This window comes from Daphnia pulex, chromosome 11, assembly GCF_021134715.1.
Source record: "Daphnia pulex isolate KAP4 chromosome 11, ASM2113471v1".
NCBI lineage: Eukaryota > Metazoa > Arthropoda > Branchiopoda > Diplostraca > Daphniidae > Daphnia > Daphnia pulex.
Window position 1 is genome coordinate 3,274,186 of NC_060027.1, and position 547,318 is coordinate 3,821,503.

The 547,318-nt window shown below is 41.1% G+C and overlaps 56 protein-coding genes, 29 long non-coding RNA genes and 3 other non-coding genes across 173 annotated transcripts in view; 43 read left to right on the forward strand and 45 right to left on the reverse strand.

The window, feature by feature from the left end:
- The first annotated feature begins 396 nt into the window (after positions 1–396).
- On the forward strand, positions 397–12,916 carry LOC124208179 (protein app1-like). Its single transcript, XM_046605924.1, has 5 exons — positions 397–1,135; positions 1,259–1,362; positions 7,509–8,969; positions 9,812–10,282; positions 10,352–12,916. Exons 2-5 carry the CDS (start codon positions 1,318–1,320, stop codon positions 10,922–10,924), a joined length of 2,550 nt encoding a protein of 849 aa, XP_046461880.1. The 5' UTR covers positions 397–1,135; positions 1,259–1,317; the 3' UTR covers positions 10,925–12,916.
- Positions 12,917–14,604: 1,688 nt separating this feature from the next.
- Positions 14,605–17,664, forward strand: LOC124208180 (serine/threonine-protein kinase/endoribonuclease IRE2-like). Its single transcript, XM_046605925.1, has 3 exons — positions 14,605–16,414; positions 16,486–17,105; positions 17,188–17,664. Exons 1-3 carry the CDS (start codon positions 15,987–15,989, stop codon positions 17,340–17,342), a joined length of 1,203 nt encoding a protein of 400 aa, XP_046461881.1. The 5' UTR covers positions 14,605–15,986; the 3' UTR covers positions 17,343–17,664.
- On the reverse strand, positions 17,476–18,618 carry LOC124208181. Its single transcript, XM_046605926.1, has 4 exons — positions 18,406–18,618; positions 18,262–18,319; positions 18,142–18,192; positions 17,476–18,016 (listed from the first exon to the last, which is right to left on the reverse strand). Exons 1-4 carry the CDS (start codon positions 18,436–18,438, stop codon positions 17,793–17,795), a joined length of 366 nt encoding a protein of 121 aa, XP_046461882.1. The 5' UTR covers positions 18,439–18,618; the 3' UTR covers positions 17,476–17,792.
- Positions 18,619–19,316: 698 nt separating this feature from the next.
- Positions 19,317–20,849, forward strand: LOC124208182. Its single transcript, XR_006880331.1, has 5 exons — positions 19,317–19,383; positions 19,452–19,573; positions 19,644–19,709; positions 20,632–20,743; positions 20,808–20,849. It is a non-coding gene; the product is annotated as an uncharacterized LOC124208182 (long non-coding RNA).
- A 227-nt stretch (positions 20,850–21,076) lies between these two features.
- LOC124208184 lies at positions 21,077–24,195 on the forward strand. Of its 2 annotated transcripts, XR_006880333.1 has the most exons (10): positions 21,077–21,133; positions 21,191–21,504; positions 21,611–21,738; positions 21,822–22,136; positions 22,211–22,479; positions 22,546–22,674; positions 22,774–23,147; positions 23,254–23,519; positions 23,589–23,929; positions 23,999–24,195. It is a non-coding gene; the product is annotated as an uncharacterized LOC124208184 (long non-coding RNA). The 2 variants fall into 2 exon arrangements; XR_006880332.1 differs by having other exon boundaries at positions 23,589–24,195.
- A 2,432-nt stretch (positions 24,196–26,627) lies between these two features.
- Positions 26,628–27,306, forward strand: LOC124208186. Its single transcript, XR_006880338.1, has 4 exons — positions 26,628–26,727; positions 26,793–26,928; positions 27,092–27,197; positions 27,260–27,306. It is a non-coding gene; the product is annotated as an uncharacterized LOC124208186 (long non-coding RNA).
- A 1,793-nt stretch (positions 27,307–29,099) lies between these two features.
- Positions 29,100–33,485, reverse strand: LOC124208185. Of its 4 annotated transcripts, XR_006880337.1 has the most exons (14): positions 33,332–33,484; positions 33,130–33,266; positions 32,976–33,050; positions 32,573–32,714; positions 32,367–32,511; positions 31,791–32,104; positions 31,557–31,684; positions 31,159–31,473; positions 30,816–31,084; positions 30,621–30,749; positions 30,148–30,521; positions 29,776–30,041; positions 29,366–29,706; positions 29,100–29,296 (listed from the first exon to the last, which is right to left on the reverse strand). It is a non-coding gene; the product is annotated as an uncharacterized LOC124208185 (long non-coding RNA). The 4 variants fall into 4 exon arrangements; XR_006880335.1 differs by having other exon boundaries at positions 29,100–29,706; positions 32,367–32,500; positions 33,332–33,485; XR_006880334.1 differs by having other exon boundaries at positions 29,100–29,706; positions 33,332–33,485.
- A 532-nt stretch (positions 33,486–34,017) lies between these two features.
- Trnag-gcc lies at positions 34,018–34,088 on the reverse strand. Its single transcript has one exon. It is a non-coding gene; the product is annotated as a tRNA-Gly (tRNA).
- An 846-nt stretch (positions 34,089–34,934) lies between these two features.
- On the forward strand, positions 34,935–39,912 carry LOC124208189 (hippocalcin-like protein 1). Its single transcript, XM_046605934.1, has 10 exons — positions 34,935–35,054; positions 35,198–35,422; positions 38,038–38,107; positions 38,764–38,834; positions 38,915–38,949; positions 39,022–39,072; positions 39,140–39,172; positions 39,253–39,430; positions 39,586–39,689; positions 39,767–39,912. Exons 2-9 carry the CDS (start codon positions 35,216–35,218, stop codon positions 39,664–39,666), a joined length of 726 nt encoding a protein of 241 aa, XP_046461890.1. The 5' UTR covers positions 34,935–35,054; positions 35,198–35,215; the 3' UTR covers positions 39,667–39,689; positions 39,767–39,912.
- A 1,427-nt stretch (positions 39,913–41,339) lies between these two features.
- LOC124208188 lies at positions 41,340–66,155 on the reverse strand. 6 transcript variants are annotated; one of them, XM_046605929.1, is made up of 13 exons: positions 66,022–66,155; positions 61,602–61,804; positions 53,718–53,862; positions 52,707–52,800; positions 49,365–49,613; positions 47,885–48,103; positions 46,248–46,515; positions 45,613–46,174; positions 45,338–45,549; positions 44,764–45,269; positions 42,713–43,693; positions 42,136–42,342; positions 41,340–42,070 (listed from the first exon to the last, which is right to left on the reverse strand). In XM_046605929.1, exons 1-13 carry the CDS (start codon positions 66,153–66,155, stop codon positions 41,777–41,779), a joined length of 4,074 nt encoding a protein of 1,357 aa, XP_046461885.1. In that variant the 3' UTR covers positions 41,340–41,776. The 6 variants fall into 6 exon arrangements, with proteins under 6 accessions (XP_046461885.1, XP_046461884.1, XP_046461889.1 ...); XM_046605928.1 differs by having other exon boundaries at positions 44,359–45,269; XM_046605933.1 differs by lacking the exon at positions 42,713–43,693 and having other exon boundaries at positions 44,359–45,269.
- LOC124208190 lies at positions 60,264–68,099 on the forward strand. Its single transcript, XR_006880339.1, has 2 exons — positions 60,264–60,409; positions 66,037–68,099. It is a non-coding gene; the product is annotated as an uncharacterized LOC124208190 (long non-coding RNA).
- Positions 68,100–70,350: 2,251 nt separating this feature from the next.
- Positions 70,351–83,092, reverse strand: LOC124208191. Of its 2 annotated transcripts, none has more exons than XM_046605936.1 (6): positions 82,730–83,092; positions 77,109–77,280; positions 72,852–73,287; positions 72,660–72,782; positions 71,638–72,502; positions 70,351–71,562 (listed from the first exon to the last, which is right to left on the reverse strand). In XM_046605936.1, the coding sequence occupies exons 2-6, from the start codon at positions 77,169–77,171 to the stop codon at positions 71,052–71,054; spliced, it is 1,998 nt and encodes a 665-aa protein (XP_046461892.1). In that variant the 5' UTR covers positions 77,172–77,280; positions 82,730–83,092; the 3' UTR covers positions 70,351–71,051. The 2 variants fall into 2 exon arrangements, with proteins under 2 accessions (XP_046461892.1, XP_046461891.1); XM_046605935.1 differs by having other exon boundaries at positions 77,109–77,283; positions 82,730–83,005.
- Positions 83,093–92,846: 9,754 nt separating this feature from the next.
- Positions 92,847–94,282, forward strand: LOC124208193. The gene is made up of 4 exons (XR_006880340.1): positions 92,847–93,055; positions 93,136–93,223; positions 93,290–93,410; positions 93,836–94,282. It is a non-coding gene; the product is annotated as an uncharacterized LOC124208193 (long non-coding RNA).
- Positions 94,283–95,910: 1,628 nt separating this feature from the next.
- LOC124208194 lies at positions 95,911–96,395 on the reverse strand. Its single transcript, XR_006880341.1, has 3 exons — positions 96,258–96,395; positions 96,041–96,158; positions 95,911–95,970 (listed from the first exon to the last, which is right to left on the reverse strand). It is a non-coding gene; the product is annotated as an uncharacterized LOC124208194 (long non-coding RNA).
- A 367-nt stretch (positions 96,396–96,762) lies between these two features.
- On the forward strand, positions 96,763–97,967 carry LOC124208195 (protein jagunal-like). Its single transcript, XM_046605937.1, has 4 exons — positions 96,763–97,128; positions 97,208–97,349; positions 97,419–97,634; positions 97,707–97,967. The coding sequence occupies exons 1-4, from the start codon at positions 97,040–97,042 to the stop codon at positions 97,842–97,844; spliced, it is 585 nt and encodes a 194-aa protein (XP_046461893.1). The 5' UTR covers positions 96,763–97,039; the 3' UTR covers positions 97,845–97,967.
- Positions 97,968–98,032: 65 nt separating this feature from the next.
- Positions 98,033–110,738, reverse strand: LOC124208196 (putative carboxypeptidase suro-1). Its single transcript, XM_046605939.1, has 23 exons — positions 110,545–110,738; positions 110,301–110,438; positions 110,177–110,225; positions 109,992–110,108; positions 109,836–109,911; positions 109,663–109,749; positions 109,537–109,577; positions 109,328–109,438; positions 109,226–109,255; positions 109,075–109,166; positions 108,949–108,998; positions 108,743–108,861; positions 108,640–108,667; positions 108,511–108,567; positions 104,887–104,979; positions 102,962–103,054; positions 100,133–100,381; positions 99,539–100,065; positions 99,399–99,476; positions 99,138–99,333; positions 98,943–99,067; positions 98,788–98,880; positions 98,033–98,724 (listed from the first exon to the last, which is right to left on the reverse strand). The coding sequence occupies exons 1-23, from the start codon at positions 110,613–110,615 to the stop codon at positions 98,479–98,481; spliced, it is 2,766 nt and encodes a 921-aa protein (XP_046461895.1). The 5' UTR covers positions 110,616–110,738; the 3' UTR covers positions 98,033–98,478.
- A 1,831-nt stretch (positions 110,739–112,569) lies between these two features.
- Positions 112,570–115,062, forward strand: LOC124208197 (barH-like 2 homeobox protein). The gene is made up of 4 exons (XM_046605940.1): positions 112,570–112,876; positions 112,957–113,040; positions 113,219–113,322; positions 114,416–115,062. Exons 1-4 carry the CDS (start codon positions 112,633–112,635, stop codon positions 114,470–114,472), a joined length of 489 nt encoding a protein of 162 aa, XP_046461896.1. The 5' UTR covers positions 112,570–112,632; the 3' UTR covers positions 114,473–115,062.
- A 2,074-nt stretch (positions 115,063–117,136) lies between these two features.
- Positions 117,137–137,031, reverse strand: LOC124208198 (cyclin-dependent kinase 4-like). The gene is made up of 7 exons (XM_046605941.1): positions 136,408–137,031; positions 132,854–133,183; positions 128,970–129,138; positions 119,470–119,611; positions 119,134–119,301; positions 118,884–119,044; positions 117,137–118,806 (listed from the first exon to the last, which is right to left on the reverse strand). The coding sequence occupies exons 2-7, from the start codon at positions 133,002–133,004 to the stop codon at positions 118,425–118,427; spliced, it is 1,173 nt and encodes a 390-aa protein (XP_046461897.1). The 5' UTR covers positions 133,005–133,183; positions 136,408–137,031; the 3' UTR covers positions 117,137–118,424.
- Positions 137,032–141,063: 4,032 nt separating this feature from the next.
- On the reverse strand, positions 141,064–146,081 carry LOC124207708 (methionine--tRNA ligase, cytoplasmic-like). The gene is made up of 14 exons (XM_046605294.1): positions 145,740–146,081; positions 145,554–145,682; positions 145,322–145,381; positions 145,116–145,210; positions 143,879–144,009; positions 143,628–143,817; positions 143,482–143,571; positions 143,221–143,407; positions 142,994–143,158; positions 142,710–142,923; positions 142,419–142,632; positions 141,736–142,348; positions 141,452–141,661; positions 141,064–141,344 (listed from the first exon to the last, which is right to left on the reverse strand). The coding sequence occupies exons 1-14, from the start codon at positions 146,079–146,081 to the stop codon at positions 141,171–141,173; spliced, it is 2,814 nt and encodes a 937-aa protein (XP_046461250.1). The 3' UTR covers positions 141,064–141,170.
- LOC124207710 (conserved oligomeric Golgi complex subunit 6-like) lies at positions 146,047–149,231 on the forward strand. 2 transcript variants are annotated; one of them, XM_046605296.1, is made up of 13 exons: positions 146,047–146,170; positions 146,392–146,542; positions 146,601–146,711; positions 146,792–146,825; positions 146,893–147,022; positions 147,081–147,431; positions 147,511–147,638; positions 147,701–147,793; positions 147,865–148,025; positions 148,132–148,359; positions 148,421–148,582; positions 148,642–148,806; positions 148,868–149,231. In XM_046605296.1, the coding sequence occupies exons 2-13, from the start codon at positions 146,462–146,464 to the stop codon at positions 149,093–149,095; spliced, it is 1,872 nt and encodes a 623-aa protein (XP_046461252.1). In that variant the 5' UTR covers positions 146,047–146,170; positions 146,392–146,461; the 3' UTR covers positions 149,096–149,231. The 2 variants fall into 2 exon arrangements, with proteins under 2 accessions (XP_046461252.1, XP_046461251.1); XM_046605295.1 differs by lacking the exon at positions 146,047–146,170 and having other exon boundaries at positions 146,238–146,542.
- Positions 149,156–149,859, reverse strand: LOC124207713. Its single transcript, XR_006880091.1, has 3 exons — positions 149,661–149,859; positions 149,367–149,459; positions 149,156–149,294 (listed from the first exon to the last, which is right to left on the reverse strand). It is a non-coding gene; the product is annotated as an uncharacterized LOC124207713 (long non-coding RNA).
- A 13-nt stretch (positions 149,860–149,872) lies between these two features.
- On the forward strand, positions 149,873–150,894 carry LOC124207712 (mediator of RNA polymerase II transcription subunit 29-like). The gene is made up of 3 exons (XM_046605300.1): positions 149,873–150,324; positions 150,384–150,445; positions 150,517–150,894. Exons 1-3 carry the CDS (start codon positions 150,025–150,027, stop codon positions 150,806–150,808), a joined length of 654 nt encoding a protein of 217 aa, XP_046461256.1. The 5' UTR covers positions 149,873–150,024; the 3' UTR covers positions 150,809–150,894.
- A 136-nt stretch (positions 150,895–151,030) lies between these two features.
- LOC124207711 (keratin, type I cytoskeletal 9-like) lies at positions 151,031–152,811 on the forward strand. 2 transcript variants are annotated; one of them, XM_046605299.1, is made up of 4 exons: positions 151,031–151,384; positions 151,441–151,641; positions 151,708–152,217; positions 152,280–152,811. In XM_046605299.1, the coding sequence occupies exons 2-4, from the start codon at positions 151,630–151,632 to the stop codon at positions 152,706–152,708; spliced, it is 951 nt and encodes a 316-aa protein (XP_046461255.1). In that variant the 5' UTR covers positions 151,031–151,384; positions 151,441–151,629; the 3' UTR covers positions 152,709–152,811. The 2 variants fall into 2 exon arrangements, with proteins under 2 accessions (XP_046461255.1, XP_046461253.1); XM_046605297.1 differs by having other exon boundaries at positions 151,031–151,641.
- A 46-nt stretch (positions 152,812–152,857) lies between these two features.
- Trnak-cuu lies at positions 152,858–152,930 on the forward strand. Its single transcript has one exon. It is a non-coding gene; the product is annotated as a tRNA-Lys (tRNA).
- A 704-nt stretch (positions 152,931–153,634) lies between these two features.
- Trnag-gcc lies at positions 153,635–153,705 on the reverse strand. Its single transcript has one exon. It is a non-coding gene; the product is annotated as a tRNA-Gly (tRNA).
- Positions 153,706–154,089: 384 nt separating this feature from the next.
- On the reverse strand, positions 154,090–155,836 carry LOC124207556 (protein Star-like). The gene is made up of 6 exons (XM_046605075.1): positions 155,499–155,836; positions 155,227–155,420; positions 154,786–155,156; positions 154,487–154,696; positions 154,276–154,415; positions 154,090–154,212 (listed from the first exon to the last, which is right to left on the reverse strand). The coding sequence occupies exons 1-6, from the start codon at positions 155,510–155,512 to the stop codon at positions 154,185–154,187; spliced, it is 957 nt and encodes a 318-aa protein (XP_046461031.1). The 5' UTR covers positions 155,513–155,836; the 3' UTR covers positions 154,090–154,184.
- Positions 155,837–156,248: 412 nt separating this feature from the next.
- Positions 156,249–157,837, reverse strand: LOC124206998 (protein Star-like). The gene is made up of 7 exons (XM_046604235.1): positions 157,692–157,837; positions 157,427–157,617; positions 157,187–157,362; positions 156,922–157,116; positions 156,627–156,845; positions 156,378–156,517; positions 156,249–156,307 (listed from the first exon to the last, which is right to left on the reverse strand). The coding sequence occupies exons 1-7, from the start codon at positions 157,703–157,705 to the stop codon at positions 156,271–156,273; spliced, it is 972 nt and encodes a 323-aa protein (XP_046460191.1). The 5' UTR covers positions 157,706–157,837; the 3' UTR covers positions 156,249–156,270.
- Positions 157,838–159,732: 1,895 nt separating this feature from the next.
- LOC124207056 lies at positions 159,733–171,417 on the forward strand. The gene is made up of 17 exons (XR_006879734.1): positions 159,733–159,823; positions 160,282–160,505; positions 160,755–161,187; positions 161,278–161,392; positions 162,784–163,068; positions 163,124–163,319; positions 163,628–163,781; positions 163,857–163,955; positions 164,134–164,235; positions 168,700–168,842; positions 168,905–169,041; positions 169,104–169,237; positions 169,382–169,623; positions 169,685–170,272; positions 170,329–170,691; positions 170,760–170,850; positions 171,115–171,417. It is a non-coding gene; the product is annotated as an uncharacterized LOC124207056 (long non-coding RNA).
- Positions 171,418–171,695: 278 nt separating this feature from the next.
- Positions 171,696–172,785, reverse strand: LOC124207055. Of its 3 annotated transcripts, XR_006879733.1 has the most exons (6): positions 172,675–172,785; positions 172,515–172,600; positions 172,356–172,448; positions 172,183–172,257; positions 172,051–172,122; positions 171,696–171,988 (listed from the first exon to the last, which is right to left on the reverse strand). XR_006879733.1 is itself a non-coding variant. In XM_046604319.1 (5 exons), exons 2-5 carry the CDS (start codon positions 172,503–172,505, stop codon positions 171,836–171,838), a joined length of 315 nt encoding a protein of 104 aa, XP_046460275.1. In that variant the 5' UTR covers positions 172,506–172,600; positions 172,675–172,785; the 3' UTR covers positions 171,696–171,835. The 3 variants fall into 3 exon arrangements, 1 of the variants encoding a protein (XP_046460275.1); XR_006879732.1 differs by having other exon boundaries at positions 172,183–172,448; XM_046604319.1 differs by lacking the exon at positions 172,356–172,448 and having other exon boundaries at positions 172,491–172,600.
- On the forward strand, positions 172,519–174,870 carry LOC124207057. Its single transcript, XR_006879735.1, has 6 exons — positions 172,519–172,603; positions 172,728–172,953; positions 173,058–173,231; positions 173,317–173,450; positions 173,570–173,864; positions 174,684–174,870. It is a non-coding gene; the product is annotated as an uncharacterized LOC124207057 (long non-coding RNA).
- A 681-nt stretch (positions 174,871–175,551) lies between these two features.
- Positions 175,552–176,579, reverse strand: LOC124207549. Its single transcript, XR_006880035.1, has 3 exons — positions 176,371–176,579; positions 176,178–176,305; positions 175,552–175,959 (listed from the first exon to the last, which is right to left on the reverse strand). It is a non-coding gene; the product is annotated as an uncharacterized LOC124207549 (long non-coding RNA).
- A 109-nt stretch (positions 176,580–176,688) lies between these two features.
- On the reverse strand, positions 176,689–179,594 carry LOC124207548. 2 transcript variants are annotated; one of them, XR_006880033.1, is made up of 6 exons: positions 179,513–179,594; positions 178,872–178,953; positions 178,631–178,807; positions 178,339–178,507; positions 178,012–178,236; positions 176,689–176,852 (listed from the first exon to the last, which is right to left on the reverse strand). It is a non-coding gene; the product is annotated as an uncharacterized LOC124207548 (long non-coding RNA). The 2 variants fall into 2 exon arrangements; XR_006880034.1 differs by having other exon boundaries at positions 179,517–179,584.
- Positions 179,595–179,995: 401 nt separating this feature from the next.
- On the reverse strand, positions 179,996–182,610 carry LOC124207685 (mitochondrial fission regulator 2-like). 4 transcript variants are annotated; one of them, XM_046605255.1, is made up of 6 exons: positions 182,169–182,610; positions 181,887–182,104; positions 181,575–181,825; positions 181,155–181,497; positions 180,615–180,933; positions 179,996–180,540 (listed from the first exon to the last, which is right to left on the reverse strand). In XM_046605255.1, exons 1-6 carry the CDS (start codon positions 182,292–182,294, stop codon positions 180,499–180,501), a joined length of 1,299 nt encoding a protein of 432 aa, XP_046461211.1. In that variant the 5' UTR covers positions 182,295–182,610; the 3' UTR covers positions 179,996–180,498. The 4 variants fall into 4 exon arrangements, with proteins under 4 accessions (XP_046461211.1, XP_046461213.1, XP_046461212.1 ...); XM_046605257.1 differs by having other exon boundaries at positions 181,167–181,497; positions 182,169–182,595; XM_046605256.1 differs by having other exon boundaries at positions 181,167–181,500; positions 182,169–182,587.
- A 280-nt stretch (positions 182,611–182,890) lies between these two features.
- Positions 182,891–185,692, reverse strand: LOC124207684 (integrator complex subunit 9-like). The gene is made up of 11 exons (XM_046605253.1): positions 185,546–185,692; positions 185,282–185,476; positions 185,015–185,217; positions 184,753–184,954; positions 184,557–184,690; positions 184,377–184,489; positions 184,123–184,303; positions 183,615–184,054; positions 183,348–183,538; positions 183,116–183,283; positions 182,891–183,045 (listed from the first exon to the last, which is right to left on the reverse strand). The coding sequence occupies exons 1-11, from the start codon at positions 185,552–185,554 to the stop codon at positions 182,929–182,931; spliced, it is 1,953 nt and encodes a 650-aa protein (XP_046461209.1). The 5' UTR covers positions 185,555–185,692; the 3' UTR covers positions 182,891–182,928.
- LOC124207686 lies at positions 184,172–184,875 on the forward strand. The gene is made up of 2 exons (XR_006880085.1): positions 184,172–184,312; positions 184,391–184,875. It is a non-coding gene; the product is annotated as an uncharacterized LOC124207686 (long non-coding RNA).
- Positions 185,693–185,826: 134 nt separating the features above from the next.
- LOC124207683 (replication factor C subunit 1-like) lies at positions 185,827–200,826 on the reverse strand. 6 transcript variants are annotated; one of them, XR_006880082.1, is made up of 10 exons: positions 200,677–200,826; positions 199,611–200,603; positions 199,296–199,475; positions 198,506–198,890; positions 198,351–198,440; positions 198,161–198,229; positions 195,773–196,960; positions 194,768–195,166; positions 191,708–191,773; positions 190,920–191,604 (listed from the first exon to the last, which is right to left on the reverse strand). XR_006880082.1 is itself a non-coding variant. In XM_046605251.1 (8 exons), exons 1-8 carry the CDS (start codon positions 200,677–200,679, stop codon positions 194,823–194,825), a joined length of 3,252 nt encoding a protein of 1,083 aa, XP_046461207.1. In that variant the 5' UTR covers positions 200,680–200,826; the 3' UTR covers positions 194,168–194,822. The 6 variants fall into 6 exon arrangements, 1 of the variants encoding a protein (XP_046461207.1); XR_006880081.1 differs by having other exon boundaries at positions 191,708–191,831; XR_006880083.1 differs by lacking the exons at positions 190,920–191,604; positions 191,708–191,773 and adding an exon at positions 185,827–186,215.
- A 3,820-nt stretch (positions 200,827–204,646) lies between these two features.
- Positions 204,647–224,177, forward strand: LOC124206994 (ADAMTS-like protein 5). Of its 3 annotated transcripts, none has more exons than XM_046604230.1 (11): positions 204,647–204,917; positions 205,355–205,536; positions 216,681–216,996; positions 218,936–219,399; positions 219,518–219,717; positions 220,527–220,672; positions 221,132–221,285; positions 221,442–221,531; positions 221,612–221,772; positions 222,591–223,263; positions 223,347–224,177. In XM_046604230.1, exons 2-11 carry the CDS (start codon positions 205,502–205,504, stop codon positions 223,697–223,699), a joined length of 2,592 nt encoding a protein of 863 aa, XP_046460186.1. In that variant the 5' UTR covers positions 204,647–204,917; positions 205,355–205,501; the 3' UTR covers positions 223,700–224,177. The 3 variants fall into 3 exon arrangements, with proteins under 3 accessions (XP_046460186.1, XP_046460187.1, XP_046460188.1); XM_046604231.1 differs by having other exon boundaries at positions 204,677–204,917; positions 221,132–221,282; XM_046604232.1 differs by lacking the exons at positions 204,647–204,917; positions 205,355–205,536; positions 216,681–216,996 and adding an exon at positions 206,068–206,732.
- A 346-nt stretch (positions 224,178–224,523) lies between these two features.
- Positions 224,524–225,346, forward strand: LOC124206996. 3 transcript variants are annotated; one of them, XR_006879713.1, is made up of 3 exons: positions 224,527–224,753; positions 224,818–224,950; positions 225,038–225,346. It is a non-coding gene; the product is annotated as an uncharacterized LOC124206996 (long non-coding RNA). The 3 variants fall into 3 exon arrangements; XR_006879712.1 differs by having other exon boundaries at positions 224,818–224,944; XR_006879711.1 differs by lacking the exon at positions 225,038–225,346 and having other exon boundaries at positions 224,524–224,753; positions 224,818–224,876.
- A 6-nt stretch (positions 225,347–225,352) lies between these two features.
- LOC124206995 lies at positions 225,353–226,745 on the forward strand. Of its 2 annotated transcripts, none has more exons than XR_006879710.1 (3): positions 225,353–226,331; positions 226,393–226,540; positions 226,695–226,745. It is a non-coding gene; the product is annotated as an uncharacterized LOC124206995 (long non-coding RNA). The 2 variants fall into 2 exon arrangements; XR_006879709.1 differs by having other exon boundaries at positions 226,396–226,540.
- Positions 226,746–229,911: 3,166 nt separating this feature from the next.
- Positions 229,912–232,135, reverse strand: LOC124207011. The gene is made up of 3 exons (XR_006879723.1): positions 231,980–232,135; positions 230,069–230,299; positions 229,912–230,016 (listed from the first exon to the last, which is right to left on the reverse strand). It is a non-coding gene; the product is annotated as an uncharacterized LOC124207011 (long non-coding RNA).
- A 93-nt stretch (positions 232,136–232,228) lies between these two features.
- Positions 232,229–232,760, forward strand: LOC124207010. The gene is made up of 3 exons (XR_006879722.1): positions 232,229–232,425; positions 232,491–232,641; positions 232,701–232,760. It is a non-coding gene; the product is annotated as an uncharacterized LOC124207010 (long non-coding RNA).
- Positions 232,755–233,377, forward strand: LOC124207012. The gene is made up of 3 exons (XR_006879724.1): positions 232,755–233,013; positions 233,079–233,176; positions 233,251–233,377. It is a non-coding gene; the product is annotated as an uncharacterized LOC124207012 (long non-coding RNA).
- A 1,446-nt stretch (positions 233,378–234,823) lies between these two features.
- Positions 234,824–240,705, reverse strand: LOC124207099. Of its 9 annotated transcripts, XR_006879758.1 has the most exons (13): positions 240,645–240,675; positions 240,293–240,346; positions 240,193–240,209; positions 239,937–240,108; positions 239,612–239,729; positions 239,347–239,447; positions 239,124–239,273; positions 238,418–238,694; positions 237,808–238,347; positions 236,780–237,745; positions 236,571–236,715; positions 236,234–236,416; positions 234,824–236,138 (listed from the first exon to the last, which is right to left on the reverse strand). It is a non-coding gene; the product is annotated as an uncharacterized LOC124207099 (long non-coding RNA). The 9 variants fall into 9 exon arrangements; XR_006879751.1 differs by having other exon boundaries at positions 240,193–240,346; positions 240,645–240,705; XR_006879753.1 differs by lacking the exon at positions 240,645–240,675 and having other exon boundaries at positions 236,780–236,897; positions 237,655–237,745; positions 240,193–240,456.
- Positions 240,706–240,772: 67 nt separating this feature from the next.
- LOC124207544 lies at positions 240,773–242,492 on the reverse strand. The gene is made up of 5 exons (XR_006880027.1): positions 242,095–242,492; positions 241,331–242,027; positions 241,138–241,271; positions 240,897–240,997; positions 240,773–240,834 (listed from the first exon to the last, which is right to left on the reverse strand). It is a non-coding gene; the product is annotated as an uncharacterized LOC124207544 (long non-coding RNA).
- Positions 242,493–242,675: 183 nt separating this feature from the next.
- Positions 242,676–246,172, reverse strand: LOC124207545. Of its 2 annotated transcripts, none has more exons than XR_006880028.1 (4): positions 246,089–246,172; positions 245,556–245,701; positions 245,034–245,352; positions 242,676–244,969 (listed from the first exon to the last, which is right to left on the reverse strand). It is a non-coding gene; the product is annotated as an uncharacterized LOC124207545 (long non-coding RNA). The 2 variants fall into 2 exon arrangements; XR_006880029.1 differs by having other exon boundaries at positions 245,550–245,701.
- A 680-nt stretch (positions 246,173–246,852) lies between these two features.
- Positions 246,853–248,997, reverse strand: LOC124207546. Of its 7 annotated transcripts, none has more exons than XM_046605063.1 (8): positions 248,261–248,994; positions 247,921–248,093; positions 247,771–247,855; positions 247,464–247,710; positions 247,330–247,390; positions 247,207–247,250; positions 247,067–247,135; positions 246,853–247,016 (listed from the first exon to the last, which is right to left on the reverse strand). In XM_046605063.1, exons 3-7 carry the CDS (start codon positions 247,825–247,827, stop codon positions 247,095–247,097), a joined length of 450 nt encoding a protein of 149 aa, XP_046461019.1. In that variant the 5' UTR covers positions 247,828–247,855; positions 247,921–248,093; positions 248,261–248,994; the 3' UTR covers positions 246,853–247,016; positions 247,067–247,094. The 7 variants fall into 7 exon arrangements, 4 of the variants coding, with proteins under 4 accessions (XP_046461019.1, XP_046461021.1, XP_046461022.1 ...); XM_046605066.1 differs by lacking the exon at positions 246,853–247,016 and having other exon boundaries at positions 247,023–247,135; positions 247,197–247,250; positions 248,261–248,625; positions 248,708–248,992; XR_006880031.1 differs by lacking the exon at positions 246,853–247,016 and having other exon boundaries at positions 247,029–247,135; positions 247,197–247,250; positions 247,330–247,357; positions 248,261–248,625; positions 248,708–248,997.
- Positions 248,998–252,772: 3,775 nt separating this feature from the next.
- Positions 252,773–280,297, reverse strand: LOC124206965 (sodium/calcium exchanger 3-like). Of its 3 annotated transcripts, none has more exons than XM_046604194.1 (9): positions 277,256–280,297; positions 272,737–272,828; positions 270,211–270,353; positions 267,806–267,908; positions 265,842–265,949; positions 265,408–265,566; positions 262,698–262,869; positions 256,233–256,429; positions 252,773–256,070 (listed from the first exon to the last, which is right to left on the reverse strand). In XM_046604194.1, exons 1-9 carry the CDS (start codon positions 279,352–279,354, stop codon positions 256,063–256,065), a joined length of 3,081 nt encoding a protein of 1,026 aa, XP_046460150.1. In that variant the 5' UTR covers positions 279,355–280,297; the 3' UTR covers positions 252,773–256,062. The 3 variants fall into 3 exon arrangements, with proteins under 3 accessions (XP_046460150.1, XP_046460151.1, XP_046460149.1); XM_046604195.1 differs by lacking the exon at positions 265,408–265,566 and adding an exon at positions 264,574–264,732 and having other exon boundaries at positions 252,773–256,097; positions 277,256–280,131; XM_046604193.1 differs by lacking the exon at positions 265,408–265,566 and adding an exon at positions 264,574–264,732 and having other exon boundaries at positions 277,256–280,130.
- Positions 280,298–290,015: 9,718 nt separating this feature from the next.
- Positions 290,016–291,218, reverse strand: LOC124207532 (protein timeless-like). The gene is made up of 2 exons (XM_046605042.1): positions 290,666–291,218; positions 290,016–290,586 (listed from the first exon to the last, which is right to left on the reverse strand). The coding sequence occupies exons 1-2, from the start codon at positions 290,910–290,912 to the stop codon at positions 290,177–290,179; spliced, it is 657 nt and encodes a 218-aa protein (XP_046460998.1). The 5' UTR covers positions 290,913–291,218; the 3' UTR covers positions 290,016–290,176.
- Positions 291,219–300,537: 9,319 nt separating this feature from the next.
- Positions 300,538–303,542, forward strand: LOC124206991 (polyribonucleotide nucleotidyltransferase 1, mitochondrial-like). The gene is made up of 8 exons (XM_046604226.1): positions 300,538–300,710; positions 300,794–301,068; positions 301,135–301,774; positions 301,848–302,021; positions 302,091–302,293; positions 302,372–302,532; positions 302,599–302,910; positions 302,985–303,542. The coding sequence occupies exons 1-8, from the start codon at positions 300,571–300,573 to the stop codon at positions 303,381–303,383; spliced, it is 2,304 nt and encodes a 767-aa protein (XP_046460182.1). The 5' UTR covers positions 300,538–300,570; the 3' UTR covers positions 303,384–303,542.
- Positions 303,543–303,770: 228 nt separating this feature from the next.
- LOC124206992 (aldo-keto reductase family 1 member A1-like) lies at positions 303,771–319,188 on the reverse strand. 3 transcript variants are annotated; one of them, XM_046604228.1, is made up of 7 exons: positions 319,062–319,188; positions 318,795–318,962; positions 304,789–304,992; positions 304,479–304,726; positions 304,241–304,403; positions 304,066–304,157; positions 303,771–303,991 (listed from the first exon to the last, which is right to left on the reverse strand). In XM_046604228.1, exons 1-7 carry the CDS (start codon positions 319,137–319,139, stop codon positions 303,949–303,951), a joined length of 996 nt encoding a protein of 331 aa, XP_046460184.1. In that variant the 5' UTR covers positions 319,140–319,188; the 3' UTR covers positions 303,771–303,948. The 3 variants fall into 3 exon arrangements, with proteins under 3 accessions (XP_046460184.1, XP_046460183.1, XP_046460185.1); XM_046604227.1 differs by lacking the exons at positions 304,479–304,726; positions 304,789–304,992 and adding exons at positions 318,205–318,452; positions 318,516–318,719; XM_046604229.1 differs by lacking the exons at positions 303,771–303,991; positions 304,066–304,157; positions 304,241–304,403; positions 304,479–304,726; positions 304,789–304,992 and adding exons at positions 317,960–318,131; positions 318,205–318,452; positions 318,516–318,719.
- Positions 307,030–311,626, forward strand: LOC124206989 (protein timeless-like). Its single transcript, XM_046604222.1, has 12 exons — positions 307,030–307,648; positions 307,855–307,949; positions 308,019–308,083; positions 308,157–308,340; positions 308,403–308,630; positions 308,709–308,855; positions 308,929–308,987; positions 309,051–309,166; positions 309,231–309,988; positions 310,058–310,271; positions 310,355–310,768; positions 310,837–311,626. Exons 1-12 carry the CDS (start codon positions 307,549–307,551, stop codon positions 311,016–311,018), a joined length of 2,562 nt encoding a protein of 853 aa, XP_046460178.1. The 5' UTR covers positions 307,030–307,548; the 3' UTR covers positions 311,019–311,626.
- On the forward strand, positions 318,936–324,283 carry LOC124206990 (protein timeless-like). Of its 2 annotated transcripts, none has more exons than XM_046604225.1 (9): positions 318,936–320,999; positions 321,220–321,314; positions 321,386–321,450; positions 321,578–321,761; positions 321,840–322,067; positions 322,124–322,316; positions 322,371–323,146; positions 323,207–323,435; positions 323,503–324,283. In XM_046604225.1, the coding sequence occupies exons 1-9, from the start codon at positions 320,756–320,758 to the stop codon at positions 323,895–323,897; spliced, it is 2,409 nt and encodes an 802-aa protein (XP_046460181.1). In that variant the 5' UTR covers positions 318,936–320,755; the 3' UTR covers positions 323,898–324,283. The 2 variants fall into 2 exon arrangements, with proteins under 2 accessions (XP_046460181.1, XP_046460179.1); XM_046604223.1 differs by having other exon boundaries at positions 321,834–322,067; positions 323,503–324,282.
- Positions 324,284–333,326: 9,043 nt separating this feature from the next.
- Positions 333,327–334,703, forward strand: LOC124207060. The gene is made up of 2 exons (XM_046604323.1): positions 333,327–334,078; positions 334,166–334,703. Exons 1-2 carry the CDS (start codon positions 333,699–333,701, stop codon positions 334,515–334,517), a joined length of 732 nt encoding a protein of 243 aa, XP_046460279.1. The 5' UTR covers positions 333,327–333,698; the 3' UTR covers positions 334,518–334,703.
- Positions 334,704–336,048: 1,345 nt separating this feature from the next.
- Positions 336,049–338,960, reverse strand: LOC124206982 (intraflagellar transport protein 81 homolog). Its single transcript, XM_046604209.1, has 10 exons — positions 338,781–338,960; positions 338,558–338,691; positions 338,304–338,484; positions 338,070–338,225; positions 337,637–337,996; positions 337,383–337,568; positions 336,930–337,323; positions 336,747–336,862; positions 336,376–336,671; positions 336,049–336,300 (listed from the first exon to the last, which is right to left on the reverse strand). Exons 1-10 carry the CDS (start codon positions 338,889–338,891, stop codon positions 336,204–336,206), a joined length of 2,031 nt encoding a protein of 676 aa, XP_046460165.1. The 5' UTR covers positions 338,892–338,960; the 3' UTR covers positions 336,049–336,203.
- A 1,362-nt stretch (positions 338,961–340,322) lies between these two features.
- On the forward strand, positions 340,323–340,962 carry LOC124207645 (mitochondrial import inner membrane translocase subunit Tim29-like). Its single transcript, XM_046605217.1, has 3 exons — positions 340,323–340,335; positions 340,414–340,515; positions 340,580–340,962. The coding sequence occupies exons 1-3, from the start codon at positions 340,323–340,325 to the stop codon at positions 340,960–340,962; spliced, it is 498 nt and encodes a 165-aa protein (XP_046461173.1).
- Positions 340,963–341,616: 654 nt separating this feature from the next.
- Positions 341,617–342,727, forward strand: LOC124206984. The gene is made up of 3 exons (XM_046604213.1): positions 341,617–341,831; positions 341,900–342,056; positions 342,127–342,727. The coding sequence occupies exons 1-3, from the start codon at positions 341,788–341,790 to the stop codon at positions 342,598–342,600; spliced, it is 675 nt and encodes a 224-aa protein (XP_046460169.1). The 5' UTR covers positions 341,617–341,787; the 3' UTR covers positions 342,601–342,727.
- Positions 342,728–343,037: 310 nt separating this feature from the next.
- LOC124206983 (ribonuclease H2 subunit B-like) lies at positions 343,038–346,518 on the forward strand. Of its 3 annotated transcripts, none has more exons than XM_046604212.1 (9): positions 343,038–343,352; positions 343,411–343,549; positions 343,614–343,710; positions 343,787–344,072; positions 344,135–344,349; positions 344,419–345,035; positions 345,479–345,635; positions 345,894–346,128; positions 346,187–346,518. In XM_046604212.1, the coding sequence occupies exons 1-6, from the start codon at positions 343,199–343,201 to the stop codon at positions 344,506–344,508; spliced, it is 981 nt and encodes a 326-aa protein (XP_046460168.1). In that variant the 5' UTR covers positions 343,038–343,198; the 3' UTR covers positions 344,509–345,035; positions 345,479–345,635; positions 345,894–346,128; positions 346,187–346,518. The 3 variants fall into 3 exon arrangements, with proteins under 3 accessions (XP_046460168.1, XP_046460167.1, XP_046460166.1); XM_046604211.1 differs by having other exon boundaries at positions 345,479–345,601; positions 345,681–346,128; XM_046604210.1 differs by having other exon boundaries at positions 345,479–345,601.
- A 299-nt stretch (positions 346,519–346,817) lies between these two features.
- On the reverse strand, positions 346,818–348,676 carry LOC124207557. Of its 4 annotated transcripts, none has more exons than XR_006880043.1 (7): positions 348,487–348,676; positions 348,347–348,417; positions 348,168–348,280; positions 348,010–348,098; positions 347,658–347,885; positions 347,478–347,597; positions 346,818–347,254 (listed from the first exon to the last, which is right to left on the reverse strand). It is a non-coding gene; the product is annotated as an uncharacterized LOC124207557 (long non-coding RNA). The 4 variants fall into 4 exon arrangements; XR_006880042.1 differs by having other exon boundaries at positions 348,010–348,094; positions 348,164–348,280; XR_006880044.1 differs by having other exon boundaries at positions 347,658–347,830; positions 348,164–348,280; positions 348,487–348,675.
- Positions 348,677–350,796: 2,120 nt separating this feature from the next.
- Positions 350,797–354,993, reverse strand: LOC124207534 (bombesin receptor subtype-3-like). The gene is made up of 3 exons (XM_046605044.1): positions 353,692–354,993; positions 352,590–352,675; positions 350,797–352,476 (listed from the first exon to the last, which is right to left on the reverse strand). Exons 1-3 carry the CDS (start codon positions 353,895–353,897, stop codon positions 351,641–351,643), a joined length of 1,128 nt encoding a protein of 375 aa, XP_046461000.1. The 5' UTR covers positions 353,898–354,993; the 3' UTR covers positions 350,797–351,640.
- Positions 354,994–361,671: 6,678 nt separating this feature from the next.
- Positions 361,672–368,005, reverse strand: LOC124208338. Of its 3 annotated transcripts, XR_006880425.1 has the most exons (7): positions 367,686–368,005; positions 363,679–367,537; positions 363,139–363,593; positions 362,801–363,065; positions 362,673–362,741; positions 362,506–362,595; positions 361,684–362,431 (listed from the first exon to the last, which is right to left on the reverse strand). XR_006880425.1 is itself a non-coding variant. In XM_046606127.1 (6 exons), the coding sequence occupies exons 2-6, from the start codon at positions 363,219–363,221 to the stop codon at positions 362,336–362,338; spliced, it is 603 nt and encodes a 200-aa protein (XP_046462083.1). In that variant the 5' UTR covers positions 363,222–363,593; positions 363,679–364,911; the 3' UTR covers positions 361,672–362,335. The 3 variants fall into 3 exon arrangements, 2 of the variants coding, with proteins under 2 accessions (XP_046462083.1, XP_046462084.1); XM_046606127.1 differs by lacking the exon at positions 367,686–368,005 and having other exon boundaries at positions 361,672–362,431; positions 363,679–364,911; XM_046606128.1 differs by lacking the exons at positions 363,679–367,537; positions 367,686–368,005 and having other exon boundaries at positions 361,672–362,431; positions 363,139–363,619.
- LOC124208337 (flotillin-1-like) lies at positions 364,942–369,353 on the forward strand. The gene is made up of 11 exons (XM_046606125.1): positions 364,942–365,170; positions 365,747–365,825; positions 365,927–366,017; positions 366,144–366,287; positions 366,352–366,471; positions 366,552–366,767; positions 366,827–367,014; positions 368,408–368,486; positions 368,556–368,687; positions 368,752–368,913; positions 368,999–369,353. Exons 1-11 carry the CDS (start codon positions 364,957–364,959, stop codon positions 369,017–369,019), a joined length of 1,446 nt encoding a protein of 481 aa, XP_046462081.1. The 5' UTR covers positions 364,942–364,956; the 3' UTR covers positions 369,020–369,353.
- A 75-nt stretch (positions 369,354–369,428) lies between these two features.
- Positions 369,429–393,389, reverse strand: LOC124208336 (neurexin-1-like). Of its 3 annotated transcripts, none has more exons than XM_046606122.1 (21): positions 391,977–393,389; positions 385,441–385,576; positions 380,309–380,458; positions 379,996–380,156; positions 379,649–379,675; positions 379,321–379,479; positions 378,335–378,487; positions 376,183–376,290; positions 375,878–376,070; positions 375,611–375,802; positions 374,690–374,833; positions 374,358–374,578; positions 374,149–374,257; positions 373,449–374,075; positions 373,218–373,376; positions 372,938–373,060; positions 372,510–372,688; positions 372,181–372,420; positions 371,806–372,109; positions 371,230–371,730; positions 369,429–371,155 (listed from the first exon to the last, which is right to left on the reverse strand). In XM_046606122.1, the coding sequence occupies exons 1-21, from the start codon at positions 392,673–392,675 to the stop codon at positions 370,767–370,769; spliced, it is 4,974 nt and encodes a 1,657-aa protein (XP_046462078.1). In that variant the 5' UTR covers positions 392,676–393,389; the 3' UTR covers positions 369,429–370,766. The 3 variants fall into 3 exon arrangements, with proteins under 3 accessions (XP_046462078.1, XP_046462080.1, XP_046462079.1); XM_046606124.1 differs by lacking the exon at positions 391,977–393,389 and adding an exon at positions 386,135–386,241; XM_046606123.1 differs by lacking the exon at positions 372,938–373,060.
- A 5,930-nt stretch (positions 393,390–399,319) lies between these two features.
- On the reverse strand, positions 399,320–406,795 carry LOC124207704 (transport and Golgi organization protein 1 homolog). Its single transcript, XM_046605289.1, has 9 exons — positions 406,530–406,795; positions 406,260–406,393; positions 402,524–406,180; positions 402,297–402,449; positions 401,950–402,211; positions 400,843–401,302; positions 400,650–400,780; positions 400,503–400,589; positions 399,320–400,436 (listed from the first exon to the last, which is right to left on the reverse strand). The coding sequence occupies exons 1-9, from the start codon at positions 406,627–406,629 to the stop codon at positions 400,363–400,365; spliced, it is 5,058 nt and encodes a 1,685-aa protein (XP_046461245.1). The 5' UTR covers positions 406,630–406,795; the 3' UTR covers positions 399,320–400,362.
- A 763-nt stretch (positions 406,796–407,558) lies between these two features.
- LOC124208215 lies at positions 407,559–410,076 on the forward strand. 6 transcript variants are annotated; one of them, XM_046605975.1, is made up of 10 exons: positions 407,559–407,728; positions 407,977–408,113; positions 408,177–408,311; positions 408,360–408,489; positions 408,566–408,682; positions 408,755–408,859; positions 408,932–409,120; positions 409,199–409,375; positions 409,467–409,579; positions 409,695–410,076. In XM_046605975.1, exons 2-10 carry the CDS (start codon positions 407,991–407,993, stop codon positions 409,854–409,856), a joined length of 1,251 nt encoding a protein of 416 aa, XP_046461931.1. In that variant the 5' UTR covers positions 407,559–407,728; positions 407,977–407,990; the 3' UTR covers positions 409,857–410,076. The 6 variants fall into 6 exon arrangements, with proteins under 6 accessions (XP_046461931.1, XP_046461933.1, XP_046461932.1 ...); XM_046605977.1 differs by having other exon boundaries at positions 408,935–409,120; XM_046605976.1 differs by having other exon boundaries at positions 407,977–408,110.
- Positions 410,077–410,338: 262 nt separating this feature from the next.
- LOC124208218 (pre-mRNA-processing factor 6-like) lies at positions 410,339–417,866 on the reverse strand. Its single transcript, XM_046605985.1, has 21 exons — positions 417,764–417,866; positions 417,545–417,684; positions 417,303–417,486; positions 417,191–417,228; positions 416,932–417,127; positions 416,763–416,858; positions 416,536–416,690; positions 416,438–416,465; positions 416,200–416,377; positions 415,966–416,128; positions 415,747–415,908; positions 415,513–415,652; positions 415,282–415,432; positions 414,789–414,877; positions 414,366–414,726; positions 414,098–414,292; positions 413,707–413,971; positions 413,436–413,649; positions 412,900–413,377; positions 411,446–411,650; positions 410,339–411,359 (listed from the first exon to the last, which is right to left on the reverse strand). Exons 1-21 carry the CDS (start codon positions 417,852–417,854, stop codon positions 410,398–410,400), a joined length of 4,491 nt encoding a protein of 1,496 aa, XP_046461941.1. The 5' UTR covers positions 417,855–417,866; the 3' UTR covers positions 410,339–410,397.
- Positions 417,867–418,616: 750 nt separating this feature from the next.
- Positions 418,617–421,901, reverse strand: LOC124208214 (endoglucanase 12-like). Of its 2 annotated transcripts, none has more exons than XM_046605973.1 (13): positions 421,763–421,900; positions 421,547–421,686; positions 421,290–421,479; positions 420,869–421,224; positions 420,549–420,744; positions 420,389–420,484; positions 420,166–420,320; positions 420,051–420,078; positions 419,813–419,990; positions 419,581–419,743; positions 419,337–419,498; positions 419,142–419,281; positions 418,617–419,067 (listed from the first exon to the last, which is right to left on the reverse strand). In XM_046605973.1, the coding sequence occupies exons 1-13, from the start codon at positions 421,812–421,814 to the stop codon at positions 418,839–418,841; spliced, it is 2,085 nt and encodes a 694-aa protein (XP_046461929.1). In that variant the 5' UTR covers positions 421,815–421,900; the 3' UTR covers positions 418,617–418,838. The 2 variants fall into 2 exon arrangements, with proteins under 2 accessions (XP_046461929.1, XP_046461930.1); XM_046605974.1 differs by having other exon boundaries at positions 418,623–419,067; positions 421,007–421,224; positions 421,763–421,901.
- Positions 421,902–422,673: 772 nt separating this feature from the next.
- Positions 422,674–425,634, forward strand: LOC124208217 (protein Mo25-like). Of its 2 annotated transcripts, none has more exons than XM_046605984.1 (7): positions 422,674–422,934; positions 423,059–423,256; positions 423,324–423,491; positions 423,560–423,678; positions 423,757–423,925; positions 424,012–424,176; positions 424,250–425,634. In XM_046605984.1, exons 2-7 carry the CDS (start codon positions 423,146–423,148, stop codon positions 424,532–424,534), a joined length of 1,017 nt encoding a protein of 338 aa, XP_046461940.1. In that variant the 5' UTR covers positions 422,674–422,934; positions 423,059–423,145; the 3' UTR covers positions 424,535–425,634. The 2 variants fall into 2 exon arrangements, with proteins under 2 accessions (XP_046461940.1, XP_046461939.1); XM_046605983.1 differs by having other exon boundaries at positions 423,103–423,256.
- Positions 425,635–425,897: 263 nt separating this feature from the next.
- On the reverse strand, positions 425,898–448,240 carry LOC124208213 (putative tyramine receptor 2). Its single transcript, XM_046605972.1, has 8 exons — positions 447,102–448,240; positions 437,966–438,101; positions 437,660–437,706; positions 434,134–434,262; positions 432,184–432,353; positions 431,624–431,917; positions 427,587–427,943; positions 425,898–427,453 (listed from the first exon to the last, which is right to left on the reverse strand). The coding sequence occupies exons 1-8, from the start codon at positions 447,404–447,406 to the stop codon at positions 426,729–426,731; spliced, it is 2,163 nt and encodes a 720-aa protein (XP_046461928.1). The 5' UTR covers positions 447,407–448,240; the 3' UTR covers positions 425,898–426,728.
- On the forward strand, positions 429,430–458,203 carry LOC124208220. Its single transcript, XR_006880343.1, has 3 exons — positions 429,430–429,509; positions 429,750–429,970; positions 457,227–458,203. It is a non-coding gene; the product is annotated as an uncharacterized LOC124208220 (long non-coding RNA).
- On the forward strand, positions 445,617–446,115 carry LOC124208219. Its single transcript, XR_006880342.1, has 2 exons — positions 445,617–445,746; positions 445,972–446,115. It is a non-coding gene; the product is annotated as an uncharacterized LOC124208219 (long non-coding RNA).
- A 20-nt stretch (positions 458,204–458,223) lies between the features above and the next one.
- Positions 458,224–461,869, forward strand: LOC124208212 (proline-, glutamic acid- and leucine-rich protein 1-like). Its single transcript, XM_046605971.1, has 13 exons — positions 458,224–458,642; positions 458,725–458,876; positions 458,962–459,071; positions 459,139–459,216; positions 459,289–459,516; positions 459,614–459,738; positions 459,843–459,955; positions 460,028–460,220; positions 460,303–460,451; positions 460,535–460,713; positions 460,789–460,998; positions 461,062–461,670; positions 461,737–461,869. Exons 1-13 carry the CDS (start codon positions 458,461–458,463, stop codon positions 461,824–461,826), a joined length of 2,418 nt encoding a protein of 805 aa, XP_046461927.1. The 5' UTR covers positions 458,224–458,460; the 3' UTR covers positions 461,827–461,869.
- Positions 461,870–461,876: 7 nt separating this feature from the next.
- On the reverse strand, positions 461,877–464,558 carry LOC124208216 (heparan-sulfate 6-O-sulfotransferase 1-B-like). The gene is made up of 4 exons (XM_046605982.1): positions 463,548–464,558; positions 463,335–463,476; positions 462,931–463,263; positions 461,877–462,855 (listed from the first exon to the last, which is right to left on the reverse strand). The coding sequence occupies exons 1-4, from the start codon at positions 464,138–464,140 to the stop codon at positions 462,679–462,681; spliced, it is 1,245 nt and encodes a 414-aa protein (XP_046461938.1). The 5' UTR covers positions 464,141–464,558; the 3' UTR covers positions 461,877–462,678.
- A 186-nt stretch (positions 464,559–464,744) lies between these two features.
- On the forward strand, positions 464,745–477,805 carry LOC124208211 (E3 ubiquitin-protein ligase TRIP12-like). Of its 7 annotated transcripts, none has more exons than XM_046605964.1 (19): positions 464,745–464,905; positions 465,472–465,646; positions 465,715–465,846; positions 465,913–466,400; positions 466,946–467,099; positions 469,480–469,781; positions 469,914–470,198; positions 470,298–472,024; positions 472,144–473,175; positions 473,259–473,672; positions 473,752–473,863; positions 473,934–474,188; positions 474,265–474,497; positions 474,585–474,902; positions 474,975–475,325; positions 475,392–475,721; positions 475,814–475,957; positions 476,037–476,217; positions 476,289–477,805. In XM_046605964.1, exons 2-19 carry the CDS (start codon positions 465,513–465,515, stop codon positions 476,483–476,485), a joined length of 6,789 nt encoding a protein of 2,262 aa, XP_046461920.1. In that variant the 5' UTR covers positions 464,745–464,905; positions 465,472–465,512; the 3' UTR covers positions 476,486–477,805. The 7 variants fall into 7 exon arrangements, with proteins under 7 accessions (XP_046461920.1, XP_046461918.1, XP_046461919.1 ...); XM_046605962.1 differs by having other exon boundaries at positions 464,749–464,905; positions 469,477–469,781; XM_046605963.1 differs by lacking the exon at positions 464,745–464,905 and adding an exon at positions 465,217–465,279 and having other exon boundaries at positions 469,477–469,781.
- A 624-nt stretch (positions 477,806–478,429) lies between these two features.
- Positions 478,430–479,781, forward strand: LOC124208226 (60S ribosomal protein L35a-like). Of its 2 annotated transcripts, none has more exons than XM_046605993.1 (5): positions 478,430–478,569; positions 478,876–479,060; positions 479,257–479,401; positions 479,479–479,637; positions 479,706–479,781. In XM_046605993.1, exons 2-5 carry the CDS (start codon positions 478,879–478,881, stop codon positions 479,727–479,729), a joined length of 510 nt encoding a protein of 169 aa, XP_046461949.1. In that variant the 5' UTR covers positions 478,430–478,569; positions 478,876–478,878; the 3' UTR covers positions 479,730–479,781. The 2 variants fall into 2 exon arrangements, with proteins under 2 accessions (XP_046461949.1, XP_046461951.1); XM_046605995.1 differs by having other exon boundaries at positions 478,494–478,616.
- A 672-nt stretch (positions 479,782–480,453) lies between these two features.
- LOC124208223 (aldo-keto reductase family 1 member B1-like) lies at positions 480,454–482,206 on the reverse strand. The gene is made up of 7 exons (XM_046605989.1): positions 482,025–482,206; positions 481,794–481,961; positions 481,511–481,714; positions 481,193–481,440; positions 480,883–481,048; positions 480,672–480,772; positions 480,454–480,613 (listed from the first exon to the last, which is right to left on the reverse strand). Exons 1-7 carry the CDS (start codon positions 482,097–482,099, stop codon positions 480,574–480,576), a joined length of 1,002 nt encoding a protein of 333 aa, XP_046461945.1. The 5' UTR covers positions 482,100–482,206; the 3' UTR covers positions 480,454–480,573.
- Positions 482,207–482,414: 208 nt separating this feature from the next.
- LOC124208225 (EF-hand calcium-binding domain-containing protein 1-like) lies at positions 482,415–483,802 on the reverse strand. Its single transcript, XM_046605992.1, has 5 exons — positions 483,669–483,802; positions 483,503–483,542; positions 483,261–483,420; positions 482,961–483,198; positions 482,415–482,882 (listed from the first exon to the last, which is right to left on the reverse strand). The coding sequence occupies exons 1-5, from the start codon at positions 483,769–483,771 to the stop codon at positions 482,614–482,616; spliced, it is 810 nt and encodes a 269-aa protein (XP_046461948.1). The 5' UTR covers positions 483,772–483,802; the 3' UTR covers positions 482,415–482,613.
- A 108-nt stretch (positions 483,803–483,910) lies between these two features.
- On the forward strand, positions 483,911–486,719 carry LOC124208221 (ESF1 homolog). Its single transcript, XM_046605987.1, has 6 exons — positions 483,911–484,820; positions 484,904–485,198; positions 485,266–485,458; positions 485,525–486,253; positions 486,325–486,489; positions 486,552–486,719. Exons 1-6 carry the CDS (start codon positions 484,133–484,135, stop codon positions 486,675–486,677), a joined length of 2,196 nt encoding a protein of 731 aa, XP_046461943.1. The 5' UTR covers positions 483,911–484,132; the 3' UTR covers positions 486,678–486,719.
- Position 486,720: 1 nt separating this feature from the next.
- Positions 486,721–488,726, reverse strand: LOC124208224 (N-alpha-acetyltransferase 30-like). 2 transcript variants are annotated; one of them, XM_046605991.1, is made up of 4 exons: positions 488,319–488,715; positions 487,901–488,232; positions 487,714–487,837; positions 486,721–487,638 (listed from the first exon to the last, which is right to left on the reverse strand). In XM_046605991.1, exons 1-4 carry the CDS (start codon positions 488,347–488,349, stop codon positions 487,445–487,447), a joined length of 681 nt encoding a protein of 226 aa, XP_046461947.1. In that variant the 5' UTR covers positions 488,350–488,715; the 3' UTR covers positions 486,721–487,444. The 2 variants fall into 2 exon arrangements, with proteins under 2 accessions (XP_046461947.1, XP_046461946.1); XM_046605990.1 differs by having other exon boundaries at positions 487,901–488,726.
- Positions 488,727–488,888: 162 nt separating this feature from the next.
- Positions 488,889–490,794, forward strand: LOC124208222 (dynein axonemal assembly factor 10-like). The gene is made up of 7 exons (XM_046605988.1): positions 488,889–489,168; positions 489,242–489,342; positions 489,403–489,635; positions 489,696–489,811; positions 489,884–490,018; positions 490,078–490,175; positions 490,238–490,794. Exons 1-7 carry the CDS (start codon positions 488,995–488,997, stop codon positions 490,443–490,445), a joined length of 1,065 nt encoding a protein of 354 aa, XP_046461944.1. The 5' UTR covers positions 488,889–488,994; the 3' UTR covers positions 490,446–490,794.
- A 345-nt stretch (positions 490,795–491,139) lies between these two features.
- LOC124208227 lies at positions 491,140–492,853 on the forward strand. Of its 3 annotated transcripts, none has more exons than XM_046605996.1 (7): positions 491,140–491,202; positions 491,303–491,447; positions 491,538–491,657; positions 491,719–491,802; positions 491,898–492,039; positions 492,096–492,404; positions 492,475–492,853. In XM_046605996.1, exons 2-7 carry the CDS (start codon positions 491,316–491,318, stop codon positions 492,666–492,668), a joined length of 981 nt encoding a protein of 326 aa, XP_046461952.1. In that variant the 5' UTR covers positions 491,140–491,202; positions 491,303–491,315; the 3' UTR covers positions 492,669–492,853. The 3 variants fall into 3 exon arrangements, with proteins under 3 accessions (XP_046461952.1, XP_046461954.1, XP_046461953.1); XM_046605997.1 differs by lacking the exon at positions 491,140–491,202 and adding an exon at positions 491,209–491,227; XM_046605998.1 differs by having other exon boundaries at positions 491,183–491,447; positions 491,538–491,645.
- A 950-nt stretch (positions 492,854–493,803) lies between these two features.
- Positions 493,804–497,224, forward strand: LOC124208228. 8 transcript variants are annotated; one of them, XR_006880347.1, is made up of 10 exons: positions 493,804–493,946; positions 494,070–494,187; positions 494,583–494,751; positions 494,982–495,150; positions 495,549–495,630; positions 495,699–495,847; positions 496,113–496,256; positions 496,428–496,495; positions 496,571–496,698; positions 496,864–497,224. It is a non-coding gene; the product is annotated as an uncharacterized LOC124208228 (long non-coding RNA). The 8 variants fall into 8 exon arrangements; XR_006880344.1 differs by having other exon boundaries at positions 496,113–496,252; XR_006880350.1 differs by having other exon boundaries at positions 496,113–496,252; positions 496,586–496,698.
- A 437-nt stretch (positions 497,225–497,661) lies between these two features.
- Positions 497,662–498,711, reverse strand: LOC124208229. Its single transcript, XR_006880352.1, has 5 exons — positions 498,560–498,711; positions 498,377–498,466; positions 498,199–498,310; positions 497,863–498,014; positions 497,662–497,791 (listed from the first exon to the last, which is right to left on the reverse strand). It is a non-coding gene; the product is annotated as an uncharacterized LOC124208229 (long non-coding RNA).
- Positions 498,712–499,234: 523 nt separating this feature from the next.
- Positions 499,235–500,613, forward strand: LOC124208231. 4 transcript variants are annotated; one of them, XR_006880356.1, is made up of 7 exons: positions 499,235–499,393; positions 499,456–499,634; positions 499,713–499,853; positions 499,937–500,108; positions 500,177–500,262; positions 500,324–500,486; positions 500,563–500,613. It is a non-coding gene; the product is annotated as an uncharacterized LOC124208231 (long non-coding RNA). The 4 variants fall into 4 exon arrangements; XR_006880353.1 differs by having other exon boundaries at positions 499,236–499,393; positions 499,937–500,262; XR_006880355.1 differs by having other exon boundaries at positions 499,358–499,393; positions 499,467–499,634; positions 499,937–500,262.
- Positions 500,614–500,793: 180 nt separating this feature from the next.
- On the reverse strand, positions 500,794–501,515 carry LOC124208232. Its single transcript, XR_006880357.1, has 2 exons — positions 501,458–501,515; positions 500,794–501,396 (listed from the first exon to the last, which is right to left on the reverse strand). It is a non-coding gene; the product is annotated as an uncharacterized LOC124208232 (long non-coding RNA).
- Positions 501,516–506,035: 4,520 nt separating this feature from the next.
- Positions 506,036–506,781, reverse strand: LOC124208236. The gene is made up of 4 exons (XR_006880358.1): positions 506,740–506,781; positions 506,573–506,663; positions 506,295–506,396; positions 506,036–506,198 (listed from the first exon to the last, which is right to left on the reverse strand). It is a non-coding gene; the product is annotated as an uncharacterized LOC124208236 (long non-coding RNA).
- Positions 506,782–510,258: 3,477 nt separating this feature from the next.
- LOC124208234 (inositol polyphosphate 5-phosphatase E-like) lies at positions 510,259–515,300 on the reverse strand. The gene is made up of 8 exons (XM_046606002.1): positions 513,188–515,300; positions 512,975–513,095; positions 512,283–512,505; positions 511,962–512,180; positions 511,673–511,855; positions 511,504–511,612; positions 511,299–511,439; positions 510,259–511,225 (listed from the first exon to the last, which is right to left on the reverse strand). The coding sequence occupies exons 1-8, from the start codon at positions 513,508–513,510 to the stop codon at positions 511,102–511,104; spliced, it is 1,443 nt and encodes a 480-aa protein (XP_046461958.1). The 5' UTR covers positions 513,511–515,300; the 3' UTR covers positions 510,259–511,101.
- A 1,134-nt stretch (positions 515,301–516,434) lies between these two features.
- Positions 516,435–518,667, forward strand: LOC124208235 (DDB1- and CUL4-associated factor 13-like). The gene is made up of 8 exons (XM_046606003.1): positions 516,435–516,667; positions 516,729–516,928; positions 516,991–517,357; positions 517,426–517,573; positions 517,647–517,800; positions 517,881–518,027; positions 518,107–518,270; positions 518,347–518,667. Exons 1-8 carry the CDS (start codon positions 516,571–516,573, stop codon positions 518,429–518,431), a joined length of 1,362 nt encoding a protein of 453 aa, XP_046461959.1. The 5' UTR covers positions 516,435–516,570; the 3' UTR covers positions 518,432–518,667.
- Positions 518,668–518,966: 299 nt separating this feature from the next.
- LOC124208233 (potassium voltage-gated channel protein Shaw-like) overlaps positions 518,967–547,318 on the reverse strand; it is a 32,435-nt gene continuing 4,083 nt past the window's right edge. Inside the window, exons 2-8 of one of the 2 annotated variants that reach the window (XM_046605999.1) lie at positions 537,739–538,765; positions 535,681–535,798; positions 533,397–533,591; positions 531,178–531,927; positions 528,028–528,277; positions 522,222–522,272; positions 518,967–520,290 (exon numbers count right to left, since the gene is read on the reverse strand). In XM_046605999.1, the coding sequence (XP_046461955.1) occupies positions 519,989–520,290; positions 522,222–522,272; positions 528,028–528,277; positions 531,178–531,927; positions 533,397–533,591; positions 535,681–535,798; positions 537,739–537,998 (1,926 nt within the window). In that variant the 5' untranslated portion in view covers positions 537,999–538,765 and the 3' untranslated portion in view covers positions 518,967–519,988. The remainder of the gene's footprint in view (positions 520,291–522,221; positions 522,273–528,027; positions 528,278–531,177; positions 531,928–533,396; positions 533,592–535,680; positions 535,799–537,738; positions 538,766–547,318) is intronic. The other variant, XM_046606001.1, reaches the window with a different exon arrangement.

Below are 547,318 nucleotides of genomic sequence, written 5' to 3' on the forward strand. Positions count from 1 at the left end.
TTGTACTTGGCGAGAGGGCCCATTAGATATACAGCGTCAAAGTATTTGATTATTAAGAACGCTGCCAGCGTTTAACAGTACACGAAACTGAAGAAGAAGAAGAAGAGAAAAAGAAGAAAAAGGAACAAGAGAAAATAGTTATCCTTCCTCCTTTCGAGCGAACCTTCTGGGTCATGTGGGTTTGTACATACACACACACACACGACGGTTGTATAAGCCTAGAAGGAATTCCCTCTCTTTGGCTGGTACATTCTTCTTCTTATTTCTTTTCTCTTTTGGTTTTTCTCTTCGCATAGATGCGGTGGTCGCTCGTATATCCTTCGACGCCGACCCACCCCCACCCCGTAAGGGATATTCACGCAGCAGAGACGGCCGGCGTCTTCTATTATGTACAGTATATTTCACTATCAAGAAACTGTTGTTGTTGCGCGTATAGCTGTACACTAGCACACACACACACACACAGCAAAACCACGAAGAAGAGAAAGAAGAAGAAGAAGAGGAAACCCAAAGGCAGTCCCGGGGAGGTAGGTGGGTGGAACTTCTTCTTCTTCCTTGCTTCTGCTGGGGGTCTGGGGCTCTCAAGCTATAAGCTATATATGTCTCCCCTCTCTCGCTCTAACGAATAGAATAGTATAGCAAAGCCAACTGTTTGTTATAAAGCAGCCGGGTGAGCACCAACGGCACGTCATTCGCTTCAAAACCATCAGCCGAACTGGAAACGTCTTTCTCTCTTGCTCTGCTCATTTTTATTCGTCCTCTCCTCACAGTCGTACGAACATTTTTTTTTGAAAAATAAAGTTGAAGTAGCAGTTTTGAGTTGAGAAACAAACCTGAAATCTTGTTGCTCGTGAGCACAAACAGCCCCAAAGAAAAAAAACAAGTCGAAGTACAAAACTTGAAATTACCGTTCAAGTATTGCATTTTCTGATTCCCCCAAAACATCTTCCGCCTTGTGTGATTTGTTTTCTTCTACCCCACGGTTCATCCGCCGACTTGGTTAGTCGTTGATGGTGAAGGATTTTCTGTCGTGTTTTTGTCTCTCGCGTCGATTGATTTGACACAACGATTAAGTGATTCGGATTATTCCACCTGTGCTCGCTCACCGTCGTTGCCTTTACCGCCATCCATCAAGGTTCGTTTTTTCATTTGCAATTTTCCTCCACCAACCCAAATCAAGACTTCCCCACCCCCAAAACGTGTGACACAATAATTTAAATTTTGTTAATCCCCCTACGATCCTGGACGGGATCTACAGGTGCGTGGTGATACCTAAACGCGCCTACCTTACAACCGAGCCGAGAGAGAAAACAGAAAATGTTCGTGTGGAGGTTACTGCTGGTCACCGCCTTCATCGGCGCGGTGAGTTTTTTTTACCCCAAATTCTTTTCAATTTCAAATTATCTGTCTGTTTTCCCTCAAATTTTTGGTTGGGGTTTATCCCTCAATCATATCGTAAAAATGATTGACAGTGTACAATCGTCAGGAAATTATTTTTCCCCCCGTCTAAAAGTATAACGGTGACATTTTTGTGATGCGCCAAACTTTGGTGGTTTTGATCCGGTTGCCAATTCACGTCGTATTACGTACAGACCCCTTGACTGCCGTGTGTCATTTCGAGGCTCGAGGGAGGAGATGGGAACAACTGTGTAAAAAAAAAAAAACCGGTCGCAGTGGCTGGAACTTGGCCTAGATACCGGTTCCTCGCTATATAATATCCCCCGCCGTCTTCTTCTCACGTACACACACATATACCCAGCGACTTCCTCCTTCTTCTTAAGACTCTGTCGTTACGTATTTTTTTTTACTAAGTAACGACCACACAGACAACTTTTAAAAGGGACGTTTATTCTTCTTTTTCTTCTTTCAAATTGAAAATGTTTTTAAAAATGTTGGACACAAAAAAAATTTTTTTACCAAAAGGGGGGATGAGCTTTTTCACGGATCAGGAAGTCCATTTTGTTCGGCCAGGTATAAAAAGTAGCTAAAAAAAAATTTCCACTTAAATAGTCACGTGTTATTTGGTAAAAGCTCTTTTGCTTTCTTGGCTGGTTCAAGTTACGTCTCATTGGATTTATAACCCCTGAAGCAATAGGTTAGAAGAACCTTTCAAATAGGTGTGTGTAAGAGATATCTAGGGTTTTCTCACAAGATCTTTGTCGGTAGAAAATTAAAGTTTTTCAACTCCCCCCATCGTATCTTCTTCTACCCAGTTAACCCGGAAGGTGTAAAAATAAGAAGGGGAGAACCCCCCCCTCTTTTTTGTCTGGGCTATCGAAATAGTTACGGGGGGTGGGGGGAGATGAGGAACTGACCAGTTGCGCAAGATCAAGGCCAAGGACGGGATGACCTCTCCACCTGCGCCCGGAGCACCTGTTCCCGCTTCTTTTGATTTGAATCGGCCGACCATTCACAAAGAGTCTGCTCCTGACGGTCCCTCAGCAGGAGCGGGCGGGATTATTTTAGACCCCGAGTTCCCTATCGTGTGTGTGTGTACGTATAGTTATTACACACACATTTAGGATATATGAGGGGCATAGTATACGGGAGCGCACGCGCTGTCTTATATAATATAAAGCCTTGCGTGCGGCGAACGAGCCTGCTGGATAGTAACGAACGCAATTAGCTCTTCTTCTCCCGTTTTCTTTTTGATCGGCGCCATCTCCTTTTTTAAAAATGTTTTTTAATTAACTCTCCCGTTGATATCTTTGTTAGTGTCGTTATATATTATCCCTTTTGTTCTTCTACTGGAAAATGCGCGTGAAAAATGTGCAGGGGGGAAAAACGGTCGGCCGTCTCGGAGTCGTTTTCATTCGCATTTTTAAAATAGCCAATGAAATGCAACGAGAAAATGAGGTTCTTATCTTGTTTTTATATGCGCGAGGGAAGCGGTTGTATGTAATCAAGTCGAAACGGACGGAGAGAAGTTTGTTGGCCGGCTGCTAGAGGCGAAACTTGACGGACAACATGTTGTAGCAACAAAAGAAGAGGAATTGTTTTGGGGAGGTTATTTCAAAGAGAAAAGAAACAGGTACACAAGTTTTAAAAAAGGACGTCAAAGTAGGTCAATCGGTCTTGTGTTACTTCATGGTGTGTAATAAAGCAGCTAGAAGAAGAAGCTCAAGAAGAAGTAGGAGGGATTGAGATTTTGTGCTGGAGGGGCTGGCTGGGCTGGCTGCTATATAGGAGGAGGTGACGGCTGAAAGAAGGGCGAAGAACGCGTGTGCGTGTTGTGTTATACCCGAGACATTCCTCCTTTTTTTATTTTTTGGAGGAGAAGGGAATGGAGCACATTGACCGTTATTATGTAGGCGCATACCTGGCGAGGTGAGGTGGCTGCCGGCTTGGCTGCCGGCGTTATTCCTCCTCCTCCTCACTTGGTAAAAATTCTAACGGGACCTGCTGGGCTTCTTTTTCTGGGGATCGTCTCGGCCCCGCCCACTACACTACCACGTCTTCTACCTGTTATGTTGCACCTTGCTCAGAGCTTCTCCCGTTTCCCGTCTAGCCCGTCCCTATTCGCCTCGGGGCTCCTGAACGCAATTGATGGAGCCCCTTGGGCCTTCTTCTTCTTCTTCCTAGTAGGAAGCCATTGACAGTTTTGTGGCTTCACCTGCACACACACACACACATGGGCGATACACACAGAAGAGCCGCACCTTTCTTACCCGGGGTACACACACACACATGTGCAACACGTACATGGAGCGATGGAGCGTCCCGCCTTCGGGATATGGGTCGTCAAGTTCTCACAGAGCAACAGAAAAAACCGCGTTCGCTCGCGTCTCTCATTCTTTTTTCGATTCTTCTTATCCCTTCTGCTATTGCCGCTGCTGGTGGCGGTGGTGTGGAATTATTATTTTTTTCCCAACCCGCAAAAGACCGTTCGTTCGCTTCCGTTCGTTCGTTCATTCATTTTATTTTTTCTTCTTTTTCCTTCGTTTCAATTCAGCTGTTTTTGACGTCCATTAAAGACTTGCACGACAACGCGACGACATGGAAAAAGAAAAGAAAAAAGGGTTGATCGCGTTCACACACCGCGTTATGGGGGCTCCCTCCCTTTTTTCTCCTGATAGTGTTGGAAAGAAGAAGTTTACACGTCGTAACTTCACTAGGCCACTAGTTATTTTCCTATCCTTAATAGTTTCATAGTCTTGCGCGCTCCGACGAATTAGTCGTCGAATCAACACGCGATGCGCTTGATTGAATTCTTTTTGTTTGAATTTTCCCGCGCAACATTTCAATTTTATTTTTTTGTGGGTGCTAGCTGCTTGGGGGTTATTAGATTCATCCGAGCGGGTGACGTCAATTGCGAATAAACGGCCGCGACGCGATCGTGAGCGAAGGTTAACATTTACTCGTAATAGATGATGCGCGAAACGGAGCAGTTAACGTTCTCTTTTCTTTAACTGTCACCTCCTTCTGATTTTAGCATTTCTGCAAAACCTGGCGGTTCGTGAGCTTCGAACAAGAAAAACAAAATTACCTGCGGTTTAAAAAACCGTACGGTACGGCTCAGAAAGAATCCTCATCAGAGCCCAACGACAATGGCGAATAGCCGAGTCAAATTGGCGCTAGTAGACGTACCAAAACATTTTTAAAAAATGGGCTCGCCCTCAATAAATTTCGACTCTGTTTGTCTGAGTGGAAACACACAGAAAAAGGAAAAAAAAAACACGACTAGTAAATGCCTGATCTCCTTCGATATTATTTTCTGTACATGGAAAGAAAGAAAAGATAAAAAGGCTAGGCCCGTGAGCGAAGGTTGGGGGAAGACGTTGTTTTGTTGCGGTGTGGGTGGGCGGACGAGGGAGCGACGGCGGTCGGCGGCCGCGCAATTGCCAAGTCGTCACAACGCAATTATTTTCGTACATTATTAGAGACGCTGTTGTTCGTAGTACTTCTACGGAATTCCTAGCGCAGACCCCGAAAAAAAAAAGAAATCATCTAAACAATTATTCACAAAGAAGACAAAAAGAAACTGTGCACCCTCCTGCGGCGTTGTTTCCGCCAAGGAACGTCTAGTTGAACACATTCATTATTTCAGTACAGCCAGTAAAAGATTTTTTTTCCTACTTGAACCCCAAAAAGCCCTGCAGAACTGCCTTCATATTTCATTTAAAAACTGTTTGATCATGGCGACTGGACTTATGACCCCCGTGTCCGAGTTTAAAAAAAACTCATCTTGTGTCATTCTTCTTTCTCGTTTGTGCACAGTAGTTAGGCAGTTAGGCACCGACATACATTTCACCGTCAAAAATAAAAAAAAGATTAGAAGACGCTTAGTAGCTAGAGGAAAGAAAAACAGCGCTGGTGATTGGCTTTCAGCAGAGGAGAGGAGACTATATAGTAGGCCAAAGAGAGAAGTTAAAAAAGATTCATGTGTATATAATCATAAGTTTTTTTGGTTGTTGTTGCTGGGCCGGTGCATAAATAGAGGCCATTCAAATGAAGCTTGGCGCCTCGGGTGAACCTGTCCGTTATTCTCTAAATCCCCCCCTTCGCCATAGGTAGAGAGAGAGACTCGGCCCGTTTACCTTTATGGACATTCTTTTTTGGTTGTTGTTGTTGTTGTTTGGAGTTCCTCCTTTTTTTTACTTCTGGTTAAAAAAAAAAATGAGCGAACCCGAGTAATAAATATCGAAATAAATGGAAAGAAAAGTCGGCGTGTCCAGAGTCTAAAAGGGCAAGCAAAGACCTCACGCTGGCAAGTGAATATTTTTGTGTTGTGTTGGGGAAAGACTTGAGACGGAGAATGTAATCAGACGAGAAAGGATTTTGTACACACATCAGAAACACCCCGAAAAAAAAAAACTATCCATCCGAGATGGATAGACATAATATAAAAAGAAAAAAAGGAAGTCAAAACTCAGCGTGCAGAAAGAACGGGAGACTAAAAAGAATGTAACCGATGAGAGAAAGAGATATAGGAGGAGAAGAATAGATAACGAACGAGTTCTAGTTCATGTTTTTCCAACCTTCTTCCTTCTAGATGGGGTTTGACCCAGACAGGGTTTTTTTTAAGTAGTTGAAACAACATTTTCTGCAATGCCAAACTTGGACATGTCGGACTTGTGTATAAACTCTTTCCCAAATGGTTTTTGTATTTCATTTCGTGTGATTGTCTGTGCGTAGTTATATATTCCCGTCTTGGGGTTCCTTGTTTTATTTTTTTTTGTCTTTTTTAACGGTGGGGTCGTCCTTTTCCAGTCTCGGCGCGAAATGACTGTGCAAAAGTGCTGCATAACAATGTGATAATGGCCAGCCATATAAGACGAAAATTCCTTTTTATTTATTTTCTGCGAAACAAAAGAATCTCGGGGGTTTGACCGCTGCGCTGTGTGAACCGGAGTCGGTTAGGCGGTCAACTCATTTTCGTACCTCCCATCTTTTATTTGATTCCTAAAAGGATCAAACGTTCGGTCAACAGCAGAGGCTGTATGAACAAGAGACTTTAGCTTGATTTGTATTCACGATGACGGATGAAGAGAGAAAGGTCACACCTCCGAATGTTTTTTAAAAATTTCAAATTTCAATTCAAAAGTGCTCTCTCACCCAATCTTTCATTTTAACACGTCGAACAAGTCAAAAAAGAAAATAAAAGAAGAAAAATGTTTGCTGTGTGTGTTGTTCGCGCTTGTTCTTTTTCAGATACGACCGCCCGTGATTCTTCATTCCTCACGATATTTCCCGATCGGTATTAGACTCGATTAGACTTCCATTTCGCCTAGTCCGAATTGGCCGATTGCACGCGAGCTTTTCAGCCGTTTTTTTTTCTTTTCTTTTCTTTTTGTTTTGTATTTTTATAGTTCGTTGTTGTGTGTTTGATTCATGACTATGGGGGGGACGACGATAGAGGCAATTGAGGACACACCGGAAAGGCTCACACACACAAACACAAAAAGCATTACAAGATGGATGGGTTGAATTTTTATTTTTCTTTCGGGGCGCTCGACACGACTCTGAGCGCCACCAGCTATCCAACAATGCGTGTCTTCTCTTAACTCTCTCCAGGGCAAGACAATGTACTGAAAACCACGTAGTACTACTACTACTACACCAACAGTATCCCTGGTTCTTCTTTTTTTCTTTTTCTAGATGTACATAATAACGTGATAGGTATCGGTGCGTAAAGGCGCTGTCTTTTCTATCTCCCGACACACACACACGTTTCATTGTTCTTTTTTCGTTCGTTCGTTCGTTCGTTTCGGAACGCGATTTTTGTTTCTTTTGTTTTTCTTTTTGGGGTTCGGGTTGCTCGTCACGTCTCTCCCTTTGGGCTGATGGCAACTCGGAATGTGATTGACCCAATGGCCTCGATACGATGGCGGCTACTGCGCGCCATCATCAGTGTGTGTGTGTGTGTGTAACTGTGCATGGCTCCCGGTGGATTGGAAAGAACGCGCAGCCAATGGCCGCAATCAGACCGACTTCCTTGTTTCTTGCTCTCGAAATCTAAATTTTTCTTTTTCTTTTGTTTTTTCTTTTGAAATTGATTCGGACGACAGGTGGTCCTGGCGGCCGAGGAAGTGAAGAAACCCGAAGTCAAGCCCGTCGACGCCAAGCCCGTCGTCCCATTGCTGGACAAAACAGCCGAAAAGCCCATCACCACCACGACCACCGCAGAAATCGCCAAATCGCCGGCAGATAAAACCGTGGCACAACCGACGGCGGAAAGAGATCCCGTTGCCGCTGCTAGCCCTTCCGTCGCCGGAACACCGGCGGCAGCGACTCCAGCGGTTGCGGCCCCAGCGGCGGTTGTTCCGAGCAAAGCCCCCGCCAAAGTAGCCGAGAAACGTGTGGCCGTCATCGAGGCCGTTGAAGGTGAAGAAGAGGAGGAAGAAGAGGAAGAAGAAGATGAAGAGCCGCACGCATCCGCACTCCACGCCGAACACCGTGAAGATGTCGACGAAGAGGAGGAAGAAGAAGATCAACTCGCCCTGGAATCGACCAACGTCCAGGAAAAGGACGGAGCCGGACATGGACACGGACATGGTCACGGTCACGGACATGGACACCATCACGAACAAGGTCCCAGTTACTCCGCCCAGCCATCGCAGCATTATCACGGCAAGCAAAACGGACCCATTCCGGTCCCTCTGCCCGTCCCCGTTCATCCGGCATCCGTCGTTCTGCCCACTCTGCCCAAGCAGCAGTACAATCCTCCGGCGCAGTACAAATCTCCTCCGCCCAGCCCTTACATTCCGGCCGCATCCGCACCGGCTCCTGCCTACCAATCGGCTCCTCCTCCACCACCACCACCTGCGCCTCAGCCCATTTACACGCCCCAACGCCCTGTCTACTCTCAGCCACCTCCGCCACCACCCAGGCCTCAATATCAGCCTCAACCGGCCTACCAACCACCTCCACCACCTCCAGTCCAGCAGGCCGCCTACGCTTCCGCTCCGCAACCCAACTACCAGCCACCCCCTCCACCTCCTCCCCAGGCTTCTTACCAGCAGCCTCCTCCCCCACCCCCTGCCCAGCCAACTTACCAGCAACCGGCCTACCAACCACCCCCACCACCTCCGTCTTACCAGCCGCCCGCCCAGGCCTACCAGCCTCCTCCACCACCGCCACCGGCCGAGAGGAACTCGAACGGACCCACTCACGCTCCATCTCTGCCCGAGCCGGCCCATCAAGTCCAACAACAACAACAGTACCGACCCGAAGCTACGGTCGCTCTTCCAGCCCAGGCCGCTCCGTCTGAACCTTGGCCGGCTCCAGTCCAGGACATGCCCAGGATCGTCTCCCTGGACGTCAAGTGCGAGAAGAATCTGATGAAGGTCTTCATTGAATTCGACAAGCCCTTCAACGGCGTCATCTTCTCCAAGGGTCACTACGCCAACGCCAACTGCGTCCACCTGCCGGCCGGTCTCGGCCGCACCTCGGCCAACTTCGACGTCTCGATCAACACTTGCGGAACCACCGGCAACACTGAGAACGGCCTTTACGGCTACGGCTCTCAGGTACGTCACCGACATTCGTTTTTTTCTTGACTCATTTTCCAACCGTGTGAAATTTTTGTTTTGGGAACGGCCGGCCATTTGTCAAACAATTCAACCATTCGGGACCTGAGAGAGAGAGAACACCGTAGTCTATGGAATTTTTCTGGCCTATTGTATAGTTTGGGTGCACTTTCCGGCGGCCGTAATAGTGTACAGTAATAATAACGTAACGACATGTGTGTGACGTGAAGTAATGGACGAACACATGCTGCGTTACGCGCTACAGCAGATAACCGTTCATCAGCGTATGCACGATGGTTAGGTTCGCGTGCCGATTTTCCCGGTATCCTACCACCGGCTGGCCTTACCCCCCGAAAAAAAAAGTCGTACGACGTCTCGGTCTCCTTAACGGTGTCTTTATTATGCACGACAAAGCGTATAGAGCTATATAGTCTTGTTTCCATGTATCTCTTTGGCCATGAGAAATTAGTCTGGCCTCTTCTTCTTCTTTTTAAAACAAACGTTATATTTTTTAGACGTCCGCAAATGGCCAACAATGCGTGTCCGGTTAAGTGTGTGTGTGTGTTTTCTGGTAAGAAACAAAAGAAAGGAGAAAATGAAACAAGCAAATTTGAAGCGGAAGAAAACGGGAATAACGTTCGCCTTATTAGACGTCGTTATTAAACCGTCCAGTACGTTTTCGACCGATTGACGACCCAAAGCGATAGCCTTCAATTATTATCCGCTACGTAGTGCTTGGTATAAACCGGAGGCTAAATTGTGCACTTGATTTATTTTGGAAGTGAATAACGGTTACCCATAATGAGATGCTCAATTTCTGGTTTGGAATTTTCACATTACAGGCCGGCTCTGGCACATTCTTCGAGAATACCATCATCGTCCAGTTCGACCCACAAGTCCAGGAAGTCTGGGATCAGGCCCGCAAGTTGCGCTGCACTTGGCACGACCAGTACGAAAAGTCCGTCACTTTCCGCCCGTTCCCCGTCGACATGCTGGACGTGGTCCGAGCCGATTTCGCCGGTGACAACGTCGGCTGCTGGATGCAGATCCAGGTCGGAAAGGGACCCTGGGCTTCCGAAGTGTCTGGACTGGTCAAGATTGGTCAGACGATGACGATGGTGCTGGCCATCAAGGACGACGACGGCAAATTCGACATGCTCGTCCGCAACTGCATGGCCCATGACGGCAAACGGGCGCCCATCCAACTGGTTGACCAGCGAGGCTGCGTCACCCGACCCAAGCTCATGTCTCGATTCACCAAAATCAAGAACTTTGGCTCTTCCGCTTCCGTCCTCTCTTACGCTCACTTCCAGGTAATTATTTTAAAAAATTTGATTTGAAAATTAATTTAAAAAAATTCTTTATCCGTTCTTGCATCAAAGGCCTTCAAATTCCCCGACTCGATGGAAGTTCACTTCCAGTGTACCATTCAAATCTGTCGCAACCAATGCCCCGATCAGTGCGCAGGATCCGATTACGCGGCGGCAGCTTCGTCTCTGTCGGGCGCCGAGCCCAGGAATCCGTACAACCGGATCGGAGCGGTGGCCAGCCGGCCGCGCTCCGAAGCCGAACAGGACGGTATCCAGCGATCGCCGAGAAGTCAGCGTGATGTTGGCGCTTCCGAGACGCAATCGGCCGCCGCCGCCGAGCAGCAGGACGTCGGCATCAACCGCATCATCCAGGTGGTGTCGACTGGCGACTTGACGTTCGCCCTGGAACAGCAGAGCGACAACACGACGACCATCGTCTTCCCGTCGCGCTCCGAGACGGAAGGTCTCATTTGCATGACGTCGCCCGGCTTCGCCGCCACCCTCGTCGTCCTCCTCCTCATCCTGATCATTTCCTGTCTGCTCTCCGCTTTCCTTTGCATCCGGCACCGGGCCTTCGGCGTCGACCGATCCTTAGTCTCCGCCTTCGCCAATCCAGCTTTCGCCCACAAAAAGGGCCACTTTTAATTCAAATAACCAAAATGTCAAAACCACCAACCACCATCACACATTTTTAAGACTTGGGACTCTTCGAAATCCATCACTGGATCGCTGATGGCGCACCCTATAATCGAGTGTATACAGCGCTAAACACTAAAGAAGACGCTTTTCACCACTCCACACATCACACGCAGACACTACACACACACAGAGACAACACACACACAACACACGCAGACGTTGGACGACTCTTACAACACGAAATCACGCACAGACTTTGAATTCACATTTACGGGGGACATCTAATTTTAAATATGATTTTGTTTTGACGGACTTTTTTGGACGAGACGCATCACATCACGGGTGACATTTTCTCTGAGCCTAGTATTTAAAAAACACCAACGAGAACTTCACTTTTTTTTTTTATTTAAGTTTTTTTTTAAACATTTTCAAATAAAATGGAAACGACGAACACTTGTATTATTATTACTACGTGACTTTTGACTAAAAATCACTTGACTATTTTCACACTGACTTTTTCTTGCAGAAGAAATGACCAAAATCGAAACTTCAAAAAAAAAATTAACAGAAAATTCGAAAAAAAAAATGACAAAGGGACGACTACATGGGACCGCAATGATTTTATGCTCGATTGTCATATATATAGATATATATATATATATTTTAGCTATTTTTACAGACGCACACACTGACGCACACACTGACACTGACAACTTGGGAAAATCAGACGAGGCATCAACGCTTGATTGAATGTTTACATTTTCCCTAAAAAAATTATCGACGGACAAATGCACTTAATAACCAGTTTTGACGATATCATCCTTTTTTTGTTAGGTTTCGATATCAAATAGCGCGATCACGTCAACTTGTCAAATTTGATTGGCGGCATTTCTATCGATCTAATTTTTTTTTTTCAGTTATTATTTAATTTTTAGTGTCTGTTTGTTGAGGGTTTTTATCTAATCTTCTGAATACTACGACATCACATATACTATGTGGAGACAAATACTTACAATAATGACGGATCACCATTTTGTAACTCCTGATCTTGGGAATCTTCAAACTTTTTTTTAAACTATTATTATTATTAAGTTTCACTTATTTAAAAAAATAACCTTATTATTTTTTTTCGATCGGGAATTTGTTTTTCTCTTGCAAAATATTTGTGTGTGTGTGAGTGTGTTGTAGACCAACAGCGAAACATAACCGACGCGTGTGCACTTTGATTTTGCTCATTTTTCTCCCTCTCTCCTTTGGCCCACAACTTTTGAATTTCCTTTTTTTTTTCTTTTTTTTTTTTACTTTTGGGGAAAACAAAATTTCGATATCACGACGTACTTGTAATTTATATAATCTTCATTGATTTCCTTTTTAAAAATCACGAAAAACAATGACGACGATGACGCGTGTGACTGCAAAACTTTTATTCCTTATTTCCAATGAATTCATTTTTTGATTTTAATTTCAATGCATTTTTTTTTTCAAATTGACAACTAAATGACCATTGGACGGACGGACAGAGAAACAAAAATACATAAATAAATTAAAAAAATTCATTCGTGCCGGACACGAAAGAAAGAGCTCAGTATAACGCAAATGACGAAGGTGATGAGACGAAATGCATAGAATGAAAGAAAAACTTTTTGTTTTTCGGTGAAGTGTACATTTCGGATGCGCGCGTATAAGAATTGGTGTTCGTGTATTATTTCGGCAATTCAATCATTGAAATTACAACAAGAAAACAAAACAAAAAAATCCCTATTCAGTTTCATTTCCATTTTCGAGTTGACACTTTCTTCCATTTCCTGCTTCCGGTCAGTTTATTCAATTCCCCCCCCCCCCCACACACATTACTAATATTCCTCCTATATGCCCTACACATATGGAACCCCCCTCTCCCAATCATTTTTATTTCCCGTCAAAAAAAGAAAAGAAATCCATTCCGTGTATTGTTCATAATTGAATAAATGTGCGGGGGCGTTGTTGGACCTCCACCTTAATTTTGACGGTTTCACAAAACGCTTTCATCGATAGGAAGTTACTTTAAAGACATTACTGTGCCTCTCATCACATGTTTTATTTTGATCGATTCGCCGACCGGAAAGTTCACACAAAAGTGATGGTTGTAAACACTTCAACAACGTGCAACATCATAGGCCTTGTGTAGACACGATGAACCGTGTAATAAATCTATCAAATCGTTGTTGTCTTTTTCACGAAAGATAAAAGAGGTCAATAATCACGGCAGGGTCGCGTCATAAACTATAATGGTCGTCCACGACATGTTTTCTTTGTTCAGTTTTCATCGAAGTCTAGGAAAACGGAAGGAGAATGTGAAGAGAAAAGAAAAGGGAGGCATCACGTTCAACGTGAGCCGTTAAAAAATGGGAAAAAGGGGGTCTCGAACTGCTGAACGAGTTTCGTATTTCAGCTAATTAGAAACAAGAAACGAAAGAAAACTCACGTTCCTACTCAAAAGAGCATCAACCATCAACAGCAATAGTCGCTCGAATTTCGTCCAAAGGCGGGTCTGAAAAGGAGAAGGCATGTTATCGTATTGCAGTTGCACGCCATGCGTGTGTTACATATTGACTTGTCAAACGGGCAAACGATTCAGAATAGTCGGTGGTGTCAGCGAGTCAAGTCGCAGCAAGTGCGGAATAATTTTCTATACTTGCTGCAATTTGAGTTTGTTGCCACATCACCGTAAAATTCACTCTACAATAATTAATTAAATTGCGCATTAAAAGAAAATAATCAACATAACCAAGAAAACGTTCCGTGTACGAATCAGAAATTCGTGTTTTAATAACTAGTCCAATTTTTTGAAACATAAAAATAAATTAAAAAAGACATTTGTAATAAGGTGATATATTTTTTCTTGTCTTGGCCTTTCCTATCTTTGGCGAGATTGTAGTATACATTTAGGAACGCAAGGTTTTCAATGCTCTTCCCTAATGAACAGTAACCCTGCCTTCAATTCCACGTTCCGTATTTATTCAATAACTCTACAATAACTGAATTCAGCTAATCTTTATTGCACTGCCCGATTTTGACTTGACTACCTATCATTTGTCAAAATAAAGGTCATGATTGCTATTCGTTGGTAATGTTCTTGTATCAGTTGGCGCTGGACAGGATCTAAAAAAAAATTTAACGATTGCAAGGTTCCATAGTTCCATGAGTTTATTCCTTAGCGCGATATAACTAGAAATGTGACGCACGTGAGTCATTGCAGTGATTATTAATTTCCCAGTGAGAACCATCCAACCCAGTAAAAATGTAGAGGTCGTAAACATATTAACGTTACCGAGAATTTCTGCTATCCGAAATTTGTCACTTCTGGCCGGCATTTATCAACGAACTTGAAAATGTTATAATATGTTATATTTCAACGGATCCATAAGAACATTTGCGTTAAATAATAATAAATGTTAATAATAAAATTTTCGTTTTCCAAGACTGTAATCATGGACTAGCGAAGCAAATCTAGTGTTGCCAATATCTAGTTTTATCGTATTATCCGGTTTTATTCCACTTACTGAGTTTTATTTTATTTTATTTTATTTTTGTTTATCTAATCAATTTTATTGAATATTTATTTTTTTTTTACAAATAAAAAACAAACAATTGAGTTAATGTTCGACTCACTTTCGAGATCTGACAAATGCAAAACACCGGCCATCCCAGATTGCAGACTATAATTTAGAGAACAACACATGAAACGTCTTTTTTAATTTATTTTTGAGAGTGTGAGAAAATTCTATAGAAACCATAGATAAAACCTACAAGGAAATAGTGTGTGCACTTCACGATGGTCATTCTACTATTTTGGCAGGTATGATTTGTCTTGATTTTATAAACTTGAGTGAATTATTTTGTAGTGTGTAAAGCTGGCAGAGCCCAGAGGCAGCAGACACACTGCCACAGACAGCTTTATTTTTTTGTCAGAGGCCAGGCTGAAGCCCCCATGAACGAATTAGAGGAAAAATGATGAAGACATTATTTCAGGCATCAGATTTTTCTTTCCAACTTCATCCATGTGAATAAGTCACTTGGTCGTTCTTGTTGGTGAAGCAAATTAAACACTTCTGTTTAATCAGTTAATAATTCCTATGGCCCATGAGATGGGTTTTAAAGACGAGATTACGCCAACTGATAATGCTAGACCCACTATTCTGCTGATTGTGGTGCTTGATTTCAGTGCCATCTCCAGTTTTGCATTAGTGAAACAAGCTGGATTACTATTACTTTACCCGGAAGCTTCCAATGGTCTCTGTTCCGTCCTGGCAATGCCGTTGAGTTTGAATCTGGAACTCTCGTGTATAGTTTACCCTAGCACAATCTCAGGAGTTCTTATCGCATTTTTTCTAACGTCGCATCTCGTGTCTATCTTCGGGATTATGTTACGGTATGCGACAGGAGTGCGGGGATTCTTTGGGGTGGGGATCAGATCACATTTTTTCCTGGAGTTAAACATTGAAATAATAAAAATTATTATTGTGTGTGACACAGTGATAATCTTTGTTGGCGGCTCTTAAAATACGGCAAGAATTTAACCAATAAGTTAATAATACAAACTAATTGGTATAGCTTTAAACATATTGAAATAATAAAAAATATTATTATGTGTGACACCTTGATAATCCTTGCTGGCGCTGTTAAAATATGGGAAGAAATAAACCAATAAGGATAATAAAACACTAAACTAATCGGTATAGCTATAACTACTGCTTCACGTGTAATACTGCTGTAAGGATCGGATAATGGAAGGATCAAATAATTTCGTTTTACTATGTGACGGGCGCCACATTATTTAACTTTATCGTAAATTGTTTCAGCTGCGCACGGCGAGAACTTGTAGGATCACGGGAGATTAAATATTTTCATAACCATAAATTTTTTGAGTCGAAATAGACGTACATGAACACGCAGATAAGATAGATGTGTGTGAATGCTATAGTCCACATCTAACGTCTCTGTTGGAGTTCAACAAATAATAAAAGCTGTACTCCAAATTAGATCAAAAGGTCAACAAATAAAAATAAAGTTATCGTTATATTCACAAATGGTTTTTACCTTCAATCGAGATAAGCTGTCTCCGTTCAATTGTCACCATCATATCGGACATCATATAACACACCTTCGTATTCCGTCGTCATTTTCAGTTGACTTGTTGTATGATATGGAAGTCAGAGTGAGCAGACGCAGTAGTCTCAAGACCCGACCGGATGTCGGATTTCTTTTTGAAGGTAAAAATGTGAGTTGTCGGAATCGACCGTTGCGTCTGGGTGAAAGAAGTTGTGATTCTTCCACCATTTACCGCGGAATTTGGAAGGGAATTCCCCCATTGGAACACAAAGCCGCAATCAAAAGAGTTAAAAAAACTGATTGCATGGAACACTGGGAAGTAGTTGTTGACTGGCATCAAAGAGGAACCCTCAATCACTCCAATGTCCTAAAATTGTTTGGATTCGAGGAAGATACTGAATGGAGGTTAACAAATGATTTTATTAAATTAAATTTTAAACAAATAAAGTTAATGTGCAATTATTTTATCGAAACAGATATTTCGCCTTGGAACGATTCGATGCCACCCTGGAGCAATTCTGTAACAAACAGTATACAGGGCCGATGCCATATGACAATCAAGTCCTTTATCAAATTTCCAAGGGGCTCATCTATTTGCACAAGAAAGGCCTGGCTCATGGAAACCTTACTCCGAAAACTATTCTCATTGCAAATTCTGACCCAGTCAAGATGAAGCTTGCAGACTTTGGGTTGTGCCAGGGCATTGCTGCTGATGGCACGGAAACTACTAAACCTACCATCCATTCAGCAGAATTGAACGACATTATCGAGCGGGATAAGAATTCGGAATTGGATCCAGCTACTGCCAGTAGTGGCAGCAAAGAAGAGCTTAGCCACTCAAAATTTTGGAAGAGACCCGAAATAATAGGATCGTTAACGAGATCAGTATCGAGCTCAGGATCAAGTCGTTCCGTCGAATCGACAGTCCCAATCACCAAAGACATCAGCTACTCGATCCCCGGTGCTACAGCGGAAGGAGATACGTTCGCAGCCGGATGCTTGTTCTTTTATTTCATTAAGCGAGGTCTGCATCCGTTTGGTGACGCGCATTCGATTCTAAACAATATTCAAGAATGGAAACCTGTCAATATAAAAGGTATCGTAATATAAGCAGACAGATAGAAGGCGCTTAAAACTGTATAGGTTTTATCATGTTTTTTTTTTCACCTTTTTTTTAGAATTAGACGAACACCACTTTGCGTACAAACCAATTCTCGATCTAATTGGAAACTCGTCAATCGAAGGAAGTCAGCAATTCTTGATTGAGGCAGCATTAAAGTTTCGAGTTGGGGCGTTTGCCGTTGCTTGGAAAATGAATATGTTGAAAAAGTAAAATCATTTTGCAAGTAATATTTCTGACAAGCGACTTGCAGATAGTTTTTCTCCATTACATAAATAATTTCTTCAAAAAAAAATTGTTTTGTAACAGATAATAAATGTTTCGTATGCAAAGTGCAATCCAGAACGATGTTGCAAAAAGAGATGTATTTTCAAAAGTAGAGTAATACACACAAGGGGAAAAATTTGTATTTTTGAAATGATGTCCAACAATTAGAAGACTGTGTATATTGCTATAGAATGGAGAGAACACAGAGGATGCTAAACTACTGATGGGCTTCAAGGATTAGCCTACAGGGTGGATAAGAAATATTGAATGAGGAAAAATATTGATGTTGAAATATAAAAATACCAGTACTTTGTATAAAAGACATACACCGGTATGCTCACGTTAAAAACACTTGTTTGTTTTACCGTGAATTTATTCAATTTCAAAAACAGAAAGTTAGCCGAAAGTCTTAACCACACCGGCCGGCAGTGGACAACAAAGTTTTTTAAATCCTGTCCAACATCTTTTCCCATTTCCTCTCTTGTCCGTCAAAGCTTCCTGATAAGTCTTGCCGCATGCTGGACTACAAAATGGAGCAGTTCCACTCCAGAAGCATCCGGAAGATGGATCTAAAGGATTCGGTGGCACTACATTGGACACAATCTGTGGGACGACTGCAACTGCAATTTTCGATTGCATTTAATTAAAACATTGTAAATGATAACAATGAAAGAGCAGCGTAAATACAAAATAGAAACAAAATTCTTTTTTGTTCGAAATAGCATTATGAAAAGTATAGCTTTACCCTGACGTTTCTCTCTCAAGTAGGCAGTGGGATTATCGCGAGTTTCCACTTCTGCAAAATAATTAAAACAAATAAATACATGAAAACATTGAAAACTGAAATGGCAAAACAATATTATACCCAAACTGTCGAAATACTGTGCATTGGTGAGCACCATCATAGCCAGCAAGGAAACCACCTTAAAAATGGTTACAGAAAATTAGCTATTTTGGGCAAATTTAGCTTTTTTTTTATTCTTTTTAAATTTTCAGTTCAAATTTTTACCAGAGTAATGAAACAGTTCATGGCTGGAGACATTCGTAGAGATTGGTGTTTAAATGTTTCGGCTTTTTCTTCGACACAACTAGGACAAACTTAAAAAGTTGTCTAAACGCATCAGATTTCGAGAAACCAATGAATTTTCATTTGGCTTCGAAACATTATACGGAAATGTACGGACAAAGCGGGCAACTTAAAATTTTCGTCTGTTGATAAGCGTTTACAAAGAAAATTCGTGGCCAAAACATACTACTACTAATGTGGTTTTCCATCCTTTATCGTCAGTTATACTACAAAAGCGGTTTCCGGGCTTAAGCAATGATTTTTATCACAGCGTAGTGCTTATTTAGTTATTCCTCATCGTTCTAAATAGACCTCCAGATTCGGTATCTTTAAGTTTAAATCTAGGGCTTTAGAATGAAAGAATAATAAAATAACCTTGTTGCGGTTAGTTGATCTATGACAAATTTCTAGAGACATTCTCCTAAAATTAATTAATTTACTTTTCATGATCTCAAGACATGAAGTGTTTCAATGCCTACACATATTGCTGCATTGCTGTGTTTATATGTTTAGTTAAGAGTAACACCATTGTTTACCGTAATTTCTATTTGGTAGATTACGCTAATCTCATACAAGGAGGATATCCGTTTCTGACAAGAAAAAAAAATCAATTTATATTGAAAATTATTAAAGTGGTTAACCAACAGTACAGTCCAAGACGATAAGAAATCATGGATGATATCATGATGAGGGTTAATATTAAACAAAACTAAGTAATAATTATGGATAAAAATGTTTTGAATACGTCTTAATATTATTGGCGCCATGACATAGCCTACTAGTTCATAAGAAAAGTCAAATATTAAAATTATAAAAAAATGAAACGGCAACGTTGTAAAAAAACAAATACTGCAGTCGACAAAATACAAAACAAGCGTAACGGCGTAAGCGTAACCTCCAAGTGCGAGTCGACTGGATTTGGTAGGAAGATGGTTTCAGACTAAAAATTAATTTTACAGTATTGGCTTGAATTTATTCCCTGTTTGCAGTAAAGAAATTGCTCGATATGTAAGAACGGAAACCCAGGAACCGAAGGATCAAGCCCACGATTTTCCCTCCGCTGTGCTGACTCATGGCGCCATTGTTGCTCATCACAAACAAGTGACTCTTGGTAAGCCTATATACCTTTAAATTTGCAGTGATGGTTAACATGTTACATTCTCTTGTTATTTATTTCTCAGCCAACGTCAGGCTGACTTTTCAGCAAAGAGCGGCAGAGAAGAAGAATCCAATATCAGCTGTGATGTGTAAGTTGAACAGCATTTCAAGCAATTATTCATCTGTTTTACTCATATTGTATGCAATTTTTTTATCTAATCTAGACTAGTCTTATCTGATGCTGTGATTTCGGCAAGGAAAAACTTGTTGAATGAGGGTTGTAGTTTGGAGGATAGTGAATTTGGTTGCTTGGTTAATGAGGATGATGCTCTTAGGACCTCGTCTTTTTAATTTTAATTTAACCTTGTCTTAATCCAAATCAAACTCAACAAGGTACTTTATTGTTATACTTATGCAAATTCTTCATTTGTGCGTAGATTAATATGTTTTATTATGAAGCCTGTATGAAGCCCCACTTTGTGAGATTTAGTTAGTAGCACTGTTAGTTTACATTATATTGTACAGACAGACATCAGACATTTGGAGGGAGTAACAATCGAACCCTGGGTCTTTGTAAGCAACATTTAGTTACTATAACCATTATACCATTTTCGCTCATCGTTTGAGTGATCTGCGGAAGTTGTTCATATTATTACGAAGAAACCTGTCTGAGAGAGTAAAGGAATGTTTACTTTGATTAAGGTCCATAGTAGTATTAGCTAAGTGGTTCAGTTTAGATTTTTTACGCTTGAGTCCCAACTCCTGAGTTAATTTCTGGCGCAGGCTATTGTAGACTACATCAGATATTGGTGTATTGTGACATGTAGTAAGTAGGGAAATATATTACAAATTTTAAGCTTATGTTTGGATGTATGTACAGTATGGATATTCAAACGCTAATTCTCACTAGAGGGTGTCAGTAAAAGGTGAGTACAAGGATTGTTCCAGTGTTAACATTTTTGCAGCTTTTGATAACTTATTGACCGAGAAGAGAGGTTTCTAACAAGGCTCAACTGTGTGCCCATCATGAAATGAATATGGACTGATCATGTGTTTGTGTTTGAAACTTAGACAGGATTGCAGAGGAATATTTTCAAAAATGCCGACTGTCTTTCAAAAGGTTCGAAATGGAAGATTTATTCATTCACCCAAGAAACGAGTCGAAATACTCTAATGTCAATTGGTATAAAGTGAAAAAAGTTTAAGTCATAACCATCTGTATTTGGTATTCATTTTGATATTGGTAGACCCATTCCAATCCCCAGCAACGTCAAACTGCAGAAGGAAAGGCCAATTTGGATTTCCTTCACTTTCGAAGGTCACGGAGATCATTACGTAAAACGTGTGGTGTAGAGGTTGGGTGAGAACGGGATGTGTTAAATAACCATTTGGTTTTTATTTTGATATTGGTTTTTGTAGACCCATCCCCAGCAACGTCAACCTAAAGAAGGAAAGGCCAGTTTGCATTTCCTTCACTCTCGATGAAGGTCACGGAGATCATTACGTAAAACTGTCAATGCGGTGGTGTAGAGGTTGGGTCAGAATGACACGTGTTTCGTCATTATCAAAGCAGGTACAATAGCCGCAAGGGTAAACTATTTGGTATTCATTTTGATTTTGGTTTTTGTAGACCCATCCCCCATCAACGTCACCTGGCAGAAGGAAAGGCTAGTTTGCATTTCAATCGAAGGTTATGGAGATCATTTCGTAAAAGGTGTCATGCAGTGGTGTAGAGGTTGGGTGAGAACAGTAAGTTTTGCATCATTATCAAGAAGGTAAAATAACCGCAAGGCTTAAGAGGAGGGGTGAGAAAAAGTCGTATAAAAGGCGAGAGAAAAGTCGACAGGGATCAGTCGAGCGAGTATCTCCGACACGGCAACAGCTGCATTTCTCTATTTGCCATTCAGCTGCATTCTTCATCGTATTATCAGTTCTCAATCATGGGTAAATTTTCTGTTGTTATATGGAGTTATGTATCAATTTCTATTGTGTTTTTCTCTTTGTTAACATGCCAGATATTTTTGCATATTAATTGTTATTTATTGTTTAGTCGTACATAAGGGCAAGGAAAAGGCGAAAGAAATCAGTCGAGTGAGCATCTCGACACGATAACAGCAACTGCAGTGAACTATTTGTCACCAACTGTATTATTCGTCGAATTGTTAGTTTAAATCATGGGTAAAAATTTTTACATGGAGTTGTGAATCAACTTATTATTTTTTAACATGCCAGTTATAATGTTCAAGCAATTATTTGTCTAGCAAAATATGGCGTCGTGCTGCATTTGTGTGTTGCATCGTTGATGGCTGGGTCGGCCGCTGGTGTACCGATGTCTCCTGGGCATGGCGGATAACAAATTGCAACGCCGCCACCTTACTACACAACATACGACACGACCAGTTGCTACACCGAAGTCCCCGAGTACTGCACCAAGGCTTCAGGTTATTATACCACAACTTATGCTGCCCTGAGCTACTACACCGAATCCCCGCAGTATTGTTCTTCCCCGAGCTACACTACCAAAGGGTCGATTACTACACCGATGCTCCGAAGTACTGCACAACTACATATCATGGGTAAATATTCTGTTACATAGAGTTTTAAATATTCCAGTTGCTCCTATCTAAATTATTTACTTTAATTGCTGAAGAGAGAAAAAAGGCGAAAGAAATCAGTCGAGTGGTCATCTCCGACACGGCAACAGCAGCTGCAGTGCCAAGGCTCAGTATTACACCACAACTTATGTTACCCCGAGACTCTGCACCAAAGCGCCTGAGTGCTATACCGAGGGCACTAATTTCTACACCACCAAGGCACCGGAGTACTACACTGCAGCATACGCTGCTCCAGATTATTACACCGAGGCTCCCCAACACTACACCACCAAGGCACTGGAGTACTACACCACTACATATCATGGTAAATATTCTGTTATGTGGAGTTTAATATGGCATCCACTAAATATACAAATTATTTATTGTCTAGTCGTATGAACGGAGAGAAAAGGTGAAAGAATTTAGCAGTCGAGTGAGCATCTCCGTTACAGCAACAGGAACTGCCGTGCACTTTTTGTCATCAACTTCATTCTTCGTCCCATTACAAGTTTAAATAATGGTAAAAAATTTTCCACAGAGTTGTGAATCAACTCTACTATTTTCTATTTGTTAATATACCAGAACCATAATTGAATTTTAAAATTTATTAATTGTCAAGTAAACTATGGCGGCGTGCTGCTGTTGGGTGTTGTATCGTTGATGGATGGGTCGACTACTGGTGTACCGATGTCTTCTGGGTATGGCGATTACCAAAGTACAACACTGCTCTGCCGTCTTTCTGGTCTTTCTATTTAGCATCAACTTCCGCTGCTCCAGCTTACTACACTGAGGCTCTCAAGTGCTACTCCATCAAGGCTCCAGTTTATTACACCACAGCTCATGTTGCCCTAAGCTACTAAGCAGAATACCCGAAGTATTTTTTCCCGAGCTACACTACCAAAGGGTCGAGTACTACGTCGAGGCTCCCAAGTACTACATTACCAAGGCACCGGAGTACAAAAACGGTCGATTACTACACAGAAGCAATCATAGGTTAATATTTTTTATTTTTCATGGAAATGTGAATCAACTCTATTCTTTTCTAATTGCCAATGTGCTAGTTATTATTGCATATAAAATGTTCAAATTATTTGTCTAGCAACTATGGCGTTGTGCTACTGTGAATGTTTTAACGTTGATCGCTGGATGGACCACTGGTGTGCCGATTTCTCCTGGATATGACGGGCATGAATAATCCGTAGCAACCGGTTATTACACTGGGGCCCCGAATTACTACACCACCAAGGGTTCAGAGTGTAACAGAAGTATTTTTCTTCCCAGAACTTCACTACCTTCACCACGCCGATTACTGAACACCTACTTACCATTCGAAGGTCTCCAGTGCTACGCCACAATGACTCCTGAGTATTAATCTTCAACCTACGACGTTCCAGCTAACTATAATAATGCTCCCTTGTACTGTTCTGTTCCCAGCTACTACACCGAATATTTAACTTGTCACACCACTGAAGCGCCCAAGTACTGCACTACAACCTACGTTGCTCCAGCTTACACCACGAAGGCAGCGGAGTACTACACCACGAAGGCAGCGGAGTACTACACCACGAAGGCAGCGGAGTACTACACCACGAAGGCAGCGGAGTACTACACCACGAAGGCAGCGGAGTACTACACCACGAAGGCAGCGGAGTACTACACCACCGAGGCACCGGAGTACTACACCATTAACTACGCTTCCGCAACTTGCTACATTCTTTTGCTAATTCTTTTGCAAGATTTTTGGTAGTAACATCAAGCCGTCATCATTTCGACAGGTGTCTATTGGTGATGGACTACTTTAAGCCCAGTATCCTGCGCTGTAATATGTATTTTTCATATTTTAGAGGTGACCACTGCCTTAATCAGTCTGCATACGGACGTATTCTTGTGTTTTGACGATTTCACAAGGATAGGTTACGAAAGAAACTTGTAACTGTTGATTTTGAAGTCTTATAAGTAAAACACAAGTCACAAGTGGATAAACTTTGTATAAATGAAAAACTTGAAGTTGAGAGTAATACATTGAAACAATTCCTAAACACTTGGTATAAATTAAGAAACAATGATGTATGTAAAAAAAACTTATATAAAGAATTGTGTTATATTGTCCCACCTCCACCCACAATTCCACCACATTTTACAGTCACATACACACAAACATACACTTAAGTTAACCCGTTGGCTGCCACGCCATACAACCCGTGGGTTGTACTCTCTACTACTCTACGCGCCACGTCAGAAGGATCCATGACCAAGGTGGGACTTGCCATTGCTGACAAGTCCGGGCTGACAAGAGGGGTGCATGGTGCATTGCCTGAAACAGGCGCCTCGCGGCAAGTTTTGGGCTTGGCGACTTTCCGACCCCGCGGCTTGTAAACCACGAGACCGAACAGCGCGGCCCGTGCAGGGGAGAACAAAGGCGTGGCAGTCAACGGGTTAACTAACACTTAACACAAACGACATAATACCAACAATACGATGATCCACGTTGATGACGAGTCTCGGTGTCTGTCGCGATTCGACCGAGTTTCGTTCGCACCAGGAGCAGGGGCAACATCCGACGGAGACCGGTGACGACTGTTAAAGATGAGAAAATCCATCTTCTCGACGTCTCCTCTGCATTACCTGAATAAAGACAAAACAATTCTTATTAAGTGAATAAGTGACATTCCAATAAAAGTTACATAATAGTCACATGATACATATAGGTATATTGATTTGGTTTTTTTCTCAAAACCTCAAAGGCGCGCTGTAAATTGTTAAAAATCTACCTTACAATATTGAGAACTGTACACATAACAAAGCTCACTTGCTGGTCTTAAAAAAAAATTCCGGAAGTACACCGGAAGTAACCACAGCGTCCCAACCATTGAGCTGTTGTCAATTTAAACCACATATTCGTGATCCCCATGAAATTTGGGGTCGATTAGATGTGATTCAAACAAAATCCAAAATTTGACCAAAATCGAGAATTTTCCTGAACTATAATTCAGGAAAATTCTCAAAACCGGAAGTACGAAAACGTAAAAAAGATTACATGAACTTTACCACAAATTTGACGAGGATCACGAATATGTGGTTCTTTTGCTCCTCGAATGAATATTTACTGAACTACTGACTGAAATGAGCAAACCGGAAGTAGAAAAAAAAAGCAATTGTCGAAAATTTAACAAGTGAGCTTTGTTGCTGGAATAGTAATCGTCAGTTATCACTAAATATTTCAACAAAATAACTGCCAATAAATGTTTAAAGAGATGTGCAAAGTAACTGAAACTGACTGTTTTGACAGCTGCAAATTATCAAAAAGCCATCTAGCGTTGGAAAAAAGAAACGTCAAAGTAAAACTTCGTTTGAGCGTAAGAAGGGCCTGATTTTGGAAACTATTACACAGACAGAGTCTAACGCAACTAGACTATTAATAGATAACCTACGAAAATAAGTCAATTGTTGGGTACCTGGGCATAATCCCGTGGTGAGTGACTGCAGGTGTGTAACAGCGGACGGAAGCGATCACTGAAGTGGTCCAGAAACTCGCCAAGTCGCCAGTGAAGTAAAACACTTAGAAGCAGTGAAGCTAGATGAGCGGGCGTCGCGAAGATAAGGATGGAGAAGAACTTTGATGGAAGTCCCTCTTCCGTCATGGACAAAGGTCAGCATGGGCACAAGAATCTCCGTGACAGGACCACACGATTCCATAAAGAAACTGCGTGCTCTGTAAAATAAAATGTTTTACATTAATGAAAATATAACAAAGATTAAAGCATATCAATCTTTACCTTTTCTAAGTAGCACACTGCAATTTTCATGATGAAAAAACTGTAAAAATGGAATTCACAGCAACCAACAGCCTATCTCTTAGCTGGGTTGCCTTCTAAACAGAAGTAAAAACAGCCCATAACAACAAGCATTCTGTTGCAGGGTATGCCACCAAAATTGCGAGATTCAGAAAAGATCCTATGGATCAAGAATACCTATACGTTCATGAACAAGAACACCTATGTTATGTGAAAATCTGAATTGTAATGGTCTGGTAGCAGTAATGGAGAAATACCTTACCTCTGCACATTTTTATTCCACTATATGTGTGCTTCAAACATCAGTTTTAGGCTTTTGGCTGCATGAGGATCTAATGGATGGAAATTGACTGAGCGCTAAGTCAACTTGTTGGAATGACTGACAGTATACATCTAAAATTTGAAGAAATACGTTGGTACAGTAAAAAATTAAGGAAACTAGGTAAAGATAAACCTACATATGTACAAAGTTCAATTTGATAATTGAAATCACAGGAATATAAGTATAAATTTGCAACAATTTGTTTCGCTCATTTCGCCTCGTTTCACCATGAAAGAACAACAACATGGGCGACACTAGCAACATCTGGTAATGAGTTTTGAAGAGTTCCGTTTGGAGTTGGCAACTTAGGATTCAAAACTTATTACCAGATGTCGCTAGTGTCGTCCTTGTTGTTGTTCTTTCATGGTGAAACGAGGGAAAATTGGCGAAACAATTGGTTGCTAATTATACTTATATTCCTGTGATTTCATATACCAAATTGAACTTCGGAACTTATGTAGGTTTGCCTTGACCTAGTTTCCTTAATTTTTTACTGTACCAACGTATTTCTTCAAATTTAAGATGCATACTGTCAGTCATTCCAACAAGTTGACTTAGCGCTCAGTAACTTTCCATCCAATAGATCCTCATACTGTCAAAAGCCTAAAACTATTGTTTGAAACTCGCATATAGTGGAATTCAAATCTGCCGAGTTAAGGTATTTTCCCATTACAACTACCAGACCATTACAATTCAGATTTTCATTGTAACATAGGTATTGTTGTTCATGTACTTTTTCCGACTTTTCTGAATCTCGCAATTTTGGTGGTGTAACCTGAAAAATTATGTTTGCTCTTATGGCTGTTTCTATTTCTGTTTAGAAGGCAACCCAAGTGAGAGAAAGGTGAACATGTATAATGTGTGTGTACGCATACATGTTCCAGTTCTGCTTGATTCCTTACTAAATTCATCGGCTGTATGTTAAAGGTAAGCATCAATACCATCTTCTATCACCATGCTACTGCAACACTTCATGACACTTTCTTAAGCATCAGGAAATTTATCTCAACATGAGGAGTAAGGCTGTTGGTTGCTGTGAATTCCATTTTTACAGTTTTTTCATCATGAAAATTGCAGTGTGCTACTTAGAAAAGGTAAAGATTGATATGCTTTAATCTTTGTTATATTTTCATTAATGTAAAACATTTTATTTTACAGAGCACGCAGTTTCTTTATGGAATCGTGTGGTCCTGTCACGGAGATTCTTGTGCCCATGCTGACCTTTGTCCATGACGGAAGAGGGACTTCCATCAAAGTTCTTCTCCATCCTTATCTTCGCGACGCCCGCTCATCTAGCTTCACTGCTTCTAAGTGTTTTACTTCACTGGCGACTTGGCGAGTTTCTGGACCACTTCAGTGATCGCTTCCGTCCGCTGTTACACACCTGCAGTCACTCACCACGGGATTATGCCCAGGTACCCAACAATTGACTTATTTTCGTAGGTTATCTATTAATAGTCTAGTTGCGTTAGACTCTGTCTGTGTAATAGTTTCCAAAATCAGGCCCTTCTTACGCTCAAACGAAGTTTTACTTTGACGTTTCTTTTTTCCAACGCTAGATGGCTTTTTGATAATTTGCAGCTGTCAAAACAGTCAGTTTCAGTTACTTTGCACATCTCTTTAAACATTTATTGGCAGTTATTTTGTTGAAATATTTAGTGATAACTGACGATTACTATTCCAGCAACAAAGCTCACTTGTTAAATTTTCGACAATTGCTTTTTTTTTCTACTTCCGGTTTGCTCATTTCAGTCAGTAGTTCAGTAAATATTCATTCGAGGAGCAAAAGAACCACATATTCGTGATCCTCGTCAAATTTGTGGTAAAGTTCATGTAATCTTTTTTACGTTTTCGTACTTCCGGTTTTGAGAATTTTCCTGAACTATAGTTCAGGAAAATTCTCGATTTTGGTCAAATTTTGGATTTTGTTTGAATCACATCTAATCGACCCCAAATTTCATGGGGATCACGAATATGTGGTTTAAATTGACAACAGCTCAATGGTTGAGACGCTGTGGTTACTTCCGGTGTACTTCCGGAATTTTTTTTTAAGACCAGCAAGTGAGCTTTGTTATGTGTACAGTTCTCAATATTGTAAGGTAGATTTTTAACAATTTACAGCGCGCCTTTGAGGTTTTGAGAAAAAAACCAAATCAATATACCTATATGTATCATGTGACTATTATGTAACTTTTATTGGAATGTCACTTATTCACTTAATAAGAATTGTTTTGTCTTTATTCAGGTAATGCAGAGGAGACGTCGAGAAGATGGATTTTCTCATCTTTAACAGTCGTCACCGGTCTCCGTCGGATGTTGCCCCTGCTCCTGGTGCGAACGAAACTCGGTCGAATCGCGACAGACACCGAGACTCGTCATCAACGTGGATCATCGTATTGTTGGTATTATGTCGTTTGTGTTAAGTGTTAGTTAACCCGTTGACTGCCACGCCTTTGTTCTCCCCTGCACGGGCCGCGCTGTTCGGTCTCGTGGTTTACAAGCCGCGGGGTCGGAAAGTCGCCAAGCCCAAAACTTGCCGCGAGGCGCCTGTTTCAGGCAATGCACCATGCACCCCTCTTGTCAGCCCGGACTTGTCAGCAATGGCAAGTCCCACCTTGGTCATGGATCCTTCTGACGTGGCGCGTAGAGTAGTAGAGAGTACAACCCACGGGTTGTATGGCGTGGCAGCCAACGGGTTAACTTAAGTGTATGTTTGTGTGTATGTGACTGTAAAATGTGGTGGAATTGTGGGTGGAGGTGGGACAATATAACACAATTCTTTATATAAGTTTTTTTTACATACATCATTGTTTCTTAATTTATACCAAGTGTTTAGGAATTGTTTCAATGTATTACTCTCAACTTCAAGTTTTTCATTTATACAAAGTTTATCCACTTGTGACTTGTGTTTTACTTATAAGACTTCAAAATCAACAGTTACAAGTTTCTTTCGTAACCTATCCTTGTGAAATCGTCAAAACACAAGAATACGTCCGTATGCAGACTGATTAAGGCAGTGGTCACCTCTAAAATATGAAAAATACATATTACAGCGCAGGATACTGGGCTTAAAGTAGTCCATCACCAATAGACACCTGTCGAAATGATGACGGCTTGATGTTACTACCAAAAATCTTGCAAAAGAATTAGCAAAAGAATGTAGCAAGTTGCGGAAGCGTAGTTAATGGTGTAGTACTCCGGTGCCTCGGTGGTGTAGTACTCCGCTGCCTTCGTGGTGTAGTACTCCGCTGCCTTCGTGGTGTAGTACTCCGCTGCCTTCGTGGTGTAGTACTCCGCTGCCTTCGTGGTGTAGTACTCCGCTGCCTTCGTGGTGTAGTACTCCGCTGCCTTCGTGGTGTAAGCTGGAGCAACGTAGGTTGTAGTGCAGTACTTGGGCGCTTCAGTGGTGTGACAAGTTAAATATTCGGTGTAGTAGCTGGGAACAGAACAGTACAAGGGAGCATTATTATAGTTAGCTGGAACGTCGTAGGTTGAAGATTAATACTCAGGAGTCATTGTGGCGTAGCACTGGAGACCTTCGAATGGTAAGTAGGTGTTCAGTAATCGGCGTGGTGAAGGTAGTGAAGTTCTGGGAAGAAAAATACTTCTGTTACACTCTGAACCCTTGGTGGTGTAGTAATTCGGGGCCCCAGTGTAATAACCGGTTGCTACGGATTATTCATGCCCGTCATATCCAGGAGAAATCGGCACACCAGTGGTCCATCCAGCGATCAACGTTAAAACATTCACAGTAGCACAACGCCATAGTTGCTAGACAAATAATTTGAACATTTAATATGCAATAATAACTAGCACATTGGCAATTAGAAAAGAATAGAGTTGATTCACATTTCCATGAAAAATAAAAAATATTAACCTATGATTGCTTCTGTGTAGTAATCGACCGTTTTTGTACTCCGGTGCCTTGGTAATGTAGTACTTGGGAGCCTCGACGTAGTACTCGACCCTTTGGTAGTGTAGCTCGGGAAAAAATACTTCGGGTATTCTGCTTAGTAGCTTAGGGCAACATGAGCTGTGGTGTAATAAACTGGAGCCTTGATGGAGTAGCACTTGAGAGCCTCAGTGTAGTAAGCTGGAGCAGCGGAAGTTGATGCTAAATAGAAAGACCAGAAAGACGGCAGAGCAGTGTTGTACTTTGGTAATCGCCATACCCAGAAGACATCGGTACACCAGTAGTCGACCCATCCATCAACGATACAACACCCAACAGCAGCACGCCGCCATAGTTTACTTGACAATTAATAAATTTTAAAATTCAATTATGGTTCTGGTATATTAACAAATAGAAAATAGTAGAGTTGATTCACAACTCTGTGGAAAATTTTTTACCATTATTTAAACTTGTAATGGGACGAAGAATGAAGTTGATGACAAAAAGTGCACGGCAGTTCCTGTTGCTGTAACGGAGATGCTCACTCGACTGCTAAATTCTTTCACCTTTTCTCTCCGTTCATACGACTAGACAATAAATAATTTGTATATTTAGTGGATGCCATATTAAACTCCACATAACAGAATATTTACCATGATATGTAGTGGTGTAGTACTCCAGTGCCTTGGTGGTGTAGTGTTGGGGAGCCTCGGTGTAATAATCTGGAGCAGCGTATGCTGCAGTGTAGTACTCCGGTGCCTTGGTGGTGTAGAAATTAGTGCCCTCGGTATAGCACTCAGGCGCTTTGGTGCAGAGTCTCGGGGTAACATAAGTTGTGGTGTAATACTGAGCCTTGGCACTGCAGCTGCTGTTGCCGTGTCGGAGATGACCACTCGACTGATTTCTTTCGCCTTTTTTCTCTCTTCAACAATTAAAGTAAATAATTTAGATAGGAGCAACTGGAATATTTAAAACTCTATGTAACAGAATATTTACCCATGATATGTAGTTGTGCAGTACTTCGGAGCATCGGTGTAGTAATCGACCCTTTGGTAGTGTAGCTCGGGGAAGAACAATACTGCGGGGATTCGGTGTAGTAGCTCAGGGCAGCATAAGTTGTGGTATAATAACCTGAAGCCTTGGTGCAGTACTCGGGGACTTCGGTGTAGCAACTGGTCGTGTCGTATGTTGTGTAGTAAGGTGGCGGCGTTGCAATTTGTTATCCGCCATGCCCAGGAGACATCGGTACACCAGCGGCCGACCCAGCCATCAACGATGCAACACACAAATGCAGCACGACGCCATATTTTGCTAGACAAATAATTGCTTGAACATTATAACTGGCATGTTAAAAAATAATAAGTTGATTCACAACTCCATGTAAAAATTTTTACCCATGATTTAAACTAACAATTCGACGAATAATACAGTTGGTGACAAATAGTTCACTGCAGTTGCTGTTATCGTGTCGAGATGCTCACTCGACTGATTTCTTTCGCCTTTTCCTTGCCCTTATGTACGACTAAACAATAAATAACAATTAATATGCAAAAATATCTGGCATGTTAACAAAGAGAAAAACACAATAGAAATTGATACATAACTCCATATAACAACAGAAAATTTACCCATGATTGAGAACTGATAATACGATGAAGAATGCAGCTGAATGGCAAATAGAGAAATGCAGCTGTTGCCGTGTCGGAGATACTCGCTCGACTGATCCCTGTCGACTTTTCTCTCGCCTTTTATACGACTTTTTCTCACCCCTCCTCTTAAGCCTTGCGGTTATTTTACCTTCTTGATAATGATGCAAAACTTACTGTTCTCACCCAACCTCTACACCACTGCATGACACCTTTTACGAAATGATCTCCATAACCTTCGATTGAAATGCAAACTAGCCTTTCCTTCTGCCAGGTGACGTTGATGGGGGATGGGTCTACAAAAACCAAAATCAAAATGAATACCAAATAGTTTACCCTTGCGGCTATTGTACCTGCTTTGATAATGACGAAACACGTGTCATTCTGACCCAACCTCTACACCACCGCATTGACAGTTTTACGTAATGATCTCCGTGACCTTCATCGAGAGTGAAGGAAATGCAAACTGGCCTTTCCTTCTTTAGGTTGACGTTGCTGGGGATGGGTCTACAAAAATCAAAATGAATATCAAATAGTTTCCCCTTGCGGCTATTGTACCTGCTTTGATAATGACGAAACACGTGTCATTCTCACCCAACCTCTACACCACCGCATTGAAAGTTTTACACGTAATGTTTCCCGCGACCTTCAAGCGAGAAGGACATCATGTCTGGACAAACTGGCCGACCTGTCTGCAGGTTGACTTGCATGCAAAAAAATGTAACGAATCTAAAACTCCTCACATATATTAACTGCAAAGTTACCTCGAGTATGAGTGAGGATTCCCTAGAGTTCAGAGCTATCCTTCCAAACTAATATAAAGACGTCGCAAAAGGCCAGTAACGGCAACCAGCGCCAACTCCATTGACCACAAGAACGAAATTTATAACCTTAGTGTTTGCAGATCTGTTGGAAAGAATAAAATGATTATTGTTTATGGATTAAAACAGAAATAAAAATGTTATTATTTCCTATCCTATTCATATTTCCTATTCATATATGTTTTCATGCACGAATGTGGTACATGTAGCCTACATAATTATGGCAGGTTATTCACTTCACACACCCTTCATGTCTCTGAAACTCTAAGTGGGAATGGGACAAGGAAATTCTCTGTTATTTACAAATTTACACAAATTTACCGATGAGCATTAAAACTGTAGCTACCTAGAAGTAGAAACAGCCATAACAGCAAACATGCTGTTGCAGGGTACACCACCAAAATTGCGAGATTCAGAGATCCTATGGTTCACGAGCAAGAATATCAATGTTATATGAAAATCTGAATTGTAATGGTCTGGTAGCAGTAATGGGGAAATACCTTATCTCGGCACATTTGTATTACACTATATGTATGCTTAAAACATGAGTTTTAGGCTTTTGACAGCATGATGGGCCTAATGGATGGAAATTGACTGAGCGCTAAGTCAACTTGTTGGAATGACTGACAGTATGCATCTAGAATTTGAAGAAATAAGTTGGTACAGTATAAAAATAAGGAAACTAGGTCAAGATTAACCTACATGAGATACAAAGTTCAATTTGATATTTGAAATCACAGGAATAAGTATATAAACTAGCAATAATTTGTTTCGTCATATTTCGCCTCGTTTCTCCATGAAAGAACATCGACGACACTAACGACATCTAGTAATGAGTTTTGAATCTAAAGTTAGTTGCACACTTGCACAGTCAGTCTGTCACGGACAGGCATGACATTACACGTCGTAACTTTTCTAAGTTATTATTAAATTAACGATGCTGTCCTCTCAGTATTAATTGCATTGCAATTTGTTGTTGAACTTGAACAGCTATTTTTTTCAGATCGGACTATCAGACAACGACATAGAAAAAGAGGTTGTCGCCCATTGATTAGTCATGGATTGGTTCTCTATTTCAAATATTGCACCAGCTGACAGCCTTACATTTCCGCTTCTTAGAATAAATAGATGCTCTCCGTATTTCTTTCTTTCTTCGATAGATGGTGTAGTAGGTAGGGAATTCCCCTTGTTACCTCCCAGCTAGCTGCCTCCCAGTCCCAGGTCCCAGCCGTTTTTTTTTTTAAGTATTACAGTTAACGGTTAACCGTACCGTGTGTAGAAAAAATAATCAAAGTTTCTCTATTAAGCACTTGATTAAATTTTAAATTACGAGAATTATTTGTATTGTGAACAAAACAATAAAATCATATTCATCGGCAAAAAGAAATTGCATCGACCGGGAATCGAACCCGGGCCGCCCGCGTGGCAGGCGAGCATTCTACCACTGAACCATCGATGCTTATACAATATTTCTCTTGTCTTAAAATATAAATGTATAATAAAGATGAAAAGAAAAAAAAATAAAATTTGCAATAATATGACAAACAGATATCCACGAAAAACTCATAAACCTGAGCACTCAGCTGTGCGAGCATCAAATCAAAACGTTAAATAAATAAATTTGAAAAATAATATGAATTCAGATATCGAATCGAGTCACTGCCACGACAGAGATTGAATAGTTTTATATTCGAAAAGCTGTATGTCTTAAAGTTATTGGTAGACAACGATTCTAGGAATACGTCACGACGGTTGAAATTGCTAAGAAATTTAAAACTCCCCGTCTGCGAAAGATCCCAGGCAATATTGCAATGTAATATGAATAATAAACTAGAAAAAAAAATTAGAGACTCCCACGACCATGAAGAAATCTGCTGCGTACTACATTTATAGATTTTACTAATACGTACATTTATAGATTTTAGATATAGAGCATACATTCCCATCTTGTGTAATAGAAAAGGACCGGATGTGACCGGATATTCCCTGATGTACAACATTAGTAAGAGCAACAGCAGCCGCCGCAATAAAGCCCATTATCGAAAATCAACTATCAAAACACTTAGAGAAGGGAAGACAACAAGACATACACACACAGAGAGAGAGAAAAACAAAATATAGCCTGCTGCTGCTGCTTGTGTTGCCGCCTTCAGCCGTCTGTGTGTTGAGTTTGCTTTTAGCGAAACTTTTTTCTTACAGTATATATACGCTACTATACTCTATACATCTAAGCGGCGCGCGCCGATGCAAAGCCCTCGCCGCTCTTTAACAACGACCTTGGTTTATAAGACATTCTGATAGAGAGAAAGAAGAGTTTGCGCTGCCCGGCCATCCCCGTGTTCAGTTGGTCCTTTTACGCACCCAGTGACAGAGTTATCTTCCATAATCCTCGCTCAGCTTCGTCCACAAGGGGATAGAACCGCCGGTTTGTTTACCAAAAAAATAATAAAAATAAATAAAAGTTTTGTAATCATTTTTCCCCTCTCGCCTTTACTCGTTTACAATTTTGTGAACACTTGCAACAAACAAATGAGTTATACGCCATCATTTTCTGTTAAATATTAACAGGTGATATTTTTCTTGGTCATGCCGAGCTTCAGCGACAGCAGCAGCGAACAGGCGAGCATACTCGATTTCGCCGATGTGGACCTCTGCAGTAAAGCCAACGTCACCAAAGTGAGCAACGGCCAGGAGGACAAGCAAGTTCGACTGCGGCTCAGTTTGGACGAAATTTGCCACCGAACTAATTTCACCCGCAAAGAAGTCCGAGCTTTTTATCGAACTTTGAAACAGGTCAGTGTATACCAAGTTGTTGTTCAATCTTTCCGTAGTAGATCCAGTTTGGCCTGAAATAGATTGACACGCTCGGCGCCCGCGGTTCAATGACCGAGAAATAATTAACCCACTTTGAAAAATAAATTGAAAATAAACCCAGCCATTTCGTTTTAAAAAGAAAACGAAAAAAAAAGGCCAAGCGTCTATATGTACACTTGAAGTCGCAGGAGAGAATATCTTTTCATGCGCGCTCACTTTGATGGGTTTTTTCCGCTTTATAGATGGAAGGTTCGATCCCTTCCAGCCCATTAGCAAATCTTGGCAATATAGTCCATGGTGTATACGATGTTGGCATTTTTTCAATTCGGGGTGGGTGGGTGGGTTTATGTCCCCGGTGTCCTAATGGGATCAAGTCCTCGCTCCCTCCCAACCCAACAGCAGTCAACATTGCTACACGTCAAAAAACAGTATAGGAAATACTGCCTGGACGCGTGCGGTAAAGATAAATTGTCGAATAATAAAAGATGTAGGCCGGCGAATAAAAGAAGAGTTTACGGCCGTCATTATTCGACGTCAAATTCTTTAGACGGAGTGGGAGACAAGTTGTCAAGCCGACTCCGATCGAGAGGATCAATTGGGAGCAGCAGCAGCAGCAGCTCACCGTAAATAAAACGAAGCCGAAACACAACATTTAAATGGCGCTACAACACGTTCTATAAATACTTAGTCTTATCAAAATCGATGGGCAAACACACACAAACACAGAGTGTTGCTCCGTAATGACGCCGCAGCCTTTGGCGGGGGGATGGAGGGGAGAAAAAAAACGTTATAGCAGCAAATTGTAGAAACTAAATGGTTCCTTTCGGAACAATAACTTTCTTCATTTTGTGTACCCAGAGGAAATGGCAGGCTACAGCGGTAAACTCAATTTTCTTTATTGAATCAACAAAGCCGGGGGAAAGAAAAAAAAAAGAAAAGAAAAAGAAGGAAGACAAATTATTGGCGTTTGCGGACTTGTCGAATCGACGTGACTGGAATAATCTGAACGAATCGGTCCAGCAACGTCCAACGTCCAACCCAAAAGAAAGAAACGAATCACACACTTTTCGGGTCTAGAATGACTTGATTTCGCAAAGTATAGCATATCCGTGATTTTGCCGCTTATCTACGCACTCAGCTGCTTATCTACTCTTAAAGACCTAGAAGAAGGGCATAATAGGGCCACGCCCTGGCGACAATCTCTCGTGTAATTTTTCTCTCTTTCTCTCAAAATACTTTGTGATCAAATTAGCCGACGATTGTGCAGAGCTCGGCACGTCGTGACACGCCAGAGCCATTTCTTACTGTTCCTTTTTTCTTCTTCCTATTATAGTAGTTTGCGTGAATTGCTTTTTTTTTTTCACGTTGGAAAAAAAAACCCTGTTCGGACTCGGTAATACGTGGACAAAGAAGAAGAAGAAGAAGAAGAAGAAGGGAGATTTTATATGGCGTAAGATTATTCCTATAAAATCGGGAGAATGTGGAAAACGATAATGGGATGGAACCGCGCCATGGCATCGGCATTGATGGTGGCTTTTGCCAAATACACCGAACGACGAAAAGCAAAAGAAGGAAAAAAAAGGAGCTAGAGAAGAAGCCAGTGCTATTATATAGATGTAGTATATAGTAGTAGTACCTATCCGAAAAGAAAATGGCCGGAAAGTGCGTCCAAAACTGTCGATCAATCGATATCGTCACAGCCCCAAGTTTCTTGGCAAAGGATCACGCTTTTTCTGAAATCAAACATCTTTTCATTAACGGAAGTCCTCCGGCAGCAGTTCCCCCGGCTCTTCTTCTTATACATCCTCCTCCTAAAAAATAAAAAAAAAAATAAAGGATTAAGGATAGGCTGCTGGAATGCCGGACCAGGCATAGTGCTTTTCTATGCTCTGCTCTGCTGTGTATATATTCGGTGCTTAGATAAACACTATAGGGTATATAACCTACATATCTCAAAGTTCCAGGTGTTGCTGGAGGCTACTATGTAGCCGCTCTGTGTGTACACAGAGGCGCAAAGGTATTTTGGTTTCTTTTTAAAAAAAAGCCGCGCGTGAAAGACTTAAAAGAAATCTAATTTTAAAAAGTGCGCAGCGACGCGAGCGCGCGCGCTAAGTGTCTCGAGTTTTTTTATTATAGCGACCGTTTGCCTTTCCGGCACACACACACACTCCGGCACGTGCACAGCAGCAGCAGCAGTCTGCTGGGAGGGGGGCGAACAAAACAAACTGCGGCTGATTTATTTTTCGCCGATATAAAGAAGAAGAAGAAGAGTTCGACGGCGACATTCAAAAACATCTGGCCCTTGCTTCGTTTCTTTTTCTTTTTATTTCGCTTCTTCTTCTTCTTCCACGATAACAAGACGAATTATTGATTATCGTATAATCTATAGAGGTCCCGAAATTGTATAGAAATCAATTGACATTCGATCAGCACATCACGGCACACGTCAATAGATTGATCTATGAATCAGATCTCAAATTCCCGAGAATACCGTTTGAAAACCGTACTGTATTTGACCTAGAGCAATGTGAATACTTTTTATTACGACTGTCTATTTTTTCAAAATATTTTTGGTTTGTTTTTGTCTATATCAGGAATGTCCACTCGGAGTGGTGACCGAAGAAACCTTGCGGGACGCCTATCACCGCCTTTTCCCCAACGGAAGTAATATATATGATGTGCCTTTGGCATTTATGTGACCATATCTTAAGCCCCATTTCGAATGAGATGGCAAAGAAAAGAAAAATGTATATCTGCACGTAAGCCCACGTCTATATCCCCTGCAAGCACAACAATATTACAGTGGGAATGAGCGTTGCCCTCCGATAGGATTACCGCCAGCACCAGCTATGGATTATCAAATTTCATTCTTTAATTAGATTGATGCCGTTTGGCTTTTTTCTCACGATATACTTAGAAAAATAATGCCGATTGAAAATAAAAAGAGAGAGAAAAAAGGACACAAACAAAAAAGATAGCATAAAAAGAATGACGTATTACATCCGAGCCCCTTTGACACTGACCTTTTCTACTGGGCGGTTCTATTATCTATATGTATACCAGAAAACTAAAGTTTTATTACGCAATCACTTTCCCTCCCACTCGTATGTGTATACCACATCAGTCCCTGGCGAACCCGGGCCGCTTTTATTGTCCAATATACATAGAGCCTAAACACGCAAATGCATATTTGCTGCTGATTCCCGAACCACAACACGTTTCAATATTGAATGGGGGGGGGGGGGCTGGAGAAGCACTATGACTGCACTCTGTATAATATCTTTTCTATACATTTCCCCCTTTCTATTTTCATACATCAGACGTAGGAATGTACGTGAAATATGTTTTCCGCACCTTGGATACCCAGGGCAACGGCAAAATTACTTTCACGGTAAGATCTATAGACGTTCGATCAATGACTAATGCGGCTCCTTTCATTTTTTTTTTTAATATTGGAATTTCGTGCTGCAGCAATTACTCGTGTTCCTGTCGACCATCAGCAAAGGGTACATAATGTGCATTACTGAAATGAACAGCAGCAAAGTTACATGTCATTCGAATATATTTTCAAATTACAGAACTCATCTTGATCGTTTGAAATGGATATTCCGCTTGTACGACCTCGACGGGTATCGTAAATTTGGTTATTAAAATCTTTAAAAGCGCTTATTATATTTGTATGAATGTTATCTGTAGGGACGGGGCGATTCAGCATTCCGAACTATTAAAGTATAATTCGACTTGCGAACATTTCGTGAAAAAATGGGAGACTAATAATCACGTTCTTTTTTTTTAAAATTTCCAATCAGTTTGTGCTGTGCAATTCACGAGCTGGCGGGAACAACGGAAAAAAGAATCTTTCACGAAAGTAAGAAATCCGGGAAGGAAGAAATGTTCAGCGAAAGCGAAAAAGACAGAAAATTCCGCCAGATCAAACTCTGGGTCGATAAAGTCTTTAGGCGATGGGATTCTAATCAAGACGGCCAGGTAAAATATGTCAAACTATTCGAGTAAATGTAGCACAGAAATATTAAATGCCTTCGTGATCTGAACATGCAATTATTCACTGGTGCTTTAATTGTAAGCCAAGTTTTCCTTCCCTGCTGTGTAGGCCTAATGTTCTTATATAATTATCCTAATAGGTAACACTCGAGGAATTCCTAGCAAGTTATTCAAATGACGATCTCCTTGAAACTTCGCTTCATTATTTTGATGACTTATAGAATAATTTAACTAATCTTAAAAGGTATGTCACCACCAAGGACGAATGAAAATTTTGTTTCAATTCAAGTATGTCATTATTTGTCAATCTTTCGATTTCAGGAATCTCAGCATTGTCGTGTGTAACATACTTGAATGAAGATCTGAAACTAGGACTGAATGAAATTGAAAACAATAAGACGACTCCTAAATGTAGGCCCTAATTCAAAATTGAATTGAATAGACCTCGAAAACAGAGTGATGAGAAGCATTAGCCAGTGTTTGCTGAATGACGATTTTTTTTGATTTATGAATCAAAATCATAAATCATTTTTTAGAAATTTTAGATGAATCAAAAATTAAATCAATAATCATAATTTTGATTTAATTTTTGATTTAATTTAACGAAACGATTTAAAATCAAATTTGATTCAGCAAACACTGCCATTAGCTCTCAAACATAGCCAATAACAATATTACACTATATATAAGAAAAATTATTTGTTTGACTTATAGCCTAATGTTTCAATGGGAATGTTTAATAATTGTATACGGATCAACTTAATAAACTGAATTGTATATGTAAGAAGAGCATTTGTCTGGCGAGACACGTGTGAGGCTGAGAGACAGCCAACCTGAACCAACGTGCAATCGTTTCATTATCCTAAATTAATTAACTACATGTACCTGTGCTTTCAAAGTCTGAACACAAGCCTGTCAGTCTGTGTTCGTCTCGATATAATTGGGGTGGTTTCTTACTTTCTTGCTGTCAATCGACACTATTCATACACACAGTAGGCCTAAAACACCAACTGCCGGCTTCCGTCGTCTGCTCTTTTTATTGTTCCCTCTTTGTCCGCTAGATGGCGTCCTCTGCGGCAGGAGTGCGATTTCGATTTTTTCAAATTTATAACGGGAAATGCTAATGTGACTTTTATCATCTGATGCCCTTTGTTGTCATCTGCATTTAGGGGAACTTGTGTGATGTACGAAGAGATGTGGAAAATGTTGTCAAAACTTTTCCCAACAATCTAAAATGGGACCTCAAGTCCTAGACGAATGTTTCTCCCGTCACAAAAATGGTGTGGTTGAAAGGTTACACTTAATAATTTTAAGGACCGAGCTGAGCCATTTCGTCCTGGAAGAAGTTGTTAAAGATAGAATGTGAAATATAAAAAAAATTCGTCGGAAACCAGTTTGGTGCGCCAAATACAACCAAGTTTGTTACACCGTCATGTATAATAAAAAAATTTGGTAAAAACTTCTCGATGTTATTTTTCTGTGCGTGTTAACACTAACGACCAACATTTTCGGCTTAAATGGTCAAAATAGAAACGGCTTTCACGTGACTTTTTCTCACGCCAACCTAAAAGGCGTTCAATAGCACTGCTGGTAGACATATTCCTGGTTATACACCGTGCAACTGCCATGCCCATAAAACAAACAGCGAACTCTGGAGCCTATTAGACATCAAAATTTCAACTTGAATCCCTCCAACGTTGTCCTCCTTTCCGTCCGTAAATATTTCCGGATGCGCTCCAGCGGATACACTCTAACGGATTCCGTTGGCAATCATGGAGAGATCTTTGTGTAACTGTCTTGTTGTAAAATGGATGATGAGTGGATCGATTGCGAACCAATATCAACTAAAAGCCAAAAAAACCACTGTAAGTTTTCAATAATACTTGAAAGAAAATCATTTCGTCAATTATTGTATTTCGTTAACCAATCTATGTATAATATTCACGTATGTGAAGCAGCCTCACTGAACTTGTTGAACCAATTACTTTCAAGATGCGACAAATTCTTCGTCATCTGATTTGAAAATTTAAAAACAGAAAAAAAAACGGCGGACCTTTATCAAACAAATCAAAAATAAAACATGAAATTAATTCACCCTCCTAATTTGCGTTTGAAATGACAAAAAAATTATATAGTTTAATCCAGACATATATCATTTGTTTTTTGTTTTTTTGTTGTGGACATATAAAAGATTTAAAGTCTTTGTGGCCCAGTGATGACTTGATTGCATCTTCCATACGTTTTCACTGTAATTGAGCCGCTAGACTGTGTGTGTGTAATCAATTTTTTTGTTTTTAGAAAAAAATTGTAATTTAAGAAGATGTATATATGTCACAGTTCGGTTTGTTTGAGGGGATATTGGCCAAGAAGCTCGTCAAAAAGAAGTCGGTCCGTTCCAGGATTGGCTCCTGGACATTCAGCCGAAGTTGAAAGACTCATGTGTCGCTGGGCGGCATCGACTCCGGAAGAAGAGCCGGCTATGACGGCCTGATAATGCGTTTCCAATCGACTAATCAAGTCCAATCGGCGGGGGTCGAGACGGGCTCGGCAGTATCGCAACAGAGCTCCTGCCAAATCACCGACCGTCCATTGTCGATCCATGATGACTCGGCAGACAATATCCAACTAAAACGACAAAAATTGAAATTATTATTTAATCAATCAAATGGATTACATTTAGATTTAAATACCTTGACGACGGAACTGGCTCCTGCCGTGTAATAAACCAGACTAGGAGCGCCAGAACGTGAGGCAGCCAGCCACTGGAGCATGGACTTGAGTTGAGCATCTCCACCGCCAGAAGAGCCGCATCCCCAGTTACCGGTGATGATGGGCAGGAGACCTCCGTTGACGTGCCTAAATGGTTTCTCATCATCCCTTGGATTGCCATTCGTCATCTGTCAATCAAAGAAAAATCAGGAAAATTAAGAATTTTGAATCCATTTTGAGTTTGAGCGCGGATTTCAAAATGGCACTCGGTGCAGGAAGCGTTAAGATCAAAAGGAGCCCAGTCAAATGTCAAACGAAGAACATGCAGCACAGCCAATCACAGACAGACTCAAAGCTCAAGTGAAAGCGAGGGAGAGAAAATGAAAAATAAAGTAGAACCATAGACCACATCTTCACAACCAGCACCAGAGAAAGTCAATTTTGACTAAAAGAGAAAAGATTTCCGCCCAGTTTTTTCCCTTTCGCCCAGTTTGAATAAGCAACAGCAGCAGCAGCAGATGTTGTTTGGTTTTTGTCTTTTTCGACAGACAGACTCACTTGGCCAGCGTCGCTTTCGTCAATAATGCTGGACGTGTTCAAAGATTCGAGCTCGTCAATGGCCCTCAGACTGGGCATCGAAGTGCTGCGGTGCGACCACGACATGGGAGCATTTTGCTGCTGCTGCTCAGCCATGTGCTCGGCGATCGTCTTGTGGATGGCGAAAGTCGGACGTTCCACGCTCTCCTGTTGCGGCTGTTCCAGCGATCCGCTGTGACTGCGGTGCAGTGAGTCGTTGCTGGAGATCTTGAGAATGCTCTTGCCCGGCAATTTGTTGGCCGGCATCTTGAGCGGGCCGCCACCGCCGCATTTGCCGACTCCGCCGCTCGGATTGCGACGACTCGGAAGCGAAAGTTGCGTCTGTTTGGATCCGATTTCTTTCAAAATATCTTCGATGATGGTCTCGGCCATCGTCCAGCTGAATCCTTCGACCACATCGTCGCTGAGCAGCGACTCGCTAGACTGGGCGAAATTCTGCAGCTGGTCGTCGTAGCTGCGATGGCGTCTCGACTGTTGAGACTCCTGCCGGCTGCTGCTGCCCGGCGTGAAACACTCGTCGTCCTCCTCCGTGTTCTCGCCCGAGACGATGATGTCCGGTATGAGACTCTGCTTGAGTTGCTCGGCCATCTGCTGCTGCCAGAGGCTCAGCTGCGACAATTCCATGACGGTGGGCACACTGTTGGATCTGGCCCTCTGGTGTTTGATGCCGCCGGGATTCTGGTGGCGCTGCTCTCGCGACTTTTTAAAGAACCACGAGCCTCGCCGGGTGCGCGGAGGCGTCGGATTCATCGGCGTCGGCGTCTGCGACTCGGAATCCTCGTCGGCTTTGCTGGAGCGGTTAGACTGCGACTCGCTGATGGCCTCGCAGCATCGACCCACCACTCCTTGCAGGAGCAATTCCGTATTGCTGGCCCCCTCCTCGCTCTCCACCGGCGACATCCGATCCAGCAACACGACTCTCTCCACCGAATGCTGGGAGCTCTATGATATGATACACAAAATGTCCGTTGATTTCTAAAAAAATGTTAAAAAGTTAAAAGAAAAAACACCAATTCTCTTTTTCTTTTTCGTTCGTTTCGTTTCGTGAAGGAACCGATGCGAAACGATTTGTGGACTCGCTCGGTTGCGCTAAACGCGCCAACACCCAAAATCACGCCGGTTTTTCTTTCTTTCTTTCGACACGGTCCGCGTTCCTTTTTTTCCCACCCTGATTTCTTCTAGATGGCACAGCAGAAATAATCGAAAAGATTCTTTCTTTTTTGTTTTGTCTTGTGTCTTTGGGGGGGAATTTCACCATTTCGAATCAGACGAAGAGAGAGAGAGAAATCAGGCCCTGATTGGGCGTATGTCTAAATAAATGCACTACTATATAAAAAGGGGAGTGTCCTCAGATATCCGAGTTTAAGGCGTTGATGGCTGACGTGAGGTTTTTTGTTCGGGTGAGATAATGAGCGCAATCACAAAAATGGTCAAATCGATAATTTTAAAACGATGAAAAAAAAAACTAAATCAAACCACACGAGAGAAATAACATGCAGACAGGCTCACGAACGGTGTTAAGTCAAAAAATTCAGCGCGCGGACTCGCGGGATGGACTCGGGAGGGGTTTGAAATGTGTGTGTAGCTGCTGGCGCGCGGCGTCTTACCTTCGCAGCGCTGCCAAGAGGTGATTGATTAGTGCAAGTAGTACTAGGAGTACAACAAGGAGTAGTAGTGAGAGGAGTAGTAGGAGTAGTAGTGGCCGTCTGCCCTAGTGGGTTTGCCGAGTGGCCAAGAATGGCGGCGAGGCGGCACTTGGCGGCCGGCCGAGTGGCGGTGACGGCCAGGCCTCGATCGAGTCGAATGTTGAAGGAGCAGGATGGATTTTGATGGTATTCCCAGGCCACCGACTCTTGGGTTCGCAACGGTGCTGGGCAACCGCGACCGGGGCAACGGGTGTTTATTAGTGACGGCCTAGCGGCGTGATGATGCGCACTGCTTATACGTGACGAGCCGGGCACCTGCAACTCTAATTCTACTTCGGCCAGTCTCTGCTCCAGCACGATACTCACCAGTTGGCAGGCCACTTTCGATTTGCTGTTGCCCAGACTGTCCTTCTTCTTCTGGTTGGCTGGACTCCTCTCCGGCTGCTCCTGATCCAGCGGATCAATCGCGGTTTCCTCTTCTTCGATGGCGTCGACCGGCAGGAGAGGGACAATGTCCGGCATGGGCAGAACTTGCTCCTCCATGGGGATTTCGCGCTCCACCATCTCCCTGGCCAGCTGCAAGGCCAGCCGCTCGTCGCCGACGTGCTCGTTGAGACTCCACGAGCGCTGGGTCGATCCACGCCGGATCTCGCTGGACGACGACAATTTTATGTCCTTCATTCGCGTCTCCGGATGGGCCGACAAGTTCTCAATATTGAGAGCCACGCTGGCAAACGAGTCGCTCAGCGCCCGCTTCAGGAGGCCGTGAGCAAAGCGGAAAACGGCCGCGTTGCGTCCGTTCTGTTGCCCAGATTCTCCGCTCTTTGGATCTTCCAGCCAGTGACTAAATTGGTCGTAGAGCTCATCCAGTTCTGTAAGTGTCAAATGGAACTTTGAAATTATTATTTGACAAGTGGGACGGGCCATTGGTTTGTTATACCTGAACTGAATTCCGTACTAAAACTGTAGCGGGACGAATCCTTGGATGAAGAAGACGAATCCTTGGGCACGCTGCGGCTGTTGCTCCGGGGTCCTCGCCGCTCGCGGAAGTGATCCAGCCAACGCTTCTCACGCTCCAGGCCGTCTCCGCTGAACGAATCCTCTTCGTTGTGACTGTCCAGAGCGAATCCGCGCGATTCCGGACGCCGATCCCTGTGGAAAATTAATGTTAACATTAAGGGTGATGGATTAAAAAAAATTTCGATGGATTTTTACTCCGGGCTACTGTCCGACTCGGTGCTCTGACTCCTTGACTTGTTATCCTCACGTCCGTCTTTGTTCGAATCTCCGGCGCTGTGTCGCTGCTGCAATCGGTTGATGAGAGCCGGACGCATTTCGTCCTCGTCCAGGCTGGTGTTGGCGCTGCGGAACTCTTCCGTCGAGCTGTTGAGCTCGTCGTCTTGAGAGTGACAGCTGGCGTAGACGGAGCCGGCCTTTCTGGCCGCCACCGACGACGGAAGCTTTGACAAATCCGGCGGTCCATCCTTTACTTTGGCCGGCTGCTGCTGCTGCTGCGTCAGGATCTGCTTGACGACAGTGGCTTTGGCCAAGGTCAGCGGGGCGTTCCGACCTCCGCCGTAGAGCAAAGTCGGTTGAGTGGCAGCCGCCGCCGCCGCCGGCCGTCCGCGGTCCGTTTCATCGCCCGGCAAATGAGACTGAAGATCTTGACTGGGCATCGACGGGCAGAGGCTCGGTCTGGGCGACGAAGGATCGCCCGATGAGGCCACCAAAGTCGTGCTGCGGGTCAAATCCGCCCAATCTTGACTAATCGTGTGATCTGGGCCGGCAGCAAATCAAAATAAAACAAATAGAAATGACAAAGTCACGATGACCGATGCCAAATGTTGTACCAATGATCGTGCTGGCCTGTCGACTGCTCGGCGAAGAGTCCCTGGAGGCGCCGACGGGCGGCAGCCGCTGCTGTAATTGCTCCTGCGGCTGCTGCTGCTGCTGCTGCTGCTCTAATCCAGCCACCGCTGCATCCGGATAATGTTGGCTAAATCCCAAGTAAGCCTTGTTGAGCTCACGCAGGACGTTGTCCTCCTCGTACTGGCGGATTGGCAAGTCGCTGTAATCTTCGGCGTCAATCAGACACATGGGCGTCTGCGTCAGTGTCACCTACGTATCAATATCGGGGGCCCGGCCAATCCAAAGAATTAGCCCAAACGTCACTCACAATTTCAAACGAGTTTGAAAATGGCAGTTTCTTAAACAAGTCAATCTTTCTGGATTGGATGGCCCTGGAGTAGTACATACTGTATCTCTTTTATATTCACGAAGAAAAAAGAGAAAGAAAAAATGATGACATAATCATAGCGAGTCGATTGGCCAGCCACAACTGGGCGCACATCAGTCCATCTGGCAGTATCCATGTCGAATCTATGCAAATAACGTCTATTCAACTTCACGGGGAATCAAAAAGGGTAAGAAGCGAGAGTCTAAATCGTACTACATGTGACGGTTATCGCCATTGTTCTATTGAGCTCGGCAACCGAGTTATTCTATTAAGACGTGCAGACATTCAACGAAAAAGAAAAAACGGGAAATCGGCAACCGGGCAACATTCAAGTTGGCGGCTGGCGCGTCCAGTTGGCTATATAACCAAGGCCTTATAAGGGGCGGGACTGTTTCTTTTTCTTTCTTTCTATCTCATCTCTCAACTGTTGATTCTCTTTTTTTTTTTTCATGGATCTATTCGAGTTTCTTTTTTTTTTTTTAAAAGATCGCCGCCCGCCTTCAAAGACGCTCCACTGATCAAGGAGGCGTTTCTTATCCGTCCAGTCTTCTTCTTCTCGAGATGCCGCAGCTTTTTTTTTCCCCTCTATCCAGCGGAGCAGCTCTATTATATACACGACGCTGCTGCCGACGTCTGCTGCTGCTGCTTCTCTCGGCCGTCGCATTCACGCGTGATTTATGATTTACGACAGCCATTCGCTTTTTTTCTTTTCTTCGCCAACTTTTTCTCACGCGTATCTTTTCAGCGCGAAAATATATATTTTTCAGAGTTGACGGATCGGCGCCGGAATTTCTCCCATCGACTGGCGTGTGACGTCAAAAGTCACCAACACCAAGTCACTTCCAACAGACGACCAGCTTTCTCCTCGTAAATCAATCAACTTGGAATAGATGTCTCTTTTTTTCTCTCTCTTTGGAGTATCAATTGAAACTGTAGCTGGGCCACAGCCATCTGCTGTGACCAGCTGGGAAAAAAGCCAACCAGCGACGGCCAGCGGAATTCCCTCCTTTTCCGTGTCGAAAAGAAAAAGAATTGCGGCGACCCCGGACCAACTTCTTCTTCTTCTTCGGTTTCCCAATGTTCACAGGGCAACGGACATTCCAAACAGACGACGAATAAGGGAAAAAGGATAGTCGTTCCAGCGTTCAAAAGGTTACAGAGACCCCGCCCGATGAGACGAATGGAGGAAAAGAAACAAAAGATGGAACGGGGGGCTAAAAAATCATCGACAGAAAAATTGTGAAAAGTCACCTGTTGGATCGGCGTTGTCGTCGATGTCGTCGTCGTTTTGGTGGTGGCAGTTTGTTGGCCGGCAGCAGCAGCCGCTTCAAAGACGGCTTTGTTTTTCAGGTCATGAATAATGGAGTAGGTGCAGAGTCCGCTGGCCGTGATGGCCTCGTTGTCTTCCAGCGATTCCACATAAGGCAAGAGGGAGAGCAGCTCGGGATGACTGCTAAATGCTGCGCACTCCTTTCGGGACGGACGGAACCACACGGACGGGCGGCCAAAGAGAAAGAAAACAACAACAGAAAACCAACAAAGTGAAAATATGAATCGACTTTGAGCTAAGCGGTAGTACAGTAAATTCAAATTATAAAAAAAATAAGAGAGAAAAGCGCGCCAAATACAAAACTCTAATTTGGTTGAACTAAAACAAAAAAAAGAATCAAAATGAAATAGTTCCACTCGGAAAAAATTAAGAGATGTGCCATGTCGAAAGAATTAAAAAACCTGGGCCAAATGATATGCGCTGGAAACGGTCGTGTTCCGGCTCGCCGTGCCCAGTTTGTGTGTGTGTTGAATTGAGACAAGTTCTTCCCTTGTGTGTATGTTTGCTGCTTTGTTGCACACACGGCAGACAACCGAAAATGAATCATCCGCCCATTTTTCTTTCTAGCAGAGACTTTGATTGCGTTTTAGTTGGAATTTTTTGGTGGATTTTGTTTTGTTTGGTTCTTTTGGAACAAAAAAAAAAGAAACCCTCTGCTGGGCTACTGAATTTCAATAGGGGGGAAATCTCGCACCGGGCCGTCCCTCTCTCAACTGTTTTTTTTTTGTTTTCTATTTTAACATTTTTTGGGGGGGTTTCATGAATAAAGATGACGTTAGACTTATACACACGCAACGTAAAGGATCTACACTACACATGCTTTTATTGTTCTTCCTCCTCCTCTTTTGAAAGCTGTTGATGATGATGCTGCTGCTGCCCAGTCTGACCGCCACCCACCCACCTTTTCTTTTTTGAAAACTGAAAAATAAAAATCTAAAAATTTTCCCCCTTTCCATCTACGAATGACTTGGAAGAAAAACCAAATCATTCCCGCCGCCCTCGGATAATATGGATGAATCGTGGGATGGAAAACAGAGTCATTTGGCACGGAATTATACAACAACAGCGAGACCGGCGGGGGACCAGTCCAGCAGCTGCAGAGCCCCGTAACGTTGTTTTCTTATGGGTTTTTTTCATGTTGCCCAGTGCCAAAAGGTAAAGACAAAAATTGTCTAAGACGATAGAGCACGTGCGGAATGGAAGGTCGGCGGCCATTCGGGATAAGGAAAAGGCCGGGCCCCGCAACTTGAATACAAAAGAACGTCGCCGGACAAATATGGACACAGCCATGCCTCTCAGAAATGGCAGCACTACTACATACAAGAAATCTGATGAGGTGTTTGGCGAGATGTGAACAGATTCACTTCCAACATGTTCAATTTCTTGTGCGTGTGTCTTTACCTGGGAAGTGCCGTCGTCGAGGAAAGTTCCGCCAATCCGGCGGCTGGCGAAGCAAACGCGAATTCCGGCCGGCGGCTCAGTCGACTGGCCGACGGTTGGCCGATTGTTGTTGTTGTTGTTGGACAGCGACGACGACAGGTCCGACGACGGATACTCGACGCGTCCGTCGTGACGTACCACCAGCGGGCACAGCGGGCGTCGGCACTGCAGCCACTCCTCCAGCGTGCACCACTCCCGACCCGACATGACCTGACCTCGTGAGGAAAAATGGAAAAAGAGCAACAACAAACATCAAATAATAAATAAAAACAGGGCCGTTATACTCGTCGTGTAACACACCATCACATTGTAAATAATCAGCATTTGTAATCGAATGGTTCAAAAGAAAAATTCGGCGCAAATCTTTCACACGATCCACACGCCCCGTGAGCGAGCGGACGGGATCGAATAATCCTACACACACCCATCTTGATTTACATGACTATTGTTGGGTTGTTGTGTTGTTGTTTTACTTTTTTGGGGTTTGTAACGGCGCTGGCCCGCCACATTTAAATGTAAATATCGATATCACCGCATATATGAACACACACTACTATATGAATTACTGATGACTTTTAACTTGATAATTCTTCGTTCGGACAGTTGGAAATATGGGAGAGAGAGAGGTTGAACCCTCCTTTAATTGAATCTCGAATGTTTTACGATCGACGGTTCGATTATCTCTCCGACTCCATCCGAAACTCCACACGAAACTAGTCGGTTGGGCGCGCGCGCGCGAAAAATACAAAAATTCAAAAATAAGAAAAGAAAAAAAAGGAATTTTGTTTTTTTACACAATGTGAATGGCTGCATTGATCACGTCCAGTCATCCAATTAGGAATGAATGCGAATGGTTGAATCAGTGGCCATATTGGGGATGGGAGAGAGAACAAAAAGAAGAGGGGGGTGGGCATTTCGGATTATAACGTTATTGTTATTTATTTATCTTCTTCTTCTTTGGTGGAAAAGTTGACGGTCTTTTTTTATTTTTTGTTTCTGCGCTGGCCTCGTCGAATTTTGGCCGTTTGTTCCTCCTGGGAGGACAAGACAAAAGAACCCAGAAACGACTGTGGCAAATGCGAACGAAAAAAAATTCCTCCTGCTGGCCGACGTAGTAATTGAAAATGTTTGGAGAAATCCAAATAGGGAAATTCCCCCAACGAGGAATTTCGAGTGATGTGTCTATTTTTTCTTATCTATTTCCTTTTGTTCAAAAACAAAAAAAATTTTTAAAAATCATCATCCAACACTATAATAGCTGGGCAATCATTAAACAACGTAGGTTATCTGGCGGAGAATATACAAGTTGAGAGTCTGCGTGATGGTATAAAAAGGTTCATCGGGTCTTGGGTATAACAAGCCAACGAGTAAAAGGTGCCCGGCTCTCTTTCATCTCCTGTTTTTGTTTGTTGATGGACAGAAGAAAAAAAGAAATCGCTGGCCATCATTTCATCCCGCATCAGAGCTAACAGAGTTTGACTCCCCCCCTGGAGCCGCGCGGTACATTTTCCCTTTTTTTTTTTAAATAAAATAAAAATAAAATTCGCTCCGTTTTGTTTGTTTTAATTTTCTTTTGTTTTCTACCAGCTGGAACTTGTCTATTTCAATCGCTGGGTCACGTCAAACGAAAAGATACGCATCTCGCTCGCGCTCAGGGGGGGACAAACATCGTCGTCGCATCTCCCCGTGTATACGTGACGAGCCTACGGGACTAACCGACCACAAGGAAAAATAAAATCAAAATAACTCGGCGACGAAAAAGAGAATCGAAAAAATGTTGAATTTCCAAACTAAGAAAGAAGAAAAATAGTTGGGACAACAGAGCAGCTAGCCAACCTTGCCTATAACGTGTGGCCAGTCCAGTCCCGGCCAAACATGGACGTGATTTTTCCGTCATCAACGGCGGCGGCTGCAGCGGGAGGAAACGGTAAACCAGACAAAACCTAATGGGGATGTAACAATAGCGAGAAGAAGCCAAAAAATAATAGGAGGGAGGAAAAACTGGTCATTCGACTCTTTTTTTTTTTTTTTCGCGGGTTGGCCCGGGATGATGATGAAGCAACACACAACCAATCATCCCCCCAACGCTGATTAGGCAGTTGTCAAAGTTCTTTTTTTATAAGTTGACGAATTCCGTCCAATCTTTTATTTTTAATTCAAACATTATTCATTTAATTTCTTTGTGTTTTTTTAGCCCAAAGCTTTTGCCGAATCGACCGGTCCTGGTCCTGGAAGAAATTGTTGCAACAGGTGTGCAGCTATCCATGGAAAGAGATGATGATGCATTCGTAATAATCCCATCAAACGACAGGAATGGCAGAGCGAGCAAGAGAAAGAGATGTCTAGAATGCTACTTTTCTGAAGACTGGCGTCTGTAGCTGTGGGCCATTTTCCAATGATGTCCACGTCGGAGCAAAGTGACTGGTGCTGGCCCCGAAAGGCGAATATGCCAACCAAGATAGAACCAGTCCTCCTCCTCTTTCATTATAGACGGGGCTCCTGCCTATACACTATCCATACACACACACACAACGTATTATATAGCCCATATAATATATGGTGTGATATAGGCTCTTCTTTTAAAAAAGAAAACATTTTACAAAACAAAATCTTAAAAAGACAAAAAAATAAAATTCTTGTTTTTTAAAAAAAGGCAACGCATTCCTTTTCAACGAGTTCCATAGTGACCGAGCCTGTGGGAAAGATATGGACAGCCATGCTTCACAGTATGTGTGTGTGTGTTATTTATACAAAGAAGAAAAAAAGGAGAGAAAGAAAGAGAGACCTGGCTAGGCGCTAGAGAGATCCGGGATTGCGATCAAGGATGGCATCATTGACTAGATAAATGCACCATCTATGGACACACACACGGGCTAAAAAAACCAGTTGACATGGCCCGAGCTCTTTTCTTTCTCTATCTCTCTCTCGCGTTCGTTGGTTCGTTCGTTCGTTTCTCCTATTATGAAATCTCTTTCCCCTTTGGACTATTGTCTCCTTTTCTCTCTCTCTCGCTCGCCATAAAGCCGATGGAATGGATAGACTCTGAGTAAATACGTGTGTCTTTCACATTCCCTCGGCTAGACTCTCTCTCGAGAGAGATAGAGCGCTATATAACGTCTATAAATATGAAAAAAAGAGTGATCGATACCATATTTGCCAGATCATCATGAATAAACAATATGATACTACATCTCTGGGGCTAGAGAAAAGAATTCTTTTTAGAGATAGAAATAGTTGGAATGGTTTTTTTTCTTTTTGATGTGGTGTGTGTGTGTGTGTGTGTGTCGGTATTGTCTCTCTCACCTGCCTGGCAAAGGTCACGTGTCCCTCGGGCGGACGTTCGTTGAGTCGCTGGAAGTAGTGCAAGACGGAGCGCAGCTTGGCCCGCTGCGATCGCCTGGATGAGACGATAACCAACAAAACACACACAAAAAATTAAATAAAAAAAGGAATTAGGAATAAAACAAAACAAAATAAGAATTCTAGTACACACGGTTGCTGGCGCACAGTTGGCAAACACAATAGCTATACACGACGACTAATCATTTCGTCTAACTAAGATTTGATTCTCTTTTTAGTTCTTTTTTTTTCTTTTCTCGGTTGTTATTATGATTCCCTCGACCTTTATTGGCTATAACACGCAGAAGAAAAACAAAATATATATACATATAATAGTATCGATGGCAGATTTCGGGATTTGTTCGGGAGACTTGATTGCTTTTTATTTTTTGGTTTTGGTTTTGGCCGGCAATCATAAATCACGACCAGAGTTTTGGGATGCTGTTTTGTGTGTGTGTGTGTGTGTTGGAAGAGATAAATGGAACTTTTTTTTTACAATCTCTCACAAGAAAAACAACGACGATTACATGGGCCGGGTAATTTTCTCCAGACACCATTTATAGCCGCGTCTATTTTTTTTTTTTTTTTTTTTCGTGAGTGTGTGTGTGTGTGTCTATACGCTAGTCGCCAGCAATAAGGAACGAACAAAGATTAGACCGTCACACATGCACGGAAAAAGCTATTCATCATCCGCAAAGGGGATTTCTATGCAGCTGCATATTTTTTCAGTATACATAATATAACCGAGGGAATAAGAAAAAAACATGAACAAACCACATAACCCGCTCACTCATCATCATATTTCGCTCTTCATTTCTTTTTTTTTCGTTGGGGGGATTTGTGCGCGTTTTTTAAATATAAATAATGAACTACATACGTGGTCAAAGTACCTCAAATGTTTGTTTCTGTCTGAATTATTCTTTTTATTTTCAAATTTTATAATTTGTGAAATATATTGAGTTAAACATTTCTTACCTGTGCAGGTGCTGGAAGAAATGGCCGGCAAAGTTGAAATCCTGCAGAGTCGGGTGGGTCTTGAGAGTCCGTCGCGGGAAAGTGGAGAAGAAGGCGTGGGCCACCAACGAGGCCGCAAATCGCCTATCAATCTCCACTCGATCGCCTGGCCCAACAAAATGAATCAAATCCAGTCAAATTTGATCACAAATCTTTTTTCTTTTTTTTCTTTGATATAATCTTCGGGAGTGGGGCGTGAAAGAATTGTGCGTCGATAATAATCCCAGGATCTCACAGCGAAAGAAACAAAACAACAAAACGAAATCACACAGAAAAACAACAAAAAAACCAACAGCCTCAGAATTTTTCTTCCTTTTCTATAGGAAAAACGCGAAAAACACGACCGTCTCGGACGATGAAACAGTGTCGACTGATCTCTTTTTTGTGTGTATGCGCTCCCAGTCCCGCTGCTGCTGCTGCTGCTGCCACTTTGTTAAAGAAAAGAAAAAAGAGAGAGAGAGAAGGGGCGCTCTCTGGCGTGTCTCTTATAAGGGCATCCGAAAAGGAAAGAAAGAAAAAAGGAGGAAAAATAAGAGAAAAAAGAAGTATAAAAATGGTGGGCAGCCCAACGTATCGTAGAGAGAGAGAGAGCAAAGCTCCACGCCATAAATTCCCTTTTGCCTGTTTGGGTTGTCCCGTGCAAAAAAGTTCCGAGGAAGGAACGAACTTTCGTGTCCTATAAAAATTTGTGTGATCAGTCGGGAGAGACTACTCCTACCTACCTTTACCCCCATTCGGCCCGAAATCGGTTTTGAATTTTTGACTTTTCCCGCCGTTGTCGTCTCCGTTCACTCCCGTTTTCAAATTTTTCCTCGTTTTTATTATTCACGTCCTTCGTGATCATTTTGAAAAATGCGCCAAAAAAAAGGGAAAATATTTGCGGGAAAATGTCGCCCTTAAAGAAAAAGAGATACACACACATATTTTGGTCGCTCGTGCTCTTTTTCTTCACGAGACATAATCAGCGTTGAGCCACGCGCGTTCGTGGGCGCCAGTGTCCGTCCCTCATTTGCTTACGTAACCGCATCCCCCCCGCCAACCAAAGGAGTGAGACTCGCCCCGTTCTTTTCAGTTTCTGCAACGGGTAGAATACAGAGGAGAGCAGCCGTAATGTGGGTCACATTTTTTCGTTTGTAACTCCGCGCGCGCCAGTTGGTCGCCAATGTTTGTCAGCATTGACATTGGAATGTTTGTTTCATTCTCTCTCCCGTTTTCTTCTTTCCATCACTGTTCAAGTTCTTTCTCTCTCTCATTCCCGAAAAACCGTCTGGTTTTCATCTTTCATCACTATATAAAGTGGGGTCCCCCCCACCACCACTATCACTATCACGGCTCTCCTGCTGGCCAATGCTGACGCATTATCTACTACTCCCGGCCACCCCAGTTTCTTGATTTCGCTAACCAGTTTCACAATTTTTATTTTTGTTTTGTTTCTTTCACGATTTTATTTTTTGTTTCTTTCACAGAGTATTTTGCAATCCGTTGGCTTTCCAGGTGGTCGTCCCTGTGGGTTGCCGAAACCCTTTTTTGTTTCATTTCCTTTTTAGAGATGATGGAAGAAGAAACAATCGACGGTCATAAAAATAATTCAGAAAAAATATGTACACGGACCCTGAAACCCCGTGCGCAATCAACCGTTCGTGTCATTTCTTCATAGATTCTGATCTATACGCAGGCGCATTCATTTCTTATATTTTCCATCAGAAGCCCCTTTTTTTTAAAAAAAAAAAGTAGCTAGAGCTCTTCTCTTAGCTGCGTGTGCGTGAGTTCGTTCGGGTCCGTGCGCTTAGACATTTTTCTCATTACAAACAACCACACGGCTCCTACTTTTTTAAAAAAAGATGATAAGAGGTGGTCCTTTTTTCTTCCGAAAAGTTCAACGTTTTCAATGGCCTTTACATGTTATAAAAATACAGCCAGACTTTAGGAAAGCTATATCACATCATTTTCTATTTTTCTATTTTCAATTGAGGGGGCCACACCAAAAAAATCGCTGCAACAGGAGGGAGACAAGTTGAACATCGGGGTGGGCGGATGCTTTTGATTGAGAAAAAAAGGACTCAACATGGCAACTAGAGTTGGCCATGTATAGGACAACTGGCCCAGGATAATCTCTAAAGGAGAAAAATGAAAAATCAAATTCACGGCGAGTCTGCGTGACTAATAGTCATCGCCCCGTTACGCAAAAATCAAAAGTGGGATGACAAATCCGTCCCGTCTACCAGAAAAATATAAAATGGAAAGTCTAGTCCCGTTTTTTTTAGTAGCCTGGGCGACGAAATGTTTTAGGTACCTAGAAACAAAAATAATCGACCAGCTTCTTATTTCTCGAAATTTATATATTTATTTATAAGATGGGGGGCTTCTACTACTACTTATCAGTGGCATGTCTTTGTTTGTTGTTTTCTCGGGATTATTACGCACTGCTTCACGTGTAAATGGCGTGCGTGCAATCTTTGGTGGCTGCTGCCAGCGCAACTTTGCGTGAGTGGAGAGTTTTCAAAACTTGTGTGTATGTACACAGACTTTTTCTCGAGAGTTTTGTTTTGTTTTTTGGGCTTCTCTGATGGAAAATTGCCTTTTTTGAAACGGCGAGGGACTGGAGCGAGCACACGGCGACAACAACGACGACGACGACGACGACCCGAGAGTTCTAGTGGCGGATATTTACGATCTATCGTTAAGTCTACACACATCTCGTCGCCAGCACTACTGCTGCTGCTGCTGCAGCTGCTGCAATCAGCGTGAGAAGAAGAAGAAAAATTCCCGTTGATTGAAAACGGATAGTCCCGACTCGGATGGCCATACAACGTTTTTTTTTCCTCTCGACAGATAAGAATTCACTCCGCCCATCTCTCTCTACTCGACTCGTTTTTTATTCTTTTCGGCGGGAAATTCGATTCGAAAAAGATTCGCCTTCTCTTTTTTCGGCATTCGGAGAAGCTGTTAAACGGGAAAACAAAAGAGAAACAGGTAAAAAAGAAAGAAAGAAAGAAAACGAGCTAGAGATATCCATTACCGAACGTCAATTATCGGTAAAGAAAAATTAGAGATTCCGTAACCGATGAAGATGAAACAGGATTGAAAACTACTGAACCTTAAACACAAAAATGCCAAATGTGGGCGAGGGAAGTGGGAGTCAACAGGTGGAATGGGCGGCCGGCTCCCGCTTCGACAGATATCCCCTGTCGTAATCATTGGGTTAGAAATCGACGAAGGTTATGTACAGGCAACAACCCGAAAAAAAAGTTACGACACGGACGAGAGTCGTCATCCACAACAACAACAACAACATCCCCCGACAACGAGAAGTTGCCAACATTATTATTATTATTATGCGCTGCTGCTGCCGCCGTCTTGGTTCTATAAAATTATCCAGAGGAAATGATTTTTAAATAAGAAAAGAAAACCCCGGGAAAAATAATACGCAACGTCGTAACAAAATGGAGAGTCGTAACAAGTTGTTGATGGATCGAGACGGCCATTTTGGTGCTGTATACGCTGGCGAATCGAAAACAACAACAACAACAACAACCAAAAAAATCACAAAGGATAAAGCGCTTGAACACGAAGAAAGAAAAAAAAAACAAACTGCACAGATGACGATTGTTGCGAGCGCGTCGGAATTTCCCATCGGCCGCAAACACACGTCGAGCTGGAAAAACCATCAGACTCACACCTTCTCCCGCTGTTATTTCTGATAAACATGTCCGTTTGGTTGCGCGTTTTTATTGCGATTGCGAATTCACTTTAGAGTTTGTCTCCGTCGTCTGCTCATTACCATTTCTTCGAAAATTCTATTCGACAAAAATCGTAAAAATCGTAAAAATTCAAAATAAGCGCTTCTTTTTCCCCGCTTGTCGTGGCTGCTGCTGCTGCAGCCTCTTATATATACTCCTCCCAAATGTATGGCACCATGTCTGGCCACATTAGCCGAGCCAAAAGGCGCTGATGCTGCCGGGAGAAAGTAGCTAATACACGGCGCGCAGCTATCGAAAAGGAAAAACAGCCACACGAACATTATAGCCAAAACGATGCCATTATATTAGAAGAAAAACGGCAGGGTCGCTTGTTGTGTCTGATTTTTATACTTAGAAAAATGTTGGGTTTTATTTTGTATTCGAGTGGGGGGGACTGCATCCACATCGGGAGACACTAAACGACACCATGGAGTGTTATTGTCGTGCAAAAGTCGAGGAATAATATCGATGGAAAAACCGCAGCCGAACTTTGACGTCCAATAGAAAAAAGGATTGAGAGTGAGTGACTTTGATGGCCGATTGGCCGCACAAAAGAATCGGGAAAACATTTACAAAGAAAAAAAAAATAAATGATTTAATCATGATAAATGATTGGTCGTTGGAGTGAACTTGAAAATGCCGCCAGAATTTGAAAAATGGGGATTTATGATTTCGGCGCGCGCGCTCAACAATTGAAACTTGATGATGAAGTTTTTTTCTTTTTAAAATAAAAATAAATGAAAAGATTCAACGTCTTGTTAGATCTCGGTACGAGATTCTTGATTTTTACTCGGGCGCACCTGCTGCTTGTTTTGAATTTATTCACGAGCCAGCAGAGAGCCCCTGATTAGCAATTCCAATATGAGCTCGATATAATGCAACGACGCTATCGGAAGTCATCGATCAGCCAAAGTACAAGACCCACCCCGAAAGGAGAAAAAGATAAAGAACCAGCACACAACACATTCGCTGATTATCTATTCAACATTATGTATAGAAGAACGAGCGCGCCATAGCATCTATATGATGATGGCGACCAACAAGAAGAAGAAGAAGCTCAAAATCAATTTTTTTAAAAACAAAAAGGGCGTCCTCAGTTACCATCGGCTTGTAAAACTTAACCACAACAACAACAGCCAAAAAACAAAAAAGAGACAAAATAAATTTTTTAAAAAAGAAAGAAAGAAAAAGAAACCGGATCGAGAGAAAGATGATCGCGTCACGCCGACATTGCCAAATATAGGCCGGCCTGACTAACATAACACAAGGCGGCGAGAGCTTAGATTATTTATTTTTCTCCCCATTTCATTTCATAGTTCAAAGTCGCTAAAAAAAAATGAAATAACCGACCGGATTGACTCCATGAAAATATTCTTATTTTTCCGCCAGCCCCAAAAAAACAACTTTGCGACGAGCGTGTACGGAACGTGATGAAGAAAAGAAAGGACATGCAAGGAAAAGATAAAAACAAAATTCCCGGCTGCAAAAATAAAAAAACGGGCCACTAACCGAATAATAGACGCCAAAAAGAAACATCTTTTCTGTTAAAGAGCTATAGCAAGCTAGCTGTAGCTTAGGTCTAGGATATGATGTACGGTTCATTGGCCCGATTGCTTAGACAGTTTTTGGTGGTGGTGGTGGCCGGGTGGGCCTTATAAGGAAGCGCCGGATTTATTTGACTCTGGTCCGGGCACAGCTGTTTCGAAACGGAAGGGGCGGGTGTGGGCGAAATTTGGCCAAGGGTGCATGATGATTGCACACACATCACACACGGTGCACGCTAGAAAGGCTAGAGAAAACGGCAGCAGCCAATAAGAATAAACGTTTTTTTTTCGCCGGGTTACATTCTCTCGTGAGTGTGTTGTGTGCCACGTCAGATTTTTTCGTCGAAAATGTCCAGCATCGCCAAACAACATTACTATCGCTCTCTTATATCATCGCACACCTTCGGGCGCTTGGTAGACATTTTTTAGGGCGATCCTCGACTCTATTTTGTGTTTTTTTCACGGAGTCTCACGCTGGGCTCTCGCCAGTGATCCCCATCGTTTTTATTTCAATTAAGATTACGTCTCCCCTCGCTGAGAAGTTGGAAAACAACAAAAACCTTGAGTGTACAACTGGACTAACCCAATTGACTTTTCGTTTGTTTTTTACTAATCACAAAACTTAGCCCAACAATAAAACTACACATGTAATAACGAGATGGGAATCAATGGGGAACTTACTGAGAATTGGTTGAAATTATATTCCACCAGTCCATCAACGCGGTCGGTCGGGAATGAAAAATGGCGCGAAAGTGGAGAGCTCGAAAGAATAACGACGTCCGCCATCGATTAGAACAAGACTAACAATGAATTGATTCGACCGGAGCTTGGTTGCAATTTTCAACAATAATTCAATATTATTATTGATTTTCATAGATAAATACCAAGAATATTTTTTTAATTAAATGTTTTAATTTGCTGACCATAATTTCATGATTGTGATTCAATATTTTCTAGAATTAAATTCATCGTGGTCTTTGACAACGTGGGTGGGTGAAAATATGGAAAAGGAGGGGTGAGTAAAGAAAAACTACCAATCACAGACCTCCTTTGCCCCACGTGTTCAATGCCAACGATTCATTGAATTTGGAAACACTCAGAATTAAATCAGAATTGTGAAAGAATGGTCAGTAAATAGATAAATTTTTTAGTAAAAAATATTTATAATATTTATCTTTGAAATTAAAAATTTATATTTAATCATTGTTGAAAAATTGCAACAGAGCACCGGTCGAATCATCGGGGACCACTTCATTGTCAGTATTGTTCGTTCGTCAATGGAGGACGTCGTTGGCGCCTTTTTCATTCGCCACGCGTCGATCGATGGAGGAGACCCACACTGGATAATAAATTTGTCGTCCATTTCAAAGTAAGTTCTCCATTTCTAGCATGTTGTTTTTATTAGCTTTTATTGTGATGTCGATACATAAAACGAAAGGAAATGATTTGGTCATGGGTCGGGTCTGGGGGTCGACACCTTTCACGACCTGTTGGGATCCTCACCATTGGCAAAAGAAATCCCCCCCAAAAAATCATTCAATAATTCTCTCCTTTTTTTTTATTTTATTGGTGAAAAGAAACTATGAATAAGGAGCGAAAAAGATGTATGACATAAAAGTGTGTCTGTACACGTTGGACGAAAAAGAAGGGCGACACAGAGTCGCCGGGTGTCCCAAAAACCAGCCCGAAATTCTCTCGTGTATTATGTATATAATTTATATTATGATTCGGGTTTTTTTTTGTTTTTTCTTGTTTGCTGGTTTTTCCCTTCCAGTCGGTTAACTTTGTGAAGGGTTCAGCAATCTTGTATCTGCGATCCATTTCATTCAAAAAGACTTTTTGTATTTTTTGTTTTTTGTTTCGCCGTAAACGGGCAAGATCGGGGCGGCCCGTTTTTCTTTTGTTTTCTGGTTTTGTTTTGTCGTTGGGACGCGCGCGATACGATCGATGGTATGGAAAACAGTGAGGGGATAAAAAGAAGAACCAAAGAGAAAATGATCACGAAAGAATAACATTAGCAATATAGCCAGCCCAACAAAAAAATCAAAACTTTTTTTAATATTTTTACTTTTAAAAAGATCTCTACAAAGTTTTGTTTTTTCCCGAATCGGTAGCCATCACACAGCTGCTGCTGCTGCTGTGTTGTTGTTTTTCTTATTTATTTATTTTCATATTTTTGTGCGTGCGTGTGATGAATGAACTCGGTTCCATCATCTGACAGGTTTGCGGGGTTATCCGCACGGCTTTGCCCTAATCAACAAGGCATCCGCAGCATATTCAAAGAGGTTCGGCTTTTTAACATAATGAACGGGTTCGGCCCCCGAGAGATAGAGCGCACACACAGCTGTGTGCTCTCGTGTGTACTTCATAGACTTGACGGTGTCTATTCACGAAAAGAAAAAGAAGTCTGGCGCTTTTTTTGAAAATAATACACACCCGACACTCCCAAATGAGGCGGCAGAAAACCGAAATCATCCACCAATCCGATTCGTTTTTGTAGATTAGAGAAATGGCCAAAAAGAAAAGAAAAATTTTAGTTTTGGTATTTTTTTTTTTCTTACTCTGCTGTTGGAGGCTAAAGTGGAGCCCTCGCAGCGGTTTGAGGCTCTTGAGTTGGAGGGCGTAGTCGACCATGGTGGGCAGTTGGGTGTCGAACAGGTCCTGGCGCTCGTCGTCGCTGAGCCAGGTGTCGACCACCTCATCGCAGAAAACGTCAAAGACTTTCTGGTCACCCAGAGTTTCCTCGTCCGGCTCCAAACTGGTACTGGAAGAAAAACAAATGGATGGCATTATTCAATTTGAGATTTATTTGAAATTTATTTTTATTTGAAATTTTGAGCGCAGCTGCGTGGAGACGTTGGGAAAAAACGAGAAAAGTCACATTCTCTTTAGAGGAATTTTCTTTTGAAAAATGTTCAATGAGGGAAACAACTAATTTATAGACACGAGATGTAACCCATACGTATAAAGCAAAGTAGGTTCTGAATTCAAACTCTTTATTGGCTGTGCGTTGGCCCTTTGAATTCGCTCACAGTCGTGGTGGGTGGGCCATTATTATCATTCAGATCGGGTTGCACAGACCAATTTCAGCAGTATAGATGTATATACTACGCACATTCAATCAAGGGCTGGTTCTCTCCTATGTGTGTGTGTTTAGTCTCTTTCTCTCTCTTTTGTCGCTCCATAACAAAGAAGTCCTTAATTCGGGACTCACGATTTCACGTTGTTGTTTGGCTGCTGCTGCTGCTGCCTCAAACAAAACAGCAGCAATTTCGGAAAAGAAAAGGAAAAATAAAACTCATTGTCATTTATATGAAAAAAAGAAAATAGCTTTGTATAGTATCTAGTGACGTAACACATAACATATCAGAGACATATAAGAAACAACCATTCCCGGGGCTGCTGCTATGTAGTAGCCTCCGCTCTGCTGCTGGTCCGGGACCATACGGGCTTTTGTTCTGCGTGCAGTTTACATATTATACATCTATTTTTCTTTCCTTCTTTTAAAAGTCATCGTATAGTCTTTCTACCCCACCGTTTTTCTCTCTCTCTCTTTTCAAAATGTTTGCTTATTTATTGTTACGATTATGCGTGCAGCAGTTTTTATTTTATGACGTTTCGAGGAAATGTTGAAAAGAAAAGAAGACGAAAAATGCGTTTGTTCTTTTGTTCCGGCGAATGAAAAATCATTTTCCTTTTGTTGATTTTTGTTTTTGGAGGAGTTGGTTCCTTTTATTTTATTTTATTTTTTGGCGAAATTTATTTGATTTCACATTATTTTTATTCGGGAATGAGAGTTGTTGAAAGCAACAACTCTGAGCGTGCATTTGATACACGAGTTTTATTTACACTGCGACTATAATACAAAACTGGTGGCCGAGCCACTCACACACGCACACACATATGGACTGCGGACCTTGAAGTCACATTTCCAGCGAAACGGACAAGAGGGGAAAAGAAAAAATAATAATTTTTTATTTTATTACAAGAAGAAGAAAAAAATTATAAATATACATCTTTTTGGGTGTGCGATTGTGACGTGGAGGATATAACCTGAGAGAAAGAGAGGCAGAGAGGACGCGGTCAAACAGTTGAAGAGCGTTAGATGTTGTTGTTGTTGTTAGCTGCTGTGTTAGCCTAGCTGCTGAGCTGTTACTAGCGGCTCGAATTTATGGCGCAAAAAACTGACATTTACCAGATGGGCGTCGACCGCCCGATGTCTTTTTGACGCGCTTCTGCGTTTCAAAAATGGCTACGAGATATGAAGAAGAAGAAAGGCGAAATGTATATACTGTATAGCCCAAGAGAAGAAGAATTATACACGGCGTCTATAAAAATATATATTTATTTATATAGGTGCCGTGTGTGTGTGTGTGTGGTTCCTTTTGAGTTTCGGCTGGTCGCGATTTGTTAGCTAATGAGCTCCAAAAAGAAAAAAAGACAAAACTTTTTATTTTTATTTTTTGGCGCTTTTGTGTGTGTCCTTTCCCAGTCACTCCACCCGTCATAACACCGCCGACCCATTCTAATCAATTATCTCGAACTAGTAAAAATAAAAAAAAACCTTGAGAAAAAATAAAAACGTCCCCGACAACACCAATAAGGAATCGCCAAAAAGACCAACTAAATCTAAAAATGAATTTTTAAAACTAATAATTCAAAAATCAAAAGAAATACATTTTGCCAAACAATCTCAAAGAATCAGATAAGCAACCCCCTCCGACAACAAAAAACTATATGGTAGCCACATAACAACCCAGCAGCACTAAACAACATGAGCCGCTGTTGTTGTTGTCTAAATATTTCTTTTGATGTCGATTCATCGACCCCCAAGTTATTTGATTTTTTTCCTTTTTTTTTTTACTCTGTAGGAAAAGGCCGAATTTACGAGCGTGAAGAACATTTCAACCGATCTCGAACGAACGAACGAACGAACGAAAAAAGAACGCGTTAAGGAGGTGAAATGGTTTGTTGTTTTCTTCTTTTCGGTTGTTGTTGTTGTCGAGCTGCTGGAACAGCAACACCATTCATAGCTATTTACCCGTTGGTGTGTGTGTGTGTTGTGTAGCATTCTGGGCACGTCGTCTATATACCTATAGCTGCTGCTTTTGTTGGCCCGTTTATTTGGGTTTGAAGCTCGCATTTGTGTGTAGATTTCCCGCGACTGGTTTACACGCAGGAACCTTTTTTTGTTTTTCCTTTCTCACCGCTCGTTGACCTTTTAATTCTTTGTCGGGTTTTGTTTAATTTTCACAAGTCCCAAGTGTTTGCCCGCGTGTCGTTATTGTCGTTCTCTTTTACTTATCTGGAAGAAATTGCGCCCGCATAATAATAACGGCGAAGGTTATGTGACTGCGCCATTTCGGGTCCCGAATCGCTGCCAAAAAACTTGGCTCGATTAGTCCAGTAGTATGAACTCCCTTTTATTTCGCTGGAGCTCTTCTTCTTCGCAGAGCGAAATAAAAAGAGGTTCCTCTCTCTCAAATGACGGCCAGCAACGCCAAATACATCTCTATATAATAACGTCTTAAAAGAAGAAGAAGAAAAACCGACCTAACGGCCTTATAAGGAGCTCGACTTTTTCTTTTTTTGGTGTGGGGGAGTTGTGTGCGATTGTTTTTTGTCTTTTTTTTTTCTTGTCCGTTTGTTTGAAAATGGGGAGAGAGTGTAGTGGGTTTAGGTTCTAGTGATACTTTCGGGTAGAATCTCAACCAAAGTATCGAATCGAAAAAAGAGAAAAGTGCTGGGAATCGAAATATGTGCGCACAGTTGGTTTTGGGTTCAGTCTCTGTTGGGACATGAGGAATGAAGGCGGGATATAACGTGCCAAGTGTTCAACAACAAGGTAGAAAGGCAGAGGTGATGATGAAAGGGATTGAAATGGGTTCCCCCAGCAACTCTCATTCCCATAAGAGAGAGATTTCATATTTATGATGGCGCATCTATAAACATTTGAAAAAGAAGAATTTTGTTTCTTCTTCTCTTTATACACACACGCGTATAGGTCGTCGTCGTCGAAAAAGTTTAATCGCGTGCCAGGATTGCCACAGCCCCGAACGAGCTCTGAGAAAAAGTAAAAAAACCTTACTGGTTTCATCCATTTCCAATCGATAGAGATTCCCATCTCTCGTTCGGGAAATGAAACAGTCCCGCAACAACAACAACAACAACCAACCCAAAAGAAGAATAGAGAGAAAGAGATAAAAAGGTGATTTGATCGCGCTATGCCGCGCCCGGCAGGGGGAACTCTTTTGAAAAATAAAAGAGATAAGAGAACATCAACAAAAGAGTCGCGGATATTTACGACGGCCATCAGTCGCCACAGTTCAGTTTGATTTGTTTTTTTGTTTTTGTTTTTCTTTATTTTTTTCAGTTGATTTCGTCTTTTTATTCCTGGCAATTTTATTTTTTTCGAGCGTTATCGACACTGGGCGAAAATTGCGTTTTGGGTCCGTCCCAAATGCAAATTATCCAATTCCAATTGCATCGCGCCATTTCAAATTCGATCAAAATCAAATGCTGACCAAATCAAATAGCTCGATCGTGACGCGGGTGCTAGTTATTCCAGTTCATTGAACCGGTCACATCAAAACACATCCGGACGGCCGCCACTGGGGTGATTAATGAGACTCAATTGGATTTTTATTTTAACGTGTGCGCAAAATATGTCTGGTCCGTGTAATTGACCGTGTTGAAAACTCGTATCCGGGACACCTCTCTCTACATGTGTGTGTCCACTCGACAGTTATGGGTGGGTAATAAGGACTTTTTGTGCTGGGATGAACATTAGCAATTGAGTCGACTGGACAAGAAAAATGACAAGGTGAAATTCCCCTTATCCCCCCCCCCCTGGTTTTATTTGAACGCGGATGTGAAGGTGACGGTGCGAAAATGACGACACCAGCAAACGTCAAAATAAAAATTCAAAAAAGAAAAATAATAATTTCCGAGTGATGAATAGAGGACACTTTTTTTTTTTACTTGCATAAATTGTAGATCTTGAGCAGGGCGTCTTTGAGCTGGACGGCCGTCCGCACTTCCCGTTTCATGGCGTTCAGGTGACGCTGGAGCGTTGGCCAGGTGGGCAAATCGCACGGTAGGAGCACCAGCGCCATCTCCAAGTCGATCCTTTCACCGCTTCAAGCGCTCACCCAAATATCATCCGCCTCAACAACAACAACGGCCAACAACTCGACGGACCCAATTTTTTTTTCTGTCCACCGCCCAGCAATCTGGTTCAATTATCTTTTAGCACATCCAAAAAGATGATTTCTTCTTTTTTTTTTCGGCCAGCGCAGGGCCAGCCAAAGTTCGTTCGGTACAAACGGACGAGATCTAAGAAACACGGCGAATCACAGGCTCACATCATTTCGCACTACTAAACTTTGGAGACGGACATTTCGACTGCGGAGATTTTCAAACTGGAAACTGGTTTGTAGTGTGATAGCCTTGCAGTGTGTCCGGTCAGTGACTGTGCAAAGGAGGTAGAAGAAACGGACCGATGCTGCCCGACACAACTGACGATGGTGTCCGACACGAGCCGTCTGCCTTCTGCCCGTTTGTTGCGGGACCTCCCTCCCTCTCTCTCTTTTGGCTGTTCTGTTGCAGTGCATACGTGCTTATACCCATAGAGCTCCTGCCCAGCTTCTCTGTCTCCTTCTCCATCCTTCCTTCTCTCTCTATTCCTTCTTAGCCGAAACGACTTATTTTTATAAATAGATCCCGGGAGAGCCAACCGACGAAGAAGAAGTAGAAGGGAGGTCGTTCGTCTAAAGGACTCACGCTCGCTCACTCTCTTTTCTGATTCTTTTCGTTTATTCTCTCTCTCTTTGATTTCTTTTCCTTCTTCTTCTTCTCTTGTGTTTTCTTAGCGTTCGTTCGTTTCTGAGCTGGGCGGCGTCGGCACTGCTGCCCGGCTCCCGTCCAGCAGCACAAGCAACAGCAGCGCATTCTTCAATTTTCTTGTTGTGTCTCTCGGGCCAATTAAACCTCGCTGGTTATGCCGTGGGTTTTTAAAAGGACCCCCCCTTTTTTTGTCTTTTGACTTGTACGGGTGGAGAGGGGGGTCGTGTATAGTCACGGGCAACTGTGTTTTTACCAATTTTTTTTTGCCCGGCCAGCAGCAGCAGCAGCCGGCGGAGAATGGCGCCAACATCGTCACCTCGTTGTCGCCAAGGATATCAAAACGTCCGGACTATTTTATTTTTATTTTTATTTTTCTTTTCTGTTTTGGCGAAACGGGTAATCTTGTGTTTCGCCCAGCACCAGCACATCCTTGTTATTTTCTCGTTTTACAATTTCGGGGGTCTTGTGTGTGTGTGTCGCTTGTCGCCGTGATCGTTTCAATTGTAAACGTCGCGGACGGCCGTCGTTTTTCGTGACGGATAACACACAAAATCACGGCCAGAAAGAAAGAAAAAAAGAAGAGTTTCCAGTGTTTTGCCCCGTCTCGTCTTTCTCCATCTGTTTTTAGACGGACGTGTATACACCACACACACACACACACACACACACACACGGGTAACAGTAGATGACACTGGGGCTGAGCCGGTGACAGCAACAAAACAACTTTAAATAGATTAACCCCCCCAACCGAAAAAGAACCTAGCTTGTCGCTTCGACTATCCTTAAACCCATCAAAATAAAAGGGGCCTATGAATAAACTAGAATTCTAAATTTATTTTAATTACAGGGGCCGCAGTGTACGGTGCGTTCAAAAAATTCTCCTATCCGTTTTCACCGGGTTATTGGTTTTTTTAAATATTATTACGGCGGGAGAAAATGTTGAATATCCTGGCGGGGAAAAGTCAAAAGTCAAAATGTTTTAATTCTAAATAAGATGTGGCAGGTGTCAGGGCTCTGTCATAATCCATGTTCCACCAGCTTCCAGACATCCGCCAGTTTTTTATTTTATTTTATTTTTTTACTTTTTTCGGGACTTGTCAAAACGGACGGCGGGACTCTCACGGACATGTGTCTGAAAAAGTGGAAAACCGATCCCGTCCCTTTTTGCTTTAAATTTAAAAAGAAAAAATTGACTGGGAAATCTTGAAAAAGTTGACGTTACACGTCAAAATAATAAACGAGATGGCGCGCCGAAACTTTTGAAATCTTCTTTTCCCGAAAATAACTAAATCAAAAAGGCGGAACTTGTATTATCGTCGTGACTTGGCTGGCCGAAATGGCTTTAACGTGCGCCCGCTGATTTGTTTTAAAATAAATGATTGAGATTTGCAAACGTGTTTTGATCGGCTGTGTGACGCCTCGATCGAATCCGAAACGCAATTAAATATTTTGACCCTTTATTTTCCCGCGTTCACATTTCGTCACGCGATGACGACACATTAGTGAATTTAAAAATAATGAATATCAACCACGTCCAAGTCATAATTACAGTGACTCATTTTTAGTGCGACACTCGATGGTCGAGCAGTTGCGCAATGAAGTCGTCGTCATAATAATGATCGTTCATTTCATGTCTAAGATGATGGTGTTATTTTCAATGTAACGGGGCGTTTTTTGTAATTGGTAACACGCAAAGAGGGCGGAACGCGTCGTCTTGGAAAAGTGGAATGATTACATTCGATGTAATTAAAGGAAATTGGATTTCACAAAAAAAAAAAACTAAAATTAAACGCGGGTATCCTCCCAAGTTTCTCGTTGGCACCGTCAAAAGTCACGAACTTATTCGAACGAAGAATCGATTCAAACCATTTTCGAACTCAGCTGCAAGTTTTAAAAATTTAAAAATTGTTTTTAAAAAATCCGGGTCATATTTTTTGACGGTTTTATTTTTTTTCAAACAGCCGTACGGTACGCAACATTGGCGTCGGTTTTTCTTTGAGTGGAAGGGAGTTTTCGCATGCGACGCGGGACTTCCCACGACGCCTCCTCCTCCTCCCAGTATAGATCCACATCCACCATCTTCTATCTATCTATGTAGAAGCGGGTGAAAGAAGGGTGGTATATCTACCGTACACAACATCCGTCATGGAAGGAAATGACATTGAATCTCTGGCGCCCGCCAGCGATATCATCTTGCAGCAGAGCCTTTGACGTGTCGTCCCAAAAATAAACGACACCTCACGCCCAAAATCTTGCTCTTGCAGTTGCCATTGCACAAAATCCCAATCCAAGCCCAAAAGAAAAATGTCCGGATTCCCTCTACCGGGTGGGATAATTGAATCGTGTCGATTGCGTCTTGTTTTTTCCCTTTCTAAAAATTGCGTTGCCCCTAGCAACGACACACAGCTTAAAATGTAATATACCAACAAGTTGGGGTTTGAGATATGGGCGAGTTGTTAGTCCGTCTCGCCAAGATGGTGCCAATAAAAATCGAGGCATAGAAACACACACACGACCATTTTACCGTATCAATCACGTAGTCAAGAATATTCGCCGTAAAGGGGGGGTGGTTGGGGGGGGGGCCTTGTATATAAATATAGCCGAAGGTATTTATAAATATGTGACATACCAAGACGTCTGGAATGTTTTTCGACCGATTCCGTGCTGGTGGCATTGAATTCAATGTCAATCGGTGGGTGCGCCGTCGCTGCTTGCCGCTGCGGTTGTGGCCGTCTCACACGCAAAAATGTTCGGTTCTATTATCATCTCTCGTTATCTTTTAGTAGCTGTTTTATTTTATTTTTTTTAATTATTAGAAATAATGAAGTGGAATGAAGTGGAATGAAACGAACATTGGGGTGGTGTTTGGTTTTTTTGGGTCCGGCGGTTGTCCCGCACGACTTGTACAATTATGTATTATGGAATGATCTCTTCCGCATCGCCAAATCTCTTGATACAAATCCAAATAATGAGATAGAAAAAGGTATAGAAGAATGTAAGATGTAGAGAGAGAGAGATGAGAGTTTTTCAAAAGAAAATTTCATAAATGGTCGGTGAGGAAATGGGGTGGTTAACTCTCATTTTTTTAAATATATATGTTAAGGTTGTGTACAAATTCAGTTGGTCTCCTCCCTTGCCCGTCGTCTGTCTGTGTAGTAGGTGTGTAGTGTAGTGTGTAGTGTAAGTATGTAAATGTCTTGTGTGTGTGTGTGTGAATAAATAATAGAAATGTATATATCAAACCGCCCCAGAAGGATGTAAAAGATCAAAAGAAAGCCATACTTAACGGGAAAAAATTCGGAAAACATTTTCAGAATTCTGCCCGGTGGCGGAACAAAACCCAAAGAGACAGAGAGAGATAAATAAATAAATAGATATTTTTGAAAAATAAAATGGAAAAGTGCTCGGTATCCAACCGACCGAAAAAATAATCAAAAAATGAAAAGAAGAAGAAGAAGATCAAAATGAGATTATAGGAGGAGATGTAATTGAAGGCATTTTTTGAGCATATATCGAATACGCAACGAGATAGAGACTTGATGGGGGAAGGAAATTAGAAAAATGGTGTCCGGCGGTGTATAGGTGTGTATAAGGTGTAGGAGGAGGAGGAATAAATTAAAAAAAATAAACGAGACAAACCCTTTTGCGTTTCGGGGAAACTTAATTAAAACACCCAATATTAGAAAGGAAGGAAGAAAAAACCCATACAAATTTTGTTTTTGTAACATAAATGAAATCAAAAGATGATGGGAGAAATCCAGCCGATAGCGATTACTTCATCTTAGTCAATAACTCTCGATCGAGAATCGCCCATTCTAGACATCTCCTCATCAAAAGAGTTTTGTGTGTTAAATCAAACTGAATTCAATCAATAAAAACCTCATTTAACCGGTCCAGCAGATGATTTCAAATAGAGCCAAAAAAGAAAGAAAAGAGATAGAGAGAACTGGACAATGCCAAGATTCCAAATGAATACGACTCAATGTAGGGAGGGGGGGCTCGTCTAATGAAATTTAAAAATAACAATATTAATTAAGTGGATTAAAAATTAATTTTTGTTGGTTTGTCCCGTCTCGTCCTATTCGTTGTGTTTGAGTCTTAGTGGTTGTTAGTTGAACTTTTAAAATATTTAATCAGCTTCATTTGTTTTATTTTGTTTGTTTCTTTTAAGACTGGGTCTCCACGACGGACTTGCTGGGATTCCGGATAAAGTGGACGGTGCTCCAGTCGCGGAAGGGGACGGACGGCGTGACGACGCTGCCCATGCTGACGTTCATGTGCGGATGAGACGGGCCGTCGTGATCGGCCTTTTGCAGCTGCCGGTGGTAGCAGAGGAAACTGGCCACCAGGACGGAGATGACGACGCACATGGCCAGCAGGACGAACAGGGCCGAAAAGCCCGGTGCCGGCAGGCAGATGCCGTAGACGACCTCCTCGCGGATCTTGCCCTGGAAGATGGTGACGCTGGGCACGTCGCCGTCTCCGTTGGTCGAGTTGCTGTTCAAAGAAAAGGCCAAATCGACGGCCGAAATGACTTCGTAGCCCACTTTGACGCCGACGTCGGCGCTGCGCACGTGACGCTCGTGAATGGCGTACGAACGCTTCGATCGGCTCTTGACGCCCTCGGACTTCTTCTGCCGCACTTCGTATTGGCTCAAATCGTGAATGTGGGCGATGCTGAAATTTGAAAAATTGAAATTTTTGAATTTTTGAAAATTTTGGCGGGAAAAAATTAGTTTTTGAAATTTTTACTCGAATTTGTCGAAATTGAGACTGCGGGGTCCGTGCGGGAATTTGCCGGGTCCTCGTTCCGAGTATTTGTTATCTTCGGATTTTTTCTCTTCTCTTTCCAGGGGCCGGTCGATTGGCGATGGTAGAGCGACGCTGAGTCCCTGGTCCTGGGTCTGGCTGCCCGGAATGGGGATCGGGACGTCCACCACTTGAGCCTGGGCTTGAGGCGGAGGAGGTGCCACCTGGGCGGAGGCCACCGGACTGAAATTGTCCTTTTTCTTCTGGAAGAGTCCAGGGCGGGAAGAGCGTTCGGGAGAGCTGGGCTTGTTGCGGCCCAGCAGACCAAAGAACGGACGTTTGCTGCTGGTCTGAGGCTCCGGTTCGACTTCGCGGGCTGGCGGAAGTGGATTCCTCCTCTGGGCCGGATACTGCTGCTGTTGCTGGGCTACAGGCGGAGCCACCGGCAAGTTGCGGCCGGGCAACGGCTGAGGCGGCAGCTCGTAGGCGGATGAAGATTTCTGCTGGGCCGGAATGGGAACGAATGAGGGAACGGGTGCGGTGGCGGCCGGATTGTAGGAGGCCTTGGTCTCGGTGTAGGCCAGCTGCTGCTCGGCCGCCCGGCTGATGGTCTTGTCGCAGTGTTCCGGGCATCCGTGCCGGCAGATTTCCACCTTGCAGCGGATGTAGACCTGGAGCGAGTCGGGGAACTTGAAGGCGTGGAAGAAGGCGTAGCTCATGACGGTCGAGCGGCCGTCGTTGCTGCGCAGCTTCAAGAATTTCGAGACCATCTTGGGCCGGAGGACGCAGCCGTGCTCGTCCGACAGCTGGATGGGCCGGTTAACTCCGTCAGAAGCTTCGCACGACTTGACGCGCATGTCGAATTCACCTGGAACCGAAAAGAAGATCGGAATAATAAAATCAGCGACCGCAGTTATAACAACAACAAGAAGCCGGCCAAGTCAAACGGCGGATATCCGCTCGATTAATCCGCCGCCCGTTCAACTGGAAACTGGGAATCAATCGAAACAATTTTCTCTTCTTACCCGCTAGATCGTTGATGGCGACTACCATCGTCAGAGTGGAGCCGAGTGGAACGATACCACTGATTGGACTGGCCCACGGCCCTTTGCCGTTTTGAATTTCCATCCAGCAGTCGACGTTATCACCTGGTGAGAGAAATGACCGTTGAGTCTTTAAATTTCAAATGATTTCAATTTGATAATAATGAAATTAACCTCTGAAATTGAGCTCGACGACTTCGAGGTCGGCGATGACCATGGGCGGTTTGGTGGCCGTCTTCTCGTAGTCGTTGTACCACTCGCAGCGGAGCCGTTTGGCCTCGTCCCAGACTTCGATGAGCTCCTCGTCGTACTGGACGACGACCGTGTTCTCGTAGAATTTGCCCTTGGCGTCCGGCTTGGTCCCGCACCCGTTGTAGATGATGGAGAAGCGGAAGTTGGTCCGGCTCGATTTCGGGTGGACGTAGACGCAATTGTCCTGGCCGAATTGGCCCTTGGAGAAGACCAGACCGGTGAAGGGCTTGTCGAACGACAGCTGCACTTCCATGTGATCCTTGGCGCACATGACTTCGAGATTTTGAATTTGCGGCAAGTTGACGGGCCGCTCCTGTTGCCACGGCTCCTGACCCAGGGCGTTCTGCCCATTTCCTACCTAATTTTCCAGCCCAAAACAGAAAATGAAGATGTTGATTAGTGAAGATTCTAATATCCAACCGAATCATTAATGATGCCATTAAAACTTGTTTGGTCCGTCGTAAAATATTAAAAAAACGACTGGGCTGTATAGAGGAAAGGATATTTAATTATTTATATATGGATCAACCGTCGTGGGGTGTCTTGTGTTGGAAGAATGGAAAAAAAAGCAAAAGATGAAAATGGTTTTTACTTTTTTAAATTGTGGCGAGGTACTGGCGCGAGCGCGCGCTCGACTTTCATCTTTTTTTTTTATTATTATTTATTTTCACGACAGCGTCAACTATGCGCGCAAGTCGTTATAGATTAACATTAGCCCAGCTCTCTCTCTCTCTCTCCCGTCGTGATATGTCGGGGTCTTAATTATCTGCACATAAACCTTCGGGGTTTGTTCTGTATACCTGTCTACCTGATAGACGCTCTAACTGAATTTGAATTTGTCTCTTATTTTCTGTCGACTGCTTCCCAGTAATTATACACGGGCTATACAGCGCGAATAAATAATCATTTACCATTTAAAAAAAATCAAAAGAAATCGAATCGAAAGTCGATTGGCATTATTCGTCGCTTGTCATTTCAGTTTAATTTCGCCAACATTTTATTTCTTTTCAGAATTTTGACAGTTGGCCGAGGATGACAGATGGAGATTGGGACTCGGCAACAGCCAGTGCACAGAGTGATATGAAGAAGAAACCGTTTTTTTATTTTCTCCGGGTGTACCGGTGGGGGCGTTATATACGATCCGGGGCCAAATGATTTCAAAAAATCCGAAGAAAAGAATTTGATTTGGGTTTAAAAAAGGCGGATGGTGCACGCGATAGGGCGCTTCCTATATATCAAACGCCGTGACCTTTTGTCCCTCCACGCAATACGACTATTAACGCACGCATGTTTTAAATTATTTGAAAAATATAGCTACAGCAGCTCTGTTATTCTTGATGGTTTCATTTAAATTTCAACGCCAAGGCAAATAAACAAACGAGAAATCGGTAGACCGCGCGCGATTGCAATTCATGTGAATTGAAATATACCGGTGACTGAAACAGTTAGAGACTTTCTCAAGGATATCTGATGGTATGTAGCGACTAAATCTTTTTTTTCAAAAATGTCTAGAAAAAGGTGGACATTTGTTGTGTGCATTTCCGAAAAAAAGAATAATATTAGACGGATGGTTCAATAAGAACAAGGTGTATAAATATACACACACACACAGACACACAATCAGGTGACCGCAAAAACCTAACTGCACTTTTCCACCAGGCACATGCAACTTCCTCTTTCGTTCCTTCTTCTTCCTCTTTCGCCACCTTGCCTTATCCGCCTTCTTCTCCGCATTGTCAAGGGCCGTTTCCCATCAGAAACCCCCCCACGCACAATTCCACTCTTCGTCGTGTATAACTTCACCAACCAAAAAATCGTCAAGGTTCCCTCTCTCTCTTTCGCTTTCCAACAGGGGGCAATAGACGCCGAGCCCAGTGAATTTCAACCCAAAAAATAAAAATGAAAATCTTTTTTTTTTTCCATATTATAGGCTATATTCCCAGGGCTTGTATACGTATACATTCGATATACCATCGAGAGGGAGCCAGCCGGCGGATACACATATGCTTGACAGCCAAAACGGCACATGTATCTACTACCAGTAACTTTTTCGCTTGTAACTTTTTTTGGTACCGTTAAAAATACATGTATGAGCGCCGGCGAAACATTTGAAAAGAATTGCCAAGAGGAGACGAGTCTTTGCTTGTCACGGAACCCGCCAGGCATTGAGAAATAATGTTTCTTTATGTATCGACTACTTCCCCATGTGAAATATACATATGGGATAGCATTTTACGCTGACGCAAAAGGCTTGGCACATTTCGCATTTTCCCAACCTGTGAGACATTCTATTTTCTGATGATTTCGCAAGCGAATAATCAATTCTTCTCGAGGGCAGATGTTATTTTTAAATTGTTCTGATTTAGTTTTTTTTTTTAATTCGAGCGCGGGTGAAAAATCGCGTTTGTATTGTTTGAGAGGTTTGAATTTAGGCGGGACGATTTTTAATTATGTTTCGATCGATACCTAAGAATGGCTATGGCTAATTAGAATATTAGTGTCGTCTGCTTTTTTTTGTTTCTCAAGTTTCACAGTTTCGATAAGGAGACAGTCCACGTGTAAGATTATCAAGAAAATAATCACTTTTTTGGAGACGTATACACGTGGCTAACACGAAAAATAGCACAGCAAATAAATTTACAAAAATGTGGTCGTCGTATCAACTCTGGTTGTGTCTCTGTAGCATCGTTCAATCCACACTCCATGCTGTTTCTCAGGTAAAAAAACCAAGAATAGAAATGGAATGATCATGAGAGCTTTAAATAGAAGAGTTAAACCTGTTCCAAAGTTGGGAAATTTTAGCTCCTGAGTCCTGACTAGCATTTGTCATGTATGCCCTCTGTCGCTGCATGGCAGTTTGTTTCCACCATGTAACCTTTTCCCTTACGTACAGATTTGAGACCTGACTCAGCCATCATAACTACAAAGTTTTCAAGTTCTGCATGTGCAGATATTGACCCGTCATCAGCAACAACCTCAGCATCATCACTTGGGTAATAATGTCTGTTACTTTTATTCCTGCAAGATGACCTGCTAGATATTTTATCGATACTTTATGTGATGCATGACTTGCATAGATACAACATGTAAACCTTAAATTCTCCTGTTGATTAACAATTAGGGTTTACCCACTGCCTCATTTTCCCTCATTTTCAAGTTGTCCTAACTTGATGTTACTGTAAACATTTTTCGTAACCAATTTTTTCTACTTTTATTTAGATAAACTGCATCCGGCATCCCATATTCCCATCTGATTGGTGACACTCCCCTTTCTTTGAATCCCCTCTGTCCTCGTGTACGCCCATGTGAATGTGGGTGTATTCACGAGACTGAGTCCCCTATTACCTATCCTGCCTTGTGGATTCCACTTTTCAGCGGATGGATGAAACCCTTTGCGATGGATGCCTGGCTGTGGATTTCCCAGGCTTAAAGGTAGGACCAATGCATCTATATTCTCCCTTTTTGGCTATTTGATGGCGTTTATTATCAATTGTTGCAGAGTACGGAATACGATTATTCCTGAGCTAGGCCGTTGACTGGAACTTGGTTTTTTTGCCTCTTGGCATTTTTGTTGACTCAGTTAGGGTTCACTAAGCAACTCATTTGTTGAACTACTGTAGATAAGGCTTGTTTTCTTTTGTACCTCACAACTTTGTCTGTGGGTATAAACCATCAAATTGCCTAAATATTTTCACTTGAAACACTTCAAGCAAAGTGCAACTGATGAAACATTTTTTGAACAAGAGGTTGGCTACTTTTGTCTTTTTCTGAAAAGACAAGAAAAAAATGTTTTTGTTTTTCACCAACAGCGCAGCCATTTCGATCCCGTTCTAATGGTCTTTTCGTGACCGGAATCGCGAAGAGAAAAAAAAAGTCCGGGAGAATCTACTTCCGTCGTAAATATTTCGTTTCGCTTTTTTATTACATACTCGTTTCTTTTGTTCTTTTCCTCGATTGAATTGTCTCTGAAGAATTTTCTTCCGTTATGGTCAATGGAATAAGGCGGCGGCCCACCAAACAGAGATAATCCACTCATTCGTATGTGCAGCTGGGTGCTGTCTGAGCTTATTCGCCCGTTCATCACACACACACGGCCGTTTGGTTGAAATCGAAAATGCAGCCATTTGAGTGCTGTTTATTGTCTAAAGAGGCCAAGAAATGTTTCGTTGGTTACGATACCTGGAGGATGGCGAAGAGTAGCGCCACTTTGGCCAGAACGGTTGTCGACCCCCGACTTTTCATGGTGGTGGTAGATGTGGAAAAGATTGTTGGCTCCGTTCGACGTCCCTCTTGCAATCTGGCCGCGGTGCTGTTCAACGCTCGGATTTGCTCGTCTGGAAAATGTGCAAACCTGCTGGAACCGAGAGAGAGAGAAAAGTGGCAAAGAAATCATTAGTCTAACTGTAACAAGCCGGCAGGGGTGTACATATAATTTGTGTTGCATTCTCAAAGAACTTCCTGCTGGCCAGATGGACACACGAACAACGAAAAGAAAAGGCTGTCGGGGGGTAGCCTTCACCACCTGACCATCTGCTGTCGTTTTCATCTTATAGATCAACGCACTTTCAATTCTGGATTATAACGCTCAGGTGATTGCAACTTGGTTCCGTCTTAACTGGCGTGTGTTACGACGTCGTTGGTCGTCGCCATTTTTGTTTCTTTCTTCCGTTCGGGCATTGCGACGACGCTGTGGCCCTGGAGGGGTTGTTAGCGCTTGAATAATCATTGTCGTCGGCTGATTCACGATGCCCTGATTGACTGACGAGCCGCAACAAGGCGGTCAGATAACCTAACGGAAGACAGCGGCCATCAGCAATTGTCAATTCTATGGGATTGATTCAATCACACGTAGAATTTTTTCGTTTGAAATTGGCCGAAGGGAATTCACACGAAATTCTGGAGGCCGGTTTTTGTCTTTTTCTTAATTTCTGTAGAGTGAAAAAATACGGTTGGTTTTGTCTAACGTCGCCAATTCATCGACTTCCTACTTTTGATGATTAGTCAATATTGTAATGATTGTTGTGTTTTCTATTGGCTTTCCTTCGAAAAAGGAAGTGATCGTCACCAAAATAAAAAGCGGATGCCCGGAAGCGTTGACCAAAATCGGTGGTAACGAACGGATGTTGTACAACATTCCCCCCACCACCACTCGCTCGAAAATAAAATTCTTTCTTCTACCCAAAAAAGAAAACGGAAACTAATAATGGTGTGTATACAGGGTTATTGCGTGTGTGTATATATAAACACTATAGCTAGAGATAGCAATGCCATAGTCATTGGACGATTTCGAAATGTTTGATTATTGTAAACGATCGAATTTTTCTTTTGGAGAGAATCAGCCTAATAATAGTTGAAAGAAATAAAAGCAGTCGGCGCAATTGCCTCCAGGTGACTATGGGAGTTGTGCGGCGAGAGTGGTGTAGACTCGAAAGGCTATAGGAGCGAGAGTTTTTATTTTATAGACAAGCAACGGTATTTTCTGACGAAAACAACAAAAAAAAATGAACGAAACAATTTTTTTACGAGCGACTTTTTCAAGGTGGAGAGGAAGAAAAAAGTGTCGGATGTCGTGCAGTTTTTTTTTGTAATTTTCGTTCGTTTTATTTACCTAACGAGACGCCAACAGCGGAGGTACAGCCGAGAGTACGGTCTAGAAATGATGGGATATATACAGCCGTCGCCACAGCAGTTCATCAAAAAATGGTCGAGGCCAATAGTCACGCTTCGACTGGCTCTGGATTTTGATGATGACTGTATATATTCCGTTCTTCTTCAAAAGATGGAAAAGAAAAAAAGCCAACCCTCCCAGTTATCTCTCTACACTATATAGAGAACTGCCGCAAGGCGATGTATCACGTCCCGACATATATCATCCATATTGGGGAGAAACCAGAAAGGAGCTAGCTAGAGAGATAAGCGCGTCACATCCCACCCAACCAAACCCAAAACCTAGCCAAACTTTGGGGTTCTCAACACCCATGGCCGATCGTGGAAGAAACTTAACGGTTTCACCAGTTCCCCCCTCTCGTTCCTTTCTCGCTCTGGTATGACCACCAGTTGCTTGTTGTTTTCTCGTCCGGCCAACGCACCTGTTACGTCGCAGTTATATATTTTTAAAGGAGCATTCGCGGGAAACCGGCCCAGCGGCCAATGCGCTTGATGATGGCCAGTTTTACAAATTTTTTCCCAGCCGAGCCAATTTTTGTCCACACCATTCGGGCGAAAAAAAAATAACGAAATAGATTTTTCATGACGCTGCGATAAAAATTTTTAAAATGTCGGAGAGAATGCGGGTCATTTCGGTCCACTAAAGCGCGGCAGCATCATGCCAGTGGACCACACAGCGGCGCTCGTCTCTCTCCAACTGTTTGATTTTCATCAACGGAACCGTGTGCAATTTGTCGCTTTCCTTGATTGTCTTACAAGTGAACAGACGGACCAGACGTCAAATTGTTTTTTATTCTTGGCTCCAGGAAGAATGGCTCAGAAGCTGATGGGAACAACAACCAAACCCGAAAAATTGTGGCCAGCGATGTGGTTGACTCGATGACACGACCGCAGTTGCTCATCTTTCTTTCATTCTTCTTCGGCACACGCTCACGAACGATGTCCAGTCCAGGCTGGGAATCATGGGAAAAAAGACGGTCGACTAATGGCGGGTAGGAACTTTTTCCGAGTCTCAGAGGAATCTTTGTCATTTTCTTGTTTCGAAAAAATAACATTCTGCTGCGCCAAAAAAACAAAAATAAAGGTTTGAACAGGTTGGACACAGTGTATAGTGAGACTGGACACGCCAGCACGACTGACGTCACAAGCTTCAACGGTTCATGGAACCCCCTTTGGGCGGCTCACGCTAGGCTTGCCAGATGATGCGCCAGCCGGTTGGAAATCATCATTTAATCTTAATCTCAGCAACAGTCTATAGACTGGCTGGCTGTGCTCTGCTCTGGGTGGAAGGCTCTTTTCTTTTTCCGGGTTCCAGAAGCAGCTCGTCAAAACGCTCAATCGTTTGAAGAAGAAACGGAATTCCAACGGGTTTACCGGTCGTACGTACATATAAACCAGCTCTCTCCTAACGCGCAATCTGTCGGAATTTTTTTGTTTTTTTCTTGTTGTTCTCAAGTACAAATGGCTGGCGCGGTCAAGGGTGTTATTTCCGCACTGTCAAGACCATCCGGCGCTCCAGCAATTGGCATCTTGTGAAAAAAGACAAAAGCGCCAGGTTGTCGATGGTTTGAGAGCAACGAACCGATTGGTGGAAAACGTTCAATTTTTTATTTAACGACGTGTACGCCAGAGAGAGACTCGGGTGAGTTTGTAGAAGCAAATGGAAGATGTGGTCGTTTTTAGTTGCAAGTATCTCAATAATAATTGGATTAAGAACGATGAGAGAATGTCTTTTGCCGATGATGGCGACCTTTTTTTGATTACGTCAACTCTTGAACTTGGACCTTTTGCAGCCCTAAATATCTTGTGGCTTTTGGGCTTTTGACTTTTGTCGTTGCGTGGTTCGTTCATTTTCCTTTTTTTTCTTCCCCCTCTTATTATATAATAGACTGCGCCGTGTGTCTGTGTCATGATGGAATTAAAAAGAAAAAAGGAAAAGGCGACGATAAGAAAGTCGAGTTGTAATCTCTCCCTTCTTCTATATCCACCCTCACTTTTTTGTTCGTTGTAATCCGATGGACGCGCGGGAGTCACTTGAGATGATGCGGATGTGGACTCTTCGCCTCCTCGTTGAGGCCACTAGTGGCAATTGCGGGTGAAGATCATCATCACGATCTTTCGTGATGTTGAAACACACAACATCTTATATTTCATTTTTTTCCCCCTCAACTTGTTATTTTATTATTTCTTTTTCTAATTTGTTAAACCTTGCACCGGCACCGGTTGTGTGTCGTTCCTCACCGTGGGGTTTCTCGTCAAAAGGCGACACAAACAGTTATTTAGGAACCGGCTGTCGTCACCGACACAAAGACAAAACTTTTTTCTTCGAGCAAATTCCGTTGCTTTTCTCTCGTTTCTTCTTTGACAGTTTCTGGTTTCGCTTGCCAAAAAAACCAGGAAAGATGAATTTTCTCAGCTAATTTAGCTATTCCCTTGTCTCTCTTTTTTTGAATTGTTATCCGTCGCTACCAAATAGAGACACTTGCCATTTGCGTCTGACGTATTTCGGCGAAAATGCGGAAGAATACCAAAAGGTAAAAAAGACTGTAGTGGCAAATAGGTAACTGGTAACCCCACCCAACAGGTAAATGACCGTAGACGTCATGAGTCAACCCGTAGAGCAATAACACACAGACACTAAAACGGTGAAGGCCTCGGCCATGTCTGGGGATGAGACGGTGGGGAGGGAAAGCAAAATTCGTAACACGTCTCTACATAATATTCCAGTGTCCTCCAGCCATTTTTCTACATACCCCCTCTCAATCACACACCCAAGGTAACTGTAACTGTATGTGTGTGTCTGGCAGGGGGGAAAGCTTTTTTCTTCTTTCCAAGATGCGGAGAGGGAGATCTTTTCTACTATTACGCCATAACTCTCCGCGTATATACCGTTGCTCGCCGACGTACCTCAAAAAGAAATACTAGGTCTAGGAAAAAAATATACAAGCGATTCTATCTGGCCTATCGAGAACCAAACTAAGCGAACCATTCAGAAAGAGAAAGAAAAAAAGGTGGAAACCAAAAAGGGCTGGTGGAAGAAGAACCCCAGACGCAGCACACGCACCTTGTTATAAAACCAAGGGCTCTCCATGTGTGTGTGTGAGTCAAAAAGAAAAAAAAGAACTGAGGGTTATTCTTTATTTCTTTTTTTCCTTTTCCTTTTTTTTTTTTAAATTTTTTGGCTGCTGCTATCGCATAGGGATAACGGCACTTATCCTGGAACGAAGGAAGACCCGACGACTCAAAAGACGACACGCTTGAGGAATGCTTTCCCGTGTGTTTATAGTATATTTCTTTTAAAATCCCCAAATGTTTTTTTCTTCTTCAAACCCACCCTTCATGGAGAGTATGTGTATATTCTTCTTTCTTTTTCTCTCAACAATCCTAACCTAGAAAAATTAATTCCTCGAGGCTTTTATTATTATTATTTTTTCTCTTCATTCGAACCGGGTGGGTTATTCCCAAGTTATTTCATTTTTTTTTTCTTCCTTTCTATACATATACCGTATTGATGCTGAGGCTCTTTTTGGGGATATTCTTTTTGTTATAGCGTCTATGAACGCTGCCGCGGGATTACATTCATAAATACACCACCGGTATAATCATAGAGCTCCTTTCAACAACCAGAAGAAGAAAAAAAAAAAGAAAGAAAAGCAGCGGAATGTTGATGAGCAGTTACCTGAAAAAAAAGGTAGTCTATCTATAAGAAAAGAAAAAGCCCCCGAGAGCTTACGTGCGTACCTCAACCCCCCCTATCCCCGCCCATCGTTTTTTCTTCTTCTTTGCCCCCGACTCATCTTTTTTTCTTCTTCTTCTTCTCTGGATGATTGTTCAACAACATTTCTGACCAGGAGTCAAGTCTTGACCCAATTCCCCTCCGGTTGTCATGACCATGAAGGCGGAAATCAATCGACATTCTCGTGTGTGTCCGTCTAACTGAACTCTCAACTGGTTCTTCTTTTCGATTCTATGTAACCCTGAGGTCCGGTTTAACAGCCAACGGGATGAATTTCAAAATAATGAAACACGAATGCCGGTCAATCTCGTGGCCGCCAATGCGCCAGACATCCCAAACATTCCCCAAAAACTCAAAGATGGACACGTTTTTTTTAATATGAAAATTTTCTTCTTACCTTTTCAATTAGCTAATGGGAAACTGTCGGGTTGATTGGATGGATCCGAATGGAATTTGTGAGACACGATGGTGTAGTAGGGGAGTAGCCCAAGTCCTTCCGTTTCTTTATCGAGAGGAGGAATATAAATCAACCCAAATTGAATGATAGAACCAACGAGGAATGGCAGAAGACAGGAGTGTTGTAGTAGAGAGAGAGGAGCTGCTGAAAAACACTTGCACCGGTCGAAGCGATCCGAAGAAGACTGCCACTGACGGTGGTCGCTGCTAGGTGTATGAACCGTTTGAAAATCGTCCTCAAAAAGAGCTGCAGGTGCTGTTGCTCCAAGGCCTGCGGCAAAGGGGAGGAGCTGTAGGGAATGGGAAGGAGGAAAAAAAACAGCGAGGTACGTACATGAGTTTGTTGTTGGGGGGTGGGGAGAAGGAAGAACGATGAGTGAGAGATAGCTGCGGGCAGGAGAGAGAAAGAAGAAGAAGAAGAAGAAGAAGAGAGTTCTTCTAGCGGACTTTCGCCTCACTGGTTATTACACCAACCTTGACCGTCGCCGCATTGCACACACGTCGTTTTTTTTTAATATTTGAATGCTTTGCCCAGCCAGCAGCAGGACCGGCGTCTCCGCTGTGCCGGCCAATCTTTTTTTAAGGGAAATCGATTGCATACTGTACACCCCTTGCGTCTAGACAAATGCCTGGCCAATGGCCCGTCGAATATCCCGAGTGATTATTTTACCTTAAACGTTTTAGGGTTGCTGGTTGCTTGTATTCAAATCATTCCGCTATTATAAGAGATTCAAAATGCCACAGTGTCCTACATTTTCCATCCGGCAATTAATGAATTAATTCCAAATTGTAATCAACAGCTAGTTATATCAAACCGTTTATTTAAAATGTGGCCAATCACTGGCGACACCATCACACCAGGAAGACATAAACATATTGAGCAACGGTGCTCGGATTCTAATGGACTTTCCAATGAGAAAAGGTGGGAGGAAATATTTTCCAGACATCAGCTGGACCCCGTGGAAAGTGAGAAAAAAAAGCGGAAAAGAAAAACGAAAACAAGAACGAAACGTTCCCATCAGAGTCTGGCCAGTGTGGGTGCTGGGCAGCAGCAGCAGCAGCAGCTATACAAGTTGATGCGTGTTCAACGCACCGTGAATGGCCAGCCGGGGACAGACTGCTGCTGCTGCTGACTGCCGGAATGTCCGTCCGCCAGACGACGACATGAGGGAAAATAGAAAAACACTTCCGGGTGGTTTTTTTGTTCACAGGTCTCCTCCTCTCTGATGATTCCTTTTTCCGCTTGCGGGGCCATTCCGCTTATAGATTTTTCGGGTCTGTCGTCTGGTTATGTATCGAGTCTCAGTTGATATTTTTTGTTGTTCTGTTGATTCATAATTCAGCATCCAGCCGGAACCGATCGTTTTTCTTCCAAGTTTGTTGCCGACTTGTGGCGATATCATCGGCCAAAAGCGGCGATTTGAATCTTTTCTCATGCGCTCGACTGGCATTTGCATGATTATCATCAATCGCTCTTCATCACATGTTTATGCAAACCTGCTGATCATCCAATGGCTTTATTATGCAACCCCCTCCAAAACACAAAAAATATTGGCGGATAAATTCTTTGGGTATTCCATAATAATTCCGGTAAATAAATACAAAATCAAACGCCCAAATTGCGGATAAAAGCCCAGCCGGAGGGAAAAATTGAATATCGAAACGGGGCGCGCGCATCTGCGCTCATCATCATCGATAATAACAAGCGCATGTGCGTTCCGTCTCATTGCAGCAACCGAAAAGGCCTTTCAACGTGTGCGCATTTTCCCCGTTTTTTTGTTGTGTGTGCACACACAAATCTTTCAATAAATAAAAACACATCCCATGGGCCGGCCGTTCTCCGTTCGGTTATAGCGGATCTTTTTTCTTTTCGCCGGACAAACACACTCGGCCGATGTTATAACTGAATGCCCGTGTAAATTGCCCGCCTATATAACAGCCCAGCAATCCTAAATAGTAGAATACGGTATATATCTACTATCCGGGAATCTTTTTTTATTTCATTTTTTTGTGTGTGCGATCGTGAGTTCGTGTGATTACCACTCGCACATCTAATGATGTGCATCTCTACTTTTTTTCCCCCTGTCTTATTATTATTATATTATATTTCCCTCTCCGTTTCACTAACTCTCTTTTTATTTATTTTTTTACTTTATTCTTCCACCTGTGTAATTCTTCCGTCTTAAAAAAGTACCGGTAAACATATAAGAAGATGATCGAGAGAGAAAAAAGAGCCCCAAAATTATTAATAAAAACAGACGTTGTGTTGGCCTTGTCGTGAGTAATGCAATCTGGCAAGTGGTGCAGATTTTCTGGATATTTTTTTTTTTTTTTTTTTTTTTTACTGATTGCTGTTTGTTTTATCCGATTATGAGAAGGAACTTCTTTTCCTGACAAAACGGGTCGTCCCTTTTTTATTTTTTCTTAGTCGGGTTGAACGAACTGGACATTCTCATCATTGCGGACTGGTTTTTCGTTGTCGCCTTTTTTCAACTGATATGAATTCAACTAACCATCAAATAGAAATGAGCCAAATGGACATCCATTCGCCTAACTGGTTGTTCATTTAATCTAGACGCTAGTTTCAACCGATGTTTGTAATGTACACAATTTGTCACATCGTTTTTGGTTTCCTTTTCTTTATTTCCCGGATCGAATTGTTGTACGTACGTAAGAACATTTTTTTCACAGGTTACACACCTGGTTATAAGTCGATGCTATGCGACGCTTGAATTTGTGTTTGCTGGGCGTGAATTCTACATATTTAATAATCTATTACATGCCGAGCAATACAGGAAATGCGACAATCAACATCACTGTTGTTGCGTTGGGGTCTTTACGACGCACTCACACACACACACACAGCGTTATTGCCCGTATATATACTATAGTGGGAATTGTTAATGGACAAGGAATAATATTATTATTACGGTCGACCGGTATGCTTATGACAGCAGAAACTAGAGAGAAACCAACTTCGCATCAGATTTTTTTCCGCTAGGCACCACTACCACCGTGATTATTATGACGCTCTCAAGTATAGCTCTTTATTTGATTCCGCAATTCCGCACCACCGCCTGGGTACCGTCTAACTGAATGCAACAGTACAAGTGTATAGATATTGTGGGTTGGTCTAACGCAGATGGAGCTAATCACTCATCACGTAAGGATCGGATTCGAATATTTTTTCTTGGATGCTGATTGTCAATCATCTCACACCCGCCAACTCCGCCAAAGTGCCTTGGTGGAAAAGTGCAGCTCGGGAATGACACGCCGTCGATAAATAACAATAATGGCGCAGCAAATCACAGCGGGAGTGTGCTGTAAGAACCTACGCACAATCTGTCTATTTCCTTTGGGGTTTATTCTTCTTCTTCTTTTTAAATCGGATCCCCGTTATAAAGTCTTTGGCTTTTTTCAAGCCCCAGCGTTCAGATTGCTGCTGGCCGAGCAGAAGGGCTCTGCATACCAATGCTAAGCGTGTATATGCACCCATGTACCCAACAACCGATCCTATATACCAGCCAATCGCATAAATCTTTCGCGCCCAGTCCTCTCGACTCTCTTTGGGGGTCTTTGCACCAGCCAATGCGCCCGTTTGATGTCAAAATCTTTTTTCCTTTTTTTTTTCATTTTCACCACACGGTGCACAAAGGACGATGAGGAATTTGATGGAATGAATTTTGATTCGAGGAAATTGGGTAGCCTAAATCCTTTATAATAATTCAATGGCCGGTAGGGGATAAAAAAATGTGTACCAAGAGTTCTTTTATATTGAGTGTTTTCTTACATTTCACATTGAATTGATTTCAAATTTGAAATGGAACTATAAATTTCGGTTGTAGCTGGGTCAGTTCCGTATTACAGACGACGGACGACCGCTATAAGAATTTTTATTTTTTTAACGAAAGAAAAGAAATTAGACGTCTAGTAACAGTTGGGCTGTGTTGTGTTGTGTTGCTTGATGTCCTGTTTTCTGCTCGGTTTGACGCTGTAAAGGGCCAGCTGATTCGCACAAGAGGGTTGGCGATGAGACGGTTGCGGGTTGCCGCACCTGAGATTCTCTGCCTAGCCGCTGCTGTCCGCAGCGCAGCGCCAAAAGCCGCAGAGTCTAACCAAACTGTGAACACCGTATAGCTTGATATAAAAGAAATATAATAATATAATGAGAAACGAGAGGAGAGAGAGAGAGAGAGAGAGAAAAAGGAAAAAAAAGATACGGTTGTATGTAGAATTGTAGAACATTCAACTATGAATGAAATTCGGGTGTCACCTGTTGTTGATGCCCGGGCTGAGACCGTTGCGGTATCATTCCCGTCAAAAATAGAAGAAAAAAAATATAAATAAGGAATCCCGGTTGTATTAGCCTATGTATACATATACTGCTATATAGCGCATGAGTTGGCAGTGGAATAACAAGTGGCTGCATCCTGTACATGACGAGGAATAATGCATAGTTCTATACACAATGTTTAAATCCAGTACAGCGTGATGACTCTCTCTCTCTCTCTCTGCGAGCGGACCCTGTTATAGAGTTCATCCTTCTATAAGTGGCACCCTTCACTGTGTGGTATTTGTGAGAATTTGAATAAGCCTTGATACATGCATTTCTCTTTTTGGTTACCTCCTCTGTTGAAAATCATTTACATACTTGTACTACAACGCACCTGTAAAAATCGTTTAGATTTGATTTCCGGGAATTCCAGCAACATTGAAATGAATATCGAAATGGCCGTTTTCGACAAATTGGCGTGTACGGCAACCTGTGCAACACGTTAATGCGTCGTGGTCACTTGAAGGTTTGGGGCCAGTATTTTCCCGAAAAGAACAATTATAAAACAGAAAAAAAAACATGTGATACGCGTGTATAGCCTCATTTTCTCATTGCTTCAATTTGCCATGTTTGGATGGAGGGAGGGGGGAATGCTATCTGATCCGAGATTCATTCCGCCTCACCAGTTTGAGAATCTAACGAAGCGATCCCGCAATGTAATTATTACCGTTTGCTGGGCCACATAGCCTATACGCAGCATAGCTCTACACGGATGGTGATGGCTATGCGTGAATACTCTCGTTTTGAATAAACCCGGGCTCTGACCAGATCTGATATAATGAGAAGCTATGTGCACTACATACCCCCCACATAAAACCGTCCGTAAAGGAACCTGCAGCACGCGAGATATTTGAGTGCAGTTTTCGTTTGAATCGCTAGAGGTTCTTTTTAACTTCCACTAGATTGAAATTGATTCAACTTCTATACGAAATGTTCTTTTTGTGTAAAATATGAATATTTCTCAGCATGTCGCCAAGTGAATCGGGCATAGGCCTTTCGGAGATAAGAAGAAACGACCAGTCACTAGAATTTATCAAAGAAAATTCCTCCCTTTTGATTGAATCGATTTTTAAAAAAGGCCCAGTCGACAGGAGAATAAACGTCCACGGAATATTGATGTTTCATTCTCCAACCTGTCGTATTTTTCTATACGCCAATCGTGTGCCGTGTAAATTAGATTGCTATATCTGTAAGCTATTCGTTGGGTGTGACGAATTCCGCCCGCGCTCGAGTCAACCCGAACTAATCGAATCACAAGGTTTATGCGATTGCAAATAAGTAGAAAAGGTTTACAATCGGACATTCTTGCAGACATTCATTGAATTCTGTTTTGATAACTGTATATACCATAGCTGCGTGTAGGTGTACATAGTAGTATGCTGAGCTGCTGCTGATGATTCCAAGTGACTTTTTTCCTGGTATCGACGATCGGATAAGAATCCGATAGATGTTATAAACTGGGTCGTCACGCAGCGCTTCTTTCAACCCTTTTACGGGTGTACAGTAATGAAGAAGACTTGATTCTAACGGCCAGTCACGGTCATCATTCGAACGCGTTTAGTGCGACGTGTATACAGTCGGTCGGCTTGAGCCGGAGCGGAGCTGATTTCCTTCATTTGATTTTATTTTTTCCTCCTCCTTCATCTCTAGTGGAAAAAGATGCGCAAGGCTTCCTGCATTCAGAGCGTGACGGAGCGCGATCTTTTTAAAACAGTTTGTTAATAGGGAGAGCCCTTATAGCAAAGCCTCATTGTCGATGCGCGGCCCCGCTCTCTGCTGTGCTGTGACTCTCCTGATTTTCTTTTGTCTTCATTAAACTTCAAAGAGACTTGGCAGCCAATTAGAACGGAATGAAAGACATTGGAATCTCTCCTCTTGCCTCTTGCTGCCGACGCGGCTTCCTCTTTCAACTGGCCCGCTTCAAGTCTACCCCATAACGATGATGACCCCCACGCTGGCCGCCCGTCTAATCGAGGACGAGGTCGAATCAGTAGAAAGAACAAAACGCGCACAGTTCTAGTACGACTGCGACATTGACTTTTTAAAAAGATTCCCCATTTATTCTCTTGGAATTGATTTGACCTCTCTCGTAATCTCCGTGTGGAAAACATTTCGGTTTTTTCTATTCAATGAGAATCTCATCCTCGATTCAACAAATCAACGTGGCCGGCCCTCCAGCTAATGGCGATTTTTAAAAAAAGCGATTGATTTTGATTGGACGCGGAATGCACTTTTGAACTTATAACAATTCTCACGTCGTTGATGAGCTGATTTTTGATTTGGACAAAAAAAAAATCCATCAGAAATTGGACGTGGCCGCAACAGGTGCGATAGTCCAAGAATGTGGAGGTTTTAGCGCAAAATGACGGCGCCAACAACAAGCGTTTTTTAAATGTGTTGCGTCGAGCTGACAGTGAAACAGGAAAGGGTTTTTTCTTTTCTCCCTGCTATGGTGTGTATATCTTACACAATAAGATTGTGGAGATGATAAAGACTGAAGAAGCGCGCTATAGCCGTGTGCTTACACGTCTAGAAGTAATGTCTGTAAAGGTTCTCGAGCTGTTGCTGCGCTGTGGCTCGAGGAGATGGATCTAACGGGACCTGTCCAACTCGAGCGGCATGCCATGGATCACTCGCGCCCCGGACCACCTCAAAGGTATGCCGATCTGAGCGCCAGGATCCCTCCATCCTTTTCTCAAAAAGACATTGCCTAACTCGACACATAGCTTGAAGCGACGCGAGTCGACATACTGCATGGTGCATAGTGATAGTAGATTTACCTTGAGGCGAGAACAAGCGATTCGATAGGGATCACGAATCAAAATGGCCTAATGAATTTGTGGAGCAAACCAACAACGGAAAAAAAAAGAATAAAATCACGATCACAAAACTATATCATCAAAGGAGATGATTCAGTTGATGGGCTCTTATACCTATACCAAGATCGATCCATCTCTGCTGGAAGGGACGTGTATCTATCTCGCCTCTGGTGATGTGTTTTTAAAAGACAATTTAATAGTTGATTGCGTTATTTTTCTCTCCATCGAGATTGGAAACTATTAAACACAACATCTCTAACGGGAGTGGAAAAATTCTTCACTGCGATGTATACACGGAGATGTGAAAAATGGCCATCGTATAAGACGAGATGCTCTTTTGATTTGAATATTTATGAGGAAATTTTGTTATCACATCAAAGCTTTTTTGTTTTGTTTTATTATTGGTTGCATTTTTGGTCACTTGTAGCATTCGGTTGTCGCTGTCAGTTTTTTTTTATGTTTTTATTTTTGTTGTTGGACTCGGTCGCATTCTCGTCGAAAGTGTCCAACCTTCCGCACCTTCAGGTCACACAGCAGTAGCCAAACACATGAAAAGCAAAACTCTCCGGGTCTGGTTTACTGGTATGCAATCCGATCCGCTCTGTCAGATTTCAAAGTCGCCTGACGATCCGATATTGTGTTTTGGAAGCTCGTTAATGTTCATCATCATAAATAACTATCTGGTATCTATTGCACACAGAAGGAAGACGCCGTTTAAAAAGAATCTGAGCTCAGCGCAGAGACGGTCGTTTTATTGAGCGATTCAACTTGACAGTCAACTTGATGGCGTTTTTCAACCCATTTTCACAGCGTGATTCTTTTCTTCTGTTATTCGCAATTTTTATACAAATTCTTGTTATTTTTTAAAAGTATGGTGATTCAGAATTTCTCTTTTAAAAACATGAATGGGTACTGGATAGGACATGGGGGCGGTTCAACTTGACAATGGCCGAGGATAAAATAGGGCACAACACAGTGTAATGAAAAACTTCTTCTTCTTCTTTGTTGTGTTTTTTTAAAAGTTTTTAACGAGCGAGGCTTTGTTGGTGTGTGTACGTACAACAACATTCCGAAGAGGTCACACCAGAAGAGCTAACGTTTCACCGCCCATTCATTCTGAATGCTTGACGGCGGGAAATAAAGAATTTAAAAAAAAATCAACACTGCACGTCCGTTTAATATTTTCTTACTCGTTTGGTCGCGGAGCCCAGGCAGGAGTCGAGAATAAGGGTCGACGGATGTTGAGCATCGTCGGGCGCAAGGGGATGATCAAATATGGTCTGGCTTTCAGGTGACGTCTGTTTGATGGAGGAGAGGTCATCGCACCGATGTGTGTGTGTGTGTGTGTGTGTTGTCAGCAGACAGACATGGCTATGTGACACGCACGCACTCGAGTCACTAACTCTGGGCTGTTGGGCGTAATATCCAGTGACACAGATTTTTGGGGGCTGGTGTTCATTTCTGCTTCGTTCACCTTCCAATTTCCATTCGGCTGGCTGGCCAACCTCTGAAAAGCCAACGTCGAATCATTTACATTTAGGTTTGGTTGTGTCGAGGCGTGGCGATAAATTAAGCGGCTGTACAAGAATATGAAGCAAAGTGATTCAATGATATTCGAATAATGAATAATGATGATACATTTTGTGCAGTTAACTTTTTTTTTTATTGAACTGTAGGTAATGCGACTTAAGATCGCATCTTCTATAAGTTATTATTATTGCATTTATTTTTATTTCACGACACATCACATTTCCGCTCCATCTTTTGTTATTTACTCAAAGGGTTTCTTTACTTTTTCTTTTACATTGCGGGAGTTTTAGTGTCGACGTTTTCAACAGATGGCAAAGTTGGTTCATGATGTTCTCAATAGAGGGCATTTAAGCGAACATAACATTTAAGAGCCGCGTAAAATGGGCAACACCGCTTCATGCCTTCCCAGTTCATCTCTGAAGTTCGTCTGCTACTCTGCTTTCTGTTGTTGTGCAAGGCTGCAAGCAAAAGCCAAAAGTTATTAGTTATTTGGTGAGGCTGCTATCAGCATACTGTTGGATAGTTTAAATCATTAAATTGTTATATTGTAGTGAGCATTCTTGGGAATGAGTCCGTTAACGCAAAAGTTTGCATTTGTTTCTCTTGCCTAACCTGTGTTACTCACGGCCACGGGTCTCCCGTTACCCCCGTTCCCCGTTGAAACAAAGTTCAAAGAAATGTTCGAAGTAGCCGATGTGTTCAGAACTCCAGATCACATTGACACATTGATGCACAGTGAGACATGAATTGGTTCCCCCGCTTTGGATTTTTTAATCCTCCTTACTAAAAAGAATTAAGTGCTTCACGAAGATTTCATTAGCTTTGCTTTTATTAGGTAAAAATCACATTTTCAGCACACAAGTAATAATTATTTATTTCATAATTTAAAAATCTAGAGAAGTTTTCATGCTGTCTTGAAATTTTTAGGCCATTCGGTGAACTCTAAGTCAGTTGGTTTGCCCCTCAAATTGGCTGGAAATCAATCACATTGTGGTTTTGCATTTATAGGTTTAATCACAAAACGAGATGCGAAAGTAGGGCTTTGCAAAAGAAGAAGCTTTTCTGTTCAATTTGTGTTATATGTGTTTACCTTTAAGCTGCTCACCTCTGGAAGACGTTGAGCGAAGATGAAGTGGAAGTGCAGTCCGTTTCGTTTCCTCCACTGCCAAATCAATCGCTCTGCTCAGAGCCTGATTGAAGAGCTGACGAATCTATTCAATCGGTCCACCCATCAAATTGTGAAGTTCCCCTGATGGATTTGGTCGTTAATAATTTTTAAAATTTGTTATTGCTGTTGAAGTGACTGAGACAGACACTGAAGAGGACATCTGGTGGCCAGGTTTGTCTTCAGTTGTTGGGCGTAGTCTAGCCCTTTAGCCCCTACCTTTTACTTGTTTTTTTTTGTCAGCTGTAGCGTGACTTCTGAGAGAAAGAGTCGCCATTTTTATTTGCTTGGGGTTTTGAATTTTTGATGTAGCTTATTTAATAAGGTTGAATGCTATTTGTTAGGCATTTCTTAGAATTTGTGATGGGTTTTAGTTGGTTCGGGTTGGCGGTTGGTGATCTTGCTATTTATTTATTTTTGGTATTGATTCTGTTAAATTCTATTCACGTGCAGTGAAAGTGCCTGAAAGTAAAAGTGTTTAATGTAATTTTTATCTGTAGATGAATTTCGATGTTTTAAGACTTGGAGACCATAATGTCCACCCTTCGAGAAGCTGAGTAACATTCTACTTGTACAATGTTAAGAATGGTAAAATTATCAATTAAACTGATTGAAATATATTTGGATCATAACATTTGTAATGTTTGATTGCAGGCACCTTTTAATAAAAGGAACTTCAGGCATCCAATCTAGGACTTCCATCCAATTGTGCAGGCTGCATGGAAGTCGCATTTACCTTTGCTGTGAACATCATGAACACATACACTATTTGAAGGTGACAATCTTATTCAGTTTAGGTTTTACAGTTAAAATGTGATTAAGCTTTGCATCCATTGGTTAGTTTTAATATTTGGGATTTCGTCAAGTCAACAGCTATTTCCTTCAGTCACGTTTTCTGTTATGGATTTTTTAAAGAGGTGTTTGCAGTATGCAAGAAAGGCAGATGCCGAAAGAAGTTTTGTTTATTTGTTCCACTGTAGAGTATTCTTTAAAGTTTAAATTCATTTGTATTTAAATCTTAAATGAGTCATCTAGTTTCATGTAAATTTATTAATTTCACTTTCAACAATAGGTAAAAGATAATGTTGCCATATAGTATTTGGGATGAATATTTGAAGTGATATAATGTAGCATATATTTTTTTTTAATTTCATAGAGCATTTCCAAAGATGTTGAAGATTAATTTTACTTTGGTTATAGGTTCATGTTTACATAGCAGTGGTGTTGCTGTCCAATGTGGCTTGTTGTTGCAGCCTATGGTGGTGAAAGATATCAGCATCCAGTATTGTGTTTAATTGCTATTTGTGTCTATGCAGTTTACCTTTTATATATTGAGAAGGAACAAAAAAAAGTAATATGGGGAGGTTTATGTCAAACAAATAATAAACATGTCCGGGACTGGGGAATGAGGAGTAAATTGGGGTGGGATATTTGATCATCATTTACTAAAAGAAGTGAGGTATATTTTTAATGAATGCGCAATACTTAGTGATAAAATCTTTTGTTAACCTATATAACCTTCCCCACTTACACATCCATTCCTCAAACCCCATAAACACCAACATCAAATCCCACATCCACTCACATCCATTCCTCAAACTCCACAATCCCCAACATCAAACCACACAATTGTTGTACATCTATAATCATCTATAATATATAAATAAATTAAATGTCATTGTATATAACTTGTGTAAACTATATTTATTCTGGAACACTCACAAAATAAATAATTCATTAAACAGAGCGTCCGGTTCAAGACAATTTTTTTTGTGCGAGGCTTTTTAGCAAGCAATCCGCCACCCAATTTGACAAAAAGTGATAGTTTGTTTTCACGGAAATTGCGTCAGACGGTTAAAAAATTTCTAGTTCAACAGTCTCATGTAGAAATTTGCATCTAGTCTACTGGTGCAAATTGCGATTCTTTAAGTTTGATTATTTAGGAGATGTGTCAAAAAAATTGTGAGTAGCCAATAAATTGAACTAATTCGCTTTTTCAGAATATTTTGAAGATAGATCACAAGAAAATCTAAAAACAACAAAGCGATCTAAAACCATAATATTCAGAAAAAGTGGATTAATCCAATTTTTTAGCTACACACACACAATTGCTTTTAACACATCAACTAAATTAATCAAGCTTAAAGAATCACAATTTGCACCAGTAGACTAGATGCAAATTTCTACATGAGACAGTTGAACTAGAAATTTTTTAACTGTCTGACGCAATTTCCCTGAAAAAAACACTACCACTTTTTGTCAAATTGGGTGGCGGATTGCTTGCTAAAACTCGCACATGCAGTGTCGGCGTAGATCCAGGGAGATTACCTGGAAATGGAAGAGGAGAGAAGAGTGCGAGGCAAGTTTTACTGGGGAGAGATTAGTCATACTAGGCTTCCGGGTTAGACTCATGACCCTCTAAAGGTTTTCGTCGGATCATGCGCCTTCCAAGTCCCCGTTCGACCAGAGCCCTCCCCTCCTCCTGGTTTCACAGAGGGTGAGTGACCACCGGCGGGCGTTGGTTAGTGGTTAGTTAGGGAAACGGGGCCACAGTAAAGAAGGGAGCCCAGATATGCACTTTTAATTTATCTACATCAACATAATTTTCTTGAATTTCAGCGTTTTCTCGTCAGTTTCACCATCCCGGGTCAGTCTATGGAATGGCGGCGACAGTCTCACCTAAAAAGAGATTTAAGTAGGATTTGATCAATAACAAGAACAATCATAATCAATAACAAGCATGATGCTTTTATGAGGCGTAGAGAAACAAATCAACAAAAACAATGGAGAGCACTTCAAAATATTGAATCAAATCAGCAAATCACGAATATGCACTAATTGATGTCTTATGCCATATCCTATAGTTCAGGAAAAATCACGATTTTGGCAGTTCTTTTGGGCGTCTAATAAGTACTAAATGAAGTACTAACTCCTTTTAAATCCGAAAGTAGACAAGCAAATTACCAAAGTATAACAAGTGAGCTTTGTGGCTTACGGTCAGTACACAAAATTATCTAACGTTAACTGCCGATAAATGTCTATAGACTTGCGTGTAGTAAAAGTAAATGAAACAGTGAAACTACTGTTTTTTCTGACTGATGAAAAACGATCTAAGCCATTGTCTAGCCTAGTAAACAAGAGATCTTTAAAATTTTAAACAGCAAAATGAAAAGGATCCCTGCTCTAGCTAAATTGAGACTTATACTAAAATAAGAAACAATCATAACAAACAAAAACGGGTAATAATAAACCTAATACTCACACAATACTGCTACATTATCACACAGTTCTTTCTTTTAAGGTGTTATTCTCTGGACAGAATATTTTCCAAAATTCTGATCATGATCAAAAGAAGAAGTAAAAGGAATTAGTATAAACTTTACGGTACAACTTAGTAAAACTTACACCACAAATATGAAGAGAATTTCAGTTGGATATTTTGCATTTGTTTCCATCTTAATTCTCTTTGTTTGCAATTGAAGAACAGCCTGGATAATGCTATTTTCCTTTCACATGGATTTCACTGTTTCAAAAAATAAGAAATCAAAAGAATTGATAAGTGTGAGATTGCAAGTCGAGGAAATAAAAAAATACAAATTGTTAAATCAACTAAGCAGAATACCTATAATGTTGTATGCACACTTCATCTGCTTTACCACATTTTACGCTACTTAACAAACATTTTGAAATGCTTAATAGTTCACTTTAAGTACTGCATCGAAACGAGAAAGACAGCAAATAACAGTCAAACCGTGCACTAACCAAGGCAGCCATTGTTGTTATAAAACTGCAGTGGCACCTGGTGGGGGATTTCAGGACTTTCCCTTGCATATGAAAAGGGGAAATGGGTGTAAAGCGTCGGTTTCGTTGAAAATATAATAGTTTACGATTTAGCAACCTGAAAGGCTGAAATGTTTTTTTTTTAACTCAAGTTTATTAAAGCTCTTCTTCTCTCGGCAATAAACTTGCTCATTCGAAATGAAGCCTGATTGATTCGTTTTCCAAATATATTGAATTAATCCCAGGTTATATTATTACACGATTACTTCAATTGCATAACACATATGAAAAAGGAAACAATCCGTCAAATTTAATGGGGGTCTTTTTTGGTGGGCGAATTTTATGGATGAATCTTTATAATTTCTATGAAAATTTCGAGTGATCTGGCAACACTAAACAGCATACTGCATCAAAGTGCCTTCTGCTTTCTTCGTCATCGATTCGGCAGGCGGGACCTGGCTTATTTCTGGACAAGCCGGAATTCACCCTATTTGTATATCCTTAAAGAATCTGGTTTTTTCAAGTGTTTCAGTGTTCAATAGGAAAGGGCGAGAACGTTAAATGCACACATCCTCCTAAGCTGAAAGTTTTGGTTAACGACATTGGAGACTTCTTTCCATAACAATGGCAACGAGAGGTGGTCCAGTCGCATCTGGAACTGATGGATCGGATTATGGACACCGTGAAAGAGTTGCTAACCAGTATCGGATAAGGTATACACACTTGATGTTAAATGTGCAATGGTTAAATTTTAACTGTCTTATATTTGTCTTGTTTTGTGCTGGGTTACAGCGCTCAGAGCAAGTCACGACTAAAAGCTTGTCTCTTTTTCCACATACTGCTGTTTTTTCTGATGCTTGCCAAACTGTCTGCTGACATTTTTGATCGACTAGACATCTTTATTTTGGAGATTGAAGAGCTTGAAATCCCCAAGGTAAATACTTACAGTTATAAATCCAGCTTAGTTTTTTTTTCTTAACCATAGAGCTAATTTCGATTGCAGCCACTAGTCTGGGAGTATGCATGGTGCTGCAGCCTGCCATTCGTCTTTTATGGCCTATCGTCATTGCGACGTAATGTCATTAGATCCATGTCTGTTTTTGTCATGGGAGATGTTGTTTTTGCCCTTCTTCCTATCTTCTTTTCCCTGGCATACTACCTTGGTGACTTTTGGCAGTACGTTAGTTCGCGTTCTTCAGATGGCCTGATGTTATGGCAGGTAAAATCGTTTTGTTTTATTATTAACATTTAACGATTTACATTAACAGAAAATCCTACTTGTATCCATTAGGGCTATCCATACGCGCTTCTGTGGTACGGATTCTCGTTAGTTGCCCTCCAGATTCACCTCTTCTCTCTGTTTTTCGCACACACTTTGATATCAGCTTGGAGAGCCCGTGGAGGTGCAACAACCAAAAAAATTAACTGAAGTCAAGCACAACAGCTTTTAATACTCGTATTCTCGTGCTCACCCTACTGGATTGATCCTCAAAGCCTGACAAGAAAATACTTGTGTTTGACGATTTGCAATACATACTACCAGCCCTCCCCACCATTGTCTAAAAATATTTCGATCACGAGTTAGTTTTACTTCTAGTTAACCATCGGCACTTGATGCTAGATTAATTTTGTAATGCGTAACTTAGGTACTCAACATTGTTTAACCAGCGACGATGATTCAAACTACAGGCAAAGAGATGCAGATTCAAAAAAAGGGGGAAAAAAAGAGAGACGAACGTGAGTTTAGGTGCGAGGAGGTCTTTACGCGACAAATATCTCGGATCAAGTACACATATTGTAATATACAATATACAAGTACTCGGAGGGAAAAAAAAACACAAAAAAAGGGAGACACAGGAAGGTGTCAACCAAAAAACAACATCTTCGTCTTACCTTCGAAGACACGGCTCGTTTTTCAAACAAACACACACTTCGTCAATCAAAGGAGTAAGAAAATTTTGTGGGTACGTTTTCTTTTAATATAGTTGACTCAGCAAAATTCAAGATTGCAGAGGTTTTACGTGCGCGGCAGAGTCAACCCCCTGTATCCCTTAGTTGTTTTGTCATTCGGAACGTTTCTTTTTAGTTTCGTCGCCTAACTCTTCTTCAACGGAAAGAGCTCGTCGCTTGGGACTGCTAGTGCCGTCTTCGTTATGGGGTACGGCCGGGTAAGCTGTCGCCGAATCCGGCATGGAACTGGCAGCAGCAGCAGCAGCGGCAGCGGTTGCTGCTCGCGATTGATGGGCCCGTAGAGTAGCCAACCGCCATTCCAAGGCGTTGAACAACGTTTCCGTGTCTTTGAGACTAGCCTAAATGCCAAAAAGGGAACTCGATTATTACAGAACTTTGTATCGCTGCTTTGTAATAGCTACCATAAGAAGAAAAACGCGAATCTGATCGCCATCCACGGCTGTCATTCGAATACTTTTGCTGCTCGTTTTGTCAATCGTCATCTCTGCCCATATCTAGAACGAAATCGATGTCAAAGAATGGCAATAAAGAACAGTTATATACCATGCGGGCATACCTTGGTGTTGAGAATAACGCGGAGACAACCCTGTGTCCTCATCACCAGCCTTGACTGCAGTGCGTGATTATCGAGCTGTTTATCGTTGAGTCTTAAAGTTCCACGGCCACGCTCTATCCATGTGCCTGTAGGTTTACAAGAGTTGACCGAGGTCATGTACCGTCCTTGCAACTTCAAATGGAAGATGATGTTTACCTTGAACCTTATCAAAAGTGAAGAGCTTGCCATAAACCTGCAGGGCGTTCTGTTCGTCCTCTTCACCCGTGACAACAGTTACTTCGTCGTATTTGCGTTTTGCAGCTCGCGCTTCCTCCAACTCCCGAGCTGAATCCGATAGGGTCTTGCTTGCCGCTATTCCATTAGTTGAAGCTGTTTCGGATTCAGTTTTCTCCTAAAGAACCGAATATACACTTAATGTAACACTACCAATTCCAAACATTATCGACGGCAATTTACCTTAGGAATAACGGTAAATAGATTAGCATTAGATTCAGCACCATTGGATGTAGGTTCTGTAGAGGTGTGATTAGGGTTCTGAAAGAGAAACAAAAGTTATTTCATAATTCCAAGAAAAGTAAATAGGGCAGACGCCATACCGCTACTCTTTCGTGAAGCTTCTGTCCAAACACGAAGTTGGCACAAGCAGTGGGAGTAGGAGGGGCAGGGTTGGCAACAGAAGGAACTGAGGTCACTGTAGTTGAGAAGAGACTGCCGGAAGTAAGAGATGGGCGTGGGACGGCCGACGGAATAACTGATTCTGCAGCTGCTGCATCCGACAATGTAGCCGGAATTGTAGCCAATTCAGAAGCTTCGTCACTACCCTCGCCGGCGGCGGCTGGAGCATTTGATGATGCAGCACTGACGTTGTTTAATCGAGAGGGTATCAGGAGTGTCGGTTTGGTTTCGGTCGCATCGGTTCCCGAGTCGCGTCGGGGTCCGGGCTGCTGGGCTGTGGGTGACTCTTCGACCGAAAAATCAACCGCTCTTGAAAAAGGATTTCCCAATGTGGCTGGCTTCAAAATGCTATGGTTTTGGGAATTCCCGGACGACGTAAAAGAATTCCCCGTTCCGATGAGAGACGGACGCAGTAGCGGTTTAGAGGAACCGTTACATTCTGAGGCATCTAAAAATCCAAAATATGTTGGTCAGTGTAAACAAATGTGAATAACTGGTCAGTCTGTTTTTATTACCATGAGACTCTTTGAGGGAATGGCTTGTTGAAGACGAAGCAGACAATCCGACAGCTTGAACCGAATTGGAGGAGTTGCAAGGAGACGAAGCTGTAGCACCAAATTTACTGGGCGCTATGATGGAAGCGGACGAATTGTTTACTGTGTCACCGCTATTCTCATTGTTCACTCGACCAGGAGAGCTTCGAACGGCAAACGGGTTGTTTCCGGCTCCGGTTATAATCTTTGGACTCGAAAATACCGATCCACCTGTCATAAGAAATCAACGTTCGAGTTTCAATCAATTTGATTACACAAGTGTGGACAAAATCAAAACGACTAAAAATAGAATTGGCATAGTCTAGCCCATCAAACGCATGCAGTTAGATGCAAGACACAGTATGATAACGAGATAAAACCCTACTCAGCATATTCGGTTATAAATAATAAGAATTCGTACTTAATCGACGATACTGGGAGCAGTATTTCATTGCGGGCGGCCAGCCGTAGCTGATGCCCGCTGAATGATGATGACCAAACAGCTTGCCGATCAGGTACAAGCCCACACGCAGAAAAAATAATACGCGCGGCGAGTGGATTGCACAAAATTCAAACGGAACGCGCCGCCGACTAGGAATGAAGCGGACTGAACCGTACCCGGACAAGGTCTGTGCCGAACTGCGTGAAAACTTTCGAGTCGAGCTATTTCCAACAACAGGAGGCTCGCCAACAGATCCGGCAAAATTGCTTTCGAGTAAGGTCGCGTTCTACGACGCTCAACCGCCAAAACCGATTCCGGCCGCTTCAAGTCGTTCAAGGGCGATAAGAGGGGGTTTGATCCAGCGGCGACAAAGAAAAGTGGTATATCGAGCAGAGCTTTCCTGAAGGCCGGGGTACATTCCTCGCAGCCGAACACCTAGCAATAAAGAGATGCAACGATTGGCTCTATTCTCCTCAACCGCATATCTTTTTTTTTCATTTCATCTCTTGCATCACTATGCATTCAACGCAATTTCCCAAAAATCGATAGACCAACCTTGTCCCTTTCCGGCTAAATCAAATTTTAACTACGGTCTGCCGACAAAAAAAAAATTGATTTAAAATTCCATTTCAAATGAGATACGAAGAATAAAGACCGGATGAATGAAAGCTTCCTAAATTGCACGTAGACTACATTATTATCAGTTTCTACATCCAGTTAGAACTGGATGTAATAAAATCGTTTCACGTTCTGTTCAGTGTTCACCTGTAATTCACATTGGACTTGGCCAGTTCCAGCCGGATTGATCAATCTTACGTATCCCAGGGCAAGACTTTTGACTCCCTTATCTGAATAGCAACAAAATTGAAGGTAGCGAAATGAAACAAAGTACGATTTGAGACGGCATGTTATTAACAGTAGTTAAGACTTCTTGGTATAGAAGGTGCAGCACGGTCCCGCCCATCCCCTTGATTTCCGCCATGTACGCTGTAAAAAGGAAACAAGAAGAAAAGGAGAAGGTTGTGTTGTTGGCAAGGCTGAAGTAGGTCAGCAGCATAGACGAACCTGAAACCGGAGCTAACCGGTTATAAGCTGTTTGGACGTTTGCGAACTTTCAAGCAACTCTTTCCTTCTAGTCTCCTACCAACCTTGGCCTTCATCTCCGCCTCCCCGTTGCTTACTCAAATACCCTACAGCACGCGACCAAACGACGAGCTAGCTCAAGGTTAAGAAAGCTTGTATACAAATGACGACGATAGAAAGAGGACATGATTGGTCAATTCGCATTGCAGTGAACCACGTAATCGCAATCGAACAACAAGAGTAAATAACAAGAATTAGCTAATGCCTGACTCACGAACGTTGATGGCAATTCTAGAACCAAAAGAAGCAAGCTGAATTAATCGTGATCCACACCGAAATATGACAGATTGCACAACGAAGAATTCACAACCCTTGATGATTGTGACAACGACGCCAAAGCAACGGCTGTGGAAGTTAACCTGACGCTTTCTTCTTAACAATGTCGGTAGTATTGCAAGAAGTGATGGAACGCCCTGTATGGCGACTGCGCGTCACGGTCAGTCCCAAACGACTGGCTCAGACCAGTCGATTCCAACCAAGTCTCGCAAAAGGCAAGCCCGCTTCACTTCGCTTTAGAAGGGGAAATGGACTGAAAGCTGAGACCACCCTTTAATTCGCGCAAGGACCAAGGACGTGTGACTGTACAATGCGCAGATCTAAAAGGGCAAGATGCAATTAACAGAATAGATCAACTTGGCTGTAATGTGAAGAATATAACCGTGTAGAATCACCTCCGATGCCCTGCATTTTAATAATACACACGTAGCACTACATTAGAGATTATCTAATCTTTCAACGGTAGCAGGACGAATGAAATAAATATTTCCATAGCATTTCAGCCTTTCAGAACTGAATTTTAAAAGACAATGTTATGGAAGAGGATCTTAGTATAATTTCTGGAGCTGAAGTCTTGCCTTTACCATTCCAAAGCATTCCACGAGAGCAATAACATTAGAAGTTGCGACAAAGTTATTACTCTTTCAGGTATGTGAAAAGAAAAATGTGCACACTTTCCTCGTAAAGGAAATACTTAACTTGTGCAAAATGCAAGTGCAAATACTATCGCTAGTCCATTTTTCTAAATAAAGGAGACTACCTAACTACTTTGTTGACAAGAAGTCAGAATGTAACAGTTGTCATTCGACAGGATCCAAATTCATAATGCCTTTCTAAAAGCAAATGAATTTCTTGGAGGGAGGTTATATCTTGATGGTATGAAGAAGCTTTACAACTCTAACACAGCAAACAAATAAATTACTGAAGTGTAGGTGAGAAAATGATTTTACCTGAATTACATGTTGATGGTGAACCGTTTACTGGATCGGGGTTATGTTCTGATGGACTGGAGTTTGTCTCCACTTCAGGTCTGACATCAGTACCTACAAAATACAATGTATGGTCAATAAAAGTGAAGACTATAGTTGATAAGGAAAAAACAAACAAAACAAGTAAAACATGCTAAAATTTGCAATGCGTCGTTCTCACACAACAGCGTCGTAACGTCTTGCGAGTGCTCGTCTTTACTCATGTCTGACCAACTTTTACTTTAAGACATTCAACCAAATGAAAACTTTTTAACAGTAACGAGAAAATCTACAGCTCAAACTGCGATTGCTAGAAACTTAATCGACGTAGTGTTTGTAACACACATGAGGTTTTCAATTTTAAGTAACGTTTACCTTCAAAAGACGCCATTTTGAATGTTCTTTTTCAGAAGTTGACATGTCGTTGTATTTACGGTTTAGCTGTCTATTTTTATTTTATTAGAAAAAATAATAAGAAAAGTAAAATGTAAACCAACATTAATATTGGCAGTTTTAATAAATATTTGTTTATTTATTTTTAAATTCTGGATTATATTTATATTGTAATTTTGAAGAAAAAAAATTCATGAATGAGCAAACAGCCAAGGCTATGGCAGAGCAATAGATACCTGGTCGGTTCTCGGCCGTGTTGGCTTCCCCATCTCGATTTTAGGGTAAACGTGGTCCGATTTTCAGGGGGTTTTAGGGCGGGGCCTGTCATTGGAAACTAGAAACAGAGCCATCTAGGCTCTCAAAAGTAGCTGAGCGTAGTAGCTGACACACTCACTAGAGCGCTCATTCCAGTTTCCAAATCGGACCACGTTTACCCTGAAACCGGGATAGGGAAGCCAACACAGCCGAGAACCGACCAGGGATTCTATAGCTCTGGCTATGGGGCTCTTCGGGATCTGTTTTATTTAGCCGATTTATCTGGCAACGCAGCATGGCGCCAGTCTTTTTTGAGGGAAGAACGGGGAGAAGAGGGAGAATGGGACGAATGGGGGAGAAGAGGAAACGTGGGTCCCCTTTTTTTTCGTACGCCCTCCTCCCTCCCACTCGTCCCATTCTCCCTCTTCTCCCCGTTCTTCCCTCAAAAAAGACTGGCGCCATGCTGCGTTGCCAGATAAATCGGCTAAATAAAACAGATCCCGAAGAGCCCCATTTACATACGACGAATGACGAATGGAAAACTAGCTCCACGTCGCGCAAATGATTTTCTTTTTTAACGTAGTACACAAATAAGTTATTTCCACACGTATACTCTAGCCCGATGGACTCGATACACTGCAAAGTGCAAATGTTTAAAATCTTGTAGACTGATCGATAGATCTGCTCAGTAAAATAAGGGCAATGGCTCTGCAATCTTCTGAAAATATTTTGTCCCGCCAACATATGATGAGTAAAATATTTTTTACACAGTCGTGTGAAAGATTGTTTTCCAATATGCATAATATATATTTCTTAATTATTATTTAGTCGCTAGTATTAAATATTACGCTGCTTTTGTTAAATATTGAGAGCAATCGAGTTACATAAATATAACGTGATTCTCGGCCACACACGGAGATAACACGCATGAGAGTTTCTTTTTTCCCAAATGAGCTGTCAGTCAAGGTAATTAACTGTCCATCATCGTCATGAAGCAGGTCAAAGTCACTAGACGAAATAAATTTAATAAATCAGACTTCATGATGAAATGTTTTTATTGAACGTGCACTGTAAGATGCTGACTGTCAAATGCATATTATGTCTAAGGCAATTTAGCAGCGATCTCCTTAGCCATGGCTTTGAGTCCGTTGAAGGTCTCGGTGGCTGTGGGCAAAATCAACCTGGGGGGCAGCTCAAAACCTAAAAATGAAGGTTTTAATTATGAATTCATAACTGACTGGAAAAGAATTAAAATTAACCATAAAGGCCAGTATCGCGCAACTCCAGAGCGTACGAGTACAGCACTCCTTCAGCATCGTAGGTCCAATCAATTGAACCACCGGAAGCCAGATCTATGGCGATAAACACAATTGATAGAGCATGATAGAATTCTCACACCAAATGTGAATTTGTCCACTTACAAATGGTGTCAGCGATGTTTCCGTACTGGAATACGGTACCGTAGGTGGCCGTCAAAGCTGTATTCACCAAATTGAAGTCATTTTAAAATGTGTGTGTTAGCCCTTGAAACCTGATATATAATAATTTCTGTTAAATATTAATCTTACCGTTGACAGAGATGCCCATCACGCGATACTTGAAAATTTCAAAAAGAAAATGTTTTAATTTTACGTGTTGCAAGACACAATTAGGCTAGTGGTTATTATACCATTTCAGTGTAATCGGCAGGAAGTGTACTCTGAGAACCGTATGGGCTCATCCAAAGTTGAGAGTAAGTGTGGATTGAAACGGCGGCAACAACACGTCCCTTGTTGGCGATAATGAGATCTATACAAATAAACGAATAAATTTATAAACAAACATGATAAAATACAAAAAAACTTTTGAAAATTTACCGCGCATGGCAGAGGCTTCTTCGGTAGAAAAGGCATATGGGCCATGGAAACTAAGAAAAAAGAAAATAAATAAAGTTAGCTATCTACGTTGGTGAAGAATCTATGTGATTTGTCTCACGTGTCGGAGCAGCCGTTGGCAGAAGCTCCAGGTCCACCGAATCCAGCGTCGAAGTTGCGGTTGGGGTCAGTGCCATAGCAGAGTCCTCCGTTCTTGAAGTTAAAATCAATGTAAGATAAATCAAATTAATGTTCCATCCACTTATTTAAAAAAAGAAGAGCTTTTATTTACCGGGGAGCGGTTTTTACGCCACAAGCGATCCTGCAATCAGAAAAAAATAGTTTGAATCATTTTTTTTTTTTAAATCTAGCACGATCATTTTATCTGTCAAATATACCGTGGTCCAGGTGTAATCGTAACCATCGGGATTAGAAACGGGAGTGATGAGCCAGTCAGCATAGTCCAGCAGTGCAGTAATCTCGGCATCGGTACCGTATTTGGTGGTCAACTAAAAATAGGATTTCCATTATTAAATCAGTCCTTAAAAAATAGAAGAGATATTAGAGGTAAAATTACCTCGTTCATCATAAAAAGACAAGTAGCGGGAGCGGCCCATTCTGCAATGTGAAAGAAACCAAACATTTATCGATGGAAATACACAATGGTTTGATGATTTTACTGATTGATTATTGACTAGGGTTATTACCTCGGGCGTGCATGGCACATTCAAAGTACATGACTGGCTTGGTAGCGCTACTTCCAGTGCTGATGGTAGCCATGATGATACCACGGCCTATTGATAGGTTAATTTAAGATCATGATTACAAAGTTGTTTTCTTTTTATTTTATTTCGTGGCACTGGAAATACCTTCGTAAGTGGTGCCAATAACTGAGGAAGAGACCAAAGGGCTTGTAGTAGCCAGCTCGTTCACGTAAGCTTCAATCTAATGTGGAATTATTAATTATTTTTAAATTAATGTAATAATTAAGATGTTTTAAAACAAAAAAGAAAAAACGTTAGTGTACTTCGGGGTAGGTGTGGTAGTTTTCAAAATCGAATGCTCGGCCTGAATGCATAGCACGGCGAAGAATGATGGCGCGCTCTTCATCTTCGATCTGTTTGCCGATATCGGAGAATCGAATCTATACATTTCAAAAATAAAAACGTTATCCAAAATTGATTTTAGATTTAAATTTCTTTGTAAACATTACAGTGTGAGACAGGGAGACACTGTTCAAAAGGTTGACCAAGAACTGGTAGCTAAAAATGAAGTAGAACAGGTAGAAATTTAAAATTTAAGTTCATGTAGATAACAAAGTGTTGAAATCGTTACCGCGAAGGGCTGATGCGAATATCAACTGGTGCTCCCAGAGTGGATGGAGAGCTCCAGAAATCGTAAGCTTGTTCTTGCAACTTCAACAGAAAGCTCAACTGCACTTCTGTTTTGGGGACTACGCGGATCACCTTGTGTCTAAATGAGAAAATGGCGTGATTAAGGTCAAGGAAATATATTGAAAGAAAAATAAGACAACAACGAAAAAAAAACCCCTATTATATATGAAATAGTCTTTTATGTATCGTGTCGTTTTATTATATAATACCCAGTGTAGTCGACTTTGGTAGCATTGGCCAGAGTGGCCAGAATGGCGAAAACGAGAAACAAAACCTTCATGGTTGACACAGTCACTTTGTATACGAACGAAACTGGAAAAGCCCAAGCGACTCTGTTGGGACGCACAAGAATTGCGCTTCTTTTTATACGATAGCCCTACTGATTTCATAGATACTGTTTCATTGCTACATCCGAGTCCAAACGAACAAGAAACGTGACGATACATCCAGTATTGACATGCACTGAGTGACAGATTGAAGGATGGTAATCCCACAAGATAAGCATTTGCGCTTACCGTCTCGCATGTCTACAAATTGATAAAACCATCGATGTTTTTCCGTCTTCTAAACGGTAACATCAACAGCATTTGACAGCCCATAATCACTAGCATCCTGTATTGTTGACGAAATAACTTACCTTTGAGACACAGAGATGAAAATTGACACTGATATTATAACCAGTGCGTACATGTTTTATGATAACGCAACTCGGGTTCTATCGAGTTTATTTCTGTACACCACGAGCTAGGATCATTAGTCAGCATTTTCTTCTTTTTAATTCAGGTCTCAGTACATTTGATTATTTAATGCGGTTTAAAATAATAAAATGTGGCGGCTGAATGAGTTATAGGTTGACTAATGAAGAAGTGTCACGACTTTTTTGTTTGCCAAACTTATGTTCTTGTTAAATTTAATTAAGAAATTCCACAGGAATTTCCAGTTGAAAGTTTTATGTGGAAATTCCATCGAGAAAGCAATCAATAAAACAGTCTGAGGCTGTTCGCTCACTGGAAACGCTCACGATCATTTTAATAAGAACTGGTCGGTCAATTGCCCTTGTGGTTTGCACACACCCTTGTCCACTCCACTCGAGGCATTTCCTCGTATAATATTTCACACCGCTACATACAAATCTACTTTGTCTTTAATGTCTCGTTATATATAGTGAAACAAGTGCGTGGTGCATTAAGACAATTAGAGCTACACTACATATTCTACAATCGCTCGAAATGTATTACGATCAATCTCAATTGCCATTATACATATTCCCTATTTCTTCCATTTCCATCGCATCTACTGTAATTTGGCAGCGATCTCTTTAGCCATGGCTTTGAGTCCGTTGAAAGTCTCGGTGGCCGTAGGCAGAATCTGATCCGGAGGCAGCTCAAAAGCTATTTATAGACACATACACAAGAGTTTTCGTTAATAAATAATTAAGGCCACAATTGGAAAGTGACGTTCGCTATAGAAATTACCATAGACGCCAGTGTCGCGGAGCTCTAGAGCGTAAGCGTAAACGACCCCTTCGCCCATGTAAGCATAGTCAGTGGAACTACCGGATGCGATATCTACAGCCAAATACCAAATGATCAATATACTACGTGCAAAAAGAGAATTGCATGAGGTTTAAACTTACAAATGGTGTCGGCGATATTTCCGTACTGGAAGACAGTGCCATAAGTTGCCGTCAGAGCTTTGATAGACGGAAAACACATGTTAATACGTCAAATGGAAGATTATCTAAGAAATATAAGGGGGAACTTACCGTTGACAGAGATTTCCATCACGCGGAACTGCAATATTAGAAGTAAAGATTATTATTGCCACACTAGTGAAAATAAAATCAGGGAATAGCTATAAAGGTTAACCATTTCGGCGTAATCGGTGGGCAGGGCATTCTGATAACCGTAAGGACTCATCCACAACTGGGAGAAAGAGTGAATCGTAATTGCGGCAACAACACGTCCTCTGTTAGCGGCCAAAACGTCTGTTGTTACGCAAACGATATGTAAAGTTTTCAATCAATTCCGAGCGTATAAAGGCATCATCAAATAAATGTTGTGAATTAACTTACCGCGGAAGGCGGAGGCCTCTTCTGTCGAGAAGGCGGACGGCCCGTGGTACCTGTGAATTATAGGACGGACCGTGCATGTTAATTTAGGACAAACTGCACGAATCCGTTTTAATTAATCAAACTCACGTGTCAGAGCATTCCAAATCAGATGCTCCGGGTCCACCGAATCCGGCATCAAAGTTACGGTTAGGATCAGTGCCAAAGCAGGGACCCGAGTTCTATTAAATTTAGCAATTGATTCATTTGAAATTGACATTTAAAAAAATACGTATCTTACCGGAGTTCGATTTTTGCGCCACAGACGATCCTGCAATCATTTTAAAAAGCAGATTTAAAAATGAAATCTCTTAATCATAAATTTACGTGATGGATTATTTACCGTGGTCCAGGTGTACTCGTAACCATCGGGATTGGAAACGGGAGTGATGAGCCAGTCGGCGTAGTCCAGCAGTGCAGTAATCTCGGCATCGGTACCGTATTTCGTAACAATCTGAAAAAATTTTTAGGAAATTTGAAATTTTTCCGAAATTTTTTGGAAGGGTTAACAAAAAAAAAATAAGTCCTTGAATAAATAACAAGATTAATGACCTCATTCATCATGAAGAGACAAGTGGCAGGTGTAACCCATTCTGTAATATACATATTTTTTTTTTTCAAAAGGGAGGCAAAAATAAGAGTTTGAGATTGAAGTTTGTATTAATCAATCGTTTATACCTCGGGCGTGCATGGCACATTCAAAGTACATGACCGGTTTAGTAGCGCTACTTCCAGTGCTGAGTGTTGCCATAATAATACCTCGGCCTTACGGAAAAAAAAACAGAAAGAAAAGATTATGAAACAACTGTGTTATTTTAATCATTTTCTCTTGGACTGGCGTATATACGTACCTTCATAGGTGGTGCCAATAACCGAGGAAGACACCAAAGGGCTAGTTGTTGCCAGCTCATTTACAAAGGCCTCAATCTAAAATGGGCGGAAAATCTTTTTTGAATAGCTGAAGCATTTAAATAGACAGCCGATGGCGCAACACTTATTATTATTACCTCTGAATAAGTGTGATAGTTTTCAAAATCGAATGCCCGACCGGAGTGCATAGCCCTGCGAAGAATGATGGAGCGCTCTTCATCTTCAATGTGTTTGCCGATATCGGAGAATCGAATCTATACATTAAAAAAATAAAACGTTAGACCCAAATTGAATTCAAATTTTAATTTGAAGCTCAAATTACGGTGTGGGTGAGGGACGCACTGTTCAAAGTGTTTATCAGGTATTGGTACCTAAGGGTTAATCATCAAAGATAAATGTATTCTTCAGGCATATGTTTTTGACGTCATTATATAAACGATATGTACCTTTGAGGGCTGACACGAATATCAACCGGTTCTCCCAGTCTCGACGGTGAGCCCCAGAAATCGTAAGTTCCTTCTTGCAACTTCAACAGGAAGCGCAATTGTTCGTCGGTTTGCGGAACGACACGAATCACCTTGTGTCTTTAATAAGAAACGAAAAAATAAAAATGACGTCATTTAATTTAGGGAAATGAAATATAATTGAATGGAAGCATGAATGAGCTTTCATCGTTTGTGTTATATATACCCAGTGTAATCGACTTTAGCAGCATTGGCCAGAGTGGCCAGAAGGGCGAAAACGAGAAACAAAACCTTCATGATTTAACAGAATCACTTTTAACCGATTCAAAACTTACAAAAACGACGATTCTGTTGGAAACTTGGGTGAATTTCACTCGCCTTTATACCTTTCGTTATTCAACTGGTAATCTCTCCTTTTGCTTACGTTCGAGTCGAATAATAGCCACAGATAATGCCTGTAGACTATATTGACGTAAGGTACTGATGGACTAGAGTGAGGTCGAAACACATTTTTAGTCTGTTGGCAAACAAATGATATGCGATACAGAGTTGATAATTATGAGATCATGTAACGTTCTAACGATACTTGACAGCCATAATCACAAACATCCATCGCGCTTATTATTGTTCTGGAATAAAAAGCGAAAACAATAAGAGTCGATATAGCAGCAATAAACACCTCGTTTTTTATGTTCAGTTGAAGACTTTTTCACTTGAAAAGATTGTAAATGTAGTGCGCACTTGACTCCATCCAATAGAAAATTAAATTAAGCATTTCATTGGAAATGGAATTATGCGCAGCAGAGACACGCCTCGAAATTCAGGAATAGTTATTTTAGAAAAAGGTCAGCAATCAGTTCAACAAAACAACAGTGATTGCCACCTGATTAGTCTGGTAAATAGTTTGAAAAGAGCAGGGGTGAAACAATGGCTTCGCCAAAGAAACTAACCTTTGAAATACACTTGTTGAAACAACACATTCCGATAACAAAATAGATGTGGTTGGGCTTATTCAGGCTACCTACTGTTGCTAAGCATTTATTTTGTCGTGCCTATATGATCTAATTATTATTACGTAATTGGGTCCCAAACTTAAAGAATATCATAGCAAAAAAGAACGGTGATCCAAAATGTGACCTTGCAATCTCGCCCTTTTAAAGAATTTTCGACACAAATATCATGTCAACCGGTTTCCTCAGACTCCAGAAGTTGTTAACGTTGTAGACCATAGCCCCTCGCAGATAGACGCAACCATGTTCCACGATTTGCGCGGCAATTACGAATTCCTTTCGTCTTAATTTTAAAAAAAATTCCCGTTGGGTGATGGAATGAGACCAAAAGGAAATCATTAAACGAAAAGGAAATCAAATCACCTTGCACGGTACAAGTGCCGTGTTTTATTATTGATATATTATTTCGTCTGGTATATAATAGTCTAGATATTTCTTTGGAAGCATTGACCGCGCGCTCAGCGCCAAAGTGCCAGAAGGGCCAAAGCCAAACAATTCAAACTTTCATGGCGAGTTAGACACAATCAGCAAGCTACAAACGTATATATGAATAACCCTGCGTCAGTTTATACGAAAAACCTGTTTCTCGGGATGAATAGAAAAATATGAAAAAGTCTGTTTCAAAATATATATAGAAACAGCCCCCCAAGAAAATTGTCGACATTTACAGAATGACAGCTTGAAGGGTTGAGAGGAAAAGTCTAAGATGTACATATTCCACCCGTGACTGCACGCCTGTTTAATGGTCGGTAAAACAAGTGACCGCGCATTTCCATCCGGATTGCAGGCTCTCCCAACAGAAGCCACTGTTGGATATGTATATTCGGTAAATAAAAAACAATCTTATAGTATACGGCACGCCTGTCATTTGAAATGTAAAAACGGAGAATTTTCCAAGACGGATGATGATGAAGTAAATGCGGATAAAAAAGAACGACTGAGATCCATTCAGAATTGTTTCAATGGCCAATTCATTTCATTTTTTTGGGGGTGCTGATTCTCATCTACTCTCATTTCTCACGTAACATGTGATGTGCCCGGAGAGACGTGTAAACCAGGGCGGATTATAACCTGACCCGGACGACGTATGCGTCGTTTGTAGAACCTGAGTGACGCGGATGAGGATGCTTCACGACGTCCGCGCGTGATGTGACGCAACAGATGCAAATGTCACATTTGTTAAAAGAGGGGAAAGAGAGACAAGTTAGTCGTAGTTTCATCCAGTCGCGGTGGGAGGGACGAAAATTACGGACGCGTGAACAAATTTCATCCGGCCGGAATGAGTTGTCGTTCCACCGTCGACAATGCCGGTCCGATCGTTTAACATTCAAGATCTACTCGATTACGATCCTAATAACGACGATTGCGTTAGCAGCCAAACAAGATCCGCCAAGCGAGAAAAGGAATCCGGTCGTAAAGAGACGGAAGAGACGGACGTGACCGTCATCATCGACGTCGAAAACCATCACCAGGATAAAGTGTTACTTCACAAGGACGAAAATGGCATCGACCGGAAGAACAAAAAAGATCGAATCCACAATTCAGAAGGTTAGTAGGCTACCAGGCAGTTTTCTCAATTGACAAAATTGTTTCAATCTATAAAAATTAATCCGCAATTAATCAAATAGTTCCATTGCCGATTTACATCCGAGCCGATGCGAAATTCTGCGGTTCGTGGCCACCAAAGAGACGCATCCGCACCGTCTTCACAGGTCCGTCTTCTTATATTAATTTATTATTTACACGCACGTCAAATTAAAAAACTAAAAACCCCCCCAAAAAAATTTTGTTTTGTGTTAAATTTAAACTTGTTTTTTTTTTGTATTGGCCAAGACAAGTTCCCTGGAAACTTATTATAATACTTTTCATAATTTTTTGGGATCAATCCAGTCGGTCAGATTAATCAACTTGAGAAGCGGTTCCAGACACAACACTACTTGACGGCGGGAGAACGGATCGACTTGGCACGCCACCTAAATTTGTCCGTCTTGCAGGTGTGCAATATAAATATATATAAGAGCTAACGCAGCACCGCAATCGCCCGAGCTCTGATGCATGTTACGTCCCCCCTTTCATAAATAATGTAACAATAATCTCCGGAAAAGAAAAAAAGAAAAATTTAGATTGAAATAGAAACTTTCGTTTGCAACTTTTCAGCACGTCCAGTCCGACATCTAGAAAAGAGAGAGATCCACTTTGGTTCATTTGGTTGGAATTATTTCTTTTTTCATTGACCTGGAAAAAAGCTTTGCCAACTCTATACACTGCTGATAGTCTATACATGTAGGAATATCAGATTGTTATTTAACACACAATGTATAGCTGTGGAGCTACTTTGCCAGACACGCCAGTGCACAATTTGATGACGTAAACGCGATCATGCGATGAGAAACTACTTTGATCGGTAAACAGACTCGCAGTCAGGACTATTTACCTAACGAACGTGTTGTCTATACATTGTTGATTCGGTCGTTTCTATTTGATATTATACTAGGGATACGATTATACGATTTGGTTGGCAAATTGTACCGAACGTCGAAACTGTCTGATTCTATTCTACTAATTAAGAATTCTGAGGAAATGAACAATTTGCGGTTTACCCAATTTGCAATGGGCCTATTTTACTAATGAATTAAATCGAGACTTACCGAAAAGGATGTTGTTCCTGGTCAAAATGTAGATAGATGTAACCACTCTACATCTTTGGCACACCACAATCGCCATGCAGCACCAGTAGAAAATACAGTCACAACTGGAAATAGTTTGGTTTGAAATAAAATGGTTAAAATAAATAGATATTACAATTTTAAAAACAACGCAGAGTAAAAAAAAACACCTGCACACTTGACAACGAGACAAACTACTGGCCACTGATGCCAAAATGGAACAGCAACAATAGGAGGAAGGGTAGGAAAAATTCGAGAAAAAGAAAAGTGGTCGGGAAGGGTGACATAATAACACACAAAGGGTGCAACGGTTAGTTAGCTAACCCATTCCACCACGTAATAGCTTATAAGACCATCCCCTAACATTCTTTTCGCTATATCAAATCATTTTCTTTTTGTTCTTTTTTTTTGTATCACGAAGGTCAAAACGTGGTTTCAGAATCGCCGGATGAAATGGAAGAAGAGCAGCGCCGCTTGAATCCATCCTCACACAAAAACTCATTTGATTTATTTCTGTCGTGACTTTTGGTTGAGCAACACGGTATCTAAAGATCTTCATAAATAAATAAACATGTCGACTACTACTACTACAACTATTGTCGGCGTCTAGTGCAGCGTATAATAATGCCGAGTTGAAAACCAAAAAACAAAAACGGAAAACAGAAGATTACTTCATGAATCCATGATGAACTCAAATCATAATAATTTATTTATAAAATAACAAAGTTTAGGGGGGCAGGTGCTGCATCTGTTGATGCGTTTCAAGAGTCGCCGGTGGAATAGATCACGCGGTAACGAGTCACGACGGGAACTAATTGCGCGCCCAGCGCGTCATTTGTATATAGTGCGTGTGCACACTTGTTAATTTCTAAAAATAAATAAACGCTAGAAGATTTTCCGAGCTGTTCTCCGCGTATCAAGTTAATAAGGAACAAATTATAATTCACCGAAAATCTCTTTCGCCCATAATCTACACGCGAGTCCATTGAAATGACGTGCAGTGTAACACCACGTAGACTAGATAATTCATCACGGTAGTAAGCGATATATTTATATATACGATCAGAAATCTCAGGATATTATTTTGTGGCCAGCTGCCACACATTTTTAACGGTTTAAATCCCTGACGGTTTTTGACAGTTCTCTAAAGGAAATGGGGAAAAAGAGAGAGAGCCTATTTTTACAGGTACGAAAGAAAGAAAAAAAATTGTGATTATGCAATCATTCGTTATTTATTCTCCCCAAATCGCTTCTTTCTTTTCTGATTTAATCCCAACTGGATATTTCCAGTTCACAAGGCCCAGGACAGACTCCGTGTGTGTCGTGTCCAATCGATTTGTCATGAGAAAAATTTTCCTCTCGGCCTTTTCCGGAAAAAAAATTGTCGGTGTGTGTGTGTATGTGTTAGCCTACGCATTAGACATTTAAAAATTGTCGGTGTGTGTGTGTTAGCCTAGGCATTAGACATTTAAAAATCGGGTATTTAAACGGGTGGATTTGTGTTGCCATCTACCGAGTTTCCTTTTTTTATTTCTGCCCGGTCATGATAAGCCGACGTTTCAATATAATAAATGGACCACACAAAAAATAACAAGGATGATTAATGATGATGATGATAGAAAAAAAAAATAAATCAATGAGAGTGGACGAGAAATCGTGTGATTTAATTTATTCCCCGTACAGAAAAAAATTAAAAAAAAGGAAATGACATCATTTTTCGTATGTAAATTTTTGTAATTTTGTTTTTTTTTTTTTTTTTTCCCAGGAATTTCGTCTACGGTAGAAAGAAAGAAAAAAACAGAACAAACAAATGAAGAAATAAGGGAAATCCCGTTGTTAGCCGGGATTATCTCAATGAAAAAGGCGGCGGCGGCGGGTGCACAGCGCAAAGGTGCACGAATCGCAACGTGATGCCCGCGCGGGACTTTCTCATCTTGTTGTTTTCATTCCGAAAAAAAACCACTCGAGACGACAGACAACATTCGTTCGTGAGTTAGCAAAAGATTTTAAAGAGACGAGGGAGCTCTGTGCCAGGTTTTTTCCCATCGCGAGAGGGGATTTCTTGAATATCATCGATCACCTTTCACGTAAACCCCCAACAAGTCAAGTGACAAGCCGCTCGTTTCTCCTCATCACAACACGTGTATTTACCATGGATTATACAAATATATATATATATATATACTTGCATAATTAATTTTGACAAAAATGAAAAAAAAAATGACAAACATTCAAAAATCAAAATTTTCAAAAAAACATTGTGTTTACGTAGTTTTTATAAAATATAATTCCAACTGCCGATCCGGTCGATTTTGTTTTACTCGACCGGATCTCGTCGTTGTAGCGTATGGCGCACATCCCCCCCTTTATTAAGTCATCGCATCGGCGATTTCGTACATGAAAAATGCCGATATAAAATCGAGACACCAACAAGTTATCGGGCGATTTCCAAATGGATACAAGAAAAACAAAATTACACACACAAATAACCAAGACAAAAACAAAAAATTCGAATGTAAAATTACACGGGAAGAAATGAAGACTCCCTTTTCGCTTTTCAGACAGCACCAAAACGGATGGAGACATTTCCTATTTATGTCCGTGGGGGTGTGAAGTCAATCATATTTGAATCAAGGGGCAAGTACAGGGCACATGATTGTTTGCTTCAAAGACAAAAAGTTACATAGTACAAGATACCATTTAAAAAAAAATCACAGAACACGGCGATTTGTGAACAACAACGCGATTGGTTAACGAGGCTGTTAACGCATTTTGGTCGGAGAGAATAATAAGTTGTTATTGGTCATTGAAGGGCTATTGGCTTACTTATGTTTATCGTCCTACGAACGGGGCGAGGTCGATTTCAAAGAAAGTCTGATCGTGCTCAATCAAAAATTGAATAATTAAAAAATAAATAATAATAAAAAAAAAAATATGTTGGGGGATGACTTAGGTGGTGTGGTTTTTATTTGTTGTAGCTCGGACTGTAAACTAATTTTTTTTTTCCTTGAATTAATCGAAAAATAATAATAAAAAAAAAATTGGTTTAACTGACTTGGCTGTGGGTGGGATATGGAGGGATGGAGGTTTGAGTTGTGAGTGACATATTGCGCTGAGAACGGATTGAATATTTCGTAGGAAATTGGATTTTTTCTATATTTTCTCGATTATGGCGGATCGCCAGTGAAGGGCGACTAATAGCAAAAAAATAAAAATAATGGAATAAAAATAAAAAAAGGAGACTACTTTGAGTTGTTGAGACTGTTGTAACCTGGCGGTTTTTCTTTTCTGATATGTAGAAAGTTTCAATGAGACTGTGAGGATGTGGGCAGAAGTCAGGGCGAGTTGGAGAGATGTGGAGACCTGTAGGATATGTGTAGATTGCGGATATGTTGTTGTTGTTGTGGCAAGAGGTTCGGTTTCCTTATTGTCAAAAAATGATTTCTTCCTTCTGTCCAGTTATTTTCAATGCTGTACAACGGGCCATAGAAAACTAGATGATATTCAGAACATAAAGTAGTATGATACAGAAAAAAGAAAAGAAAGAAAAAACAAACAAACAAAATTATGACATTCCATTTGGCGAACACTGTAAGGTACAAGTACAAGGTTGTTGTGGCGGGGCAAAATCGGCTTAGCACTGCAACACGATCATGATTCAATTGTAATTCGTAAACGGCGCCCATTCGTTCGTAGAAAGAAAAAAAAAATAATAATTTATTTCGCAATTGTAGAGTGAAAGTAAAAGTGGGGGAAAAAAATAATTATTATTTCAATGGGTAAGTGGGTATGTTGGTAAAGTAAGATGAGAAATCGGCCTTCTTATGTAAGTTGCTTTTTTAAAAAGGGATCCAAGAGTCCCGGAAAAGTAACAAAAGATGGGGGAAAAATTTGATTTAAGGACATGATTTGAATCGAGTAACGGACCGATTCGATGGAATGACGATCGCTCAAGTTTATAATTGAAAGGATTTTTGAAGGGGGGGTTAAATTGAAGGGGAGGTTGACATCTGTCGTTCCGCCGTAGACTCTGCAGAGCAAATTCGGCAAACTATCACAGTCGTTCCCTTATAGTCATTAAAAAAAAAACAAGATTATCATTTTCGTTGTCGTTTGGTTAACACGCAAAACCCAATTGCGTGTGAGGAGGAGGAAAGTGAAGTCACGGAAGGAAACTAAAGAGAAAAAAACTGCTGTGGCTGTTATGGGTTGTTGTACTCTAGACATGTTTGCATTGGTTGTTGCTGGATTCGGGTTGTGGAAAAAACTAAACTTGAAAACAAAAAAAGTACTGCTGCTGCTGCTGACCAACGGGGTTCAAATAAAACGGGAAATAAAGGAATTTCACCCCAGGTGAAAAATGGAAATCAAAGTTACAGAAAGAGAAGAAGGGCGGAGGTAGCGTGAAAAAATTAAAAAAGTTCCACGAGTCAATTGTCGGGTTCGGGTAGCTGGCCGTCAGCCGACGAGTGGCCAGAGTCGTCGTTGCTACTGCAGGACATGGGGACGGGCGTGTCGGATCGAGCGGAATCGGCCACTGGGCTGCTGCTCGAAAGAGAAGAGGAGGAAGACGGCGAGAAAGTGATGGGCGTGTAGCCGTCTTCGCGAAAGTAGCGATGCTGCAGGGCCTCGGCGGCCGTCACTCGCCTGGCCGGGTCGAAGGCCAGCATCTGTTCCAGGAGCTCAGCGCCCGCATCACACAACTCGGATGAAGACACAGCGTTGCTGATGGACGTTGGCGGCCGATTGGCGAAATTGTTCCAGGGTAGCGACGTTTCTGGCCATTCGTCGATCGAAGGCGTTCCAATCACACTGTCGAAATAAAACAAAAAATAACGGAATTAAAGAAAAACAATCCAGCATCCAGGGACTTGAGGCCGTAGGCTTACTCGAAGATTTTGGAAAGTTGATCCGCTTCCGATTGGCCGCTAAAGAGTGGCTTCCGGCGGAAGAGTTCGGCGAAGATGCATCCGCACGACCAAATGTCGATCGGAGTGGCGTAGCTTGTCGTCAACAACACTTCCGGCGATCGGTACCATAACGTGACCACCTGGAGCCAAATCAACGACGTCACACCCACTCCATTTCATCACAACAAAAAAACGCCATAAAGAATGTGTAGACAAAACTGCCACTCACCACTGAAGTGAGAACCATGTGAACGTCGTAAATGCGGGCCAATCCGAAATCCGCCAGCTTGACCTGTCCAGCCGCCGTGACCAGCACGTTTTGGGGCTTCAAGTCTCTGTGGACGATCCGGTTGGCGTGCAAGAAATCCACTCCGCTCAGTATCTGATACATCAAGTACTGCCAGGTGGTCACATCCAGTCGAGAGTGTGGTGGACATCCATTAGCCAAAGACAAAGAAGAAGAAATTTTCAATGCAGATTAGACACATGTGTTCTTCCAACGCAAAACGCAATCTCCAAAGTGAAATAAAAGTTGAGAAAGAGAGAGGTAAAAAATTGAACGAACCTTGATGCGTTCAGCTCCGAGACCAGGTGATGGGCACCGTTCCAGGTACGAGGCAAGATCCTGATCCACGTGCTCAAACACCATGTAGAGGACCAACTGTTGCTCGTGCTCCAGCCGCGGGCCGTGGCAAATATCCAACAACCTGGAAGATAGATAGACAAAAGCTAACGTCAAAAATGGTTATCAAGTTTCTTGGCTTTTTTTGTTGTTGTCTTGGATACCGGTCGTCATTCTATTTCTTTTTTGGGGGTTTATCAAAGAGTGCTGACATGCCAACACGGAAATAAAAATGGAAACTAAAAAAAATGGGGAATTTTTGTCCGGGGACAATAGTAGTTTCTTGTTGCCTCCGCTTCAACCGACAATCACAGGACCGACACAAAAGGAAAGAAAAGAAAACGGCAGATGGCGCCATGTCACTCGCGGGTGAAGAAGAAGTTGCGGTGGGAGGATCGGTCCGCCGTCCATCAAGGACTTCATCTCAATTAAATATCAACCATCATCAAATTTCACCTTTTCTCCATTGAAGATGAGAGAGGCCGAGCAAGTAAGAAGATAGTGAGAAAGAAATTCGATCCGACGATCATTTAACAAACAATTTTTTTTCTTTTCTTTCTTATAGACCCGAGTTCTATTCAAGTTTTCTTTTGAGCATTGGCCGGTCTCCATTCAATCACCAGTAAGGGGGGAAACAAAAAAATACATCCATCACACAAAATAGCCCCCCAAAAAATCCATCAGCACACAAGACTATTGCCCCTCTGGTATTGAATTCCACCAGAGAAAAAAATCCATTCTGGCACATTCTTCCACATACATTTGTGAGAATGGTGTGTGTGGATGATGGCGGTGGGCCTATAAATCCTCGACCGAAAAAAAGCTTTTAATGATCCGAAACACGAGTCACTTCACACTCGATTTCAGAGTGGCAAAGAATCGATCATTAAAAACAAAAGAGAAGGAAACTGCTGCTCTCTGAACGAGTTTTCAGTTAGTAGTGGCCAGTCAAGTCCAGAGTCTTGGCGACAAAAAAAGATTTTTCTTTTTTTAAATTTTTTTATTTCGTGTGGAATGCCAAAAAAAAAATTTCCAGTGTGTTAAAAAGTTCAAGGCAGTGTTTCTTTTTATATATATATATTTGAAACAAAAGAAGCCGCTAGTTTTTTTAAAGAGCAGGGCTGGGTTTCCTATAATATAAAAGGCAAACTACTAAAAAAAAAAAGACGGACCTTTTCGGGCTTTTCTCTGTGAATGATGGGACCCCAAAAAATAGCCCCCCAAAAAGAAAAAAAAAAAGACTCGGCCCATGGAATATAAACCCCCTCTAAGAAAATGGAACATTACAAACACTAAGGGTATATATATACGTATACCTACAAGAAATAAAATAAAGTTTTGGCCTTCCATCCTTTTGAAGAGCTCAGTCATGCCGAAGTATAGAGACGGACTAGAAAAAAGGGGGTCAAAAATACATAGAGTAGGGGGGTTGTTGTTATTATAGAAAGGCCCTTTTTCGCTGTGGAAGAGAGAGGGGATAGTGTACACACCGAAAGGAGGAGCCCCATTTCCTGTGTGTTCTCCCGCGGTTCTCCTCTTCGCTGCGGTCCTCCGACCACCGAAGAGAGAGAGAACAAACTCTCCGCTCGCGCTGAAAGGTCTAGCGTCCATCTCCTCAGAGATGTTTACTCGACTTTTTCCATTCAGAAAAAAAAAATATTTTCTTCAAATAGAAAGTACACTCGATCCTGAAGGGGAGAAAAAATATGGAAGCCAAAACAAAAGCATAAGACGAAGCAGAAAAATGCCCACCCCTCACCACTTACGGCGACAACAACTTCTAGCACTTAAAAAACAAACATGTCTGTCGACCTCATCAGATAAAATGTTCTCCTTTCTTCACGTCCAGCAGCAGCAGCTAGGAAACTATCTTCGCCCAGTTTTGTCTATTACCTATATCGATTGATTTATGAAATATACATTTGGGAGAGTCCGTTTTACAGTTGCAAAGCTTCCAGGAATCCTCCACGTAGTACATGTTTCTCTTCCGTACGCGCATTCCAGTTTCCCAGTTGAACCAGTTTCAAAAGACCCAATTGTTTCCAACTGACTCGGGCGGTCATAATTCCATTTCGAAAAATAAAGAGGCCCGACAAGCCAAATGCGGGATGGTTTAACAACTTCCTGCGCCTCACAAATCTAAAATTCCACCAACTTGTAGATACACAAAAGAATCCCTGTATAGTTCCTTAACTACTTGCTCTCCTTTGTAACTCTACAACTTCATATCCATCCAATTTCCGCATACACTCTTGTGTGTGTGCAGTAGTGGCCGCTATAACCTGGTTAGAGAAGGAAAATAAATTCCACCCGATGGGGGAATAACTCGGCGACAGAAAAAGAATCTCAGACGATTGTTTTTTTTTGTGTGTGGTACGTACGCGGCGGGCATTTCAAATGAGCTCGAGCGTTACAATCAAGATCACCGGCAGCAGTCTTCTTCTTTCCATTATTTTACTGCTGCTGCTGCCGACTCAGAGTTCGTCATCCAATGTGGCGACATTGTCTGAATGTCATTCAGTTAGAGTGCTCGGTCGACAGCGGTCGAAAAAGAGTTTTTCTGGTTTTTATTTATTTCGCAGAGAGAGAGGAGCCAATCCATTAAGATCAGCCATCCATCTCTTAGTCCCTTTCATAGTCGTCGCCCCCCTCCCTTCACACACACAGCCCCCCACCAATGGAATAACGAGTTAGTGTTCCCGAGTGGTCCATTAATCACGCGGACGCTTTTGCGCCAAACCTAGTCCTTCCCCCTCTCTCTAAAAAGACACAACACGCAGACACGAAAATAGAGAGAGAAAAATAAAATAAAAAAACCTGTATGGAGGATTAGCAAAGGGCCATCGATATTCTAGAGCCAAGACAAAAAAAGAAAACGAGCCAACACATTGTGTGTGTTCGTGATTATAGAGCTCCCGTTCAATCGAAGAGCTCTCTCTCTCTCCTGAATCAAAAGAAAAACAAGTTGGAACAAGGGGGCATCGGGAAACGAGAAAAGAATTCCCATCGCATTCCAATCGAAACCCAAAAAAGAAAGAAGAAGAAGAATGCAGACGATCCAGCAGCTACAGACGACAATTATGTCGTAATGACGTAACGCTACCAGCGACCAATCTAGCAATAAATCATCAAATTCGTCCACTTTTGATACAATTCCAAAATCACGAGAATGCGAAAAAAACACAAAAAACATGTTCTCCTTCTTTTAGGTTTTGAACCAGAGCTCGTGGTCAAGCACAGATTGTGGGCCCTCGAAAAAAGATGGAGATATAGCGCGCACCTACTGTAGACATTCCTTCAATCTTTGATCTCGTTTCTGGTTATTTTTCCCCCTTCCTGGCTACAATTTCTCTGAAATATTCAAATGATGATCGAGTGGAGAAAATCACAAAAAAAAACTAGTTCTCCTTTACTGGAAATTTTATTTTTTGGGGAGAAAAATAAAATAAAACAAATTCTTTTATTTTTTTGTTTCGATTTCTCAGCGGCAGCTCCCGCACTTCCCGCTGTGCGTGACACGCGCTGGCATACACCGATAGCTAAAAACCCCTCCGCCATTGACTTGTCCATCACAAGATGGAATGCTCTTCTGTTACGGGGTTACAGAGAAGAGGCGGCACAACACAAGCCGGGCGGCTTTCAAGACACAACAAGAAGGAACTGGTGGGGAACGAAAAAAAAAAGACAAGATTTTTGTGTTCTTCTTTCTTTTTGTGTCTACTTCTCCACCGTTTGACCCCCCCACCTGCTGTTTGCCGACCTCCTGTACAAGGGACAATCCAAGAGAGAGAAGAGGAAACAAGTTGACTGTTGTATTGATTGCAGTGGTGCTACGAAGGAAAAAAAGAAAATAACTTCCAGGTCAGTCCAGTTCAGTGTGTTCTTCAATTATTGAAAATCTCCCGCAGAGTTAAAGTAAAAAGAAAGCGACTCTCTCAAATTATCTATTGGAATGTGTTTCTCTTTTTTAACATATTCAACACACAATAACAAACCAATCAGAGAGCCCAAAAAGAGAAGAGTATAGAGGGTAGGTAAGGAGGATGTTTCCACTGAGCGCGGGGGGATATGATTAAGAGCAAGAAGGGCGCGGACAGTCAGAGAGAGAGAGAGTCTTTTACGTGCGCCGGAAAGGTCAGAATGAACCGAAAAAACATCAAGATGATGATGAAGGAGTAGCAGAATGAAAAGAGCTGGTGTTGTTGTGTACTACTACTACTTGGCGGTGGAGAGGGAATAATAATTTCCAAAGAATGCAAACAACCGGTGGCGACTCTCTGGCCCAAAACAAAAATTTAAAGGAATGTCCGTCTTATTTTTTTGGGGTTTTGTTTTACTTTTTAGACATTTCGTTGCTCAAAGAAAAATGGCTTTCGGCCGGATGCAATCAAAACCAAGGAGGAGGAGAAAATAGTATGCGCCTTCTCTTGTTTGAAATAATAAAATCCTCACTTTCAAAACTAGCGGGCAAAATAGGAGGTGTTAAAACTAACACGGGCCGAGAAATGTGTCAACGTTGTAGAAAGAAAAAAAGAGAAAATTCTGAAAAAGAAAAAAGTTAAAAAAAAAGGGCGCGAGCGTTTAAAGACGCGTGTTGATTTGCTTGTTTGATTGTGTGTTGTGTGTGTGGGTCGTGAAATGTTTGACTTGGAATTCATTTTCCCACGACGCATTTTTCTCTCCTTTTTTAAAAAAAAATATTATCCCCTTTTCTTCATTCAATTTTCAAGAAAACAACGATAAAGACTTATACTATCGATGATACAAGATGACCGGCCAATTTTTATTTTGTTCCAGGGGTGAAATGGCGCATTCCAAAATAAATAAGAAATATTTCTTTTTAAGAAAAAAGGGGCCCAGCTATATGAGGAGGGTGAATTAACAATCAGAAAAAAGAGCTTCCCTTTGTTAATAAATAATGATGAAACTTTTTCTCCCATTCAGGATTTTCCGGACGGAAATGAGGAGAGGGGTTCATTAGGCTCGATCATTAATTCCATGTGAGTGTGTGTTTGTCGGGAAACCGCAACCATGGGGAGACAATATCACGACCAACCAATTCGTGAGTGTAAACTACAAATAAATCACACGTCTATTCGGATGGAGATTACTCCTCCCCTCACAAACAAAACGATTGGATGTTGCGAATCTGTGTCACACATTCGAGTGTACAAAAGAGCCGAACAGTTTGTAGACAAGAGGGGAAACAAGAGTCTGAAGAATGGAATGAAATAAAAATAAGAAACACATTAAAAATGGGGGGGTACCAAACTAAAAAAAAATATATAGGAGGAAACATAAAAAGATCTCAACTTTCTTTTTGGTTCCATGGCGTTTTTCGGACTCTCTAATTATTGTCGGTGGGTCTCTATCCTTCTTTAAGAAAAAAAAAAAAAAGAGCAACCTATTTCGATATTCCAAGATGAAGGGAGAGACCTTTTTTTCTTTCTGGGAAAACAGAAAAATATTTTTTTCCGGAAATTTATTTATTTTTCTAGGAGATTTATCCCATTTTTTCATCTTCTTTGGATTGCGTTTTACCTTGGAACCTGTCGCTCTGCTTTGTAATTAGGAAACAAAAGTATTCATAAAGAGAGACCCCCGACTAGCCGATCCTGCTTCATCATCGTCTATGGCAGAGCTTATACAACACATCAAGCGTGTTGACACACTGGAAGGAAAACACAAGCGGAGAGAGAAAAAAAGATTTTCGAATAATAATCATAATCATAATAAAAGAACGATTTCGTCAAACAGCGGGGCGGATCTTGGGTGCCAAGGACTCGCCGGCACTCTCAACATCTTATACACTATACCAATATTCCATTAACAAGGCGCGATTTCTCTCCATGTGCGTTTCTTGGACGTCGAAGTTTTGACACACAAAAAAAAATTGAATGAATGGACACTTTTTTTCTTTCTCTATTTTAAATTTTCACACGTTATTGTTTTTGACGTCTCTTTTGTTACGAGCTCATAAAAAACAAAACAACAAAAATTCTCTTATGGAAGAAGTACCGCCAGTCTAGACGAATAAAAATGAGCTCGAGGAACAAAAACAAACATCACGCAAGAAAAATAAAGGAAGCGCGAAATTCGAAACGATTATGAATCATTCAGACACAAAAAAAGGCTAATAACAACATCATCGTTCAGAGAGAGAGAAAAGAAGAAGAAGACTGGTCGCTCGTTATTAGACTATTAAATGTCTTGTTGTTGTTATAAATAATCACGGCAATTCAAAAAAATGTTTTGGAAGGTAGCGCGCGGCCAGCTTCCATCCACCGTCAGTTTGTCTAGTTGGAAAATGATGGACCGACCACTTTATTATTTTTTTTTTTTTTACAAACGGCATCATTAAAGATTTCTTATGCTTCTTCTTTTAGAAACGCAATATAAGAGAGGGGGGAAACAAATGGACGGTTGGAATCAATTATTCTTAATTAAATCTTTATCTACGGATTACGATCAAATGGGTAAGACCAGGCGGGGGGCTGCCCCCCTCGCCCACAGAGAGAGAAAAAAAAAATTTCAAATAAATAAAATATCTAAAGAAAAACCGGTTCTAACGTGATGGAACGCAAAAGACTTTTTGAATTTTTTTTTGTGGGTTCTCCGATAGATTTTTGTGCGCAGCTATCTTTATAGCTGTAGCGCTCAACAGCTGTCGTCAAAATAATTTATTTGGAATTTTTTTTTTGCTGTAGGGGGTGTTTTTCTTTTTCTTTGGAAAATAAAAATTTCTTGTGTTTTTCGCCATTAAAAAGAAATAAATAAAATTAAAAAAAAAATGAGGGAAAAGAAAAAAAAATATTTCTGAAAGCCAAATAGGATTTTCCCCAATTTTTCCTATTTGAAGAAAAGAAAAATTAAATGAGACCAGGTATGTGACAGGAGGAGGACACAAATAAAGAAAAAATAAATATATCGGAACGTGGCTCCGGCTCCATCCATCTTGTACGGAGGATTCTTTCTCAAAAGCATTATGAATGATAAATGCTGTTTCCCGTGACAGATGGATATCCCTCTGCCTCAAAAGCAAGCCCCCTAGAACCCTATTAGGTCACAAGCTATGGCCTCATCTCTCTCCCTCATCTCCTCCTTCATTTTTCGGGGGCTCTTGTTGTTGTTGTTGAATCGTTGATGATTAACGGTATCGGATTGTGTCAACTTTTTCCCATTTAAATGCATAAAGAAGTGGAAAAAATACTTGACACGGACGCAACAACAACACATGAATAGTGAGCCAAACAAGAATTTGTTTGGAAAATAAAAAAAGTCGAATAAATAAATAAATAAAAATTTTTCCTTTTAAATATGAAAAAAAATAACTTTTGCCCCTTTAACTGTAAACTTCCCTTGGACAAGAAAAATATGAATGAACCGCGGGAAAGAAAAAAAAGGAAACCCTCATAAAAATGGAGGGGAAAAAGTGCAGCCACCCAAAAATAAAACCACCGCACTGCACCGGTAATGAAAATGAGGCAATCTAAAAATGTAAATCTTTCTTCTCTCCCACTATGAAAAAGTTTTTTTTCAATTGAAAACAAAAATGTGTGTGTAAGCGGACGACATACTAACGACATCATACGGTGAAGAAGAAGAGGAGGAAGTGGAGGAATGCCGCCGTCACAGTCAACAATTGGTAGGCGTCTTACAGAGAGACGAAACATTCCACCAGCGCCCCCACAACTCCTTTAACTCCTTTTCCTTTTTTTTACAAGTCTATAATAATAATAAAGAAAAAGGAGCAGAAGGGAAAAGAAGCTGGGACTGGCAGGGGGCCGGCCATCATCTCACAAGACTTCTTGGTTGCACAACACACGATTATTATTAAAGTCGACGTGCCAATGAGCCTCAAACCACAGGGCACCTACTACGACACGATAATAATCATCATCACCACCACCACCACCACCACCGGTAATAATAATAAAGGGGCTCGACATAAAATAATTCAAAATGGAAACAAGAGTTTTTCTTTTCCCTTTTTAAATAGTTGTCAAAAAAGTGACTTCTCCACTTTCCCACGCTCAAAAGAGTCTCTCCATAACAAGACACACGGCCGTAAAAGAGGAGGACACAATTTAAACAAGAAAAAACGGGGTGGAAGTATATCTCTATTGGATTTCAACGATTACAATCAATCAATCAATCAAATGGTTTAATGACTTGATTTTCTCGTTTGTCAAAAGGGAAACGACAAATTCCATTCGAAGGTGGTCGAATAGGTAAAAGGCCCGTAACGAAAGCTGAAACTCGACAAGAGCTAAAGAAGAAAAACAACGAGCCGCCATCATCATCCGCCATCACAGTCAGTCGTCGCAAAAAGACTTGGTCGTTTGTCTTTTCGTTAATGGACAAGAGAAAGGATTCAAGTGGATAAGATGTCGTGAGGGTATATAGGAGAAAAGCTAAGGTAAATGCCAAAAAACTGTCTCTCTCTCCAGTCTATATAAGAAGAAGAGGACATAAAAAAAAGAGACGTGACGTCACCAAGAGAATGTTCATTCATTGTCCCCTCAATCCCTTTTTTGTCTCGTCAAGAAAAACCAAATTCCTTTCCCGATTGTTTTCGGTTCAAATAAATAAAAAAAAACAAGTCTGGTTTTTATTTTATTTTTTTTGGGTGGCTGTTGTGACAATCATGGCCGTCATCATCACCAGGTATCGCAAGCCAAGGCAATAATAATCAAATAACATTCTTTTTATTGTGTCTCTCTCTGTGTGTGTGTGTGTGATTGAATACTTTCGAATACAAAAGGAGGTCCTTCAAGAACGACGAACCCGAATGGCAGGTTCAGGTCCAGCGAATATTATTTCTTCTTCTTCTTTTTATTGTTTAAAAAAGAAGAAAAAGAAGAAGACAACGAGAAAACAACAATGTTTGTTGTGTTATATTACCTACAGGATTGTGTCTATCTCTTTTTTCTTTCAAAAGGTTATTTTTATTTTCAACTTTAAGCCACCCCGAATTCTATTCAAATGCGACAGACCGAAGCCCCCCGCAATCTACGAAAAATCAAGAGCTCTCTACAATGATGAAATGAAATGGCGCCTTTATTGTTCAAAGTTGACGGGACGGGGTCACACCGAAAGAAACAAATAATACGCCAAAAAAGAATTGAGTTGGTTATTATTATTAGACTGAGAAAACTATTTCTCTTGTGTCTAGTATCAAGTTTGACTTTTAAGAGAGGAGGACCCTACAAGGAATTTTGTGTTTGGTGTGGACCACCGCACTTTTGGATCCGCACCGGAGCATTTTCAGAATTTCTTTTGTTTGGCTCGGCAAATGGCCTTAAGTCAAAAATTGAGCCGTCAAGTCCGTGTCGGGACATTTGGCAAGCGCAATGAAAAAGCAAGGAGGAGGAGGAGGAATGCGCAATTGTTTGAACTCAAAAGAGAAGGTGAGATGCTTAAATTTTAAAAGATTGACTTACCGGACGATGTTGGGGTGTTCGTACTTTTCCATCTGTTTGAGTAGGGAAATCTCCCGGAGCGTCGACATGGGCACGCCCTCTTCCGTCAGCGGCACCCGCACCTTCTTAAGCGCCACCATTTGACCCTCGTTGGCCGTATCCCGGGCCTTGTACACCGTTCCATAGGCTCCTGTTTTTATGCGCGCGATACAAATCAAACGAAATAAATCATCAAAATTGCTCAGTCAAAAACAAAAAAACAGAAAAATAGAAAAAAAAAAAGTGAGAGAGAAATGACGGCCTCGTCACGGATAGTTGGACATGTTATGCAAATGCAAATAGCTGCGACTTTTGGAACGGCTTCGTGACTACTGGAACGGGTTATAAAAAGAATGGAATAAATATATATCATTGGACGCCAAAGGGGGTGAACTGAACCTCTCTCTCTCTCAATCTATAACTAACTACCAGCATCTTGAAAAGAGTTTTTCGGACATTGCCAACATTCCAGTCCTCATTCCCATCCATCCAGATTAAACGAAAAGGAGTCAAAAGCCACCCACCCACCCAACCTCGGACGAGGAATCTCATCACTTGATACAGGATAGAAAAAAATAGCCTGCAGGAGGTCGATAATATGGAACAAATCAGAAGAAAACGAATTTCATCAAGTCTCACATTTGAAGAGATTTAGAGCATTAAACAGGTTTCATCTTCTTTGTCTCGAATGTCTGTCTATTTTGTCTGTCTCATAACAGCGAATTCGCCTAATCACAACAACAACTAGAGACACAGACAACCTGCACAACATTTGCCAAGGACCTCAACTGGTCCAATATTTCCAATTTCGCAAACTGGACGAACAACGTGTGGATTATTCTAAAATAAGAACTGAATAGCCCACCCATTCTCCTTGAACGAGGAAAAAGAATTGACTTAATACAGGCAAAACCATTCCAATGAAAACGAATTTCATCAGTCTGACATTTAAAGAGATTTCGAGCATTAAACAGGTTTCATCTTCGTCCACGAATGTTTGAAAATGTCCGTCTCATAACAACGAATTCGCCTAATCACAACAACTAGAGACACAGACAGAGGACCCAAGGACCTCAACTGGTCCAACATTTCCAATTTCGTTAACTGGACGAACAATGTGCGAAGGCTCCTTTTTTACATCAGTCTGCCAAATCATTCCGCATTTCAATCGAACAAAATGAATGTAACCTCAAAAGATATTCGATATTCTCAGATATTCTGAGTGGCCAAAGACAATCAGTGACGTCGAGTGGATCGCAAACGAATTGATGAGCAAAGATTCGGGATTAACGACGCGCGGCACAACCACAACGCAAGAGTTCAAACGAAATCATTTCGCAGAATAGACAAAAGCGTCAAAGATAATGCGCCCATCTGCCCATCTGCCTCCCCCTGAACAATTGTCGTATTTCTTCTTTCTGTCTATCAAAACACAAAAGAAAAGAAGAAGAATAAAACTTTCTTATCGTCTATGAGGGTCGCCTTTCGGCGACGAGGCCAGAAAATAAAACAAAAACACACCAAGAAAAAAAGAAGAAGAGATGCGAGAAAATTCCGACAGGCAGGTGCGAATCCCCCCGTCTCCCTTTTTTTCTTTTTCAAAAAAAAAGGAGACAAAGGCCAACAGTTGAGTAATAACGAGGTAGCAGATGTTTTCGTGTCCTTCCCGAAAAGATGTGTGTGTTTTCTTTTTAGAATCTCTTCTCTCAACCTCGTTCCTCCTTTTTTTTCTCTCTGATGGGGGTTTTAAATTAACACAACAATGAGGTGGCCGTGCAGTGCTGGTGCTCACGCAATACACCCAGGCAAGTAATATAGTCACGTGACGGTTGACACACACAAGGCAGATGTGGTTCTTCTGATGAGGGATGTGCTTATTATAAATACTGTCCAGGTGTTGTGTGTATATATATACAAGGGGAGAGAGAGAGAAAGTAAGGGGGGTTGGCGCGCCATTCAAACGAGAAAAAACTCAAATTCACTCACGGCTTTAAAAAAAAAAAAAAAACAGACGCATGATAGAAAGAGGGGGTGAAAGATGGGGAAATGTACACGACCCTAAACTTGTTGAACCGGAAACAGCTGACACCGATCCCTTCGTTGTTTTTTAATAGTTTTTGTTTGTTGGAGAAATCGGAACTCGCGATTGGAATTTCCGATCCGCAGGGAATCGTCAAAATTCTTACGACTAATAAGCGAAAAAATGTCTGCCCTTTTCTTTTACTTTTCATTTCGCATCCCCCTCGGTACAGAAATTCCTGGGCGAAATTCCATCGGAAATGCTATCCGCTCACGATTCTCTTTATTCCGTGTTATTTCGGCAACACATTATAGATCCATTAGGAGCTCAATCGATCAAACGATGATCAATGGAATTTTCTTTCGACTTTTGGGAAATGTGTCTGACCTCTTTAACGTCAAAACTTTACTATTTTTTTCCACCAGGGGATTTTCTATCTCTGATATTTTTGCAGAATAATGTTCCAATGATGTGCACCTCTGGAAGAAGAAAAAAGTAAAGTAAGAGGAGGGGGATATCGAGGGCAAAGAACCTTCTTTCACAAGAAGATGGATCTTTTCTTTTCTTTTTTTCCTAAAGAGAGGGGGGAAAACTCGGGGGGTTGTTGTTGAATCCCTACCAATAGTTTTCTGTATAGAAGTACAGAGAGGAGGGACGGTATTGTGGAATTCTTTATTCCTCCCCAAAAAATCTTTTTTCAACCGAAAGTCTATACCCAAAAGCAATGACTAAGGGCGAAAAAAAAAACCGAATTTCTCGGTGATTGGGGTAAACATGAAAATATTCCAATTTTTGCAATCCGTCGTCTACCTGTTGGAATGATGCAAAAATATGATGAAGTAGCGAAAAAAGTAAAAAACCAACATTAATAATATATCTCTTCATAGCTCGGGGATTTTTTAAAAATTTTCATTAAAACAACTTTGGCCAAGAAGACTTTGTTGCTCTCCCAGGTAAAAACAGTTCAGGTCAGAATATACACATTCCTCGGCTACTTTATTTTATATACGCCATCCCCACCCCCCTTTCGCCCTAATATAAACCCCCCCCCCCCAAAAAAAAAACCCAAAGAATAGAGAAAAAACCGCCCTAAATAAAAATTCGATGAAAGAAGAAGAATGCCAAAAAAATCCCTAGCTAGGTCTCTTACATGGCCATACTTTATTATTATATAGAACAGCCGATGTACAAGTAGTGTAGGTCCCCCCCTTCTTTTTCTTCTGGTGGGGGTAGTTATTTTTATATCTATATATACACACAGCAAGTATACACACATATAGACCTAACCTAGTATAGAATAGGTCTTTTCATAAGAAACCCTATATACATATAGAATCCCTATTGAATCAACCCCCCAATACTACAAGTCTAACGGGAACAAGGGGTGGAAAACGGTTGCGCAACCTACTGTACTTGTACGTAATAATAATAAAAAGAAATACAAGTAGGCTTTTTATTCTCGAGCTTCTCTTATGGCTCCTTTATTATATATATACGTGTACTACGACCCCGTAAGGAGAGACATTCCTCACTTTCCTGTTCTGATATCCCCAAAAAAGCTCTTTGCCTCCTCTATCTCTCTATCTCAAAGATATAACTGTATTATCACACAAAAAAATGTCCTAGTGTGGGTGGGTGGCTCGGCGTGAATGTCGAGAATGTGTTGGGGAGGCGATTTGTCCACGTCAAGTCCCGAAACGACACACACACAAAAAAAAGGGGGAGAAAGACTCTGCTTGACGGAAACAAGTTGATGAATAAATTCGAGCAAAGTGTTTCGAAAAATAAAAAACCCTTTTGGGATTATGTCGGCCATTTTGTTTCACTTGGTTATTATGTAACGTACCATTGCCGATGAGGGCGATTTCTTCGTAATGACTGGAATCGCCCATGGCACGCCTCTGCTGCTGTTGTTGTTGTTGTTGCTCTCCTACACCGACGACTTTGGACGACATCGAAGACTTTTTGTAAGCCATCGATCCTGCTGTGCTGGGCATGACTTATTTTTGTTGCTTCTTGTGCTCAAAGACGGGGTGGAACGTGCGGGGGCCCACCAGCCGGAACTTCCGTCTTCAGAGATGACGACGACACTCCCCAACTCCTTTGCGTCGCCTCCTACACCGACAACAACCAGGAGACCATCACAGCATTAGCCAGTCCGCCTCGCCGCCATCACCTAAACAAAGAAAATGATCGATTAAAAATATGCCAAAACGATTCAATAATCGACTCGATAAACACAGATGATTATACACAAATATTCAACACATGAATCAATAAAACGGCTCCTAATTTACTCGGCAGCATCAACGTGTTTACTGGCGTCAGTTTGAATTGATTCGTCACCATCAAAAATCTATAAGCGTCCGTCTTTGAATCTCAGAATGAAAGAGCCCAGATGGACCCCAGCAAGTCTTCCATGACTGAACAAACACAGAAAAAAGGAGGAAGCCGTTTCTATACAATTCTAACGTCTCTCATTCAAAAACTTCCAGTTCCAGTAGTTTCCTTTTAAACATCTTCGCGTCTATTGTTCCAGTCACCAGAAGAAAAAAAAGTCCGATCGGATCCTCTAGCTCACAAGCAGCTGTTGCTTCTGCCTAGTTCCAACTGCTTTTTTCTTTTTCGCTCTTTCCTCTCCCCTTCCTTTGGCAAAGATGTATGAATGAATGGATGAATAGGGGGGATAAGAAATGGAAACATTTGTGAGTGTGTGTGTGTGTTTGTGTGAGGAGAGAGGAGGAACCCCACAAAGCTCTCTTTTCCAACACCCCCGGAAGCGGAGTGTTAGTAAACAGGGCTATAAGGACAGAGGGGGTCATATCTACTGTATCTGCATCTTTCCTTTGCCTGTTTTTTTTTTTCCCCTTATATATTTTCACGGAGCATTCCGGTGTGAGTGCGGAGGAAAAAGATAGTGAGAGCCTTAAAGAGGGAAAATAAAGGTGAGGAAGAAGAAGAAGGAAAAATATACATACAAGGGAAAAAGAGAGAAAAAGACTTTGTCCAGTCATCTTATCCGGTCAAACATCTGCCCGACAAGCGCGTACCAGGTCAAACAAATATCAATGGAAACTTTATATTCTTTTAAACACAAACTTTTTCTTCTTTTACCTTTAGTTTCTAGATATTTTTACAACCTACTTCTTTTGTTTTTATCTGTCAATATAAAAACTGTACTAGCCCAAATAACCGCCAATAACGAAAAAACACATTCCTCTCTACACCGCCGACTGACTGCCCACTTAAAAATCCCAAGTCCAATTTTAATCGCTGATGGCAAATACAATTCGATTTGGATGAAAAAATGCGTTTATCACACATCTAGATTAACGGATACGTCACACTTTTTGGTAGACGTTAATTCGTGGAAGAGATGGTTTAGTTTGCGCAGTGCGTGATATTTGTTCCACCCACCCAGGAGGCCAAAAACTGAACGAACGCCATTTTTTTAAAAATAAAAATTGGTGTGGGGGCACTGTCGTCTGCATTCACGAGATGGAAACTGACACAAGCGCTCATAATACGCTGATAAAAACTCATGGGTAAGAGAGAGAGAATGAGTGAAATCAAACAGACGGGAGAGAGAGAGAAAGATGTGAGAAAGGCCAGACAAAACAGGGCGCCACCACATGGGGAATGGGGGGAACAGACATGTACAGACAGTCGCACAAGAGTTAATAATATAAAAAAAAAGTTGCTTGTTGAATGTAATTTACTTATGACAAGACCAGGCCATGGCAACACGCACATGTGTCTCAATCGAGACTAAACCCTCTCACTTTGACTTCCGCATCTGATAAAAACAAAAGATCCATTTCCTCGATGTCACTGCGGGATTGACGAGATATCGAAGGTAATGCTAAGTTACTTGTTCACATTTCGGCTTAGAGAAGAAGCTGGTGCAGTTCAAATTTCCACAAGAAATCCCATCGAGATAACAACTAGACTGTAATTGATCAAATGTCCAGCGAATTTCAGCGATTAATCGAGGAAAATATCCGGACTCACGCCAGAGACACACACACACACAACGTATAGACACGTCGTGTGTATAATAATCGGCAGTGATGACGTCTATAAAGTCTCTCCCGAACGAAAATAAAAAGACAAAACTGGCTCTGGCACACACACGCCACTAGGGAAATAAAAAAACAAAATGGCCGCCGCCGCCATTTTAGGCAACTCACGAGACGCGCCTCTCACGGTTCTTGCCAACATGTCGTGCCATGTCAACTGCGGGATATAAAAACCTTTCCCCTATTCCTACACATTTGACAAATCGAGTCGCTCTAATTCAAACTTTATTGAAAATGAAATATTTCCAATATAAGATAAGAGAATAAATGAATGGAGTGAAAACCGGACGTCATATCACGAAAGGACACGTGATCGGATCATGGGAAGTCGACGTCATAAAAAGAATCAGTGACGACATTATCCATTAATTTTTTTAAAAAAGGATTTTGCAACGATTGGTGTAATTTAGAATGGGACAAAGTAAAGAACGATGTTGCTCGAGCATCGTTTACCATTTACATCGATTTGCTTTTGTAACTGTTGGCGAAAGAATCTACAAAATTATGCAGCAATGCAGTCGGTTAAGTGTCTAAATAGGGGAAATTCAAATTTTAAAAACAAGTTAAAAACAAAAAAAGACTATGAATGAAGAACGAGTTGGCCGAAAAAACTCCACCCTGGAAACTAAATAACCAAAATCTCTTTTTAAACCCTCTGAGCTGCAATGACGAAATGATTATATCGTGGTTTGACGAGGGGAAACCTCAAATGTATAATCAGTCGGAAATTGACTTAACGTCCTGGCGAGTCATACTATCAAAGTGAAATTAGTTTTTTTTTTCGAAAGACAGTTAACTTTAAATATAATAAAAACATGTAGGCTCATGGAAGATAAGGGAAGGTCAGGACTTTTTGGGGGAGAAACGGAGAGGTCGCCAAAACATAAAAGGGAGATCCCCGTTTTTTCACACGGTTCTCTCGGTGACAGGACCCTCTTCTTCTTCTTCCCACACACACACAACTATATACTGTACACCCTTCTCTCCTAGAAATTCAATCAAATCTAATGTATCGACCAAGTCGAAGCTAGAGAAAAAGTGTCGCGTTGCGTCTAGACATGGCAGCCATTGGAGCGATCCACACAAGGAAATCTTGTACTAGTCGGCAATTTTTGACTCGTTTGGCCATTTCAACATGTGTGTGTGTGTGAGTCTGGTTGCCGTATGTGTTATGTAAAGAACGGCGCAAAGTCTGCGTTGCTTTGCCACGAAGCACAAAGTAAACAATCAATATGGCCGTCAAAATTGGACATGGGGGTCATTTAAATTCCATCACGTTTCCCAACGACGAAACAAGAAAAATAAGGAAAATTTTACGTACCAAAAATCAAGGCTCAAAATCGGCAATCCGGTCACTTGAAATCCCTAACCACGCGACAGAAAAATGGCGAATTCCTCCGCTATCGACGTGTTGTTCACTTGATTAATATATTTTCCAAAAATAAAATTTCCAAATTCAGTGTTATTTAGACCGTGTCAAACTTGTCGATGGGTTCAATTGGGCACAGACACGATGGACACTTTTTTTGAATGGCAGTTCAGTTCATATAATTGATGAGAGATTAGGAATATATAAATGTGCTCAAGTTTCTTTGAAATTGTGTTTTTAGAGAAGAAGGAGAGCGAAAGACTTGGAGATCTGACTGGGACGCAGAGTTGGGATTGAATGGAGAGAGACCATGGAGAAAAATGGAAGGGGGCATGGCCAGGACGATTTTTCAGACCCCCCCTTCTTCTCCTGCCTCCCGGTGCACTACACCCAATGATGGCCCCTCCCCTCTCAAATGGGGTCCGCTGTAAACCGAATGGCGGCTTTCGAACGGGCAACACATTCCGGTAAATCTTTTAACAATTTGCACGCAAATCCTGCTACTCATTTTTTATTACCGATTTTATGTTTCACTTGAAAAGATTAAGACTGTTACTGTGCACTTTCTCGACGGCACAGGCGATTTTCTAGCAGACGATGATAAAAATCCAACACGTGTCTAAACAATCGAGCGCCATCAGGTGGCCATTTTATCGGACACAATTTATTCACAGACTTTTACAGCCAGTTGATCGTTTTAAGTTATGTAACACATTCAAGTTATCTCACATTTTACTGGAGATCGGACGAAGGGTAATTCAATTGATTGCACAAGTAAAAAAACGGAGATATCGACAATTGTAAACAAAAACACAACGGTGAGAGCTTCCATCTATCGGCCAATTCGTAGTGATTGGAGTCATTTCAAAAATGACTTTCAAGCTCGTACACTTCCGGAGCTGAGCTTCAAGCAACATAACCCCTCCCTTCCTTGAAAAAATGTAAACGTTGTTCCTACTCGAGTGTCTCATTTTACTAATAAAAAAAAAGAAATAACAAGGCAGAGAGAGACCGTGTCGAAGAGCGCCGGGAGTTCGCAACCTTGATTCATATCTTAGTTCCTTTTTTTATTTATTTATTTATAATAATAATTCGTCGTACGAGTGCTGCATACAATTTTTTATTTTTTTGTTGTTTAATCCTTCGACACAAATTCCATTTTCAAAATTTTCCCTGCAGATAAGTTTGTCGTTATGCCGGTATTTTATTGTTACAATAGATTCCAGCGCTATCTGTGGCAAGTAATAGCTCTTTCAGAGGCTTGTGTGTGTATAGAACTCGATCTTCACATCGCCTTAAGCCCTTCTCCAATTTGAAACATGGAGACTTCTTGCATCAGAGATCAGCAGACCAAAGTACACGGCGAACCAACTCACGAAAAAACAAAAAAAGTATTCCAAATATTTTGTCTCCCAAGTTATTCTGCCTTCGGGGAAATGAATGCAAAAATTGTGAACGCAAAAATGATTTAAATGTCTCTAAAAGTGATCCTTCATTCGAATCTGCCTGTATCCCATATTTGTCCACTACTTAATAAGAATGCATTTTAAATTAAAAAAGCGCATAAACTTGGATCCGATCAACGAATATATAATTTAGTCCAATATAGGACCTTCGTTTTATTACAGCGTTGCTGTCCGGTTACACTCTGTTTGCGGCAGGATTCCTTAATGCATTTTGTCACATATTGACCGAGTTTTTCCTTTTATTGAAAAATGTCAATCATTCCAATAATTTTTACCGAAAATGCCGAACCCATTTTCAACAAATTCGTGTAGAAATTCATGCACATTTCTCTGTGGGTTTTTTTTTTTTTGAAGATTTATCTTTATTTGTTACGTTGCGCCATATAGTTTAAGAGTCCCGATCCATGAATACCAAAAGTTCACACTAAACAATCAACTAAACGATAATCATTTGCACTTACCTGCTAACTGATAGAGTAATAATGTGTTGCCTATACAGCCCGATCTGTCGTGAAGAAACAAATAGGACTCCCGTGTGATAAAATTGTTAGCGAGTTAAGACTAACTCACAAAATACGTAAGAAATTCGAAGCTTTATAAGCCTCAGAAGAAGAGAGGCATTATTAAATGTTGCTGGTTCAGCTTCGAAATCTTTTTTAACTGGTTTACTATACATCAATCCGGCCACGGATCGAAAGTCAAGTTGATTTATTTACGGAACTTATCAGTGATTGATCGAATGACAAAAATGGATTTCCCCTATCAAATTTCTCTTTCTCTTTTGTCTTTTTAGTTGCAGAGTCGATTGATACCAGAACAAGGTACGTCCTTTGATTCCAACGCGCAACGTCTCTCATAAGGAAATGGATAGTTATATTTGAATGGATGCGCCTTTTTGACTAGTTATTATTCGCGGATTTGGCTAGTTGGTCGTCGTGCTGCATCATATCATTACTCTTCGAGATTGTCGCTCTGTGTTCTGAATTTTCTGTGTGTGTCTAGGGTATTCGCCGCCGTCGCCTTTACCTTGGCCTTGGTTTAGATATATCTATGGCCTGGTGATTGGATGGGAGATGTGTATAGACACACACACTGGGCATGTGTGTTCACATAAAGGCACCTTGTCTCTTTCAACAGCACACAACCAGCATCGTCGCAAGTCTGATTTGAATACACCTTTTTATGGCGTGGAGAATGTCGTTGGATTGCCGGATCTCTTGTATGGCAGCGCAGGGATTTTCCCCTTTTAACAATTTTTAATGAACACACACACACATACTGGGCTATTTGTACACACAGCGCTTTAGGGGGCTTGTGTGCTGCAACTGGGACGATCGAGGTGGTCGATAAGTAATTTCTCAATAATCAATGGAATTGTTTTAATGAAAAAAAAAAAGGACTGAATTCCAATTGGTTTATATACTTGTATCGAAGAATCCCGCCCTCCGGGAGCAATTCTTACATAGTCTGCAAGCCAATGCGCTAACAAAGGCTATCTCTTCATCCGCAGCCAAGTCGTGAGCTGTGTGTCTTTTTTCGGGGAGTCATTGGTGTAACTGGAGAACCGTGAAGCGAAAACAAGGTTCGTTCCTTATTTCTACCTTCGCCAAAATTAGGCAATTGGAAAAAAAGAGACATTGTCAATATAATATAGACCGGTATTACGTCATTTCCATCATTGATTTTTGGTTGAGCAATTTCATCTCGGATTAAGTGGAGTTAAACGGGAGCTATAACAATTCGTGACTGGATTGAACTTATAGGTCCTATATATTAAACTTTAAAAGGTACAGCAGCCGCGTCCTCAACGACCTTTTCGTGTGAGGACCCGTACATTTCCAGCACTTTCCAGGACACTTTCATTTTTCTTTGGCTGAAATTCGAACGCTCTTGACTTAATTTCCCTCATCTTTGCCACTTTTTGCGCAACGTCGATTGAGAACCTGATTGTTGGGTGTCTGGTGGCCAGTCTTCCCTTTGTTTCTGTATAAGCTAATCATGTTATATAATTTAGAAAAAACACGGGTTTGAAAACATAAAGTAAAAGGTACAGTATTTTTCTGTTCTTTGAAAAACCTGATTATTGTCGATATAATTTCCCAGTGAAAGTGAACTTGATTGAAAAAATTGGCAAATCCATAATAATGGCAAACATATCTAGAGCAAATAGACAAATGAAATCCGTGTTGGATCACATACTTTCTTTCGGGCGATATACTATTTAATTATTTATACATTCATATACAAAATATCCGACTGCTCCTTCCGTGAATTCCAGGAATGCCATGGAGTTGACCAAGTTGGGTGAGTTTGGAAGTTATATTCTTTTGAAAAAAACAAGTCTGACGACGACATTTCAACATGCATTTCAGAGTGGTGCACTGGTCGGCAAGAAGAAGAAAAAGCTGCTGCTGCTTGTGAGGGGCTTTCGGTTAGTTTGAAAGATTACAAGTGACGCTGCCGGACAAGTTGAAGAGAATAGTTTCGATTGACATCATTCCGCCCTTTTTTTTCCCCCCGGAGATGGTCATATGAATTAATCTCAGATTTTTCCTATACAGCCAGCATTGTTGTTTTTATTAAACGAACATGTTATTTGACCGAATTAAACATTCCGTGAGCTGCGAACTCAGCCGAGCGTGTGAGGTTGGCTGCTGGAGCAGGAAGGGCATGGAACACCACCACGGGTGTGGCGGCAGGTTTTTTTTTTCATCTCTCCATTCATGAATGAACCTGCCTGCGAAATATTTAAAAAAACATCCAAATGCGTCCATTTCAGTGTCAGGTTAGATGATCATTCCAAATGATATCCTCCTCCCAGTTTTTCTTCTTAAAGTGATGGCATAGAAATGATACGCATCGCAAAAGTTGTCAAGATCATTTAAAGGTTTTTGGTTTGCTGTTTTGTAATAATACGATCATCTTTTATTCCACTCTAACTTGAGTGATTCAATCAAATTATTATTTAAAAAAACAACTCCCGTTGGCCGTTACTAATAATGGGGCCACCAAATCGTAAAAGATATTTCAACTAAGGAGTTTCTTAATCATTTATTGCCAAAATAAACCTCGCTTATCAAACCAATTAAAAAATTTCAATCAGTTCGCAAAGAGGGGTAAAGAATTTGAATTGTAAAACAAGTCAATTTGCAACCGGTCTTTCCCGACCGTCTGTATTGTCTCTCCCGTTTAATCGAAACATTTTTTTCCCCCTCTCCCAAATAAGGAACAACATACCAGATTGATTAATCATTTTTGTTGCCCCTTTTTCTTCCCTTTACTGGCGGCTGGATTGGCCGGAGCAGCGGGGTCTTTACCTTCGGCCAGAGCCAATTGTTTCTTCAAATCCAGGAGAACAGCTACGGCCGCATCGATGGAAGCCTTGTCTGCTTTGGCAGTTTTCAACCCACGAACTTTGTCGCCCTTAAAATAATATTATTTGAGAGTTGTTAAATCATGATTAAAAGTGAGCACTAGAGCGGATGCAATCAATCATCTAATAATATTTTTGTTTTTAATTTTCATTCAACCTGTTCGGCAACTTGTTTGGTCAGATTTTCAAGGTCGCTGGATGACGGCGTAGGCTTCTCGGTTGCTGCAGGTGCTGGCGCTTGATGGATTTGTTTGGCTGATTCCTCCGCAGTAGCCAACCTTTTCTTCAAATCTAAAAGTTCAGCTACGGCAGCTGTAACAATGGATTTCTCGGCCTTGGCAGCTTTCAACTGGCGCACTTTGTCACCCTTTGGGAAAGAAATTAAAAGATGTTAAAAGTGTACATGGAGAAAAGAAGTGTAGCTCAATGAATCCACCAAACCTGCTGGGCCACTCTCAGTGCCAGATTTTCTGGTGTTTCAAGGCTGTCTGAAGCTGCTTCTTTTGCCACTGGAGTAGCTGCTGGATTCCCTGGAGGAGGAGGAGCAGCGGATCCAACTTGGGCGCCAGAAAACTTTTGCTTCAATTCGTCTATAAGTGACTGTTCAATCTTCTGGAATAGGGGGGCAGGCTTGCCGATCCGGTGGCCGGCAGGCAGACGACAAGTGAATTCCGGAATCAAATGGTTGACGTCTGATGTGACACCCAATTGTTCCTGAAGTTTTCCAGATAGGTTTGGCATGTACGGGAGTAACATGACCGACAATTGACAAATAATGTTGGCGCATAGACCAATGACTGTTCCGGCCCTCTTCTTCTCTTCATCTTTGGTACTCTTAATCAACACCCAGGGCTGGGCAGCTTGCATCAATTGATTGCCTAGACGTGAGATGCTAAAGATGGGTCTGATGGCATCGCGTAACTTTGCATTCTCCAATAGAGAAATGTATTGCTTCAGTTCGCGGTTGATTCGAACTAGCAACATGTTTTCTTCTTGACCCAGTGTCATGGAAGGAACACAACTGTCGTAGTTCTTCTCCAGGAAACTCAGAGCTCTGTTATTGGATAAAACCGGACAATGTAAAACGTCGGCATTCTCGAAAAAGTTAACAATTTTTTAGGTACCGGTTGGCGAAATTGCCAAGGTTGTTGAGTAGTTCAGTGTTGTTCTTAGTCATCAAATCAGCCCATGAAAAAGTCGAATCTTGTGATTCCGGACGGACGTAAAGCAGATAAAAGCGCCAGACATCAGCTGGAATGCCCGTTTCCTGGGCATTGTTACCAAAAACCCCGACACCACGACTCTTGGAGAACTTGCCATCCTCGTAATTGAGATATTCTAATGAAACAGTAGAAAGCTTTAAACATTCTCTTCTAGTCAACTGGAAATACGAGTTAAACGGAATGTTCGCATACCAGTGGCAATCAGATGATTGACCAGCGTGTACGGGTCGTGTGTGCCCAATTGAGATGAAGGGAAGACAACGGAATGGAAGGGAACATTGTCCTTGGCCATGAATTCGTAATGGACGACCTGCTCGCGATTCTTCCACCAGCGTTCCCATTCTTCCGTGTAGCAAGCCGTGATGCTCAAGTACCCAATGGGGGCATCAAACCACACGTAAAAGACCTGTGTGCACACAAATTCCGAACATGCCATTATTACAGTTCTAGATAAATCTCAAGTACAGTTTTGTCACCTTGTCAGTGTATCCTTCAAGAGGGACAGGAGTGCCCCATTTCAAGTCACGAGTTATGCAACGTGGCTTCAACCCTTCCTTAACCCAGGAATTTGCAATGACGCGGGCGTTATGAGTCCATCCAGCTGTCACACTTTCCATCCAGCTTGTCAACTTATCCTCAATCTGCAATAGTTTAAATCGAATGAGCGAAATCAAATCAAAACCAAACTAAAAATGTTATAAACCTTTGGTAAATTGAGGAAAAGGTGCTTAGACGTCTTAATCACGGGAGTATGACGACACATTTTACATCTTGGTAACTTGAGTTCAACGGCATTGACCAGCTTGCCGCATTTGTCACACTGATCACCTCTGGCATCTTCGTAACCACACAAGGGACAAGTGCCTTCCACGAACCGATCAGCCAAAAATCTAGTAACGAATTTCACGGAATGACATTAGGATATTTTTTTCTGGCGAATTTAAGAGAAAAAACAGATCGTTACATCTTGCAATGCTCGCACAACAGCTGTTCCATAGTATCCTCCACCAAGTAATTGTTGTGATGTAATTTCAAGAAAATGTCTTGAGCAATCCTAGTAATCATTATGAGTCAGCAATACAATTTTAATCAAAACTTTTAATGAAATACTTGGTTTGATTGGGGGTAGTAGTACGTCCGAAATGGTCGAAGCTGATATCAAACCATTTGTAAACTTCATCGTGAAGTTTAAAGTATTTATCGCAAATTTGCTGCGGAGTTAAACCTTCTTCCAATGCTTTAGTTTCCGTAGCTGTTCCATACTCGTCTGTTCCGCAAATATACAACGTGTTGTAGTTTCCTGTAAACATATATATAATTAGAATTTGAATTAATAGTCACAATTAACAAAGAAAACTTACGCAATCGGCAGTAGCGAGCAAATACATCAGCTGAGAGCACACAACCAATAATATTGCCCAAATGGGGGAAATTGTTGACGTAAGGTAAGGCGCTCGTAATCAGAATATTGCGTTCTCCTTCAACAGGTAACCTGTAGAGAAATAAACGATTAGATTTCAATTTAAAATCACAGTTAATAAAATCTTGATTAAGTAAAAGAGTAGACAAACAAGTTTATCACGTTTACCAAGAACAATTTTTCCTTTCTCTTGGGAACTGAGCATCGGCCTAAACTGTCTGGACTTTGTGATATTACTGTACACGTGTAAGTAATTTTAAGTTGGTAAAAGAAAATAGTAATCTCATCAAGCAAAAAAAAACTCAATATATATATATCTAGCACAATAGTTTATCGCTTCTTTTCCTTCGTTTAACAAGGTCAAATTATAACCTTGTGTCAACACCCCAATGGCGCGTATTACTTATCTGCCAGACAGCTCTAGCAAAGTAATGTAAAATATTTGTTTTAATACTAAACTAGTCATTAATCGAAGGAAAGTATGATAAATTATCAGTGGAATTCATTTAAGAAGAGGGTGAGAGAGATTTTCTCCAAAAAATTTCCCTCTTTTTTCCTTTCTTTAAGCATTCAGCCATGCCTTTAGGTAATGCAAGGTCACGCACCATCCCATCAGAAAAATGCAACGAAAGGAAGGAGGAGGTGGAGAGAGAGAAAGAAAAAAGATGGCGGATTTTCCCCCCTTCGACTAGCCTAGTATGACCTCGGCTGACCTAACTCAAGGTCAATCCCCTTTGGTTCTCGTTTCCTTTTTTCCAAATAAAAAGCCGGGAGATGTTCAGAAATTCATCAGTTCAACGTTGTCTCTTAGTACACTCACTTGTCTCAGCACAATTCCATTTCAAGCTTGCCATTACCACCCTGTTGCTACCAGCGCCTCAGAGCTCTACACAGAAAGCTGTTTTAATTCGACACTACATGTATCTAGTATGACCAGTTATTACGAGTCACTGGGTATTCATTGTAGGGTCGAACAATTTCAGCCATTTTCATCAGTTCGTGCTTCAGTAGATTGGACTAGTAACTTAACCTTTACTGTTTGTTTGAACCTACATTTTTTTGCTCGACTGGTGCTCTTGGTTGCTCGGTCTTTAGGATTATGATTTAACATTCCTAAAGCTCGGCTAGCAGGATCCACCAATTAAGCTTAGACTACTTACAATCTACGTAATACTTACACTGGATGGATGATGGTTTTTGGCTTTGGGATGTTACTTTGGGCCCAGTATCTGACTGCCTCTTCTATTTCCTCTGCGCTGATAGCTGCTTCTTCCTGAAAAGATTGAAAAAATAACCTGGTATTAGTCTAGGTGAACTTTGCCCAGATTAGACTTGTAATTGTTAGTCACTGGGTAAAGTTTGTCCGTTGACTAGTTCCACTTACCTCTTCTGCCTGTTCAGCATGTGTCTCCTTGATCTTGAAATTCATTTTTGAAGCTGTTGCCTGCAGAAAATTTGATTTAGTTTAAGTCCAGTTTTACATACCCCATAGAATGTATTTAATATCTCTGGGTTATGATTAAGACTGGGCAAAAGCTATTTGCCACAACGAGTAATGAAAACTTTGAAAAACTGTCATGTGTACTACAATAATTTTGAAATAAAAATACATTTACCTTAAACTGATCGCTTGTGTACATTTGGTTGAACCACTTCATTAGAGTTGAGTAGCTATCCATGAGCTTTCCGTTGGAGAGTTCTAGTAGGGAACTAAACACTATCACGTCAGCTGCAGATAATGAATTCTGAAATTTGTGAAAGGTTATTAAGACGCATTAATTATTATCAATATAGCATCTTACTCCAATAAGAAACTTGTTGCGAGTGGATTTATCAAGATGTTCTAACACAGTGACGAGTTGATGAGGCTGTTTGTTGGTCAATGCCTGCACTTCAGGTTGTAGGATTGTACTCTCCCAATCCATCCATTTGTCTTGTGATGGATTAACTTTCTTGTGGCCATTTAAACAGAATAGATACCATACAGCCGAGTTGGACGAGAAAAGTCGACAGTCTTCGTTGATGATAAGAACTGGTTTCTCAGCCGATGGCGTGATTTCTAGTTCGATCGGGATATTGAGATATTCTGCTGCCAGCAAAACCTTCAATCCGGAAAGATCGTTGGAACGTGTAATCAGTTTCATTTTTCTAATGAAGTATTAAAGCTTAACACATGTCAAGATCTGAAGAAAATTTTTGAGAGGGGATCTTTTCGTCTGTATAATTATTGAAGGTTAGGCTAATCAGTATCTGCTAAAATTGACAAGTAAAAATGAAATGATAACGCGTGTTCGAATCAATTATGATAGTACCCCAACAATTAACTTTCCTCTGATCACCGTTTATAAATTTTAAGAACGTTATTTAGCATTATGAAGTCTAAAAATGGTTTTTGTCTGGTGTCCATTTTTAAAAATCACTCCTTTGAATCTGCAACGTGTCAACATACTGCAGACGAATTCCTGCCGCTGTCAACTGGGTAAACTATTTGCTATTCGATCCCACACAAATTTTTGAAAATAAAATGGAATCAAGTGTGGAAAAAGCCAATCCTTTGGCAAAAAAACTAGCCAAAATTCAAGACAATCAATTTGAAAATGACAAAGTATTTTATTCTTATACCTTATTCAATTTGGTTTCTAGAAACATTTTATTTTCGTTAGGATACGCTTGAAGCCCTGAAGGAATTGTCAACCTTTTTCAGCGAAAACAGTATTCGAACTCGTAGGAATCTTCGTGGCGAGATTGAAGGAAGAAGCTTGGCAATTAATCAGGTAGCCTACTGATGAAGTTTAATTAATTTACAAAACAAACAAACAATGCATAACATTTATTTTCGTATAACTTGAAATAGGATATTTTTAAAGCTTTCCATCAAGTCAAAGAGGGTAAACAGATAATTTCACAGATTTTGTAATGATAAAATAACAGAGCAAGCAATTTTCCTTGATTTAGCACTAAATGATGTGCACTCTCAAGTATTATTCATGGATCAAAGCTGCAAAGGAATGTCAACCAAACTTGCTGCTGTGAAAACAAGAACTCATCAATTAATGTCTCAAATGACTAGTTTTCAAACTGCAAGGTCGGTCCAATAAAAAAACAAAAACAAACTACAACTAATGTTATTTGTGTGGTTTTAGCAATCAGTTAAGTATGGAACAAATGGTGGCCAGCAAAATGATTGAAACCTTCCAACTAACACCTGCAGAAGTGACAGAATTGCAAAGCTTTGACCGATCTGTCAATCCAGAGTTTTTTACAGCATTGAGGAAATCTAAGCATATCCATCAACAATGTAAGCAACTCCTTCAAAGTGGCCACCAAACTACTGCTTTCGAAATAATGGAGCAAATGGCGTCCTATCAAGAGACAGCGCTGGAAAGACTTTACCGTTGGACGCAAAACCAATGCAGGAACGTTGATTCACCAGATTCAAATATTTTGCTTACCCAAGCGATTTCGTGCCTTCAGGATCGGCCCATTTTGCTTAAGCAAGTCGAACCAATTTCCATCTTATTTTTACGATAAAGATATTTATTTGTGTGTATGTGTGTCAAACTGTCAATTTAGATACGTTGTTGATGAATATTGCACCGTACGCCGTGGATTGGTTGCGAGATCATTTCTTGATGCCTTAACTGTGGGTGGCCCTTATGGAACTCCTCGACCAATTGAGCTCCATGCTCATGACCCTGCTCGTAAAGCATTTAATTAAACTTTAAGCTATTAGAAATTTTCTTACATTGGTACGCTATTACAGGTTATGTTGGAGACATGCTCGCTTGGCTTCACCAAATGACTCCAACCGAAAAGGAAAATGCACAAGCGCTTCTTAAAGGCTGCGACAAGTCAGGTGAATTTTATGACACGCATGGTAATTTTATTTGTATTTAAAATACGTTTTTATTTATTTTATTTGTGCAGACATAGGCGAGTTAGTAAAAGGCGCCTTGTCAAATATTACCGAAGGCGTGTGCCGCCCGTTGCGTTTGCGTTTAGAACAAGTGATCTCGCCTGACATTGGTCCTGCTGTACTGCACACCTTGTCAGGACTAATTCGATTTTATCTCAACACTATTGGCGAGGTATGCATTTGGAAAGAGTCCATTCTCCATAAAGAAATATCGAACCGCTGTTTGTGTAACAAACAAACAGATCACATATTTTAATCGTTATTCTTTGGAATTTCAGGTGGTGCCAAACAGTGCGTTGATAGAAACTCTGAACGACATATTCGATCAATGCCATCACACGTTTTTGACTTCCTTAGAGTCTCACGTTCATAGGCTTTTAGAGAGAATTCAGCCTCCAAGCCAGGATTTAAGTCCTTCTCTCGGAGTTAATCAGCTTCTAAATTTATTAAGGGATGTTCTCTCAGGAGGACATATAGTAGATGCACAAGCCTCCGACGTTGCTGAAGTATGATTATCATTTAGTTTTTTAATGTGGAAATGAATAATCATAATTGTGTAAAACTCAGGTGGTGAGCAGAGTTTTGGACCCCTTGATGCAATTTATAGAAAATACTGCTGGTCGTCTTCCAAGAGTTGATCAAGCTGCTTACACCCTCAATTGTGTCTACCAGATTCACTCATCTCTGTCTCTTTATGAACATGTTGAAGAACGCTTGGAGAATTTACAGGTAACTTTAAACATTGGACGGCTGTTTTTAAGCACTTCTTCATGCATTTTAATTTTCAGGGACTAATGGAAAATCAGCTAACACTTTTGAGCACTGAGCAAGCCACAAGCCTTATTCACAGTTTGGGATTGGGTCCAGTGTGTGCCCTTTTGCAAAATCAAAATGATGGAGAATTGTTGTCTAACATCCCAGGAATGGACTCTTCTAGTTTGCAATCATTTCTGGTATTTGTTTTCCTCCTCCAGTTTTGATTACAATGTTATTGATATTTAAATTTACGCTCAGATCAAATTGGATGCCTTGCTGGGAGCCCCAGATGCGTTACAGCTTGCTCAGTGGAAATTGTTGATCAGCGGCTCTCACAGAAAAATAATCCAACGACGTGCGCTTGACACCGTACTTTCCATTTATGAGCAGCTGTATGATGCTGTTCACAACCCAGCTAATTGTTATGAAAATCCATCAAGTATTATGCCAAGAACACCTCAGCAAGTTAGAAATTTACTTGCATGATTATACTGTCAGAGGGATATTTTTTTATACATATTTTCACTTTAAGAAAGATTTTCTAAATAATTTAATTTGTCAAAATTTACTTTGTAGAATCCCTACAAGGTTGTTACACAAAAAATTACATTGCTGAGCACTATTTGTTTTCTTTTTTCTCTGCTGGTGTGGTTAAATTTGTTATTTCTGCTAATGTCTTTGCTCCCTGTTTTAAAATAAAATATATAGAACAGTGTTAATATTGACAAAAAGAGACATTTTTAACAGGTGGTATTACCCTTATGATAGGATGTTCAATCTGCTGCTCGTGTTTAGGAACAAATTTTTCAACTTTTTGAAGTAGTGACCATCCAACATGTAGCCCAATAATCTAAAGTTTGGGGAAAAAAAGAAGAAAATGTAAATGTAACCATAAGAATAAGATGACTACAAATAACATGTTTCAATCTGTGTGATTATTAACATTTATCCGAAAAAAAGGCATAAACATTTTAATATTTATGATTTTTTTACATTAGAACCACGTTAGATCATCGTGTTAGAACTATAACTTTTACGTAACATAACTTACAACGGGAACCATAGTCAAAAGTACCAAATTTTTTTTGGTAAATTTTGCAAATCTTTGTGAAAACGTTAATTTATCCTCCATCTTAATAACGTCTAAGAATTGAACGACTGGATTATGACACTGAAAAGAAACAGAAAAAAAACAACTCGGGTCTCGGAAATCTGGAGAAACAATCTGAAAGAAGCAGACGATATAATTATTGTCATAGAAACGAAGCAGACTCTTTTTTCTTCAATTGATCTCATCTGCAGATCTGCTCATAAAAATTGACGGTCTTCCGTCTAACAAGTGCTTGAACTGCAGATTACCTACCAATTTTCCAAACTATCTATCCAAGAAGTTAAAAGAATTTTTATTCCCAGTAATGGCGATGCATATGACTGGAATGTCAAATCAAGGAATGATGAATTTGACCCCTCTGCAGCAGCAACAGCTTCTCCAACAGCAGCAACAACAACAGCAGCAACAACAGGCAGCAGCTAATAATAATCCTCAACAAATGTTGCAACATCAACAGCAATCACAGCCCGTTCCAAACCAGCAAGCAGCAGCAAATCCTAATATGCCCAACCCAGCGGCTCCAAATCCTGCTTCTGAACAGCAAAAGCTTGACCACATTGCTAAAGTCAAAACACTTCTTTGGCCTCTGAAAGAGAGTTTAATTGTAATTTAGTTTTTAAAAATGTTTATTTTTAAGTAACTAATATTGACTTTGTCTTCTAGGCAAGTTTTAAAACAGCTGCCCAAAATTTCAACCAAAACGCCCTGATAGATTTTGGAACTATGTATGTCATAAGATAACTACTTTGTGATTTATTCACTGTTAAAGTTTATTTAAATGTTGATTTTTCTGTAGGAAAGGAACAGAAACCAATGGGCCTAGATTTGACAAACAACTAGAGGAATTTTACTCAATTTGTGATCAAATAGAATTAAACCTTCAAGCGGCAATCGGGTGTGCTTCCCAGATTAGTACCAGCCAACGACACGTTCCTGCCCTAGTCTCTATAGCAAGGCAAGAGCCTGTCATCAATCAGGAAATGATGTCTTATCCAAACTATGTTGGCGTGGCAAAAACCCAAGTTGCCTATGTTAAAGACGTAATTGATACTCTGAATGATGCCGCTCAGAACTTATCCAATGACTAAATTTTTTTCCCCCGGGATACACGAAAAAAGTTTGCCATTTTTTATATTTATAAAATACATTTGTCTGGCGTTTGATCGCACAAGCATATCAGTATAAGATGATTTAAATTTCTCCATTTGAATCTAGATTTTACGTTTGTACAGCACCCGATGGAAAATTGTCGGTCGCGCGTTACTTGCAGTCGTGAGCACTTTACCGCTATTTCATTGTCCCGTTTTATTGTAACGCGTGATCTGTCGATCTCAATTCCCTCCGTGACTTGGTTTTGTAACAAATTTTTTATTTTGCATTCCCCCCACTTTCACAGGCTTTCTACATCTTTGTATAGGCATTACCGACATTTTTTCCAAGCTTTAAGAATATCCTACTGGATTTTGTCCATTACAGCATCTTCTTCGCGTAAAAAAGTCAGGTTCATTTTTTCCTAGGCAGCTTTAGTCAATTTAGTCAATTGATTTTGATGGCGAGTCAGCACCAGAAAAATCTCTTGTCATGTATTTTGCATTCGGTATGAATGTGTGTTGATGGTGTTTACGAAGGATGACGCGTTTTTATAGGAAAGCAAAAGAGTTGAGGTAGGCATTGAAAGACATATTTGAAAGCCGTCACAATTCAGCTGTGAATCTAACAGGTCAGCACGTCTAAGAGGCTCCAGTTTCTCCGGAAAAAAAATCGTACACGAAATAGGAAGCTTTCGAAGGCTTCTTCGATTGGTCACTTCTGTCGATCTAGTTTCTCTCATCTTCAACTTCGCATTTATAAGCAAGAAGATTCAGCAGTAAGTCATCCAGTTCCATTCCAACTTCCTCCAACCAACAAGATGTTTCTCAAGGTAATCTGAATTTCCTCTCGTCAATTCTGATTTAATTCCACTAAAGTATTCAATTTGATTTCACAGGCTTTCGTAATCCTGCCAGCAATTTTTTCCTTGGTGACGGCTGCTAGAATGAACTCGGCTATGGGATCCAAGCGAGGCGGTTTCAGTCTGGAGCCTTTCGGCCATGGCACCCATCATTCGCATGCATTGAAGACCATTCGATCGTCCGTCGACTCGTCAGGCAAAGCCAATGAAAGATCGCATCCCGAAAATGAACTGGATTCAGCTGGATTTGGAGCTCCAGCATACGGTAGTGTGGGAGCGGCCGGGTTTGGTTCTCCTGTTCAAGGATTCGGTGGACCTGCTGGTCATCATCAAGGCGGAGCTAGTGGATTTGGACTTGGCAGTCAATCAGGGCCCTTTGGTGGCCCATCTGCATCCTATAATGATCAATCAGGATCAATTGGCAGTCCATTGGGCTCGTTCGGTGGTCCAGCTGCAGCCTTTGGAGGTCAGTCCGGATATGGAGGAGGTGCGCAAGGAGGAGCTCCGGGATACGGCGCTGCTGCTGGTGGATACGGAGGAAATTCTGTTAGTAAATCAAAGTAATTTTAATGAATTGAACAAACATCACAAAGTATTTTGTTTGACAGGACGCTGGAATGCCCTATCAATTTCAGTATAATGTTAACGAGTACGGCAACAACTTTGGCCACTCTCAATCCAGCGATGGCAACCAAGTGACTGGGCGCTATTTTGTTCAGTTACCTGACGGTCGTCTTCAGACTGTGGATTTCAAATCGGATCCATTAAACGGCTACACTGCTGATGTCCAGTACCAAGGCCAGGCACAATACCCCGGAAGCAACAACGGAGGCTACTCTTCCCAGCCATCTGGAGCACAGTACCCTTCAGGAGGAACTCAACAAGCTCCACAAGGCAACTATGGCAGTGGTATTGGCGGCGGGTCCGTTGGACAACTACCACTTGCCTTCAACGGCCAAGGAAATTATGGAGGTGCTCTTCCTAGTGCACCTGGAAGTTTTGCTGGCCCAGGAGCCTTTAGCGTCAAACCCTACTAAGTTTTTTTAATAAAGTTTACAAAATAACACAACAGAAATGTAGACGCAAAATTACAAACATTTGTATTGCAGTTTGTTCCAATAAAACAATTAATGATGTCTAGATATATTTTCACGAATTTGTTAATACTTAATTATGAATTTTGTAAGCCCGGCTAGCTCAGTCGGTAGAGCATGAGACTCTTAATCTCAGGGTCGTGGGTTCGAGCCCCACGTTGGGCGAATAACTTTTTAGTTTTCGGACAGAAACAATTTTACTGCAAAATAAGTTTTAGAAAAATTTGCAATCGAAGACGATGCATTTTAATTTATTAATTTAAATGGAATTCGTGTTTGTGTAAAACTTGTTGATGTAAAGGTGAAAAATATAACCTTATAAAAATTACAAAATTGCATCGACCGGGAATCGAACCCGGGCCGCCCGCGTGCTGCTAACAGTATGGCAGGCGAGCATTCTACCACTGAACCATCGATGCTTGTAAACTTTCAAATCAAATAAATACCAAATTAGGCCAATACGTTAAGCCTTCACCCCTTAGACATCGTTAAACTAAATTTTAACTTAACTAATCTTGCAAACGATAATATTTCTATTAATCGCCTTGTTTTATCACTAAAATGCCAAAACCCTATCCAATTTGAAAAAAAATACAAAAATTGCATCGACCGGGAATCGAACCCGGGCCGCCCGCGTACTGCCTCTAAATTGGCAGGCGAGCATTCTACCACTGAACCATCGATGCTTGCTAACAACAAAAATATAATAGAATCCAATCAATAGATTAAGCCATGCATCTATTAGACGTCGCTAAACTAATTTTCAACTTAACTTATGTTAGAAACGATAATTTTTCTATCAATCGCCTTCATTTATCACTAAACGAAAAAACCCTCTTATAAAGTGATATAAAAAAATAATAAAACGTTGCATCGACCGGGAATCGAACCCGGGCCGCCCGCGTGGCAGGCGAGCATTCTACCACTGAACCATCGATGCTTATGGAATTTCACATTTAAATGATAATACATTATAAAATATCTTTTTACGTTTCAACTTTTAGATACCGTATATGGATTTTTACATGCTATGTTACGATGTCGCAAGAGAGTTTACTTATACAAACGAAAAAAAAAATGCTGCAGCGCGTAACCCGCGTGTTGGGATGAGTAATAAAAAAATGAAAGTTTTAAAATTTACCTAACTACGCTTTTTCCCTTGGGGGAGTTAGGGTGAGACGATGATTTGGAAAATGGAAAGTAATTTTTTTTTCTTGGAGCGATAGGAAGAAAGAAGATACATAACCGTTCTTTCTTACCCAGGGAAGATTGCTTCGAAAGCAATCACGTTTAGGTTAGGTTGAATGAATTATGAGTATACAAGTAAAAATTCCAAATTCGGCCTATATTTGCCTTCAACTATAAAGGAATATAACTTTCGTTTGTGTTGCTTCTTTGCCTTTATCTTCTTTGACAACGTTAGTCGTCATAGTCGTATCGCAAATCGCTAAAGAAAAATCATTTTTAAAAATTGACTAATGAAATCGTCAGTTATGTAAAAGAAACAAACCTTAAAAAATCTTTTACGAAGACGATGTCACGGGCATATGGAGTTGCAATTTTTCCAAAATTAACAAACCCGTTCTCTTCCATGAATTTGACAATCCCAGCTTCCCCTTCCTCGACGTGTTCCCATTCAACCACCAACGTCTGCCAATCAAAGTGACATATGTAAATACAGTCATCTTCTCAAAAATTGTAGTGTGTGCGATATGGTGTACCTTAATGTCGACTTTGTGCCATGGAATCGTTTTTAGGATTTTAAGCTCATGACCCTCGACGTCGAGACTGAAAAAATCCACAGATGTCCGTCCGTAGGCAAGAAGAAATGAGTAGAATGGAAAACATTGTACGGTAATCAAATGATCGTTTTCAAACCACGAAGACTTTTCTTGAATGCTTCCGACTTGGAAAACAGATTTAAAAGTAACCTTGTACAAATTAAAATAATGGTTACTGCTTATTGTAAAATATTTTGCGATTAAAAAATTAAATTAAAGTGTAAACTTATAACACTTACTTCGGTGGGATAAGTCTCCAAGCTGAGACAAGCTGGAACGTGCGTTGCTTTTCTTTTACGAGTCAACAGAGAGTCGTAAGATCCACGATCCGGTTCGATTAGTAGCCCCGTCCAGTTTTTGTATCGTTCCATGTACAGTGTGTTGGAGAGGAATTCACCGTCTGAAGCTCCGCATTCCACAAAGAATCCATTGGCCTGGTTGCGCAATATTCGCATGATTGCTTTGGCTTGACCGGCCGATGGATCGGCTGTTTTTGGATTATGCAAATCAAACGGAACTTCTGGTCCCCATGGTTTCTTTAAATAATTCTTTCTAATAAGGTCAAGTACACACGGATGGTCCTGTTGCAGTCGATGTGTGTTGGCGTATTCTGTATGATTTAAAATTAATTTTTCAGCTAGCATCAATAAATAAAATGCATATAATCTTATATATATTACCTAGTGTGCAATCTTTAACATGCTGCGATTGATGTTTACTCTCTTCCAACAAATTGTACTTGGTGGTAATACCATTTGACAATTTTCTGTCTGTGCTTCTGTTCTCATGGATGAGAAAGAAAAAAAAGAATAATCCCACACACAGTATAATAGATGATCTCCGACGAGCCACAAATATTCTGATTCCTCTAAAACTAAAAATTATTTTACAAAAGTAAATCAGTAGGGAATTAATAATGCAGTGTAACGTGAAACATATATATATAATTTACCTGATGAATGACATTTTAAAAGATTCGAAATACTGATAAACAATCCGAGAATTAGTAAAACTATTCACACATAATCTAGTTGCATTTATTTTGAGAGAAACACAGACATTAACCGAGATGTCTTGGGCCACGACTGCAATATCTTAAAATTTCCAAGTTTCAATAACTTCAAACAGCAAGATTGTGGTATAACAATCTAAACACGATCTTGTTGTGCCAGTGCGGCAGTACACGTCACCAGCTATGGGGGAGATGTGGAAGAATTTTTGATAGCCTTCAGTCGTAACTGGCAGTGATATAATTGATAGCTACGGGGTCTTGGAGCATTGCGCGTGTGTGTGCACTAACAAGTAACAACCATCTTTTCTGTCCAATAGAAGAATTACTTTGGGGTTCACGTATCCTCCCCATTGTATAAGAATCGTACTATAAGAGAATAACATGTGAGAAACAACCTAGATCTTTGATCGCTGATTCTACAAAATCCATTAAACAAAGGTACCTAGCTAAGCTAGTGATGTGGGGAATTTCATTATTAATTTATCAAATTTATTAAAGAAATTAAAGGGGTTTTTGGAACAAAACAAATAAGATTATAAGCATGCAACTTCTGTGTACTATCGTACACTATTAAGATTTAAAAACAAGGCTTGGTTTCGTACAATATTCATACTTATTACGTACAATATTCAATATTCTACAGAAATCATAGACATTTGTGGAAACCTAAAAATAGCACGCCTTTTTTTCTATTTGCTGATTGTTTTAAGGCCTATTCATCGTAGTCAACGTAGTCAAATCTCAAGTCACTGAAAATAAAGAAAAACAAATCTGGTTAAAAATTTGTTTTTGAAATGAGATGCGGTAGGTGTAACTTACTCGAGAAAATCTTTGATGAACACGACATCTCTTGCATAGGGAGTAGCGATTCTCCCAAAATTTACATAGCCTTGTTCCTTCATGTAATCGACAATTGCGTAGTAACCTTCCTCAACGTGCTCCCATTCAACGGCTATCAACTTGTAACGAAAATTATAAATCGAAGGAAAACGAAATTTTATTATGCATGGAATGGTATAAAATAAATATTTGACAGCATTTTAGTGCAACAATTATTGTTCTTCTTACGGTAATATTGACTTTGTGCCACGGAATAGTTTTGAGCACTTGGAGTTCATGTCCTTCCACATCGAGGCTGAAAAAATCCACCCAATTTTGTCCGTGGGCCAGCAATATAGAGTACAGTGGAAAACATTGAACATTTGCCAATTTTCCGTTATCCAGTTCAGATTGCGACACTTTACTGCCAATGATTTTCCCGGTGATCTCAGTTTTATCGAATGAGACCTTTTTGTAAGATACGATGAATTATATGTGTGACAGGTAGGCCTATACATTTTAAAGGATATTAAGAGAATTATACTTCGGTTGGGTATTTTTCGAGACTAAGACAATTTTGAAGTGTCCAAGATTTGCGATTACGTTTGGCCAAATTTTGGAACGACTTTGGTTCGGGTTCGACCAGCAGTCCAGTCCAGTTCATCTCTCGTTCCAAAAATAAAGTGTTGGAGAAAGATTCGCCATCGGCGGCACCACTCTCAATAAAGAACCCGTTTGTCTGTAATTGAATCAAACAATTTTTTTTAAAAATCAAACGATGTGTAATACGGAATGCAAACAGTTTATACCAGATTTCTCAGTAATCGTAGAACTGCCGTCACTTGACCTGCAGATGGATCTTTCACATTGGGGTAATCCAAAAACAGAGGCACATCCGATGGTGACGGTTTGTTAAGATGCTGGCGACGAATAATATCGAGTAGACAAGGATGATCTTGCTGAAGTTTATGCGCGTTTGCGTATTCTTGAAAGAGAGTTTTATCATTAATATCAGTTGCTGCCAACTAATTTACAGGACGTTGACTCACCGATAGTGCAATCTTTGACGTGTTTTGGCATACCCTTTGTTTCTTCCATCAAATTATAAAGAACCTTTTTCTTCGTCTGTTTGGAATTATGTCGACTGTCTGACGACGGCCATGCAATCATTAAAATTAAACCAATTGACACTGTGAATATCAAGAGCGAACGATGTCGAATCACAAATAATCTGATGCTTCTATAAAAGAAACCAAAAATAAAAAAATAAAATAACAGATTGATATCACTAATAGCGTAAAAGAGTTCACTTACCGTGGTGTCGTCATTTTGCCAACGGGAGGTAAAAAAAACGTACGAGTATTAAGAAATCCTCATTGGCGAGTCTAAACTTATAGATTGGTTTTCACCGACCGCCACTAACGAATTGTTCCTGCCAAGTGAGAACCCCGAAATACCCTTAAATTATTCCTCTAACATTCTTTAATCAGGAAAGCAGTTCCATGCCAGTGGCTCTTCATTGCTGATTACAGTCAGCCGACGGCTGAAATTCTTTGTGAGCTTTGAAGAGATCCCCTTGATGCCGCGTTGAAATTGATCGAAACGTGTCTGACCTTCATGCTCTCGAGTTCGATGGATCGTGTCGGTTGCACTTTACCTTGAAGGAATACATTTTGAAATCATGGGGATATATCGTTGAAATTATAATCTCATCTCACAAGTCAAATGGGGGAGGTGACGTTGCTATATTTAACTCTTCTCACTCTGTAAAGCAAAAGGAGCATCATGTGATCGCCTTTGTGCCTGGCGCACTAACCACAAGGTGCACCCTATTATATTCGGATTGTAAGATTCCTAGGCTTAAAGCTTTATCAATGTTGTAAGGCCAAAAAGACAGTTAAGCAAATAATTGATTAATGTTGGCAGACGTGCTGAAGCAAATACGATCGCGAGTGTCTTAGTGGAAATAGGAAATTAACCAATATCATGTTATCCGCTTGGAAACATAATTTTGTTTAATATTAAATGATAATGAATGATGATGATTAAAGAAGAAGCCATCACGTGCTAGAAAAAAATATTATTATTTCCCGGTGAATTGAATTACGTTCAAATGAAAACTGATGGCATGGAGAAAAAAGGAATAATATATGCAGCATATTTAGCCAGAGGGAAAAAACAGGAAGAACAGGGCAATTCTCATTCAGTCATCCATCAATGTCGTGGAATTTTTGAGTCAATAAACTCGATGAACGCAGAGTCTGGAGATCTGCTGCTGTTTTCTGAAACTGATAACATGAAGTAACATGAAGTTCATGCTGGTAATTCAAAATTAGCGCGCTGACGCCACCAAGTGCTAGTTAAACTTACTAGTGATGACGGGACTCTTATCATAATCCCTAGATGGTGTTGTCGGCCATTGCAAAATGTTATGCCTCAAGCATGCATTGCAACAACGGCTGTGTTCAACTTGTCATTTTCGTGTGTTTTCGTTTCATCATTAAAATTAAAAAGAAATCGTTTCATCATTAAAATTAAAAAGAAAATAAAAATAGTGTTTGACGTTCTATAATTTGCTAATGGCCGTAATAAGACAAAAATAGCAATAATCCGACGAGAGTTTATTCAACATAGATTCGTAGACAGCGGCGTTTCTCAGTTATCACCACAGACTAAGAGGGTAAAGACCACGAACGGCTATGAACCCCTTGAAGCGATGCTCGTCCTATGCCGTATGGTGGCGCGTCGAGCACACAAAACGAAAGCCATTATTTTTCCTCTTTCCCTACTGATTAGAGTCTTCACACACCGTAAGTTTATAATTAAACCATTAACATATCAATAGTGATGTTTTGTGTAAATATAGCTTAGATATCTCCCATGTTGTGTGAATTTTTTTAAATTTATATGTGATCTCTAGACACAATCTAAAAATTCATTTATTAAACCCCCTTTTGCCCATTTTCAAGCCCAGGAAACAGCGTTTCAAGATTTTCTGAAATGGGCCTGAAAATCGTGAAACGCTGTTTCCTGGGCCTGAAAATGGGCAAAAAGGGGGTTTAATAAAGGAATTTATAGATTGTATCTAGAGATCACATATAAATTTAAAAAAATTCACACAACATGGGAGATATCTAAGCTATATTTACACAAAACATCACTATTGATATGTTAATGGTTTAATTATAAACTTACGGTGTGTGAAGACTCTAATCAGTAGGGAAAGAGGAAAAATAATGGCTTTCGTTTTGTGTGCTCGACGCGCCACCATACGGCATAGGACGAGCATCGCTTCAAGCATTCCTCTTAGCCCTATCCCTGATCGTAGTCTTTACCCTCTTAGTCTGTGGTTATCACCGATACACGACAGTTCGTCTGCATTGGGCATTCTGTAATCAGCATGCACGCAAATTTGTTAAGGCTCTAATAAAGCCATACGCCACATGGTGAGTCAGCCATTAGCATATTTCAATATTTGTATTACTGTTTCAAAGTTTCAATCTTGGTTTCAGTTATTGAATTGTTTTATTGTAGTGAGCATTTTGCAAATTAGCCTGTTTACTCAAAAGTTTAAAGTATAAATGTATGAAACAGTCTATGTTCCCAGATCACGTTGACGCAACAAGTGATGAAGAATGCTGGATTGTTTCGCATTCGATTTTTTTCAATCTAATCTATTACTAAAATGAAATAAGTGCTGTTAGAAAATTTGGTTCAGTGTGTTTTTTATGTCAAAATCACCCCACCATTGGGGTGGCACCTGGTTGCGCACCAGCGCCACAACAGCAAGCATGATGTAAGATTATACCGATAAGTAATACCATTATTCTTATCTTTTATTATAGCAGCAAGTTTAAGCTCTCCAAGTAAAGCGTGAATTTACCTCTGTTTCTTAAAAATCCAGCAATGTAGGACAAGTACTTGGTGAAGTGAACTCTAACTTTCAGCGAAAGCTTCACCTACCTGTGTGAACTGCCAGACACATTGCCGAAAATAAGAAGAATTCCAATCTCCAGTCTACTGGAAGATTGGCATGTATTACAATCTCAGAACGGTAACAAAATATTGAAGAAAATCCAATGGGAAGAATGAAAACTTTGGTGTGAAAAAGTGCAGACTCGTTGAAAGGTAACTCCAGTTTTGCTTACATGTTCAAGACTAAACAGAAAAAAGTTTAGTTTGCCAACTTTTAATCTTATCATTAAATGGTGAGATGGGATCTTCCACATCCCATCTCTTACAAATTGAACTACAAGTTTATGAGTATATGAAGATGTGATTATTTGTTAAAGTAAAAATAACTTCTTCTGGATATTTTAACAAATTCCTTATTTCTCTTTTCATATTCTGGAATCTTTTGGTCACGACCAACATGAGCTCAAAAGCTGGTTCATTGCACAGCGCATCTTTGTCGAAAAAACTAACCTCTGACAAGAAATTGGCCTATCGTTATGGATAACGATTTGATTTAACAGTTACATGTTAAATGTGATCCTAAAGTAGAGCCAGAAGATACCGGTACGCCAACATCCAACGGTGGGCGCTCAAATTACCTTACGATTCATAGTTCCGATGCAATCGCTATCAAGGAGAAAAGCAGTCGAAATGTCCTTTACCAACTGATGTCATCTTCAAGTTGGTCACGAAAGTGAGGAACAAGACGTATGTCAACCAGTACACGAACAATCCTCTTGCGCTCAATTGTGGTAAACGAACTTTCGGCGCATTTGTGATTCAACAGTGAGATGGATGCCCATAAATTCTTTTCGATGCTCAATAATGAAATGCTTACCGTCTTCTTTGACTAATGGTAAAAGAGGGACCTAACTTTTGTTTAAATTAATTTTCTCATTTCTGTGTCGACTTAATTAAATCTTTTATTTTTATGCATTTGTGGTAGATCGGCTTGAGGTTTAAATGAGATGCAACTTACAACCACACCGACGTTGCAACCGGAGTTTTTGACATCTGCTGTCAGAACGTTTCCATGTAACTTTCACTCCACCATCACTACGGTAGGGTTTATTATTTATAATTAAAAACCCTTTATTATTTGCTGCGTGATTTATACAGTGTTTCGGGTTCGTGATGATATCATACTCGAAACTCTTAGCTATGCTCAAATGAGGTTCACCGTTTGCATAAATGTTCTGCTCATTTAAATGGGGGGGGGGGCAGGGGCATCTAGAATCAAGGCGTTGAATTTGACTTTTGAGCTGTTTTGATTTTTTTTTTTTTAATAATGATTAAGTATTTTGCGCTGTGATAGGTTTATCAAGTATCTGTATATCGACAGTCGTGTAGTATGTATTTCTAATAGCGCTACTAACTTGTACCGTTACGGTTAGGTTTGATATCCGTTTTTTATTTTGAATTTCAACGTTTTAAAAATTCTCAGCAGCATGGAAGATTCCCGCGGATGGTACTCTCCTACCATTGGCTATTCCCGGCTTTTGACAACCTCGGGTCAATTAGTCAATTACTTAGCCGTTTTCAACAGTAGCCTACATGCGAATCGCGAAGACGGGCGTCAGTATCATACTGGACTGCCATTAGCGTTAAATAAATGAAATCTTCCGGTACTTTCATCGTTACAGGGTAACGTAAAATGGGGAAGTGTCGTTGGTTCCATCTTTCACCGCATTGTGACATACAGGGTCTGTACTTTTTCTTCAACACCGTAGTTAGGCTAATAAAATCTCGTACTATGAATTTCAAAACGGATTACAGTTCTGCTGAGAGTAGCAAGCCTTTAGATTACGCACGGTTCTAAAATCTAGCGCATTTGCTGTTTTTATTTGCTGTAACCATCGGCACCCAACTACCCATTTCAGGTTGGAAGTCAGATATCAATTAAGATATTGGAATGCGAATCTCCTAACCCAAGGAATCCGATGCCACTATATATACTAGCATTTGAGCATCCGGTAATTATTTGTGTTTTTCGTTCTCTGGATGGCAGCAGAGCTTCATGAAATGGCAATGTTTCGCCTGATTTGGATGTTCAATCTCTTCTTGCTGGAAAAAGAGTGAATGCTACAAGAAGATTTAACTGTGTTTTTATAGGGTTAATTTACCATCACTTAGCTTAAAGTCAAATGCCACAACAGTAAGTCTAAGCTGTTTAAGTTTATTGTGACTGTTGATTGTCTCTGCATGTGAAGAATCTAGTGATGAGGGATGAGTACATGTTGAAGTGAACTCATACATTCAGTGGCAGCCAACTCCTACATAAATTATGTTACACATCATTTCATCTGAAAATGAAGAATCATGGGTTGTGGTTTCACATATTGAAACTTCCCATGCAAACAAACAATAAGATTATTTTGTAAGACTTTGGCAACTTTTTATTGTATGTATATTTTAAATTAACTTGCAATTATGTTATATGGATATGTTGCAGAATTCCTTATTTCTCTACTCAGACTCTGGAATATTTGGGTTACGACCGACGAAGAAACTGGCATCCTGGAAGAAATTGACGATAGTGAAGGAACTATTGTTGTGGAATACCGAGCAGCCTCATTGCCCCATCAATTCCAACAGCCTGCTCACAGTTTTGAAACAGAATTTGGAAAGGCCGTTTGTCGAGAGCAAAAAACAATGAGAAACAAGAATTATTGAAGCAGGCAGTCCCCACGATACACAGTATAGTTGACAAAACAACGTGAAGGTCAACACAATTAAAGTAAAAAGTTTTTTCATTAAAAGACGCTAATAATTAATTTTAATTTTAATTTCAGCAACAGAAAATCCTTTCATGATCCCATTTCATCAGCTAAAATTTCTGAAATAAAGTTTATTTTCAGGAATGTGTTCGACATCATTGGGATAAGTTAAAATGTGTGTTATAGGTTACTCACTCAATTGGTGAATGTCAATTTTTTTTTTCATTGAATAGCCAATGAAAGTAGTTTCTCGCCAACTAGACTAGCCAAAGTAAGTGTCTCTTAACTTGTGTTGTACTTTGACTACAATATGTGTATAAGATCATTTCTAATCATAAGAAAACATAAGACTATATGTCCAATCAATAAGAAGAATTTAAGTGAATGTAAATTACTATCTGTTTTCACTTATCAGGGAAACTGTCTCGTCTTATTAACAGGAGTTCGGAGAAAATTTTGACTGTAGAAACCATTATTTTGTTGAAAAGTGTCAATGTACAAGTTAAATGCATCTTCATTTGTATAGTATTGTCTGCAATATTTAATTTGTCTTGATTTACGTTTCAACTTGTTTCGTAGGTTGTTCTGAGTAGGTGTCTGAGCTGCAGTCCAAGTTCGGAATCTAGGCCAGAATCAAGGGATTGTAGATTATATGATGTGGCCTAGGATGGAGAATTGCCTTCATGGTCTATTTTGAGCGTATGAGAAGTTCCAACGGAAAATTATCCTTTTGGTAAATGATTTTTGTGTAGACCATTACAGCAATTGTGTTCTGATGTTTTATTATACAAACTAATTTTGGCAACAGGTAAAGTGGTTTGACGCCACGAAAGAAAACGATATGGTCAAAGAACGTTTCATGAGTTTTCTTGCCGGGAATACGGAATATGACATGGAAATAAATCGAGTAAGGTAATCGAGTAGTTACGAAAAATTTTATTGAAACATGCAAAGAATACTGTTAATGCTTAAACAATTGAAGAGGAAAGTAAGCAGACCTAAAACATTTTAAATTAGCCTCTTCCTGTTACGATTGTTTAGAAATGTGTTTTAATTTTGGTTGTTTGTGTTGTCGTCTGCTTTAGGATCATCATGGAAGAGACTGTCAGCTTTTTCTCGGAGATGCGAAGCCTTTTCTTCTATCAAAAACCCAGAGTGCTCCAGTAATTGGATCCAAGTCTTTGGAGGTACTCTAGTTAACACTCCATGTTTGACCAACCATTCCTCTAAAGTTTCATTAATTCCAACCGGATCTTCTTTATCTTCCGGTTTTAACAAATCAGATGGGGCTTCTTCTTTCGCATGTCTTACAGCTTGTTGTAATGTTTTCAGAGCTTCTGTCAGTGCTGCAGCTTGTTCAGTGGCAAGCGCTTCAGCTTGTTGTCGGGCAGTGGCTGCAGAATGTACCACTTCATTTTTCTCATCGGTCAATTTCAATAGCAGTTCCTTTTGATTGTGATACTCTTCCGTCAAAGTTTTGATATCTTCTTTGCACGAGACTAAAGCGGATTTTTCTTCATCGAAGTTGGATTTTAGCTGATCAATGTGCGCTTTCTGGTTCATCAATTCGGTGTTTGCCTGTTCCAAAAGTCGATTCTTGTCTTCCGTTTCCGTTTGAGCAGCTTTAACTGCATCCGTCAATGCAGATTTTTCGAGTTCGATAGTGGATTTTTGGTTATTGAAGTGAGCTTTTAAGCTCGTCAACTCGGTTTGCGTTGCATCCAAAAGTTTGCTATTTTTTTCTTTTTCCGTTTCAGCGAGGTTAGTCGCATCCACTAAAGCGGATTTTAGCTGATCATATTGCACTTTCTGGTTCATCAATTCAGTTTTTGCCTGTTCCAAAAGTCGATTCTTGTCTTCCGTTTCCGTTTGAGCAGCTTTAACTGCATCCGCCAATGCAGTCTTTTCGAGTTCGATAGTGGATTTTTGATTATTGAAGTGCGCTGTTAAGCTCATCAACTGAGTTTGCGTTTCATCCAAAAGTTTGCTTTGTTTTTCTTTTTCTTCATCGAAGTTGGATTTTAGCTGATCAATGTGCGCTTTCTGGTTCATCAATTCGGTGTTTGCCTGTTCCAAAAGTCGATTCTTGTCTTCCGTTTCCGTTTGAGCAGCTTTAACTGCATCCGTCAATGCAGATTTTTCGAGTTCGATAGTGGATTTTTGGTTATTGAAGTGAGCTTTTAAGCTCGTCAACTCGGTTTGCGTTGCATCCAAAAGTTTGCTATTTTTTTCTTTTTCCGTTTTAGCGAGGTTAATCTCATCCACTAAAGCTGATTTTTCTTCATCGAAGTTGGATTTTAGCTGATCATATTGCACTTTCTGGTTCATCAATTCAGTTTTTGCCTGTTCCAAAAGTCGATTCTTGTCTTCCGTTTCCGTTTGAGCAGCTTTAACTGCATCCGCCAATGCAGTCTTTTCGAGTTCGATAGTGGATTTTTGATTATTGAAGTGCGCTGTTAAGCTCATCAACTGAGTTTGCGTTTCATCCAAAAGTTTGCTTTGTTTTTCTTTTTCTTCATCGAAGTTGGATTTTAGCTGATCAATGTGCGCTTTCTGGTTCATCAATTCGGTGTTTGCCTGTTCCAAAAGTCGATTCTTGTCTTCCGTTTCCGTTTGAGCAGCTTTAACTGCATCCGTCAATGCAGATTTTTCGAGTTCGATAGTGGATTTTTGGTTATTGAAGTGAGCTTTTAAGCTCGTCAACTCGGTTTGCGTTTCATCCAAAAGTTTGCTTTGTTTTTCTTTTTCCGTTTCAGCGAGGTTAGTCGCATCCACTAAAGCGGATTTTAGCTGATCATATTGCGCTTTCTGGTTCATCAATTCAGTTTTTGCCTGTTCCAAAAGTCGATTCTTGTCTTCCGTTTCCGTTTGAGCAGCTTTAACTGCATCCGTCAATGCAGATTTTTCGAGTTCGATAGTGGATTTTTGGTTATTGAAGTGAGCTTTTAAGCTCGTCAACTCGGTTTGCGTTGCATCCAAAAGTTTGCTATTTTTTTCTTTTTCCGTTTCAGCGAGGTTAGTCGCATCCACTAAAGCGGATTTTAGCTGATCATATTGCGCTTTCTGGTTCATCAATTCAGTTTTTGCCTGTTCCAAAAGTCGATTCTTGTCTTCCGTTTCCGTTTGAGCAGCTTTAACTGCATCCGTCAATGCAGATTTTTCGAGTTCGATAGTGGATTTTTGGTTATTGAAGTGAGCTTTTAAGCTCGTCAACTCGGTTTGCGTTGCATCCAAAAGTTTGCTATTTTTTTCTTTTTCCGTTTCAGCGAGGTTAGTCGCATCCACTAAAGCGGATTTTAGCTGATCATATTGCACTTTCTGGTTCATCAATTCAGTTTTTGCCTGTTCCAAAAGTCGATTCTTGTCTTCCGTTTCCGTTTGAGCAGCTTTAACTGCATCCGCCAATGCAGTCTTTTCGAGTTCGATAGTGGATTTTTGATTATTGAAGTGCGCTGTTAAGCTCATCAACTGAGTTTGCGTTTCATCCAAAAGTTTGCTTTGTTTTTCTTTTTCTTCATCGAAGTTGGATTTTAGCTGATCATATTGCGCTTTCTGGTTCATCAATTCGGTGTTTGCCTGTTCCAAAAGTCGATTCTTGTCTTCCGTTTCCGTTTGAGCAGCTTTAACTGCATCCGTCAATGCAGATTTTTCGAGTTCGATAGTGGATTTTTGGTTATTGAAGTGAGCTTTTAAGCTCGTCAACTCGGTTTGCGTTGCATCCAAAAGTTTGCTATTTTTTTCTTTTTCCGTTTTAGCGAGGTTAATCTCATCCACTAAAGCTGATTTTTCTTCATCGAAGTTGGATTTTAGCTGATCATATTGCGCTTTCTGGTTCATCAATTCGGTGTTTGCCTGTTCCAAAAGTCGATTCTTGTCTTCCGTTTCCGTTTGAGCAGCTTTAACTGCATCCGTCAATGGAGATTTTTCGAGTTCGATGGTGGATTTTTGATAATTGAAATGCGCTTTTAAGCTCGTCAACTCGGTTTGCGTTTCATCCAAAAGTTTGCTATTTTTTTCTTTTTCCGTTTTAGCGAGGTTAATCTCATCCACTAAAGCTGATTTTTCTTCATCGAAGTTGGATTTTAGCTGATCAATGTGCGCTTTCTGGTTCATCAATTCGGTGTTTGCCTGTTCCAAAAGTCGATTCTTGTCTTCCGTTTCCGTTTGAGCAGCTTTAACTGCATCCGCCAATGCAGTCTTTTCGAGTTCGATAGTGGATATTTTATTATTGAATTGCGCTTTTAAGCTCGTCAACTCGGTTTTCGTTTTATCCAAAAGTTTGCTAGTTTTTTCTTTTTTCGATCTAGCGATGTTAATCGCTTCCACTAAAGCGGATTTTTCTTCATCGAGGATTGATTTTTGTAGATCAAAGTTCGCTTTTAGTTCCGTCAGTTTTGTTTTAGTCTGCTCTAAAACTAAAAGTCTAATTTTTTCCTCGTCTGTTTTTGCGAGTTTATTCGCATCCACTAAATCGGATTTTTCTTTATCGAGGATTGATTTTTGTAGATCAAAGTTCGCTTTCAGTTCAGTCATTTCGTAGTTTGCCTGTTCCAAAAGTTGACTATTTTCCTCGTTTTTTGATTTAGCGTTTTCGATTTTGGTTTCTTTTGGTGTGACATGTTTGGTAGTTTTGTCAGTTAAAAACACACTTTGTAATAAATCGATAATCAACGCCCATCCGTAAAGTAAGAATATTCCAACAGTGAACACAGCGAGTGAAGTAAACATTTTTGTTGCTGAAGTTTTGGGTTTTAGTTGATTTGTTCAACAGTACCTTATGCGGTGTTTTCGTGGGTTCTTTATAGATTCTGCTCTGTCATCTTTGATTAGCATGTATGCCGTTTACCGCGTTTTTGCGTATATTTATATTTATAGATTTCCAATTTCGAAATTATTTGCATATTTCAATGCAGAAAAATTTTTCACTTATATTTCAAACAAGAAATTCACAAAATTACTTAATTTCTGTTGTCTATTTCCGATTTCTGCGAATTTAATGTCCATTTGCTTCCTGTGTAATTCCAGCACAAAAAATAGTTGTGAATTTTGACACTAGATGGCTGTAAAATTGTTCCGTCCAGTCTTCTGTCATGAAGTACAGACAGGTACAGACAGGTACAGACAGTCTGTACTAAATGCGTCTGTCGACGCTAAATGAAATAATTCGGCTGTCGCTAGGTTTAAATTATTTCCACTAGCTAGCCTAGCGTGACGAGTGTGAAGCCTAAATCTGTGTCACAGTTAAAAGAAAATGTTTAATAATTAAATGATTAATTAAATGTTATAATTAAATGTTAAATATTTCTTATTTTATTTAAGATTTAGGCCATTACAATTTAATTTTGTAATTTGTATGACAACGATATATTGCATACATTAAATTTCGAGTATATGCTAATAACTGTTTTAATTTTTAGGTCATAATTAGATTTATGGGAACCAATTTTTAACAGTATTTACTTGTGTTTTATCTTCTTGTCCTATGTAATTTCTCACTCTCTATAACACGTGAGACGCCCCACGAGACTTATATGGTAGTCTTATGCAGTTGAGCTGTCTGAATTCAATTCTGAAAGCATTCTGGAAGCAATTCATCCTTTCCGTCCAGTCTTCCGTGGCTGGCTGTTAAGGAATATGTTGGCTATCACTAGGTGGCTGTAATGAAGGGCACTAGATGGCACGAGTGTTTTCGTTAAAGACGAAATTCCGCCATTTTCTTTTCTGCAAATTTCGAAAACGATCGTTACTTATTCCATTCCTTTTTTTTTTCTTGAAATTTTTCGTCTTAAAAATGGTAATTCTTGCTTGGATTCCTTAGACTACTAAATTTTAAATATTTGTGTGGTTAATTTATAGGTAAAATCTACTTTCAATTTCATCACAAGGCCTCAGGTGAAACTGCTGTACATTTTGGCAAAATGTCGTTTCTTGCTGCATGGCTGGATTGGCTGGACGTTTCCTGAGTTCGTTACATTCAGAAGCACTTTAGAACAGTTACAATATTCTTTTGACCTTTAAAGGCTACCAATTCATTATTTATTTTGGAAATTTACAGGTTATTTAGGATTAGGAAATCATGTCCATTGGGCCAAATCTTCTGATGTTGCATGATGGATGTCCATTTTGGCGAAATATCATCTCTTGCTGTATGTCTCTTCCCATGCTGAAGCACTTCGCTTCACTTCAAAAGTAACTATGTTGATTACATTTTATTACCAGAAAACTAGATGTAGTTAATTTATGACAAGAGAGTAAATCTATTTATCTGATTTAAAGCTTATTGGTCTTGTAGAATTTAGTAAAGTTGACATTGGACATGCTTTTACATACAAGTAGGAAAATCTTGACAACTGAAGAATCCAAATAACATTTTTCACATAATTGAAGTCCAGTAGAGCTGTTGCATGCAGTTTGTTGTGCTGGTGTTTGTACATCCTCAAGTTATTGAAGTCTTCAGCAGATTCAATTCGTTGCTGCTGTCTATCTTGTGGCCAACAACAAAAAAAAAGTGCAATTCAAGAGCTGACCACCATATGAGATTTAATTAAGGACAATTTAGGATTGATAGATCAGAGGTATTTTTTGCTGTCGCTACTATTTGGTTTAAACATTTAATCTAAATAAGCTCTTTTTTAGGTTAATCCCTCACCGTTGTTTTATGGAGGGAGTCAGCGTTGGTGTGGCTCTGCAGTACTACGCCAATCACAGAGGGCAAATTGAATTGTCCGTTACGACCGGACGATGGAGCAGATTGCCTTCCCCAAGTTCCGGAAATGTGCGAGTATTTGACCACGAAAGGAAAGTGCGCATCTTCAACACGGCGGACGACTAGGGATCGAAAATGGCCGTTTTTTTCTAAGGAGTCGACATGTTTACCCAAATGAAACGGTAGAAGAAATTGCGCTGACAGCCGTTCCTGTTTTGGGTCAGCTCGCACATGTCCATCTGGAGTCAAATCCTCTTCGATTTGGTCGTCATTATCAACTTGGTTGTCGCCTTCTTTTATCCACTTGACACTGACGGACCGGCTAAATCCATTAGCATTTGAAACTGCTTTAGCATTGCCACTTTGAAGCAAACGACTTTTGTTCCTTCTCTACGAGATGCACCTAGTAGAGGAATCTCGTGATGGTGTAGGAATCGCAACTCAACCGTCGTCTGCTTCACACCCATGTTCGACACAATTCGTCAAATCAAATATGAATACAGTAATACAGTAATACTGTAAGTATTTCGAATTTAAAATATGTTTTCTAATGCTGATATTATTATTCTCTTAGAATGAAGAGGAGTAATTCCAAATCCCACTTGCTCGGTGTTAGACCACAACCATTACCAGCCTCCTTTAAAGAAAGGATTCACCATTGAACTCTTTACTTTTTTCTAGTCTTTAATGATCATGAAAATAATTTCGGGTTGACGTGAAAGGAATCTTTGAAGCCTGTCACAAGTAACTGTTGGGTGCTATTGCTATGCTGCTAACTATTGTGTTTAACCTGAACAACCCTTTGTGGCTGTAAGGGCACCGAAAGTAAGTTTACCTTAACCGTGTGAGATAATTGTGCACGTACGTACCTACATCACGACTAATCAGACTGAAAATGATTGTCATTTTCTTCAAAGTGCAGTTGCTTTGTGTAAAGGTATTCAACTCTCTGCTTCTTATGATACATTTTTATAGCCATAGTTAATCTTTGATTCTTAATTATAGATGAATCTTGGCTTGTCTCTTGAGAACACAGCACTTGGTCACATTAAGCTATTTAAACAAAGGAACTTGCTACCGGAATTCTCCACAAAAGGTAATTCTATAGTAACATTGGTCTTCAGTAAGGAATTGTTAGTTTTACTAAGGTCATTAATGATTGTTAAATTATTCAATTTCTAAAACAAATTCCATTAATTGTTCGGGATATTAAATCACCTAACTGCTTTTTGATTCAATAAAATTATAATTCCACGGAAGCTTAACAAAATTTAGCCAAAAGTATCTAAATTCTCCCTGCTGGTTTTCTATGACAAATATGTATGCCCGACAATATATGTATATATTTTTTCTTTTATAGGATTTCTCAGTCAGGTTAAGTGAAGCTGTCTGCAGTTGCCGTCTTCTGTAGAACATTTTTACTTGCCACCTTGCTAACTGCATAAATTGGGAAGCTGCCTTTTTTGCACATTTACAACAGCCTGTTAGTTGTTTCTGCTTTATATCTGATTCGTTTCACAGGTTTTCCCACTGTTTGTTGATGTTTGAGGTATGATTGAAATTGCCTTTTTTTGTGTTACGTACAATGTGCTGAAGCCTGCCTGTTCCCTGGTTTAAGGAGTTACTACTTAAACAAAGTCGAATTTACGATGGTGTTCACTTTTCCGTTTTTGTTTAGTGTACTTATTAAGTGTGTTCTCTATGTGTCGCGGTCGCCTATGCAAGTGATTTAAGCAAAATGTTTGTTTTGTTCTGTTTTTTGGCAGAATTTAATATGTCATAGGTCTACTTGGGATGGGAAATGATTGTGAAATGCTGATTTGAGACAAGTTCGTATGAAGCATTTAATTGTATGTTACTAGAATGCGTTTCAAAAATTTCTTGATTTTGCGCGTATATGCTTTTAAATGAGCGAAAGGTAGATAAGGTTATTTGGTTAGATAAATTAAAATGCGCATATTTGTTCAATGAACGTTAAGAAATTTCGACGCGTAAATAAGTGATGAAATTCAAAACAAAGCCCTCCTCATCCTTCTGGTTTCACAGCGGGTGAGTGACTACCGGCGGGCATTGGATATTATTTAGTTAGGGAAACGGGGCACATAAAAGAAAGGAGCCCAGATATGCACTTGTAAGTTATCACATTTACACAATTTATAGATATTAATTGAAAGCAAAAGCTCTTGTGAAACAGTCAACTTCTTCAAATTGTAGCACAATGGCGAAGGGATAACCTGATATGAAATAATATGACTAACTAAATATGCAGTAAAAAAAAATAATAATGTTAAGATACCTGGAATAAGTTCAACATCTCTCGGCATATTCCACTAGTGGATAAGGTCTGGAACAGCGGCGAGGGATTAAACTTAAAAGATTATTTACATGTCAATTTTAAAACAAGATTTTTAGTGACAGCAAGCAATACCTCAAATGAATCAATTGAAAGGAACCACAGAAAGGCAGAGCTCAGCTGCTCAGGTAAGTACCCTTCATTTATCACCTAGAAAAATCAAACAAAGACCTCAAGACAAACACAATGAATTGTAGATGTAGAAAATGTTATTTAGATGACGTGTTCAAGCTGGAGCGTGTTCAAACCATTTTTAAAATTTGAAAAGAAAGTCAATTAAGTAAAATGACGACTCAAAGTTCTTGGATTCATTTGAGATTCACCATTTACAAAACATGCACCTGAAAGATAAGAACAGAAAATTTGTAAGATTGTGATATTACAATTTTTGATTCCATTTTTAGTACAGCTGCAGGATTGATGACAGAACTTAGAATTTTTGTCCAGCTTCAACAAAATGGTCTTCATTACGTTGCAAATGATGACAAATGGACTGGTAAATATGGATGAAAAAATTAAGTTAACATACTACCAACTCAACTTAGTTTTTCAGTTTCAAAACCATACATGTTAACTTATGCTGATATGATATTGATTTCACTTTTCGAATTCTTTTCTAGTTTTTACTTGAGCTTGGGACCATGTTGGGACAATCGTGAATCGTCTCGTGTGCATGAAGCACTGGCATCATCTAGCGGTTATTTTTAACAATTCAGACAATTGTCCAGTGTACCGCTAGATGGTGTTGGTATTGTTTTTAAAATGGCGAAATGTGTGAAGAGTTTTGTCATCTTCTGTTTTCGAACTTTCATGTTTTACTGCCCAAAATCAACGAATTAACTACATGTAAGCTTATTGTGATTATTCTAACTACATAGTAGCGAAAATTTTCTATCACTCACTGTGTACTTGACCAATTGACTAATTGTGTACTGTACTTGGAATTCTAGAAAATGTATCTGCCGTCTAGTCATCAGATTTAATTTGGACCCCATTTTAAGAACAAATTGCTCAACACTTCTGTAACTCACACCCCCAGCTTCATCTGCATCATCCTCTCACATCTTAGACAAAACTTTGAGCTATTTTGCCCAAAAGTTGTGGCATTGGATGTACAATTACAGGTAAGCATAATCTTCCGATTTTAATACCTCATCATCCATCGATGCAATAAAATAATCTCAAAATTCACACCCATTTGTTTTACAGGTTCCTTCTGGCCTGAAAGATGTTTACACCTTTGAACACTTTTGGTGGGGTTGTTGCGTCATGAAATTGTATTGCTGCCATTGCCTGCATCTCCCACTTTATAGCTACAAGAAACGAGCCTACAACAGATTGAGGTAAAGGTGTGCTTCTATGTTCTCGATTTATCATGTAATTAACTTTGGATTCCACCTTGGTCATGGGTATTTATGGGCCTCACTGCAATGTTAAAACCTTTTTCTGTTCTTTGCTTTAGGAATGGTTGTGTGCTATGCCATTGGATCCATTGGATTTCGCGAGTCAATCTATTCAAGCCGCCGATGTCAATCTACAACGCAGTTCCTTTATTGGAATTGTGTGGTCCTTGATGCTGGCCTTTGTCCATTACAGAAGAGGGATTTCTACCAACTCTCTGCTCCATCCTTATCTTCGCTATCCCCACCCATCTAGCTTTTCTGCTTATTATGCTGCTAAACAATTTGTCGCACTTCACTGACGAGTTAGACCAGTCGCTTCCGTCCGCCTGTCACTCTCCACGGAATTATGCCCAGGTACCCGACAATTTGACTTATTTTCTTAGATTATCTACTAGTGATCTACTTGTGTTTCACTCTATGTCTGTGTAGTAATTCCAAAATCAGGCCCTTCTTGCGCGCAAAGTATTATTAGACGTTTTTTTTTCTAACGCAAGATGGCTTTTCGATAATTTTCAGCTGTCAAAACAGTCAGTTTCAGTTACTTTGCGCATCTCTTTTAACATTTATTGGCTGTTATTTTGTTGAAATATTTAGTGATAACTGACGATTACTATTCCAGCAACAAAGCTCACTTGTTAAATTTTCGATAATTGCTTTTTTTTTCTACTTCCGGTTTTCACATTTTTGTCAGTAGTTCAGTAAATATTCATTTGACGTACAAAAGAACCACATATTCGTGATCCTCGTCAAATTTGTGGTAAAGTTCATGTTTCGTTTTGTACGTTTTCGTACTTCCGGTTTTGAAAATTTTCCTGAACTATAGTTCAGGAAAATTCTCGATTTTGGCCAAATTTTGGATTTCGTTTAAATCACATCAAATCGACCCCAAATTTCATGGAGATCACGAATATGTGGTTTAATTTGACGACAGCTCAATGGTTGAGGCGCTGTGGTTACTTCCGGTATACTTCCGGAATTTTTTTTAAAGACTAGCAAGTGAGCTTTGTTATGTGTACAGTTCTCAATATTGTTAGGTAGATTTTAAGCAATTTAAAGCGCGCCTTTGAAGTTTTGAGCAAAAAAACTAGATCAATATATCTATATGTATTATGTGACTATTATGTAACTTTTATTGGCATGTCACTTAATAAGAATTGTTATGTCTTTATTCAGGTAATGCAGAGGAGACGTCGAGAAGATGGATTTTCTCATCTTTAACAGTCGTCACCGGTCTCCGTCAGATGTTGCCCCTGCTCCTGGTGCGAACGAAACTCGGTCGAATCGCGACCGACACCGAGACTCGTCATCAACGTGGATCATCGTATTGTTGGTATTATGTCGTTTGTGTTAAGTGTTAGTTAACCCGTTGACTGCCACGCCTTTGTTCTCCCCTGCACGGGCCGCGCTGTTCGGTCTCGTGGTTTACAAGCCGCGGGGTCGGAAAGTCGCCAAGCCCAAAACTTGCCGCAAGGCGCCTGTTATAAGGCAATGCACCATGCACCCCCCTTTGTCAGCCCGGACTTGTCAGCAATGGCAAGTCCCACTTGGTCATGGATCCTTCTGACGTGGCGCGTAGAGTAGTAGAGAGTACAACCCACGGGTTGTATGGCGTGGCAGCCAACGGGTTAACTTAAGTGTATGTATGTATATATGTGACTGTAAAATGTGGTGGAATTGTGGGTGGAGGTGGGACAATAAAATACAATTCTTTTTATCAGTTTTTTGTTTCTTAATTTATACTAAGTGTTTAGAAATTGTTTCAATATATTCATCTCAACTGCAAAGTCTTTCATTTATAAAAGTGACTTTTATTTATAAAACTTACCAAAATCATCGGTTACAAATTTCTTTCGACCCTTGCAAAACCGTAGAAACACAAGAATACATCCGTATGCAGACCGACTAAGGCAGTAGTCATCTCTAAAATATGAAAAATACATATTACAGTGCAGGATACTGGCCTCAAAGAAGTCCATCACCAATACACACCTGTCGAAATGATGACAGGCTTGATGTTACTACCAAAAGTCTTACAAAAGAATTACCAGCATTAGAATTTTTATTTTCCCATTTAAGATCAACAATTAATTCCCAGTGACCAATGACCATGAAGACAATCGACAAATATAAATCAAATCAAATGGAAATTTCGGCTCTAGCATTTAGGAACCTCCAAGGAACAAATTTCGGAAGCGTAGTTAGTGGTGTAGTACTTGGGAGCCACGGTGTAAAAGGCTGGGGCAGCATACGTGATGGTGTAGTACTCCGCTCCCTTCGTGGTGTAGTACTCCGCTCCCTTCGTGGTGTAGTACTCCGCTCCCTTCGTGGTGTAGTACTCCGCTCCCTTCGTGGTGTAGTACTCCGCTCCCTTCGTGGTGTAACTCTGGGCAGAGTTATATTTTAGGGCTTCGGTGTAGTAGTTCGGGGCATCACAAGTTGTGGGGATACTCTGGTGAATAGTGGTTGTGCGTATGTTGTTGTTGAGTAGTAAGACGGCGGCGTTGCGGTTTGGTATCCACCATACCCACGAGACATCGGTACACCAGTGGTCGACCCAGCCATCAACGACACGACATCCAACAGCAGCACGACGACATGGTTAATAAATTACAAGACAGTTAATAAATTTAAACATTATAATATGCAATAATGACTGGAAACGTTTACCCATGATTGAAAACTAATAATGCGACGAAGAACGCAGTTGGTGACAAATACTGCACTGCAGTTCCTGTTGTCGTGTCGGAGATGACCACTCGACCGATTTCTTTCGCCTTTTCTCTCCTATTATACGACTAGAATAATGAAATTGGATGTTAAATAATTAGCATACTTAAACTACATGTAACCGAATATTTACCCATGAAATGTAGTTGTGCAGTACTCCGGTGCCGTGGTGGTGTAGTACTTGGGAGCCTCGGTGTAGTAACTGGTCGCGTCGTATGGTGTTGTATAGTAAGGCGGCAGCGTTGCGGTTTTGTACCCAGGAGAGAGGAGACATCGGTACGCCAGTGGTCGTCCCAGCCAACAAAGATACAACACCCAACGGCAGCACGACATCTTAGTTAACTAAGAATTTAATATAATTGAAATTAATTTTCAGTTATATCCGGTCATATCAACAACAAAAAACGAGGAAGAATTGACTCGAAATATAAATTAATATTTACCTAATGCGAATTGTTTTAAAACGACAAAGAAAGCAGTTGTTGCCGTGTCGGAGATGATCACCCGATTCATTTCTTCGTTGTTGCTTTATGAAGGGACCCTATATCTCGCCAGGGGCACAGTAACCAGCCATCAACGGTACAACACCCAACAGCACTACGACGCCTTAGTTAACTAGACAATAAATAGATTTAAATAAAAATATTCAGTAATTAATGACATGAGAATTATACTTCGTGGCTTGGGTGTAGTAGCTCGGAACATAAGAAGTTTTGGTGTAATACTCTGGAACCTTGATGGTGTAGTACACGGTTGCTGCGCATGTTGTGGTAACGTTGTTTAGGAAGGTGGCGGCGTTGCGGTTTGGTATCCACCATACCCAGGAAACACCGGTACACCAGTGGTGGTCCCAGCCAACAAAGATAGAACACCCAACAGCAGCACGACATCTTAGTTAACTGAGAATTAAATAAATTTGAAAATTAATTTTCAGTTATATCTGGTCATATCAACAACAAAAAACGAGGAAGAATTGACTCGAAATAAATATTAATATTTACCTATGATTGCGAATTGTTTTAACACGACAAAGAAAGCAGTTGTTGCCGTGTCTGAGACTATGATCATTCGCCTGATTTCTTCGTTGTTGCTTTATGAAGGGACCCGATATCTCGCCAGGAGAAAATAAACCAGCCATCAATGGTACAACACCCAACAGCAGCACGACGCCTTAGTTAAATAGACAATCAGAAATTTAAACAAAGATATTCCGTAATTAAAGACTTCGTGGCTTGGGTGTAGTAGCTCGGAACATAAGAAGTTTTGGTGTAATACTCTGGAACCTTGATGGTGTAGTACACGGTTGCTGCGCATGTTGTGGTAATGTTGTTTAGGAAGGTGGCGGCGTTGCGGTTTGGTATCCACCATACCCAGGAAACACCGGTACACCAGTGGTGGTCCCAGCCAACAAAGATAGAACACCCAACAGCAGCACGACATCTTAGTTAACTGAGAATTAAATAAATTTGAAAATTAATTTTCAGTTATATCTGGTCATATCAACAACAAAAAACGAGGAAGAATTGACTCGAAATAAATATTAATATTTACCTATGATTGCGAATTGTTTTAACACGACAAAGAAAGCAGTTGTTGCCGTGTCTGAGACTATGATCATTCGCCTGATTTCTTCGTTGTTGCTTTATGAAGGGACCCGATATCTCGCCAGGAGAAAATAAACCAGCCATCAATGGTACAACACCCAACAGCAGCACGACGCCTTAGTTAAATAGACAATCAGAAATTTAAACAAAGATATTCCGTAATTAAAGACTTCGTGGCTTGGGTGTAGTAGCTCGGAACATAAGAAGTTTTGGTGTAATACTCTGGAACCTTGATGGTGTAGTACACGGTTGCTGCGCATGTTGTGGTAATGTTGTTTAGGAAGGTGGCGGCGTTGCGGTTTGGTATCCACCATACCCAGGAAACACCGGTACACCAGTGGTGGTCCCAGCCAACAAAGATAGAACACCCAACAGCAGCACGACATCTTAGTTAACTGAGAATTAAATAAATTTGAAAATTAATTTTCAGTTATATCTGGTCATATCAACAACAAAAAACGAGGAAGAATTGACTCGAAATAAATATTAATATTTACCTATGATTGCGAATTGTTTTAACACGACAAAGAAAGCAGTTGTTGCCGTGTCTGAGACTATGATCATTCGCCTGATTTCTTCGTTGTTGCTTTATGAAGGGACCCGATATCTCGCCAGGAGAAAATAAACCAGCCATCAATGGTACAACACCCAACAGCAGCACGACGCCTTAGTTAAATAGACAATCAGAAATTTAAACAAAGATATTCCGTAATTAAAGACATTAAAAAAGTCAAAAGTAGCAATAATACAACACTAAGTAAAAAACAAAACAAAAAGGAGAATATTTACCCATGATTGCGAACTGGTAACACGATGAAGAAGGCAGTTGGTGGCAAATAGTGCGCTGCAGCATTTGTTGCCGTGTCGGAGATGCTCACTCGACTGATTCCAATCGCGTTTTCTTTCTCCTTTTATACGATTTTGTTTCATCCCTCCACCTCTTAAGCCTTGCGGCTGTCGTACCTGCTTCATAATTATGAAACACGTCCCTTTCTCACCCAACCTCTACACAATTTATGACACGTTTTACCTAATGATCTACGTGACCTTCGATAGTGAAGGAAATGCAAACTGACCTTTCCTCCTGCAGGTAGACTTTGCTGGGGATGGGTCTACAAAAACCAATAGCAAAATGAATACCAAATGGTTATTTAACACATCCCATTCTCACCCAACCTCTACACCACATGACACTTATGTCATCATAGCTTAATGTTTACTTAACCCAGCTTAAAGCTTTAAAATAGAATAGAGGTTAGTTATTTTCTGAAGTATATGATAGACCAATTATAGTTCATTAACAATGGAGTTCCCATCAAATAAGACACCAATGACACCCTTCAGTGAGTTCTAGGGTTTCAATACCCATGAATCAAAACATAAGCTTAAAATTTGTTGGTTTAAGGTAACTAACTATGTGTTGATTAAAAAGGCCCTGGGTTCAATTTTTACTTCCTTCACTGTCATGTCTGATTATCCTCCATGCTATCTTCCACCCTTTCCATGTCTGTATCTGAAAGTAACAGAAACTGATGTTATGTATCTGACAGCTAAAAACTATAGCCATCTCGACGAGACAGCATTGTGAACAATTCCTGCTCTAGCTCATCGAGAATAATAAAAATAACCAACAACAATAACAAGCAAAGATCTAAACGAAATCATGCTTACTTACAATCACGGTCTAACAGGTCTATCCTATTAACTATCCTGTTACTGTTAGACCGTGCTTACAATTATTGAACAAAAAAAATCCTACTGCTGTCTTTGACTCTTTGCTTTTGCTCATTTTATGAGAGCCATCTGACGGACAAATTTTCAACGACCAAAACAAGATTTAATCAAAATCAATAATCAAAACACAAAATTAATAAGCGCTTAAATTTAAATTTATTTATTATTTCTTTCAATTAACCTTATTTAAATACAATTACCATACCAGTCAAATATTTTTACAGATTTACCGGATTTACCTCATGATTCTTTACAAGTTTACAGCATAAACTGTTGCTCTGTAAGGAACTCGCTTGGAACTCGCATACGCTGTGCTATGAAGGTATGAACCGAGATGTTTGTCACCGTTTTAAGCTACGTTAAAAATAATTTCGATTCACATTCGCCTCGACACTAAAGAAAAAAAGAACAATTGAGTGATACTTTTCAATCGGCAATATAAGTTTTCATCTTGGTAATTACACAGTAGGAATAATCAGTAAGCATAAAAGTGAAAAATGGGAGGTGTTTTTTCTTAGTACAGTTGTCTAAAAACTCAGACATTACAAATTGGCTCAAAACAAACAGGATATCCACCAACATCTTAACATATTCCAGGCCAAATAGTCAAATATTGGTCAATTTTTTATTTTTTTTTAACACGAGTCCACACTGTGAAAAAAGAAAGAAAAGATTTTAAACGTTATACCCTTTATAGGAAGATGATGACAGACAAAAGCGAATGACCGCACTCCAGACAGACTAGACCCCAGCTGCTGTCCCAAGATGTAAATCAACTGGATACTCATTATTACCCCCAGATCCAAAAAAGCATCAGAAAGTTCTTTTAGAAAAGAGGCATATTTAGTTTTCGAAATTATAACTTGGTTGAAATAAACGCAAAGATTCGGATACACTAATAGAGATTCGCCCAATCGCAGTCATCAACTCCTCTGTCCAGTTTTTCTAAGCAGATGCTGGCCAAACTAAACAAAAGAGAAAATAACTATTTAAAGAGGTAACTCTTTTAACAACAGTGGAAACAATTTCAAAAATTTACAGGCTGCTGAATAGTTCCGTTTTCTTTGTCGGCACAAACTGCTTCCGGACGAGTATAGACAAAGAGCTTTCTCGGACTGGGTGGAGCAGGTTTAGGTTTCGAATTCGTTGGCTTCGGTGCAACGGGCGAATTAAATAGATATTCAGTAGACTCCGAGAAGGAATCTTCACGATCTTCACGACTTTCGCGTTCTGGGGAATCACTTATTTGATTCATTTGTGCAAAACGTTTCCGCAATGCAAGAGCTATCATCGTTGAAGGGTCAATGTCGTCTTTATCTGGCCTGTTCCTTCCTTTTACAGGAGTTGCATTCACCGACCTTGAAGAAAAGATTGAATTCATTAAGCAAAGACCAGCAAAAACATTTCTCTTCGCTTCTGAAAATTTCAAACACGATAAGAAGCTATTTTACACGGAGCCCAGTAAGAAAAGCAAAGGACTTACGTTCACCAATCCCATGGCAGACTACATATAAAGTCATTTTGTAACATACATAATTTAATACAAGAAAAAGAAAATCGTAAAATGAATCAATCTTACTTTGAGTCGTACCTGTCCACTTTCTTCAATTTAACTTTGCCCATGTCTTTTAAAACATCTGTCATGGAGGGTACTGACATGGCTCGTGACTTTCGGTCTACTTGATCTGTGGCTTTTAAGCTCTTATTTTGCAATGATTCAGCCAAAGATAGTTTTCTGTTAGGTGTTTCGTTGGCAGTTCCGTTAATGGGTAGAGGAGGAGGTGGAGGAGGAAGAAGTCCAGTAGACATTGGAGGTGGTGGAGGAGGTGGTCCAAAGAGCATGGTGGCAGGCGGTGGTGGAGGTGGAGGCGGCATGAAAGGCGGAGGCGGTGGAATGGGAGTAGCAGGCATGCTTCCATAGTCTACTAGACATATTTGTGCAGGACACAAAAGAAGAAATTTATGCAAGTGCTGCAAGAAAATCAGCGAAAAAGATTACCTGACGTTCCTGGTTTATTATTTGTCGCAACGTTAACTATTTTCGCAATCTGTTCTCTCAAACGAGATAGTTCATCCTCCAGAGCCGAAATTTTGGTCATGGCCACTGTGTCAATTGTGCTTTGAGAGCTGTACAATGAATCGGCACATACACTTGGTGGAGATGCTGATCGAACAGAAGGAACATCGTCTTCATATGGAATGATTTCCGAATCAGCAATGGATGATGATGCTTTGGGTTTCATTTTTTTACTGGATAAAATAAGAAGTAAGTTTAAAACAATATTGAAATGCTGCACGATTAATAACTTACTTCCAAAAGTCAATTTTGCCATTGTTGTCTAAAGTTGGAATGGCTGCTAAGCCTTCATCAACTGTGGATTGTGCATCCCATTCTAAACTAGATGAATATTCTGAGTTCACAATTGTAAAGTGTATGCGAGGAGACGGTTTGATGGGAATCCTGCAAGCTAATTTTCGTATTAAGCTCCTCTGATTTCCAGCATCTCCCTTATGAAATATGTAAAGTACCTTCGGGCAAAAAAAAAATTAAATATTTTTTTCTATAAAAGTGAAAGGTTGCTTCAACACTTACTTGGTCTGAGGCATTTACCAACACAGAATCAATTCTAAGTTGCTGAGCAATGAGCCACGCAAAATCTTGTAAATCTATACGAAGCTCCTGAAGTACATCGATTACCGTCCTCATTAACTGATTCATTGTTATGACTTTTTTAATATGGCAATCGAAAGAAATTTAACGAATAAGAAAGTCACCCATATGACCAGGAAATCAACAATAAAGAAAAAAACGCTTCAACTTGGGGGTTTCAACTTAGGGATAAAACAAAGCGAGCGAAGATTTAACTCAGCAATTCTCCTCAAATTGAGGCTACATACTTCAAAACAAAGTCAATATTAGTTCGATGACGAGAGCAACTACTGTCGTCCCTAGTAATATGGGTTAGTCTAGTAAACTGAATGATATGCAAATGAAATTCACAGAAATTACAATGCAACAGACGATATAAAATGCAGCATTGCCATTTCACAACGTGATAACTTTGGAATATTTTTAAAAAAGAAAAATTATAATCTATAGACGTCATTTCCCGAATAGAATTCCGCGTGATTCCTTTACAAATTTTAGTATTTTTAAATTAAAATTCTAGGGACGTCGTTAAGCTCAATGCACTCCAAATTTAACCCAGTTCTTTCGTCAGAATTTCTTTGTTCACACGGGTAAACCGTCGATACATCTTTCACGACCGTCACTTTCTACAATTATTTATCCTGCTATTTATTTTTATGCTTGGGTTTATAAGAGAAAAATTCGAATGTATTTATGGTGATGTTCACAAACAAGGTAGACATTGTAGCAAAATATCCCTCAAAGTTCTCCGTAGCGCTTCATCATGGCAGTAAACATGAGTGTTGGAACCTTCCAGTTGAATCACAGTGTCCTCTCTTGGCTAAAAGACAAAATTGGAAAGACAAGTTATTACGACTCTTGAAATGACAAAATGATATACGGGGTAGTACCAAGTGAATGACGACGCCTCGAGGAGTGTCTTCGACCCGAGCATCTAGCAAACCATGTTGACTGAGCAAATGCAACAGTTGAGTTGTGTCAACAGAGCCCCAAGGATGGCGAGGCAGCATTCTCTCCGACGCACTGTACAATGTGCCTCCTTCCTCTTCGTTTAATACCTAGATTTGAAAATAGTAAAAAGCTATGAGACACTGTCACAAGTTAGGAGAACAAAGGACTCACTTTCAGAGTAAATTTATTGTCACGAGCATCCAATTTTCCAGTCAGAGTAGAAGCTGAAAGGCCCGTTTTAAATTGGATGGGTTCGAGACGAGAGGCCAGGGCCGGATCAAGATGCACTTTTTCCTGCTTCCTCTTAATTGGTAACTGTAACACCTGGTAGGACTTCATACCCAATGCTGGTGGATCCAATTCTAAAAAAAAAGAAAGAATAAGGTTAACTGACTGGCCAACTAGATCCAGTTCAACAGGAATCGATCGAAGACTTACCCTGAATAACCAAGTCTGATCTTAAGGGAGCCGACACTGGCGGGTGGAGGTAAACGTCTGGAACGAGTAAGTTTCCTGGCTTGAGATCGCGTATCAGTTTATTGGCTTGAGTGAAGCTCAAACTCGTGTCAATGGGACAGTGAACGATTTTCATGGTCAGTGGTTGATAGGGGGCCAGCGCTTCCAGGTAAGGGAAATCGGGTTCAACGAAGACGATACTGTGGTTGCTATGACTGCCCCATAACTCTATGAAGTGAACTACATTGCCAAAACGAAGGGAAGGATGACCGCAAAATACGACACATGGCTGTCTGTACTCGTTGGTGAATCCTTCGGCATGCAGGCTTGGGAAGTGTTTCAGTCGACCATTTTTGATGAGATGGGCGTGAGGAAATGGTTCTTCTGGGAGATAAACTTTGCTCTGCTTGCCTGAAGATAACCTATATGAAATGAGGATGATAAGTTGACTAAACATTTTCGGAAAAATAATAAATGTGACAAGCCGAACCATTCAGCGAAGATGTTGGAATAAGCCAAGGAAGTTTCGGCCACGGGAGAGAAGAAAAACAGCGGAATCTGACTAAGACCAATATTGTCTAAATGAACTGAGAGACATTCGAACAGATCGTAAAGAAGGCCGGAAGGGTGACATGGGACTAGGCAAGATCCGCCCGATCGTAACGTGGATGCTGCAAAAGGTTTAAGGAAACATTGTTAGTTTTTTTCTAATGTAATTTAATAGAATTTTACTATTTGAATTACCAACTGCCATGCAGAATTCGCCCAACATTGAATCTGGATTGGCCACGGGGGTCTGAGTCAACGCTGTCAAGATCAAGAGATCGGCATTTCTAAGGGCAACTTGATCCATCGGCCTGTATATGGAAAAAATGGTATAAAATTAATTTGTTAAAAAAGTAACACTAATTAAGCTTATAGAACCTTGGGTGGGTCGTGAGAGTAGATGAAGCGCTCACGTACGCAATCTTCTCATAGCCGGAATGAATGATCCAATTGCAACTACCAAGGGAATATCCAGAACTGACGGCCATCACAGTTAAAGCACCACAGATATCCTAAAAGTTGTCGGTTAATATTGTTTCATAAGAATTTTTTAAAAATCCGAAAAAGGACGTACAATTTTTTCGTTGAAGCCAACCATGCGAACTTTTGCCAGGGCTGCATTGATGGCTTTTGTGGAATAGACTTTCTTCCAATCATTTGGTCTCAGAGCCCCACTGAGAGGAGGAGGAAGAGACTGGAGTACTTGCTTCCATCTGTTTGCTCGCTGATTTTTGGGAGTCCTTTCCAAGTAGTTGACCAGTTCTTCCATGTAGAGCCTACGACAAAGAATACAATATAGTCTCAATATTGTGTGACAACAATTGCAGGTTGCATACCTTCCAATCTGCAAGGTGGGTTCAGTTGCATATACCCTCCCTTTAAAGCCAGTTTCTTCAGTGATGAATGGCAGGGCCAGCATGCAGGCATGATTCGATAGCAAGATGGTATCCACATCAGAGATGTCAAAAATGTCTGACTGAGGGGGCAGTATCTCTATTGGGCCATCCACCAACACTCGATTTTCACATTCTTTCAGTTCCTATACAGGATAAATGAACATTTGAAATGACACGAAGATAGAGAAGAGATCAAATCTAACTCACTCCATCAAGAAGTGCAGCATCCTGTGTGTCTCTCGGGATCCAGTTTGGTAAATTTGAGAGCCTTTTGCTGGCAACGAGAGGCAGAGGTAGAAAATGAAGGGCCGAGTTGATATCCAGCCCACAATCGAGCATCAGCGAAACGCCTTTGAAATTCAAGATGTTGCAGGGTTTATTTGGGTTGGCGCCCAGACTGTACTATGTAAACAGAAACTGTGTTTATCAGACCGCTCCATTTCGGTGAAAGGAAAATATTAAAATGCTTACGATTTTCATGTTGTGGGCGCGTTTTATCTGAAAAGTGACAAGAAAGAATTTTTATTTCAAACTCGGTATATGACAGACAGATCCAGACTTGTTTGTTTGTCCGGTTCGTACTTACTACACGAGCTGCTAGCAGACTAACATTTGAAAACCCAATGCAGCGTTGTCATTTTTCAACTTGAAAAGATAGGTTCATTTTATTTTATTATTTTATTTTTTTAAATAAGAGCGCCGGAACGCGAAAGAAATAAATCTAGAATAAAAATTGAAATCTGAATCACATATTCGCTTTTGAGAATGTGTATTGAATAACGCCATCGGATACGCAACAAACAAGCGAAACAAAAGAAGCTACAAAGTTACACACATTTTGTCAATGATTAAGAACGAAAGAATATTATATCACTCTATACAGTTTTGTTGGTTGTCAAAAAAAAAAAATTCGTCCATTTCGTCGATTGTGTTGCAAGACACGCCCTTATCAGTTCTCCGTCCAGTAGGGTGTTCAACTAAATCTTGGTGCAACCAAGAAAAAGGAACTTTCCAAAAAATCTAACCGGACTGGTGAATGATAAGGCCAAGTCATTGAACCATTTTCTCCACAGCGAGAGATGATACGTGATGCTCCTTCAGCTTCCGGTGTCGAAATGCCTCCTATATATATTTGATGCCCCTGCAACAACAGAAGAAAAAAAACACACACACAATAAAAAGAATCCAATAAGCAAGACCCAAGCAAGAAAATGAAGAAAACAACATGGTCGATGATCGGCTTGGCCTCTGTGTTTGGTCGGGAGTCTGCTGTGTGTCTGTGTGAGAAGAGAGAAATAAGAGCAGACACGGTTACTAAGGGGGAGAGAAAGGGAAATGAAATACGATGGGGGGGAACACAACACACACATCACAAATGGGTGTCGGAGACGACCAACGACTATACCCAAAGAGGGGAGAGCATTTTTCCTCTGTATATATATATATATACGTGAGCAAAAAGGAGAGAGTGAACGGTCTTTTACAAAATGGGAAACATCTGCCCGGCTGCTGGCCCTTTTCCCATATCAAAAAGGAAAGAAAAGAATGAAAAAGAGAAGCTTTTGTGTGTGTGTTTGATATATACCATGGGGTAGGTGGTAGTAGTAGTACAGTAGTGTAGTTGGGAAATCAAAAGAGCTCAGGGGCCTCCCCCCTTATTCACCAGAAATGAAAAAAGAGAAAAAAATGTCGATACTCTGCTGGGTCGGTTGAGTGATCTATCGAGAGAAGAAGAAAAATGTGTGTTCCAACACACGATAGCTGCTGCTGCTAAAGGCTCTTACAAGAAATTGAAGCCGGAGCAATGTGAGATGTGTCTCTCAACACTCGAAGAGAGAAAGAAGAGGAAGCAGCAGCAGCTTGCTTACGACGTGTTTGTTGTGTGTGACCTCGTCTGACCGTTTTAACCATCAACGGATAGAAGGGAGGGGAGAGAGAGAGTTCAAAGTCTTTTTTTTTCTATTCAAAATATATATAATTTTTCTTCCCCCCCCCCTCTCGCTGTGTGTTAAGAATTTATTTTACAGCCGGTTCAAAAGGTTATAAGCGATAATGCAGCTGGCGCTCGGGAGTGTCTAGGCAACAACATTGGGCATGTCTGCCTCTGTCTGAGCGTGTGTGGCGTATAGATTAGATTAAATGGACGGAGCAAGGGGGTGGGGATGCAATTGAATCATTTGAAGGACGTGGGAGAAAATTGCTCCACTTCTTTTTTTCAAAAATGTAAACGTCAAATAAAAATAAAAAAGCCTACGGATATTCAAACGAGTTTGGCCAGAGTAAATCTAGAAAACAAAATGACGCGTCCGGTTTCTTTAAACTTAAACGAATCAAAGTTGGCAACCGCGAGATAACACACACACACCGAAAGAAAATAAGGTCGTTATTACACACACAAAACGGATGTTGCACTGACGGTCTGAGAATTAACTAACGAAATTTGGAAAAGGAAAAAGCTAAAATGGAAAAGAAAATGATTTGTTATCGGATGCTGCACGGAGGGAGTGAGAGAAGGGAATTAAACCAATTAGCAGTTGGCATTTTCCGACTAACGTCGTATCCGGTCTCTCCCCCCCCCCCCATCATCCCGCACACAAATAAAAATCACAGAAAATAAATAACAAATAAAACATTTAAAAAATATTACCATAAATATGCTAACGTTGAAAAATGATGTGGTGACGACGACGATATGTGAGTTGAGGAGTCACATCATCAAACTAAACGAACTGTCGACGTTGTCTCTCCATCTACGACTACGGCCACCACCTCCTTGCCCACCCCACCTAACTGTCTGCTTCCCCCCTCCTGACTGAGCGACGGCAGATGGCGTCGGCGTCGAACCCATACTCTGAAAAACCGCCGGCCAAACACACACGCACACACACAACACAACTGCACACACTAGATGAGAGAAAACGTGAAGCCATCTTTATACCATGTGAGTGTGTACGGGCGCTTTTACTCCACCTTCTCGTCGACTCATCGATCGGGAGCACATCCCAACCCCCCCTTCCTTTTGCGACGGTGGCGCTGACGTCGTGCGACGCTTAGGATCACTCCCATTCTCTTGGCTCTCCCCGTGATGATGATTCTCGGCATTGTTTTTCTTTTTCAACCCAACGGATTTTCAAAGTTTTTTCCTTTTAAAATATTGGCAACATTAATGCAAACCCCATCAAAATAATGTGGAAACGGAAATGAATTCTGAAATGATAGAAATCGACACACTCGCCGCGAAGGCGAAATACCACGAGATTGTACGACACGCCGAGCCTTTCCTATATAATAAGATGGCCGCCCTTTCTCTCTCCTAATGGTGTTTCAAAATTTGTTTTGGCAAAATGAAATTGTGTTCAACTAACCTTTAGATCTGCCAATCAAACCCTCAAAACCGATGACGACACGACAGAAAACTAGAAAAGTAAAAAATTGAAAAGAAAAAGAAATTGGACGAGAGGAAATTGGAGACGTCCGACGAGGACGTCGACTGGCCGATGACTGCGATCCGGCGACACGCAGTGAAGAAACTTTAATACCGCCCCATCTCTCTCCTTCTGTCTTTCGTCTCTCCCTATATGTATCCTCCTCTATTTTGTACAGGGCCAGCAGATGTGTGTGTAGGGGAGGAGGATGCTGTACAACCCCCCTTTATTTTCTCCCACCCACCCCCAAAAGATAAACTTAATCTTCTAGTCGATAACGGGCATAAACGCTGTGCTCTTCTTCGACATCTTCTTCTTCTTCTGGGTTGTATGACCCACCCAAAAATGTGTGAGAATTTTTCCCTTTTATCACTCTCGAGTGTAATTTATCGAAAAATGGCCGCCACACATTTTCACACACACACTGAGAAAAAAAGGGATTTAATGAAAAAAGTTCATTTCTTATCAGATGCACATGCGCAGCGAGGGGGGGGGGAGAAATTAAACAATTAGAATATGTGCGGAATTTTCGGTGGATAGGGGGGAACCGTTGTCGATCTGTTGCCTATTAGGAGCAGGGCGTAGGGCGTATTTGGTACTAGTTTTAATGAATTCACCATGTTCCATGCTTTTTATTATTATACGATCCAGCAAACAAACAATTTTGATGAAATGCTTACATCTATACCGACAAGTGGTGCTGGGGGCTGCAGCTCGACACATTTTTCCTTGACAACCAAGAAATGCGATAAAAACAGACACACAATTTCTTATATTTCTTTATCATAAACGGGAGACAAATAAAATACCCTTGGTCTCTCTACTAGGAGTTATCACACATGTTCACTCCCCCTCTCTTGAATGTCATTTAAAAAACAATTGAATAACAAGAAAATTCAAATGAGATTTTCCCAACTTGTTGAAGGATTTCCAAAAATCAACTTGAGCACGTTGTATAACTATACAATTTCCAGCAAAGATGTGCAAAGTGACAATTTGAAGAAAACTTTGATGTACTTGTGTGTGAGTCTCGTATATGTTTTAACGTTCAGTTGGTGTATAGGGTGTGTGTATGTGTGTGTGTGAGAGCTGTGAAAAATGGCTGTGCACCAGTGCAACGCTCAGCCATTTGATCCCGGCGACCGAGAGGAAAAAGAAACGGGGCGAGGCCGCCGCCGCACACACTCGGTGGTGGTTGGTGATAACTGATAAGCGGGAGAGATCCATCCCTCCCGACATTTTCAAGAACATACACACAACATATTTTTCTTTTTTTCTTCTTCAGTCGAGAGTCCATTAAAAAATACACACCAACTCTCTCACCCATATTTCGAATGCGTTCAAATCTATTTCACGAACGAAAAAGAAGAAGAAGCTTGTGTAGGCGCGGCTTAGGCAAATGAGCCGAAAGAAACAGCTGGCTCTTTTTTATAAAAAAAACCTGGCGAAATAAAAACAAACTTTAAAGCCTATATATCGAAATAAAAAAGTAAAATATATTTTATAATATCAGTCATGCAAGCAGGTGACGTCACCCCCCTTTTTTTCCGGACCGTGTAGCGTGCACAGACGCTGATTTATAGCCCCAACATTTGACTGGGACAGCAGGACACACAAGTATACAGGAGTCGGATACATAATAAATCCATTATGCCCATGCAATTCCCCAAACGCTATTAAATATCCATAAAATGTTGAGAGAGATCCGCGTGTGCGTGCGTGCGTCATTATCTCGAATTGAATTCCATCGATTGCGATATCGAAGAGAAGAAATTCATCAAGTGTTGACCAACAACTTGAACGGAGGAGGAGGGCCCAGATTTGATCCGCCGTCAAGAGGGGCGGGCCTTCAATAATCTGAGAAAAATACATCAAGTATTATTACACAATACAACCGCCGAGTAGTTTTCGTCGAGTGGAATTTTTTCCCATTTTTCTTTTCTCCCTTTTCATTGCGATCGATGAAACGTTCAACCCACAGTGTGCTGCACATGCTGCTGCTGCTGCGGCCATTGTTGTTGCCGTCTGAACTATGGCGCGCATATAATCCCGGAGTGGAAGCTGCTGCTGCTGGCTGGCTGGGAACGGATCGTCGACGACATAAAAGCTCTTCTTGTATAGAGAAAAAGGAGCAGAAGGAGAAACGTCGATACGAACCAGGAGCTATATAGACTCTACTAGCTAGCTGGATAGCACAGCAGCAGCAGCAGCATGTGGTTTCAATTAGCCGCTCTTCTCCCGGTCCAAGTCGGCCGTGCTCTGGATATTATATAATCCCGGGCTATATTATACTCTCTCCTATACACTTACCCCTATATTTATACAACGTGAATTGAAGCCGCCCTATTGTTTCTTCCCCCTATTTAGACGCAACAGAAACACACCCATCATCCAGTGTGGATGGGAGGAAATTGAAATGGTCGAATCTATACGGGCATTTATATTATGATATAACCGAGAAAGAAGTAATAGATGTACATGATAATACGATTCATCTTCTTCTTCTTTGAACGTGCACATTTGATAATCTCCTATACATAATAACTCGCAAGGAAATGAGATGGGGTCTCTATGAGATGACGGAAATGAACGTGTCGCCAGTCTAATATCCGAGCGGAAACATGTCTGTGTGTTGTTGTACTCTAAACCGGACAAGTAAAAGAAGAAGACCAACTGTGTACAACAACAATACGTGGAAAATGCTAAGAGACAAGAATCTGGATAGAGTGCTGCTGGGATACGGTTGACTGGATCTTCCGCTCGAATTGTGTGTGACTCGAAGGCAGCCGAAAATGTCTATATAAAAGAGCAACATGCAGCAGCAGCCAAACATTATCCGTGCACACACAGACAGACAGACAAACGCACAATGTCTCTTTACGTCAATTCAAAAATGCGCGCTCGGTCCATTTGTGTTGCGTTTTGCGAGAGATGCTGTGGGCGGCTCAGCTCCTCCTTATTCTGGCGGGGCTTTTCCATCCGCTGAGCTTCTTTACACAACAACAACAGAAAAAGGAGCATATACAGAGTTTTTCGGGTAATAATAATCATAATAACGGCAGCACGGAGAGAAAAAGGGGAAGGAAAAACATTGATTTTACCGCCCTTATTTCAAATCCCCCGCCATAAGAGAAGAAAAGCGGAAAAAAAGAATGGAATGGTTCCATTAGAAAAAGAGAAGAGATATCAATGAGAATATATACCTCACAGCGCTAGCGGGCGTCTAGAATCCAATTATACTCCTGGGCTCCTTGTTGGCGGCGGTTTTTCGCTCCTAATAATGATCAAAAATGATTTTTTCTGTTTTTGGAAATCGATAAAACGTGGAAATCCTGCGGTTGAAAAAAAAAGTTTAATTTTATTTATAACGAGTGAATATAGTCAAACATAAAAAAGACTTATGGCAGTTATATGCACAGTGGTACGTGTCTTTTTCCCTCGGATGGATTTAAAACGAGACAGGAGCAAGGAGCGGGGGAAGGGGGGCTCCTGGAACGAACCAAGGCACGTGACACGCCTGGAGAAGCCCAGTCCAATATATTTCCTGCCATTGCGAGATTGACATCTTTACGGCATCGACCTATAGCAAGGCAGTGTACTACACCAGACCTTTTCCTTCCCCCCTCCCCCCTTTTCCTATACACATTGGTGTATACTAACCTAATACAATTTTTCCCCCATTCTAAAACACATTTTTCTGACGATAAAAACTTCTATATATTTTTCTTTCTCCTTTTATATTTTTTGTTGTGTTTTCGGTCGTTCGCTCCGTCGCTCCTTGTTTCATTTACATTTCATTTTGATGGGCCCAGGCTTTAGCGAGTTTCTATCTCTCGGCGTGCAGCAGCCAGCCTCCAGCCAGCCAACCAGCGTGCAAAACCCCTCTCCTTCCAGCAGACATCCAAGATTTATATTTTATATGCCTATATGTGTGTGTGTGTAGTAAAATAATCGAATAAAAAAGAAAAAGGCCGAAACAACAAAAAATAAAAATGGCCACTTACATTTTACCGTTTTTAAAAAACTTTTGAAATTTCAATTGAATTTCGAATTTAATTGAAATAAAGGTTTAACCTCTGTAACCCCGCCAAATATAGGAGGGGGGATTTCCCGGCGACTGTCAGACGAGATTAGCTGCGGGTTTTATCAGGAAATTATCGCCGTATTTCAGAGGAAAATGTTACGCCACCACGCTACTGTGTGGTACGGTACTACTACTACTACCACTACTGTACACATTAATCCAGCTTCCGTCTTCCAGGCATCGCTCTGGATATGTCTGTCTCTGTGTTACGTATACGTATAAATCAATAAAACGGCGGTGGGGAGAGCAACTCTCCCGCTCCTAGTTTCTATCGCGCTCACGCTGCACGGCAACAAGCCGTCCGCCCCGTCTAGAAAAATATCCAGGATAGAAAAATGTGTCCAGTTGTGCAACAAAAGGAGAGCCTGGAAAAAATGTCTGACCCCAAAACGGATGATAGTTGCTTAGACAATGAAATCTAATTCGTTTCTATGGTTAGGAGCCCCAAAAAATCAATTTCCCGCGGTTATTAACATCATCCCGAGGATTTTGGATGGGGGCATTATCTTTTGGGCTTATAATTTCTTCCTTATTTGATGATTGGTTGACAAAACGAGCTAGAGAGAGTCTAAGAAAGAAGAATACTCCGCCCCCGTATCCATAGTCTTATAAAGCCAAAACCGTCAAAAATAGAAAAGGTGAGGTGTAATTGGACGCAGAGGAGCAATACCTCGACGAGGGTCCTCCACGTACACAGCAGACTCCCATCCGAATCAATTTTTTTCTTTTCTTTTTAACGTAGGATCCTGGCTAGTAGAGATGTTATATATATCCAGCATCCAACGCAGCCATCATATTGAAGAGGCTCCTCGTATACTATATTGGATTACAGCCGGCTCCTTTGCTACACACACACACACACAGTACAGAGTCTCTGTACTGTATATGGAGTAATAGCTCCTAGTAGTTGGTAGTTTAGAGACCGGCACACACGGGGGTACACACACACACACATACAGAGAACTTTTCATTAGTTCCATCCGTCCGAATATGACGTCTCATTCTCTCCCCTCCACCATCCACTCTCTACAATCTAAACGCATCTCTCACGGGCTCCTTATTCCATGTTACTACTATATCTAACTATATGTAAACGTACAATTGTTTGCCATCTCTCTGACGAGAGGGCGAAAGGGTCCCCATCAATTCAGACGCCGTTTGGTCTCGGAACCTTCACGTCCGTGTGTTGTGTGTAGATATTTTCTTTTTGTTTCGCGAAAAGATTGGGCCGCATTCCGGATATATTCGTGTGTAATAATAATAGTAGAGGCTGCTGCTACCGTGTGAGCACATATTCACACACACACACACAGACGATGCAATATGCAAGGAGCCGTTGCACTGCTGCTGGATGGATGTGGGGCACATGTGAGATCGAGCTCTCCACTGTGTGCAGCGATATATAACATTAATAACCTTCTTTTCTTCGTATTCCGCCGGAATAATATCCAGTGGGTGTACAGGAGAAAAGAAAAAACAAACCCAAGAGAGAGAGACGGCTGCGAGAAAATAAGAGAAAATATGTTAAGCATAAATCTACAACTTGGTAAATTTTCTATGACGTCTGCAATTGGGAGCCAGACATGAAAAACAAAAATTTTTTTATTAGTAGTGTAGTAGACGATTTTTTTTCTTTACAGGATGGATGGTGATCAATATTCTCGGGTGACATGAAAAAAAAAAAAAATTTCATGAAGAAAAATCCAAAATTGAATTTTTTCTTCGTAAGGCTCCTAAATTGACAAGTGGCTCCTGACAAATTCCCTCGGTAACCAACTTCACACACACACAAAAAAAAAAAAACTTGAATAAATAACAAAAAAAAAAAAAAATAACCCCCAAAAAAGGAGAGGGGGGGACGGGGATATTGTAGGAGCTAGGAGCCTACAATGATATTTACCCCAATCAAGAGAAACTATTATATAGGGGAGTTCTTATAAAGTTGGGCGTACCGTCTTTTTAACGGCAATGTGTGTGTGTGTGTGTAATCTCCCACCCTCCTCACTATAGCAGTACATAGCAGCAAATAGCCTAGCGACTCCTAGAGAGAGAACCCCCCATCCCTCTGGAGAGTAATGGTTAAGTTTGTGTGTGTGTTCCCCCCATCTGCGTCCCATTAGATTGAGAGCCAAGTTTCATTAAGGATGCAATATGCCAGTAGTATAGAGTCTCCTTGCTACTCACCCCCAGTGCCCAGGAGCCGCCCCTTGCATAGCAGCGGAGGAAAACACACGGTCAATTATTCAGCGGCTTTCTTGCGACCTCCACGGCCACCGCCTCGACCTCTGGTGGCAGCTGGGGCTCCTGTTTTTTTCCTGCTGGCCGCTCCTGAGCTGCTACTGCTGCTGGCCGTCTTCTTCGATTCCTTCTTGACTTTGATCATGGCATCCAGCGATGGATCTTGGCTCTGCTCCTCATCGTCCTCCTCGCCAGCCAATCCATCCTCATCTCCATCCAGGGCTTCCAAATCGTCGGCCGTGTCTTTCGATCGGCCCTTCTTCACTTGGCCGGCAGCGTACGGTGTCATGTGAGCTTCTTTGTTGTAAGCCCGGGTGAAGGCCGCCTTGACTTTGCCTTCGATTCCTGGAAAATCAACAGCAACAAATAACCAGCGGGAAATAGAATCAGTGAAAAACCAACCACACGACATCCGCAACAACAATGGAGGGGGGAGGGGCTCTCGCCACCCAACAACAACCCAAAAAGAACGAGGCAACCACTCTACTTGAAATGTTTTTCCTTCTTTACTCCCACCCCGAAACACAAAACACATCTGGTTTAGGAGGGCCTTGGATGGGTACATCGGAATCGAATCAGCCTCCGCCAGAGTCGTATAAGAGAGGAGGGAAAGATCAAATATTCCAATCGGGCTGATGGGGTCACTGCATAGCCATCAGCAACGCTCAAGCCTGGAGAAGAGCGCGAGAAAATGGACTTTTTTTTACTCAACAGGAGAAGAGGTACAGAGTGAGCCACTTGGGAACCCTTAGGCCTTTATAGATCTTTTCTTTCCCCCTTTTTATCTTAATAAAAAAAAATATAGAAAAAAAAATCTATCGAGTGGCCTCTCTCTCGATCCTTTTGTGAAAAAGTTTAAAACATATTTCGTGAAAAATGTCCAGTGAAGGATCAAAAGGAGCCCCACTTCTTTGTGTGTGACTTCATTTGTAGATGGAAAGATATATATACCGGCCATGATGTCTGGTTTATGTGGCCATTGAGCCACCTCGAGGAGCGAGTCGAGATCCTCCCTCATCAGATCGTAGCTCTCCATCGCCCGGATAGCCTCGCTGACCCCGTCGGCTCCTGACCGCTTCAAAGGTCCGACGATCGAATTGAGAACGTAGGGAAGGTAGTCGAGATTGACGGCCCGCTTCGATCCAGAGATCTTGAGACGCATGTGCGTCTGCAGCTCCTGCAGGAGACGGTCCATCTTGTTGGTGCGCGAATTCTTGCCCAGCCAACTGGGAAACACGATTTGTGAGCTGATGAAACCTTCCATCAGCTGGCCGGGCACCACGCTGGCGAAAACGGCCTCCACCGGCAGCAGACTCCAAGCGTTCTGTGAGCGGATGACTTTCTCGATCAGGTCCGTCTGAGACATACAGTGGGCGGTGCGGCCCAGCAAGTCCAGCGTCTTGATGGCGTTGCCTTTGGCCGCCTGAGGCACGACGCAAGGATAATTCTCCTGGACGAACAAGGGACCGAAACTGTAATCCTGGAAAAAGAGGCCCGTCTTGTCGTGGATGCTCATTCCTTTGTGCTCCTCGGCGGAGAAAACCTTCTTGACAACGTCCCACGGTCCCAGTTTGAGATCCTTCTTGCTCTTGGACGCCTCCAGTTTGGCGCTCTCGGTCGACAGGCTCTTCTTGCCCGAGGCCAGCATCGACAAGTGGTGAAGAACCTGGCGGACGTCCTGATTGGCTCCCATGATGATCTCGTCGAGAGCTTCCGGTTTCAAGCTGAGTCCCTCTTTGAAGCAGATGCTCATCATGGCCCCGCGGATCTGCTCGATCCTCGGCTTGGTGAACTTTAAATCGTAGCAATAATTGGAGAGGCTCCTGATTTTCGGGTGCTGCCGGTCGTTGCAGATGCAAACGACCGGGATTTTCGACGTTTTGATCATGGCAATCAGCTCCTGAATCCCGCCGCGGTCCTCGTTACCCGCCATGCCGTCCACTTCGTCCATGACGAGCACCCGCTTGCGGCCGCCTTCAATCTGAGCCGAACCGTGAGCGTACGACGACAGCGACTGCGACGACAAGAGCTCCATCACGTGCTCGTGGAGCAGCCGCTTGCTCCTGGTATCGGAGGCGTTCATCTCCACCAGGTCGTAGCCCAGCTCCTTGGCCGCCAGATGGGCCGTCGTGGTTTTTCCTGCATGGCAAATAAAAGACAAGATGAACCGATAAATATAAATATCTAAAGAACCCTCCTCTCTACCCCCCCAAGCAATTTGTATTAATTATTCAAGACGATCGCGTTCGAGTGAACATTACGATTATCGATCCGACAACATCCGCAAACTCAACCCGAGATCCCTGCCTCCAACCCGAGCTCGTGATTTATTCGGGAGCCAGAGGGGGGCGTGGCTAAAGTGCGACAAGACACACAAGAGGCTCCTTAGTGTTGTTCTTGTTGTCCCTGAACTTTTTGGGTTGTTGTTATTCCCCCCCTCAGGGCAGACAAGAAATCCTTGACTCCGGGATAATTCCAAACGAGACATGTGACTGAAACGTGACTCCTCCGCTCACAATGACAACGGCCGTCGGCCGATTAAACCCGGAATTGACTTGATTAAACGCGCCCAGCTTCTCTCTCTCTCGGCCCTTGTCGCTCCTCTTCTCTTCATATGTGTGTATAAATAAAAGGGGTTGGCGGATGAGGAAAAAAAGAGCGCGGGCAAGGCGGCGGCAGCAGCAGCAGCTGAAACATCAGCTGTCCAACTAAGTTATTAGAAATGAGAAACGGACGAGGAGTAGTAGAAGTAGTAGTAGCCTAGTCTGTGGGCTGCCAAGGGGCTTAAAAAGGAGCCAGCAGTGGGCGGGTGTGGGGAGAGGAAGCTGTGCGCCGGGTTGCTGGAGGTAATCAAGAGGAAAAAAGGGCCCCACACACACACACACACACACACAACCGAGGGGAATAAAATCAATAAAGAACTGGGCGAATGGGAAAGAAAGAGAAAAAAAAGGGATACTACTATAGAACGACTGCCGGCCGCACGTAAATAGAAAGGAAAGAAGAATATATATTGATATATAATCTCCTATTTTCATTTTCTAACCCGCCGCTTTAATAAAACATGGGTCGACTGTCGCGCTAAGCATTCCGTTCACGATTTAGCCGGACGGACGCCGAGACATTCCTCATTATCGCTCACACCCTCTCCAAAATCCTCCCACGCACAAAGTGCACGGACATCTTCTCTCGACTCAAATGTCATCACATTCTCTAAGTCGGGATAATGACCTGTTTCGCACGCCATCCTACTACTACTAGCTGGACGCCAAAGACGGGCACAAGGAAGGAATGTCAATTTGAGAATAAAGCGGGTTTTAAGATATGTAATATATATACCAATGCCAGGTGGGCCGGAGAGCAAAGCGGCTTTGAAGAAGGCTCCGTCGTCGTTGGTCGACCAGGGACCTGAATGTGTAACAAGGACGACGGAAAACAAATTGTTTAGTTGATCCCATTTTCCAGGGGTGGGGTTTCTTTTGCTTTTTCCCGCCAGAATCTCATTCATAATTGATTGAGCATCACTTACTGGGCTTTGTAAGTTTCTTGCCGCGATTATCGTACCAACTTTTGAGCCAGTAGACCAACTTTTTAGCGATGCTCCGATCTCCGTGCATTCCTGAAATGACAAAATTCAAATTGTTGACTTTCTACTTTCAACCACGACAAAGTTTTCGGACTTACCAATCACTTGTTTTAAGCTGGTCGGTTTGTACTTGTCGACCCAGGGTAGTTGGGCTTGGTCGTTTCCTTCGGCGACTTCCATTTTTAACGAAATGAGCTCGGCTTTCCTGATAGGAGCGGCCGTGCTGCTGCTGCTACTCTGCTGCGGTTTGAGATCGATTTTCTTGGGTTCGGGGGATTTCTTCTTGGGCGGACTAGAAACAGTAATAGGCTTGCCAGGAGGCTCTGGCTCGGCTTTCTTGGACGCGGCGGCTTTATGGGCGCTCCTAGGTGTCGTCGGGGCTTTCTTGGCAGCCGGAGAACTTAAACCTTGGCCGGCAGGTCTTGTAGCGATCAATTTCAAGAAATCATCTTCACTGAGCATGGGTACATTGAGATCCTTGGCCTGTGCGAGAGAGAGAGAGAGAGAGAGAAACCCCAAAATCATTAAATAGTTACTAATGAGCGCCAAGAGAGACACAAAGGCGAGAGCCAGTGAAATCCACCCTCAAAGCACATCAGAATCAATCTAAACGGCTCTTCAATATTAGTGGCAGGATCGTGTTTCTCATCTGAATAGAGTTGCAAATGCCGATTGTTCTCTCTGCTCGACAATGTGTGGTAGTAGTACCACCTAGGAGCGTTTGGCGACTTGGGAGAGAGAATGAATGGGCGAAAAATGAACCAGACAGAGGGAGAGACAAGATCCTCTGGCTGAATGCGTTCACTTGAAATCAGAGCGCCACTGTCTCTCTCTCTGGGCTTGACAGCATACATGGAAATCGTGTGAAGGACCAGGTGAAGGACTTACTTTCGACAGCTTAGAGGGACCCGCATCATCGCCGGCCAATAGATACGTCGTATTCTTGCTGACAGCTTTAGGCGCTTTGCCGCCATATTTCTTGACAAGCCCTTCGGCCTCTTCACGGTGCAGGGATTCCAAAACGCCTGTAACGACAATGGTCAATCCCGTCAGACATCCCGGAGCTCCCTGTAGGGTAGAAGATACAAAAGAAAAGATATATAAGGACGTTGTCGTCATCTTTCCTTCATATATAGCCCAGACATATTAACAATACACAATTTTCAATCTCGTGTACGCGTGTGTGTGTGGGGGGGTTATTACCTCCGGAACGGGTTTACTGCCGGGATTTTTCGCTCCGCCGTCTCTGCGAGAAGCAAGGAATTTCCGGTAATTCTCGGCCTTTTCTTTTCGCTTTTCTAAGGCATCGAAGGCCGGCGAGTCGATTACATCTGGGTCGTCGTCGTCATCATCTTTGCTCGACTTCTTTTTGGGAGTTTCTTTGACAATTGTTGTCTCCGCCTTCATCTTTTTGTTTGACTTGGGGGTTGAAGAGGTTTTATTTGAATTAGAGTCCAATTCTTTCAGCTGGGATTTGATTCTTTTGTCTTTCTCTTCACTGGGTTTGGCATCCTTAGTGGGAGTGCTCTTCTTGGGAGTGACGGATGAATCAGCAGCCTTTCTCTTCTTGTCAGAATCCCTCTTTACTTCCACCCGGGCTGACTCTTTTGAAGATGTTTTCTCATTTTTAGACGGAGGGCTAGACTTGGATTTCTCTTCCTTGGCAGGAGATTTGATTTTCTCTTTCTTGGTTGGAGAATCGGGTTTGCCCTTTTTACTTGTTGACTTTTCGACCACTTTTGACTTTTTCGTCACTGGGGCTTCATCCAACTGCTGCAGTGTGGCTTCAAAATCTTCATCACTGTGATCTTCAATGACCGTTCTTTTCCTTTTCTCTGGTATTTCCTTGCTCCTCTGGATGGGCTTGTTGCCGAATACTGAGCCGATGTCAACAGGTTGAAGTGGAGTTTCAGGTGTTTTGGCATGTTTCTTGAGTTTGGAGGCTGAAACAACAGTCTCCTTCTTTGGTACATCTTCCACTTTTGTTTTCTTTAAGGACGCAGGTTTCATGATAGGCCCTTCCGAGTCTGAATCTGTGGAGTCAACAAGAACCATGGCTTTCTTCTTTCGTTTCCCTGCATCCTCGTCTTTCACATTCGATGCTGAACCCGGTGATTTCGACGATTTCGGGGCGATCGACGTGAAAAAATTTCGAATGTCTCCCTTGACTGCAGCAGTTTTGGGACTTTTGGGAGGCTGTCACGTGACAAAAACCAAAAAACATAGTAAATATGTGCTCAAAACTAAAATTTTAACCAATGATAAATACCATGATGACAAAATAACGCTTCCAATGATTCAACAATCAACAATCGTAATACTTAAAGTCATAAACTCAACGTTTTCGAGTTTTTCTTATTTTTAGACGACGATTGCTTTCACAAGGGTGGTTGGCGCCATCGTTTGGTAACAATACGAAGTTTTTAAATTAAACGCTAGGTGGCAGCAGCGTCTATGGATGATTTAAAAATCACGCAATAAATATTAGAAAAGTGAACTTGTTTTTACACACAATTTAGTTCCTGGTAGAAAGAAGAGCTCTGCAGGCTTTGGGAGAGTGTAAGCATCATATTTCCAAAAGTTTCTACCACACTTAGTTTGAATAGGAGACGAGCTTCACTGCCGTCGAGCTATTGTGTCGCTGGTGAAAAAAGCGATAGAGTTAATCTCAATTCGAGTTTAAGGGGTCTTTGGTGAAAACATGTAAATACAAAATCTAAAAAAAAGAGAAAACTTGTACACAGACGCAGGTTTATATCGAGGTTCCGAGATGAAATATGATCTCATCCGCCGATGTAACGCAAGACGCCGAGCGGGACCGCCGCCTTGTTATGGTGATGATGCCGCGCGCTTAATTTATGACACAAAACCTTTACGGCTGTGGAGAAAGAAATTCATAAGAGGATTTTTGCATACCATCAAGATGCGCGACTTAAACATTTCCTCTATCTTTCTTCTTCCTTTTTTATATTTTCTCTCTCTCTCTCTCTCTCCGGAATTGAATTTTTTTTAAATACACCGCCGTAGGGAGTGAAAGAGAAATCGGCGTGAAACGGAAGATAAATTCCGTCATCCATCAGAAAAGGTAAATCACCCGATGGAGAATTGATTATCAATTCGGGCGATCACGGCTTATTTCCCGACAAGATTACGACTAGCGATAGGAATACACACACACAAGAAACACAATGTCGACAGTTACTACACGTATAGATTCCTATTCTCTTGATTGAACTTTCAACCTTTATTTCTTTTTCTTTACTACGTTGTTTGTTGATGGCCTTAACCGCTTGGTCACGTGGCTCCAGTCATTGGAGCATTACTCACGAGCTCGGCGGGAGGCCCCCAAAAAAATTTCAAATTCATTTTTTTTTCATCTTCTTCTTTCCTCCCCGTATTTTCTCTTTTCCTTTTTTCTAACCCTCAGAAAGCGATTGATCTTTCTCACCTCTATCGAATGAATACAAATTGTAATCAAATTTTTAAATCTTGATATATTTTTTTTAAATGTTAGGTGTATGTAGTTTAAGTAAAAGTAACTTGTAATAAGAGTATAACGCATTGACTGGAATATACACGACGAGACGAGAGAAAGATCACGTAATTATGTGTACCTCTCGTAATGAATTGATTATGAGTAATGAGCTGATTTTTATGATTTTTATCAAGCCTGTAGATGCCGGGGCAAAGTGAACCCTATAAAGAATTTGTAAATGGCTTTGCTCGTATCTCTAATAATCGGTTCAAATAAAAAGATTAGGGTTGTTGCGACAATTTCCAACAATGAACCGTTATATTTATTGAAAGATCTTGAAGTAGAAGTGAATATGAAAGTAACATCAAGGATAGCAACTGTTTTAGATCAATTTACAATGGAGCTTGCTTGTTATTGTCTTTGTCATCTTAATATTCTTTTAACATGCCTCCCTTAATTTGATTAACTATATCTTCACTCCTTAGGTCTGTTAATCTGTTGACCAGCTTGTAGACACCTATTATCATCTAAATCAGTTGAAAATAGTGTTGATGAAGAAGATCAATGATTTCAATTGATGTACTAGCTGACGTGCCTAAGAAGTGAGGGCGTTCGAATTAATGGACATTGGTCCATAAATATCAACTAAATTTAGTCAGTTATGCTACTGGCGAAACTCCGAAACAGAAAATATTTAATGTAACAGATGGTATCTAAGCAGTTAAAATTAGCGCTCACAAAAATCTTCGCTGCATTTGTTCCCAGTTGGTTCATTAACAGAAAGTTATCTTTTTTCTATTAGTAACGCACCCCCTGTGTGTTGTCAGCAAATTATAGTCATCGTTGCAGTATTTGGCGTTGGAATAGCGGCAAAGTTGCCCGAGGCATTCTTCAGCGTTATTACAGCGGACGAAGTTTCTTGACGGGCACGTTCCCAAAGCTCAAAAGGCTCCAAGAAAATTTAGTAACGATAAATACGCATATTAATAATACATGACGAAAGATAAAGTCTCCTGTGTTTCATTATTATTACAATCAAATCAATACAACCCAAAAATAAAACTATAGCGCTCGAGAATGTCAGAATGTCTTGTTGGTATAGTCATCGTGAGATAAACGATTAGCTGAGAACTAAACTTTTGCTATTTTCGGATTATTCATATCTAATTGGTGCAGGGAATTCACTTTTGTCTCGAGAACTTTGAATGCATCACCAATGCGCATCAGCAAATGCAATTTTATATGGGTAAATTCGAAATCATCTCTAATACATTTGCATACTGTTTGACACATGTTATGAATGATGTAAGGAATACAGAAAGATATTAATATCTCAATAATTTTGGTTATTATTCAGTTCTCAAGCACTTATAGCTTTAACTTAAAAGAAATGAAGCGAAACTTCCACAGACGAATTCTCTATTGTAAGGACTAGAGTTGACGTGCGATTTCTCTTAATAAGGAAAGCTTCTTGTGCTGTGCTTGAGCGATTCTAACTTGAAATAATATCAATGGTGGATATAAATAGTATTGGCCAGCTTAAAGTGGTATGGTGTACTATTCAGGCAGTTAACACATCCGTAATTGGATCACTGTATTCATTATCTTTGAAATGGAGAGTAACTGGCCGTTCACGCTGACACAATTCCAGTTCATTATAATTAATTTAGTTGTTTGGTTTACCCGACCCCAAAAAGTTTATAATAATCAATTCACAAAACGATACGTCATAAAACTAAATAAAATACAAAGTTAGTCTACCCGGAGTTGATTATCGTTCTATACTTCTCATTCCAGTTTTTCAATCGAATAAGAAAAAAAAAAACGAAATCCAATCGAATTTAAGTGTCTATCGCTCAGACGAGCTGAAGGGCTGTCGGTTATTTTTCATCATAATGTCTCGCGTCGGAATCTGTCCGCTGGAACAGCTGCCGGACCTCTATATGTAGCTAGAACTAATATTGATAATACCATCATCCATCAACGATTTCCACGACACATTGGCGGAGTTCTATCCAGGAAAGAAGAAGAACGAAAAAAAAAAAACAAAAATAAAATAAAAGGGGAAACAAAAATCCCTCGATCGATACGGATGAGATATGAACAATCGGGTTCTTCTGTCGGGTTCAAACAAAAAACACGTCTAATATATATCTGTATAGGATATGAGAATGTACACACACACACACACACTGCAGCAGTCTCTCCGGATCACGTAAAAGGCCTGAAAGGGTGGGGCGTCCGAGCGTGTACACACCGTTCGTTCGGTTAGATGGCGGGAGAGGGGGAAGATCGATAAGAATCCGGGCGAACGGACGGACAATTCCATTTACGAATAAGGGGACGACCCTCTCATTTCCCCCCCGCCATCACCTTTTATCTTCTCGACAGCAAATAACACTAATGAGAACGAACGAAACCAAACCAGGGGTGGGGTAGAGAGGAGTGGCCAGCTCGTAGTTGAACCTCGCTGTGTGTGTATATTTACATTTTAGTGATTTTACACACACTGCTAAACAATGCGTAGAAGTTCTGCTGAATATTCCACTAACAATCGCTTTGATGGCATCTCACGTCTTCAATCAATTACGATGGCTATATACACTGCTGGAATCCAGTCGTATAATTTGATCAGAAAATATTTAATCCAATCAAAAATTATTCCCTCTCTTGGCTATCGTTTTTGAACGGTTGGGATTTAATTAGGGGGAGCGAGGGTCGATTTTTAATTTTCTATCGATACCTAAGAATAGCTAATTAGAATATTGTGTCGTCTGCTTACTTTCTGTTGCAATTTGCAAAAGGCAAGCTAAAGTTTCGATAAACGAAAAAGAGAAGATGCTCTAGATATTTTAAAAGATATAGAAAACTTAACCAACCTGACTGAACTCTCACTTTTACGAAAACGTACGTGGCTGCACGAAGAAATAGCACATCAAATAAAATGACAAAAATGTGGACGTGTGATTTCTCGTCGTGGCGTGGCTCACCATGCTCTTTTGCTCTCCACTCCAAGACTCCATGCTGTTTGGCAGGTAAATATAATTAAGAATACAAACGGAATGATTATTTGAGCTTAATTAGAACAGTTAAACATGTTCTCAAATTGTGGAATGTTCCTGATTAGCATTGATTAAGGTAACCCCTTTGACGATGCATGGCAGAATGCACTGTAACCTTTTCCTTTGTGCAGATTTGAGCCCTGAGCCAGCCATTGTAATCACAAGATATTAAATAGGCATAAGCAACAATCTCAGCATCATTGCGAGGATAATTTGTGTTCCTTTGACCTGCTAGATGTTTTATTGATGCATGACTTGCACGATTTGCATAAATGAATGTATTAAGTAAACCTCCAGAGATTCTCCTGTTGATTAACAACTAGGGTTTAATCAGTGTATCATTTTAAACTTTTCCTTGTTGTTTTTGTAAAAAAAAATTTCGTAAACCATTTTGTATTTTTGTCATCTAGATAAACAGCATCCAGTTTGATAGGAAAAAACTGTGTCCTCGTGTACGCCTATGTGAAGGTGGGTGTATTCACGAGGAGACCCTTTCCCCCTAAATCCCGGCTGGTGTCTTCAACCTTTCAGCGGATGGATGGAACGTATACTTGCAGATGGATGCCTGGCTGTGGATTTCCCAGGCTACAAGGTAGGACAAATTTACCTCTGTGCCTTTTGTTTTTCTCTATTTGGTGGCGTTTATCATAAATCGTTACGAAGTACGATTACTCCTGACCTGAACTTAGTCGATTGACTGGAACTTTGTTTTCTCTTGGCGTTTTTTTTTATTCAGTCAGGGTTTTTTCACTGCAGAGATCAGGCTTGTTTTGTGTACTACCTCACAACTTTGTCTGTGGGAAAAGTAAAAAAAATTGTATGCTCAATGCAAGAGTCATCTGCTGCTACACCGACACCTCCTCGTTATTCTTTTGCATTTGGGGAATTCTTTCGTTCATTTTTCAATTTTGGCGGTAAACAAGTTTCTACCTACGAACGCTAGATGGCCTTAAAAAACGGACGGACTCCCGCGGCCTCTCATTTTTCGGAGGTCGAAAGGAGGAACCTCTTGTTCCACCACCTACCAACCCATCCCATCCCACCAGCACCACCCTATAGACACACACACATACATAGAGAGAGAGAGAGAGCAGAGAGTTGATTATATTCCCTTTTTCTTTTTTATATTTTCTTCTTCTTTTTCTTTCCTTTCGACCCCCAAAGACATGCGGACCTTTCGGACGGTCGGCTTTCAGTCGCTGGGCAACATCGGCGGGAACCAAACGGACAGCGTCTAGCACGTGACGGCTATTCTATCGCACCGACACTTTTAACTTTTTTCTTCTTTTTTCGGTAAAAAGAAGAAGAAGAAGAAGTTTCCAACTCAAGACAAGAAGGAGATAAGAAACAAAAAACGGCCAGAGTGGCTCTTTTCCGTCCTTCTATATTCTGTGTGTGTGTGTGTGAGTGTCTCTCTCTGCTGTGTGTGTGTCTGTGTCTGTGTTATTAGTGCGCATTCAAAGTGGCCGCGTGTGTGTGGCGTATAATAGTGCGCCGAGCGGAGTATTAACCCAAAAAGAAGAAGAAGAGTCTGAAGAATAACATTTTTTGATTTAAGTTTGGCCAGCAGCAGCAGCAGGAACTAGAGAGAGAGATCCGGCTGGCTGGCTAGCTAGCTAGCTCTATAAGCTCCATTGCGGTGCGGTCGCCATGAACGACGGGATTGTATTCATTATTGTTGGGCCAGCGGTTATTATTCGTGGTGCTGGGGCTGCCTCCGTCATCGTCGATCACGCTCCGCCGTCCGGCGACAGCAGCAGCAACTAATCCGGAAGGAATTCGTTGACGGTAAATGAACCGTCGATTTATTGTTATGTGTAGTACCTCATTATTAGAACTTTGTGCTGGGCTGGGCTGGGCTCTCTCTCCTTTCTTTAGATTATTATTACATGTACACACACACAGTAGCAGCTCGTCTCATTATGAAAGGATCATGTGATGGACGGTGGTTGAGACTATTTTTTTTTATTATTTTATGAGACGGACAAATGCTCCGTGAAAGTCACCTTGGAGCCTCTTCTTCTTTCGTTTTTTCCTTTTTTTTCACGGTGTAGTGGACGAACGGACGCACAGCAGGTGGCCCGAGCTGAGCTCCGTTTTGGTGACTTGTCTGTTGTGATTGAGGCCATGTAGAATTGTTTGGCCGGAGAGAACAAAATGTCGAGATATATAGAAGCGGGCGGGACATAGTTTCGGGATCAAAAGTCTCTCCACCCATTCGAGTAATGCAAATGACAATTCTGTCCGACTTGATCAATTTCACCCGGTGTGTGCCCGGTTGTTGTCTAGCTCTCGCAGAGGGATGTCTAGATTGAAAGCATTCCAAAGGGAGAGAGAGATGGTTTATAAATAGACAGACTGGGATATACACGTAGGTTCTATAATAATAGGCACATCACTTATTGTTATTATTACACATATCCGTCGTGATTGAATGGATTGTGCTGTCAGGAGAGCCCAGGGTAAAGAAGAAAATAAGTTAAAGAGAAAGAAAAGAGAATAAAAAGATGGGTCAGTAACTTGTCGGAATCCGTCACCAGATAATAACTTATGGAGCCAGGCGAAAAAAAGACAAACTCGGAAGAACGCACAGCACTTGTCTTTCTCTCTTATCACCGTGTAAGAATGTCAATATAGGAATATATATATATATATAAATATAAGTTGTGTGTGTGTGTGTGTAGAGAATGGCGTGCCACATAGCCACTGCTCTGCTCTATGGGGGTATAATATTTGACTTTGGTTTTGTTTGTCTTCCCCATTTTTTTTTCTAAATCTGGACAAACATGAAGGCGAAGCACGAGCGAGAGCAGCACACAAAGATTCTTCGTTATATATATATTTTTTCTTTCTTTCTTTTATCATATTTATTCATTTTTGTGGTTTGGACATGAGAAGAATGAAAAATAACCAACCGGTCCTGGCGTGAACACAAGATGGAGATGTTTCATTCGTGATAACAAAACGGCCCCTGTAGAATTTATTTATTTTAATTTTTCCAACAACCCCTACAACTATTTTTTTAAAAAGAATATTAAAGAAAAGGGGGGTTCAACCAGTCGGTAGTATTTTCCTATCCTCTTAATACAACCCCTCGGAGCGATGCGAAACGGCGATAAAAAAAACTCCCATCCGGAATTATTACACACGGGAGAAACGGCCAGTGCGTGCCAGTCAGGACCGGTTTCAAGATATTTTATATTTCTTTTTTTATTTCAAAAAAATGAAGATGGGGGGAAATGGAATCAAAGTTGAGAACGATTTTCTTTTTCCTCTCGCCCGTGTGTAGAGTGTAGAGATTGGAAGGAAATTCAATTGTCGATTGGAATCGAAACATCCATCGCGCGCAAAAGAGATTCCTCTCTCTCTCTCTCTCTCTCGCTCCCAAATGTTTGTCTGTGTGTGCATACCTTTGATCGATGGAGAGAGAAAAAAAAAGTCTCAAATTTCTCGGAAATTGCCGGAAGGGTTTCCCCTTCTCCGTGCGGATAGCAACCAAGGCAGGCTCTCTTTTTTTTCCATTAAATTCTCTGAAGCGAAATGTTTCTTTTCTTTTTTTGAAATATTTTTTTCAAACCCAAACGGATATCAAGAAATGTGCGCAATCTCGATGTTGCCATCGCGACCCGCCGTGCGCTTTTTATCATATTTTCGCTATTTATATGTTTTACCATCTTCTTCTTCTCCTTCTTCCTGGAGAGCTGTATACTCACAATGTGCAGTTGTGCACAGACGGGGGCTCTTAAATAAGGAAAAAAGTGTGTTGGATGGGAGAGAGACGGTGGTGGTGGTGGTGGTGGTGGTGGTGGGCGGGAGTAGAGGAGGGAAATGATGGATCGTCTTTGACCGCGCGCATCCAGCGGAGCAGCGCCGCCGCCGCCGCTGCTGCTGCTGCTGCTCCGCCGGACCTGTTCCACACACACAACCGCAGCCACCGCGACATCCATCATCCGCGCCATCTCCAATGTGCAGCGAAATAAAATAAGAAAAGACCCAACACTGTTCTTTTTTTTTGTCCGTCTGGTTGTTGTTGTTGTTGTTGTTCCCATCCATCCGGAGTATAGGAAGTGTGGCGGTGATTTGTCGGTTTTTGTAGTTTGACAAAATGTTGTGATGGTGTAACCGAGTGCGTGAGAAAAACAACAACAATACCAAAAGGAGAAAAATCGATCGATTCTCGTCCGGATACACAACAGTCAACAGACAAAATAAAAAGGTACGGGATTTTTGTTAAATAAGAAATCGATTTGATCCATCCATCGGAGATTGAAATGGGCGTTGCAGGGCGAATATTCTAAGGGTATATACATAACATGTAACTATTATACCGTCTGATTATTATTAGAAAAAGTAGCGTTAGGCCCTTATATATATATTCTCCTGTGTAATAAGCCGGAGCCCATCTTGATGGATATTCTTCTTCTTTCTTTGCCAGATTGGAATCAAAGATTTTCCCTTTCTCCTTTGTACCCGTTCGAACCTTATAGGAAAGAAGAAGAAGAATAACAACAACAGTCAAGGGAATTTTTTCTTCTTCTTTTTGGCGTAGATGAAAAGGAACTTTCATGACAACAAGGCAGTTGCATACAATGGGTATATACTACATAGAAGCCATTTTCTTATATTTCTTTTTTTGGCGGTCATTTCGAACCGTGTGTGCCGGAGGGGGGCCTCCTTCTTCGTTCCCCCCTGTGTGTCTGCCGCCGATGCCCTTCGACGACCTATTTCTTATTCTTATTTTTTCGCCAGCAGACAAACCATCTAATCGGATACAATGCGCAACACAAAGGCAAAAGAAAAGAAAAGAAAGAAAATACTGTCTATAAAATCTATCCAAAGGCTATGATATAACAAGGAAAGAAAAGAAGAAACAAAAAAGTTTAGATCAACTAAATTGGGTTGACGACTTGACGTTGTGAATAACACAAAAGCTTTTAATGGAAAAGCTTGTTTTTTTGTTTTTAATATATTCCCTTATTAGTTCACTTTTGGGTTCCCGCTGCTCGCTCCAATAAGCAAATAAAATTAACCGGGAACAAAAGAAAAACTCGTATTTTTATTGACACTGTCGACTTTTTCTTTTGCTGCTGTACTTAATTATTCATAAAGAAAAACCCTGTGTTAGTTTGTGTGTATTAACGTAGAGCGACATTAGAGAGAAAGAAAATAAGGATAATCAAACAAGTGCCGGTGCCCCCGCGTCGCCCGTGTGTATAATATATCATTCCGCATGTGTGAGTCCCTTTTTTTTTTTTAAATATATACTTACGTGTGTACAGCACACATGCTATAAAGCTGCCAATCAAACAGCAGCAACACATACTACGTTCGTCGTTGTTTTGTTTTGTTTTAATTCAATGATGCAAGAATTTACACCCCGGGGAAACAATTGCGTGGGCTTTTTTTTTCCTGTCTGTGTGTACACGGTCGTCTCTCTCTCGCCATATGCCACATTTCTCTTTTTCTTTTTTTTCCTGGCGTGCGATGAATCAGCCCGTTTTTATTCTCCTTTGTTTCCGAGAATCTCACGTAATCAAGGAGCTCGTGAGTTGTGTATTTCTTTCCCTTTTTTGTTATTTTTTAGGAGAGGAGAGAGAAACCCACAAATGTGTAGAAGAGCTGTGTCATTCGCTTCTCCTTTATTAGGAAGAGAATCATTTTTGAGTCAATAGATATTAACTCTAGCCCTACTGTTTGATTTATGCCATCAGAAACTGTTTCTTCTTTCTTTCCTTATTTGAGAATAATATCTCGACATTTTTTGTCTTTTCTTTTCGCCTTTTTGTGATGTCTAACCTTTTCCAATAGGCCAAATAGGCAGTACTATCTGCGCTCGGATAGAACGGCACTATATAACTGTGAGAGCTGTGATGTGATGTTTTTTCCTGTTGAAGAATTCCCGCTGGCCACCTATACACAATACCAAACAAGGCAGTCCGGGCTTTGGTGATTTATCAACAGCGCCGAGTGTCTGTGTGTGTCTCCTATGGCTATGTCTGTTATACAATAGGCGACTGGTGTGTATATGCAAGAGAAAGGATTGTCACTGCGCCAAGAGAATCTGTCAGTATTATTTCCCCCCTTTTATTCTTTTGAAATCAAATAAAAGAGAGAGAGAGAGAGACCCCCGAAAACAGCACACACAAGAGGAGAATAATGCGGTCCGGCTTTGAATAAAACCAAATTTCGGACGTGATTCTACTACCTATGTAGATCTAAAACCTTGTACGGTCTAGAGACCCTTTTATTCCCACAAGTCTATATATATATAAACAACAAGGAATAAATGGCTCTCTTCTTTTCTTGTGCATAGCGATAGATGTAGTAGGCTGTAGACAATCTATAAAGCGATGCACATTTATTTCCAGCGGACAGCGTCACCATTTTTAGTCAAACAGGAGGCGTGCGTGTGTGTATAGAGAGACGACGTCGAGACGAGATTGATTAAACAGGCTCTTTTTTATTCTTTAATATTCATTCGCCTTTTTTTTCTCCAATCCAAAATGGCGCCCAATTTTGATTGGATCTCGATTTTCTATTTATCCCGAGCCATCGAATCCATAGAATTAATAATCAGCTCCGCAACTCTCTCTCTCTGGCAAGATTCGTGTGAGTCATTACTTGTGCTGCTGCTGCATCGTCATCTTTTATATAAGAGAATGACGCAAATCTCTCTACGTGATAGATTTATATCTGAATAATAGAAGGAAAGCTAATCGTAAGGGGGAAACTGCTGGCGTTGGCTGTTATACAACACGAGCCAGCGGGCCTCATCTGTTCCGGAATGGATGGAAATCGGATCGAATCGCTGCTGCTGCTGCTGCTGGTGCTGAGCTGGTCGAGCGAGAAAAACGCTCGGCGTGAGACCGATCAGGTTTTTAATAGTCTCAAACCCGGTCGTGTGGCCCATATTTTTGATTCCCCTTTTTTCTTCTTCTTAGGCCACTTTTTATTTCTTTTTTTCCAGTCGTAAAAAAAAATCAAAGAATAACGGATGAAATTGGGCAGCCAGAAATTGGGAGATTTGAATATTTAATCAAATGGCTATACAACTTGATTGGCAATCAGTTGCATTTGTTTATCGAAGAAAAGAGTTAACTCGAACCGGTGAGCAGTGAGGAACGAGTTCGTTAGAACGTTTAACTACAGTCACGCTACATCATACCCCAGCAGCACAACTCCCTTTTGGGTTCTTTTTTGACGTCTAATAATAAATTCAAACGCGCGGGAAAAATATATTTTTTTCTTCTTCTTCGACGCTATGTGGATTCACATTTCAAATCAGGTTCGCTCGAAGAATAATCCGAGATAGGCGATCGCTATACTACAAGCGCCAGAGTCCAATAACTATCCCGTCAGGATATTATAGTAGTATGTAGACGGGCCAGCCAGCATACTGTATTTGTGTTTATTACACACGTTCTCCTATGCATGTTTGCATGGGCGAACAAGGAGCCTATCCGACTATGATGTCACGCGATACTACGTGTAAGCGTATAGCCCCCTTTTTTCTTTTTTTAAATAAAAATAAAATAAAAATAAAAAAGTTATTTTTCCACTTCTTGTGCGGTCCTCTAATAAATACGATGATGACATCCGACTCCGCCAACGATTAGGAAATGTTATTTCTTTTTTTTTTCTTCTTCTTCAAAATTTTATTTTCCACATTGGATGGCCATTAAAAATAAAAATATGTGCGCGGTGTATTAATATCACACAGCTGACCAAATGGCAGACATGAAACGCAGTAGATTTTTTTTTTATGTGGGCCAGTTTAACAGCAATTTCAGCACTGTATTATGTGTGTGTAGTTGACTATATAACATGAACTGCTGCTGGAAAGAGAGAGAGAGAGAGTTGAGGGGAAACACATTCCAGGTGTTGCGTGACTTCACGGTTCACGGAAAGCGGCGCACCCCCTTTTGTTCGTTTGGGCTTTTTTTTGTTCGTGTGATGATGGCGGTCGTGGTAGACGATTTGAAAGGAATAAGAAGAACAAGAAGAAGAAGACACAAATCTTAAACGGAGTTGAGAGCACATACACACACATACCAAAGGGGATTTGTTGTTTTATTTGTGTGTGGCTGCTGCTGCTGCTGCTCAAACTGAATAGAAGTAGATGGATAGGGTTGACGGGGGTTGGAGCTATTGTTTCCATTTTTCTCTTGTGGCTGGTTACACGTTATATACGTCAAGAATAACACAGAAAGTCGGTGGCGATATAATACACATTGTGGTAGTGCTGGGGGTCGGCCCTCATTTCGGACGGCATTTGTTTCTCATCTCCAAACCCCCCGCTGCTGCCTATAGACCCCTGGAAAAGAGAGAGAGGAACTTCCAGGAGCAGCAGCACACTGTCAGTTCTAGATATTCTATATACAAAACAATTTACGTTATCCTGCTCCTTCCCCTGCTGCTGTTGTTGTTGTTGTTCTTTCTACTTTTATATATGTGTGTGTATTCTCCGAAAAAAAAGTTTTTATTTTCTGGTGGCGGTGAAGATTGTTTTTTCTGGTCCTCCCCCTGACCGGCTGTTTTCACTCCAAATGAAAATAAGAAAGAAAAAAAATCTCCCGTGTTATGAGCCTGGGCGTGTGTGTGTGTGTGTTGTTGGTGTGGCATCTTGCATTCGACTCTTTTCATTGCGCCCCATATAGCCCAGGCTATACAAGATGAGGACCCTCAACTAAAAAAAAAAAAAACCCGGCCCAATGTTTGGACAAGAGTTTGGGTCCAAACACTCGAGACACATCGCCAGAGAGAGAGGCAGAGAACAATATAATAAAAACCCCGAGTCCCGCCATATACAACAACAACCGACTGGGAAAAAAAGGTCGTCGAGATCTCTCTCCATTCATTGTAAAAAAGTTTGTCTTGCCAAAGACGCACCGTCACAACATTTTTTCTATAACATCACTGCGTGAAAGCTAGAAAATGTTTCAGGGTGTATACACACCTTTTTTTTATAATAACGAACGTATTGACATCGTTATATTTCCAATTCAACACGTTATTTTTTGTATAAGAAGTTTATTTTATTCATTTTTTCTTGGTACAACTTAATATCGGATGGTTCAATCTGGCCGGATGATATTCATCTCTCTCTCCCCTGGAGTAAAAATATTTCTCCGTCTATTATTCATGAGATTTTTTTAACAAAATTCTTTCTCCCCCCGTTTTCTTTCTTATTTTCCATTTTGTTCAAAAACGACAAAAACGGTTTTGGGAAAGTTGGAACAAGAGACTCTCTTCTTTTTTTCCTATCTCTCTCTCTCGCTGTGTAGATGTAGGAGAGATCCTTCCTTCCATCTCCAGAGTCTAAGACGATTATGACCATCATTACTGGCCTTCATTATCAGCTTTATTATACGGTCCTTTTGGGTATGGATGCCCGTCCCTACGTCCCTATGGGTCCCGGCTTTTTTCTCTTCTCTTCTATCCGCGCGGTCTCTCTCCGTTCATTATAATTTGGTTCTTTTTTTCCCTTTTATTCTTGAATGATGTTGCCCAGAAGTCTAGACAATCAAAAAAAGCCCTTTTTTGTTATTTTCTCGTTTCCCCTTTTTAAAATAAAAATCGGGTTGTTTATTAGTGTGGGGGTGAAGTTTTTAAAAACAACAAAAATCGATGACATTGTTTAGTTGTTTGTAGGGATTTGAAGAGTTTTCCCAGATAAATATCAAGAGAGATTTTTATTTTATTTTTTAAATCGAAAGGGTTATTTATTTGAATGATTGGATTTTCCATAAATTTTTTCCAACCCCCTGACTCCATATTGCTGTGGCCTGGACTGCTTGGTTACTTCCTCTATACGCGCCACACATCGGAATCGATTCATTATTCAAATGACGCGCGCGCGCCCGCGCGCTTTTATTCAAATTTTCGAATGTGATTGCAGCAAAGGGGGGTTGACTTTTCTTGACTGCGGCGGTGAGTGCCCAAACTTTATTTATAGGCGACCAGGGGGAAAAGAAAAAGAAGGGGAGAAGAATATTCTACCGACACATAAATACCCAAATTATTATTATTATTATACCTCCCCTCTATAGACTTTTAACTTATTTCTTCGTCTGCTGGAAACATCTCAACGCAAAAGTTTCCTCCCCTAACAAAAAAAAATTTAGTTGTCAACCTTTCCACGTACACACGAAAGTTTCTTTTACGAGCGTAGGCCTCTCTCTCTATTATTTCTCAAAGGAAATCCGAAAAAGAAAAAATCTAAGAAAGGTTATATCTCCATTTCGGAAATGAAGAGAAGTAAAAACCGCCCAAAAATACACACACTCTCTCTCGTCTGTAGCTCTCGCTATCTTGGCGTTCAAACAGAGCCCAAACAGCAGAGAGCAAAAGCATTTTTCCCGAGAATGGGGCAAAAAGAAGAAGAGGGAGAACAAGTCAAAAAGATAAAGCCATCAAAAGTGAACCAGAGGAATATGTGTCTGTGTATAAATATCAAAAAGAGTCTATACGAGTTGGAAAAAAAAGAAAGAAGCTGCCGGAGAGAGAGAAGAGAGAGAGAATTCCTAAGAGAAGTAGAGTTGATTGCCTGTTGGGATGTGTCATCAAATCCAACTCTCAATCATGTCAGAGCTCTTTTCTTCTTATAACATTTTCTTCCTTCCTTCTTTTTTCTTTTTTTACTGGAGTATAGATGTGTAACATTACTTTGGAAGACAGCCTGCAAAAGGATATATAACCCCCCCGACAACCAGAAATAGATCCACACACACATACAAAAGAAAGAGAAAAAAGGAAATATTCCAGACTACTCTCTTTTATGTCCAGCCATTTTTATTGAACTTTTTTTTTCCTCCTTTTTTTTCTTTCCTTTTCTTCATGGGACTTAAACGGGGCACCGTGTAACGACGTGTTGTTATGTAACGACTGTGCAGCGCCGCTCGGTTTCTCTCTCTCTCTCGGTGATGACTCTGCTCGTAAATAATCGGCGCGCATATTTCCTCCCAACTCTACACAAAATAACAGGGTATGTGTAGTAGAATATAAAAATAAAGGGGGGAAAAAATGCGCCTGTTGACGTGTCGTTCACACCGCTCCGCTCGCTCCTACTCCTATATACTACAGTTCAGGCGAACGTCATATTTATAGCGAAACGCGCTGGGGCCAAAATGATTTACGACCGAATTGTTTTTTCTTCTTCTTTTTATTTTATTTTAAAAAACCCGCCCTAAGGTCTTGGAGGAACAAAACATCCAAGAAATCAACTCTTCCCGACTCGTGTGTATAGTATATTTAATATCGAATTTCCGTCGAGAGAATTCAATAGAATATCAGCCAGAAGGGGAAAATATGAAATAACTCTGAGCTAGAGATCACAGACGTCTATACGGAAATTCTTGTTAGTATTACATTGGGTTATGTAATAACATCCTCGATAGGAGAAAATCAAAACGAGTGCCGATAGACATTTTCAAATCTCCCGCGCGCCGTATTATTATTACAAACATCAAATAGGAGAAATGATGAAATTTGATTCGCTTCGTTGAACTTTCTTCTTCTCTCCACAAAAGCCAATTGATTTATTCCGCGCCAGCTATTTGGTTATGTTGTTTCAACGGGCCAGTTTCAAACCCCCCACTAGTTTATTTAAACGTTACCGGATGGTCTTAGTATTTCCCCCCTTTTACTATATTCCGTAAGACCATCTGTTTAGAATTTTCAAAAAGTGGTAACTGATATTTTTCCCCACTAATGTCTTCAACATATTTTCTCATTTAGACTTTTGGAGCGCCGGTGGAGATCATCTTTCGTCTGCTGCTGTGTACATACATACAACCAGGATACAACAACTTGGCAGTTTTTCGGACTTTTCCCCCCGTGTTGTTTGTCGCTCGGTGCTTTTTTCCCTACTGGACAATTTGATTTGTTTGGCGATCGTCAGTTGTCTGGTGTGCGGAGGATCCAAGAACAACATTTGAAAGAAGAAATGATGATGGGGCCGCCCGTCTGGACGTCGGCCGTCTTCACCGTCCTCCTCCTCCTATTGGTGCCAAGGATCGACGCCTCTGGCAGCAACTCCGCTCTCAAAGCCAAGGTACACACACAATTTCTCTTTAAATATTCCGGAGAAGATGAAAAATATGAAACTCACACAACACCTGCGCTTCGGATGCATTTCACCAGTTGAATTAACGGCCAAAAGAAAACAAATATATGTCTGTCTCTCTCTCATATTTTTCACGAATCAATAAACCTAATGGGGCGGAATCAATCACGAAAAGCTCTTCCAGCTTCTCCAGCTGCCACAAATGGCTGGAGGAGAGAAGAAATATTTAAAAAAATAAATATCCATCCAGCGCTCCTTGGGTGGTTCAACCCTTTTCGGAGATGATGCCCTAATGTGTGCGCATATATATCCGTTACGTGTGTGTGTGTGTGTGTCTAAGGTATATACATATGGGTCCTGCCCATCGAATTCTTTTTAGCCGATGCGCCTCGTTGGTCTCGGCGACTGGCCAACCCAAATATGAAGGCGTCGCTGACAACTTGGACGCCGGTCGGCGGCGGTACACTAGTCGATATGACGGGAATAGAAATCGAGACCCCGCGTTTCTCTGTGTGTGTATGTGTGTGTCTGCCTCCTGTTTATACTAGCGTCCTGCCACACTATATAACTGCTCTGGTGTGTATAGTGTACACAACACTCGCTCGGTTTAGTATTTAAACATTTTTTTGATATTTCTCCTTGGAGAGGAAAAAATAACATTAACATTCCCTTTCGCAACAACAACAACAACAACAACCGAGTTAAATTCCCGAATGTAATTTATCCGGCCAAAAAAGAAAAGAATGTCCGCCCTGGGGGCATCTAGCCATCTCTCGTTTAGCAATAGACATTCCGTTTTTATTGTGACGTGACGACACTGAGCTAAAGGGGGGACAGGGGACAAGCGAATGTAACGCCATTCTCACGACACGACAGACATTTTCGTGGTGGACATTCTATTCTATCCTTGTCTAAATATACACGACTCCACCCGGTAAAGATTATTAGATGTTTATTCTTTTGATAAACATCGGCGGGTTCTTTTTTGATTAAAATAACGACAATGTTATCAAATCTTTTCTCTTGTTTTGATATCAATTCCCTTGTTGTATTTTTTTTTTGGCGATGCTGCGGGGGCTTATAACCGAAAAAGTTTGTTGTGGAACAACTTTGCGTGACACGCTTTTTCTGCACGACATGTGTGCGTATCCAATCGTGTTGTTTTTTCATCTCCCCCCGTGTAGAACAGAGAGAGAGAGAGAGAGATAGATAGGGAAATTGTTAACAGCTCATTGAACCTGTTTTTCTTATTCTTTTTCGTTTTGTTTGAGTTTGGTTGATTCTTTTTTTCCTTTTTTTTGTCTTCCATGTTGACGGATCTCATCGTCAGATAAGCCCTTCACCGCCATCTTCTCTCGCGGGGCTTATTCACGCGTGCTGCATTTTTGTGCGGTCCCCGGTACTCCATGCCATCGTGAAAAAGGGCGGGTCATTTGGCTTTCGGGGGGCCTGATGTTTCTCGTGACTGAAGGCGTGACGATTCACCTTTTTTTCTCTTCTTCTTCATTCAGCCCCTTCGATTATAAATCTTATACACATCGTGATCGCATCGAATATTTGTGTGTCTAGTAGGGGCCTCGCCAGCGCTATGCATTTAATTTCCCGCGCCTTGTAATAATAATATTTAAAAAAAAAAGAAAAACGAACCGGTTTATAGCGGGCGGGTGGTGGGCGCTGTATGTTTATTATTAACTCCTTTTTTTGTGTGTGTGTGTGTCTGCAGTCTAATATTAAAATAATAATTTATAATTCCACGACAGCCGTATTTTCTTTCTATTATGCAGTGGCTAACACTGCAGACTACTGGGGAGTCACAAGTCGATATAGAATTGTTTGTTTCCATTTATTATCCCCGTCTGTAGTGGCCTAACCGAGGGCCTAACTAACTAATCTATGATTTATTAATATTTCTTTTCTATTTGAAAAGGGTCACGACGCCCTGGAAGACGACACGGACGATGCGGCGGCATATGCGCGTTACATGGCCGCTACCGAAGCCTCGGCTCCGCTGATGCAGCGACGCTCCCAGCAACAACAACAACAGCAACAACATCACGATTCCGCCGTTGTGTCTGCTGCTGTTGGCAGCAGTGCTGGTGGTGCTTCATCTTCTTCTTCTGCCAGCAGCAGCAGCAGCAGTAGTCATAGCCCAGGGACTAGCAGCAGCAGCAGCAGCAGCAGGGCCTCGACTCCTTTCAAAAGTATTTACCGCTCCTCGGGTGGTCACGTGACTCTGCTGCATTCCAACGACTACGCGGCGGCCATGGCCGGCACGACCCGGCGTCGCTTGGTCCACGTCTGGAGCCCCTGGTCCGCCTGGTCGCCGTGCAGTCGCACTTGCGGCGGAGGAATCACCGCCAGACACCGCACCTGTCGCGTCGAATACGCCAGGTATTTATTATATGACATCATCTAGTACAATACAACAGGATATGCAAAATGTCATCATCATCATTCACACTGGGAAGGGGAATAATAAAAATATTATTATTATTTTGGCGACAATAAGGGTTTCGGAAGGATCGGGAATCCGGTCGAGTTACCAGCAATGCATCGGCGAATCGTCGGAATATTCGTCGTGCAATCCGCAGTCGTGCTCGACGGCAGCGGCCGGACATCCGGAAGATTTCCGGCTCTTTCAATGCTCGCTCTACAATAACCGGACCATTCGCGGCCATTACGTCGCTACTTGGACTCCATATCAAATGGGTACGTCTACTACTTATAGGCCGGGTCAAATTTTATTCCCTTCAAATAATCTCCCCCCTGATGCTTTGATCGGTTTTGAACGGTTTGTATGGTAGTGGGTCGATAGTTTACAAAAATGGTTTCTATCGATTTCTAAGAAAAGTGTCGTCTGCTTTTGTTTTGTATTTCAAAAATGAGACGAAGTTTAAGGTTACAAACAAAAAAGGAAATGATACTATTAGAAATTATATTATCATTAGAAATGATTTGAAATGTATTGTTGAAGCACATCTGTGTTTACAATCTATCTGGAAAGTGATTGTGTTGAAATGTGAGAACTTGGTAAACACAAAATTTGCTATTTGTTCTTTGCTGTTTGAGATTGGAGCTTAAACATTTTTGAATCTGTAAATCATTCAACGTAATTGTGAAACAAACATTGGTTGTTTGTGTGAAAATCAATCCATTGTTGTTCCTGCAGGAAAATCACAAGTTTATGTGAAAAACAATCATGTTGATATTAGAACTTCTCATCTTTTCTTGCAAGCTTATATTAAACCTTGTTCATTCAGTTTACTTTGCAAACAAGAAAACACATTCTTGCTCGTAATTTTAAACATTCTGATTTCTTTGGAGGAACAGCAAATTGACGACAAACCTAATTCAATTAAAAAACATTTTAACTTTTAAACATTAAAAGCTAAGTGTAACTGTAAATTATGTGACCAAGAGAGACAGACCGCCACAGAACTGGCAGCTCCCCTTATTTTATGTATAAACACCACGGGATGATGAATTTGATCGAATAACCATTTCCATTTGGATTGCAGGAGCGAATCAGTGCGAGTTAAGCTGTCGGGCGGGCAACAAGCCCAACGGATTGGTCTACTCGTTTGGCAAAGTTTTGGACGGCACGCGCTGCACCATCGATCCCGAAAATCCATACAAAGAGTTCTGCATCAACGGCCGGTGTCTCGTAAGTCTCAATCAGATTGGGCGTGGGGGATACACTAAAAAGAAAAAGCGGCTAATCTTATAACCATCTAAGCAATAAAACGACAATAAAATATCCCCCCGAAAGCTCGTGTAAAAAGCTTTTATGCAGTTCGAATCCTTAAACTAAAAAGATCGAAAGAAAAAGGAGAGACCACACCTCTCTGTCTTGATGTCCAGCTGTCCATAATATTATGCAATTAAATGACCATGCCATATATTATTATTACACACAAACGGACACGTATAATATAAAACTATAGGTGTCTATAAGTTGTCGAGCGTGTGTGTGTGTGTGTCGTGTTTTGTGTGTGTGAGAGAGGGAGAAAAATAGAGCCGTCCTCGGGGTGGCGATAAAACTGTCTCGCTCGACTGATGATTATCTTGTACATCTTTTCTCTCTCTCTTTCTCTTTTTCTCTCTCCCTTGTGTATAAATATAGGCGGTAGGCTGTGACGGACGGGTGGGGTCTCCGGCCAAGCGAGACATGTGCCACGTCTGCGGCGGCAACAACGGCACGTGCCAGAGAGTAGCCGCCGTCGCCTTCCCTCAGAATGCCGACATGCCCCTCAAGACACGCAGCCCTCAACGAAGTAGTACGTTATTATTATTATTTGGGCTATCTGGATACATCCGTAAAAAAGAAAAAAACACCTTACAGATGCGGAAGATATTTTCTTCCGGAAATGTTTCAACAAGAAATTGACGAGTTAATTAGATTTATTAAATTTTTTTATTTTTCCTTTTTGTAGTGACGGAAACTTATGGATACAGTCCGGTAGTCCGCATACCTCGAGGTGCCACTCACGTCCGCTTGACGGACAACAGCAGCAATTACCTCGGTAACATTTAGTCACGATAATTTATTGAAATAACAACGTCTAATTTACTAAATGATGTGTTTCTTTAAATTCCGTTACAGCATTGATGGACGAACGTGAACGATATTTCCTGAACGGCAACTGGATCGTGGACTGGCCGGGCCGTTACGAAACGTCGGGAGTGGCTTTCCATTATGAACGCGTCAAAGACTCGGAAGTGGTGCACAGTCGTGGGCCATTGCAACAAGATCTCATCGTCATGGTATGCCCATGTTCCATGGCCGGCCCGACTAGTCGAAATCTCTCCTTCTCTCTCTTTCGCTCGACAGGCGCTCTGAGCTGGATGCCCTCCGGTTATCTAGCTTCTCCTATTTATCCCTCTAAATAGCCCCGTAGCCCTCTCTTCCTCTATCAGATAAATAGTAGACGGCCGAGTGTATAATAAGCTGCTGCCGGATCGCGTATTCAATGACGCGTGACTCTTCTGGCGTAGTGAGCATTACCGATCCCGACTTGCTCATCGCCCGTATAATGACAGCTGCTGCCGGGCACACAGCAAATGTGGCCCGGCTTCAATAGAAAAAAGACCTTCACAGATCTCAGCGAGTCATTGAAGCCGATCAATGATCACATAGGGGACATGGGGACCCATTTTTTTTCTTTCTATTTGGCTTTTCTTTTGATCATGGGGGACGCGTGATTCATCGATCAAGAGCCGGATGAGTCGTTATTATATCAGTCGTCAAATATTTTTTTTTTCTTTTTCTTTATTTCTCCGACTGACTGGCTGCTTATTTCCGCTCTATTGGCTGCTGCTGGCTGCCTTCATCAAGTCGTGAGCCAACGACAAGGACGTGATCACGAATAGATTAGAGCTTAGATTGCCCTGGCGTTGACAACGATCAAGTGGAACGCGGCCGACCATAATGATGTGTAGCTAGCTTCTGATTTCCTAGAGAGACGATCGTATAAAATGATCGGTCTACTTTTTTCTGGGAATCGAATGATTATGCTAATCGTCTAAAAAGAATCTTACTGGATCATGTGTGTCGTATTCGTTACGAAATTTGTATTCAACAGGTTCTGGTGAGGGAGAAAGATCCGGCCATTTATTACGAATACTGGATGCCACGTCAAGCTCAACTTTATCGGATGACGGTGGACGCTTTCGCTTCGGATGCCCAGCGGGTGGTCTCGGCCCGCCCCACCGTGGCCCCGACCACCAGCCGACCCAGCACGACCACCCGACGGATATCTACATCGAGGGTGACAACAACGACGGCCAGGCCAATTACCACAACGACTCCGGCGGCCCCCCTGGCTTTCCGGCATCACAACGAGACGGGCGAAACGGATTTGAGCGATTGGGATCAGTACGAGCCTCAGCCGACGGCCGCCAGTTTAGTCAGGAGTCCACCCCGAATGACGTACGGCAGTTTCATGATTCCTTTCTTCGGCTCCTTCGCAACAACAACCACCACCACCACTACGACGCCCAGGACGACTACCACCAGCGCCCCGACTAAAAAAAGCCGTTCCAGGGGCTCCAAGAAGAGCAAAGCGGCCAACGGAGTTCACAACATTGACGAGGTGCGCCACCATCTCGGACTGATCCACAAAAAGCATCCGAAAACCTCGTCGGCCGTCAGGAGCGGAGCGAACAACGGACCCAGCCACCAGTCGCCGTGTTCCGTCGACGGATCCTGCTGGAAAACGGTCAACGGCAAGAAGCATTTCTGTCTCAGTGAATTCGGTAATTTATTTAATTTTTAAAATTTGAATTTTTTAGTTTTCTTCCGTTTCTTTAATTTTGTCTGTTGCGATTTGACGTTCCAGTTTTGCGGTGCAAAGTGCTCAACTACGAGGTGATTAACGGAGAAACGCGCTACGAGATCCAGGTGGTTCAATCCTACAAGAACATGATCCCAATTTTGAACCGTGAATTCATCTGGGCTGAACCGGTGGCCGATTGCCCCTGTCCGGCCCCTTATCTCCGGACTGGCACCGACTACATCATCATGGGCAAGACGGACAGGAAATTCCGACGTAACGAGATCCGGCTCCTCCTCGACTCGGACAGTTACGTGCGCGTCTACAACCAGGCCAATGCGGAGCGAGTGCTGCGCATCCGCCGAGACGAGGCCAAATTCTGTCAGAAATATAAAACGAAATTCAATCTCACGACCTAAGATAATTGGGTTAGTTTTTCCCTTTTTTTTCTTCTTTTAACACAATATAAGTCAATGTAATGTCTTCTTCAGTACTATACATATTGACGTTGGTCCGCCCACCTTAATATACGCAAGTGGCGTTGGACGGATTGGAACATGAAAAAGAAAAGTGAATTAAAAAAAGACGTTTGATATTTGTGTTGCTATTGGCATCTTCAGTGTTTGTGTCATATAGTCTGGTTTGATAGATTTCGTTATGAATATAGTTGAAATCGTCTAAATGTATAAATAATCATGACATTTAAAAAAAATTGGTTTCGTCAAGTCTAGCGCTAGCTGAATGATATAATATCACACTTGTAAATACATGCGATTGTACGATCAACTTTTAAATGTGTTTTTTTTTTTTGCTTGCCTGTACCATGTTGATTAAAAATGAGTTGCTGTTTATTATTTGTCCCGATGACTGTAATACAAGCTTCGTTTTGACTGTCAACTTGTCGTGACACGAATCTCGCGACCTTTGGTCTTTCCCGTTTTTTTCCCCCCCGTCGTCGATTGTTTTTCTGTTGCCATGAGAGCGGGTATGGTAGAACGGTTGAAATTTTCGTTTTTCTATTTTTCTATGGTGACACCAATTTGTCTAACTGAAAAATCATTTGGTTATTCTTTTTTTATACCCAAACTCCAAAGGATGTGTAGAGATATTATTAGTGTGTTGGTATTTTTCCCAACAGATGGCGAAGCGAGGTTGGTTCATATTGTTCTAATAGAGGGCCATTCAAGCGAACATAATATAAGGGAATCATGTAAAAGAATTCAAAGATGTAAATAAAAAAAGGAATGATTCGGTTTTATAGACCACATTAAATTAAAGGTCTTGAAGCACACTTAATGTACAGCTTTATTTAAGAATTTAACGTTTTAAATTGCAAAACTGAAAATGGCAATGTTGCGCCTTGCGCGTAACTTTCAAGATCAAGATGGCTGCTGACAGTCTGACAGCCTCGGCTCATAACTCAACCTACTCAACTTATTTTACCTGACATTACAATAATCGTCAAAAAAATTGGTAACTCCTGTTTGTATTCATTTGAGGCTATTAAATGCACATATTTTGTGTGGTACATTTACAGATAACATAGCCTAGAATTTAGGCCTGAAAATTCCATCTGATCATGTGGCCTGAAACTCCCAAAATTGTCGTCTCTTGCTGCACGTGCCGGCTGTGCGTATCGTCTTATGTAGAAATACTTCAAAACAGTAAAAGTGATCATGTGTAACCCTAAGGTTACACATTTATTTATTTGATGACCTTGTTTCTGATAATAATAGTTTTTACTTTTCTATTAACAGCATGGTGAAGTCTGAGCTTCTTCATTGCAGTCCAATGTGTACAGTGCGATTTGTTGCAGCCAGCAGGCGAAAGGTGTTCTTCTTGCAGGCTTGCTACCTGTACCATTTGTAGCTTCTTCCAAACAATTTAAACTAATTAAATTGATCAACTTTTTTCAGTGAGGCTACACATTAAATTTGTTGGTAACTAGCTCTTCGTTTTACATCTATTGACTTTACAGTTAAGACTGTTAAATAGTATAAATTTAAGAGAAAAAGTAATAAAATAAGCTTGCCAACTATTGATTCCTTTGTAAAAGTAGTTCTTAGAGATTGCTTAGTTGACGCGGAGGTGTTGCCCATTGAGGGGTTTTGGTGACAAGGAGTCACTGAACGAAACGCTAAACCAAATGAAAAAAATAATAAAAAAGGTAATGCTAGGTACGACATGAAGCTTTTGCTTTCGCAGGAAATAATTTGAATTTGTTTGGAGCCAACGATCCTTTATATATCCGAGCCGAGTCCTTTCCGTCTACATTCGGTGTGAAGAGCAAAACCCAAATTTCAACCCATTTCACTGATTAGCAACGAAAACAAAGCGAGTGTCAAAACATTGTTTTACTTGCGCATACTTTATTGTGGCAGAAACACGTTGGTCATGTAACAGGGTGGAATTTTTTTTCCATTTTGTTCATGCAGCATCAAACGACACGATAGGTTCCGGCGGTAATCAACTATTCAAGATGGTAGACATGTCAATGTAAAAGACAGGGTAAGGGTAGCTCCTGTAAATGTTATTCATTAATGTAAAAAAGCTGCTAGTAGGATCTCATTGTTGATTTGCGGTTACAAAATCCATAGCCCTAGAGTTCAGGTAATGTCAATCAATCAATTGATTTGCGTTTTAGATACTCCTAAATAAGTTGTGGAAATACGATTCCCCCCCCCCCTTCTCCTGGATGATTACTAAGGATCATCTAAGTATATTTTTGAGTTATTCGTTGTGAACGTAGCGGACGAACTCTGACAGTCTATCGAGCTTTAGCAATTGCGTCTAATTTCTTATTTTATTGATTTTATTCAACCGTTTAATGAGAAGCTTTGATTTGTATTTTTCTTTATTAATAATTTACCTTTTTTCATCTTTTTTTTTTTTTTATTTTCTTCTCCGACCGCTTTGAGCCAATGGAAAACCGAGAAGGTGAAAGCGGAAAGTGTTAATGTTTTGCTCAAAGCTAATGTGGAGGGTGCCACATTAGTGTAATGAGTTTTGGAAGACTACAAGGTCGCATTGACCTTAAACAATGGTTAAAAGGTAAACAGTTATTTCTGTGCATGTTTTAGCGATGTTAATTAAAATCTAAAAATTATTTCAGCAGATTTAAACTGACCATGTCGTCGCTGCTGTCGGTTGGGATGCAAACATGGATTTGGCTGTTGCTTTTGGTTTGAAAATAGAGGAGAGGAGATTTTGGTGGTTATCGAGTCAATACCAAGCTTGAAGCATGATCGAACGTTTGTTTGGTAAGAATCCTTGAACATTTTATTTCATATTAATTGAACTATTGTGATTAAAACTTGACCAACATTGACTGCTCTAATGTTGTTTTTAGATAGTATATGAAGTTCTTGTTAAATTAGATTCTAATTATTGGGTTTGGACTTTATTTTTTATTAGGTTGGAGATGTTGCGTTCTTTTGTGATATCAAATTGGGTCGCTGTTGTATGTTGTATCAGGGCGATTGGCGGGAGAGAACAATACTGGCAAAGAAACATGGATGAAAAACTGCAGTGCACTGTTGCCAAGTGCATTCTTCGTCGTATTATCAGTACGCAATCGGGTAAATATTCTGTTTCACGGAGTTTTTATAAATTATTGTTTTTTATCTGTTTGTGTACCATATTGAATATTAATGTTCAAATTATTTACCGCATAGTTGATGTGATGTCGTGATGTTGCCGTTTGCCGTATCGTTGAAGGCTGGGTCGATCACTGGTGTAGCGATGTCTCCTGGGTATAGCGGATACCAAAGCACCACACCGCCGCCTTACTACACAACAACAACATTCGCAAAAACCGGTTACTACACTGAGGCACACAATTCCTACACCACCAAGGCTCCAGAGTATTATACCACAGCTGATGCTGCCCCGAGTTACACCATCAAACGTACTACACCGAGGCTCCAAAGTACTAAAACCACCAAGTCACCGGAGTATTACACGTATGTTGCCCCAGATTGCTGCACCGAGGCTCCCAAGTATTACCTAGTTCCTAGCTACTACACCGAGGCTCCAACTTATACACCACCAAAGCGGCTGAATACTACACCGAGCCGCCCAAGTACTACACCAACAAGGCTCCAGAGTATTACACCACAACTTGTGCTTCCCCGAGCCTCTACACCGAAGCCCCGAAGTATTACTTTGCCCTAAGCTACACAACTACAACTGAGGCGGCCAAGTACTACGCAGCCCCAACTTACTACACAGCGGCTGCTCCTTCGTACTACGTTGAATCGGAATACTACACCTAGGATTCAGTTTACTACACCACAACCTTCGCTACACCGAGGTCCCTATGTACTACACTACCAAGGCACCTGAGTATTATAACACTACTTTCGCTGCTCCGACCAACTACACCAATGCTCCGAAGTATTACTCTATCCCGAGATACTACACCACTAAGGTACCTGAATATTACACCACACCTCACGCTTCTCCAACTTACTACAGGGACGCTCCTAAATATTATAACTATGTTCAGATTTGTCGGTCATATCTTAATAGTTACTTGTCACTGGGAATTGTTGATCTTTAATAGGGAAATAATTTTTTTAAAACCTGGGTAATCATTGTGTACGACTTCTCTTGTCACCTAAAAGCCTTAAGACATTGCGACGTTTTCTTATTTTGGTTGGGTCTTTCCTATTTCGCATGTTGGAGGTGACTATTACTCTAGTCGCTCCGCATTGCGACATATTCTAGTGTTTGGACGAACTTCATTTACAGGGTAAATTACGAAAGAGACGTACTGTGTGGTGTTTACTAAAATTGTTTGATGTTTACAGTTCTTTCTACGTAAGTGTTACTATTCTTTTTAACGTAAGTTGGCGTAACAAAAGAGCTGTAAATAGTGTGTGGTTTATCATAGAAGTTTATTTGAAGAATGTGGAGTTTATCAGTTGCTTGCATATAACTTATGTAAAACTTGAAAGTTGTAAAAAATACACAAAGTCGTAAACTAAACATTTTTTTATTACAAGTTATGAAACATAGCAAACAAAAACATTAAAAGGAATTGCTTTATTGTCCCACCTCCACCCACAATTCCACCACATTTTACAATCACATACATACAAGTTAACCCGTTGGCTGCCACGCCATACAACCCGTAGGTTGCTCTCTACTACTCTACGCGCCACGTCTGAAGGATCTATGGCCAAGGTGGAACTTGCCATTGCTGACAAGTCCGGGCTGACACGGTGACAGAAGAATCCATCACCGCATCGACAAAGGGGAACTAGGTATGGTGCATTGCCTAACAGGCGCCTTGCGGCAAGTTTTGGGCTGGTGCGACTTTCCGACCCCTCGGCATGAAAACCACGAGGCCGAACAGCGCACGCAGCCCGTGCTAAGGAGCAGGGGAGAACAAAGGCGTGGCAACCAACAGGTTAACTAACACTAACACATATTACCAACAACAAATAATGATCCGCGCTGACACTTTGGAGATACCGGCGATGTTTTGGTGTCAATCTTCTCGACGTCTCCTCTGCATCATCTGAAGAAAGAGAAAAAATTCTTATTTAAGTGACATGCCAATAAAAAGTTACATAATACATGTAGGTACATCGATCTGTTATTTTTGGCTCAAAACTTTAAAGGCGCGCTTTAAATTGCTTAAAATATAGCTAACAATATTGAAAACTGTACACATAACAAAGCTCACTTGCTAGTCTTTAAAAAAAATTCCGGAAGTAAACCGGAAGTAGCCACAGCGCCTCAACCATTGAGCTGTCGTCAAATTAAACCACATATTCGTGATCTCCATGAAATTTGGGGTCGATTGGGTGTGATTTAAACGAAATCCAAAATTTGGCCAAAATCGAGAATTTTCCTGAACTATAGTTCAGGAAAATTTTCAAAACCGGAAGTACGAAAACGTACAAAACGAAACATGAACTTTACCACAAATTCGACGAGGATCACGAATATGTGGTTCTTTTGTGCGTCAGATGAATATTTACTGAACTACTTACTGAAATGAGTAAACCGGAAGTAGAAAAAAAAAGCAATTATCGAAAATTTAACAAGTGAGCTTTGTTGGGGGAATAATAATCGTCAGTTATCACTAAATATTTCAACAAAATAACTGTCGATACATGTTTAAAGAGATGTTCAAAGTAACAGAAACTGACATTAAACAGCTGCAAATTATCAGAAAGCCATCTAGCGTTGGAAAAAAGAAGCGTCCAAGTAAACTTTGTTTGCGCGCAAGAAGGGCCTAATTTTGGAAACTATTACACAGACACAGTCTAACACAACTAGACTATTGGTAGATAACCTAAGAAAATAAGTCAATTGTTGGGTACCTAGGCATAATCCCGTGGTGAGTGACTGCAGGTGTTAACAGCGGACGGAAGCGATCTTCAAGTGGTCCAGAAACTCGCCAAGTCTCCAGTGAAGTAAAACAAATCTTGTTTAAAAGCAGTGAAGCTAGATGAGCGTGCGTCGCGAAGATAAGGATGGAGAAGAATGTTGTTGAAAGTCCTTCTTCCGTCATGGACAAAGGTCAGCATCATTGGCACAAGAATCTCCGTGCTCTGTAAAAACAAATTTTTAACATTACTGAAAATATAACAATGAATGAAGCATATCAATTTTTACCTTTTTTTAATAAGCACACAGAAATGCTCATAATGAAAAAACTGTAAAAATTGAATTCACAGCAACAAACAGCATTACTCCACATGTTGAGATAAATTTCCTGATGCTAAAGAAAGTGTCATGAAGTATGCATGGTGATAGGTGGTATTGATGCTTACCTTTATCATATGGGTGAATGTTGCTGAATTTAGTATTAGTAATAGTAAGGCATTAGACGTGGTGTGGTTGGTGTGGTAGCAATAATGGGGAAATACCTTGTCCCCACACATTCTATTCCACGATATGTGAGCTTCACACATAGTTTTAGGCTTTTGACAACATGATGGGTCTATTGGATTGAAAGTGACTGAGCGCTAAGTCAACTTTTTGGAATGACTGACAGTATGCATCTAAAATTTGAAGAAATAAGTTGGTATAGTATAAAAATACGAAAAAGCTATTGCAACGTCAGGCTGACGTTGCTATAGTGTATTTTGGCTATTGCAACGTCAGGCCGCTAGGTGCGCTGCAGTCTGACGTTGCGCTATGCCAGCGCATAGCTATGCTGGAGGCTTGGAGCAACGTCAGGCCGCTAGGTGCGCTGCAGTCTGACGTTGCGCTATCCCAGCGCACTGAGTCCCTTTCTATAGCTAAAATAATGTTGGAGGCTTGAAGCAATGTCAACCAACCACTTAATGCTAAAAATCATATGTAATAGCTGCATAAAATGACAGAGAGAATCAATCTGACGTTGCTCTATTCTTACTTCCCTTTGTCGCTGCAGGCTGACGTTGCGCTATCTTAGCGTACCCGAGTCCCTTTCTTAAGCTTGGAGCAACGTCAACCAACTACTTAATTCTAAAATTCGTGTATAATGTTGTATACCTGCATCCCGACCTGCACAGTATGTATAAACTCCTATAAATTCATAGAGAATCAATCTGAATTTGCGCTATCATTCTTCACTTCGTCAGCCAACTCATATTTTAATGCTACGGTCAGGTGCGCTGTTGTCTGACGTTGCGCTATCGTAATGGGCCTCTTAGTGTAGTAAAGTATTTCCCGGAGCAACGTCAGGCCCTTTAATTCTGACGTTTGCTACCCTCTACTGCTAGGCTATTACCCCCGTCATAGGCGCTGGATCAAAATCATTGGACATATGAAACTAATGCTTTAATTTTTAAAAGTGTCCAAAAAGAAAAATAAAGAGAACCAGTAAAAGTTGTGCAAATCGGTGAGCTAACGGAACAATAATGAGAATATCATCTGATGGAATTTCTTCCTGGCGGGATTTGGCAAAACATTCATACAGTATTTAAGCGGGATCCTGTTATAGTATTATAAAGCTGTAAGAATGGAATGGGATGCAATATGATAGCGCAACGTCAGACTACAGCGCCTAGCGGCCTGACGTAAGTTCAGCATGGTCATAAAGAGAGGCTCAGCGGTAGGCTTGGCGGTAGGATTAGATTAGGATCAGAGATTCGGGTAAGCAACGCAAACGCTCCAGCAATATATGTATAATGTAGGAATATATAGCGCAACGTCAGATTGATTCTCTATAAATTCATAGGAGTTTTAACATATTATGGCAGTATAAAACATTATACATGAATTGTAGCATTAAGTAGTTATTGACGTTGCTCCAAGCTTAAGATTAAGAAAGCGACTCGGTTGCGCTGGGATAGAGCAACGTCAGACTGCAGCGACGAAGTCAAGTAGGATAGAGACGGTAAAGACGGATAGAGAACGTCAGATTGATTCTCTCTGACATATTATGCAGCTATTACATATTATTAGCATTATTTGAAATTTATATTCTCTACATATTTTGTAGCATTAAAATTAAATGGTTCATTAACGTTGCTCCAAGCCTCCAGCATAGCTATGCGCTGGCATAGCGCAACGTCAGACTGCAGCGCACCTAGCGGCCTGACGTTGCTCCAAGCCTCCAGCATAGCGCAACGTCAGACTGCAGCGCACCTAGCGGCCTGACGTTGCAATAGCCAAAATACACTATAGCAACGTCAGCCTGACGTTGCAATAGCGACGACCATAAAAATAAGTAAATTAGGTCAAGTTAAACCTACACAAGTTACGAAGTTCAATTTGTTATATGAAATCACAGGAATATAAGTATTAATTCGCATCCAATTGTTTCACCCATTTTGCCTCGTTTCACGATAAACAACAAGGGCGACACTAGCGACATCTGGTAATGAGTTTTGAATCCTAAGTTGGTTGCAATATTATTAAAGATACCCGACAATAGAACTCCAGCGACAATAGAACTCAAATATTTTATTTAAAAAAAAAAAATACCCGAACAATAGAACTCCACTACGAGACAATAGAACTCCGATAATTTGAGCTGCGACTGTACAACCAACTTAGGATTCAAAACTCAAGATGTCGCCAGTGTCGCCTTTGTTGTTGTTACAAACGAGGCGAAGCCGAAAAGGGCGAAACAAAACTGTAGCTAATTTATACTTATATTCCTGTGATTTCAATTACCAAATTGAATTTCGTATCATGTGTAGGTTTATCTTGACCTAGTTTCCTTATTTTTATACTGTACCAACTTATTTCTTCAAATTCTAGTCTTCTAGATGCATACTGTCAGTGTCAGTCATTCCAACAAGTTGACTTAGCGCTCAGTCAATTTCCATCCATTAGGCCCATCATGCTGTCAAAAGCCTAAAACTTATGTTTAAAGACCACATGTAGTGGAAAACAAATCTGCCGAGATAAAGTATTTCCCCATTACTGCTACCAGACCATTACAATTCAGATTTTCTTATTATTACATAGGTGTGAACCATATAAGACTTTTCTGAATCTTGCAATTTTTGTGGCGCACCCTGCAACAGCATTTTTGTTGTTATGGATGTTTTTACTTCTGTTTAGAAGGCAACCCAGCTTAGAAATAGGTACAGTTTTATTTCTCATGGGTAAATTTATGTCAATTTATAAGTAACATAGAGAATTTCCTTGTCCCATTGCCACTTTCAGTTTCAGAGACATGAAGCATGTGGAGTGAATAACCTGCCATGTGTATGCACATGTACCAGATCTGCTTGATGAAAGTCAAATGCCTTACTAAATTCATCTCCCATATGATAAGGTAAGCATCAATACCACCTATCACCATACTACTGCAATACTTCATGACACTTTCTTTGGCATCAGGAAATTTACATCAACCTCAGGAGTAAGCCTGTTGGTTGCTGTGATTTCCATTTTTGCGGTTTTTTATCATGAAAACTTCAGTGTGCTTGTTAGTATAGGTAAAGATGGAAATGCTATATTAACTGTTATATTTTCAATTCATTAATGCAATACATCTTTTTTTTCTTTACAGAGCATGTAAAAGATCCTAATAAGCCAATGCTGACCTTTGTCCATGACGGAAGAGGGACATCCAGAAACGTTCTGCTCCATCCTTATCTTCCCGACGTACACTCATCTAGATTCACTGCTTTTGCTGCTACAACTTGTCTTACTTCACTGACCAGTTGGAACACTTCAGTGGTCGCTACCCCTTTGCTGTTAAACACCTGCAGTCACTCACCACGGGATTATGCCTAGGTACCCAACAATTGACTTATTTTCTTAGGTTATCTACCAATAGTCTAGTTGTGTTAGACTGTGTCTGTGTAATAGTTTCCAAAATTAGGCCCTTCTTGCGCGCAAACAAAGTTTACTTGGACGCTTCTTTTTTCCAACGCTAGATGGCTTTCTGATAATTTGCAGCTGTTTAATGTCAGTTTCTGTTACTTTGAACATCTCTTTAAACATGTATCGACAGTTATTTTGTTGAAATATTTAGTGATAACTGACGATTATTATTCCCCCAACAAAGCTCACTTGTTAAATTTTCGATAATTGCTTTTTTTTTCTACTTCCGGTTTACTCATTTCAGTAAGTAGTTCAGTAAATATTCATCTGACGCACAAAAGAACCACATATTCCTGATCCTCGTCGAATTTGTGGTAAAGTTCATGTTTCGTTTTGTACGTTTTCGTACTTCCGGTTTTGAAAATTTTCCTGAACTATAGTTCAGGAAAATTCTCGATTTTGGCCAAATTTTGGATTTCGTTTAAATCACACCCAATCGACCCCAAATTTCATGGAGATCACGAATATGTGGTTTAATTTGACGACAGCTCAATGGTTGAGGCGCTGTGGCTACTTCCGGTTTACTTCCGGAATTTTTTTTAAAGACTAGCAAGTGAGCTTTGTTATGTGTACAGTTTTCAATATTGTTAGCTATATTTTAAGCAATTTAAAGCGCGCCTTTAAAGTTTTGAGCCAAAAATAACAGATCGATGTACCTACATGTATTATGTAACTTTTTATTGGCATGTCACTTAAATAAGAATTTTTTCTCTTTCTTCAGATGATGCAGAGGAGACGTCGAGAAGATTGACACCAAAACATCGCCGGTATCTCCAAAGTGTCAGCGCGGATCATTATTTGTTGTTGGTAATATGTGTTAGTGTTAGTTAACCTGTTGGTTGCCACGCCTTTGTTCTCCCCTGCTCCTTAGCACGGGCTGCGTGCGCTGTTCGGCCTCGTGGTTTTCATGCCGAGGGGTCGGAAAGTCGCACCAGCCCAAAACTTGCCGCAAGGCGCCTGTTAGGCAATGCACCATACCTAGTTCCCCTTTGTCGATGCGGTGATGGATTCTTCTGTCACCGCGTCAGCCCGGACTTGTCAGCAATGGCAAGTTCCACCTTGGCCATAGATCCTTCAGACGTGGCGCGTAGAGTAGTAGAGAGCAACCTACGGGTTGTATGGCGTGGCAGCCAACGGGTTAACTTGTATGTATGTGATTGTAAAATGTGGTGGAATTGTGGGTGGAGGTGGGACAATAAAGCAATTCCTTTTAATGTTTTTGTTTGCTATGTTTCATAACTTGTAATAAAAAAATGTTTAGTTTACGACTTTGTGTATTTTTTACAACTTTCAAGTTTTACATAAGTTATATGCAAGCAACTGATAAACTCCACATTCTTCAAATAAACTTCTATGATAAACCACACACTATTTACAGCTCTTTTGTTACGCCAACTTACGTTAAAAAGAATAGTAACACTTACGTAGAAAGAACTGTAAACATCAAACAATTTTAGTAAACACCACACAGTACGTCTCTTTCGTAATTTACCCTGTAAATGAAGTTCGTCCAAACACTAGAATATGTCGCAATGCGGAGCGACTAGAGTAATAGTCACCTCCAACATGCGAAATAGGAAAGACCCAACCAAAATAAGAAAACGTCGCAATGTCTTAAGGCTTTTAGGTGACAAGAGAAGTCGTACACAATGATTACCCAGGTTTTAAAAAAATTATTTCCCTATTAAAGATCAACAATTCCCAGTGACAAGTAACTATTAAGATATGACCGACAAATCTGAACATAGTTATAATATTTAGGAGCGTCCCTGTAGTAAGTTGGAGAAGCGTGAGGTGTGGTGTAATATTCAGGTACCTTAGTGGTGTAGTATCTCGGGATAGAGTAATACTTCGGAGCATTGGTGTAGTTGGTCGGAGCAGCGAAAGTAGTGTTATAATACTCAGGTGCCTTGGTAGTGTAGTACATAGGGACCTCGGTGTAGCGAAGGTTGTGGTGTAGTAAACTGAATCCTAGGTGTAGTATTCCGATTCAACGTAGTACGAAGGAGCAGCCGCTGTGTAGTAAGTTGGGGCTGCGTAGTACTTGGCCGCCTCAGTTGTAGTTGTGTAGCTTAGGGCAAAGTAATACTTCGGGGCTTCGGTGTAGAGGCTCGGGGAAGCACAAGTTGTGGTGTAATACTCTGGAGCCTTGTTGGTGTAGTACTTGGGCGGCTCGGTGTAGTATTCAGCCGCTTTGGTGGTGTATAAGTTGGAGCCTCGGTGTAGTAGCTAGGAACTAGGTAATACTTGGGAGCCTCGGTGCAGCAATCTGGGGCAACATACGTGTAATACTCCGGTGACTTGGTGGTTTTAGTACTTTGGAGCCTCGGTGTAGTACGTTTGATGGTGTAACTCGGGGCAGCATCAGCTGTGGTATAATACTCTGGAGCCTTGGTGGTGTAGGAATTGTGTGCCTCAGTGTAGTAACCGGTTTTTGCGAATGTTGTTGTTGTGTAGTAAGGCGGCGGTGTGGTGCTTTGGTATCCGCTATACCCAGGAGACATCGCTACACCAGTGATCGACCCAGCCTTCAACGATACGGCAAACGGCAACATCACGACATCACATCAACTATGCGGTAAATAATTTAAAATTAATATTCAATATGGTACACAAACAGATAAAAAACAATAATTTATAAAAACTCCGTGAAACAGAATATTTACCCGATTGCGTACTGATAATACGACGAAGAATGCACTTGGCAACAGTGCACTGCAGTTTTTCATCCATGTTTCTTTGCCAGTATTGTTCTCTCCCGCCAATCGCCCTGATACAACAGCATGGTGATCATGTTCCATACAACAGCGACCCAATTTGATATCACAAAAGAACGCAACATCTCCAACCTAATAAAAAATAAAGTCCAAACCCAATAATTAGAATCTAATTTAACAAGAACTTCATATACTATCTAAAAACAACATTAGAGCAGTCAATGTTGGTCAAGTTTTAATCACAATAGTTCAATTAATATGAAATAAAATGTTCAAGGATTCTTACCAAACAAACGTTCGATCATGCTTCAAGCTTGGTATTGACTCGATAACCACCAAAATCTCCTCTCCTCTATTTTCAAACCAAAAGCAACAGCCAAATCCGTGTTTGCATCCCAACCGACAGCAGCGACGACATGGTCAGTTTAAATCTGCTGAAATAATTTTTAGATTTTAATTAACATCGCTAAAACATGTACAGAAATAACTGTTTACCTTTTAACCATTGTTTAAGGTCAATGCGACCTTGTAGTCTTCCAAAACTGCACCTTCCACATTAGCTTTGAGCAAAACATTAACAATTTCCGCTTTCACCTTCTCGGTTTTCCATTGGCTCAAAGCGGTCGGAGAAGAGAAGAAAATAAAAAAAAAAAAAAAAGATGAAAAAAGGTAAATTATTAATATAGAAAAATACAAATCAAAGCTTCTCATTAAACGGTTGAATAAAATCAATAAAATAAGAAATTAGACGCAATTGCTAAAGCTCGATAGACTGTCAGAGTTCGTCCGCTACGTTCACAACGAATAACTCAAAAATATACTTAGATGATCCTTAGTAATCATCCAGGAGAAGGGGGGGGGGAATCGTATTTCCACAACTAATATTTAGGAGTATCTAAAACGCAAATCAATTGATTGATTGACATTACCTGAACTCTAGGGCTATGGATTTTGTAACCGCAAATCAACAATGAGATCCTACTAGCAGCTTTTTAACATTAATGAATAACATTTACAGGAGCTACCCTTACCCTGTCTTTTACATTGACATGTCTACCATCTTGAATAGTTGATTACCGCCGGAACCTATCGTGTCGTTTGATGCTGCATGAACAAAATGGAAAAAATTCCACCCTGTTACATGACCAACGCGTTTCTGCCACAATAAAGTATGCGCAAGTAAAACAATGTTTTGACACTCGCTTTGTTTTCGTTGCTAATCAGCGAAATGGGTTGAAATTTGGGTTTTGCTCTTCACACCGAATGTAGACGGAAAGGACTCGGCTCGGATATATAAAGGATCGTTGGCTCCAAACAAATTCAAATTATTTCCTGCGAAAGCAAAAGCTTCATGTCGTACCTAGCATTACCTTTTTTTATTATTTTTTTCATTTGGTTTAGCGTTTCGTTCAGTGACTCCTTGTCACCAAAACCCCTCAATTGGCAACACCTCCGCGTCATCTGGGTAATACAAACAATTGAATTTGTAGCTTTAGAAATTTGACTAACGTGTAATTACGTACCCTCGTTTAAGCCCCGATGGATGGCAACCCTAAAGGATTCAGGATTGTCCGGACTGCTCAAAGGAGGCATTGTTCTAGATTTAAATTCTTATTTTAACAGACCATCCGGTTCAAACTGCAGCCAGTCAAGCAAGGGAAGACACTGCCCGACTGACTCGACCAGGGAGATTACTCGGCCATGGTTAAGAGAAACCGAAAAAAGAGCGAAGAGAGCTGAGGAGCAGTTATTACGAGAGCGATTAATCTTAGTAGGCTTCCGGCTTGGACTCATGACCCTCCAACAGATTTCATCGAATCATGCGCCTTGCAAGTCCCCGTTCGACCAAACATCTCCCTTCCTCCTGGTTGTCGCAGCGAGTGAGTGACCACCGGCGGGCGTTGGTTAGTGGTTATTTAGGGAAACGGGGCCACTGAAGAAGGGAGCCCAGATTATGCACTTGTAATTTATCTACATAATTTATTGATCAATCTTGAATTTCAGCAACGTCTTCTTAGTTTCACCGGTGGATCAAGTCTAAGCAACGGCGGCAAACGAATCAACTGAAATGAAAACGGAGAAGGAGATATTAACTAAATCAGTAATTAAATGCGACTGAACATCAAGCATTACCTCAGCGGCGGTACAGCTAGCAAGAGAAGCGACATATCGACAAAATGCTGCCTATTAAAAAAAGCCCGACAGCCATCAGGGAACTTCGACAATTTTACACAACAGTTCAACACTGCATGGCCACCAACATAGGCAAATGACACATTTAAGTGTGATGTTTAACTGCAAGTCTGCACAAACTCCATTTCAACCCATCTCCCAACTGGAAAATGGCTGCAAAATCCCTGCACACCAAACAGCAACACCAAATATAGCTCAAACAAATGGCAGTGGAAAACTACAAAGTACAAAGAAATAAACATTAATAAACCAATAACATTTTGAAATGTGAAAAAAGATACAAAAAATAATATTAAGCAAAACCAAAAATGCAAGTGAAGTTTAACTTAGCTTACAATTGTAAAATAAATGGTTCAAACGGTAATGATTGTTCAAACGGTAAAAAGTTGTTAAGGTAATGATTTTTCTTCAAATTTACACTATAAATTATAGAAAAAGAAATTATGAAGATGGCCAAAAATCATCACATCATGAAGATTTCATTTCACATTTTTGAGAATGAAGGGAATTTCTGTTCTGTTAGAGCAACAAAAATTTCCGACTCATAACAAACTGACACCTAAGTTTCAACAAAAGCTGTCTTATTTGGAAGCACAAAATAAGATGTCACTTGTCTTCAACATCAAGAAAAATAATGCTAACCTACTTGAATTATCTTACAAGTGCATTACCACCATTTCAGATTTTCTTTTTTCATCACATTTTTTTTGTGCAATGCAGTTGAGACCCTCTCAAAGACGCATCTTCATGACACGACAACGATCACGTGGAGAAAGGCAAGATCTTCCGACATGCTCTGAAAACAAAAATGATAATAGTATTAAGAAAATGGACTATCCGAAAAGTCAAAACTCTCACGATTCACTTACTTGCTTTAGAATTGTTAACTTTCGAATTGCATGGAAGATACCTCATTGTTTCTAAATGTAAAACCGAAAAACACCGTCAGCAACACATTTCCGTCCACTATCTAAAAGCAAATATGGCAGAATTTCGTCAGTGACTCACAAACAGACTCTCCGAGTCTCCGCCACCTTGTGGACACAATTTTACATACCTAGTGACAAGTTAACAAATTTATTAAATTCTTAACATAAAGGAACCCTGAATGGTCCATAGTTAAATTATCAATACCAGCACAACAGTCTGCATGCAACAGCTCACCACACCGTTCACCAGCTGGCTGCACCAAATCCATGTGCACATTGGACTACAACGAAGAGGCTCAGAAGTTGAGGGGCTACTAATCCTACTTGGAAAAAAAAATCAATACTATCAGAAAGCAAAGTACATGACAAAATGACAGAAGCATAGTTAAACTAAGCAATCTCTAATTACTTTTACATATATTACACAGGACGGTCACATTTGGCAAGCTTTAAAACAGTCTAAACTGAAATTTCAACAAATATAAAGCAAACAGCTTGTCATCAACAAAGTAAATAATGTATAGCCTTACTTTAGTAAAGGTTGACTTGATTATTTCATATTGTTCTGAAGTGTTTCAGCATGTGACAAAAGCTACAACCAGTACAGGTTGCCAGCCTGTAAGAGAAACACCTTTCACCAGCTGGCTGCAACAAATCCATGTGCACATTGGACTGAAATGAATAAGCACAGACTTCACCAGGCTGTTTACGGAAAAATGAAGATTCAATAAATAACTAAATATGTAACCTTATGGTTTAACAGTTGACCAACATAATTACTTTTACCGTACTGTTCTGAATCTCTTCATCAAACGAAATGTGCAGCAAGAGACAACATTTTGGGAAAATTACAGCAGTTTCAGGCCACATGGTCAAATGGAATTACCAAGTATAAATTGTAGGCTATGTGCCTATGTTATGTCGCTGCTTGTCAACAAACCTACAATAGATCGTGTTTTCGGAAGTAACAGTTTAATCAAATTATTGAAAACCTGAAATTCCACATAGACTTTCAAAACGAGAAACGACTGATTTAAGCGGATTTAAGTTTAAGGCCCTAGGCCCCTAGCCCTACACAACCATGCCAAAATCACAATCCCATAAAAAATAATTAAAAGATAATCTAAGCATAATTTAAACGAAATTTGTCTACACCAGCAAGTTGTTAAATTACAATTTCTTTCAAATCAACATAAACGAAATACAAACACTCGTAGAAGAAAATAAAACGAATTTACCAAAACGCGGTCATCTGTCACGCAAGTTTTTCACTCTGGAAGCCATTTTGGGAGATGCAGCATTGCCACGAGACGCATGAAATAATAAATTTGCAATTTTTTTTATTTGGCGGTGTGGCAATGTGGTGTGGCGGAATTTGTTAATGATTTCGAATGTTCATAGCATATAAAAATAGGAAAACGTCCGTCTCTGAAAAGAATGTTGCTGAAAGCAATTAAGTTTAAAAAATTTAAGTATAATTAGTTAATTACATTAGGATAAGAAAGAATGCAAAGATTTGCAGGTATTCTTCAAGACCGGCAGTCCCAGAGTCATAGGCTACTTAACTCTTCCAAGTACGGAAACCCATCCACTGCAATTGTATCAAAAAGTTGTCAAATAAAACAGAATATTTACGGAAAATTGGAGACTTGAATATCCACGATGCAAACTTTGCGCTCCCTTAAGGAAATTCAATTTGCAACAAGGTTAAATTACCAAGTAGAAACTTACACATAACATGTATTTCAGGTATCCAAATAACAGCGACAACGGCTCAATGTTAGTCGGTTTGGCAAGTAACTAAGTAACATTGTGGCAGGATTCACATGGAATTCTATGATTTGTTGTTATTTGTAGGCGTAAGCCTTCAATTAGGAAGGAGAATTGACAGGATTAAAACAGCATCAAACTTGAACACATCTACCTGAGACATTTTTTGCTGTAATAGTTATTTTCAGTTGGTACTGAAACCTTCTGTCTTGATAAAAAAATTGGTAGTAAGAGGTGGGACAAATAAAATACAATTCCCATTATACTTTATTGAATAGAATTTCCATTTAAAAAGTTTACCTAATAAGAAAGATCTGAAAACAGATGGTTACTTACATTCAGTTATTCTCGTTATTTCTTTTAGAAATGATCTTGTACAAACAGCATACACACAGTCCAATGCTAACAGTTAGGAGGCAATGTTTCATTGGTTATTCAATGGATGAAAATTGCGGAAAATTGACATTCCCCAATTGAGTTAATAGACCATAAAACACACTTTAACTAATCCCGATAAATTTGAGCACAAAAACCTACTTTTATCCAAGATGTTTTCGTATGTACAGCTGCAGTTCCAAAACAGAAAGAACACAGCACATTTTTCTTTGAAACAGAAGAATTTTCTGTCCTCTCTACTTCCCACACTTCCGTGTCATAAAAAAATTCAAGGAATTTTAGCTTAAATGAACACAAATGATCTTGCACAAACAGCGAACAGACAGTTAGAAGTCAATAATACTTCATGGGTAATTCAATTGAAGGTAAATTGACATTCCACAATTGAGTTAGTAGCGAATGCTACGTTTCACAGGATTCCAACTTCGCACAAGGATTCAAAATCATTGACGATTCTAGGGTTTCAAGAGAAATACGATGGGAATTCCGTAATACAAACTCTTCTGTATTTAATCTATTTACCTGAATTTTCCCACTTTTATCGGACTTCCAGAACAGTAGGATCCATGAAAATATCCCCAATAAGATCACAGTAATAAGATTCCCTGGGAAAGTCCAAGAGGATTTGTAAGTGACGACTTGCATGCGGACGTCGACGTCCAAATCGGCCAGGAAGGAACAACAGATTTTGGGCTGGTTAATGTTTCCTCATTTCTCAAAGTGTTAATTTAAAAAATCGAAATTATTCAAGGAATTTCACAAAATGTGCTAAATAAATTAAACTTAAAATCCAAAAAGTGATCGATCAATTGGAAGGGCTTGTGTGTAGCTTGAATCTTGATGTAGCTTCAATTCGGCAGCTATCTTTTCTCGCGTCAAAATACGTTTCTAGGTCACGAAACAATCACAACTGTTTTTTCAACTCCTAAACAGAAAAGAAATCAAATTTTAATAGAAAATTACGACAAAATAGAAATCTGTGTTGGAAAAAAATATTTTGCATGTGCAAAGTTTTGAACCACTGACATGATTGTGAGGTGAAGACGTATCTCGCATTTGGCGTCTTTTATTCAAAACAAAAGAAATTATTGAAAATATTAACAAAACGTTATCGGATGGGTCTGTTGAGGAATAGTCTGCATGCAACGGTTCAGGCTTTGATGAGGACCTATAACCCCTAACCTATACCTTAACCTAACACCCTATCCTAAACTAACAGCAGCAGCCGACCTCTCCCAAAGCCGTGACCGTGAGTTCCGAACCAGTATCTGCCACCCTGGCGACCAGATCCGACAACGTAGGCGCCGACGCCTTAACCATTAGGCTATCGGCGCCCAAAGTTATCTTATTTTTGAAGCTAGTATTTTTAAAAACTTTATCTCAATCATACTATTTTCCTAAGCCTTCATTTAAAAAATCGTAATTATTCAACGAATTTAAAAAATGCGCTAAATAAATTAAACTTGAAATTATGACGAACTTGATTAATTAATTGGAATTGTGCTATTGTGCGATTATGGCTATTGTGTAGCTTCAGCAACTATCTTCTCTCGCACCAAAAATGAGTTTCTACGTTACGAAACAATTACAACAACGTTTTTCGACTCTTAAACAGGAAAGAAATCTAAAATAAATAGCAAAATAGAAATCTAGGTTGGAATTTTTTTTGCATATTTAAAGTTTTGAACAGCTGACTTTGATTGTGATGTGACGACGTATCCCGCATTTGTCATCTTTTATTCAAAACAAAAAAAACATTGTTATAAATTCTAACAAAACGTTATCGGATTGGGTCTGAGGAACAATCTGCATACAACGGATCGGGTTTCTTATGCCGAAGGTTGCCAAGTAGCAGCTCCAACCCACTTTTAACTTTCAACCCCCCCTGAAGCCTTCGCACCGTGAGTTCCAACCAGTAACAGCCACCCTGGCGACCAGATCCTGATAAACGCCGACGCCGATGCCTTATCCACTAACCCATCGGCGTCTGTAAGTATCTAATTTTTTAAGCTAGTGTTTTTTATCAATTTTATCTCATTTACACTAAAACAATTCCTTTCAACTTAGTTCTTTTACAAATTTTATAATTGAAAATACTTTGACTATCTAAATCAGATACCTAATATGAAAATACAATATAAGAAAGTCTATTTGTTAGTTTTCGACATCGCAGAATAACATAGATCTAACCGAGTCACTCTGAACCTTTTTTTTTGGAGGGGTCAATTCCAATATGAAACACCATTCCATTTTCTGGGAAACTGCTGATTGCATTCAAAGCTATAAGCACCGTGAATCACATGATGGATCAAGTTACTTAAATTTGGGTCTTAATTGTGGGAAAAAGGAGGAAGGACCAGAAAAAGACAACAAACGTGAATTATTTTCGAACTTAATCCAAAACTCCATCAAAACTACCTCTCAACCAGTAAATGCTTAGTGAGGGCTTGGTTAGCTTTAAAATATACCCGATTTAGAAGCAAATACTACAATTCCGTTCTTAGTGCAGAACACGCGACGCATACCCGCGAAAAAATGTCCGCATTTTTCTTCTTGTTCCATTTACCATTCGTATTAACTCTTCTGCTAATCGAAGGTCAAAATCGGAAACCAGAGATGGAGAGCCATTTGGAGTGGTGAGAACAGGATGATGGACTTAAAGATACCAGTCAGGATTCGATGCATTTATCCGTTGAATGCAAACACAATGAGAAAAGGGTTTCAAAACAGAGCTCTTACAACGAGCGACGTTCAAATATGCTGCATGCAAGGATTCTTGGAATCGGCATAGTTAATAGTTAAACAATTTGCTGGTGTTTTTATGATTCGATTTGATTGGGACTTACCCCGAAGGTGGTCATCATGAAGTTAAGAACTTCTTGGTTGCGTTCCCAAATGGCGCCGGCGATCAGCTGCTGCAGCTCGAGGAAAGTGGGTTGAACGCAGAACATGGTGGAGACGGCGGCGATACGGATATCGGTGGTCTCAGTGGCCATTAAGGATCAGGAGAAGAGGAGCAGAAAAGAACTTGTTGCGGTTAACAATTCAGATTCCCTACAGCGTTTCGTCACGACAGCCGCTACTAAAAATGTTGAAATTCACTTTCCTGTTGGTCTTGGCCGTTGGCGTCATTGCCAGTTGGAATCATCAATCGTTCCAACCACTCCGCCTCCCCAAACCAGCACGACGACGACGAGACGGCCGAGACAGGTCATCACGGTCACCAACGGAGAAACGGAAGGCCAATGGGGACCGTTGGAGCGCTGCCCAAAAGGCGCCCGAGTCGTCAGCTACCAGACCCAGAACGAACTGGCCACTCCCCGATTCGACGACACGGCACTCAACACCATCGTCCTCTTCTGCAACGATGAATTCATCACCAACTTCACCTTCACTGCTGGATTGTAAGAATTTAATGAAATTGGGAAAAGAATTTCAAAAAAAAAAAAAATCATTTGTACTTAAATATTTACGCAGTTCCGAGATTTTCACGGGATTCAGACTTGCGCTTTCGGCGGTTACATGACGAGTTTCCAGTTGAGGGTCAGTCCTGCCGCACCAGAGGCCGACAACACGGCGGCAAACGACATCCGTTTCAAGTGCTCCAGCGGCGATGAAATCAACGGACTCGGCAACACCGGCGGAACGTGGGGCGACTACAGCGAAGTCTGCGAGAATGGAATTTGCGGAATGGAGACCCGCGTCCAGCCGTACGAAGGCGGAATCGGCCACTACGACAACACCTTGGTTCAAGGCCTTGAACGACGTTCGCTTCACTTGCTGCAATTGATTCAAATTTAGCGCTCAATCAATAACGTTTGTTTCGAATGAAATCACAAATGTTAATGCAGCATTTCTATTCCTAAAAATAATTGATATTATCTAGTTAACAAAATTTCATGACGAAACGGAATTTTCAATTTGAGATAAAATGAAGATGGATGATGAGAAAAGATGGACAAAATAATAATAGATACCCTTACAAATGGAATGCTTTTCTATGGACCTTGGTCGACAAATCGTTCTCACCAGTTCACCATCACCCAGATAGCAAAAGCCAAAGCGGGAGAAAATCGGACTGTTGGTGGCGCTTCTTATCGGAATTGGAAACCATAGATGATGATAAAATCTAAAGCGAAAATGATAAAATGGTAAAATAAAAAATGATAAATAACAATAATTTTTAAAAGTATTTAGCAATTTTATGTAAAAACTTGGAATTCCCATGATCCAATTGATCTATTAATGCATTATGCATAATGCAGCTAGCGTAAAAACCCTGAACTAAGGACACTGACGTACCATCCTCTGCCACGCTTAACCAACAAGTGACAAAGAAATGAACCATTTAGTAACTAATCCACCAGTAGCTATCTAGCGTAACATTCGAGATCTAAAAACACCCATACCAGCAAAACGAAAACCCGTTCAGAAACCTATCGAGTAATAAAAAATTATAACAAACAATAACAAGCAAAGAGCTAATAAACCAATAAACTTGATAATTGATACTCACATAACTTTAACAGCATTCAATTTCAGCATCCTTTACTCACTTTCTACCAATGGATTAAGTCATGGAAAAAAATGAAGAATAAACCTGAAGAGAGAAAAGACAATAATTTTTTTTAAGCCAATAAATTTCAAACGAGATTTTAGCGATAGCAAGCAATAAATCAAATCAAAAGCAGGGCTGTTCTAGGATCTAAAAAGAGGAGATTCCAAGTGTGGCAGCCAAAAGGCAATAAAACAAAGAACCTCATTAAATGTGTTGTTATTTTTCTTGTAAGGAAAAAGGAAAATGCTTCTTTTTCAGTCTTGTGGAGAAATCTAAATTGAAAATAAAAAATTTTGATAATGGAAGGTATATCACTACTTAGTGAATGCTATGAACAATATGGATGCACCATAACTCAAGTTAATATAGAACCTGTCAAATTAAAGAAATTAGATCATATTATTTATAATTTATTTGATCAATGTCAAGATGATTGTCAATGTGTTTGATGTGACAGCAAAATAACATGCATACCTATTTCCTTCATCAACAACATTTTGATCATAAAGCTGTTGTTTGGTTGCTGAAGTTGTGATAAATACTAAATTATTCTGGAACTTGTAAGTAACCGGGAATACCAATGATCCATGAGTATAACCTGATGGGATAAAAGATACTTCTGTCAATAGTAGAATAAATAGATGTGTCTAACAATAGACTATGGTGTTCAGTCTACAATACTCTACAATAACGGACTTGCTTACTTACAAAAAAAAAGCAAATAAAATGACAACTTTTGTCATGTTTGCCACACTTGACATCTCCATCTAGTGTCAAAATTTTAACAATTTTTATTTTGTGCCGGATGACGGATGTGCACCGAAAGCAAACGAAAGGTGGAGCGTCTTCAACTACGTGCTGACATCAAATCTGACAATGGAGAGATCTGTGACGTCTTCAACTACGTGCTGACATCAAATCTGACAATGGAGAGATCTGTGATGCTCGTGAAATTAGGAAAGGCCTAAGTTCTTAGACCACCAGCTAGATGCGAATTAACTTCACCTGCACACAGCAGAGAATAAGAAAGTAATGAATGAAAAACGTTGATTGAAGCTGAAAATACCTAGTAATACCAGATAAAGAAGTGGGACTCTTCAACAGGAGGATCATCAACTTTCTGGTTGTGGTTTCGTAGAAAAAGGACATTTCAACAGAATTTCAATCGTTGCGCAGGATACTTTCTTCATTGAAATTACCTGGCAGTGGACGATGATATCGGATAATCTTGATAGTAACCAGAAAGTAAAATTATTACTCCTAATGAAATAAAATTGTAAAATAATTTTCTTTATAGCTTTTCCTTGTGAAATATCTTAAAACGACTTCCAACCTGAAATGGATAGTAAATGGGTCCCGATGATCGCGAAACCGGATTTTAGAACCTTAAGAAGTAACGCGACAGCTTCTGCCTGTTCAACATGAGGGAACTCGTTTTCCCCACGTGAGAATGAAGATAAGTAACGGACTTGTGGAAACAAATTTTGAATTGCTGCGGGAGTGAACAGTAGTTCTCGATCGACAAAATGACCGGGTAAGGAGAAATGTTTTGTTTGATCGTTTTCACAACGACTAGAAACCTGATATTCAACGTAGTCGTATTAGTAGAGTAATCAAGGTAATTAGGAGGAAGTAATTACAGGTATTCCGTCCAAACCGTCCCAACAATCCAGTTCGACGCAGCGACAGCCTTGCATTGTACACCTGGCGTAGCACTCGCACTAACTAGGGAAGCATTTTTTCTAACAAGGAAGTTTTCTTTTGGAAAAAGCCAGTTGAATTGAACGCACCTTATGCTCGTTAGTCAAGTGTATCGTGGGAGTCACCTGCCTCAGATTGTAACTAGCTCATGATAAAGGGGCTTTTCAAAATCCATCTAGGTCCAAACTGCACCAACATTCATTTTGTTTTGCAATGAACTAGCATTTGTTCCCATATTGGTCATGACCCAAAGATTGTAAATCTGAAAAGAGAAATAAGAAACTTTGTTAATCTACTCAGAAAAGTTATTTTTACTTATACACATAATCACGAGTTGCAAAAGTCTTAAACAATAATCTTGTTGCTCACATTGTAAGAGAATCACTGTAGAAGATATTGAATGAAAAGATTAAAAGTTATCAATCCCACCTCTTTTCTCTATTGAACCTTGAACATGGAGCAAAAACTGGTTGCCATTTGTCTATTCAGCACTTTGTCACTCCAACGTTGATGTTCTCCTCTCTGACTTTGCCATTTTGTTGCCTGATGTGGAACTGTAATCCACACACACATCCCCATGTAAACTGGAGTTTGGAATTCTTCTTATTGTAGGAAATTACTGTGTCTAGCAGTTCACATAAGTAGGTTGTCACTGAACATTTGAGTCGGATTCAAGTTCACTTCATTTAGTAGGTACTTGTTCGAAATCACTGAATTCTTCACCAGCTGAGGTAACTTCCAACATTGTACTTGAAAAGCTTAAGACTTGCTGGTGCTGATGCTGTGATTTCGACCTAAATAAGAAAATATTTTCTTTTAACCCTCTTTGTTAGCAAGGGAGAAAAATCCATGCAGGTGAAACAATCTATGCCTCACTTGTTGCACCAATGTGCTCTGGGCACATGGGCTGTTTCAAACATTCCATCGATTTGAATTTTGAAGGCTTTGTTTCAACCACGTCAAGGTCAAGGGGTAACGGAACACAGTGAGTGTGGGTAACACAGGTTAGGCGATCGAGAAACAAAAGCGAACTTCTACTTGAACAGACATATTCACCAAATGCTAACCTAAATCAAACAACTTTATAATTTTAACTTTGCTACAATATGCTAAAAGCAGCCTCACCATCTGTACTGCGCGTAACAACTTTAATAAGCGTGGTCGCGTGGTCTACTGGACTTTAGTGACTTACTCACTTTAGCGCCGAATTGGCTCGTGTGCTGCAGAGTAGCAGAGAGCAGACGAATTTCTGTAAAACGTGGTATGCCCTCTGGTGATTCCTTTTCGAAGATAAGTAAATTACCCGTCTTGTCGGTAGATGGCGTTTAGATGTCCTTTTCGATAAAATCCATATTACGCGCAAGATTACGCGTTAGTAAATCATAAGCCGCGTAAGCATTCGACTGCTGAAAGCACTTGTCACCGTCAATTTGACAATAATCTAATCAAGTACTACACTTACGATTTTTTAAAGTACAAAACTTAACAAGACACAATTAAAACAAGCCATAAGATGGTGGGGATGTTGAATATTCTGACTTGTGTCAAAATATTAGTGATTCACACCGGTCGCAGTCTCACAGCGATTGACAAGCCGGTATGTATCACAACGATGTGACCTTCAAAGGCCTTCAGTGCTGTCATTTAGAGGGATCGATCATCACACGAGTGCTTCTCGATGGATATACGAGATAGTCATCCGGATGATATCCATTGGATCATCCACCCAAAAGGTTTTTCGCCAAATCAACCCCGGAGAATAAAAAGAAAAAAAAAGCGAGGGGGACGATTGTTCCGGTTATTATTCGGGCGCATACATCGGGATTGGAATGGCACATGAACAAACGTCGAGGTTCGATCGGACCCGCACATATCAGCTGCTTCCCGGAAACGTACTACATAACATTCGAACGGTTTCGACATGTTCAGCCAAGCGCATCTGCAACTGAGACGTTGGAAAAATAGTCGTCGAACGGCAACATTTGAATGCTCTTCTCACGAAAAGAACTTGGTGGAGAGTCCAATCACGTCACATCTCACTTTTGAGTCCAACGATGTGAAATCTGGTGATTTTTAAATTCAAGTTCCAGGGGTTAAGTCTTCCCACTTACACACATTTGTCCTAAATAGCACAGCAAATTCGATTTTCAACATTGAGTATAGCGATAAGGCTGACACTCTGTAGAGCGCGTTGGGATTGACGACGATGCGAGTATTATCAGAGTCGCCCACAGCTCCAATAAATCGGTGTGATCTTTTGAACCACTTAGCAAATTGGAAAGTCATTGCGTTGGCCGCCCACACGCGGGAAGAGCGGCGGCCAAATGGATAGACAATATAAGTGTATAGCAGCACAATAAGGCTCGATAGAATTCCCATCACCGATAATAACGATATACTTTTTCCGAATTTCGTGCTATAATAAATATCGGTGCTGTCTCAGTCTCTGTCTCAGCGATTCCCTTTGCGGACTATTGAGTTTTCAGTTGTATTGGTGCGCTGTTACACAGAGTGGAATCATTTGGCATTGAATCAAACGTTATCGTAAACCAACTTTAATCTTCTGGAAGCAATTGCTTTGCTTCCTGTGAATTATTTTGATAATTAGAATAATGCCTAGCTGTAAAATTGATGGAATTATGAAATGACACATTTATAGGAAGATGTTTTTTTCATTTTATAACGGACAACAATTTTGTTTATTTCTCATTTCCTCACAGCACACACACCTCGGCAAACACACACACGACAGTATATAGTTTCACCGAAAGAGTTCTAAAATTCCACGAGGAAAATCAACAGTATACAGTGAAATGACGTCATGATAATAATTGATAAACGGCCGTTTTCATTTTCATATAGTAACAGGAAGAGAGAAAAAGGAGCTGTATAGGAGAGACAGAGAATCGAAAAAAAAGAGTTAACCGAATATATCAACTGTATATCAAGACATTTTGTTCCTCGCAGTTATATTTTGAATCAGAATAATTCGCTTCTATTAGATTTCGGTGGGAGCTCATTTTTTCAAATTTCCCGCCCAAATTCAAAAACAACCGAAAACTAAAATAAAAGTTTTTAGTTGTTTTCGCGATCCAACAAATGTCAACCCAACGTGCAGTGTACACTGTGTCGAGTGATGTATAGTATATAACCTCGGTAGAATAAAAAATAAAAAAGTCTGTCTCACACTTTCATCATCACTCAGAAAAAACATATGGCAGTATAGACAGGAGAGAATAATATCCAAACATCAACAACAAGGGAGGGGGGGGGGGAGAGAGACCCAACAAACACGGAACGCAAACAAATCCCTACATTGTGTATACATACGAGTCAAAAAAGGAATCATATCTCGGGTGATGCTGCATGGGTTTGATGTCGTAATATAATATTTGCTTTGTTTGTGTGTGTGTCAATAATAGTGGAGGACGATGGTAGAGGTATACATAAAAGGGAGAGATAAATTTTTTGGTTGGGTTTCAAATCTTTCAGACTCATTTTTACTTTTTCTTCCTATTTATTATAGTATACACAAACAACAACATACGGATCGTCAATTGAAAGGAAACGGCGGGATAATCAATCAAACGGGTTGATTATACAAATTGAAATCTTGTTGTGAGGAGAATCAAGTGAATAAAACGGGCGGGAAAAGAAAAAGTCGTTTGAATTTCGCGCATTTCTTTTCTGAGATTCAAAAGATGAGGGCTGGTGTATTAATATAGGGAGAAGGGAGCTGTTTTAGTCTCTCTAGAATGCATCTCAATTCACGTAATTTATAATTAATCTAAAACAATTATATTTACATATCAGACAAGACTATATTTCGAGATGAAATAAAACACCTATATAGCTCTCTCTGCTGTAATAACAAGGGAGAGAGTATCGTTGTGATGTGGCACCCAAGGAAAAATTGAAATTAAAAATTGAAATCAACCTATATATCTTACAAAACATCGTCATCCCTTACTAAAACAAATTCCCTTTCAATCAGCATTTCCAGCAAACGAAATGTTGATGATAACTTTTTTTCGCCGGGCTGCGGCTCGGATTGACGTCGTGGGTGTCTACATATATGCTCTGCTGTTGTCTATTATCTTTAGAGGTCTCGCTTTGTTTCTTGAAAAACAAACGTTGGGTATATATATTATCTTTTAGTTGAAGACCCCCCGAAGAAAAGATGAGAGAAAAGAACAAGTCTATACTCTATTATGTAGGTCTCGATGTGGAAAAAGCGGTTCGTTAAAAATAGAAACTGACTGACTGCTGCTCTCCCCGACCCTCATCTGCGGTTGCACAACAGCATCATCAAATCAAAGGGATGCGAGATGCACAGAGAGGAGCAGCCAGCAGCGCACTGACTTGAAAGAAAAGACAAACCTATTGGGGTGAGATGGTACTATATTTTATAGTCTGCTGACTATTTCAAAGTTAAAAAAGCTTCTTCTTCTTCTTCCTAGTTCTCCCTTCTTCTGTCTATAATAGCCGCCCCCCCCCCCTGACAAACACAGCCCAAACACATACGCCTCACGCTCATCAGCAGCAGCCAACTATATGTGTATAGTGTATACCATACAGTACGCGAACAAACACACACACACTCTCGCCCAACCTATAAGGTCTACATCTAAGTAAAATTAAATTCAAACAAAATTTGTTTTCCCCGCAGTCCAGAATGAAATAAAATCGATAATTATATGGTACAGTATATAATATAATGATAACAACATAATCTACAGGATATACATCATATAGAAACTCGAGAGAAATAAAAGAAATTAAAGTCTAAGAAAATTCTACTTGGGGAATCAGAAAAGAAGGGAAATAGAGAATAATAGAAGAAAATATAAGCATCAGCTGATGTTATTCAGTAGTAATAGCTCTTGACGACGCTCACCCGCACAGCGCAAAATGCATGTATTATTATATCTCTCTTTTTTGTTTGTTCTCCCTTGCGCAATCTTCTTTTCTCCCTCCCGGTTTTATACATGTTTCTCACTGGCGCTTGCGTTGTTTTTATACTATCTCTCTCGTCCTCTGAGATGGGCGACTGATGGGCGAAAGACGAGCGCTGCAAAATGGGGACGACGCTGCTGGGATTTATTGTTGTCGGGACGGTTTTTGGCTGTGAGCCCTGCGTCTTTGGCTGGATTCGTTCTCCTCTTTCTAGATTTGAATTTGACTGTCAAATGTGCAGCACGGCGCTGATCCGTGATATTATACCCTTCACGCTAATAGCTGCTGCATAACTATATAGTTCTCTGGCTGCTGGGGGCTCATTTTGAACAGGAATTTATAGCGATCGAATTTCGAATCCCAAAATTGTCAGTTTGTCAATTTCATTTCTATTATTATAGCGATATGGGCTCGATACGAATGACGACATCATCAGAACTCAATCAAAAATAACATTCATCGAATTTCTCCCACATCATAAGATGTATAGCTAATGAAAAACCTTTCGGCCTAGCAATATATTGGGAAAATTCCGATGCTGAGCCTTTTTTTCTTGATGAAAGGGGAAATTGAGTTGATAAAAGAAAAACGGTTCATCGTCATTATTGTCGAGTTGACAATAAAAGGAAAACATCCATCCCCGAAGATATTTATAAGATTTGGGCGGCGGAGGAACACAGCAGCAGCAGACGTTGCGGATGGCTGAGCACGGGTGGATCGCATCGCAAAAGGAGCTGGGATGGAGATGAAATAAAGGAAAACAAAAACATCGATATAACTTATAAGAAAAGAAAAGAAAAGAAGGGAAAACATAACAACAGATGTATATATATTGGGCCAATGCAATCAGGTGGAAAATAAGAAAAAAAAACAATCAGACAACCGAATAACACAAATGTAAGAATCAAATAAAATGAAGAATAAGATAAAAGAATAATAGGATGTTGTTGTATGTAGACTGCTGAATTGTAAATAATATTAACTGATCGTGTGTGCGCGTCTTATTCACTCGTATATAATTCCCGCCTTATACATAATTCGATCATATTGTTGTATATAGTGTACGCCCTGCTGATGTTTTGCCAGGCCTGCTGGTGTCGCCTGTTGAAGTTAATTCATTTGTTTTAAAAGCCAAAATAATATTTTTTAAAACAGATATCTATAGTCTGAGGGAAAGATATTATAATCTGTTTGAGGTTTTCTGTTTCATGTATTTGATGTAATAACAATGCATGCCTATTTAAAAAAAAATGTATGCAAACATTTCGGGAGGTTTGACGAGAATCAACAAATTCTAATTAAAAATTGCTGAAACACACAGAGATTTTTTTTGGCCCTTATTGATTTCTCTTAATTTTTCTTTTGGTTGATGATAATTCAATTTAAAAAAAAAATTCGAAATAAAAACAGATTCGTGTCCAACAACAGGCGTACGCCAACGAGGGGGAATATAATAGTATATACTTCCTATATATTTTTTACGTCAATAAAACAAAAATTAAAAATTAAAATAAAAGTGAAAAAATAATCGAAATGATTCAACAAATATTCTAACGGCTTCTCTTCTCTGCTGCTGCTGGTGTTGCTATAGGTTATTAGGTTTGCCTTTTCGCGTTTGAACATGTACATGTGTGTGTAGCTATAAGAATTCTGTCTGAAATGTGTGTGTGAAATAACAAGCGCGCTTCTTACATTTTCTTTGCTGACGTGGTGAGGAGCAGAGCGCGTTACTTTCTACACAATAGCTCCTAGATTCGTTTGATCTTGACTTCTCGCATATATACGTAGGATATCTATGACGTAATTTACGCGTGTATGCGCGTGTACCCATGGAGGAGGAATTGCTATGATGGCGTAAAAACATCAATCAACTTGAAAACAAATCAAAACAGAAAAAAAACAACCAAAATGTGGGATAATAATAATCAAAAGACTCAACTGATGGCTGGCGCGATATCTATATAAAAGGAGAATCGACCAAGGGAAATTTCAACATGTAATATATAAAGTATAATAATTATATAATCGAAGAAATTATTTTTTTCCTAGATTGTGTGTGTGTTGTTGTTGTTGTTGTTAAAGGCAGTTGTATATAGAGACAAACAAACAACAGAAATGGTCGAAAAAAACAACAAATAAAAAGTCATCGTAACAATAATCTCGATTTTTCATTCAGATAATTTTTTTTTTCGACTAATAACATAATTATATTTAGAGGTAATAAATTGAAAAAAAGGGAGGACTAAATGGAGACCAATTTCTGAGGGAGGAGGAAGAGGGGGAAAGTCAATTATGTCTAATGTTTATGTCCTTTGACATACATGACGACGAATTTTGAGAAATATTTTTCCTTCAATTTTACACAGCAACAAGTGGTCAAATTATTGAACCGACCGAATTGATATCCCACCAATTTCTATTTATATAAAACCCTGGGGGGGAAGAATCTACAAAAAATGGCAGCATAATTCAAATTTCTCCAGGAGACATTTTTTCCCATTTTCCTTTTCAATTGATAATCGCGTGGCAATCAACAGCAAAAAAAATAGAAAAAAAAATTCTTATTCTTCTTTGGGTTTTGAATTTCTTTGAATTAAATTCATGTACAGCTTCTTGTATATCATGTCCGGGATGATATCTAATAAATGTGAGAGTGTTGTTGAATGCAAATCGTTTTTTTGGTATGTAGGCCTATTATATCCTTGTTCGTCATCCTGATATTGTAAAATCAAATTCCAACGAGCGTATTATTTAAAGTAAATCCCGCCAAATAGCCGATGATTGTGCCATTGTATATCTAGGCCGAATGACGAGTTCTTTTATGATGATCTCTTTTTCCTTCTTCTTCTTCTATATGTGATGTATAACTTTTCACACGAGATGCTGCTTGCTGTATAGAGCTACGATTAATTGATATATAACCGAAAAGAATATAAAGTCTAAGTTAATATATGGGCGAGGATATCTTTTGTCGACGAAGAAGACATGAGGATTTTTTAAATGCAAGGAAGAGATAATAGTTATATAAAGAGAGGAAACATCATCAGTCGTAATCGACCAAAAACAAAAATGGGGGGAAGATTTGAAAAAATGTTTTCCATAAAAAAGAGATGATGGCGGTTTTTTTAAATGTTTATAAGGATTTCTTTTTTCGTTTTGTTATAAATGTGCCGGGGGAAGCATCTCGGTCGTCTTCTTAATGTATATAATCTTCTTCTTTTCTTTTTTCTGGCGGTCCGCACATCTTTTCCTATACATCTGCTATACAGAGATATCTAGAAACCTGTGATAAATAGCAGAGGTTGTCATACTAAAATGTATGAAAATGCGACAGTTATTATCCGATAATGAAATAAGTTTTATAATGTCTAGCTATAGTAAATCAGCTGTGTCTACTATCAAAGCGATTGGATTTCTGTGTGTCCAGATATTATTCAATACATACCGTTGATGTAACCGTAGGCTTCGAGCGAAGACATGAGAACGTAGAAGAGCCAGAGGAAGACGAATAAACAGCTGGTGGCTATCTTGTAACCTCGGGGACCGCCCAGCTCGCCGCCAATAGCTTTGGAACGCCTCAGCATCATCACCAGCAAGGCGATCATGGCCAAACTGCAGAAGAGCACCACCGAGAAGCCCAGACTATGTGTTCCATCAAGATTTTCCGATACAGCAACAGAAAGAGAAATAAGAGAATAAGTATATAGATATCTTCATTGCAGCATTCCACATATAAGAGACGACGCTACATAGAATCACATATCGGCAAAGGCCTAAGCATCAAAGCCCCCAACGGGCCGTTGTATAGATAACACACATGCTGTGGCCAGCAGCACCAGCTTTATATATATCTACTTTTATTCCACGCTTTTGCGGAGCTATCGATTTTCTCCCCCACACACGTCGCCCCCTTTTTTTAAACGCCCGCGATAGTGCTTTGGCCTAGCAGCAGCACACGTGCTATACGACACCCATATAGCATTTATACTACTTTTTTTTCCGGCTCTCTTTTTTTTATTTTATAGTCTGTGGATATACATATACATATATACGATATAATACTTGAGGAAGACGTGCTTGGAGTTATTGAACTCGAGCGCGTGGATCCTTTGAGTGCTCCTATACGCGGCTCCTGTTGTGAACAGGAAACAAGGAGCTGGCCGGAGCTGGCTATGGGGAAAGGATCGAGCTTATAGTGAACGAAATAGTAGATAGAAACGAAGCAGCAGCTGAGCATTGACAAATGTTTTCCTTTGTCCTCGTCGTTCCACATTCTCGGTTATATAGTGTGTGCTGCTGTGTAGAGAGAGGGAATATATATATAAGGAGCCAATCCAGGAGCACGGTGACGGATTTTCGCCGCCGTCTCCAAACTCTCGCGGGAGTTAATCAACGAACTTGAGACGCGCCTCCATCTCTACTGCTGTGTACACATACACTATACGCAGCAGCAGACACACCCAAAAAGCCTATATAGCAGCTCCTGAACAGGAGCTGGATAACGAAGCATCTTAGAATGTATGAAGGAAGTGTAGATGCTGATGATGTTCTATATATATTTTTGTATACTGCAGCATGTGCGGATATGGATATACATAACACGTAATCTAATATGTATTATATAAAGCAATAAAGTTTGTGTTACTGCTTCTTTTCTTTTTTTTCTGGTTGCTATACACTGCTTAAACCCTTGCTGATATGTTTCTATAATCTAGTTTCCAGTTTCTTTGGCTTGTTGTTTTGTTGGTTGACAAAGCCCACACAGCAAGGATGTCCACCGAAACTTTGACGGTATGATCTATACATTATCTAGAGATAATTCCGCAAAGTTCTCTCTTGACTTTTTCAAAGAACCGCGCGCGGAGAGTCAACAGTTTAGATATTCTTTAAAGTTTGATCATAAATAGACACGGCTTGACTATGCACAGCACCGCAGTTCCACGAAGTGCATAAGTCAACTTCAAGTCGAGAACAAAAGGCAGAGCTATAAGCTGGGCTCCTTATTTTGAATAAGACAAATGGAGAGCTAGATAGAAAAGAATGAGCGGGCACTCTCCTGGAACGCTGTAGAGATAATGATATTCTCCTTTTCATTTCTTTTCAACGCATATAGTTTTTCGCTTCTTATAAGATGTATAGGGCCTATCCTATTTATTATCCTATCTCTTTCTCTTTTCTTCTCGTTGAAGATATATGACAGACCAGCGTTGTATAGATGAAGAATGGAACTTGGACGGGATCCTTGGCGTGGCATGATTCAAGGAGCCGGAGGGAGCTAGTCTCAAGCTATAGAGAGAACCCATATAGATTATATATATATTATAAACTTGATAACTTTATAGATTTCTTTTCTAGTAGGCCTATAGAATGAAAACAGCTTCCTATCTATTTCAAAAGGCGACTCTGAAAAGATCGCAGTCGAGAGAGTGCCAGTTGATATGATTCTCTTATATATGTGTAAGAAATTCGTTCCACTTGGCTCAAAAGAGACAAAGTGTCTGTAGATCTTTTATATATAGGCCAGCAAATATAGAGAAAAGGAGAACATCAATCGACATGGCGCGGATATAAAAGTCATTTGGAAGAAGAAGAAAAAAACTAGCTCTGCAGATGTATAGAACTATAAAGCACACATCAGCTGTGTGCGCATGAAAAGGGTATTCGCCTCTATATATTTCTATGGGCTATATATGTATACTATGTAATAAGAAGAACGTCAGCAATCGATCACGTCGTGCTGGGCTGTTTCCCCTCTCCGATGAAAAGGCAAACGTCTATTAAGTGTTTCTGCTAAGCGACGACTAGCATCAGCAGAGAGAGTCTAATATATCTATATAAGTATATATGTACACGCCCGGCAGCAGCAATTCAGATCGTTAAATATATATCTATATATGTATTTTCGAGTTTGTCGAGAAACATCATACAACCACACACATGCACAGCGTATATATAATATCTAAGTACTATATATATATTTCGGGTTTTGGGTGCTGTGCTCTCTCATTTTGGTTGCCAATAGGAATTGAAAAGCACATCATCACCGAGGCAACGCCATCATCACCAGCAACCCTTAAAAAAGGCGCATCTACGTACGTTTATATATCTCGTTTCCATGTTCTATATAGCTGTTGCTGTGTTGCTGCTGACAAGCCGTTTGTTATAGTAATATTTAGTCGAGGAGGTATATAATATGTATAATAACACGTTGATGTATATACTGCTGCGTGGGTGCCCGCATGTATCGATTCAAGAGTCACATATAAGCACTGCCTGCTGATATATTATAAACTGTGACACGCGTACTATAGTCTATATATTATAAATCTATAAAGGCAGTATTGCAAACTGTTTAACAATAAATGTGTAATACCACCCTATAGGATGTGTGTATAGGGCCTAATATGCGGTCTCAGCTGTGGCGAAGAAGATTGTAATGGAACCAAGTAATTAATACGTGGATATTCAGCTTAAATATGTAATACAGAAGCAGCAGCGGCATCAGCTGAGTAATATCTCATTTATGTATACAGGAGCGCCTCGTTTTAATATTTCAAACGAAAATTGCACACGCACATAGCTATCTATATCTTTTAGAAGTATATATAATGCTGTATGGGCTGCAGGCTCTCCTTTTTCTTTATATAAAGGCTATAGTGTACAATGCAAGAAATAAAGCGCTTAATTTTTCTCGTTTTGTGGCCACATCATTTGCCTTTCCTTTTGTTTGCTGGTGCGTAATATTTAGACTATAATATAGGAAGCTCACGAGAGAAGCTATAGCCTTTCAAGCAGATGAATTTTCTGCATGAAATGTAGGCTATAAAAGACTATTGGAAAATTACTGGTGCCAGCAGCAGCAGCAGCAGGCGAATAATATAAATCGTTCAAACACGAGACCAGCATCAGTGAAAATCGGTGAAAATATTCTGTATAGCCTATATACAAGACATTTACAATGGAGGATTAAAGTCTGCTGCTGTGTGTATAGCAAATGAGTCATATAGGCCCTATCTTTTCTGAACAGACTACATAATACACAGAAGCCTATACACTTTCATTCGGGGGTTGGCAACTCACAACTTGGGTGTACGAAGATTCGGGATTCTAGAGAGATTCTAGAGATTCCGAAAGATTCTATGAGAGGAGAGATAGGGAGATTCTGGCCAGGGTGGACCAGGGTGTACGAAGATTCTGGGGAGTTGCCAACCCCCGCTTTCATTTATTCATCATCACACAGACTGATGTTCTGTGTATTGTGGAAACCATCAGCATAGCCTATAGGCCTACATGCATCTATATGCTGTTGTCATCCATTTTGACAGATCAACTATGAAGCATATGTATTATAGAACACGATGCTGCTGCCATATCTTTCTATTATGCAACGCCTGGCATGCAGCAGGGCATTATTCCTCATCAGTTCAAAGATTTGGGATGCTCTATAGGCCCATATACAGGCCTACAACACATGTCCCTCTATAGATGTACAGCAGCAGTAGGGGAAATATAATGATGCTGGAAGCCAGCAGCAGCCAGCAGAAGCGGCAGCAAATGATATAAATTATGCAACGACCGAAAGCGCGGGCGACTTTTGCTGTGCTGATGCACATCTCACGAATATAAGAGGGGTGGGTGGGGGGGGGGGAGAGAGAGTTGCCAATCAGCGTTGCGTGTATGCGGACTATCTGAGCAGAATATCGTCAATGCATAATGAACCATTTAGCAGCACTTGACGCGTCACATATTCAGCTAGCGCGCGCGCATATTATTATTCGGTCGGGTTATTGTGAATGATGTGGCTCAAATACATTTTCGCCGTTTAGATCCAAGCGGAAATAATGCGTTCAATATGTCTTAATATTATATAGGCTATACATAATACCCTTATTCTTATACATATTATTCAATTTTCGTTTTGTGCTGTTAGATTTTCATAAGAAAGTATATAGTTGTATTATATAGGAGAGGCGAGACGTTTATTATTTTGCTTAAATATAAATTCCAGCATGCAGTAGCTAACACAATTCGTGCGCAATGTGCCTCTGTTGGCGGCTTCTTTCTGTATATATTTCACCAGCGTCTTTATATATTGGTCCCTGTAGGCCTAAACACACAGCAGCAGCTATATAGCAGCAGCCACAGTGGAGCTCTATTGCTGGCTTGCTGCTTCCTTCAACCACGATATAATAATATAAGACCCAGGCTGTACACTCTCGCTTTTTTTCTCCCATATATTAAATATACCCCTTTTATACATTCCCGCGGTAGCTCTACAGCTCCTATTTTCGTCTATAATACATGCTAATCACGATGGAAGGAAATACCGACTATATATTATAGACATCAGCGGTGATGTGCAAAGTAGGCCTATATTGAATATATAACTCTTTCTATTTAAAATTCTCCACGCCAGAATAAATGTGAATAATTATATTCTATACGTTCCCAGCAACTCGAATGAAAACCAGAACAAATTCCTTATAATTCTTTCTTTTTCTTTTTTTGTGTGATGTATAATGACGAAACTTTGTCTTTTAGCTTTCCCAGCAGCGCACATCAGCAGCCTGTTTTTGATGATGTCAATAATATAATGCCAAAACTCTCTCTCTCTCTATACTTCTGTCGTTTCCTGGGCCGTCTTTATAAAGTTTCGGCCTCATTATTATCAAACCGCTGATGAATGTACTATGTACAGCAGAACATCACAGACGATTATATCTATCTTTTATATAAAAAAAAAAAAGTTTTAAGTCTGGGCTGTGCGTGTGTGTGCTGGTGCTCCAGATATAGTAGTGTGTCACCGGGTACAACACAACATATATCACGCAGCAGCCTCGACGAAATTGCTATATAGGCTAGTGCGCTTGCCTTTATAGGCTGCTACTGCTGCGCTCCCGCGCGCTGATTCTGTCAAGCGTGATGCTCACAAGCGTCTCCGCGGCCCATTCCAAAAAAAGGAATAAACGAATGAGATTGCCACGGTTGCTGGTCATTGGGGAATATATTCTTATTTTCTACGTGCATCATGTATATAGCTCAATATATAATATGCAGATGCTGCTGTGGTTTGTATACATCAAATAATAAATTAGATGGTTGGAGATGAAAACCTCATGCCACATATAATATAAACTCTCAGGGTAGTATAGTATGCTGCCCCAGCAATCACCATGCATTCTATTATTTATAAATGTCTATTTCTTTTTTTTTTTTACTTCCATCAATGTTTATACATATTGATCGCACCGGCGAACGACGTCTATATTTACACGCGTCCTTTTCTACCCCCTCGACATCATTTCAAGGCGTTGGAATTGTATGACAGGCTGTCAGCGCAACCTATATAGCTCTCGTGCTGTGTGTGGTCCAACGTCGCTGCTGAATTGAAAGAAAAACGAGAGAGCTATAGAGCTAGAGAACCTTTGCATCCAACAGCATCTAATAAGGTTCGTCTTCTTCTTCGTCAAGTGCTGCTGCTGCTGCTGGGGTGCAACCAAGTCGAATGGATGTGACACTCCCCCCTCTCCATACACAAGTATATATCTCTTTACGAACGAGTATATAGAGTGTCAAAAAAGGAATCTGGACAGCGCAGCAGCAGCACAAGAGAGAGAGCTATATGGCTCGGAAATATGTATATAAGTTAATCGAAGCGTGAATATTATATCCCGACAGACTCTTTTATGTATAAATCTATAGGGTATATAACGCTTTTATATAATGTGTAGCCAGGCCTCTATATACTTCTTATTTCAGTGACCACCATTTAAAAGGATTGTTTAGTTCAATGCCGATTGTAGAATAAATAATTTTATAAATTTAATAGTATAGCTTGCTGTATAAGCCGCTATAATATTAACTATCATTTATAATAATGATGTATGAAGCAGGTATGTAATGTTCTTACTTTCCGACTGGCACGACGAAGGCTTCGCCGTGATAGGCTCTGTAGATGGCGGCGATGGACCAGGCGATGCCGATGCCCAGGAAGACGTTGACGGCATTACTTCCCGTCACGTTGCCGACCGACGCGTCGGCGTACTGATCCTGAGCGGCCGCCACTTTGCTGGCGAACATGTCTGATGGCCGACCCAGCAGCAGGAAACGGCCAAGTCAACAGCAGCGGCAGCAAACGAAAATGTCGCGCGACCAGCGACGGAAAGTGGAAAGATCACAGCAGCAGAGAGAGAAAAAAAATGGGAGAAACAAGTGCACAATCATGTTAGTTCACGTCCAGCAGCATGTGTATAAACTACTTGTATACATAGCCTACAATATAACATATACAATAGGCCCTATATAAATCTTTTATACTGTGAGCTTTATATAGACTGTCCCAAACTATCGAAAAAGGAAACTTTTCCATCGTGACAAATAAAAAAGGTGAACTTGAAAAATCTAAAAAAAGGACATTCGGATAAATAGAAGAAAAATAGAGGCCCTCCCCATTGAATTGAACCCTTTCGGGAGCTGATGCTTTCTCTCTCTATTCCCCAAAGTATATAGATTGGACCCTAAGGCGTTTCCCTTTTCAAAGCAGCACAGCACAAAAGGTGCCGAAACAAGTTTGATTCCAATTTTCTTTCAGAGGAAATCTAAGAAATCAAAAAGGATTTGTGTTGATGTGTCAGCTTGTCCTATACATTCGCACAAAGTTGTCCAATTTGTATGAAAAGAAGTTTTTCGCGACGATTTCTATATAGTATAAAATGTGCTGCGTCCCTTTGGCAATATAATATATACCCTGAATAATTCATCATTATTAATCATGTTTGAGAGAATTATTCAAGATGACACGACGCGTGCAGTGCACAGCCCAGATTTTCCCGTGAAAAATTCAAAGTCCTGAGAGCTATATAGCTTGCTAGCTGCTGCCGCTAACGACCCGCCATTATTCAGCGGAGAGCCAAAAAGACGTTCCATGTGATGTTATAATAGCTGCTCGTTTGCGGCCCTCGTTCTTATCAAGCTCTTCGTTGAGAAAGGCGAATGTGTGGCTAAATAACACATCAATTAGACGTTTCTATACGCTTATCTATCAAAAGTCCTATTTGGCACTCGTGTGCTGTGTGCCTAGACATTACTGTGCACAATCCCTTCTTGTGTCTGCTGGGGATAGAGACTGACGACACGCAATCCTAGCCGCAAGTGCATTTAGATCTACTATCTCCAATCTCTTTGATAACATTTAAAATGGGGAAAGTCGTCCTATTCTATATAGGACCTACGGGCGAAACCATTTCATCATGCTCATGTGCGTGCTGGGCAAACGTACTATAGACTCTATATAAGTATTGCTATAGTGTAGCCTATATATAAGGGGATATGTATAGAAAAATACATGATAAAGAGCAGCACAAGACGGACAAAAACAAAAGTTTTCTGTATAGAAAAAAAATCAAAAATGTATAAAAACAGTTTCTCTACTGTGTTGTGTGTGTCTAACTGGGAAACCATTTGGCCGTACTATATAGCACGCGGACAGCATTCACCATGCATGTGATTGATGGTTAGTGAGTATATACATATAGAGAGAGAGAGTCTAACATATGAATAGTAAAGGGCCCGGCTCTATGTAACACATAATCTAATTCAAAATGTAATAGACTATTATACCCAACCAGTTTGAAAATGAGAAACAAGCCAAGTGCTTAATCGATTCGTGAATGAAACCAATTGAAAACAAATAAAAGAATTAAAGTCTTTTCGATGTGCTGTTGTGGAAGACGGACCGCCCGCTTTGGTTTTTGTTTTGTTTTGTCTTTTAAAATTTCACATTCTACCTGGAACGCTCGTGCCCAGCGCCACGAAGGCGATGGCTGTGACGGAATCCTTGAGTCCCACCGAGCAGCCAAAGGCAGAGGAGACGTCGCCAATGATGGCAGTCAGGACGCCGATCAATATAATGGATATGACGAAGCAAAGCCACCCATTCATACGATCTACAGGTGATTACACGTTGGTGGTGTTGCGGGTGCATCATCAGAGGGAGATTCGGGATAAAAAAAAGGGGCAGCACAAGGACAATAACACCCAAAGATATTAGTCAGGTGAATGGAGGTTTAACAATTGGACAAATTAATTTTAAAACATTGATTTGATATGAAACATTTGATGGCATTCCGATGATGTTTCTTTTGTCTCTCGATCTCGTTGATGTCTATATAGGAATTAGGAACTTATATATAATATGCTATAGGCTATAACATGAAAATGCAGGTTTATATATAGGTTAAAGAACATGTATGTTTTGGTGCTGACGCGGTTGGCTAATATGATATTTTCTATAGATTTGTTTGGTTTGAAAGAGGCTGGCTGATGGTCGCATGGCAACACTGGATGGTTAATGAAATATTTGAGACATTAGTTCACATTCATTTTATGAATCTTTAGAATTCCGTTCTATGTAGATGCTGTGACTATATATGTTTCGATTTGAGATATCGGTTGAGAGTCAGCACGGGCATATAGCAGGCATCAGCACAGCAGCTCTAATTTGTTTTATGTGGGGACTCCGGCTATTAATCTCCCGATGAGCATTCCGATTTGTCTTGCTGGTTTTGGGTTGATGCACATGTAGATGCACATGTATTGGTTTCGTGTGTGTATAGGCCTACCTGGGATGCTGGTACCCAAAGCCACGAAGGCGATGGCCGTGACCGAGTCTTTGAGACCGACGGTGCAGCCCATTTGGGACGACAAGTCGCCAATGACGGCCGTCAGAGCCCCGATCAACAATATGGACACGACGAAGGCCACGTAACCGTCCGACATGTCTATTAGACACACACAGAATTCATCGCAAGTGGGTTTTTTTTCAAACAGATTATTTCAATTATTTGTCATAAGAAGAAAAATCGATTAGATAACATATGTTTCAATCCCTCGTGGTTATATCACCAGCAGCAGCACCTGTTGGTATTTTATCTAATCATCAATCGATTGCGCATTAGTCACGTCATCAATACATAATATCAATCAGCATGCAAATCAATCGATCATCTATTATGTAATATGATGTATAAGAATTGGAAAAGCGGAACCAACTGACCTGTCGGAGGCACGAACGCGAAGAGGATCTTCCAGAAGAGCGTCAAGAAGTGGAGGACGTAATCGCCGCAGGAAGGCATTTTCGCTTCGCCGTCTTCATCTTCATCTTCTGTGCAATCAAATGAAATAGAGAGAAAAAAAACATTTTTATCTGAATATATATTAGCTGGGCTGCTCCGCATTCCACATAATAGAACGCCTGTATAAGACATATAATATAAAAGACTCCGCAGGGAAATGAATAAAAGCGAATAAAAGACAAAATGCGGAACGCGCTTTTTCTCTTATAGGCTATACGTATATACTACTATGCGACCAAATTATTCATTCCGCCGTATTTCTCCACGTCATCGCCAGACCGAATCTCTACAAGTGCCTCTGTCCAATAAGGACAACAACCAAAAAGACGTCTGCAAGAAGCAGACAGAAACCCCCCATCAGCACACCCGCCGCAATTTGTTCCCTTTTTCCATTTCCCGGGTGAATCAAGTCTCATGCAAGAGATAGACGAACCATTCACATCAGCTATATTTATGGACCGATTCAATCATATGAATTGGCATTCATATTAGATTTCTGTACAGAAGGAGATGAGCGAAGGCCTTACATAAATAAATCTATATATACGTTCGGGTCGCTGGGTTATATAGACGAGAGATCAACCTCATCGTGTGTAGCTATATACTAATAGTCGTGTGTAGACACACATGCACGACTGATGGGCGAATCCTTTAATTAAAAAGCCTATTCAAGCGCCAGCAGCATAGACAATATCCACATTCGCGCATTCTTCGAAAGGGGCTCATAATCTATAGACATGGACTCCTGCTCAATTCAAAAGTTCTCCTCTCGTCAGCAGCAGCGAATTCATAATGAAATCGCTCTCTCGTCCTGTGCTGCTGTATGTGTACCTAATACACCATCAACTCTGTAATTATGCGTTCTGTGACACCTCTGCAAAGATTTTGTGGATTTTGTCGCTAGATGAATGAATTCGTTGGAATTCTTATAAAGGCTATTAGACAGCATAGAATCTATTCAATTTTGGACGTGCATGTCAATATTCACGTCAAATGTCAGCCAAACTGTTTATAGATGTAAAAATAGCGTCAATCGCTCGGCAGCTGTGATGTCGGCTGAGCATGGAAGATATATGATTGAGTCGATTCGGATAGACGAGTAGTATCTGAACTGCCGCTTTTCATCACACACATCTTTCTGCCGGGGGCGGCTTCTTCTCTATATAGATCTAACAATATTATAACTCCATTTGGCGCAGCACTTTATAAGCAGAACGTCTATATAATATAAAGGCTGGTCCTATTGGATATCTAATATGGAGAGACGATGAGAGACAGAATGAAATATTAGAAAAAAAAATGAAAAAGGCAGGAAGCTTTTTTCTTTTTTTTTGATTCACGAATTTGATCAGGACTATTAAATTGATCCTTTATTCCTCAAACTCAATCAATTTCCTTTTCCCTTTTTTCTGTGCCCCCCCGTCTTTTTATGTAGATAGGTAAATATTGCGCTTTCTATTTATATTGGCGCTTGTTTTTTTTACATAGACTCCGTTTCTTTGTCATCTTCTATTTCCTTTTTTCTTCTTTTATTATATTATATCTTGATTGATACATCTTTGTATAGAGAGTTTCTCTTTACCCAAACGCAGTTCTTTTCTATACATACATCAACCCATATAGAGAGCAGCATGATGGGTCCCAGAATAAACCTGCACAGCACCCTATAATACATTTCGGCGCTTACGTAACGAGGCGTTGATGATGGCAGCGTTTTCTATCCTCCAGCTAAATAGATATTCTTTGTTTAAGCCAAGAACAATAAAACGATATAGATATCCAAAAATAGAGCGCTAGACGTTAGATAACAGAATTATAATTAGACTCTATTAATAGACCTCCTTCTGTATATATTTATATTATACTTGTAACTATAAATATATACCTGATGGATTGACGGTGATGGCCTCGATGAACTGCTCTTTCCACGACGAAGATCCGACCACCAACGAGGCGTTGGCTCGTTGCACCAATTTGTCGACCGTGTTCTATACCCAAAAACAAAACAACAATTTCATTAGAATAAAAGAAATGAATAGATAAAACAAACAAAACAACCGAGAACATGACAAAGAATAAGACGGATGGACAGCTAGCGCAGCACGAGTTAGATCGTCTATATAACAATATACCAAATAGGCTATCCTTGCACATAGACCCGCGTGATTGATCGTCCGTGTATAGCATAGTGCCTGAAGCGAACACTTTTGATGATCAGTGCTGGGCAGCACACAGGAGCATCAGCATCAGACATTTTGTGAATTCGTTGGTGATGCTGTGCATATCGCAGCTATATATAAATCTAGACTCTAATTGAGAGGAAAGTCAGCAGCTGATTGAAGAAACTCTTGGCACGTCATCTCAATATATACTCGAATATGCTATCCGATTTTTGATCTATATAAGAATAAGATGATCATTAAACCATGTCTATATGACCAGCATCAGGCACTGTTGGCCTACGTGTAATAAATCAAAATTCCATGCGTCCATCAGAGCCACAGCAGCAGAACACGACCCTGACTCTGTGCTTGGGCAGATACCAAAAAGCACATCACCCAAAAGATCAAAGAAGAATATAATAAAGGCGGACTGATGACGATATATAGGCTAGAGAGAAAAACCGTGAAGGAATTTGATTTTCGCAGAGCACATCGCAGCTCTATAGCATATAGTCATAGATATATGCTAGAGCTGCTGCTGGCTGTGCTGGGCTCCAAGCCAGCCCGCCCAAACTCTATTTTATATATACACAGGAGAAAAGAAAGAATATATATATATATATATCTCTAAAGCGACTCAAAGAAAAAGGAACTAGCAACGCTGCTGCTGCTGTGCTTGTCGGATTTAGACCAGCCGTCTGCAGCTCGTCGGTCTATAAGATGCGCTCCGCAGTGCTGCTGCTGCTGTGTTGAGGAGGGGGCTTTATAAACTTCCTTTTCTTATATATTCTTATATGTGTGTGCTGTTGTTTTCATTCCCAGTATATACTACTATAGTGTGTATGGGTCTTTTCTTTTCTTTTTTTATTGGACAAAAGTCCACACACACACACAGAGAAATGTGTATATAAATATATATACAGCAGCAGTATAGCGCGGGTCGCCTTGAATCTATACGTTTCACTGCTATGCGTATCCCCTTGGAGAGAGAGCAGCTCTCAGCTGCATGGGGCCGCTGCTGGCGGCTCGTTTCGATTGAATGACTTGGAAGCTTGACAATAAGCTGATGCTTATTATCGCCCAGTCAGACTGTGCGACTGAACTGTGAACGAGCCCGCGGGAAAATACCCGTATATATTACAGCATTAGATATATTTTGATATTTTCGATCGAAATAAATTTGAAAGAGAAAAAGAGTTCATATACCCCGACTGTCGGCTATATAATACCCCGGTCTATATCTTTTTCCTTAATTCTGACACGTATGCGTCACACGTCAAGTGAGTCCCCTGTATACCTAATATCTCCCGAAAAAATTTGAATCCTTTTTTCTGTTTTTGAGGGGGGAATTATAGAAGAGAGAGAGCAGCACATGATTCGTTTGTTCCGCGTGTCTTGCTGCGTTCTTGTATAGACTCTTCCCATCTATATATTAGCTTATATCTATATTATGTATTGTGCACATGTATATCTAATATATAGAAGGTGCTGCATAGCACAGCGCACACGAGAGCAAATAGACTTTCAGCAGCTTGTTGTATATAGACACACATCACAGCTATACTGTATAGCATGGACGAAAAAACTCTAGACAGCCGGACTTTGTTTGGCTTTGTTGAACCGGTGCTGTGCTGGTGCTGGTGGGGGTTTTAACTTATTTAACATGTCCATGTTGTCATTGCTCTCTCCCTCTTAGATATAGCCACTCTTTGCTATGCTTCTCTATATCCTATAGAGACAGATAGACAGTCCCTGCAGTACATGAGAGACTTGACGCTGGGCCGGCCGGCGTTGCAAACATTGGCAGAGTGTCAAAGACTTGGCCAAGCGTGAAACACTACTATATATATGTGAAACACATCTATAGATATATATTTCTCAAAAGGCCAAAGCCCACACTGCACAGCACATAGCACAGCAGCAGCAGTGGCGGCATCAGCCCTCGAAGGTCTTCTTTTCTTGTAACTTGTAGAAATTCTTCTTCTACATGTTCATTCCTTATTAGTTCGTTTCTTATTGTCTCAAACGCGCAAGTAGACGAAAGATATAGACATTCAGCCCAAAAAAGAGTACATAGACTACAGACGCGGGAGAAGGTATTATACACGCTATACGATGTGATGTGTACCTTGAATTCTTTGCTTTCTTTGACACGGATTTGCAGACGGGTGTTTTCGCCCAGCTTGGGCCGGCCGAGCAGGGACACCTTCTGGTCGTAGCTGAGCACCTCGGCCGGACGATTGGTCAGGCCATCGGGACTCGTTGGAGTATCTGTGTTGGTATATAGAAACGTGAGTTTTTCCGCAGTGGTCCGAGTTTGGCAATGGTCAATTGTCGCCACCAGCAGCAGCACCGGACGTACACCCAATGGAAAAGAGAAAGAAAATGGAAAAGAAATCCGTTAATTTGATTAGTTGACATGTATAGTCTCTTTGGGCCGTATATGACTATATAGATGCTATATACATATAGGCTACAGTAGTCTTCTTCTTGGTTTTCTTTTCGTGATTTTTTGGGTTAGGCCTATCTCCCGCGTGCGGTCGAGTTTGTTGTCCCGCGTTAATCCTCGTTAGCGCCGCCGAAAGCTAAGTGGCCAAAGAGCAACATCTCTGCTGCTCTCCCGACAAGAAATGACGACAAATCTAATATCTACAAGAGCATCCCTATACATCCCGCGTGGTATAGCCGCTCCCGATTGTAAAAATGATTCCCGCCAATTTTTTTTTGAATTTGAAAATCAATTTTTTATTCTTTTTTTCGTATCAAATTTAAAACAAGACATTGCAAACGGTATAATCCAACATGTATACACGCACAGTGTGTGTGTGCTGTGTGAACTGTATTACACACATCAGTCTTATATATCCCCGGGAATCCCGAAAATAGAAACGACGGCGACGCCACCGCCGCTGCTGATCCTTCGGGACCTCGAGCGGAGTTTCTCTCCAACATTTTTCTTTTTGTTAAGGAAATTAAGTTGACACAAAATGAAATTCACAGAGTCTATCCCCATCATTTATATGCAAATAATTACATCAGAGCCATATTATAATAGGCCTATTACACAGCATCATTTGCATAGACGAAATAATCAATATATATCTATGTACTATATAATGGGCGCTAGCTGCTGCTGTGTGCCGTTTTGTCTATGCAATTAGACTTAACCACATGTACGCAGCGCCCTCTCTTGTCTCCTCCCTCCTGTGTGTTAATAGATTTATTTAAAAAAAGTAAAAGAAAACGCCAGAAAAATCGAAGTTGATTAGTCAGGCGACGTGTGACGTGTTAGATAATACCCGCCGCCGCCGTGCTGCTGTGTACAATATACATGTAGTCGCGGGCATATATAGAAAAACAACCCAAAAAATTGGAAGCCTTAGACATGTACGAGAGAGTTGTGCTGCGACAACATCATTTTTCACTTGTGCATTAGAGACTTCTAATATGTGCGCTGTATACCTCTCTCTCTCTATTCTTCGCCCACCACCACCCACCACCCCACGACGTGTCCTCTCTATAGAGTTATACAGCACACCCTCCCAGACGGGAGTATATAGAATCGTGACGTGATGTATAGAAACATTTTGGCAACTGTATATTATAGATAGATATTTATAGAGCATAGCACAATCTTTCTCTATAATAGTTTTTCGTCGTTCAATCAAATTGATGTATGATTGCACGATTTCTATGGGGTCTCTTGATTGAATCATAGCCACGCCCTGCATTGATTTCCATTGCGCAACCAAACCCATTTGAATAAATATTATGTCTGAACTGAATATGATGGGTTGCTGACAGTAGAACTCTAAAGACAGAAGAGCTCCACCGACAATAGAACCTCAATATTTTTAATGATTTTTTAAAATTTCTTAGTTCGACTGTCGGGCATGAAAATTGCAATGGAGTTCTATTCTCGAACCTGAAAATAATTAAAGAATTTATTGGAGTTCTATTGTCGCGTAGTGGAGTTCTACTGTCGGGTATTTTTAAAAATAATTTAAAATATTGGGGTTCTATTGTCGGTGGAGTTCTTCTATCTTTGGAGTTCTATTGTCGCCATACCTAATAATATAATAATGTGCAATATTTGGGAATTTCGATTATTATTTTTATTAGGCAAAATATTCGGCTAATATCCAATTAGAATTATAACTCATTGGGAATTTCTAGGGTATGTATATACTGAACTATGCACCGTATGTTTGCCGAGTATAAGTAATAGCTACTGTTGTGTGTGTATACGGTTCTTTGGAGAATGCCAAAGTTATTATGCTATACTGCTGTGCCCTGGCCGCCACCGCTTCCGCCGCCGCCGCCGTGTGTGTGTACACGAAGAAATAAATAGGAGAAGCCCTCGAAACCGAACGAAACCGAAAAGAAGAGAGAGAACCGAGAGAGACAAAATAGAAATGCGCGGAATAAAGCCCCAAAAACGACCGGCGATGATGGGCTCACGGCAAAAGTGCAAAGCGCGGAGGAACAGCAGCAGCAGCAGCAGCGTCAACTGTACACTAGTTATAAGATATTCATGTCTGCTGTGTGAACAGCACACGGCAAATAATAAAAAATCATTCGATTGCTTTTCGGTTTTTCCTTAAAATAAGAGAAATATGGATAGAATAAATGAATGTATAAAAGAATGATTTACCTCCCAACTGTCTGGGTTCATCAATTTCCAGGTAGAAGAGCACGTCCTTCTCGTAGCTGTCCTCCTCGAGGATCTGCAGTGAAATGTACTTTCTGTCGAGACAAATCAAAAAGAGAGAGAGAATTGATCAATCGTCATCGTCATATCAATCATTTCATATTATTTAACTCGGCAATATTAGGAGAAATAATATCAAACAGTTTGGCCGTCTACAACAGCAGCAAGAGAAACTACTGAACGAAAGTTTTCTTCCCAAGACCTATACGCACACGCACACTGATGTGTGGTTGGACGGTAAGGCCATTGGAAATAGATCAGCAGTGAGAGGGACTCGGATGAGCCATTTTTATTTTTAGTTTTTCAGCTCAGCGCAGCAGCAGCAGCAGCACAGCAGCTTGTGCTGTGCTGCTGCCCAGCAGAGTGTGTGTGTAAACGGTTCGAAAAATATTGGGAAATCATTTCGTGTGTCTATACGGTTCCCTTTCAAAGAAAAAAAGAAATAATACATCTATAAGAACAGGTATAATATCGATGTACAAAAATGAGCACAAAGTCCCAGACATTGTGCAGCCCTACAATCTGCTGCCCTTTTCGGATATAGTTGCGAGTAATGAGCCTTGCTGGTCTATAGCTGTGCTCATATTCTTCTCTGTATGTTCAAAACCTCTTTGAGTCCCTCCTCGCTCCTTCTTATACTTTTAGAGACATACCTTTTCTCCACATATTCCCTTTTTGTTTTGTTGGCATTTTCGCCGATAAATCAATATGTACCTACTCTAGCGACGAGCTAGAGAGTATAGGATATGATGGGCGAGTTGTGCTGCCGTGAAGAAGAAGAATATAAGTACACAGGACACAGCACACAGCACACACATGGAAGAAGAAAAAAAGGGAAAAAAAGATATGGCCAATCCCATTTAGACGGGTTATGGTGCGAGCCAAAGTCTATCGGGTACACACAGCACACAAGGTTCTATACAGCAGTCTAATAGGCTCGAGAGATATCTAACCCCCCCCCCCTCTCGTGTGTGCTGCCAGCATACATTGCAGCAGAAGCCATATAATACACAGCAGCAGCAGCACACCAGCACCCGCACCCGAAATGCACAAGTCAATTCTTTCGGCTCTGCTCCTCTACGTACATCATCAAATAATAACGCCAACCGAGTTCAACAGCAGCAGTGAAAAAAGCTGATTATTATATTTGATAGACATTTGGTCTTTTATTTATATATTCTTATGATAGAAATTGATGACATTCTCTTGTTGTATATAATAGGAGAGTGTCTATCTGTCGCCTGCTGGGCTATATAACGGATGACGGCGCTGCTGGCCCGTTTCGTTTCAATGAACGGCGGGCGGGAGAGAAAAAACTATGTCAAATTGTTGGCGCTGGATAATTATAGGAACGAAATAAGAGAAACGGACTCGCTCTGTCTATGTGTACACACACACACATGTATATAGGGGGGGTTTGTTATTCTATTTTCTGACTCAGCTCATCGCTCTGGCTCCAAGCATCAGTTTGGCGTATAAAGAAAGTAACACTGCACCGGAACTTGGATTCTACACAACCGGATGATGGAAATAAAAATATAAGAATTCAAAATCATCACGGGGGAGAAAAAGGGACTGCGCAAATAGAAATTAAATCTTAGATATAGTCAACTGATTGGGCGCTGTTGGAAATTGAGCGGCTTCTTTCTCCTTGATAACTGACGAGACCAATTATACCTACTACACACACGAAGAGAAAACGGTTATTTTCTCCTCCTCCTCTTCTAGTTACCCATTCCCTCCCCCCTTTTTTTCCGGGCATTTGATATTCGACACCGGCGTCGTTACCATGACGACGACAACACACAGCACACAGCACACAGCACACACAACACCGCGGAGAGAAGAGAAAAAGAGACGAACATGTGTAGATTCCACCGACTCCTCTGTGTACCTCAACCAAAATAAACTCACTGCTGCTGCTGCTGGTAGTGGTGGTGGTGGGGTTGTTGCTGCTGGTCGCGGCCAACAACGATAGTTTTTAGGTTTTTTTTAGCCTCTCGCCAACCACACGGGGAATTTAAAAAAAATAAAATAAAAGCGGAAAATTTAAAAAAGAAAATATTTTTACCCATTTCATTCATTTATTTTTTAAAATTTCCAATCAAGAAACCCAAAAGAAAAACGGAATTTCTTTCGACATTCTATCGCAATTCTTGTTGGAAGGGTTCGATTCGGACCCTGTGTGTGTATACACCCTCATAGTACATCTATAAAGGGTGATGTGTATACACAACTGGGCACCAGCTGTGGGATCACCAGAACTTATTTGAAATCAAATAAAAGGGTCACAAGAAAGAAGAAGAAGAAGACCAAGAAAGCTATAGCACAAACCATCCAAAGTACACGTCGTCTATGTACGAGTACAGTCTATGTATAGCGAAAAAGAAAAGGAAGCCTTATATATATAACACATATGACAAATAGATATATGAACAGCAGAGTTCTGTCTATGTACACATTCTTCTCTTTCTTATCTCTTTTTTTATTTTATTTTTTTATTTTTGACACTTTTTTTTTCTTTTTCTCTTTCACGCTGTCCGGCGTTGTCGGCGTGCCGATGATGTCATAAACGAAACTCTTTCTAATCCAATAATATATTCTCTCGTCGCGGCTCGGCTCTGCATGGTGCGCTGTGATGCGCTCGATATATTTATTCTAGTCTGAGACTTTTTTCTCTTATAGATTCTTAGTGTGTACTGTGTTGAACCGTTCCATTATATAGTCGACGTGTATACACAGCAGCGCTGTAATGAATTTTGGGTGGGACAATAAGAAAAGGGCGAGACATTAAAAGTGTGGGAGGTGCCGGTTATATCTAATCAGATAAATAGGCAGCAACGTCTTGTTGGTGTACTTGTATGTATGTACGTTCTTTTGATTGATTAAACATGTCGCATATTCTTATTTTTCTTTTGTGTTTTTTCGAGATATGTTTTTTCAAAAGAAATCTAAATGAATAATGGACTCGGCAGCATTAGAATTCGACTCGCAATGACGTCAGAGTGTGGAGGACCCCTTTTCTTTATTGAATTGGAATGACAAACGTTTTTTTGATTCAATTATTATTACCCTTTTTTTTTCTTCTGAATAAATTAATTTCGTGCAATTATATCGATGGAAGAATCCCGGCAATTCAAATTAGTGCCAGTCTATTCTGTTCTGAAAGCGAAAATGATTGAATCTCTTTTGGCTGATGGAATTTTCAGTTGGTGCTATTCGCTGGCTTCTCCCCCCCCTTTATACAGCACCTGCAGGCATAACCAAATATTCTTTGCCAAAAAATCTCATAACATTCTTTCATTTTGAATTCCGTTGAAATTCAAATTTACACCATTGCCATTTTATATAAGACGGCCTCAACACAATAATAATATCTAATGTCTAATGGCATTAATACAATCAAAATTAAGTTTTCCCATTTAACACACGCAAGTTATTGCTGTGCGCTGTGCTGTGTGTGTGTGTGTATAATAGAAAAGAAAGAGAGAGAGAGATATTTATACACCAGCTGTGCTGGGACGAAGTTTTCTTTTTTGTTGAGATGGTTGCTGCTGGTTTATCTGTCTGCTGCTGGCCGCTCGCGGCCTTTGCGGATTCTCCCGATGTATATTTGTACACACATGCGGTGTGTGTGTGCGCTGTGTGTATAGGCTATTTGTTTGTTAAATAGCTCTCTTTTTCTTTTTCTTCTCGATTTCTTTTGCGCTTTTGATTGCCCAGCTCAGCCAGCCGGCCGTGACTGGTGCTGGTGGATGCCGACCGTATTATGTATGTATACCCTATTATGATTATCTTTGAGTTCCAGCAAACGGACCAAGCCAAAACACCCGTTTGTCGGACGTACAATACAAAAGATCTTTAAATATTGACATCAGATGATGTATGAAAATGAGCAGCCAATCAAAATGGCTGACATCGAATTATAGTATAGATGATTTCTTTTTGATTTCATATCAACTTGGCCATCATCAAATATCTATTTATTATGACGCCGGTTATTATCTACAACTTTTGTTGGCCCAGCCGCCAGCAACTTTGATCTCACGCCATCAGCGATGACAGCACAGACTCTCTCGTCGTCCAACAGGGGTCCATATATAGTTTAGATGGGTCGTTCCATTATTAATTCGCCTGCTGGGTCTCTCTCCCTCCACCAGGATCAACCTGATGGACCCACGTGTCCCGGACTTTGTCCGTCAATGGATGAACAAGAAAACGACCGACCCCAAATCATCAAACTCGTTAACGTACCTCACTGGCCCTTCTCATTCATTTTTTAAAATCAAATGAGCCAATTGTTTCCTATTTCTCTTTCCTTCTAGAAATACACAAGTAGATGAAAATGACGTCATGTCATTAAACTTCTTTCCTTCCGGTGGATGCTGGACAATTTTGATTTTGTTTTTCTCTTTCCCACCATCAAAATTCAAATTAAAAATTCAAATTCAATGTAACTCACTCGATCTCGTTGTTCTCGAAGATGACCTCGCCGACGTTGGTGTTGTAGTCCTTGCCTTCCTTGGCCGTCCCTTCCAGGGTCCGGTAGGGGACGGCCACTCGGCCGCGGGCCCCGCTCCACCTGAGCACCTTGACGTCGTAGGTGCCGACCGATTCGACCAGTTCCACGTCCTTATCGGCCAAGTTGAAGATGCCGCAATGGTCGTCGTCTAGGATCATCACCGTGGCCAGGAACGGGGCCACCAGCTCAACGTCCACTTCCGACAGCGTCGAACCGGCCTGCTGCTGGATGGCCGGAGCGCTCAAGCTCCGGGTGGCGGCCGAAGAGGACGACCCGTTGGCCGGCTGCTGCTGCTGGACGCTCAACGACGACGAATTGTTGGCCGGCACTTCACCGTTGACGGGCGAAGTGACGCCACCGCTCTGGGCCAGCTCGCGCCGGTACTTTCCAGCGCTGTTGGAGACGGAACTTCCGCTGCGGCTGACCCGTCCCGACCCGTTACCCGTTCCGGCCGGACGGGCGTTACTCAACCGGATGTAGAAATGCTCATCCTCCTCAAAGACGTCGTCGTCGATGACGCAAACGTTGAAGGTCTTGAGCGTCTCGCCCGGCAGGAAGGTCAACGTTCCCTGGACAGCGATGTAGTCCGTCCCGGCGTTGGCCGACCCGTCCTCGGTCTTGTAATCGACCTGGACCGATTGGGTCACATCTCCGCCGTCCCGTCGGACCGAAGCCGCGAACTCGCCCACGTTCTCCATCACCGTGTAGTGTCCAGGGTCGAAGTAGATGCGGATCTTGCCTTCCGACACGCCCAGTCTCGAGTCCGGCACGCTGGGCGAGGCCACCACCTGCGACAAGTCGCTAGTGGCTCGATCCATGGCCTTTTTGGCCAAATTCGACCCGCCCGTCAATTTCCTAGTCGCCTGGATCCTGTAAAAGGCCCGGCTTTTCGGCCCGCTGTTGGCCAGCTCCTCCCTGGCCAGGGCTTCAATCGCTCTCATGTCCAGGTCGGGATGTTTCTTGCGCAGGTCCCTCAGCAATTGAATGTACTCGCGTCGGTGCTCCTCAAATTCCCTGACGTCGTCGTTCATCTCCTCCTCATCAAACGTCTTCATCCCCAAATTATCAACGCCGCCGGGCGAGCCCAGCTGTCCGTCCGTCCGTTTGTTGGCCATTTCGATGTCGTTCTGGTTGCTGAACCCTTCGGTCTCGACAATAACTCCACGCCGGTTGATGCGGTACTGCTTGGAGATGTACTTGTAGAAGAGGAGGCGTCGGTCGGCGATGTAGGCCGTCAGGATGGTCATGGGGAAGAAGAGGAAGGTCAGGATGCCCTCCCAGACTTCGACGACTCCGACCGAGATGACGGCCAAAATAATGTAGAGCCAAACGTAGGCGAAGATGGACCAGGTGGCCGTCACGAAGAAGACGCGCAGGTGCTTGATCTTGCGCACCTGACCGTCGGGGATGACGTAGACGCACAGGCCGATGATCATGAAGAGATTGAAGGCCGCCGAACCCACGATCGTGCCCGGCCCTAGGTCGCCGGCCTCGAAATTCTTGGCGTAGACTTCGATGATGGACAGGAGGATTTCAGGAGCTGAAGAGCCCAGGGCCATGAGGCTCAGGTTGGCCACCGTTTCGTTCCAGACGCGGACGACGACGATCTGGACGTCGCCGTTGGGTTTCTTGACGCGAATTTCTTTCTCCTGGGAGGTGATGGTCTCGATGGCGCCCATGAACCGGTCGGCCACGATGGACACGCCCACAAACAGGTAACACATGGCGATGAAGTAGACGAGACCGCGGGCGACGCGGTCGCCCAGGCTCAGGTTGGTGTACGGCCGCCACATGGGGATGATGAGTCCGTCCTGGCACTGGCCGTCTTCCAGTGCGGCCGGCTTGCTGCTGTTGGCCCAACTCATTTCGTGATTTTGCTGCTGGTGACTGGAAGATGATGAAGTGGCAGAGGCGTTGCCCAGGAGACAGAACAGCGTCAATAACAAACCGGCAACTATCATTGACGATGAGCTGGTGGCGGTGGCTGGACGGATCCGTCTCATCCGCTGGCCCATTTTCTCTTGCCCAGTCGTATCCATTTTATTAAAAATTCTACCTTGTCACTGGATTCCAGTTAATTTTGGGGTTTGTTTGAATTTTTTTTGTAAATTTCCAGGTATTATAGCTCACTGTATTTAGTCGCACACTACTCACTCTCACTCACTTGCACCACAAAGAGACGCACCATATACGTAACCAACCAGAAACGCACGACAACACAAATCACTTGGAGGAGGGCGGGCGGGGGGGAAAGCTAAAAAAAGGGGCGGACGGTCCGGAAGAGTTTCGTTTTTATTATTTTTCCCAGCTGGCGACGTCAAATCCAGGAGGAAGTTGAAATATCCTTCCAGTAGTCCATTTGAAGTCACACACACAAACAAAACGAAAAAAAATTTAAAAAAATTTAAATTTCGCGCTTAAAAAAAAATGAGCGGGAATTTCAAAAAAATTATAAAAAAAAAAACAGCACTTTGAATTCGAAATTGGATTTCTTTTCAGCCTGTGGCCATAATAGCTTGCGCGGATTTAAAAAAAAATTAATGTCCAGTGTCCAGTGCACACTCCTGGCCAAAAATTTTCAATTTTCTTTCCTTTTGATTTCGTCGATGTGTCACCACATAGTCACGAAATCGATAAAATTTGAATCATTGACAAGAATTTCACGTTTTGAATGATTCAAGTTGAATAAAAAGAATCAAAGAGAGATAGAGGAGAGATAGAGGGGAGAGAGGAGAGAGAGAGAGTCCGGCACGGAGCGTATAGCGTCGACAGCTGCACGCAACGGAGGCCACACAGCGACTGGGTCTGGGGTGTCGACTGTTTAGTCGTGCTGGGCTTTTTCGGGTGGGGGGGGGGGGGACTATACGACGCGCGGACACAACCAGGATCGCACAGTATATGTGGAACCTTATAATATCGGCGGGAGCGCGTCTGCCGCGCCCTCCCGTGAGTGTGTGTGAGTGTGTGTGGGGGCGGCGACGTGACGGGTCCCCTCAGCAGCACGGGCGACGCACGTACTTTTTCTTCGACATATTTTTCTACCAGCAGCAGTAGCGCCGAGCGAAGAAAAAAACGGGATCGAGCGTTGTATGTGTGCGTGAAAAACGAAAGGAGAGAGAATGAGAGAAAATGAGAGAATCTAAGGATGAAGATAGGGAGGAGGAGTCGTGTAAAAGACTGCGGGATTTGATATACAGAAAAAGAAGAGAGAATAACCCAAACGGTTTCGCGGGAATTGTGCACATATACTATCCCTCCTCCATTTCATTTCCAATTTCATAAATCAGAAAAATAAGAAAAATAAGTAAAATAAGATTTCCGGCTAAATCCGAGCGCGCCCGCGTTTTTCAAACGAAATTCGCCGTAAGGGAATTATCTCATAAAAAAAAGAGGAAGGGGGAAACGTGGTGTCACCGCGATTATATAAATTTGATCTAAAAATAAAATTGCGCAGGAGAAAAGGGGGGAGTATATTTACTGTGCTGTATTATAACGAGGGGAAATGCTTTGATATATATGTCCAGCGTCAGAGACGAGAAGCTCAAAGCGCGGCCAGCCCAGTTCGGCCCAGCTATATACCGTCTGAACGATGTTAAATCAAGCGCATCATATTATATATACCGGCTGAGCTGCTGGCCCTTTAGCTTATTCGGCTGCTGCTGCTGTGGGAATAAATATGAAGGACAAGAAAAGATCTCTAAGAGATAATAGGGGATGACGGGCGCGGCGGCCCTATATGCGCTCTGCCCGTCAACACGCCTTTAGATTATACATGTCCGACCTCCCGTATATTATATGGATCAAAAAACTTTTTTCTTTTTTCTATTTTGACGGATGGTTTAATTGAGAACTGGCGGCCTTTTTCATACATATAAGAGGAACACTTTTTATTCCCCCCGTTCAGCTGTATATAGAAAGACCCGTCCTTCTAAACGGGACATGTATTATACGGCCGGTATTATATTGAAGATTAAACGGGGTCTTCTCTATGTATATCTGATCGGTATATATGTATATTCATCTTGTTTATATATGCAAATCGGTCCAGTTTATCCATACGTCAATTCAAGTCCACAGGGGTGTTTCGTTTTGGATATCCGTTTGAAATGATGTCTCCAGCACAAAAGGGACTTTGTATGTATGTGGCTCGGCCGATGAATGAAACAACATCCAGCAGGCACACACAACATATAACCCTCTCCTTTATACATCTGTATACAGCAGCATCCATTCATAATAAGCAAACATGCGCAATTCGTATCAACCGCGAAAAGAATTTGAACTTATCATCACATTCAATTCGATCTTCATCTACAAATAATATCAAGTTTGAATTTAATCCGCACTGGATCAAAGTCAAGAGTATAACATAAATAAAAACCCGGGTTGACTTTTATTCACTTATCGATCACGCTCGGCTTTTGCTGGGCTAATATAAAAGCATATCTAATGGTTATACGGAGTCTATCAATACATTTCATAGGATATTAGTATACACATATCTAATACCGTCTAATACTTAAATCTAAAAAAAAGCTAACCTAAGAACTGCGGGAAGAGTTTTCAGCGTCAATGGGGACGTGTCATAATAGAACAGACTTTTGCTGCAGCAAATATTATATAGACGACATCTATATGCTGCTGGGCAGAAAAAAAGAAGAAGAAAATATATCTATCCCTTGACATATTATACATGTCCTATTTTTTTGTTCTCTTCTGCTGCTCTCTCTCCGCGTTGTACATCAGCTTTGTTTTTTTCTCTTTCTACATATTCTTTTTCTCTTTCTATCTCTCTCCCAGCACATTTAGTTCAACGTGTGTTCGGCTTTCTCAGCTGCTGGGAGACAGTGCCCAATTCGCACATCAGCTAGCAGGAGTTTATATAGAACACACGACTCTGCTCTGCTCTTATATATCTATCAAATATATCTTTGGCTTAATATCTGTCTATAGACTCTCTTGCCGATCCATCTGGCCGCGTTCACAACACCAGCAGCAGCGTGCATCAGCACAGCTGAAGAAGAAGAAATAAAAAGAATAAAAGAAAATTCGATTGCTGCTGGCTGCTGCTGCCTCTCTTATTTCTGTTTCCACGCGTCTTATTCGATGCTGCTGCTGCTATATGGACCCACAGAAGTTGATTAACTCTTCTCTCTCTATATCTGTGTGGGACTTGCTTTTATTCTTGATATGGGATTCTTTCTCTTTCTTGGCTGTGATGTGCTATACAGCTCCTATATATATTGGCTGGCATCGAGAGCGTCCTTAGTGGCCATCTTATCTATCTAGAACTGTACATCTCATGTATAGCTCTGTGCTGCTGTTAGGCTGGACAATATATATATTATAACACGCAGAAGCTCTCCTGCTGTGATGTGTGTAGTATCATATACATGTGCTGCTGCTGTGTACAATCGCGTAGTATTATATATAGGCATCATCGATCACCTTGGAGAGTCTCGTAGCAATCAAACAGCCACTCTCTTATAGAAGGGCCAACCGCGCATCTCACCCCTCGAGTGTCATTCACCATCAGACCAAACCCAGAAACCCCACCCAGAAAAATATACAACACACCTCCTATTATATACATGAGATCGATTGATATATGTGTTACATTTATATATAGATACATCATACCCTCTTATATTTATTCAAATTATAATTGCGTCTATAGTTCTGTGTATACCTAATTATCATTGATTGGCCTATTTGATATATAGGTTATACAAGATATATAAATGAACTTTTATAATTGGGGGACCCCTTCATCGTCTTCGTAGAGTTTTTTTTCTGCTGCATTGATCCATAGCTAGGCTACTATGTGATCAAAGCTGCTGATGCCTTGGCATTATAATTGGGATCTTGCGTGTGACGCAAGTGAGCTCTCGTGCGGATACAGCATAGGCCACTTAGCCTGTATAGGCTATATGGCCTAAACAAGCTTGCAGCACAGTTTATATTTTATGATTTATTCGTATACATCAGAAGCATATAGCGGTGGGATATATATATTTTTGACACGGCGCCGGCTGCTGTTGTTTCAATCGAATCGTGTTGCTGTGATGCTCATTTTTTGATGTATTCCAATTGTTCAAATGTTGACTCGACGGGCGTGTATAGGCAAAACCGCATTTAGATTATTGTTTGCTGATGCTCTTTATTGTTTGATCAAAACCATCACTTTGGACATTTGCGTCATACGCGGTTGCAGCCAATACAGCCAAAACAAATGGAATAATTTCAATTCAAATTTTTAAACATCATCAAATCGGTTCTTTTTTCGATTAGTTTTTCAAATCTATTCTTTCATCATCGTGTATAAATAAGTACAGACGTCATATAAAAGCAAGAGAAGGAATATAATATTATATCTGCTATATAGCCATTGTTTCCTATTGAATCTCAGCTTCTCTATATAGCTCGGTGCAGCACGCCAAATTGAACTCTGATCCGAATAATGATTATGACCCTTGTGTGCTGCTGGCCGAATCGAGGCTAATGCCAGTCTCTTATTTCCGTTGCGGTCGCGTCTTAGATATTTTCTCGTCTTTGCTGATGTCATCCCGCCCACACCCAGCCAGCACTCCTCACTTCCCTTGACGTCTGTTGGGAAGGAGCAGATTCATTCGATTATGTTCTCCAACGTATCTGCTGTCAGTCAAGTCGGCCGTGACGCACAGACAAGTGGTGCAAGTATATAATACATCATATATACGTAGCCTATATATGAGGGCAATGCGCAGCAGCAATCTCTTTTCCATTTGATGTGATGATGCAACAAATATTAGATAGAAGAATAAAGGTCCTCCTTTATATTTAATAATACATTTGATTGTACTAAATGGATATAATATTATAGATATGGTTCTATCTACCTACGACGAATAAAGTATAAACGTTGGCCATCAGTTATGATAAGTATACATCGCAGTACTGTTTGATTAGATTTTTGAATTCCGCGCGGCGCAACAAAATGTTTCTATATACGGCAAGAGTTTATATATAAGGTGCTATATAAAACATGTGGACATATAGGTTCTTTGCATTCTCTAAATGTCTACACCAAACAGCCTGCACTGAACAGACTGATTTCTGGGATTCCTAGAAAAATTCTTTTCGATTCTACTTATTTTATCGATTTTATAGGGCAGCCGCATCTATACAAAACGATATAACAGCATCTGCACCATGATTCAAATAGAAAGAGGAGCACAGCAGATATATCCAACACATGCATTCTTCTTTGCCATCGTCAATCTACTTCTATTACTCACCCCGAGACTTTATATATCTTACACAATCTCCCTGTGCTCGCCATAATAATAAAACACACTGCAAACAATGTGTGTTGTATATAGCCTATACACTCTATATCTACAATGGCCAGCAGCAGCAGCACACAGTAGTATATAGAAATATGGAAGCGAAAGCGCTGGCTGCTGCTGGAACAATCAAACAAAAAGAAACTTTATAGTACTATATAGCCCTCACATCTAATAGAAAAAGGAAACAAACAGCATCAGCAGTACAAGGAATATAAATAAAGAATCAAACGTTGTTGGTCGCTGCTGTGCTGCTGACCCATCTTCTTTTTGTTGTTTGTTCTCGAGCCAAGCAAACAAGACCAGCAGCAGCCCAGCCAGCAGCAGAAGAATGGCCTGTGCTGTGTAATAAATAAAGAAGGAGGATCTCTTTTCTTCTCCATGTAGTAGTACATGTATGTCGTGTTCCTCTCGTTTATGATGTGGGATCGAGGCCAGTCAATAGACACACTGCATCAGTCATGTCCCAGCAGCGCATCAAAATGGAAGAAAACCAAATCTCAACTTCTGTGTAGATACAAAAATATATCAAAACTCGTCTGCTGCTTGGCAATCCTTTGATTTATCTATAGCGACATGATTGAACATCACAGAGAACAAGAAAACTTGTACTACGTAGAACGATATATTTTGATCACAAAGTCTCCTTCAAGTCCTGTTGTCAATCAAATTGAAATTTCCCTTTCGATTTCAATTGTGCGCAGTTGAACGAAATTTCCCGAGCCAAAATGTTGTCTCTTTATTTATTACATCAATGTCATGTCCTATGTACAATAGGCTATAAGAATTCAATTGATTTTTTATTATTGCGTTTATAGTATTTCGCTTTATAGATTATATGATGTGAGCTTCACATTTGCATATTATTATATACGTAATATAGAAGACATGTCGTGCAGCGGGAACCTTGAAATGCATTCAAGGATCTCCGCAAAATGCTGCTGTAGCACTGCAGGAAATAGATGGCGTGATGATGGGCAAAGTGAAGCCTTATTAAAAATATAATCATCGAATAATACTCGTCGTCCAGATCCTGATTTAACTTTCATTTTAAATTTTTCTTCTTTCTGCTGCCCTGCTGCCCATATATTATAAAGAAATGAGTCTTCCGAATATTAAAGGTAAGAATAACCTTGTCCGAAACAGCAAATGCTACATACAAATGCATTTCGTGCTGCTGGAAGAATTTGCGCATTATGATTATTATAATACTGATGGACGCTGTTTCTATATATATATGTTTATAATTGGGAGAAAGGGCAGCTAGAAGTGCATAATATGATGTAAGCTTTGATGGCACGAAAGGGTTTTATGGCTCCTGATGATGTCTGCCCCCCAACAGTTACGTACATTCTCTCTTCGCTTGTAGACACACAGCATTGTGCATAGTAATAGGCACTATAAATACAAAAAGAGGCTTATGTGTAGCCTATCTCATAATAGGAACCTATTATTATAAATCGCAGCCTAATAAATAATATACGAGCAGCATTTAACATATAATAAACTGCTATGCTGGCTCTCAAGTGTGTTTATAATAAAAAGGGAGAGTGGCGATTCATTCAAATATAGCCAGCAGCAGCATTTAATCTATTGTGCTGCAATATGTTTTGGATTATAGTACAGCTAAATTCAATTGGGAAAATAGGTTCTTTGTATAGACCTAATTTATATACTATGTCCCTATATTGAGTATACGATTATAAAGAGTCTATATAACCAGTATGAAATAGGAATTAAATCTCACTAGCTAATAAAGAAAGGATTAATTCGCCGGACGTGTATAATAGGGATTTATGTATAGAGAGAACGAACGAAGACCAGCAAATTTACAATACGAAAGCGATCCTTTCATTAGGCTTAAATTTTGCCTACCGTGCATGTTGAAGATATAAACACAAATCTTGTTCCTTGCTTTCTGCTGTAGACCTTGAAAGATTCAAGCTGTAATAGCTGAATGAGCAGAAAACTGCATGCCTGACTATAATATCTCCATCTCCTTATCCTACTTTGAGTCCTTATCCTGCTCTGTATACGTATATTTAGGCGACCGGCTCTTTTATTTTATATTTATAGCATTGATTCCACCCACATGGACTTGTAATTAACTCTACTAAATCAGCACGCAGCATTAAACGTCATTGCAAAATTAGATGTATAGCGTCACGTGTCGTATACTCTGATTGAGCAAAGATCATTTAGAGAGAGCGCAGCAATGAATCGAAATTCATCCACTTTCTGTCGATGAGAAACCTGCCACCTAACTCTTCTCGTCCGAAGTAGCGAATTATCTACTAATAAGTAGTCTGCTGTATTTAATCTTCTAACCTATACAACACGACGTATATACAACAGAGAATTAAATAAATTCCAACCAGCTGTAGGCCTATAGAGAACATACAGGCCCTGCAGGTTCTATAAAACATTCAAATAGGAGATCATTCAGTACGGTTGGATAAACGGGCGATGATTTGAAAGACTAGCGGCGGTTGAGGGATATATATCTACAAATATCTACATCCAGGAGGAGGCAACATCTGGTCTTGAAATCGTTTCACGAGGCTTTTTATCATATTTATAGGGCGTGTCGTTATACAAGTCAACATCTATCCTGTATATTTATCCAACAGCCTACATCTACACACATCAGAAGAGCTCACCGCAGAAAAAGGAAAAACCAATAAAAGCCTTACTATAAGCTATATACAACATATGCTCCTATATCACGAATATAAGGAGCTGGTAGAATTATATATTGGCTGGTGAAAAACACGTGTGCCATATATATCAGGAAGAAGATGGCCGCTTATATTAGAAGTATATAGATGTGATGTATACAGCACTGCTGCTGCTGCTGGGCTATTAGTCGAAGCACGTGATGACACTACTCTATTAGGAGCCGGGGCGTAAAGGTTGCAAGGAGCACTCGAGCACGTCAGCCAGTCGGCTCATCTTTGATACATGGCCCTGGCTGTTAAAGGATATTTGCACCGACAAAAAATAAAATAAAAAAGATCAAAAATAAAAAGAAATAAGTGTCAACATTCGCCTTTTTTCGTTTATATCGGCCATCCTTTGATGGATGGCGTCATGAAACATTCACATTTCAAACAGAGTGCTTTTTATTTAGTATACATTATAGGACATGTAATATTATGCATAGATACTAGATCGTGAACGTGTTTGGTATATAATTGATTATTTTACCTTTCAATTTGTATTGTAGAATTTGATGGCAATTATATTGAAAGAAACTTTACGAAAAGATTAATATTTGTAGATGTATATAGAAACCGTAAGGTATAGTTCTGTAGGCCTACTCCGCGCATCCCTAGAAATCTACGTTTCTATTATGAAAGAAAAACTTTTTTTGAGATCAAATGTTCTCTTATAATATGTAGGGCCTCTATTATTGCGTTGCCAACGTAAACACGTAATAGCCTCCTTTTTGCTATTATATTGTGCAGCGTAATCCATGTGCACTGTACATGCAGATCAGGGCCAAAGTATTACCCAATAGGCCTACCAATAATAACACGACCTATATATACAAACGAGACTTTTTCATCCATCTAAAATAGACATTTCTAATCATATATGCAGGGGGTCGCTCACTTCTGCATGTAACATGTATATTCCATATATTCTTCTTCCTCTTTTCATTATAGGGAGGGAAAAAAAACTCTTTCCCTTATATTGTTATTAGAATCTATTAACATGAATAAACCATCCATCCAAAACAGGAGCAGCAGGGATCCTATACACAGCATATGTGCTGCTGCTGTGTACATGTATATAGGAGCTCTATATACACTTTGCTCCAGCACACATTGATGGATGGAGGATATCCGTTGAGTGCCATCCGCCGGCCGAAGCCAGCAGCACTATATGCTGCGGATGAGCAAAAGAATCTAGCGCATCCGGCGTATGCGGTTTTTGCTATAGATATGATCGCCCCTGGCTTTTTCTTCTCTATATAATACCAGCCAGATGACATGTATGGAACGATGGAATAAAAAAATGATGTGCTGAGCATCCGGCGCTGTTGCTCTCATCTCTGGGATTTCGATATATATAAGTGTCATGACCGAGATCATCTTTTCTTTATTATATACAGCCCACAGCTATAGCTCTTCTATTATATAAGAAATGTCAATGAAACATGAAAAAACAAATTGCATTTAATATAAGAGCATCAAAAGATATCGCCAATAATATTCTGCTGCTGCTCAGATGGTTGTCTCATATCTATTTTGTCTGCCCAGGCATTGTCAACAAATCTATTAATTTGTGTGTGTTGATATTAAGCTGCTGGGCGACAGATGGTGCCCATCAGCGGGGGCTATTTGAGCTGTATACTATATACCGCGCGATCGTCATATTGCAGCCCTTGGGTGCATCCATAGCCCAACAACCTTATGGTTCGTCTTGTTGTGCTTACAAGAGAGTAGAAAGACGATCTATACAAAAGCCTTTTAAAAAATAACAAAATCGATATAAACGGTCGTTATATTTATTATTGATATCTAGACCAGCCAAAAAAGCTATACAGTCTCCAAAAGAGAATCGACCGCTCTATTTATTATACAAGAAAAGAAAAAGTATACCTATACAGATGGCTGTCCTTTATCAATCCTTCATTTTATTTGTTATACCAAACTATATTCTAGCCAATAAATTGCCACCGCGAATAAAATGTCGATTTGGCTGCTGGTGTATAGGATTATTTGATTGGGATTCAATCCCACGTAATAATAGATGTAATGTGTTGGTCTATATTGCACTATATCGATCGCGCTGGCCCCTTTTTGATCGATCCATTTGGCTAGATGACAATGTTGTTGTCCAACAGCAGCAATACAATGTCAGCAACTAAATATAAGCAGAAATACCAAAAAGATCACACATTGTATCTATCGCCTAGCCTAGTAGGCTATGTCTCTCGGCTGGAGAGATGACGCTCTTGTTATTTTCTTCTCTCACATTCCATTATTCATTTCCGGACTTGTATTCTTCCATTATTTTCTCCCTTTCTGCGCTATATTTTCCTCTCGTCCGTATCCGTGAAACATCTCATCACGGCCGACCACCTTTTTTCCCAGATTGCAGCCTCTGATTGGGCCGTACATATAAACTCCCGCACGACCGCTGCTGCTGTCAAACATCACGCTGACTCTTCTTGTAGAGTAGGCCGTGATACGCGTAGAGTAGGCCGAGTTACGTGCCGTTAGAGAAAGCCGGCCTACGCTAATGGTAGCACGGCGCACGGCCTGCCGGCCGAGGCACGACGTCCAACATATAACAATGGCTGATGTCTATACATCCAGCATCCCACATCCACATCCACTTAAAGATAAATATATATTTAAGCCAGCTAGCGCACTTTATAAAATGGATAGCCAAATAGTATAGTCGGCCGCAGTGCAATAATGCAATTGACAGGTGCAGAAATCTATAAAATTCCGGCAATGATGACGAAAAGTGATTGAACATGAACAGACATACGGCCGGCATCAGCGCAGCAATCACGCCCAAGTCAAAGTTGCGCTGCTGCTGCTGCTGGCCAATCGATAAACGGTAACGGGACCGGCTTCACCGACGACAAATTGAAATCGACTTGGCTCTGGCGGACGGGACCCAGGAGCCGGGCGACTGAGTAGAGCGTGTCGGCCGACCACTCGGGCGGAATGCGCGGGTAGAGCAGCGTGTGCGGCGTCGACGGATACAGATTTAATTGGGTCATTGCAAAGCGGAACAATCCCGAACGCAGGGCCGACGAGTCGTCCACGTCGCGCGGTAAAATCGGGCAGGCCGAATTACATCTCAGAGTGACGTAGTAAATGGACTTGCTGGACTGGGCAACGCTTTGGCAGGTGATGCTGGCCAGACGTGCGGAGCAGGCGGATAACAAGCGAGATTGAATCCATTCCACCTGCTTTTGAAATCCTTGGATTGACATTTTCAAAATTTCATTTTCAAATTTCGCGGGTAAAATTCAAATTCAAATTTCAAATAAAATACCGACCAGCTTCGACCAGAATTTGAATTTGCAATGGAATGTCGCTTTGAATTCCTACGCCAAACGGATCGTCTTCGTCAATCGCTTCCAGCCAACGCTCGGTAAAACGATCCTCTGCATCCGTTTGATGTTTAGATGGCGGAATATCATCCGGTTGACATTCAGCAGAATTCAGGGAAGAACACGATTCCTCTAGTTTGGCCAACCAACTGGCGTCGTTGGCAGCAGCCAGGTCGTTAGACGAATAAGCCATACCTATATACGTAATATATGTCGTGTGGCGGACAACTTTGTCGTCGAGTTGTATGACAAATTATTCAAATTGTTTAACGACAGTTGACCGTATTATATGTTAGCCTAGTGTTAAACACGACTTACCGCAGTTGAAACCAGGTGATTTGTACAGCAATAAATGCGCAAGAGATTTACTGTTCTAATTCGAAAGGTATTTTATTACTTTGGAGGAGCTCAAGTGTGAAATTCTGTTTTTTGGGAATCTGAATGTTCGTGAGCGTTTAATCTCCACGTTTTTATAGCCAACGGTTATGATGGCGCGAGGTTTTGGGAAAACATATTCACGCATATTTAATTGCGCATAGTATTTAACCGAATTTGCTTGTTCCATTTGACAAAAATGTCTGACCCTTGTTATTAGTTTATTATCCGGAAGTTTTCATCCGGTTCTAAACTCAGTTGGATCCATCAGCAATTTTTAAAATGATGTGTTCCATACGAAACGGTCTTTGGTCTAATCAAATTGGACACTCGTATTTTTAAAAATTAGATACTCAGAAGTGCGCAATGAATTAATTGAAATCATTTGCGATCGAGCGGAACCATTGCATCCTCATTACTACACCGAAAACGGGTAACTTTATTTTCTTGACGGGAACTTGACGAGAAAGTTTTGGAGAATTTGTAATCGAATTTATTTTCCCGCGCCTTATTCAGTCGTCGTCGTCGTCTAGTGACTTCCGTCTTCCGTCTTGTCTTCGCACGAAGAAAACTTTTGCGCAAGAAGTGGCCCGCGCCATCGGCAAAAGTTCTCCGGGATGACATTCCTCGAAAGAGATTTAAATCGGACCAACTCTTACTACTGCTGCTGCCGGCGAGCACCGCGCCCATTATAATTTGAATTTGATAATGAGCAGCAGTAGAGTAGTATTTATACATACACTCTTCTTCAGCCAAATATTTAGTTTTTATTTTCCTTAATTAGTGCTGCTGTAGGTCTTTATTTTCTTTAAATTTAGACTTGATCTAACTTCAGATTTCTTGAAAGGTTCTGCTGCTCTTGGCTGGGTTGGGTTGCAGCTTGCTGCTGAGTGTATTTTAGATGATTCATTCATCAAAATCATCCGCGGGACTCGCTCTCTAATTTGACAATTCTGACAGCCAAGAAGAGCCCCGAGCTGTATAACCATCAACTGCCATTGTACAACAACTTGTGTGTCGTCAGTTCGTTATTTTTTCTCCTTTTAGCTTGTTATTATTACATGGTAAAAACTTAATAACAAGACAATTAAATTGTTCCGAGCTGTATTGATCGAGATTTCTTGTTCTTGCCTCAACATTCTGGAGGCTCTTTTTGGGCGATTTCAGTCTTAAAGTAATTTTCTAAGAGTTTCGTGCAAATTTTAACTTTTTTCTTGTCTGTGGTAGGGGAACTCGATACTGTCGATAGTTGTTAATAATTTCAATAATTAATAATTATTACTATCGATATCTTAGGGAAATTAGAATATTAGTGTCGTCTGCTCTGGTTTTGTTTTAAAGTTTCGAAACGAGACCACGTTTAAGATTACAAAGGAAACGGAAACGATCACTTGTTTGGAAACGTCTACACGTGGCTAGCACGAAAAATAGCCAAGCAAATAAAATTACAATCAATAATGTGGTCGTCGTGTCCACTCTGGTCGCGTTTCTTTACAGAATCGCTTAGTGCACACTCCATGCTATTCAGCAGGTAAGACTAAGAAGATAATAAAACTAAGTATTAGAAGAGAAACTCTGTTCCAAATTTGTAAAATGTTAGTGCTGACTAGCATTTATGATGTATAAGCTCCCTGTCGATCCACAGCTTGTTTGCAAGGTAGACTAAAATTTTCCTTTACATGCAGATTTCAGACCTGAGCCAGCCAACATAACAATACCATATTCGAGTTTTGCTTGTGCTGGTAAATTGTCATGAGCAACAATCTTGGCAGCATCATCTCCTGGGTAATGATTTTCGTTACTTTTATTCCTGTGACCTGTTAGATGTTTTAGTGATGTGATGATCTCCTGTTGGTTAACAATTAATGTTTACTCGCTGTCTCATTTTGAACTTGTCTTTATTTGTTGTTTCTATTGTTTTTTCAATTTCATAACCAATTTTTTTATTTTATTTATATAAACAGCATCCAGTTTGATTGGTGGCATTCCCTTTTCTGTCCTCGTGTACACCCATGTGAGTGTGGGCGTATTCACGAGTCTGAGGCCGTTTTGCCTATTCTGCCTGCTGGATTCAACTTTTCAGCTGATGCTGGACACTTGTGGATGCCTGGCTGTGGATTTCCCGGGCTTAAAGGTAGGACAGATCTATTCTTCCTTTTTGAGCATTTAGTGGCATTGATTGGAAATCGTTAGATACGGAGTACGATTAGTCCTGAGATGGAATTTGGTTTTCACTTGGCCGTTTTTGTTTACTCAGTTAGGGTTTTTTTATTAAACAACTCATTTGTCGAACGACTCCAGATCAGGCTTGTTTTGTACCTCACAACTGTGTCTGTGGGCAAACAATCGAATTCGAAAAATATTTGAACTTTAAACAACTGGAACATTTTATTTCATGACCAAGAGGAACCTGTCGCCACACCGGCACCTCCTCTCGTTATTGAAAACGGCCAATCGAAACGACTTTGCGCATCTTATCTCTCTTTTTTTTAAAACCTGTTTCCGTTTTGAAAAGTTAACTCGTGCCAATCTTTTGTCCGTGAAAAAGTTCGGATGAACGAACGCCAACTTTATTGACATATTCATCTCGAAGCAGCTCGCGTCACGGCGCAGAACAACAGAACAACGGGACACGGAGAACGCCTTATCTATGGCATAGCATACTATATTTCACTTTTTGAAATTCGGAATTTTTTGGAACGCAGTTCACAAACTCTCTCCAGCTTCCAGCAGTCCCGCGGGATGGACGCGATAATCATCCCAAACTCGTTAATCATTTTTGCGAATGAAGTGAAATAATTCTTTCTGATTTGTTGTATAAAAATAAGTTGATGGAATAGACGTCATGCGACTCTTTGACTTTGGTTGCTGTCCATCTCCTCCTGCACCGACGGGCGACCGTTCCAACCTCCTGTCAAGGAGTATAGCGCGCCGCATAGTTGTAGTTATATTTGCACAAGAGCAGCTGAATTTCTTTCTAATTAATCCGGACCCTGCTGACTTTTCGACGATTGCGTGATATCTTTTATTTCTTTTCTATCTGCCACAGTCAGAAATTTGTAATGGAAACGACTGACCTTGGCGCATTTCCGCATTGATTAGCGTCGGCTATTATTACACTCCGATTCAGTCTGATAATTCTTAATGGACCAAGGTTCTTTTCAGCTCAGATTCTTTTATTTTCTCTCTCTCCATAGGATCGCCAGTAGTACCGTGATACGGGGGCCAATCAGTGCTTTAATCACACCCAACCGTCTCTAGGGAAATGCTTCTTTTCTCCGAACAAATTCCAAAAACCCTGCGGAATCTTATTATTATTATCTAATACTCCGAAAAATCATTTTTTATAAAAAAAGATTATTGGCGACACGTCAGGGATACACACCCACATCAAGTAGGCGTGTGAACAACATTCCGTCTTACACGTACATAGTCTAGGACTAGGTTATATGTACCATTTTCCCCTCAACTTTGGTCCAAGAATAAGCGGACATAAAGGAATGCGGCAGAAGTAAAATACGTGAAGGCCGCGGAGAAGAGTTTGATGTGCGGGAGGTGTCGAGTGGTGTAATAACGTGAGCGATTCACGAGCTGCTCGACCGAGAGTACAGCTCTATACTCCTACACACGACTTGGTGTGTGTGCCGGGTGGTGCTGCGTGATATGTACGTGTGTGTGTGTCGGACCCGAAAGTATTGATCGGTCACAGCAGCAGCAGCAGCACACCCCCCAACCACACGCAGCCCAAAAACCATGTCCCTTTTTTCCCTTCTTCATTTTCTTTCTTTCTTGTAGCGTCGTCGTCGCTATAAATCAGTTGATGGCTCTCGGTTGCCCCCTTGACTTTTTCGCTTGAGCTTTCCAGCAGCAGGCTCTTATGAGATAAAAACACCCACGCCCTCTGTTGTAGATATCCATCGCTTGTATTTTGTTTTTCTTTTGAGCTGCGCGCGGACGACAATTGTTCTTGTGGATTTCCTTTTCTCTTTTGGATATTTTTATTATTAAAAATGTTTGTGTGAGGCGGAGGCTGTGTAGATTCGATTCGGCCTCGCCCTTCCCTGATCATCATCTCGACTCTTGTCGAGACTAGATCTCGTGTTTTGGTTTGACGATTTCACCACGACAACTCCGCTGGATCGTGTGTGTTGTTTATTGCTCCCCGGCCCCCTCATATAGTTTCCCATCTCGAGATTCTCTATAGATCCCGCCGGCACAATCTCAAATGTACTCAACTTTGCCTAGATTGCGTCACCTTGGCTACTGTCAAACCCCATCTCTTCATTTCATATATTTGTCTCTTTTCCAGCACCGCCAGCTGGAAAACAAATGGAAATTTATAAAAGATGATGTCGAACTTTTGAGTTGTATCCAGCTGAGAGAATCTCTTCCAGCGGCTCTCATGACGACGGCCCAAAGCGAAGAAAAAGGCTATACTATAGCTTTGACTTGGATGTATCCTACACACTTTGATAGACATCTATTCTTCTTTTCTTTTTCCTTTTTTACTATTTCCACGCAATCTATATCGGAGAAAGCGTCTATAACTCTCTCTCTCTCTTTAATAAGATTAGATCGTCAGCTGTTGGTCTCGTCCTTTGATGCGGAATGAGTGCGCTGCTGCAGCTGCCTTTTATTTTTTTTCTGTTTGTTTCTCTGGATGGGAAACGCGTGTGCGGGAGTATTATTATATATATATACGCACAGAGGCCTACATTACGCATTGTTCTGCCCCTCCCTCTTTGGCTGGACCGACAGCTACATCACTCAAAATGTGTGTGCTGTGCGTTTGATGCTCTCTAGCCTCGGCGGCCATTGTAATAATCAGATGATGGGGGGGAACAAATGAAAGAAAGATGAACGCGCAGTGAGTTATTTAATCAACGTTTGCTGCTCAGATCTGATGAGCATTTCCCCCCTAAAGATGTATGGGCAAATAACGCGGATTGAGGAGGAGAGATTATTACAATAAGAACTTACTATACATGTGTGCAGTGCTATGCTGGGCGTATTAGACTGCCAAACGGATTACAATGTGTCCTACACACAAGTCAGAGCGCGTTTGTTCTATTAGTCTAATGTTTAAGACTCTTATTACATGCATAATTAGTCTATGTCGAGTTGTCGACTGTAGACACATTTATCCTAGATAGGTCTCTCACAAGTATAGGATAACAACATGAGATCTCTCAGATGTCGGGATTACATTCCTGTCTGCTGGCGAACGTCGCAAATCACAAAAGCAGCCGAGCTAAAAGAGAGAGAAAGAGGTCATCTATATTCAAATCAATATCTTGTGCTTTCGCTTGCCGGAATTGTACATTCGCAAAATCTCCGATTCTATGCGGATGTGTAGACTTTGAGACATTTCATTTATCAGAATTCATTCCCCTGGAATTGAATTTGTGGTCTGACAACAAACCGAAATATAAACGAAATAAGTAGCGGACCCAATGACAGCGACTGTAGCTTTAAAAAAAATAATATTCAATAAATCTAAATGCTCGCCCGTCTATTCTTCATTATACATCCGACACGCCATTGCGATATGGACGAAAAGTCACTCACGTACATACTTTTTTCTTTCCCCCCTAAGAGCAGCTCGAGGCTTCAGTCTGACGCGAGTCTACACATTTTTTTATCGAGGGCCACTTCTCTTATTTTGTACATGTACAAGAAAAAGGGGGAAAATATTCACTTTTTTCTTTCTTCTTTCTGTTGGCGAGTGTGTGACACGCCAAGAGAGAGAAACACCACAATAGTTTTTTCGGTTGTAAAAAAAAATGGGAGAAGAAGAAGAAGACGAGTGCTGTTTCACTCTGGGGCGATGGAAAAATAAAATAAAATAAAATTGCTGCCGGCAGCGCTGTTGAAAGACATTTGTTTGCGGAACGAACGGAACTTTATTTTTTTTCTTTTCTCCCGCGGTCGATATTAGCCCCGTCGGTTTGACGAATCAAATTTTTAAAAGAAAAAAACAAATAAATAAAATTCCAGTTGAAAAAAAAAGCCCTGCCAAAAACACAATTGTTCACTAATTGAAATGTCACCAGTGTACGAGAAATCAGATGGAAGGAATGAATCTAATCTCTTTTATTTTTTAATTCCTTTTTTTTCTTTCTTGTGTGTGGAGGGGGGGGGGTGCTGACGTAAGGGATATGAAAGAAAAAAGAATCCTTCTCAAGTGAACGGGATTTTGCCATCGATCCTGCGCTGTCCGCTTTGGTTTCATTTCGACAAACAATTCGATCCTTAGATCATATTACGCGCACATTGTCTGACCACTTTTCGATTCAACCCATTTGATTTCAATTTGATAGAAGATTCGAAAGCGTTAGATTCTATATTTAGTCCATTACATTAGACACATTGTTAAAGGTCACCGGAAATTGCGAAATAATACAAAAGAAGGAGCCGAAAAAGAAGGATGTTGTTGTTGTCATGGCATCGAGTTGCCGCGAGACGAGAGAACGGATGTCGCAAACACATAACTTTTTCTTATTCTTTCTTCTTCTTCTGTGTGCTGCTCTAGCGGGCGGCCGCTCGTTTCTGGCTGAACACTTGGACATTCCGACGCGGCCGCAGCCTTTTCTTATAGAGATTCTCCTCCTTTTTTTCATTCTTTTCCGTTTGTGTGTGTGTGCAGCACGAGCACAGCTCTCTACACCGCCGCCGCCGTCGTCTATCCTCTCTCGTCGTTACAGAAATAGAGTTAGAGGCGTCTTTGACTTGTTTTTGATTTTTGGTTTCGAGAAAAGAGAAAAGAATTGGAAAACAAACAAGAAATTGAAGCCGACCGCAAGGATCACGCGACAACAAACCGGATAGAATATAAAATAGAATGCCCGTGCCCATGTGATATCCTTTTTTCCACCTTTTTGTTTTGTTTTTTTGTAGATGGGAAAGGAAAAAGGGACATTCTCGGATCGGTCGGAATTCTCCGACTGTCGGTTTTTGAAGGGGGCCAGGATCGGGGGATAGGCCAGCGCAGTAGAGAGAGTCTAAGAAATCAGTTGATAAAAATATACACGGTCCGTTATGATTCTTTTGGCACCAGAGTCTGAGTATAGGCTAGCTACAATACGGGAATTCTTTCGAAAACATTGTTTTATTTTTTCAAAATTTAATCACAGAGAATTAAAAGCGACTTTTAGAAAAATTTACAACAATGCCGAAACGAAAGGAACGACAGACGGGCGTATACTACACGATGAAAGATGCTTTCGCATTTGTCATTTTTTAAAATGATGATTATTAGCTAATATACATTGGGCATGAAAAGATGATCAAGTTTGAAAGTAGTAGTATTGGGTTTCGGCTCGGTTATTGATTGATTTTTCACGGGATATTGGGAGTTTGCCGGGCCGCAGGAAGTTGCTGAATAACTATAGGATCGCCAGAAAGTTGTCGGCACGATAAATGTGTCCAGTGAGTTGGAAAAAAGAAAAGAGCCTATAGTATATAACTGGAGAAAATCCTTGGGCCGGTGTATATGGTCTTCTCCGCCCATTTTTCTTTTTGTGCTGCCCTCACACGATATCATTGATGTTCTTTTGGGCCGTCCGTTTATTCTGCCAACTGCAACAATATATCACACACACAACCCTCGCAGAAAAAAACTAAAGGGTCATCCTCTTCCTACATATAGCTCCTGCTTTGGAAAAATAACCCATGGGTCCCTACACAACTCATCTATCGCTCCCAATTGGAGCATTCCGCACGTATACAGGGACTTTGGCCGTGCTGGACTTGTGCGGTTTTTTCGGGAGTTCTTTTGTGAAAACCAAGTTGTCCCTTGCTGATGGCGACAAAGTCTTGTATGTGTGTATACGGCTAGCTAACCGCTAAACGCTCTAGTAGAGGAGAGTCAGTGGCCAGCCAGCCAGGGCCAGCAGGTCTTTTGTTCACGTCGTCATATCTTGCGCTTCATCATGTCGCAAACAATAGGGGTGGAGAGAGGAGAGTAGAGAGAGACGGCCAGGCCAGGCCCAAGTTTGTTCAATCCCGAACGACGACGACGACGACTCGGACGTGTATTATATTTAGAACCGACGAGAGAGAAACGAGGGACGACTGGGAGCCCACAAGGACGGAAAGGAGCAGCACGCGACGCCATATAAAAGCCATGTTTGCTGCTGTGCTGGCCATGTCGCGCACTGTCTAAATAAAAAAAAAAAGGCTCTATCGGATGATTCGAACAAATATTGTACTGGTGGACGTGACTGGCTGGTTGCTGGTACTACACACACTGAGGCGCATTTGCATTCGGCCAAGAGATTCAGACGAATTAAAATAAAAGAATCCGAAAAGATTGATGGAATACAAAAAGGCCGGACGGGGGCTAGGTCACTCCTGATGGATAGCCAAAGGCCGAGAGCCAATGTCGTAAGTGCATACTACTAGTCTTGATAAGAAAACAATTTTAATTTTATTTTTTAAAGACAACTAAAACCCCCCAGAAAAGAATAATATTAAAAACAGAGTGTAGAGAGAGTATACAGGTTTTGTTTTCAAGTTTCTCGTGGCCCAGCGCCATCTTTGACACGTCAAGGGGGTGACGACTTGTTTCATAAGCCAAACAGACAGTTAATGGGTTTCCTCCTTCTTACAGACAAAAATCATTATTTTCTTAAAACAAAAACAAAAAAAAAGAAGAATATGATTTTTCTCTTTTTGCTTTTATTTTTTCATTATTATTATTCGTATTTTTATTTTGCCTGTAGTCGGGATTATATTCAGAGTAGGGACAGCATCTCAGACGTCGGTTTCCATAAATTATATATACGGAGATGTATACGTATAAAATAGCCTCCCGCTATAATAAAGCCGGACGGAAGGAAAGGGCTTTACTCGAGCTGGACTTTTGCTTTTCACTATATAATAAGCATGTCCCCGAGTGTTTTCATGGGAATCTTTTTTTTGTTTTTCTTTTCTTTTTTTTTGAAAAGGTCATTCTCTTCAGTTTTCTGGAGAGTACACTTTAATTTCTGAGGGGTGTGTGCTGTGTGTCTGGCGATTATATCCGCTCAAGTTTTGAATTAAAACAAAAGAAACTTGGGGAACAAGAAGAAGAAGAAGAAATCCAACTTTGGAAGGATCTGCTGCTGTTGGCAGGCAACTCCTTGTACCGAAGGCTAGATTAATGATATTACAGGGAAGGAGCAGTCGAGAAAGAAACGATCAGCAGCTAGGCCAAGTCGTTACGCGATTATAATTCGGGAGAGAGAGAACCATTCGGGGCTTGATCCTTTCGACGCTATAATCGTTCCAACTTTTTAAGATTTATGACAGCAGTTAAAAAAGAAAGAAAAAAAAATAGAATAACCGTTATTTATATCTGCGTATTACACGATAATGATTTAATGTGGAAATGAATAGGATTTAAATCCGTTTTTTTGGAAAAATCAAAAGTCGGGTGAGAAAGGTCTTTGTTATCGGCCCGTATTCGTTTTGAAAAATGTTTTCGTCTGTTGAAAATGGCTGTCCACGTGAGTAGGAGCCGGCTCTATTCACAAAATCTTTTTGTAAATCAATATTCCGGCGTTCGTTTCGGTAGAATATGTGCCAGTTACATCAAAAGATGTGAATCCACTGTCAGTGTACCTTTATCTTCAGGGTATGTTTAATTGTGGACAGCATTCAGTGCTGCGAGAGGAAAGTTCCAGCCACTATTACATTCATATCTATTGATTTTGACAGGAAAAAACTGGTATTTCAATCGGGGAAATATGCTCGATTCGCCGATGGAAGCGCCGTGGCATCCTTTGGAGATACTGCCGTATTGGTTACGGCTGTGAGTAAAGCCAAAAGCTCACCAGCTTCATTCCTGCCTCTTACCGTTGACTACAGACAGAAAGCCGCTGCAGCAGGCAGAATACCCACCAATTTCTTGAGGAGAGAACTTGGGACATCCGAAAGAGAGATTCTGACTAGTCGCATGATTGACCGATCCCTTAGACCACTCTTCCCAGATGGTTTGTATTAATCATGTATTTGGGTGTGCACCTTCAGACGAGACTAAAGTGAATATTTCTGTTTAGGGTACTTCTATGAAACTCAGGTTGTGTGCAACTTGCTATCTGTCGATGGAGTCAACGATCCAGAAGTGCTGAGTATCAATGCTGCCTCTGCTGCACTTGCCATCTCAGACATTCCTTGGAACGGTCCTGTGGCAGCAGTTCGTGTGGGTCTCATTGACAATGAAGTGGTTATCAATCCCACAAGAAGAGAGTTGGCCCACAGTCAGTTAAACTTGGTCGTCAGTTCCACTTCCCCAAATTTGGTCGTCATGCTGGAAGCTTCAGCCGAAAATGTGTACCAGCAAGACTTTTTGAAAGCCATCAGAACGGGAGTGAAAGAATGTCAAACTATCGCCAAGGCAATCGAAAAATTGCGGAAAGATGCCGGGAAACCCAAACGGGAGTTTACCGTCTTGCCGTCTGGCTCGGAGGAGTTGCTATCTGCCGTCAAACTATTGAGCGAAAATCGATTGCGGGTCATTCTGCGCGATTTTAATCACGACAAGATTTCGCGTGACGTTGCAGTTGCCACCGTACGAAACGATGTCATGGAAAAACTAAGAACCAGCTTTCCTGATACGGATCCAATGATTATCAGCGAATCCTTTAATAAATTTTTCAAGGAATTCTTTCGACAGCTTATTCTAGATGAAGAAATCAGGTCGGTTTTTTTATTAATGGTTAAAAACAATAAAATTAAGATTCAATTTTAATATTCTACTCTGTTTTTCAAGGTGTGACGGGAGGAAGTTGACTGACATTCGTAACATTTCTTGTGGTGTTGACTTGTATAAACCACTACACGGATCCGCCATCTTCCAACGTGGTCAAACTCAAGTCGTTTGCACTGTAGCCTTCGATTCACCGGAATCAGCCTTAAAATCCGATCCAGTCTCCATTCTTATGGGGTAGGCATTTTCTTGTACTATTCAACATTTCATGACTTGATTGCATTCGTAATGTTCTTTGGTTTTCAGTGGATTGAAAGCCAAGAATTTCTTCCTCCATTACGAATTCCCGCCTTATGCAACCAACGAAACAGGAAGAGTCGGATCAGGTGGTAGCGCCGGTCGTCGTGAGCTTGGCCACGGAGCTTTAGCTGAGAAAGGTCTCAGACCTGTGGTGCCCAGCGACTATCCGTTTACCATCCGTTTGACTTCTGAAGTCTTAGAGTCCAATGGTCAGTTTTGAAAATTTATTTAAGCTGATAAAAAATTTCCGAAGCCTTTTTTTGAATATTAACCTGTGAATTTTTCAGGTTCTTCGTCAATGGCCTCGGTTTGTGGAGGTTCTCTGGCTCTGATGGACGCTGGAGTTCCAATTTTGCAGCCGGCAGCGGGAGTAGCGGTTGGTTTGGTCAGTCGAGTAAACCCGGAAACTAAACAGATTGACGACTATCGCATTCTCACCGATCTTCTGGTAAATTTTTATTTGAATTAACTTTTTCAAATTCAACTTGATCATCTCAATTTTTATTTTCAACAGGGCATTGAAGACTATTTGGGAGACATGGATTTCAAATTAGCCGGAACCAAAAAAGGCATCACGGCTCTCCAAGCAGATTTTAAACTACCTGGTGTACCTTTAAAGATAATCATGGAGTCGGTGGTTCAGGCTAGCGATGCCAAGTCGCACATACTCGACATAATGGCTCAGACAATCAAACAGCCGCGTAATGACAAGAAAGATATCTGGCCACTCTCCGAAAAACTGGAAATTGAAGCTCACAAACGACCTAAATTTGTCGGTATTGGTGGTTCAAACCTCAAGAAATTAACTGCTGAAACAGGAGTTCAGGTATAAACCCCGTTTTATCACGTTCCTTTTTTCCTAATTTTCCAATAATTCAACTGTTCTCTCTTGTCTGACAGATTACCTCTATCGATGACTTGACGTTTTCCATCTTCGCACCCAATCAATCAGCGATGGACGAAGCCAAGGAAATGATTGAACAATTTCTGAAGGAAGAAAAAGAGCCGGAACTAGAATTTGGCGCCATCTACAAAGCGCGTATCGTCGAGATGAAGGAAACTGGTGTGCTGGTGACCTTCTACCCCAAAATGGTTCCTACACTCCTTCACAATTCACAGCTGGACGTACGGAAAGTAGCCCACCCATCTGCCCTAGGACTTCAGGTAGGAGATGAAATCTCTATTAAATATTTCGGCCGGGATCCAGTTAGCGGCAGGATGCGGTTGTCGCGTAAAGTCCTTCAGTCGGTTGCGTCCTCAGTTGTGAAAAACCTGAATGGAAAACCCCCAAGTAGTTAAATTTCTTGTCAATTCCGTGTTATGTGGTTGCCGACAAAAATCGCTAGTTGGCATGAGCTTTGTACATCGATCAAAAAGCTCTGAACCTTACGTCATGTTATGAGGTTTACGATTAACTTTAAAGAAAATAAAAGCGATTCTCCTGCTTTTGACCATCGACTCAGTTCACGCTATAATTTTGATTCATTAGTTTAACTGTACATCAGTCATTGTAATGCAAATTAGGCCTGAATTAGGATTTGTAAATATGCGTCTGTCATTAGCGTTGATAAATGAACTGTCATTATCAGATCATTGCTCAAATGCAACTTTAGACATTTTTTTTTTTTTTTCATTTTTGAGGATGTTTAAGGATTTATTAAGACGACTGACACGATTCAAGTCAAGTTTAAAAGACAAACTTTTATTTTAAAGATATAGAATGTATTCTTTAAAATGATTTGAAAATGTACCATTCGTATCAACTGCGATTCAATATAATCAATTTCACGTCTCACCGGGTTAGTATTGACTTTTCATCTATCCATCAATTAAGTTCTCCGTAATAGGCGGGACGAACAGGTGACTAATATGGAATGATGAACGGGTATTCCGGATGATCTGGCACTCTTTTTTCCCCCCACCGTTCATAACAAAATCATTAATTTAAATTTTGTTTCAATTAAAATTAATCTCGACTTACCCGTCGTACTCGTCAAAAATAAAAGTTCGGTTGTTTTTGTCCAACTGGCTGAGTTTTTCCATTTCGTTGGCCGTCAGGACAAAGTCGAATACCTAATTGGTTTCACACCCGCCGATAAAGAAAGCGTAGCAGGTGTTGACACGTTGAAAATTGACATCTGCATCGACTAGCGTACCTCGTAATTTTCACGAATCCTCGACTGGGAGACGCTTTTGGGAATGACGACAACATTCAGTTGGATCAAGTGACGCAAAAGAACTTGGGCAGATGTTTTCATGTGGGCGTTGGCAATTTCCGCCACTACCGGATCGTCGAGAACATCTGGGACTTGAGGCTTTCTTTTCAATTAGATAAAAGGGTGTTTGTTTTAATTTTACATTCCATCAACGTTTTCAACCGGTTTCATCACTTACGGTACTCCAAATCGAGCGCTTAAATCAACCCTGCCTTTCGATCCAAGTGGTCCGTAAGCACAAACGACGATGTCGTGTTTTTTACAGTAAGCCCTCAATCGCTTCTGCTGGAAATAGGCGTGCATCTCGACCTGTAGATTGGCCGGTTTAATCCGCGAAGTTTGGACGATCCTTTCAATTTGGTGACTGTTAAAGTTGGACAGGCCGATGGCCTTTGCGCGCCCAGCTTCCACTTGCGTTTCCATCGCCTGTAGAACGTGTTCAAATGATCGCGCCAACGGCTGTATTTGGTCAATTAATCTGAATTTACTTTCCAAAGAGTAATCATATTGGAATCAAAGTCCAGAATTAATCGGCCGTTTTCATCCCTCGGGAAGAGATCGTGGTCGTCTTCTCCTCGGAACCCGATGGGGAAATGAATTAAGTAGAGATCCACGTAGTCTAGCTTCAGGTTTTCCAGGGAAAGTTTCAGAAAATGCTCCACTTTTTCCGGTTTGTTGCCAGTAAATGGCAACTAGCATCGTCAGACGCAGAAAGTTAGTTACTTAAGAGCACTTTCATTCATTTGAGAAAACATTCTTCGACTTACTTTTGTTGTTATGAATAACTCTTGGCGCTTAAGCTTCCCGCTATTGATCCATTCTTGAATAACTTCACCGATTGCCGCCTCGTTTTGATACAAGTAAGCCGTATCGATGTGCCGATATCCAGCTTCCAGAGCGTCGTTAACGGCTTCCTTGACTTCGTCTGGGGTACACTGTTAACCAAAAAGATAGTTGGTAGTTGCTGTTTACACCTGTGGTCAAAACAATAACACGAATCAAATGAAAACCAATTTCGTGTGAATTTTACCTGCCAAGTTCCCAATCCAATCCTTGGGATTAGTTGGCCGTTGAAGAGGTTCAGGTGAAGATGATGGCTGTTATCCATCGTGACAACTCGCCAGTGAATGAGAAGAGACTCGTCAAGTCTCAATTTCATCTTCGTTTCAGTTAGCGGACTCTTCCTTGTAGAAAGTTTGAAGAAGAAAAAACACACTTTCTAGTGTTATTCTAACCTCAATATCCATTTCTTATGGTTAGTTCTCCCCCTTCTCCCCTTATCCAATCAAGAGTACACACCCGCTGGGAGGTGTCTTCCTATCCGGAATAACTGGTTTCTTGCTAAGACGCTTCTTTTGTTGTTGAATTACTTCTATATTTGCGTACCCACAAACACATTCTTGGAGCTTGATTATTTATCGCCATGGCGTAACGGTATTTCGGTCCGCCAATGTTTCTAGCTGCACCATTTCTAAAAACACGTTTATTGGTGTTTAATCTTTACTTGTGCCAATTTTTGATGGAGTCAAATAAAAATTTATCGCGGTGTTTTCCATCTGCATGTCAGCCAAGTTAATAGAGTTTGCGTAATTGCGTATACCTTGGACGGAAAAATTACGGCCCTAGTAATTCAATTCTCAGTAGTCTGACGGATGAAGTGAAATTCAATTGCACGTTGAAGATGAAATTAAAGTCTAGAGAGGAAATGAACGCAGCAAGCGGAGCGTAGCGTTCCGGTTTCTTAGCGCACTACTTTTATTAACTTTCGTATTCTTACTTTTTTTTTCAAGCTTCTTTAATTTTTTATTGATTGCATCCGATAATTTGACTTTACTGACAAGATTCACCAGTCGATGGGTGAAAAAAAAATTGATACTGCGTCGTCGCAGGTAGAAAGTGTAGTTGGTAGAATTATTTAAATTATTAAAAATCCTTGTGTCTTGGTAGATTCATAAAATATCATGTTTTGCGCTTCACAACATACCTTGAGTTTCAACACTTTAATAGTTTAAGGTCAATGCGATATCTATATTTTAAGGGTCAACTCAGAAATTCGCGTTTTTTTTAATTATTATTCTGAATCTTTGAAATGCCGAAGAAGGGTAACTTTAAACTGTTTTAAAAGAATCGAATTACTTTAATTTACACCACGGTAAGAAGTAAAAAAAAGGTGTTTTTTTTATCCTTTCGAATCGTAACTTTATCAAAAGGAAGGATGAAAAATTCTAGAATTGGAAAGACGTACGATTGAATTATGTTAGTTGATTTACCGAGGGAAAGCGCTCTTTTCTATCTACAAAATCGAATGACGGATCCAGGAAGTTGGATGGAGAATGAAATCAAAGTAGCAAGCAAGTCTTTAGATAAATTTTGACACAAGTTAGATAAAAGTTCAACGCAATATTTAAGTGATTCTCGCTCTTTGCGAACAACATTCGAATCTGCATTGAAATCCTGAAGACAATATGAACTTTTTGCCTTGATTTACTGCTGAGAAAAAAGTTGTTTGTACTAATGAGGATGCAGTTAAATCTCCGGTTACTTTATCTCTTTATTTTTTGTTTCACAATGATCTGCTTTTGTATAAAATTTTACGCCACCTTCAAATGTCTGCAAATGTTTCAGCTAATAAGGAACTTGACCTATTGGTCATCGTTGGTCGTATATCCTGGTTGGACACGGGACACCCGGGACACCTTCTCTTTTTTTTTAGTAAAGTTGTACAGCTTCTATTTACTTGTATTCAGTATTACTTGTATAAAAAGGATGTAGGAACTTAAATTCGTTTACTGATCGACGGTCTTTCCGCCTTAGGTTCTAAACCAAAAAATAAAAATTTTGAAACAAGAAATTGAATAACGGAAAAGGATGAACGAAGAACTTCGTTGATTACTTCGTGTAATCTAGTCACGACAAAACCGGACAGAGTTCTATGCTGTTTTTAACCATTTTAGCTGGCGCTCAAATGTGATGCAGTTGTAAATATCCGCCGGAACCTGGAAAAATGTTGAAAAATCGAAAACATGTGTAGTCCTTTTCACTGTTGAAAAGGAACTTGAACTTTTTCCCCGGGTGATCGGTGATCTAGGCTTGTGTATAAAAATGCAACTCAGCGAGTACCACAGCATCACTCTTCTCTTTGAGGCAGAGCTAAAATCATATTCAAAGCTGCAGAAGGTTGCTCTCAGCTTTGCAGTAATTTGCTAGTACAGATAACTTGTATTTTTGTCAGTCATCCTTATAACAACATGGATTGGATGTTTTCAAATGGAGGCGCTCCATCTTCCGTCCTCATTCCGTTGGGGACATATTACAACAACCAATACTACACCAACGACCAATGCTCGAGTGAGTTACTTTTCATGTAGTTAATCGCATTAAAAAATTTTAGGTGAATTTTATTTGTAAGTATCTGCCTCGCTGGATCGCTTACAAAGCCAATTACAATGAAGGCATTTGTCGAGCGCCTTCGAACTGTGAATCTTGTTTTGTGAATTGTTGAGCCGAGCCTTGTCATTTGAACGGCATGTAATTTTTTCTTAAAACTTAACTAGCCAACCTCGAAGAACTTGTAACGCAGTTGCAAGCCGACGATCCGAAAAATCATTCACGTCGACTTGGTCTTGGCTTCATCGACATCATTAATAAGGTAATGGCCAATATTTCCAATTAATTCAGACAACAGTCAACCTTACATTTTTGCTTTTGACTGTTGCAGGACCTGAAACCTATGCTGATTGGTTGTTTTAAAGATGAACCTGCAATTTTTCGATCAGCAGTTAAGTAAGTGGGCAATAAGATTTTTGCTAATAAGGTTGTTCAACTTTTTAATGTGTTTTTTTATTCTTAATTTAAGATTGTTGGTTGGTATAACTACGCCCATTCGATGCCTCACTTTTGTAGAAACATCCAGTCAAAGAATCCATGCATCAACTATTATCTGTGAACTTAGGCAACTTCTTTACAGGGCCAAAGAATCCTTCCTCGACGCCAGGAGCACTAGAGCTATTATCGCTCATGTCGAGATTCTTTTGGAACATGTATTTTAACATGTTATTATAATTTGGCCAAATATTTTATAATGCTTTTCGGTTTTCCGCAGCCATTTTTAACGATGGAAGAAACTCGGTCCGTAAATTTTTGTTTGGCACTTCTTCGAAATGTTCTGCACATTCCGGAGCGCCCTTCAACAAGTCATCCGCAGATGCTGTTGGCTCAGAGTTTCATTGATCACACGACATACAACTCTCAGCAAAACCAAATCGTTGTTAACCTCTTTGCACAAGGATTAGGTCCGCTTCTCCTAAAATTATTGGACTGCCCACAAATGGTAACCATTAGTTTATTCGTTCCATTAGTCGCACTATTTGTTTTCGATCATCCTTATTAAAATGGGTGTGAAATTCAGGACGAATGGGTGGGGACTGTCACACAAGTGATCTCGGTCCTTTTCAAAGGTCGGTCCGCCGAAAGCATACGGAACCGATTGGGCACCGTGGTTGAGATCTCTGAATCATCAGAGGAAGAAGACAAAAGCAGCGTCGTGTCTGACAACGTAAAAGTTATCATTTAAAGATGTAAAAACTTACAAAGCTAATACAGTCATGTTTTTTTTTTTTTCAAAATAGATCGACACACTTAGGAACATGACTTTGTCGTCATCGAATTCGTCAACATCAAGCAAGAGGTAAAATTGCGTTAAAGAACGAATGTAACGTTTTTATCAATTTAATATTTTGTTTTTTACTAGACACAAGAAAGAAACCAAATTTCATCAAAAAAAGAGGCGCATTGAGGTGCGATTGGAACTGACAGAAGAAGTTTCCAAACTTTTGGGAAACTTTGTTGTTGACTTTATGCCAAAAGGCAAGCTAAAATTGTTTACCATTGAAACAAAAATGATTTGCCTTTTAATATTCCTTTTGGATAGGTTACAACACACTTGTTGGTGGATTGCACCAACAATCACTAAGACACGATTTGGACTTGCCAATGGATCAGGCACAATTTTTCTGGGTTATTGCGTATTTTTTGGGTTTTGCACCAATTCTTAAATTGGACATAGGGCACTTCAAAAAGGTTTTGGATATTGAAATTCTTTCCTACTTGACGTGGAGAGTTGTTCGTGAATCGGAAGCGTTGGACGGAAACACTCTGCGTTTAGTAAACAAGGAATCTAACGTTCGGCGATTGCATCGCGGGGTTACGGCCATCCGAGAATTTCTACAAATGTTGAAAATCTATTCTCATACTGACAGCGACGAGTCTCGAGGATTCGAAGAGTGGAGTCGTCTACTTCACGGTTACTTGCCGGCAATGAGAGATCTTCGTCAATCTTTTTTGCTTCTTTTGCGTCAGTTTAATCCCAGATTTCAGGATCGACAGTACCTACGTGATCTAATAACAACAAATCACCTTCTAATGCTAACCCTCAACAGAGCTGCCGAGTTCCCAGCGTACGGTGGGAGTTGTTTTGATTTGAAAGAACATTTGAAACAATTCTGCACTCCCGTGATCGTGGCTAAATACGGAATCGCTCTTAGTGATTTTAGAACCAATGACCCTGTCGTGAACAACTGCATTTTTACTTTTTTGCAACATGTCAATGTTGATCTCGGTAGAATTGACCTTTTGTTGGACCCGGTTATTGTGCGTCCGTTCGGCCAAATCCGAGAGGAAAAATTTCATGTCAGTTAAATTTGAAAACATTACGCATTTTTTCATTTCTCCTATACATATGTTTATAAATTTTATTAGGTTGACAAAGATTGGCATGGCTTGATTCATTGTGTCCTGCAGACATTTGAACGTAGTCAACCGAATCTCTATCATCAGTACTCGAGGGCGATGAATGAATTGTTCTATCCAGAAAGCCCAACATCAACGGAGACCATGCAAAACGATCATTTGCCCGTTTTTCGACAACTTGAAACCAACATCGAAACACTCCTTTGTCAGCTCAGGGATTCAGGTTTTTTTCGACCTTATTTTTCTTGTATTACTGAATTCGTTTTTCAAATCAAATTATTTTTTATGCTTTTGTTATTTATCAAGGGTTCCACAGGCAACTGGATTGGATTCAGTCGTCTTTATTGAAGACTTGTGCAGCTCATTTGGGCACTTATGATGGTCGTAATTTCTGCAATCCTATTGCTTGTTTAAATCAAAAAAAGAAACTATCGTGCCCTATTGTTCCGTGGACGGAAGTGGAAGCCACTGCCCTTCGTTCGAACCGTTTCTTTTGCCTTTTACAGCAATTAGATCTTCTACCGATCTCTCGTGAAGCTGGATTTTATCCTTGCATTCCACAAAATTGGACCCCGAAGATTATGTTTAAAGTCGCTCAAATTTTCGGTCCCATTGACCAAACAATGGTAGATTTTGATCTTTTTCTCGTGAAAAACGTCACGACTGAGCAGAGCCATCCGCACTCACTTTTAAGAAAATCTACAGCACATTACCTGAGCGGTTAGTTAAAAAACAAAACATGTATTAAATACAAAAAAACATTAAAAACGTATTTTCTTATAACATAGATTCGCTCCAACAGGCAACACAAGTTAACATTGAAAATGAAGGATTTCTTACGCGTACTCCTTCGCCACCGCACCTTTCCAGCCAAGTGTTGGACTGGATAGTGGATCAGCAGGCAAGCGTCAGAGGATCCAAGCCTAAAGGAGATGAAACCGATGAAACTACGCTTAGCGATTCTGAATGAAAATACAGTAGGAGCACCCCCTTATTATTTTCTTATGACCAGAGGGAGGTGGGAAAAACCAGGGTGGGCAGAAGGTTAGGTTACCCTCCCTCAATCCTGAGCGGCTCTCTTAAATTTCGTTGCGTTGGTTTTACACAATTTAGTCTCCAGCCTAGTCGACAGCTGGTTATGTGCACTTTCACTTCGACCAAGAAAGTGTCTATTCACAGCAAGATAGCATTAGCATTCCCGACATTTTTTCCAAAATTCGCGAAGGTTTCAAAATGCACTTGCATAGGGTCATAGAGTCTCACATTATATGACATAAGAAGTTTCCGTTTCCTGTTTAAGGATCTCTTTATTAAAGTTTAGTTACTTATGAAATTTCAGAATTTCTTGAACTTTTTCCGTTTCCCGCTCGCATAAAAATTAAGAACATTGTAAGCGCCTTATTCTATTTCTGTCGAAGCTTCTTTGGCCTCCATCTGTGCCCACCTGTTACCACCGTCGATCTCCTTATATTTTGTCAGCAAATACTTTCTGTGATACGTGCCGTGTGTTTCGCATTTGCTGTTGTGTACTCAATTTTAATTGTTGTTAGAAAATACTACTGCGTTTGTACTATTTCATAACTGTGTTGGTACGTTGAAAGCAAGGTTTTAAGTATGTACTCCTACAAAAGCTGTTAGCATACTGCATACATTAAGAATTAAAGTTAAGTAGTTTACTGTCACTGTCACATTTGTTTCGATTGTCAACACAGAAGTGCAGTAAGGATAATCGAACCAACCGAGAACAGCAGCACAACCCAATAAGTAAAGTCCCTCCAGCTGATGTAATCCTGCATTTAGCTAGGGGCGTAAGGCAAAGGATAAAGAGGATGTTAAAGGGAGGCCGCCATCGGGCACGGCAAGCACGTCTATTGAGTTATGGAGCCGTGGACAATACTGAAAGCATAAAGCAACTGTTTTCAGAAAGTATTATATGTAACGAAACAATCATTTTATTTTATTATCTTTAATCAGGATGTAAATAATGGCGTTCAAAATATCTATATGGCCATTTATCAGAGGAAGGAAGGTTCTGCATCTGGTTATTTGGCATTTGGCTCGATCTAAGATTTCATTATATATGAGCCAAAGAAAAATAAACAACTGGTGGATGCTCGGTAATGGGGACTACCGTTACGACATAACTCGATCCGTCAGTTGCTTATTAGCAATATTAGCTGGAATCTCAAATAGTGTTACAGACTCACTTCGTCAGAGCCAGAGCTCTATAGGCTTTATATATTATCTTCTGTGATTTTTTAAAATCTAATTGTGAGTAAAGCAATTCACTTTGAAAATTTTTCTTATGCAACTTGCTGTAGCCTGTGATGCCTATATATTTAGCGTACATACCTGCCAGAGAATTGCCAGTGTTATAAAGTCGCTCGCCTCGATTAGTCAGTAGTGATTCTTTCTTTGTAAATCTGAAGAAGAACTGGTTCCTTATTTTATCTATCTGCTACAACAAATCGACAACTGCAAGGTAATTATATCTAGTAGCTACCATTGAAATTTCAAAAGGTTGTTTTCATTTCTTTGAAGATGGATTGGATGTCATCAACTGGAGGCGCCCCATCTATGGTTCTTATTCCGTTGGGGATACGTTACAACAGCCAATATTACATCAGTACCCATGGTTTATGTGAGTATAGCTCTTTTTATAAAACAAATTTGGAGGGTCTTATTGTAGTGGTTCAACTAAAGTAATCCAGTCCATTGCATTCAGCGGAAGTCAACTTGTCAAGCGCGGGCGAAAGAACCGCGTTCATAATTTTGCGGTTTGAATTTAGGGGAGGGTTCGATTTTGTTTTGTTTTGAATTTTGATACCTCAAACTCACAATAGCTAGTTATAGAGTAAAAAGTGTCGCCTGCTTTTGTTTTGTTTATTTAAAAAAAATTAGATAATGTAATATAAGAAACAAAACGAAATGATGACATTCGCAATTCAGCTAAAGGCAAAACTAAAATTCAATTTGAAATGATTAAATGTATTGCTATTTTTTAATGTTTAAAGTTAATCTGTTGATCTGTAGTGTAGTGTATCGTGTTGAAATGCGAAAAAATATTTTGGTTCCAATAATTCTTCTTTGAAATGTTTTTATTAGCTTACCTAGATGACCTTGTTGTGCAGTTAAAAACTGACGACAAAAAAACTCATTCACGACGACGTGGTCTTGGCTACGTGGATGTTATCAATACGGTATTATTATAACCAACCTTGAAAATGCAATATAGAATTTTGTATAAAAGCTATTATTTATTGTGCAGGATCTAAAGCCAATTTTAATTTGGAGTTCTGAAAATGATGAACCCAAGATCCTTCGGTCAGCAGTCAGGTAATAAGCTATTTGCCGGCTATTGCAATGATGTCTGTTTTGGTTTATGAGGGTTCAAATTTGAAATTACTAAAACTCGCCAAGACTGATTCTAAAAGTGGGTGACTATTGCCAACATTGTTTTACAGTAATATTCGCATGAAAATAATTTGTGATTCTACGAGAAGTGGCATATATCGATGAAAACTTCTGTTATTACGTAATAATCGTAATAATTTGCGTAGCAATATATCTAATTATGCTTTTTATTGTGATTTTTATTTCTCGTTTTCTTGCTATTTTAGGCTACTTGCTGAAATATCGACACCCATCGAGTGTCTTGTTTTCGAAGAGACAATCAACCATGCAAACGGAAAATCACCAAACGTCATTTACGAATTGACTCAGTTATTGTACAAGTCCAAAGAAGCCTTTCTTGATTTGAGTGTCATTCAAGCTCTTATGCGTCATCTCGAGCTTCTTTTGGAAGAAGTATTTTCGACTCTATCTTATTGTAGGATTTAATGCGGTTTATCGCGGCGTATTTTATAACTATTATTTTTTTTAATTCCAGCAAATATTATCATCCGAAGAAACAATATTTATTACATTTGCATTGGTACTGTTTCGAAATGTATTACACGCTCCCGAGCGCCCACCTGGGGCACAACAAGATCAACTGGTGTGCAACCTCTTTTCGCAGAAATTTGACGGATTCCTATTAAAATTACTGGCTTGTCCACAAAGGGTGAGTAATAGTTTGAATACCCACTTCATATAAAAATGTATTTACCTCGCAAGAAAAATCTAGAATGCCGACACCCAGTGTCGTTTCCTGTCTCTAGATAATACTTACTTTCTCTTAAATTTGAGTATAATTAACGTAGGAAGAATGGGCAGCAGTTATCACGCAGATTATTTCCGTTATTTTTAAAGACCAACCGGTAGAGAACATACAGAACAGATTGATAATACGAATGGAAACCATATCCTCAGGATCGGAGAATTATGCAAGCAACAACTCGTCTGATAAGGTAGGTAATATCTAATAACAGTTCCGCGATATCTACATTGAGTGTCATCTTTTGTAGGTTGGCGAGAATAGTACGACAAACGACGTATCAAAATTTTTGGATCAATTTGTGGTTGATTTTATGTTAGACGGTAATTATAAGAAATTATCAATTATAGTTTAAAACATCAAAGATAGTAAATTTTCTTTATTTTTAACCTACAGGTTACAACGTAGTTGTAGGCATTCTTCATCTGCAGTTACTTAGGGACAAAAATCTTCCATTGGGCAAACCCCAATTTTTTTGGCTCATCGCCTATTTTTTAGGTTTTGCTTCAATCCTCAAGTCTGCCTTTGAAAGCATAAGGAACGTGCTACATATTGATATTTTGTGTCACCTAACATGGGAGGCTGTATGTGAAATAGGAAGATTGGACAAAAACACATTGCAACGTTCAATGGATGCGAATCCGCGTCGGATACATCGATGTGTTAGAGCCATCCGCGAATATTTACAAGCATTTCAGGTGTACTCTCGTCTCGACAGCACACGGGTAAACATAAGTGGACCTGGGTCTTCTCACGAATATCAACGATGGTCTTATCTACTACGTGGTTATCTTCACGCAATGAGAGACCTCCGTCAACTGTTCGTGCTCCTACTGCGTCAGTTCAATCCAAAGTTTCACTGTAGACGACTTCTGTGTGACATCATCACAGGAAACCACCTTCTTTTGACTACACTTAAGCAAGCCGATGAGTTCCCTGCTAGCGTCCCACGTTTTGATATGACTGAGCATCTGAGTCAATTTTGCACAACAACAATTTTGGCTCGATATGGAAGCGCACTAACAGATTTTAGGACAAATGGGCCTTTCATCAACGAGTCTATCTTCACAATTTTGCTTCATGTTAAAAACGATCTAGGCAAAACTGATCTTTTATTACATCCTGTTATTTTGCGTCCATTTGTCAAAATTTGGGAGGAAGAATTCTGCGTAAGTTTTTCACCTTTAACAAATAAATTTTTTAATAATTAAAGTTGAGCTAAAGTAAAACTTAAAGCTAAAGTTTTTGATTGATTTTTAGATTTGCGACGGTTGGCACACTCTGATAGAATGTGTCTTGCAGACATTTTGGAATAACCATCGGAGTGGCAATTACAGTATGGAGTCTTATCCCTGGAATACTACGACTAATGGATTGGCTGATGAAGAGAACTTGACTCTGACGAAAGCCAAACATACTCCTGACAATTATAATCCTTCATTTAACGTACTTCGTACTGATACGCAGTCTGTTGTTAATAAGCTGAAAAATTCAGGTTTTTTTTTTATATATTAAAAAAAAAATAAAAACTATTATTTAACATTTTTCTTGCATTTTTCCACAGGATTCCAGAAACAGCTTCTTTGGATTCAATCGTCTTTATTAGCTGCCTGTTCAGCTCGTTTGGGTACTTATGTCGGCCAAGAATTTTGCAACCCTATTGCCAGTCTTAGTCTCAAAACTAATATGCCGTTGCCGATAATCCCGTGGACGGAAGAAGAATCTTCCGCCCTAAATTCGGACCTATTTCACTTCCTTATGTTTCAAATTGGTCTTATTCCACCTACTTCTTGCGATTCCGTCTATCCTTGTATCCCTCGTGAGTGGTCTGCTGACACCGTCTATAAAGTCGCTCTCGTTTTTGGAAATATTGACCAACAAAATATCGATTTCGACCTCGCTTGCGTCTGCAAGTCTGAACTTAATAATCGTGTTGCTGGTTCTCTCTTTGATATTTCATCAGGTGGTTAGTTTAATACAGATAACTTTTTTCATAACAAATATTTAAATTTTAAATTTCAGGTTCCCATCAAGATATACTTCAAATAAGTGCGGAGAAGTATCAAAAACAAGATGAAATACTCGCTTCTTTGTCAGAGGTTCCCTTAAATGTCTGGGAGTGGATGGAGAAATCAGCGGAACTTGGAGAAATCTGGACACCGGAAATTGAAGACGCTGCTATTAGTGATGTGGCCAATGGTGTGAATGCGTTGGGATTTTTTGACGGAGTTCTCTGCGAGGGAAGACGAAGAATGAGCCATTGAATGACATAAGAAGATTGCGGTTTCTTTTCAGTGATATATATCTTTTGTTGAATTCCGTCACAGCAATTTCCTAAAGTTCTTTTCCCAACCGCATAAAAATTAAGAGGTTGTGCAAGTTTCGTGCAATTTTTTTTCTTTTATGACAGTGGTAGGGGGCTTATGGCTTATTAGGGGAACTTGTTCAGACGAATTACAACCAAAGTATTCCCGATCCGTTCAGTGGATGTCAATCGAGGGCGAGAAAAAAGTCAGAAAACCGCTTTTGTTTTTGTGTGGTTCGATTTCTAAGAAAATGTCGTCTGCTTTTGTTTTGCTTTTCTCTGCTCTCCTCGTTAATGTTGGAAAAGACAAAAGACAAAAAAGCTCTGTTTCTATTTAATAACTGATTTGTTTGTCGGTTGAAAGATTAAAACAGAGAAAACAAAAATTCGAATCTTGTAAATCTAGTGATTTGCTGACACTGTGTACGTGTGTTGTATGTATATAGTGTAGACGTGTCGATAATCTTATTCCTTGGAATTTCCTTGCTAAGAATCAGGAGTAATAAGACATAGAAGTAAATTAATAACTTATTAAAAACAGTTAGGATTGAAGCTGAACACAAAGTTTTCAGATTACGTGAACATCCTTAGTTGACATTATTGTCCTACAGTCTTTTATCAAAACATTCTCTTTTACGGTTGTTTCAAAACATGTTTAAATTCTGGTTGTTTGGGTGGTTGCCTGCTTCAGGATCATCATGGAAAAGACTATCAGCTTTTTCTCAGAGATGTGTAGCCTTTTCCTGTATCAAAGATATATCTGGCCACTTTCCGAAAAATAGAAAATTGAAGCCCACAAACGACCCAAATTTGTTGGTATGGTTGGTTCAAACCTTAAAAAATTAACTGCTGAAACATGAGTTCAGGTTTAAACCCCTTTATCACATTAATTTTTCCGAATTTTCAAATAATACAACTGGTTCCTTTGTCCGACAGATTACCTCATCTCGTCGACTTGACGTTTTCGATCACCTAATCATCGATCACCCAATTAATCAGCGATGGACGAAGCCAAGGAAATGATCGAACAATTTCTGAAACAAGAAAAAGAACTGGAATTTGGTACTATCTACAAAACGCGTATCGTCGAGATGAAGGAAACAGGCGTATTGGTGACCTTCTACCCCGAAAAGGTTCCTACACTTCTTCACAATTCACAACTGGACTTCAGGTAGGAGAAGAAATCTCTATTAAATATTTCGGCAGGGCGACAGGATGCGGTTGTCGCGTAAAGTCCTTCAATCGGTTGCGTCATCAATTGTGAAAAACGTGAATGGAAAACCTCCGTAAAAGTAGTTTTTTCCCCCACTGTTCATAACAAAATCATTACTGTAATTTTTTTTTTTTTTTTTTAATTAAAATCAATCTTGACTTACCCGTCGTACTCGTCAAAGATGAAAGTACGGTTGTTTTTGTCCAACTGACTGAGTTTGGAAAATTGACGCATTGACTAGCGTACCTCGTAATTTTCACGAATCCTCGACTGGGAGACGCTTTTGGGAATGACGACAACATTCAGTTGGATCAAGTGACGCAAAAGAACTTGGGCAGATGTTTTCATGTGGGCGTTGGCAATTTCCGCCACTACCGGATCGTCGAGAACATCTGGGACTTGAAGCTTTCTTTTCAATTAGATAAAAGGGTGTTTTATTTTTTTACATTCCATCAACGTTTTCAACCGGTTTCATCACTTACGGTACTCCAAATCGAGCGCTAAAATCAACCCTGCCTTTGGATCCAAGTGGCCCGTAAGCACAAACGACGATGTCGTGTTTTTTACAGTAAGCCCTCAATCGCTTCTGCTGGAAATAGGCGTGCATCTCGACTTGTAGATTGGCCGGTTTAATCCGCGAAGTTTGGACGATCCTTTCGATTTGATGACTGTTAAAGTTGGACAGGCCGATGGCCTTTGCGCGCCCAGCTTCCACTTGCGTTTCCATCGCCTGTGGAAAGTGTTCAAATTATCGCGCCAACGGCTGAATTTGGTCATTAATCTGTGAATTTACTTTCCAAAGAGTAATCATATTGGAATCAAAGTCCAGAATTAATCGGCCGTTTTCATCCCTCGGGAAGAGATCGTGGTCGTCTTCTCCTCGGAACCCGATGGGGAAATGAATTAAGTAGAGATCCACGTAGTCTAACTTCAGGTTTTCCAGGGAAAGTTTCAAAAAATGCTCCACTTTTTCCGGTTTGTTGCCAGTAAATGGCAACTATCATCGTCAGACGCAGAAAGTTAGTTACTTAAGAGCACTTTCATTCATTTGAGAAAACATTCTTCGACTTACTTTTGTTGTTATGAACAACTCTTCGCGCTTAAGCTTTCCGCTATTGATCCATTCTTGAATAACTTCTCCGATTGCCGCCTCGTTTTGATACAAGTAAGCCGTATCGATGTGCCGATATCCAGTTTCCAAAGCGGCGTTAACGGCTTCCTTGACTTCGTCTGGGGTACACTGTTAACCAAAAAGATAGTTGGTAGTTGTTGTTGTACACCTGTGGTCAAAACAATAACACGAATCAAAATGAAAACAAATTTCCTGTGGAGGGTTTACCTGCCAAATTCCCAATCCAATCCTTGGGATTAGTTGGCCGTTGAAGAGGTTCAGGTAAAGATGATGGCTGTTATCCATCGTGACAACTCGCCAGTGAATGAGAAGACTCGTCAAGTCTCAATTTCATCTTCGTTTCAGTTAGCGGACTCTTCCTTGTAGAAAGTTTGAAGAAGAAAAAAAACACACTTTCTAGTGTTATTCTAACCTCAATATCCATTTCTTATGGTTTTTTCTCCCCCTTCCCCCTTATCCAATCAAGAGTACACACCCGCTGGGAGGTGTTTTCCTATCCGGAATAACTGGTTTCTTGCTAAGACGCTTCTTTTGTTGTTGAATTACTTCTATATTTGCGTACCCACAAACACATTCTTGGAGCTTGATTATTCATCGCCAAGGCGTAACGGTATTTCGGTCTGCCGATGTTTCTAGCTGCACCATTTCTTTAAGTCATTTCTAATTTGAGTTGAGTCAAATAAAAATTTATCGCGGTGTTTTCCATCAACATGTCAGCCAGGTTAATAGAGTTTGCGTATACCTTGGAAGGAAAAATTACGGCCCTTGCAATTCAATTCGGAGTAGTCTGACGGATGAAGTGAGATTCAATTGCACGTTGAAGATGAAATTAAAGTCTAGAGAGGAAATGAACTCAGCAAGCGGAGCGTATGTTCCGGTTGCTTAGCGCACTAGTTTTATTAACTTTCGTATTCTGACTTCTTGTATATATTTATCTGTTGCTTCTTTAATTTTTATTGATAGTAGGCCTATCCTCTTAGTCAAGAAGAAAAGTTAAATTTTTTTTAAGTAATTGGATTATTAAAATTTATACCACGGTGAGGAAGTGCAAATTTTTGCGTCCTTCTTGACGTACGATTGAGTTGTGTAATTTTATTTACCGAAAGAAGACGCTCTTTTTTCCTCCTACAAAATCGGATGCCGGATCCAGCGAGTTAGATGGAGATCAAAACAGCAAGTCTTCGACACAAATCTTCTGTGTTATATTTCTTCCGTTCTTACCTTTTATGGTAATTTAACAAAATATTTTAACTGATTCTCGCTCTCCTTTTTTAAGAACAACACGAATCTGCATTAAACGCTGAGGCTATTATTTATGTGAAATAATTCTCTGTGGACTTAAAGTTGTCCTCTTGATTCCTATTTAAAATGATGCGTGTGCATTTCGAATTTTACGCAACCTGTAAACGCCGAGTGTTACAGCTAATAAGGAACTCGACTTGTTGGCCATAGCCGATATTGTCGGTCCAATCAAGGCCCAGTGCGCAGTCAATGAAAGACGAGCGTTGCAAACACCTTTTCTTTTACTGTACAATCTTACGGATTCTGTTGATCACTTGAATCTTGCATTAAGTATTTAACTATTAGTTCTAAAAGAGGATGTAGGAACTTTCATCCCTTCACTGATGGAGGCCCACCTTAGGTTCTAAGCCAAAAAATTTAATTTTGAACAAGAAATTAAATAACGGAAAGGGAAACTGATTAGCGAATAGCGCTCGCTTCGTATAATCTAGTCACGACAGTGCCATCGGTTGCTTTTTAAAACTATATTTGCTAGCGTTCAAATATGATTAAAGCAGTAAATATCCAGCTATAAGCCTGGAAGAATTTGATAAAATAAAAACATGTGTAGTCATTTTCATTAGAGAACATTTTCGTGTGACGTATGGCTAGTGTATAAAATGGAATACATCCAGTACCAAAGCATCACTCTTCTCTTTGAGACAGCCCTGAATTCAGCTTCAAATTTTCTCAACGCTCAGTTGTGGAGATTCGTAATTTCAAAGAAAATTTCTATTTTTGCTTGTTTCTCATCCATTTTCAACATGGATTGGATGTTCTCAAATGGAGGCGCTCCATCTTACGTCCTCATTCCCTTGGGGACATCATACAACAACCAATACTACACCAACGACCAATGCACGAGTGAGTCACTTTTAATGTAGTAGATTTGTCAATTCTTCAATCACAAAATAGAAATTATTTTAGTCAACATTAGTTTATCACATAAAGAAATAGTTAAGTCAAGTTAAGTCATAAAGTGAATTCTTTGAGTACAAATCTCTCGTTTTACTATTCCACTTGACCGTTAAGCCACTGTAATTTTTCACGGAACGCATATAATTTGTTCTTAAAACTTGACTAGCCAACCTCGAAGATCTTGTAACGCAGTTGCAATCCGATGATCCCAAAAATCATTCACGTCGGCTTGGTCTTGGCTTCGTCGACATTATCAATAAGGTAATGACCAATATTTTCAATTAATTCAAACAAGAAGTAGCCTTACTTTTTTTTGTTATTTACTGCTGCAGGACCTGAAGCCTATGCTGATATGTTGCTATAGAAAAGAACCTGCAATGTTTCGTTCAGCAGTCAAGTAAGCAAACGATTATTATATAGCGACTTCATATATACGGTTCCGGTTTCCGTCTCGCTTTTGGGAAATTAGATTTTAGTAAAGATTTGTGTACCTATTAATTTTTTTTTTTTTTTTTTTACTTAAGACTCTTGGTTGGCATAACTACGCCTATTCGCTGCCTCACTTTCATAGAAACACCCAGTCAAAGAATCCATGCATCGGATATTATCTGTCAGTTGAGGCAACTTCTTTACAGGGCCAAAGAATCCTTCCTCGACGCCAGGAGCACTAGAGCTATTATCGCTCATGTCGAGATTCTTTTGGAACATGTATTTCAACATGTTATAATAATGTTATTCAGTCTAACAGTATTTGTCTAATGAATTTTTGGTATTCCGTAGAAACAGTTAACGCCGGAAAAAACAGAGTCCATAAATTTATGCTTGACACTGCTTCGAAACATTCTGCACATTCCGGAACGCCCGTCGGTACGCCCTCCGCACATGTTGCTGTCATCCCCTCGGAGTGTCATTGATCACACGTCGGACAACTCGCAGCAAAGTCAAATTGTGTGTAACCTCCTTGCTCAAGGATTGGGACCGCTTCTCCTGAATTTATTAGTCTGCCCACAGAGGGTAACGTCGCTCAGTTTGTTTTCAGCAACTCGTATTAAAGTTTGGGTGTTACTTAGGAAGAATTGGTGGGGACAATCACACAGGTGATCGCTGTCCTTTTTAAATGTCGATCTGCCGAAACTATACGTAACCGATTAGGCGCCGGCCGCACTGTGATGGATAGCGTTATCTCTGTATTATTCGAGGAAGACGACGACGACGCTGTTTCCAAGCGTCTAGAAATATTTGTCATGGATTTTATGCCAAAAGGCAAGCGATGTAATTTTTTAAAAATATGTTGCCATTTAACACCTATTTCTGTAGGTTACAACACACTTGTAGGCACCTTACATGACCAATTGCTTCAACACGACTTGCCAATTGATGAAGCCCAATTTTTCTGGCTCATCACCTATTTTGGTGGTTTCGCACCACTTCTGAAACTGGACATAAATCACGTCAAAGATGTGATGAATATTGAAATTCTATCTTACTTAACATGGGGAGTCATTCATGAAACCGAAATTTTGGACAAAAACTATTTCCGTGAAGTGAACCTAGAATCCTCTGTACGTCGATTGCATCGAGGTGTCACGGCCATCCGACAATTTTTGCAGGTCTTGGAGATGTATTCCAAAGGTGTCTGTTGGACAAGTCAGCAAGTTGAGAGCGATGATTCGCAAGGTTGTGAAACGTACATTCGTCAACTTCACAGTTTCTTGCCAGTAATGAAGGATCTCCACCGAGCTTTTTTAGTACTCTTGCGGCAATATAATCCCAACGTTCAGAATCGACAGTACCTCCGTGATGTAATTGCATCAAATCACCTTCTACTGGTTACCCTTGAGCGAGCCGCTGGTGTTCCGGCATACGGTGGGCGTAGTGTTGATTTAAAAGAACATCTGAAACAGTTCTGCACTCCCACGATCGTGGCTAAATACGCGATCGCTCTTAGTGATTTTAGAACCAATGACATTGTCGTTAATCATTCCATTTTTCAGTTTTTGCATCATGTCAATGGTGATCTCGGTAGAATTGACCTTTTGTTAGACCCAGTTATTGTGCGTCCATTCGTCAAAATATGTGAGGAACAATTTAAAGTAAGTTTTTTAAAAACCCTTGCTTTTTAGTTTCCCTTAATTTTGTTCTAACTTATTTAGATTTGCGAAACATGGCATAGCATGATTCAATGTGTGGTGCAGACGTTTATACGTAATCAATTGAGTCGCGGTCATCAGAGGACGGGCGCAACGAGTAGATTGTCAGAGTCAGACCAAGTGAACCCATCATCATCAGCGGAGCCTCATCATGTCGCTAGTAATCCCTATCCCGTCTTTCGTCAACCACGAACAAATATTGAAACACTCCTCGTTCAACTGAAGAATTCAGGTTTATTTTTTTTAAACACATCTTAACTTATATTTTTTCAACCAATTATTTTTTATTATTTATCAAGGATTCCAGAGACAGCTGGACTGGATTCAATATTCTTTATTGACGACTTGCTCAGCTCAACTGGGTACTTATGATGGCCAGAATTTCTGTAATCCCATTGCTTGTCTGAGTCGCAGAAAGAAAATATCTTGTCCTATAGTTCCGTGGACCGAAGATGAGGCATCCGCTCTCCGCTCGGAAATTTTCGTTTGTCTTTTGCAGCAGTTAGGTCTTCTGCCATCGGCCTTTCATGACCAGGGGTTTTATCCTTGTATTCCTTACAATTGGTCTCCAGACACTGTGTTTAGAGTAGCTCTCATTTTCAGTCCCATTGAGCAAACAATGGTGGATTTTGATCTTTCCCTCGTCATCAACAACACAACTGAGCAGCAGAGAAATAATCCCTGCCCACCTTGAAGTAATCTACAATACTTTCGAAAAAGTAAAAAGTATCGCGTTAAGGCAAAAGTTGTTGATTCAATATAATACTATGCCGATAGAAGATATATTTTTGAAAGAAGCAAAACTTTGTGGTGATTATGGTTGTATATATAGTAGTCTTATTTCCATCAGATTATATAGCAAATATCTGTCAACAGAATACTAAATAAGTTCATCATAAAACTGTGTTGGCGTCCAAAATCTTCTGTTGTATCTGTGACTGTGTTTGTGGCTAATGGCTATATATAAGCTATACATTTTCATATACAGTGATGCCACTGTCTATCAATTTACTACTTAATCATTTTCTCCAGCTGTCGAATAGCCGAAATATAAATGCACACTGAAAAGTGTAATCCTCGCTATGAAAAGGTGAAACATTCTATGTGCAGTTAAAAACTGATGACAAAAAAACTCATTCACGACTTCGTGCTTTCGTGGTCTTGGATACGTGGATGTTATCAATACGGTATTATAACCAACCTTGAAAATGCAATATAGAATTTTGTATAAAAGCTATTAATTATTGTGCAGGATCTAGAGCCAATTTTAATTTGGAGTTCATTATTCATTATTCTATTTCTATAAAAGCTCCTCTTGCCACTGTCGGGCTTCTTACATTTTTTTAAATTCCCACATTTGGCTTCTAAGAGGGTCCTGATCCTGGATTATCTCATTGTGGTGGTTATCTGGTTTCGATCTAAAAGTAATTATCTGGAGGTTTCGGACAAATTTTTTTTCTATTATATATTGACTGCGGTAGAGGGCTTAGTGTAACTTGTTCAGAACAATTTTACTACAATTTTATACTAAATTAATCCCGATCCGTTCAGTGGACGCGGGCGAGAGAACTTCTTTTGTCGTTCGTTTTTAAGCGGTCTGGATTTTAGAGGTCGATATAATTTTTTCTATCGATTTCTAAGAAAAAGTGTCGTCTGCTTTCAATAAGTTTCAAAATTGAGAAAATAGTTAGAAGTAGACTAGTTAGAAGACTACAAACACTTCAAAATTTAGCTGAAGGTAAAAATACAATTTGAAATTATTAAATGTATATTGCCTTAGTATTTTCATGTTTACAATCTCTCTGGAAAGCAATCATGTTGGTATATGCCAAAACAAAATAATGGTAAATACCTACAGAATGTTCTTTTTAGTAATCTCAATTGTGAAACAAGGTTGTTTGTAACCAAATCAACCCAGTGTTGTTCCTGCAGGAAAAATTGAAAGTTTATGTGAAAAACAGTTATGCTGTTGATAGAAAACATGATAAATTATAAATTTTCATTTTAGTTTTTTTGTGCTTCATTATTAACATTGTAGTTATCATTGTAGTTTCTGCAGTGTGAAAACATTTCCTTGCTTGTAATTGTTAATATTATGATTTCCTGGAAGAAACAGAAATGGAATTATTTGTATAGACAAACAAACTATGTATGTTTCACAATTTTGATTCACCTCCTCGTTAATCTTAGAAAAGCCCACAAAAAAATCTTTTATACTATTTCATAACTACTCTCAAAAGATGTTTGTATTCAACAAATATTCGGGCTTATTGTACAGTTGAGATTGAAGAAAGTTTGGAGATTACTTGAAAATTATAAATGACATTATTGTGGGAAGTCTTATCAAAACATTCTCTTTTACGGTTGTTTCAAAACGTATCAGACGACGGTCTATTAAGCAGATTTTTAGTGTTCGCAAATGGATTTGTGATTGTTGAAGTGCCGTTTGAATATAAGCTCGTCAATCAGTTTGTGCTTCATCCAAATTTTTTCGTCAAGGCCTGGCTATAAGGCCTATCGTTCGGTATTTCGTTCTTTTGAAGTTCCTAGCTCCTCCATTTCTTAAAAAAACACACGTTTCTTAGTGTTTAAATGTTTACTTTTGCCAATTTTTGATGGATTTAAAATTTAAATTAAAATTATCGATGTATTCCATAAACATGTCAGCCAGGTTTATAGACTTTGCGTATCTAGGAAAGAAGTGTTTTAAACGGTTTTAAAGTTATACGGCCCTTGCAAGTTGCAATTCAATTCGGAGTAGTCTGACGGATGAAGTGAAATTCAGTTGCATGTTGAAGATGAAATTAAAGTCTAGAGAGGAAATGAACGCAGCAAGCGGAGCGTTCGTGCTTCAGCCAAATGTCTGCACTTTTCTTCGTTTCCTTTTTAGTGAGGTTAATCGCATCGTGATCGCATCAACCGTAGCAGATTTGTGTTTATTGAGGATATCGAGCCAATCGAGGACCATAGATTTTTGTACAGGTGTGCTTTCAGGTCCGTCATCTCTGTCATGTCCGGTCATGTCAGTGTTAACCTCATCCACCAAAGGGATTTTTTCCTAATTGAGGTTGGATTTTTGTTGGTCAAAGTGGGCTTTCTTGCCCATCATCATCATGCTTTTTTGTTTGTTTTTTTCTTTACATTCCACAACGTTTTCAATCACTCACTCTCCAAATCGACCGCTAGTGTTGTTCTATGTAGCCATTTCTTATTATGGTTATTCCTCCCTCTCCCCCTCTTATCCAATTAAAGGTACACCCGCTGCGAGGTGTTTTCCTGTCGGGGAAAACTGGTTTCTACCTAAACGCTTGTTTGTATTTTTTTTAATTGTTTTGTTGTTTTAATTTTTCACCAAGGAGCGGTATTTCGGTTCGCCGATGTTGCTAGCTCCACCATTTCTAAAAAACACGTTTATTGGTGTTGTAGTCTTTTTAATTCTGCTAATTTTTGACGGATTTAAATAAAAAAATATCGATGTTTTTCATCTGCATGTCAGCTAGGTTTGTGGACTTTGGAGTTTGGAACTAGGAATGAAATGTTTTAAAAGTTACGGCCCTTGCAATTCGATTCGCAGTAGTCTGACGGATGAAGTGAAATTCAATTGCACGTTGAAGATGAAATTAAAGTCTAGAGAGGAAATGAACGCAGCAAGCGGGGCGTAGCGTTCCGGTTGCTTGGCGCGCGTTGGCACACTACTTTAGTCTGATTAAGTAGTCTTTTTCTATGTATATTTTATTCCTAACTATGTAGCTTCTTAATTTGTTTTTTGGATGGCATCCTCATACTCGACTCGACTAACAAGATTCACCAATCGAGGGGGAGCAAATTCGTATTGCGTCGCCACAGGGATAGAATTATTCTAAAAATATTACAATAAAGTTAATGTTTCCGTACCGTCTTTGATTCCTTGAGCGTTTGTGTATAACCTGTATGACTTCTATGTCTATTCTTCATAACCCCTAACCCTTAACTTGTCTGAGCCGTTGACTTCTCAGAGTCGTGTGATTGCATACCTACCATTTGTCCATAACCGTTCACTCGGTAATTCAAAGTGGTCTAATTAAGCCCAGGTGCGTAGCAAATGAAGTAAGAGCGTGTAACAAAATCGGACACCACTCGAAACGCCTTTCCTTTTTGTATCGTAAAATTTTACGGCTTATTTTTACGTGTATTGAGTATTTAAGTTTTACTTGGGAGACCGGATGTAGGATGTTCCCCCTTTTTACTGATGAGGTTCTTTCCGCATTAGATTCTCAAGCCCAAAAAAATTCAATTTTGATCGAGAAATTTGATAACGGAAGAAAAGGAAATGATGGACGAATAGCGCTCGCTTCGTATAATCTAGTCACGACAGAGCCTGACAGAGCGCTCAGTTGCTCTTAACAGTATTTGCTGGCGCTCAAATGTGATTAAAGTAGTCAATTTCCAATGCAAGCCTGCGAGAATTTGGAAAATCAAAACATGTTTCTAGTCATTTTTACTATAGAACTTTTATCACGTGGCATATGGTTCGCGTATAAAAGGCAACACATCCAGTACCGCAGCATCACTCTTCTCTTTGAGACAGCCCTGAAATCATGTAGCTTTTCTTTGCAGTGATCCAACACCGGTACAGACGATTAGTATTTTTGTTTGTACATCCATTTTCCAACATGGATTGGATGTTTCCGAGTGAAGGCGCTCCATCTAGCGTCTTCATTTCCTTGGAGACATGTTACACCAACGACCAACGTTCGGGTGAGTTTCTTTTCAAGTAGTTAATTAGTAATCACATAGGAATTTTTTTAGTAAATTTCATTTTTAAATATGTGTCTGTCTTACAATTATAAAGACATTGATGGTGACGGCATTTGCCGAGCGCCATCGAACTGTGAATCTTGGTTGGGCAATACGATGACGTTTGAGCGTTTGACTTGACAAGACTTGAATCATTTTTTTTTCTTCGTTTCAGGTGGTTGGTTGGCATAACTACGCTCATTCGCTGCTTCACTTTTGTAGAAACCTCCGGTCAACGAATCCATGCATCTGATATCATCTGCGAATTGAGACAGCATCTTTACAGGGCTAAAGAATCCTTCCTCGACGCCAGGAGCACTAGGTCTATTATCGCTCACGTTGAAATTCTTTTGGAGCATGTACGTATTTTGACACATGATTGAATTTCATTCGCTGTCATACTTATCTAATGCATTTTTCCTTATTCCGCAGCAACCGTTAACGCCGGAAGAAACTGAGTCCGTAAATTTTTGTTTGGCACTTCTTCGAAATATTCTGCACATTCCGGAGCGCCCGTCCGGTACGCCTTCCGCACATGTTGCTGTCATCCCCTCGGAGTGTCATTGATCACACGTCGGACAACACTCAGCAAAATCAAATCGTCTGTAACCCCTTTGCACAAGGATTGGGACCGCTTCTTCTAAAGTTATTGGATTGTCCACAGAGGGTATAACCATTAGTTTTTTCAAATTTTTTTTTAGCGCTCCGTGTTAACATTGATATGATGAAACTTAGGACGAATGGCTGGGGACGATCACAAAGATGATTTCTGTGGAGTCGCCAACTTCACAGTTAATTGTCAGCAATGCGAGATCTTCGTCAAGCTTTTTGCAATTGGTTCGTCTCGACAGCACACGGGTAAACATAAGTGGACCTGGGTCTTCTCACGAATATCAACGATGGTCTTATCTACTACGTGGTTCTCTTCACGCAATGAGAGACCTCCGTCAACTGTTCGTGCTCCTACTGCGTCAGTTCAATCCAAAGTTTCACTGTAGGCGTCTTCTGTGTGACATCATCACAGGAAACCACCTTCTTTTGACTACACTTAAGCAAGCCGATGAGTTCCCTGCTAGCGTCCCACGTTTTGATATGATGACTGAGCATTTGAGCCAATTTTGCACAAAAACAATTTTGGCTCGATATGGAAGCGCTCTATCAGATTTTAGGACGAATGGGTCATTCTTCAACGACTCTATCTTCACAATTTTGCTTCATGTTAAAAATGATCTAGGCAAAATTGACCTTCTATTACATCCTGTTGTTTTGCGTCCATTTGTTAAAATTTGGGAGGAGGAATTCGACGTAAGTTTTTCACCTTTTACAACACATTTTTTATAATTAAAGTTGATAATTAAGTATGATTACTTTATTTTTAGATTTGCGACAATTGGCACACTCTGATAGAATGTGTTTTGCAGACATTTTGGAATAACCATCAGAGTGGCAATTACATTATTGACTCTTATCCCTGGAATTCAACGACTGATGGATTGGTTGATGAAGAGAACTTGACTCTGGCGAAAGCCAGACATCCTGCTGGCAATAATAATCCTTCATTTAAAGTATTTCATACTAATATGCAGTCTGTTGTTCATAAGCTGAAAAATTCAGGTTTTGTTTTTTTAAATATTTTCAAACTATTATTTAACATCTTGCATTTTTCCACAGGATTCCAAAAACAGCTTATTTGGATCTAGGAAAATTTGATTGAAAGTTTGATTCAGTGTGTCCTGCAGACTTTTAGACGTAGTCAACAGAATCGCGGTCATCTGAAATCGGGCAATAATGGTAAATTTCCGGATCAAGAAAGCCCGTCACCAATGGGGACCAATCCAGAAGATAGTGTTCATTTTCCTAGATATTTTCTGGAAACACACGGTTAAAAACGCAAAGGTGAAAAACTTACGTCGAAACTCTCCTCCCAAATTTTAACAAATGGACGCAAAACAACAGGATGTAATAGAAGGTCAATTTTGCCTAGATCATTTTTAACATGAAGCAAAATTGTAAAGATAGAGTCGTTGAAGAATGACCCATTCGTCCTAAAATCTGATAGAGCGCTTCCATATCGAGCCAAAATTGTTTTTGTGCAAAATTGGCTCAAATGCTCAGTCATCATATCAAAACGTGGGACGCTAGCAGGGAAATCATCGGCTTGCTTAAGTGTAGTCAAAAGAAGGTGGTTTCCTGTGATGATGTCACAAAGAAGACGCCTACAGTGAAACTTTGGATTGAACTGACGCAGTAGGAGCACGAACAGTTGACGGAGGTCTCTCATTGCGTGAAGAGAACCACGTAGTAGTTAAGACCATCGTTGATATTCGTGAGAAGACCCAGGTCCACTTATGTTTACCCGTGTGCTGTCGAGACGAACCAATTGCAAAAAGCTTGACGAAGATCTCGCATTGCTGACAATTAACTGTGAAGTTGGCGACTCCACAGAAATCATCTTTGTGATCGTCCCCAGCCATTCGTCCTAAGTTTCATCATATCAATGTTAACACGGAGCGCTAAAAAAAAAAATTTGAAAAAACTAATGGTTATACCCTCTGTGGACAATCCAATAACTTTAGAAGAAGCGGTCCCAATCCTTGTGCAAAGGGGTTACAGACGATTTGATTTTGCTGAGTGTTGTCCGACGTGTGATCAATGACACTCCGAGGGGATGACAGCAACATGTGCGGAAGGCGTACCGGACGGGCGCTCCGGAATGTGCAGAATATTTCGAAGAAGTGCCAAACAAAAATTTACGGACTCAGTTTCTTCCGGCGTTAACGGTTGCTGCGGAATAAGGAAAAATGCATTAGATAAGTATGACAGCGAATGAAATTCAATCATGTGTCGAAAACCGTACATGCTCTGATGCTCCAAAAGAATTTCAACGTGAGCGATAATAGCTCTAGTGCTCCTGGCGTCGAGGAAGGATTCTTTAGCCCTGTAAAGATGCTGTCTCAATTCGCAGATGATATCAGATGCATTCGTTGACCGGAGGTTTCTACAAAAGTGAAGCAGCGAATGAGCGTAGTTATGCCAACCAACCACCTGAAACGAAGAAAACAAAAATGATTCAAGTCTTGATAAGTCAAACGCTCAAACGTCATCGTATTGTCCTTTTTGTTGAAGAACACTAGTCGTCTGCAACTTACTTGACTGCTAAACGAAAAATAGCGTGCTCGTTCTCTTAACAACCAATCAGCGAGGGTTTCAGGTCCTGCAACAGTCAAATTAAAAATGTAAGTCTAATTGTTATCTGAATTCGTTTTGAAATATTAGCCATTACCTTATTGATAATTCAAGGAAGCCAAGACCAAGTCGACGGGAATGATTTGTAGCATCGTCAGACAGCAACTGCGTTACAAGATCTTCGAGGTTGGCTAGTCAAGTTTTAAGAACAGATTATGTTCAACGACACAGCGGCTTAACAATTCTTTGATGTAGACGATTCCGACGAAGAAGAAGCCAAGTTCCTCAATAGGTACGTCGATCTATTTTTTTTTTTAATAGTTGCAATTAGCTTTCTAACTTTTTAAGTTGTATTAAACAGTTACGTTGTCAGGCACGAACCTGCTGAACTTATCTTCGTTCTTAAATGATTCATAGGTAATTTTATCGTTTACGGCGGGTCAAATCGGTCCCGTATACTTTCGGCAGACCGACCTTTGAAAAGGACAGAGATCACCTGTGTGATCATCCCCATCAGCAGCCATTCGTCCTGAGTTTCATTACATCCGGAAAATACTACTGCTCTGGTACTATTTCATAAGTTAGAAAGTTTATATTCTTACAAATGGTGTTTGCATCCACAGGAACAATTTCAGCTTATAGCGGTTTGCTGTCACTCTGTGTGTGTGTTTATATAGCGTCGAATTTTTTTATTCCTTACAATATCCTTGCTGAAAATCCGGAGCAAGACATCGAGGTAAATAATGAACTTATTTTAGAAAATTTTTATTCAAAAATTCAAAGAATACAGTTGAGATTGAACTGAAAGTTTGGAGATTACTTGAAAGTTATCAATGACATTATGTGGGAATTCTTATCAAAACATTCTCTTTTACGGTTGTTTCAAAACGTATCTTAATTCTGGTTGTTTGCGTGGTCGTCTGCTTTAGGATCATCATGGAAGAGATTGTCAGCTTTTTCTCGGAGATGCGAAGCCTTTTCTTCTATAAAAAACCCAGAGTGCTCCAGTAATTGGGTCCATGTCTTTGGAGGTACTCTAGTTAACACTCCATGTTTGACAAACCATTCCTCTAAAGTTTCATTAATTCCAACCGGATCTTCTTTATCTTCCGGTCTTGACAATTCAGATGGTGCTTCCTCTTTGGCATGTCTGACAGCTTGCTGCAATGTTCCCAGAGCTTCAGCCAGCGCTGCAGCTTGTTCAGTGGCAAGCGCTTCAGCTTGTTGTCGGGCAGTGGCTGCAGACTGTACCACTTCATTTTTCTCATCGGTTAATTTCAATAGCAGTTCCTTTTGATTGCGAGACTCTTCCGTCAAAGTGTTGATATTTTCTTTGCATGAGTTCAATTCTCGTTCCAATTCCAGAATCTTTTTGTCTGCTTCCATCACCGCGGATTTTTCTTGATTACATTGAGCTTTCGAGATGGTTAACTCGTTTTGTGCTTCATCCAAAAGTCTGGACTTTTCGTCGGTTTCCGTTTTAGCGACGTTTACCGCATCCTCAAAATGCGCTTTTGAGCAGGTTAATTCGAAATTTACGTCTCCCTGTCCACACTGTTCTCCGGTTTCAGGAATGTTGACTTTTCCTTTGTCTTCTGCTCTGAGACGTTTGCGAGTAAGGCGTTCCAATAGCCAAGCACTGCCACATAGAAAGATTGTTACGACAGTGAATTCAACGACTGAAGTAAACATTTTGGTTTCTGAAGTTTTTAGTTGATTGTGCTCAACACTATGCCCTATTGTGGTTTCACGTTGCCTCTTTATAGGTTCTAGGCTGTCGGCTTGAAGAGCAAGTATTCAGTGCGCAATATTTTTATGTATATTTAATATTTAGAAATCTTCAATTTCATAATTATTTATTTAGTTAAATTCAGAATTTTTTTTCACACATATTTCAAAAAGAAAATTAAAATTTAAATAATTTATGAGCACTTTGTGTTAATTTTAGTAATGCTCACTATCAGAATGGCAAGGTGTGTTCCCTGCTGGCCGTAATTGCATCATAGTTATTTTACCCTTTTTCCAAATTTGTTAGAATTTTACTTAAATGTTAAATATTTTCTTTAAGAATTTTCTTTAAGAATTAGGCAATCAAAATTAAATTTTTTTATTTGGATCACAACGTAATCACGTAGGTTCTTGGGTAGAAAACGAGCAGAGCAATAATAAGAAAAAACATTTATTGATTCAACACCGAATATTAAGTAAAAAATCATACGCCACGCCCACTACATGTTATTTCGTTAAATTCGTACGGCCATATCTTACGTCAACACGGAAATGCAGTAAGGATAATCGAACCCCGTAGAGCAGCACAACCCAATAAAAGTCAAGTCCAACCAGCTGTTTCGCCTGGGAATTCTTAAGAAGCACGAGATGTCCGATTGGTCGTGTCAATCTTTGAATACCTTAAACGCATGAAAAAGATATATTCGATAGAAATGGTTTCATCGACGATGAAAGACGCTAAAGCCATAGCAGTCTTTTGCCACCCTTTCAAGGCAACACTTTGTTTCGCTCGTACAAAGCAAAGATGAAAAGGCTAGTTTATAATCGAACTCAGATTCTTTTTAGTGGTTTCTTATTTTTATCGCTGTTTTTAGCGTTTGTTACCCCAGAAACTAACGCGTCCGAATCTCCGAGTTCTGTAGCCTCACGTCAGAACAACAAACATTTCCTACTCCCATCGAGCATTTATACCAAAGGTCCACTTAAGCTCTTCCCAACTGTAACAAAGTCAAGTTCAACAGTTGTTACCAAAATCGAAACGACGAGCGTTGTATGCGCTAAGCTAGTTAACGTCACCGGGCCTTGTCTACGACGAAGAGGAGCCTGGGTTGAAGAACCCATCGTCCTGAGCTTCCACGGAGACTTTGACGATGCCTTCGACCTTAAGTATTCACCAGTTCTTAGGTAAGTAAAATTTTGACACTTCAAAATTTATTAATTGTCCAGATTAGATGCTCCAGACTGATGAACTGTAATTTGACATTTTGACAGAGTTGAGACAACCGCAGCTCCGGAAAGTACGACGTTTGACGAATCCCGATTGAACAATGACCCATCAACCGCAGTCGCTTCATCTGTTCATGATAGCGAAGAAAATCAGCGACTGAATGGATTACCATTCTTCTTCTTTCGCGGTATCAGTCGCTGGTTTTTTTCTCTTCTCTCGCAGTTTGTCGAAACTAAGGTACCGCTACCAATCAACACAATCATTTTTCAACGAACCATCACCGTTACCCAGACATCAACTGTTGTCAATACCGTCTTCGTTCAACGGTGCACTCCGTCGCCCTTTCCCTTTTCATTGTGTCGCGAAAGGAAATCGTATTCGAACTATTTTCGATAGTTACGTAAAAGAACATTTAAGGGTTGCTCAAATTTGATAAACAACTGCTTGACATTGATTTAATCTGTAGTGCATTGCATACACTTTTGAAATACGTTATTTTATTGGAATGTGCATCTGTCTGGTGTAAAAAAATCACCCACATTTGTGTAAGATTAACCATCATATGAAATGATATCGCTAATTCGCTACCTAGCATGTTTTTGTTGATTATGTATCGTTTGACCATTTTTAGTGCTATAGATATTCAATAAAGAAAACTGTCTTAAATCAATCGCAAATTCATGGCTGATTTGAATCCGCTATTTTCGAATTAAAAATCCAACGCCTTTAGCAGGCATAATAGAAATAACCTGTTGCGAAATCCCCCGCAAAAGGGGGCAGCACAGAGACTCAGGCAGTAGCAGACGACTGTTCGTGACAGTTCGAGACTCGGAGTCTCGGTGCTCTCGGTGAACAACTTTATGGTTTGTGTGATTTATTTAAATTCTACTAGCGTGTGAAATAAAGTACCGTCAATTACTTGCTCTTCCCGTATTCGTCTTTCCTGAAAAGCCCATACTACCATTGTATATATCTAGTAAGTATAACATAACCCATGTAAGCAAAGAACTTCCGCTGTGTAGAAATCATGGCCTACTATAGTCACGGCCCATCATCGTACGCTTCTGTGTGGGACCAATTTTGGGTTCCCTGCCCCTTCCCTGTTGCCATAGTACATAGCCAGAGGGTCGTAAGTATCGGTTTTTGTTCCACATTTCCGCAGATTCTGTGTCTGGCTTGCATAGTGCTATGGTCAGAGTCAACTGAAAAAAACCATTGACAGTCGAATGGTTAAAGCGGTAGATTCCCACTAGAGTGGTATTAGGTTCAAATCTATGCAAGTCATAATCAATTTTTCATAATTTTTCCTTGTTTTTTCTTTATTTTTAAAGCGAATTAGATGGAATGCCTAGATTGTGAAAAAATGAGAGTTTTTTCACATTATTTTCAACAAAATCTGAATTTGCTTTTTTTTCTAAGTCCTTGCCAAAGAAAACAAATTCAGATTTTGTTTTAAAAAATGTGAAAAAACTCGCATTTTTTACACAATCTAGGCATTCCATCTAATTCGCTTTAAAAATATAGAAAAAACAAGGAAAAATTATGAAAAATTGATTGTGCCTTGCGTAGATTTGAACCTAACACCTCACTTGTGGGAATCCGCCGCTATACCCACTAGACTGTCCTTCAATTGCTTTCTATCGACTCTGACCATGGCTGCATGCAAGCCAGACACACAGGCATGGCGACTTAAGCCAAAAAATCCCAAAGGGTGGAAAGAATCTGCGGAAATGTGGAAGAAAAACCGATACTTACGACCCTCTGGCTATGTACTATGGCAACAGGAAAGGGGCAGGGAACCCAAAATTGGTCCCACACAGAAGCGTACGATGATGGGCCGTGACTATAGTAGGCCATGGTAGAAATGGAAGACCAATCGTTCGATTCATTAAGCAGAAAAAGATGCTTGACTTTGTAAATTATTCTGAGACTCAAAGTTTATTGACTCAAATTGTAAGAAAAACAACAAAGCACATGGAAATGCTGCTATTTGAGTTTTGAGATAACGGTCTAATTATATGTAAGATATTTGTTACAAGACATTCATGTAATTTAAGTGCTATTGCTTCAACTTTGTGTTCATCATTGTAGAACCAACGTTTCTCTTCCCCGTTCACGCCGGACTGTTCCTTCCTGTAATTTATTTTTCTCCAGGCAAAGCATTTTGACTCGGAATATCCTAGAAGTCAAAGTCAATCATTTTAATTATGACTTTAACTAAAATATAAGAAAGGCAAACAAACTTAATTTATACTTTTCTATTTTCTCCCAGTATTTGATCTGCTGCTCCATTTGCGGAAGGTTATCTCTAAGCTGTTTCTGATCTTGACGCAGTTGAGCGTTGAGCTTCTCCTGTTCCGCAATTTTATGCTGAAGTTGATCCCGAACGGATTTCCCGCGTTCAGTCTGTTGCTGTTGAACGCCGCTGACGTACAGTTTCATCTCGTCGGTGGCCCTCTGTAGGTATTTTTCATTTTTCGTTAGGTTAGCTTCCAGCTGACGGCATCGTTCTTCTAGCGTGACAATCTCATTCTCCAAACCGCTTTTCACCTGTCGTTACAAATATTTCATTGACTTACCGAGTCTAACATGACATGCCAACCGGACCAAAATCAAACGGTTTACGTTTACTATCGACGAGATGGTATCCTCGATTAGCTGAACCTGTGCGTCATATTCTTTTTTCTTAGCTTCGTATTCGGGCAATGTTTCTTGGTAAGTTTGTCTTAGAGGTCGTAATTCTGTTTTTAACAAAATTTTGAGCTGTGATTAGTACCATTTTAATTGATTTGAACGCAAAGGACAGACCTCGGAGAAGTGGAGCGAGAGCGACCTTCTTGTCGTTGATCTTAGAATTCAGAAGGCGGACGAGATTAGACATTTCTTCTAGAGTACGGCCTTTCTCTTCGTCTGTGTTGGCCTTTTCGTCCGAAATTCGCTCGAGAAGATCCCTCGTTTCGCGGAATCCTCTGACACCTTGTTGCGTTTCGATACGGTCGAGACTGTCGCTCAGTGCTCCTTCCTGAGCCCTGAGAATTTCCAGTGTCCGGCTCAGAATGCCGTATTCGGCTTTAAGGTCATTCAACTCGGCTCGTCGCTGTTTGTACACGTTACTTTTGACGCGCAAATCGCTAACATAAGCCTTGAATTGCTCACCAGTTAGTAATGCGTCGGAATTTTCACCCAATTGTTGTTTTTTGGCCTAAATGATATTGACATTGATTATCTTCGATGTTTAAAATCGTGTTTTTCAATTTAAACCTGAAGTTGGGCCTCCAGTGCCGTCATTTCCTGAATGACGTGATTTAATCTCTCAGCGCAGGCTTCTTTTTTCCGGGACATGATAAGCGACTGTTGTCTGTAAAGCGCCATACCGTCTTCTATCGGATCGTTCTGCAAGGCTCTTTTCTCCGTTAGCTGAGCAATTTGACTACGAAGTTCATCGCTCTAGATAACGACAACAAAATGTTCAAATCAAACTAGCCGCCAAGGCATTCACTTTTAACTGTTTTCACCTTCTGGACGACAAGTTGAAGATCCGCTGAAGTTGGATTGGGCGGCGCTAAGACTTTCTCCATCAAAGCTATGCTAGCTGTTATTTGCTGGGTTTCCTTAGTTAGCTTTTCGTTGATCATGTATTGATTGACTCGAATGGCGTCTTCAGCACGCTGTATCAAACTCTGCCCACTCGCGTTGACTTTACTTTGACGCATGTCCATCAGTTGATGAGTTAGACGTTGGCGACGAGCTTCCAAGTGGCTGAGGTAACTCTTTTGGTCGTCTTTCTGCGTTTGAAACTCGCGGCTCTTCTCTTTCTCGGCGCGCAGCTTTTTCGCCATGGAAAGTAGTTGGTTATAATTCGCCACACCCTCCACCTTGCAGTACGTGAAATAAAGTTAAAATAAGGAATAATAAAGGAAACCCCGCTGCTGGAAAAAATATGCTCACTTTGCGTTGTGTGCGTTCAATTCGACGGATCAAAACTTCTCTGTCATCTTCCATTGATTGGAGATCTTTTCTTAGATCGGATACAGTGTCATTTACAGCTTGGCTGGTGTCGAATTGTTTGTGTCGCTGTTTAAACTCTTCAATCAGGAATTCGTACTGTAATCAACCAGTGTAGTATAGATTTTAAAATGGTGTTTTATTTTTCAATAGAATTTCCTAATAATTACTCCTTACCTGTTCATAAAGATCAATAACATCACTGTCTGACCGCATTTCAGGCGCGATATCAATCTTGACCAAGTAGCGTGACAAGTAAGCTCGTTTCTTCAGGTCCTCCCTACGCTGCAGTAGCCAGTTAAGTATCGGGTTGATGGTTTCCGGTCTACCAGCGATCAAACCTTCACGGAATTCATTTCTATGAATTTAGTAAAAAAAAAAAAACATGTGTATCAGTGATTCCCGTTTGTAGACTCTCAAAATAAACTTACGGATCTTCCGTTTCAGGTTTGAATTTGAAAATTTGTAACGAGGTCAGTAAACGCAAAGCCAACGCATCGACTGGCTCGTCGTTGATATCGACCCGAGTTTTCGATTCAATTTCGCACAAGACATCGCTTAAAAGCTATTGAATTCCCGTATATAATTTGGGTTTTTTAAAGAGATTTAGATTATACTTTCAATTTTACTTGTAGTGGTCTGAACGAATTTTACCTGTAACAGCTGAGGAGGGTGAAGGGCGTTGAAAGTGATGTTAGTTAGATTTAAATTAAAAGGTGGTTGGTTTAGTTCGATCACAATGATTTTGACTAGCTGCTGCGTCATTCTACAAAGCCTTTTTGATTGAAATCACTGAGAAGAAGTACGTGTGATTTGCAACGACGTGTTTGACGTGTCCTGTTTGTTTTTATTGTTGCGTAACCATGGCAACGTAAAAAGTCCAAAATATTGACACACTAAAGTAAACAAAACCATTTCCGACTACTAATTTCAAATTAAATTTTATTGTGGACTTTGCAGCAATAAAATGATGCCATACAAATTATCCAAGAAAGGGTAAACTAGAATTTGCAGCGCCATTTCCAGATTGAACAAACTCGACCAAAGCATGCCAAGCGCTTAAGCCCTTTTGTTTCGCCTGATGTAAAACGTTGATGGAATCAAGAAATGCCCATCCTAATCCAGTCCTGGGAACATTGGAGTTACATTTGTTCCAAAATCCGCACTGCTGGCCGACGACCGTCATGTTCAGCGACATACCGGATACATTAGGATAGACGTTGCCTTCTCTGCTCCCGTAGTATGTGTGATTTCGATGGTCGAGCTGCATCACGTAAGGCAATGGATACTCGGAGAAACAGTCACGAATGAAGGCGAATTCGAATTGTTTGATGCGGCCGGAATTCATGTAAGAAAAGATTATGTGAAGCGTTCCGCAATAGCCCTGGCCTGGTGAGCAGGTTTTGACGTGTGCGTTATTTGGCCTGAATCTTTGATCCTGTCCACAAGGATCGTCAACAAGAGACGGTCCGTCTGCACGCGAGATCCAGCTGCAATGATAACACTCCATTGGAGCGGATGATGATGTGTAATACTGAGCAAGACAAACGATAACTGCCATGAAAGTTAAAATTAACAGGATGACTGGAATTTTCCAAAAATTTGACCGAACGACTGGCCTTTCTCCAGAAGTACTCCTCTTAATTTTCTTTTCTCCTTTTCTCGTCATTTTAACTCAGGACTTTAACTTATTGAATCTTATCAGTAGTTAGTTCTACAACCTTCAGATATGATCGTTAATCTCCAACTGAATGTAATGTTCCTCATTCTCACCAAATAACTCACTTTCCCTGTGAATTGAAATATAGAGGGAGGAAGAAGGGAAATCAAAGAATTCCTTTCCTTGTGGCTTTGAAGGCCAATTTTAAACTTTCAAGCCAACGATCTTCTTCGCTCTTAATTTCAAAAGCTCGGAAATTGCGATAGCAGGAAATAGTTTAGGTTTAGGCAACACCATTCCAATAATGTTGTTGAAACCCAGAAATTTATAAACACGTGAAATTCGTCTGCTTCAAAATCCCACTTGGTCGAGACTCGACTCGTACGATTTACTCTTCCAGAAAGAAAATGTTTCGATTTTCACGAAGAATTTTTGGTCGAAAACATGGAGGAAAAACAAAATTTTCGTCCACAACATCAACAACGGCAAATCCAGTGCCAGTTCCACCGACACCCGTCGAAGAAAAAGTATCCAAGATGGATCAGTGGAGTAAGACTTGAGAAACATGACTTCGGCATTATGCTCAATTAATATGTACCCAAACAATAATCTCACTCTTTTTCACAGAAAAATTCTGGACAATTCTCTACTCTGACTATAAAGATGTTGCAGTTGACACTATCACAGGCATGAAGGAAAAACCTAGGAAAGCTGCAGCATATTTTACAGGTATTTTTACTTCATTACTCTGAAATTTTTTAACCTGTTATTAATTAATCTCATGAATATACAGGAATTGGCTGTGTGTTGTATGCAATGGAAACAAATCCTGAAGCACGGACTTACTATGAAACAATGGTAAAGGCAGCAGATGACACAATTCTGGTTTCTGATGCCAATCTCAATCCAGCCACAGACAAACGTCTTTGTTTAATCCGGCAAAGTTACAATGAAGGAACAGTTCGCTGCTTAAATTTGGGTGTATTTTCCTTGATTTGGTTGGGGAACTATCATCAGGATTGTGGTATTTATCCCTCTCAGTGCAAATACTTGAAACCAGGAATAGTTAATTTCCACAAGAGGATTATTGATGTTGGCTTTCTAGGCCAATGGTGGAATATTAATTGGTACATGAAAGACTTTGATATAAATGCCATTGAGTTTTCTGGTCAGTAAGAATTTTAAATGATGTATAGAGAAACAAATGCAATTTCTTTCCAAACTTTATTATTCACCCAGCTTTTTCTAACAATTTAGTTAAAGACATTAATATTTGTTATTAAAACCATTTAGCTAGTTTTTGTTGAAATATAGTTTTATTTAATTATATGGTTTTATTACCAAGTATGATAGGCAGATATTGTGATGTTAAAGAGAGAGTTTATGAAAATCAAACGTTAAAATACTGATAAAAATCTCATCAAGTTACTCCTAATTCTGTTTTCAGCAGCTAGCTTTACTTGAAATTTGATATCCTACTGTACATTTACTAGAATGGATGACAAGGAGGCCTCAGCATTGAGAGCGCTCTTTTGTTGCTGAATCTGCCCTTGTTACTAGCCAGTTACTAGCGTACACCATCTATATAATCTAAATCGTACTGTCATGCGAATTAGCTATTTGTGATCATGATGACCGATGATTGATGACTGAAAATTTAAGGGCCGCTTTTAATCGACGGTTTTCACAGAACTTGATAAAAAGTAATGCAGAATTCCTATAATTGATAGTGGAAATAAATATTGAAAGATGTTAATTTGAACAACCCTAAAAAGCACAGTTAAATTGATTAAATTGTAGGTTCCGTAACCCGTCACAACTCACAATTCACAAGTCCGGCAGGAACATCGGCGATCGGCCGGTACTCCGGCCGGACGACAACTTGACAACAGTGTATAGTGACAGAAATAGAAAAAAGTGAAAGCAGTTTGTTTATCATTGTTGTTAATTTTGTCATGTTTTAGATTAAGATAAGTGTGCTAATTTTCTTATTATATAAAAATGGAATGGGATAGAAATGTAACAGCTCTACCAAAAGACGCAAGGTATAGATTATTACTTCAAACGACTAAACAACGCGCTATAAATTAATTCCTATAATTTCCCTGTTTAGATGGCAAGATTTGATACCACAGTTAAAGTGTCCTCAATGTCAAATGTACCAAGGCTCCAGCATATCAAACTTAGAACGACATGTTATATTGCACTGTAAATGCAGGCCAACTTTGATGAAAAATCACTACATTAAAAAACTTAAACATTTATGTGCAGTAAGTAAACAATAAATCTCTTTAAATAAAGTAACATACTGATGCATTGAAATGTGTATGTGTCAAACAGCGGGTTCATTCTGCAGATGAAGATGTATTGGACTATGTGAGATTGGCCTTAGAAGCAAAATTGCTGCAGTGGAGAAAAGAGGGAATGCCTGAAATACCTCTTCTCTTAAGGCAAAATGACATTCAGTCTGCACAGAAAAAAGTGTCCAAAAATCATTCAAAACTGTTAGATCTTTGGAGATTGTGGCACCAAGAAGTGGACAGTGTTAGTCTGGAATTCAACACCTCTGAGCTGCTTCAACTTATGACAGAAGCTGAAGGTTTGGAATGGGAACCTTGTGATGACATCCTTCCTCCTCTTAGACAGGGAGATGATCATCAGTTTAATCTCGAGCTCATGTCAGAAGTTACAGGCAAATTGAAGCAAATGCAGTCTTTATCACCTGAAGAAATGAACATTGAAGACGAGAATGTTGAGAGATTAGAAAAAGAAGCCAGGATAAATGACGGGTGGCCTACCCGTCTTTCCATTTAAGATTTAATACTTACTTAATACTTATACATGAATTCATTGTTCTTAACAAATGCAGTGGTCCATTTCTGTATCTGTTTATTAATCTTTTCAATTTGTTAATCAGTGGATACAATGAATTTTTCTTTCAGTAGCATGTCAATTTAATAACGCAACGAGCAACGTGTACAGTTAATTATCCTATAATGCAGACTGCAGAGTTCTAGTGAATTGTGACTTGTGACTTGTGAGCTGTAGATGGCCCGTGACAGCGGGCAGAGCTCATAAATTAATTCTAAATATCGTAACAGGATTTCTAAATCTGCAGCGGGCCATAGCGGCTTTTCCGTTTTTCTCGCCTTTTCGGCCGTATTCGCCCAGGCAGAGCTATAGGCCTAGCTCTGGCCCAGCCGCCCAGGCGCCCAGCCAGCCGGCCCAGCGCTTATTTAATTTTGTAGAGCAACATCACATAAAAGACGATGGAAACTTCGTCTGCTAACTTTCGTCTCGTTTTGGCCGCGAAATCAAACAAAAGCGAATCTTCAACATTTTACAGTGCCATTTCAATAAGCTATTACATTTAAAATATAAAACCTCAATATTGATTTCGTGTGTTTTAAAAATGCCAAGAATAACTAGAAAGAATTCAATTAAAGAAAGTATCGTAGATGTTAGTTCATCGCCAGAAAAGGATACTAAAAGCAATGCTAGAAATGCAACAATTTCTGCTGTCAAGACCACCCATCCTGAATCACAATGTGTGATGATTGTCCCAGGTAACCGAATGTTTTCTATTTAAATATTTATTTAGCTAACTTTTCTCTTGTTTAAAAGATGGCATGTTGAATGATAACCAAAGGGGTATAGTGGTTGGAAAACTACGTAATCCAAAAACAGGCACAGGAACTCTGTATGCATTTTCCCACAACAACACAAAACTTTACGAAATGAATCAATTTGATGAAAATAAAAGGTAATGAATTTTTAAAATACATTATTTTGCGTACTAAAATTTTCCTTATTTTGTTTTAATGAAGATCATGGTTCATTGATAACTCTGTTCAATCAGATGGTTCTTTTTTTCTAACAACCACTATAGATCCATTGTTCGTCATCATACCATATTTACAAAAAGTACAATAACAATTTTAATTTGGAAAAACTTTATACCATTCATACCATTTATAACATTGTTTAAAATTGACTTTAGGCCAAACATACAAGCCCTATAGATCAACTACTTGTTGATGAAGAGTATACGGATACAGGAAAGTTATCTTTGTGTTCCAAAAAAGAAGATCTTGAAAAAATTGCTGATTGTAAACAATCTGGAACTTTTCAAGCATGGAAATATAATGAAGGAAAAACCTTTGATTGGCTAGGGAAAAAAGTGTCACGACTTACTCAACATCTAAAAGACAAAAATTTCAATGTAACCCAATCATCAGCTGTATCATCAAACTATGTAAAAACTGATAGTGCAACGGTTCCAGAAAGTAATTGTCTTGAAAGGTTATATTTTTCACTTAGACCTTTAATGATTTCCTCAATTATCAAGGTTTATTTACGCGATACGCATTCGGGCTAATATCTGAATACCTATCCGACGAATTGAGCGCAGCGTTGGAAAAACATTTAGAACTGCCTGCTGTGCCCAAATTTGCTAATAACGATGACGTTAAAGAGCCACCCGCAAAACGACAAAAGTTCGGTTCTGATATCAAATCCGAGCCAACAGAGGATTACAGCAAAGACCAGAAACCATTTGTAAAAGTAAGTCAATCAAGATATACAGTACATGTATAATAATTGGATTAAATAAATTATATTCCTTCCTGATAGGAAAAAATTCAAGTTTCAGCGAAATCGAAAGCATTAGCCAGTGCGGCGAAAGGATCGAAGAGTATAGCCTCCTTTTTTGGGAAGAAATAGAGTATGTGTCCTCGTGTGTCGTGTCCTAATCTTTATCGAACACCTTATTTTTTTCTCGTTTCCTCTTTTTCTTAATACATACTCCCATCTTTCAAATTAGTATTTGCTTTTCTAAATTTGAAATGGTTTACATTGCCGTAATTTTCTATTATTAGCGGCCGGGTTGCAAGCTTTCCCCTTTCATGCTTCCAGCATGTTTTTTTTTTTTTAAATTTGAAACAAAGGTCTTCGGGTACCTTGCTAACGCAGGTAGCTGACAATTTGGTTTATTTTTTTCCGTCCGACTCTAGTTTTCCTCGTCCGTGGATGCTAAGTGCTGTCACTAGGTGGCTAAAAATTTCAGTGTGTTTAGGGATTCAACTATTCAGCCTGTGTTGGTAGAGGGATGTACTGGAGGGGGGGTCACCACAGTTTTGAGACGAGAAACCAAGTGTCGTTCTTTTACTTCCGAGACGCTGACCGAGAAGGTTACTCTAGTCATTATTGCTGGGTACTTTCATTCCTGAAATTGTTCTTCATAAAATAAGGTAATTCCTACTCTAATTCTTAATGTTTTCTACGGTCAATTTACGGGTAAATGGCCTTAAATTTATATTAGTCAATTCAATGTGGCCATGTGTGTTGTACACTTTGTTTAAAATGTCGTCTCTTGCTGAGTGTTGCACTCTTCGTCATGTCAAAGTACTTTAGAACAGTACAAGTAATAATGTAGAGTAACATAATGATTCTATGACTTTGTTTCCACATTAAAATTCTGTGAGGTTTCTGATAGAAAATTGAGCTGTTTTATTACCAATTATCAAACATTAGTTAACTAAAGTTACATGTCATTTGCGAATATTTTCTGTGATTTGTTATGTGAATTTTGTAAATTTGAGAGATGCCCTTGAATTGAGCTTGCGAAGACATGAACTTTCATTAATAATGATTTGAAAAGTGTCAATAACTAATCTAATTTTTTTTGTGACAGGTTGGTGGAGATTGTTCTCAATGTGGAATGCCAAATCAACAAGATGAGATAAGATCCCAAGCTTCTGATGATTCCTCTACCATGTTGTGAGATGAAAATGTGCACACTAGGCAAGCTGAAATGGTAACATCTACTTGTAATAAGACAACTTCCGTGGGTTAGCATCTTGTTAAATTATAGTCTATTTGTGTTCTTTGTTTAGAATTTACTCGAGTTGGGCCTAAAATTCATGATTTAGAAGCAATTTGACAACTACCAACTGTTTCAAATAAGCATTTGTGAAAAGTTTTGATCACCTTGGGAAGAGTTACAATTTGGTTTATTTGAGAATTTTTATTAAACAGCTCAAATTATCTATTTTATAATTTTGATATTTTATTGGTTTATTAATGTACTTTTGGCTTTTGCTTTGCAGGTTTCATTGGTTAGAGAAAGTTTGAGCTGTTCATGGTGTTTGGTGTGGCAGTCATTTTCTGATTGAGAGGTGCACTGAAATGGATCTTCTACAGACTTGCAGTTCAACATCATACTTCAATTTACCATGTTGGTGTCCATGCAGAGTTGAGCTGTTGTGCAAAATAATAGGTGTTGCCTGATGGCTTTCTGGCAATTTGTTGGTGTATTCTTCTGCTACCTGTATCAATGTTGAGGTAATGCTGGATGAAAAGTTTTATTCAATTAATAACTAATTTTCTATTCTCGTTTCAGTTCAATCGATCGGCGCCGTTCCGGACTTGATCCATTGGTGAAGCTAAGAAGAGGTTGCTGAACTTAATGTGGTGCTGAACTTCAAGAGATTGATAAATTATTCAGTCTTAGAGATTTTTCAAATTCACATCTGTTCTCTCTTTCCCCAAGTAAACAAAATTTCCTCTTAGGTAGTTGTGTGGATGGGTAATTGCAATAAGATTTTATATTTTCTATGAGAAAGTTCAGTTAAACTTAAAACCATAAACTCTTGTGTACTGATTAACTTACATCTACCATAACAAACCTGAAATAATACCACCTTGTTATAAAATAAATTATTGAAATCATAACTACTGACTACTGCATTTTTTTTTAATCATGATACTATTAAACAAATATTATTTTACAATTGCAATAATATCCAGCCCAAATTTTTATTAATTTTTAAAATTTGCTAAAAACAACCACCATTTATTTTTACTAAGTCTTTTTCGCAAAAAATTGGCGATGTTCATTGCTCCCACGTTTTTTTTGTTTATAAAATTAAAAACAATTTTTCTTATTATTTTACAATTTTTATTTTTTTAACATATCCACATATATATTTTATGGCCCCCAGGGAGGGGGGGGCCTGTGACTTTCCCAACCGCGATAATAACATGTGCCGTTATTATTTTGTTGGTGCGGAAAGCCGGAATTTAATCTAGCAGTTGTCGACTGTATCAAAACTGACATAGAATCAGTTTGCCACAGTCGTATACTGCCCAAGTAAAAAGGAAAAAAAAAACAACATATGAAACCAATTCAAGTCAGCAACTCACTGGCAGAGCAAAACCACAAATAAAAGGGGATAAAAATATTTCAAATCAGCACCAAGGATACCACTTGCAAAGCAAAAAACACAAATGAAAGCAGTTAAAATTTTGAAGTCTGCAATTTGGACAAATTCTGGCTCAGCTGCTTCGGAATAACTCCAGCACAGCTACTTCTGGATAACACTGGCACCACATCCTGCATACAACGGTTGAACTTTTCTTCATCACACCTTTCACCATCTGGCTGCAGCGTGCAGCGTGGTTGATGGACCTATTGAAGAAAATAAAAAAATTACCATCAGGAAACACAAGTTAACTGGACTCTTACGACAAAAGATAAGGAGTAAGACAAAACAGAATAGCTTTGATTTCTGCAATTTTAACGAAAGAAGTAATAGTTGGAAAGGTATTCAAATTTCTACAGTAGCAAAGCCAATTGATCTCTAGTGTCATATTAACCAAATAGTTTTAGGAAATCTGAAGAAAATAATTACTTTTGCTGTTGCATGGGATGAGACGTACGACTGGGTACAGGCAGCGAGACACACGAGGCACGACATTTCGGCAAGTGTAGACATTTTCAATTCAGGTGGCAAAGTGGTAAGATCAATCACCTGAAAATTGACACATCGAAATTTTACATTCCATTAACCTAATTAATTGACAAGAAATACCTTTTCATTTTGGGAAACGTCACGACCGGCATCTCACTTCTGCTGCGTCAAGGAACAAAATGGCCGAATTTAGGCCTCGAAGACACTCGCGCCACCTGGTGGACATCAATTGGATTGCTTGCTTGCTGACAGCACGCAGCAGCTAAACTTGAATTCTTCACGCCTTTCACTAACTGGCACGAAATGAATCAAGTGAGGATGAATACCAGATTACTCAAACAGCTTTCCCTATGAGACAACACACAAATTATTAACTTGGCTATTTCCGAACATTTTCCGTAACTTTTTCAACATAAAAATCTATAATAGGAACAAAAAGTATGGGGGGTTTAAGACTACAAATACAACTTACAATTTTCTGAAGAAAAGAATCATTTTCCTGCCTGTGGCCGTAAGGCAGCAGCAATGTGTTGTCTGTGTTTGAGTTAGGGTTCCAACTAACTTTGGCAAAGGAAATATTTCAATTAATATTCACATTCATGCAATAAGGTAAAGTTAGTTGTTACCTACTACTTGAATAGAACATTCAGAAAAATACAAATCTGGTCATGTGCCCTGTGTCTTTTCACGGGACTTCTCCCAAGTCCCAAGTTGCTGCAATTAACCTGAAGATTACCCATGGCCTGTATTATGTGAAATAATAGATAGCATGAAATAAAAGTAACAAATTTCTCAAGGAAGAATAATACTTGTCTGTCAATGCATTATTTGTAGAAAACATGAAAAAACAACATGTGTTGTCCACGCTGGGGTTAGTGATCTACCAAGTACCAACATTATTAGAAACTCCAGATTACCAATAGAATATGAACTAAAACTAGGTTTTTACCTGCATCAACAGGATAAAGCATTCAGCAGAACGGCGATTTTAATCAAAGAATTGATGGTAGGCTACTCCACCATCACATGATAAACAAGAAGTCAAGAACACCTATGTCATCTATTGGACACCTCCGACACTTCAAGTCCCAAAACGCAATTTAGTTTTTGTGAGACACACCATGGAGTTTTTTAATTCTAGTGATATTTTAAAAATAACATTACTGCTTTGCATTAAAAATATTTCATATATAGGGTACCAAAAATGTTTTACCGCCACTAGTGTGATCGCTGATCGGTATGACGACAGTAGACCTCCAACGACAATAGAACCCCAATATTTGAAATGATTTTTAAAAATTTCTCTGTATGCGACAATAGAACTCCAACGACAGTAGAACTCCAAAGATATAAGATCTCCTTTTTTAAATATTATTAAAAATACCCGACAATAGAACTCCAGCGCGACAGTAGAACTCCACTACGCGACAATAGAACTCCAATAAATTCTTTAATTATTTTCATGTTCCACTATAGAACTCCATTGAATTTAAAATATTTTAAATGTGGGGTTCTATCGTCGGTGGAGTTCTACTGTCTTTGGAGTCCTACTATCAGCAACCCGTGTGATCTGTCATGTAACTTAAGCAATTCAGTTCTATAGATACCGATATAACTTGAATAGTGCACTTTTATTTTGCCTAAACCTATAGCTTGAAATCTTGAGAATAGTACAGAGAACAAAGCTCACTTGTTAGTTTTATGCAAATTTTCCGGAAGTATACCGGAAGTAAGCGATAGCGCATTAACCATTGAGCTGCCGACAAAATAAACCAAAAATTCGTGATCTCCGTGAAATTTGGGTTCGATTAAGTGTAATTTAAACGAAATCCAAAATTTGGTCAAAATCGCGATTTTTCTGAAATTCAGGATAATTCTCGAAACCGGAAGTACACGTACGTAGAAAAAAAAACTGTTACTTTACCACAAATTTGACGAGGATCACGAATATGTGGTTCTTCTGTGCGTCAGATGAATATTGACTAACTACTGACAGAAATGAGAAAACCGGAAGTATAAAAAAACTCACATTATTAAAAATCTAACAAGTGAGCTTTGTTTTTGTAACAGAAACTGACAGCCATCACCCAAAATTACCTAATAGTAGCAGAGAGAAATTTCTTCAGACATGTGCAAAGTAAACGTAATAAAACTGAGTGGAAAATGATCAAAAGCTATGCCGTCTAGCGTCAGAAAAAAGAAACGTTTAATTATTAAAAATATTGTAACGCAATTATGCTCATAATATAACACCAGTTAATTGGCATTAATTTAATAGTAGAACAATAGAACATACGCTCACCCATTTCTCGAACAACTCTTGTAAAACTCTCAAGAAAGACAAGGACATTCTGTCCCGTCCATCTCAATCGACACTTTTCGTTCTCAAGAAATCTAAATAATCACTAGAGCGTTTCAAGAGTAAACACAGCAACTAACTGTCTCGCTTTTACACAGATGTAACACACCCTTTTTTTTTCTCAATGGCCCTTATGGGCCACGAGCATTCCGGGAATAGTTGGATGTTGCGTGAGGCCGGCCAACAGCACGCCAGAAAGATGAAACCTTGAAAAAGAAAGAATGAGCACAAACTCTCAACGCATAAATCGTGGGAAGGTTACGTATGTATCCAACTGCTGTCCTCTTCTCCGGTTGTTGAATCCTCGCCAACAGAGCATGAAACGAAGCTGTCAGGCGCGATACATACTTCTTTTCAATTGATCCTCATCAGTCTGTCTTCACACAAAAAATACACGCCCATCATCCAATTTTTCACTTCTGATCTGGAACAACTATAAAATTAATGAAATGGTTTATTATTGCTTTAAAATAACGACGGTTTATTGCAAAATTAAAATTTATTGGCAATCGTGTTTGCCTTATGGGTTGATTCATTCACGGGGACAGAGCATGGAAGAAAAAAAGGATCAATGCACATAAATTTGTGCTAGACTTCCAGAAACTCTTTGTTGTGTATCCCCACCGACGCCCTGCATTGGATAATCGCTCTATAGCCTAAGTGGGTCGAATGATTATATGCAAAAGAGAATGACTGAATGGCATGCCACCTCCGCGTGACAAACTGTGTGTGTGCAGTCATAAATTCGCTTTTAACCCAAGAGGATTCGTGCCAAGTGTTGCGCATTCTTTACCAGCGAAAAATTAAAAAAAGAAGGACCATGGCAACCGAAAATTTCAAACAGACGGCAGCAATTGGAACCTAAAAAGTAATACTGGAGTGATTTCATTCGTATCAGTGTGTATCGTATATGTATGTTTATTCGTAAATATACACCAATAATAAAACAGTGAAAGAATCCGAGAAAGAATCGGCATATTTTTGACATCATAATTAAAGAGCGAGGGACATACTCGAATGAGAAAAATTTCGGGAATAACAACGCGAACAACGAAACGGAAACTAGACGCATGACGTGAGTGTAACACAGACGCATAATAGGACATGTGGATATATAGAGGAGAACTTTAATATAGTTATATTATAACGACGGGTGGGCGCTGCTGGACGTAGCAACCGCGCGCCATTTGCTCTGAATATTACAACACAAATTCTGTACAAGATATGTTTACACGTACACCTTTGGTGGGCTCTTTTGTCTGTTCTCAAAATCCCAAACAATCCATCTCTCTTTCACTCTCTGTCTCCTCCACCACCAGCACGTCCTCCACCTCTACTATATTTAGCCAATGATTGTGTTACACTACAGGAAAAAACAGAAAAGAAAGTTTTGTGGAAGGACCATCAGCAAAAGGAGGGACTGGGATGTAATTTGTTTATGTTGAGAGTGGGGAGGTTGGCCGATAGACGATCAGACTGGCTGCTGCATTGTACGTGTGCTCGCAAGAGTTCCTCCTATATTTATACACAATAACGGAACGCCGAGCGTATCTATAGAGAGAGGAGCTCGACAAAACAAATGGCAGAGTAGAAAGAAAGAAAGAAAAGTGTATAGGAAAAAAAACACGAGATAACAAACTCGCTCTAAGATTTATAGCCATTAGATTGTGTACCCTCTTTGTAAATCTGTCTGTGTGTTAAACATGATGTTCTCTAAACACACACAACAGCGCAACAACGTTTTTCAGACAATAGATGCAGAAATACAAGCGGTCGGCTGAGGATTATTGGACGTCTTGGTCGATTTGACCGAGGTCGGCTCCTGGCCGGACAGGCATCGGCTCCTGCAGACGTCCATGATGAATAATGAGAGTATGAAATTGGTCGTCTCCTTGACGGCGTTGGCCAGCTGGCGGCTGTAGCGCGGGTAGATGAAGACCTGAATCCAGTGGTGGGTGACGACCAGGTGGAACACAAAATCGCCGATGAGCCGGAGTCGCAGTGGCACCGTGTGAAAGGCGGCGCCCTTCTCGACTTTGTGCGGATTGGTGGACAGGGCCCAGACGAAGAAGACGTGACCGGGCAGCCAGCAAAGAGCGAAAATGACGACCACCAGAATCATGGCGTGCATGGCCCGCAGTTTGGCCCGGTGAATGCTGCACGAGCCGCGGTTGGCCTTTTCGCTTTGTTGGGCGTTGCGCAATAGTCGCGTGACCAGCACCGTGTAGATGACGCTGATGATGCAGAGCGGAATTATGAAGATGGCCACCAAAGAAACGAGATTGACTTTTCTGACCAGGGCCAGGTTCTCCGGGTCGACGGTGAAGCAGAAATCAAAGTCGGAGCACTGCGTCTGATTGGCACTGACACACGAATTGGTTCCCGATCCTTCGTACTGGATGGGCACGTCGTCCACTTCCTGGATGGAGATGAGAATGCAAGCGTAGGTCAACGACACGGCCCAGCCGGCCAGAATGACCAGCTTGCAAGTCATGTTGGCCGGACCGCGTCGCTGGCGGGCGTTGGTCGACAACAAGGTCCGCCACCTTTCCACTGCCATGGCCAGCATGCAGGAAATACCTTTGGAATTGACGAGCGAGCCAATACATATAACTAAATGCCATAACCACTCGTCGTCATATCACACACACATTAAGAAAAGGTGAGAAAATATCTATAGGGGTTGTTCTTACTGTTACACGCCGTAGCGAAGAATATGGACGTCTTCACGTTTTGAACGGAACATATGGGGAGACTCAATCCCGACACTGTGTAAGGCCTTCGAACAAAAAATGTAATCAAGTTATAAATTTTTTTGTTTTTTTTTCATTTTGGCTATACAGATAAAATGGCGCAATAGTTTTAATAAGACACAGAGAAGCCGAAACAATCAATCAGTATTATTTGCGGCGTTGTTGTATGAGAAGGAGAACTGTCAGTTTGGTTCGTCTAGCCAGTCGCTCAAGACAAATGACTCAGAATAACGGAAGCCAATCGCGTAACTTACAATGCGGCGCCCTGTTAGATTTTTTAAAAAATAAGCTCCTTTCCAAAAGAATCTGAAACTAAAGCCGAAAATATCTTTCCATCTTTATAGAGAGAACAATATTCCAACCAGAATAGACTTTTTCGATTCATTGTCGAGCGATGGAACGGATTAAGACGCTACCAATCCGGTGGTTAGATGGTTATCTATAGAATATAGTACATTAATCATCTTAATGGCTACATCTCCCCAAAAGAAAAAAAGTAGCGTCTATTTGTCTGCCTATCTATCATTGTATTTGTATCTATCTATCATATATCATGCGAAAGGACCGGAACTATCGATCACGACAAGTCTACTGTTGGCATTTCGCTCGTCCACTGCTGCCTATGTGTGCAGTATATATCTCGCAGAAAAAGAAAATGGGTCCACACAGATCAGATTGTGGATCTCTTTTGTGTGATGCTGGAGGAATTGCTATGGGGAGGACTCGGTCGTCAGCCGAAACAAAAAGATTTGGAATAAAAAGAAAGAAAAATAAGCAAAAGCAAAGCAAAATAAGATCAATCCATTATCGCGGAATACAAGGGCACTGTCAGCACTCTGTGCCCAGCACTTGGGACGCATAGCTCGACCCTTTTTTTCCCCAAGTTCGGACACGACAGCTTCCGCTATTTGTTATTTATACGCGGCCGATGCAACGGAAACTTAAGTCAAGAGTATTATTATTGTTCGATCGCATGCACATCTATACTAAGTGGAATGAATTCGATCAATCGTTATTGGGTTTTGGTTTTTTTCCCGCTTACCCGACGTAGTTGCCGAAACCGAGTGGAACGATAATTCCGGTGATGAGTCCGGAGAAGCACATGGAACAGATGTAACAGTTCATAGCGTTGAGCAAAGCTCGGTGCCGGACAAACGTCACGACTAGTAATCCGTTGCCCAGAACGATGGCGGCCGCTTCGACCAAAGTGAACGAGAAAAGCGCCGTGTCGTAAACGTTCATATCCATCGTGAAAAAATGTCTTGTGTCGTTGTTCGGATGATTTCTGTCGTTTCAATCAAATCAAAATCACAAACACACTGGGCCACCAAGTAAGTCAACGGTCGTCCAGCTCATGACGGTGGCGATTGGGCGAGAGGGGAGCCGGCCACTCTGTCCGCACCGTGTCGACGGCCGATGCGGAATGAACGATGCGAGTCTCCGCAGAGCGGCACAGCCGAGAGAGGGTGTGCCGCGGGAGGATGCGATGCGCTGTCGAGGAGAGACGAAGACAGAGTGAGAGAAATTGAAGCAGAGCACGTGACAGCGCGCGGCCAGTTGTTTCCGATCAACTCGACAAGCGAAACCAAACAATTTGTCTTGAGAACGATGATGACGAAGTAGAAACAAGAAAAGAAAAAAAGGTTGGACTGGCTGGATCAAGTCGAAAAGATCCCCCCCCCCCAAAAGAGGGTGGACATGAGAGACGACGGCAGCAGACAACAACACGACAAGTCAATAACAAAAGCACCAAAAAATCTTCTAGTCGAGAGACGCACTACGTCGGGAGCAGCAGCAGCAGCAGCAGCACGGAGGAGTCACGGTTTATTTGATCTTGCCCTTCACGAAGGACAGATGCTGACTGGAAACCTAAAACCAACAGTTGACGAGAAACACTTGCTGCACTGTTCCTTTGCACGCGAAGTGTGAAGTGTTGTTCAAAAAAAAAAAAGGGTAGAGCGGGATTTTGAAGCGCGCGTTCAGTCTGTCGTCGGACGAGCAAATTCACGACGCGCCCAACGAATACACACACACACACACTCCTTTTCGTACGTTAGACCCGTGTAGAGTGTGTCTGTGCTGCATGCTGGGCTGTTGGAGTGGCAGCCCAGCGGGTAGGGCGCCGTTCAGCATTCACGACTATGTCTAAGAAACGCCCTCGCTGCTGCTGCTGCTCTACTGTCGTCACTTTTATTTTGTTTTTTCCTCTTTTCTCCCGCCGACGCGCCAGCGCACTCCCCTACACGCCAACGGTATCCACCGTTCAGAAAAAAAAAGCGACACAGTGTAATAATAATAATAACACTCAAAAGAATACATACAAAAGAGTATATACAAGTATAATATTTATTTTGGAAATGAGCCGAGATTTCTAGAAAAAAAAATCTGCATTACGTGACTAGTTTTAGTTTTGTTTGAATTCGAGCGGTGAAATGTTGGCCCTTTAGGGACCGTGCCAACAGAGATCCCTAGATATAATGCGCATTAAAAACACACACGGCGAGTCGAAAAGCAGCAGCCTGAGCCACCGTTTTGACCTTTTGTAAAAGCTAAAGGTTGTCATCGGACGTTTAATTATGCGCCATGAATCGCGCCCGCCGTCCGGATTCCCGCGTGAATATTTAGTTGTTTCACGGCTGGTGGCTTTATCGTGTTCTCTCTCATCAGGAGAGCCGAGAGTTGCCAAAATACGAACGCCGCGGTCGCAATGTCTATAAAACCCCAGACGGGAGCGGATATACGGCAGGGCATGCACACAGGATACTGGACAGGATCCATTTCCCCCAGTCGTCATTGAATTTCTAAAGGCCGCGCCAGAGCTCACGTCATAAAGTTGCCAACTGTACAGCCACCGACTCAACAATATACAACTAGATGTGCATAGAATAGAAAGAAAAAAATATTTCACCATTTTGGGGGGAGTTGCGGAGTTTGAGCTCCATCATTCCATTTCCACTGGTTAGTGCTTTGCCAGTTCCGGATTGGCGGTAAAAAGAAAAAGCTCCAGCCAGTATATAATAACTTGTGGAGCCGAGAGTGTTAGTAACATATTCAAAGTTACGGCCACTGTATAAGCAACGTTGTATACAGTTCCGGAATTTCAAGGGAAATTGGAGCGGCCACAAACTGAGGCGGATGTGCACTAGCTTAAAATGGGAATCGAGTCAAAATTCTACAAGTCAACTGGTGCTGGGTTATGCGCCCATGCTAAATTTAAAGCCCAACGTCACACCGAATAGACTGCGGTCGCTTGAGTACTGTATATCCCTTCTATACTTTCTTATAGCTATTCCGGGCGTACATTTTTTCCTATGCGGCAACAATCTCGCAAGGAAACATAAAGGGCCGCAACCTGCTGAACAAATATTTCCCCTTTTGTTTTCGTTCTGGATGTTATTTAAGTTCGTGTTGATATCAACGAACGCCATTATTTCTTCTGTAATCAGATCTGAAAGCAGAGGGGAGCGAAAACACGAGAGAAAGAATAGGGCCGTTAAGAAAATAAACTCATAAGGGATAGAGACCCAAAGCTGCTGCTGCGTGACTGCCACGTTGAAAAATGGCATCGTGACGATGGATTTTAAAGGGGAGGAAAAACTTGAGAATCTGCAGAGCTTTTCAGACTTCCCGCACGGAGTTGGAGAGAGAAGGTCGTCAAGGCTCCTATTTCCCAGTGTGTCTCTCTTTTTCTATCCACCCCACATGTATTTATAAATATTCATGAAATAACCGACTATATAGGTAAAAATAGCCGAATGAACATTTTCGGGATAGCAGAGTGCAGACCAGGAAAACTGGAACAAAAAAAACGCAACATCTCAAGGCCGATGTATAGCGTGAGCAGCAGTCGGCTGTGTGCAAAAATTCAGAGACTAAATTCGCCATAAGTTACAATGACATTTAGAACTGTCAAATGTCCAATATATCTTTGACATCAATTTTGTGAATTATTAACATTTTAGAATCGATAAACGCGAGCGAATTCCGTCATGAACATAGCTTTGCTGGTCATAGCTTACGTTTCAGCCAATAAGGTCATAACTTACATGTATTGGAAATTTGACAAATGTTTCAATTATTCAGGATAATCTGATCCGACCATGTTTCAGATCGAGATTTTCTCGAGAGACGTGAAATCATTTCGTTCTCCTGCCAGGCATCGAAATCAATCGCGCATCAATAGTGTGCGATGCCAGCGCGATTGCGTGACAAATGGTACAACTTTTTTAAAGATTTTTCTATAAGGTTTTATTGACGTTAAGAAATCAAAATAAGGAAAACCGGAGATCGGTAGAAAAGTATAGAGACGGAAATTGCCAGAAGAGCCACATTCAATATTGGCCGACGCACCCGGTAACCCCAGAAGACAGGGATATAGTAAATTTGCAATGTCTCGCCATAAAATAAATAAAGTTATCATTGGCAAAAGGCCAGAAAAAAGAAGCGCTAATAGTCAAAACGACATCAAGCGTAAGCGCACGCGTTACGACTCGAGAGTTTTCTTATTTGGTTATTTATGGACATTTATTGTTATATTCCTCGGGAAATTTAACTTTTTTTTTCGTGCACGTGCGCTAGCTACCTCCGTCTAAAACTGTGTTGAATAAGAGAAGCCATCCCGCAATTTATATTTCCTTGTAGAATATAAATTCCGTCACTGCGTCATTTGTACGGGGTTTATACTTGATTGCGCTGTGCTTTATAAGGAATATGTCGACTCGATTGAAAGCAAAGAATGTCGCAAGCTTTTTTTGGGAAACTGCCCAACATCAGAAACCCCGTGCAGGTTTTCCAGTGAAAAATCATTTCAAGTTATTATCCAACCTTTATACCTGTGTACTTCTCCTGCATGGTAACCAACTTGCTGCTTGTATAAGGACGATTGAACTGACACAATTAACGAACGGTGGATTCGTCCCAAACACCTCAAAATGGTGTTTTTCTAGTCGTCCTTCAACACATGTTATATAGTTGATGCCCTTGGAAATAATTGGCTGTCGACCCGGCATTTCTGCATCCTGGCAGAGCTCTACTAGTGGCGACAACTCGCCCGTTATTACTCGCTTTTCACCGGCGAACGACAAGCGAGTGATAACTTTTGGGGGGGAAAAACTTTTATAGTGTATCAAAAAAAGGTGCGTTGTTGATTACTTCTTGTCATTCAAGACGCAGTCAAGTGACGTAGACTGACGTTCTCGGCGAACGACCACCCGGAGTCCGGAACCGTGCGGAACAAGGCTACCCATTAGCGGAAGAAGAAGAAGAAGAAGGAGGACGATATCAAAGCTATTATAGCGTCGGTTGGTGGTGCGCGGTTCTCGTTTATCTTCCGAAGGGAAGAGCAATGGCGTCAGTCATTACACACACAAACAGAGCGAAACAAACGGCCGTAACACGAAAACAAAAGGGCTTTTGCGACCTACCAATAAATCGTTAGCTGCTGGCAGGAGCGGCCGAGAGAGAGAGAGAGAGCCGCCCAAGTGAATTGACCAGTAAAACATTGGGGGGAAATAGCAAATAAGACCGTCGTAAAAGTATAACCGATACGAGTTATTCTGGCCGTCTGAAATAGCCCAGCCAGCAACTCAGTTTCTTCATTTTACCACCCCCAAAAAGACAGAGAACAGAGAAAATAAATGCCATTCCCAAGAATAATCGGCACACCAGCCCAAAACATCCGCAATGGCATACAGGCCGCGACGTATTGATCAATCGAACGAGACCGCCAGCCACCACGGAAGGAAACGGTTAAAATAGGTTCGTAGTTTAGACGCAAACTTATACCATTGAAAGGAAGGTCACCGTTGTTGTATGACAGTTTGCTAGTTTCGACGCTGTTTTACTACTATGCTCAAGAAGAACCCAAATGTATGTAACTATCGTTGCGGTAGCCTTAGAGAGCCCCCCAGCAAAAGATATATAAATCCGTTATCAAAAAGTTCGAAATAAGTTTCTCGGACGTGCTCGTGTGTATACCATACCGCTGGGACTAGGTACTTGCCCAGGTTGAAGAGACCAAAGACGGACAACTCGACCGACTCGCATTTTACTTGCGAGATGAAAGTTTTGGAACCTTTAGCGACGCATAACAATAAATTCAATAATCTCTAATTGCATCAATCCTTGTGTGAAAAATGTGAAACGATTTCTTTACTGCGCTCCACAATTGAAAGACCCTGGGTTGAAATTATGTTGGTTAAACTTCAAAAGTTTTTGACCTGTACATCGAACAAACTTTTTCGTTAAGGACAGGATAGTGACGACGATTCAAACGAGGAGGCGGTGTGGGCAGCACGTCTTTCTTCATCATAAAATTTTCCAGTTGCACTTTGCTTGAAGTGTTTAAAGTTAAAATATTTTTCAAATTTGATTGTTTACCCACAGACAGAGTTGTGAGGTACAAAACAAGCCTGATCTGCAGTCGTTCGACAAATGAGTTGTTTAATGAACTTTATGTCTTTAACTGAGATAAAACAAAAACGCCAAGAGAAAACCGAGTTCCAGTCAACCGCCTAGCTCAGGAATAATCGTACTATCTAACGATTTACAATCAATGCCGGCCGGCCACTAATACTCAAAAAGGAGGAATAGAGATTCATAAATGTGTCCTACCTTTAAGCCTGGGAAATACAGCCAGGCATCCATCCGCTGAAAAGTTGAATCCACCAGGCGGGATAGGAAAAAGGCCTCAGATGACTCGTGAATACACCCACATTCACATGGGTGTACACGAGGACAGAGGGGATTAAAGAAATGGGCAGAAGAGATCCATAACTCGTCCGACATCGGAAGTTTCTCCATTTGAAAGAAATGCTGTGTACCTAAAAGGAAAATGAAAAATTGGCTACGGAAATTTTTTTTAGAAACAACAACTCAACAAGTAAGGAAAATTTTAAAATGAGACATTGGGTAAACCTTGATTGTTAGGAAACAGGCTAATTAAAGATTGCCATGTAATACAGTTGCATTTTGCAAATTATGCATTACCAGGTCACAGACTCACAGGAATAAAGTAACGAATCATTACCCAAGTAAAGATGCTGATATTGCCATATTGGTTGCTGACAACAGGTCAATGCCAGCACTTGAATATCTTGTTGTTATCCTGGTGGCTGGCTCAGGCCTCAAATCTGCACAAATTAAAAGGTTATTATGTAGTGCAAACAAAGTGGCATGTATTGACTTGGGGCTTACATGATAAATGCTGTCAGCTAGGAATTAACATTTCACAAATTTTTAACAGGGTTTATCTTCTAATTAAGCACCCATAATCACTCTATTTGTATTCTTAGTTTTATATTTACCTGCTAAACAGCATGAAGTGTGCACAAAGCGATTCTGTATACAGCAGACGACACAAATTTGTTAATTGACTATGCTTAAATAAGATATCGATACACGAAATCGATAATGAGACAAATGAGTTTACCTTTCCTTGAACGCAATCAGCGGATTGAAATAGGACGAAGATACCTAGGAAATCCCCGATGGTGAAAAACCAGTAAACAGCAGGAATGACAGGAATAGATCTGTGTTTCATTAAGTCAACAATGAAACCGTGGCAACCAATAGAAGCGTTGATTAGTTTAGAGAAAAGGTAAAGCAACATAGGCAATCCAAAGACTCGATTAAGGGGATTAATCACGGCCTCACTCAATATCAAATAAATAGATTGAACGAATGGTAAGCGTGACGTCAAAGATCTATAAAAACAAAATGGATTTCCTAATTTCTTTTTCTTAAAGCAAACACAAATGTCTCTTATTTTATACACACCGGCAACGTAATCGATCCAGCATTGCGACTGAGGATTCCGATTTTGACACGCCATCGTCAGAAAAAACCCGACCGTGAGTGCCATTGATGCTACACGCACTAGCAATTAAGAGCTTGGGGTTTGCTGGCCAACATTTATCTACGACAGCGGTTGATGCAACAAAACCGCGAGGCCACCAAGTCCAATCATTATAGAGCACGAACTGGCCAACTAAATCACCAACTTAAACGTAACACGAATTAAGTTTAACTCATTATAAAAGGAAAATAAAACGTATTATACAGTATACCATGTTGGAGTGAAACTGTCCAAGGTTGTGCATTAAAGTGTCACTTATACGAGCGACCACCATCCAACCGGAATCGTGTCCATGCTCCAGAATGACAGCTCGAGTGAAAACGTTCAAAAGGCTTTTGCTGGATAAATATAAACACCTTTCACATTTATGACTGTATATCCTTAATGGCAGGAATCAGCGGTGTTACCCAAAATAAATTTATGAGAATACCTAAGACGATCCTCTTTCGTGCTCGATAGACGTCAGCAGTGGGTGGTAGTGCGCCGTATAAAGATCGACGGAACAGCTGAAAAAGAGTCTGGAAGCTGGACAAGTTCAAGTGAACTAATTTGGACAATGTTACGTATGCGCGTTTGTGACATAATGTTCGTAAAACGAGTATGAGAGAAAAGCTTTTTCAGTTTCCTCGGAAAGATGGAGGAGCGTGACAAATGCGAACCCAAACGTCTGCGGATGACGCCATCGGAAAGCCAAGATTCCGGCGGCTGAGTCGCTGTGGAGAAAAAGCGCACCGTCCATCAAACGTAAGAACCAGACAACCGGCCAAAAAGCGATTGGAAAAGATCGGCACTTACCATTGTGAACGCCGAGGAACTTTCAAGAGCAATGGTACGGAACGAGGTTTCAACTTGGTGCTGCACTTATTTCTTGGTTGTCTTAAACATAAGCTGCTTATTTCCCCGTTTAAATCTTGGACATAAGAAGAAACCCAAGGGACGGACGCGTGAAAGATGCGCATTGCTCAAAATGCGTGACACGACTTAAAATGGAAGACCTTTTTTTCAACGGTTGGTGTTTTCCCGGAAGCGCTAATGGTTCAAACCGTCACGTGTATGTCGACTTGGCAAGCTCCAGGAATTCTGTTGCGCATAATTAAGTCAAAAATCGATGATCAAATTTGATGTTCGTTTGCCATCAATTACTGTGAGATCCAGCAGCAACGTATGGTGACTGTCCTTTGAGAAAGACGTGCAGACTTGGTTCAGTTTAACGTACGTAAAAAGACATTTTCCATCACATACGCCATCAGTAAATGAATGCGTGGGCAGTAATATAGTATCAGACTAACTGGGGGCGAGAAAGGTTTAATAAAATTGTCTTATGAATCAACATTTGTGGCCAACTACTAGAATCAGCGGCCGCTAGCCATTAATAATAATAAGAGGATATAAAATTATATAACTCAGTCTAGCTGTTGGGTGGGTTGGCGTTTGTTTTTGTTTATGTCCCTTCGGATGGGAATGACGTCACTGCAGATAAATACCAATAGAAAATCAAAAAGGGCTTAGCGTCTATGAAAACACGACATACATCGCATCAACAAGCAGCGAATAGGAAATAACAAAAAAGCGGAGATCGTAAGAGTTCAGTGACCAGCATCAGTAGGATAATCAGAAAAAAGGAGCCAGACAAATACATTTCTTTATTGCAATAATGACTACAGAGGGTCTTCGTCCATTTATCATGTGGCGAAAAGCTCGGCAAAGCCTTAATTTGCGTTAGTTTTCGCACACTAAGCTTTGCAACATTTGTTAGCGGAAACGACTTTATCGCAAGAATTGTAAATATTAAAGATAAAGAAAGTTTGCCATCAGCCAACCCAATATTTATTCAAATAACCGAGCCTTTGACGTCAGCATTGATTACATCTTCGGATGCATTGAACTGAAACAGAACCAAAATATAAGTAGCTATCGTCCCGGCAACCTATATAAACAAGAAATGAAGAAAGTAATTTAAAAAGCATATAAAACCACTTTGTGATCGATAAACGTTTATACCGCTGGCAGTAATTGCTTCCCCAGTTTGAAAAGTCCGCAAACGGATAACTCAATAGACTCTCCTCTTAGTTGTAAAATGAAAGTCTGTATCTATATATGCCCAACAATATGCGGATTACTTTTTAAAAAAGTATTTCAGTAATAAAATTCGATGAATAAGTTATTACTTCACTGCGTTCTGCATTCGTGACATCTTGGGTCGAAATCCTGGCCACTGAACTGAAAAAACTCTTTACCTACGCAAACAAAATTTCTAAAAATCCGTAACTTTGATTTCTCAGAAATTTGTATCTACCTGATTGCGAACGTAGTCAGCAGACTGGAATATGATGAACATTGCCGTTATATCCGGGATGTTGGTAAGACACCAAAATAAGCCAAGATTAACATTATTCATGATGTGATGAATAAAGCTATGGCAACCGATGGAAACGCTAATCAATTTGGAAATCAAGTAGAATAATAGAGACAATCCGAAAACTTGGTTGAAGTGAACCAACACAGCCTCACTCAAAGTTAGATAAACCGTTTTGAGGAAAACTAAACGTGAAGATAAAGGTCTATATCAATACGAAAAATATTGATTATTCAAATTGCTACCAGGGATTTTCAAATTCAATTGTTTTATACTACCGCAAACGTAACCCATCCAATATCGAAATTGGCGGGCCGACATCGGGCAGAGATTCGTTGTCGGGAAGGACTCGGTTTTGCATCGACGGTTGGTTGATTGACGGACTTGCGTTTTGGGAGTTAAAATTATCATTCCATAAATGGCGGAATATCCCTTCGTCGATAACGACTGTCTGTTGCAATATCTCCTTGAGACCAGCGAAACGAAGACCGATAATGTAGCATAAACTGGCAAATAAAATTACCAACTGAATGGGAAGTAAAGGTAATTAAGCAATTTTGAACCTTCAGTTACAAAAAAAAATTTGATTGAAAAATTAACTTGCCATGTTAGAGTGCAACTGGCCAATAATATGCATTAAATTAATTGTTATCCGGCCGGCAAACATCCAAGCAGAGTCGTTCCCATGCTCTCGAAATATGCCATCCAATCCGTATATTAAGAAAATCATGTCCTATAACAACGTCGAGAAAAGTTGACTTCATAAGTATAAGACTTCGTAAAAGACTCGCCATGAAAATTATGGACTTTTGCCTTACCCAAAATAAATAAATGGAAAACGCAAAGATGATCATTTTTCGTGTTCGACGTGTAACAACGGAAAGCACAGGCACAGCGCGATCAACACTGTCCATTTGCTCAAAGAAAATCTGAAAACTGGCCAATTGGAAGTGGATAAATTTGGAAAGCACAAACGTGTCGACGAGAAATCGCGCCTGGGAAATCGAGTTGGTTAATTGGGCCGTTGGATTGGTGACGAAATGAGCGCCAGGTTCGTCAATTTCGTTGTCTGATTTATCGCCCAAAGAAAATAGACCTCCAAAGACTTGAGCCGAGATGAAGCTCAAGTGGACGAGCGTGACGAAAGCGAACCAGAATGTCTGCGGATGACACCATTGAAAGCCCAACATTCCGGCGAACGAGTCGCTGTGAAAGAATGGCGTTCCGCCCGTCACACGTAACACCCAGAAAAGCGGCGAAAGCGATCGGAAAATTTCGCCACTCGCCATTGTGAAGGAACTTGGCAATGACCGGATAAAGTTTTTCGTTCCCGTTCTTTTATGTTCCTTTTCGGCCGCTCCTTCGTTATAGGACATTGAGGTTGTTAACGTGCTGTGTGTTGACTGTTGACGTGGGCAGAGGCCTAGCCGGCGTGTGTATAGAGATGAGGGCGAAATAAGATCAGTATCGTTCAACTTGAAAAGCTTGGATGATGGATTGGACACGTTTTTCTGCCGTTTTAGTAGTTTTTAAGAGATATTATTTATGAATAGACCTGTGCGGACGCATAGCAACTGCGCCTATGCACAGTACGCAGTACGGCAGCGGTATATTTAATCAAACTAATGAGTGCATCACTTTTCATTCGATACCAATTTAATTAAATGCAGGGAAACTCATCGTTTGACAATCATCCATCAATCTAAAACGGCAATGCTCAATAGCTAAGAATACACACGCGTAATAATGACAATGGATGATTATTAAAATTTCAATATAACAGCTGATCGTGAGTTATATGCACCAGCAAGCGGGCAAGGGCGGGGTAGAAATGAATCGATTTTTCCCGGCAAGTTACTATGTATGCAAGAAAGTCATTTATCGAGCACTCTGGAGACCGCACGCATCAATGCGTAAATTATGTTGCGCGTTTCCCGTGTAGCTAAGCAACACAATGATGCGCATTAAGTTACGCCACTTATGATTGCGATCTTTCTCGTCATATTCATGAAACGCAGACTATGTCAGAGTGACACCATTTACAACTAAAGTCCGTACACGAGTTCTGTAATAGTATCACACATATATAGCCCGTAATGCAATGGCTTATTCTCATCACCTTATCAGTGGAACTTGGATCGGTGAAGTTATTATCTCAGTTTGGGAAAGTCTTCGCTCTCAGTCGTGGTGCAACTCAAGTTAGAGTTGAAAAGTCACGCGGGAGCGAGAAAAAACTATTAGTGCTAGTTTTCAAGTGGCTGAGAATGGGATTCGTGACGTGTGGGCCCAACGAAGCGCTAGTAGTTTCAGGTACTGAGCTATATTCTCGCCTTAACTAACTTCTAACCTTAACCGAAATCGTTATTAGATCGTGCATTGTGTCCGTATACTTTAAGACTAGGCCTGTACTCAGTGATTTTGTGAAACTGTTATTGATCCAAATAAGAGTCCAGGACTTTTTATGACAGTTTAAATGAATGTAAACTTTGGATATTTTATTTCATTTAAAATAGTATTTTCATTGAACAAACGTGACTTTTAAAACTTCTTATCAGCTCGCTTATTGTTTATTATCTACGGATGTTAAAGAGCATATGGCATCTGTCAATATTTGTTTGTGAACGTGCGATTTGTAATTGTAACACTTGATGGCTGCATTTAGTTGCTAACCAAAAAGTGAAATTAATTTTTCAAATCTTCATGAATTTGTTGGCATTCTAATTAATTTTCAAATTATTGTCTTCATTTTCTACCGAATTCTATTTCATGACAGAAAAGCTCAATAACTTAGTTACTATGCATAAAACGCTTTATTAAAAAACAAATTTTACTTGCCGGATTCAGTTTTTCGAATTAAAAAAATGTCTTTGCGTATTATACGAACAGGATGCTGCTACAATCGCAACCCGCTCCTCGTCGCTGGTGGCCGTGTCTTTGTATGGCCTTGCCTTCAGCAACTTCAGAGGTAATGTGTATACGTATAGACATTAGCGCATATTGAAAGAATAGCCTGAAAATATTTTGAAATGAATTGATGCGGATAAACTGACGTTTTCTTTAATACAGGATAACGTTGAATACGATGACTCTCAAAGTTGAGAGTCCGTCTGTATATACCGTCGAAGGTGTTCCCATTTCAGTAACTGGCATTGCTCAGGTATGATTAAATGATTTCCATGCAGACTGCTTTACATTATTTAGTTAGTTTCACTATAGAGTACTTAATGATCAGCGTAATAGTGCTTTCTTAATTTTAATAATTCATCTAAGTTACATCCACTAGGTAAAGGTACAGGGTCAAAATAAGGAAATGCTTTTAGTTGCTTGCGAACAGTTCCTCGGCAAGAGCGAAGAAGAAATTCGACACATCGCTCATGAAACTATGGAAGGTCATCAACGCGCAATAATGGGGACCATGAGTGTCGAAGTATATTGGGTTTTATATCAACTTGAATTTAGCTATTCTTTATCGGCATTATTGCAACACGCAGGAAATCTATCGAGATCGCAAGAAATTTAGTGAACAAGTTTTCAAAGTGGCTTCGTCCGATTTGGTCAACATGGGAATCACCGTCGTCTCCTACACCATAAAAGATATTTCCGATGCACACGTAACACGACATCCATTAACTCTTATCACTACACCACAGATCCTATATTTAAATTCATAATTCTTGTTTTTTGCTGTCAGGGCTATTTGATGGCACTAGGTATGGGGAGGACGGCAGAAGTCAAAAGAGACGCGAGAATCGGAGAAGCCCAAGCGAAATCTGATGCCCAAATTAAAGAGGCCATCGCCGAAGAGCAGCGCATGGCCTCACGTTTGGAGAACGACATTCAAATTGCCAAAGCTCAACGAGATTTCGAAGTCAAGAAAGCTGCCTATGACAAGGAAGTCAACGCAAAGGTAAAATGGCGAATAGCTAAACCCTTAAATAATATACATTCAATGGTGCCTACATAAAGAAAGCGGAAGCCGAACTCGCTTACGAACTTCAAGCTGCCAAAATTAAACAACAGTTGCGTGAAGAAGAGATGCAGATTCAAGTGGTGGAACGCACTCAACAGATTCTGGTCCAAGAGCAGGAAATCATCCGCAAGGAAAAAGAATTGGATGCCACTGTTCGTCGCCCGGCAGAAGCGGAGAAATATAGGTACGAGAATTAAGCGCAACATTTTTTTCTTTTTAACAACGAGGAGGTGCCGGCGTTGAGGCAGGTCCCTCTTGGTAAAAAAATTGTGAGGTACAAAACAAGTCTGATCTGCAGTCGTTCGACAAATGAGATTTTTAGTAAATCTTTACTGAGAAAAAAACGAAAACGGAGAGAGAAAACAGTTGCAGTCAACCGCCTAGTTCAGGAATAAACGTTCCTATGTGACTAAGTAGCCTAACGACTTATAATCAACGCCGCCAAAAATTGTCAAAAAGGAAGAAAAGGGATCAATTTTGTCCTACCTTTATGCCTGGGAAATACAGCCAGGCATCTACAGTTGCTCCATCCATCCACTGAAGAGTTAAATTAGCCTACACCAGACAGGATAGGGTAAAGGGTGTCCTCGTGAATACACCCACATTCACATGGGCGTACACGAGTACATTTAAAGAAAGGGGAAACAGAGAGATCCGTAACTCGATGGACACCGGTAGTTTTACCAATGCAATGGGATGCTTTTTATCTGAAAAAAATAGAAAATGGGTTACGAAAAAAAAAATTGACAGAAACAACAAGTCAGGGAAAGTTTTTTTAAATTTTTAATAAATGGAAAAATGAAAGGTTTACTTTACATGTAATACACTGCATTGATGTAGGTAATGCAGCATTACCAAAATATCAGGTCTCACAGGTTAGTAAAAGTAAAGGAACCCTAGCGATGATCCTGAGATTGTTGAGGATGACAGTTTACAAGAAAACTTGCATATTGTGTTGTTGTGATGGCTGGCTTTGGCCTCAAATCTGCAAACAAGAAAAACTTTACATAATAGTACAAACAAACTGCCATGCATCGACAGGGAAATCACATGATAAATGCTAGTCAGGTATACTAACATTTCACAAATTTGAAACAGGTTTACTGGCTTGTTTACTGGTTTAACTCTTCTATAGCTCCCACAATCATTCTATTTGTATTTTTAGTTTTATTTACCCGCTAAACAGCATGGAGTACGACGGTTATCAAAAACAAAAAAACTTTGACAGCTTGACTCTGACTTTTTCGAAATTTTAAACTAAACAAAAGCAGACGACACTGGTCCAATTTTTTTCTAATCAGCATGCTTACGAGTTACGATAATACGATATCGATAGAAATTAGAAATGATAAAAAATCAAATTCCCCCTCAAAATCCAAACCGCTCAAAAACAAAAACGATAAGGGAATAAGTTTTAGTTGAAATCTAATCCCCACCCCCTTGCAAATAAAATCGATTCCTCGACTACCTTCCTTCTTCCTTCTGGAAGCCAAGAGGGAACCATCATGTCAGCTCTCTATAATTTTATTATCTGTAAATTTGCTTATTCACACGAACTCTTTTTTTCCCTCTCAAAGATTGGAAAAAATAGCGGAAGCCCATCGACAGCGAACAGTGTTGGAAGCCCAAGCCCAAGCTGAAGCTCTCCGCTTACAGGTGATATCCGGCCGCACTTGAATTTTTAGAGCGAAATGTCATAAAAAAATTAAATTTCAATTGATGCAGGGTGAAGCCGAGTCTTTTGCAATTGAAGTCAAGGCTAAAGCAGAAGCCGAGCAAATGAAGTTGAAAGCCGCAGCTTATCAACAGTATAACGAGGCTGCTATGATGGACATGTTGATGCAATCGCTTCCAAAGGTATCATAATCGACAGTTCAAATTTTCTTGATTGTCCTCTTTTTATACTGAACACATTACACAGATGGCCCACGAAATAGCCACTCCAATGTCTAAAACGAAGAAAATCACCATGGTGACATCCAACGGCGAAACGGGTGCGGCTAAATTGACTGGCGAAGTCTTGGAGATTATGACAAAGATGCCGGAATTGGTCAAATCACTCACCGGAGTAGATGTTTCCAAGGTATACTATATTGCCAACATATATAATATATAGACTGACCCAGCAACGTAAAATTCTTAACTTGTTTTTTTCTTTAATAATTAAGTCGATGCGAGGAATCAAGTAAAAAAAAGTAAAAAGAAGGAAGAAAATCTGGATGAAAGAGAGCGCACAAGCGGAAAACGTCTCATCAATCAAGTCACTGAGCCGTCAAAATTTCCTCCCCAAATTTTAGATTTTATCCTCTTTTTCCCCTGTAGACTATCCAGCAGGATGTTATCCATCTTGACAAAATGATGCTAATAGCCTAATACATACAAACGATTGAAAACTTTTAACAAGGTCTGCCCTCTTTCGTCGTCACAACTTTAACGGTGGTTGATAACATTTTAATGAGTATGCACGTCCTTGTTTCGTTCCCCTCCAGTCGGTTGTAAAAATAAAACCATGAAAACCGTTAATCTAGAAACAACTGACATCGTTGACGGCTTCCAGCGCATCTCTCTCTCGGAGCGAACGAGGCGCAACGCCATTAATTTACGTTGAAGAAGTGTATATAACGAATTGGAATGACAAATGGATACAGGACAAGAATTTGTAATCATGATTATAAGATGGTTTGGGTCGGAGGTTGGTTAATTAAATAACAATAACACAAAACAGATTTGAAAAAAAAAAGTTCCAAACAAAATAATAGGGGGGACCGATCGCTTTCATTGTTTAAGGACAAGGAATATTCTTGACGGATGATAACTGATCCACAATAACCCGAACGTCGGCGATCGGCAGATCATCAAGATCCGTATCTCAACAGAGGTTATTGAACGCTCGCAGACTTTAGTATCACACCGAGATAGAAACGAGAGTGGGAGAAAAAGAGATATAGATAATTATAGGTGAAACATCATCATCATCATCGTCAGAAAATGTGCACTCGTATAGCCGTTTCAATGTCAGTCCACCGGGGGCGTGGCGTCACCAAGAATTTAGGAGTTTTTAAACAATTGACGGAAAATAAAAAAAACACACGAATCCAAATAGAATTTGACAGTATCGAATACAAATACAAACGCACTTCATCTTCATTTGATTAAATTATGTTTCCCGCCCGCACATCGATCCAACTCTTGTGTGTGTGTGGTTGGCTCCTCCTGCTAAAACGTAGTACATTTTATTGCACATATGATTTTTTTTTTTTTTTTAAGTTTTCTTTCGATTTGTTTTTGACTATATGGTACAAATAGAAACATGTTTCCCTTTACATATATAGCCACAGCCATGCACATTCCACCCATTCTCGCACTCAATTGTTTCTTCTTCCTCTTTTTTATTAAAATGTGGAATGTCCTAATTTCACGCATCCTGATGAACCGTTGGGGAAATTTTCGGTCCCATGGAATCATAGAAAAAGGGAAGGTACAACACACTCTATCGTCTTTCAAAAGGAGGGATCGGGAGAGGGCAAACAGCGTAAACATGGAAAAAGTCGGAGGCGCGAAGATAGTGAAAATATAAAAACGAAAGAAGCGGACGACGAGTTGATTGACAATCAAAAGAAAGATTTTTTTTTGGTGGGGGGATGATTCGATCGAGGGAATCTTTTGACGGCGCCGACGATGACCATGACTCACGTCCACGCACAGCGGGACATGTCAAATGATATTCAAATCAGAACACACGCGTCAGGCGCTCTCCATCCGTTTTGTACAGGCTTTCATTTACTTTTGCGTTCGTATCTCTTTTATTATATTACTTTTTGTTTGTAAAACATTCTTTTCGCTCTCAATGTCCAAATGACGTTGAGGGGCTTCCTTTCATTCTTGATTTTCTCTCGCAAGTGGTTGCCGGGCTGGTTCGATTGATTTGAATTCGTCCTAGACGTACCACTCTTTGATATCTTTCCCGCATTTTTTGGACGGTGGTGACTTCTTCTCCAAGTTGACCAGGGCCGGATTGAGATTCAAAGGGCCCGCTTTCATTTGACCGCCAGCTAGTCCGGTTCCAGCCAGTCCGCCGGGCCCGCCACTTCCTGCCACGCTGCCCGTGTTGAGCAAGGCGGCGTTGGAATTGCTGTGGCTCGGCGTCTTGCTAAAGTTTTTGCGCTCGTCAATCTTGTAGGCGGCGTTGCCTCGATTCTTCAACTTCAACACGAGCAAGACGACGAGGATGACAGCGATCAAGGCGGCAGCTACAATGCCAATAATCAACGCCGTGTTCTCCGCCGTCTCCGAGCTGATCCGGTCTCTTGTTCGCTTGCTTTTTTCTATACGAAAACAAAACAAAAAGATCAACACATCATTAATTTAACAATGTGATTTATTTATTCTTTATTATTACCGTCGAGGTCCCGTTTTTTCTCCATCTCTTCTCGGTTGGCTTTCTGCCAAATGAGGTCAAAGTTATCGATCGTGGTGCGCACCCGATTGCGAGGAGTGGCTGGCGAAGGCAAGGCCGGATACGCCGGAGTCGGATACATTTTCGCCGGGTATCTGCTCGTAGTTGTTGTGGTCGTCGGTCTGACCGTCGGTCGGGTCACCATCCACGCCGGGGACGTATTTACGATTGCTGTCGTCGTTGGATTCAAACTCGTTGCACTGCTGATCGTGCTCGCTCTGTTCGTTTGCCAAAGAAGCGTAGAAGACGTGGTGGCCGCCGTCGACTCGGTTGTAATTTCATCTTCCAACTGGTGAACGGGTTCGTCTGTCACCAAAGGATCAGATCCGGAGCCTTCGTAGCAATTGTCTTCGTCGTCACAGGGTCGTTCCACCGCTACAACGATCGTCGGCTTGGGCTTAGGCGGGCGGGTAGGTGGACTGAAGATGGGCGTGATCAAATCGTCTAAAAAAAAACGAATCGTTTTAAATCGGAAATGTAAAATTAAATTCCGTTTCGAACGTCTTCTAAAAATGTTACCTCCTCTTCCCGTGTTGTAAGATGGGACGCACTCGTCGTCGACGGTGCTAGAGACGCATCCGGATCCGGCGCCGGAAAAGACTAAATCATCGACGACGTTCGGGTAAGCAGATTCCGGCGCTCTCTGCATCGATTGGTTGTTATCTTTAAAACGCTGACGGTAGTCGGCAGGAATCGACGTGAGCAGTTCAATGTCGCCACGAATTTGGATCTTGGGATCGCGCTCAGCCGCCAAATCAAGTACGCGGATGCCATTGAAAACCAATCCGGCAATAATGCCCACAAATGGTCGATCCACTTTTGACTGTGTGGTAAAAGTAAACATCAGTTTTAAACATTTTAAATTTCATATTCATCAATTTGAATGTATATTACCTTCACTTCGTTCCAGCTTCCTCCAACGTGAATCTGAGACTGGCTGTTGAAGATGACTCGTTGTCGGCCACCTGGATTCTTCGTTTGGACGTTGTAGTCGTCAACCTGGAGCGTTGCATTGGCGCTGGAACGTGTCAGCCGCACGACATGATGTTCTCCGTCGTTAACTTTGACGGCCACTTCACCCAAACTGTGATCGTCCGTCCCAACGTTGTACGACGAGTACAAATGACCATCCACCTATTAGAACAAAGAAAGCGGATCAAAGTCGTTTCACATCTTCAAAAAGTGTTCGACAGTTCCCAAGGCTAGGGGAGGAAGCCGTTTACCAGAGTGAGTTCGAGGAAATCGTTGGACGAGGCGCTGGTTATGCGAATCAACTGCGCATTCTCCTGGACGGTAATGAACCCGAAAGCCAAGATGTCGCTCTTGGAATCAGGACGACGATCTTCCGGGAAGTTGTAGATCAAGACGCCGTGCTTGGGACCGAATTCGAAGGCCACCGAGTCTGCTCGTGACGAGAAACAGAATTATCAATTTGTTATTCCCGAGACAGTCATGTAAATTGAATGAGAAAAAAAAAACAGGAAGCAGTTTCCATGAATAATATGCCCGTCACCGTCAAACTACAGACTATAAAGAAGGAGAGAGAGAGCAAAGCCGAGTCGCAGTTATATAAGAGCAAGGGCTTCTCTCTGGAGAACCGGAAGAAGCCGTGTGCTGTCTGTGTGTGTGTGTGCGAGAGAGATAGAAATACCGTCGGAACAGGTTGGACCGCTGTACGAAGTTAATTGGCAGTAGCAGAAAAAAGTGTTCCACTGCTGGACACAGACGCCTCGGTTGGAGCAGCTATCCAAACTGCAGCGATGCTCTTCACGACCTAGTAATTGACTGTTGGGGCATAGCTCTTTTTTGTTTTGTTTGTTTATCCTAATCTTAGACACGGGACTTGACATTGAAACAGATCGCAGTTGGGCCGGTGAATAACAAAAAAATCGATCCTTAAGAATAATTGGAAAAAGGATCCAAGATTTCACCTTCGCAGCCGGGTACGACCAACGGACTGGGCACCAGAGCATCTAGCGTCGTGTCGGGTGACTCTCCGTTGAGATCCAGGCTGGCCAGGCAACCTTCAAAGCCGTGACGGGATTGCATTTGACGCGGGAGGAAGTTGTACATGTCTTTGCGAACGCCACCTATATGTCAAGCAGCGATGAAATCAATTTTTATAATTCGTCCAGTTGAGTTTCGTTTATCGTGAAATTTACCCAGGTACAGTATGCCATTGAGATCCAGATTCTCGTTATGTCCCTGACTAATGACAGTTGAAATGGAGTCGTCGACCATCAGCGTGTGCTGTCGAGGGCCAGGCCGTCCGATAGTCACCGAATGCCAACGGTTGTCGTTCAGGCTGTTGCGAAGATTGTCCCGGATGCGGATGGGTCCGTCGCCCAAGTTGACGGCGTAGTGGATGTGGCCGTTGATCAGCTCGATGCCGATAAAATCCTGGCCTTTTCCAGCGTTGTAAAGAATGACTCCTTTGGGTTCCAGCGTCTTGAACTGGAAGTAGATGTTGGTCGACGAGTAGGCCTTCAACTGGGGCAGACCGACGTACGTGTGCTTGGATTTGAAATTCACCGGATGGTGAATGCTCTGCTCTCTCGCACCAAACTTTGCCGTGACGTTGGCCGAAGTGCCCAGCTGGCCGGAACGTGCCATATCGATCAGATAAACACCGTTGAAGTAGAGCTGCTGGATTTGGCCGACGAAATTCGGCTGAGCGTTGGGGCCCAGCATGGAGACGGTGGTCGTTCCCGAAGTCTCTTCGCGTTTCAAATTGCTGCCGACCAACAACGCCCGCGTCTCCAGAGTGGCCGACCTCCCAGTAAGTTCGCCTGATCAATTTTTAATCAATTAATAGGATCAATGTCTGTTTGAGATTTTTGCTGGACTTGTGAGAGATGTTACCCTGAACTGGAGGTTCGTCGTCGATAGTCAACCGGATGGATCCTCCGCGTCGAGAGATGCTAACTTGATGCCATTGGTTATCGTTGAGTCCTTGGCCAACGAACCAAGTCTGACCGGAAATAAGATTCAGTTACGACAGGGTTGATGGGAGCATAATAATACAATACACGACACAGTCTGTCATCTTGATCAGGATCAAATCAAATCACCTTTGGGCGATCGACCGCGAACTGCGTGAATCGAAGTCGGCCACCTTCGAGGTCGAGCTCTACCCGGCCGTGAGATTGGCTGTCGCCGATGGTGGTCAAAAGTAAACCGGAAGGTTTGGGCGTGCGGAATCGAAGTCGCCAATCCTCCGCCTCACTTCGCGACGGCGAATCGAAGGAAACGCGGAAGTGCTGGTTGCCATCGAAACTCAAAGTCGCCGCGTCTGCACGAAAATTTATTCAAAACATCGGCGTTATTTCAAATGGAATTAAAAAAAAAATAACAATCAAACGAAGTGGACATTCGATTTTTTGGGTTGTGGTTGCTGTTGTACCTTTGCCGCACGTCGGTCCGTTGAAACTGGTGGACGAGCAGTCACAGAGAAATCGATTCCAACCTTCGGTGCAAGTGCCTCCGTTCATGCAAGGCTGCGATTCGCACTGCGGCGGCAGGACGTGGCATGCCGGACGGATGGCTCCTAAAATAGACGAATGCAAATGGGCACCAAACTTTAGCTCTTCCTTCCAAACAGAGGCCGTCAATCCCAATTAGACCACCACTCTCTCTCTCTTTTTCACTTGGCCTATTTTTTGTTTTGTTTTTGACCACACACGGTCGAGGGTATCGATCCAGGCACACTTGGAAACAAGAAGAATAAGAAATTCCATCCCTGAATTTTTAGGCCACTAAATACGGCAGCGCATACAGCAGTCGTGCCGTATCAATCATGGAAGAAACTGAAACTAACAAGAGTCTTCTCGATTACCAATCTAGGAGCGGATCGACTCCTGCGTCCCGCCGATCGATTCGACACACGTCCTCTGATGTCGAGGGAAGAAGAAATAAAAAGAAAATAAAAAAGAACAAAACAACTACTAATTGAGCTATAGGCAGAAGAAAATCCTCTCAAAAATCACGCTGTCACTGAGCCTTGAAGTCTCGATTCGATATTTAGCGCATCTCCTCTTTCAATTCTCTCTTTTTAATGAGGTTCTTTTCAATCATGCGAGAGCCGCAGCTCTCATGTTGGCCATCATTTCGTTCACAATAGCTGGTGTTGTTTGATCTTCACAATTTCCCTCCTTATTCTACAAGATAAGTGGCGATTTAATGCCCCACCACCCGCGTTCTGTCGTCTACAGGACATCGATTTAACGTCGAGTGCCCGTTACATATGACGGGAAGAAAAGGGTGGAACTAAGAAGCCGGAACAATGGGTAATCACGGGGTATAGTATAAAGTATATATCTCTTACCGGAATCTTGTTGACGAGCGAAAGCGGCCAAGTCGACGGCATTGCCGTTGATGACTAGATCACGCATGCAGCCGACGTATCCGTGCCGAAGAGTGGCCGACCACAAGCCGGACGGGATGGCAGCGTTATCAACCACCATGCCGATACCGCCAACCATTAGGGACCCATCCAGGTCAAGTTGGTATGAATCTCCTATCCGACCAAGGAAAAAATGTCAAGTAGGAGAAAAAACAAAAGAAATTGTTAAGTTCAAATAAAAGGACAGACCTGGCGTGACGAAATCAGTGCTGGCCCCGTCCACCGTGGCCCGACCGCTTTTGCCGTTCCGTGAGATGGTGATCTCGTGCCAAGTGCCGTCGTCAATCCGCCTCGATGTAGCCTTCACCTTAACGCTGCCGGATCCCAAATCCAGGTGGAGGTAGACGTGACCGTTGACCAATTCCACGGCGAAGTAATCACCCTGTATGTAACAAGACAATCAAAAAGAGAATAGGAACAATGAATCTTGGATGGGATGAATTCAACCTAACTCATCACCGCACCCACAATCAAAAGCGACAAACAACACAAACCTGTGCGTGCGGGGCTCCGTTATTGTAGAGCAATAGTCCGTTGGGCTCGTTGGTCCTGATCTTGAACGACATGGATCCCGTTTTGGAGGCTTCCCAAGAGGGCAGCATCTTCAATTGACGACGATATCAAATGCGAGAGAAAAAGTCAAAAAGGAGAACAAAACAAAAGAGAACCTTGTTTCAGACATTGATCCGTATTGGAAGACGTGAAAATGCCAAAAGGGGATAAATAAAATAAAAAGGAGAAGCCCAAATAACAAAATAGGATCAACCGAAAAAATGACTGGGGGAAGGAGGACGAGGAGGAAAAGGGGTATAAGAAAACAAAATAGAGCGTATCGCTATCGTGTAACACACAAACTACGACGCGGAAAAGAAAAATGGAGGGCAACACCCTGGCGTTCCGTCTTATTGGTGTGTGTGTAGTCTCCGAGCTTGCACGGATCGGAATCCAGGCGAAACAAAGTTACAAAACGAAGTCAAAAGAAAAATGATCCGCTGAAAGCCGCCAAGAAATCGACTCCTCACGACGGAAGGAATGAAATAACTAGATAGAAGAACATTTTCCCTTTTTTTCTTGACGATTCTATAATTTCCGGATAATATAACTACGTATTCTTCTTTTCTCCGTCGCTATAGATACGTCATCCACCCCGCCATGTCTAGACGCCCACACGCCGACAGTTCCAAAAATAGAGCGCCAGAAAGAAATTGCGCATGATTGGCTTTCAATTCGAGACGTGCATTACGCCACACGTATCATTCCGGTGGGTTGGCGACATAAAAGAATAGAAACACAATAATAATGCGACTATTACGCTGATGTGAAATGGATGACTAGACGCGCATTCAGATAATAAGGAGAGAGAGAGAAACAGCTCTTGATTAATAATAAGACATTAAAAGGATGATGAACGGGCGGGGCGCCAAAAGCGACGCCAGCCAAACTAATAGTTTTGACAGTACGTCAGCCGCGTCTACTGAATACATGCGAAACAAACGAAGAAAGATGCCAACAAGTACAAAGTTTCCGGGGCTAGTCCCCGTCTCATCTATTATACAGAGGCTAGCCATATCATCATATATATAAATGTAGTAGGATACTATTATATTCGGCCATCTTACAGGCGCCACTGAATGTGTAAAGGAATGCGGAGGCGACCGTGGCTGACGACCGAGCATTAAGTATACAGTACATAACGGTGCGTGTGCGTGGGCTTTAGAATATCATCTGTCTATTATGCCAGCAGCTATATAGGGGCACCATGGCAGCACACTGCGCCATAACGTGACCAAGGTAGCAGATCCGTTTGATTTATGGACTTTTTTATTCTTTCTTTTTTCGTCCGTTTCTTTGCTGGGAATAGGAGTAGTACGAGGACAACCGCCGCTGCCGGCTTCCACCAATGGAATAACCGATGGAAATACATAGCCGATCGATTGGCTGTATATATGCGCCCTGTGTGCGTGATATTCGATTTGGTCATTTCTATTTCATCATATCATTGGGTTATCTAGGAGACGGACCAAAAAAACAAAAAGATCCGTCCTCTTTCGCATCATTACTTGATGATGGCTTGTTTTCTTAATGACGGGACACTTGAATCCTTCGCAACGGCGACCCGTTTCCCCAGCTCGCCAGTTGGTCATTTTCACGTCCGCTTTGGGCGCGCGCTATGAAACGACAAATCATTTGAATAATACAAGATGAAGCTCTCTCTCAGCGTTGGTCATCCTGCGCGTACGTATATCATAGTTAAGATGAGAGAAAGATGACAAGCCAAACTGATTGGCCCTCTATATAATTATGTGTGTGTGTGTGTGGGTTGGTTCCACTTTCTAGCTGTGCGGATAGTTTCGCAACTAACTCGATCATCACGAAAATGGAACTAGCCCAGCGCGAGCATCAAGTTTGGGCATCCAAGCACAGCAGTAGAGTCATCGATCCTTCATATTCCATTTCATGTGCTGTGAGAGAAAGAGCCACGACTACTCTTAGGGAGTGGCATCGTTATTATAAGGATCTCTGTGCTGGAACAAGTTTTGTGCAGTGGCGTGGGCGTTCAAGGGACATGGGAGGAGGAAAACAAAAAGGTATGTACACAGCATAAAAATAGGTCGCCGACATCAAAAAGAATCAAGCATGACTCACCAAAACCGTGTCGGGAGTCGTGAAAGTGATGGGATCGGCAACTTCGACGGCCTGGCACATCCAATCAGGTCGGCCGGCCACCGACAGTAACTTGTTGCCAGTTCGTGCCAGTTCCAAAATGTCCAGTCGCAGAGAATCGGCCGTGAATTCCACCTATATTTAGCATGAAATCAATCGCGTTAAAAATCTGCGTCATTTTCTATTAAGTACATTTAGGCAAGGTAGAGACTGTCAAAAAGCTTCAAAACATTTTCCTAAAACGATTAGCTATTCGCCTCACAAACCTTTCATCGCTAATGAAGCGAGAAAGCTTACGCAAACGCTCCCCCCAAGCAGCTCCTGGAATATTTTTGTTAAACTGATTAAAAGTCGTTAAAGGTCGCCCGGGCGGCAGCGCCTGGAGAGAGAAAAAGTGAAAACTTTTTTTTGTGTGGTATTTCCTTTCCGGTTTGGCACGCGTTCATTTCCCCTTTTTTTTCCACCCCGAGTAATTTCCAAGCCAGTGACTTATATGAACTTATCTGATAATGAGAACAAGACCATCAGAAACGCAGAGAAAATTGTTGGCGTAGGGGGAGAGAGAAAAAAGGGATGTTTTGTAAGGCATCATCACGGTTCAATGGTATATCAAAAAATATTCTTTGGTTAACAGGATCATTTTGGAAGCCGGGGCGGAACCGTTTCTTGACAGGTAGCACACCTACACGGTATATATGTATACATAATACTAGGCTGCACGGTTATATCGGGATCTGTTTGACACAGCCTGGAACTAATCCCATTGTGAATTCTCGGCACGGCGACAAGCAAAACACCTAAACCAACTCTCGGAAAGAATTAATAATGCCCGTAGAAAAGGACAAAAAGTTGACGATGAGAAATGATTCGATTCGAGAAAATTTGCTTTAACTATACATCAACTTTGTAGCCTTTTTTATCACGTTCCCTGGTATATAAGACACACTGTGCGAGCTCTTATAGTTTACCTTGCGTAGGCAGCCGATAAAGTCATTTCGCGTTCGCAATCCTGGTAACGAGCTGGATGGATCGGCGCCGCCTACGAAGAGTCGGCTGGACGAGAGCATCGAAAACGTCCCAGCCGTTGTCCAGCGCTCAGAGTGGATCCCGTCGACCGTCATGACCAACTAAATCCACGCCAAAGTGGATCATAAAAGAGCAAAGAAAAAAAAAGACAATCATGAACATCAAAAGAAACAAAAAAGTTCATTTCCCCGATTCCGGGCGCTCAGCGGATGTCGACCGCCCCAAAACGAGAAGGTGGAGACAACAGAAGCAACAAGAGCCGAGGCTTACGTGACATAGGCTTTCCGGTCCCGAAATCTGCCGAAAAAAGAAAAAGAAAAAAAGTAACGTGCGGATTAGGAGAGAGAGAAAAGAGGAAGAAAAAGAGAAAAATATCGCGGATCAAAAGGGATAAACAATGAACAAAAGAAACTGTGGAAACACACGGCACGGAAATATTGAACGCCCACCATCAGCTTGGCGATCGTTTGCGCCGATACAGCTCGGCAACAAGAGGAGAAAAAGCGGATTGCAAACATCTTTCAAGAGACCGAGGTCTTAAGATGGTATTAAGGCACATACGGCTTTTCATCGGGAACAGCACACAAGTCTAAGTAGAAGAAGAAGAAGAAGTCTACCTCTTGCGCTTTGCGGTGGATGTTGACTCGATGCCATTGATTGTCGTCAAAACGGACCCGAGGGGGTCGAATCTGTACGTCCAGTTTGCCGCTTCCCAAGTTGATGTTGAGAGTCACGGCCCCGTCACGCAGAGTCAACGCCAGATAATCCTCGCCATCGCCTTCGAGTGCCACACACATTTTCCCCCAAAATCAAAAAAGAAAATAAATTGTGCAGCCCCTTATTTGCTCGCGATGAAATGACGCCATCAAGTTGTTTGTCATCTACATACATTAATGCTGGACTAGATTGATAGCGTAAATATCTGAATACCCGTGTAGAAGAGCATGCCGGTGGCCTGGCGCGTTTTGAAGTAGAGTGAGACCTCGTCGCTGCTGCTGACGATCGGCTCGCCACCGCTCTGCGCCATGTCGTAGAAGAAGTAGTCGTGACCCCTTAGCGTCGCTTCTGGTGGCTGCTTGGCTGTTTGTTGACGACAAACGAACGAGTTTGTACACACACATGGAAAAAAGAGACAAAATCAAAATAAAAAAGAGAACACAAATATTGAGTGAGAGTTTCTAGACATGTGAAAATATATAGAATATCAAGTCACCGTTTTTTATTATGCGATACTTATTGTGTCTATTATACATGTACGCAGCGAAATTGTGTGTTTTTCCTTCTTCTATTTTTCCAGGCTATTGCAATGCAAACGAAGAACATTTCTATTGGCCCCATCGGGCGTATAACTTTTTTCTCGACGTTTTGACAAGACAAAAAGAAATGAGTGTACCGTGTGTATATATTTATATATCTATATATATGCTCTGCTGTAACAAACAATAAAAAGGGAGAGAACGAGAGAGAGGAAAAAGACCCTTAGGACAAGTTTTCGGTAAAATGTTTATCTGTCCGGGAGTTTTGAAACTGGCAAGTTTTGTTTTTTGTTGTTTTATTTCTCTAGACACACTGAAATGGATGGGGGGTTCAGGCCGTGATAACTCTCGTCTGTCACGAAGCTTTCGTCTGTTATCGATCGTCTGACAAAACAAGAAACAGAGCCTCAGGTTAATGAACAGCACTCGAAAAACAGAAAAAAAAAAAAGAATTCATCGTGACTTTTGGTTTCTTATTTCTGGTGATTTGCGCCAGAAATTTGACGAATGACGTCCTTCTGTTAACGACTGAAACTGTAGAACTCGTATGAAGGTTTTCGCCCTTGTTTTGACGCCCTTGTCAGTGACCGTACATTCTGCCTGAGCTATAGCGCTGAAATTAGAGTGCAATGTTTCCGCCTTTGTACAGTCCCAGACAAACTGCGGTTGTCAAAAGTCTACATCCGCTATACGACTAAACCTTACAGCGTCCATTCACATTAGAAAGCGCGTGTGCATATAAATAGTAGCCTGTACAGAGAGAGGGGGGAGCACCAGCTGTTTAGCCATCGCCGTTTATATTATACTGTCGACATCCGAGTGGGTAGAGAAACCGAGAAGAAAGTGGAGTCGTCGTAGTAAATAGCGTAGTGATAGTAGTAGTAGTATTACTTCCTTCACTATTACTCTCTTAGCGGGGTGCCCTTCTCCTACCACCCACCCAAAACTCACCCGACCCCTCAAGTTTATGGCCAACGTCGGGACCCAAAATGATGGCGTCGTCATGATATACACTCATACATGCATCGCCAAAGGGTTCTTGTGTTAGACAGTAAAGATGCGAGATGGATAAACAGGACACAGCCACCACCACCAGAGCTGTTGGGGAGGAGGAGGATGTTTCCGGCTCTCTTCTCGTACTATGTGCACCCGTCAACCCTCCCTGCCGTGTTCCGGCCATTATGTGATCAACGACGTCATTACAGGAGCGCTGTAAAGCGACCACCCACCATTGAGCCCAGTGTCGGCGTCCATCAGAGACCCTGACAGGAGAAGAAGGGGGGCGATGATCGTTCGATCGCTATCTTTATCTAACTGGGGCGCCCATCAAAAGTAAAAAAGGAGGACAGGCTCAAAAGGTGATATCGGCTAGCACACGTTAAGCAATACCCCCCTCCACAAAAAAATAAAGTCTTTTGAGTTTATGCTTCGACATTAAAGCCAATAATAGGAAACGACGTCTCCTTCGGGAGGATTCTTGGACGAATCCCTATGTATTATATCAGATATGCAGATATTATAAGCTCCTTTCTTATATAACATCGCAGCATGATATCCGTCCTGCATCAAACGGGAAAATAAGAATATCAGCGCTGGCTGGTAGAGCTCTGTTTTTTTTAGCAACGACTATTTATTATGCATACAACATTATTTTCGAATTTTGTGTTTCCTCTTTTAGTTTTTTTTTTTTTTTTTTTTAAGAACAGGATCACTAAAGTTAATACTCAATTTAGTCAATGTTGTACACACAGCAGTCTGCTTATTTCACATGATGGCTTCGTATGAATAATGCGCAGGCGGATAATAGACATCATCCGCCGCATGATGACTATACTATATTCACGAAAGACTTTCTCCCCCCCCCCCGTCTTGATGACGTAACTGCCGGTATAATATAACTGGCTCCCGCATCTGTATGCGTATCTCAGCTGTTTGTTTGTGCTAAAACTTTTCCTATACATATACTAAATTCAGAGAAGAAGGGGAAATTTTCTTAACGCCCGTCTCATTATCTCAACTATTTTGTAGATTTTGATTGAGCGAATTCTTATATAACCTGGACAAGGCGCACAAAGAACCACACCCAGAGTCTGTCTTCTCAGGTATATGGAAGTCGCCTTCTCCCAACTCGGCATGCCACACTTTTGTTTACCTCACATCACCATGGCGAATGAATCGATCCGCAAAGAAACACACACACACTACTCCTTGTGCACGCACGTATATCAAAAGGAAAAAGAAAAAAAAAACCTTCCAGGCAGCAGCCACCGTCCAGGGCAAGTCGCCTTCCTGTGAAACGAAACATTCGGGCGAGGGCTCTGCTGTGTACAGCACATATATACTTTCTCCTTATTCGGCTGAATATTGAATGCATTAAAGGTATACATAGTAGAGGAAAGAGACTCGTCCTTTTTGAAAGGTTTACGAATAGGCTTAGACATAAAAAGAATCCTGATGGAATTTCCTCTTTGCATGTTGATCCCCCCCCTCCACTTCAATCAGGAGCCGCATGCAGCAGAGAGGTCGAGTACGTGAATTGAACAACTTTTGGGCCTGTCTGTATAGTATGAACGGGGGGTGCAAACTCCTTAACCCCCCCTTTTGATCTGTCAGCTCTCTAATCGCAACAAGGGCCATCCTTGTTCAACCATGTAGACACACAGCAGCAGCAGCGTCGTGGAACATGACAAGGCATCAAACCGTTCATTCATGGTCACCGCATCAATTCACGATCTGATCCCGTCTGACGCAACCATCGCAGTCTGGTCAGTCCCATTTTTTTGTAGACAGATCAAACGTCTAGCTGGCTGTTTAGATCGCTTGACAATGTACACACACACATATACTACTCCACTCTAACCCATCTATAAATATACCTTCCCTTTTTGAATCAATAACGCGCTCCGTCTATATATATTCTCCTGTCTGCTGATTCTATTATTTCGCTGTGGCCGCAAATTTCCCTTTTATTCGCCGGTCGCGTCTTTTATTTAAAAAACCCCGACCTTTCACTCTAGGCTCCTTTTTGTTTTGTCTGAGTGCAACTTTTGCGGTTCGATGGGGGGGGGAGATCTGACTGAAGATATACACTCTCTCAAATATTTGGGAGTATATAGACGGTGTGGGGAGAAGAAAAAGGAAAATAAAATAAAAAGGGAAATAATGATGATGAAGGGACCGGGAGTTTTTGAGTCGGACACAAAAGATGGCGAAGAAAAGGGCTTGGAAAAGTTATAAGGAACCAACGAGACGGATGACGTTGTAATGAAAAGCAATCACCAAAACCTATATAGTTCACAGTCGAAAAAGTTGACTCGTCTGTCTGAGTTTAGAGAACCCCCGCCCCAGCCGAGAAAAAGTCTTGCCGCTTCAAAGGTCATCGATGGGTACACCGACCATGTTTTGAAACCCTTGAGCGATTTGATATAATAAATCTTAATAGCGTCGTTAACCACCAATTCATGTCGTCGTCTATAAACAACTGAGACGTGTACCAGTAGTCGCATACATGCTCAGAGGAGAATAACGAGTCTCTACTACACACTCCCATGTAAAGCAGTCGCTAGTTCTCACATGGGCGCGCTATAGAGTGCCATACCTTTTCTGGCGTACACACACACACACTCTGTGTCCCATTACGATAACACACGACATGACAATGAGACAATATAACAATAGGGGGAAAGTCTATAAAGAACATCGAAGAGAAAAAGAAGAAAAGATGACGGTGAAATCCATTTCGTTTGTTGATGGCGCTGAGTAATTATTGATCTTTCTCTTCTGACAAAAGGACCTTTCTTTTCGCTTTTTTTTTTTTTGATCCGCACCAATAAAAGTCGAAAGTTTTTCTCTGTGGACAAACATTTCACTTGATCACCATGTACATACGACAGAAATATATATTTCAGCCGATTGAAAAAGAAAAATATTTTCAATCGGAAATCAATACTAACGCTATTTTATGGCGCAGCGGAGGAATCTATACTATACAGTCTTTTTTAAATGTCAAGTGGTGTCCAGTGCATGTCTAATAAAATATGTATATGCCTACACTTTGATCGACTTTCATTCAGACCAGCGAGCAGCGACCTTATTAACTGGCACCGGCTATTTCCCTTGTGACGTTTGCGGTTTCCCTAAATTTTACAGTTGCATTCAATGAACTTTTGAATTCGACTACTTGTGAAATTGAAACGCCTATCGATTGATTTCAACTATTAATTGCATTAGCGTCGCAACGTTTTTTTTTTAGCTACAAGTAGTAGCACAAAATAGATACGATTCAGCACAGATTTGTTTCGACTCTTGTTTGGTATCTAGCTCATACGTGTGGGAGTGTCTCGGCGCGTGCAAAGAGTAGGCGGGAACAATAAGAGCCACAGGCAGCGATATCATCGCCCAGTTGGTTGCAAAAACAACGTTGGCTTGGTCCGGCTGTCCAGCGCATGAGAGTAAGGCTCTTTCCAATTGCTTTTTCTTTTGTTTTTCTAACCAGCTGGATCGTTACTGGGCGACTGTTTGACCCAGGAAATTCGGATTAGTGATCGCACCTTTCCGTGTTCAATAAGAAAAAAGAGACCTGCAATGTTCTATAGCAACAGCCGCCCACACCTTTACGTCAAGATGCACCTTTAGGATATCAGTTTTGATAAGAGACTCGCTGATCGCGTTGACCATTTGCTCCCGAGTTAATGTCATCGACCATCGAATTGAAAGGCCCAGGTTTGATAATGATTTGCATGTTCACGGCATCAGCATAATTCATTCGGGGATCGATAGGTGTATGAATAATTGAGCAGCACTCACCTTTCTCACAAAAAGGTCCGTCGTAATCAAGATTTCTGCACTCGCAAACCGGACCCGTGTCGGTGTTGATGCAGATGCCTCCGTGCTGGCAAGGATCCTGTTGAACGCACATGTCGAACTGGCTGACGCGCACTCCCTGCAAGCGAAAAGACAATAAACAAAAAGATTAGAAAACGATAAGGACAGAATGTAACAATGTCAAGTGCCAGCACAATATGACAATATATGAGTAAAAAGGGAACAACCACGCTGTGACACACACATTCTGGAATGGTTCATGTGTCAACTTTGAGGCCACGAGCCAGGCAGCAGCAGCACGCACACACAGAATGAACATCAATCGGTTAAAGTGCTCGATTTGTTGTTGTCTCTGGTTCATTTGATCCACTGCCACTGGCTGATTCCATTCAGTGGCAGAGAGAGATTCCAGATATCCAACAGTCGTGGCCGTGACACAGTCAGCACTATTTTATCGTACAGCATCACGTGAAGTTGATTCATTCATTTCCCACCGTTACGAAAGAGAGAGTTTGGTTAAAGTGTTGGCTACCCAGTTACATTTCACTGTATTCGTATCAATCTTTTAATTGTTTACCAAAAGTGAGGTATTTAGTCTTAGAATAAAATGAAATGTAACAGAATAGTAAGACAAATAAAAACTTATAAATAAACAAGATAGGAATGAAGAACTTACTCATAATTGGGCAACAAGATTCACTGGTTTATCAACGTGGTCGGGAATTAAAAAGGCGCGAAATGGAGCCTCGAAAGGTAAAGAACCTTCTTCATCGACGAACAAAACTAACAATGATGGGAGCTGAAGAAGCTGACTCTGACTGACAGTGACAGACTGAGATTCGAACGAAGCTCTGTTGCCATTTTCAATAATGATGAAATTTAAAAATGTATTTTTGAAGATAACCACGATAAAATTTGATTCTTTAATTACCATAATGTTCTTTGAGTCTATTCATGTGATTATTTTATATTTAATAATTTTTTAAATTGCAACGCAGGGCCTTAATCGCGGGAAACCCACTTCGGTTCTATTTTCATTTGTCAGTATTGTTCTTGATTGATGATGGAGAAGGTTCTTTTTCTTTCAAATTTCTTTTTCACGCCTTTTTTTATTCCCGACTGCTTTGATTCGACCAATTGTGAGTAAGTTCTCCATTCCTATCTTGTTTAATTATTATTATTCTCCATGTAACGTTCAGTCTATAGCATTTGATGTTTAAGAGTAATAGAGCTCTACTTTGGGACATAACACGGGTATTAATTAGAAAAAACAAACAGAGAGATCAAGTAAAAGAATGTCTACGCCGTTAATTGTTTTTTCGTGTTACCGAGTACGGATTACACGAGCCCACATAAATAAGCCCCTCCATATTTATAACAAACTATTGCCTAGTATGTAGACTGGAATGCGATCCACACGCGCAAGTTGAATGAAATATGCAAATTCACAAAGAGAACGGAAGTTCAACTGGAAGATTGAAACTTGAACACAAAAAAAAGAGATCATCGGGAATCTTGTACACACTCCCCATCTATTTTTTATTTATTAACCACTTTTGATGTGCCTCTGGTGGCATTATACACTCTGTGTGTGTGTCTCATCTCCTTTTGCGCAAGACAATGAAGTGGATGGACGGATGAAAAGTCGTAAGATGATATGTCGCCCATCTACTTACCGTCAAAATCTATTTGGCATGGGCGACGGAATAATCTCTTGGCGGCGCACAATTTTTGCGCCTTTGCCTATTTCATCTCTTTTTTGTTTTTTCCTTTTTGCACGCAGCTCGTCCTGGAGGATTGGAAAAAAAAAGTCAACCCACGCCACTTTGCATTTCCCTGCAGGGTCGTTTGGCCTGGCCTCTCGAGTCCCCTCTATCAAACATTCGAGTCAATACTACTCGCAAAGCAGCTCCCAGGCTGTGTGGCATGACTGTTGCCATTTTCCAACAGCCCCCCTCGAAAGAAAAAAATGTGTCGAAATATTCCGCCTACGCCTTTTTCCAAACAAAAAAGGGATGAGACCGGATTGGTTTCATCCTCTTTCTGAATGAGCGCTGCTGACGTGGGTGGTGGCTTTCTGGCTTGCAAAATCTATAGAACAAGTGGCGGTTGAAATACTACTAAATTCAATGGGGAAGGAACCCGAGGACACGCGTGTCGTGCTGAGATGATGCCCAGGTTTTCAATAGATCTCAGCACTTTGTGGGCGATGGATCCGGTGAAAAAAAAAAATAAAACTTTCGTGAAATGGAAACCGACAATATTTGAGAGTCTAATAGGGTCGCCGTGTAGTATTTTAGCCAGTAATATGGGCCACCGCAGCAGCTCTTGAAGCTTTTCTTAGATATCTAGGCTAAACTTGAGCGCCGTAAGTAGAGTGTATAGTATACTTACTATACTATATCCCCTGCGCCTTAATAGTCGACCCATTTACCTTGACAGACGCCCCGGACAGCGGCCGACGAGTAAAGTATCAATTGATGTTTTAGGGGCTCTATAGCTCTACTGCTCTACTCTATGTGGAGGGACACAGCCGAGCAATATTGCTGCGGGGCTCTTCCGCGCAACTTTATGCTCTCGACAATTCGGCGCGCTTCACTGGCAATCCGGAGGATTGACGTCATCGGTAATTCACGGAATATATATAACTTCCCCCCCCCCCGTCTGTCAACGAGTCATTTGCTGGCTCTCGGTCTAGTATAGTTGAGTGTGTGTACACACACACACACACACACAATGTCTATGTATATACATAGATCAACCAGCCCGTGTCATTCCCCGAAAAATACTCGCTAGTGTACACCATGTCGCATTAATCATGTTTCGTTGGTCGACCAACCGTTTACTCGTTTTTATCCCTCCTTGTAGATGATGACGGACCATAGTTCATTCTGCAGCGACGAATAACCGCCGAACGGACGGACCCTGTGCGCGAATCCAGCAAGTAACGTCTCTTGTTTCTAGATTGCAGCCTAATACAAGTGAAAATCAAAAGTGGGTGGGAGAGAAAGAAGAAGAAAAAGAAGAAGAAACCACTCACGTCTCACCCTGACCCCTTTGTCGAGTCGATTGATGCGCTTCCTTGGCGTTCAATAATGAACAGAGAGTGGATATATACGTGAGGGGGGCTATTACACCCGATATGTACACTCTTGGGCTATCTTTTTATTCCTTTTTCGGTCTAGTATCTTCTGCGATGGTGTGTGTAAAACTTATTGAAATTCTTTTTGCGTCATCCCAGATCACGCACTGTTGTATAACCTGTTACCTTCACCTCCTTTACCAGAGCCTGGGTAATTTTTTTTTTCCACGAAGGAAGAATTCTCCTGTGAGTTTAATGCGCAACGATTCCGTGCCGACAGGAAACCCTTGAAAGGTCCGCAATCAGCACACACGAAATAAGAGAAATCGACCAGAGAGGGAAAGTGAAACACTTGCAAAAATTCTTAAAAAAAACAAACATTTCTATCAAATAATAGATAGAACAGAGCGTTTCTTCACATCAATTATAGCCTGTACGCCTGTTTCGCTTGGCGCAGACAGTGCCGAAAAGTCTAATCACCACCAGTTCGGGCGTTTGCTATGAGCGTCTATAATAACAAGTCGAATTTATAACCAGGACGCGCGAGAGCCTATTACGAGGTTCGCTGTTCGGATAATTAACGTCCCTTCTGTATATATCTATCTATACTATGTATGCACCGTAAGTCCAAACTGCACTAATGCGAATTGGACGGAGGGGAGGGCCAAACAAAAAATTAATGATTGTCTACTAAGGGTCTCAACATTCCCCTCGGGTCATTCACCGGTAATGTTAATACTGATAATCTCCTTTGATTGGCTTTAGACGCTCTTTGCTGCAAGGGGTAGAGAGGCCAATGACATTTCAATACGGTCTTATATAATCATAGTACCTACATACTGGGCGGATATCTTCACCAGCTAGCGGGAATCTATAAAGTCTACAATTCAATTCAGGCTAAATGTGAAGAGGTTAACACAGCGTCCGTGGCATTGGCCCCAATCTCCTAGGCGACACAGTATGTATACATGTAGTAGTATGTATAGGAGTTATTGATTCGGGAACAAAGGGACTATACTATTCTCTATACTGTGCACAAGATGATGACCGCTGTTCCGCTCGCAAGTGCATTGCCTTTGATTTCCTCCCATCACTTTGCCGGGGCTGACCCTGTATAGTCCGGGCCAGCCAGGAAGTGCGATAGAATAACTGGCGGGTCGGATCCAGCAGCAGCAGCACAGAGTCACATGTATAACGAATGAATAGAAGACTCTAAGGGTGACGACAGATAAAAAGACTAACAACACACAAAAACCCCCAGTTTTGTTTTCATGCCCTTTGGTTATTCTTCTATTTCGTTACATACGACCATGTTTCTTTTATATTTGCCCCGCTCGTCAATAGTCACACACAACCCCACTCTCTCTACTCTCTTGTATATCTTCTGGTATAGATAAAAAGGGGACTTGACTCTCTCTCTCTCTCGTCTCCTGGTGGGTCCGAAAGAAAAATCTGCCCAGCTTCAAGTTTATTCTCCAAAGCTTTTCATCTCTCATGGACTGGTTGCCACGGTGTGTGCATATACACAGCAGCAGCACAGGGCCAGTGAGAGCGATGATAATCAAGAGAAAAGGCAGAGATAATTAGATGGATTTCAAGAGGTCTTTGATCGTGGTTGCTGGCTGCTGGCTGCTGCTCTATATAATCTTTCAAATCCGAATCTCATTCCACGATGCTTATATAGACCGTCCGGACGTCTATACTACTACTACTACTACCCTTTAGTCTCTACATCGTTCAGTCAGGTATCACGTACGTGTACAAAAGAGGGCGTGACAGCGTGAGCTGCTGGGGAACGAACGAAAAGAAAAGAAAAAAAAGAAGAGAGAAACTTCTGCATGACTACACACCTGGTCCGCGCTCGACACGCAAACTCTTGTTAGTAGAGAGAGAGTAGATTATGTAATGTGTAGTAGTAGTAGCCAGGAGCGGATTTTCTAACCCCACCAAAAAACGAGATGGGCTGTACATACTGAGTGCATTACATTTGAAGGGAGATTTGATTACAAGTCAGATGAAATGAAAATCGCATTATGTGTGGAGCTTCCCCCCAACCCCTTTTTTTTGGCACGGACTGTCTAATACGAGTAGCGAATTTTCTTGTTTTGTTTACCAGCAAAGGACGTCAGAGCAAATAACGAGGAAAAAAAAGGACGAAACAAACAAACAAACACAGAGAGAGCGGAGAGATATATCTAAAATGGACGTGGGACAATGGCATCTCTGCTGTGCTCCGCATTCCGTCAGCTAGACACATAGTAGTGTCAAGGAATCCTTTGCTAACAGCTCCGGATGTTGTGCATAGTCTCATGTCTTTTCATTGCTCTTGTTTGTTTTGTTTTTGACGTCTAGAATATTTAAAAAACAAAAACAAATTTGACCATTTCTCCAGACGACAATGAAATAACAATCAAAGTCTAGTTGCTATATTTCTTTTCATGAGAAACTGGTCTAGCGCTTCAATATGATTTTTTTCATAGTTTTTCCTTGTTTAGAGTTTCATGGGATTGACAATGTCCCAGTGTCTAGACGTTTGTTCTCCGTAACGGGGGGGAGGACCATGACCCAACTGGGCAACTCGGTTGAAGAGCAAAAGTGTCTAGGAGCAGCACCAACCACTAGCCCAAAAAAAAGGAAAAATAGGAAGAAAAAGATGGATCGATTGGAAAAAGCCGAGACCCCGGGTTTCTTCCTATACATGTATGAGAGAGACTCATTCGACACCGCACTACCACACACACACGACGCAGAAAGAGAAAGAAAAATATCTTAAAAGAGAAAGAGAAAAGAGTCTTGGAATCGATATCATTCACGCCTGTGCGTGAGTCACCAACGCGCTACTATATCCAACGGCTCCCATATGATATGTACAAGCATTTGCCACCATTTTTCCAAATAGATCAAAACTGGAAAAAGGGATAGGTCAAGTCCGTTTTCCGCGAAAAAACCATCGAGGCAGGTATACAACAAACACAGCGACCAACTTGAAACTGAAGAGAGAAGTAAAAGAAATTCTATTTTTCTTTCTGTCACAGAGTTATTGATTCAATCAATACTACTCTCTCGATTCATATTTAAATGCCCAAACAGCGGAGGTTTGGTTTAGCTGCTGACAGCTCGGTTAAAAGCCTCAAAACTTTTTTACCCGGCTATATCTAAGACGAACATTCTGAGCTCTAACGTCGTGGGATAGTCGTCGCGGTCGGGAGCTTGAACCAACAAACAACAAGCGACGACAGGAATATATATAAGAAAAATAAAAACAAGCGGAGCTCATGGTTGTTGCTGTTGTTGTTGGGGGGGTAAGAAGGGATGGTGTCTAGTCGATCGTGAACTGTCAGCTTTTGTGAAATCCCGGATGTTATGGAAATAATAATCTGAGTGTCACAGCACACACACGGATAGTTTGAAGGCTTCCACATCGTCTTATATATACTTGCGACTCGAGGATTTCTTGCTGGCGCGGAGACTGGCCGACCGCATCCGAGTAGATGACGTTGCGCAAATCGCCGCGGTAGCGGGGCTCAAACAGGACGCTGGGCAGAGCCAACCGGGTCAATTCGGCGCCGTACCAGGCGGGCAGTCCGCCAACGTAGACGGCCGAATTGGTGGCCAAAGTGCCAAAGTTGAATTCCTTTCCGCGCGAGGCCCGCGTGACCGTGACGTGGTCGACGGTCAGGGCCGTCTGGTCTCCGGTCCTTTTAACGGTGACGTTGTGCCACTGGGCGTCGCTGAGATTGCGACCGACCGTCAGGATCTGGGCGCCGGCTCCTAGATTGTAGCGCAGTCTCAGGGCTCCTTCGACCAGTTTCAACTCGAAGAAATCGAATTTGCCGCCGTCGTCGGTGTAGACGAGGAGTCCGCTGGGCTGGGCCGAGCGGAATTCCAGCTGCAGCGTTCCGTTCAATCCGGCGTTCCACTTGCGCAGCTGGGCGTACGAATTTAGCGAGCCTTCCAGCGTGAATGGCGACGATCCGGCCACTTGCCACCGGCTGCTGCTGGCCGGCCAACCGAACAGCGCCAACGAAGCGATCAACACGGGCCACCATTGCAAAGGAGACGACGGACGCCAGCAGCAGCAGCGATGCCGTCGCTTGCCCAGCACCACCCCGCTCGTCGTCGCTATTGTCTCCATGTTCCACACTGTTCCACACACACACAACGACTGTTCCAGCCAACAACTCACACGACACGCGACACCCACACGCGGCCAACAACTCTTGTGAACAACCAAAAGCAGAGAGTTGTGTTCTCCGAGGTACAAACAAGAGTTTAATCAACTTGAAAGAATCTTATGGATGTCTTCGTCAAGTTGCAGTCGTCGGTAGGTGGTGGTGGGGTTGTAGAGAGCGTCGTAGGGGTAGGTGGGGTGGTGTATATGGGGTAGGGTGCGTCGGTTAGGTTCCACTTCGATTGATCGAGCGAGACCAACAAGGCAAGTCCATCACGGACGGCGTGTGTGTGTGTGATGGTCTGATTATCTAGTCGCACTGCACACACTCACGACAAATGTTTCGAGTCTTGGGCAATCCAGACAGACTTGGTAGGACACCCAAAATATATCCGCGACGGCAATTGAACAATAGAGAGGCCTATACGAACACGACGCAATGTTACATAGACGAAAGTTGTTTTTCCTTCTTATTTCTTCGCTGATTTCGTTACGCACTTTTTTCGCACAGCGGAAACACACAATGAAGGCGATGATTCAAGAGTTGGGCCAAATCAAACGAAAAACGGGAGTCCCGAAATTTCACACAAACACAAAAAATAGTCGTGAAAATCAAGGAGAGAAGAGCAGCTCGGATCGGCTGCGACTCGAGGATGTCGTAGTCGCGTCGACTCTGCTCTCTCTATCGTGGATGTTAAGACTCGCTATAGACGAGAGAGGAGATGCACTATACAACTCTACTACGGAGCCTCCTCCTACCCTAGTTATATTTCCACCCGACTCCTCGTCCATCTTTTCACCCGCCCAAAGTTGAGAAACCCAAGTCGATCCTTGTAGCTGTGCTGGGTGGGGGGGAGCCATGGCGCTGCTGCTGCTGGGATGGCCAGCAACTCAAGGGAGGAGTTGCTTTCAGAGGGTGGTGGGTGGCTTGGCTTCCAAGCCGATAATATTCCGCGCAGCAGCAGCAGCAGCAGCAAGCACGATACACAAACCCCAGCGACCGATCAATACTTTTCTCCCTCCCAACGTGAACGCGCGGGAAATAGGCAACATCATTTTTTACTTTGCGCCTGTGCGGAAACGAATGTACAAGGGAGCCACCACTACTAGACGGACCCGCCGGCGTGAAACCGTGAATCTATTGGAATTTTTTTTTGTGGGGGGGGGGGGGGGACATTTACACGAAAAAGAAAAAACGGGAAATGAAATCAAAATGTTGCGGGAAAAAGAAAAAAAGTTTCAAAAAATTTAAATTCGGTGATATATCGACGACTAAAGGTCAGATGATATAAGGCCCCCCCAAAAGTATATTTCCCCCCTTTTAGGTCATTTGATCAAATCGAAACTTTTTTTTTCACACGGGTGTAACTTTGCAACGGTTATAGAAACATCACCAAAATCGATCCATTTTTCTTTCGGGGGGTTGCGCTCCTCTCGCAATTCCACCGTGTGCGTCTGCTGGCCATGCGCCTTTTTTCTTTCGTTTATTGTGTATCTGTTTTCTCGGTCGTGAAATCGCCCCGTCATGGGTGGAACGGTCCCGGCGTCGCGTCCGAAAGATATGGACGTGACCAATGATTCGCTTTTGACAACGGACCGACGGACGGACGGTCGTACCCCCCCCTGTGGAGTTTTGGGCACTCGCCCACACACACACTCGATCGGGACGAAATCAAACAAATTGAATCGAGAGCCCAGTGAACAACAGACAAGCCACGTGTTTTCGATGGAGTAAGGAAGAAGACCCGAGCCGTGATCAATCGCAACTCGTCGCTCAATCCCTCACGCTGATATGTGCAACATTCGATCCTTTCTCTTATTCCCTTATCTTTTTATTCGTGTGACACGGAGGACGGAATTTGCCTTTTGTGAGCGCCATAAAGGCCTCCAGTGTCGAGTGCCCTCTCATCACCTCCATCCTGTGTGCTCGCCTTTATTGTCCGTTGGCATTTCACGCTCCTCTTTTTTTGTTTTGTTTCCTCCTTAAAGCAACAACCGCAAGAAAGGAAAAGCATCGACTTTCCTTTTTTTCTCTCGTTCGTTCGGGATCATGTCATCATATCGGGTGTAGCCTCGGGTGAACTCTTGAGGTATTGTGTACGTTCTTTCATTTCTTCCATGAGAGTCGGATGAGCGGGTTGCTCTCCACCCGGCCTACAGACTTTATCCAGGGGACCATATCGTTACACAAAGAAAAAACCCGTGAGTGATGGATTCCGACCTCGGAATTCTTTGGCTGTACACGCAATCAACGAGCCGTTAACCCACGTAATATTAGCCCAGATATTTAAAATTTACTCCTCTTTGTGTGTCGTCGCTGTGCTGATGCCGAGTGATGTGCTCCGTTGACTTTTGGGCGGTTTAATGTTACCACAATCGGCACCGCCGTTTCACCCCCCCCCCCTCCTTAACCTCCTAAAAATAGAACACATAAGGTGTGCCGGCAGGTCCCACTTGGACAAACAATTTTATACTTTTTTGCACATTGTTTAAAAAGTGTTAAAAATTAACCATTTTTAAAAAATTTGATTGTTTACCCGCAGACAAAGTTGTGAGGTATAAAACAAGCCTGATGTGCAGTCGTTCTGCAAATGAGTTATTTAATTAACCCAGATTGAGATAACAGAAAAGGCAAGAGAAACGGCAAAAGTTCCAGTCAAAAGGCCTAACTCAGGAATAATCGTACTCCGAGTCACGATTTACAAGCAATGCAATCCAAATAGTCGGGAAAAAAAGGAAGAATAGAGATCAATTTTGTCCTACCTTTATATATAGCCAGGCATCCACCCTCAGTGCTCCATCCTCAGTCAAGTTGACGCCAGGTAGGATAGGAAAAGGGAGTCATCGTGAATATACACACAGCTTCACATGGGTGACACTAGACCCAAATTTTTTCCAATTAAACTAGGAGCTGTTTATCTAAAAAGTAAAAACAAAGAATGAAAAATGGGTTACGAAAAAAATATTGCAGGAGAGACAACAAGTGAGGAAAAGTTAGAAAGAAGACAGTGGGTAAACCCTTATTGTTAATAAACAGGATTACTTAAGGTTTACGTGTTGTTCCCTTTTATGCAAGTTTTAGGCACCATTAAAATATATGGCAGGTCACGGGTTAATAAAAGTCACAAAAATCATTACCCAATTGATGATGCTGAATTGTTGCTGATGACAGGTCACTATCAAGGCTTGCACATCTTGTGGTCACGATGGCTGGCTCAGGCCTGAAAACAGCACAAAGGTAAAGGTTACACAGAACAAACAGACTCTGCCATAGCATACATGATAAAATGCTAGTCACTGTAGCTGGGCACCACCTATTATACCACGCTGGGCACCAACATTTCACTCATTTAGAACATATAACTCTTCTGTGTAAGCTCTCAAAATGATTCCATTCGTATTTTTAGTTGTATTTACCTGAGATATGCTGAGAAACAGCATGGAGAGCATGGTCCATGGAATCAACAGGACACCAAAGTTCACACGACCACCACATTTTATTTTGTTCTGCTATTTCTCTTGCCGCCACGTACACGTTTCAACTTTCAACCAGTAATTCGTTCAGTTTTCTATAATAAAAATGATCTGAAACTTCGTCTCTTTTTGTTTTTTCGAAACTGTGAAACAAAACGAAGCAGACGACACAAATATTCTAATTAACAATCACGCTCAAGAATTAAGATATCGATATTCCGCCCTCCCCGCCTCCACAATCTCCCGCCAAAATCAAAGAAAATCATCCAAACCGCAAATCGCTGGACGTATCGGGATTATTTTCATATCGAATTGTTTGTCTTGACAAGTTTCATCAAGACCAACCTGGACGGACAAGATCCGAGTAAAAATTTGCACGAAAGAATTGCAAATTAGACTGAAAACTGGACCTAATAACACATCCCCCAGGACCCTCTTGGCTTGCAGTAGCTTTTTATTCCTCTCTTGTTGATTCGTTTTTATTTCGTAACTTATTGCCGTTTCCCTTATATATTCTTCAGCCGCTATTTTTGTGGCTGCTGCTGCTGTGTTAGATATAGTGTTATCGATGTAGTTATATAACAGATAGCCACCCCCTTTAGAGACTTGCGAGAGAAGCTCATTACTCGAGTCCGGAGCAGACCCTCTCTCTGCGGTAAAAATGTGGACTAGAGAGAATAAAGGATTATTATATTTGGGCCGGCAGCGATATATGCTGCATTATCGTCCTATATAGCTTACACTTACAGGGTATATTAAAAAAAACCTTACACTCTGCGAGCTCTTATACTACCACTCTATACGGTGGGGGGTTGTATGTGTACTCTGTGGGTAATATAGCGGCTCCCATCGACTCCCGAGAAGATGGATAAGATCGGAAAGATATAAGATATATCCACGCCCTCCACTGTATATGTATGTACACACAAGAGAGAGAAATGATCCGTTAAAAAAACAAACAAACAAAAACGCAACCGAGATGTTCTATTTCTTAGCCCCGGCTCCTAACTGCTGCCGGGCTGTTGGTTGGTTGGTGTCTGGGAGCAAACGAAAATGGAGATGGAAAAGGACAAAAGACGACGCGAATAGAAAAGAGAGAGAGATGAGAGTCCATGGTTTGTTGGTGCGAGATTGTAATGGCGTTGTTATTTCTTCCGGATGAGAAAAGCCGGTCGAGAGAAGCGCAGCACAGATGGTCGTTTTCTCTTTCTATGTATCTCAGAAAACGAATGAAGGGGCGGAGTTGAGACATAGAGCAGCAGTTGCATTTCCGTAGAATATCTAGGAAACAAGCTCGTTCATTTTGCAACAAACGAGAGATCGCCAACTGTTCCGTCGAGTGCCCGGCAGGACCCGCTGCCCCCACCTTCATCTTAATATGTACGCAATGTTAGAACATCTACGTTCAAGTATAGACGTTTGTAGTACACATAATAGACGCACACAAAGAACTAATACTTTGGGAGAAATAGGAAAGTTCCAGCCAACCGGAACTGGGACGGACGAGTGGCAACTTGAAACCCTTACGACTCTCATCACTCACTATGTACTATATAACGCCAACTAGACATGTATATAGGTAAGAAGGAAAGGGTTCACACAAGTCTGAAAGTGAACGACTTTGTCTGATTCCAATTCTCCGCCTACTTTTCCATTATTTTATTTTCTTGTTAGTTTCTTCAAGTTGAAGGACCCAGTGACCCGCATCCTTGTGTCTATCTCATTTCTTCTTCTCGGTAATAATAACCATTCGTTTTTCACCAGATATATAATCCTGTACACACTCGTTGTTGCTTTTGGTGTCACGGTGTAGTAGTAGTTGGAGGGGCTTGAATTCTGGCGGGTGTCAAATTACGGCCGAGTTTTGTCGGGGATCTAAAGCGCGTCTAGTCGTCGCTAATATGTGTCAAGAATATATTTACCGGGGACTGTTTAAAGGTTACGGGCATTTGTCATCCCACGCTCTTCTTGTTATGTCATCTTGACAAAGTTGCTGGCCCAATATGTGTTCCATTTTCAAAAGCCTTTAGTCATCGACAATGGCCTCGTACTATATAGAAAGGAAAATAAGTTACACATCGTGTCTTGGGGGAAAGAAAAAAGGTTCGAACAGTCCGCCAAAGGATCAGAAGGATAGAAAAGCTCTTGGCTATTGGTTACGCACATATACCCACCCTCCTTGCTGGGCAGCAGGGAGGCCGAAAACGTGAGCACACGCGGGGCTTGTGACTTGCATACAGAGTTTTCCAGATGGATCTAATGTATACCGGTATGTATAGTCTATCCCTTGAAACCATATGCCTTTTTTTCTTTTTCTAGATATGACAAGAGTTCATGTTTGGTAGTCGGCCGGGAGACATACAAACGACTATACGCCCCCCTCAACCACTTGAACGCAACCGGGGAAATAAAGAAAGAAAATATCAAAAAAAGATGGACGAAAAACTGGACTCGATCGATCCACCCGACTCCCGGAACGTTTTCCTGACCTTTACCGACTTATTTTTATTTAGTCAAAACTATTTCATTCAGTTTTGTGGGGTTTTTTTTTCCAATTAAAGTCGTTTCCAGCGGTCTATTCGATTTCCGGATTCTTGGCACCCGCTTCTTCTTCTGGATCTAGATGATTGGAAATTCTTTTTTTTTCGTGTCTCCTGGTGGATGTTGTAGCCTCCTACAGAGTCTATCGAACGCGGGCAACGAATCAGGAGAATCCTTTGAAACGAGAAGCGGGGGGTCGCCGATGCAGACGGGGACTCATCTAGACTACTACTACTACACCAGCAGCAGCAGCAGCTCGTTTGAATCCACTCGTTCACGCACGAAGGCGCCAGAACAGAGATTAAGGAGATTGTTTGTGTGCTATCCTATATAGGACTACACATACTATACTGCGTCCTCTCCTGACTATCATTTTCTTCTTCTTCTTTCGCGGAATAACACACCTCTTCTCAATTCAGTCTTTCGTTTCTTTCTTTTTCTCCCTTTCGATCGATCGTCAATCTGTCGAGGAATTTGTTTTCTTTTTCCCCATTTTTTAAAAGAAAAACCAGCAGGACTAGAAAAATGAATGTATAAATAATTGAAACAACTAGCGATGAAAAGACGGTTTAACCTAGGAAAAATGTTTCGAGTGGAAGACTATATTATCATTCTATTTAGTTCTTTTTTTGTTTTGTTTTGTTTCCGGTTGCTTTCTTCGCAAAATATTCACCAAGTGGTTAAATTGAAAAGTTTGATGACTTTTACGATTGAAAATCAACTTGCAAAAAAATTTGGACACAAAATAATGTGAAATAGAGTATAAGAAAAGTGACAGGAGAAAAAAGAGACTTTCTAAACAGAAACATCATTAGTTTTACAAAGTAATTGAACCAATTGAGGCCATTTTTTGAGGACCAAGAAACACAATCACGGGGGAATCAAACTGCATGGAACGCAAACACATTCTTGGCCTTTTTTTCCTTTCCAAAACAACGTGCAATGAGACATGTTGAAAAGGAGCTCCTTTTTCTCACTAAACCCAAGTTGCTCCTTCCCCTTTTCATTTATCTTTTACGACCGCTCAGGGAGATAGGGGAGAAGCCAGGCGGGCGATGAATTCGGTGGGATGGATAGGGTGGACGACCAATAGTATCAAGGTGAAATAAATCAAAACAAAATAGAAAAGGGACAAAACAAAAACAACATACAACACATCGTTCTTCATCTCCTGTGTTCACCTCATCCGTCCTCTTTCCCCCCTCTCTACGCAGTCTCGGATTTTCTCTCCTCAACTGGACGGTGATGCAGTAGCCAAAGAGTCTGCACAACCCAAAATGGTTGAGTAACTAGTTGATCTGCTGAAACTTTCTCGACACAGACACACACATAATGGAAGGAAAAAGAAAAAAAAAACAGAACAATTTTTTGGGGTTCGATTCTTCTCTTCTCCGTATTTCATTCTTTTTTTATTCACTCGTATAACATCGATTCGCTTTTTTGTTTCGTCTTGTTTTTTTCTTTTCTTACGGGTGGATCGAACAGCAGCTTCGTTGTTCAATCAGTGACACGCAAATAAAACGTTCCATCTTTTTGTTTTTGTTTAAAGAAGCCTCGTTTCTCTTTTTTAGAAACAGAATGAATAAGAAAAACAAGAAGAAACAACTAGCAGTTTTCAGGACATGTAGTTTTTTTTTCAATGAGGTTGAGGCCTATGATGACGGTCACCATTATCCATGGGTTGTATGAGAGGCGACGATGTTTTCGGACCTGCACGAAAGGAAAAACGTCAATAAAAATGGAAAATTCAAATGTTTGAGAATTCAAATTTCTCACCTGCTTGTGGATGCCGAGGATTACCCGGTCGCATCATTGGTGGTCTGTTATAATCCCGTCCGTCATCCCAGTCCTGGGGCGAGTGTACTATTTGGAGAACGAAAACGGTTTAAGGTTAATTCAAAAAATTGTTATCTACTGTTTTACCATTGGTGTGGGGAGGATAGAGTGGAGACGGCAGAGGTGAATAGCTCCGCGGCCGCTCAGGCGAGACATCACGACTCCGGCCAACTGACCGTGGCCTGTGACCCCCGTGTCTGCCATACGGTGAGACGGGCCTATAATTCGGTCAAATTACAGTTGTCGTTCAACATTTTCCTAAATTGAGTTTGGCACGTACCTGAAGTGATCGTCGTAACGATCCATTCGATCTGAGCGATCTGACCGGACGCTCCTCTCAGAGCCCAAAGGCGAAGGATAGCGCCGCGGTGGCGACGGGTAGCGCCGAGGCGGCGGAGGATCTGACATGTCGCGTCGGTAATCGACGTCGAAACTGCCTGTGGCGATCATGCCCAGCGGCGGAGGGCGGTGATGATCGGCCAACATACTCGAAGGAGGCGGAGGAATGGAAGGCATATGCAGGTGAAGGGGCGCTAGCATGCCGGCTTCGGGTGGCATGAATGGAGCCGGAGGGATAAAGTGCGGCGGAGGGAACAGTGAATCAAACGGCATTCCCGGCGGTGGCGGGGGTACACCTAGACCACCGAGCTCCATTCCGGGTGGCGGAATGGGTGGCGACAAGAGTGGCGGATGTTCCATCATCGTCAGCTCTTCATTGTTGGCCAGCCCCAAACCCGGACCTTGATGAAATAAAAGAAGATTAAATTCTTTGTACGATTAATATCTTAGAATACACAAAAGGACTCAACAGCAGCTGGATCTGATCGATCAACCCAAGACATAGTAATCGTTATGTTTCCTTTGTCCGCCGTTTATAACAACCCCCTCTATCACGATGATATAAAGACGTGGAAATATATGATGGACAAGCTTACCACCAGCACTATTCAATGGCAATCAAATTAACTTCAACATGTGCACGAGAGAGAGAAAATTTTCTTTTTCGATCCGCCTTTATCGATCCACTGTAATGGACTGGAAGAAAACGAGTGCATTGGTCCATTACTAACTATTCATCCAACGACTATTAAGATCCCAATCTTGGACGACTACTCGACTCGTTTTCTGACTTGAGGACACACACGGCATCGACACAGAACAGCTCCGGTAGTACAGGTTAATGAGACAAGAGTCTCAAAAGTGGGAGAGAAGAAATCAAAGCCCATTGAGTGTCTGTGTAAACCCCTTAAACTGTCGAAAATTGGGGGAAATTCAGTCACTAAGGCAACCCCCCATCCCATTTCATTCCTAGATTGAATTTCACGGGCCAGCCACGACGACAAGTCGGGGGTAAAAAAAGGAAGGCAGCAAATCTAGCACGACTCACGCTTGATGACGGGCTTGATTAAGTCCACGTCGACGACTCCATTGGCCGTACCGTTCTCCTTAGCAACCAGGAGCGCTTCCTTATCCTTCTCCACTTGAGTGAGCCGGTGACGCAGCTGGGCGGCCTCCTGCTTCGACTCATCTAGTCGACGCTCAAGCTGTCGGGCTGCCACCCAGTTCTCGTGAGCCCTTTTTTCTTGAGTAGCTAGTCGAGACTTGTAGCTCCTCTCCTGTTCTTCAATCTCTTTTGTCAACGTCTCCACCTACGTCAATTGTAATTGAATTTGTCAAGTGGGGGTAAGGTTCCGATAATCAACACAACGTAAAAAAGAGATATATATTTCGAACCTGTGACTTGTACAGCGTTAGGCTCTCCTCCGTTTCGAGTATCTTTTTGACTGACTCGCTGACGTTCCCCTCGGTGATGGCTCGTTTCGCTTCGTGGGTACCCAATTCCTTGTGCAACTGAGTTTCCTTCTCTTTGAAATAGTTCGTCAATACCTGGGAAAAAAAGGAGGCAGCAAAACATTATTAAAGGAGATTCGAGATGACCGAAAATTTCCAACGGAACAAACCTCCAATCGAGTTTCGGCTTCGCGTTTATCTTTGACTGCAGCCTCACAGGTGGATTGTAACTCCGAGAGTCGTTGCTGGATGTCGGCCTTTTCCGTCTCGAACCGCCGACTCTCTTCCGAATGAGCGTTGACCTCCTGTGTAAGTCTCTCGACAGTTTGATTCGCTTCGTTTAGCTCCGATTCCAGCTGAACGAGCGACGTCAATTGCAAGACAGTCGGGCTATCGTTGCCAGACTGTTTGAGCAACTCAATCGACTTGGCAAGATCGTTCTCCTTTGCTTTGATGGATTTTTTGAGTTGCTCGGCCTTGTCTCGCCATTCTTCGACTTCTTTGGCGTGCCGATTGATCTGGCTACTCAGCGAACGACGCTCACTGACCCAGGCTTCCTTGTCTTGCTTCAGTTTCATCAATTCGGCGCCCTCCTGCGCCATCTTCTGCTGGTAGTTTCGATTAGACGTCTTGAGATTTTCAAGATCGCCCTGCAGTGTCTTGATGCGCACCTTGTAGCGCTCCGACTCTGTGCGGAGCTCTTCGACTTCCTCGACCAGGGTCTCGTTCTCCGCCGACTTGACGCACAGGCTGGAATTCAGGCTCTCCATCGTCTGCTGCTGTCTGTTGAGCTGCTGCTGGAGTACCTCGACCGATCGCTGCCACTGGTCATTTTCCGACTGCGACGCCAACAGCTCTTCCAACATTCGGTTGGCCTCGGTGGCCGATTCAGTGGCGCATTCGACTTCCTTTTCTAGTGAATCGCGCTCCTTCTCCAAGCTGGCCAGCCGACGACTCAAGGCAACCTTGTCAGCTTCCGCCTGTTCTTTTTGGCTCCGCAATTCGGCCGCATTCATTTCGTACTCGGACAATTTCGTTTGAGCGCTGCTACTGTCTTCGTTCGCCGATTGGCTCTCGTACAGCTGAGAGTCCAGCAAACTGATTCGGGCTTTGAGCAACTTTTCGACCGATTTGTTTTGCACCGAGTAGTAGAGCATCAGAAACACCACGGTTGTCACCGACACCACAAGTGCTGGATAGAGACTTGTTTTCGAAACTCCATCAAAGGATTCCGCGTCGTTCAAAGACGTTAACAAACTCGTAAAAGAAACCGTTAACCAATCAAACATGCCGTCGCCATTTTGTTCCTGCTGTTGTTGTTTCTCCTGCAGCAGTCGATTTTTCTCCATTTCCTGGCGAAAGATCTCTTCAACTGGAATGTATTCTGGCACAGTCGACTCCTTCGCAGGAACTTCTTCTGGCACAGATCCCACAGCTGGCGGGGGGGTTTGTTCCAAAACGGAAGCCGGCTGGTTCAAGTGCTCGACGACTGCCGGAGGCAAAGGATTGAACTCTTCTACAACAGGGGGCGGAGTAGGTAGTTCCGGGGCTGGCTGCAGTTCCGGAAATTTCTCCGGGACAATCTCTACTATCGTCGGAAGTGGTGGTGGTGGTGTCGGAATCTCACTCGGTGGAGGCACGACCTGTGGTTTTGCAACTGGAGGCTTGTAGTGATGGCCAAAACCCGGAATGTATCCAGGAATGTGTGAATGTCCATGTCCGTGTCCATGTCCATGATGATCGTGACCGTCATTTTCGTGATGATGATGATCATGGCTATCGTGACTATCATGAGTGTGATCATGATGATGGTCGTCGTGATTATGATGATGCTCTTTTTGATTTTGTAGATGAACGTGACCGGCATCCCCAGCATGTACGTCGTGAATGTGGATATCGACTTTCGGCGTGACATCTGGTCCATCCACCAGTTTTGCGCAATCTTGAGTATCGCAAAAACCGTTGACTTCTTCAACTTTGGGAACGACCTCTTTTGGCGCGGGTTCAACTTCTTGATTGCTAGTTGGATCCATTGAAGCGATCTGCTGAAGTAAAGGAGCTGGATCCGTTGTCTCGACAGGAACTTGGTCTGTCTTGAGAGGCTCGTCGGTATCGCTTAATCCTAACCAATTCAATGCTGAATCAATGAAACCACCACCAGAGCCCTCAGGACTAGGTGATTTATTATCTTCGGAAATTGTTTTCAAATCGACGGGCAAACTTTCGGGATTCAAATCAGTGGATGGTGTAACAGGTTCTTGAGAAATTTCTTCCGTCGCCTGCTGTGGCTCCTCGGCTGGTTTAATCTCTTCAGACAGAAGATCTTCTTTATTCGGCAAAAGCTCTTGTACAGTTTCTATCTTTTCTTTATCTGCAGGTAATTCAGTTGGTTGTTGGTTTAAATTGACATCAGCTTGGACAAGTTCTGGGACAGAAAGAAGATTGACCGGTTCCGTAGGTTCTAATGGGGTCTGTGGAATTTCCGTGCTGACAACGATTTCAGAATTCAACAACGTTTCTGAGCCGGGCGTTATGGATTCGACTACAGTTTCAGAAGCAGGAACGATATCAGCCCCATTCGTTTCATTAAACTGCTCCAAATCATCACTGATCGGAGAACTAACAACGACATTTTTCACTTCGTTGTCGGTCGATAGGGTTTCGATCACGGGCTCGGATTGACCATCTTGTAACCAATTCAGAGGCTGTGATGCATTCCCATCTTCTTCAGCGATAGTGTTACTTGCCCGTGGTTCGTCAAAAGTATCACGCACACTATCGTGGGTCACGTTTTCCTCTTCCGGAATCGTCTCGACAACAATACCAGGACCTTGGCTTTCTTCGATAAACTCTGACTTGTTGGAGATTGGCGTTTCAACGACAGTCGATTGCTCATTATTCATCACAAGGGGATTATCGATGCTTTCTTCTAGTGAACGGATGTGAGGGGCATGAATCGGTGAGCTATTCACACCATGCAAGTCAACGATTTCAATCACTGGATCGATGGTAGGTGTCTTAACGGATTCGGTCACAGGATCAAGGTTTTCTTGGATCTCCGGATCGATTTCTTTAATATCCAATGAGAGCTGATCAGTTGGCGTCTTCTCCAAAATGAAATCATCGTCATCAACTTCGTCTTCTGTCTGTTCGTTCGGGTCAATTTCTTCAATTTCTTCGCCTTCTTCATCTTCGCCAACGTCGTCTTCATTTTCGTTTCCGCTTTTTACATCTTCTACAGTAACAGACGATTTTGGCGACTGAATAGGAACAGGTGGTTCTTCGGATGACATGACATCTGCTGGAACTGGATCTTGGATGCCAACAACTTGATTAATCTCACTCGGTACTTGAGCTTCAGCAGGGAGAGTAGTAGTAGTAGTACTGGCTGCTGTGGTTGTAGTAAGAGGAACAGCCTGCATTGATGGTTGTGGCAATAGATTTGGTTGCTGTTGAACAGGCTGCTGGGGCATAGGCTGTTGGGGCACAGACAACTGAGGAGTGTGCTGGATTGGAACAGGCTGATTTGGCAGTATGTTATTATTGTGGAATTGAGGATTCATGTGTGGAGGAGGAGGCTGCTGATAAGGATTGTAATTTCCCTGTGGTCCACCTTGCTGCAGTTGAGGCTGCAGTTGAGGATGCAGTGGAGGATGCTGTTGAGGTTGTTGTTGAAGTTGCTGGGGAATGAAAGTGGATTGGCTATTGGGTGGCTGCATTGCAGATGGGTGGACTAATTCTGTTGGTACAGTGTGGCTGGGATTTCGTTGAAACATCCTCATTTCTCTTATCAGCCTTTTAGGGATATATCCTCTTTTACCTCGCACCTATTAATAATAAATATTTTATCAAATAACACTACTAACTTAAGCTAATCCAGTTCAATATTGAAAATTTTTTTTGTACCTCAGCACCCCATAACTCTTTATTTTGACCTGCTTCTTTGCTGTAAATTATAACTTCATCTCCTGCTTTGAAGGATAATACCAAAGGTTCGATACTATTGTAATCCACAGATGCAACCCCAGAAGACAAAGCTCCTACGAAAGAGGAAAAAAACACAAAGAAATTTTTTATTATCTTAGAAACATTTCCGACGTCAGATGTGATGACGAGAAGTGACGGCATAAACAGTCAACTTCGCATATGTCAAAAATACTTGGAAACGACACTTACCCCGACATTCTGGATCACCACACAATCTCCAGTCCGATATTGTGCCATGAATATAAGGCACGAACACGAAGGAGACAAGGAGTAGCAGAGAGTAGTTCATAGTTTCACATGAAGCCGGAATATATATTATTTGATTCAATAGGAACAACTTTCAATTCCTGTCGAAAAAAAAAATTTACTTGCCCTAAATAAAAAATACACCGCTATCAAGTCAAGAACTGTTTGCCACATCAAAATCAGCTGAGAGCCCTCTGGGTTGCCACGTATACTCATTTCCATTTTGCGCTTCATGTGTGACGTTGGAACTCGGCATTTATATTGTTTACGGGGGAAAACCTTTTTGAGCTCTTCCAATCGATTGCGTCCCATGTTCTTCTTAAATGAAGCGGAAAATTAAAACCGGGAAATCCGGGCTTGAATGACTCGAAAAAATTTCTTCATTAATGTTTGAAATAAGAGAAACCTTTGAAAAGATTGTAAGAATAAGAGCTTTCAATTTTTTCCTTATCAAAAACTTGCACAACAATTTTTAGCGCCCAAAAGGAATTTGAATAAATTTGTTTTATGAATTTACAACGACGTATTCAAAGATGTGTGATTAATTCGGAATGATTGCATCGCCAATTTTTCGTTCCTTCAGTAGATATTTCCAGCTCATTAGATTTAAAGGACGTATATATAATATTGAGAAGATCCATCAGAGTTTAAAGGTAAGAAATGATTTTGAGAATTTGATTTTCAAATCGTCCCTACGTGGTGACCACGTGTGACAACTTGGTCACTTCACTTGGACACTTTGGCCTAGAACTGTAGAGACTAGAGAGAGAATGTCATTTACTCATTTCAACATTACATTCCTTTTTCTTCACTTTTACTCCATTTCCGCTTTATATTGCAAAATCATATTTACCATTGTTTAAATTCCTTGAATTTTTCTGGGAAAAAATGAAGTAATTAAAAAATAAACGTGATTTTTTTTTTTATTTCGCACCGTTCGCGGCGCTATCTTCCGTCTAGAGAACTCTTTGTTGACTTGAGTGGTGATCAGTGCATGCGCCTGATTTGATTTCGTAAACCTGAGTCTTACAGCGATTTGTGGACCGTGACAGTTTCTCTTTTATCATATTAGTTGACTAAAACTAATTATCCTGATAAAAGTAATAATAAAGGTGCATTTTTTCGCAACCATTCCATTCAAGGTAAACAAATATAAAATTCTCTATGCGTTGTTGCTTTTGGGGGCTTAACACGTGGATAGTGTTTTCTGTCTTACCAGTAGGCATTCATTGCGTTCTTACTAATAATATATTCGTGATGTTAGTAGAAATATGAAATAGGTTCAAGTTCATTAGAAATCACTTTGTAATTTGGAGTCTTGAGTGTGTGTGTGACTATTTGACTTGTGAATCGTAATCTACACAAAATTGAACAGTTTTCTTTTGTTTAGGAATCACACAAGAGATGGATCATCATCAGTTATCGCTGTCAACAAAAATGCCTAAGATTGTTAGTGAAGATGTTCAAATCAATGAAGATAATTGCATTGATGACAAGAAAGAATATCACCAGGAAAAGGCAGAAGTAGTTAGTCAAAGTTATATATTTCCTGTAGGCTATTCATAGATAAAGGTTTTTTGTTTTAAACAGTACAATCTGGAACCATTGCCTGCATGGATGACTCTTGCAGATGAAACTTGCATGAATGAACTTATATCCACCAAGGATTATTCCCAAAAAACTAGTGCCAACCAGGGAATATTAATAAGTCAAGTAATGTTCAAGGTTGAAACTACCTGCTAATTTGATAATACATCTTAATTTTTTAACTAGTTGGCACCAGAGGAGCTTTGTCTTGAGGATGTGCAACAACTACAGAAGCTGAATAGAGAACTTCAAGCTGACAACATAAAAAAAACTCTATCTTACATGATGCTGGAACAGGACTACTACAGTCTCAAAGGTTTTAAATCATGGGCTGTTAATGTAAATTGTTCAATTAGATTAGTATTTACCCACCCTCTTACTCGTATATTTAGATGAGGTTGCTGTTCTACGCAAGGACTTGAAACATTGGCAAGAATGTAGTGGCCTTATGAAACTTGCTCTCAGGGAACTATACTCCAATCGCGAAAGCACGGTGCGTTATGGAACAGGTAACGGACCATAGCGGACAGTTTTTATTTATTTGTACGCCACAAACATCAATTGCGTTTTGTTGCAATCAGATGAGATGCCAGAACTACTCGGCGTAAAATTTGAAGAATCCATCGAACAAAATTTTTCGGATGAAGTATCATCGCCGCCAAAGAGTTCGTCACTGTGCCCAATAGGTATTTATCTCCGTTTCCCTTTTAAGAAGACGGGAAACATACTCAAGCTGTCTTTAAATCTTTCATTATTAGTAGAGCTTGTTGATTTACGTCATCAGCACGTAAATCAACCTCAATCATTTAGCGAATTTCCGTCTGTCACTATTTCGGCTGAAATGTCTCAGCGCAAAAGCTTGTCACCGGTTAACAGCGTTAATGCGATGAAACAACTGAACGAAATAAGACGGAGCCCGCTAAACGACGTTTCGCATTGTCCAACAGGTATTTATTTGTTCTTGCAATCAAGGTTTTCAGGAGGGAGCCTGCTTCAGCTGTGTATTGATATTATGTTTCAATTAGGTATGCTTGTTGATTTAAGCGAAGACACCGCACAATCGCAAGCATCCAGCGTACTATCCCCTGTTTCGGATGAAATGTCTCCGGGCATAAAGTCCCCTTTGAAAAAATATGATGTGGCTAATTCAGAGGATGAATTTATTCCTTGCACGCGAAAGGACTTCCCGTATTGTTCCACAGGTGATAAATCAGCTTATTTCAGCTTTGTGCTCAAGGTTACGGGAGATGTTTTATCTTTTATTATTACACTATGTTTAAATCGATATACCAGAAGCTGTAAAACCACCGCGAAGATCTGTCGAAGTTGATTACGTTCCAAAGGAAACATCTCCGCATAAAAAGCTATCATCGCCGTTCAAAAGAATTATTCCAGAGGAAGCTAAGGCAAGTTTTATATCGCAGTAACGATGAATTTTTAAGACAATTCTTTCAATTTCAACATTATATTGAAAAAAAGCTTAACTAGTCAATATGCTAAAGTCATCTATTTAATTCACAGAGTAACTTCAAAGACCCGCCCAAGTATTATTTCCCGAAAAGGAAGGAGTTTAAATGTGATGTGTGTGACTTGTACTTAAATAGCCAAGAACAAATGTTTCAGCATTTCAAGGGAAGTAGGCACAAGGTAAACTCTGATGAAGAACGGTTTAAAAACAATTAGTTGTAATTGTAACGGGGTAAACACACGAAACACGTTTATTTGTGTTAACATTTTCCCACTTATTTTTCTTTAGAAAAGAAAAGGATGGAACATTTTTCAAGTCTTTGGTGTTTTTGTTAATGCATTTCTATGATTAAAACCAAGTAATACGACGTTTAAATTCATTGATGATGTACCGAAGTAATTTGCGTGACGGCATCAATAAATGATTTTACGAGAACTAACTTTTACAGGCAGAATTAATAATATAAAATTTTACGTTACTTATAACAGTGTGCTTTTCAAGAGATTACTGGGAATTCAATGTTGACATGATATGTAATGCGAAATGTCTTAATTTCTGAGCGTGATAAGTTACCCGAAGGGTTTCTGAAAGGGTTTTCGTTTTCACCTGATATTGTTTTAGTTGAATTAGTCACTGCGTGGAAGTACGAAGGAAGCCTTTCTGTTTTCGTAATAAAACATAGAACACTGAAGACTGCTTTGAATAATGAAATGTAAAAAGATGTATTACAAAAGCACAATCAATGAAGAATACCGATCAGACAGGAACGGGCAAAGCTTCGGCTACCAACAAGAGAATGTCTTCCGTTCGTGCTCTCCAGTTTTGAGGGCCTTTTGAAATACTCGTCCAGACTTCACCGTGTCGTGGTTCAGCTTGGACGCAACGCTTTTTGACATCATTCTGCTCTTCGACTGTTCCATGAAGCAATTCAAACTTGTAGAAATACCCCCAGGCATCTCCGAAATCTGGATCGATTTTGACTGCACGATTGAACCATTCGCGACATTTCTGTGTTTTCCTTTCTGTCCAAAAGAGCTTGGAGACTGCCAGTAGAACATGTGGATCATGTTCGCACTTTTTAAGGGCATCAACACTTTTCGTTTTGCGTTGGGGGCGATCAACGATGAAGATGGTTTCGGCCCACAGCAGACCAGAGATGGGGCAGTCTTGCAGTGCTTTGGCCATCATGGCCGAAGCGATATCCTTTAGACCAGTCTTCCATTCTAGCCGGATGGCTTCCAACCAAAGTTGCGAGTTCTGCGGGTTCTTTTGGCGTGCCTTCTCTAAGACAGAACGCGCTCTGGTCATGTTGCCCTGGCTTTCGTCTAGTCGAGCCAGCAACAGCCAAAGAGGAACGCTAGTGGGACACTTCCTCGTCCCAAGATTGTAACTCTCGCGTGCCTGAGTCATACGCTGCTGCAATACATGAATCTGACCTTGCATCATGTAGAATTTAGGGTAATCAGGAAACTGTTCGATAGCGGTCTGCAATTGTTTCAGGGCCTCTGCCAAGTCCCCAAGATGCCACTCCAGTTTAGCTGATTTCATAAGCACGCGAGGAGTGGGTGCAGAATTTCGAGCTTTGGCCAACAACTTGCGCGCTCGCTCATATTCCCAGTTTTCAGACTCAAGTTTGACGGCAGCCAACCAAATTTCTTCAGAATTTGGATTCGCTTGAAAAGCCAACGACAAGATAGAACGTGCTGCCGGAACGTCACCTAAAATTTAAAAAAAAAAACGAAATGAATAAATGTAATAATAAACTCTTGCCAATTTTGTGCTATTAAGGTGAGTTCTAATTTACCTGCCAACCACTTTGATTTGGCACCCATGAGCCACAGTACTTCAGCTTGGGGACAGTGGGCGACTGCACGTTGAAGAAGTGATTCTAGAGAATCACGTGTTCCATGCTGTCGTTCAAAATGGGCAGCACGTAACCAGATAGATTTCTTAGCAGGGAAAGTTTCCAGGGAATGCGAGTAAACCGCACGCGAACATTCGAAAGCACCCTATTAATGAATAAGAAAATCGAAGAAAGCAGGAATTAATAGTGATGTTTCGTTAGTGCTTTTTCTAAACGTTAGCGTTATCCGTTAAGTTAACGATGTCTCATTTTTTCACGTTCGTTAACGCCGTTAATTAACGCCGTTAAAAATGTCTCCGTTAACGAAAATTCGACGTTATTTTTACCGTTATTTAATAAAAAAATTGCACTATCAAATCACTGAAATCAGTCACGGTCTTGATTACTTATATTGAAATTGCTGCTGGCGTTGAACAATGTCACAATGAAGCAATGATCAACTAAAAAAAAACAGAAACTGCGGATTAAATAAACGCACAGACAAAAGAAAAAAAACAAGTTCCAACTAAAAAAGTAAAGGCCTCAATAAATCCTTATTGCAAGTGAGGAAGACTTTTGCGGCCAAAACTTCTTCCGCCGTCCTATTTTTGTGTCCTAGACAGTGCCATCCGGCAATGGAAAATTCGCGTTCAGATGATGCCGAAGAAACTGGTATAACCAGTAAATTATAGGCCATTTTGGATAATTAGGGGAAACGACCAGAAAAATCCTTCCAGTAAGAGATCACATCTTGAACTGGTGGATCCTTAGAAGGATCAAATTCATGACTTGCAAAGTGGAAGTAGTCTAAAAGTTCAGTTTCAATGCAGTCGAGGGAAGTGGCTAGAAGGTAGGAGCAGTCGAAATCAGGATCTCTTTATAAAGAGATTTATAATCTGTCATGAAATTAAATCTTCTTTCGAGATCTTCTAACATCGCAGATGCCACGCTTATTCACCGTCAACAGGAGCATCAGAGTCTGAATCTGACATTAAAGATTTACACTCTGATTCTAGTTGTTTCCCTACTCTACTTATACAGTTTCGTTTGCCACGTTTTGAAAGCAAAAAAAAACCTCAGAGAAGCTAAGAAGACTACTGCTCACTGTCACTGGCTATTTAAATTCGTTTTCATAGTCAACCTACTACAGTAAAATGTTGGAAGCGCGCAAAAAATACAAATTTCATTTTGAAAAATCCAAAAATTTCATATTTGGCAGCGCTGTTAAAAACAAAAATAACGTTTGAAAATAACGTCTGAAAAATGCCAAACGTTAGCGTTATCCGTTAAGTTAACGAACCCCAAAAAAGGTCCGTTAACGGACTTTTCACGTTATCCGTTATCGTTAACGAAACATCACTAGGAATTAATAAATCATCCTTGATCTCGGTGTTTAGAAATAACATTGTTTTTACCTGAGATGTGAAATTGTCGGCGTCTTCCAACCAACTGTGTTTGCGATCTTCGTCTTCCACTCCATGACCAATGACGAATTTGATGATAGCCTGACAAGTAAGCACAGCTCCAGATTTCTCGGCATCGACGGCTTCCTTTAACCAGTGTTCTCGATTGATCTCCACTCCGTTGGCCGCCAGAGAATTGATGGATCTGTCAATAATTTTCTCCACCATCGTTGTATTCCCGTGGGCTTCTTCGAGTTTAGCAGCGGTGATCCAGATTTGACGATCTGTTGGAATATTTTCGCGGGCTTTGTTCAATACTTTTCGGGCGTTTTCGTACGTCTCTAGTCGAGCAAGGGCAAGCCAAAGCTCAACACTGGTTGGACAACATTCGACTGCACGAGATAACAGAATTTTGGCGTCTTCCGGTTCTTCCAACTCAACGGCAGCTTTCCACAAACGAACCGAATTGGGAATGTGCTCTAACGCTTTCCTGTACATAAAATCTGAATTATTTGAACTGTCGTATGAGAATTGTAAATCTACCTTACCTGAATACTCGTTTCTTAGCTTTCATGTCCTGTTCTAGTTCTGATGCTTTGATCCATAGTTTTACGGAATTGACCAAATGATTTACAGCCTGTGCAATTACGTTCTTTGCAGTGTCTACTGGTACAAGACGGGCAGCTTCCAGCCACAGATCTTCCGAGTTGGGACAAGTCTCACACCCTCGCAAAATCAAATTACGGGCTGCTTGTAATTTTCCTGCATAAAAGATTCATAAACACCTAGTTTACTTGAAGCAAATCAATCCAATTCTACCTGTCACTTCTTCAAGACGTGCTGAAGCAATCCATGCCGGAGGATGGTTAGGGTTTGTTTCTCGAACGGACTTCAGTAGTAGTCTAGCTTTTTTAATATCATTGATATCTCCTCCATAAGTAGGAATCATCGACTGCAAATCCGTTAGATAACCTTTGGGATCGACCACTGTTTGACCGGAAACAGAATCCGAGACTTGGTTAAGCTTAATGTCCATGAGAGTGTTACGGGCCTGGCCAATTTTTCGCAAATCCAAATCGCCCGTCTGCAGTCAGATATTAAATAAAATTTTATTATTATTTGGCTGTTTAGTATTATTTGGGCAAGCCAACTATTGCGGTAATTTTTTGTAAGAAATTTGAAAAGAAAATGAAAATCATAAAAAACCCACCGGAGTTAGCATGCCAGGAAACGCCGAAGCCAGTCCACTCTTGGGATCGATCGAAGTGCTAGATTCTCCTCCTAAGTTTCGAGTCAGTACTGAATCAGGAAGTGGGGTGAATTTCTCTCGTCTTCCATGTAAACGCTGCTTCCTATTTCTAGCGTCTCCCACTTCTGGAATGTTCTTCCATTCTTCTTCTGAAACCTAAGATAAGCCACAAAATAATTTAGGAAAATAACTACATTTGAGGGACATTCAAATAACAATAAAGACATACTGCACACAGTTCTCTTTTAAGGTCACTGAATTGCTGTTGAATTTTTGGTCTTTCCTGACGATACTTTTCAATTTCTTCCTTCCTTCTTTTTTCCCTGTACTCTCGTCTTTTTTCATCCATACGCTCATCAATAGCTTCATAAACTGCATCAGCTTCTTCATCATCTTTATCATAAGGATCTTTGTTGAATAGAGAACCACCATAACCAGCAAACTCATCGTAGTTGGCATCATTGAGATCTTCTTCAAGATCTTCATCATCATCCTTCTTTCGTTTAGCTGGTGCTGGATGACGGTCATCTGGTACATCATTTGCATCTCTGGCTGGACCAATATCTGATCGAGTGGTGAAACCTGTAGCACTGGAGGAGACAACAAAATTTAATCTTCCACTCTTTTTGTATTATTATTATTAGATATTTACCCTCTGCCAACACCGGCAACATAACCTTGGGGAGCTGGTTGACCAAGAAAATTTTTTCTTTTTGGATTCACGATTGGCGGCGGCGGAAGCTTTGAGGCCATGATAGCGTTTTTTTGCAAATTTCAAATTGCCAACTCAAATCAAACGAAAACGATAGAATAAAGTATTGCTCTTTTGTATTTGTTGGCAGTCTGTTTTCGACTTTTGCAATGTGCGTCTGAAGTGCGACACCGGTGTTGCCAAATTTCGTAATGCTCATAATTATGTTTTCCCTTTCAAAAAAATTTTCCCGATTGTTATTTGACACATTCCGAACAACCAAAAACACCGAGAAGATTTATTACTAAAACGAAAGGCGGATGAAAATATTAAATATCTTCTTCATCTCATCTTCCATGTTCCTGCACTGCTTCTAGTTGAAGATTCCGTTAACAGCCAGTGATTGCAGAGCAGCTACAGACGCCTGGAAGCCCGCGTTATAATCGCAAGCTACTTCGTTCGTAACGAAATTGTGTCTGTCATCTACGTAATGGTCATTTTGGTTATCTGGGCCACCAATTAGAGCTCCATAGAGGATCTGGGGATTAGGATTGGGTGAATCAAAGGCATCCCAATCGCAAACGGCGGGCCTATTCGGACATGAACTGCAAAAAGACGAAAAATTAGAAATGTGTATAATATTTCTGGATATCTATTGTATGAACAAGAAGCTAAAAACACGAACCTGGACGCATGATGTGGCTTCAGTGGTGGATTGTGCCCGAAACCCACGACAAAACTACGGCCTGTATCTCCAAGTGCATAATGAATCTGCTGTTGCGCCAGTTGGCGATACGCCAATGGATTGATGTTCAGATCGGCAGCCTACGGAATAAGTGAATAATATATTAATATATTAGTTTAACGTATTTTTAATCACCAGGCGTAAAATTGTGAATATAATTTTTTTTTTAAATACTTGAAGACAAATGAAAGCGATATTTGATGCGGCGCCTAAAGATCCCCACTTGGTAACAAATAGGAGCCCCTTTGGCGTCTTCGGTTGTTCAACTTTGGAATCACAGAAAGTTTTCGCTGCGTTTCTGTAGAGGTTCTCATTTGTCAGTTTGGCCAACAGAACCTATATGAATTAAATGGCATTAACGGAACAATAATTAAACAAATATAACTGATTTACCTGTACTCCGGCAGTTTTCGTATCCCATGAAAATTCCGATGGATTATCGGAGAGGTTGAAATCGGTGTAAAATGCCTTAGCATCGTCGAGGTAAGCGTTATCGTTAGTAGCTCGGTATAACCAACTAGCGCTCCAAGCCAGTTCGTCACCGAAACCACTTGACCTACAGGCAATTGTGATATTATACCGGATACACATCAAACGCAACAATTTTATTAAATTTAAAGCTTTTACGAATAAAAATCTGCTACTTGTGGGATGGACTCGCTGTATATTCCTCGATGTCGTTTAGCAAAATCGTACAATTGCTTTGCATGTGTCAAGCAAAGAGCTGAGTAAGTGCTGTCGACTGTTTTAAAAACTATTGAAGTTGCGGCAAGTGCGGCAGCTGTTTCACCGGCCAAGTCAGACCCTATCGTGCGCAATGTTGTGTTATTTCTTTGAACGACAATATAATTTAAAAACAAATTACCAGGTTTTGAGGTAGATATAAAAAAAGCCTAAAGCGATAGAAATGTAGTTTTCAGTCGATGAAATAAATGAGTTTAATAATGGGTCAGGGCTTTATACCGGTCGTTTCATGGTCATTTCTTCGGGACGTCCCCAGTAATCGTGATCGAGATCGCCATCGCCCACTTGCCCATAAAATTTGTTAGTTTGCACATGGGCCTTGATAAAGTAATCTGTCGCCCACTTGACCATATTTCGAGCTGTTGTTAATTTCCCTGTATTATTTAAATTAATCCAGTAAGTTTAGTGATCTGATTCAACGAGAAATTGGTTTAAATTTTTAAAACCTGCGGAAGAATATCCAAGCGGATAATCAATTATCGACCAAGCCACTATCGTTATAGAACTGGCTAAAGGAAAACCGAGTTTCAAGTGATCTCCAGCTAAATAAATATGGTAAAGAATTTCAAATACTTTGATGGAATAAAATAGAATACAAATAATAGTATAAATTACCATCGTAATAGCCTCCAGTGAGATCTTCTCCGTCTTGTCCACGATCGTTGAGCGCCGAGTCTGAACGATACGGAATGGGGTTATCGTTTACTGGCAAGCGCCCAGAGCGCTGGGCATAGTAGAAGAGCAATGATTTGGTGATTACTTCACGGTAATTGTATTTAGTCGGCCAGGCATCCACTAAAAGGTTGTTCTCCTAGAAATTGCTTCATTTAGTACAACTTTTTCCATTTTATGCCAAAGAATTAAAATTTATTACTTCTTCTATTATCGGTTGTCTAGCCTCTGTTTTAGTGTCTTGGAAGGACATAATAAAAACAAAATTTAACCAAAAATTCTCTATTATTACGATTAATAATTTAGTTACTTACCAATTAAACAGACGTTGTCTCCGTTAAAAAGTACGCTTGTAATAATGGGTGTGGTGCTGGAACTAAAGAAAGCATTAAAACCGACACTCGTCAGTGTAGCCCCAGCGCTCTGAACTCCGTTAGAACTGAGGTTTCTCAGCTGATATTCCACTTCATTAATCTTAGACTCTGTAGCGTCCCAAGCCTTTAAAAATAAAAATATTCAAAAATGCTATCTATGATGTAACAGGAGCGTGTCATACCTTTAACCATGGAACGGCCGATGAAAATTTCAGGTCAATTTCCCATGAAGTGATTGGAGTCGTAATTGAAATATTAAGCGAGGCAGTCAAGCCTCCCGGCCAAGATGAGCTAATTGTGACGACATTATCGCACGGTCCTCCTATTTATTATTTTGATTGGTGTATTTTTCAACTCTATAATCATGTTAAATATGAGGAACCACACGGAAGAATATTTACCGGAAGCTAGATGCATGAAAAGAAGAATAACGATGAAGCCGGATAAAGACAACATTCTCGGTAGTAAGTTTGCTGGATTCTCTGTCAGCATCGTTCGTCCCGCTCGCCTTTTTATACTTTACATTCGGTCAAAGCATACACGGCACAGACTCAACTCTTTTACGTTATTGCATATTACTTCACAATAATTAAAAAATAACGAAAATACAGTTGCGTAACAAGAATACCATCACCATATTAAAACCATTTTAGAGGAAAAGAATTACTTGAGCAACGCACTGGTATTAGGAAATACAGGACCCATTCGATGGAATGCATACTCACACTACCAGTTTCAAGTAGATTTTATAATATGGATGACGCACAAAATTCTTTTGTTTAGACATTTTTAAAAATTGTCTTATTTTTTTCCCGATGGAACTATAGCCTTGATAACTACGACTTCTTTTGCACGAGGAATTTCAGCGAAATCTCTTTACGGGTTTCTTCGCGGAAAACGTAGTTACGCTTGTTGCATTTTTCGATTTCTATACATCAGTTTATCACCCCCTGTGCGGATTTCAGATGTTCTTGTTTGAAACCAATCAACTTCGACGCTAGATTAATGACTAGCCTATTGTGATGTTTGGGAACTTGGAAATCAATTAGGTGTGGAAATCAATTTATCAACATCTTCTATTGAATTCAGCAGTTGCATAATTCAGGTTTCAGATTGAATGAAACAACACGCGAGCTACCACCTTTACCTTGAAAAGGACATCGAACTCAAACGTATTCCAGACTTTCCTTATACTCTTTCAGATTAATAGACGATTCTTCGTGACATGCGCATCGGTTGAAAAGTTACCAATAGTTTGAGAAATGTATCACCAAATTTTATTTAACTTTTCAAGAACACACAAATGCAGGCGTTTTTTAACCTTTAGTAATAAATCCCATTTCCAAGAAAACCAACAAGATCAGCAGTACTGTAGCAGATAACCATGCAGAATTAAGAGTAAAATATACTTTCTAAAATGTAGGTATATAATATAGTTGTGTAACAAATTCCTGTCTTATCTTGTAAATTTGTATTCTAGTTGAAAACACCTTGGACAGCCAATGATTGCAAAGCAGCTACAGATCCTTGGAAGCCGGCGTTATAATCGCAAGCTACTTCGTTGGTAACGTAATTGCTCCGATCATCCGTGTAATTGTCGTTGCTATCTGGACCACCAACTAGACCTCCATAAAGCACCTGGGGATTGGGTGCAGTTGAGGAATAAGTGCTCCAATCACAAACAGCTGGTCTATTCGGACATGAACTACATAAAAAAAAATAAAAACATTAAAAAATAATAATGCTATCATATTTATAAGCACAATGTTTTATTCAAACCTGGACGCATGATGAGGTTTCAACGGCGGATTAACTCCAAAACCCACGACAAAACTACGGCCTGTATCTCCAAGCGCATAATGAATTTGTTGTTGCGCCAGTTTGCGATACGCCAATGGATTGATGTTGAGGTCAGCCGCCTTTTGAATCGGTGTAAGATTTAAGACTCAAACTCATATGATTATTTTTTTGTACCTGCAGACAGACGAAGGCAATATTCGCTGCATGACGCAATGATCCCCATGTGCTGATGAACAAAAGTCCTTTGGGTGTCTTTGGTTGGTTAACTTTGGAATCACAGAATGTTTTGGTTGCGGTTTTGTACAGAGGGTCGTTAGTCAACTTGGCCATCAAAACCTACATATCAAATCCTTAACATTAGCGACCGCGACCCAACCTATACTGAACACTGCGTATATGATTTAGTTTTGTATGTGACCTGCACTCCGGCCGTTTTCGAATCCCACGAGAACTCCGATGGATTGTTAGAGAGTCCATACTGGGTGTAAAAAGCCTTAGCATCGTTAAGGTAAGTTACATTGTTGGTAGCGCGATAGAGCCATGCTGCGCTCCAAGCTAATTCATCTCCGAAATCACTTGATCTATATAGGCAAGTATAACCGGAGTTGTTAAAACACAAAATTGTTTCAAATGTTTAAAAAATATGTTACGGGTAAAAAGCTGCCGCTTGTGGCATAGACTGGCTATATTTCGCTTTATATTGTTTGGCAAAATCGTACAGTTGCTTTGCATGTGTCAAGCAGAGAGCTGAGTAAGTGCTGTTGACTGACGCAAACACCATTGAAGTTGCGGCCAGTGCGGCAGCTGTTTCACCGGCCAAGTCAGACCCTGCATTTGAAATTCATGTTGTTTTAGAGTGTTCAACCACCAGTATAGACCAAAATTTACCTGGGTTTGCTGTAGAAATGAAATAAGCCTGAATCAATTTTAGCGTGAATGAAAGTAAATAATAAATTGTTAAATTCAGTCTAGAAATTATATGTCAGTTTTATCGCATCAGTACCGGTCGACTCATAGTCATATCTTCAGGACGTCCCCAGTAATTGTGGTCGAGAGTACCATCGCCCACTTGCCCATAAAACTTGTTGGGTTGCACATGGGCTTTAATTAAATAATCACTAGCCCATTTCACCATATTCTGGGCTGTTGTCAATTGCCCTAGATTTTAGACGAGTCGGTGGCAATTTTAGCAGTAGAATGAATATGTAATTTCAATAATTATGAACCTGCAGAAGAATATCCGATTGGATAATCAATTATTGACCAGGCTGCTATCGTCATAGCGCTGGCTAAAGGAAAGCCGAGTTTCAAGTGATCTCCAGCTGTTATGTAACACAGAGAATTATTGACATTTTTAATACATAGACATAGAAAAGTCTAATTAACCATCGTAATATCCTCCAGTGAGATCTTCTGCGTTTTGTCCGACATCTTTGAGTGCCGAATCTGAACGATATGGAATGGGGTTATCGTTTACTGGCAAGCGCCCAGAGCGCTGGGCGTAGTAGAAGAGCAAAGATTTGGTGATTACTTCGCGGTAATTGTATTTAGTCGGCAAGCCAGTGCTTGAAGTTGTGGTTGCCTACACATTGAGAATAATTAGTTAGAATTAATTTTCATTTAGCAAAATAACTCTAGCTTTGTGTTAATAATAAGATCAATTCAAAAATAATTGATGTTGGCTTCAGGCTTTCATCCGCATTCACCTGAGTAGTTGTAGTCGCTGGTTTAACAGTTGTTGTGTTGATCGGTCTTATAGTTGTTGTTGTTAATGGTTTAGTTGTTGTAGTGGATCCTGTCTTAGGCGTAGTTGTTATCAATGGTTTAGCTGTCGTCGTACTCACTGGTTTAATTGTTGTCACTAATTTTGCGGTTGTTGTTGTCCCGGGTTTAGCTGTGGTTGTTGTCACTGGTTTAGTCGTAGTTGTTGTCATTGGCTTTGTTGTTGCTGTTGTCCCGGGTTTAGCAGTCGTAGTTGCCATTGGCTTTGCTGTAGTGGCTGTGCTAAGTAGTCTAGCAGTAGTTGTCGTCACTGGTTTAGACGTAGTTGACGAGGAAACAACTGTGTAAGAATAATCAAATCAGTAAATTTTCTAATCCAACAATTATTCATATTCTCCGTTATACCAGTTGAACAAATGTTGACACCATTAAAAAGAATACTTGAAACAGTAGGTACGGGATTGGCATTCGAATTAAAGTAGGCATTAAACCCGACACCACTCAGTATAGCCCCAGCGCTGTAAACTCCATTATAGCTGAGATTGGTCAGTTTAAATTGAATATTATTAGTTGACGTTGATGCAGCAGACCAAACCTTTAACTCAGCCAATAAATGAATTAATTTCTAAGATTTAAATAATCAAGGCGCAATAGCAACCCACCTGTAAACTTGTAAGAACGGATGAAAATGATATAATCATCGTCCAATTGGTGATTGGTGTCTTAATTGGGATCAGAAGAGCAGTGGTATAACCTCCTGGCCAGGATGAAGTTACATTGACGATATTATCACATGGCCCTCCTAATGATAAGAATTAACAAAATTTACTCTTTTTATAAAATATTTCAATTAAAATAATTAAATTATTGTTCAACACCTGAAACAAGACGGGCGAAAAGGACGATAATGAAACCGGATAACGTCAACATTCTCGGTCGATTACCATGAATTGTCTGGTAGCTTTGGTATAAATCTGTATTGTTATATTATATTCACATTCGTAGTATATGATGATGTGCGTTTTTACCCAACAGATGTGTGAAGCTCGCAGCTGCGCATCCAATAAAAAAATAGTACCATATGTTTGTTGTTACATTTTAAACTAGCCGAGTGCCTAATTCATTTCCCGAATAAATGCGTATCCAGATCTAAGCCATTTTGCTGCCGTAAAATGGCGTAAAAAGACTTCAGAATAAATCTGGCCATAATATCTCGCTTCATTCACGCGGTTGTTGACCTATTTCGTGAAGACTTTGCCGGACTTTGCTTTGTTGCATTTCAGTGTCTTCTGTTAATTATAAACGAATGTGTAAGGCTACCCCGGTTGATTGCGCTGATTTCAATGGAATCCATATGAAATAGTAGTGCTGCCAGTCCGTAGTCCGTACGCGTAAATGCGTAATGCTGCCTCGCTAGTTATTGTGAAATATAATTTGAGCATGCGAAATAAGGATCTCCCGGCAACAATCTTTTGACGGTTATATCATAAGCCAATCTTGTACTCGGCAGTTTTTTTTTTCTTTTCTATTTCTTTCGTAAATCCAAGGTCGTCTGGTTTCACCTTCGATTGATCGATGCGTTTATTTCCTTCTATGGTGATCCCCTAGCAACATCAAGTCATCAAGGAAGTAGTTGATAAAAATGCGATAAGATTACGTCAGTATTTTTTAGTTTATTTGCTTTTAGCAAATTTTATTTAGAAGCGCATTTATGCGGTTAACTTGCGATGATGAGTCATTCGTATAAGAGCCAACAGAGCAGCTTGAGCCCAACATGAAGTTGGGAAGACACTCACAGATGGCGCGAGTGCCGGGTTTTACCTGACAGGTTGGTTTTAACGACGGTGATTGTTGGTGAAAAAAAATTTTCTGTTTTTCATTCCAGAGAACATATCACGTTTATTCTGGGGAGTTCTCAAAATCGTTAGAAAACGGGGGAACCTTCTGTTCAGCCGAACGTTTATTCGATTCAACAGTGATGCAAATTATATTTTGATTGAATCAACACATACACACACACGCGAGCTTTTTCTGTAAGGTGCACGTCAAGGTAAACTTAATTCATGATTCGGTCAAACCCGATTTTCTTGTCTGTACAAGGAATTTTCTTTATTGAACCTGCTTCTCTTGTATTTGTTTTATTGTTTAACTGTTTTCACTTGTTTCAACGACAGAGTGACAGTTTAACGTCAAAGCCAACTCTTTCTGATTGTTGCAGGATCCCCGCTTTAGTCCCAACAAGCCACACAAAAACAATCAATATGATCAAGATGCCTTTATTTGGAAAATCACAAAAGTCACCAGCCGAGGTTGTGAAAGCATTAAAAGAGGCAGTGACTTCTTTGGAGAAGGGCGATAAGAAGCTTGAAAAGGTCAGTAGACTCGATTCTGTTTGTTGTTTTTCCTCATTCAATCAGTATCAATTGTTTTTATTTACAGGCACAAGAAGATGTGAGCAAAAACTTACTTTTGATCAAGAATATGCTGTACGGTACATCAGACAGCGAGCCCCAGACTGACATTGTAGTCGCCCAACTGTCTCAGGAACTCTACAACTCTGGGCTGTTAGTGCTGCTCACTCAGAACTTGTCTCGAGTGGATTTTGAGGTCTGTGAGTGGTGGTGTTGCATTTTGAACTTTCGATTAAGATCAATGTGGACTTTTCTGTTCACCAGGGCAAGAAGGATGTGGCGCAAATATTCAACAACATTCTTAGACGACAAATTGGTACGCGTTCTCCAACTGTGGAATACATTTGCACCAAGCCAGAAATTCTTTTCACGCTAGTGCAGGGGTAAGATTCTACAAATTCCGATGATATCTGAAAATCACTCCGCTAACACAAAATCGCTTTCTTGACCCACACCCTCAGGTATGAGCACCAGGATATCGCGTTAAATTGCGGTACGATGTTGCGTGAATGCGCCCGATACGAGGCTCTAGCCAAAATTCTCCTCTACTCTGAGGAGTTTTATAATTTTTTTAAATTTGTGGAAGTATCTACGTTTGACATCGCCTCAGACGCCTTTTCGACTTTCAAGGCACGTCCACATGAATTATTGAATGACTCTAATCATATTCGTTATTAATATAATAATGTCCTTGCACGAAATGTGTGTTTTAACAGGAGCTGTTAACCAAGCACAAGATTCTGTGCGCCGAGTTCCTGGAAGCCAACTACGACAAAGTTTTCGCCCATTACCAAGGGCTGCTTAATTCCGAGAATTACGTGACCCGCAGACAAAGCTTAAAACTACTCGGTGAACTACTTCTCGATCGTCACAACTTCACGGTCTGTCATCTATTTGATTGTCTTCCATCAATAGTCTGAGAATTTCTAATCGTTTTCCTTGTACCCCCCTCAGGTGATGACTCGGTATATTTCCAATCCGGACAATTTGAAGCTGATGATGAACATGCTGAAGGAGAAGTCGCGCAACATCCAATTCGAGGCGTTCCACGTCTTCAAAGTGTTTGTGGCCAACCCCAACAAGCCCAAGCCCATTCTGGACATTTTGCTACGCAATCAGGAGAAATTGGTCGAATTCCTGACCAAGTTCCACACGGATCGATCCGAGGACGAGCAGTTCAACGACGAAAAGGCTTACCTTATAAAACAAATCAAAGAGCTCCGACCTCCCGAGAATTAGCCGCATCCGTCGCCAAGTCTATCTTCTACCAAAATCCTTCTTCTTTACTCCCAAACCTTTTTTCTCTCCAATCCCCCCCACCACCTCCTATAGCCTCCTTCTTGATCCGCACCCCGCCCTCATTCCCTACTCCCTTCACATGCTTGACTTTGTTTGTTTGGAGAAAAAAAGAAAAATTATCCACGGTCGTGCTGTGTATTAATCGATGAGCAGAGAGTTAACTTCCTTTAATTCAACAACTACCAAAAAAAAAAACACAAACCACAACAAAAAGTAAGTGTTTTCGCTTCTTCTTCTTTTATTATTTTTCCCCTTCATCTGGAAAAAACGAAGAAGAAGAAGAAGAAAAGATCAAAGAATTAAAAATCTGAGAAGTTTTTGGAGGATCCACCATGATGCTTGAGAGAGCTAACATTTCTGTTTAGGATTGTTTGTCTTTTGCGCACACAAAAATTCCGTTGGAAATTTTGAGATTGTATGATTTAAAAAAAAAGATAAGAAAAAAGAAAGGGTTTGTTTGCAGCTCTGCCCAAAACGCTGGTCTTTCGAAATTGTTACTAAAACTTTTTTTGTTTTGGTTTAAATCGTATGAAATCGTCCCTTTTGGAGGGCAGATAGAAACTTAGAGGCCTAGTGCGTTGTAGAATTTGAAAATAAGAAAAAATAGCAACCAAACAGCCGAATCTTTAACTCTCTCTCTCTCTCAATTTAAAACTTATTATTATATTACCTAAAATTACACAGACATACACACACCCCCTCCATCTTACTTGCTTAACAACTTGGAACGATGTAGAAGCAATTCTCTCGTAGAGAATGAAAATCAAGTTTGAATTTGACAACAATCCGTGTCGCATTTCTCTGCCAATCCTGTTAAGGATTGTCCGATCTTCCATTAATTTCATTCATTTTTTAAAAAATAATTATTCTAAATTTTTTTTCCTTTGAGAAATTAACAACAGAAGAGAAATAAAGACATCGTTATAGTGAACTAATAAAAAATGAAATGAATTAATAACTGAAAAATACAAGTCATGAAATGAGTTTTGATAATAGATCAAGAGCTGATAAATATGAATAAAGGAACGTCTGAAAATCGAGTCTCTTCTTCTCTCATTACTTTATATCTAGACATTCCATACATACACCACAATATCTATACACACATAAGCCATTAATAAACTCTTTTTCATTTTGTTATTCCCCGTGTATTTACATGGCACCATCTCTGAGAAAATCTAAAACGGTCTATTCAAATTTCACTCCGGGTTAAAAATAGCAAATGTGAAAATAGTATGTATGTATACTCATATAATATATTTCCAATGAAAATTATCATTATTTTTTTTTTTTTAGAAAAACACCACACACTCACACGAGAAAAAATAAAGAGGAAAGGTGAGCTCAACCCAAATTTGTTTTATCTCGATCGTGTTACACAGCAGCTCGGCGCTATTTGGGTTTTTGTTTTTTTTCTTTTGACATACCTTTATATACAGCTCGTTCTTGTGTGCACATACGTGATGATATAATAAGATATTATAGTCTAAAACTAATCGTAATACGCATAATGTGTTGGCTGTGTGTGTGTCTATACCGGCTGGGATACAAACATAAGGGAGAGCTGTGTGTGTTTTGATCCTTAATAATTATATGTGTAGTATATATATACGTGGGAATATTATTTGCAGAGCAGTTCTTTTATGTTTATTTTCCACGTGCAAGAAAGTCAAAAGCTTCGAGCTTGACTAGTTTTCTCAATTCACGGAGGAGAGAAATAAAAGAAACAAAATTTTTATTCGCCAGCAACTTTTGTGGGGGGTGGGCGTCGATCAATTTCCAGTAGAAAATTGCGACGTGCTGATTATCCGAAATTTTTTGCACACACGAATTTTTCATGTCCATTGATTCACGTAATGGAAAAAAAAGTGACAATACCCGAAAAAAAGAATAATCGGCTCGTTCGTGTAAAAAGAAAAAATTACAAAAACGGAATCGACAATCAGAAAAACAAAAACAACTCTGGGCAATCAAAAAAGGGGAATGGCATGGCAAGTCGAGTCGGGATCGTGCGCAATATATGTCGTGATTGTTTGACACAATAAGGGCACCACCATCATCATTATAGACACACATCAATGCAAATAATAAACAGAAACAGAAAAAAAACAGAAATTTGAACATTTTCTTATTTTCAACGATCCGGTTCGATTCCTTCGTCTAGACTCGACGTCAGAATGTGATCGGCCGCAATGGGTAGAACAAGGGCCGCCGGAAGTGGCGGAACTGTTTCATCCAGTTGCGGCTCCGCCAGCTGGACCTGGTTGTCGTCGTCCGGTTGTTTGAGCGACTTGTTTGGCGGCTGTGGCTGATCATTTCCGTCCATTTGGCGATTGCTGATCAATTCGCCACCGTTGGTTTTGCCGGCCGCCGTCATTTCCGGCTGATGAGGCCGGCGGTGCTGATGATATTGGAGGTGATCCGAGTGAGCCGCTATGTGCTGGAGTGAGACGGCCAAGACGGCCAGGGCCATCCGGGGTCGATTGAAGGCCCTCCAAGTGGCCGCCGCCGCTGCGGCCGGCGACGGCACGGCCGACTGATCCGTGCCCAGCAATTTGTGTTCTACCCTCTGGCAGTGAGTGGAATGACCCGAGACGTGACTGGAACTTCTCAGGTGAAGGCCGCCACCCGTTCCGTCTTCATCGTCGCTGGGTATGACGGCCCCGGAATCTTGACTAGATTTCCGGAGACGCATAATCGACTTGCCACCGTTGATGTCGCTCATTCCAGCCTGCAAGGCCGTCAGCGATTCCGTCAGCCCTTGCTGGGCCGTGCTGGCCGCTGCTGCCGCCGCCACGGCCGCCGAAACGGCCGCTGTAGCCGCCGCTGAAGTCTCTCTCGGCCGCAGTGCCGCGTATTCTACACGAAAATAAAACGATCCAGCGTGAAAAGTTTGATGGGACACACAACAACAAAAGTTGGTTGGTTGTTCCAACTTTTATATTTGATGGCCGGCCATGAAAAGAAATAAAGCTTTGATGTTGAAACGGACCTGAGTAATTGGACCATTTGGATCCTCTTCTTTGGCCAACTCCTCCGCCGCCATGTCCGCTGCCTCCGTGATGGTAGAAATGATTGACGTTGCGCCACTTTTTGGCGTTCAATCCGCCGCTGCAGCTGAGACAGAGCCGGAGCTCCTTGCGAATGGCCCGGTTGTAAATGCCGTAGAGAATTGGGTAGGTGACACTTCCGGCGCACATGGACCACATGGCGAAAACGTAGAGCCAATGCGGAGGCGTCCAGCTCCCCAATCCGCCCAGATGGCGGATCATTTCCAGCAGGGCCAACACCAACATGGGGATCCACGTCAGCAAGAAGGCGGCCAGCACCAGGAAAATCGTCCGCATTCCTTTTTAATAAAATTTTTACAAATAAAATTCCGGGTTTATTACGTAACATGTTTGTGTGCAACATTGTGTTGCTACTGTTGATATTGATGTAACGCGCTTATGTCTGAAATGTTTGTTGACGTGTTCCAGTCGTCAAGGTTATTAGATTAGATGGCCCAGCACGCCACGTCTATACTTACATCTATTATTTATTTCCAATCTCGATCTAGACACACTCTAGCTTATATATTGCACCTTGTATACGGTTGTCATGGCGACCGCCAAAAAGGGCGACAACACAAACGGTAACCTCTTCTTTCTTTCTTTTCGTTATATTACAGCCGGAAGAACAACTTAAACAACACGCACAGCACAGCACGGCCGAGCAGAGAGTTTTATACGTAGCACTTTTATCTATAAAATGCTATCATGATTTTCGCCAAACACACAGCTAGCACACAGCATAGTCGGGAATAGGATAGAAATACAAGAGTTCTAAATTCGGGTTGGCTGATCTTTTATTCTTTTCTCCTGATTGGCTTTTGTTTTTATTTCGCAGGTCGGCGTCCTTTTGATGTGTAAAATGAGCGTCGCGCTTGTAAATGCAGACAACGCCCGTCAATCTCCTTTTCCTATGGCAAAGTTAAATTGATTTTTCTCCCTCCGGGCTTTTTATATGCCGAGAGGATCACTGGCGTCATTGGGTCTAGGTAAACGCACGGGAAAGCTATTTTTAATTTCAAGTGTGGCGGGGGCGTTCGGCGGAAGGATCTTCTCTGTGTAAATATCGATCCTTTTTTCTATATAGGAAAGTGGAAGGAAAGTGGAGGGCTTATGTATAGGTTTGATTTCACGTCAATCAATATTTAGCCTGTCGAGTGCTGCAGAGCGTTCGGGACTATAACGTAATACACGGTACTTCAAGAGGGTCCTGGGGGGTGTTATTAGGACAAGTTTTTTTCGTAACTACAATCGATCAAGCGGCTTTTATCGGTTTTTGCGATTTGGAATTGGGGGGAGGGGTCGATTTTTTAAAATTCTAATCGATATCTTAAGTATTGCTAATTGGAAGATTAATGTCGTCTGCTTATTGCTTTCGTTTTCGTTTCAAGTTTTTCAAGGGAAATGAGACTAAGATTTAAAAAAAAAACGGAACGATCACTTTTGATTTGATTTCGATTGATTGATCACACGTGAATGAACGAAATAAAATACAACTAGATGTGGTCATCGTCATGTCAAGTTTGGTGTCGCAGCTTTCAAGCATTCTCACCAGCATGCTGTTTGGCGGGTAAATACTCAGAATAAAAATAGGATGACTAATAAGAGCTTAAATAGAAGAGTTAAACTTGTTCCAAGTTTGTCAATTGTTACTTTCCTTCCTGACAAACATTATTTATCCCCTTGTTGATTCATGGAAGTTTGTTTGCACTGTATGTAACCTTTTCCTCTGTGCAGGTTTGAGGCCTGAGCCAGCCATCGTAACAGCAATAAAGTTTTGCTTGTGCTGGACCATTCACATGACAGTCACATGATTTGACTGATGACCTCCTGCCATTAGCAACAATCACAACATCATCGCTCAGGTAATAATTTTCGCTACTTTTATTAACCTGCATGTGACCTGCCAGATTTTTTTTAAGATGCATGACTTGCATAAATGCAGTGTAGGCTATTACATGGAGACCTTCAATTCAATTCTCCTGTTTATTAAAAAGTCAGGGTATACCCCCTGGTTTATCTACGGTCTCAGTATCAACTTGTCCTTGCTTGTTTTTGTTTCTGTAAATATTTGTCGTAACTCATTGTTGAAATTTTCTATTCAGATAAACAGCATCCCGTTTCATTGGAGAAACTTCCAGTGTCGACCGAGTTGATGATCTCTTCAATTCCCCCTTCTTTAAATGTCCTCGTGTACGCTCACGTGAATGTGGGTGTATTCACGAGGACACCCTTTGTCTTATTCCGTCTGGTGGATTCAACATTTCAACGGATGGATGGAACACTTGCAGATGGATGCCTGGCTGTGGATTTCCCAGGCTTAAAGGTAGGACAAATGCATCTCTTATTCTTCTTTTTTGGCTATTTAGTGGCCGTTGATTGTTAATCGTTGCGCAGTACGGAGTACGATTATTCCCGAGCTAGGCCGTTTTGACTGGAAGTCTGGAACTTGGTTTTCTCTTGCTGTTTTTGTTCAGAGTTGTCTGTCAGAGTTCATTAACTAGCTCATTTGTAGAACGACTGCAGATCAGGCCTCTTTTTGTACCTCGCAACTTTGTCTAAACAATCAAATCGCCTAAATATTTGAACACTTGAAGCAAATTGCAACTTTGCAACCCAATTTTGTCTATACCCAGTGGGTCCGCCGCCACACCGGCGCTTGCTGGTATAAGGTCGGAGTGTTTCCATCCATTTTTGATTTCGCGAATAGAATAATAAAATCAGGAAAAAGTTAGTTTTTTTCTTTGCCCACCCCAACCACCCTGGTGGCGGATTATTGATCCCCCCGGATCGGCTAACATCAGACGTTGTCTGGGTAACAGACTCGATCTGATTACACGCCGGGACGACCTCAGCAGGACACACAGTCAGTAACACGAGAAGCGCCAGCAGCAGCATACAAAAACCGCCATCACGTTTTTATATGTATGGCCAAACTCTATAATAATATCACCAGTATAGGAAAAAAAAAATGGGCGAATCATTGCGCGAGCGGGTGACACACATAAACCGATCGGTAAGTGACCCGCAAAAAAAACCCCACCGTGACTGCTGTGTGCCAATAGACGCGTGCATGTGCAAACAGTGTGCCAAGACACACATACGAGCAAAAAAGAACCGTTTCTACGTGATTTATATTCGCGCGTCCCTTTTTTCTTTATTTGATTTTTTGTCGTTCAAATCTCCCGCGGAAATTGTTTTTTTTCCCTACCAAAAAAATTGATTGAATCTTTTTTAAGGTGGGTGATGATGATGATGTTCTCACGCTCTTTGGTGTCATTGGCCTCATTTCACTCTTCCTTTTTTCATTTTTATTTCTTGTGCTAAGCGGAAATGTGCGTCTATTCAATAGAGATAATCCCGCGGGATTGTCGGGTGACGAGAGGGGCTCAGTCCCCGAAAAAGAACCAGCCAGGGAGGGAACTGAACTGGAGCTAATGCATAACACGTCTAATATAATATGCTTTTGCTGGTGCATGTGGACGACGAGAAGCCCAGCAGTTGAGTATACTAGTCGATATAAATCACAAGGACACACTCACGACGTCCGCGCTCGCACCACTCACGACACACTACAAAAAGGGCGTCTGGCCCTCAGCGTGAACACGTGTGAGAGCAGCAGCAGCAGCAGCAGTAGCTTATTCTTATTATAAAAAGATATTTTCGCCCTCCCAACCGAACATTTTCTCTTTTCTTTTTCTTCTTCTTCTTTCACGAATTTGTGTGTCCCGCGCAGACCAGAAGAAAAAAGAAATTTCAAAGCGACAACAAGTTGAACGTCCCGTTCGATGAATCACGCACCCACAGGCTATTGCGTCTAGCTCCCGGGTTTTCTTTTCTTATTTTTAAATTGAATTTCCCGTTTCTTGTTATCATTTCCCTTAAACTGAAATAGAGATTTGTCATGGTGGTTGGGGGGGACTTGATCATTTAGATTTATCAAATCTACTTCGTATATAATGTAAATGAATCAGCGCACCTTTGACGGGAGCGGTGGAATTGATGGAGGAGGTGCTGGAGAGCCAGGAGAAGGACGGCTTGCGGCCGTTGAAGCTGAAGCGATTGCGTCGTAAGGAGCGGTTGACGTTGTTGTTGTTGTGGGTGCCGCCGATGCTGGTCTGCGAGTCGGACATGGCCACCCGGCCCAGCTCGCCAAGGATGTTGGCCAGCTCTCCGGCACCGCCGCCGCACGGCGGAGTCGGCGGTGGATTACCCGCAGCCGCCAGCGTCTGGATCCGTTCCAGCGGAGTCATCGGTGGCTCCGACATGGTTCCTGCGCCACAACAAAAATTCAAAAACAATTGATCATCGATTCCCCATGCCAATCAATCAATCGAATATAACCGTCGATCCATCATTTGCGATTTCTATTTTTATTGGACGGGCGCTGCGGTAAATCAGCCAATCATTTTTGTTATTTTATTATTACGTAAAAGGATCGAAAACAAACAACTGAAAATGGGCATCGCTCATAACGAATAGGGGAATGGATGTTATATTTTATCGTCCGCAAATGGAATCAATCGATTGATGTCATACCGAAATTGATGCGTTTGCATTTGGTGCGGGCCACCTGGAGAATGGCGTAGTAGAAGACGAGCATAGAGACGAGCGGGAAACAAAAGGTGATGACCAACAGGACGGCCGAGTAGGACAGCGACGAAGTCCAGCCCAGAAAACAAGCCCGGTGAGACTCTTCGTAATCGTACCTGATTTTAGGGGGAGAAAACAAAAAATTAGAATAATTTAATTTATGGGCCACGGCCAATTATTAAGTGACGCAACAACCGCGGGAAATTTGGAAACAAAATTTCAGGATATAGAGCCTAGACCTACATGAGTCGTCTGCCAAAATAACTTGACGTGTCAGGTCCGATTATTACATCAACTCTCTGATTCAAATTGATGATTATTCTATAGAAATGTATTACACACAGCCCAAAATATCTATTTTTTCTGGCATAGTTGTCCGGTCGGAAAAATATATAGAACCGCCAAACTTTGCTATAGACACGCGCCGTGTTATTTGGTTTGATATGCCAGACGACGACGAGAGAGAATATAACTTTTGTTTTTGTACTGCTGGACCGAAGAAAAGTTAACTTTGAGCATTGCTGGAATGGACTTTGCGAAGCTTTAACACAGGATGAAACTACTGTTGTAAAAATAAAGGGAAAAAAGCCCCGCGCGCTCAGCACTATAATACACGTTTTAACGAGAGCGTTATAGACAACAATAAGATGTGAACTCGACTTTTATAATCTAACGAGAGTTTTTTTCTTTTTAAAGCGTTATTCACGCGGTCGTCTGCTGGTGGGACGAAAGAGGGTCGTGCTGGATAATTAGGCGAAAATATCTCTCTCTCTCCTTTAGTATATTGCAGCAGCGAAAATAGCCACACGGGGGCCATTCATTTAGCGATTTTCAGACTTGCTGTCCGTTTTTCCCCTTATAACCTTGTTGCGTTTGTTAAGTTGTAAACTTTTTTTGAAAAAAAACTTTTTATGTTTCTAGCTGCTGTTGCTGCAGAGTGTGATGCGTGTTGTTGTTGTTGCAACGTGTACATACCCATAGATGATAATGAAAAAATTCCTTTTTGAGACTACATTTATTATTATTATAATATAAAAGAAGATTGTGCTGTGCTGTGAGTCCGTCTATGGAGATATTTTTTGGGGCCGTTTGGTGGACACCTGCAATCAGAGGCGCCACCGAGTCCACTGCGCAGTATACAGCTTCGAGAGAGAGTGCTGTGCAACTTTCTGGGTCATAACATACATGCAACAACTTTCGATTATGATTGTTCTAATTCCAAAGTGCGTAGTATTTATAGGCTATCTACCAAAAGAATTTTAAATTCCATGGCATTATTATTAAATAAGAAATCGACTGTGTCATTCTGTCGTCTGGCCCGTAATAATGGCGCCCGCCAGCAGCAAAAGAATCCCAACCGACAATGTTTTATCGATGTAAAAAGAGGCTGGCTGAACTATACTGGCGCTATTTTTAGACGTTTTTCCCCCCCAACAGATAGAAGCAGGTGCTGTCTGTTTACGGTTGCAAAGAGGAATCGAGTAGAAGTGAATCAAAAGGGAGAGGAGATTCAGTGAAATGGCTCTTGTGATGCGCCGCAGATTCTTTAATCGAATATGTATTTATCTATCGGATAGATAGCTACAAGGTCGAATCGGCGAGGTTTTTTGGCTCAAAAGAATGTTAATACTTCTTCCGTCAGATCCCCTCCATTTATAATACCCCATCACCAAAATAAGCAGGAAAAAACCCTTTTGGCATATCGACAAGCGAAATCGATTGATTTGTGTCTTGCTGGGAATATATCTGGGCGCACCAGTTGAATGCCAAAAACGACATACACGGGTGTGTCGCTCATTTTTCATACCCACGAACAAAGATGCGAACACAGAACAATGAAGAGAGATGAAATAGAATAGGAATAAGCGAATAAAGATGAAAGATTTTTATACGTACGCCGACCATCCGAAGAGTGGCGGTAGGGCGCAGACGAGTCCCAAACACCAGGCGAAGATGAGGAGGCCGTTGGCCCGGTTGCGTGTCATCTTGCGGGAGTACTGCATCGGCCGCACGATGGCGAAATATCTAGATGCGCAGTAGTCATCATAATAATAAAATATTACAAGCCATTAATAATAATCTATAGACACACATATTCAGCCACTCATATTTCGGCGCCATTTTTGAATAAATGGCTGTCAAACCATTTTTCAATTCCATCTCTGCGCTGGCGCATAACGAATTTTTGCCCACCTCTTCACTTACGCAGCAGCAGCAGCAACAACAGACCGCGGATGATGACCATTTTGGGGGCTGGAATAGCCAGCCAGAGAGAGTTCCATGACCGTGTAAGGAGACTATCGAACCGATCGATCTTTATCTTTTTTGTATTTTCTTAAATTCTCTTATTTTGGTGGGGGGTTTATAGATTTGTGTGTGAACGCAACACACAAGAGAGTCGGAAGAAAATGGAGAGACACGGTTGGGGCGGTTACGTCAAGTGAGGTACACGCAGGAGCTACCGTGTGTGTGTGCTACACAGAGTGTCGATGCGAAGGTCGAGCCCTGCCAGCTCAGAGAATTGGTCGACCAACGACAGCAGCAGCAGCAGCAGCTATAAGAGCCCACACGGCCTTGCCGAGATATTGCGTGATGTGCGCCGTCTTACGTCCTATAAAGCGCTATAGGCCATGTAACTCTCCTGGCAGTGCTCCCGCAAGTACCTCAACGTGTGTGGGGGGCCTATTCTTAGTTGATGGGGAGAGTGGGGGGGGGGACCTGCTTATTTTTATAATAAGACGAGCGCGCACATCTACACAAACAACATTCTTTGATCAACAAAAGGGGAGAAGAGGGCTCTTATTCTTTTGTATAGAGGAGATATGAAAAAACATAAATCTCAATTTTTTTAATTTTCTATGGGATTAAATCGTGGGCGTGTGGGGAGCCTTTGCTCGTCGTGAGTCACGTCGTCTCAAATGATAACCTGCGCCACGCCACGTTGTGAACGTGCTGGTCGATTCATCCCCATTTCCTCATTAGCTTTTTAATATTTTAAAAGAAAAGAAATAAGGAGAAAATAAAGGAGAAAATCTTTTTTGGACGAATAACTTTCTTGGCACCGAGTTCCTTCACGTCGAGAGTATCGGATGTTGACACGTCGTTTTCAATTTAAAAAAATAAGAAAAGATTTTTGCGCGCTGGGACAAAAAACAAACAACAAACGAGCGACGTGCAGAAATGGCCAATAACTTAAAGCGTCGGCGCCATACACGCACACACACACAAGTAGCGCGCCATTTTTGAAATAAAAGAAAACTGGGTGTTTAAAAAATCTCAAATAACCAAAAGTCCTTTTTTAAAAATAATAAAATCAAATGCGCAGGTTCAACCAGTCAGAGTTTAGTTATTATCAAAAAGTGAAAGCCGAAAAACGAATAATCAAAACGAAAAAAAAAGGAATTTAATCTCAAATCTAAAACATTTATTATCTATAGCTCTATCTTGATTGAAATCAAAGCGGTTTTTTTTACATCTATTGCTGGACGACGTCCAGCACACAGCACAATCTCGACCGCTCGTATAATAATCAGCGCGCGCGCGGGCAACCAGTTGAAATATATAGATGAGTTATAACATCGTTAATATCATTTCTTATTATTTTTGAAAAAATAAACAGAAGGGCGTTTCCCTCCCTTTGGGGAGATATATACTATTCCAGCTCGACACGGAAAACTACATTTTAATGGCCGTCTCTCTCTCTCTACAAACACACACACACACACATCCGTGTGTGTCTCACATTTTTATATATCTCTCTCTCCTTTATTGGTGTGTGCTGTGTGATGGCGTTTTGAATTTCTCGTTTACGTGTCGAGTTCTTCTGTTTGTTCTTTTCGGCCATTTCGACTGGGTAGCGGCGTTGTATGCGACACACAATCCCCATCCCAGCTGCCGCCGTCCATTTTGAAATCTGGCCAGCAGAAGAAGAAGAAAAAAAACCATATTGGTTTTTTTCCTGATTTATTCATGAGAGTAGCAGCAGCAGCAGTACGGTTACTCTTTTTTCTTAGATATTAGACTATGCGCGCCCAGTCTAGTCAAAAAATACGGTGACGGGCGGCCCGCAGGGTCGTCCGCGTCCTGTATAGTGTTGCCCAGCTCTAATGGTTTTGATGGGGAAAACTGTTGAATATGAATGAGCTAAGAGAGTCTTATAATACAGCTGGGAATTTATTTTTACTTTTTTGGGTTTCTTATCAAATTTGATTTGATTCATTTCAAAAATTCGCCTAAAATGGGAAAATTTGTTTTCGCTTGAATTGTCTCTCCCAACGGCGTCGTCATTGCCAGCAACGACGTGAGTGTGAAATCGATTCGACTTTGATAACGAGTTCAAGGGTGAACTGTGTTTAGCATCACAATAGAATTGATCGTGCGACCGCATTGAATGAACCCCAACAGCGCGGGCTATTTAAAATGTCATCAAAATAAAAACTGCCACATCACTGATTGGACGCGGGAAATTTAAACAAGAAGAAAAATAAAATAAAATAAAAACTTTAGGACTTTGACCTGTTGTGTGTGTCTTTTGTCATGGAGCACTAAATAAGGGCTACAGTCGAACGAATGACTCTATGCGCCGATTGAGTGTGTGTCTATTTATCTGCCGAGACTGGAGAGCGGCGGCTCAATATATGCAACAAGGCGAGAGGAAGGTCTTGTAAGATGACCATCAAAGAAAAATGGCGACTGCTGCTGCTGATGTTGCTGGCCATATAATATCAATCGATGAAAAAGAATTTGTGATGCGTGTATAATCAGATCGAGATCGATCGGCGGACAACCTGACTGATGGCCAATACGCTATCAACTAACACACACACACGGCTTGTTATGAATAGCACACAGACCATTCAAGGTGGCCTCCCAAATGCTGAAATTTACAAATGAACCGGTTTCCTTTTATTTCTTTGATTTGATTTTCTATTTTCGCTATTTTCTCTTTTCTCTAGCTGCTGTCGATCGATGGCAACGCATCGAATAAATAAGCGCATCGCCCTATTCACGTGCGTATACTACTTATAGGACAGTCGAATTGACAGTTGGAGAAAAATGTCTAGTAGTGATCGGCCAGCAGCCGTGTCCCCCTTTTAATATGCAAATCTCCCCGCTCGCTCGCGCCCTCATTTATCAAATTCTTTTATTCACGAAACGACAAAACTATTCGATCGCGCCATTTTCCCCCCTTTCCGAATGAATCATCCCCATCTACCGAATGTATCACGAAGAAAATGCCGTTCGAATCTAGAAGAAATCAAAATCAAATTCTCGTTTTTTTATATGCGCCGCCCAGATATGGTCAAAGATTTCGCGCGCCATTCCAATTGCGGAATGATCGATCCAACATTTTCTTTACGCACGGAATACAATTTCAAATCAAAAGAAAATTGAATAATAATAATTAAAAAGAAACACTCACCTATCGAGCGCGATGGCCGCAAGAGTCGCCGAACTGGCTACCGTTACCTAAATAATCAATCAATCAAAAAAAGGGGGAAAATGTTCAACTGTCCATTTACACACAACTTGGCAGCGCTGGGTGCCGTAATAATAGCCAGACAACCAACAACAACAACAACAACAACACGAACGTTGAGGCGTAAAAGCTAAAAAAGTTGAGTTCGTCTATAATAATCATATCTAGGTTGTTTCTTATTATTATTATTATTATTGTGTAGGGGATGAATATGGTAATTTATTTTTGGAAAATTGTCCATGGGCTGACCAGGATGGTGAAGAAGGCGTTGATGTAGCACCAAATGGAGCCGAAGATCCACTGCTGCTTGATGGACGAGACGAGGATGCAGGGAAAGACGCAAAAGGAGAAGATCAAATTGCTCAGCGTCACGCTAAACACCAATCTGATTTGAGCGGGAAATTTAAAAAAAAAGAAAAAGAAAAACGATAGTTAATGACACAAATATTTTATTGCGTATGTATTATATAAGCCGGCGTGATTTGATTGCGTCTATTTTATATATCTATAAGCCGGGGTGCGATTTATATTCATAAGATTGAAATTGCGTCTGCACTCGAGCAGCAGTATAGACAGGAATTTTGTTTTAAATATTTCCGCGCGCTCTGGTTCTATATCTACATATATCAGATTTTCTAGGAATAAATGTCGTTCAGTCACGGTCGTATTTTTTCTCTCCACCATATTTTTCATTAAAAAAAGAAAAAAGGAAAATGTAGTTTTGAAAAACAAAAGAGGCTCTAATAAGAGAGTCCAAGAGAAAAAGAAAGAAGAAAAAAAGGGACGAACGCTGTGTATAAATCACAGCTCAGACGTCTTATTAGACCCGCCATCCGTCATTCGCTGTTGCTGCTGCACGTATATATATATAATATAAGAAAACACACACAGCAGCACAACGGGGCAACCTCCAGGGGGCCATCATCCAGCTAGCGCTATAGACGAGAAAGAAGAGTCCGGGATATGTCGTGAGCCAGGAAACAACCGAAACAACCAGCAGCATCTCAGCTGGCCGGCGTCTATGTGTGTACTATAGGTATATTTATATGTTTTGTGTTTTTTGTTCTTTTCTTTCAAAAAGACTACTCTCGGCACAAATGATAAATATAGTACTGAAGATATATAGACTCACGGAACACACACCGCTCGCACGGCCAGGGCCAGCCATAGCCAAAAGGAAACCATTCCGCTCGCTCTTTTATGGAACATTTGATCCTTCTGCATCTCTAATCCCCCACCGTTGATTAGGGATATTATTCCTTGCATAAATAACGGCAGCAGCAGAGTATAGGGAAATCGAGCTGAAACATGGTAGGAGTCGGATTTCCTTATAAGGTCAAATGTTGTATAAAAAGATCGGATCGATTGCCGGAATGAGAGAGGAGGTCGCGCCGGTTACGCAATCAAATGTCGATATTATTATTCGCGCTACCGTGCTGTCTGCTGTCTATATCCGACGTATATAAAATAAAATTTCAGGTAGAATAAATTTAAAATGTGCCAAAAACAGAGATATGCTCATCATTTTTGTTTTTTTTACGACTCGACAATATAAAAATGTGCGAGTCTTTTATTTTGTTTTTGTAGACTCTTTTTGGCGATAATAATAATAATATGATGCTGGCTGGCCGCGGTCTAATATCAAACAATTGATTCATCCACACGCGGAACCGAAAACAACCTTCACGCGATATATCTCCTATATAATAGTATAAGGAGCTAGCCGAAATGGAAATTGATAAAAGAGAGAAGGACCCCTGCGCTATGGTGGTGATGTTGATCCAGCTCTGATATGTACATTATCAATACTTTGCTATCGATATATAAAAGACAAAAAAATAAGAACAGCAGAGAGAAAGAGAGATGCTGGATTATGGCCGTCATTGATCAATGTCCGACCATTTGATACTCGTCTATCCCGCGCTCAAAGCAAATAGCTGCGGGCCTCTATCCATTTACCCCGGCGTGATGGCGCTCTTTATAAATCCATCACGAAAAATGAAAACTGACAAAAACAAACCTAAAAAACAATGTCTGCTGGTCAAAAATAATAAAGAAATCTGCGTTTTGTAATTATAAATGGGAAAAGAAGACGCAGTTTATAAAAGAAGAAAAAAAAAAGCCCGTCGGGATATTATTATGTAACAAGTTTATACATAGTACCCCCCCAAAGAAATATTTGATTATGTCGGGGGCGTTGTCGTTTTGTTGTGGCGTTTGTTGGCGTTCAAGTTCAAACAAAAAGGTATTTTTATTTGAAATAAATCGAAAGCCCACAGCCAAAATGTGTGTAATGAAATCTGACGTGTGAAGGTGACCCAGCACCGTGTGTGTGTATATATTGTCCAACACACACACACACACCTATCGAGAAAATAAAAAACAGGATGTTATCCCGCGAGAGGAAATATTAGAACTGGTGCTGCGCCTGATCTTTTTTCTCGATCCGAAAAATATTAAAAAATAAAAACAGGTATTATATGTATGATGTAGACACACAAAAAAAATAAATATATGGAAATGTGCTGCTGCTGCTGCTGGTGCTGTGGAATTTTGGTTGAGTTTGTCTTGTCAGACTTTGTTTCACGCTCAAACGGACGCCAGAGTGTCGAAGAGTTCAGTCAGCTGGACACAGCGCGCCGGGGCTATCGCGTGTAATATGCAGATGAGCCAGTCCGTTGCTTTTTCCCCACCATTTTATATGTTGTTACAGGAAGAAAAGAAAGTCGATTGACCGTTTTATCGTATACGAAAAGCATCTCCAAAGGCGTTTGCAAAATAAGAGACTCAAGGCTATTACATCATTTAAAAAAAATAAGAATAAATAGGTACTCGCCAAGATCCCTCACTTCCGGATTACAGTCTATAGGGGAACAAAAAAAAAATACCTGGTACTTTTGAGCCATTACGCAAGACAGTTTTTTTGGGCGGAGTTGAGTGATTAAAGAAATACGGTCGGCGGGAGACAGCGCGGTTAAAGAAAAAAGAAGAAGAAAATAAAAATAAAAATCATTTTTTTTTAGTTTTTTCACCTTACATTTTATTTTTTTTTTAAAGAAAAGGAATTCAATCATGTGCACGAAACTCTTGTAGATTTCAAGGCCGGGCGTACCGACAAATTTTTTCACGAAAGAGAAAGACGACTTGTGTGTCTGCGGGAGTATATAACGAGAAATGATTAGATCGTCGTGAGTGTGTGTGTAGGATTTTTTCTTCTTTCTTTTTCCTCCCAGCCATGTGTCGATTTTTTATTTTTCAACATTTCATATAAAAGCCGACAGAATGAAAAAAAATTGCGCACGTTAGATTTCCTGTACGTCCGACTAATATTTGGCCGCCCAGTCAATTAGCTCACCTTGAGAGCCGTCGGGTCTATATTAGAAATCAAAAATGGCGATAAAAGATTGATTTCCTGACTGTGTGCTGGGCCACTCTCTATACGTCAAGAACGCGTCTAGATCAAGACAATAATGCACCGCCATCAGCACCGCATCCAGTTATATTCGATATATCTGTCTGGCTGTACATTTCTATCAAGTTTTTGATTCTCTTCCGCCCCGCCCATCAGCTGTCCACACTCGGAAATCTATTGGACCTTCACATCTAAGTCTGGGCCGGCTGAGACGGAGCAAAAACCGGTCAAAATATGCCAAACAATCATCAATTATTAGAGGTAGCGCCGGGAATTTCCTGGTCGACATTAAAATGCCATTTTCCCAGTTGTTTGATGAATTTGAACTTGCCGCCCACAGGATTGATGCTACTTCCTCACTTAATGTCAAGTGTTGGGAAGGTTAGAACTATAATATTATAACCTCTCTCTTTCTTTCTTTTCTCAAGGCCGGCCCAGCACACCAGCCACTTCTCTCTGTGTAAATTGCCCATTTCTTGTTTGGGGCTTTTCTCGTCTCCACACACTTTCAAAAAGCTTTTTCCTCTCACTCACTCACGCGTATATTGTAGAGAGACTTGCGTAAATGTTGTATAATACTTGGCCGTCTTTTTGCAACACACCAGATGGGCAGAAACAAAAAAAGTCAAAAGAAACAATTGAAAACTCACGCCAGATAAATAAATCAAAGCCCGGAACCGCGCTCGACGGGAAACTTGGGTGTGTGTGTGTGTGTCACAGTGTAGCTATAGTATATATATATAAGACTCGTGTTAAAAAAAGATAAACGGATAATCTTGTTTTGTCCCATGTCCAATGTCCAACACACAAAAGAAAACGACGAGGAACCCCAAAAGAAGGAAAACCGCTCAACTCCTAAACAACAACCCACAAGGCCAGCCGCCAGCCCAGCACCAGCAGCAAGTGTGTGCCACAAAATGTGCCGTTAACAAAAATATAAATACGCGCAATTTTTTTTTCAAATCAAAACTAAACTAAACTAAACCAGAGAACGAAAACAAAATCATGTCCGGTCTGATTATTATTTTTTCGCTTCCGCAATCCGTCAACTTTTTAGAAATTTTTAAATTTTTTTAAAAATTTTAAATTTGGCGCTGGAAAATTTTTAAAATATTTTTTTGAATTCCTGTCCGACTGTGGCGTCTCGACCGTTTTTGGGATACAGTACAAGAGAAAAAATTCCGCCGTGTGTGCCGGGCTGGCCCAGCATCAGCAGCAGCACTTTAGATATATATATATATAAATAAATCTACAACATTGCCGTATATGCGTAATTGGACTGTCAACCGTTTTTCCATCTTTTTTTTGGCGCAAGCTTTTCTGATTATTTTTCCCGACTGGCGCTGATATGTTACGTGTGCCCTTGTCCATCCCGTAGACGAGTCTGATGGGGGGGTTTGATATTATGCGCATACCTTGACGTCCATAAATGTCCAGCCAAAGCCGGTGTGGCCCGTTTGCCTTCTAATTCATCATCGTCAACATGATTTCGGCTCCGTTAGACTACTATCTAGTCGTCACACACACACGAAAATATTCATCTCCAAGGGGAAGAAGAAGCAAAAGCAAATTTTTCTCTAATCATTTTCGTTTAGCGGGAAATGAAGAAAATAAAAAAAAAGATAAAAAAATTTAATTTTTATTTTTTCACGCAAAAATAGATGTAGTACAGCAGCGTACACGTTGAAAAGATTGGATGCTAAGCTGCTGGAGTGCTTCACAGTATATTCTTTGGCCGACAGAAGCCATCCTCTATGCTGATGGCGAATTGAGACGCCGTTTTTTAATCAACAACAATCACAATCAGTCGACGAGGACGTCGTCGGCCTTTCTATATATGTTTCTAATCAATTTCCAGCCAAAGACGTCAGAGGTGCAGATTGGCGCCCTACAATCACGACAGATCCCGCCCGGCCCCAATTGGAACTTTCCCCGTTTGATACACGCGGAAAATAATAAAAAGAAGAAAATAAAATCTGCGAAAAATGGGCGAGGATGAAAAAGGTTTTTTGATCACATTTCATTTTATAATTGGACGCTATTTATACATAGAAAATTTGGCCAATGAGGCCTGTGAGTCTGCTGAACTGCCAGGTGGTTGCCAATCGATAAAAGTCCAACTAGACGACCCAAATGAAAATGTCCCCACACAAATATAAGAGAAGCTTATAGACGTGCTGTGGGGTACGATTCAAATAAATATACATAAATAAATTCATTTTCATCCCCAGCGTGGCCCTTTATATTTTATGTAATATGTCTTCCAGAGTAAACACGTCTTATACATCCAGCAACATATCTAGGCTATAGCTAGACTCTATTTATTCAGCCCATGCAAAATGTGGAGCAGTAGTACATATCGATCTCCAAAAACTCTTCAACATTAAGTAATATCATTCACGACCAAATCTTTTACATCAGAAAAGAAGTAAAAAGTAAAACTTTTTTTCTTTTTTTCAAAGCGCATCCATCACTTTCACGGGGGCCTTTCTATCGGCGCCATCAGTCTCTTCTATATGCGTAGACTGGGAAGATACATTTTCATGAGCACGATTTAAAAACAAATTTTTTCAAAAAGAGATTTTTCAATTCTCCGAATAAATTAATTTGATTCTGAAAGTTATATTATACATTTTCCAACCCCTTGGAGAGATTGCACAGGTGTGGCGACCGTGACGTTATTATACCCGGAAAATTGATCTCCAATGTTGAAAAAACATTATATAACAATAATCATAATAACCGGTGTGTCATTTTTTGAATAATTTTTTGGTTTGGGTTCGAAACTGATTTGAATTTTGGCATCGACATTTTCTGCTCGCCGCCAAAAATGTTGCCAAGTTTTCGGCTCGTCAACTTTTTTTCGCAATGTCGTAACATAAAAAAAAATAAAAGAATTTTTGTATTTTTATTTCTTCTTCTTCTTTTATTTCTCTCTACCACATATTTATTTTTAATATCTTTCCACATATGGATGATGAGATATTATATAGCGCCCGGGCCAACCTGCTGGCTGTCGTCTCTCTAACAAGACAATTAGACACTTTGCCGCTGGTTATGTATTGTATAAAAGAGAGAGAGAAAGACCACCCAGTTATATAATTCAACTCAAATGTTTTACCAAAAAGAAAAAGGAGATGAATTTATCAAGAAGAATGTCATCATTATATATATATGCTATTATTATTACATCCCCAGCACCACTCTAGGTATTTTTTGTGCTGTGTGTCGCGTATAGCCGTTTCACGTCGTCGTGGACTGTTTCGCAATTGCCCAGCGCACCGGAAAATTGCTTATTTGGCGTCCGTCGACAAAAGACAAATTCCTTTTTTTCTTTCCACAGAATAATAAAAGAAAAAGAAACAAATTTTTGATTTCTTTTTCAAATTTTATTACTACGCAGCAGCCAGGATATCCAACGTGTAAATAATCAAAGGTGCCTGTTCTTGTGTATATACATAATATACCCTATAACCTCCGCAGGCTCCGCTATGTATAGGTATATACAACTCTATTTATCCCCCCTAACAACTTGTATTGTTATGATTACTCTGCGGAGAGAACTTTCGACGCCAAAGAAAATTGAAATTTCTATAATATAAGATAGAAAAAGAAAAGAAATAAGATATTTTCGCCACTGTGGGGCTGTATATAGACACGGGCCATGTATCAAAGAAAAAAATCTATATTCTCTTGTATTATAGTGCTCACGGGTCTACTATATAGCTCTAGCTATATGTGCTCTGGCGTAATAATCTAAAGAGATATTGAAAGATCAATGAACTCGGGTCTCTCCTATAAATATGATGGCGAGAGGGAGGAAATATATATGTAGTACAGAGATGTAATCATGTTTCTCTTCTTCCGGGTTGATCTAGCTCTCTGTACATGTACATGTAATACACACACGAACGTATTATTACTTATGGATATGTAACCGCCGCCATCACGGAATATTATAGAGACATGTGTAGTACTGATGAAGGTATATAATACGTATACAGTCCTTTATAGCGTCCGATAATATTTATTACACTTAAAGTTTATTTGCAGCGGATGTTGAGCGCTGACCGCTTTATCGTTTTGGGCGGTTTGGATTTAAGGGGGGATCGATTTTTAATCAATTCTAATCGATATCTTAGATATTGCTAATTAGAATATTAATATCGTCTGCTTTCGACTTTTCATTTTCAAGATTCGAAAAGAAGGCTAAAGATTTCAAAGAATAAACGAGAACGATAATTTTTTTGAACGTGGATGCACGAAGATAAAATCACAGAAATGTGGTCGTCGTCACGTCAACATGGTGTTTGAGATTTCCATGCTCTGCATGTGTTTTTGGCAGGTAAATACTCAGAATAAAAATGGGATGACCATGGGAGCTTAAATAGAAAAGTTAAACTTGTTCCAAGTTTGTCAATTGTTACTACCTGACTAGCATTATTTATCCCTAAGTCAATATGCATGGCAGTTTGTTTTAAAACCTTTTCCTCTGTGCAGGTTTGAGGCCTGAACCAGCCATCGTAACAGCAAAAGTTTTGCTTGTGCTGGACCTCCAGTCATATGATTTGACTGATAACCTTCTGCCATCAGCAGCAATCACAACATCATCGCTCAGGTAATAATTTTCGTTACTTTTATTAACCTTTAACCTGCTGGATATTAATTATGATGCATGACTTGCATAAATGCAGCGTATTTCATGGGGACCTTCAATTCTCCTGTTTACTAACAATTTGGGTATAGCCTATGGTTTACCCACTGTCTCAGTTTCAACTTTTCGCTGCTTGCTATTGTTTCTGTAAATATTTGTCGTAACTCATTGTTGAAATTTTGTATTCAGATAAACAGCATCCTGTTTAATTGGAGAAACTTCCAGTGTCGACCGAGTTGATGATCTCTTCAATTCCCCCTTCTTTAAATGTCCTCGTGTACGCTCACGTGAATGTGGGGGTATTCACGAGGACACCCTTTGTCTTATTCCGTCTGGTGGATTCAACATTTCAACGGATGGATGGAGCAACTGACGAAGATGTCTGACTGTGGATTTCCCAGGCTTAAAGGTAGGACAAATGCATCTCTTATTCTTCCTTTTAGACTATTAGTGGGGCGTCAAATTGTAAATCTTGACATAGAACGGAGTACGATTATTCCTGATGAGCTAGGCGGTTGACTGGAACTCGGCAGTAGAACGAGAGATGTAGTAACGGCTACAGATCAGGCCTGTTTTTGTACCTCGCAACTTTGTCTGTGAGTGATCAATCAAATTCGAAAATATTTGAACTTGAGACACTTATTGAAGAACAACATTATTTCTACCAAGAGGGTCTTTCCGCCACACCGGCACTTCCTGGTTTGATAGGCTCATTTGAATTATATTTCCCAACGGCCACAAATGATGTGAAACTGTTAACGCTGGAATATGTCAACATCCCCAAGATATTTCCCCCGTTATTTCATTACAATTCGCTTTTTTAAACAAAAGAAACTCTCATCAATCAAACTAAACACAATTGATTTCCCCCGTGGGACTTGTTATATAACTGTAATATATCCGAGAAAATGAACATCAAAGTCTAGATCTATATCAAAAGAAAGTGTAATCTCCCACCACCACCCCCGTGAGCGATCTACTATAAGCTCATTTTCTTGTGTAATCCATTTTGGGCGATAATAATAAGAAAAAAACAAACAAAAAATCGGCGCAGGATCGTCATCTATATAATCCAGCCCGGTCTTTTTTCCTTTTCTATATTATCTAATTCGTATTTCTTTATATATCAAAGATGATGTCTAGTCGCCATCGCCAACAATTCCAGTTATAAAAGTAGGGGGGTAGAAAGACGTAGCTGATAAGTAGATTACTATAAGTAGACGCACTTTGGGTCTAATTTTTCTGCGGGGATCGTGTCCCATCCTGTTGGAAGAGAGACAGGAGCGGACAGGAGCGATAGGAGAAATGTGATAACGAACCTGTTGGACGGATGAGTGAGGAGCCCTCGCCGTAGGAGGGTGCACGTGATGAGTCCGTTGCCGATGACGGCCGTCAGCCAGATGAGGCCGAAGGTGGACGACTCGGCCACGGTGGCCCATTGGAAGAGACTCTCCACCGAGGATTCGACGACGTCGGCCAGCGTCGACGACGTCGTCTCTCCTCCAATTACCAGCAGCTGCCCGCCAGCACCGTCTCCTACTCCCGTCCAGTGATGCTGATCCTGAGGCTCCTGCTGGGCTTCCGTCCCCGCTGTCGAGTTGAACGCCATTATCTCCCGTGTCATTGATTAGACGACACCAACCTTGTTACTGTCCCGACACGACGACACTCGAACGCAATTTTTCCTTTTCTCGAGACGTGATCCTCTACCGTGAATGCCAAATCACGGCCGATTCCCCCCCAGCTCGAATTTCTTCTCCCGAATTAAAATTAAAACAACCGAAACGGGAGGTGGGATATTTGATTTGTTGAATTGATCTCCCAAATGGAATTTTCTTTCGTGAAAGACAATACGAGAATCCAAAAAGAAATAGGAGATGTTGAAGAAATAAAAATTTTCAAAAATAAAAATAGAAAGAAAAGAAATCAGAGAGGGAATCAATCAGGGTCACCCAGTAGCCATCACCGCACATACACAACACAGGTGTTGGAAAGTCGTTTCATCGGTCCTTGTCAAATGATATTTTAAAAAAACTCGATTTCAAGGGACCAAAAGAAGAAGAAGAAGAAATTTGAGCATATCACTTGGTTAGTAATTTCAATCACACGCACAACTGTTGTTTTGGGCCATCGTCGGCCGGCTGCTTCTGGCCATCAATTCGAAACCATCCGCATTTAGGAGCACTACTACTACCGGGCGATCGACCCTGCATGGTGTTGTACAATCTACCCAACACTCTTGTGTGCTGAAATGGGTTGAATTGTCAAACGAATAGAATAAGATTTAAAAAGAATTGTCCAGGGGCGTCTGATTTTTCCTGATTATTTGTCTTCTCACTGGGTCTAACGCGACAGAGTTGTGTTTGGAGGCGAGACCGTGCACCGACTGGACTTATTTCCGTGACGACCAGCTTCCTATATATGCCCCTCACACACGCTCACGCTCACGCAGTTGCCCAGTCCCGGCACCGCCTCTTTCTCTCTCTCTACTTAACGTATACAACTCCCCCCCTTCTCTCTCTCGGCTGGGTGTGTGTGTGTGTGGGTAGATGTATATGTATAGGATTATTCTTTTTATGTGTAGCGAAATATTATCAAGGACCCACCCATTTCTTTTGAAAAATGAAAAAAAAAAAGATCTAATTCGATCTTTTAAAACTCATTAGATTAATTATGGGCGAGATTTTTTCCTTTCCAGCTGGGAAATCAATATCAGACTGAAAATAGACTCTCTAATCAACGTTTCCTTGGGCTCGACATTAGAGTTTAGATGTCGTAATAATCTGGTATGGTATAGATGTAATTTAGTTTTGACATTTTTTCTTTTAACCTGGGAGGGCCAGAGTCTATATTTGCAACGGTTGCCATAGCGACCGCGATGTCGATGGAGGCTCGATTGAATAACATCCAGCCCCCTTTCAATGCCATCAAAACTATTTTCCTTGTAGTTTTCTAAAAATATTTTAAAAAGCGCAGGTTGTTTGATTTTTTTTTTTAATAAAGAGGAAATTGTCGTATGGCGCCAAATTCAAAAAATAAAAGTAGTCCGCGCAACTCGTACGATGACATCATTATCGGCTGCTTCCGGCAACCCCATCACCATTCCATTTCCGGCTGTTGATTGTGCGTCTCTCTCTAGTCTATAGCGCCACACATCATCAACTACTCGGTTCGATGACGTCTGTTTATTCCCCTATAAATTGCTATTGATTATATAAAAGAAAAAAAAAGGGAATGTACACACAAGTGGCTTTGATGTATGCAGTGGCGCAATCTCCGTCCGTGTTGTTTCGACACTGGGGGGCCGTTCAACCGAAAATGGTCAAAAAGATTGGACAACATTTTGAGTCCAACACGAGAATCGTTATGTTCTACTGCCTTGTAATATTCGGAATTCGTTTTGCTCCTGCATTGCTGCTGGACGAATTCGAATGATCCAACGCGATTAATCTAAATAAATATCTCTTCCCAATGCTGCGTGCATACGATTAGCGTCAGCGCAGAACAAGAGAAAGAAGAATGGTCAGAATCACGACCAAATAAAGGCGGTCGCCCATAATGATTTGATATGCCCGCAAACTTTTTTTTGTTGTTTGTCTTAGATATTTTTCTTTTGGGTGAACATGCTCAATGACGATGGCGATTGATGGGCAGCCCAGCCCAGGCCAGCCATCAGCCATCATTGGACATGAATTAAATATTTTGATGTCAAATTGATTTGATTTCCAGTTGTCAAATGGAAATCAACTCGAATCATTTGTCTAACCAATTGTTTTCCCAAGTTATACACGTGTATAACTATAGCTGGACGAATCAAATAGCATGACTGGGCAGAAAAAAAAAAACAAAAGAGAAAATATCTGGTGTCCACACCGATAAGGGAAGATCTCAACTGCTGTGCTGGGTGAGCGATAGAGAATATAAATACGGCGATATGGCAAAACGGAGTAGAGACAAATCTCTCGCAGAAAAAGAAACCCGACCCGCGTGTTTATATTATATACACTCTACTACTACGTCGTCCGTCCGTCCGTCTCTCCGCTGTTGTAATAAAAAGCCATTGAGCGTCTTAAAGACATTGGGAATTAAAGGCCATATAAAGAGCAGCTCAGCAATGTCAGACTAGAGCTAAAACTTTATTTTTAAACTCTACAACACTGTGCCCAAATAAAAACGAATCGCGGAAAAGATGTCGCCGAATTACTACAACAGCAGTTGAACAACAACAACAACAACAACTGTGTAGTACCTATACAAGCACAGGGTACAGGTTGTAAATTGTTGAAGTTTTTACTTTTTCATTTTCGAGGACAAATCTAGAAATGGCTGGGGCTGATGGCTATTAACTATTGCGACGTCTGTGGACGGGCCACTGGCGGGCGGCGAGAAAAGAAAAAGGTGCCCAGTCAAGAAATGGGATTAAATCTAATAGCGATTGGAAAAAGTAATTAATATCAACCGAGCTGTGCTATATAATCCTCCGGGTGTGTTTAATACTCTGATAAACGCTGGGCAATTGTTTTATAAAATCTAGGTCGAACCCAAATAGAAATCGATTCGTTTTGATTTGTAGCTGGACTGGACTGGACTACAATAATCCCCGCATATAAGAAATAACATTTTCTATTTATTTTTATACACTGGCCGTTTAGATACTATATAGGCCTAATCACTGTAATCCAGCACTCTCTCGTCGTCGTCGTCGGCCGTCTGATAATTAAAGGAGAAATCCTCGTTGATTTTTCTACACATACACACACAATAGGGCCGGGGGAGTAGGAAATGGGCCGTCCGGGACTCCCGCCAATCAATGCCAAAGCAGCCCAGCCCTTTTGCACACACAGAGCGAGAGAGGAAACGGACAGACAACAACAACAACAGCAACCGAGCTGTGTGTACACTATGGGATCTCCAAGGTTACCCGCGGCAATATCCCGTTTCCCTCCTTCTCATTCTGTCACAGAGCGACTTGCTGGATTTTGTGTGTGGCTGTGAGACGAGACGTTTTAGGTACACACACGTGTAATGTTGGTCTAAAAAATCCTGCTGGCCGTCCTTCTTATTTATGTATTTTTTTCCAAGTCGGAATATAAACAATTCAAATGGCGCGGTAATCCGCATTTGAATTGGATGCACTTAGAGAGCCGGGCCTTGACGTTTGCGGTGGAAATAAAAATTTCCCAGTTCGTTCAGTCGAGTGTTATTTTACCTTTTATGTCGAAAATAATTTGGGAGAAAAATTTAAAAATGGACGTTTTCTGCGCGGACAATTTTCTGGAATGGCGGGCGATTCAAAAAAATCAAAAAAAATCTTATCTCTTTTTAAAAATGAAACGATCGAACTGCATTTTGGAAATTGTTGAAGGAATCGCAAAAGATGTGCCGACCGACCGACACGCGGCTGGCCCATGTCGCCGGACCCGATGTAAGATGGATGAGCGCACCTGCGCCACGACGACTGCTGTGGCACGAGCCAAAAATGTCCAGGATGAAAAAGACAAACTGTCGTTCGGAAAATAAATGGCGCGGAAATTTAAATTTCGAAATTCCGTAGCTAGAATCAAAAAAATAAAATTTTCCAATTTATCCGATATCGATGCGCAACAATATTCACGACGTACATATTGTAACACACAGAGAAGGACCATTGTCCGTAATGGACGAATAATGTACCTGATAAAATTCAATGAAATTATACAAAAGATAATATTTAAAATAATTCTTTTTTCCGGGGGTTCTACAATAAAATTGGCGATTCGCTTATCCCGCGGGAGACGACCAAAAAACAGGCACTAGCATATCGATTGAACCGTGCAAAACCATCAGAGCAACAACAGCTGTTGTTGTTGTTCGTATGGTAATAATAATGCTTTGGCGCTTTATTTTATTTTTGATGGCCAACATTTTCTCAAGTGCTGATATATATTTTATTTGATACTCTACATTGCTGTTGCTATAGCCGCCGGTGCCTATACAATAACAGACGTTCTTTTTTTTTTGCTCCTATGACTTCTGCAATGCGCACAATTGATCTAATATAGATGTCTGCACTTGTATAGTATATAACATTATATAAGAGCGAAATAACCGCGCGCTGGCCGAAAAAGTCCATTCGAGTCGGCACGCGAAATTGTGGGGCAATATAGACACACACGCCGGTTGTGTCTATACCTTTTTATATTCGGCAATATCGCAATGTATACTATAAGACTCCCGATGACCCCAGCAGCGGTCACGCGTTCAAATTCGATATTTGTGAAATATATATAACAACCCCCGACGGGTGCTGGGCCTTTGACCTGCCCAGCTCTCTATATAAATATCTTCTTTTTCTGTCGTGTAAAAATGGGCAGGTGGTGGGCGAGCAAAATCACATCTCAACGAAAGTGCAGAGATCTAACGTTTGTACATACAAACACTACCGGTGATTTCTTTTTCTTTTTCTTGGAGCGTGGGAGAGAGAAAAACGGAACAAGGTTTTCTAGTTACTTTCTTTTCTTCCTTCTTCCTTCTTCTTCTTCTTTTCGGCTTGGCGTTTGTGTAATATCCCGAAAAGCAGGAAATAATCTCTTGCGATGGTGGCCGGTAGTCTCTCTCTCCTATTTTTTCTTCTGTATATAAGGCACCTTGTATTATTGCACGGCACAGCCATTTCCGTCGCAACTTGCCGAGCTTTTAACTTGTCTTCTCAAGGTAGAGTTAGAGACTAGAGAGAGAGAGAGTGGATGATGAAAGTGCAAAATTCCCATTTTCAAAATGGAAATTTCAAATCTTATCTTTTTTGGCGGGCTTTTTTCTTTTAAATTCCATCTGATTTTAAAATTTAAATTCGATCCAACTGGATGTTGTATGAACAGAATTCGGTGAAAGTTTACATATATTCAGAATAATGCTCAATTGTTTCTGCGAATTATATGGTGGTGTGCACATAAGCCCTTTTATGTCTCCCCAAGTAAAATACGTAAGCGTCTCTAACTTGTAAACCTCGTGTGTGACCTTGGTGGGTACATTTTTCGTGATCGTTTGATTGCGCCCGGGATAACGCGGAAATCTAAATGTACTCGTGCTGCTGCTGCATTCCGTTTGATGTGATTTTCAAATGTGATTGAATCTCCAATAATATTTCATCCATTTTTCTTTTTTTTTCTTTTTTTCTACTATTCAATCGCCATTGAAATTAGATTAATTGCCAATGACGTTTGGCAAACCAGTTTCTTTTTTTTTAAATTAATTGATCAATCAAAATAATATTTATAGGTGTGTATATTTCGTTTCCTTAAAATAATCAAAATATAAAAGACCGCGAATTAATCAGAATTTTAAAAAATCATTTGTAAAAAGAAAAGAAAAAAAAATGTAGACTGCTTATGGCCAAATCCGGCCATATCGTTTTTTCTCCGTCTGGCTTGACTTTCAAAACGTTATGACCGTGATATTTCCAAAGCAGGAAGAAGATAACACACAGAAATATTATTTTTTCTTCCAAAAATTCAAAGAAAAAGAAGAAAAACTGGAATGTTTAGACCAAATAAGGGGACGATGGAGCAACAGAGACCGGAAGCCCTGATGAGAAAATTATTATTCTAGACGGGCACAAAAAAAATTCGCATAAATATTTACATTTAATTGGCTGATGGGTGTTGTTTGTCTTAAAATCTTTTTCTTTTCCCGACATTTATTTTGTATGTAAAAGAGAGAAACGCCAAAACAAGTTGGAGATGAGCAGCTGCACATCAGGTCACAAACAAACAAACAAACAGGCCTGGCCTGCTAGCTGGGCGTTTCCTTTAACTCTCACGAGATGAATTCCCGGCCGGCCATTAATCTAGAAAACGGGTGGCGGGGAGTTGATCAGCGAGTGTCGCTTCGGATTGTTTTATTCTAGCTGCGACTAAATATAATTTCAAATTCTCCTTAAAAAGAATTCTCTTTTTTTCAATCCTCCATATATAAAACACGGCTCCCACATTCCACCAGCAACAACAGCACACGGCCATTTTCTGGCCAACAAAAATAAAAGATGAAACACTCCTTTTTTCTTATTTTCTTTCGATTGTATTTTGCCCGCAAAAGTCCCGTCGCGTAAACTCGCTGTCGCTAGCCAAAGTTGGTCACGACACGGCGACCTTTTATCCATTCGCCAACAACAACAACAACAACAGCAGCAAGAAAAAAAGGGCAAAAAACAACAAGACGCACTTGATTGTGTGTGTCTGTCCCGCTGCTTTTGTGACTTGGTTGTGATTTCCCATGAAGCCTATTCATCACTGGGCCAGCAGCAACCAACAGTGAGTGTCGTCTGCCCAGAAAAGAGTTTGAAGATGGACGCACCATCCAATTCACCAGGGTCGATATCAAAACAAACGTTACACTTACAAGAGCAAATGAGCCACAATATCAAACCCCCCTAAAAAAGAGTTGTTTTTCTTTCATTTTCTGCACAATCATCACGCCAAATGTGTTTTTTGGGGACTCGTCACCAGCACACATGTCCAAACTATTTTTCTTTCTTATTTTGGCGGGATAGATTTTTTTTTAAATTTTTTTTATTGCGGTATATAAGATGGTATCGTTTCTCGGTTGTCCCGCAAGGTCATCAGCGGGAGATCCGATCGTTTCGTAGATTTTTTGGGTTTTTTTTATTATTGGGACGAGAATAGAGAAAACAATGTCAACTCCTTGGGACTTTTTTTTAGAGCGCCATACTATCAATTTTGTCACGGTCGAATTTTTTTTTGGTTATCATATTAAATTGATTCGTTACACGGATGACGACGAGGTGATGGTGGTGGTCGTCTCCGCCCACACTTACACCACCACCAGCGGTGATTTATGCAGCCGAGCAGATCGATTGCGTTTCAAAGATCAAATCCAAAACAGGTTGCTTGCGTTATTTTATTTAAAAAAAAATGGGATTTATAATACAAAACCCCGGAAGGATAATTTAGTATTCGTGTGCTGTGGCGCCGTGTGTGGTGATTGAATTATCACGCCAACCAAAACACCCGAAAGAAAAAAATATTTCGCTAAAAAAGAGATTGACGTCCCGCGCGTTATTTATTATTGACGCATCAGCAATTTTTTCGTTGGTTGAAAAATTCTGAAAAATTTGAATTGAATCGGAGAAGAAATGCGACGTCACACGCTCACTAGGATGCGGCGGATCACGGCCGCTGGACCTGTTGTTGCATCCGACAACTTTCATTGTCGATACCGAACAAAAAAACCCACGGACGAATTCGATTTGCCGTTTTCATTGCTGGGAAGAAAATACAATGAAAAAACTTTATTTCAACACGTAAAAAAATAAATAAAAAATAAAAAATGAAAAATAAGAAATAAAAATAAAAATAATAATAATAATAATAAAAATAAAAATAATTTTTTTTTTCTCCTTCCCAATCAAATGGGAACAGACGAGACTCTTCCGGCCGGAGGAAGGTCTCTCGCCTGTCTACTCTCTACACGTTGAAATCAAAGTTAGTGCGCGCCATTGGCAAAGACAAACTCTGGTCGTGAATCAAAACTCTTTTACACAACTGTGTGTGTATGCCCACTCACTTTTTCTTAGATATATATACGGTGTGTGTGTAAATATGCCCTGGAGAGGATGTAACACACACTCTATTCTTTACACTTGCAGGAGCTGCCGCCACCCGGTGTAGTAAATGTCTTGTGTGTGTTCCTCCGCACCGAAACACACACGGATAAAGTTAGATATATACTATAGCAGATATCGTAAATATCTAAGTTGAATGGATTGCGTGTGTTTGTGTTCACTGTGCCGTACACGACAGAAAAAATGGCGTCGCCCTTCTGGGTCTAAAATATATGACGTCAACCGCTATATAGCTGTGTGTGTGTGTGTGTGTGTAGGCTTTATCAGAAGAAAACCCAATAGACTTTTCCACCCACACTTCCATTCAACCCGAAAAAATAAAGAACAAAACATCGTCGTCGTGGCCGCTGTTCTAACGGGAAAATCTGCTCGCACATATCGACAAACTATAGCTCGACCTTGACTCTTTTTTTTTTCCTCTCACGGCCTATACTACTACACACGTTCGTGTAATCTAGTGGTGTCGGGTATGTAGCTATATATATAAATGATTATAACGAGCAGGATGGCGAATAAAACGTCTCTCATTTCACGCTAGACGATCGTTAACCCGGATTGATAAATCCAGCGCTGTATACTATATAGGATTGGATATATGTGATTTGGTGGGTTGTTTTTTTCACGTTGGGTTTATTTATAGGAGCGTGTCTATTATTTCCAGCGCGGCGTTTCTACACAAAATTGAAGGACGTCCGGTTGCGTCTTGATCCGCTTTTGTCTTCTATACTCGTTTGAAATCGACACGAAAATAACCCGTTGTCGAGAGAATCGATCAGCCGAATTGTCTCCGCGACAGACGGTCTAGTATAGGCCTATCCGGGGGTATCACGGCCGTGACCGTGACCTAATTGCGCGGTCAGTGGGGACGGGCGACACTGCAGTGCGTTTTGATTCACGAGATAGGGACACACGGGCCGGTGCGTTGGAGACGGAAAAGACTGTGCGTGTTTATTTTAGAATTTTTTTTTTTTTGCTTTTCTAGACAATGTCACGGCGTTCGTGATCCGATTGATCACTCGGTCTCTTGTGTGAGAGAGCCTGGCAAAATCTGCTGGCCCCCCCCCCTAACTATTATACCGTTGGCCTCTCTTCCAGCACCGTCAAATGTAATTGATTACACATCTATACGGCGCGTTATTTATTTAGAATTAAAACAAAAAACTATATGTAGCAGAGAGATAGATAGAGAGCTAGGCTATGTTTAGTTTTTGGGGAGTTTTTTGGCCTGGGCCCGTCTCGGGTGGAATTTTTCTACCGAGTCGCTGCGTGAAGAAAGAAAGAAAAAAGCTCGACGAACGACATGGAATATATATAAAAAGAAAAAGAAGAATGTTTCTAGCTTTTTTTGTGTGTGTGTGTTTGCTGCTCTAAACCGACGCCATTATTTTGTCAAGGTCTGTAGTACAACAGCAGCCGGTGATATTGTGTCTGCGGGATTTCTTATAACTTTAGCTTGGTGTGTGTGTTAGTTCTCCCGCAGCCAATCCTATAGAAGAAAGAAAAAGTTAGACCCTCGACGACCTCGAGATCTTTTTGGATTTTGGCGAAAATGTTTAGAGACGTATTGATCAACACCCCTCTCTAGCCTATATAGCCCAAGAGCTCGGCCGAAATGACTTTGAGCCGAGCGCCCAAGTGTGTTTGAGTGTCCCGCCAAATTTCTTCTCCAATATACCCGTCCGCCCGCTCTCCATCTCTCTGTGTGCATTTGCCTTCGTGTGACATATGTATGGACTATGGAGTCTAGAGAAGAATTGACAATGTCGAATGACACAGAGAATATATTATATATACTTCCTTGTTCGAAAATGCCCTTTTTTTTTAGTTTTACGATTTACCATATCCCGGCCGATTGATTCTTATTCGCCACGCCAACTTTTATGTATAACATCGAGAGAGAAAATTTCAAAATGGAAAAGCCGGCCGCCATCGATTCGAGCACGTATAAAATACCTTATTTCTTTTCTTTTCTTCTTTTTCAGCTATATAGCTTCGCCGAGTAATAAAATTTGGAGGAACTTTAAGGACGGAGAATAGGACGCGAAATCGAGATCAATGTCCGAATGGGGAAATTCAATTTGATCGCAAAATATTTCTATTCTTCAAAAAAAAAGAAGATTTAGTATATATAAATTTCTGAGACGGGCCTTTATATTTAGCCGACGTCATTTTCTTTTTCTTTCTTTTTTTTTTGGTCGGCCCATGTAGTCCGTTTTCTAACGTAATGCATTTTGCAGTCCATCAATTTTGGAATAAGGTGTACAACGTCGCACTCCATCGATTGATCAAAAACGTCGATAGCCAAAATAGAAAAAAGAATTGGCATGGAACGAAATTTTCTCTCCTTTTTTTTTTAAATTTCCCGCCAGATCAATACGTTTCTTTAAAACAAAAAAATTTAAAATTTTGTTTTCATTTTCCACCGATTATTATGCACAAAGTTGACCTCGTCTTGACGCCAACTCTCTTCCGTACAGATGGCGGAATTTGTTTCTCCAAAAAATATAAGAACAATAAAAAAAGAGCTGCCGTCTGGCTTGTCTTCTCTACCGACTTGTATTCTCGCACGATCTCTGCCGTTGCGCATAAAAATGTCCTGATTACAGCACGTTAGCTCTCGGGGATCGATCGAAAGACCCCCGACGAGAGAAGCGATTAGCATCACAGAAGCTTTTAGAATAAGAGGAAGGTTCGGACATTCATATTCATATGTATCGACAGCTGGATAGGAAAAAAGAGATTCTTTCGAGTCTTTTTTAGTGTTTTTCCTTTTTATTTTATTTATTTTTTTTTTCATTTATTTATTCGGATTTTAAGAAATCCGGACACGTTCGTGACATTTGACTCGATATGGCAACGCGCAAAGCTTTCAGCCAATGGCAGTCGAAAATCTCTCAACAGACGACACTCGATTTCGCTGCTTCTCCACGTGTTATTAAATTCTGAATCTGTTTGTTAACAAAATAAAAAGAAGAGTTAGTACTTGCGTGTGTCAGATAAAAATTGGTTTTTTCCCCCACCGCTTGCATTGTGAATAAGCACGAGAGCAAGTCGCCGATATGGATGGCCTTTTAAATCTATTGCCGTTGTACACGGAGAGCGTCGAAGGTGAACACAATCTCGGACAGTTTCTCGAGACGTGCAGGGCCCATCAGAGTTTCGGTGAACTTGTCGCCAATGAAATCGACTTGAATCATGCCGTTGGCGTTATCAATTCCAAGCTCAACAATCCCGATTCCAGGTAAGTAGTAGTTGCTGTTAACAGACTGTTGAGGTGTGGCCCTAATCTTTGCCTGGTACGCTTTTTAAATTTCATTTCCCAGGACCGAGGGAGCTCTCCTGCTTGACGTAGTCATAACTCAGTGTGGCACAGACACCTTCACCTCCAATTGCGTTTTGTGGACCCAACAGGTGATGAGATTGCTGCACGGTCCATCCAAAGTGAATGTCGGACCCACAGCCTGTAAAGTTTTGGGTGAGCATTGATCTGTGTCAGTTGTTATCCCGGCACCTGTTAACCCCTCTTGGGTATATGTTTTTTTATTTGACTGAATTTGCAGGAAAATTGTTGGCATTTTCCTCCCAGTTTCCAGAACTCTCCCGGCAACTCAGTACCACAGTGATTTCACAACTGGTAGCCTTGCTCTGTGAGCCGGAATTATTACAAAAGGTAAGCATTGTTTTACATGCAACAACAGATTCCGAGCTAAACTCCTGTACATGACATTGAATACTAGGCTTCCATTACAGTGCACGTCCTTGAGTGCCTCAAGACCTGTATGAAATATTATGGTAACCCGTGTGGCACAGTGAAGGTCAGTGAAGGATAACTGTTGATTTGATATGCAAGGAACATCATGCCAGCCATTCTTTTTCCAACACTCTAGGGTACTATTGAGCGAAGCCTTTTGTCACTGATTGATTGGGACGAAATGGCCACCGATCCCAGCTTACGCGCTACCTGGGCGGCTTGCATGGCGCAGTTGCCCAGCATCGGCGGCAGCGGATCGCAAGGAGCCCAGCACAGAAGCAATTGGATCGAGTTTTGCGTGCAACTCATCGATTCGATCCATGGCACCATCAACGGGATGTTTAGAAACATTGAGGAGCTGAAGGTATAAACAAAGACCCCGCGCTAAACCCGTCAAGGGCGACGCGGTTAAGAGATAAACTAACGAATCCAATAATATCCACTTTCCTCATCATACGCAGACACAAGAAGCTTCCTCGAACCCATTGAAGCTGCCAGCCTTGCAACATAAAAACCCGATGGTTTTACTACACGATCAACAACGCCGATTTATAAACCTCTGCGCAGCATTAGTCTTGTTGCTAACGTAAAGTGACTTTCCTTTTAACTTTGATTTCACTTTCCTGAGAATTGGCCAACACAGTTCCATTTGTCAACAATTTTTTGTTTTGTTTTTCTATTTCGAAACAGAGAGCCGTTCCCCGTTGCGAAGAATGTGCCGATTGATCGACTTTTGGCAATGATCTCTCGACTTTTAGCGCTCAACAGCAAAAGTCTGTCGAAAACGGCCCGAGCTAATTTTGGTACTTGATTTTCAAAAGCTTCTTGTATTGTTCGCCCCAGAAATCTTGAAATCTCTCGTCCTTTATGAACAGAACAATTGACCTTGGCGTCCATCATCCCCGACCTTCAGTCATCCGTCTTGGATGTGCTGAAATCGCTGGTGGCCGTCTGCAGGAGTCAGCTATTGACGAGAGCGACAACCGTTATGAACCTTTTCGTTCAAGTGCTCCAGTGGACTTTCACTCCACTTGATCGACGTCGAGTCGGAGTTGAGAGACCCTACGGGTAAAGATCACTTCAAATTGGACAAATAAGAATTCTGAAATTGATATACTGAATATGCTGCTGTCCACTTGAATACATGCAGGAAATTACGCAGCCAAGTCTATAGGAACTTGTGCCTATGGGTGGCCGCTAGTCGCTCGGCTTGCGGATTGGGCAAGTGTGTCGATGTACTGTTTAGCCAACTGCTGTCAGATATCCTCGTTCATCGCGACACTGTCCAGCTGCTGACAGGTGAAGATAAGACGCAAACATTTATGTGTTGTTTTCATTGAGATATGTAAACTTAACCTCAAAGATTTGAATTTCTCTTGCAGTAAATCCGCCCAGCAACGGGAAGACGACCAAAAAAGGAAAGAAGAAGATGGATACTCCCGGAGTGATTCTCCAGAAAGATGATTTAAAAGCTAATGCTGACGTTTGTCAGATGGCCCTTCAGTGTCTATCTACAATCCTTCTCTGCTGCGGACCCAGGATCAAGCCCACAATACATAAGGTAAACATTTTGAAGTGAAACAAGAGTTGCTGGCCCTTTTTTCTTTTGCTGATGACATGCCTTTCTATTTCTTAGGAAGTCCAAGAAATCGTCTTATCGATTCTTGTCGAAATTATGAATGGTGCTGAATTAAACACGATTCTGCCGTACAACGACCCCCGTTGCCGAGCTGGCCTCTATCAATTATTGGAGAAATTGGTGCTCTGCCCCAGTCCTCAGTGGCCGGCTCCACTCAACTATGCTTCAGCCGTTCTCAACAATGGACTCAACGATCCCAATCTCGAGGTAATACGAGATTTATGCTTTGTCATGTAATACAAAATTGCATATCGCGTTTTCAATTTGCAGGTATCGACGAGATGCATCGAAGCCTTGGCGTCGATCCAGTCGATATTGCGACCCAGAGGGCCGACGTTTAACTTTGCGATGGAAATGAAACAATTGCGCTCCATCCAGCAGGAAGCTCCTTTATTGAATGGCTGGGCCGCCAAGATGGTGGAACCGTCACTGCCGACATCCGCTCCATCGCAACCAGCACCAGCCGCCATGTCCATTGAGAAGCCACCAGTTGTCGCGATCGATCAGCTGTCGACACCACCGCGCCGACAGATTCCCCCGAATTCGGTCGAGTCGACGGTCGAAATTCGCCAACCCGAGACATCGCCGCCGCCGTCCAAGCGACTTTCTCTCACCAAAACGAATGGCGAACACGACGATGATTTTTTAACACCTCCTATGGGTGTAACGACGATATCCAGCGAGTCCCCAGTCAAATCAGCGAGAGTGATGACGCGCAAGGAAGCGCTCAAAGTGCTGGCCTCGGCTATGCCACCGCAATCAGCCAAGGAGCAATCACCAAATCCTCCCAAGACGAAGCAAACGAAAAATAAAGCGTCGCCCGCTCGGAAGAGGCCTCTTGACGATTCCAAACCAACAGTGGAACCCCTACAAGAAAAGGTTTGGCATTTTTTCGATTTAATTCAATGGTCTTATTGTTTATTTCTATCCATTATCTATTTTTAGATGGAGACTGAAGAGACCGAAAACGGGGTGGATGAACTGGATGAAACTTTGGATGACATGTTAGCTTCGTTTCACGATGTACCAGCCTAAAGAATGAGCAATTGACACGAATAAAAAGAAAGGATGTCTAAACTAAAAGGTTTCAGATCATACTGTAGGCGTTTATTTGCTTTAGTTTCTATGGGACAGCGTTAATATCTTTATAACCATAATAATAGAAAGCGTTTTTTTTTCTTCATCTCGTTCTGTGCAAACAAGGATTGCACAAGTAATCTTGCAATGAAATAGGCATCATAAAGGGACGTGCTAGTTAAAGCGCTACGCAACACACGGTGCACTTTAGTGTGATAAGAAATCATCGCGGGAAATGTGAAGACGATCGACATGAGATTTGGGATTATTAACGATCATTGCAAGAAGATTCAATGTGGAGAGACTACATGGTCGAGAGATTAAAATTTCATCATGGATGGAAGAGAGGGTGATCTTTTACACAAGATAAAAAAACATTTCCGGTGGCTGGAAACGGTATAAAAATCGAATAGAGAGAGTACACAGCCAAGAGTGACGGTAAAAACAACTCTTGTGTAACATTTGAAGCCATGTAGGACGGCAGGAACTCAATAAAAAAAAATTAAATCGGCACAGGATACAAAGGTAGATTTCAATGTCACGGTATCAGGTTGTTTCCTTTTAAAAAATTCGGTGAGCTTTTCCATCTTGGTTAAAAAATAGAACTTAACGTTGTTTGTTAATCATTAGGCGGTGATTGAAGTGGTTAAAAAAATAATCGACCCGGTGGGAGAAAAGCATTCAAAAAGTGAAATGATTCAGTGCAACAGGCGTGGACCAGTGACAATTTCTTGGGAAAAAAAAATTGGTTTTTTAAAAAGTAGCAGGATGGCAACATTTCCTGTGTTTATGATTTTTGTTTTTGTTTGGTTAGACTAATGAGTTACCGTCGATTCTCTCAGACTTAAGAGGGTGAACCATGCGCAGCCAATTCTGCCTAAAATGAGGGTCCCGTCGCTTTAGTAGTTGAAATCTTTCTTGTAATAGCTGCCGGGCAAACTCTAATAGCTCCTCGTCAAGGCTGTTGAGCTGACGAACCCGTTCTATCTGCAATGTTGTTTTAAACAAATGGAATTCAAATGGTGGAACTTAAAAAAACAATAAGTTTTTCTTCTTCCAAACCTGAGCAGGTGTTAGTTCGGCTATTGCCTGAGCTGACAGAGTTGCATTTGCTTGGTCAAAATTGTTTTCAAAGTCCAGATGAAACGTTCGCTCGAATATGTATTGACTTACGGCCTGTTGTTCTGTCAAGCCAAAGTAAGCCATGCTGGCTAGGTTCTGTTTAGCGCTTTGCAGCAAGATTCGATCACGTTCTAGTTGGTCTGCCGTCGTATTGTAACCGGTGTAACAGCCTGCCAATGTGAGATCGGCCAACATTCGCGTTTGTCGGTTATGGGCGAAATTGTAAGAACAATTCATAAACTCATCCAGTTCGACCCCCGTCCAGTTTGATCCCTATGGGTAATCATATTTTATATGTTAATATTTAATTTCAATTTTCTTTTTTAAACCAGTCTAAATACTACCTTGTAGCAGTGTGGTAGACTTGTAAATTCCTGTCCTCCACACCAATGTCGGGCACTTTTCCAGGTGGCACCTCTCTGGACGTGACGGAATTCCGACAGATACCGATGAATTGGATCACGAAGAACAGTGATGAAGAAATATCTAGAATGAATACCAGATTTGATCGTTATTAATAGCTGAAAACACATAAGCTATTATGAAGTAATTTATACCTTCTCTTTTTGGCTAATCCTTCGTACTCGTCTAGGGCGCCTTCGACGCAGTCTGTCAGCTCAGTCCAGTCTGCATGAAGTCCACATTTCCAGCCCGTAGAATACCGACTGAATAGCCACTGCTCATTGATAGTGTTGGGACGGAAGCAATCACAGCGTTTTCGCTTTCTTGGGCAATTACAAGGATTCTCTAAATTCAGATCTCTGACAAGATGTCTACCGAACGTTGTACCACCCGTTTTTTGAATATGCAGAAACACTATAACATCTCTATCAGTGATGTCAAAGCCCATCTCATAAGCCTCTTTAAATGCCACTGATTCAATGTTGACTGTAGATGCAAGACCCACAACTAATTTAGTTGTGGAGGTAGGTGATGAAGGGACTTCAGACCTGCTACTGCTGCTGCTGCTACTAGCGCTGGCACTGTATCTGGTGGAGAGGCTGAAACGCTCTGGAGCCAAACACAGGGAGTTGTGACAGAGATAGCTTATATAAGCTATACCCAGAAGTGTCACAAGACAAAGGCCACCAATGAAACGAATCATCTTTACCCAGCGCTTCATGTTCTCAAGAGTAACAGAACAGTGCATCTATCGAAAGACCCCCAAGTTGCCAACAACACTTCTCTCCATAGCAAAAAATGGCTAAGCTACACATTCTTTTAAATTCATGGATAACATGGCAACTGTTGTTGGCAGCATTGTGTATCAAACTTATGTTAACGTAATAAAAAGTCAAGGTAATCGAACCTGAACTTGGTTAAAATGAACGGCTACAAGGGTATCGGGACTGGGGGGTTAGGGCAGTCGCTTACTAAACCAAACTGACTTCCGTACGATACCCGAGATAAAAACATGCACGATCCCGCGTCAAATCATGGGCCTAAGGTTATAATTTTTTTACTTTTCTCAATTAAAAAAGGACTCTTTATTAGATTTCCCTTTCTTTTTCCAAGGGTCCTCAACTACTTTTCACTAATGTGTTTACAATACTTGCCCGGCGTTGCATTATATCCGACATTTGCTTCGTTTGACTGCCAAATGTCAAAATTCATTTCTAATTAGTTGTATACCTTTAAGATTTCTACAATTGAATTTTCGTTAAGAAGAAATTAAATCTTCTTTTTAAATGAGCTGAAATATGTAATGTTTCAAGATATTTTATTATTTGTAAAGCGGTGGGGCACGGCAACAAAAAATATTCCATTTTCCGTAGAATAAAGACGTTTCAGTCAAGTCTGGTCTTGATACGATTTGCATCTCTTGCCCATTCCTACAGAGACGAAGGATTTACTGGATTTATTTATTTAGATTTTTGGCTCATTTCTGTTCTTCTCCTAACCAGAGCAGTTGAATGTAAGCGATTTCTCGTGTTTAAATATCTAAATGGGAAACAAGGGGTGGGGGTTGCGGTAGCCTTTTTCTGCTGTTCTCTCTCGTGGGTCAAAGTTGTCTCTGGCAGCACAAAGCCAAGGCTGTGTGTGAAGTTCATGAAAAAAACAGATTTTGTTTTCCTTGTAGAGCTTGTGATCTTTAAAATTCATCAGGGCTTTTCTGTCCCTTTTAAAGCATGTTAAAAACCAGCAATAGTCCTTAACATAGTTACTGTGTCTTTAAGACTTCTTTTTTTCTCTCTAGAAGTTGTGATTTTTTTTCAGTATAAATAATTTCAGAGTTTCTGGTGTTTACTGCATCAGTGAAAACGATTTTTAGTCGACGACGATTATTAGGTATCGAACTCAGATTGATCAGGTCTTTTTGTTTCTTTATGTAACTGAAGATGAACAAAGATATACCTTCGGGCAATTTTAGAGGTGTTCACTTCCTCTATCTTTGTAGTCTGCTGACACAAGTTGTACTTTATTGTGATTTGTGTTATATAATTGCTTTGATAATAATTTTGTGGATTTTTATTGTTCTAGGTTTAGTTTGATTTGGGGCATGGTTGGTAAGGAAGGCTCCTATGGCCTCCTCAGCACCACCTGCAGGTCCGGCTAATTCTGGTGGTGGTGATCAGGAATCAAACCACTTACCTAGCAGCTCTGACTCCCCAGTGTCACCTCCACTCAGTGAAACTCCTCCATTTTCTCGGCACAGGTATTTGATGAGTTCATTTCATTTCCTTTGTTAGAAAACTTTCAGTGTTAATGTTTTATTGGAACCAGTTTCAGTGGTGCTGTAAAGCGTAGTGACGGCACTGAGGGCCCAGTGTCTTCCAGATTGAGACACTTGCCAGGAAGATACCTCTCAACTTCTCAGTTACCAGTTGCCACACCACCTAGTCCTCTGAACCCCAGGTTTGCAACATATTTTTTTACATTCTTACATCAATGGACGTCATTCATGTATCTTCCCTTTTCCAGAAGGCACTCGAGTGGTCCTCAAAAGCATCTGAGACACAGTCTACCTCTAGCTCAGACTAGTACTGGTGTGGAAAAGAATCACGCCAAAACACCTTATGAGCGGAGAAGTCCTAGTGTTCCCACCCCTAGATCGACCTCTCATCATCCTCCTACGCCAGCAGCCACACCAGGCTCACCAGCAGTTCTCACTCCAACCTCAACAGTAGCTAGTTCCTCGGCTGGAACTAGTGGTGTCACGCCGCCCGTGAGGCAGCGTAAACGGAGAAATAACGAATCGACGGAAGCTGGGCCTTCTTCTTCCGCAGGAGTATCAACAACTCCGTCAACCAGTCGAACCCGTTCCGGCCAACCGGCCAGCAACGGTAGCAAAAGTAGCCTGCACTGCAGTCCGACCAAAAAGGCGAGACTGCAAACGGGCAAAGAAGCTTCACATCAAGCCGTATCACCACAAGCCCAGCAGCTTCATTCACGAGCAAACATAGGGGCTGGTATGTTACTCTTCTCGTTTATTTCCCCATACGTTTATTGAACAAAATTGCAAGGTTATTGAGCCGAAGCTCATTAATTCAGGGAACTTAAAAAAAAAAAAAAGTGGGAGGTACCACATCTTATGAGATAGCGTTTCTCCGCTCCCCGTATTGTCACCAGACCGGTTTCGTAACGGTTTCGTCAGACCATCGCTCTCTGAATCATTCATCGAACACTGCTTGATGCTCACATTTTAGGGGTTTCTCATATCGAGAATTGAGTTAAAGTTCGCAGAATGGGCTCCCACTAGTTAGTAAGCTCAGAGTATATTGTGTTGCAAGCTCTCCTTTTTTGTCTTAGTTATCTTATCTCTCGATGCCATGTTATCCTTGCCCACTGGTTGTACGTCAATGCGAGACTGAGCTGTGAGTTTGTGTCTCCACTTTGCGGATCTTGTTGTTTATTGTGTCTGACCGCTGGAAAATTCCGCACTCGGATAGTTTTGCTTGTGCTGCGCCTGTGTATAAAATTTCTTTTGTTTCGTTCTCTGCTCGCCTTGTTACAGGACACAGTCATTGTTTGGGAGGGTCGACGTCGGCCGGTGTAGCAGGAGGAGGCGCTGAGGTCACAGCTGGAGAAGGAGAACAGCAACAACAGCGCTTGCCTCAATTACGTCACCCGCGACAACCGGCCAACACGGGGTCCTGCGCCAGCAACAGGTAAACACATTTGCACCACGTCATCCTCTTCCGTTGTCTCGAAAATAACACCCCCCACCAGTCCATCGTCGATTTTCTTTTTTTCTTAACTATCGATTATGCGGGTTCCTTATCATTCGTGTAATTTGCCCAACTTGGATTATGCGGTTTTCGAATGACGATAACGTGTAGGCAAATTCCCCCCTGCGTAATTCAACTACGTCGGCTCACGACCCCGAAGACGGATCGTGATGATGATAAAGCAGTAAGGGGGGGTTGAAGGTAGGATGATGATTTGTGACGTCTGATCAGCCGCCCATATTGGATCGTGCAGAAATGGCCGTGGCTAGAAGGGACTTTGGAGGGTCGGTTGCCATGGGAACGGCATGACGACTTTTGCCTTGCGTCTTATTTCTCCCGCCGCCTCCCTTTTTTTCCTCCCTCCTCCACTCGTACCTCCTCTTCTCGTGTCCAAAGTGGCTCGTTCTTCCCGGTTATATATCCGAAGGGGTCTTATATTTCACAGACTTTATTAGTCGGTGGTCGGTAGTCGAGGTTGCAGGACGACAGCTATTCACGTCAGTCTCTCTATTTCTTCTTTTTCGTCCTCGGGATTTTGATCGAATCGGTCATTTGGGCGTCATCGAGCGAGACAAAAAGAAGTCACGCTCGGCCAAACAAAAAAGAGAGATTGCACAGTCTGTGTGTGTGTGTGTGTTGTTTTGTTGTGTTTTGTGTGTGCTGCGCGCAGACACAGGTGTTGTCCGCAGGCGTATTGCGCTTGGAGGTTTCGTTGACTTTGGTAGCTCCTTGGAATATATATCCATCGGTTGACGTTGTGTCGCGATCAGTCCAGTCGGGGGAAGCCGAGTAGGAGGGTCTCTTTTCTTTTGCGGCTTTGTGTTTACGTGTGTGTGGCTGTGTTTGTGTGAGAGAGTTGAGTGTGTTTTGTGTGTGATCTTGGCGTTTCTGCCCCATGTCCCATTGCTGCATTTGCTCTCCCTAGCGGAATGTTTCTGCACGACTTGTCGTTGCGCTACCAGACATGGAGGTGAGTTCTTTTTGTCTTTTTCCTTTTTACAATGGGCCAAGAAAAAAAAAAGATGACGTTTGATATTATCGACCAGCACGTACGCGAACCCAATGTCCTCCTACCGTCCCTCATCTTCTTATTCCGGCAATACTTTTGGGTTTTTCCCTGGGCCCGACGTCCCATGTTTTAGTTATGTAAAGGTTGTATTATAGATCTGATGTGTCGGCAGATGAGGAAGAGGTGCGGGTTTACAGGTGTGTTAGCTGCTTCCTCCCCGGGTTTTCCTTTTTATTTCATTTTATTTTTCGTACTCCTCGCGGCGAAGCGGTTCAAGGGCGGCCATTTGAGCAACTGGTGTGTCTTGTCTGTTCTTCCTCTCTCTCTCTCTTACTTTTCTGTGTGTGTGTGCGTTAATCAGCTGCTGCATCACACGCAGACTGCACTTAGTTCGATGATTCTTGATGGGTAACCGCCGACTGGCCCTGGACTCAAGCTCACGGTTGCAGTCGTTTCGGTGTTTTCTCTATTTTTATTTATTTGCTGGTTGTTGTTGGGACATTCGCTCTGTTATATTCACCAGCGTGTGTCAACACCAGTCAGTTGCCAAGGAAAAATAGAAAGACGGGGAGAGAGAGAGTTTGAATTATTCAAGGTGACTGGGCTCTCCCTCGCTCGCTCTCTTCCGCGCGCGCGCGCGCTCGTTTTCGATCCATTGCACGACCGAAGGGAAGATGATGATGGAAGAAGATTCGTGTCGTGATCTTCAACGAATTATCCAAATTTGACGGAACAAGAGAAGAGTCAATTGTAACCAAATAGACGATGCGCCCACGTTGGGTTTTGAGTCGGGACGAGCACGTGAAAGTTCGCCGACGTTGTCAGAACGAAGGGTTTCTCTCTTTTTAGATTTCCTTCCTGGAAAGGCGACGGCGGTTCCATTTTAGCTCGTACGTGTACGAGGTCGAAATTAATCCTCTTTGTTGTCACAGCGGGTTCACTGCATCAAAAGTTAATGCTCTATCGCTATAGCTACTGTCGGCAAACGTAATCGTTGCACATACGGAACTAGCCCCGGCCAAATAGAGGCAATTTGCTAGCGTGATTGGATCAGGAAGTGAAAGAGGCGTGGTGAGTGAAAAACCGAGGGTGGGGCTTAACCCTCAAGGCCTTCCACCTCGTGTGCAACGACGGCAACCTCATTAGATGGACGAACGATAATGAAGGGCTAGTTGAATTATGATCATGTGAATTTATGCCCTCCGTTCTCTTTTATTATTGACGTTCAATTGAAATAGATCAAAAACGGAAGATGAATTATAATTTTGTTTTCTCTCATTTTCCTTTTTTTCACTCGTTTCCCCAAAGCAGCCGGCGAGCCTCGAGGTCCGGCAAAGTGCCACTCAGTACCAGCGGCAGTGGAGCCAGCGGAGTGGGAGGCGGTGGCGGCGGCGGCGGCGGCGGTACCAGTAGCGGAATCGCGGGTGTCGGCGGCGTCGGCGCACCTGCGTCGGCTGCCAACACCACCGGATCGGTTTCGGGTACAGCCGGATTATTAGTAGCAGGGGCGGGTGCTGTGATGGATGGCGGAACTCCTGGAGGACCGTCATCGGCTAGCGGATCGCACGCCTCGGCTACTTCCTCGTCTTCGTCGTCCGCTCCTGCGCCAGTCGGTAAGTTTGGACTGGGAAGTTTATTGAGCAATTTGTTGATACCATTCACAGCGTCCGCCTACCATCCACTCTGTCGTCCCTTTTATGTCATTTCCTGCCTCCGGTCATTTCACGTGATGTGTGTGTTTGTAGGTGGAGCGAATGTTGTCCCTCCCGACGGAGCTTCCGGCTTGCTGAACCTGCCACCAGGTCACGCTGCCAATCTTCTTTTGGGAGCTGGCGGAGCCGTTGGTGCTGGAGCTGGAACAGGTGATTCCGAGAGTGACGATAGTGAAATGGGTCGACTCCAGGCGCTGCTGGAAGCACGCGGGCTTCCGCCGCATCTCTTCGGCGCTCTGGCCCCGCGGATGCAGCACATTCTTCACCGCTCCATGGGATCCAATTCGACCATCTCGAAAGCTCAACAGCTGATTGCCGGTAATTCAGTGTGGCCGTTGATTTTTCTGTTGTTTTTCGTGTAGTCGTCACGACTGAACGCCTTGCGATCTTAACCTCTTGGTTTTCCCTTCCATCCAGCCGTGCAAAACAATGCCGACGAAAGTCAACAGCTGCAGGCGGCCATCGAGATGTGCCAGCTGTTGGTGATGGGCAATGAAGACACGTTGGCCGGATTTCCCGTCCGCCAAGCCGTACCCGCCCTTATCCATTTGCTCCACATGGAACACAATTTCGACATGATGAATCACGCCTGCCGGGCATTGACTTATATGATGGAGGCGCTTCCTCGCTCGTCGGCCGTCGTCGTCGACGCCGTGCCGGCCTTCCTCGAGAAACTGCAGGTTATTCAGTGCATGGACGTGGCCGAGCAGAGCTTGACGGCTCTGGAGATGCTGTCGCGCCGGCACGCCAAGTCCATCCTGCAGGCCCGCGGAGTTTCGGCTTGCCTCATGTACCTGGACTTTTTCGGCATTAACGCCCAGCGAGCCGCACTCTCCATCACGGCCAACTGCTGCCAAAACCTTCACACCGACGAGCTGCACTTCGTCTCGGGATCGCTGTCCGCTCTGGCTTCGAGGTTGACCCAGCACGACAAGAAGAGCGTCGAAAGCATCTGCATCGCCTTCAGCCGATTGGTGGACAGTTTCCACAACGAATCGGAGCGACTGCAGGAGATTGCCAGCACGGAATTGCTGGCCAACTTGCAACAGTTGCTGGTCATCATGCCGCCAGTCCTCTCTAGTGCAACATTTATCATGGTCGTGAGGATGCTCTCCATCATGTGCGCCCACTGTCCGGAACTGGCCGTCAAGCTCCTGAAACAGAACATTGCCCACACGCTGTGCTTGCTGCTGACGGGGCCTTCGGGGGCAGTTGCCAGCGCCAACACGTCGGCCTCCACCGCCGGCGAGAAAGCGACCGGAGCTTCCTCGACGACTCCATCGCCGGCCAAAGAGCACCACCATCAACAGGATCATGAAGTGGAATTGGTGGCCCGCAGTCCGCAGGAATTGTACGAGATCACGTCGCTTATTGGCGAATTGATGCCGCGTCTGCCGACGGACGGCTTCTTCGCCGTCGACGTCTGGCTGACCAAGCCCAGCACGGTCCATTACGACGCGGTGCAGTGGCAGTGGCGCGATGACCGCGGGTCGTGGCACGCTTATTCGGCCATCGATTCGCGGATGGTGGAAGCCGCCCACCAATCGGGCGAGGATGAGATCAGCCTGTCCACCATGGGTCGCACCTACACCCTGGACTTTCATTCTATGCAGCAGATAAACGAAGAGACGGGCACGACGCGGCCCGTTCAGCGTAAAATGAACAATGCCAGCGGCTCCAGTGGTTTGGGCGGAGGCTCGGTTGGTCTGGGAGTCAAACAGAGTGATTCCAGGATCGAGTGTCTCCAGGAAGAAACGGAACTGGCCACGCAGTTTATCCGCTCGCTCTTTTCTCTTCTCTACGAAGTGTACAGCAGCTCAGCTGGACCGGCCGTTCGTCACAAGTGCCTGCGCGCTCTATTGCGGATGCTATATTACGCTTCGCCCGAACTGCTGCGCGATGTTTTAAAGAGTCAGAGCGTGGCCAGTCACTTGGCCGGCATGCTCTCGTCGCAGGATCTCAAGATCGTCGTCGGTGCCACTCAAATGGCCCACATTCTCATGCAGAAGCTACCGGACGTCTTTGGCGTTCACTTTAGACGCGAGGGAGTCATGCACCAAGTCCAGCGATTAGTGGCCGAACCGGCGGAATCGCCTTCGTCCACCGCAACAACGCCAGCAGCCATCCCCATCACTCCGTTTCAGGTGATTTATTTTACAATTCTTCTTAGTTTTTTAGCGTATGCGCATTTTATTTTCAGCGTAATGCACATGTCGTGAATAATTAATTCAAATGAATCCAATTATTTCATCGTTGTTCACAGGGTGATATTTCAAACGGAACGGTGGCGTCCTCAACTCCGGTAACGGACCAGTGTTCATTAGGAAACGGCGCTAGTGGCTCCAGTGGGACCACTCTAGTGGCTAGCAGCCCGGAACGGATTGCTTCAGTGGGCGCAAGTGCGACTTCTACTACCGGCAATGAGACCGGAGAATCTGCGGTGACCCTAGCGAATTCAATTGCGGCTGTTTCCACAGTGGCGTCTAGTCCCATGAAACTGAGCGACGTTTTGAAACGTAAACGCGGGGCGAAACGTGGTGCTGTCGGTGCCCGCAAATCGAGGACCTATGCGGAAGAGACGCCGTCGTCAGCTGGACCGGCTGGTTGCAGCATGGATGGTCACGATTATTTGAAGAGTGGTGCTAGCGCCAGTAGTAGCAGCAGTGCCGGAAGCACTGGTGGAGCCCGATCCAAGTTTGGTTTCGCCATGGCCGGCCACAGCGGTGGTGGGGCAAGTAACAACGGGACGCCGACGTCAGCCATCAGCGGAAGTGCAGCCAAAGCCACGAGCTTCCTTGCCAACCTCAATCCTGCTCGCTGGGGACGCTCTCATCATCACAACCAGGCGTCGAGTTCCGGCAGCCCCAACGCCGCCTGTTCCTCGTCGTCTCCCAGCCTTTTGCCTAATGTGCCCAAATCGATGAGCAACCCGCAACTGGCCGGCAACCGTGAAAAGATCAAGACTTGGATTCGCGATCAAGCCACTCTTTTCCTATCCACTTATTTCAGTCCGGCTGCATCGGAGGCTGGCGAGGCTGGCAATGGCCAATCCGGTGAAGGGTCGGGTGGACCCACTTCTGGTCTCAGTGTCTTGTCGGAATTGACGCGACTGGTTCAACGTCTTGAAGCCGAACCGCTGCTGGCCAAAGAAACATTGGAGCAGATTCGTGCCATCGTGGCTGATTCCGATGTCTCTTCGTTTGAAATTCTCCACAGCGGACTGGTCCAGTCTCTTCTCAAGTACCTTACTGCGGACGGAATCGACCGCACGGATCGATTGCGGCTCTTCCTCCAGGTAAGAAAGTCTTTCTTTTTTTATTCTTTCATTTTTTTTCTTTTTTCCTGGTTTTCCTTTAACAAAGACCTTTATTGTTGTAGGAATTTCTCCGTGTTTCGCCCACCAGCGAATTTCCCACGTCAGAGGCGGCGACCCATTTGCTGGCGTTGACGCACAAACTGAGCGGCTGTGTTAATCAACTCGAGCAGTTTCCCGTACGAGTCCACGATTTGCCTGCTCCGGCCGGCACCTCTGGCGCTTCCGGCGGCTATTTCCGATCCGGAACGTCGGCTTTGCGCTTCTTTAATACGCACCAGCTCAAGTGCAACTTACAGCGGCATCCGTCCTGCAACAATGTCAAGCAGTGGAAAGGCGGCACCGTCAAAATCGATCCACTCGCTCTGGTACAGGCCATCGAAAAGTATTTGGTGATCCGCGGCTATGGCCGCATCCGGGACAAGGACCTGGCCGATAGCGACGACGATAACAGCGAAGATGACGTGGACGACAGTCTTGTAAGTCCGGCCTCGCCTCAATTCTCGTTAATGCGTCATCAGCGTATGTTATTTCATCTTGTTTCTTTTGTTGTTGCAGGCCACCGTTTTGATGAATCAGGGAAATAGCGTTCGTCACAAGCTCCAATTTCTGGTCAATGATCACGTGATCCCCTACAACATGACAGTCTATCAAGCCATCCGGCAGTTCAGTAAGTGTTTTGTTAACGATGGTCTGAGTTTCGTGATTATACAACTTTTTTTCTTTTTCTCTTTCAAAAGGCATGGATCAGTCAGAGACGGACACGGATTCTGAAACTCCAATGGGTCATGCGTCCATCTGGGTTCAGACGCACACCATCTTTTACCGTCCCGTGCCCGATAACGATCCTTGCAATTACGCCAGTCCCAATGCGGCCAAAAATACCGGTGCACCAAATGTCCTGTTGCCGTGTGGATCCGCTTCCGGAACGCGTAAAGGCAAGGGAGCAAACGGCAAAAGTTCGAACAAAAAGAAAGGCGACGATCTGTGGATAGGTAATCAGTTAAATCAATTTTGTCCAATTAGAGAGAGGAGTGTTAATTTTTAATTTGATTTGGTTTCTCGCGTCAGACGGAGTTGCTCCAGAAGTGAATTCCCCCATAGTGCCATTTTTGACCATGCGGATGCCAGAGTATGTGACGGTGGACGACCCGTCGTTGGAGGTTCTCAACCTGTTGCGCATTGTCCACTCCCTCAACCGTCATTGGGGATTCCTCTACAACCTGGTCGACTACAAGCCCATTTTGTCGAATCCTGACCTAATTAACATGAAACTCACTGCCAAAGCAAATCGTCAATTGCAGGTAAAATCGAAATAAAATTGTAATTTGTTTTCGTTTTTTTGTCGACCACTGTTTCACTATTTCAATTCTTGCCTTTGTCGTTTATAGGACCCACTAGTGATAATGACGGGCAACTTGCCACCGTGGCTGGCACAAATCGCTACGGCATGCCCGTTTCTGTTTCCTTTTGAAACTCGGCACCTGCTCTTTTACGCTACGGCATTCGACCGTGACCGGGCTCTTCAGCGGCTGATGGACTCTGCTCCTGAATTAATGAGCGGCGGCGACAGCAGCGAGCGCGTCACGCCCCGGCTCGACAGGCGGAAACGCACAGTGTCGCGTGAAGACATCCTAAAACAGGCAGAGCAAGTCATGCAGGACATGGCTTCGTCTAGAGCCCTTCTCGAAATTCAATACGAAAATGAGGTTTGACTTCATTTTTCTTTTCGCACCCAATCCTTCACGTTAGTACTCATTTTCAATTTTGATTTTACTCAGGTCGGAACTGGACTCGGTCCGACGCTCGAGTTTTATGCACTGGTGTCGCGCGAGTTGCAGCGCTTTGATCTGGAACTGTGGCGCGGGGAAGCTGTTTCGGCAGCCCTCGGCGCCGGATCGCATGGCTCTTCGTTGCCATCTCCTTCTTCCTCGGCGGAAGAACCGTCCAAAGCGCGGACAAGTCCTGCTTCGGTCGCCGGATCCACTACCGTCGACTACGTCCACAATCAGTATGGCCTCTTTCCTTCACCGTGCTCGCGCAGTCTTAAGGCCGGACCACTGGCCAAGATTCGCTCCAAATTTCGCTTCGTCGGAAAGTTTATCGCTAAAGCGATTATGGATTCAAGAATGGTATATTTTTATTTGATAACTCAATAGAACGATTTCATACTTGACGTGTTCTTTTATGTTTTTTAGTTGGATTTGCCGTTCAGTCCGGTGTTTTTCCGCTGGTTACTTGGTCAGGAGAGGTTCCTGACAGGTTCGGACATGGTGCAATTGGATCCCGTTTTGGCACGGACGTATAAATCACTGATGCGCATCGTCGACGAGAAAAAGTGCATCGACCAGGACCCGTCCCTTACGCCGGCCCAACGACAGGCAGCAATCCAGGCGCTCAATCTCGACGGCTGTCCCGTCGTCGATCTCGGTCTGGACTTTACCCTGCCTGGTTCGTCGACTGTCGAACTGCGTAAAGGCGGCAAAGATCAACCTGTCACCATCAATAATTTGGAACAATACCTCAAGGTAAAAATAAAAATGACTTCGTTTTTCCTTAATTGTTTCCTTTATTGCCGTTGCAAACGTTTATTAATGAGTTTTCTGCAACCTTTCATTAGTTACTGTCTCACTGGATCCTTGTGGAGGGTGTATCTCGGCAAATGGAATCCTTGCGCGAAGGCTTTGAATCTGTGTTTCCGCTTCATCATCTCTCCCTTTTCTACCCGGAAGAAATGGATCTCCTCCTCTGCGGGGCTTCCCAAGTAATTAATTTTGCCATTTTAATTAATAAATACTTGTTTTATCGTATGTGATTTCATCAATTGCTTCTCTTTTCCACAGAGTACTAATGAAGGTGCTTGGGAGGTACAAAATTTATTGGATGCCTGGAAGCCTGATCACGGTTTCACATTGGAGTCGAAAGCTATTCGAAATCTGGCCGAGATTCTCTCGTCCTACACCAAGGAAGAGCAACGCCTTTTCTTGCAATTTGTCTCAGGATCCCCTCGTCTCCCGGTCGGAGGTAATTGATAACATTTCATCACAATCGCATCGCTCATCGCATTCACATGATTCTTTACTTTAATTTTCAAGGTTTCAAGAGTTTGTCTCCTCCCTTGACGGTGGTACGGAAAACGTTAGAGCCAAATCAGAGTCCAGATGATTTCCTTCCGTCTGTGATGACGTGCGTCAACTATTTGAAGCTACCCGAGTACAGCAGTCTGGAGATTATGCGTCAAAAGCTGTCGGTTGCCGTCCGCGAGGGCCAGCACTCGTTTCATCTTTCTTAAAAATAAAAACAGCATCAATATCCTTTCGAAACAGACAGAGGAGACGGCCAAAATTTCCCCTCCTTCCCTCCTTTATTTTCATTTAGTTATTGGTTTCCTTAATTTTTCCATTTGTTTCCTTAACAAAAGCGCGACGTGAAACGAACGAACATTTTTGTATCTGTGTTCATCTGTTTGCGCTTTTCTCTCTTTAATTGCCGTGAAAGAAAAAAAGAAAAGAAAAAAAAAAAAGAAATTGTTCCTGCTGGACCGCTCTTCTCTGCTCTCCAGGCTCCTCCCTTTCTCACCCCTTCCCTTTCACCTAGCACCATCTATATTAGATTGAAAGAAATGAATGAAACCAATAAGCAATGTGTGAGGAATGTCTGTTACGTGTTTGTGTCGAGTGAAAGCGCCTAATATGCGAATGTTAGTTAAGTGCGTCCACGTGTAACACTAGATGTAAGACTCAGTGTCTGATGTCCCTTAAACCCCCCCTCCCCGTAAACTTTGCTAATTCCTCTTTTGCGAAAAAATGCTTCTATCTATTTGTTTGTTGATTCGTCCCATCTCTTTTTTTTTCCTTCTTCCTTTCTTCATTTTATCTCCCCACTCTCTTTCGTCAGTCAAGGTGGCAAGACGACACACAGATTGAAAACAGTTAAAATGTCATGCTGATGAGTTAGCACGCGGAGAGCCGCGCTCGCCCACCGTGTGTGTCAGAACCGAAATGAAGATGACTAAGAAAGAGGAATGCTTTTGATTCCTTTCGTAATAAACAAGGCCTTTTCCTCCCTCGTCCCTCCACACAGAGAATGGGCTATCTTTATTTCGTACGGATAGTGCCGGAAACATCAAAAACAGAGAAAGTTTTGGAAATTGGAGGAAAACTTTGGATAGCCTTGTGCCTGCTGTGAAATCCGGAAATGGAACCAATAGTTTTGTAATTCGTGTCGGAAGTTTAGTGGGTTTATTTCTTTGTTTTTTTTCTTCCCCCTCCCCCGTAATACTGATAGCAAAAACAAGCTGGCATTTCACGTCTCTGTCGATGATTTTACTTGCTGATTTGCTTACCGTCATCATCTAACCTGTTTCCCCAATATGTGCCCTCTACTCCTTGATTGCAGATTTTTTTTTCCTGATCCTCTCTATCCAAAGACTTTGCTTTCCCCTAATTCTGAATATTTTTTTTTTTATAATTTTCATTTTTTTTTCTTCTTCCCTCATCTCGCTCTTTCCTTTGTTTCTTTCTTTTTTTTTTGTTTTTTTTTCTATTGATAAATATTTTCGTGTTTTTTTGGCGTATGGCGTAGTTTAAAATAATACACTTTTGAACATCTACATGCCACACGAAGTTGGTCTAGCGTTCATTTTGTGGTAATTAAAACTTAACTCCATGTTGGAAAGACTAATGCTATTTTAGCCGGGAATAAGTAGATTTTTTATTTTTTGATAAGCGCTTTACATAATTAGATTGTCAAACGACAAACAGATTCATAATATTATTTTTGAATATAAATAATTCTTCGTAGCTAACCGGAATAGTGGTTACACTACGGCAGTTCGGCTAGTGTATTAACACTTGCAGTTATGTTGAAATTGATAAATTCCAAAGATGTAGGTATGAATCACCCTGGAGAAAGTTTATTTATTTCCCCGATAGTTTATTCAATTTTAGTTATACTTTATTAATTAACTACTCCTTAGATTAAATAGATTTATTTCGTAAAATATTGTTTTAAAAAATAGCGCACAATTGTTTCATTGTTGCCGAACCCCTACGATTTACACGAGTTACTCAATAAATAAACAAAATTTCATCGTCAAGATATGGAAAATAGGCTTGATGATGTGCTTTTTATTTGTGTTGTTGTAAATTCAAATATTTATTTGATTAAAATTCAACTTGTTTTGAAAGCTTTTCATTTTCGAGTAATCGAGTTCGAGTCGCAGGAATCTGGACCAGGAGTTGCTGTTTATCCGTTTTGCGCAGTCTTCTTGCTCATCCGGCAACCCTGACAAGTTTCTTTCTAGCACCTACCGGTTGTTTGCGGTACTAGGTTTTCAGTCCTTCCTACATCGACAGTTCTCCTCTGATAAAGCGGGTAAGGAAATTCTTTCATTTGTTTTCTGTCGTTTGGCCATCTCTCTTGTGAGTCGAATATTTATTGTTATTTTAAACTTTTCCCTACTTATTTCATTTAATCTTCAATCTAAATGAACGATCAGTTTGTGTCCTGAATGTCGGATGTTGACGCTTTTGATGGATACAATTTTCATCTAGTTGAGACACACATGTTTGACACCTTGTTTTTCTACATTTATTTGTTCATATAGAGCTCTACTAGATTATAGATGTTCTACTTATTGATGAACTGTTTAGTAATGGATGTTTTCTTTGTGCATTTTAGAAAATGGTGGAGAAAAAGACCGAGAAAAAGGTGGCCAAAGTTGCCAAAGTGGCCAGTGACAAGCCAGAGAAGAAGACCGTGAAGAAAGCGGAGAAGAAACCCGCAGAGAAGGCTACCGAGAAGGTTGATGCCGCTAAAGTAGTTAAGAAGCGAAAGGTTAAGGTTACCAAACGACCCTTCTCCAGGTACGTTTACTTTATGATTACCTTATGTATACAGTAGTGCACGGTCTAATAGCTGCAGTGTAACCAACTATGTTCCTGTGGCCGCAAATCCATGCTAAATGAATTGCCTAAGATCATGTTGTCTCAGTCCATTACAGTTGTCAACATGTTATACAGGCTACACTGATTAACTAAACTATATTTCTATCTTGAACAGGCTCTATGCTAAGGCCATCTTCACTGGCTACAAACGTGGTTTGAGGAACCAGCATGAAAACACAGCACTCCTCGACATTGAGGGATGCAAAAAGAAGGAAGATGCCTGGTACTATGTTGGCAAGAAGTGTGCCTATGTCTACAAGGTATGAAAGTGGATCCTTATTTATTTTTCATTCATAGAGTGCAACAGGCTAATTAATTAAATGGACTTGTTTTGTAGGCCAAGCGCTTCCGAGCATCCCTTGGTGACAAATCCAAGAAATCCAAGATCCGCGCTATCTGGGGTAAGGTTACCCGACCTCATGGAGGTGCAGGAGCTGTCAGAGCGATATTCAAGTCCAACCTCCCCGCTGTCGCCATGGGCCACCGTGTTCGCATTGTGAGTAACTTTAGTTCGTTTTGTACTTCTGCAACAAAGCTTGACTGTTGATTATTTTTATTTTTCAGATGATGTACCCGTCTAACATCTAAGTGTGGGTCATTGTTCGCATGGCGCTGTAATAAACTGCTCCGTGAAAAAAAAGGGATTTTGCTGTTTCACTTCTATTATAAGCATATTCAGATAAGTTGTTTTGATAATATAGAAAATAGGTATAGTTTTGAGTGCGTAGCAGAGTTATTGAGCAACGAGTTATTGGTAACATATATTTATATTCGATAATGTTTTCCTTAGTACTGGTTGTGGGAAGTTGTAGATGAGTTCAATGGGGATTTTTGAAGCCTGGTATCGGTAAAATTGATACATCAGCAAGTACTTGGAGGCAGGAGTTTGCACATGGAATCCATTATTGCACTTAGTGTTATGTTCTAATGACTAATGGAATAGATTTACCTTGTCTGCTGGTCAGTTTCAATTCCAACAATTGACATTGCCTTCGTATTCCATTAAAAATAAGGTTTACTATTACAAGAGTCTTGAACATGTTGTGGATATTCTAATACTTCTGACTCAATTTTTGTTGAGTTTTATCAGACAATTGGACCACCGGTAGTTCTATTCCGCTGGATAGTGAAGAGAATTTTAAGCCAGTGTTTTTGTTTTGTTTTTTTCACGACACCGCGTGTGTATTGAGAAGAACTTATGTTTTCTATTTCATGCTGTTATGGCACGAAAGCTATTCAGTATTTGTTTTCTGTAATATTTGCGTTTTACAATATCATGATTAGAAAATTCGAATGGACAGAAGACGGTTTGTTAATTTGAATCTTTTATTTCATTCAAGCGCAGAACGTGGTTTTACGTTGGTGAAGTTGCATTTTTTTTTCTGCCTATTGTTACTACCGTACGGAATGTATTTGTCAATCAAACTTTCACTCATACGCGCGGAAAAGGATTTTCTGGGTGTTTGGCAGTTCTGATTTTAAATATGTGTCAATCCTAATATTCAGATTTATTTATAAATAATAATTTACCCTTTGAATGACTTGGTGAATTCAAACGTGCGTCCTGCCTCTCCTAAGTCCAGTTCTCTTAACTTGGCCATATCAATAGGTGACAGGTTAAAGTCAAATACCTGTTTAATTAAAAATAGAATGACTATCTAGTTATCTTTCTCATGACCTTTTATAGCTGTTTATCATTTTGTTGAGTGTGCCAAAGGAGAAAACTTGGAAAAGATTGTACCTGAAAATTTGCGAGGATACGCTCCGGATTAACACTCTTTGGAATAACGGCTATTCCGAGTTCCATCAGGTATTTGAGAAGAACTTGGGCATTTGTTTTATTGTGTTTTTTAGCTATTCTGGCGACCACAGGGTGTTGCAGTAAATCAGGAATGGATATCGGCGAACTAAATTGGTACATAAGGGCGATTAAAATGTAGTTAAAAATTGTTCTGTTCAACACACAAGTGCATCCACACTGCAACTTTCTTTTGATTAATTTTTCATTATATTCTTCGTACAGTTTGAAAAACACTCGGGGTGCGACTTACTCAATACCGAGTCCAGTGTAAAAAGCATTCCGACCCGGTGAACCCAAAGGAGCATACGCGCAAATTGTTATTCCGTGTTTCTCACAAAAATCTCTGAGGGATTTTTGCTGAAATTGAGTGTGCAATTCTACTTGTATGTTTGCTGGCTTGATGCGAGCATTGTTGATAATTCGTCCAAGTTGTTCTTCGTTGAAGTTTGACACACCGATCGATTTGGTCAAGCCAGAGTCTACTTGATTTTCCATTGACTTTCAAATGTAAAGGTAACTTTTAAGTCACATCAAAATTAATTTTCTAAATTCACATAGCTTACATTACCTTCCAAATATCAACCAAATCTGTGGTCATGTCCAACACAACAGATCCATCGGCGTTGAGAGGGAAGATATCGTTGTCGTCCTTGCCAGTTAGACCGACCGGTGCGTGAATCAGATACAGATCGACATAATCTAATCGAAGATTTTCTAGAGATTTCCTGAGAAATTTTTCCACATTCTCTGAACGATTTCCGGTCATAGGTAGCTATCGCATATTAAAAAAAAAAAATGAAATATTTTAATAACGTGTCTAGTCTTAGTTGAAATAGTAGCTGATTATGAACTTTGGTAACGATGAAGAGCTCCTCCCTTTTGATCTTTCCAGATTGAATCCATTCTTGAAGTACCTCTCCAATAGCACCTTCATTCAAGTAGACGTAAGCGGTATCGATGTGACGATAACCAGCTTCTAACGCAGAATTGACTGCTGTCTGAATCTCTTCTTTTGAAGACTATAAGCGAGCATTCTCTTAATTTATTTTTAAAAAATGTGTGTCAAGAATATGAACACTTACCAGCCAAGTTCCAAGCCCAACGATGGGCATTTTTTCCCCGTTCCAAAAGGTAATGTGATCCTGTACAGTTGACATATTTGACTGCTTATATGTTAAACGATCAACTTGCGTGACAGGCTATATAGATCGAAGTACCAAAGAGAACTGATAGTTCCCTTATTTAGTACTTGATACTATATCATGAAGTGCCACAAGCTAATATTGAGATAGAACGTCATGAGATAGGCTGTGTATAAGTAAACTCGTCTAGTTTTTCCCTGTGTGTAGATTACAATAAGGAACATATTGATTAATTCTTTTGTACTCGTCCAGAGTTCATGGTGGCACAAAAAGTGCTTTTCACGAACTGATAAGCTGCTTGTTTGTTCGTACCGTTGGTGTTCAACTCTGGCTGCACTTACTTTTGATTGGGTTCGAGAAGGTTATTTGTTTTAAAAACCATTATTTATTTAATTTAATTAAGAAACAATTCCATAAAGTCTACGAAAATAACGTGCCAATACTTGCTATAATTTCAACTGATACAATAGGTAAATGGACCGTGGAAAAAAATTAACATGACATGTTATCATGAAAACGAATAGTGACTTCACGCAGTAGGGGGAGGGACAGAAATAGGAAGTGTTCCATTGCCACTTAATGCAGCCAGAACAGCCGCAGCTCGGGCCCCTGACGGCAAACAAGATCCCAATATTTCCATCAAAAGATAGTCATTCTGGACTGACTGAAGAAAATCTTCTAACGACACTCGGCCGTCCAGATCTCGGTCTAGAAGACTAAGCGCCATTTCACTCAGATCTCTTGGACCTTCGTCTGGGTCGTCCTCGTTGTTTCCCATAACGGCTGCGGTCGGTCCACCTGAATCGATTATACAAAATATTTGAGATAACTAAAAATCCGTACGCGTCTTTTTTCGTTCTAAAAACGAATCCTTGCCTGATGGTTTGTCTTCATCAACTAAATCCAAATCAATCTCTTTGTCCGCTTCTTCCGTATGTCCCCGCGTGATTTGTCTGTGGCTTCGAGCCGTTCGCGGCGAATCAGCTGGAGTTTGCTCATTACCACCTCTCTGACCGAAAGGCATGGCTTTGGCAATAGCTGGCCGTAAGCTAGATTTTAGTAGCTGAAATAAATCGCTCTTTGACAAATATCCATCACCGTCAATGTCGTACACCTTAAACAGATACAGTTAGTTACATGGATATGCCTAGTTATATTTTTTAAAATTTAATGTACTTGAAAACAGTAAGTTGTTTGTTCTGTAACATTTCCCTTCAAAAAGATCCAAAGTCCAGTGAGCCATTCATTACAAGTTAGATATCCGTCCGAGTCATGATCAAAAGTGCGGAACATTCGGTCCATCAATGAATCATCATTCATGTCAAACGTTGAATGCCTTTTTGGATAGGAAATAAAGGGTCTTAAACAGTTTGCAGTAAATGAGTATTTTAAAATAGGGGTTTGAAATAATGCCTTACAAAATGTCGCGAAATTGAGTTCTATCTAATCGCCCGGAATCTGTTATCAAAATTAAAATAAGACGAAATAAGAAATAAATAAAAATAAAAATCAACCACTTTAAAAATGCCGTACATTTGTTTGTAATACTTATTAATTATATTACGGAATAAAAATGATGATTACCAGTTATTTTGAGGAAAATACGACCAAGGGCCTGTGCCTCTGCTGGATTGAAACGACCGATAAATTTTGGTATTGCTTTCGTTTTTTTTCTTGCACTTTTCATTTTTAGGACAGCTCTTTTAGCGGCATGAACAAGTTATAATTAGAGGTCTCCGTGGTAACAAGTCAACAGCCGAGGATTGGGGATTTGAAGTCGAGTATTTTTGAACCTCTATAAAGATTCGAAAAGAACTAAATTTAATTAAAAAAAAAGGGAAATCTGCAGAAATACAATCTGGCAATAGAAATTTTCGTGCAAAAAATTAAAAACTACTTAAGTATCGATTCATGTTTTAATCAATTTATCGTACATTATTTTTGAAGGATCCAAACGTCGTCTGCTGTAGTGAAAATTCATTGTCAGTTTGTCACGTGTGTGTGCTATGCACTTTTGATTTAAAGACACAGTTAAATCAAATACAAAAATGGATTCCGCTTTAAATGATAAGCGTTTCGCTAACATTGGCAAGGATCCTCGATTTCGCCGAGTGCCTGCCTCGGCGAAAAAAGTCGTTGTTGACAAACGGTTTAATGCCATGTTCAACGATCAAAAGTTTAAGTTAAAATACACTGTCGACAAGCGTGGCAAACCTACAAATCTTACCAGCACTGAACAGTTGAAAGATTTCTATGAAATCGAGTCGGATGAAAGCGAGAAGGAAGAAGAAGATGACAGAGATATTGAAGAAGATGCTGACAATGCAGACGTGGAAAGTGAAGAAGAAAAGGAAGACGACAAAAACTTAAAAAACCTAAAACCCACCACACCTAAATTGACAAAGAAGAAAAATGTCTTGAATGGATTCCAAGTGTCTGAAATCCTAGAAGATGAACCCACTCTAGAGTTGGATGATGCTGTCAAAGCCAAATTGCAAGACATGAATGTAGATTACGCAAGAGGGGAAGGTCTTCTTTTCTCTGATAGTTCCTCATCAGAAGAAGATTCAGAAGAAGAAGAAGATGACCAAGAAGTTTTCCATGACTGGGGAGAGCTTGACAAAGATGCAGGAGAAACTGACACAGCCACCTATCGTTTAGCAGTTTGCAATATGGACTGGGATCGAATTAGAGCAGTTGATCTCATGGTTGTTTTGCAATCTTTTGCACCTCAAGGTACAATTTTAAAATGGTGTTTATGTTATTCTTGGGGTAGTGACGTTAAATTAAATTTAGAATCTTGGATCTTCATTTTGTAGGAGGCAGTGTTCGAACGGTAACTATTTACCCATCCGAGTATGGATTGGAACGCATGCAGGAAGAAGAAGTCCTTGGGCCAAAGGAGTTGGTTGAAATGAAGAAAGAAGAGGGACCTAGCACTGAAGATACAAATGAAACTGATGACGTAGATGATTACCATCGAGAAAAGCTGAGGCAGTATCAAATCAACAGACTTAAATACTATTATGCCGTAGCAGAGTGTGATTCTGCTGAAACCGCTAACAAAATATACGAAGAGTGTGACGGACAAGAATTCGAATCCAGTGCAGCAAGGTTAGTTTATTGCATGTATAAATATGTTTTTTCTAGTCTTTAAGATTATAAAATATTTTCCATCTAGGCTAGATTTACGTTTCATTCCTGATGACATGACTTTTGATGAGAAACCCCATGATGTATGCAATGTTATGCCAGATGTGTCACAGTACGAACCGCGGATGTTTTTAACATCCGCGTTGCAACAAGCTGAGGTTCACCTCACATGGGACGAAACCGACCCATCCAGAATGCAAACAATGCAGAAGCTATTTAAGGTATCCAAACGTTTTTCTCTAAACTTAAAAATAATAAAAATTCGATTTTTTTATCTTCCTTTGTAGGGCAAAAACGGTAAAGCAGCATTAGATGTTGATGACGAGAGGATAAAAAGCTTTTTAGCTACTTCATCTGAAGAAGAAGACGAAGAAGAGAATCCGATCAACAGGAAAAATCTCCTTGGTGAAGAAGATGCGGATGAGACCGAGTCTTGCATGGGTGAAAACGAACGCATATCTAAATATCGGAGCTTATTGGCATCGATTACTCAGTCAGAAGAAGCAGCGAAGAAAAGCAAAGGAGATGTTGAAATGGAAATTAGTTGGGGTGTTGGCCTCCAAGCTAAAGCTGAAGAGATGGTCAAAAAGAAGATGGCTGAGAAAGCTCTTGAAACACCTTGGGAACAGCAGTTAGCAAAACGAAGGGAAAAGCGAAAGGCCCAACGACAAGAAAAGAAACAAATGGAAGTTGCACCACCGTCGGATGACGAAGAATCTGATGACGTCCCCTCCGACATCGACATGAACGATCCTTATTTCAAGGAAGAATTCGAAAAAGAAGAATTCCGTAAGAAGAAACCTAACTCAAAGGCCAAACAGGTTGAAGAGAAGTCGCATTCCGCTGACGAGGCAGACAAAACCGCTGAACTCGAGTTACTTTTAATGGACGATAACGATGGCAAAAGACATTTTAATCTCAAATCTATCATGAAGGAAGAAAAACAATCCGGTAAAAAGAATACAAAGAAAGCCCGTGAAGCCGTCGCTTCTAAATCTAAAGATGATGACTTTAAGGTACATCTAACGTGATGAAGTAATCTAAAATTCCTAATTTAACTTGAACATGTTCTTTTTGATCCAATTAGATTCAAGTCCACGACCCTAGATTTGCTTCGTTGTTTACTTCTCATCACTTTAATTTGGACCCATCCGATCCTAATTTCAAGAAAACAGAAGCCATGGAAACGATTCTGCAAGAAAAACAGAAACGAAGGAAGGACGACCCCAACGCTGAATTGACGAATCAATCGGTACATTACCCTTTTCTGTCTCATTCTCAATGTCTTGATTATTTTTCACGTTTCCACTACAGGAGCAGGAGCAAATGGAAGTTAAAAAATCCCGGGTTGACTCTGAATTATCACGGTTGGTGCGCTCAGTCAAAGTCAAGACATCGATGCAACAGAATCAGAAAAAATTTAAATCATCCCGAAACTAAATACAATGGTGAGAATACAATAAACAACACAAACAAAATTAACTAATTTTCTCTTCGTACGAATGGTGTATTTCACTTGCACATCAAACGCGGTATAAACAAACTGCCAGTTTGAAGGATGATTATTCCAATTGGGTAGTGGGCTTTTTACTCCTGAAGATGGGGAAAACAAAAAAAAAAGGGGGGGGGGGAAAGCACACTATTGAAGGAACCAGTCAGCTTTTGTGTTTTGTTTTTTCAGAGAAAAGCATGGACGCGGCTTAGAAAATTCAAGTATTAGCCAATTACTTTCATTGAGAAGAAATATGGCTGCACGATAATACAAGGCTGCAAGACCACACGGGGCTATAAAAGAAACCCGTCATTTATGTACAAACTCGCGAAACAATTGTGTGAAGGTCGTTCAGCATCTGTGCTGTATTGGTTTCCAAAGAGACGATCTCCGGTGCTTTAAAACCGAAATTGGTGAAGTGAGACAACTGAAAAAGTACTGGCGCGGACAGAAGCTTCCGAAGAAACAAGTTCCGAGAGGGATAAAGAATGGGGTAAGGTAAACAACCAAGACTAGCCGTGAAAGTTTCCCAGCTAAGGGAAAGAAAGAGATAGGGTTCGTAGGACAATTCTATTAAAAAACAAACAAGAAATGATTGACAGAAAAGGGTAGGGAAAGACTGAACCGGGATAGATAGAATAAACTAAACCCTTTAATGAGAACACGTCAATACGGGCAAGGCTTTCAATGTGAGGACAGTATGATGTGTTATTCTTTACCTAAGCCATAATTTTAGACGTAAAGCGTCCACACCATTTAAATAGTACCGAAAAAGTCTCTTGTCGCGAACGAAGCCTAAATTTTCGTACAGACGTAGTGCAGGTTCGTTTGTAATTTCTGTTTCCAAAACAACTTCATCAGCTCCGTCAGCAACCATGGCAGCAATAGCTTTCATAACTAAATTGGATCCTGTTCACAAGTTACAATATTATTTTTTTTTTTTAGAAATTGCATTTTAAGTTGTTGACAATATTTTGAACATACCTATCTTTTCTTGTCGGTACTTTTCATCCACGGCCAACATAGCGATATAACCTCGCCGGACAACTTTCTTATGGACGTCCAGTTTGCAGACAATTGCTCCAACACATTTTTCTCCATACATTGCCTATTATTTTAAAATATGAAAAGTTATCTCTAGAAGTTAAGGAATAACTATGATATTGCTTACTAGGAAACATAACATGGGCCAGTTGTGTATGAAATAGCGGTAAGTGTATATAGAATAAGGCTCTGACAAATCCTTCTGTATAAGCCTCATAATGTCAGGCATTTGAAGCTCAGACTGATATTGTACATAAGTCACTTTCTTAACCAGTGTACTGGTTGATGAGTTCTTAGTAAAATTCTCACCACTGTCCTCACTTGGGGGATCACTGGGACCACTCCCAACTGTCAATCGCTTCAAGGAGGCACCAATCACTTCAGTCGAACTGGAATCCAAATTAGTACATTCTTCTGGACTAGATGTGTGAATATTGGAACTTGAACTCTCACTAGAATCTGACAAATGAGTTCCATTGCATCCATTAATATGAACACCATTTTCTTCAACAATCTGCTTCCCAGTAGAAAAATGACCATTTAACTTATGGTTCTTGCATGAATCAGGGTTTTCATTGTCTAAATTGGTTTGAGACACAAGGCCTGGTTCCGAAGGCTGGTGGTTATTACTCGTTCGGTTAGGTTTCTTTTTAGGTGCCATTTCTTCTTCATCAGTTCGGGCCTGCGGTGTGACTTAGATCAGATCACTATAACTAGAAACCATAACTTCACAAATGTTTAGACCCTTCTCAATGCTGTACTTAATATTCCTTTTTGGCTTTCTGTTCCTTAACCACAATACTTCCAAATCCAAATCATCGAAAGATAAAGATAAACTAGAAAAGCAATATTGATAATAATTAAAAATTATTCAGACTTCGGGACATTAGTAGCCTACACGACCAAACTCTTCCACACAGCAGAAGGTGTACAGCTGCTCAACTCAAGTGCCTAGATGGCACAATGGAAAAACTTTATTAAATATAAAAAAATTCAATTTGAAACAAATTGAAACTAAAAAATCTAATTTTTTTGTACAATTATATTTTTTATATTTGAATATTTTTGTGGTTTCATTTAAAGTTTTGTCATTCAAAAATATAATTTGACAACCTTTATTGTCATGGTTACGAAAATGTTGACAGTCAATCAAACTGTAGTCGGCTTTTTGGTTTGTTATTGTTGAATAGCAGTGGTTTGTAGAATTTATAACTTACAAAAATGACAAATTCCCGAATCCTTATTTTGAACGAGAAATCGGTGAATTTTACCCTGTTTTGTGTCAAATGGGTGCCATGCAGTGCTCGAGTGGTCGTTTTAGGCTCCCACCCAAAAGGAACGGGAGTCTGGCAAATATATAGTCTGTCTAAAGGAGAACTTGAGCTTATTACCGAAGTATTATGCCTTTTGTCTCTTCTAAATTTTGAAAGATTTTAAGTCTATTTAACAGTTGGATATTTCTTTTTAGGTTGAGAAACCACTCGCTATCAAATGTGGGACATTTGCAGCATCATCTTTTGAAAACAGACACTTGGCCACTGGAGACTTTAGTGGGAATTTGAATTTGTGGTGAGTTTAAAGATCAGTGGTTTTTATATTTTCCTTTACTTAAAGTTTCCTTCATTCTAGGGACTTGGAGAAACCAAACTCAGCAGTATATTCAGCCATTGCACATACTTCAATAATCAATGATATTGATGGGGTTGGGGGGATAAATGTTGGAAAAGGAGCAGCTGAATTGGCTACTTGCAGTAGAGATGGTTGTGTAAAGATTTGGGATGCACGTCAAAAAGACCGTCCAGTCGCTATTCTTGAACCAGAAGAAGGTCAAACGCGACACGACTGTTGGACCGTAGCCTTTGGTAAGGACCAGTTGCATAATAATGCCCAAATTTGACATGAATACTAATAAAATTTAATAGGAGGTGCTTACAGTAGTTCAGAGAGACTTTTAGCAGCTGGATTCGACAATGGTGACCTCAAAATCTTTGACTTGAAGACAATGAAAGTTCAATGGGAAACTAATGTTGGAAATGGCGTAATAAAATTTGACTACTTACATATTACTTGTTTTCCCCCTATATTAAAGTTTAGCTTTTATTTTAAACAGATATGCAGTATCGAATTTGACCGCAAGGACATCGAGCAGAATAAGCTGACTGTCTGCACTTTAGATTCGCGTATTTTTGTGTTTGATTTAACCACAAAACATCCCACTAAAGGTTATGCCTTTGTCCGACAAAAAGTAATTTTTTTAGAAACACATTTAAAAATAATGTTTGCAGCATTAAGAATTTTGTTTAGGCACACAAGTCAACGGTTTGGAGCGGTAACCACTTGCCTCAAAATCGAGATGTTTTAATGACTACTGGTGGGAATGGATCATTGTGCTTATGGCAATAGTAATAGATTAAAATAATGTAAATAGCGCATGAGTACTCACTAATAATTCTTTCATGATCAGTGAATATCCAGCTAAAAGAAGCGCTAAAGCAACCGACGGGACTCTTGAGGGTGTTGCTGGTAACTTGAAAATGATTCATGAAATTGGAGTAGCTGAGCAACCAATAACGTCCTTCAACTGGAACGCCGATAAACTCGGATTGGCTGCTAGTACCAGCTTCGACCAGACGTTGAGAATCCTTGCAGTTACTAAACTTAACTGCCTTTGATATGCTCAAAAACTCTTATTTATAGATAATTAGCACAGTGTATTTCACACTTTGCAGTGATCTGGAATTCAGTTCCGTTCGGAACTTCTGTGTCATTGGTTCGAAAATCTCTTAATCATTTTCAACCATTCGTTATCTAAATTCTACAATTGAACATGGATTGACCATGGCCACTATCATTTTCTTGTTTTTTTTTTTCGATGATTCAGTCGTAGTCGTAACTTAGTGATCAGGTTTCTGACCTTTTTTCTAATTGTGTTTTGTTCTGTTTATGAGTTTGAAATATGGTATGGTTATTTTTCTGCCAAAAATTATTTGCAATAAAATCTGGAAATGTGGAAATGTCAAACACTATCTTTTGCCAACAAAACCATTAGCAAAGTTACTATTTAATTGTCCATCGCATTTAATTTTTTAGAGCCTTCTTTACGGAAGTTCACTTTACAGACGTTCTTGTTATTTTTAATATTCCCATTGATAATTTGATATAACTGCTACATTGATTCCTTTTACGGCAAAATGAGCTGTATAAGATAGATAGTGAATCTTGAAAGTTTCCGATGGGTCACAGATTCACTTGCTTAGAAATTAGCTTCACCACTCTCTGCGGAAAATCGGAAAACTCTGGAAAAACCGAAAAGGACGGATCACAAAATCCTTTTATCGAAAAGCTGGCAGCGCTGTCGCTGACCAATTCTATTATTGACAGTTTGTTTTGACGTGGATATTCGGTGTGCTGACGTTTTTCTACTGCTTTGTGTGTGGTCCAGCTTTTTTGTTTTGTACAATTTAAGTCATTGCGGTAGAATCTCTTCATTGTTAATCTCTTATAAATTTACTTTACCTGATTGACATAGTTGGTTAATATACATGGAGGAAACGGAAACTGTCATCGATATCATTGATATTAGTCGTGAGCTCTATGACCTTAAGAACAAGTATGAACGATTGAAAGAAGGCCACCGGAAATTACTGATTGTTAACCAAAATTTAGAAGAAAAGGTATTTAAACTTGTTTGTACAAATTTCATATATCAAACAACTGTAGCAGCAAAACACTAATTTGCTTTTTTCTTTATATTCAATTTGAAGCTTCTTCAAAATATCAATAAATACGAAACAGAAAAGTTCTCAATGGTCCATACTATTTCATCACTCAACCACCAATTAGAAGAATTCCAGAGAATTAATAAAAAATTGGTAACTGAAAATGTAAGTTTGATTAGTCACTTTTTCATTATTTTACAAATCTTACCATTATTTAATTATATAGGAAAGGTTTAAACTAGACATCTCTGTTGCCATCCAATTGCTCCATTGCAAGCCATCAAGCTTTTCTGAATGCAAACTTGAAAATGTATGTGAAAAGAAAAGAGTCAGATTCTTTTCATTTGCAACTTTAAATCTTAAAGTTACAAAAATCACTAATCTATCCATGTATTACTATTATAGCTTCCACAAGAGTTTCAAGATAAAGCAAAGTTCCATATGCAACAAGAGTTTCTCCCAAGATATAAACCAGAGAAGAAAGGAAAAGTTATTCGGGTCCCAATTTCTGCTTTCCCTTCAACAACTGTGATATACTCAATACCTGGTATGTCAAAGTAAGCTAAATAAAGTAAATTGATCTAATAAGTAATTTTTTGTAAGATGATAACGACGATGATGGTGGGGATATTAACACAAATACTACTGTGCCTGTCGAGACTATGGCTAAAGTGCTGAATGAAAGACAATTAGAGCTTTACGATCAATCAATCAATGGATCCAGCTTACAGTTAAATTGTAATAATGGTCTCCATTCATCTCACTCCATGTCATTCATGGATAATGGGTTGCAATATGTAGACCATGGAACACAAACGTATCCTAACTTCATCGGGGAACGAGAAAAGACGAGAAACACTTGCATATTTTGTCAAGGAGAACCGTCGACAAATCGACCTGAATCAATTAAAAGTATAACTCAGATTCATTAAATAAAAAAGCAATAAGTTGCCATTCATTTAAAAATTCAATGGATTTCTAGGTCAGTCTAACTTACCTTTAGGAGACCCTAAGGTGTTCGTGTATACAGAATCAGAGATCAGTCCGGTAACCGTGCGGAGCACCAGCAATAGTTCTAAGAAAAATGCTGCTAATACTCACAGGCGCAAAGTTCTGGCCAACAGCAGTAGTGTAAGCCCAAGCTACAGCAGGTCGTCTATGGAAACGGACATATAGTCAACGGACAATTTTGCACAAAATCAGTGGAGCCCTCCAGCAGTAATTGATTAATTGCTACATTTTATTTATGAAGACTGCTTGTAGTCGACTTCTTTTTATTAAATCACTTCAGTGATGAAAAACTAATAATAATTTATGAGCTTGATACTTGCAAAGTGATGGAATAAAAAATTTTAATTTACCGTTCGGACGAATTAAAATAAAATCATTGGAAGAAAAAAAAATGTGTAAAATGAGTCAGAAAAAATGTATCATTAATTTTATCGAGATCAGGTTTTGTTTCTAGTAAAAATAGCGCGACGTCAGATTGAAGGCTTTGAAGCGCAATGGGAAAAGAGAAGAGAGAAAAGAGGTTTCAAGCTTTATTAGATCGATGGTACTCGTAACAAAGAGTTAATGCAAGGGTATGGAGAGGTGGTTCCCAATGATGACAGTGTTAAATTTCCAATAAGGGGATTCGACGGGAAGCTATTTTTTTACTAGCGGTTTGTATGGAGCTGAATAGGGAGGTTGTAGTGAGTAAGCGCCATCTAGGCTGTTGCGAAATACGGACAGTCCACTACCACTACAACCTTTTAGTAAAATGAGCGGACGACCGGGAAATTTAACACTGTCATTGGGGACCACCTCTATTGTTAATTGTTTGGGTATTTGCACTGTTGGCGTGCTTGTCGAGTGGAGGTGACGAGGTGTTAGACTCTTTTATAGACTAAAGTTAAGTTTTAGTAAGTTTAGATGAGAACGATATATGTTTTAGCAATACTGCAATGCTGTAATATAATTCTGTTAATTTAAACTAATTCTCCTTTGATCATTTTTCAGCTGTCAAATTAGTCAGTTTCAGCTACCTGGCACATCCCTGTAAAAATGTATCGGCAGTTGTTGTGTGCCTGTGTGGTAACTTTTTGGTTATGACTGATGATAACTTTTCCACCAACAAAGGTCACTTTTTAATTTTTCGATAATTCCTTTTTTATCTATTTTATCTACTAAATCTATTTCACGAAGATGACGAATTACGAATATTATTTTATTTTTCATCCTACTCGTCCGTGGATGCTAAGAGCTGTCACTAGGTGGCTAAATATTTCAGTCTGTTTAGGGATTTAACTATTCAGCCCTAGTGTGTTGGTAATTTGAGACGGAAGTAGGGGTAGGCGAGATCAGCAGACGCATTCCACGTGATCTCTATTCCATCGAGACGTTGTCCGAGAAAGTTACCTCAGCGATTGGCTCATGGCGGGACAATTTCTTGTCTGACGTTTATCGTCAATGGTAATTCCTGTCTTATTCTTAAAGGTTGTTGAATTTAAATTCTGTGTGTGCCGTCTGGTTAATTTACCAGTTACATGTTTAAGACTTTGTTTCTTAACTGAGTTTTTATTGTTCTATTAACAGCCTGGGTGAAGTCTGAGCTTCTTCATTGCAGTACGTGCACGTGATTGCTGACTTGTCGTTGAAGAGGACCTCCACTATTTTGCAAGAAAATCGAGATGAAAAGAGGAAATTTGAAAAGGTAATTAATTACTAGCAAGCTAAATTGAAAAGGCAATCAAGTAGCATTATTAGCATTTTGTTCTTGATGTTGAAGACAAGTGACATGTTATTTCGGGCTTCCATTTAAGACAGCTTTGTGAAAAGTTTTTTGTTATGTAATGAATCACAACAGACAGGGTTAGAATTTTGCTTAAATTCAAGTCTACATATGTGTGCTACATTTCTTGCTTTTTGTTAAGAATTAACTTGGGTTGTACATTTAACTCTTAATATAGATTTGACAAGTATGTTCTGTTGTGAAACAAAAGTCAGCTTGTGAAGAGATGAAAATTTTTTTATCAAGTAGAACATTCCTTTGTTTTTCTTTTAATATTGGAAATTATCATTGTTTTATCAATTTCTTTTGTTTTGTAGGGTTTCTTGTTCAGTTTGAGCTGTTAATAGTGTTGTTTGGTGTGCAGTGGTTTTGGAGTCATTCAGTCGAGAGATGCCCTGAGATGGATGATCAACTGCTGAGAATCCTCACATCATCGTCTTTTTCTATGGAGACGCTGTCCGAGAAGGTTCACCTTGGCCATTAAAGGTAACTTTCTCTCTTTACATTTTAAGTCTGAAAATGGTAATAATTAGGCCTACTGCCTTTTTTTCTGAAGGTTATTAAATTTAAATATTTTGTGTGGTAAACTTATGGGGATCATGGCTATTAACTTGTACTCGCATGGTTAATTTCTAATAGTTCTTAATCTAATTGTTAAGTTTCTAATTGTTCTTTAATGGTTATTCTTCTTTAATCTAATGGTATAATTTCTACAGTCATGAGGTCTACTGTACACTTCCCCCAAAATGTCGTCTCTTGGTTCATGTTGCATGTTTCATCACAGAAGTACTTAAGAATAGTAAAAGCAAAAATGTTGATTAACTTTGAAATCTGAAGACTTGAACAACATTGTAATGGAAATAGGAAATCAGAAATAGCAATAATGTAAGTAATCAAGTGTTAGCATTTTGCTCTAATTTTTTCCACTTGTGTGTGCTACCTATGCTTGTGTTTGGTTTAGAATTAAATGACTTTAAAAGTTCTTGATTCAAATGACATGCAACACTACATCCTGCTTTTGAGTAAGACGGGTTTTATGAATAGATCTTAATCCGATGGTCGAGATTTGTCCCTTTTTTGGTAAAACAGAAATTAAAATTCATTTCATTCTTGATAAGCTTAAATGAAATTGCCATGATGTGATGATCTTAGGCCATTTTTATATTTCTCTAGTTAAATCATGGAAATCTCGAGTGTAGAATTGCCTTTACTGTCGAGTATTTGAACCATTTTTATTACAATTGTAAGAAACCATCATTTTTTGTTCTACTTTGAAAATTTAGGTTTCCATGGTCAGCTTGATGTTTGAACAGTTTTGTTGTGGCTGTTTGGTGTGCGGTGATTCTCCAGGAGAGATGTGTCAAGGTGCTTCTACAGACTTGCATGCAATGGGAATTGAATTATATTTAATTGATAATTGTTTCTTTTTGCAGTAGTCATGTTGGCAGAGTTTTTTCCAGGGACAAAGAGCCCTATGTTGGCAACATGCCAATCGTATGCCACTGACGCTGGACACTGTCAGTTACATTGTTCTTGATGGATGCGGTCAACTTCAACATTCTTCTTCACAAATATCTCAAAGGTAATTTAGTTTTTAGTTCATTAGGGTTTCTGAATGTAGAAATGAAACAGATGCCTTGTTTAAATGCTGAAGGATAGAACAGTGATAGAATACATTTGTCAATCTGTCATGCCTGTGATACATTTTTGTCCTTGTCAGTCTCATCCCAGTAGTTTTTTTTTTTTTGTTCTGTTTGGGTTGTTAAGTAATAGGAATGATGTAGATAATTGAATTTTGTTACATAGTACCTTGTTCTTGAATAGTATTTTTATTGTTTTTTATGTAGGAATAGTGGCTTGGTGAGGTGAGTTTTTTCATGGTTGAATGTCCACATGGACTTGTTGCAGTGAGCTAGTGAATGGTGTGGTGAGCTGTTTCATGACGACCATGTGCTGGTGTGGGGAAGTGCTGCATGCTGTCTGTGGTGTTGGTTTGAATCATTTTCATTGCCATAACTACTAAGTGTTTGAATCATTCATTTTATATTTGTTGGCTGAAGTTAAACTTGAAATTTTTTGTTTGCTTTGTAAATGTTTTCATTGGAATTTTTTTTCACATTTCAAAGTGTTGTTCGGTTCATTGATGTTCTTTTGCCCTATAGGTTTCCATTGTCAGTCAGATGTATGAGCTAATTATGTTGTTGATCTTTGGTATGCAGTTCATGTCAAGGTAAGAAATAATTTCTCTTATCTTTTGAATAATCTGAGAAAATGGCAAAGTCTAAACTTCATTCCTGTCATGTAGGTGGTATTGTTGCAGCTACTGCTGGTGAAAGGGAGTCTAAGTCGAGTTGAGCTGTAGCTTTGGAAGCAGTCAAACAATAATGCTGGCGTTATTCCGAATTTTAACATCAATGAAGACATCTTGAAATGGTAATTTGATTGTGATATTGGGTTGTAACATGGGAAATTTCATTGAGTTAAAAAGATGGTACCTTGCCTTATAAGCAGGCCCTTTTCTATTTTACTAAGAAGAAGTTAAAAGAAAATTTATGGTTTTTCTGTTATCTAGTATAATATCCCTATTTTTTCTCATAGGTCTCGACGTAAATGCGCAGCGGTTTTGCAGTCCAACTCCTGTTCAAGCTGTTGCTTTCCTGAATTTTGCTGGAGTCTTCGAAGTAGCTGAACCTGAAGTTATGATGCTGGTGTCATCCTGAAATAGCTGCTGTTAGTGTTATCAAGTTACTGTGGCATTGCAATTCGGGTTGATAAAAATATTATATCCATGTACTATGCGATTGTAGGAACCTTAAGCTATTTCGTTACCCACTGTGGTATGTTGCAATCTGATGTTTGTTTAAACAGCAGTTATGTTTCCTGATATTATCCTCACCCTTGTATATCAAATAATTGTGTTTCAAAGTTAACTTGCAATATTTCGATGTGCGTTGGAAATTTATACTTAGCTAGTGAATGGTTATAATGTATATGATTATAATATGTGAAATGTTATAATAAATAAAAACACAACCAATTTTATGAAGCCAAATTATTTACCAACTTAATGAAATAAAAAAAATAAATATTCCAATATTTAAAAACAAAAAAAATAATTAAATCAAATTAAATAACATTTATCAAATAACATTTAACTTAAATCAATTAAGTTAATGTAATTAAACTTAATTGAATTAATCAAGTTAATTGAATCAATTCATACAATTTTTAGCCAAAATGATTTAAATTTAATAAACAAAGCGTCCGGTACAAGACAAATGTTGTTCTGTGCAAATTTTAAAGCAATTTATACCCAAAAACAAACTCCTTTTGTCTCATTTGGGTGATAAACTGCTTTTGAAACTCGCACATACAGTCAATAAAGACAGGGAGAGGAACAGTTGTTACGAGAATACGAGTAGGCTTCCGGCTAAGACATCTAACAACTATCAGCCTTGAATTACAGCTTTCTCTTATCAGTTTTCACCAATGGATGAATTCCATGATAATTAGCGAAGGGGTTACCCTGTAGGCAGAATGAACATTTATTAGGATGACAATAATTTTAAATTAGATTTAAGTGAAAGAAAGCAATACCTCAAATCAAGAGGGCCTGTTTAAGGAAGTAAAAAGGGATGTTCAAGGGTGGCAGCCAGCGGGTTACCAAACAAAGGACCTTGTTGACTGTATAGTCATTGTCCCTTTTCTTCAAAGGACATGACTTCTCATAAATCTGTTAAATTAGAAACCTGTAAATAAAATATAAAAAATTAAGTCACCTTGTTTATAATTTGTGTCATCAATGTGCTTGATGTCTATGATCTAAAAAAATAATTAAACTTAAACATTAGATAGACGTTAGTGCAGAACAATATTTTTAATAAACATTAGACTGCAACAAAGAAAGTTCAGTGACATGAAAAATAAACTTACACACAAAACCACCAATCAGTTATCCAAGGTTCTCTAGAAGATGGAATGAGAGATTGGTCCATTCTAGGTGATCTTGCAAGTGCAATAAAATCAGCCGATAATTATGATGAATCTTAATAAAAGATGAGAACAATATATGTCTCAGCAATACTGTACTAAAGCTAGTGTTGGTTGTTACCTCTGTCATTTGGATGAAATATTCAGTAGAATACTAGGATTTATAACACAATAGTTGACACTAGGCTGCATGCCCCTTACACATTTTTTCCTGGAAATTAATGAGAAATATTTAACTAATTAGACACGTAAACGGAAAACAACACATTTCCAACAAATTGCACACGAAATCTATCCAATTTACATAAGAATTCCTTTGTAATTGCCGAAGAAAATAGCTGTAGCTGAACTGTTGACAACGAGCCGCCGCCATAAGCAATATCAACACAATATTCTTTCACGCCATCTATTTGACACGTCCAAAACTCACTATCTAAAGGACCGACCTTAGATAGTAAAAAAAAGTCACAAAAATAATCAAAAAGGCCATTTCTGTTTGCATAAGTTGGCATGGAGTCTTTAGAATTGTACAGAGAATAAAGCTCACTTGCTAGTTTTATGCAAATTTTCCGGAAGTATACCGGAAGTAAGCGATAGCGCCTCAACCATTGAGCTGCCGACCAAATAAACCAACTATTCGTGATCTACGTGAAATTTGGGGTCGATTAGATGTATTTTAAACGAAATCCAGAATTTGGTCAAAATCGAGAATTTTCCTGAACTATAGTTCAGGAAAATTCTCAAAGCCGGAAGTACGAAAACTTACAAAACAAAACATGAACTTTACCACAAATTTGACGAGGATCACGAATATTTGGTTATTTTTTGCTTCGAATGAATATTTACTGAACTACTAACTGAAATGAGAAAACCGGAAGTAGAAAAAAAAACCACATTATTAAAAATCTAACAAGTGAGCTTTGTTGCTGAAACAGAAACTGACAGTAATCACCCAAAATTTTTTTAAGTAGCAATGAGAAAGTTCTTCAGAGATGTGCAAAGTAAGCGTATTTAAACTGAATGGAAAATTATCAAAAGCTATGCTGTCTAGCGTCAGAAAGAAGAAACGTTCAACAGTAACATGAAAACAATGTCCGATCTAGCTCGTTGACATTCGCCAAAGAACTGGCAAACAAAGGTAACAAATAACTTTGATAGGCTACTCACGTAATATTCTCCATGCAAAATTTCATCAAAAAGTCACTACGTAGCATCACACATCACAAAAGACGAAATCCCCAATAAGGAGATATTGAACGCCACTTCAACTTCTATACAGTCTACACTGAGGAAAAGGCACTCAATATGTTCATGTTGTCTGCAAGTGATTCCAGACGTTTCAGCATGGGCAACATTTCACCTGTATCACCCTTTATTCTGTAATCATATTCACCCTGTACATTCCTGTAATTCTGCACTTTACCTTACCTGCAATAAATCTTTCTTTTTTTCTGTAGGTTTTGATGGCCATTTATAATTGGAGAGCAGCATTGGAATGCAACAGCTTGTCTGGCTTCGTCTGGTCCTAAGTTACACCAAATAAAACACATCACGAGTTACTTACTAAAATCTAAACAAATTAAGATTAGGATTTTTAGGTAAGTTATTGGACTGTTTTTAATTAATAGATAACAAAACATATAGCTAATGGTTCTTGTTGCTTTCTGACTTAATGTTTCAGCTTAAATTTCAGCTGAAGTTTTTGTGTGACCTAGGTGCTTGTGAGTTGTGACAATAGAAAACAAAGGTATCCAATCCAATAATGCAAGCTGTGTCATCCAAAGCAAAATAGTTTCTACTGTCATTTAATGTTTATGATAATATTTCGGGTTAACTACCCCTGTCAAATCGTGGTAAATCTTCAAGATATTGATGCCTTCCCCAGATCCAATTCTTTGCTGCTTTCTCTTCTCTTTTGCAGATAAGATCAAAATAATGCTACCACTCAAAAGATTGTGGTGACTACTTAGTTCTAATTTAGGACAAATTAACATTGATAGATTTGAGGTATTGCTTGCTGTTGCTTTATATTGTTTGAAATTTATGTCTCAATATTCTCGCCTTTCAGGGCGAGATTCTCACCACCGTTATAGTTGTTCGGAAACTGACAGCACTAACCAACGCTCACCGGTGGGCACACTGGGATAATTAGGAGGATGAGGAGGGCTCTGATGCGACTATACATGTACTTCCGCTGCGACACACCTCACTCACAACTGGATTCTGCCCAGGTTAAAATAGATTTTTATGTTGAAAGAGTTAAAAAGTCTGAAAAGCTAACATAAAAACTCTGTATTTGTGTCATAGGGAAAACTGCTGGAGTAATCTGGTGTTCATGCTCATTTGATTCATTTCGTGCCAGCTAGTGAAAGCCGAATTTTTTTTTTCAAAAACAAAAGCCTGGACTTAGCAGAAATAATAGGTGTGTGGACTTTGAATTTTTAGAGAAATATTGGTTGTTGCATTTTGAATTTTAATGATAGAAAAGAATTTGTAAAAAGGAAAGAGTTTAAAAATTATTGAAACTTAAAACATGAGTTTGAATTTTTATTGATGTACTTTGCAAGATCAATTATTTGTAAGTTTACATAGCACTCAGAAATATTGTCTCACATCATACAATTATCAGCAGGAGGAAAGATACTGAAGGAGAAAATAGAAACATGCACTTATGATTTATCAATCAAACTCATATTTTAGCAATCTTTCAACACATCCATAGAAAATCTTCAGAACTTCGGTGTATAGGTCAGAGCAGCGTAAGCAGTGGTGACATTAGTCGTGAAAATTGCAATAAATATGAACCTCAATTTGGTAGTAGTTTGGAGCAGGGTAATACTTAAATTCGTCGATGCAGCAAACTAGGCAGCGCACGTAGTTGTGTTAATAGGCGGCTTCTTCGGTGTAGTACTTGGGGGTGTTGTAGCTAGGTGTAGCGTAGGTCGTGGTACAGTAGACTCGAGCATCAGTGTAGTATTGCTGTTCAACGTAGCACGAAAGAGCAGCTTTTGCAAGTCGGGACTGCGTAATACGGCCGCCTCAGTTGTGATTGTGTAGATCGGGGCAGAGAAGTACTTTGCCGCTTCGGTGTAGTACTCAACCGTCTTGGTGGAATAATCAGCAAGAGCCTCGGTGTAGCAGCTGGGAACAGAGTAGTATTTAGGAAAATCGGTGCAATAAGTAGCTGAGAACAGAGTAATACTTAGAAGCCTCGGTGTAGTAGGATGGGCAGTATACGTAGTCATGTAGTACTCCGTCACCTAGATGGTGTAGTAACTCAGGGCAGAGTAATACTTCGGGCGTCAGTGTAGTGGCTTGGGGCAGCGTAAGTTGTGGTATAAAACTCCGGTGCTTAAGTGGTGTAGTACTTGAAGGCATCGGTGCAGGAACTGGTCGTTGCGTAAGTTGTGTAGGAAGGCGGCGGCGTTGCGGTTTGGCTTCCGCCATACCAAGGAGACATTGCTACACCAGCGGTCGACCCAGCCATCAACGATACAACACCCAACAGGAGCACGACCAAGCAAAATGTACAGCAGTTTCATGCTACATAAGAGGATGGGAAATGCCAAGTAAAAATACGATATTAACTATGTAACAAGTAAATTAACAAACAAATGATTCAGATTCACAACTTGTGTGTCTGTGTCTGTCTGTGTCTGTCTGTACTTGTCTGTACTTCATGACAGAAGACTAGACGGAACAATTTGACAGCCATCTAGTGTCAAAATTCACAACTATTTTTTGTGCTAGAATTACACCGGAAGCAAACGGACATTAAATTCGCAGAAATCGGAAATAGACAACAAAAATTAATTAATTTTGTGAATTTCTTGTTTGAATAATGAGTGAAAAATTTTTCTGAATTGAAATATGCAAATAATTTCGAAATTGGAAATCTATAAATATAAATATACGCAAAAACGCGGTAAACTGCATACATGCTAATCAAAGATGACAGAGCAGAATCTATAAAGAACCCACGAAAACACCACATAAGGTACTGTTGAACAAATCAACTAAAACCCAAAACTTCAGCAACAAAATGTTTACTTCACTCGCTGTGTTCACTGTTGGCATATTTTTACTTTACGGATGGGCGTTGATTATCGATTTATTTCAAAGTGTGTTTTTAACTGACAAAACTACCAAACATGTCACACCAAAAGAAACCAAAATCGAAAACGCTAAAACAGAAAACGAGGAAAAGATTCGACTTTTAGTTTTACAGCAAACTAACACAAAACTGACGGAACTAAAAGCGAACACAGATCTACAAAACTCTATCCTCGACAAAGACAAATCCGCTTTAGTGGATGCGACTAACCTCGCTAAAACGGAAAAAGAAAAACAAAGCAAACTTTTGGATGAAACGCAAACCGAGTCGACGAACTTGAAAGCGCACTTGAACAATCAAAAATCCACTATTGAACTCGAAAAGTCTGCATTGACGGATGCAGTTAAAGCTGCTCAAACGGAAACGGAAGACAAGAATCGACTTTTGGAACAGGCAAACACCGAATTGATGAACCAGAAAGCGCAATATGATCAGCTAAAATCCGCTTTAGTGGATGCGACTAACCTCGCGGATAAAATGCAAACCGAGTTGACGAGCTTAAAAGCGCACTTCAATAACCAAAAATCCACTATCGAACTCGAAAAATCTGCATTGACGGATGCAGTTAAAGCTGCTCAAACGGAAACGGAAGACAAGAATCGACTTTTGGAACAGGCAAACACCGAATTGATGAACCAGAAAGCGCAATATGATCAGCTAAAATCCGCTTTAGTGGATGCGACTAACCTCGCTGAAACGGAAAAAGAAAAAAATAGCAAACTTTTGGATGCAACGCAAACCGAGTTGACGAGCTTAAAAGCTCACTTCAATAACCAAAAGTCCACTATCGAACTCGAAAAATCTGCATTGACGGATGCAGTTAAAGCTGCTCAAACGGAAACGGAAGACAAGAATCGACTTTTGGAACAGGCAAAAACTGAATTGATGAACCAGAAAGCGCAATATGATCAGCTAAAATCCAACTTCGATGAAGAAAAATCAGCTTTAGTGGATGAGATTAACCTCGCTGAAACGGAAAAAGAAAAAAATAGCAAACTTTTGGATGCAACGCAAACCGAGTTGACGAGCTTAAAAGCTCACTTCAATAACCAAAAGTCCACTATCGAACTCGAAAAATCTGCATTGACGGATGCAGTTAAAGCTGCTCAAACGGAAACGGAAGACAAGAATCGACTTTTGGAACAGGCAAAAACTGAATTGATGAACCAGAAAGCGCAATATGATCAGCTAAAATCCAACTTCGATGAAGAAAAATCAGCTTTAGTGGATGAGATTAACCTCGCTGAAACGGAAAAAGAAAAAAATAGCAAACTTTTGGATGCAACGCAAACCGAGTTGACGAGCTTAAAAGCTCACTTCAATAACCAAAAATCCACTATCGAACTCGAAAAATCTGCATTGACGGATGCAGTTAAAGCTGCTCAAACGGAAACGGAAGACAAGAATCGACTTTTGGAACAGGCAAACACCGAATTGATGAACCAGAAAGCGCAATATGATCAGCTAAAATCCAACTTCGATGAAGAAAAATCAGCTTTAGTGTATGAGATTAACCTCGCTGAAACGGAAAAAGAAAAAAATAGCAAACTTTTGGATGCAACGCAAACCGAGTTGACGAGCTTAAAAGCTCACTTCAATAACCAAAAATCCACTATCGAACTCGAAAAATCTGCATTGACGGATGCAGTTAAAGCTGCTCAAACGGAAACGGAAGACAAGAATCGACTTTTGGAACAGGCAAACACCGAATTGATGAACCAGAAAGCGCAATATGATCAGCTAAAATCCAACTTCGATGAAGAAAAATCAGCTTTAGTGGATGAGATTAACCTCGCTAAAACGGAAAAAGAAGTAAAGAGCAAACTTTTGGATGAAATGCAAACCGAGTTCACGAGATTTAAAGCGCACTTCAATAATCAAAAATCCACTATCGAACTCGAAAAATCTGCATTGACGGATGCAGTCAAAGCTGCTCAAACGGAAACGGAAGACAAGAATCGACTTTTGGAACAGGCAAAAACTGAATTGATGAACCAGAAAGCGCAATATGATCAGCTAAAATCCAACTTCGATGAAGAAAAATCAGCTTTAGTGGAAGAGATTAACCTCGCTGAAACGGAAAAAGAAAAAAATAGCAAACTTTTGGATGCAACGCAAACCGAGTTGACGAGCTTAAAAGCTCACTTCAATAACCAAAAATCCACTATCGAACTCGAAAAATCTGCATTGACGGATGCAGTTAAAGCTGCTCAAACGGAAACGGAAGACAAGAATCGACTTTTGGAACAGGCAAAAACTGAATTGATGAACCAGAAAGCGCAATATGATCAGCTAAAATCCAACTTCGATGAAGAAAAATCAGCTTTAGTGGATGAGATTAACCTCGCTGAAACGGAAAAAGAAAAAAATAGCAAACTTTTGGATGCAACGCAAACTCAGTTAATGAGCTTAAAAGCGCACTTCAATAATCAAAAATCCACTATCGAACTCGAAAAATCTGCATTGACGGATGCAGTTAAAGCTGCTCAAACGGAAACGGAAGACAAGAATCGACTTTTGGAACAGGCAAAAACTGAATTGATGAACCAGAAAGCGCAATATGATCAGCTAAAATCCGCTTTAGTGGATGCGACTAACCTCGCTGAAACGGAAAAAGAAAAAAATAGCAAACTTTTGGATGCAACGCAAACCGAGTTGACGAGCTTAAAAGCTCACTTCAATAACCAAAAATCCACTATCGAACTCGAAAAATCTGCATTGACGGATGCAGTTAAAGCTGCTCAAACGGAAACGGAAGACAAGAATCGACTTTTGGAACAGGCAAACACCGAATTGATGAACCAGAAAGCGCAATATGATCAGCTAAAATCCGCTTTAGTGGATGCGACTAACCTCGCGGATAAAATGCAAACCGAGTTGACGAGCTTAAAAGCGCACTTCAATAATCAAAAATCCACTATCGAACTCGAAAAATCTGCATTGACGGATGCAGTTAAAGCTGCTCAAACGGAAACGGAAGACAAGAATCGACTTTTGGAACAGGCAAACACCGAATTGATGAACCAGAAAGCGCAATATGATCAGCTAAAATCCGCTTTAGTGGATGCGACTAACCTCGCTGAAACGGAAAAAGAAAAAAATAACAAACTTTTGGATGCAACGCAAACCGAGTTGACGAGCTTAAAAGCTCACTTCAATAACCAAAAATCCACTATCGAACTCGAAAAATCTGCATTGACGGATGCAGTTAAAGCTGCTCAAACGGAAACGGAAGACAAGAATCGACTTTTGGAACAGGCAAAAACTGAATTGATGAACCAGAAAGCGCAATATGATCAGCTAAAATCCAACTTCGATGAAGAAAAATCAGCTTTAGTGGATGAGATTAACCTCGCTAAAACGGAAAAAGAAGTTAAGAGCAAACTTTTGGATGCAACGCAAACCGCGTTGACGAGCTTAAAAGCTCACTTCAATAACCAAAAATCCATTATCGAACTCGAAAAATCTGCATTGACGGATGCAGTTAAAGCTGCTCAAACGGAAACGGAAGACAAGAATCGACTTTTGGAACAGGCAAACACCGAATTGATGAACCAGAAAGCGCAATATGTTCAGCTAAAATCCAACTTCGATGAAGAAAAATCCGCTTTAGTCTCGTGCAAAGAAGATATCAAAACTTTGACGGAAGAATACCACATTCAAAAGGAACTGCTATTGAAATTGACCGATGAGAAAAATGAAGTGGCACAGTCTGCAGCTACTGCCCGACAACAAGCTGAAGCTCTTGCCACTGAACAAGCTGCAGCACTGACTGAAGCTCTGGGAACATTGCAGCAAGCTGTAAGACATGCGAAAGAGGAAGCACAATCTGATTTGTCAAAACCGGAAGAAAAAGAAGATCCGGTAGGAATTAATGAAACTTTAGAGGAATGGTTAGTAAAACATGGAATGTTAACCAGAGTACCTCCAAAGACTTGGATCCAATTACTGGAGCACTCTGGGTTTTTGATAGAAGAAAAGGCTTCGCATCTCCGAGAAAAAGCTGACAGCCTCTTTCATGATGATCCTTAAGCAGACGACAACAGAAACAACCAAAATTAAAACACATTTCTAAACAATGGTAAAGAAGAGGCTAATTTAAAATGTTTTTGGTCTGCTTACTTTCCTCTTCAATCGTTTAAGCATTAACTGTATTCTTTGCATGTTTGAATAAAATTTTTCGTAACTACTCGATTAACTTACTCGATTTATTTCCATCCGTATTCCCGGCAAGAAAACTCATGAAACTTTCTTTGACCACATCGTTTTCTTTCTTGGCGTCAAACCACTTTACCTGTTGCCAAAATTAGTTTTGTATAATGAAACATCAGAATACACTTGCTGTAATGGTCTTAACGAAAATCATTTACCAAATAAGGATAATTCTCCGGTTGAACTTCTCGTGGCTCAAGATAGACAATGAAGGCAATCTCTCCATTCAAGGCCATATCATGTAATCTATGATTCTGGCCAAGATTTCGAACTTCGACTACAGCTCAGACCAACCTTGGAAAAACCTACGAAACATGGTGAAATGTAATTAAAGGAAAATAAAATATTGTAGACTATACACATGAGCACTTAACTTAAAAATTGACACTTTCCAATAATGGTTTCTACAGTCAAAATGTTCTCAGAATTCCTGTTAATAAGACTTGACAGACTCTCACAGGGAAACACTGAAATTCAATACCACAATGAATTCCAGAAAAAAAAAACTACTTTTCATTCCCACTTTTCCCAGAATTCCAGAACAAACTACTCCCAAAAAATTTCCCAAAAGAACCTACTTTCACCCAAGATGTCTTGATACATTAGAGCTACTGTTCCAACAGAAAAGGGTTGGGGTACTTTCTTCTTCACCACTCCAACTAAAAAATAACAATTTGATGCAGTCAGGAACCTGGAAAGAATAAAAAGGATATGATTATTAGCACTTTCATATTAATTAACCCCATGACAAACCATTTAATTATTTATGATAACTACATTAGTATTAATTTTAAAGGAAAAGTACTTCATTTTATATACATTAAACATATTTAACCCATCTTAACAAAAAAATTGCTGAAAAATATGAAGCAGTTAAGGAAATAATTTGAATGGGGAAAGCTAAAATTCTGTCACCACGCCCACGACCACAAAATTAACGTTATTGAAAGCTTAATTCCACAAATGGGAATTTCAAAATTGTTTGTAAACACTGAGCCAATTGTAGAACTTTAACGTTAAATTTTCAATTTAATTTAAATTTTCATTTCTAAAGAGACAAATACTCTTTGTACACCAGCCACCTATCAGGCATAAACAGAAGAAAAGGGAAAATAAACCAGTCAACAGAATAAAATTCGTTAAGCAGTACGAAAATTCTCTACTAGATATCATGAATGGCAACCGATTTGACAAAAACCATTTCGGCAAATCCTACAAACCCAGTCGATTCGGCAAAATTGCATGTTTATGACGTAATGAATGCGACACTTGCGACAGTATTAACGTCAGCAATCGACCCCCGTTGATGGGTGACTTCTAAAGGGACTCTATGCCGTATAATAAATTTAAAAATAAATACAATTACCTTTTAAAAGCACCATGTTATTTGAAATCTTGATGGGGTGCGACAATTTGGGAGTTTCCACTGTCTTGCGAATACGCAATAGGGGAAAACATGTGGCGACCTCCCTGCCCGTTTTGCAAATGCTGCCGGCTTTGGTCACCATTTCTTCTCAGCTGGCCATGCACAGAGGGTTCGAATTTACAAAGCGAATATTCCCTCAAGATTAGAAGTGAAATTTCCGGAAAAACGAGACATTCTTCTTCATCTTGAATGGTTCAAAAGGTAGATCAAAGCCGGCAAATTATTCTTGGGCCATGATGGAAATCTTGAACCACATCGGGCATCAATTGTGTTTCATCACCTGTGAGTTTAAAGATCTATAGGAAGAATAAAATGCTCATTAAGATGGATTAATGAAAGAATTACCTGATGCTTTAGTCCCTTGATATAATAGAGGCAGAGAGAATGGAGGTTAAAACGGGCTTGGTAGTGGAGAACCTGTGCGGTAAGTAACTTTTTCCGACATCTGGTTCTTATTGAGATCAAGTAGATTGTGCTGGTTGACATACGTCTGGTGCCGGCCTTCCATGCCCAACTTGAAATGAAAAGAGGAGATTTTGATTTGGTGGGGGTACCACTGCTTTCTATATGACTCCACCAGAACCATTATTAGTCAGTCAACAAGACCGCAATAATGCCTGTCTTATTAGAGCCAATGGGATAAGTTCCGTTAGCTGTTGGTATACAGGTAGTTGGAGGTTCTTCTGGCTCTACCTGGGGTTCAGATTCTTCTTCTTCGTTTTGAACGTTGACGACCGTTTGAAAGGAATCGCTGGCAAACTCTAGATAGGATTTATAATTATTGTACTTTAATTTTAACGAATTATTGGCGTCTTTTATGACAATTACTAGGTGGTTTAATTGTATAGACCTTCATCAACTGAATTGTGGGGTCCACCTGCCTCAACATTTCTTAGCTCAGATTGGATTATGCTATTAACAAAAAGGTGTTTTCAAATTTGTCATGACCAAAAACTTTAAATAATGTTGTTATTATATAAAATTAGCCTACACACTATTAAGAATTGTCAAAGTCTTACTTAATAATCTTGTTTTGCTTGTGTTGTATCACTTGTAGAAATATTCTGTGATGTAAAACTGAGATCCAAGTTGATTCCCATGTTAGACTGGAAATTGGCATTCTTGCTTTTCAGGCAAATTGGAAAAACATTGTGTCTAGTTGTTCATGTAGGTAGGAGTGGCTGGCTGACACTGAACACTTGAGTTCACTTCATCAGGTACTTGTTCTCCCTCGCTGGATTCTTCATAAGCAGAGATGACTTCAACGTCACAATGACTTTAGTGGTCACAATGTACTTGGATGGTTTTGACTGGTTACTGCAGCATTTGAATTAGTGGTGGTAACTTATGCCAGAAGAAGACACAAAACAAATCTTCTTGTAGCACTCACTCGTTTTTCAGCATTAAGAGATTGCACATCCAAAGAAAATGAAACAAACCACACCTTATGTCTTGCAATGATGTGATCCAGGAATTCTGGGACCTTCACTTGTTTGCTTTGTTTGAACAACATCTAGGGGGAAGGGGCAGCTGTTGGTAACACTACAACGATTGTCGATTGGGCAATCGAGAAACAAAACAAAAGTGAGAGTACGGTTATTATATTGCCAAATGCTCACTGTGATAAATAATTGAATGACTAAAACGTTTAGCAACACTATGCTGAGTAGGCAGCTTCACAGTTAACAGTCTGTGACGAAGCAGCAGAGTACGAACGCGAAGGAAAGCCGAGAAGCGAGAACGCCGGACGCGAACAACGTGAGTTTTGATTTTTAACTTTTTACTTTTGTGCTGCAGACGAACTTCCGTGAGAATGGAAAGCGGTGTTGCCAATTCGACTATTGAAATGAATTATGAACGTTATCTACTGCCACGTATCCACTGCCATCTAGCGAACGAAATTCACGGTGGAAATAGGAAATAAAAAAACGGTCAGTAAAGAGAATGAATTCCAATGTTTTTTGGCCAAGAATAATCCTATCATCCGTTTCGGTGTGAAAATGAATGACGCATTAAATATTTTCATGGACAGAAATAGTTCGCAATCCTTTGCACTCCCAACCTAATTCCCGGATCACGGGAATCTTTTTCTGTCCGTTTGCAGTGCTGTATATGTCCTTACAGTTTACTAAAACAATTCATGGAATGCCCTTTGAAATCCGTTGGTTTGATTTAAATTTAACTAAGTTGAATACAGTAAAGAATCTAATTCACTTGAAGAGCCCTAGATATAACAGCCATATCCCATATGTAACAGGCTATTCGTGTATTTCCATGTTCTGTGTATTTCCGTTCGAATTTCTAATTGACATGTAGTCGATGAGAAATTACATTTGGCAAATTGAACTGTCCACACTTGCTTAACAATATGCGTTTAATGAGACTCAACATAAACATAAAACGCAGACAATACAAGTGCAATCTACGGTGCGACTGAACGATTTTACTAATAATTAAGTATCGATTCATAAGGTTGTAAGTTTCGTATACACAAGTCTAGACTGAACTCTTTGTTACTGATACAATACCGTGCGCGAATTATTTGATCTGTGCATTAGGTAAGTCATTTAATCAATCAACATTGGACCTGGGATTCAAAATTTGGCTTTTTTTTGTGGCAAGGATAACTTGATCAGTTTAACTTAAACTACGATATGGATGAAATGGGGCACATTGAGACAGGCAATATCGGACCGCATCAATCCTTTTCTGAATGGAATGAGTCGAATCGTCGAAAAGAAATGGAATTCCGAATTCGGGCATTTTTATATGGCCTTTGATTTCGACCCGTGGCCAGAACTTATATAATATCATTTAGTAATATTGTGATGACAGCAAATAACAAGGCAGTAACTGGGTGAGAGTTTCTGTGCTTTGCGGTCTAGTATACGTCTTTGCCATCATGCAGTCTTCCAATATCTAATTGATATCATATGTTTACGATGAAATTACGAAAATTGGTTTTAAAATAGGAAATGGGGATTTTTAAATACCAAGCCTCTTTGGAAATGGCGTTGAATTAATACGAAATAATACAAGTGCATTTAATAAATATTAAATTCTATGGGAGTTGAATTTCTCTGAAATATACCGTTCACTGTAAACTACAAGATGCGGAATTGCTTAGTGAAAGCTTGTTAGGATCCCAGGCTTGTAGACGACGTTTCATCCCTTCCAAGTAAACAGGCCGATTAAACGTTCCGGCTGATAGAGGAATCCTATTAATTATAAAGGGAAATTAAATTTAACGAGCTTGTATAGTTTTCCAGTTTTTTTTTAAGGGTTGTATACGTTTCTCTTCCAGGTTTGATAGGCACTTGAAAGGCAGCCCAAACGGGGAAGTGATCGGAGCATTTCAATTGCTTTGCCACATCGTAATGATCGCAGCGCACACTGATGCCTTTGCGCTCTTTCCATAGGATTCGATCGGTACTAAATAATGAAGTAAAATGGTATACGTTAAAATCATTTCAATCAAATCAAAAATCAAAATTACTAAGATGGAACTCGTTGCTTGGCTTCGTCGAAATTTTCGGTTCCAGGAATGTATTTGTAAGTTGGAGCGAAAGTGATTTCGGCTTCGCTGAAAGTCCTTAGTATCCGATCTGAATGAAAACAAAACATTTTCTTTGCGCACATAAAATGATGAATCATTGTTCCCCTACTGTTGGCAAGACTGAGCTTCAGTTGATCGGCCTCTAAGAGTTTTGTCAGTTCCGGCCGAAAGTCGACCGCTGAAGTTTCTCCCCAAGTTTTCGAGACGAAGTCGAGGACGTCTTCCCGAGATTTATTGATGCGGAAGTTCAAATCTCCGCAGAGAAATACGTAATCATAATTGCTGGTCACGTCTGATGTGGAAAAAAAAAAGAAATAAAGAAACAGCATCCAGCGTTATTGTTATATAACGGGAAGCAAATTTATGGATCAATAAAAACCCGTGAGGTTCTCTCTTGCCTCGTTGCTTCTTCCGGATTGGTAACTCTTTTGGCAAATCCAAGGAAAATAATATCTTTTTGAGATCACGCTCACGTTCGGCAAACTTCTCGGCGTGAGCCGGTAAGTGGCAATTCACAAAGAGCAGCGATGTGCCAAAGATACTAAAACCAACAGCCACGCCTCCTTTCGTCCGGAATGCGCTGCCCGCTCGCGTGCTGTGCGAATCCGATTCCGGAACTTGGGTGTTTCATCATTTTTAAAAAAGAAGAGTTAAACGTTATATTAGTTTAGACAAGAAAAATCAATATGAATTCTGGCATTACGTAACGTCGTCCTAACCTGAGCAAACCCAAATGAGATCTCTGCGCAGGAACACGGCCAGATGGATGGTGCCCAGCTCGACGGAATGGAAGAGAACGTGACCCGGTCCGAGTGTCTCCTGAAGTCCGACTTCCCATTCGTCTCTTTCGCCATTAGTTTCTTGCGTACCGATGACAACGACGTCGGGCAGACTTTGAAGTGGAGTTGGAAGCAAAAGGTCCTCCAACGTGGACGGCGGTGTCTAGACATGGTCCAGGAAAAAATGGGAGCCTTCTTTTATTAACTATTCATAGAGCTCTGATGAGCTATACGGGCCATATGGTGCAGTCAATCAATATATAGAAAAATCAATGAAAAAAGCTCCGTCAGCATACGCGGTGAATTAATTCATCGACAAACATTTTGAGGAGATTCAAGTGGAATGCGCTTTGTTCCCACTTGACTGCTCAATGTAATGAATAATGTTGACCTATGCGCATATTCGTCCGTGTTTTACGACGACTGCGCTTGATGGCATTATGCAAAAACAAAAACAGTTTTTTTAAAAACTCAATCGCGCCAAATCATATTCAAGAGCACGTCCCCCACAAAATGTCAAATTTTGACGTTCAAACAGCTATACGTTGAAATGGCAATCGTGCGCTGTGGCCGCCAGACGCACAAAAGACTTTTAAGTTAATATATTGCCCGTTAAAAAAATATTGACAAACCTTTCCGTTCATGTTCCATGTTCCGATGAAGACTTTGAGCTTGCCATCCGGCAAAGTTCGCTTCAGTTCTGAGTTGCCCAGAAGCGACTGGAAAGGTCCCACGCTCCCGTGCAAGTAGCTCCTTAAAAATCCCGACCAATAAATCACAGTCAAGGATCAATGAAACAAAACATCAACTGACGATATAAACCTATCGTTTGGTGTAGTACAAACCTCTGTCTCGCTAGTTGGACGGAAAGGGCTTCGTGATTTTCCTCTTTACACGAATTGCAAACTGAATTAGATGTGGTTTCGGTCGCGTTACTGTTATCCGGTTTGAATTCGTCGTCGTCGAGACTCTCCCTACTGCCTGACAGCTGTAAAGCGTCGACCACAGAAGAGAGAGCCTCCTGCAAACAGCTGACTGAACCGCGGTTCGAACAGCTGAAACTGCTACGACGGCTACCCGTCCGACTACTTTCACCAGTCACATGGTGGTAACTATCGATAGAACGGACTCGTTCAATTGCGTCATTGTGACATTGTTGTTGCGCCATTTCTGCCCAATGCCCTTTTAATTTAAAATAAGAACGGAAAAAAACAATCACTCAATCAAAACTAATCGAAAACGCTTGTCACGATATCCTGACGTCAATCGATTGTTAGTGCCAGGAAAAGAGATAACCCGCGGGTTTGTCAAAGTCGGTCGTGAATCCAGGCACATCCGTCCATCCCGAAAACACGAAGACGAGAGGAGAGACGAATACAAAAGGGAACGCGAAAACAAGTCATGTGCAGTAGTACTACAGTAGATCCCCACCACACACGATATGACTGCCAACGCTGCCAGCTGGAACACTGACTGATGGCCTTCTATAAAACTCTACACCAGCGGCGCTAGCTGCGCCGCCGCGCTCCACTTTCTTTCCCAACAGTCGTCGGCCATGCAATGCAACTACTACACAGTCAAATGTGCGTAGCCATGGTTGCGGCCGCGTCGTCGTCAACAACACACAAGCGCCTATATTAAGATGAGGGAGAGAGATGCAGGGCCCGCTATTCATTTATTTACGTAATACGACTAGTGGATGAGAACGTGACCTGTGTAATTCATTCTATTAAACGGGATGGAGTTATACGTTTTTATAAAAACATTTAATTCCATCAAGCCGTACAGATATTTCTAAATTCCTGGAAAATGAGGAAATTTTTAATTTGGACTCTGACACGATCAGAGGAATTCCTAATCAAAGAAATCGATTTTTCAATGTCCGGGTAAATGTACGCAATCCGGAATAAATAGGTCTGCACTCTGCACTGTATTTTATTCCGAGGAAGTGTAGTATTACGATATAGTCATCCGTCCCACCAGCAAATTGAATTTGGATAGTCACGTGACCTTTATTTCTATTTTGTCGCTAACCATTATCTTTGCATGTCCTTTTCTAAATTGGATTACTGGCGGAATTTCTCTCCGTGTACATACACATACGTAAGCCTTGAAATAAGATGGACAATGGGTGTCTCATTCGGCAGTCGTATGGCATCGTGTAAAAAGCCGAGACAAACTGGACGTATATAAAGATCGGCTCCGTTTCCGGCCAGTTCTCGCACTTCGCCATTCGATGCTCTAGCGCTCACTCACGGCAGCAGCTGCTCTTCTCTCCCGCCCAGCAGGATTTTTTCGTTGTGTGTTTCATCACATAGACTCGGCTTTCGGCTCTCACCCGATTGGTTGAAACGGAGGTCACGTGCTTCTGACTTTGCCAGGGCGTGTCCTCTCTCTCTCCCCCTTCTCTCTCGTTTCCTGCTGTTCGGTCGATCGATTTTTTGCTCTGGTATAAAGCGGGCGCTCCGGCTCCCATTTCGCTTCAAACCTGGATCTCTCCATTCTAGCACAGATGGATAAGGATATGCTCAAGAAGCAGATTGAGAACATGAAGTTCCAGGCCACCATGGAACGATGGCCACTCTCCAAAAGCATCGCCGCGTAAGTCACTTTTTTTGTTTAAACAACTCAAATTTTCCCGTTGTTTCTCTTTTCTATTTTCGGTCGTAGCAATTACCACATTCCCCCACCACCACTGAAAAATCGATGTGGGACCTTGACAGAGACAAAGGCCCAACAACATCCCCTTTTTAAACGTGAAACCTTCGTGTGTGTGTGTGTAACCAGCAACAACCAAAAGTGTTCACTGCTCTCTGTGTGTTAACTACGTTTCCCAGTCGGTTAAAGATTCGATTTAAACTGAATTCCAAAGTGTTTAGTTGCCTTAGTATCCAAAGTATTGATCGTGTAGTCTGTGTGTGTAAAACTCCCGATCGATCAGGAGAAGAACTTGAGGAGGGAGGGGGGGGGGGAAGCGTTATCGTCTGTCCAAACCCTCCGGTTAGTGCGCATGCGCCAGTACACGGGGACGACACGCAATAAGCCACGCCGCTCAAAGCCAGACGACTTATAAATATACACACACACAGCGCTTGCTATATACTCCCGCATATGTGTGTGTGTGTAATCCTATTCCGACATAATCAATATTGACCATACGGATTTCTTTTTTTTATCGCATTCCACTTAACCAAAGTGTAATCTGTTTACGACTTGGCTTAACATTTCGTTATTAATTTTTCTCTCTTTTTGTTGTTTTAATTCTACAGGATGCGGGAGTACATCGAAGAGCATGAAAAGACAGACCCATTGATCCACGCCCCGGATAAGAAGAGCAATCCATGGGCAGAGAAGGGCAAATGTATCATCATGTAACACGGCAACGGGACTCAATTTTATTAGAATCTGTTGAACATCTTTTTTTTTCGTCTTCAATTCTTTGCGGATTCAATCCAATCAAGTCATCACCTTATTCCTCCTCCCCCCCAAAAATATACAGATGACGAGGGGAGAAATTCTTCATCACACCAATCACATCAATTAAAAAGAAAAAATTATGTCCAACGCATCTCCCCTCCTCACCCTCCAATTATATTTACCTTCTGGCGACTCATCGCATTATTATTGAATGCTAATAGCCTGAAAGAAAGAAAAAGAAAACGTCAGCAGTTGAAGAAATATTATGAAATAACTGCCGATGTTTTTGCTTATTGTTTTCGTCTCGTTTCCTGTGTTTGATTTTTGAATTTTCACTGAAATAGAAGTGCTGTCATTGATGTGCGTCCTTGTATGAATTTTCGGTGAAAAAAAAAACATATAACAATGCCGATGTTACGATACGAATCTCAACAACAACAAAATGACTAGCCTTTACTATTCTGACATTTGGTTCCTTTTTTTTCTTTTAAAAATAAACAAAAAGTATGAAAACCACGCTGCGTGTTGGTTATTATTTACAAGTTATTCTTGGCAAATTTTATCTTTTTACATAAGAAATAAAACCCCCGTTACCACATTTATATTTGAACAAAGATAAGAAAAAAGGGGAAATTCCATAATTCGAAATTTCTCTTTGTCGGTCAATTCTTTAGGACAATCTGGCAACCTCTAGCTTTGTTATCAATTTTCGTCTGCTACTACGAAGTTGAAGTCTTGAAGTTGCTTGAGTTGAACATGTGTTCGCATTGTTAATCTTTGAATTTACATTCGTCATTTTATTTCATTAACCATGGACATATTCAGCGACGACTCGAAAATGAAGGTGAAAGTTTTGGTGCGAAATCCTGACGACTACTTGCGTGAAACAAAACGAGACATCCATAAGTGTAATAGCTTTTGAATAACACTAGACAATCCATACAAATCTAATCACTATTTTCATTACAGTATCCAGGAATTATGATCCAGCATTACATCCATTGGAAGCTCCTAGAGAATATACTCGTGCACTGAATGCAGTCAAATTGGAGAGAGTTTTTGCCTTGCCTTTTATTGGCTGCCTCGATGGTCATCGTGATGGATTGTCTTGCCTAGGCAAAACTCCAGATCACTTATCATGGTTGTACAGTGGAGCCTGTGATGGAGAGGTAAATTAATGACAGTTTAAAAAGTATTTTTTACTAATTTTGAGCTGTTTCTTTGTGTGCAGCTGAAACTGTGGGACGTTGCCAAACGGAGAGTATTGTGCACAGTCCAAGCTCACGATGGATTTGTGAGAGCCATTGCATACAGCCAAGAATCTTCATCTTTATACACAGTTGGAGACGACAAACTTATCAAGCAGTGGAAATCTGAAGCAGAAGATGGCAGTGATTTAAAGGCCCCAGTAAACACAATTTTGACTGGTGGCATGCTGACAGGCATCAGTCCTCATCGGTCAAAACCAATTCTGGCCACATGTGGTGAAGCTTGTAATTTGTGGGAGCATACTCGTGCCCAACCTATCAAGACTTTCCAGTGGGGTGTTGACAGCTTACAGAGCATCAAATTCAATCAAGTTGAAGAAAATATTTTAGGTGAAAATTCGATCAAATCATCTTTATCTCTTTTGAAATTGAAATTTTGATTTTGGTTTCTCAAATAGCTGCCTGCGGCAGTGATCGCAGTATCATCTTATATGACATGAGGGAGTCGGTTCCTCTGAGGAAAGTCGTTCTGAAGATGCGCAGCAATTCTATTTGTTGGAATCCCATGGAAGCCTTCATCTTCACGGTTGCCAACGAAGATTACAAGTAAATCCCATTCCATTTCCGTGAGAAACGACCTTACCATTTCTGACGTTTCTTTATCGATTCTCCTCTGCAGTTTGTACACATTTGACATGCGGAATCTCAATTCACCGCTCAACGTCCACAGTGATCACGTCTCAGCCGTCATCGATGTCGACTATTCCCCGACTGGTAAAGAGTTTGTCAGCGCCAGTTACGACAAGACGGTCCGCATCTACGATGCCCGTCAGGTACGTTGCAGACACTTTGGAGGATTCGTGTTTTGAACGAAAATATATTTATGGGGAACTGTTTATCGCATTTTCGCCAGGCTCATTCGAGAGATATTTACCACACAAAGCGCATGCAGCGACTAACCTGCGCTGCCTGGTCTCTAGACGACCGTTTCATCTTCTCCGGCTCGGATGAAATGAACATCCGCATCTGGAAAGCTCGTGCCGCTGAGAAACTTGGAGTGGTGAGTATCACACACTTTATGGTGGTTTCAACGCGGATGTTTATTTAATATGGAATTATTCTCCCTTGCTTCATTTCAGGTCAAACCTCGAGAGAAGACAGCCCTGCGAGTCAACGCCAAATTGATTGAAAAATTCGAACACCATCCACACATCAAGAAGATTCAGCGCCACCGACATGTGCCCAAACACGTTTACAACGCCCGGAACGAATTACGAAGTGGCCGGATTGCAGCCAGACGAAAGTATATGCGAATTTACTTTTTCATTTGTTTTTCAATTCAAATTTTTAAATGAAAACCTTTTTTCTATTTATTTTAGGGAATTCAACGTCCGTACTCACACGAAACGGCAAAAACCCATCATATCCGAAAAGGTCAAAGCGATCGTTTCGGAGCAGCAATGAATGTTTATTTCATTTCCTATTTTTCTTTCGACCATCCGTGCTGCTGCTGCTGTCCATCTCTGCTTTTGCCCGACCGATGCGAATGGCAGCACCCTCGCTGCTGCTTTAATGGATTTCCTTCTCGTGTGTACAATTTACATAATTCTTTCGAGACCGGGAGGCTTTCTCGTCTACATCTGCCTAATGGTCTGGATGAGGATCGTTCCAAAGATAATACAAAAGAAAGGAAAAGTTGACTTTTTCTTTTTAAAATGGGCCAATTGCGCATTGGCCTGTTGTTGTTTCGTCAAGGCTTCTTTCTCAACAAACTAGAAAAAGGAAAGATTTGAATTTCTGCTTTTTTTTCATCTTTTTTTCTTCTGAATTGCATTTATTTATCGAAACATTCTGCGTTATTTTTCTCTTTTTTGTTTTGTTTAGCGTTGAGTCGTTAAATTTTTTAGGTCAGACAAAACGGGTGTGGATGTGGTCATAGGAGAGAGAGAGAAAAAAGGGCGTCGGTGGACATCTAGACTGAATGAGGCGTGGCTTGGCATGATCATAGAATTTGCATTTTATTAGAAAGAAGAAAAAACGGAATTCAAAAGTTGCAAAGTGAAATCTTGTCAATGGATTAAGAGACGAACGGGGGGGGGGGAGGAGCAATTGTTGTCATGAAAGGAGTAACATGCTAGAAATCATTGATGGTAAGTATATATAATTTGTTGTTTATGTATACAGGAGCATATCGTACTATGTAATAAAGATCGTCGAACGTGGCAACAGCAGCAGCAGCAGCAAAAGTGGTTGTGTGAGTTCAAGGGTGTGGGGCTGCGATGAAAGACGGACAAAAGAAAGTACAGAGAGCTGCGTTGAAGCGAATGCCTTACACAATATTTCGGTAGACAGCTTTGTTATTATTATTATTATAAAGATGATGAATTTTTTCTTTCTTTCATTGATGTGAAAGATGTGCCTCTTGAAATGAAAGGCTGTCAATGAATCGAAAAAATGTGTGTGTGTGTACATTTTACGCGGACATAATCATCAGCATTTTCTGGGTGGGGGTTCGACAATTGTCATCATTGGGTGGTGTGGTACATACCGAGAGTTAAATGGAAATGGAAATCAAAGTTGCAACGACGCGAAATTTTTATGACAAGGATATGGACTGAAAGAGTCTTCTCTTCTTCGTTTAATCTCTTTCAAAGTGAATTGATGAAAACAGGGCGAAATGAAATGTCATCCTCCGACGAAACAGTTTCGTTTTTCTGCGGGGATTTTTCATCTTCTTTCTCTCGTGGAAATTAGAGAAGAAACGAATGATAAGGAAATAAGCAAAAATAGCTAGAATTGAAATGAATGAAGAATGAATTAAAATACAATTTGCTTTGCTTATCATACACACACAATGTTCCATCGCAACACACATTTGACGGAAGGAAAAGTTCGGCTTGAAACTTTTCTTTGTCTCGTCTGATTGGTTTCGTTTTGTTCATCATTTCTGATTTTGAAGATTTCGGGAATTTGTCAAACAACAAAAGAAAAAGGAAAAAATCGATTGGTTGTTTTCTTTTGTTACAAATCGACTCTGACGGGACTGAGGACTCCGCCCGCGTTGTTGTTGGCTGCGGCGCTGGTGATGGCGGCGGCGGCCGCTGCAGCTGCCGGGGCGGTGGCGACAGTGGCCGGTGACGACGTCACGGCGCCGATGGTCGTCTGGTTATTGGTCGGTGATGATCCGTTGGTGATGGGCGCTGATCCGGGTGGTGGTGGTCCAGTGGCAGGTGCCGCAATCGTCGAAAGGGTCGAGTCCAGTCCGACGCCGTTGGTGTTGAGGCTGACTGTGACGCTCATGGCGCCCATGGTGCTCAGCCCAACTGCACGACGATCAATCCAATTCCACACAATTTTGTTTTTGACCCCCCCGATAGAATTGGGTTCGTTTTGTTGTTGTTGTGTTTGGGGGTTTTGGTTTAATTTGCGTAGAAATTCGATGAAATCCGGAACCGCGCGGGAAGTAGTTGGAGGGTTATGTTTGGTTTGATTGGTAATGGTTAATATACCGGTGTGGTGTGTATAGGTGGTTGGGGGAGCAGGAGGAGCCATAAAAATAAAAAAAGAAAAGAATACAAAAAGAATAAAAATGAAAAACCAAATGGGTTATACGAACAATCCAGACAATGAATGATTCCCAGCAATCCAACAACAAAAATATAAGACGAACAAGGAAAAAAAAATAATTAAAAAAATTGTTTTCATCACAGACGTACACACACACGACAGACACACGCGCTCGCAGCACATCACCAACTCGCACGAAATAATTTTTTTTTCTTTCATTTTTTTACTTCGAATTTTAATTTTTTTTTTTGCAATTTTGTTGAAAAATCTTTTTCTTAAAAAAAAAAAAAAATTATTTGGCGGGATGGAATAAATTCTGCCGTTCTCATATCAGACGACATGTAATAATAATAATTTGGTTAAAATGAGAATATTCCAAGTATTATATCGTTGCCGAAATAAATACTCTAAACTTTCCATAAGGGATTGTTTGTCGTACTGTGTTTCTTTTTTCTTTCTTTTGTTTTCATAGGCCGATAAATTTTTATTATATATACATACACACATATATTCTCTGTTGGTTGGGGGCTATAGGGGTTATTGGGTGGGTGGGTATATATAGTGCTTGTGTTGCTGTGTGCCAGGAGGATGTGAAACAGTGCACATGTCATAGATTTATATAATATGCGAGAAGCTTTTCTTCTTTTGGTAATTTGTTTTGTTTTGTTTTGCCTTTACCAAAATCTTATTTTTTTTTTGTTTTTTTGTGAAGGTTCAATTGTCAAAAGAAGAAAAAGAACCGAAATGTCGAGGAGGGATAGATGGAAATAAATAGAAGGAGGAAAAGAAAAGAAAAAAAGAATGAGGAAAGAAATATGGCGTTCCGGATGGTTTCGGTTGCTATGGAGTTCTACATCATCCGTATATGTAGCTATCCGTCTATTACACAGCATCTACCATCTAGTCTATTAGTTTCCTATACGATAGACCAGAAAGACGAGCCAGAAAAAGTGAAGAAAATTAATTAAGGGAAAAAGGTTCAAAAAGGGACTGAGAAATTGGGTGATTACATAGTCATATATGAAACGGGAGAAGAACTAGATTCTATAGATCATATAGAAAAGCGAAGCAAACGGTTGAAAAAGGAGTCAAGCGGAAAACGGAAGAATTTTTGAATTATTTTTTTTCTGAGCCCCGAAAAAGTCGTTTGATTTTCGGGTTCAATTTCCAATCGACATGTATGAAAATAAAAAATTTATTCGAAAAATCGATGACGTTTCAACCTTTCTCTCCTCTTGTCCTATATACTTCTTTTCCTATACAAAAACAAATGAAACGAACCGAAATTCCTCCCAACTTAAATTGACTCTCGTCTAAAGAGAGAAATTCAGCGAGGAAGAATCGTAATAGAGTAGAGACAAATAAAACTCGGTTCGGTTCGGGTGGGGAGAGGGGCTAGAAAACTCAATCAATGCAAAATGACACATCATGCGAAACGGTCAAGGGGAAATTCCGGTTGAAATTCTTTTCGATTGGAAACATTTTTTGGTTGTGCGTTTCTTTTCTTTTTTCGGAAAAAAATTTGGTTTGTGAAGGTGAAATTTCGAAAGAAAAAAATAAAAGTGAAGAGAAAAAAAAAGGCGCGGGAAGTGTGTGGTGTTTGAATGTGAATTGCGTGTGGCGCGGATTTTTGCGATTTTTCGATTTTTGCATTTTTTTTTTTATTTATTTTTTTTTTATTCGCTACCTTTGGATGTGCCATTGCTGGCCGGATTTGGGTTCAAAGTTCTGTCGAGGTCTGCAAATGAATTAATAATAATAACAATAATATTTACAGTAACTCAAAAGAAAAAATGTTTGGCAAAAAGAATAAAAAAGGGAATTTTGTTTTGCCACTTTTCTTGAAACGAAAAATCAAGTAGAAAAGTCTACAAATTTATACACACTGAAAAACACGACGAGCTAGTAGTACAGTTATGTACATTTTGTACAGCATGTATGTCTATTTATGTTTGGAAAAAAAAGCGTCTGGAATTTATTCAAGAGAAAGAGAAGAAGAAAAAGAAAAGAGTGAAATGAATAAAATAAACTCAAAAAGAAAAAGTTTGCCCTCTTTTCTTTTCAATATTCAGCTTATATATCTTATAGTCCCTCTCTCTCTCTCTCAATAGATTTTCATAGAAAAAAAAAGTCAGTCCCGACATTATCCCCTCCTTCAGCTTTGGAAGGCGTAGCGTGACAAACGAGCGGATCACAGCTGGAAAAGTTTGGCGTTTTTCTCATTCGTTTTCTTTTCTTTTCTATGCACACACATCTCCTCATTCATTCTTCAATTTCGTCGTACAACCCAACCAAAAACCCAAAACTTTTCCCGGGTAGCTGTTGGCTTTTCTGCTTGGCAGCAGGGGCACACACACACACACGAGCGCTAAACAATGACACTGCTGTGCGGCCACTGCGGCCTATACAAGTATATGAGCGACGCACGTATGGCGGCCCACCGTTTCGGCCAGAAATCTATAAGCACCCCGGAATAAATATATATAGAGAGAGCGAAAAGGGGCTTTCTATGATAAACAAGAGCTTCTTCTTTCTTTTTCTTTTCTTTTCCTTCAAACAGGATTCAATATCGGCCTCAAAGGAACCCAAGCCCGGCCCCTGTATACACATTAGACAGCAGCGCAGTTCGGTATAGACGAGATTCAAATTTATGATGAGCGCGCCCGCCCAAGTCGATCTGAGGAATCAACTCTGCAATGAGATCTTGTTTGTGACTAAGAGACGGACGTTTTTTAAGTCAACGCAACTACGGGGAAAGCAAAATGAGACTTGGCAAACACGCTTTATGTATACATTGATTCTGGGAGGGAGAGGGAGAGTCCCGGCCGTTTGATTTTCCTACACTTTTTGCAAAATGGACGTCACGGCCAATGGAAACCCCAAAGGGACCGGTCCAACTTTTTGTAAGCCCAAAATAGAAGTAAAATGTCGTAATGGCCCAGAGCTTCTTGCATGCGGCCACTGAGTGAAGAGGCGAGTCCACAATGTGCCACTCTTCATATAGAATTGGCGAACAGCATTCATGGCGGACATGTATGTATCTACATTTCACGTCTATCTGTCTGTGTTCTCCGTGTGTATCCGCCCTTTGTGTGCGTGAAACCTTCCATCGTTCAATGGGCTAATTGCAAGAAAAGCTGGGCGGCGATGGAAGCAAGTCACGACGTGCTCTCTCTCTTCCAGCAGACGATCAAGTCTCGATGATGGAGTGAAAGAGGCAGAGATGAATGGACGGCCAACCTCAAAAAAGACAAAAGAGACGGGCCAAAAAACTGGCGGAGAAAAAGGGCAGAAAGAAAGAAAGAAAAAGATATCTAGAATAACGACACTGCTGGGGATGATCGCACTCTTTCTTTCTCTTCTTTCTCTGTGTGTGTGTGTGTGTGTTTAACGGCCATTTTTTCCCCTTTTGACTATAGCTCTCTTTCCTTTCTTTCTTTTCCTTTTTTTGCCCTCCTTCATAATATAAAAAGCTTCCGCCCGACGCTGGATGTTGTGGGCGTCTGGCGGCGCGTTGGATCAATACGCCCGGATTTGGATCTCTCTCTCTCTCTGCTGTGCAAGAGCCGGAGAGCTAGTGTACAGCACAACTAACATATCTAAGATTCTCCTCGGCAGGCAACTATCATATCCTTCTCTTCTTTTTTTTCGATATTTAATATATTGTACATTCTTTCTCCCCCCCACCTAAAAAAGAGCTTTCTTCCAATTCCGTTTTTTTCCTATCCCGTCTCTATATCGACGTTAAACGGTGCCAGACTTGCACCTCAGCGCGCAACCAAACGTCAATATATTTGCTTTCCCCCCCATTTTTTTCACGTGCCATTTTCTCTCCTTTTCACTTTCATTGCGGCTGTTGGAAATGTATATGTACGATCAGGAGTAGCAGAAGAATCAACCACCAGCCATTTTGAAATAGATAGATGTGTCTCTACGGCTAGTGGGGTAGCAAGTTCCCGAAATGCGTCCATTATAAGCCCCACAACGACTATCCTAGGCCTCTTTTCCGTCCTGAAAAGACTAATGCTCGTGCTCGTACCTCTCTCTCTTTTTTTGATTCATTGTACACACTACTCCCGCGACACTTTCTTCTTCTGGCTCAACCGAATTGAATATTAGATACGGCTGAACCTGCCCATTTTTCAAACTGAATCCACACACTCTACGTGAGTAGAGTCTTTCCTTCTTCTTCTTTCTTATATGATTAGATCCGATTGGTTGGAGATGATGAAGGAGGTGGGCAAACTGGTATACAGACGTCATCCGTCGGATATCGTCCCTACCCCGGATTACCTCCTCACCTACTACACTGCGTATACATTGGATCCAGCCATTTTCCAGCAACACACATTGTGTTTTCTGTGTGTTTAAATAGGCCTAACAGACACTCCCCAGGACCTGGACGGTTGTGAAACTTTGATGCCAAGTTAGTCGGACTAAATGTCGAGTTGAGTGCGATTCCATCACGTCTAGATCTACACACACACACACACCAGTTCCCAAAAAGTAAAACAACTAGAATCTAAAAAGAAAAAAGAAGAGAAAAACTTTTTGTCTGGGTGGGAAAGGGGATATGCTGCTGGCCCGGATAATTAGTGTAGAGGCGGATCAAGAAAGAACGTGTCGTCCCCCTGCTGCTGCCACCTTTTCTTTATTTTATAAATGATGTCGCGTTCGGGACTAGCAGCAGCAGCAGCAGTCGAATGTATCTTTCTGGCCGGCCCTTTTATGTGTCCCAACTGCTAGCGGCTTATATTGTGTACACGCTGCTGGCGAGTCAAGTTCTTCTTTTACTTTGACGACCAATAAGGACGTGGCCGGCCCAATCAGCCTCTTTTCCCGAAATAAAAAGAAAAAGAAGAAACCGGAGAAGCGGCGATCTTCGGCAAGAAAGAAAAAAAGAAACTCCGAGGCGAAACTGTCGGATTTATATTGGTCCGACGTTACGTATAGAGTCTACAGACGGCAGCAGAAAAAAAGGAGTCCGTCGAGCTCTCCCCCTTTTCATTGTCAGCCGTGAAACACACGCGGATTTATCTGTTCATTATTACGACGTCTCCGGCTCCTAATGAATCGACTGTGTCTAGTAGTACTAGTTCTTCTTCGTCCCACCCAATCATTGTCCTCCTAAATTCTAGTCCGCTAGTTTTCAAAATTCCAGGCCCCACCAAAAAATTGATTTTATACAGCAGCAGCTGCTGGCATATCAAAAGCCGGAAAGTTTCCGTCGCTCAACTTTTGCCGTCCTCTTTTGCGCCCAGTTGTCGGTGGTGGTGGTGGGCTATAAGTTAAGTATAAAAACGGTTCACCGGAAAAAAAAAGACGAGAGATGTTAAGTGTGGCAACCAAAAGCCGGTGGCTCGAGTGGGAGCTCAAGTTGCCTCTCTTCCAGTTTATAGTTTCGAGGAGGGCCGGCCTATCTGCGTCTATATAAACCTGTTCCTCTTCGTCTGTATATAATCGACGGCGGCGGTGGCGTCGCTCAACGTCGGCCGGGTCCAATCGACTTATCGACAAGTGGTCGATGATGACTGGGCACTTTTTGATCGACAGTTGGAAAGAAGAAGAGAAACCCCCCCAAACAAAATTGTGTGCGACGGGCAAAGGAAAACAGCCAACGACGAGGGGGGTAAGCGATAAACAAGATTCCGCTGATTTGTGTTGCCGGGACATCATCATATTTTTTTTCTCCAGCAGCAGCAGTCGGGCAATTGGATTGACGCCGCCAGTCACACGCAAGCCCACCATCCCACTACTAGCCCACGCCAGTCAATCACGCGATCATGCGGAGAAAATGAGCCGCAGCGATGCAGTTGAACGTTGAACGCGGTAGAAGATTCGCGATCGATTTGTTTCAATTTCAAAGGGGGCGGGGAAAACAAAAATAAAATAAACAAAAAATTTCTTTGCACTTTTGCCAAGAAAATCAATTGGGAAAAAAGTTGAAATAAATGGATTTTGGGTCGTCGTTTGGCGGCGTGATTCGATTCCAAGCGAAATGGAATTGGCGCCACCTTTTGACATTTTTCTTCCATCGCAATATCTCCTGCCCGTTTAGCTTCCCACCCCCCGAACTTGGCTGGCCCAAGAAGATGAAAAGCGGAGAGAAAAAGAGAAATAACGGGTTAGGAGGAACAAAGAGCGAGAGAAATCCAAGGGGTTATCGTATTGAGCCGAGAGTTGCCAGGAGCGGACACAGTCAACCATTTCTCTCTCTCTTCGGAAACGGCCAATGGCTGGGAAAACACACACACACAAGAGAGAGGGACGGACGGACGCTCACACACAACAACCTTTTGCCTTCAAAGACGAAATTGATGGCCGATGACTGTCTACCGAAGGAAAAAAGGGACCGCGTTTTATAGGACCGGGAGTCCGTCTCTTCATTCCATTTTGACGGGAGAAAATCTTGAAATCGGGCCAAAGGCTGGTCATAAAGACGGGCAGAGATAGAAGGAAAGTCTCCCGGTGAAAATCTGATGGACGCCTTCCATCCATCGAGGCGGAAAGTAAAAGAGGAAAAAAAAAGACAAAAATCGACCGATTGGAGCGGTAAACGAAGTTTGCCCGCGTGGCGAAAAGGTAAAAAGTGGTGGAGAGCGGTGCGTTATAGTAGAGTCTACTGGATGGGAAATCAATCGACCGAAAGGGGCGACTAGAGTCTAAAGATATAAAGAGAGGAAAAACTCGTTTGCAAATCTATCTAGGTTTATAAAGTGCAAGTGCGGTGACTGGCCTACACTTTTCTTTTGGAAAAATCTAAAGAGCTAATTGATTTCATTCCATTTCGCTCTTTTCGTGTCTAATCTGCATAACTGCACGAGTAGTATCCACTTGAATACCCCGCCAAAAAAAAAAATTTGAAAAAAGAGCGGGAAATTTGTAATTAAAAGTTTCAATTCAAAATCAATATTTGTTGACGGAGATGGGCGTAAGATAAAACGGAGAGGAAAGCAATCACCCCGCCTCATTTTCTCCACGTTAAATACACAGAAAGAGTAAGAGGGGAAACGCCCGCTTTTAGATTTTGCCCGTCGAGATGAGCAACATCCAGCCAAACTCATCAACGTGATGGGCGGTGGCGGCGGCGTAGGAGATCCGGTGACCTTGTTACCGTTCAAACTTGACAGCGCTATTCTCTTACGTCTACGTACCGTAGTAGTTGGCGTACGGCAGAAGCTAGAACTAATCAAAGAAAAATAAATGTGCAATAAGCCACACCCCTGTGCCCCAATTTGCCCGCCGGCTCTCTCTAATGGAAAACTAACATCCCCCCACCACCCACCTACTATATTACGTCGTCGCACCATGTCATCACGGCCGGCGGTCGATCGTGTCAAACAAAAACCAGTTAGCATATATTCCGATGGTTAATGCTAATGACAATCAAATTCATTTTTCACCGTAAGGTGGACAGGGGGTGGTGGTGGGAAGAGGAGTAGGAGGGTCGTTTGGATGAATTTCTTTTCATTTGTCAGTGCAGGGACTCTTACCCATATTTTTGGGACCGCCGGTAAAGTCCTTGGCGTTGTTGGGCGGTGGTTTGATGGCCTTCATCCTCGACGGCATTCCGTCGCTGTCTCGGATATTTCCGGCACCTCCGCTGGCTGCACAGCGCGGACCTCCGGCGCTGCCCGGACCGGTTCCGCCTCCCGGTCTGATGGCCAGCTGGGGTCCTCTAGGTCCGCTGGCGTGCTCCACCGGCAGCACTCGCCGTCGTTTCTTCGGTAATTTCGCTCTCGCCTTTAAATAAAACAAAAATATCAAAATGAAATTGAATCAAATTTCTCACTTTTCACAAACAACCATAAATCATTTCAAAGTTAACACAACAAAAATTACTGCCGAGGCAGAGACTGATGAAAATCCGGTTGTACAGGGTATGTGTGTGTGTACATGATATCAATCCATATTATTGCCTATAGCTAATAGCTTGGCGTGTTGTTGACGGTACACACACACATAATTTATGTGCCGCTGCTGTTGTAGTGAGCTAGTTTACATAGTGTGCATGTGTGTGTGTGTGTATGCGCTTCTATCAAATATATTGATCTATCGATTATACCCAGCTAGAGAGAGAGAGGCTCAGGGGCTATATAGACCTCACCACGCCAACAAATGATGGATCGAATGTGCATAGCGGACGACAGCACCAACCGCTGCCGGCCGTGGTCCCCCCTCCCACCCATCTATATTACATTGTCCATATCTCTACTACCCCGGAGCCAGTAGCGGGAAAATCTACCAGAGTTTACAGTCCCAAAAATCCGGCCACAAACGATCCTGAATCTCATGTCGAAATCCATAAGGGTCTAATCATCAACAAGGAGGCGAAATTCGCTCAACCTTTCCTCATGACTGGGCAACAAAAAAACGGATGACCATCCATCTTCAATTTTTTTTTTCAAAATAAAAAGAAATAAAAATAAGGATAAAATGTCCATTAATGAAAGAAATGAGCAGCTGCAAGTAATCGTTTCTTTTCGATTGGTTCAAAATAAATGGGCCGTGCCCAGCGCTTCTTCTTCTTCTCCTCTCGGCGTAAACATCGAATCAAATTCAATTGAAAAAGCTCAACTACTTTCAGTACTTTGCCGATACATAAAAACAAATAAATAATGGACGTGCGGGCAGGAAAAAAGTGATTTTTTTTTTAGCGCACGAAACTTAACAAAATAAAATATTTAAAAAAAAAAGTTGGAAATTTTGTTTTTTCTTTTGGGAAACGGCGGCGGTGACGACTGTAAATGCTGTGGGGGAAAAAAAAAATAAGGGGGTCGAGGCGCCGGTCAATACGTAATTTCCTGTTTTTCCGGATAAAGCTGGGATGGGCCGCCGCCCGCCGCCGCCATTGGAGGAAGCAGCTAGAGCGTGTGTATATGGAGAGAAAAGGGGAGGCCAGTGGTGGTAAACAAACGGGGCTATTGTACACACATCTACTCTCTGTCTCTCTCCACCGCCATCGCTCATCGTTATACATATTAGAGCCGTGGTCTAACACGAAGAAAGGAAGGAAGAATATTATTTAGGTCGAGTCCTGTATATGTACAGTCCTCCTCCACCCGCTCTCACGGTGAAAACTTTCCATATAGGCCAAGCGGTGTGTGTGTGTGCTATCACGGAAAAGTTTGGGCTAGTTTAGCGAGGAATTACGGACTGCATCACGGGTCTATACAGTCTCAACCTATTTGTAATGTCAAATAAAAACAAGAGAGGGGGGGGGTAATATGTAGGCCGCGCAGGCGTCTTTAGCCATCCTCCTCCGACCAGTTTGTTTTCGAGACGAATATTATTATCGAGTTTAAAAAATAAAAATAAAATGGCCTTTCAAGAGACTTGGAGTGAGTAGAGTAGAGTAGCTAGAGCTAAAGGGCTCAATATCGGACGGGTCAATATCCTTGTCAAATGCATACGTAAAATATCACGGGGCCGCTTCTTGCGCTGCTGCTGCCGCTTGGTGATTTTGTTTGGGAGGGTATAAGTAGCTCTCGCCCAGTTGATATTTGCAGAGCTTTTTTAATCATGAAAGTGTAGACGTTTTGAGAGAGCCAAATAGCCTAGGTCAATATCCCCAGCCCCCACCCTTTTCAGCAGGCTGCCTGCACAACAATAGATGGAGCAGGCAAAAGGACAGTGGAGAGAGAGAGAGTGGCGTTCAATAGGGCGTGGCCCATCACGTCTAATAAGGACGATCATAAATACAAAGAACGACACCCGCAAAAGAAAAGAATCGATTCTTCTCCCCCCTCCAACTACAACAGTGTAATAATAATAATAGTCTACTTTTGGGATCCTCAGAAAAAGAAGAAGAACTGGAACTGCCATTTCGGTGGAGAGGGGGGAGGGGTAAGAAAAAAAGTTCTATGGGACTGGTCAAAAAAAGAGACTTTGATTTCCTTTTCTTTATATGATTATTTAATGTTAAAGCGGTGAAGAAAAAAAAGTTGAGGCTCGGACAAGATTGCTTCGAATCGATGGGTGGGGGAAAAAAGAAAGAAGAAGAATAAATATTTATTATTCTCTATCGATCGTTTGATGAATACATTTAAAAAAAAAAGAGCCCACTGCTATATAGAAGAAGAAAAAGAGATGCCCTTTAAGCTGTGACGTGAAAAGCCGAAATAAGAGTCTTTAAGCGCAGTACTTGTTACCTTAATGAGGCCAGCAACCAGCCGAAACGTTCGATGAAAAATCACTTGATCTTTTTACTTCGTCTTCTGTTGCTTCTCCTATCCCCCCCACGACCAATTAGAAAACTCTCCTCTACGTACACCGGTGGCTTAGCATCCGGTACAATAAGGGTTAAATCTTCTTCTTCTTAAAAGAAAAATAAAATAAAAAAGGGCCACATTCTATTTTTCTAATTTTAGAAATAAGAAGAAGAGTTTAAACGCACAAAGCGTTTGCTCAGATGTATCCTTCAACTGCTGCTGTATCCTGCAGCTGCTACCGGCGGACCCAATCGATACAAGTCAGCGAGTCCCGATTTAGAAGCGAATGTAACGTTATAGTACATCCAGGACGTACAATTTTCTAGACAAGGCGAAATCGACTTTTTTGTCGTTTTGTGTTTTCAAATTTCCCGCCAATCGATTTTGGCGCATTATTTCAAAAATCTAAAAGAATGGCGAAGGGTTTCGTACCTGGGTGTGGCTGTAATACATGGCAAAGTTGGAGACGATGACAGGTACGGGCAAGGCAATGGTCAACACGCCGGCCAGGGCGCAGAGAGCCCCGACGAACATGCCGACGTAGGTTTTGGGAGCCATGTCTCCGTAGCCGACGGTGGTCATGGTGACCAGGGCCCACCACAGTCCGAGCGGGATGCTGTTGAAGTCGTTGTGCGGATTGGCCTGGATCCTCTCGGCGTAGTAGACGAGGCTGGCGAAGATGACGATGCCCAGGACGAGGAAGAAGACGAGCAGCGTCAATTCTTTGGCCGAGGCCCTGAACGTCTGGATGAGGATCTTGAGACCCGACGAGTGGCGCGTCAATTTGAACAGCCTCATGATGCGGATGATGGAGAAGAACTCGAGGATGTCGGCGTTCTCCAGGTGCGAGGCGAACTTCTGCAGGGCCAAGTCGATGAAGAACGACAGGGTGGCCACGTAGTCGATGATGTTGACCGAGGCCCGGACAAAGAGGAACTTGTTGGGGCAGGCGATGAAGCGCATCAGGATCTCGATCGTGAACCACGTGTTGCAGACGGCTTCGATGTAGAAGAAGGCCTCGTGGGCGTTGGTCTGCGTCTTGTCCAGCGTCCAGGCCGTAGAGTTGAACGACGTGTGAACAGTCAGGTTGCGGATCACCGGCACCCGCATGTCCGGGTGCGTTTTCAGGCAAAACGACAGGATCGAAATGCAAATGAAGAACACCGAGATCAAACCCACAATCTGTCACAACAACAACAACAACCAATGGGTTAAATCATTTCTTAGATTATTCACATTTGAATTTAAGCCATCTTTTAGATTTTTAAAAATACAACTGGAGGGGGATTGAAGAGTAGTATGGCGACTGCCACAAGTCCCGCTCCAACGTCATTATCAGTTTATTGCATGAGAACCATATGAGAGGAGCTATAGGAGCTAAGAGAGGGCTATATAAAACGACGGGGTGGGTGAGGGGCTTGTGTTATCGTGAATATGCAGTCGGCGGGAGGAGCACAACCCAAGGACTCGACAACGTCGTAGACACACACACACACAGCTCACAGGAACTGTTGTATCGAGCGGGGGGCAACGTTCCTGTTGTGCCGCAATATCAGACAGCAGCAAAAGAGAGAGTCTATATAGTTCAACGAATCCCAGCATATGGCGAATATTACACATATATATATCCGGGACGACCAGAAGGAGGAGGGCCATTTCCTATAGAGCACCCCCATCGCCTATATTATGCTGACACCCAAACAAAACCCAAATAGAGGCTCACAGCACAGCACATACACACAAGAAAAAATGGCGTCAGCTTATCTATTTTTTCTTCTTCTCCCTTATTGTATGTATACAACCCTTTTCGTTCGCTTTTGCTTCGACGTGTTTTTTTTTTCTTCATCTACCCCCGCCCCATAATAAAAAGAAGTTTTCTTCTTAAGTTATAGGGTGGGGCATTATCATATCCGAAATGAAATCAAACTCAGAGGACTCGGCTGATATGTGTGTGTGTGTGCAGAATGCAATACACTTTGGCTCTCCTGCGTATATTATAGTCGATATGATATTTGCTCGCTACTGTACTTCCCGGTAGATATGCAATCACGCTATCATTTTGGGAGAGTCTCACACACACACAACACCTTCTATATAGAAAGGAGATACTACGCCCTCCCGGAGGGGGGCCTTGGCCCAAAGGCAACTAGACCCTGGGCCAAGCCACAAATGTAATTGAATATCAAACTCCGTGTATAGATTTCCGGCCCCATTTTTTATTATACAGATATCTATCTATATCTATCTGATGGACGTAAACATCTCGGCCAACGCCCTCCCTTTAAACATGTCTCGCCCTATCTCTTATGCCCAGTGATGGAGGAAGTGGGGAGGGAAGCGACTCTTTGGCATTCAACTCGACGGGCAGAGAGTTCTAATATACTCTCGTCTTGCCATCGAGTCCAGCAGCAAAGGAGCAACTTTGCTTTCAAAGCAGTTTCCATCTCTCCTGGCCGTTCATTTCTTGCTGACGATGCGCTTAGCCATTTTGCAAACCCCTCCGGCCAGACACTTTGGGAGCAAAGTGCCAATTTCAGGGAGGCGTTGTGTGATCAATAAATAAATAAATAATTCGATATGAAAATTGCGAACTGGGATTATCAAGAGATTTGGGTAGAGGGCTGAGCTGAGCTGGGCTGAATTCGTCATACCTTGGCCGAGTTGGACGAGTAAGGCTCGTCGAAAAGTGACCAGATTTTCGGTTTGGTTTTCTGCCACCACGAGAGTTCGCCATTGTAGTAAGCCTCTTCGAAGCCGAATTTGCGGGCCAGCTCCTCGTCGCTGGGCTTGTCCGTGTCCAAGTCGAGCCGGTCCAGTACGGCCAGCGTTTCTTGCGTGTCTCGATGCTGTCGAATCAAACAAAGAGAGAGAGAAGAAAAGCAACACAATTCAAATTCAAAAGTCATTTGATGATCCCCCCCCCCCAACTCGAAAACGTGCAATTATCCCACGCTGGCCAAACAAAGAAGAATAAACTAGAAACAGACTCAAAGACACCGGTCCCATCTCCCCCAAGACGGGAGGACGAAATTAAGAGCTGCAAGATGTGTAGAATAGCATAGACACACACAAGTCGAAAGATGAAGGGCAAAATGAGGAAGATGGCGGGAGCGGAGAGAGAGAGAAAACATAATAATAATGAGAGCAGAGAGACTCTTGAATACATCAAAAGGATTCCCCGTTGGCCCCTCCTATCCCTCCTCCTGCTCCTGATGGCCGGGCTCCTCGGCAGCAGAGGACTGCGAGCTTATATAACGCACGGCTAAAGACCATCGTTCGGCATATACAACACACACACAAAGAGACGAGGGCAGAGAATATTACCAGGCCCCCTTTTTCTTATTTTTTATTTTTTTTTTCGCCGTCTGTGTGTGTTGGGAGAACGCGTTTGATTGCATCGAAACTTGTTCTTCTTCTTCTTCTTCTTATGGGCGGAAGAGGCCTTCATCCCGTTTGTATTAGCGCGCTCTCTCTCTTCCCACTGGCGGATACATTTATGTGTAGTATATGTAAGTTGGGCTGGATGACGTCACACACTTACAGATTGGATGAGAAGCCCGCAGGAAGCCAACAGATGAAACGAAGACGCTTTTTCGGTGCAGAGTAGTTCCCCAGCAAAAGAATAAAAATAAAAAAAATAGTCTGAAGAAGAAGAAGAGTCTAGTCTAGTATACTGGGGGCTTCAACAAGTCCTGATTGCTTTTCATCTCTGGCCATCTCTTAAAATAATTTCCCTCCTTCAACAGAAGAAAAAATAAAAAAATAAAAAAATAAAAATGAGCTTGGCAATTTAAAGAAAAGAAAATTCTCAAAAGGTCAGTTTTAATACCCCGGGAAAAGCGGCTTACTTTTTTTTCTTTTCAGTAGGGGGAAGAAGATCAAACAAAGAAGCCGAATTAAAGCCAGAAGGAAGATATATATATATGGTTATAGGTTTGCGGAGAGAAGCCTGCAAGATCCATTGTTGGTTGTTTCCATTACAAATTCAATCACCGCGCCAGCAAACCGAATCGAAACTCGGGTAGTAGTAGTAAGTAACGAGTCTAATAGTTACTTATTCGCCTTCTGGATCTTATATACATAACCACGGCTCGATGCCCAAGCTTGGATAGATAATGAAAGCCCTGACGTTCTTCCGGAGCGGATCTGACCAAAAGAAAAACCCAAATTCACCAATTCCTTTTTTTACCAGTTCACCCTGGCGCTAATTTCCATTGATTGCAACCAGCCGGAAAGTATATATATAACCACAGTGGTTGGAATAGGTAGAAGAAGATGAGAGATTCACCAGTTTGTCCTGGAGTTTAGTTTTTCTTTTTTGGGCGGAGGATTCCTCTCACCAGCCAATGGGAGAAGGGAGAGAGAGGCAAGGTTCCACTAATGAATTTTCTTTTTCCTTTTTCCATCCGAGCGAGCAAGGTTATTAGCCACTTCTTCCTCCATTTGAGGTTCTTCTCTTCTGGGAAGTGTTGGAGAATCGCAATCGGTCGGATGGATGGGAGAGACCCACGTCGGACTGAATGGCAATCGACACAATGTCCCGTCGCATAAATTTCTCTGCTGCCAAAAATTTCGTTCTACTTTCCCGGTGAAAGAGGAGGTGGGCGGGGCCGGGACTCGACGATCGATCCCCGCGTTTCTCTCCCCTCCCGTCCCGAAACAAAATGCTGTAATCCAATCAAAAGGATATATATTGCGGCTAGATTCCTCCAGTTTCACGTCAACCCCCTTGCTCTCGTTCTCAATCGAGCGTTCTTGACATGATGACGCGGCAATCGACGTGTCACTCTCAGACAATAGACGAATCGATCAAATAACTCGGAATGCCTTTACTCCCCAAAAATCATAATTAAACAAATAAAAAAAGGGGAATATATCTGTGAATGTTTAATTAGTTTTGGGGTAATAGTAGTAGGTGGGTGGGTGTATGCGTACCGAAGTGTAGGTCATCCAGCAGCAGGGCTCCACTTGATTGGAGTCCAATCCCCAGAATTCCAGTTCCTCTTCGAAAAGGGGTCCGCAGACGTCGGTCGGGTAGTGAAGCTTCCCCGTTCTGCAACACGCCAAAATGCATCACATTATTATTATTATTATTATTATTATTATTATTATTAATATTGCGTTTGTATCTAAATGGCGCAGACTGTGATTCAATATTCAACCACCGCAATCAAACATCTTGCAACGCAATTAATTAATTTCAACGCTTCCAAGCAGGCGAAAGGTTTTGCACCCATGGAAGATCGAACGAGTTCTCGCGGTTCATTTATTTCTTCTCTCTCTCTCTCTCTCGCCCCCATTGTAATGAAAAATCGGCTGTGGAGCGACGACGACGACGGCCATCCACCATTTGATTTATTTGTTTCTTTTTCTCCGTGACTGAGACTATAGATCTTCAACTGTCTCGACAATCCTAACCATTGAGAAAAATAAACTGCCTTTCTCCTTTTTCTCTCTCTCTCTTGGCCAGGAGCCGAGCCCACCTCGAGCCCTTTTATCTGTCTAGGAGCAGCCGCCTGAACAAAAACAACCATTTCAAGTCGTTATTGTGATTTCTCCTAACGAAACAGTAACAAAATAAAAGAAAGAAAAGAAACTTGGACATTGCCGGCCCTTCTCGTCAAATGGAGAAAGAATAAAGGGACTTGAGGGACATCGTGATGATGATGATGATGACCGGCGAGGGTCTCCCGTCCAGCTATTTCATTCTTTTCTTGTTCGGCTGTATATTAAAGACGGAAACTTTCTTCGTGGCAAGTTGCTGCTGGTATTAGATTGTCATCCACGCCAGGGCCTCCTCTTCTTCTTATTTCCACGATTGGACTTGATGGTTAATCAATATCGATGGCCGGCTATACACTTCCATAAATGTGTACACAGGGTAGTCCGGTGCTTGGGGGTAGAGAGGGAATTCAAGTCGGTCCGTTTCCTTTTGGCCGCTCGGCGCTCCCCAGTGCCCAGGCTGGCTCCTACCCTTTTTGTTTTTATATGTATGACCATTAAGATCTTTTTTTTATTTTGTTCTTCCTCCCACGTCTAACATCTTCTTCCTCTTTAGACATTCGCCGCATACATCAAGCATCGTCCGCTCCTCGCTATCGCATAAAATTTAGATGATGTACTTACATGTATAATAGATATCTCTAGACTATACTACGGCACTACTACTACTACCACCACCACTACTCGTATTACTGTTATAGTGAGAGAGAGAAAGACGTAATACTATAGTACATAATACACGTTGATGATGGATAAGGATCCCTTTTCTCCGGGAAAAGGGGTGGGGGGACCGGTCCCGCTCGTCTCTCTGTGTGTTTTTTTTTCTCTTCTTTTTTATTATTATTTGACGAGTCCTATCGTCTGGCTCCTAATTAGTTCAGCTGCTACATAGATTAGATGCGGCGAAAAGGCTTCCACCGTATACTGTATAGTGAGAGAGGCCATCAAATAGTAGGGAGCGAGATGTTATAGTAATGGCCGCCCAGTGTCTAACGATTCCCGATGATGTAACATCACCGCCACACAAAAAATGGGCGTCTAGATAACAGGAGAAGCTCTTCTATCTACAGATACTCTATCCTTACTACACACTTCTTCTTTTTTTATCATCTTCTACTTAATTTTTTCTCGGAAAAAAATAAACGGTCCTTTTAAAAAAACTTTTTTTTCGGTTTTTTGGGCGAGGGCCGTCGTTGACGTAATCCTAATGGAAGACGACGGACACGCCCCCCGTTGACAATCAGTTGGAAAACGATTCTTTATATACCATGGCTCGTATGCCCGAGTGAATTGATAATGTCTGGGATTAACTTTGAGGGAATTACAAAACGACATTCATCTACGTCAAAGCGACGGGCCAGCCCAGCCCATCCCAGCCAGCCGGCCAGAGTTATTTGATGATCAAGTTATTACGTGCAGTAGACTTTTAAGTGGGTGGGGACCCGGCCCTGGGCGGAAGCATACACATTAAGGATATGAAAGTAAATGGACCTGTAATAGTTGAGGACTTGTGCAAAGACGCCTGGATGCCGGTCGAAGAAGTACTCGTTGAGAATGGGGTCGTAGTTGGCCAGGGCCTCAGTCAGCCTAGAGAGCCTCGTAGCCGGAATCTTCTTCAGCGTAGCCTTGTACGTTTCGTGGCGGATGCCGCCGCAGTTGAGCACCACCCGATTTTCCGCGTCCATCGTGCTGAATACGGAATACGGCGACGTCACCACCTGCAGATCACTCGGCCGGCTCTTGACGGGCATCAGCTTTTAGACAGTTCCGTAACCCGCCCAACTGATTCGTCGCTGAATTTTTTTTTTCTTTCTTTCTGTTGGGGGTTGGGGAAGAGCAGATGTTTCTGGTTGATAATTTGGAACACTTGGACAAACACAAAATCACTCAAAGAATCAATCTTGGTTTTTTTTTACTCCGGTTAACTGGATGGCCAGATCGAATTTAGAGAGGAGATTTGATTGGTTCTTGATGAGGGTGGACAGTTGCTACTTTGTTTTGACAAAAGCGACTCACTTGGAGAACATCGTCACGACCAAGAGAGGACACGAGTCTCCATCATCTTCATCTCTTCTTTTTCCCAATCGATCGTATTTTTTTGGTTCGCTCCGTCTTGGCTTCTTCTTCTTTCTTTTGTTTCCTTCCTTTTGGATTCACAACAATCAAAGACCCATTCCACGGTCTTTGGACGATTCTTCCCTTTGAATGGAAAGTGATTTGTAACCACCGACATCCACCACCCTACCAACGTAGTATCCGTCGTCCATAGAAAACCACGGAGAGGGATAGGAGAAGAGCTTCGATGGCCAGTCTAGCGGGCGACGAGGTTTGGTTGCGTTGTTATCCGATGATTCTCCGCTCACCGACTCCTGATGATCGAACAAGAGAGAAAGTCCGGGGAGGGGGGCTCCCGTTGGTTGACGATAATGTCAAACGACGGCGACGTCATTACGAGTCGACTCCATTGTCCTTTCTCTCTTCTTCTTCTCCCTTGGCTTCCGCTCCGACGATTTCCAATCTATAACAAAAAAGAGAAATAGAAACATTAGAAACGTGGAAATCAAAATTCAAAAATTAAACGTTTTTGGCGCGATTTTCAAAAAACAAAAAAAGGCAATCGAACGACGATTGAGCAATCGGCCAATTGACGTAAGAATTGAGATTTATTGGCGTCAAAGACGGTTGAGGGGCCTGGGGAGGTGCTGTAAGATGCTGTGTTCCTTTTATCAAGTAGCCAGCTTACGACATGTCAAACATTTTAGTTTCTTTTTGGGTTGTTGTCTCCTCTTTTTTTTTTTTTTGATTCATGGAAGTCGGAACAATTTCCTGTCGCCTATTTTCGGATTGGAGAGTGCGGCGGCAGAGTGGGAGTGTCCGTGCTGTTAGCATCGCTCATCCACTCTTGGCGAGAATCCCGGCGACGAGATCGGCATCCTTGATGACTTACATCCCGCACAGACTAGGGGGACAGACCCCCCCGAAAGAGAAAGAAAAAAAAGTACACGACGTCGCGACGCTCGCCACATTTCAAACAAGAACGAATAGCTGTCGCTAAACAGAAAATACTGTGGACACACAAAAAAAAGGCGAAAAAATGGTTGTGGGAAAGGCCGTGGCGGATTCAACATATTCGGACTGTGAGCTCTCAAAATGAAGCTTGTACACACTCCACTTGTCGTTTTCGTTATTCATGTGCCACCGTCGTCGTTTTATCGATCCATTTTTAGGGGGGCTTCCGATAATGTTAAAAAGACCTACCGGGGCAGCCGTGTAACAGTTGCAATAGTTAATATGCAGAGAAGAAATAATTCAAGTTTAGCTACCAGACTTTTTTTCTTCCCCCAGTTACTTTCTCCAAAAGTTGAAAAGATAAAAAGGAAGAAACTTTGATCGATTTTTGTTGCAGACCAGAAAAAATGAAGCCCGTGCCTTATTACCAAGGCTAAAAGCAAACGTTAGAACAATGAACTTTCATTAACTCTTTAAAAAGCGTCGATTTGAAAGGAAATAATTCGGATCAATCGATTACGAGAGTTGATGCAGCTACTTTTAGCCGTATGAATACATCTTCTTAGTTTACACATAGAGAATGTTTTAATTCTTGATTTTATTTCCTATTGTATCGCCTACTGGTGGAATTCGTTGAGTTGATTACGCTTCGGTTGGGGAACTCATTCTGACAATGACAAAATGTTCATTTAGAATTCACCGAAGTCCGCGCGCATAACAACCATCGATTCCCGAATACTTGAAACTTAAATTGTAACTCCTTATAAACACTGCATACTCTGCCGAGTAATTGGTGAAATCGGACGAGTAAACTGAGCACAATCAGTGTCTAGATATATCGAAATCCAACATTTCTTTTTAAGGCTCGCCTTGCTGGCAGAAGGTTAACAATGTTCACTGTTGGAAAAGCAGATGTTCCACACGGGCAAACTAATTATATAGGGATGAATCAATAGGAAATCAATACCCCTCCGCTACTCTGTTAATCAAAGGACCACAATCGATCCAATGACATTTTCACAGTGAGCATAATACGTGCTACTAATGCGGCCGATTGCTGAACTGTTGATAATACGCCCATTCTCAGGTTATTCAGATTGAAAAAAAAAAAAAGACGAAATGGAACTTGATAGAATAGAGCTGACTGAATGATACAAATGTCAAAGATGATGAGATGTGAGGGGGGAACGCGCTGCAAATGCCATTTCGTGCTGCCAATTTCGCGTTACTTCACTTAAATTTCTTTGTTGGTTACGACATTGAAAGAAAAATGCTCAATTTCTAAGAAAATCTCATCAAGTTTTCCCTTAGTTGTGCTTTCTTTCTCCCTCTTCTTGTCTTGTATAGTTTGACGGCGTTTGTTCAAAGTATGTTACGTAACGCATCGGGCCTGCCTTGTATTCAGACTGCTACCAGCAACATAGACCGTTTTCCTAGCAGCCAATTTTCCCTGAACTATCTACTTTCATCAATACTTTGTTTTTCAATGGAAAATGACGGATTTCTAAGAATGAACTTTGTCATTAGCATCGCGTAGAATCAAAAGTGTGATGTTGATTACGGTCGTGTCAACTATTTGGGAAATTCCTAGTAGAAGCAAGAGCGACCGGTCCACTATCACGCATAACACTTTGGAAACGTTCATTATCTACACGATTGCGATTGCTTCGTCGAAGCAAAGAGTTACTTGTGCATCGAACGATGGAAGGAAAGATCCTTTTCCGATTGTGCAAAACGAATAATCACTCCCAAAAGTGACCAATCGTCTTGTCATGACCGGCCTTGTCATGTCTGGACTGGTCAATCACTTCTAACAGCAAGTAACTCTCAATTGATTAAAATAAAATGAAATTTTTTAAAGTTTCGCATGTGTTAGAGTGCGTATGTGAACATTTGATTCGCCAGTCAAGTTCACCATTTCTGCCTTTAACACGATTAACATAAATATTACAAGTATTTATGCGTAATTCTGAAATTACCATAGCTCATTTTTTAAATGTACGCTGTTTCATTTGGTTAAAAAGTTATCAGCGGAAAATCATCAACTGCAAGAAGAATTTCGTTGACGCAAAATAAACCATTTTTTACCTAGCCCTGAGGCTACGGCTTATACCTCCCGGTACCTCTACACCCTAGTCGACGTAATGTTCATTCCATCCAGTCGACCTCTTTTCCAATAAAAGGTTAGATTTCATTGTAAACCAGCCCTGTTTGATAAATTGGCGTGGTTTGCATTGATATCGATAGGGCACCGCAAAAATGACGAGCACAGCAACAATGCGCAACTAAAATAATTGCGTTTCCCAATATTAAACGAGGGGGCATCCATTAATTGAGATGGCAAAGCAATTAAATATATAGACCGACGCCTTTCATGGCTAGAGTCAGGCGTTGGTAAGCAATCGCTTAATTAATTCGTTAAAGCTCTTCTTTGATGTTATAGTCGAATTTGAATTCAATGGCGCGCGTCAGAGTGCCACAACGAGATCAATACTTTTCCCTCACACTGGCCGAGCTCCACGTTCAACAAGTAGAAGTCGAACTTTCTGGAGACAAAAATCAAGAAAAAATGCACATGTGACTTGAATCACAAGGAACAACATTTTCAAAGCGATTATAGAAAATGTTATTTAAAAAAAAAACAGAAACTTGATTGCAATAACTCCAGATAAGACAATTGATTTTCAAAGTGAAATGAATTAATCATCAAGCCCATGTTGAATTAGTGACAAAGAAAAGAAAGAAAAAAATGAAATACAAGGAGTCACTGACCCCCGCTAGGCATGACGTAGGTTCCCTCGTTTGTTCTCCGTACCACCTGCGTGAATCATTAGTCTTGATCGTTAGTCGGTTGCTTCATCGTCTTGACCTTAGCAAATATCTCCGGGACCTGATATTTGGCTTTAAGGCTGCGTTAGTTGGCTTGATCGATTTTGTAAAACAATTACTCGTATGGGGGGAATAAACAGCGACATTTAAAGAAAAAGGGACCCGATTCGGTATCGAAGGATAAGACGTGTGGGCCCGTGAAACAACAACATTTTGTTTAAATTAACGTTGGTGATTTGAGTTGGCGAAGGTTTGAAAACGTTCCATTCGTCGCTCGTCAAATTTCAAATCAGTCGATTCGTTTAAGTTCAAATGAAAAGAGTTTCGCGGTAGGATATGACTAGACGTTTTTCACGATTGAAAAATTCGGCATTCGCATTCGATTGTCCAATGGAATCTCTTTTGTGAAGAATAATGAAGACATTCCTAAATGGACGATTCCTCAAAATTTCAAGGAAAAAAAAAGAAAAACTTTCGATTTGACACGACGGATTAATCAATTATTTGAGTTTCGATTGGAACTGGATCAAAGCATGCTAGGGATTTCATAGCGCGAGCGCAATGCCAATCCCTATCGATTCTCCCCGTTTACTGTCACACATTTCACATTCGTATTTATGATATTGCGGCTTTTCAGTCGTCGGGGTCGTCGAGCTCCATGACTTGAGAGATTAAAACTCTATTAATTCCAGACGAAATAATTAAAAATCTCCAGCTCAATAGAAACCGGTTCGTATTGATCAGATTCCAACCCCCATCCAAAAAAAAAAGAAAGTTGGAGACTCGATGCCCCCGGATGACGTGGATTTCTCCTTCATCATCATTAGCCCATCAGCTGCCAAAAAACTTAAAGAAAACGCAATCAAAAACTCTTCTACTTTTTCCCCAAAGTGTTGGTTGGCTCGTCTGATCGTTTACAGCAGTTCAAGTGACAAGTCAAACCAAAAAAAAAAAACAATGTTCGAGAGCAACCAAATTGAGGAGTAAAAGTTGGACCCGTGTTCTGCAGCTACTCCGAACGTGTGCCGGGTCGGTGGGAGGGGCTTGATGTTATTAACAGCAAAGTTGACGATGGGGCGGGCGGCGCGCGGACGTTTGAAAGTTTAAATGTCACTTGCCACTTGGCAAGTTTCAAATCTGGGCTCTCCTTTTCGTCGCACGCCCGTTCGTTATCATTTTCTTATTTCCGCTATCCCCGGCAAGTTCCGCTCACCCGGTGATGCTCCTGTGCGCTCACGGATGACGGCACCGTCACTTGTTATATTAAGTGGCGGGAGAGAGGGGGCGCTTATATTTAGAAAACGCCCAAGATCTCTTTTATTTTTTCTTTCCCGTGTTTTTCACTCGACCCGCGCGAGCCGTGTGTGTTTGCCGTTTCAAATTTATTTACCCCCAAGACTCTATCAATAACAGCAGCAGCAACTTTGGCTTTTGATTACGTATATACGGCCGGAATGAAAGTTCAACAGGATTCTTTCAAACCAAAAAAAAAAAAAGAAGAAGAAGAAAACGGTTTTAAACTATGTGTGTGAGTGTTAACGAGTTGGCTTGATTTCTCGGTAAATCCAGACACAACAAAAAAAATTTATAAGCTCCACCTACTCGGGCCGGCTGTCCGGCACGATCCAGCTCCCGAAGAAAGAACAACAAGAAATGAAACTCGACAACATTGCATGAGAAAAAAACAAAATAAAAATGTGAGAGCGTGCCCAAGTTGAATAAAGAAGCTCGTCGCATGAAAATGGCGAGCTTTTTCATTGATTACACACACACACACACACACAGCAGCGGAGTAGCTGCTGCTGCTGCTGCAGGAGCGCATAGGAACGCGGGACTCGACCCACCCACTCGGGCGTGAACCTCTCCTGGCTGTCGCGCTGCTGGGGTGGGTGCTCCGTTCGCCCACTTAGCAACTGCTTAACGGCTCCTGTCATTCAAACATAATCACCCTTCGTCATGTCTCCCGAGCCGACTCGGATCTAGGCGAACTCGTATAGACAACCTAACGGCGTTCCTTTATTTGCACAGAGAGCAGCAGCACACAGATTGATGAAGCTCTTAACTCGCGTCCCCCCCCCCTCCTTCTTCCTATATATATAAAAATATCAGTTGGTTTTTTTCTTCTTCTCTCTTTTTTCCCTCCCGCCCGGGTCCTTTTTTTTTCTCTTGTCGGGACTCCCGGGGTGGATCGATCCCCCCCATCAACGGTATTGATTCAACAAACATTTTCTTGATCGACTGGACGTGGCATATTGATCTCATTCCACGAGCAGACGGGCCACAAAAATAGAAAAGAAAAAATCATCCAATCAGAAATTGAAAAAAAAAGACGCGGTAGAAGATTCGTAATAAAAATTTGTTTTTCCTCCCGCGGACTCTAAAAGAGACCAGTAGATAAGGAATCGATAGACCCGAGGTGAACGAGGAGAGAGAAACTGCGATGGCAAAAGTCGCTGCCTTCAAATGAGAGAGAGAGAGAGAAAGTGTGTGTGTGGGATGTTATCGTTAAGAGACGGACGGCCAGAGGACGACACACACAAGTCGAATCATCTCGCCAAAATGATAACAGCAGTCGGTACCCTACAGCTCTGCCCCCCCCCCCTGCACATTTATTGACGACACAGAGAGAGAAAAGCAAGTTGCTTTAAGTCCTCCTTGAATCGTCTTGAATGTTCGTTTTGTACTTGAGCCGCCGCTCAGCCAAAGAGAGAGAGAGTCGGTGCTATTCCTACATACACCGCCCGGCATCGATTTTTGACCGTGTCCGACCCAACTGGCGAGAGAGAGGGAGAAAAGACAAGCCGGGACTGTAGCAGCAGCAGCAGCAAGAGGCAACATATATGCATGGGAGGAAGGCCATTTTGTCCATATATATCCAGCGCTCTCTCGTTTTTATTATTATTATTTGTGGAGCGAGTGGTGCGGAAGCGGAAGGGAATATGCCGGATCGTCACGAAAGACGCTCTGCCGACAGAACAGCAGTATAACACACGACGGGCGCCCATAGTTTGGGTGGGGGTGGCGGGTCTATAAAAACTGGGACGGCCTTTTATATCCTTTTTTCGAAAGGGTAGAAAAAGAAAGAGGAGGAAAAACGCAACGACAAATATCAAATAAGAATGTGTAAAAAAATCCCTTCATTCGGGCGCCCCTCGTCTGTTTGGATTCATCGTGCCGGAAAACATGAAACTTGCTGTGCTGGATGTGAAGGAGACCGCGTAAAAAATAGAAGAAGAAGATGGAGGAAATAATAAACAAACGAAACCAAAACAAAAGGGAGAAAATCAGAAAGATGGAAAAGAGAGCTACTCGGATATGCCATGATGGAAACCAATGAAAAAGACTGTACATCTATTGCGAATAAAATACACAACAGGCCTAGTAGATATATAGACTCTCATTTCTTTTATTTCTGGCAGCAGCAGCAGGAGTCGGGACACACAAAACGGAGAGGGGTTTATTTGATGTTTAGCTGCTGCTGCTGGGACCCCCATTGCTAGTACATAATACATTGAATCTTGCTGACACACACACACCAGCTTCTTCTCTCAATATTGTATGGGCTCTAGATATATACTCATATCACACATAGAAACTCGTACAAACTCTTCATCCCCCCCAATCTTTATTTTTTTGTGCGGATCATGGCAAAGTAGAAAACATGTCCAGTATTACGTAGAGAAAACGACTGGCCCCGGCTAGCCTATTTTATCGATCCGATTGTCTGTGTGTGTGTCACAGAGCCAACCGGGTTAGAGCCAAAAGGAGGGGGGGGGGCGATCCTAAATAGGAAAACACATTCAAAAGAGGAAAAAGCCAATAGTCGATAGAAGAGTTTTTCGTTGACCAGACTGGGTGGAAAAAGAGCAAAAGTTGTCTGTCTATGGTACTTGTTGCTGGACAGACCGAAAGCCTCTGTATACTCGTTAAGTTTATTTTCCCCATCGCTCCTAGTCCTAGTGTGTGTGTGTGTGTCGATGATGGATGGCCACTAGCTGGACATTCCCCTCCCAAAGCTGTATACTGTACAGCACCATTGCATTTTCTATATCTATGGCTCTCTATCCTCCTTTTTATTTAAAGATATCTTTCTTCATCTTCTTTCTCTCGAGCCATATCTCTCGTGATGTACACAAGACGGAACAAAAAGAAAAGCAGCTGCTCCGGTTGTGGCCGGCCTATCTCTCTCTTTTCATGTACGAGAAAAGGATTCTTCTATATTTTCCCTCTTCGTTGTTGTTGTATATAGTCTCTCTCTCTCTCTCTCCCGGTCGTTATTTATGATCCTCGACGGAGATATACACTCCAGATGGGATTTACAGCATTTAAAAAAAGAAGGAGGAACCGATGATATGGCCGCCACGCTTTCTTACACAGCAACTACAGAGAGAGAGAGAGAGACACACGGATGCAGCAAGTAAATCACCCTCGCCCAAAATCATATCAACTCTTTTTCTTTCTTTTTTCAGATACAGGCCGACGGTTCTTATCGATTTTTATTTGATTTAAAAAAAAAAGATGCTCTTGGAATTGTTGTCTGTAAGAAAAATAAGTAGGAACAGCTGTCAGAAAAATCGCCATGACAAAATAATGACAATATAATTCGGCTGTATAAGAAAAACCCCCCATTTCTGGCAAAAAGGTTATTAAAAACTAGTATAGAGGAGGAGGACAACAACAACATCTATTACCGGACAACCGGAGAGAAGACATGCGGCTTTGAGAGACGTTCGAGGGGAGCTGCTGGGCACGACGTAATGTAGCGAGAGCAATCGGACAAAATGTCGAGCGCAGATTCCAAGCCGGAAAAAAAAAAGAATCCCCATCCAAATACGATTTGATATAGTCCTCCCCATGTTGATGGGGGCAAACAAATGTGTACACATTTATTTCGAAGAGGCCCACCGTACAATTTCGGGAAATAGTTGGTGATGCAGCCCAGCTTGTGAAGAAGCCGCATCGAGGTTTTTCGATAGCTTTCCCATATTATGCGTACATGTATAGGCCGCAAGATTCTCTCAACAATACGGCCGGAAATGCTATGGGACAGCACGGAATTGCGAAGCAATAACAAAAAGGAAGTTATATACATATAAACGCACGAGAGCTCCGCTTCTTCTTTTGTGTCCGTGCACTGCCTGTGATTATTCTGCGGCCCCCCATTTATTTTGGCTGAATTGAATCCCGCGGGATTTTTCTTTTTTTTTGGGTCAAATTTTCGTGGGACTTGATT

What these genes read in the sequence shown, in the direction of transcription:
- LOC124208179 (XM_046605924.1), top strand. Translation starts at nt 1,318, where the DNA reads ATGTTCGTGTGGAGGTTACTGCTGGTCACCGCCTTCATCGGCGCG. An exon ending in TTTACGGCTACGGCTCTCAG is followed by an intron (nt 8,970 to 9,811) that starts GTACGTCACCGA and finishes TTCACATTACAG; the next exon opens with GCCGGCTCTGGCACATTCTT. An exon ending in TCTCTTACGCTCACTTCCAG is followed by an intron (nt 10,283 to 10,351) that starts GTAATTATTTTA and finishes CTTGCATCAAAG; the next exon opens with GCCTTCAAATTCCCCGACTC.
- LOC124208180 (XM_046605925.1), top strand. Translation starts at nt 15,987, where the DNA reads ATGGTTTTTACCTTCAATCGAGATAAGCTGTCTCCGTTCAATTGTCAC. An exon ending in GAGGAAGATACTGAATGGAG is followed by an intron (nt 16,415 to 16,485) that starts GTTAACAAATGA and finishes TTATCGAAACAG; the next exon opens with ATATTTCGCCTTGGAACGAT. An exon ending in GAAACCTGTCAATATAAAAG is followed by an intron (nt 17,106 to 17,187) that starts GTATCGTAATAT and finishes CCTTTTTTTTAG; the next exon opens with AATTAGACGAACACCACTTT.
- LOC124208181 (XM_046605926.1), bottom strand. Translation starts at nt 18,438, where the DNA reads ATGTCTCCAGCCATGAACTGTTTCATTACTCTG. An exon ending in ACAGTATTTCGACAGTTTGG is followed by an intron (nt 18,193 to 18,261) that starts GTATAATATTGT and finishes ATTATTTTGCAG; the next exon opens with AAGTGGAAACTCGCGATAAT. An exon ending in CTTGAGAGAGAAACGTCAGG is followed by an intron (nt 18,017 to 18,141) that starts GTAAAGCTATAC and finishes CGAAAATTGCAG; the next exon opens with TTGCAGTCGTCCCACAGATT.
- LOC124208189 (XM_046605934.1), top strand. Translation starts at nt 35,216, where the DNA reads ATGCCGAGCTTCAGCGACAGCAGCAGCGAACAGGCGAGCATACTCGAT. An exon ending in TTTATCGAACTTTGAAACAG is followed by an intron (nt 35,423 to 38,037) that starts GTCAGTGTATAC and finishes TGTCTATATCAG; the next exon opens with GAATGTCCACTCGGAGTGGT. An exon ending in ATTCTAATCAAGACGGCCAG is followed by an intron (nt 39,431 to 39,585) that starts GTAAAATATGTC and finishes TTATCCTAATAG; the next exon opens with GTAACACTCGAGGAATTCCT.
- LOC124208188 (XM_046605928.1), bottom strand. Translation starts at nt 66,155, where the DNA reads ATGGCGCTGGTGCTCCTACCGTGCGATTTGCCCACCTGGCCAACGCTC. An exon ending in CTCTTGGCAGCGCTGCGAAG is followed by an intron (nt 43,694 to 44,358) that starts GTAAGACGCCGC and finishes ATCATATCATAG; the next exon opens with AGCTCCCAGCATTCGGTGGA. An exon ending in GAGCCAGTTCCGTCGTCAAG is followed by an intron (nt 42,071 to 42,135) that starts GTATTTAAATCT and finishes TTGTCGTTTTAG; the next exon opens with TTGGATATTGTCTGCCGAGT.
- LOC124208191 (XM_046605936.1), bottom strand. Translation starts at nt 77,171, where the DNA reads ATGAAAAGTCGGGGGTCGACAACCGTTCTGGCCAAAGTGGCGCTACTC. An exon ending in TACTCTTCGCCATCCTCCAG is followed by an intron (nt 73,288 to 77,108) that starts GTATCGTAACCA and finishes CTGGAAAATTAG; the next exon opens with GTAGGAAATGGGCAGAACGC. An exon ending in CTCAATTTCGACAAATTCGA is followed by an intron (nt 71,563 to 71,637) that starts GTAAAAATTTCA and finishes TTCAAATTTCAG; the next exon opens with CATCGCCCACATTCACGATT.
- LOC124208195 (XM_046605937.1), top strand. Translation starts at nt 97,040, where the DNA reads ATGGCAACGAGAGGTGGTCCAGTCGCATCTGGAACTGATGGATCGGAT. An exon ending in AAGAGCTTGAAATCCCCAAG is followed by an intron (nt 97,350 to 97,418) that starts GTAAATACTTAC and finishes TTTCGATTGCAG; the next exon opens with CCACTAGTCTGGGAGTATGC. An exon ending in ATGGCCTGATGTTATGGCAG is followed by an intron (nt 97,635 to 97,706) that starts GTAAAATCGTTT and finishes TGTATCCATTAG; the next exon opens with GGCTATCCATACGCGCTTCT.
- LOC124208196 (XM_046605939.1), bottom strand. Translation starts at nt 110,615, where the DNA reads ATGAAGGTTTTGTTTCTCGTTTTCGCCCTTCTGGCCACTCTGGCCAAT. An exon ending in ATGTGCCATGCACGCCCGAG is followed by an intron (nt 109,578 to 109,662) that starts GTATAAACGATT and finishes TGTATATTACAG; the next exon opens with AATGGGTTACACCTGCCACT. An exon ending in ACGAGTACACCTGGACCACG is followed by an intron (nt 109,256 to 109,327) that starts GTAAATAATCCA and finishes AAATGATTGCAG; the next exon opens with GATCGTCTGTGGCGCAAAAA.
- LOC124208197 (XM_046605940.1), top strand. Translation starts at nt 112,633, where the DNA reads ATGCCGGTCCGATCGTTTAACATTCAAGATCTACTCGATTACGATCCT. An exon ending in TCGAATCCACAATTCAGAAG is followed by an intron (nt 112,877 to 112,956) that starts GTTAGTAGGCTA and finishes TTAATCAAATAG; the next exon opens with TTCCATTGCCGATTTACATC. An exon ending in TAAATTTGTCCGTCTTGCAG is followed by an intron (nt 113,323 to 114,415) that starts GTGTGCAATATA and finishes TGTATCACGAAG; the next exon opens with GTCAAAACGTGGTTTCAGAA.
- LOC124208198 (XM_046605941.1), bottom strand. Translation starts at nt 133,004, where the DNA reads ATGCCCAGCACAGCAGGATCGATGGCTTACAAAAAGTCTTCGATGTCG. An exon ending in TCGGAGCTGAACGCATCAAG is followed by an intron (nt 119,302 to 119,469) that starts GTTCGTTCAATT and finishes ACCACCTGGCAG; the next exon opens with TACTTGATGTATCAGATACT. An exon ending in ACATGGTTCTCACTTCAGTG is followed by an intron (nt 119,045 to 119,133) that starts GTGAGTGGCAGT and finishes ATTTGGCTCCAG; the next exon opens with GTGGTCACGTTATGGTACCG.
- LOC124207708 (XM_046605294.1), bottom strand. Translation starts at nt 146,081, where the DNA reads ATGAAACTGATTACACGTTCCAACGATCTTTCCGGATTGAAGGTTTTG. An exon ending in CTTGGCAATTTCGCCAACCG is followed by an intron (nt 142,349 to 142,418) that starts GTACCTAAAAAA and finishes ATCCAATAACAG; the next exon opens with AGCTCTGAGTTTCCTGGAGA. An exon ending in CACTGAGAGTGGCCCAGCAG is followed by an intron (nt 141,662 to 141,735) that starts GTTTGGTGGATT and finishes TCTTTCCCAAAG; the next exon opens with GGTGACAAAGTGCGCCAGTT.
- LOC124207710 (XM_046605296.1), top strand. Translation starts at nt 146,462, where the DNA reads ATGGAATCAAGTGTGGAAAAAGCCAATCCTTTGGCAAAAAAACTAGCC. An exon ending in GATCGGCCCATTTTGCTTAA is followed by an intron (nt 147,432 to 147,510) that starts GCAAGTCGAACC and finishes CTGTCAATTTAG; the next exon opens with ATACGTTGTTGATGAATATT. An exon ending in CCATGCTCATGACCCTGCTC is followed by an intron (nt 147,639 to 147,700) that starts GTAAAGCATTTA and finishes ACGCTATTACAG; the next exon opens with GTTATGTTGGAGACATGCTC.
- LOC124207712 (XM_046605300.1), top strand. Translation starts at nt 150,025, where the DNA reads ATGGCGATGCATATGACTGGAATGTCAAATCAAGGAATGATGAATTTG. An exon ending in CTCTGAAAGAGAGTTTAATT is followed by an intron (nt 150,325 to 150,383) that starts GTAATTTAGTTT and finishes TTTGTCTTCTAG; the next exon opens with GCAAGTTTTAAAACAGCTGC. An exon ending in CTGATAGATTTTGGAACTAT is followed by an intron (nt 150,446 to 150,516) that starts GTATGTCATAAG and finishes ATTTTTCTGTAG; the next exon opens with GAAAGGAACAGAAACCAATG.
- LOC124207711 (XM_046605297.1), top strand. An exon ending in GTGGATACGGAGGAAATTCT is followed by an intron (nt 152,218 to 152,279) that starts GTTAGTAAATCA and finishes TTTGTTTGACAG; the next exon opens with GACGCTGGAATGCCCTATCA.
- LOC124207556 (XM_046605075.1), bottom strand. An exon ending in TGGAGACTTATCCCACCGAA is followed by an intron (nt 154,697 to 154,785) that starts GTAAGTGTTATA and finishes AATTTGTACAAG; the next exon opens with GTTACTTTTAAATCTGTTTT. An exon ending in GGCACAAAGTCGACATTAAG is followed by an intron (nt 154,416 to 154,486) that starts GTACACCATATC and finishes TTTGATTGGCAG; the next exon opens with ACGTTGGTGGTTGAATGGGA.
- LOC124206998 (XM_046604235.1), bottom strand. An exon ending in TACGATTACTGAGAAATCTG is followed by an intron (nt 157,117 to 157,186) that starts GTATAAACTGTT and finishes ATTCAATTACAG; the next exon opens with ACAAACGGGTTCTTTATTGA. An exon ending in TCGAAAAATACCCAACCGAA is followed by an intron (nt 156,846 to 156,921) that starts GTATAATTCTCT and finishes TCTTACAAAAAG; the next exon opens with GTCTCATTCGATAAAACTGA.
- LOC124207055 (XM_046604319.1), bottom strand. An exon ending in TTTCAATTGATTCATTTGAG is followed by an intron (nt 172,123 to 172,182) that starts GTATTGCTTGCT and finishes TAATCTTTTAAG; the next exon opens with TTTAATCCCTCGCCGCTGTT. An exon ending in AGATGTTGAACTTATTCCAG is followed by an intron (nt 171,989 to 172,050) that starts GTATCTTAACAT and finishes ATTTCATATCAG; the next exon opens with GTTATCCCTTCGCCATTGTG.
- LOC124207685 (XM_046605254.1), bottom strand. Translation starts at nt 182,294, where the DNA reads ATGAATCAGTTAATGAGGACGGTAATCGATGTACTTCAGGAGCTTCGT. An exon ending in GGCAAAATTGACTTTTGGAA is followed by an intron (nt 181,826 to 181,886) that starts GTAAGTTATTAA and finishes TATTTTATCCAG; the next exon opens with TAAAAAAATGAAACCCAAAG. An exon ending in GTGGACAGGTACGACTCAAA is followed by an intron (nt 180,934 to 181,154) that starts GTAAGATTGATT and finishes CTTTTCTTCAAG; the next exon opens with GTCGGTGAATGCAACTCCTG.
- LOC124207684 (XM_046605253.1), bottom strand. An exon ending in CCCACCTTGCAGATTGGAAG is followed by an intron (nt 184,955 to 185,014) that starts GTATGCAACCTG and finishes TCTTTGTCGTAG; the next exon opens with GCTCTACATGGAAGAACTGG. An exon ending in ATCAGACTTGGTTATTCAGG is followed by an intron (nt 183,539 to 183,614) that starts GTAAGTCTTCGA and finishes CTTTTTTTTTAG; the next exon opens with AATTGGATCCACCAGCATTG.
- LOC124207683 (XM_046605251.1), bottom strand. An exon ending in GCAGTAAACCCGTTCCGGAG is followed by an intron (nt 199,476 to 199,610) that starts GTAATAACCCCC and finishes TCTACCCTACAG; the next exon opens with GGAGCTCCGGGATGTCTGAC. An exon ending in CAAGAAACTTACAAAGCCCA is followed by an intron (nt 198,230 to 198,350) that starts GTAAGTGATGCT and finishes TTACACATTCAG; the next exon opens with GTCCCTGGTCGACCAACGAC.
- LOC124206994 (XM_046604230.1), top strand. Translation starts at nt 205,502, where the DNA reads ATGGATGCCTGGCTGTGGATTTCCCAGGCTACAAG. An exon ending in ACGCAGCCCTCAACGAAGTA is followed by an intron (nt 221,286 to 221,441) that starts GTACGTTATTAT and finishes TCCTTTTTGTAG; the next exon opens with TGACGGAAACTTATGGATAC. An exon ending in AACAAGATCTCATCGTCATG is followed by an intron (nt 221,773 to 222,590) that starts GTATGCCCATGT and finishes TGTATTCAACAG; the next exon opens with GTTCTGGTGAGGGAGAAAGA.
- LOC124207546 (XM_046605063.1), bottom strand. Translation starts at nt 247,827, where the DNA reads ATGCAAGGCTGTCGCTGCGTCGAACTGGATTGTTGGGACGGTTTGGAC. An exon ending in ATATCATCGTCCACTGCCAG is followed by an intron (nt 247,251 to 247,329) that starts GTAATTTCAATG and finishes AACCACAACCAG; the next exon opens with AAAGTTGATGATCCTCCTGT. An exon ending in GAGTCCCACTTCTTTATCTG is followed by an intron (nt 247,136 to 247,206) that starts GTATTACTAGGT and finishes TGCTGTGTGCAG; the next exon opens with GTGAAGTTAATTCGCATCTA.
- LOC124206965 (XM_046604194.1), bottom strand. Translation starts at nt 279,354, where the DNA reads ATGGATACGACTGGGCAAGAGAAAATGGGCCAGCGGATGAGACGGATC. An exon ending in AAGAAAGCAAAGAATTCAAG is followed by an intron (nt 267,909 to 270,210) that starts GTACACATCACA and finishes TTTTGGGTATAG; the next exon opens with AACACGGTCGACAAATTGGT. An exon ending in TTCGTCGTGCCAGTCGGAAA is followed by an intron (nt 256,430 to 262,697) that starts GTAAGAACATTA and finishes TGGAACACATAG; the next exon opens with TCTGGGCTTCTCGGTGGTGC.
- LOC124207532 (XM_046605042.1), bottom strand. Translation starts at nt 290,912, where the DNA reads ATGGCTTATTCGTCTAACGACCTGGCTGCTGCCAACGACGCCAGTTGG. An exon ending in TCAAATTCTGGTCGAAGCTG is followed by an intron (nt 290,587 to 290,665) that starts GTCGGTATTTTA and finishes TGTCAATCCAAG; the next exon opens with GATTTCAAAAGCAGGTGGAA.
- LOC124206991 (XM_046604226.1), top strand. Translation starts at nt 300,571, where the DNA reads ATGGCTGTCCACGTGAGTAGGAGCCGGCTCTATTCACAAAATCTTTTT. An exon ending in AGTGTACCTTTATCTTCAGG is followed by an intron (nt 300,711 to 300,793) that starts GTATGTTTAATT and finishes TGATTTTGACAG; the next exon opens with GAAAAAACTGGTATTTCAAT. An exon ending in GCATTCTCACCGATCTTCTG is followed by an intron (nt 302,533 to 302,598) that starts GTAAATTTTTAT and finishes TATTTTCAACAG; the next exon opens with GGCATTGAAGACTATTTGGG.
- LOC124206989 (XM_046604222.1), top strand. Translation starts at nt 307,549, where the DNA reads ATGGATTGGATGTTTTCAAATGGAGGCGCTCCATCTTCCGTCCTCATT. An exon ending in TGTTGACTTTATGCCAAAAG is followed by an intron (nt 309,167 to 309,230) that starts GCAAGCTAAAAT and finishes CCTTTTGGATAG; the next exon opens with GTTACAACACACTTGTTGGT. An exon ending in TACAGCACATTACCTGAGCG is followed by an intron (nt 310,769 to 310,836) that starts GTTAGTTAAAAA and finishes CTTATAACATAG; the next exon opens with ATTCGCTCCAACAGGCAACA.
- LOC124206992 (XM_046604228.1), bottom strand. Translation starts at nt 319,139, where the DNA reads ATGGATAACAGCCATCATCTTTACCTGAACCTCTTCAACGGCCAACTA. An exon ending in TTGGATTGGGAATTTGGCAG is followed by an intron (nt 318,963 to 319,061) that starts GTAAACCCTCCA and finishes TTTGGTTAACAG; the next exon opens with TGTACCCCAGACGAAGTCAA. An exon ending in ATATGATTACTCTTTGGAAA is followed by an intron (nt 304,727 to 304,788) that starts GTAAATTCAGAT and finishes CACGTTCTACAG; the next exon opens with GCGATGGAAACGCAAGTGGA.
- LOC124206990 (XM_046604223.1), top strand. Translation starts at nt 320,756, where the DNA reads ATGGAATACATCCAGTACCAAAGCATCACTCTTCTCTTTGAGACAGCC. An exon ending in TCGAGATTCTTTTGGAACAT is followed by an intron (nt 321,762 to 321,833) that starts GTATTTCAACAT and finishes GGTATTCCGTAG; the next exon opens with AAACAGTTAACGCCGGAAAA. An exon ending in CATGGATTTTATGCCAAAAG is followed by an intron (nt 322,317 to 322,370) that starts GCAAGCGATGTA and finishes CTATTTCTGTAG; the next exon opens with GTTACAACACACTTGTAGGC.
- LOC124207060 (XM_046604323.1), top strand. Translation starts at nt 333,699, where the DNA reads ATGAAAAGGCTAGTTTATAATCGAACTCAGATTCTTTTTAGTGGTTTC. An exon ending in AAGTATTCACCAGTTCTTAG is followed by an intron (nt 334,079 to 334,165) that starts GTAAGTAAAATT and finishes ACATTTTGACAG; the next exon opens with AGTTGAGACAACCGCAGCTC.
- LOC124206982 (XM_046604209.1), bottom strand. Translation starts at nt 338,891, where the DNA reads ATGACGCAGCAGCTAGTCAAAATCATTGTGATCGAACTAAACCAACCA. An exon ending in TTGAACGCACACAACGCAAA is followed by an intron (nt 337,997 to 338,069) that starts GTGAGCATATTT and finishes ACGTACTGCAAG; the next exon opens with GTGGAGGGTGTGGCGAATTA. An exon ending in TCTCGCTCCACTTCTCCGAG is followed by an intron (nt 336,863 to 336,929) that starts GTCTGTCCTTTG and finishes TGTTAAAAACAG; the next exon opens with AATTACGACCTCTAAGACAA.
- LOC124207645 (XM_046605217.1), top strand. An exon ending in AGCTGCAGCATATTTTACAG is followed by an intron (nt 340,516 to 340,579) that starts GTATTTTTACTT and finishes ATGAATATACAG; the next exon opens with GAATTGGCTGTGTGTTGTAT.
- LOC124206984 (XM_046604213.1), top strand. Translation starts at nt 341,788, where the DNA reads ATGGAATGGGATAGAAATGTAACAGCTCTACCAAAAGACGCAAG. An exon ending in GCTCTACCAAAAGACGCAAG is followed by an intron (nt 341,832 to 341,899) that starts GTATAGATTATT and finishes TTCCCTGTTTAG; the next exon opens with ATGGCAAGATTTGATACCAC. An exon ending in AACTTAAACATTTATGTGCA is followed by an intron (nt 342,057 to 342,126) that starts GTAAGTAAACAA and finishes TGTGTCAAACAG; the next exon opens with CGGGTTCATTCTGCAGATGA.
- LOC124206983 (XM_046604212.1), top strand. Translation starts at nt 343,199, where the DNA reads ATGCCAAGAATAACTAGAAAGAATTCAATTAAAGAAAGTATCGTAGAT. An exon ending in ATGTGTGATGATTGTCCCAG is followed by an intron (nt 343,353 to 343,410) that starts GTAACCGAATGT and finishes CTTGTTTAAAAG; the next exon opens with ATGGCATGTTGAATGATAAC. An exon ending in TAGTGCAACGGTTCCAGAAA is followed by an intron (nt 344,073 to 344,134) that starts GTAATTGTCTTG and finishes TCAATTATCAAG; the next exon opens with GTTTATTTACGCGATACGCA.
- LOC124207534 (XM_046605044.1), bottom strand. Translation starts at nt 353,897, where the DNA reads ATGGATATGAACGTTTACGACACGGCGCTTTTCTCGTTCACTTTGGTC. An exon ending in GGTTTCGGCAACTACGTCGG is followed by an intron (nt 352,676 to 353,691) that starts GTAAGCGGGAAA and finishes TTTTGTTCGAAG; the next exon opens with GCCTTACACAGTGTCGGGAT. An exon ending in CTTCGCTACGGCGTGTAACA is followed by an intron (nt 352,477 to 352,589) that starts GTAAGAACAACC and finishes TCAATTCCAAAG; the next exon opens with GTATTTCCTGCATGCTGGCC.
- LOC124208338 (XM_046606127.1), bottom strand. Translation starts at nt 363,221, where the DNA reads ATGCAAAACCGAGTCCTTCCCGACAACGAATCTCTGCCCGATGTCGGC. An exon ending in TTGGATGGGTTACGTTTGCG is followed by an intron (nt 363,066 to 363,138) that starts GTAGTATAAAAC and finishes GTATTGATATAG; the next exon opens with ACCTTTATCTTCACGTTTAG. An exon ending in CTGACTACGTTCGCAATCAG is followed by an intron (nt 362,742 to 362,800) that starts GTAGATACAAAT and finishes TTGTTTGCGTAG; the next exon opens with GTAAAGAGTTTTTTCAGTTC.
- LOC124208337 (XM_046606125.1), top strand. Translation starts at nt 364,957, where the DNA reads ATGCAATGGCTTATTCTCATCACCTTATCAGTGGAACTTGGATCGGTG. An exon ending in TGCCTTCAGCAACTTCAGAG is followed by an intron (nt 365,826 to 365,926) that starts GTAATGTGTATA and finishes TCTTTAATACAG; the next exon opens with GATAACGTTGAATACGATGA. An exon ending in GCAGAAGCGGAGAAATATAG is followed by an intron (nt 367,015 to 368,407) that starts GTACGAGAATTA and finishes TCCCTCTCAAAG; the next exon opens with ATTGGAAAAAATAGCGGAAG.
- LOC124208336 (XM_046606122.1), bottom strand. Translation starts at nt 392,675, where the DNA reads ATGGAGACAATAGCGACGACGAGCGGGGTGGTGCTGGGCAAGCGACGG. An exon ending in AAGAAATCCTCGAGTCGCAA is followed by an intron (nt 385,577 to 391,976) that starts GTATATATAAGA and finishes TTTCGCTTGCAG; the next exon opens with GGAGTGCGCGTCAGCCAGTT. An exon ending in CACTGATTTCGTCACGCCAG is followed by an intron (nt 375,803 to 375,877) that starts GTCTGTCCTTTT and finishes TTGGTCGGATAG; the next exon opens with GAGATTCATACCAACTTGAC.
- LOC124207704 (XM_046605289.1), bottom strand. Translation starts at nt 406,629, where the DNA reads ATGAACTACTCTCTGCTACTCCTTGTCTCCTTCGTGTTCGTGCCTTAT. An exon ending in AAGAGTTATGGGGTGCTGAG is followed by an intron (nt 406,181 to 406,259) that starts GTACAAAAAAAA and finishes TATTATTAATAG; the next exon opens with GTGCGAGGTAAAAGAGGATA. An exon ending in TCCTCGGCATCCACAAGCAG is followed by an intron (nt 400,437 to 400,502) that starts GTGAGAAATTTG and finishes CCTTTCGTGCAG; the next exon opens with GTCCGAAAACATCGTCGCCT.
- LOC124208215 (XM_046605975.1), top strand. Translation starts at nt 407,991, where the DNA reads ATGGATCATCATCAGTTATCGCTGTCAACAAAAATGCCTAAGATTGTT. An exon ending in CACGGTGCGTTATGGAACAG is followed by an intron (nt 408,683 to 408,754) that starts GTAACGGACCAT and finishes TGTTGCAATCAG; the next exon opens with ATGAGATGCCAGAACTACTC. An exon ending in CTTCCCGTATTGTTCCACAG is followed by an intron (nt 409,376 to 409,466) that starts GTGATAAATCAG and finishes TCGATATACCAG; the next exon opens with AAGCTGTAAAACCACCGCGA.
- LOC124208218 (XM_046605985.1), bottom strand. Translation starts at nt 417,854, where the DNA reads ATGCTGACAGAGAATCCAGCAAACTTACTACCGAGAATGTTGTCTTTA. An exon ending in AGACAACGTCTGTTTAATTG is followed by an intron (nt 417,229 to 417,302) that starts GTAAGTAACTAA and finishes TGTCCTTCCAAG; the next exon opens with ACACTAAAACAGAGGCTAGA. An exon ending in CCGACAATTTCACATCTCAG is followed by an intron (nt 411,651 to 412,899) that starts GTAAAAACAATG and finishes ATTCATTAATAG; the next exon opens with GGTGCTTTCGAATGTTCGCG.
- LOC124208214 (XM_046605973.1), bottom strand. Translation starts at nt 421,814, where the DNA reads ATGTTGACGTTATCCGGTTTCATTATCGTCCTTTTCGCCCGTCTTGTT. An exon ending in CACTGGAGGATATTACGATG is followed by an intron (nt 420,485 to 420,548) that starts GTTAATTAGACT and finishes GTTACATAACAG; the next exon opens with CTGGAGATCACTTGAAACTC. An exon ending in CAAGCGGCAGCTTTTTACCC is followed by an intron (nt 419,744 to 419,812) that starts GTAACATATTTT and finishes TTGCCTATATAG; the next exon opens with ATCAAGTGATTTCGGAGATG.
- LOC124208217 (XM_046605984.1), top strand. Translation starts at nt 423,146, where the DNA reads ATGATCAAGATGCCTTTATTTGGAAAATCACAAAAGTCACCAGCCGAG. An exon ending in GCGATAAGAAGCTTGAAAAG is followed by an intron (nt 423,257 to 423,323) that starts GTCAGTAGACTC and finishes TTTTATTTACAG; the next exon opens with GCACAAGAAGATGTGAGCAA. An exon ending in ACGCCTTTTCGACTTTCAAG is followed by an intron (nt 423,926 to 424,011) that starts GCACGTCCACAT and finishes GTGTTTTAACAG; the next exon opens with GAGCTGTTAACCAAGCACAA.
- LOC124208213 (XM_046605972.1), bottom strand. Translation starts at nt 447,406, where the DNA reads ATGACACGGGAGATAATGGCGTTCAACTCGACAGCGGGGACGGAAGCC. An exon ending in ATGCAAACGCATCAATTTCG is followed by an intron (nt 431,918 to 432,183) that starts GTATGACATCAA and finishes GTTGTGGCGCAG; the next exon opens with GAACCATGTCGGAGCCACCG. An exon ending in TTCCACCGCTCCCGTCAAAG is followed by an intron (nt 427,944 to 431,623) that starts GTGCGCTGATTC and finishes TTTATTAAAAAG; the next exon opens with GAATGCGGACGATTTTCCTG.
- LOC124208212 (XM_046605971.1), top strand. Translation starts at nt 458,461, where the DNA reads ATGGATGGCCTTTTAAATCTATTGCCGTTGTACACGGAGAGCGTCGAA. An exon ending in GGAGTTGAGAGACCCTACGG is followed by an intron (nt 460,221 to 460,302) that starts GTAAAGATCACT and finishes GAATACATGCAG; the next exon opens with GAAATTACGCAGCCAAGTCT. An exon ending in TCAACGATCCCAATCTCGAG is followed by an intron (nt 460,999 to 461,061) that starts GTAATACGAGAT and finishes TTCAATTTGCAG; the next exon opens with GTATCGACGAGATGCATCGA.
- LOC124208216 (XM_046605982.1), bottom strand. Translation starts at nt 464,140, where the DNA reads ATGCACTGTTCTGTTACTCTTGAGAACATGAAGCGCTGGGTAAAGATG. An exon ending in GGATTAGCCAAAAAGAGAAG is followed by an intron (nt 463,477 to 463,547) that starts GTATAAATTACT and finishes TATTCATTCTAG; the next exon opens with ATATTTCTTCATCACTGTTC. An exon ending in CCGAACTAACACCTGCTCAG is followed by an intron (nt 462,856 to 462,930) that starts GTTTGGAAGAAG and finishes ACAACATTGCAG; the next exon opens with ATAGAACGGGTTCGTCAGCT.
- LOC124208211 (XM_046605962.1), top strand. Translation starts at nt 465,513, where the DNA reads ATGGCCTCCTCAGCACCACCTGCAGGTCCGGCTAATTCTGGTGGTGGT. An exon ending in ACGAGCAAACATAGGGGCTG is followed by an intron (nt 466,401 to 466,945) that starts GTATGTTACTCT and finishes GCCTTGTTACAG; the next exon opens with GACACAGTCATTGTTTGGGA. An exon ending in AAATTCAATACGAAAATGAG is followed by an intron (nt 474,903 to 474,974) that starts GTTTGACTTCAT and finishes GATTTTACTCAG; the next exon opens with GTCGGAACTGGACTCGGTCC.
- LOC124208226 (XM_046605993.1), top strand. Translation starts at nt 478,879, where the DNA reads ATGGTGGAGAAAAAGACCGAGAAAAAGGTGGCCAAAGTTGCCAAAGTG. An exon ending in ACCAAACGACCCTTCTCCAG is followed by an intron (nt 479,061 to 479,256) that starts GTACGTTTACTT and finishes TATCTTGAACAG; the next exon opens with GCTCTATGCTAAGGCCATCT. An exon ending in TGGGCCACCGTGTTCGCATT is followed by an intron (nt 479,638 to 479,705) that starts GTGAGTAACTTT and finishes TTTATTTTTCAG; the next exon opens with ATGATGTACCCGTCTAACAT.
- LOC124208223 (XM_046605989.1), bottom strand. Translation starts at nt 482,099, where the DNA reads ATGTCAACTGTACAGGATCACATTACCTTTTGGAACGGGGAAAAAATG. An exon ending in TTGGGCTTGGAACTTGGCTG is followed by an intron (nt 481,962 to 482,024) that starts GTAAGTGTTCAT and finishes GCTCGCTTATAG; the next exon opens with TCTTCAAAAGAAGAGATTCA. An exon ending in ATTTGGTTGATATTTGGAAG is followed by an intron (nt 481,441 to 481,510) that starts GTAATGTAAGCT and finishes TACATTTGAAAG; the next exon opens with TCAATGGAAAATCAAGTAGA.
- LOC124208225 (XM_046605992.1), bottom strand. Translation starts at nt 483,771, where the DNA reads ATGAAAAGTGCAAGAAAAAAAACGAAAGCAATACCAAAATTTATCGGT. An exon ending in ACTCAATTTCGCGACATTTT is followed by an intron (nt 483,421 to 483,502) that starts GTAAGGCATTAT and finishes CTATCCAAAAAG; the next exon opens with GCATTCAACGTTTGACATGA. An exon ending in TGATGAAGACAAACCATCAG is followed by an intron (nt 482,883 to 482,960) that starts GCAAGGATTCGT and finishes TAATCGATTCAG; the next exon opens with GTGGACCGACCGCAGCCGTT.
- LOC124208221 (XM_046605987.1), top strand. Translation starts at nt 484,133, where the DNA reads ATGGATTCCGCTTTAAATGATAAGCGTTTCGCTAACATTGGCAAGGAT. An exon ending in GCAATCTTTTGCACCTCAAG is followed by an intron (nt 484,821 to 484,903) that starts GTACAATTTTAA and finishes TTCATTTTGTAG; the next exon opens with GAGGCAGTGTTCGAACGGTA. An exon ending in CAATGCAGAAGCTATTTAAG is followed by an intron (nt 485,459 to 485,524) that starts GTATCCAAACGT and finishes CTTCCTTTGTAG; the next exon opens with GGCAAAAACGGTAAAGCAGC.
- LOC124208224 (XM_046605990.1), bottom strand. Translation starts at nt 488,434, where the DNA reads ATGGCACCTAAAAAGAAACCTAACCGAACGAGTAATAACCACCAGCCT. An exon ending in GGCCCATGTTATGTTTCCTA is followed by an intron (nt 487,838 to 487,900) that starts GTAAGCAATATC and finishes TTAAAATAATAG; the next exon opens with GCAATGTATGGAGAAAAATG. An exon ending in GTACCGACAAGAAAAGATAG is followed by an intron (nt 487,639 to 487,713) that starts GTATGTTCAAAA and finishes ACTTGTGAACAG; the next exon opens with GATCCAATTTAGTTATGAAA.
- LOC124208222 (XM_046605988.1), top strand. Translation starts at nt 488,995, where the DNA reads ATGACAAATTCCCGAATCCTTATTTTGAACGAGAAATCGGTGAATTTT. An exon ending in AGTGGGAATTTGAATTTGTG is followed by an intron (nt 489,343 to 489,402) that starts GTGAGTTTAAAG and finishes CCTTCATTCTAG; the next exon opens with GGACTTGGAGAAACCAAACT. An exon ending in AAACTAATGTTGGAAATGGC is followed by an intron (nt 489,812 to 489,883) that starts GTAATAAAATTT and finishes TATTTTAAACAG; the next exon opens with ATATGCAGTATCGAATTTGA.
- LOC124208227 (XM_046605996.1), top strand. Translation starts at nt 491,316, where the DNA reads ATGGAGGAAACGGAAACTGTCATCGATATCATTGATATTAGTCGTGAG. An exon ending in ACCAAAATTTAGAAGAAAAG is followed by an intron (nt 491,448 to 491,537) that starts GTATTTAAACTT and finishes TTCAATTTGAAG; the next exon opens with CTTCTTCAAAATATCAATAA. An exon ending in CTGAATGCAAACTTGAAAAT is followed by an intron (nt 491,803 to 491,897) that starts GTATGTGAAAAG and finishes TTACTATTATAG; the next exon opens with CTTCCACAAGAGTTTCAAGA.
- LOC124208234 (XM_046606002.1), bottom strand. Translation starts at nt 513,510, where the DNA reads ATGGCGCAACAACAATGTCACAATGACGCAATTGAACGAGTCCGTTCT. An exon ending in CATGGAACATGAACGGAAAG is followed by an intron (nt 512,506 to 512,974) that starts GTTTGTCAATAT and finishes GACCATGTCTAG; the next exon opens with ACACCGCCGTCCACGTTGGA. An exon ending in AAGCAACGAGTTCCATCTTA is followed by an intron (nt 511,440 to 511,503) that starts GTAATTTTGATT and finishes TTCATTATTTAG; the next exon opens with TACCGATCGAATCCTATGGA.
- LOC124208235 (XM_046606003.1), top strand. Translation starts at nt 516,571, where the DNA reads ATGGACATATTCAGCGACGACTCGAAAATGAAGGTGAAAGTTTTGGTG. An exon ending in GTTGCCAACGAAGATTACAA is followed by an intron (nt 517,574 to 517,646) that starts GTAAATCCCATT and finishes TCTCCTCTGCAG; the next exon opens with TTTGTACACATTTGACATGC. An exon ending in GCATCTACGATGCCCGTCAG is followed by an intron (nt 517,801 to 517,880) that starts GTACGTTGCAGA and finishes CATTTTCGCCAG; the next exon opens with GCTCATTCGAGAGATATTTA.